Here is a 523,524-nt window from a genome sequence, read left to right as displayed (position 1 = left end):
AAAACTTGGTGCAGGACACCACTGGATCCTTTTGCCGTCTGAAATTAAGACATTTACAGAAGAACTAGAGATGATAATGGATGGAAGATCCTTCTCCTCATGCTGAACAATGATTTTAAACAAGTCCTCTAGTGCCTGAGATTAAAAAAAAGACTTATTTGGGGTATAATGGCCAGAGAATCTTTAACAGAGGTGGTTAAACTCAGGAGGGCCTAAGAGGAATAGAATATTTATTTTCTAAGGCACTAGTTAGCATCAAACAACCCATCAAAACCCTAATGCATTTGTGGAGTGACATCTTGGATGTTCCTGCAAGGCTATTTAGGAGGAGGGAGGATCATAATGAGGGTACATACTGTGACTCCAGGGTCAAGAGCTTCTTTCTGCAAGCTCGGTGTTTGCAACAATTAAACAGTGTATTATAATGAGTTTATCCATTGGTAAAGCAGACTGGGAAGGTTCAGTAAGACCCAAAAAGACAAAAGAAATGATAATGCTGAGAGTTCTTTGCTCAGCTAGAAGCACGTAACACTTCAGAACCAAAGAAGCAGGATCCAAATTCTCTGTTTTCACTCCAATCTGCTGAGGCACAATGCTCATGATTACTGTAATAAAGGAGGAGGACACGCTCACAAATGACAGCAAGTCTCACTTCTCACCACCTTTTGCATAGGTGAGTCCTGATTCTGTTCAGCAGCAGTTAAAGACTGAAAGCAGCAATAGAATTCTTGAAGATTACTAACAGCACTTAGCTGTTGCTACAAGATAATTGGGTATCAGGCAAGCAACTTGATCAGGTTGCTCAGAGAAACAGCTGTTCGATTGAATATTAAAAGGAACAAGTTGACTGCACTTCTGTTGAAGGAAACCACCAATCAAATCGAGTCCATTCTAAAGCCTCACCGATGATCTTTCATAATCTTTGCCCAATGTTGAGAGCATATCTTGCTTTCAAGTCATTATAAACAATATTTTGTTTTAGTGAAGATCAAAAATTCAAATCAGGTTGAAAAAGTTAAGAAGATTGAAAGACCTTGACAATAATCTCAAACTGATGCAGGGAGCCTAGTGATGGGAGATAAGGAAATAGCAGGAGAACTTAACAAGTACTTTGCGTCAGTTTTCACAGTGGAAGACAGGAGTAATATCCCAAAAATTAAAGGGTGTCACGGGGCTGAGTTGAGTATGGTTGCCATTACGAAAGAGATAGTGCTAGAAAAGTTAAAAAGTCTTAAAATTGATAAATCTCCTGGCCCCGATGGGATACACCCTAGAGTTCTGAGAGAGGTTGCTGAGGAAATAGCAGAGGCATTGGTTGAGATCTTTCAAGAGTCACTGGAGTCAGGAAAGCTCCCGGACGATTGGAAGATGGCTGTAGTAACCCCCTTGTTCAAGAAAGGATCAAGGCAAAAGATGGAAAATTATAGGTCAATCAGCTTAACCTCGGTTGTTGGTAAAATTCTAGAATCCATCATTAAGGATGAGGTTTCTAAATTCTTGGAAGAGCAGAGTCTGATTAGAACAAGTCAACATGGATTTAGTAAAGGGAGGTCATGCCTGACAAACCTGTTGGAATTTTTTGAAGAGGTAACAAGTAGGTTAGACCAGGGGAACCCAGTGGATGTGGTCTATCTGGACTTTCAAAAGGCCTTTGATAAGGTGCCACACGGGAGACTGCTGAGCAAGGTGAGGGCCCATGGTGTTCGAGGTGAGCTGCTGGGATGGATTGAGGATTGGCTATCTAACAGAAGGCAGAGAGTTGGGATAAAAGGTTCTTTTTCAGAATGGCAGCCGGTGACGAGCGGTGTCCCGCAGGGTTCGGTGCTGGGGCCACAGCTGTTCGCATTATATATTAATGATTTGGATGAGGGAACCGGGGGCATTCTAGCGAAGTTTGCCGATGATACAAAGTTAGGTAGACAGGCAGGTAGTACTGAGGAAGTGGGGAGACTACAGAAGGATCTAGACAGGTTGGGAGAGTGGTCCAGGAAATGGCTGATGGAATTTAACGTGAGCAAGTGCGAGGTCTTGCACTTTGGCAAAAAGAATATAGGAATGGACTACTTTCTAAATGGTGAGAAACTTAATAAAGCCAAAGCACAAAGGGATCTGGGAGTGCTAGTCGAGGATTCTCTAAAGGTAAACATGCAGGTTGAGTCTGTGATTAAGAAAGCGAATGCAATGTTGTCTCTTATCTCAAGAGGGTTGGAATATAAAAGCAGAGATGTACTACTAAGACTTTATAAAGCTCTGGTTAGGCCCCATTTGGAGTACTGTGTCCAGTTTTGGTCCCCACACCTCAGGAAGGACATACTGGCACTGGAACGTGTCCAGCGGAGATTCACACGGATGATCCCTGGAATGACAGGTCTAGCATATGAGGAACGGCTGAGGATACTGGGGTTGTATTCGTTGGAGTTTAGAAGATTAAGGGGAGATCTAATAGAGACGTACAAAATAATACATGGCTTTGAAAAGGTGGATGCTAGAAAATTGTTTCTGTTAGGCGAGGAGACTAGGACCCGTGGACACAGCCTTAGAATTAGAGGGGGTCATTTCAGAACGGAAATGCGGAGACATTTCTTCAGCCAGAGAGTGGTGGGCCTGTGGAATTCATTGCCACGGAGTGCAGTGGAAGCCGGGACGCTAAATGTCTTCAAGGCCGAGATTGATAGGTTCTTGTTGTCTAGAGGAATTAAGGGCTACGGGGAGAACGCTGGCAAGTGGAGCTGAAATGCGCATCCGCCATGATTGAATGGCGGAGTGGACTCGATGGGCCGAATGGCCTTACTTCCACTCCTATGTCTTATGGTCTTATGGTCTTAAATCCAATTTCTATCTGCAATGCCGCAGCTTGGTAAAGGACCACTTTGTTTTCCAAAACGTAAACACAAATTTTAAGTCTTACCAGAAATTCAGTTTTGAATGAGAACAAGAAACCAGAGAAAAATTAATAACTCAGCCTGCTAGATGACATTTTCATGCTGCATGCCAAGAAACTCGGCCTTCGGCAGAATGGGAACTGCGGTTTTTGTTTACGAATGCAACAATATTTGCAGCAACTTCTAAAGTTTAATTGGACCACAGAGAAACCAAGTGAAATGAACATTTTGCTGCTTTTTCTCCCACAAAAAGCAATACATATTTTATTGGCATTTCTAAATTTTGTTTGTAAATTTAGAGATACGACTGGGCATTAACAATATACATTTAACCAGAACTACAGTGAATTTTGTTTAAAATATATTAAAACAATACCACAAAAAAGAAAGTTTTGCAAAGTTTCACCAACCATCAGCTACAGACATCAAAATTTGGACTGCAGGCTATGCCTTTTGGAGATATGGCCTTGGCTAGTTAGAACACAGAATATTACAGCTCAATTCAGGCCTTTTGGCCCTCAATGTTATGCTGACCTGTGAAACCAATTCAAAGCCCATCTAACCCACATTATTGCATTTTTACCCATGTGTCTATCCAATAACCATTCAAATGCCCTTAAAGTTAAAGACAGTGAGTTCCACGCCCCACTACTCTGAGTAAAGAAATTACCACTGACATCTGTCCTAGATCTATCACCCCTCAATTTAAAGCTATGCCCCCTCATGCTAGCCATCACAATCCGAGGAAAAAGGCTCTCACTGTCCACCCTATCTAATCCTCTGATTATCTTATATGTCTCAATTAAGTCACCTCTCAACCTTCTTCTCTCTAACGAAAACAGCTTCAAATCCCTCAGCCTTTCCTCCTAAGACATTCCCTCCATAGTAAATCTCCTCTGAACCCTTTCCAAAGCTTCCAATCCTTCCAATAATACGGTGAACAGAACTGTATGCAATATGCCAAGTGCGACCACATCGGAGTTTTGTACAGCTGCAGCATGACCTCATTGTTCCCAAACTCAATCCCGCTGAAGATCTGAATCCCCGGGAGGTCAATAAGCACACATGTAAATGACTCTTTGTCAATCACAAAAGCAATCATTTATTCTTTGAGACGGACGGGTCAGTAGACTCTGATCAGCCCAGAAGCATGAGTACTCCGAGATCACCAAAAGAACCTAATGACTTTCAGAGCTTGCATAGGGTTTATATACATTGTTCATAGTCAGACATGGAGCATGATCGCATAGTAATAATCAATCAAATCGCGCGAGGTCCTCATGCACGTTTGCCTTAGCCTATCACGATTTCTTATAAGCAACCTGTTCTTAGTTATCGTTTTTGTCCTGCCTTGTGGTTAGGATTAAACTGATACTTCTGCAAATAATCGGATCTTCTATCAGTCTGCGGTTTCTTGTTTCTGTCTGGTTCAGTGCAATTTAACAATGCAGAAGTCTTTTCGTGCAACTCCTTCAGCCATTTTGTCCTACCTCCCAGATGCCTATATCCTCACCTCTACTAAGAAAAGCACCGTATGACTTCTTAACAACCCTAATAACCTGGGTGCAACTTTCAGAGATCTATTTACATGGGCAAAGAGATCTCTGCTCATTTACGCTACCAAGAATCTTACCATTAGCCTAGTACTCTGCATTCCTGTTACTCCTTCCAAAGTGAGTCACCTTACTTTTCCCAGGGTAAATGGGAAAAATTCTATTTGCAATCTCTCAACCCAGCTCTACAATTTATCTATGTCCTTCAGTAATCTACAGTATCCTTCCATACTGTCTGCAACTCCATTGTCCTGAGTGTCATCCGCAAATTTACTAACCCATCCTTCTATGCTCTCATCCAGGTCATTTATAAAAACTGCAGTGGACCATAAACAGATCATTGTGGTATACCTCTAGTAACTGAACTCCAGGATGAACATTTCCCATAAACCACTACTTTGTCTTCTTTCAGCTAGCCAATATCTGATCCAAAATGCTAACTCACCCTCAATCCTCTGTATTTTGTACATAGGGAATCTTATCAAACGCCTTACTGAAATCCATACACATCACATCAACTGTTTTACCCTCATCCACTTGTTTGGTCACCTTCTCAAAGAAGGGCTTATGCCCGAAACATCGGTTCTCCTGCTCCTTTGATGCTGCCTGGCCTGCTGCGCTTTTCCAGCAACACATTTTTAAGCTCTGATCTCCAGCATCTGCAGTCCTCACTTTCTCCCACCTTCTCAAAGAACTCAATAAAGGTTTCTGAGATATGACCTACCCTTCTCAAAACTGTGTTGACTATCCCTAATCAACTTCTTCCTTTCCAGATGATTATAAATCCTATCGCATATAACCTTTTCCAACACTTTACCCACAACTGAAGTAAGGCTCACTGGTCTATAATTACCAGGGCTGTCTCTACGCCCTTTCTTGAACAAGGGAACATTTGCTATCCTCCAGTCTTCTGGCACGATAGTTAACTGAGAAAAAGAAGAAGTGTTTGAGAGTTGGAAATGTGAATGTTGGTGTTAAATTGACTTGCGCTGCTGTTAGAAAATCATTAAACCATCAAATTGGAATGGAAAACATAACTAGATAGGAGTTGGTATATCAAGCATTCAAAAGGGAAAACAGGTGTGAAGTTTCAGTGGATAAATAAATTTTAATTTTCATAAAGATCAATGGAAAGAATTCCAGATGGTGTCATTGTATAAAAAAAAAACTTTCATAGAGTCAAAGAGATGTACAGCATGGAAACAGACCCTTCGGTCCAACCTGTCCATGCCTACCAGATATCTCAACCCAATATCCCAACCCAATCTAGTCCCACCTGCCAGCACCCAGCCCACATCCCTCCAAACCCTCCCTATTCATATACCTATCCAAATGCCTTTTAAATGTTGCAATTGTATTAGCCTCCATCACTTCCTCTGGCAGCTCATTCCATACATGTACCACACTTTGCATGAAAAAGTTGCCCCTTAGGTCCCTTTTATATCTTTCCCCTCTCACCTGAAACCTATGCCCTCTAGTTCTGGACTCCCCGCCCCAGGGAAAAGACTTTGTCTATTTATCCTATCCACGGGCCTCATAATTTTGTAAACCTCTATAAGGTCACCCCTCAGCTTCCGTTGCTCCAGGGAAAACAGCCCCAGCCTGTTCAGCCTCTCCCTATCGCTCAGATCCTCTAACCCTGGCAACATCCTTGTAAATCTTTTCAGAACCCTTTCAAGTTTCACAACATCTTTCCGATAGGAAGAAGACCAGAATTGCATGCAATATTCCAACAGTGGCCTAACCAATGTCCTGTACAGCAGCAACATGACCTCCCAACTCCTGTACTCAATACTCTGACCAATAAAAGAAAGCATACCAAATGCCTTCTTCACTATCCTAGCTATCTGAGACTCCACTTTCAAAGAGCTATGAATGTGCACTCCAAGGTCTCTTTGTTCAGCAACACTCTCTGGGACCTTACCATTAAGTGTATAAGTCCTGCTAAGATTTGCTTTCCCAAAATGCAGTACCTCGCATTTATCTAAATTAAACTCCATCTGCCACTTCTCATCCCATTGGCCCATCTGATCAAGATCCGGTTGTAATCTGAGGTAACCTTCTTCGTTGTCCACTAGACCTCCAATTTTAATTTTAGAATAACAAACTGAACCCTAGTAAAAACTGGTCAACCTAACTGGGGCAGCACAGTGACTCAGTGGTTAGCACTGCTGCCTCGATTCCTGCCTCGGGTGACTGTCTGTATGGAGTTTGCACATTCTCCCTGAGTCTGCCTGGGTTTCCTCCGGGTGCTCCGGTTTCCTCCCACAATCCAAAGATGTGCAGGTCATTGAATTGGCCATGCTAAATTGCCCATAGTGTTCAGGGTAAATGTAGGGGAATGGGTCTGGGTGGGTTAATCTTCGGAGGGCCGGTGTGGACTTGCTGGGCTGAACGGCCTGTTCCCATACTAAAGGTTAACTTATCTTCAGCCCAACAAGTCCACACCGGCCCACCAAAGCACAACCCACCCCCTTTCTACTAACACTACAGGCAATTTAGTATGGCCAATTCACCTAACCTGCACATTTTTGGACTGTGGGAGGAAACCCACAAAGACAAGGGGAGAATATGCAAACTCCACACAGTCAGTCGCCTGAGGCAGGAATTGAACCCAGGTCTCTGGCGTTGTGAGGCAGCAGTGCTAACCACTGTGCCACCATAACATCACACAGAACAACTCTCCACAGGTGATGTTAAATGTAACATATTAAGTGAAACAAAAGTATAGATGAGGCTAATTAATTGCTACCTTGCCCATGGAATAGTAGATTGGTTCCCATTTGTTCTCCTTGCCCCTGGACTTTCAGAAAATTGAATAGTCTAGCTACCACTCAAAACAGCAGAACCAAGCAGGATACATGATGATCTAGAAAAAAGTGATTCTAACCTCCACCTTTTCTGGTGTCTAATAAGATCACATTAGTCAAGAGTATGTGGTATGAAATGGGGATATTGGTGCAGAGACAACAGGATTGGAGAGATTTGTGTGTAAAGTAACTAACATGTGGGAGTGGTTGGAGAAGCTGCACTGGAGAATAAAAATATATCAACACCCACTTGACAACATGATGAATGAAGTAAGAAGAGAAAATAATATATTTGTAGCTGGATAATTTAAGATGTTTAAGTGAGAGAAAAAACTAAAGTGAGACAGTAACTGCCTATGCTGTTGAATTCACATATCGCTGGACATCGGAGTGCATCTGGGAAAATTAGCAAACAGTGACATTGACAACTGATCTTGGAGAAACCAGTTTGGGAGAGGTCACAGCACAGAAGCAGATTAGTGAATAGTTTTAAGTGTGGCCTTGATGAAAGTCTGCAGTAGTGAGTACAGTGTGTTCTTTCTTGATTATATGTTTTATTGAGATATGCCCTGACTAAATTTAAAAATATAAGCCATAAGTATTATGTTAGCCTGGAAGAGTGTTTTATAGAGGAATAAGACAGTGATATTTTGTGGGTGTGCAGATTGGAAGCAGCAAAAATGGCCCTTAGTAGAGTGACGAGCTCTTCTTGTTGGATGTGGGAATTCAGGGAGAGTTTACGCGTTACTGAGGATTATATCTGCAATAAATGCAGTTGGTTGCAAACCCTATCAAATCGAATGAATTCGTTGAAGCGACAGTTAGAGGCAATGAGGAATTTACAAGAGGAAGAGGTGTGATGGATGCCAGTTATAGGAAGGGAGAAAAGCTGCAGGTACAGTAACATAGATGGATTAACTCAAGGAAAGATTGGAGATTCAGGCAGGTAGTACAAGAGTATGTGGATATCCCCATTTCAGCAAGCATGCTGTTTTGGAAAATGTAGGGTGATGGATTCTCAGGGGAATGTAGCACAAACAGCCAGGTTTCTGGTATTGAGAGGTACGTTGGGTTCCAAGAAATCAACTGTATTAGAGGACTCTCTAGTCCGAGGCACAGACAGACATTTCTGTGGCAAGGAGTGAAAAATCAGAATGGCGTATTGCCTCCCCGGTGCCAGGATCAAGGATGTCTCAAAGAGGGTGCAGAATGTTCTCAAGGGGGAAGAGGGGCCAGTAGGGGGTCATTGTACATGTTGAAACCAATGACATAGGAAGGGAAAAGGATGAGATTCTGAAGGGAGAATATAGAGAGTTAGGCAGGAATTTAAAAAGGAGGTCCTCGAGAGTAGTAATATCTGGATTACTCTGGGTGCTACGAGCTAGTGAGGGTAGTAATAGGAGTATAGAGCAGATGACTGCATGGCTGAGGAGCTGGTGTATAGGAGACGGATTCACATTTTTGGATCACTGGAATCTTTTCAGGGATAGAAGTGACCTATACAAGTAGGACGGATTGCACCAGAATTGAAAGGGGACAAATATATACTGTCAGCAAGCTGTGCTGGAGCTGCTTGGGAGAATTTAAACTAGTAAGCTTGGTGGGGGGGGGGAATAGGGAGATAGTGAGGAAAGAGATCAATCTGAGACTGGTACAGGTGAGAAAAGAAGCGAGTCAAACAGTCAGGGTAGTTAGGGGACCAAGCAGAGAACAAGGTCGGATTGATCAATTAAACTGCATTTATTTCAATACAAGAGGGCAGAAGAACTCAGGGCATGGTTAGGAACATGGGACGGGGATAACATAGCAATTACAGAAACGTGGCTGAGGGATGGACAGGACTGGCAGCTTAATATTCCAGGATGCAAATGTCTCCCTTTTTGTCCTTCCTGTAGCAAGAGAGGAGGGGAGTGGCGTTTTTGATAAGGGATAGCATTACAGCTGTACTGAGGGCGGATATTCCCAGAAATACATCCAGAAAAGTTATTGAGTGGAACTGAGGAATAAGAAAGGGATGATCACCTTATTGGGATTGTATTACAGAAACAAATTTGTAAGGAGACCTCAGTTATCTGTAAGAATAATCGGATGGTTAAGGGAGGAGATTTTAACTTCCCAAAAACAAATTGGGACTACCATAATGTTAAGGGTTTAGATGAATTTGTTAAGTTTGTACATGAAAATTTTCTGATTCAGTACGTGGATGTGCAAAACTTGACCTACTCTTGGGAAATAAGGCAGGGCAGGTAACTGCGGTGTTAGTGGGGGAGCAATTTGGGCCAGTGACCATAATTCTATTCGTTTTAAAATAGTAATGGAAAAGGATAGACGAGATCTAAAAGTTGAATTCTAAATTGGAGGAAGGCTAATTTTGACAGTATCAGGCAAGAACTTTCAAAAGCTGATTGGAGGCAGATGTTTGCAGGCGAAAGGGACGGCTGGAAAATGGGAAGCCTTCAGAAACGAGATAACGAGAGTCCAGAGACAGTATTATTCCAGTGAGGGTGAAAGGAAAGGATGGGTAGTAGGGAATGCTAGTTGACTACAGAAATTGAGGGTTTGGTTAAGAAAAAGAAGGAGGCATATGTCAGGTATAGAGAGAATAGATTGATTGAATCCTTAGAAGAATATAAACGCAGTAAGGGTATACTTAAGAGGGAAATCAGCAGGGCAAAAAGGGGACATGAGATAGCTTTGGCAAACAGGGTTAAGGAGAATCCAAAAGGCTTTTTACAAATACATTAAAGGAAAAAAAAGGTAAATAGGGAGAGAATTGGGGCCCTTCGAAGATCAGCAAGGCGACCTTTGTGTGCAGCTGCAGGAGATGGGGGAGATACTAACCGAGTATTTTGCGTCGGTGTTTACTGTGGAAAAGGACATGGAAGATATAGAATGTACAGAAATAGATGGTGATGTCTTGAAAAACGTCCAAATTACAGAGTAGGAAGTGCATGTCTTGAAATGCATAAAAGTGGATAAATCCCCAGGACTTGATCAGGTGTACCCTAGAACTCTGTGGGAAGCTAGTGAAGTGATTGCTGGGCCTCTTGCTCATATATTTGTCTCATCAATAGTCACAGGTGAGGTGCTGGAAGACTGGAGGTTGGCTAAAGTAGTGCCACTATTTAAGAAAGTAGTAAGGACAAGCCAGGAAACTATTAACCTGAGGATCTAAAATCTGGATTTAGGCTGTTGTCAGGAGCAACCATTTCATACATGCCCTTACTAACAACAAAATGGCTTCTTAATGTAAGTAACATAAAGTAACACAACAAAATGCTTCTAGGCTGCAAATTGACAATTGTATTTAAAATAGTTTTTAATCCTGCTAAAAGCTGCATTCCTGAACTAACTGAACCAAAAATCAGCAGACAATGCTTCCTTCGCAGTATGGAATTAACTAACCATCCTAGGACATTACTAACCATCCTAGCTAACCTTGGAGATGCAGGTGCGAGAGATAAAATGTCCAAAACAAAGTTAGTTCCCAGGAAATACCATTGGCTTAACGTCTATAATGTAATTTTATTACATTTTATTGGATTTGCTCTGTACTATTCCTTAAGAACCATAGAAAAATTGTCTTTGCTTTAAACAATTTGCGCTGTTTCTCCATGGGGCACAGAAGCTTTTAACCTCTGTGTTGCTGAACAACCTGTGCCTGGCTGTGATAATAAATCTGTGATATCTTGCAGAACCAGACCGAACTCCTAGTGTTTATTTGCCTGATCGTGGAACCAAGCGAGTCCTCCTGTGGGTCGAGGTCTTCAGACCGGTGAGCCTAACATCGGTGGTGTGCAAATTGCTGGGGGTGTCCTGAGGGACAGGGTGTATATGTTTTTGGAAGGCAAGGACTGATTAGGGATATTCAACATGGCTTTGTGCATGGGAAATCATGTCTCACAAACTTGATTGAGCTTTTTGAAGCAGAAACAGAGGATTGATGAGGGCAGAGCAGACTACGTGATCTATATGGACTGTAGTCGTCTACCTTTGAGCTAGTCCTGTATCCAAATGGCTCGTTCTCCCTGTATTCCACGAGACCTGACCTTGCTAACCAGTCTCCCATGGGGAACCTTGGAAGGGTTTGTAGGGATACGAGCCAGGTGCTGGCAGTTAGCACTAGATTGGGGTGGGATATCTGGTCGGCATGAATGAGCTGGACTGAAGGGTCTGTTTCTGTGCTGTCCATCTCTATGACTCTATGGTGATAGGGAGCAAAAACTACAGTTAACTGCATGCTTGCTTGAAAAAAAAAGAGGGACGAAATAATCCGAGTTCAGGAAATATATGGATTCTATAGACTGTTCCATAGAACGTCTACAGTGTGGACCAGGCCAATCGACTCAACGAGTCCTCGCCAACCCTTTGAAGAGCATCCCACCCAGACTCAACCCCATATCCTATCCCAGTAACCTTGCATTCCCCATGCTAATGCATCTGACCCACACATCCTTGAACACAATTGGTAATTTAATATGGCCACTCTACCTAACCTGCACATCTTTGGTCTGTGGGACGAAACTGCAGCACCTGGTGAAAACCCACTCAGGGGAGAACGTGCAAATTCCACACAGACACCCAAGGGTGGAATCAAACTCAGGTCCTGGGCGCTGTGAGGTAGTAGCACTAACCACCATTTGGCCAATATGTCTAGTCTTTTGGAATTTAAACTATCCTTGAGCTGGGGGGGTAGGCAAAAAGTCAATAGTTATGCACATCAGTGAGCAGCATTCAATGTGTAACTGACAAGTAAACCACCAACCACAATTGTTGAACAGAGTACACCACCAAATGCTTAGAATCAGGGGGCACTTCTCATCAGATTGTTGTCTTCTTCAGGTGGAAGACAGACTAAAAGTGGAGAAAGGCGGCTCAGGAAAAGCTCCCAACTCTTCACTTAGATTTAGCTTTAAATGACACCAGTGAGATTGGATATGTCAGCAAGTGTACAACCTTGAGGTGTCCATGAACATCTCAACTGTGAGCAACTTGTCAGGTGCTTGAGGTAGCTACAAGAGAGTTGTAGTTATGCCAGTCTTCAGCCAATTGAGTATGATATGCACACAATATCAACAAACAGTTGGAGGCACTAGATACTGCAATTAAGCAACTAAGCTCTAGATTTTCAATTCATTTGTGGTGTGTGGGTGCCGCTGGATTGCCAGCATTTACTGCCCATATGCAATTGCCCTTGAGAAGATTTGGGACCACTGCTGTTTATCATTTTTATACATGACTTAGACACAGGCATAGGTGGATGGATTAGAAAATTTGCACATGACACTAGAGTCGGTGGAGTAGTGGACAGTTTGGAAGAGTGTTCCAGATGGCAGGGGGACTTAGATAAACAGCAGAATTCGGCTGAGAGGTGGCAAATGCAGCTAAATGTGAGGTGATTCACTTTGGCAAGAATAACAGGAAGGCAGAGTAACCGAATCAATGGAAAGATTCTTGGTAGTGTGGATGTGCAGAGAGATCTTGGAGTCCATACACACAGATCCCTGAAAGCTGCCACCCAGGTGGCTAGTGCTGTTAAGAAGGCATACGGTGTGTTAGGTTTCAATGGTAGAGGGATTGAGTTCCGGAGCCGCAATATTACGCTGCAACTGTACTAAATGCTAGTGCGGCCACACTTGGAATATGGTGTGCAGTTCTGGTCGTCATTTCTCAGGAAGGATGTGGAAGCATTGGAAAAAGTGCAGAGGAGATTTACCAGGATGTTGCCTGGTCTGGAGGGAAGGTCTTATGAGGAAAGACTGAGAGACTTGGCTCTGTTCTCATTGGAAAGAAGAAGGCTAAGAGGGGATTTGATAGAAACATACAAGACGATCAGAGGATTAGATAGGGTAGACAGTGAAAGTCTTTTTCCTAGGATGATGACGTCAGCTTGCACGAGGGGGCATAACTACAAATTGAGGATGATAGATTTAAGACAAATGTCAGAGGCAGGTTCTTTACTCAGAGTGGTAACTGCGTGCAATGCCCTACCTGCCAATGTAGTCAACTCAGCCATGTTAGGGAGATTTAAACAATCTTTGGATAAGCACATGGATGACGATGGGTTAATGTACAGGGATGAGCTAAGAATAGTTCACAGGTCGGCGCAACATCGAGGGCCAAAGGGCCTGTTCTGCACTGTATTGTTCTATGTTCTATGGAGAAGGTGGTGGCAAGCTGCTGCATTGAACTGCTGCATTCTGGATTAGTGGTGCTGGAAGAGCACAGCAGTTCAGGCAGCATCCAAGGAGCTTCGAAATCGACGTTTTGGGCAAAGGCCCTTCTTCAGGAATAAAGGCAGTGAGCCTGAAGCGTGGAGAGATAAGCTAGAGGAGGGTGGGGGTGGGGAGAAAGTAGCATAGAGTACAATGGGTGAGTGGGGGAGGGGATGAAGGTGATAGGTCAAGGAGGAGAGGGTGGAGTGGATAGGTGGAAAAGGAGATAGGCAAGTCCGGACAAGTCATGGGGACAGTTACTGAGCTGGAAGTTTAGAACTAGGGTGAGGTGGAGGAAGGGGAAATGAGGAAACTGTTGAAGTCCACATTGATGCCCTGGGGTTGAAGTGTTCCGCAGCAGAAGATGAGGCATCTTCCTCCAGGCGTCTGGTGGTGAGGGAGCGGCAGTGAAGGAGGCCCAGGACCTCCATGTCCTCGGCAGAGTGGGAGGGGGAGTTGAAATGTTGGGCCACGGGGCGGGGTGTGGTTGATTGGTGCGGGTGTCCCGGAGATGTTCCCTAAAGCGCTCTGCTAAGAGGCGCCCAGTCTCCCCAATGTAGAGGAGACCGCATCGGGAGCAACGGATACAATAAATTATATTAGTGGATGTGCAAGTAAAATTTTGATGGATGTGGAAGGCTCCTTTACGGCCTTGGATAGAGGTGAGGGAGGAGGTGTGGGCGCAGGTTTTACAGTTCCCGCGGTGGCAGGGGAAAGTGCCAGGATTGGAGGGTGGGTTGTTTGGGGGCGCGGACCTGACCAGGTAGTCGCGGAGGGAATGGTCTTTGCGGAAGGCGGAAAGGGGTGGAGAGGGAAATATATCCCTGGTAGTGTGGTCTGTTTGGAGGTGGCGGAAATGTCGACGGATGATTTGATTTATGCGAAGGTTGGTAGGGTGGAAGGTGAGCACCAGGGGCGTTCTGTCCTTGGTACGGTTGGAGGGGTGGGGTCTGAGGGCGGAGGTGCGGGATGTAGATGAGATGCGTTGGAGGGCATCTTTAACCACGTGGGAAGGGAAATTGCGGTCTCTAAAGAAGGAGGCCATCTGGTGTGTTCTGTGGTGGAACTGGTCCTCCTGGGAGCAGATCCGGTGGAGGCAGAGGAATTGGGAATATGGGATGGCATTTTTGCAAGAGGTAGGGTGGGAGTTGGTGGGTTTGTAAAAAATGTCAGTGTCAAGTCGGTCGTCATTAATGGAGATGGAGAGGTCCAGGAAGGGGAGGGAGGTGTCAGAGATGTTCCAGGTAAATTTAAGGTCAGGGTGGAATGTGTTGGTGAAATTGATGAATTGCTCAACCTCCTCGAGGGAGCACGAGGTGGCGCCAATGCAGTCATCAATGTAGCGGAGGAAGAGGTGGGGAGTGTTGCCGGTGTAATTATGGAAGATCAATTGCTCTACGTAGCCAACAAAGAGACAGGCATAGCTTGGGCCCATACGTGTGCCCATGGCTACCCCTTTGGTCTGGAGGAAATGGGAGGATTCGAAGGAGAAATTGTTAAGGGTGAAGACCAGTTCAGCCAAACGAATGAGAGTGTTGCTCAAGGGTACTGTTGGGGACGTCTGGAGAGGGAAAAACGGAGGGCTTGGAGGCCCTTATCATGGCGGATGGAGGTGTAGAGGGATTGGATATCCATGGTGAAGATGAGGTGTTGGGGGCAAGGGAAACGGAAGTCTTGGAGGAGGTGGAGGGCGTGGGTGGTGTCTCGAACGTATGTGGGGAGTTCCTGGACTAGGGGGGATAGCACAGTGTCGAGGTAGGTAGAGATGAGTTCAGTGGGGCAGGAGCATGCTGAGACAATGGGTCGGCCAGGGTGGTCAGGCTTGTGGATCTTGGGAAGGAGGTAGAACCGGGCAGTGCGGGGTTCCTGGACTATGAGGTTGGAAGCTGTGGATGGGAGATCTCCTGAGGTGATGAGGTTCTGTATGGTCTGGGAGATGATGGTTTGGTGATGGGGGGGTGGGGTCATGGTCGAGGGGGCAGTAGGAAGAGGTGTCCTCGAGTTGACGTTTGGCTTCAGCGGTGATGAGGTCAGTGCGCCAGACTACCACTGCGCCCCCTTTATCCGCTGGCTTGATGGTGAGGTTGGGATTGGAGCAGAGGGATTGGAGGACTGCGTGCTATGAGGGTGAGAGGTTGGAGTGGGGGAGGGAGGTAGACAGGTTGAGGCGTTTAATGTCCTGGCGGCAGTTGGAAATGAAGAAGTCGAGGGCAGGCAATAGGCCAGCGCGGGGTGTCCAGGTGGATGCAGTGTGTTGGGGTGGGCGAAGGGGTCCTCGGAAGGTGGGCGGGAGTCCTGATTGTGAAAGTAAGCTCGGAGGTGGAGGCGACGGAAGAATTGTTCGACATCACGGCGTGTATTAAATTCATTGATGCGTGGACGGAGGGGGATGAAGGTGAGTCCTTTGCTGAGGACTAATCGTTCGTCCTCAGTGAGGGGGAGGTCTGGAGGGATGGTGAAAACTCGGCAGGGCTGGGAGCTGGGATCTGGTGTGGGTGTAGAGCTGGGAGTGGGGGCGGAACCTGTAACTGGAGTGGGCGTGATGGGGGGGGGAATGGGGGTGGAGTCATGGGCAGGGGTAGTGATCTCCTTGGGGTTCTGGGGGGTAGGGATAGTGACAGTGGGGTCTGTGGGGGGCATGTCAGCAGAATGCAGGTGGGTGGCGCTGGTGGGGGCGGAAGTGGTGGTGACCACGGCAGTAGGGGTGACGGAAGTCACTGAGCATTTGGCATCAGCGATGATGTGAAGGGCAGAAGTGTTGTCAGGTGTGATGCATGAGGAATTGTGAGGGGTGGAAGTGGTTGTGGGAGCGGCCATGATGGGGGTGGAAGTGACATCATCAATCAGCAGGTGGCAGCTGCATCTCAATCAGCGTGGGGGTGGCAGCTGCATCTCAAGCAGTGTGGGGGTGGCAGCTGCATCTCAATCAGCTGCAGTCTACCTGCTGAGAGTTGACCCATAATTCCAGGATTTTGACACAGTGACAGTAAAAGGAATTCCAAGTCAGGTTTTTGTTTTTATTCATTTGAGATACCTGGGCATCGCTGGCTGGCCAGCATTGATAGCCCATCTCTATTTATTTTGACGTGGTGGTGGTGACCTGCCTTCTTGAATTGCTGCAGTCACTTGCTGTGGGTTGACCCCCAACACCGGTGGGGAGGGAATTCCATGATGTTGACCTAATGACTGTGAAGGAATGGCAGTATATCCTAGGCTGCTCCTGGGAGCGAGAAAGGAGGATGCTAAGCCGCTGGTGAGGATCTTTGCCTCCTCATGCTCCATAGGAGTCATACTGGAGGATCGGAAAGAGGCGAATGTTATTCCTCTTTTCAAGAAGGGTAATAGGGAAATCCCTGGCAATTACAGACCGGTCAGTCTTACGTTTGTGGTCAACAAAGTGTTGGAAAGAATTCTGAGGGATAGGATTTATGACTATTTGTCAACGCATAGTGTGATTAAAGGAAGTCAGCATGGCTTTGTGAGAGGCAGGTCATGCCTCACAAATCTTACTGAGTTCTTTGAGGACGTGACAAGACAGGTCGACGAAGGTCAAGCAGAGGATGTGGTGTATATGGACTTCAGCAAGGCATTTGATAAGGTTCCCCATGGTAGGCTCATTCATAAAGTCAGGATGTATGGGATACAGGGAGATTTGGCTAAATGGATTCAGAATTGGTTGGCTGACAGAAGGCAGAGAATGGTTGTAGATGGAAAGTATTCTACCTGGAAGTCAGTGTTGAGTGAGGTCCCGCAGGGCTCTGTTCTTGGGCCTGTGCTTTTTGTAGTGTTTATAAATGACTTGGATGAGGAGGTTGAGGGATGGGTTAGTAAATTTGCAGATGACACAAAGGTTGGAGGTGCCATCAATAGTATTCAGGGCTATTGCAGGCTGCAGCACGACATAGACAGGATGCAGAGCTGGGCTGAGAAATGGCAAATGGAGTTCAATCTGGATAAATACGAAGTGATGCACTTTGGAAGGTTAAACTCGAATGCTGAATATATGATTAAAGACAGGATTCTTGGCAGTGTGGAGGAACAGAGGGATCTGGGTGTGCAAGTACATAGATCCATCAAAGTTGCCACCCAAGTGGAGAGGGTTGTTAAGAAAGCATATGGTGTTTTGGATTTCATTAATAGGAGTATTGAGTTTAAGAGCCACGAGGTTTTGCTGCAGCTCTACAAATCCCTGGCGAGCCCACACTTGGAATATTGTGTTCAGTTTTGGTCGTCCTACTATAGGAAAGATACGCAGGACTGGAGAGGGTGGAAAGAAGGTTTACTAGGATGCTGCCTGGACTGGAGGGCTTGCCTTATGAAGAAAAATTGAAAAAACTCGGACTTTTCTCTCTGGAGAGAAGGAGGAAAAGAGGAGACCTGAGTGAGGTATACAAGATAATGAGAGGAACAGATAGGGTCAATAGCCAGAGATTTTTCCCCACGGCAGGACTGACAGGTATGAGGGGTCATAATTTTAAGATAGAGGAGAAAGGTATAGAGGAAACATCAGAGGAAGGTTCTTTACGCAGAGAGTTGTGAATGCATGGAATGCGTTGCCAGTGGAATGCAGAGTCATTCGGGACATTTAAGCGACTGCTGGACCTGCACATGGATAGCAGTGAGTTGAGGGGTGCGTAGGTTGTTATTATACTTTACATTAGGACTAAACATTGGCACAACATTGTGCGCCAAAAGGTCTGTTCTGTGCTGTACTTTTTTACGTCCTATGTTCTTTATTTCAAAGTCAGGACGGTGAGTGGCTTGGAGGGGAACTTGCAGATGGTGGCATTCCCAAGTACCTATTGCCCTTGTCCTTCCAGGTGGAAAGGTTTGGGGGTTTGAAAGTCTTTGGTGAATTTGTGCAGTGTATCCTGCAAATAGTGTACACTGCTGTGACTGAGCGCTGGTGGTGAAGGGATTGAATGTTTATAGATGTGGTTCCAATCAACCGGCTTGTGGATGGTGTCAAAAGCTTCTTGCGTGTTGGTGGAGCTGCACTCATTCAGGCAAGCGGGGAGTATTCCATGTCACTCCTGATTTGTGCCTTGTAGATGGTGGACACAGGGTGTCAGGAATTAATTTACTTGCTGCAGTATCCCTGGTCTCTGACCTGCTCTTATAGCCACTGTACTTATGTGGTGAGTCCAATTCAGTTTCTGGTCAATGGTAACTCCAGGATGTTGATCATTGGGGTTTTAGTGATGGTACTACCATTGAATAGCAAAGGGTTGTGGTTCGAGTGCATTTTATTGGTGATAGTCATTGTCTGGCATTTTGTGGCATGAATGTTAGGTATGTCATTTTTAGGTATGTCTGATGCTGATCATGGCATACCCTCTGCACTGTCCATTGAACCAGGATTGATCCCTTGGCTTGATGGTAATGGTTGAATGCGGAATTTGCCAGGCTGTAGATTGTGCTGGAGTACACTTCCATGACTGTTGATGACCCATAGAGCCTCATGGATGCCCAGCTGCTAGATCAGTTTGAAGTCTGTCCCATGCAGCACAGTGATAGCACCACACAACGATGGAGATTATTCTTAATATGAAGGCTGGACTCCGTCTCCACAAGTGCAGTGGTCACCTTTACCTATACTGTCATGGACAGATGGTTCTGCAGCCAGCAGATTAGTAAGGATGGAGGTCAAGTATGTTTTTCCTCTTAATGATTCCTTTACTACTTGCTGCAGTCCCAGTCTAGTAGTTACATCCTCTAGGACCTGACCAGCTCGATCAGTAATGCTGCTGCCAAGCCACTTAGTAGTAGACAGTGAAATCCCTCACCCAGAATACATTTTGCACCCTTGCCATCCTCAGTGCTTCCTCCAAGTGTTGCTCAACATGGAGGAGTACTGATTTATCAGCCGATGGAGGATGGTATGTGGTCACCAGTAAGAGGTTTCCTTGCCCATGTTTAACCTGAATCCATAAGACTTCACAGGGTCTGGAGTCAATGTCAAGGAGTCCCAGTGCAACTACCTCCCGACTGTATACCACTGTGCTGTCACCTCTACTGGGTCTGTCCTGACAGTGGGACAAGACATATCCAGGGATGGTAATGGTGGTATCTGGAGTGTTATTTGTAAAGTTCATGGTCGGTGGCTTGAAGGGGAACTTTAATGTGATGATGTTCCTACATATCTGCTGTGCTTGTCCTTCTAGATGGAGGTAATTACTGGTTTGGAATATGCTGCCTGAGAATCTTTGGTGAAGTTCTACAAAGCATCTTGTTGATAATACACACTCCTACCCCTGAGCCATCTGTGATAGCAGGAGTACCAATCAAGCGTCTGCTTTTTACTGGACTACTTTATCCACTTCTGTTGTCACGTACAGATAACTGTGGATCTGTACACCTCAATCCTTCTAATGCTAGTAAGGATTCTGCCATTTACTGAAAAATGTGTTGCTGGAAAAGCACAGGTCAGGCAGTATCCAAGGAGCAGGAGAAGCAACATTTTGGGCATAAGTCCTTCTTCAGGAATGAGGAAAATGTGCCAAGCAGGCTAAGATAAAAGATAAGGAGGAGGGACGTTGGGAATGCGATAGGTGGAAAGAGGTTAAGGTTAGGGTGATAGGCCGGAGAGGTCGGGAAGAAGATTGCAGGTCAAGAAGGCGATGCTGAGTCCGAGGGTTGGGACTGAGATAAGGTGGGGGGGAGGGGAACTGAGGAAGCTGGAGAAATCTGCATTCATCCCTTGTGGTTGGAGGGTTCCTAGGCGGAAGATGAGGCGCTCTTCCTCCAGGCGTCGTGTTGCTATGGTCTGGCGATGGAGGAGGTCAAGGACCTGCATGTCCTTGGCGGAGTGGGAGGGGGAGTTAAAGTGTTCAGCCACAGGGCTGTTGGGTTGGTTGGTGCAGGTGTCCAAGAGGTGTTCTCTGAAACGTTCCGCAAGTAGGCGGCCTGTCCCCCCAGTGTAGAGGAGGCCACATCGGGTGCAGCGGATGCAGTAAATGATGTGTGTGGAGGTGCAGGTGAATTTGTGACAGATATGGAAGGATCCCTCGGGGCCTTGGAGGGAAATGAGGGGCAAGGTGTGGGTGCAAGTTTTGCATTTCTTGCGGTTGCAGGGGAAGGTGCTGGGAGTGGAGGTTGGGTTGGTGGGGGTTGTGGACCTGAGTGGTCTTTCCGGAATGCTGATAGGGAGGGGTATGTATCTGGAGGTTGGTGGGGTGGTAGGTGAGGACCAGTGGGGTTCTGTCCTGGTGGCGATTGGAGGGGTGGGGTTTAAGGGCAGAGGAGCAGGAAGTGGAGTAGATGGAGTGGAGAGCATCGTCAACCACATCTGAGGGGAAATTGCGGTCTTTGAAGAAGAAGGCCATCTGGGTTGTTCATTTTTGGAATTGGTCCTCCTGGGAGCAGATGTGGCAGAAGCAAAAGAATTGGGAATATGGGATGGTGTTTTTACAGGGGGCAGGGTGGGAGGTGGTGTAATCTGGGTAGCTGTGGGAGTCGGTTGATTTATAATAAATGTCCGTGTTGAGTAGGTCGCCTGAGATAGAAATGGAGAGGTCTAGGAAGGGGAGGGAGGAGTCTGAGACGGTCTAGGTAAATTTGAGGTCGGGGTGGAAGGTGTTAGTAAAGTGGATGAACTGTTCAACCTCCTCGTGGGAGCACGAGGTAGTGCTGATACAGTCAGTCATTGATGTAGCGGAGGAAAAGGAGGGGGGGGGTGCCGGTGTAGCTGCGGAAGATGGACTGTTCTACATATCGGACGAAGAGGTAGGCATAGCTGGGACCCATGTGGGTGCCCATGGCTACTCCTTTGGTTTGGAGGAAATGGGAGGATTGGAAAGAGAAGTTGTTCAGAGTGAGGACCAGTTCAGTCAGTCGAAGGAGGGTGTCAGTGGAAGGGTACTGGTTGGTTCGGCGGGAAAGGAAGAAGCGGAGGGCTTTGAGGCCTTCGCGATGGGGGATGGAGGTGTATAGGGACTGGATGTCCATGGTGAAGATAAGGCATTGGGAGCCGGGGAAGCGAAAATCATGGAGGAGGTGGACGGCGTGGGTGGTGTCCCGAACATAAGTGGGGAGTTATTGGACTAAGGGGGACAGGACCGTGTCGAGGTATGCAGGAGATGAGTTCGGTGGGGCTGGAGCAGGCTGAGATAATGGCTTGACTGGGGCAGTTAGCCATTTACTGTCTACCTCCCTCCTACATTCCATCTGACAAAATTTGTGATCTTGCATTTGTTCGGAGAAAACTCCAGCTGCCATTTCTCCGCCTAGGTCTTTAGCCTATCTAGATCTTGCTGTATCCTCTGGCAACTGTAAGGAATAGTTGTAAATGCCATCTCGTATTCCCAATTCCTCCGCCTCTGCTGTATCTGCTCCAGGAGGACCAGTTCCATTACAGAAGACACCAGGTGGCCTCCTTCTTTAGACGCTGCAATTTCCCTTTCCACGTGGTTGAAGATGCCCTTCAATGCACCTCATCCACATACCGCACCTCCGCCCTCAAACCCCACCCCTCCAACCGTAACAAGGACAGAACACCCCCCCCCCCCCCCCCGTCCTCACTTTCCACCCTACAAACCTTCGCATTAACCACATCATCCGCCGACATTTCCACCACCTCCAAAACAGATCCCAACACCAGAGATATATTTCACTCCCCACCCCTTTATTCTTTACGCAAAGACCATTCCCTCAGTGACTACCTGGTCAGGTTCACGCCACCCAACAACCAACCCTCCTGTCCTGGCACCCTTCCCTGCCACCGCAGGAATTGCAAACCTATGCTCACTCCTCCTCCCTTACCTCCATCCAAGGCCTCAAAGGAGCCTTCCACATCCAAAGTTTCACCTGCACATCCACCAATGTTATTTATTTTATCTGTTACTCCCGATGCGATCTCCTCGACATTGGGGAGACTGGACGCCTTCTCTCACAGTGCTTCAGGGAACATCTCTGGAACACCCGCACTAATCAACCCCATGGCCCAACATTTCAACTCCCCCTCCCACTCTGCTGAGGACATGCAGGTCCTGGGCCTCCTCCACCATCGCTCCCTCACCACCCGACACCTGGAGGAAGAACGTCTCATCTTCCGCCTTGGAACACTTCAACCCCAGGGCAATGTGGACTTCACCAGTTTCCTAATTTCTCCTCCCCCCACCTTACCCCAGTTCCAACCTTCCAGCTCAGCACTGTTCTCCCTGCCAATCTCCCTTCCCTTACCCTCTGCTCCACCCTCCCCTCTGACCTACCACCTCCATCCACCTCTTATACTCTTTGCTACCTTCTCTCTCTCTCACCTTACCCATTTATCTCTCCACCCAGGAGGCTCCCTGCTTCTATTCCTGATGAAGGGCTTTTGCCCGAAACATCAATTTTCCTGCTCCTTAGATGCTGCCTGACCTGCTGTGCTTTTCCAGCACCACTCTGATCTAAACAATTGTAAGGAACCGCTTAGATTTGAACTTAAGGTCGCCTATGAACTAGGTGACTATCTTAACTCACTATCCCAAAATTCATCTCTCGGAGTCAGACAAACAATCTAACCACTGCTCCTTGACGTGCAATGGTGTTACCATCACTGAATCTCCTATTAACATCCTGGGCATTACTATTAACCCAGAAACTCAACAAGACTCAACAAAACAGCAACTACAGAGGTCAGAGGCTAAGAATACTGCAGCGAGCAATTCACATCGTGACCCCCAAAACCTGTCCATCATGGCACAAATCAGGTCTGCAAAGGAATACTCCCTACTTATCTGGATTGACGTAGCTCCCAGCAATACTCAAAAAGCTTGACACCATTCAGGATAAAACAGCCTGCTTGATTGGCACTAGATCCACAAGCCTCTACTCGCTCCACCATGGTCAGTAGCAGCAATATGTACTATCTACAAGATGCACCAACGGTCCTTAGACAGCACTTTCCAAGCTAGTGACCATTTCCATCCAGAATGATAAGGGCATCAGATCTATAGGAAAACCAAAATCTGAAAATTTCGCTTCAAACCACTCATCATCCTGACCTGGAAACATATTGCCATATGTTTCCAGGTCAGGATGATGAGTGGTTTGTGGATCTAGTGCCAATCAAGCAGGCTGATGGCAGGATTGGAAGCCCAGGCTGAAATCAAGGCACAAAACTTTCAAAAGTAGTGATGTGTACAATATTAATAATGACCTAAAGATGTACATTAGCTTTTTCTCTGCATCGCATCTTGCCACAAAATATTCCTTCCGTAATAACTGGAGCAAATATTTCTGCTCTACTCTTGACTTAGTTTTCTAATGTCTATTCCTGATGAAGGGCTTTTGCCTGAAACGTCGATTTTCCTGCTCCTCGGATGCTGCCTGATCTGCTAGCACCACTCTAATCTAGACTCTGGTTTCCAGTATCTGCAGTCCTTGTTTTTACCTTTTTTACTTCGTTTTCTAATGAACAATGATTATGTTTCTAGCCAATTAATTTCCTCATTTCACTAGTACTGTTAGGGATTGCTTTTGCTCTCAAATGCAGCATACGATCATTATTACCTGATTGCAAAGGGAAAACAATGCACTTACATGTTGCCTGCTGCCATTCTTCTGCTCTGGTATTTTCCTTCTGACTATTGAATTAGTCACTTTTGATGTACGTCACACAAACCTGATATAACCATAGAGTTGTGTCTGGTTTGTAAGCCCAGGAGATTTTACAAGTATTGTACATTGCTCTTCCTCCCTGCCTTCTTAGTCCAGGAACTGGAGCATTCTTGTGATTTTGTCTTGTTGAGGGGGAGATTCCAAATAATGTCAATGTCAAAGAGTGGAAGGGCTATAGTCACAGGGGATGCAATTGCCAGGGGAGTAAGATAGATGATTCTGTGATCAAAAACGAGACAGCCGAATAGTATGTCGCTTTCCAGGTGCATGGGTCAGGGATGTCTCAGATCGGCTGCAGAAAATTCTCAATGGGGGAAGGTAGACAGCCAATTGGCATGGCACATATGTTGAATATATGTGGCACATATTAACAATGACATAGGTAAACAAAAATGGGGTGAGGTCCTACAAGCAGAATTTAGGGAGTTAGGAAGCAAGTTAAAAAGTAGGACCTCACAGGTAGTAATCTCAGAATTGCTACCAGTGCCACATACTAGTCAGTCAGAGTAGAAATGAAAGAGGAGGACAGGTAAATGCGTGGCTTGAAAAATGGTGCAGGAGGGAGGGTATCCGATTTTTGAGACATTGGGACCAGTCTGGGGGAGGTAGGACAAATGGATGGTCTACACCTGGGCCAGACTGAAACCGATGTCCTTGGGAGGTGCTTTTGCTAATGCTGTTGGGGAGAGTTTAAACTAATAAGTGGTAGATGGGAACCAAATGAGGTGGTTAGTGGACAGTAAGGAGGTAGTCACGAAAGCCTGTAAAGGAACTAGATAATGAAGTCAGCGCGAGTAAGGGGAATAGTAGGCAGGGAGTGGTTGAGGAGCGCAAAAGGGATGGTTGGTCTAAGGTGCATTTGTTTTAATATCAAAAGTGCAGTAGGTAAGCCAGATGAACTTAGGGCTTGCATTAGTACCTGGGAATATGATGTTATTGCTATTATTGAGTTTTGGTTGAGGGAAGGGCATGACTGAAAACTGAATATTCCAGGATATCGATGCTCAGATGGGATAGACAGAAGGTAAAAGGGTTTGAGAAGTTGCATTACTGGTCAAAGAAGATATCACGCCTGTGCTGAAGGAGGGTATTATGGAAGACTGGAGCGGTGAGGCAGTATGAGTAGAGCTCAGAAATAGGAAGGGTGCGGTAATAATGTTGAGGCTGTACTACAGGCCTCCCAATGCGAGTGACAGATAGAGATACAAATGAGTGAGCAGGTTACGGAAAGATGTAAGAGCACAGGATGGTGGTTAAAGGAGATTTTAATTTTCCCAATATTGACTGGAATTCACTCAGCATCTAGATGGAGCAGATTTTGTAAGGAGAGTTTTCTGGAGCAGTATGTAAATAGTCCAACTCGGGGACAAGCCACACTGAACCTGGTGTTGGGAAATGAGCCTGGCCAGGTGGCTGAAGTTTCAGTAGCAGATTACTTTGGTAATAGGTGATCATAAGTCCATATGTTTTAGAATGCTCATCAACAAAAACAAGAGTGGTCCTAAAGAAAGAGTGCTAAATTGGGGGAAGGCCAACTATACCAAAATTCATTAGGAGTTGGGAATGTAGATTGGGAGCAGCTGTTTGAAGTGAAATCCACAATTGGTATGTGGAAGGTTTTTACACAGAGTTTGATTAGAGTGCAGGGCAGGCATGTTCCTCCGAAAATGAGGGATAGAAATGGCAAGATTAGGGAACCATGGATTAGGGAAAGTCCCGGATGATTGGAAGATCGCTGTTGTAACCCCCTTGTTCAAGAAAGGTTCAAGAAAGGATTAGCCTAACCTCGATTGTTGGTAAAATTCTAGAATCCATCGTTAAGGATGAGGTTTCTAAATTCTTGGAAGAGCAGGGTCGGATTAGAACAAGTCAACATGGATTTAGTAAGGGGAGGTCGTGCCTGACAAACCTGTTAGAATTCTTTGACGAGGTGACAAGTAGGTTAGACCAGGGAAACCCATTGGATGTGGTCTATCTAGACTTCCAAAAGACCTTTGATAAGGTGCCAAACGGGAGGCTGCTGAGTAAGGTGAGGGCCCATGGTGTTCAAGGTGAGCTACTGGCATGGATTGAGGATTGGCTGTCTGACAGAAGGCAGAGAGTTGGGATAAGAGGTTCTTTTTTGAATGGCAGCCGGTGACAAGCTGGGTCCCACAGGGTTCAGTGTTGGGGCCGCAGCTGTTCACGTTATATATTAATAATCTGGATGAAGGGACTGGGGGCATTCTAGCAAAGTTTGCCGATGATACGAAGTTAGGTGGACAGGCAGGTAGTACTGAGGAAGTGGGGAGGCTGCAGAAGGATCTAGACACTTTGGGAGAGTGGTCCAGGAAATGGCTGATGAAATTCAATGTGAGCAAATGTGAGGTCTTGCACTTTGGAAAAAATACAAGCATGGACTACTTTCTAAACGGTGAGAAAATTCATAAAGCCAAAGTACAAAGGGATCTGGGAGTGCTAGTCGAGGATTCTCTAAAGGTAAATATGCAGGTTGAATCCGTGATTAAGAAAACAAATGCAATGTTGTCATTTATCTCAAGAGGGTTGGAATATAAAAGCAGTGATGTGCTACTGAGCCTTTATAAAGCTCTGGTTAGGCCCCATTTGGAGTACTGTGTCCAGTTTTGGGCCCCACACCTCAGGAGGGACATACTGGCACTGGAGCGTGTCCAGCGGAGATTCACATGGATGATCCCTGGAATGGCAGGTCTAACATATGAGGAACGGCTGAGGATCCTGGGATTGCATTCATTGGAGTTTAGAAGGTTATGGGGAGATCTAATAGAAACTTACAAGATAATACATGGCTTGGAATGGGTGGATGCTAAGAAATTGTTTCCGTTAGGCAAGGAGACTAGGACCCGTGGGCACAGTCTTAGAATTAGGGGGGGTAAATTCAGAACAGAAATGAGGAGACATTTCTTCAGCCAGAGAGTGGTGGGCCTGTGGAATTCATTGCCACGGAGTGCAGTGGAGGCCGGGACACTAAATGCCTTCAAAGCCGAGATGGATAAGTTCTTGATGTCACAAGGAATTAAGGGCTATGGGGAGAATGCTGGTAAGTGGAGTTGGAATGCTCATCAGCCATGATTAAATGGCGGAGTGGACTCGATGGGCCGAATGGCCTTACTTCCCCTCCTATGTCTTATGGTCTTATGGATGACAGGTGAAATCGAGAGACTAGCCAAGAGGAAGGAAGAGTACGCAAGGTCTAGGTGACTGAAAACAGACAATGCTTTGGAAGAACATTGGGAAAGTAGGACCAATCTGAAATGAGTAATTAAGAGGGCTAAAAAGGAGTCATGAAATATCTTTGGCAAACAGGAATAAGGAAAGCCTTTTATCCATATAAAAGGAGCAAGAGGGTAACCAGAGAAAGGGCTGGCACATTCAAGGACAAAGGAGGAAAGTTATGCTTGGGGTCAGAAAAGATGGGTGAGATTCTTAATGAGTCCTTTGCATCGTTATTCACTGAGGAGAGGAACAAGATGGATATCAATCATTCTAAGTCAAGTCAGCATAAGGAGGGAAGAAGTGTTGAGTATTCTACAAAGTATTAAAAAGGTGGACAAGTCCCCAGGTCCATATGGTATTTGTCCCAGGTTACTGAGGGAAATGAGAAAAAAATAGCTGGGGCCTTAACAGATCTCTTTGCAGCTTCCTTGAATGTGAGTGAGGTCCAGAGGACTGGAAAGTTGCTAATATTATCCCCTTGGTTAAGCGTAGCAGGGATAGTCCAGACAATTATAGACCGGTGAGCCTGATGTCATTGGTAGGGAAGGTGCTGGAAAAGATACTGAGAGATAGGATATATTCCCATTTGGAAGAAAATAGGCTTATCAGTGACAGGCAACATGGTTTTGTGCAGGGAACGTCATATCTTACAAACCATATAGAATTCTTTGAGGAAGTGACAAAGTTGACTGACAAAGAAAGGGCTGTAGATGTCATATACATGGAGTTTCGTAAGGTATTTTGATAAGGTTTCCCATGGAGAAGGTGAAGTCACATGGGGTCCAGGGTATACCAGCTAGATGGATAGAGAACTGCATGGGCAACAGGAGACAAAGTAGTAGTGGAAGGGGATTTCTTAAAATGGAGACCAAGGATCCGTGCTGAGACCACTGTTGTTTGTGATAGACATAAGTGAATTGTTGGAAGGTACAGGTAGTCTGATTAGCAAGTTTGCAGATGACACTAAGATTGGTAGAGTAGCAGATAGTGAAGGGGACTGTAAGAGAATGCAGTAGATAGATTGGAGAGTTGCGCAGAGAAATAGCAGGTTGAGTTCAAGCCGGGTAAATGTGAGGTGATGCATTTTGGAAGATTCAATTCAAGAGTGAACTATACGATAAATAGAAATGTACTGGGAAAAATTGTATACAGAGAGATCTGGGTTTTCAGGTCCAATGTTCCCTGAAGGTGGCAACGCAGGTCAATAGAGTGTCAAGAAGGCATGTGGCATCCTTTTCTTCTCGGTCAGGGTATGGTGTACAAGATTTGGCAGATTGTGTTATAATTGTAGAAGACTTTGGTTCGGCCACATTTGGAGTACTGTGTACAGTTCTGGTTGCCACATTACCAAAAGGATATGTATGCTTTGGAGAGGGTGCAGAGGAGGTTCATCAGGATGTTGCCTGGTATAGCTATGAAGATAGGTTGAGTGGATGAGGATTATTTTCATTAGAAAGATGGAGGTTAAGGGAGGACTTGATTGAGGTCTACAAAATCAGAGGGTGGATAGCAAGAAGCCTTTTCCCCAAAATGGGGACTCAATTACAAGGGATCACAACTTCAAAGTGAGAAGGAAAAGTTTAGGGTAGATATGCATGGAAATTTCTTTATGCAGAGGGTGGTGGAACGCATTGCCAGCGGAGGTGGTAGGGGTCGGCACAGTAGCATCATTTATCTAGACAGATACATGAATGGACAGGGAGCAAAGGGATACATACCCTCAAAAAAAAAGACAACCGAATGAGGATCTGGATTGCTGCAGGCTTGGAGGGCTGAATGGTCTGTTCCTGTGCTGTAATTTTCTTTGTTTTGTCTTTCTTCTTTAACTCAGGGGAATACATCACTGACAGCCACAAGCCAAGACTGACTCTAATGTAATGAGGGGTACATCAGTGTTAGGGGCTCACCATTCAGATGCACAGACAGACAGAGGCAGGTGACAGTGAGACATCATAATGGCAAATTGCCTCCCTGGTGCCAGGATCAAGGACATCCTTCAAACTGGGTGCAAAATATTCTCAAAGAGGAAAGAAAGCAGTTTGTTGTATACATTGGAACTAATGGCATAGGAAGAGAAAAGGAGGAGATTCTCAGGAGAGACCGTAGGATGTTAGGCATGAATTTAAGAAAAAAAGTCCTGAAGAATACTTCCTCTGCCACGAGCCAGAGGGTAGAAATAGAAGGATAGAGCTGATGAATGCATAGCTGAGGATGTGGTACAGGGAGAAGGGTTCACAGTTTTGAATCAAATGGAATCTCTTCTGGGGGAGATGTGACCTGAATAAGATTAGATTACTTACAGTGTGGAAACAGGCCCTTCGGCCCAACAAGTCCACACTGCCCTGCCGAAGCTCAACCCACCCATACCCCTTATCTAACACTATGGGCAATTTAGCATGACCAATTCACCTGACCTGCACATCTTTGGACTGTGGGAGGAAACTGGAGCACCCAGAGGAAACACACACACACACGGGGAGAACATGCAAACTCCACACAGTCAGTCGCCTGTGGTGGGAATTGAACCCAGGTCTCTAGCACTGTGTGGCAGAAGTGCTAACCACTATGCCACCGTGCCGCCTATAAATAAGGACAGGTTTAATTGGAAGCACACTAGCTTTCGGAGCAATGCTCCTTCATCACTACCACCTGATGAAGGAGCGTCGTGCCGAAAGCTAGTGTGCTTCCAATTAAACCTGTTGGATTATAACCTGGTGTTGTGTGATTTTTAAGTGAATAAGGACAGATTGCACCTGAATTGGAAGGGGACTGTCGGGTAGTTTTGCTGGAGATGCTTGGGAAGATTTAAACTAGTGGGGGGCTGGGTTGTGGGATGCAGGATGACAATGAATAAAAAACATCAGTCTGAGACTGGCATGATTGGGAAACAAGAGCAAGTCAAACAGTCAAGGCAGCGAGGAACAAAGCAGAGAACGAGGTAGGACGAATAAATTAAACTGCATTTATCAGTCTGCATTTATCTGCATTAAACTAGACAATTACGTCAATGGGTAGGGTGCAGAGAGGTAAAGATCCTTAAAAAATTGGCTCTCTACCTAAATCTGTTGCCTAAATGCCTGTTCCTATGCTGTAAATTTTCTTTGTTAATTTCACATGCCTGAGGCTTTGCAATTGCTTCATAATTCAGTGCCTCAATCCGTAAATTTGTCGTTCCTCTATAACAAAATACAATCCAAAGTAGCAAGATCAAAATATTATCAAGCCGCCTTTTTAAACCTTTCATGGGCTGTGAGCATGACTGACTATTACCTATTCTTCAGGGAGTGATGGCGAGTCACTTTCTTGAACCACAGCAATCCACATATAGGTAGTACATCCATCGCACGTTTAGAAGAATTTCCAGTTCTTCGACCCAGTGATAGTAAGGTTGAGTTGCAAATGTATGGCTTGGTAGGAAATTGCAGATGGTGGCATTATGATCTGTCATCCTTTGTTCTTCTAGGGAGCAGATATGGGATTGAAAAGTGCTGTGCTGAAGATGACTTCAACTGTGCAGGATCTTGCCTAAATCCCATTCCTTCCGAGCTGCTTGCTTTCTGTTTTATTTTTTCTTTCTGCCCTTTTCTTTTATTTTCCTTTAGTTTTGGTCTTTCTTTCTTCTTCTCTGTGGCAGCGAGGACAGCCCACATGTGGAGTGATGGATGTGGCTTCCCCAGCAATTGATGGCAGTGATGACACTTTCTTGATGATCAGGGCCTGTGGCAGCAGCAAGAAGTGCATTTACTCAATGGTTGGGGCTGGTGGCAGCAGCAGTGGGGTCATTCTCCCAACATTGGGGCTGGTAGTAGCAACAGCAAGGTTGTTGGTCTGGTAGTCAGGGCCAGTGGCAATGGCAACAAAACTCCCCCAGCGATCAGGTACAGCAGCGTCAGAGGCAGACTTTCAAGTTGTGGCATGGGCAAGGCATGCCACCTGATTACCAGCAGAGCCAGAGGCCTTTGGTTGCAGGGTAAGTGTGGGCTCAGCAGCAGTGAAGTAGGACCAGCAGCGAAGAGATAGTAGCTAAAGTGGAGCGACTCCTATGTTGCTGGGTCCAATACAGGCGGTCATCTCCCTTGAAGCTAGGTGCCGGCATGAACAGGGTCAGTTTTTTTAAACTTTATTTTTCTTATTTATTCTTAACACCTGTAATGCTGGGTTATTTCTTTACATTTTTTGTTTCCTAAGAATTTGATCTTATGTATGTGTACCGAAGTAACTTTGTACCTAAGATGGTACTCTAATGCAGTGATTGTGAACTTTTCGCTGTACTGAGGAGTACATTTGACTACAAAGATAATTTAATTCAATTCAAGCCTTGTTTTTAAAAAAATGCATCTTCCACCTGTGATCAACTACTGGCACTATATGTTAGGAGCAAAGATGGATGGGGTGCCAATCAAGCAGCCTGCTTTGTCCTTGTCAAATTTCTTCAGTGTCACTGAAGCTGCACCCATTAATGGCAAGTAAAAAATGTGTGCAGTGTAATGGAACAAAGTTAAAAATCATAACACCAGCTTATAGTCCAACAGACTGCTCCTTCATTGGTAGCTGTGGACAAGTATGATAGAAAGGAGAGTTAAAAGATAGATTAGAGGAAGGAGTTGTAAATAGTCATTAGTTAATTATTCTCTGTTATATTTAAAGAAATAAAGTTGTTACTTTTACTTTAACTGGTTCTTGGCCTCTTGAATTTTCACGGATTACTGCACGGGATAAGTTAAACCAGCAACAGAAAAATTTAAACTGGAGGTTTACCCAGCGTCATAACAGGGAAAAAGTGAATGTGTACACGTACACCCGCAATACTCTCACCCACACACACACCCTCTCACAGGCTCATACTCCATCACAGTCAGACACTCACTTTATTAAGCATGCACACACGCAAACAGTCTCTCACATGCATGCGTACACACAAGTCTATGGGGTGAATGTGCGTTTGCAAAATTATGTTTGCAAATACATTCTGTTTTGCTCAAAGAGTGCACAATCTATTGGCAACCAATCCATGTAATTTTTTTTATAAATTCCATGTTGGAAATAGAACTAATCTGACTCACACCTTTAATGTATTATCTGTGCTGAGATTTCACTTTCTTTAAAATAAAACCTTAAGTTGTCTCGAGAATGTGACTTAAAAGTTCTGCAATTTACATACGAATGAACTAAAACCTGCAACCCATTCTATAAAATGAAAGACTTAACAGCAATCCAAGTTCGTCCAGTTGTACGACACTGTCATCTTTTGCTATAAATTCTGTGACTTATGGTCCTGCTTCCCAGCTACCTGATGAAGCAGCAGCGCTCAGCAAGATAGTGTTTCCAAGTAAACCTGTTGGACTATAACCTGGTGTTGTGTGATTATTAACTTTATCCACCCCAGTCCAAACACCAGTTCCTCCACAATATGTAATGGAATGTGTGCAGTGTACTGGTGGACAAGCTTTGGGAAGTATAGTTATTCACTGCAGAATTCCCAGCTACTGACCTTCTCTTGTAGCTGCAGTATTTAAAAGGCTGATCCAGTTCAGTTTCTGCTTTAGTGCCAATGATTTGGAGAAATCATTGCCTGACACTGCCATGGCACGAATGTTACTTGACACTTACTAAGCCAGAGGTTGTCCATAGAAAAACAGAATACATTAGTACCTACAAAACCAAAACTGAGTACTGAGTACTAATCAACAGCCTCCCTTGGTGATCCTACAAAAAGGTAGGAAAGGAAAGTTCATTGCACTTCAGTGTACCAGGACTTAGATATCTGACCTCCAATACCACATCCAATTCCAAAACACTAGATACAATGCAAACCAATGGTGAGTTTTCCTCACAGTTTCCACTAATTTTGATGCTACACTCCCTCAAACATTGCCTTGAAGTTAAGGACACCATCTCTCACTGCATCTTTGAGTTCAGTTCTTTTGTCCACCTTCGGACCAGTGCTTGTAATGAGATCAGGAGCTGAATGGTACTGGTAAAGCCCACACAGTGCCAATGAGCTCATTAAGTGCTGCTTGATAGCATGGTTTATTAACCCTATAATTTTGCTGATGATTGAGCAGTAGTTTGCTCGGGTGGATTTGTCCTGCCGTCTGTGGTTGGATTTACCTGGGCAATTTTCCACATTGCCAGAGCTCTAGCTCTACTTGAACAACTTAGCCTAGGGTGTAGCATGTTCTGGAGCATAACTGTGCAGTCAGATTGCTACAATGTTTGAGAGAATGTTTCTAAGAAAATTTTGCCAGAATGTTTCTTAAAAAAGCTCAGACTTTGCACTATTTAGTGCTTTCAGCTAATCCTTGCTCTCAATAGGAGCAAAACCATTTGTCTGAATAGAGGCATCTGTAACACTGGTGACTGCAAGAAGCAGACATGGATCATCTGGTCAGTACTTTGACTCAGTCATAGAACTCTACAGCACAGAAAACAGCCTTTGATCCAATCTGTGCCAGTCAAAAACAAAGCCTAATCCTCCTTTTCAACACTTGGTCCATAGTCTTGATTGTCCTGGCATCACAAGCACACCAAAAAAAATTACATAAAATAAAGGTTTCTGCCTCTACCACCCTTACAGACAAGTTCCAGATCCTACCACATTCTGGGTGAACAAAACAAATTCTTCATATCCCCTCTAAACCTCCTATCCATTACCTTAAATTATACCTGGTCAATAGTCCTGGCACTAAAGAGAAAAATTCTTTCCCATCTAACCTATTTTGGCGCCTCATTTTTACATATTTCAATCATGTCCCCTCTCAATCTCCTCTGCTCTAACAACCCTAATTTATTCAATCTCTTCATGACCAAAACTCTAATATAAACATCTTGCTAAATCTCTTCTGCACAATCTAATAAGATGGATTCCAAAACTGTACATAACATGACCTAACCAACATTTCACACAAATCCAGCATAACCTCCTTGGTTTTAATATTAGCCATTGCATAGAGTAAAGGCAAGTTTGCCACATCCTTAACCACTTTATCTACCGGTCATGCTACGCTAAAGGACCAGTCATCATGCACACTAAGAACCCTCGATGATTCTAGGATCCTATCAAGTACGAATTCCCTTATCTTGTTTTTTTTTCTGCCCAAGTGTATCATATCACCCTTGTCTGATTTAATTCCACCTGCCAGTGATCAGCTCATCTGACTCGTCCCTGTGTCTAAAGATGGCTGCAAATATTTCAACTTTGTTTTTACACTGATGTGCTGGATTCCCCCCTTGTTGAGAATAGAATTCTTACAGGTCAGAGAGGCTATTCAGGCCATTGAGTCTGCACTGACTATCCAAAGAGCATCCCACCAAAAGCCACCAACCTGCATTTCCCACAGCCAATCCACCTCACCTTTGGATGGCAGGAATAAACTGAAGCACCCAGTAGAAATGCACAAACACATGGAGAACATGCAAACTCCACACAGATAACTGCCCAAAGCTAGAATCCAATCCAGATCCCTGACCCTGAGACAGTAGTGCTAACCACTGCTGCCACCCTGGAGGATGACATTTGTGGAGCCTCTACATGTTTTTTCTTTACTGACATACCACCATTCACAACTGGACATGGCAGGGCTGCAGAGCTTAGACCTTATCTGTTGATTGTGGAATCACTTAGCATGTGATACACAGAGCTGCTTCCATTGTTTATACCAAAGTCATCCAATGTTGTAACTTCCTTAAGCTAACACTTCATTTTATATATTCCAGGTCCCACTCCTCAAGTCTCCCAGACATGTCATTGACCCAGGGATGATCCCCTTGAAGGCAATGGCAGAATGGGGGAATATATCAACCAGCTGCTGTTTATGTCCCAAAGACCTCATGTAAGTCCATGTTTTGATTTGCTGGACATGTTTGAAATTTATCCTATTTAGCATGATAGTGTCAGATAACATAACGCAGGGCACCTTCAAAGTGAAAGCCAAACTTAGTTTCTCCAAAGACTGGAGAATTGTAGCTACAAAGATCGATTGGAGTAGTTTCTCTTGGAAGAAAGAAATGAGGGATGATTGAAGTTTACAAACTTGTGAGGGGTAGAGGTAAGTAGACAGGAGGAATCGGTTTCCCCTCGGCAGATAGTTCCTGAAGAAGGGCTTATGCCCGAAACGTCGATTCTCCTGCTCCTTGCGTGCTGCCTGCCCTGCTGCGCTTTTCCAGCAACACATTTTTCAGCTCTGATTTCCAGCATCTGCAGTCCTCACTTTCTCCTAGATAGTTCAAAAATAGGGTTATAGATTCAAAGTAAGTGGCAGAAGAATTAGAGGGAATGTGAAGAAAAACAGGACAAAAACCTCAATTTCTTTTCAAAAAAAGAAAACCTGGATCTGCATCTTAAATGCCATAAGGTGAAGGGCTACAGGATGTGCACAGGAAGGTGGATTAGACTGGGCACCTGTGTATTTTTTGGTCTGCATGGACAAGATGGGCCAAATGGCAACCCCATCTGTACCACATTCTCTGGCTCTAGTTCTAACTAACACAGCTGGGTCAAATTGTTCCAGAATCAACAAGCTGCATTAAGATGTCAACAATTACAGCCACATTCTAAAAAAACTGCTCATCTGGACATCTCCAGTACAAGCAGTCTTTTTGGATTTGGGTTCTTTGGATATTGTGCAACCATACACTAAAGAGTTATAGGAAGCATTTCAGAGAGACGGATGGTATTTATTTTCATTTCAAAGTTCAGAGACAGGAACAAATGCAAATAACTGATGTGCACAGAATTCACAGCACAAACAGACTGATCAAACCAGTGTAGCTATGCCACTGCCTATTCATAACATAAACCTTCTACCTTGCATCAACACATCTTTGCATTTCTTTTTCACAGGGTTCTCCTAAACTTCCTATTAGCTGTATTGGTGATTATTTAATATTTATGTCACATGGGTACCTGAAAACACTTTTCTACATCTACAATAAAAACTGCAGATGCTGAAGATCTGAAACAAGAACAGTTCTGAAGAAGGGTCACTGGAGTCTGCCTTCTCTCCACAAATGATGTCAGAGTGTAGGGTTTTTTCAGCAAATTTTGTTTTTATTTCTTATATTTAGCTTGAGCTTCTTCATAATTCAAACAAGCCTTATAAGGTTGCCTCTGATTCATCTTTTCCTAGAAAATGCTCAACATTTCCTCGAGTGTCACTACACCTCTATTGTTTTTAGAACTGCTTTGTAATAATGAAACCAGAACTACAACGAGACATAATTTTTGTAAGTTGGACAACTAAAGTTGATTTTGGAAAGTAAACTATAAGAATCACCTCACGGATTCTCAAGCTGCACGCAAATTTCCAAATGATGCTACTCAAAGTTCCCTGAGTTTTCAAGTCATGGCCAACTTCCAAAAGCATATATCCACAAAGCAACAAGCCCAATAGGTTCTGAAACAGCCGTGTCCTGAAACATGAACTCTGTTGCTCTCTCCACATCTGCTGCCAGACCTACTCATCATAAATAGCATTTCCTACTTTTAGTTGTAATGCCATACTTGGGTGCACTAATCAAATTATTACACAATATCACCAACACACAAACTTCATACAGCAGAATTGGAGCTATTTCACAGACAACAAACAGTAGACACCTTATTTTAAATGTGGTGACCGTTATGTTCTTGCAGCAGGGTTCTGACAGACAGGAACAGAGACATTAACATGACCAGTACTCAAGTGCTCAGAGATTAGCAATTATTGTCTTGCAGCCATCCACATACTGACTGGTTAAGTGAAAAGAAATTGTTTGCACATTCATCTCCCAAAATATGGTGGCAACTCGCATGCATTATTTTAAGTTTTTAATGCAAAACTAAAGTGCATTTGGCCCAAACTGACCCTCTTATTCGATTGTAATCTCAAATCTACATTTCTACCTACCCGAATGACCTTTTACCCTTCAGTCATGAAGAACCTATAAACCTCTGGCTCAAAAATGTTTAAAGACTCCACTGCCTTTTCAAAGATACTGCCAAAGACTCTCAGCCCTCAGAAACAAAAAAAAGCCTTGTGTGTTTTGAATAGGCATCTCCTTATTTTTAAAAACAGTGACCCTTAGGTTTAGATTTTCTATGAAAGGAAACATTCTCTCCACATCTGCTGTCATGACTTTCAGAATCTTATGTTTTTATCCATTTAAATTCCTGCTGATACAACTTCAGCATATCAAACCTCATTATACAATCCACCCATTCCAGGTATTAGTATGGTAAATCTTGTCTTAACCTTTCAACACATCTACATCTTAAGATTACCCATACTGTACCCTGTATTTCAGGTGTAGCTTCACCAATGCACATTATCCTCCATACTTCTATAATCAATTCCCTTTGTAATAAACAATCTTTGTATTAACTTTTGTATCACCTGCTAAACCTGCGCAGCAACCTTTTGTACTTTATGGATAACGACAAACAAATTCCTCTGCTTCTCAGTTCACCAATCGTCATCACCACTTAGATAAAATGTTTCTTTCTTATTCTTTCCTGCTCAGTTTGCCAGATCTCAGCCAATTTAACCTTAATCTTTCTGAAGCCCTATTATGCACCGTCCCACAACTTACTTTCAATGCTATTATCTACACCATGAGTTTTTATTTTCTGCTTTGAGGTGGCACCTTAGCAAACTTTCTGGAAATCTGACAGCATGCAAACCCCAGTTCCCCAGAGTATGTTGCTTCCTCAAAATAAAAGCTCAAACAGATCGTTTAAACATTATTTCCTGTTCACAAAAAGTGTTAACTCTGCTTGATTACCATGAACTTATTTAAATGCCCTGCTACAAATGTATTTAGTAGTAACTCCTAACATCTTGCTTATGACAAACTTTACATTCACTGGTACCTCTAGGTTAGGAGATTAGGTTGCATCTCACCTGTCCTGGAGGTGCATCATGTTGATTAAAACAACTACATAATTTGCTCTGGTACCACCTCCACAAACAGGGATAGGAAAATGTCTGCACAGTTTCTTGTATTACCACTTTCACTATCCTTGAATTCATCTGAACTGAAAATGTTCAACCTTACATTATGTCACTTATCATCCAGTACTTTAAAAAGACAGACAATAACGGTTAAGAGAGTGTTCATGTTCTTTGTTAGAACAAAAGATTTTAGTATGCTGGAGGTTAACAAACCATTTTCATTCACAAATAAAATAATTTTGTTAAAAATATCCTGACTAGTCATTTCAAGTATCGACCACAGTCAGCGCCCACTCACATGGATAATAGATGTGCCAGGGTACAATTTTGAAAGAAAACGCGGGGGAACTGTCACATCATTAAAGTCTCAAACAACTAAAAAGCAATAATTGAGCTGTTAATCGTGTCATGGTTGTTTGTGGAACTTTACAATGCATGAACTGGCTACCTTAGGACTTTGACAAGTCCTGAAGGCATGTAAAGCTGCTACCTATGTGAAACTTGCTTCTGGTTGGAAAAAAAACATAATATCAGCAGTCAGTACAAACTGTGATTATCTCACTCTACCTTAGGTTTCAGAGATGTATAAAAAGTAGAGATATATAGAATTATACAGAAGAACCTATAACTTTTTGGTGGCACTATAGTTAAAGTATATTTTGAACTGTCCTTTAATTACTTGATTTTTGCTTTTAATTAGTTCCCTTTTTCATTCACTTTAAAATGGGCAACCTCCGGATTCTTTCTTGGAAATAGTAAGGACTGCAGATGCTCGAAGTCATCGTCAATAGAGGAGGTGCTGAGAAAGCACAGCAGGTCAGACAGCATCTGAAGAGCAGGAAAGTCAACATTTTGGGCCAAAACCTATCCTGATGAAGGGTTTCAGCCTGAAATGTTGACTTTCCTGCTCCTCTGATGCTGTCTGACCTGCTGTGCTTTTTTAGCTCCACACTTATGACAGATACTAAATTATTCAGGTTTGTTTTCTTCAGGTTTACTTATTGTTGTGATTTAACGCTATTGAAGGTGATACAACACATAACTATGAACCCTTAAAATATTTTGGTCCTATGATTAGTGTATTGCTCCAATTTCCTAAATGACAATTTTGTAATTGATAATAAACATTAAAAAAACCTTCAGGATATGCTGCATGAGTCTTTGTCTTATTCTTGTTTCTGAACCACATTTATTCTTTTTATCTAAATTTATGATTGGTGCTGATAGCTATCACCGCAAACATCAAAGAGTGCCAGGTTTGGTTAGGCTCTTTTTCTTAACATTCTTACAATGCAACTGCAATGCGCCAACTTCTGTGAACAGCCAAAATTTATTAACCAAGTAAAAGCTTTTGGAGGAACCCTTAATGCTTGTGAAACATGTCAAGCAAAGCTCTCCCTGAACAAGGGAACAGTCCTCACTTTACATCACTAAAATTAATGCCCACAAGACAATTCAAAGTCACATTCCACTCAACACACAATGCAGTGATTTGATTATTTCCAGAAACAATGCAATTAAGTCATTCCTTAATGGCAATATCTGGTGTAATTTTTTTGAACACTTCAGGGTGTGGTTGGATTCTTAACTGCAATGTTCTTATTCTTTCTGAATAGCAGGAGATGGCAATGTAATTTTTTTTTACATTCTACCTGCAAGACAGAAAAAAATACCACCCTATCCCCAGGACATCCAATTTCTTGAAGGTCAGCAGTGAAAATTAACCCCTTAACATCTTATTCAATTACCATAGGATTAAAACTTCAATGACACATTTCATGATTAGAGGAATGTTATATTTAAAGTATATCAGTAAGCTTTGCTCGATCAGGAACGAGAAATCATATCCAGAGTGAGACACAGCCCAGGTGAGGATACAGTTCGGGGAAATTGGAGGCAGCATGAAAATCTCACTTTTCTCTCAGGTTTAAAAATGTGAAATTCAGTGATGTCTGAAGATATGGTTAATAAGGTAATTGGCTGAGGGACAGGTAGCAGTCAAACACCTGAAGCCTCACTATGACTTTAGTAGGTGTTAATCACTATTGAAACTTCATGAGTGAGTATTATTGCAGCTCACCACTGCTCTATTAATGGTGAGCATGTTGAAAGTACAATATTTTACCCAGATCGGGTATTTCAAGAGGCAGTCACACCCCTTGAATTTACTCAGTGGTCAGGCACTGGAGGGTGCGACTATGAGCGAGGGTAGTACAGGAATCTAGGAGATAGTGCTGAAGGTGCCTCAGGCCTTGAGCTTGTCTAATAGCTTTAAGACTTTTGCTCCCTGTCTGGATGAGGGAAGAGGGTGAGCAAATTAGCACCATGGGACAGGAAGCCATTCACAGAAGGGGGAGAAATAGAGAAATGTAGTTTCCAAGAAACTTTCTGGGATAGACAGGGGAGCAGACGCTACTCCCTGTGGCCAGGATCGAGAGTGCTGAAGGCGGTGTTGCTTGCCTGGTTCAGGACATTTCACCTGGGTTGTAGAAGGACTTGGAGCAGGAGGGGAAGATCTAGTTGTCATGAACCATTAGGAAAGAGTCTCTGCTGAAGGAACATGAGCAGCCGGAGGTTAAACTGAAAAATAGAATAAAAAAAGTAATAATCCACAGAGAAAAACTGCAGAAAGCTGCAACACAAACAGATTGAAACCACACAGGTGTAGCAGGTCGTCAGGAAGGTAAGTGGAATGCTGGTCTTTACTTCAAGGGAATTGGAGTACAACTTGGTTGGGGGAAGGGCTATATCCCAGGATAATGATGCTTCGGGTGGGGGGGGGGTAATAAGGGGTGAAGGAGTTGTATTACTAGTCAGAGAGGATATCACAGCTATGCTGAAGGAGGGCACGATGGAGGACTCAAACAGTGAGGCAATATGTGCAGAGCTCAGAAATAGGAAAGGTGTGGTAATAATGTTGAGGCTGTGCTATAAGCCTCCCAACAGAGAGTGAGAGATGGAGGTACAAATACGTAAACAGATTATGGAAAGATGAAGGAGCAGCAGGGTAGTGGTGATCGGAAATTTTAATTTTCCCAACATTGACGCAGATTCACTCTGTTAGAGGTCTAGATGGAGCAGAATTTGTAATGAGCACGCAGGAAGGTTTTAAACAGCAGTATGGAAATACGCCAAACTGGAAAGGAGCCATAGTGGGCTTGGTGTTTGGGAATGAGCCCTACCAGGTGGTTAAGTTTCAGTACAGGATTACTTTGGGAATAGTGATCACAACTCCTTAAGCTTTAAAATACACATGGACAAAGATGAGAGTGGTCCTAAAGGAAAAGCGCTAAATTGGGGGAAGGCCAGCTATACAAAGATTCAGCAAGCGCTGGGGAATGTGGATTGGGAGCAGCTGTTTGAGGGTAGATCTACATTTGATATGTGGGTGGCTTTTAAACAGAAGTTGTTTAGAGTGCTGGGCAGACATGTTCCTGTGAAATGACAAGACCAGGGAACCATTGATGACAGATGAAATTGTGAGACAAGCTAAGAGGAAAAAGGAAGCATATATAAAAAAGGTCTAGATTAGAGTGGTGCTGGAAAAGCACAGCAGTTCAAGTAGCATCCGAGGAGCAGGAAAATCGACGTTTTGGGCAAAAGCCATTCATCAGGAATAGAGGCAGAGTGCCTTCTCCACCCTGCAGGCACTCTGCCTCTATTCCTGATGAAGGGCTTTTGCCCGAAGCGTTGATTTCCCTGCTCCTCGGATGCTACCTGAACTGCTGTGCTTTACCAGCACCACTCTAATCTAGAATCTTGTTTCCAGCATCTGCAGTCATTGTTTTTACCAATAAAAAGGTCTATGCAACTGAAGACAGCCAAAGCTTTGGTCCTACTTTCCTGATGTTCTTCCAATCTGAAATGAGGAATTAAGAGTGCTAAAAAAGGGGTCATGAAGTACCTTTAGCAAATAGGATTAAGGAAAAATCCAAAAGCATTTCATTCATATATAAGGTGCAAGAGGGGAACGAGAGAAAGGGTTGGACTGCTCAAGGACCAAGGAGAAAAATTATGCATGGAGTCAGAGAAAGTGGGTGATATTTTTAATAAGCACTTTGCATTGGTATTCACCAAGGACTGGGATGGATTTTGAGGTTAGGGATAGATGTTTGGCTGCTCCAGGAGAAAGTGAGGACTGCAGATGCTGAAGGTCAGTTGAGAGTGTGATGCTGGAAAAAGCACAGCCAGTTAGGTTGCATCCAAGGAGCAGGAAAATTGATGTTTTGAGCATAAGCTCTTCATCAGGAATGAGGCTTGTGGGCCAAGCGGGCTGAGTGGTGGGTGTGGGTGTGGGTGTGGGAGGGTGGGGGGAAAGAGGTAGGTGGGAATACGATAGGTTGATGAAGGTGGGGGTGAAGGGGTCAGGGAGGAGGATGGAGTGGATAGGTGGGAAGGGAGATGGACAGGTCAAGAGGGCAGTGCTGAATTGGAAGATTGGATCTGAGGTAAGGTGGGCAGAGGGGAAGTGAGGAAACTGGTGAAATCCACACTGATCCTATGTGTTGGAGGGCCCTAAGGTGGAAGAGGAGGTGTTCTTCCTCTAGGCATTGGGTAGTAAGAGTTTAGTGATGGAGGAGGCACAAGACCGGCATGTCCTTGGGGGAGTGGGAGGATGAGTAAAAAAAAAAAGTGTTCAGCCACAGGATGGTGTGATTGTTTTGTGCATGTCATGGAGATGTTCACTGAAGCATTCCCCAAGAAGGTGTCCTGTCTCTCCACTATATAGGAGATCACTTCGGGAGCATCGGATACAGTAAACGACCTGTCAGTTTTGGAAGGCTCCTTCAGGGCCTTGGGACAGAAGTAAGGTGGGGGGGAGTTGTAGGTGCAGATTCAGTAATTCTTGTGGTGGTAGGGGATGGTGCCGGGACGGGAGGGTAGGTTGGTGGTGATGGTTGGGGTGGGGAAGAGTGACCTGACAAACAGGCACGGAGGGAATGGTCTTTACAGAATGTGGATAGGGGTGTCAAGGGAAATATACCCCTGGTAGTGGGGTCTCTTTGTAGGTGGCAAAAATGGTAGCGTCAGAGAGATGTACAGCTCAGTAACAGACCCTTCGGTCCAACTCGTCCATGCCGACCAGCTATCCCAACCCAATCTAGTCCCACCTGCCAGCACCTGGCCAATATCCTTCAAAACCCTTCCTATTCATATACCCATCCAAATGCCACTTAATGATGCAATTGTACTAGCCTCCACCACTTCCTCTGGCAGCTCATTCCATACAAGCACCACCCTCTGCGTGAAAAAGTTGCCCCCTCACCCTGAACCCGTGCCCTCTAGCTCTGGACTATCCCACCCCAGGGAAAAGACTTTGTCTATTTATTCTATCCATGCCCCATGATTTTATAAACCTCTATAAGTTCACCCCTCAGCTTCCGACACTCCAGGGAAAACAGCCCCAGCCTATTCAACCTCTCTTTATAGCTCAAATCCTCCAACCCTGGAAACATCCTTTGAAATCTTTTCTGAACATCTTTCAGATAGGAAGGAGACCAGAATTGCATGCAATATTCCAAAATAGGCAGATGACACCAAAATTGAGGTATAGTGGACAGTGAAGAAGGTTACCTCAGATTACAACAGGATCTTGATCAGATGGGCCAATGGGCTAAGGAGTGGCAGATAGAGTTTAATTTAGGATGGTGCAATGTATCCAGAGGCTGGTGTGATTGAAAGTGAGGACAGGGGCGGGGGGGCTGTCCTTGTTGCTGGTGGAGTTAGAGGGTGGAGGTGCAGAAAGTGATTGCAATGCGCTGCAGGGCATCATCGACCACATGAGAGGGGAAATTGTGGTCTCTGGAAAAGAAGGCCATCTGGTATGTTCTGTGGTGAAACTAGTGCAGATACAGAGGAGGCAGAGGAATTGTGAACAGTCTAGATCAAGTTGGCATAAGGAGGAAGGAAATGTTGTGTATTCTAAAAGGCATTAAGGTGGGCAAGTTCCCCGGCCCGGTGGTTACTGAGGGAAGCAAAAGAGGAAATAGCTAGGGCCTTACCATAATGTTGCAGCATCCTTGAACACAGGTGAGGTCCTAGACGTCTGGGGAATTACTAATGCTGTCCCCGTATTTCAGAAGGGTAGCAATGATAATCCAGGTAATTATAGACTGATGAACCTGACGTCAGTGGTAGGGAAGCTGCTGAAAAAGATACTGAAGGATAGGATCTATTTACATTTGGAGGAAAATGGGCTTATCAGTAATAGGCAGCATGTACTTGTGCAGGGGAGGTCATATCTTACAAACCTAATACAATTGTTTGAGGAATTGACAAAGTTGATGGAGGGAAGAGCTATAGATGCCAAATATGTGGACTTTAGACAGGCATTTGATAAGGTTCCCCATCACAGGCTAATGGTGAAAGGGAAGAGAAGGGTTCAGGGTATACTAGCGAGATGGACAGAGAAGTGGCTGGGCAGGAGGAGAGGGAATTTCTCAAAATGGAGACTTGTGACCAGTGGTGTTCCACAGGAATCGTGCTGCAACCACTGTTTGCGATATACAGAAATTATTTGGAGGAAGGTATAGGTAGTCTGATTAGCAAGTTTGCAGAGGACATTAAAATTGGTGGAGTAGCAGATAGTGAAGAGTACTGTCAGAGAATACAGCAGAATATAGATAGATTGGAGAGTTGGACAGTGAAATGGCAGGCGGAGTTCAATCCAGGCAAATGCAAGGTGATGCATTTTGGAAGATCCAACTCTAGAGCGATCGATATTGTAAATGGAAAAGCACTGGGGAAAATTTATGTACTGGGGGATCTGGGTGTTCAGGTCCGTTGTACCCTGATGTGACAACGCAGGTCAACAGAGTGGTCAAAGTGGTATATGGCATGCTTTTCTTCATCAGATAGGGTATTGAGTACAAGAGTTAGCAGGTCATGTTGCAATTTGTATAAAGCTTTGGTTTGAGCATATTTGCATACAGTTCTTGTCGCCACATTACCAAAAGGATGTAGATGTTTTGGAGAGTTGCAGAAGAGGTTCACCAGGATGTTGCCTGGTATGGAAGGCAATAGCTATGAAGAGAGGTTGAGTAGGTTATGATTATTTTCATTAGAAAGACTGAGGTTGAGAGGGGACCTGATTAAGATCTACAAAATCATGAGAGGGTGGATCACAAGAAGTCCCCCCCTCCCCCTTCTTCCCCAAGTGGCAGACTCAATTACTCTGGGTCACAAGTTCAAGGTGAGAGGGAAAATGTTTTAAGTGAAATATGCATGGGAAGCTCTTTCCATTGAGGGTGGTGGGTGCCTGGAACATGTTGCCAGCAAAGATGCTAGAGGTGGGCATGTTAGCATCATTGAAGATTTATCTAGGCAGATACATAAATGTGTAGGGAGAAGGATAGAGATTTTTGGAAAATAGTTGTCAGGTTTAGATAGAGGACCTGGATCAGCACAGGCGAGGGCCAAAGGACCTGTGCTGTAATCTTCTTTGTACAAGATTAGAAATGTCTTCCTGCAACTACGCAAGGTGTTGGTAAAACCACATCAGGACGACTGTGAACAGTTTTGGTCCTCTTATTGATGGAGAAATAACATTTCATTGGTGTTCATTGGAGATGGTTCAGAGAAGATTCCCTCACATGATCCCCTGTATGGAAGGATTGTCTTATGAGCAAAGGCTAAAAAGGGTGCAATTCTACTCACTGTAATTAAGAATAAGAGTTGATCTTATTGAAACGTGTAGGGTTATGGGGATTTACAAAGTAATTGCTGAGAGGACATTTGCCCTCATGGGATGGTTGAGCACCAACAGGCATCGTCTCAGATTAAAGGGGCATTAATTGAAGACTGAAAGGAAAGGATATTTCTTCTTTAACCATTCAGAGCTGTGGAGACACAGTCCTTGTGTATATTTAAGGCCAAGAGCTGCTTGATCAGTGGGGAAATTGAGGGTTATGGGGAAAGGGCAGGAAAGTGGACACGAGGAAAATCAGATGAGCCATGATACTATTAAACAATAGGTGCAGGAGTAGGCCATTCTGCCCATCAAGCCTGCAACACCATTCAATATGATCATGGCTGATCATCCTTAATCAGTATCCTGTTCCTGCCTTATTTCGATAACCCTTGAGAGCTCTATCCAACTCTTTCTTAAAATGAATCCAGAGACTGGGCCTCTATGCCCTCTGGGGCAGAGCATTCCATATAGCCACTACTCTCTGGGTGAAGAAGTTTCTCCTCATTTCTGTCCTAAATGGTCTACCCTGTATTTTTAAGCTGTGTCCTCTGGTTCGGCACTCACCCATCAGCGGAAACATGTTTCCTGCCTCCAGAGTGTCCAATCCTTCAATAATCTTATATGTCTCAATCAGATCCCCTCTCAGTCTTCTAAACTCAAGGGTATACAAGCCCAGTCACTCCAGTCTTTCAGTGTAAGGTAGTCCCGCCTTTCTAGGAATTGACCTCGTGAACCTATGCTGCACTCCCTCAATAGCCAGAATGTCTTTCCTCAAATTTGGAAACCAGAACTGCACACAGTACTCCAGGTGAGGTCTCACCAGGGCCCTGTACAGCTGCAGAAGAACCTCTTTGCTTCTATACTCAATCCCTCTTGTTATGAAATCCAGCATGCTATTAGCCTTCTTCACTATCTGCATGCTTACCTTCATTGACTGGTGCACAAGAACACCCAGATCTCTTTGTACTGCCCCTTTACCTAAATTGATTCCATTTAGGTAGTAATCCGCCTTCCTGTTCTTGCCACCAAAGTGGATAACCGTACATTTATCCACATTAAACTGCATCGGCCATGCATCTGACCACTCACCTAACCTGTCTAGGTTACCCTGTAATCTAACATCCTCCTCACATTTCACCCTGCCACCCAGCTTAGTATCATCAGCAAATTTGCTAATGTTATTACTAATACCATCTTCTATATCATTAACATATATTGTAAAAAGCTGCAGTCCCAGCACTGATTCCTGCGGTACCCCACTGGTCATTCTGAAATGGAGCCGTTTATCACTACTCTTTGTTTCCTATCAGTCAACCAACTTCCAATCCAAGTTAGTACTTTGTCCCCAATACCATGCGCCCTAACTTTGCTCACTAAGCTCCTATGTGGGACTTTATCAAAAGCTTTCTGAAAGTCCAGGTACAGGTATTGAATGGGTTCAAAGGGTTGTACGGCCAATTCCTATTTGCATTTCTTGTGTAGTGAGTTATTTAAATTTCTGATCCCTTTACCTTAGAAGATGTAAATACATTAGCAGCTTAGAGTTTACTCAACTGATACTTGGGATAGAGGGCCAGTATCCATTAGAGTTTTGAAGAATGTGAGGAAATTTTATTGATGGATACAAGATTCATAGGGAGGAGGAGGCACGAGCAGGTTGGAATGGCAGCTACGGGTACTGCAGTGTATTCACAAGTCAGATTTGCAGATAGCATGTTTTAGGATGAGGTCACCTCTTAACTGAAGGAAATGCAGGCAAAGAATCTGAATCCTCTAACAACAGCCTATATACTCAAAGCACATGAGATAATTCAACATGAACTGAACCTCCAACTTGATGTGTTGCAGTAAAGAGATTGTAGAGAATCTAAATAAGGCCAAATTTTTTATTGCAGAAAATTTCTAAAATACTTTCCAAAAGCAATTAAAATTGAGTTTTTCTTATTGCTTCAGGTACTTATCAGTTACCTTTGATAAAAGCACAAGTCCATTTTATGAATGGACTAGTTAACCAGTGATCTTGGCCCACCATGCAGCAAAACACAAAATTAAATCCATGGAGTTTCAAAATCAAAAACGGTTTCTATGAATCATAGAACAATACAGCACAGAACAGGCGCTTCGGCCCACGATGTTGTGCCGAACATTTGTCCTAGCTTAAGCACCCATCCATGTACCTATCCAATTGCCGCTTAAAAGTCACCAATGATACTGACTCTGCCACTCCCACAGGCAACACATTCTATGCCCCCACCACTCTCTGGGCAAAGAAACTACCCCTGACATCCCCCCTATATCTTCCACTCTTCACCTTAAATGTATGTCCGCTTGTAACACTCTTGTTGTACCTGGGGAAAAAGTCTCTGACTGTCCACTCTATCTATTCCCCGATTATCTTATAAACCTCTAACCTCATCCTTCGCCGTTCCAATGAGAAAAGGCCTAACACTGTCAACCTAACTTCGGACGACCTATTCTCCATTCCAGGCAAATCATTTTCTAAAATTATATTCAAGGCATTTATTGCTGTCGCCTGTTTGATAGCACTGCCATCAGACTTCTGGTGGGCTCAACAATACCCATGGATGTTAGTTAACTGAATACTTTAAGTCATGCAGTCGTCAATGGTGTTGCCTGGCCACCTACGGTTTTATAGCATGACCGATTAAAAGGTGCGAATGAATACATTGCTTTTTCTAACTGGTTTCAATATGTCAAAATACATATGCTTCCTTCGGTAAACCGATCTTATTTTTAAGATTTAAATCTAATGGCTACCTGATCTGGCAAGGATGCGGCCTTTCCAGTTAGTGCCTCATCATAAGATTTCATTGCAAACCCACCAAGTATCAGCAATAATCGAGTGATGGAAGCGGGCTGTGCCCTCTTTACTCGACGTCAACATGAGCCTCCTGTCAGGTCGAGGCAGCGCGTGGGGCCCCAAGACCATGGAACGCTGCTGTTTCTGAGGTTCTTTTCCAGTTAAACGGTTTTGAGTTCGGTGGAACAGCGCGCGCCGGCGGGAACCGAGCCGACTCACTCGAGTTCGAGACAGGGCAACGGGTTTAAGCTTGCCTGCGCATACAGGACTCATCAATAACTGAATCTACTCTTCTCAGAGAGCCGAATTTACGGTCTTCATGCTTGGAATTTGGAGGGGGTAGGGGGTGGGAGGGGATGTGGCGTGGCACCTGTTGTCGATCCAAACTTGACGCCAGCTAGAAGCCACCGGTTTACTTTTCCGTTATGTCAACGTAATCGCGGTGGGGTGGGGGCACCAAAATCTGGAATTGGCGTTCCACAAGACATAAAAACACAACTAACGGAATTTATATACTGACAGTCGTGTAGAACGTGTTTTATCGATTAGTTCGAAATTTGATAAAAGAAACAAACCTAGCTAAACTTTAGATGCTGTTTCCAACGCCACGTTCTTATTCTTGCTCAACTTGAACTTCTTTACAGGACAGCTCTGAAAGTACCACCGACGTCCTCTTGCACCCCCGGGTGTTTCCCACAACAGCGCAAAAAAAACTGCTGGTGACGTCATCAACAACCTGTCCTTCCTCACACGAGGCAAAGGAGAAAGGGGGGCAATGGGAAATCTGACCAGAGTTACTTCAAGGTTGACAAGCTACTCAACCAATAATAACTGTATTTCGCAATTTCCAAGATAGCCAATCAAAGGTATGGACGGGCGGAACCACGCGGTGCACTGGGCAATTTTTGCGCTTTTGGGAAATCAAACACAGGGCGGCAAAGGGATAATTCCTTCATGGGATGTGGGCATTGGTGGCAAGGTAAGCATTTGTTGTTCATTGCCCTTGAACAGCCCAATAAAGAACGATACCAGCAGCTAAGGACAGAGTAAATTCGACCTGCACAGTTTGAATTTACAAGTTAACTGGTGTGAAGCAAAAACGATTATGCATCACATTTGCATCAAAATGGTTAGGAATCAAAATTCATCATACTTGATGGGCTGCTTTAGAGGCCAGAGCTGAAAATGCGTTGCTGGAAAAGCGCAGCAGGTCAGGCAGCATCCAAGGAGCAGGAGAATCGACGTTTCGAGCATGAGCCCTTTTCAGGATTTCACATTTTCAGCTCTGATCTCCAGCATCTGCAGTCCTCACTTTCTCTTGCTTTAGAGGCCAGTTAAAAATCATTAAACTGCTGTGAGCCTAGAGGCATATATAGGGATAGCTGAGATAAGGAACCCATTCCCAAAAGGATATTAGTGAGCCAGCTGGATTTTTAGGACACTGATGATAGGTTCATGGTCACCATTCTTGAGACTAACTTTCAATTTCTGAGTTAGTTAATTTAATTTAAGTTCCACCAGCTGATATGATGGGGTTTCAGTTTTTAATGTGTTAGTCTGGATGTAAGTCCAGTAACATTACCATGTCACCATCATCTCTTCACATAGAGATATAAATGATAAAGACAGGACACAGTAACAAGGGTTAAGGATTGTTATTGAACTGATTATGTGATGAAATTAGATTTGCAGCCATTTTGATACAAATCTGGTGCACAATTGTTTTTGCTGGGCACCGGTTAGCTTAAGATGTAAGTTTAAAATGTACAGGTAGAATTTGCATTGTCCTCAGCTACTGGATGATTGCATTATTCTTCACAGAGGCCTGGACCTTTTGTCATTATTCAGTTAGATCCTGACTGATCTACCTCTCAATTCTGAGACCTGGATGTTTGACCAAAAATTGTTTTTAGTAACTGTTGGTGCTTATTACTCCTGTACAACTGACAGCATTTCTGTAATTCAGTCATATGCAGTTACATACAGAAACTGCTATTAACTTAGGGGAAGCCCTTAATTTTATCTAGGTACTTCGACTGATCACATTCCTACTATGTTCTCCCCCATCCACATATTCCTGTTGAAGAGTTTATGCTCAGTATCAACTCTTCTGCTCCTTGGACGCTGTCTGACTGGCTGTGCTTTTCCACTGCTGTGCTTTTTGACTCTGATCTTCAGCATCTGCAGTCCTCACTTTTTTTTTCTCCTAGTCAAATTAAAATCTGTTTGAAAACTATTCTTTATTTTCACCCCCATTCACATAGACCCATTAAGTGGTAAAGGAAAAACCAAAACTGATCAGATTACATAAATGGCTTTCATGACACATTGTTTCACAGACATAGAAGCTTTTCTGGAAATGTTGATCAGGGTCCCCTTTCAGTTCATTCAGGTATAGGTAGTACTATTTCTAACACTCCTGCCTGCCCTCTGCTTCCAAAAGTTGGTTATGCTTTCAAAATTTGTGCAGTATCATCAGCCCAATTCTTCCTAGAAAATACTTTTTTTTTAAATGCTTCAACTATGATCCCACCCAGAGACTGTTTTCTTCCAAGACGTCAATTATTATTCAATATCTGTCATCTTTTTGATTCTTGCAGACTTGCAAGAACCCAGGTATTAATCTCATTCATAGCCACCGTCTATCTGTTTCAACAACAAGCTCTTCCAAGGGTTGCTGTGTCTGCAGAAATCCTTTTTTAATCAAGAATCAGTCTGCAATTAACTTCAAGGTCTGGACTTGCAAGTAAACAAGTTTACGTTTGCTTAGTCTGTTCTTTTCCTTTGACCACAGGCTATTTCTGCAATTCCACAAGTTGCCTTTAGCTCACAGTTCCCAGTTCACAATTCCGAATCAAAAAATTTAAAATCAAATGAGGATTTTAACAAGATACCTTATGATGTACTATTTTTAGTCTCCAACATTTCTTAAAGTTTTGATCTTCCAAGAAATACTTCTCCCTCTTTAAGTGACACAGTTCTGTTTTAATGAACGTACAACAATTGTCTTTTGTGAAAGCTCTATTTTCTGACAAAATCTGATTCTTCTCTATTAAATATCTTGGGCTGAATCTAACTAGAATCAGAAATATGGTTAAGTATCACTTTTTGGTGGTTATGTTGGAGGGCTTCAAACCAAGCAAATCTTCTCGTGCTCTGTTTCTGAACTTCCCTCATTCCCTGTTTAGCGTGCTGCTACAGCTTTCCAGTCACCACAGGTCATGCTGGTACTTTTTGAGAGATTTCTGGAGTCTTGAGTTTGTGTTTAGCAGCACAAATCTTTACTTAGCCCTTCATCAATGCGGGGTGGGAGAAGTCCTTGGAAACAGTTTCTACAAGATACTGTGTATCTTTCAGCCATGTATAGCAAATTTGTATTGGTGATTACATGTAGCATTGTCATTGTAAGCCACATTCGCCATTATGGTGTTGTACAGTAACAGACCCTTTGGTCCAACTTATGCACGCTAACCAGATACCCAAAATTAGTGAGTTTTGAGAAGATTTGCAGCTCGGGTTGAAGTTCTGGATGTAGGTTTGCTCGCTGAGCTGAAAGGTTCATTTTCAGACGTTTCGTCACCATACTAGGTTACATCTCCAGTGAGCCTCCAGACGAAGCATTGCTGATGATTCCTGCTTTCTAGTTATATGTTTGGGTTTCTTTGGGTTGGTGATGTAATTTCCTTTTTTTTTCTCAGGGAGTGGTAGATCGGGTTGATAAATTCTTGATGTCACAAGGAATTAAGGGCTACGGGGAAAATGCGGGTAAGTGGAGTTAAAATGCCCATCAGCCATGATTAAATGGCCTTACTTCCACTCCTATGTCTTATGGTCTTATGGTCCAAGTCAATGTGTTTGTTAATAGAGTTCTGGTTGGAATACCATGCTTCTAGGAATTCTTGTATGTGTCTCTGTTTGACTTGTCCAAGGATGGATGTGAGAAGGTCGTGTCATTTTTGTGACTAGTTGATGTTCATGTTGATGTTGATCAGAGAGTAATTTGCCTTTACTCAAGTTCTGTTCCCCATGTTGATGTTGAGACTAATTCCATGATTCTGCAATGTGCCATTTGCCTTACAGGTAAAAGTAAGGCAGAAGTCAGGAGCTGGAAAACAAAGATTGCAGAATGGGTAGTGCCAATCATACCAATTGTGAAGCCCGATTTGTTGGTTCACCTTTGTGGGGATTTAAATAAATGGTAAACTGTTTTTCACAACAGTCCCTCTCACAGAGGATTTATATACAAAGCTGTCATGGCAGGCACCCTTCACGAAGTTGAACATTAGCAACTTATACTTGCAATTGCGGTTAGATGAGGATACTCAGAAGTATGCTACAATTAATATCCATAAGGTTTTGTTCCAATGTACAAGACTAACGATCCCCCAAATGGAAATCTGTGCAATTTTTCAGCAGATGAAGATGACCGTTTTACAAGGTCTACCCCAGGTTGCCATTTATCTGGATGACTTGCGAATAAAAGACCAATAAGGAACATTTTGAAAAATTAGACTTAGTTTTTCGACGTTTCTCTGAGGTGGGCTAATGCATTAGAAGGGAAAAATGTGTGTTCTAGGCACACCAAGTGACCTACTTGGGCTACAGAGTTGAGAAGATCCGGTTACACTATTTAACGATAAAGTGAAGGCAATCAAAAGTGTCCTAGCTCCCACATCTGTACCAAGCTTAGGTATTTTCTTGGTTGGTGAATTATTACAAAACATTCACACATAATCTGGCATCTTTGTATCAGCCCCTAAAGGGTCAGCCTTAGAAATGGTCACATAGTCCAGCTATAACTTTCAGGGAAATGAAAAAACCGCTATCAACCTCTAAGGTGTTGGCATACTGTAATTCCAAGTGAGATCTGGTATTGTTATGCGATGCCTCCCTATATGGCATTGGGGTAGTATTAGCTCATAGATGGCCCCAATGGAGAGGAACACCCAATAGCGTATGCATACAGGACTTCGCCTAATGAACAGCATAAATACTCCCAGACAGAGAGCAAAACTTTGGTTGTCATATTTGGAATCAGGAACTTCCACCAATACCTTTATGGAGATAAATTTGGAAAATTAACACTACAAACCCCTAATGGGGCTACTAAAAGAGAACAAGGTGGGGATTCAAGATGGTGGTGACCCAGTATGTCAGAGTTTGCTGAGCTCTGCCCAAGACCCAGACAAAGTGGGGTACCCACCCTCCTCTCACGTTTTAAACCACTAAAAATAGTTTTTTTCCCAGTTCCTCCAGCCATTTTGTACCAAATTTTAGCAGTTTGGTACATTTCAAAATGACTAAAGGAAAATGATCACGGAGTTCGCAATAGGCAGGGATGACCCCCACCCCCAACAGCAACAGATGCATCCGTGGCCACCCCAGGGGACTTACCTGCAGAGGCGAGCCTGATCTTGGAGTTTGTCAAGCTCCAAGAGAAGATCGATGCTTCGATGGAGGAGACCCAGTGGGAGTCAATCTCAGTCATGCTGCAGAAGCATGACTGGGAGATCGAGAAACTCAGGCGGCGTGCTGGAGGGACGGAGCAACAGGCTGCAGCCTCCGAGACCACTGCTGAATCTTCTGTGGGTCAGGTCCGGGGTCTGGAACGCCGAGTCTGGGCCTTGGAAGAGCAGATTGACGACTTCGAAAATCAAGGTCATCGGAAAAATATTTGGTTGCTGGACCTTCCCTAACCGGAGGAAGAAGACCCGCTTGTGGATTTTTTTGGAGCAACGGCTTCCACAACTGCTGAAGCTGGAGTTGGGGCTGGGCCAGGTGCGGGTTGAGTGGGTCCACTGGGTTGCTGTTTGCAGGCCCGGGTCGGACCAGCACCCCCGCCCGGTCCTAGTGCAACTTCAGCACTACAGAGATAAGCAAATGGGGAAGGGTCCCCAAACTATGGTATACAAACCATCCAAAATAATGCTGTTCCAGGACTTCTCTCCAGTCGTGGTACGTAAGGAGAAGGCACTTGATGAGGTAAATAAGCCTCTGAAGGATTTAAATATTCAGTACTCCTCCAGATACCCGGCAATACTGCACTTCAGTCATGGAGGGTTTGTGTATCAGCTCAGTTCGCTAAAAAAAGCAAAAGAATTTTCGGATGCTCTTAAATAGGCTGAAGGACTTGAATTATATGGACAATTTTTTTTCTTTATTCCTTTTTTTCTCCTCCTTTCCCTTTTTCTTCTTAACTTTTCTGGGGTGGGGTTGTCTTTTAACTGTTATTTATAATTTGCCTGGTTTTTCTGGTTATTGGGGGGTGTTTTCAAGTTTTGTTTGAGTTTTCCTTTAATATTTTCTGGGTTTGTAATTTTATATATATTATGTCATGATGCTGCTTTGTTAAGAATGCTTAGGGTAATAATATGGAGGGGATGGGCTGGATGCCCACTTTTAATTTCCTTGTTATAAGACATTAGTATTCATTCATTTTATTTTGTGATGTCTGAGGTGAGGGCATAGCTCCAGCTGGAAGGAGTCATGGCGGGATTATTGGACAGTAGGAGTGCCCCCTGTAACTTTTTAGTTATTACTTTTTAGGAGTAATTTTTAGTAGTTTTGTAAAGGTTGCTTTTTTAAACTTACATGAATTGTTTACGGTTTTTACTCTGTTTGTTGTATGGAGTTCTTCCTCCTGGGGGGTCTCGGACTTTCTTGAGCGATCATGGCTAGCCATTCGTTTAAATGGTGTACCTGGAATTTTAAAGGGACCCACTCGCCAATAAAAAGGAAAAAGATATTATCAAGTCTTAAAAAAAGAGAGGGTTGATGTAGCCCTTTTACAGGAGACACACCTAACTGACAAGGAGCACTTGAAGCTGCAGCAGGGAGGATTTGGCCAGGTGTTCTTTTCATCCTTCAACTCGAAAAGTAGGGGAGTGGCCATTCTTATTCGGAAAAATCTTCCATTCCAAATGTTAAGCCAGATAAAGGATGAGTCTGGACGGTTTATAATACTTAAAGCTCTAATATATGGAAAGGAGTACGGGATTTTGAATGTATATTGCACCCCACCCCCCCTCCCTGTACATCCTTTTAAATTCATAACAGATGCATTCTCCACGCTGGTGGCCCTTGGGGTACGCCACATTATTATAGGGGAGATTTTAATTGTATTATTGATCCCGAGGTGGACAGGTAACTTAGGAGCTCCGCAGCATATCTCTGCGATCTAGGCAGTTGGTTGATCTGAATAGGGAGCTGGGATTGGTAGGCGCGTGGAGCTGTCTTCACCCTGAGGGGAGAGATTTCACTTCTTATTCTAACCCACACAAGTGCCATACCACAATTGATATGTTTCTTGTCCCCTCGATCTTTCTGAATTCGATAATGTTGTGTAAAATTGGGAATATAGCTATTTCTGACCACACAGCAGTCTATATAGAGGTCAAGATTAGTGGTGATAAAATAGACTCCCGACTTTGGTGTATGCACTCTTTCCTACTGAAGGATAGTAAGTTCATTGAATATTTACTACAGGACTTTAAATCTTTCTGGGAGATTAACTTAGGTACGGCCAACAACCCATCGGTGATGTGGGAGGCTGCTAAGGCAGAGGATCGGTGTGGACTTTTTGGGCCGAAGGGCCTGTTTCCACACTATAAGGAATCTAATCTAATCTAATGTATCCTGGTGGCCTGTTTGTCCAATGTAGTGTTCTTGCATGATATTTTGTAACTGTCACAGAGCGAACAGCCAATGAGGAACTTCAAATCAGCGTCTACTGGAAAACAACACACACTGACCAAATATTGAACTACAGAAGCAATCACCCCAACATCCACCTATGAAGCTGCATCAGAACATTATTCCAACAAGCCACCACACATTGCAGCACAGAGGAACTATGCAGAGCAGAGGAAAATCCCCAATACAGTGTATTCAAAAACAACGGGTACCCAATGAACACAGTCTGCAGATGTCTCAGCAACAAACCCAAACAAGCAGACAAAACACGTCCAGAAATCCTAGCCACTCTCTCCTACATCAGACATCTTTGAAATGATTGCCAGACTACTCAGACCCCTTGGCATCATGGTAGCCCATAAACCCACCAACATACTAAAACTGCAACTAATGAACTTGAAAGACCCTAAATAGACAACAATCAAAACTAATGTCATTTACAAAATACCGTGCAAGAACTGTTTTATAAAAAAAACACTACATTGACAAACAGGCAGAAAACTAGCCACCAGGATACACGAACATCAACTAGCCACAAAATGACATGACCCTCTCACTAGTATCCTTACATACAGATGAGGAAGGACACCACTTCGACTGTGACAACACATCCAGCCTAGGACAAGCCAAACAGAGACACACACACACGAGAATTCCTAAAAGCATGGTATTCCAACCAGAACTCTATCAACAAACACATTGACTTGGACCCAATTTATCACCCCCTGAGAAAAAGAACAGGAAATGACATCACCAACCCAAAGTAACCAAACATATAAATAGAAAGCAGGAATCATTAGCAATGCTTTGTCCGGAAGCTCATTGAAGATGTTACCTAGTATGGTGATAAAATGTCTGAAAATGAACCTTTCAGCTTAGTGAGCAAATCTAGATCCAGGTACCCTAAATTGATCTGGTCCCATGTGTCATGTCTCTCTAAACCCTGTCTGTTCATGTGCCCATCCAGATGCCTTTTTAAAATGTAATTTTACCCAGTACCACCACATCTGGCAACTAGTTCTGTCCTTACACCACTGAGAAGCTGTCCCTCGGGTCATTTTTTTTTCTTTTTTTTCCCCTTTCATCTTAAACCTATACTCTCCAGTTTTGGACCCCCCTATCCTGGAAAAAGACCTTGCCTATTCACCCTATGTCCCTCATGATTTTATACACCTTCTGAGGTCACACCTCAGCTGCCCACATTCTAGGGAAAAACCCAGGCTATTCAGCCTCTCCCTGTGGCTCAAGCTGTCCAATCTCACAACACCCTATTAAATCTCTTCTGAGCCCTTTAAACATTTTACCATCTTTCCTACAGCAAGAAGGCCAGAACTGAATGGTTTGACCACTTTGGGAATACTCTAATGTCCCATACAGCTGCAACATGACCTCCCAATTTCTAGGCTCAATGCACTGTCCAATGAAGGCAAGCATGACAAACTCCTCCTTCACCAGTCCATGTACCTGTGGCTCCACTTTCAAGGAATATTTATTAGCACCCGATGATCTTTAGCAACATTTCCCATGGGCCTACCACTAAGTGTATAGTCTTGCCCTGATTTGCCTGACCAAAATGCAACATCTCCCATTTAGTTAAATTAAACTCCATATGTCACTCCTTAGTCCTTTGCTCATCTGATCAGGCCCCATTGTAGTCTGAGGTAACCTTCTTCACTGTCCACTACATCATCATTTTTGGTGTCATCTGCAAACTTGCTAACTGTACCCCCATATTGATGTCAAAATCACTTGTATAAATGTAGAGCAGCGGACCCAATACCGATCCTTACAGCACACAGCTGGTCACAGGCCTCCAGTTTGAAAAACAACCCTCAACCACCACCCTATGTCTCCTACCTTCATGCTAATTTTGTATCTATTTGGCTAGCTCTCCCTGGATTCCACATAATCTAACCTTGCTAACCAGTCTGTGTACCTATTTTAGTGTCTTGTTGAAGTCTGTAGCGATAGTATCTGCTCTGCCTTCATCAATATTCCTTGTTACCTCTTCAAGGAAAAACTTAAGCTAGTGAGGCACTACTTTTCATGCACAAAGTCATGTTGACTATTCCTAATCAGTTCATGTGCCCTTCTGATTCCTGTCCTTCACCGTCCCCTCCAACAATTTATCTACCAATGACATCAAGTTCACCAGTCTACAGTTCTCTATCTTTTCCTTACCACATTTCTTAAACAGTGACACCACATTAGTCACCCTGCAGTCTTCTGGCACCTCATCTGTGGCTGTCAATATCTGTGAGGGGTCCGGCAATCTCTTCCCTCAAGTTCTGGGATATGCTAGATCAGATTCTGGGGATTATCTACTTTTTGTGGACTTCAGCACTTCTTCTGAAATATGGAAGCTTTTAAGAACAACCGTTTATTTCCCTAGCTTCTATTGTTCTCCACAGTAAATACAGTATTTCTTTTGTCGATCTCGCGCTCTCTCTCGCTCTCATCACCTGTGGTTCGACATACAGATTGTTCTTTAAGTGGCCCTGTTCTTTTCCCAGTTACACTTTTTTTTGACCTTCAAATGTATTTGTAGAATCATTTTTAAGATTCTCTTTTTATCCTATTTACCAAATCTATCTCGCATCCCTTTTGTGCCCTCCTAATTTCCTTCTTAAGTATACTCCTCCAACTGCCCTGGTACTCTTTTAGGGATTCAATCCCAGCTGTCAACATTTGACACATGCTTCCCTATTCTTAGTCAGAACCTCAATTTTTCTAACCATTCAGCATTCCTTATACCTACTAGCCTTGCTCTTCACACTAACAAGAACATACTGTCTCTGAACTCTCATTTCATTTTTGAAGGTCTCCCACTTTCAAACTGTGCCTTTAAAGATCTGTGACCCCTCAAGAGGGGCCTCTTGGTTTGAGATCGGTCAAAAGAATAGACAAATGCGGTCTGTTCGAAAGCAAGGGTCAGTAGTTTATTGAATTAAAGGTACCTTGACGCAATTCTAATCAGCAACAGAGGTTGGAGCTTCTGTGTTCTGTGGTGAAGTTGCGCAATTACATTTGAAAGTTACACATTTATGTTTTTTAAGAAATAGTACAGCCTTAATTACAAAGACCAATCACATAAGGTGACATGATTTACAGCAAGTTAATCCAATGATATTCCCTGGGAAAGGGTTCTTAATTACAAGAAAAGTCCAATCAACTGTAATATGGTGACATGATTGACAACAGACTAATCCAATGGTATTCTTTGGAAAGTATATTTTATTTACGTAAATTGTCATGCGATATATCAGTTCAACATTAGTTCAAATAGTCAATTAATGTGTCAGTATTCATTTTATGAAAACTCTATTGTCCTCTTATCGTTGAATTTCAGCTTAATTCTGCAAATCAGCAGTACAGGTTCACAGGCCATTTTATAGTATTCTTTTAAATTGAGAAATCATTTTATGGTAAATAAAAATCTACATGTTGTCTAAATTCAAATTTTAGATCCTCACCTTTACCTGTGAACAGCCCTTCCCAATCAACTTTTGAAAGTTCCTGCCTAATATTATTTTAATTGGCCTTCCTCCAATTTAAGCTTAACTTTTTTTTAATCCAGTCAATCCTTTTCCATAACTACTTTAAAACTAACAGAATAATGATCAATGACCCCCAAAAATACTTCCCCACTGACAGCATGGTCGTTTGTCCTGTTATTTCCAAAGAAAAAGTCAGGTGTTGCTCCTTCTCTAGTAGGTGCATCCACATACTCAATAAGAAAATACTCTTGATAAGTTCCACTCCAATTAAGCCCTTAACACTATGATAGACCCAGCGTGTATGAAAAGTTAAAATCCCCTCCCATTATGACCCTCTTACAGATAACTGTGATCTCCCTTACAAATTTGCTTCTCAATTTCCTGCTGACAAAGGAGGGGGGTGGGGGGAGCTGCTGGTGGAAGGGAGCATAGTACAATCCCAATAAGATGACTTAATGTCACTTACTTCTCAGTTTCACCCAAATAACTTCACTGGATGTATGCCCCAGAATAGCTTCCAGTACAACCAAAATGTTATCCTTAATCAAAAATGCCACTCACCCTCCTCTTTACACTTCATTTTTCTCCCTGTTATAGCATCAATATCCCAAAACATAAATCTGCCAGTCCTGCTTCCTCCTGAGCCACACTTCTGTAATAGCTATGGTATTCAGCCCACGTTCCCACACATGCCCTAAGTTCACCTGCATTACCTGTCAGGTGTCTTGCATTAAAATAAACGCAGTTGAATTTATCAGTCTTACTTTTGTTCTCTGCCATGCTCTTGTCTGCCTTTACCATTTAACTTGCTCCCCTTATCTACTATATTAGCCTCAGACTTTCATCTTTTCTCATTATCTCTTTGGGTCCCATACAGCCCAAAGTTTAAAGCCTCCCACATACCTTTGCGAATTAGGAGATTTATGAATGATAATTGGTCCCCTTCCAATTCAGGTGCAACCTGTCATTTCTACCCCAAAGATATCCCAATGGTCTAAAATCTGAATCCTTTTCCATTACCAGTTCCTTAGCTACATATTCTTCTGCTCTGTCCTCCTAATCCTACTTTCAGCATCACATGGCACCAGGAGGTTTTGCTAATCTCCTATATTGTTTGCAGAACCTCATCCCTTTTTTTGTTCTACCTAAGCAAATCTTAGCAGGACTTATACACTTAATGGTAAGGTCCTAGGAAGTGTTGCTGAACAAAGAGACCTTGGAGTGCAGGTTCATAGCTCCTTGAAAGTGGAGACACAGGTAGATAGGATAGTGAAGAAGGCATTTGGTATGCTTTCCTTTATTGATCAGAGTAGTGAGTACAGGAGTTGGGAGGTTATGTTGCAGCTGTACAGGACATTGGTTAGGCCACTGTTGGAATATTGCGTGCAATTCTGGTCTCCTTCCAATCGGAAAAGATGTTGTGAAACTTGAAAGAGTTCAGAAAAGATTTTACAAGGATGTTGCCAGGGTTGGAGGATTTGAGCTATAGGGAGAGGCTGAACAGGCTGGGGCAGTTTTCCCTGGAGCGCCGGACGCTGAGGGGTGACCTTAGAGAGGTTTACTATATTTGAGGGGCATGGATAGGATAAATAGGCAAAGTCTTTTCCCTGGGATTGGGGAGTCCAGAGCTAGAGGGCATAGGTTTAGGGTGAGAGGGGAAAGATATAAAAGAGACCCAAGGGGCAACTTTTTCATGTAGAGGGTGGTATGTGTATGGAATGAGCTGTCAGAGGATGTGGTGGAGGCTGGTACAACTGCAACATTGAAGAGGCATTTGGATGGGTATATGAATAGGAAGGGTTTGGAGGGATATGGGCCGGGTGCTGCCAGGTGGGACTAGATTGGGTCGGCATGGATGGGTTGGACCAAAGGGTCTGTTTCCATGCTGTACATCTCTATATACAACAACCTCTGCCAGTAAATCTCTACTTCCAGAATATTCTGCACCCTCCGGCATCCTTAACCCTGGCACTAGGGAGGCAACACACTTCCATCTCTAACTGCCACAAGCGTCTGTCTGTGCCCCTGACTAGTGTCCCCTATCAAAGTTGCTTGGAATTTGATATATTCCTCTTTGCAGCAGATCCAGTCAGAGTACCAGAAATCTGGCTGTCAGTGCTATGTTCCCCTGAGGCCTTCACTTCCTACAGTATCCAAATAGTGTACTTGTTTTAGATGGGATAGCCACAGGAGAATCCTGCACCACTTGTCTACATTCCTACCTTCATGGCAACCTGTCTACCTGGCAATATTTTTGGTGTTTTTAACCTTCCTGAAGCTACTATCCATCACATCCCCTGGCTCCTGTAAATTCCTTATTGCCTCTAACTGCCACTTCCTGCGATATGATTGGATTCGCATCCAAACACACTACTTGCAGACATATCTCCAGGAGCACTAAAATGCAACCTGATCTTCCACATCTGACCAGAAGAGCACAGACTCTACTAAAAGCCGTCTTTGCCCTGTAATCTACAGACTGAGAAAAGAACAAAGACAAATACCACAATTTTATTTTTTGTCACATAGCATTAGCACAATCTTTGTTTGAAACATTGTTCTGGAATAATTTAATACTTACTTTGATTTTAAAAGTTAATCAAGAGACAGATGTCAGTAAACCCCCCCACACCCCCACCTATCCTGAGACCCTTGCACTTTCACAGTCAATTAACTATGAAAGTGCACTGTTTGTTTCTTGATCACGAAAGCTGGGAGAGTTCTTTAGTCTCCAACCTTACCATGTGGCCACTCTCCCGAAACTTCATCTACTGCTCTTTCCTTCCAACTAATGTTTTTGTTTTTGGAACTTTAAAGAAGAAAATCAATGCAAAACACTGTTAAAAACAGTCATTACTAGCCCAGAGCAAGGACATCTGCTCCACCATTGGAAAAACCTCAAAGTAACAGCACCTACAACCACTATTTTCTCATGTCTTAGACAATATACAAGAAATATTTACATCGAAAGGTATAAATGTACAATCACTATTGGACAAACCCAATGGATAGCCCGACTCCCATGATCTCAATGTTTGCCAAATACTTTATCACCTATTCTTGATCTTACAAAGCACCTTAATCAATCTCATTCCAATTCTGATAATATGCTGTTTCTCAGACACTTGCCAGCTGCATCACATTAATTGCCAATAAATTGGATACTTCCTTACCACTAATGACACTTCCAAATTTTTTTGATTTATGGTCCTTAATCACCTTTTGAGATCCAAAAGGATACCAATTTTTACCAATTGTTAAAAAAATTTGTAATTCCAAAATATTTAATTATGTGAAGTTATAGTTACATCTAATGTTAATTCTTTGACAAAGCCGATAAATTGGAACAGCTTCTCTTTTTACTTAACCTTGGGCGATCAAATAAAGTCTGTCTTGTAGCTGCACTTACAATTTGTGTTTGCATGTTGCAAGTTAGAACAGAAGTTTTTGATTCTCTGGTGAATCTTAATGTCTCTATCGAAGTACATTTTTTATACTAGTTTTACTTATTGAAGACAGCATCTATTTGGATTTGATTTTGTGTGAAATTCAATCATGGCTTTACCAAGTCATTAAAAGAAACTCCCTTGCATTCTTAAGTTAAAACACGCCATGGCCTCATCCTTACTCAATCTTATTTGTCTCTGTCATCCTCCTCTGATCATTGAATATACTGATCAGCTCAGACTGTCTCCATCATTAACTAGGCTACTTGTTAGTCATAACAAATGTTTTATGATTGTCCTTTGTTCCCCCAACTGTACTATCCATCTGTCTTTCATGAGGTAATTTCCTTATACCATCTGCAGTTTCTGTCCTGGTTGACAGAAGTTGTTTTTCTTTGCTGCCAACTGGCACCTGCACATCAGACTTCCACAGCCAGACTTGTGGCTTTTGTGCAGAGTCACCAGATAAAATAATGATAGGTCCTGTGAGAATTATTGGGTCGTGATGAAAAAAGACAGGAGAATCTATACTTTGAGACAACCCTTGAAAAAGGAGACACAAATGCAAGTTTTTTGAAGCAAACTAATGTAAAAGTTACCATTTAATGTGTCGAGTAGAAGGGGAAACCTGGCCAACATCGTTAAAATACTTTGAGAGAGTTGTAAATTACAAGTATACACACATTTGTAGTCATACAATAATAGTGGTAGCTTTAGTATATTAGATCTCTAAACAGGCAGCTCTAAGCGTATAACTTTTTTTTAAAAAAAGCCCAGTCAGACAGAAGTTTTTTTTCTTTGCTTAAAGGAATTCTATTACATTTCTTCATGTTAGTTTGTTGCTTGCATTTCTAATTTACAATTACTGACTGTTTGTAGTACTGGGGGATCAGACTATTCCTTCCCCAGCGCTAAATAATGAACTTGGGACTGTAGTTTGTGCCCAGGTGTGTCTATCTAGGTTTGCACAGATGCGATGTTTAGGCGTACCTATGAATTCTTTTCATTCAGAATGGAGAATACCAATCAGGCAAATAGAGCTAAAGTCTTTAAAATATCGGGACAGCTTTAGGTATTTAACAGAATGTCAATGTGCAGCTTGAAGGTGACCACACAAGATAGTGAGTGTGTACATTCTAATTTGACTGTCACGATATTTATCTTAGAATCATAGAGATGTACAGCATGGAAACAGACCCTTCAACCCAGCATATCCCAGATATCCCAATCCAATCTAGTCCCACCCGTCAGCACCCAGCCCATATCCCTCCAAACCCTTCCTGTTCATATACAATTCCAAATGCCTCTTAAATGTTGCAATTGTACCTGCCTCCACCACATCCTCTGGCAGTTCATTCCATGCACGTACTACACTCTGCGTGAAAAAGTTGCCCCTTAGGTCTCTTTTACATCTTTCCCCTCTCACCTGAAACCTATGCCCTCTAGCTCTGGACTCCCTGACCCCAGGGAAAAGACTTTGTCTATTTATCCTATCCATGCCCCTCATAATTTTGTAAACCCCTATAAGGTCACCCCTTAGCCTCCGGCGCTCCAGGGAAAACAGCCCCAGCCTGTTCAGCCTCTCCCTATAACTCAGATCTTCCAACCCTGGCAACATCCTTGTAAATCTTTTCAGAACCCTTTCAAGTTTCACAACACCTTTCCGATAGGAAGGAGACCAGAATTGCACGCAATATTCCAACAGTGGCCTAACCAATGTCCTGTACAGCCGCAACATGACCTCCCAACTCCTGTACTCACTACTCTGATCAATAAAGGAAAGCATACCAAACGCCTTCTTCACTATCCTATCTACCTGTGTCTCCACTTTCAAGGAGCTATGAACCTGCACTCCAAGATCTCTTTGTTCAGCAACACTTCCTAGGACCTTACCATTAAGTGTATAAGTCCTGCTAAGATTTGCTTTCCCAAAATGCAGCATCTCGCATTTATCTGAATTAAACTCCACCTGCCACTTCTCAGCCCATTGGCCCATTTGGTCCAGATCCTGTTGTAATCTGAGGTAACCCTCTTCGCTATCTACTACACCTCCAATTTTGGTGTCACCTGCAAACTTACTAACTGTACCTCTTTTATGCTCGCATCCAAATCATTTATGTAAATGACAAAAAGTAGAAGGCCCAGCACTGATCCTTGTGGCAATCCACTGGTAACAGGCCTCCAGTCTGAAAAACAACCCTCCACCACCACCCTCTGTCTTCTACCTTCTTGGACACTTGTTGTCAGTGATATTCTGTGGACTGGAAACCCTGTTTTGGTGGGGAGAGAGTCATTTAGGATACTGTGCAGGTTGGCATTGCTGAAGGGCCCAAAGAGTACCAGGCTGTTATGATAAGAGGCCCATAACTAGCTACCCAATGCTACAATTTGAGCTCTGCGTGGCAGTCAATAGATATCTATTTTGCCAGTTTCCCATCTCTAAAGGGCTAGTAAAATTCAGCAGAAGTAAAAATGGTGCAAATAATTTGTTTGATCCATCTAGTTAGTTTCCATCTTTGTCAAGTCATCCAGTTGCTACTCCTATCCCTGTGGTCCTCTAACTATATTTCACTTAAGTGCCCATATTATTTCTATTTGAATATCTTTGTTTGTACTTACCTGCATCACCCTTTGACAGCAAATTCTAGTTGTCATAGCGAGAGGAAAGTTAGAATATTATAAATTGCTTAAACTACCCTTTCCTGTTTTTGTTTAAACATGGACACTAAAAGACTTTTAAAAAATGTACTATGAATCATGGGTTACAAGTTTCTAACCATAAAATAACAGAAGGAGAAAGCTACACAATCATTTTGGAGCAATTTTGCACCAATCACAATGTGGGCATGCTGCAAAACAGCGAGGCACAGAAAGCATAAACGTTCAGTGTCCAAACCTGCAGTGATAACGAGATAAATTGCAGAAGTGTTGAAAACCATCTGTCTCCAGACAGATATTCATTAAATTAATGATCCATCAATGGGCAACATCATTTTGAAATCCTTTTGAAGGGCTTATGCCCAAAGTGTTGACTGTCATGCTCCTCTGATGCTGTCTGATCTGTGCTTTTTCCAGCCACACTTTTTAGACTCTGCCAACTGTGCCTGTCTAAAAGATTAAGCCTTGTCAAAGCATCTTTCTGGAAGATGCATGTATTTGCCTGAAAACCAGACCAATTTCTGCCTACAAGCATCACCATCTAAAAATCTGAAACAATTGAACCATTTGACTTCTGGAGCTGCCTGAACTTTACTCCTTAGTGAAGGACTTGCGGCACTTGATATTCGCTTGAATTGACAAATATAAATTTTGGATTTAATGTAAAGTTTGTTTTTCTTTTGGATTGAATCTTACAGGCGCGTATGTCAACATGAAGCTTTCACTGAGTGGCATGGCCTGTTTTGTTTTACAGGTAGGGTGAATTGCTAATTTGTGGGATTATAGGTTAGGCACTTTGCTAACAGTAGAACTTGCCTGCATTAATTATTGAATGTCTTGGATCACAAATGTATCCAAGCAGTTCTTTTTTCAGATTCAGCTGAATAGCGTTGAAGACTCAACAATAGCTGTTTGCTTAAATATGAACATGTGTTAAGTAATAAAATACTGAAATATGACCATCTATGTAATAAATGAAGATAAAAGACAGCCATGAGCCTCACTCCCTCTTACATGTCAGGGGACCCTTTATCAACAACTGGTGTGGAGGCTTAGGTTTGTTCTTGCTACGGTTTGCGATCCAAGTCCAAGATGAAGTCCAAAAACTCTGAATGAAACTCTCTCTGTAACAGTGTAACAAACAGCCAGCACAGAAGCGGATACAGAAAACCAGCTGCTTGCAAGTACCAAAAACAAGTTTCGATTATGCTGTTTGCAGCATGCGCCGGAATATTCACAGAACTCTTGAACATCCAACAGATGTTGAATTGTAGTCCGTCAGCGCATTCTATACATTTTACTAACCTACTAAACACCAAACAAGACAGACATCGAGAAATCTCAACATGAAAGTCAGAGTAGCTACCTGGTGACTTTTTCTATCCTTTGAAAGTAGTGGTCAACTAATGTGGATGCTCAACAACTCTCCATGGACCTTGGCCACGTCTCTTTAATGCTGCTGCAAGGACATTGTATGTTCAGATACACCCAATTAGGCTGGATCAGGTTGCATCTCCAAGCTGTTCATTCGCTGCCATTGCATTCACTCGTTCTGGGCCTATCAGGATGCTCCCATGATTTGTTGCCTTGTGCACTTTGCCCTTCAACAGTCTTACCAAGCTTTATAGTTTTAGCAGAGACAAAGGCAAGAAGCTTGCCATGGTGGTTAGCAGGCATCAGTCAAATCAATTGCTTCAGGGGCTTAAGTCTATAGGCAACCTCCAAGATCGGTTGAAGGGCTCTGAAACGGTCAAACAGCTGTTCAGGTTAGTTGCATTCAGGGAGCCCATGACTTGTCTTGGCACTACCTTTTATCAGGATCTACTTTCCTGCTGGAATGTGAGCAAGGCGCTTCTCCTCCCTCTCCTGCCTCTGTCACCCCCCCCCCAACTTGTCATGTGGGGAGACCTGGATGCTGTTAGTGTCCTAGATGATCACGTGCAGGAAGGTGTATAAGCTGGAGCTCCATGTCTCTGAACTTGAGCAGCAGTTGGAGACACTGGTGCATCTTTGAAGCCAAGTTATGTGGATAGTACATTTAGAGAGGTGGTCACACTACAGCTCAATGGACTAGAGGAAAGAACAGAATAGTGACCAGTATAAAGGACATGCAGGTAGTGTAGGCGTCCCATTCACTAAACTGTATTCCATTTTGAAGCTGAGTGCTAATACCTCCTGAGGAATGCAATTGAAGCCAAGCTTCTGGTATTACAAGTGGTTGGATTGTACAGGGTGTGATGCAGAAAAGAGCAATTGGGAAAGAGGGAATTCTTTCTTCAGGAGAGCATACAGGCCAAAGAATTGATTCCAGGATGGTGTTACTTCCCTGGTTCCAGAATCAGATGTCATTATTGCATTGCAAGGCATCCTAAAAGGTGGGAGGTGGGGAGGGGGCGGGGGGGTGCTGGTGGTGGATTGGATGTTGTATGTGCATGTACCACAAATGTGGCAAAGTGAGAAATGAGGTTTTGCATTAAGAATTCAAAGCTAGGCAATAGGTTTAAAAAAGAACCTCAGTGGGTGTAACCAGAGATCATAACCAATGTCACATGCTAACGAGTTTAGGAATAGGACTGATTAGTGTCTCAATTTGGTGTAAGATGGTTTAGATTCCTGGATGACTGGGACTTTCTTTGTGTGGGGGCGGGAAGGTGGCATATGTACAGAAGGGACTGTCTGCATCTGAACCACCTTGGGATCAACATCTTTGCTAGGTCGGTTTGCTAGTGCTCTTGGGAATAGTTTAAGCCAGTCTGGTAGGGGAAGAGGACACAGAAGATCAATGAAGCGGAGATACATCTTACAACAAAGAAGGCAAGTCACATTAAGCTCAGCTATGTTAAGTATCCAGAGAGTAAAGTGAGGCTGGATAGTCTTTACTTTAGGGTGTAACAGTTAAGACTGAGTTAATGGTGTGGGTTGACAGCTGGAAGTATGATATTGTTGCCAGCACACCAATGGTTAAGGGAAGGGCTGGATATATTCCAGGATATATGATCCTCAGAGGGTGCTTTTCTTAAAAAGAATGGTGCTATTAGAGTCCATTACTGCAATAAGGAGAAATGATATTCTTGAAAGGTCTTTAAATGAGGCTTTGTGGCTGAACTTAGGAATGTTAAGGGTGCAGATACTTTACAGGGTGTGTATTATAGCTCCCAAAGAGTCAGTGGAAAATTAGAGGAGCAAATTCTGTAGACCGTTCACAGGTGTAAGAGTAATAATTGGGTAATTGTACTAGGGAGTTGAGAGTTTAAAGGGGTGCATTGCTTAAGGTATCCAGGGGAGTTTTTGATATCAATATGTAGAAAGCCCAACAAAGGCTGGTGCAGTGCTAGATCTAGTTCTGGCAAAAAAAAGACAGACAAGTGTTCAATACTGATGACAATATGTTAAAATTCCATCTGGACAAAGATGGTGTGCGAAAGATAGTTTTGGATTATGGGAAGGCAGATTTTTCTTAAGAATGGTATCTAGCCACTGCAGGCTAGGAACACCACCTTGCTGGCAAGGTTTTATATAGCAGAACAATGGGGGGCATTCAGAAAGGTGTTGGTTAAAGTACAGGGAACAACTTCCACTTCCCAGAACAACTCAGGACTGGAGGAAGAATAAGGCTTTTCGCAAGTCCAAAGGGAGTAAATCAGCTCTGGCCTTAGAGGGGACTTGAGCAAAAAAGGGGGCACGTGAAAGGACTTGTGAACAGGATCAGGGAGAATCCAATACTTTATATATTTTAAAGGGAAGAGTTTAACCAGGAAGAGTAGGGCCCATTAAGGACTTGTGTGTGAAGCTGCATGACACTGGGAGGGTGCTGAAGACCTCCTTTTGGTCTTCTGTGGAAAAAGAGAATATAGGTATGGAATTCAGGAAAAGGGGACTGTGAGGAACTTGCACAGCTTGACATGGGAAATGGGAGTTATTGTAGGCTCTGTCGGACTTAAAAGCAGGTGAATCATATTCCAAAGTGCTGGAGGAGGCAAGGCAAGTAATAGCAGGAGCTTGAACATTTTTTTTAAAAGTTCCTCTCTGGCCACAAGGAAAGTGCCAGAGGACTGGAGAATGGCTACTGTGGTTCCACCTGTTAAGAGCTATGATAGAGATGAACCAGGAAGTTACAAGCAGTAAAGTCTCACATCAGTAATAGAGAAGCTGTTGGAGAGAAGTCACTCCTTCAGAATTAATACCACTTGGAAATGCCTAGTTTAATTAGGGATAAAAAGCATGGCTTTGTGAGCGGGAGATCATAGATTTCTGCAGCTTAAAAACAGGCCCTTCAGTCCAACCAGTCCGTCCTGACTGTTCCCAAACTAAACAACCCCCATATCCCTCCAAACCTTTCTCACTCCTGAACTTATCCAAAAGTCTTTTAAATGATGTAATTGTACCTGCATCTACTTTCTCTGGCAGTTCATTCCACACACAAACCGCTTTTTTGAAAAAAAAAGTTGCCAGTCATGTCGTGCCTAGTGAATGTTTTGAAAATGTGATCATGTTTGGATGAAGGAAGTAAAGTTGATTGTAGTTTACTGCATTTTAGCAAAGTTTTTGACAAGATCCCATATGGGAGACTGAAGGTTAAAGCGCAGAATTGAAGGAAACTTGGTGAAATGGAGCAGAAACTGGCAAAGGATGGTGGTTGGAGGCTGGAGTTTAATGGTGCACCACAAGGATACATACTGGAACTCTTATTTTTTTTGTACATTGATGAAAATGTAGGGGGAATGTTCAGCAAATTTGCAGAACACCAAGATTGGTAGAGTGGTCAATAGCAAGAAAATGGTTGTAGGTTACAAGAAGGTACAGGCTGGTCAGATGGGCAGACCAGTGGCAGATGGCATTTAGTCCTGATAAGTGCAACACCTCATATTTGGAAGAAACAATGAAATGAATGATTGGACACTCTCTAGACTAGGATGATCTTGGGGTAATTATTCCCAAGTACAGGAAATTTGGATTACACTTTTTTTTATTGGTAGCTTTGGTGCAGACTCCAAGACACACAGCTTTTTCTGTACTCAGGAAGATGCATGTGGGTGACATGATTGTTGCTTTTGATGCAAGTGGGGTGGTTTCTCAAGTGAGTAAATAGTGTCAACAAATTGGGTTTGGAATTTGGAGAATGAGTGAACGATGATGTTGCAGGCAAGAGCATGAACAAGAGCAGTTTGGTAGCAGGGTTGGGGAGGGATGTGACTACTGTTTTAGGTTCAGTCTCCCAACAACTTGCTTGTGTAGTCACCTTTACAGGTGTTTTTACATTTTTTATTTTTTAAGATTTGTTTCTAACAGGCTGTTCAGGCGGGTTCGAGTGGCTGTCGGAGGGGAGAGCCGTGGCAGCGAGGGTGACCAGGGTCGGGGACGTGCTGGGTGCTGGGGGCCTGGGCTAGACACTGCCGCAGGACGTAGCGAGCAGGGCAGCGATAGACGTCCGGTACGTGGCCACCGCCATCCACCGCCTTAAAACGGCAGTGCTCGGACCCGACTTAGTGTACCAGTTGGAGGATGCTCAGGTGTGCGGTGGGATCCTGTCCGCGCTCACCCCAGCCCGGACGGAATTTCACATTGGCCCCAAGGTCCCGTACTTCCCGCGGGAGCCTGTGCCCCACAACCTGAGCCGCCTCCGGAATTTTAATTTTGTTCCTTTAAAGGATATAAAAAGGAGGGCCCTGTATAGATTGCTGCTGCACACCGTTTACCTCTTCTCCCTCATCCACCGTCCGGACACGCCTTGGCGTGCCCACTTGCCACCAGGCGGTGGGGATCCCCAGTGGAGGGCTCTCCACGTGGGAGTCCTCCCCCTTTCTCTAGGGGATCTGGGGTGGAGGGTGCTGCACGCAGCAGTCCCCTGCAACCGCAGATTGCGGTGGTTCACAGACTCCCAGCCCAACTGCTTGTTCTGTGGCGCTGTGGAGTCCGTGGACCATGTATATATTGGGTGTGGGTGTTTGCACTCCCTTTTTGATTTTCTGAAAAACCTCCTCCTCTGCTTTTGGTTGCACTTCAGTCCCATGCTCCTGATCTTCGGGCACCCGGTACGGAGGAGGGAGGGCAGGTCAGAAGACCTCCTCGTGGGTCTGCTCCTGGGCCTGGCCAAACTAGCCATCATCAGGTCCAGGCAGCGGGCCGTGCTGGGGGTCATTAGGGCCGACTGCCTGCCCCTCTTCCGCGGTTACGTTAGAGCCCGGGTGTCCTTGGAGAAGGAGCACGCGGTGTCCACCAACACCCTGGAGTTGTTCAGGGAGAGGTGGGCGCCGCAGGGAGTGGAGTGCATTATTTCCCCTTCCAACTCTATTTTGATTTAGTCCCGACCCTCCCCTTCACTGTTTGATCACACAGCATTGCCCTTTGATGTGAAGGGCAGTGCTTGTCACTGGCCACTCTGGTGTTTTCCTATCATCCTGGTGGTGGAAATTTGAATAAAGATTTGTGCACCTTGAGTCTTTCACTGTGTCTCACACCTGCACACACACATCATGGGTGCTGGGGAAAAAAAAGCACTAAAAGAAAACAGGCCCTTCAGCCCAAGAAGTCCACACTGACCCTCCGAAGAGTAACCCACCCAGTCCCATTTCCCTCTGACTAATGCATCTAACGCTATGGGCAATTTAGCATGGCCAATTCACCTGACCTGCACATCTTTGGACTGCGGAAGGAAACCCATGCAGACACTGGGAGAATGTACAAACTCCACACAGTCACCCAAGGCTAGAATTGAGCCTGGCACCCTGGTGCTGTGAGGCAGCAGTGCTAACCACTGAGCCACTGTGCCGCCCCATATCTCTTGTAAAGTTGATCGAACCACCATGTGGTTCCCCCGGGTAACGGATGACTGGTTTTAACTGTTTTATTGCTGTTTTTACCTTTCTTCGGATTTTGAGTTTGGATTTTAACTGGCATTGAGCGATTTTAATCTTAGTCAAGTCGTTGCTGGAGTACACTCATTCCAGGTCGGCTAATATGACCACAGAAGAAATACCAGATGGCTGGTGACCCTACGGTTCTTCTATCTTGTTATTGGTAGAATGGCTTTAGAGCTTAATTCTCCCTTTTTGCTGGTGGGTAGGTGGGTAACCAGGAAAACAACTGCCCTGTACATGTGCTTGTGCTGGCATCGGGTACAAAGTGTAATAGCCATAAAAAGATAGTCGTCCATCCAAACACAGACACAAGAGGCCCATGATATGTTCTCGATATATGTTTCCTCGAGCACGGGGAAAACGTTTTAAACATTGAGAATTGGAGTGGAGAAACAATTCAGTCAAAGGAGTCAGCCCCTTCTAGACTTGGTCTTTAACAACCAAGGCATTTTATAATTTTAAAGGGCTTTTTTAAACTTTAATCTGATTAGAGAGTTTGGAAGCGAGGAATTAAATATTCCAATTGAGCCAATGGTCATAAATCCAACTATATCTAACCAGGATAAATTTAGATTAAAATATCTAGTTGATAATTCTAAATGTGAATTCTGTCAAAACTCATAGAATACGACTGGACAATTCAGGAAACATAAAAATAGGTGTTAGGGTATAAAATCAGTATGGGTTAGATGTAACAAATATGACTGGGAAAGCAGCTACCATCGGTGGCTTGCCATATATTCTAAATGTAAAGAGGGAAAAGAAAATTAATGGATGAGATCTTCCAAATGTGAAAAGTGCCCCCTCAAATTTACTACTGCCATAGGATTAGGGCAACATGAAAGACACAAGCAAGCTGCTCTTGAGAATGCTAAAAGAACGCAAGTGTCAGTAAGACTAAAGACAGTCAAAATAAGAATAAAAGTAAACAGGGAGAATGGTCTAGTACCGAAGTAGCAATGCTGAAAGATCTGGAAAAATAATATTCCGGCAGTAGTTACATAAATTAAGTGATAGCAGAACAACTAAAAACTAAAACATAAACAAATTTTAGGTAAGAGAAGACTCTTAGTGAAGCAAAATAATAGTAATAGAGAAGATAAGGAAGAAGAGGCAGAAATTGAATTTGGGAAGGATAATAGTGACGAAACAGCGAGGGCAGAGAACATGGAAGAGGTACAAAATAAATAAGAAAAGCTAAATCTATCTTGTGAGAATAAAAATGAAGAAAGTGATAGAAGCGAAAAATCTATAAACAATTTAGATTTAATTGAAATTAATATAGTTTAAAAATAAATGTAATATAGCAAAAGAAAACAATAGAATAATGAATGAAACTACGAGATTATTAAAGAAAAAGAACGATGGAGAAAAGAAACTATAAGTAGGGAGAGAAGAAATCAAACCTGGAAAGGGGGTAGCTCTCAAATTAATAACAATAACAATTAATATCTCAATTAATAATAAGAGATATGCAAAAAAGAAAAGTAAATTTACGTACAAGCATTATTCAAATACCAAAGACAGAGTACTTAGCGAGGGAATTGATGGGAGCCCTTGTAAATAGCATGTGTCCATTTGAAGAAGGACGAACTCAGTTCTTCTGAAACAAATTATCGACACCTAACGATAAATCAAATATTAAAAATTCCACAAAATATAAAGGGGACACCCATTTAAATAACTCCTTAGTCCAGCCAGTGACAGTTGAGGAACTTGATCAGGCCCTTAGGGCGATAGACTCCAAAACTGCCGCTGGGCCGAATGGCATGGAGGTTAAGGACATAATAGCTATGTACAATATGGATTATAAAATATTTCCTAGAATATTTTCAATATTGCTGAAAACAGGCAATGTTCCCAATTTGAAGGAAAGTCACACAGTACTCATTCCTAAAACGAATGATAAAGACAAATTGATCATTGAAGGCCGATAGCAAAAGGGCCCATCCTACTCAGGATCTTTACCAAGATCGTGGCCAAAAGATTAAGTGAATCAATCGAAATAAAAAAATGGCAGAAAGGATTTCTTACAGGAGTCTCCAGTTGTGATCAGAATATAAAAATTTTAAGCAACAACATTAGTGATCGAAAAGGAGAAAACAAGAATTGGCAATTGCATTTATTGATTTTAGCCAAAGCCTTTGACTCGGTAGGACATAAACACATAATTAAAGCCCTTAATAGATTATCACTACCAGCAGAATTTGTGAAACTAATAACGTGTTTATATGTTGATAATAGCACTGTAGTAGAAGGTTTTAGATGTCAAACTAATAAAATTGATATTTTAAAAGGTGTAATGCAGGGAGATTTGTTGTCACCTATTCTTTTCAATATAGCGTTGGACCCACTTATTAGCAAGTTAGAGGGTAATAAAGGGATCTTTCTCGATCCCAGTGATAACTATAGTGTGTCATTGGCGTTTGCGGACAACATCGCATTTGTTCGACTCATTAACATAAAGAAGAAATTTTGCAAGAGTACAGTACTGAATGTAAATATTAAGAAAACTAAAATGTTTCATTTGATTTGCAAAAACAAAACATTTATTTGAAGGAATTGTACTCAATAATAATACAATACATAGAGCCTGGGAATATGGAAAAGTATCTTGGAGCAAACATAGATTCATGAGTTGGGAAGATTTACCAAAGATTTGGACATTAGAATTTAAAAAGAATTTAGACATTAAAACCAGCACAGAAAGTAGAGCTTTTTAAAACATTTTATCCCCAGATTATATTACCTGACGCTTTTAGAAGCTTCATAAAGTTATCTTAGCAGATTAATAAAACCCCTAATTATCATGTCAAAAGAGATTTTGTATCTGTCACAATCTATTACAGATGGTTCTTATTATGCTCATAATACAGATGGCTGACCTGGACTAAATAAATTAGCAATATTAATTCCAATTGCAGTAATGCAGAAATATGAGGTGTTTGGGAGATCCTCTGACAAGATTCTACAGGCCTCATTCCGATTTTAAAGAATCCGAAATGTTGGAAAGAGTAAAGGAACTGAGTAAGCTGAAGATTCTTAGTGACATCTGGAAATCTCTAATACTCAAGTCGGATGGATCCGGGATTACACAGAATATAGAAAATTCTGACAAGATAGAGGAGACTATTAGTAGTAATTATGACAAATGGAGGGAATTAGAGATACAGAAGTGCGTTACCTAGTCAAGGGGTCAGTGGCCATTACTTTAAAAATTATAGCCTATCTAAAGCCTATCTAACAATTGGACTAGAACATTATGTATGAAGCCATCAAAGGTCATTAATACAGTTTTACTATGAACCAATTTCTATCCTACAAGGTCAACTCTATCCTACAGAAGGCCATTAAGCAATAAGAATTGTAGGCGATGTAATGTAGCAATAGAAATGGTTTCTCATATTTCAGGATGGTGCCCCTCAATGAACAAAATGAGGATGAAGAGGCATAACAAAATTGCAGAAGTGTTAACTCAGTTTACTAAGAAAAACGGTTGGAAAATTTTTATTGGCCCCGTTTAAAAGATATTGAAGGGAAGCTATAGTTCCTGATTTAATCTTGTGCAAGGATGATCAAGCAGTATTAGTGGATGTCACTATATGGTTTGAAAATGAAAACAAAAGCATGGGAGGAGAAGACATAAAAGTATCAACTCTAAAAGAAGGAGATACTGGACCTAACTAAAGGTGCCATCATATCCTTTTATAGCCCTGTGATAGGAGCAAGGGACAAATGGTACGATAAGAATAATGAATTAATGAAGACATCAGAAATTAAAGACAACTAGTCTTGCAACTTCTCTAATGTTGGAATTACTTTGTATTTTTATGGACTCTTTTTGATAGAGATTAGGTTAGATTACATATAGCGTGGAAACAGGCCCTTCGGCCCAACAAGTCCACGCTGACCTGCCGAAGCGCAATCCACCCATACGCCTACACCTAACCCTACGGCCAATTCACCCGATCTGCACATCTTTGGATTATGGGAGGAAACCGGACCACCTGGAGGAAACCTGTACAGACACTGGGAGAACATGCAAACTCCACACAGACAGTCGCCCGAGGCTGGAATCGAATTTAGGACCCTAGTGCTGCAAGGCAGCAGTGCTAACCATTGAGCCACCGTGCCACCCAATATCTCTTGTAAAGTTGGTTGAACCTCCATGTGGTTCCCCCAGGTAACGACCTAGTGAGGAAACTCATTTTAACAGATGACTGGTTTTAACTGTTTTATTGCTGTTCCTGAGCTGTAAATTTTCTTTGTTCTTTGAGCACACCTCAATTTAGCCTGCAGAAGCCGTGTCAGTCTACCTAGGACCTATGGTCTCACCCTGCAAATTGAAGAGAGTCTTGCTTGTCTGTGAGGGACCACTATTGAGGATAATGATGCTGGTTTTGGAATTTGCTTGTGCACATGCAATTTGCTACCTTCCATACTGCCTACATTATTAAACTGCATAAATAATTGTTTAGTAAATTTCTTTGATATGTCAGAAGGTTGTATGGACTGCATAGCTATTTTATTTGACAAAATATTATGTTTCACAATAATAACTTACAATTATAGCATCATAGGATTTTACAACACAGAATCCATTGTGTCTGTACTGGCTCCCACTCCCCTGTCCTGTCTCAGTAGCCCTCTAACTTCACTTTCATTGGAAACCTATGGAATATGCTTGCAACAGGCAGTACATTCTAAATCCTAACAAGTGTATGAATAAAGAAGTTTCTCCTCAACTCATTTCTATACCTCACTCAACATCTCAATAAAATCACTGAATCATAAAATCCCTACAGTGTGGAAACAGGCCATTAGGCCCAACAAGACCACACAGACCCTGCAAAGAGTAACCCACTCAGACCCGTTTCCCTACCCTATTATTTACCCTGACTAATGCACCTAACCTACACATTCTTGAGCTCACCTCTTAATCTTCCTGGCTCCAAGGAGAACAAGCCCATTTTGTCAATCTTTCCTTGCCTCTAAACTTTTTCATTTCTGTTATAATTCTGATGAATTTCTTTTGAATTCTCTCCAAGGCTTTTAACATCCTTCCTTAAATAAGGTGCCCAGAACTGAACACATTACTCCAAATATGATCTGAGCAAAGATTTGTAGAGGTAGTATCATTTCCTTACTTTTATACTCTATATCTCTGTTTAAAAACCAAAAATAGGATCCTATAAGTCTTAATAACTATTTAAACTTGCCTTGACACATTCAGAGAATCAGGTAGGTGAACATCAAGGTCTGTTTGGTCCTACACTGCCCTCTGCCCTCATAGGTTTACCATTGAGCCTATATTGTCTCTGTTTCACCTCACAAAATGCATTACTTCACATTTCTCTGTATTGAATTTCATCTGCCAGATACCTGCCTATTTGGCTAAATTGTCAGTGTCCTTCTGAAGTTGCTCAGCATCATCCTTACAATTCACTATTCCCCCTAGCTTAATATCATCTGCAAATTTAGAGATTTAGCTCTCAACACCAATCTCCAAATCATTTAAAGAAATCGCCAACACCAGTCTGTGGGGAACACCACTTTCAACTTGTTTCTAATCTGAGAAATGCCTGTGTACCTATTCTGTTTCCTATCCTTTAGCTAATTACTAATTCATGCTGCCAAGGACCCATCATAGAATACTAGAGTCTCACAGCACGGAGCCAGTCCCTTTGGCACAAACTGGTCCACGCCGACCAAAATGTCTATCCACGATAACTCCACTTCCCTGCACTTGGCCCATATCCTTCTAAACCTTTTCTATTCATGTATTTTCCAAATGCCTTTTAAACGTTGCTAATGTACCCACATTAACTAACTCCTCTGGCAGGTCATTAAACATGTGCACCACTCTCTGTGTAAAGAAGATGCCCCTCAGGTTCCCTTTTATTCTTTCCCCTCTTAACTTTAAACTGATGTCCTCTAGTCCTCAATTCCCCAAACCTGGGAAAAAGACTGAGTGCATTCACCTTATCCACACCTCTTATGATCTTCCACACTTCTATAAGATCCCCCTCCATCTCCTATGCTCTAAAGAAAAAAAAATCCTAGCTTGTCCAAACTCTCCTATAACTCGGGCCATTGAATCCTGGCGACATTCTTGTGGATTTCCTCTGCATTCTTTCAGGTTTAATCATATCCTTCCTTTAGCAAAGTGACCAAAACTGAACACAAGTGCAGTCTCATCAATGTCTTGTACAACTGCAGCATAACTTCCCAACTTCTATACTCAGTGCCCTAAATGATGAAGAACCATCTACCAAAAGCCTTATATACTGCCCTGTCTACCTGTGACTCCACTTTCAGAAAACCATGCACCTGAACTTCCTCACACTTATCTATATTAAACTCATTTTGCCATTTCTCAGCTGACTTCCCCAGCTGATCAAGGTCCTGCTGCAATTTCTGATAACCTTCCTCACTGTTCATGATGCCACCTAATAACCCAACACTGAATCCTGAAGAACTCCACTAGTCATAGGCCTCCAGTCAAACAAACATGCTTCCATTATTATGCTCTGCTTCCGACCATCAAGCTAATTATGTATCCAATTTGCCAGCTCCTGCTGGATTCCATGTAGTTGAACCATCCAGAGCAGCCTACGAAGTGGAACCTTATCAAAGCGCTTACTGAAATCCATATAGAGTGTCTACCGCCCTGCCCTAGTCAACCTTTTAGTCACTTTATCAAAGAATTCTAACAATTTTGTGATTTCCCATGCACAAAGCCATGCTGACTACTCCTAATCAACCCCTATCTTTCCAAATTATGTATCTCTTATCTCTCAGAATCTTCTCAAGTAACTTTTATCTACCACAGATGTCAGGCTTGCTAGCCTATAGTTCCCCAGGTTTGTCTTTGCAGCACTCCTTGAATAAGGGCACAACATTCGCTACCTTCCAGTCATCTAGGACCTCACCCGTGACTAACGATGATGCAAAAATATCAGGCATGGCTTCCTGCAATTTTCTTGGATATATCTGGTAAGACATATCCACCTTCATACATTCTAATACATCCAACCTTCCTCTCCTGTGACATGGACTATCCCAAGATATCACCACTAACTTTCCAAGTCTTCATATCTTTCTCCACCGTAAACACAGAGGAGAAATACTGGATTAGATTAGATTCCCTACAGTTGGAAACAGGCCCTTCGGTCCAACAAGTCCACACTGACCTTCTGAAGAGCAATTCACCCAGACCCAGTCCCCTACTGTATATTAACCCCTGACTAATGCATCTGACACTATGGGCAATTTTAGATTAGATTAGATTACTTACAGTGTGGAAACAGGCCCTTCGGCCCAACAAGTCCACACCACCCCGCCGAAGCGCAACCCACCCCTACCCCTACATTTACCCCTTACCTAACACTACGGGCAATTTAGATTGGCCAATTCACCTGACCTGCACATCTTTGGACTGTGGGAGGAAACCAGAGCACCCGGAGAAAACCCACGCAGACACGGGGAGAACGTGCAAACTCCACACAGACAGTCGCCTGAGGTGGGAATTGAACTCAGGTCTCTGGCACTGTGAGGCAGCAGTGCTAACCACTGTGCCACCGTGCCACCCCAAACACAGAGGAGAAATACTGGATTAGATTAGATTCCCTACAGTTGGAAACAGGCCCTTCGGTCCAACAAGTCCACACTGACCTTCTGAAGAGCAATTCACCCAGACCCAGTCCCCTACTGTATATTAACCCCTGACTAATGCATCTGACACTATGGGCAATTTTAGATTAGATTAGATTACTTACAGTGTGGAAACAGGCCCTTCGGCCCAACAAGTCCACACCACCCCGCCGAAGCGCAACCCACCCCTACCCCTACATTTACCCCTTACCTAACACTACGGGCAATTTAACTTGGCCAATTCACCTGATCTGCACATCTGTGGATTGAGCACTATTCATTGAGCACCTCAACTGTCTCCTGCAGTTCTACACATTCATGCCCACTTTAGTCCTTGAGGGGTCTAATTCTCTCTCTCGTTTTTATTTTGCCTTTAGTATACTTAATATCCTCTTTGAATTCACTCTCATCTTCTAAGCCAAGACTATCGCGTGCCCCCTTTTTGTCCTCCTGATTTCCTTCAGTAAACTCCTGTACCCTTTACATACCTCCAGGAATTCCCTTGATCCTAACTGCCTGTAACTGAGCCATGCCTCCTTGTTTTTCTCTGGCCAAGCCCTCAATATCTCTTGTCATCCAGAGTTCCATATTCCTGCCAACCTTGCCCTTCATGGTCACAGGAACATATACACCTTGAACTCTAGCTATCTCACTTTTAAAGGCCTCCCACGTGCTGGATGTCATTTTTGCCTCGATGGCACGGTGGCACAGTGGTTAGCACTGCTGCTTCATAGTGCCAGAGACCTGGGTTCAAATCCCATCTCAGGCAACTGACTGGAGTTTGCACATTCTCCCCATATCTGCTTGGGTTTCTTCTTGGTGCTCTGGTTTCCTCCCACAGTCCAAAAATGTGGAGGTTAAGTGAATTGGCTATGCTAAGTTGCCCATAGTATTAGGTGAAGGGGTAAATGTAGAGGAATGGGTCTGGGTGGGTTGCTGTTCGGAGGGTCGGTATGGACATGTTGGGCCGAAGGGTCTGTTTCCACACTGTAAGTAATCTAATCTATTCTGATCGACCCCTGCAACTTTGCCTCTAAATCCATCAAAATTCGCTTTGCCCCAATTTAGAACTTAAACCTGTGGACCAATTTTGTCCCTCTCCATAACTATTTCAAAATTAATAAAACTATGGTCACTGGTTCCAAACTGCTCCCCCACTGTCGCTTCATTCACCTGTCCTGCCCTGTTTCCTCAACGTTTCTAATTTGCTAACCAACCTACTATGTAGCACCATATCAAATGCGTACTGAAAATCCACATATACAACATGCATCACAGTATCTTCATCTATGCTTGTCACCTAGTCAAATAACTTAATTAAATTTGTCAGACATAATTTGCCTTTGACAAAGCCATATTAGTCTGTCATTAACTGTTTAGTATTAATTTATTGTTTTCTAAATGATATTTATCCTGTATTATAGCCTACACAACTGAGAGGGGAAAAATATAAAAAGGACCTGAGGGGTAACTTTTCAAACAGGGTCTGGTATGTGTATAGAATAAGGTGCTCGAGGAAGTCGTGGAGGTGGGTATAATTGCAACATTTAAAAGGCGTCTGGATGGATATATGAATAGGAAGACTTTAGAAGGATATTGCCCAAATGCTAGCAAATGGGACCAGGTCAGGTTGGGATAACTGTTTGGCGCAGCTGAGTTGGACCGAAGGATCGGTTTCCATGTTGTATGACTCTTAAGATGTCAAGCTGACAGGTCTGTAGTTTTCTTGGTTATTCTTTGTCCCTTTCTTCAAATACTGTGTCACATTTACAATCTTCCAGTCCTGTGTTCAGAGAGGCCTGAAAAATTCCTGTCAATGGCTCCATGGTTTGTTCCTTTAACTCTCTCGGCAATTGAGGATGCAAATCTATCTGACCTGCTGACTTCTCATATCGTTGCTTCAGTGTGTAGCTTTCTGGGCCCCACTTTCCTTTTAGCTATTAACATATGTGAAGAACTTGTTGCTACTTGTTTTAGTTCAGTCTCATGATTCTTCTTAATCTCCCTGTATTTTAGCTTTAGCTTCTTTTTGCATTTGAGGTACTCTTCCTGATTTCTATTGCTGTTGTTGGTTCAGCATGTATCAAATGCCTCCCTTTTTTTTTCTTTATTTTCTCATCAATATCCTTAGTCATCCAGGGTACTCTAACTTTAGTTACTCATATTCATTTGTCAAGGATATGTACTTAGCTATAGCTATTCATCTCCCTTTTGAAATTCTCCCATTTTCAGCAACTATTTTATCGAACAAAATGTGCGTCCAATCAATGTGCTCCAGTTCAACTTTAGACCCCTAACATCTGCCCAGACTGGGATTTTAATCACTGACTGAGTTTTACATTTAAACAAACTTATTTTTTTTAACTTTATTATGTTGTGATTGATATTTGCCAAATGCTCCCCTCCTTCGCCTCATTTCCTGGGACCAGATCTTGAGCAAATGCCTCACTGGTAGGACTGGAAATGTACTGTTCTAGTAGTATTACAAGCAAATATGTACAGATATGTTTATTTATAGGAACTTTTGTTTTAAAGATACAGATTAAAATTTACTCTATTCATACAGTGAAAAAGTAAAATTTAAGATTTATTCGCCATGGATGTATAATGTTCATTTTCCAAATGGTATTGTTTTATTAGGGGGGCTCCACGGAGGTGATGGCTCACCATGTTGCAAAATTCTCCTGATTTTCCTTTGCTTCTTATCATGCCTTTGCTGCTTTTCCTTTTGTTCCTGTTTGCAATAAACAATGTCACATTGATAAATTAGTAATTGTTACACTGTATTAAGATAGCAAGTACATAAATTGTGTAATTGTGAACACATTCTACCTATGAATTGAAAATTAGTTGGATATGAAAGGTTAATATTTAAGGGGCTGACTCAGTTCTTCTTGCTGGTATAAATTTAATGCAAGGAGGTTTTGGTTACATGCAAATCTAAGCAGTTCAATGCCCATTTTAGAGCTTTATCAGTACGTACTTTAGGAATTTGGTGAGTGGGGGAAGAATTTGGCACAATAAGGCATGAGATGTTAAGTTCTTTTACCACACAAGGATCTCTCTGAGTGAGGCAGCAAGAGAAGCAACAATGTGTAAAGCTGAAGCCAGGAGCATTGTTTAAGTTGAAAGGTAGCAGATTACTTGGTGAGTTTTAAGAGTTTTCTTCTCTAAATCTGAGCAATCATTTTAATCATAACCAGGAATGTGTAAATGTAGGATTGATTAGTTAAAGCACGTTTTATAGATGCAAAGAAACATTGAAGACTTTAATTCATTAAATAAATAAAATAAGGTTAATCCAAGAAATAACAGAGCAGCGTATTTGAAATGCAGCATGTGGGAGTTTGCAGAGAGTGAGATTGTAAAGTGCCTTTCGGTGATGTCTCCATTTCAAATCACAAACTCAGATTAATTGAAGTTGAGCGTGACTTGGAAATACTCCAATACACAAGGGAATGGGAATGATTTCCAGCTTTATCCAAATAATAGTCAAACTTTAGGGGAAATCATAGATTAGGGAAAGGGAATTTATAATTGATTGAGAGCTGGCTGGTGGGTATTAAGGAGAGGTTGAGAAGGAAGTTTAGAAGACCCTGGTCCTGTTCAAAAGAAATGATTTACTTCTGATCTCCAGTGATAAAGAGTGAGACTGCAGTGAGGTCAGCTAAATTGCAGAACAAAGCACCAGGGCTCAGAAGACAGTTTAGGAGGGGAAAAACCTTATAAGAAATATAGTAGTTATGTGAGGTTCCTCAGCGAACATAGAACATAGAACATAGAAGAATACAGCGCAGTACAGGCCCTTCGGCCCTCGATGTTGCGCCGATCAAAGCCCACCTAACCTACACTAACCCACTATCCTCCATATACCTATCCAATGCCCGCTTAAATACCCATAAAGAGGGAGAGTCCACTACTGCTACTGGCAGGGCATTCCATGAACTTACGACTCGCTGAGTGAAGAACCTACCCCTAACATCAGTCCTATATCTACCCCCCCTTAATTTAAAGCTATGCCCCCTTGTAATAGCTGACTCCATACGTGGAAAAAGGTTCTCACTGTCAACCCTATCTAACCCCCTAATCATCTTGTACACCTCTATCAAATCACCCCTAAACCTTCTTTTCTCCAAAGAAAACAACCCCAAGTGCCTCAGCCTTTCCTCATAGGATCTTCCTACCATACCAGGCAACATCCTGGTAAACTTCCTCTGCACCCGTTCCAGTGCCTCCACATCCTTCCTATAGTATGGCGACCAAAACTGCACACAATATTCCAGATGCGGCCGCACCAGAGTCTTATACAACTGCAGCATGACCTCAGGACTCCGGAACTCAATTCCTCTACCAATAAAAGCCAGTACGCCATATGCCTTCTTCACTGCACTATTTACCTGGGTGGCAACTTTCAGAGATCTGTGTACATGGACACCAAGATCCCTCTGCTCTTCCACACTACCAAGTATCCGACCATTAGCCCAGTACCCCATCTTTTTGTTACTCTTACCAAAGTGAATCGCCTCACACTTAGCTACATTGAACTCCATTTGCCACCTTTCTGCCCAGCTCTGCAGCTTCTCTATATCCCGCTGTAACCTGCCATATCCTTCCTCACTGTCTACAACTCCTCCGACTTTCGTATCATCCGCAAACTTGCTCACCCAACCTTCTAACCCTTCCTCCAGGTCATTTATAAAAATGACAAACAGCAATGGTCCCAAAACAGATCCTTGCGGAACACCGCTAGTGACGGCACTCCAAGATGAACCTTTGCCATCAACTACTACCCTCTGTCTTCTTCCAGAGAGCCAATTCCTAATCCAAACCTCCAACTCACCCTCAATGCCATATCTCTGTATTTTCTGCAGTAGCCTACCATGGGGGACCTTATCAAACGCCTTACTAAAATCCATATATACCACATCTACCGCTTTCCCCTCATCTACCTCCTTCGTCACCTTCTCAAAGAATTCAATAAGGTTTGTGAGGCACGACCTGCCCTTCACAAAACCATGCTGACTATCCTTGATCACATCATTCTTATCCAGATGTGCATAAATCCTATCCCTTACAATTCTCTCTAAGACTTTGCCCACAACAGAAGTGAGACTCACTGGCCCATAGTTACTAGGATTATCCCTACTCCCCTTCTTGAACAAGGGAACCACGTTTGCTAGCCTCCAGTCCTCTGGCACTACTCCTGTCGACAAAGAGGACACAAAAATCAAGGCCAATGGCTCTGCAATCTCCTCCCTTGCTTCCCAGAGAATCCTAGGATAAATGCCATCAGGCCCAGGGGACTTATCTATTTTCACCCTTGCCAGAATTTCCAACACCTCTTCTCTACATATCTCAAAGCCATCCATTCTACTTATTCGTGCCTCAGTATTCATATCGACAACAATGTCCTGTTCCTGAGTGAATACTGACGAAAAGTATTCATTCAGCGCCTCCCCAATCTCTTCAGCCTCCACACGCAACTTCCCATTACTATCCTTGATTGGACCTATTCCTTCCCTAGTCATTCTTTTATTCCTAACATACCTATAGAAAGCCTTAGGGTTTTCCCTAATCCTACCAACTAAGGACCTTTCATGTCCCCTCCTTGCTGCTCTTAGCTCTCTCTTGAGGTCCTTCCGGGCTACCTTATAACTCTCAATCGCCCCTATTGAACCTTCACGCCTCATCTTTACAAAGGCCGCCCTCTTCCATTTAACAAGGGATTCCAACTCCTTATTAAACCACGGCTCCCTCACACGACCCTTTCCTCCCTGCCTGATAGGTACGTACTTATCAAGGACACTCAATAGTTGCTCCTTGAACAAGTTCCACATATCAATTACGCTCTTGCCTTGGAATCTACTTTTCCAATCCACACATCCTAAGTCATGCCTCAACGCATCATAATTTCCCTGCCCCTAGCTATAACTCTTGCCCTGTAGTACACACTTATCCCTCTCCATCACTAGAGTAAAAATCACCGAATTGTGGTCACTGTCACCAAAGTGCTCACCTACCTCTAGTTCTAATACCTGGCCTGGTTCGTTACCCAGAACCAAATCCAGTATGGCCTCACCTCTTGTTGGCTTATCTACATATTGTGTCAGGAAACTCTCCTGCACACATTGCACAAACACTGACCCATCTAACGAACTTGAGCTATAGCTTTCCCAATCAATATCAGGAAAGTTAAAGTCTCCCATAACAATCACCCTATTACTGTCACTCTTCTCCTGAATCATCTTCGCAATCCTTTCTTCAACGATTCTAGGACTATTAGGAGGCCTGTAAAAGACTCCTAACAGGGTGACCTCACCTCTCCTATTCCTAACCTCAACCCAAACTACCTCAGATGGCAAATCTTCGTCCATATTCCTTTCCACCGCTGTAATACTAACTCTCTACACTGAAGCCGGTTCAAAATCCTAGCACTCTTCTTAACAACATTGTATATGTTATCATATGGACCACAGCAGCTTAAGGTGGTGGCTAGCTGTCACCTTCTCATTGGCAATTAGGGATAGACAATAAGACTCACCAGTGATGCCCATATCTCAAGAAGATATAAACAAAAGCATCATAAAGTGAAAGCAGTTATCAACTCCAAAAGTTATGTAGTTAAAGTAACTGTAATCATTGTAATAGATGTCTCCATAATACTGGACAAAAAATAACATTTTAGGCTGATGAAAAGAACATTTCGAGAACTTTCCCCAATAGAGGGGAGAAAGACAAATAAAGAGCTTCCAATCACAAAAACGGAAGGAAGGAAAATTAAGCTATCAAAATATAAAAGGGTAAAAGTATGGGACTATAGAAGATTTCAGATATGAGACTATGACATAATTGTTGTGGTTCTGTTCGCCGAGCTGGAAATTTGTGTTGCAGACGTTTCGTCCCCTGTCTAGGTAACATCCTCAGTGCTTGGGAGCCTCATGTGAAGCGCTTCTGTGATGTTTCCTCCGGCATTTCTAGTGGTTTGAATCTGCCGCTTCCGGTTGTCAGTTCCAGCTGTCCGTTGCAGTGGTCGGTATAGTGGTTGGTACACACAAAAGAAGTTGCATCAAGACACTATTCAAAAGGGCCACAACACACTGCAGTACACCAGAACTGCAAAAAGAGGAAGAACACCTATACAATGTATTCACCAAAAACAGATACCCGCGCAATTTCATCAACAGATGCCTAAGGGAAAGACAATGGAACGAGGACATGCCGCAACTGAAAGGACTAGCCACACTACCATACATCAAGAGCATTTCCGAACTGACAGCCAGACTATTGCGACCACTAGGACTCATAACAGCACACAAAACAACAGCCACTCTCAGACAACAACTCACTAGAACGAAGGACCCGATACCCAGCATGAGCAAAACCACTGTAGTGTACAACATCCCATGCAAGGACTGCACAAAACACTACATAGGACAAACAGGAAGACAGCTAATGATCTGCATCCATGAACACCAACTAGCCACGAAACGACATGACCAGCTATCCTTAGTAGCCACACACGCAGATGACAAGCAATATGAGTTCGACTGGGACAACACTATTATTATGGGACAAGCCAAACAGAGAACAGCCAGAGAATTCCTAGAGGCATGGCATTCATCCACAGATTCAATCAATAAGCACATTGAGCTGGACCCAATATACCGACCACTGCAACAGACAGCTGGAACTGACAACCAGAAGCGGCACATTCAAACCACTACAAATGCCGGAGGAAACATCACGGAAGTGCTTCACATGAGGCTCCCAAGCACTGAGGATATCACCTAGACAAGGGAAAAAACATCTGCAACACAAATTCCCAAGTTGGTGAATAGAATCACAACAACGAGCACCCAAGCTACAAATCTTCTCACAAACTTTGAACTATGACATAATTCTGGAATAATTTGCAAAACTCTATGACAGGCTTATTTCTTGAAGCATTCTGAAGTCAGTATCCATAGCTAGCAAAAAGATAAGTTGAAACAGAGTGTGAACTTCATGGAACTATATAATCAAAAACATTCTAAGAATCATCACGATATTGAGCACAAAGCAAATTTAGGCCAGAGATATTGAAAGAATATTATGGGTTTATTGAATAAAAAGGTACAAAAAAATGCAAGGTCTGTGATAAGAACTTTAAGAAAGACAGCAACAGAACATTGAACTGCACAGCACAAGAACAGGCATTTCGGCCCACCTTGTCTGTGCCAACCACGATGTCATTCTAAACTAATCCCATTTGCCTGCACGTGGTCCATATCACTCAATTCTTCTCCATTGTGTCTTAAATGTTGCTATCGTTTCTGCTTCTACCACCTCTCTTACCAGTGTGTTCCAGGCACCTAACATTCTCAAGTCCAAAGAAGATGTATATGTATGCTTTATAGATTATACTGAGGCAGTTGACAGAGAGAGGCAGACAAGACATTGAAAATGTCATACAACATGAATAGATAGAAAATAAGAACCATTCCCATAAATTCAGTCAATAGAGTACTTAACTAGGGAACCAAGTTGATTGGATTTATTGTCCCGCTGTTCCTGAACGTGTCGGTGTGTTCAAGCTTCTGTGTCATTTGCCTAACAGAAGGTTTTGGAGTGCATTACCAGGGTGGGATGAGTCTTTAATGATGCTGACAGCCTTTTCACAGCAATGAGACGTGTAAATTGCCTCAATGGATGGAAGGTTACCTTCGGTGATGGTCTAGTTGGTGAGGGTCCTTATGGACAGACCAAATTTCCCAAGCCACCTGAGGAAGGAGTGTTGTTGTGCCGCCTTGACTGTCACATCTACGTGGGAGGCTCAACCTTTACAGATATACAATAGAAAGCATACTGTTGGTTGTTGGTTATAGTCACTCCTAGGGATCTAATGCTCTCAACCTTCGCTCCATTGATTTAGAGGGTGGCTTGTTCTCCTACTTTCTTTCTGAAGTCAATGATCCATTCTTAGTTTTGCCGACCTTAAGAGAGGGGTTGTTATCATTGTACCATGTCACCAAACCCTCTATCTCCTTTCTGTATTCTGACTTATCATTGTTTAATATCCATCCTACCACAGCAGTGTTGTCAGCAAACAAGTTAAAGGAATAAGGATGCAGACAAATTAGGAATTTGAGAATAAAACACAACAATAAACATAGAGTTTTTCACCTCCCCAGATATTAACTACTGATATAGGTAAAGGGGATATTGGAATGCAATTCTGATGATGTGCATGGATTTCCTTTCTCACTGAATATCGATAGTGAAGATTGTTTATTGGGCCTCATATTTAGGGAAAGACTCAGATCAGACAAGGAAAACTAGAGTTGGGGGAGAATGAAGCATCAGACCATCATATATGACAAAACATTGAACATTACATGATGTTGTGCCGAACTGCAGAAGCAATCTGAAACCCTTCTAACCTACACTATTCCACTGTCATCCATATATTTATCCAATGACCATTTAAATGTCCTTAAGGTTGGCTGGTCTACTACTGTTGCAGGCAGGGCATTCCATGCCCTTACTACTTTGAGTAAAGAAATTACCTCTGACATCTGTCCTATATCTATCACCCCTCAATTAAAGCTATGCCCCCTCATGCTAGCCATCATCATCCAATGAAAAAGACTCTCACTGTCCACTCTATCTAATCCTCTGATCATTTTGTATGTCTCCATTAAGTCACCTCTCAACCTTCTTCTCTCTAATGAAAACAGCCTGAAGTACCTCATAAAACCTTCCCTCTATACCAGGCAATATCCTAGTAAATTGCCTCTGAACTCTTTCCAAAGCCTCCACATCTTCCGGTAGCACAGCGACCAGAATTGTACACAATGCTCCAAGTGCAGCTGCACCAGAGTCTTGTACAGCTGCAGTATGACCTCATGGCTCTGAAACACATTCACTCTACCAATAACAGCTAGCACCCCATACGCCGCCTTAACAATCCTATCAATCTGGGTGGCAACTTTCAGGGACCTATGTACATGGACACTGCTCATCCACACTGCCAAGCATCTTACCATTAGCTCACTAATCCATATTCCTGTTACCCCATCCAAAGTGAATCACTTCACACTTTTCTACATTAAACTCCATTTGCCACTGCTCAGCCTAGCTCTGCAGCTTGTCTATGTCCCTCTATAACCTGCAATATCCTTTGGCACTATCCATAACTCCACTGACCTTAGTGTCATCCACAAATTTACTAGCCCATCCTTCTATGCCTTCATCCAGGACATTTAAAAAAATGACAAACAGCAGTGGGTCAAAACAGATCCTTGTGGTACACAGCTAGTAACTGAACTGTAGGATGATCATTTCTTATCAATCATGACCCTCTGATTTATTTTAACTAGTCAATTTCTGATCCAAACTCTGAAATCACCCTCCGTATTTTCTGCAATGGCCTACCATTGGGTACCTTATCAAACACCTTACTGAAATCCATATACACCACATCAACCACTTTACCCTCATTCATCTGTTTGGTCACCTTCTCAAAGAACTTAATAAGGTGTTGTGAGACACGACCTACCTTTCACAAAACTGTGTTGACTATCCCTAATCAACTTGTTCCTTTTCAGATGATTATAAATCCTATCTCTTATAATCCTTCCAACACTCGGCCCGCAACCGAAATAAGGCTCACTGGTGTATAATTACCAGGATTGTCCCTACTCCCCTTCTTGAACAAGGGGACAACATTTATTATCCTCCAGTCTTCTGGCACTATTCCTTTAGACAATGATGACATATAGATGAAAGCCAATGGTTCTGCAATCTCCTTCCTAGATTCCCAGAAAATCTTAAAATAAATCCCATTCGGCCGAGGGACTTGTATATTTTCACACTTTCCAGAATTGCTAACATCTCCTTATGAACCTCAATCCCATCTAGTCTAATAGCTTGTATCTCAATCTTCTCCTCAATAACTTTGTCATTTTCCAGTGTATATACCGACAAAAAAAATTTCATTTAGCGCCTCTCCTATCTGCTCAGACTCCACACACAACTTCCCATTACTGCCCTCAACTGTCCCTAATCTTCCTCTAATCATTCTTTTATTCCTGACATACCTATAGAAAGCATTAGAGTTTTCCTGGCTCTTACCTGCCAAAGACTTCTCATGTCCTCTCCTGCCTCTCCTTCGCCCTCTCTTTAGGTCCTTCCTGGCTAACTTGTAACTCTCAAGCGGCTGGACTGAGCGCTCATGTCTCATCTTTACATAAGCCCTCTTCTTCTACTTGACAAGAGATTCAACTTCTTTAGTAAATCACGGTTCGCTCGCTCGACCACTTCCTCCCTGCCTGACAGGTACATATTTATGAAGGACACGCAATAGCTGTTCCTTGAACAAGCTTCACATTTCAATTGTGCCCATCCCCTGCAGTTTCCTTCCCCAACCTATGCATCTTAAGTTTTGCCCGATCGCATCATAATTGCCTTTCCTCCAGCTATAACTCTTGCCCTGCAGTATATATCTATCCCTTTCCATCGCTAAACTAAACTGAATTGTGATCACTATCACCAAAGTGCTCACGTACCTCCAAATTAACACCTGGCCAGGTTCATTACCCAGTACTAAATCCATTGTGGCCTCGCCCCTTGTTGGTCTACCTACATGCTCTGTCAGGAAACCCTCCTGCACACATTGGACAAAAACTGACCTATCTAAAGTACTCGAACTATAGCATTTCTAGTCAATATTTAGAAAGTTAAAGTCCCCCCATAACAACTATCCTGTTACTTTCGCTCCTGTCCAGAATCATCCATGCAATCCTTTTCTCTACATCTCTGGAACTTTTTGGAGGTCTATAGAAAACTCCCAACAGGGTGACCTCCTTTCCTGTTTCTAACTTCAGCCCATACTACCTCAGTCCTGCAACATCCTTTTTGCAACCATAATACTATCCTTGACTAACAATGCCACACCTTCCCCCCCTCTTTTTTCATCTTCTGTTCTTACTGAAACATCTAAATCCTGGAAGCTGCAACAACCATTTCGGTCCCTGCTTGATTCATGTCTCCGAAATGGCCACAACATCGAAGTCCCAGGTACCAACCCTTGCTGCTAGTTCACCCACCTTATTCCGGATGTTCCTGGCATTGAAGTAGGCACACTTCAAACCAGTTTCCTGCCTGCTGGACCTTGAAACCTCATTTCTGACCTCACTGCTCTCAACCTCCTGTACACTGGGGCTACAATTCACGTTCCCATCCCCCTGCTGAATTAGTTTAAACCCTCCCGAACAGCATTAGCAAACCTTCTTTCCCCCTCCCCTGCCACCCGCCAAGATATTGGTACCCCTCTGGTTCAGGTGGAGACCATCCTGTTTGTAGAGGTCCCACCTACCCCAGAATGAGCCCCAATTATCCAGATATCCCAATTCCTCCCTCCTGCACCATCCCTCAAGCCACGTGTTTAACTCTTCTCTCTTCCTATTCCTTGCCTTGCTAGCACGTGGCATGGGTAACAAACCAGAGATAACAACTCTGTTTGTTCTAGCTCCAAGCTTTCATTCTAGCTCTCTGAATTTCTGTCTTAAATCCCCATCCTTTTTCCTACCTATGCCTTTGTGGACTATGACTTGGGCTGCTCCCCCTCCCCCTTCCCCCTTCAGGATCCTGAAAACATGATCCAAGTCATCACGCACCCTGACACCTGGGAGGCAACACACCACCGTGCGTCTCTCTCGTTCCCACAGGATCTCCTATCTGTCCCCTTAACTATGGAGTTCCCGATGACTTAATGCTCTGCTCCTCTTCTCCCTTCCCTTCTGAGCAACAGGGACAGACTATGTACTAGAGACCTGTACCTCATGGCTTACCCCTAGTAAGTCCCCCCTGCAACAGTATCCAAAACATATACTTGTTAATGAGGGGAACAGCCACCGGGGATCCCTGCATTGTCTGCCGGTTCCCTTTCCATCCCCTGACTGTAACCCTTTTTCCTGTACCGAAGGTGTGACTACCTCCATGTAAATCCTCTCAATTTAGTCCCTCAACCTGCTGAATGAAGTTCATCCAGCTCCAGTTGCATAACACAGTTCGTTGCACATCTGCAGCTGAAGTCAGCACATACACTAGTAGTGACCCTTAGGTCCCACATTCTATAGAAGGAGCATTCAACTGCCCTAACCTCCATTCCTACTGTTTTGAATTCCCAAAGAGACTATTGGAAAAAAAACTAGCAACTTTACCAATCCGGCACACAGAAACGTTTTTTTGGTTAGAGGAGGCGGACGGGAGTGGGACACTAACTAAGTAGCGTTTCAGGTAATGCAACCACTCAAATGTATGACTTCACTTACTCAGCAATCCCATGTCCACTCTTATTCAGCAGCGCCCTGCCTATTCACGAGGCAAGTTTTTAAAGTCTTCACTTACCTTCCCGGCAGTCCCCTGGTTGTCAATCCTGGTGTTCCTGCTGTTAAAAAAACAAATGATAGGAACATAGGAAATTGAAGATAAGGCTGAGGCATTCACAACAATGCTCAGCCAGAAGTCCAGAGTGACTGGTACAGGCCCAGATGGATCAAAGGCCTCAGCACCACTGATACCATTTTCAGCCCAGTCAATTCACTTCATGTGTTATCAAGAAATGGCTGCATATACTGAAACAGCAGTGGGGCCTTACAACATTTCACAAAAGAACTGAAGACGTACATTCCAGAACTTCTGACGAACCTGATGAACCTATCCCAATAGTCACTGCATCAGAGGTCGGATCAGTTTTCCTTCGTGTGAATCCAAAGATAGTGATGGGACCAGATGGAGTACCAGGCCATGCATTCGGAGCATGTGCAGATCAACTGGCAGAGGTCTTCTTGGACATCTTCAACCTCTCCCTGCAGCAGGCAACTGTCCCTGCCTGTTCAATAGGGCCATCATCCCTGTGCCTAAGAAGGCTCGTGCAGCATGTCTCAATGACTACCGCTCATTGGCCCTAACTTTGATAGTCATGAAGTGCTTTGAAAGGCTGGTCATGGCATTAATCAACTCCAGCCTCCTCATTACTCTTGACCCACTCCAATTTGCCTATCGGACCAACAGATCCACGTCAGATGCTATATCACAGACCCTTCGCTCCTCCCTAGAACATCTTGACACAAAAACAGCTATATAAGAATCCTACTCATTGACTACAGTTCAGCCTTCAACACTATTATCCCCTCGAGACTGATTACTTAACTTTGTGATCTTTGCAACTGGATCCTCAGTTTCCTGACCCACAGGCCACAATCAGAGAAGACTGGGGACAATATTTCATTGTCACACTCATCACTGGAGCCCCCACAGGGGTGTGTACTCAACCCCCTACTGTACTCACTCTATACCCATGACTGTGCCGCCAAATACCAGACTAATTCCATTTACAAGTTCACTGATGACACCACCATACTTGGTCGAATCTCAGATGGCGATGAAACAGACTACAGATGGGAGGCAGAAAGACCAGAAAAAATGGTGCACTGAGAACAACCTAGCTCTCAATGCCAAGGAACTCATTATTGACTTTCGGCAGGATATTACTCATGCCCCCCCCTATACATTAACAGCACAGAGGTGGAATGAATGGACAGTGTCAATCTCCTGGGAGTGGTTATCCACAACAAGCTTTCTTGGACTCTTCATGTGGATGCACTGGTTACAAAGGCCCAACAACATTTCTTCTTCCTCATGCAGCTGAGGAAATTTGGCATGATGGTGAATACCCTTGCCAATTTTTATAGGTGCGCCATCAAGAGCATCTTGACTGGATGTATCACTACCTGGTAGGGCAACTGTACCATTCAAGATCAGACAGTGGCTACAGGGAGTGGTGAACTTGGTCTGGACAATCACAAAGGCTAACCACCCATCTATAGAATCCATCTACGAGGCCCACTGTCAAGGAAAGACCACCAGCATTCTTAAAAATCCATCCCACCCTGGCAATGTTTTTCTACAACCTCTACCCTTGGGGAGGAGGTACAGAAGCCTGAACATATGCACCAGCCGGTTTTGTAACAGTTTCTATCTTACTGTTGTTGGAATACTGAATGGACTCACAAACTCTTAACATTCGCCTGTACCTGTGTTTTTGTTTTTGCAGCTGTTTACCTAGTATTTACTATCTATGCTACTTAACTATGTGATCTGTCTGTATTACTTGCAAGACAAAGCTTTCATTGTGCTTCCGTACATGTGACAATAAATTCAATTCAATTCAACTCCTCGCATCCCTAGCCAAGCTGTTCCAATATAGCTACTCAACAGGAACAGTGCTATCAAGCAGCATTTGTTTAGCTATAACCTGTCTAGTTATGGCCAGTTTGGGATCTACAAGGCCACTTAGCTCCTGACCTCATTACAACTTTCAGCTACTGAGTTGAATTTCAGGGTTGAGATGAGAATTTGTGGCATTGAGGAGCCATCGCAACACTAGATTCAATGGGAATGAGGGACGAAAGTTCTTCACTGTCTAGATGCATACTTTAGCACAAAGGAAGGTGGGAAGGTGGTTGTAGTTGATCTTTCCAGGCTATCTCTGCAGGTGTACTGCAGGGTCGTATCCTAGGCCCAATCATTTTCGGCTGGGTCATCAATAATATTCCTCTACCCTAAGGTCTGAAATTGGGATTCTTGCTGATTGTGCAACTATGTTCAACATTCATGATTTCACACATACAGAAACAGTCCATGTTCAAGTGCAGATAGACCTGGGCAAGTTCTATGCTTGGGTTGAAAATGTTAAGGAACATTCATGCCTATAAATGTCAGACAATGACCATTTTCAACAAGACAGAGTGTAACCATTATCCTTTGTTATAATGATTGTTAAATTCCCCACGATCAACATCATGAGGGTTATCATTGATCAGAAGCTGAACCGTACAAACCATATAAATACAGTGGCTCTAAGAGCAGGTCAGAGTTAAGAATCCTTCAGAACCCACCAAAGCCAATCCACCATCTACATGACACAAGGCAGGAATCTGACTGAATATCATCTCATACATTCCCCACAGCATGAGGAAACAGCCCATTGAGTCCACACCGACATTCCAAAGAACATCCCACATAGACCCACTCCCTTATTCCTGTCACCCTGCATTTCCCAAGGCTAATCAACCTGACCTCACAGGCCTGGACACTGGGCGATTTAGCATGGCTAATCCACTTAATTTACACATCTTTGAACTGTGGGAGGAAACCCATGCAGACAATGAGAGAATGTGCTAACTCCACACAGACAGTCACCTGAGGCTGGAATTGAACACTGCTGTGAGGCAGCAGTGCAAAACAGTGAGTCACCATGCCATCAATTCTTTAAAGAGAAGACCGTTTACATTCAGGTTCTGATAAGACTCAGAACTACCATCGCTTCATCAGAGACAACTAACATTGAAGTTGCCAATCCTCAGGCATCATCTTTTGCTGCTGGGCCATTGCACCTTCGCTATCGCCTGCACTGGGCACACCATCGGAGACTATCACCATGGTTGATGTTGCCACGGTGTCCTCCTGCCACTGTAAGCTTTGGACCAAGTCAATAATGAAGTAGCCAATCCTCAGGTGCCATCTTACGAGAAGGTGCCGAGACAGCAACGTAATGCCCTCCCCCATGGTTTCGGTGATGCTGTTGACCACAGGCACAGTAAAGGCCTCTCTAATTGTCCAAGAGCCTAAATGGATGTTATCCCTATTTGCCTGGATGAGTGTAATTCCAACATTAACAAAGAAGCTTGACACCATATCACATGAATAGCCACCATATGCACAAGCATCCATCCTCACAACCCAGTGTGAACCATCTACAAGATGCAATGTAGATGAAATTCAGCAAAACTCTTCAGACTGTACCTGACAAACTGATATCTACTTCCATCTACGGTAACATGTACACGGGAATGCCATCATTTGCAAATTCCAAAGCCATTCACCAATAATGGCTCACTATTGCCTCACTGCACCAGGGACCCACATTAGATTCCAGCCTCGGGTGACTGTCTGTGTGGAGTTTGTACATTCACTCCGTGTCTGTGTGGATTTCATTCAGGTACTCCAGTTTCCTCCCACAATCCAAAGATGTGCAGGTTTGGTGAATTGGCCATGTTAAATTGCCCATATTTTTCAGAGATGTGTAGGTTAGGTGCATTGGTCAGGGGCAAATGTAGAGTAATGTGGAATAGGTTTGGGTGGGTTACTCTTTGGAGGGTCAGTGTGGACTTATTGGGCCAAAGGGCCTGTTTCCACACTGAAGGGATTCTCAGATTCTAAATCATTCCTTCAGTATTGCTAAGTCAGAATTCTGGTACTCCCTCCCTATCAGCATTATGGGTTCACCCACTACAAATGAACTGCGGCAGTTTAAGAAGGCAGCTCATCACCACCTCCTCATAGCCAGATAAGGATAGGCAATAAATGCTGCATTAGCCAGCGTTGCTCACATTCCCATGAATAAATTTATAGATTGTGAAGTATTGGAGAAATTCAGCAGGTCTGGCAGCATATGTGGAAAAAGAAATATATCATAGAATCCCCTACAGTGTGGATACAGGCTATTTTGCCCATTGAGTTCACACTGACCCTACATAAAGCATCCCACCCAACCATGCATGGCAAATCCACCTAGCTTGCACCCTATGTGCAATTTAGCACAACCAATTTGCCTAACCTGCACGTATTTGGACTGTGGGAGGAAACCTACACAGGCATGGGGAGAATATGCTAACTTCACACAGTCATCCAAGGCTGAAGTTGAACCCAGGTCCCTGGTGCTGCAAGTCAAGATTAGAGTGGTGCTGAAAAGCACAGCAGGTCAGGCTGCATCTGAGGAGCAGGAAAATCGACATTTTGGGCAAAAGCCCTTCATCAGGAAAGGCCTGATGAAGGGCTTTTACCCAAAACGTTGATTTTCCTGCTCTTCGGATGCTGCCTGACCTGCTGTGCTTTTTCAGCATCACTCTAATCTTGATTCTAATCTGCAGTAACCACCTCCACCCTGGTGCTGTGAGGCAGCAGTGCTAACCACTGAGCCACTATGCCACCCCTGTTAGTTATAATAGTCAATGTCTCTAGTCCAATCTAACTCAGATTTGGAACTGAAAATGATGCTGTTGGCAGAGAGGGGGGTGGGACAAGTGGAACAGATTATGAGGGTGCCCATAACAAAAAACAAAAGGAGTGATAATGGTGACATAGGAGAGACCAAGATCTAAAATAAGCGTAACTGAACTTGTGAAAAGGATCTCTGCCTTTCTGAGAACAAACTCAACAAGTTACTATCAAAACATGGCCGGGGCATAACAGGAGTGGAGGACAGAGATCATAATCCTAGTTGTGGAACTCAATACTGAGTTCTAGAGGCTGTGGAAAATGACATATTGTTCTTAGACCTTGTATTGAGCAGCGAGAACATTGTAGCAGGCCCAGGGCACAAAAGAAAATTGCTTGTTCCCTCGTGGGCTCTGTAATATGTTGGTCCAAAAAAAACCAGCTCGTAGACATTCTATAAATTTGTTTCTGGGATTTGTTATCAACCTGATTTTCCCAGTCCACCTGCATATTGACATCCCCATAGTTATTACATGCCTTTTCTTTCTCCTGATTTATTTTCTGCTCCCGATGATGTTTAGAGGTCTGTGCATAACTCCCATCCTTTATTCCTTTACAGCTCCTCAAATCTACCCAGATTCTATGCCAGATGATGTCCAATTAATGTCTGACATCAGTTCAGTATAACTTCATTGCTCATGTTCTGGTGCCTGCATTAATAAAACATGGATTACTGTATACTATATCAACTGCTTGCTCTACCTGTCCTGCCACCTTTAGTGATTTACATTTCCATACACCAGTATGTCTATGGTTCTGCGCACACCTTTGGATAATTCTCTTTATTTTATACTCACTTAACCAATTTGTATGGCAGTCAATTTTGTATCCGTGTTGTTACTGCCCAGTATGTACACCACATCAACAGCATTACCCTCATCAATTATCATAGAATCTCTACAATATGTAAACAGGTCATTTGACCCAACAAGTCCTCACTGACATTCCAAAGAGTAAATCACTCAGAACCATTCCCCTACCCTATTACCTTACATTTACCCTGACAAACCTATATATCCCTGAACACTACGGGCAGTTTAGCATGGCCAATTCACCTGACCTGCACATCTTTGGATTGTGGGAGGAAACCCATGTAGATGTGGGGAGAATGTGTAAACTCCACATGGACAGTCGCCCAATGAGGGAATCAAACTCAGGTCCTTGGCACAGTGAGACAGCAGTGCTAACCACTGAGCCACCTTGCCACTCATTACCTCTGCAAAAAAAGTTATTTGAATACAATTTTCTCTTAACAAATCTAATCTGGACTTCTTAATTAACCCACATTTTTCTATATGTCTAATAATTCTACACTAATTTTTTAAAAAGAGTTTCCCTGCTATTGCAGCTAAACTGTAATTGTAAACTTTTTTCAACAATGGTGTTACATTTGCAATTTTCCAGTTTTCTGGGATTCTTAGGCCAAAGGAATGTGAAAGAGACTATTGATAGTGCATCTTCAATTTCCACTCCCTTTAACATCCTTGGATGCATCTCATCTGGTTCCAGTACTTCATCAAACTTAAAAGTCAGCAGGCTATAGTCCAACAGGTTTCAGAGCGCTGCTTCTTCATCAGCTAGTGCTTCCAATTAAACCTGTTGGACTATAGCCTAGTGTTGTGTGATTTTTAACTTTGTACAGCCTAGTCCAATACCGGCATCTCCAAATTAAAAGTCAGCAGTTGTCAAATAATCTTGCTTATCAATTTTAAACCTTTCTGTCTCTGTCACCATGGCCTGAGCAGCATCTCCTCTAATAAGAAAGACAGAAGTATTCCCTTTATGAGAACTAAATATTTTAAAGGAATATAAAGTAGGAAAATTCAAAGTTCAGATTCTACTATGTTGCAAAGAATTAATGAATTTTTTTTATAACTCAAAGGAGAAATGAAACCATTAGATGTTTAGTTATTGGTTACAGAAGGTCATTTAATTTTTGGAGAAGCTGGTATCTTTAGGGTAAGAAAAAGAATGCCTAGATCAGCTTTTATGGTTATCTTGCAGTTTGTAACAGAACTGAGAGAAGGATAACTGCACTCATGTTTACAAAAAACCTGCAAACCAAGTCAGGTTTTAATCTCTCTCTCTCTCTCTCTTTGTGAATGGAAAACAAACAACACTCAAGGAATCCTGAAAAGAATTCCTAACTAAAAGGAAAATGCTAGGTCCAACTCACTATTGAATTAAAACTTTCCCCAGTCAACAACATGATATCTTTGCCAAAACGCAAATGAATTGTGAAAAAGTCCTTAATGTTCAGACTCTTGAACTACAGAATTTATTCCCTTTTGCCTGTATTTCCTGGCCATGATCTTTCTGCAGAAGTGTTTATCTTGTCTGTCTTGCCCATCCTATTTGGGAATGCATGTGGTAAATGATGTGATTTATAAAAGATATAATTTAATTTTGTTTAACAGTGATTAATAATCTGTTTTGTCACATAATAAAGAATAAGTTTCTTGCTTATTTATAAAATCTGGTAAGAGTGCCTTTTATCTTTGACAGTGCTCAAAGTCAGGCAAACTAACCAGATAAATAGAGCTGAGAAGTGTTGACCCCTGCAGGGTCAAGTTAGGTGTGGTTGGAAGAAGTGGGGTTTGTGTTAGGTCCAGTACGGTGCCAATTCTACGTAAGTCAGGCATACAGGTGGGTAAATTGAGTCCATTAGCTGTATTAGGGGTAAATGTATACATGCGCGTGTATGTGGATGTGTATGCATGCACACTTGTGTATAGTATTCTAACATTAAGGGCACAAGTTGGATCTTCACTGCATAAACTTGTTTGTGGAAAACCACTTCCTATTGAAGATCACAATGTCTCAATTCACTTATGTGAAATATTTTCAGGCAATAAATCACCAAATACATTTAAAGAACAAAAGAAAACAAAGTGTTTAAACAAGCTAAAAGTATTTTTTCTCCTCAAACTTTAATAACCGGGGGACATCAATTAAAGGTAAAAGACAGAGGTCTACAGGGGTTTTAAGGATGAATTTTTCTTTCTTGTGAAGCTCACTTCCTGAAAGTATGGCAGAGGCAGGAACCTTGGAACATGGGATTAATGTAGGTAACTGCTTGATGAACAGGTGTGGCCACAATGGGCTGAAGGGTCTCTTAACAAGACAAACTCTAAGGCTGTAACCTATATAATTTTATTTTGCCATTGAACTATTTCCCTTACCACACACATCTCAAGAAACAATGTTTGCAACTTACCCAAACTGTCAACTATTTCAGATGAAACCTAAAAATGCTTATTTTATATTCTCTGGGTGGTACAGTGGTTAGCACTGCTGCCTCACAGTGCCAGAGACCCGACTTAAATTTCCGCCTCAGGCAACTGTCTGTGTGGAGTATGCGCATTCTCCCCGTGTCTGCGTGAGTTTCCTCTGGGTGCTCCGGTTTCCTCCCACAGTCCAAAAATGTGCAGCTTAGATGAATAGGCGATGCTAAATTGCCCGTAGTGTTAGGTGAAGGGGTAAATGTAGGGGAATGGGTCTGGGTGGGTTGCTCTTCAGTGGGTTGGTGTGGACTTGTTGGGCCGAAGGGCCTGTTTCCACACTGAGTAATCTAATCTAACCAATTGATTGGCAAATAGAAGCAAATGAACTAGGGCATATTTTAAATCTGCACTACACTTGACTGATATTGTATATTCAATGTTTTACTTTCAAAATTGACCGTTAGCCATTGACATAAAATTCCTGACACCCAACCAGCAACACTTGAAATGACTAATACAATAATTGATACAGGAAAAAAATATCCTAAAGTTTCATGATAGATCCATTTAAACTCAAGTACTGCAGAACCCAGGTGTATGCCAATCGGTGCATGGCACCGCCAGCAGCAACAGCCTGGCTGCTTCGACGGCTTCCATCGGAGAGAGGCAGGCCTCTGCCCAGACCCTCTTCTGGCCCCAGCTCCTTTTCAAGCCTTAAATCTACTCCTTGGAAATAATAGAATTGAAATTGTCAAAATGTTTGAGAGATATAATTGAGAGATGGATGGAGAACCCCTTTCCTCCAACCATAACGATTAAAAAATAAGCTTTTGGTCTCCAGCTTCCCTGGATTGTTACCCGTCTTGGGACCAATCACATATTGGCTCGCTCTGCCTTCTCCACCAGTCCTCACTTGCCTGCAAAGAGATTGACTGCTCCTTCCCAAGTATCTACTCCCCAAGTTCCTCATTTAAGTGTAACTCTTGCTCATTGGGCATAAGCTGCCTTCTGAGGCCCACCTGGATAGCGCTGTTAGAATATTACAGCTTTCTATTAGATCCTCCCTTTTTGTTCTGAACTCCAGCAAATAAAATTCTAATTCATTGAGCCTTTCCTCTTATGTCAGTCCTACCATCCAAGAATAAGTCTGGTAAACTTATGTTGCCCTCTCTCTGTAGCAAGAATACTGTTCTCACATAAGAAGACCAAAACTGCACACAGTATTCCAGGTGTGGTCTCAGCAAGGCACTGTATAAAGTGTAAAAAGACTTTATACTGCACTTTACTTGAATCCTCTTGCTATGAAGACCAACATGTCCAATTGCCTTCTTTAATACTTGCTGCATGTGCAAGCTTATTTTCAGCAACTGATGTATGAGGACATCCAGGTCTTTGTGTATATTTTTCTCCCTCAATTTATAGCCATTCACATAATAAGCTGCCTTTCTGTTTTTGTTACCAAAATGGATATCCTCCCATTTATCCACATTAATCTGCCATGCGTTTGCTCACTCACTCAGCTTGATCAAATCATACTGAAGCATTCGTGCACTCTCCTCACAGTTCACCCACCCACCCAACTTTGTATCATCTGCAAGTCTGGAGATATTATCTGAATCTGGAGTACAAAGTAAATGCCAAATACTTATAGGCCAGTTAGCTTCACTTCAATGATGGGCAAATTGGTAGATTCAATCCTGACAGATCACTTAGAAAGGCATGGACTAGTCAGGGATAGTCAGCATTATTTTCTTAGGGGAAGGTCATGTCTTACAAATTTGATTGAAATCTTTGAGGAAGTGATAAGGAGGATCGATGAGAGTAGTGTAACGGATGCTGACTACATGGATTTTAGTAAAGCATTTGACAAGATCCCACATGGCAGGCTGTCAAAAAAAGCAAAACTCAATGGGATACAGGGTAATATGTCAAATTTGATCCAAAATTGGCTTAGTAACAGGAAACAAAGGCGGCAGTTGATGGCTGTCCTTGCGATTGGAAAGCTGTTTCAAGTGAGGTTCTGCAGGGCTCAGTGTTTGTCTGTCTTTTATGTGAATGGGGCTGAAAATAAAGGTTATTGTGTTTAGCAGAGCAAAATTAAACAACAAAGTAATCTAATTAATGCCTGTGTTTAAGCAAGTTACTGCATTTAAGTTTTTTGTTTAAACTACAAAACCGTTGTTGAGAATTGATTATTCACTAAGACTGCAATTGGTTATTCAAAACAAAGTCTCATTTGGATCAATTTTGAGGGTTTTTGGGTTTACATTTACCCTGTTCTGAAGGCAGAGATAGGAAGGCTGATTTGGTTCGGCTCTGTGACTTTGTGTCACAAAATGGTGATAGTCTACCACTTTGTTTGTAGAGGGGATGACAGGAAAGTATACTTTGAGCACTGCAGACAGTTTTGGCACCTTATCTATGAACAGATATACTTGCACTGGACACATTTCAGGGAAGGTTCACTAAGTTGATTCCTGGAATGAATGGTCAAGAGTGTGGTGCTGGATAGGAGCACAGCAGGTCAGGCAGCATCCAAGGAGCAGGAGAATCGATGTTTCGGGCATAAGCCCTTCATCAGGAATGAGGCTTGTGGGTCGGGGCTGAGAGATAAATGGGAGGGGGGAGGGGGGAGGGGGGGGTGGGTTTGGAGAGAAGGTAGCTGAGAAAGTGATAGATGGATGAAGGTGAGGGAGAAGGTGATAGGTCAGACGGAGAAGTGATGGACAGGTCTGGAGGATGGTGCCGAGTTGTGATTGGGATAGTGTCGGGGGAGGGGAAATGAAGAAGCTGTTGAAATCCATATTTCTCCTGCGTGGTTGCAGGTTCCAAGGCAGAATATGAGGCATTCCTCCTTCAGGCATTGGGTGGTAACAGTTTGGCAGTGGAAGAGGCCCAGGACTTGCATGTCCTTGACGGAGTAGGAGGGGGAGTTGAGGTGTTCAGCCACAGGGCGGTGGGGTTGGTGGGGAAGTGGTGGAGAATGATGTGATGTATGCGGAGGTTGGTGGAGTGAAAGGTGAGGACCAAGGGGATTCTGTCCTTGTTGCGTTGGGAGGGAAAGGGTTCAAGGGCAGTGGCGTGTGAAGTGGAGGAGATGCGCTGGAGGGTATCTTCAACCATGTGGGAAGGGAAGTTGCGATCGTGGAAGAAGGATGCCATCTGGGACTTTCTGAGGTGGAATTGGTCATTGTGGGAACAGATGCAGCAGAGGCAGAGGAATTGGGAATAAGGGATGGTGTTCTTGCAGGGGGTAGGGTGGGAGGAGGTATAGTCTGGGTAGCTATGTGATTTGGTGGGCTTGTAATATTCCACCGACTCCCTCGTCAGGTCTACATCCCCTACCAACCCACACATCACTCCTGGCACCCTTCCCTGCCATCAGAGGAAGTGTAAAACCTGCACCCACACCACTCCACTCACTTCCATCCAAAGCCCCAAAGGATGCTTCCACATCTGTCAGAAATTTACCTGTACCTCTACCAATGTCATCTACTGTATTCGTTGCACCCAGTGGATGCCTCCTTGCAGAACTTTTCAGAGAATATCTGTGGGACACCCACACCCAGCAACCCCACTGCCCTGTGGCTGAAAACTTCAGCTCCCCCTCCCACTTCGTCAAGGACATCCAGGTCCACCGCCAAACCATTACGACCTGATGCCTGGAGGAAGAACACCTCATATTCCACCTTGGGACCCTGCAACCACACGGGATAAATGTGGATTTCAACAGCTTCATCATTTCCTCTCCCACCACATTATCCTAGTCCCAAGCCTCCAACTCAGCACCGCCCTCTGGACCTGTCCGTCACTCCCCCCTCTGACCTAACACCTTCTCCCTCACCTTCATCCACGTATTGCTTTCCCAGCTACCTCCTCCCAAACCCCACCCCCCTCCCATTTATCTCTCAGCCCCGACCCACAAGCCTCATTCCTGATGAAGAGAAAGTGAAGACTGCAGATGCTGGAGATCAGAGCTGAAAATTTGTTGCTGGAAAAGCACAGCAGGTCAGGCAGCATCCAAGGAACAGGAGAATCGACGTTTCGGGCATAAGCCCTTCTTCAAATCCTGAAGAAGGGCTTATGCCCGAAACGTCGATTCTCCTGTTCCTTGGATGCTGCCTGACCTGCTGCGCTTTTCCAGCAACACATTTTCAGCTCATTCCTGATGAAGGGCTTATGCCTGAAACATCGATTCTCCTGTTCCTCGGATGCTACCTGACCTGCTGCGCTTTTCCAGCAATGCACTCTTGACTCTGATCTCCAGCATCTGCAGTCCTCATTTTTTCCCTCCTAGAATAAATAGGTTATCTTATGAAGAAAAGTTGAGTAGATTGAACTTACACTCTTTAGATGATTGAGAAGTGATCTTATCAAAGTAAAGGATTTTGAGAGGGTTTGACGATGAAAGTGCTGAGAGGATTGTTAGGGAATCTATTACAGTGGCAGCTGGGTAATGCAATATATTTAAGGTTCAGTTAGACAGATCTATGGTTTACAAAGTATCAGGGAATATGTAGTTGGAATTAACGCTACCATAGGATTAGCCATTATTTTATTGAATGGTGAAACAGGCTTAAATATCCAAATGGCCTACTCCTGATTCTATTTTTTGTGTTATTGTTTGATATTTGTCATAGCTCTTCTTGTCAAAGAAGGTGAGTGGAAGCAGCACCCTATCAAAGTGTGTGGGACACAAAATGAGAATGTGTCCCATTTACTGATCTAATGCCGATAGTTGGAATGGCAGAAATTTCTGAAAGCTCTTATAATTTAGAACTGCGTAATTCAGTACTGTGAAATGATCCTGACTTGAAGGATCAAGATGTAGAATATGCTTGAGATAAGAAATAGTAAAAGTAAGCAGTAACTTGTGGGAATAGCTTCCAGGCTGCCCCCACCCCATTTCAATAGTTACAGTGTAGGAGGGAGCATACAGGAAGAAATAATGGGTAATATATGAATTAATCATGGGTGATTTTAATGTACATGTGGATTGGAGAATTAGATTGACCAGGGTAGCCTGGAAAATAAGTTTAGAGAATTTTTTGTTCATTTGAAAAGGAGAAGTATATTTTATAGTACTTATTTATAAATCTAAGAGAGGGTATGAAGTCACAGCTGGCTAAAGTGAACTTTGAAATGAGACGCAAAGATAGGTCAGTAGAGTTGCAGTGATAGACTTTTCAGGAATTATTTAAAAACTCAACATGTTGAAGGACTTCTACTGTCTTCTGTCTTGAAGAAACTAATTTTTGTGATGCTCTATTTCTGGAAATAAAATTAATTTACCAATAAAATAATAAAAAGGCAGAAATCAGACTAATAAGAAAAAGCTAGCTAGCAAATGTCAGCAAAGAGAAAATGTTTCTACATGTATTTGAATATATAAAATAGCCACTAAAGCGCTGATTCTCTGTAATTGAATCTTATGAATTTTCAGGGTACTTAGAAAACCATGGTGTTATCAGGTAGGGTTAACATGGTTTCATGAAAGGGAAACTGTGTCTCATATGTTCGTTTGCAAAACTGAAACTAGTCAAATGTTACAAAGATCAATCAGCACGTTGTCCTCAACTGTTTGCAACTCTGTTGCACGGTGGCACGCTGCCTCACAGCCTCACAGCGCCAGAGACCCGGGTTCAATTTCCGCCTCAGGCGATTCTCTATGTGGAGTTTGCACATTCTCCCCTTATCTGTGTGGGTTTCCTCCAGGTGCTCTGGTTTCCTCTCACAATCCAAAAATGTGCAGATTAGGTGAATTGGCCATGCTATATTGCCCGTAGTGTTAGGTGAAGGGGTAAATGTAGGGTAATGGGTCTGGGTGGGTTGCGCTTCAGCGGGTTGGTGTGGACTTGTTGGGCCAAAGGGCCGGTTCCCACACTATATAAGTAATCTAGTAACTATATCAATGATTTGGATGAGGGGATCGAATGTATGGTAGCTAACTTTACAGCTTTTGCCAAGCATGTTAAATTTTGTTGCTACTTATCTTTTGGAGTGGATAGGCAAATACACGAGTTATGAACTCACTGACATTGAGAACTTACTCTAGGTAGGAAAGTAAATCATTAAGAATAGGTAGAGGGATTGCAAAGATTTAGACAGGTTAGGTGAGTGAGCCAAAATTTCGCAGGTGGAGTAACTGAATAAATGTAAACTTGTCAATTTTAGCAGGAAGAGTAAGAAAAGCAGTAGATTATTTATTTGGAGACAGATGCAGAGAATCTGGTAGTACAGAAGGAGCTGAATGTTTAGTACATTAATCACTTAATGTTGAAATGCAATTACAGCAAATAATTAGGAAGAAAAATGGAAACGTGTTCATGATAAAAAGAGGAATGGAATATAAAGGTAGGTTTGTTTTACTGTTGCTGGCCAAGGTATTAGTGAGATCACATCTGAAGTATAGTTTTGGTTTGCATATTTGAAAAAAATTAGAAAATTGCTGTGTACGGAATTTGGAGGAGGGTCACGCAAACTATTCCTTGGGTGAAAAGCTTATGGAACAGGTTGGCTTACATCCATTGAAGTTTTGAAAAATGAGAGATGATCTTGTCCAAATATGAGATCTTGAGAGGACTAGTGCAGTAGATAGTTGAGGGGCAGCAGAAGCAGGCAGCTAAAGTTAGGAAGACATAGTTTAAGAATAAAATGTTTCCTTTTTAAGACAGAGATGAGTTCTTTTTTTACCTTTCAAAGAGTCATGAGAGAATGGAAGTCTTGCTGTTGAAGGTACTGATGGTTGGGTCTTTCATATTATTCAAAGCTGTGTTAGAGCTTTTATACACAATAGAATCAAAGGTGCAGACAGGAAACTTGAGCAGAGACCGCAACCAGACTTGAAGGCATACTATGCTCAGCAGTTATGTGAGATCTTTCTTGCATTCCCATTTAAGAATGGAAATGTGAATCTATATGAATCCTTCCAAGCATGCGACTGCAAGTCTTCCCAAGCCTGGTCTAACTTAATGTTAAAGGTAGCTAGATTCATGATTGTTGAATAAAGGAATGCTTTGTTTCACAATTGGGCAGAAAATAGATTTGAACAAATCTATAATTTTTATAATTTTTAACAGAGGATGGCCTGGCCAAATTGGCCATAAACAAGTCTAGGCACCGGGCCATGGAGAGGATCCTTATGGCTGATTGCCTGCCCTCTTCTTCGGTTATGTCCCAGACTGGGTGTCCCTGAAGGAGCATGCGGTGTCTACCAACCCCCTCGAGCTGTTCAGGTAGAAGTGGGCATTGCAGGGAGTGGAGTATTTTATTTCCCCCTCCAACTCTATTTTGATTTAATCCCTTCCTTCCCCTTCACATTTTTGATCACGCAGCATTGCCCTTTGGTGAGAAGGACACTGCTTGTCACTGGCTACGCGGGTATTTCCTTTCTTCCTGGTGGTGGAATACAAATAAAGATTTACACACTTGTTTTTCACTGTGTCCGACACCTGCACAAACACAACATGGTTGCTGGGAAAAATAGGCACGACTGCCGTTAGGTGGTAGTGCGGGGGTAAAGGAAAACTAGAAAAAAGGAAAACAAAGAAAAAAATATGACCAGGAAAATAAAATAAACAGAGAATTTAGAATTTCCTCAGTTCAGGAGACTGACTCTGAGCTGGCTGGTTGACAGCCAATGTACTATGCGCAAGTAAATAAACACAGAACATAGAAAGGTACAGCACAGAACAGGCCCTTTGGCCCACAAGGTTTAATCCTAATGTAAAATATACTAACTTAACCTATGCACCCCTCAACTCACTGCTAACCATGTGCATGTCTAGCAGTCGCTTAAATGTCCCCAATGACTCTGCTTCCACCACCACAGCTGGCAACGCATTCCATGCATTCACAACTCTCTGCGTAAAGAACCTACCTCTGACATCTGCTTTGTACCTTCCTCCTAATATCTTAAAACTATGACTTCTTGTACCAGTCAATCCTGCCCTGGGGAAAAGTCTCTGGCTATTGACTCTATCTATTCCTCTCATTATCTTGTATACCTCGATCAGGTCTTCTCTCTTCCTCCTCCTTTCCAGAGAGAAACGTCCAAGCTTATTCACCTTTCTTCATAAGGCAAGCCCTCCAGTCCAGGCAGCATCCTGGTATACCTTTTTTGCACCCTCTCCAAAGCCTCTGTATCTTTCCTATAGTAGGGTGACCAGAACTGGACACAATATTCCAAGTGTGGTCTCACCATGGACTTGTAGAGCTGTAGCAAAACCTTGAAGCTCTTAAACTCGATCCCCCTGTTAATGAATGCCAAAACACCATATGCTTTCTTAACAACCCTATCCACCTGGGTGGCAACTTTGATGGATCTATGTACTTGCACACCCAGATCCCTCTGTTCCTCTACACTGCCAAGAATCCTGTCTTTAATCCTATATTCAGCATTCGGTTCGACCTTCCAAAAGGCATCCAGGTTGAACTCCATCTGCCATTTCTCAGCCCAGCTCTGCATCCTGTCGATGTCGCAACCTGCAGTAGCCCTCTTTACCATCGGCGACACCTCTAACCTTTGTGTCATCTGCAAATTTACTAACCTACCCTTCAACCTCCTCATCCAAGTCATTTATAAAAACTACAAAGAGCAGAAGCCTAAGAATAGAGCCCTGCGGGACCCCACTCAACACTGACCTCCAGGCAGAATACTTTCTATCTACAATCATTCTCTGCCTTCTGTCAGTCAGCTAGCCAATTCCGAATCCAGATAGCCAAATCTCCCTGTATCCCATACTTCCTGACTTTCTGAATGAGCCTACCATGGGAACCTTATCACATGCCTTGCTGACGTCCATATACAGCACATCCACTGCTCGACCTTCGTCGACCTGTCTTGACATCTCAACTCAATAAGATTGTGAGGCATGACCTGCCCATCACAAAGCCATGCTGACTGCCTTGAATCTCACTGTGCTTTGCCAAATAGTCTTAAATCCTATCCCTCAGAATTCTTTCCAAACCTTGCTGACCACAGATGTAAGACTGGTGTATAATTGCCAGGGATTTCCCTATTCCCCTTCCTGAAAAGAGGAACAACATTCACCTCCTTCCAATTCTCTGGTACGAGTCCCGTGGAGAGATAGGAGGCAAATATCCTCGCCAGTGGCTTAACAACCTCCTTTCTCACTTCCCGGAGTAGCCTAGGATAAATGTGGTCTGGCCCTGGGGACTTATCAATCTTAATGTTTTCCAAATTTTCTTGCACATCAACCTCATCAATCTTGACCTGGTCAAGACTGTATCCCAGCTCCTCAAAGTTTTCATTCACAACAAGGTCCCTTTCCTTAGTGAAAACCGAAGCAAAAAAGCTCATTTACGGCTTCCACTATCTGCGCAGACTCCACGCACAAGTTCCCTCCGCTATCCCTGATCGGCCCTACCTTCTCCCTGATCATTCTCTTATTCCTCATGTATGAGTGAAAGGCCTTTGGGTTCTCCCTAATCCTTCTTGCCATGCCTTATTCATGTCCCCTCCTGGCTCTCCTCAGTCCATTTCTGAGCTCCTTTCTAGCAAGTCTGTATTCCTCTAAAGCTGTACTAGATCCTTGCTTCCTCCACCTTACGTAAGCAGCCTTCTTCCTTTTGACGAGAAGCTCCTCTGTTCTTGTCATCCAAGGTCCCTTAATCTTACTCTTTCTTACCTGTCTCAGAGGAACAAATTCATGCATCACTCGCAACAACTGCTCCTTAAATAGTCTCCACATGTCTGCTGTGCCCTTTCTGTGGAACAATTGCTCCCAGTCTGTACTTTCCGACTCCTGTCTGATAGCGTCATAGTTTCCTTTTCCCCAGTTAAATATCTTCCCTCAGTAACTGCTCCTTTCACTCTCCACGGCTATGCTAACTGTGAGGCAGTTGTGATCACTGTCACCACGAGATCTGACACCTGTCCTGGCTCGTTGCCGAGCACCACTTCAAATTGGCCTCTCCCCTCGTCGAGCTGTCTACATACTGAGTAAGGAAACCCTCCTGAACACACCTGACAAAATTGGCTTCATCCAAACCATCTGCACTTAGGAGGTGCCAGTCGATATTGGGAAAGTTTAAATCACCCATAACAACAACCCTGCTACTTCTGCATTTTTGCACAATCTGCCCACCTATGAGGTCTTCAATCTCTCTACTGCTATTAGGTGATCTGTAGAAAACCCCCAATGCAGTGGCTCTTCTCCTGCTGTTCCTAACTTCCACCCATACTGACTCAGTAGACAAACCTTCCTCAACAACCTTTGTTTCTGTAGCTGTGATGCACTCTCTGATTAGTAATGCTGCATCCCCTCCTCTTTTTCCACCCTCCCCGTTCTTTTGAAACGTTCTAAACCCTGGAACATCAAGCAAGCATTCCTGCCCCTGTGAAACCCACGTCTCCGTTATGGCCACAACATCGTAGCCCCAAGCACTGATCCATGCTCTAAGTTTGTCACTCTTATTTTGGATACTCCTTGCATTAAGGCAGACACACTTTAACCAATCCCTTTGTTTCATCGCATGAGAAACGTCCTGATAGATTCAGTACATCCTGTCACTGCCCCATCTGCAACTGTCCCTTTCTCAGACATGTCGCTCTGATTCCCACCCCCCTGCTAAACTAGTTTAAGCCCTCCCAAATCACACAAGCAAATCTCCCACTCAGGACATTTGTGCCCCTCCAGTTCAGGTGCAACCCATTCTTCAGGTGTACAGGTCCCACCTTCCCCAGAAGGTATCCCAGTGGTCTAGGTATCTGAAGCCCTTTCTCCTGCACCAGCCTTGCAGCCATGTGTTAAGCTGCATTCACTGACTGTTCCTCATCTCACTATCTCGTGTCACTGGTAGCAAACCTGAGATCACTCCTCTACTCATCCTGCTCTTCAGCTTCCAACCTAACTCTCTGTCGTCACTTTTCAGATCCTCAATTCCACTTAAAAACTTCCCAGAAGTCCTTTGCCCCTCCTTCGCACCTCTCGGCAAATGGAGGCCCCGACGCCTGAAGTAAGGGTTTTAAACGGTTAAACTCACGTTCCCAGAAGTCCTTTGTTCCTCCCTTGCACTTCTTGGCAAAAGGGTTACTTGGTGATGGGATACTGTAATTTCATACTCTCTAGTTTCACATTCAGTTTAAAAATTGCTAAACGTTTAGATTAGATTAGATTACTTACAATGTGGAAACAGGCCCTTCGGCCCAACAAGTTCACACTGACCCGTCGAAGCGCAACGCACCCAGACCCAATCCCCTACATTTACCCCTTCACCGAACACTACGGGCAATTTAGCATGACCAATTCACCTAACCTGCACATTTTTGGACTGTGGGAGGAAACCGGAGCACCTGGAGGAAACCCATTCAGACACGGGGAGAATGTGCAAACTCCACACAGAAACCTGGGTCTCTGGCCCTGTGAGGCAGCAGTGCTAACCACTGTGCCACCCACCAACCTTGCAGCCATGTGTTAAGTTGCATTCACTGACTGTTCCTCCTGAGAAAATAATCCCAGTTGATAAGAAATAAGTGAATATTTCTTGGAACTGGCTGAAAGCTGTTTACAGTGACTGGTAACTTAAGAACGCAAAACAAAATCTAAACTGTCAATGCAATATCCAAGGATTCTTTAAAGATTTGCAACTTGATAAAATAGTTATCAAACTGGCAAATTAAAAGTCTTGTTTTCTTTTCAATTTATTGTTTAACTGTATCTGTCAGTGTGAGAAGGAGTTATGATCAAAGAAATTGATTGTTCATTTTTGTTAAAGCTATACACTTGGTGTCTGATATCTGTTATATGTAAAGTTTGGTGAGCACCAGTTGGGCAATTTTGAGGGTTATTGAATATTTTAATTTCACTATATTATGAATCCAGTGAATCTAGTTTTAGCAAAACCTGACTATTTTTGTACTTAGAAGGATATGGGCCAAGTACTGGCAAACGGGACGAGATTTGGTTAAGATATCTGGTCGGTATGGCCGAGTTGGACCGAAGAGTCTGTTTCTGTGCTGCACATCTCTATGACTCTAGGCTATTCATCATACAATGTGAACGTCATGCACACTTGCATCATAACATATTCTTAGTGGGCAAACATTGAGAGGTTAAGGTACTTTAAGATACTTTACAATTAATTGAATTGCTCATGAATTCACATGCTTTTTGAGTGATTTTAAGCAACAAATTTGTTCTCAGTATTTAATTATTATTTAATGAAAACATCAATTATATTGGAGTTCTTTTACACGATGCCAAAATCTTTCTCACGTTTGCTTCAAATCTTACCAGCCATTTCTTATACATTACTGATGCCATCTCTTCTCTCTCATACTTCATATACTCTTCTTCAGTTTTCTTCTTCTGTTCTTCCTCAGCATTTTTCTTCATCTTTTGCTTCAATTCTACTTTTTTATTTGAATTCCTTATGTTGTCACAAAATACAGCAAAAAAATCAAATTAGTTGTAGTAAAGCTACATATAAAGAAGAAAGATAATATGAACAAGAAAATCAGCTTCAGCCAACTGAAGAAATACAGATCCCTATAGCAGCTTGCAGCAAATGGTTACGGACCATCTGAAGACCTATATAACTTGGCTATATTTAAAATGCTGAGAGAAAGCACCCAGCACTTTCCGTTTTGAAGCATAGTGTTGGGCATGTTAGGGATCATCACTTCAACCTGAGTTTTTCACACAACCCCTTTTCAGCACATTACACATGAATAGGAGTTGCTTTACGAGTTGAATGGTGAATCTTTTGGTGCAAAGGCCAGAAGGTTCTCACCTTGCTGGGATTTTTCGGGGTCAAAAATTCAAGTGCAATATTTAAAAAGCCATCCAGGCAGGCTTTAACTCACTGTGAACGTGTAGGATTGCTGGACTTATTTGTCTTATCCCATTGGGAGCTATCTCTGATTTAGCAGACACTGACAACAAGGTTCAGTTATATTTTGCGAAACCTACTGATCATCCACAAAAGAAGGGAGATCCTCTTACCCAGGGATAGTGGTAAGATGCTTTCCTATCCAACTCAGATGGCCTGGATTGAAAGCAGTGCCAGTAAGGAACAAAATCAGTGATCTCTTGCACTCAACAAGGGTTAAGTGATACCATCTACTTACTGCGAGGTCACACTCAGTCGAACTGTATAACTGTAAAGGCATGTCACGTTGCTTATGAACCTCAGGAACGCATGGATGATAAACTAAAGGGCTCACAATCACATCATCCTCTCAACATTCTAAAGCATTCCACTACATCTCTTGCTCACCCACTGTTAAGTAAGGTGAAAACAATGACTGCAGATGCTGGAAACCAGATTCTGGAGTAGAGTGGTGCTGGAAAAGCACAGCAGTTCAAGGCAGCATCCGATGTTTCGGGCAAAAGCCCTTCATCAGGAATACAGGCAGAGCGACTGAAGAGTGGAGAGATAAATGAGAGGAGGGTGGGGGTGGGGAGAAAGTAGCAGGCTGGGTTAGATCATCTGCCCTTTCCAGGGAGTGCTGTGGCCATTCTTGCTGTAATTGCAAGATAGGAATATTGCAAAAAATTAGTGACGAACATAGCAGTCTGCAGTTCTTAGTTGTACAGGCAGTATCATAAAATGTTTTCAAAGGGAGTGCATGACTTCATCAACTAAGTCTTCTTCTTCTACATCCAAAGGGGAATCACAGTTGTTATATCTTCAACCCAACTTACATCTGAGAAGAATGTATCCGATACCTCCATGGAGATTTTGACTACAACTTGAACCAACACAGAGACATTTGGGGTCCATTGTCTCGAGGTTTGGGGTCACAATTTGGTGAGCACATCAATGAAATTGGTCCACAGCTAGTGGAGGAAGATCAGAGACCTTAGATCCCTTACTGATGGACACCACGCAACTGTTCTACCCAAACCAGGTGGTATGCATCAATGTTGACCATAAGAGACACGGTGAACCTGCACAGACAAGCAGGAGAACATCAGGCAGCAATGCCACAGGCCCTCAATAGACTGGAGTGAAAGATGAAAAGGTCAATCCAAGTTCTGATTACATTGTTGCTCTGTAAAATAGTTTTGGGCTCTGTAGGATTTAGGAAGAAAAGGTATTTTCCTCAGCTGAGGTCTGCATAGCCAGGCCAACTTTCTCATGATATGAGGTAGGTTATGCCCAAATGAGATGTGAAGTAAAACCAGAAATTGCTGGAAAAACCCAGCAGGTCTGGCAGCATCTGTGGAGAGAAAACAGAGTTAATGCTTAATGAGGGCACGAAAAAGGCTTGGCAGGAAGGATTAGGGAGAATCCAAAGGCATTTTACATGTATGTGAGGAATAAGAGAATGATCAAAGAAAGAGTAGGGCCGATCAGGGATAGCATAGGGAACTTGTGTATAGAGTCTGAGGAGGTAGGGGAAGCCCTAAATGAGTTTTTTGCTTCTGTCTTTACTAAAGAAAAGGACCTTGTAGTGAATGAAACCATTGTGGAGCAGGTAAGCATGCTGGAACGGATAGAGATTGAGGAAGCTGATGTGCTGAAAATTTTGACAAACATTAAGATTGACAAGTCGCCAGGGCCAGACCAGATGTATCCTCGGCTGCTTTGGGAAGCGAGAAATGTGATTGCTTCGCCGCTTGCAAAGATCTTTGCATCCTCGCTCTCCACCGGAGTCGTACCTAAGGACTGGAGGGAGGCAAATGTAATTCCTCTCTTCAAGAAAGGAAATAGGGAAATCCCCAGCAATTACAGACCAGTCAGTCTCACGTCTGTCGTCTGCAAGGTGTTAAAGGGATTCTGAGGGATAGGATTTATGACCATCTGGAAGAGCATGGCTTGATTAAAGGCAGTCAGCATGGCTTTGTGAGGGGCAGATCATGCCTCACAAATCTTATTGAGTTCTTTGAGGATGTTACTAGACAAGTTGATGAGGGTCGAGTGGTGGATGTGGTGTATATGGACTTCAGTAAGGCATTTGAAAAGGTTCCCCATGGTAGGCTCATTCAGAAAGTCAGGGGGAATTGGATACAGAGAAAGTTAGCTGACTGGATACAGAATTAGCTGGTCAACAGAAGACAGCGAGTGGTAGTGGAAGGAAAGTATTCTGCCTGGAAGTCAGTGGTGAGTGGTGTTCCACACGGCTCTGTTCTTGGGCCTCTTTTCTTTGTAAATTTTTATTAATGACTTGGATGAGGAGATTGAAGGTTGGGTTAGCAGGTTTGCAGATGACACAAAGGTTGGAGGTGTCGTTGGCAGTATAGAGGGCTGTTGTAGGCTGCAGCATAACATTGACAGGATGCAGAGATGGGCTGAGAGGTGGCAGATGGAGTTCAACCTGGATAAATGCGAAGTGATGCATTTTGGAAGGTCGAACTTGAAAGTTGAGTACAGGATTCTTGGCAGTATGGAGGAACTGCGGGATCTTGGTGTGCATGTACATAGATCCCTTAAAATGGCCACCTAAGTGGACAGGGTTGTTAAGAAAGCATATGGTGTTTTGGCTTTCATTAACAGGGGGATTGAGTTTAAGAGTCGTGAGATCTTGTTGCAGCTCTATAAAACTTTGGTTAGACTGCACTTGGATACTATGTCTAGTTCTGGTCGCCCTATTATTGGAAAGATGTGGATGCTTTAGAGAGGGTTCAGAGGAGGTTTACCAGGTTGCTGCCTGGAATGGAGGGCTTATCTTATGAAGAGAGGTTGACCGAGCTCGGACCTTTTTCATTGGAAAAAAGAAGGAAGAGAGGGATCCTAATTGAGGTGTACAAGATAATGCGAGGCATAGATAGAGTTGATAGCCAGACTTTTTCCCAGGGCAGAAATTGTTAACACGAGGGTTCATAGTTTTAAGCTGTTTGCCGGAAAGTATAGAGGGGATGTCAGAGGCGGCTTCTTTACGCAGAGAATTGTGAGAGCATGGAATGCATTGCCAGCAGCAGTTGTGGAAGCAAGGTCATTGGGGACATTTAAGAGACTGCTGGACATGCTGGTCACAGAAATTTGAGGGTTCGTACATTAGTTTTACCTTACTTGAGGATCAATGGTCAGCACAACATCGTGGGCTGAAGGGCCTGTTCTGTGCTGTACTGTTCTATGTTCTGTGTTCGATGTTCCAGATCCAGTGACCTTTCTTCAGGATCCTTCTTCTTTCGATAAGAAGTACTTCATTCTTTTGAGGAGTGGAAGGGGATGTGTGTTTTGGACAGGCCAGATCCCCTCCAAGTATTTTAAGAAAGTAACTTAGACCCTAACCTTATCTTAATTTAAGAGGAGATATGTGTGGATGTTCTAGGTGTGATGCAGCTGGTCAAACACTCAGTTTTAAGCAAAACAGAGTCTATTTAAACATCACAGTTGAAACACGAACAAAAGAAAACAGAATTTAGAATACCTTACCTATTGGAAACTTATTTGACCTGACACAGCAACTTAACCAAGGATTCTGGAGTAGTGGTGCTGGAAGAGCACAGCAGTTCAGGCAGCATCCAAGTAGCTTCGAAATCGACGTTTTGGGCAAAAGCCCTTCATCAGGAATAAAGGCAGTGAGCCTGAAGCGTGGAGAGATAAGCTAGAGGAGGGTGGGGGTGGGGAGAAAGTAGCATAGAGTACAATGGGTGAGTGGGGAGGGGATGAAGGTGATAGGTCAAGGAGGAGAGGGTGGAGTGGATAGGTGGAAAAGAAGATAGGCAGGTAGGACAAGCCCGGACAAGTAATGGGGACAGTTACTGAGCTGGAAGTTTAGAACTAGGGTGAGGTGGGGGAAGGGGAAATGAGGAAACTGTTGAAGTCCACATTGATGCCCTGGGGTTGAAGTGTTCCAAGGTGGAAGATGAGGCGTTCTTCCTCCAGGCGTCTGGTAGTGAGGGAGCGGCGGTGAAGGAGGCCCAGGACCTCCATGTCCTCGGCAGAGTGGGAGGGGGAGCTGAAATGTTGGGCCACGGGGCGGTGTGGTTGATTGGTGTGGGTGTCCCGGAGACGTTCCCTAAAGCGCTCTGCTAGGAGGCGCCTAGTCTCCCCAATGTAGAGGAGACCGCATCGGGAGCAACGGATACAATAACTGATATTAGTGGATGTGCAAGTAAAACTTTGATGGATGTGGAAGGCTCCTTTAGGGCCTTGGATAGAGGTCCACCTCCTCCCTCACCTCTATCCAAGGCCCTAAAGGAGCCTTCCACATCCATCAAAGTTTTACTTGCACATCCACTAATATCATTTATTGTATCCGTTGCTCCCGATGCGGTCTCCTCTACATTGGGGAGACTGGGCGCCTCCTAGCAGAGCGCTTTAGGGAACGTCTCCGGGACACCAACACCAATCAAGCACACCGCCCCGTGGCCCAACATTTCAACTCCCCCTCCCACTCTGCCGAGGACATGGAGGTCCTGGGCCTCCTTCACTGCCGCTCCCTCACCACCAGACGCCTGGAGGAAGAACGCCTCATCTTCCGCCTCGGAACACTTCAACCCCAGGGCATCAATGTGGACTTCAACAGTTTCCTCATTTCCCCTTCCCCCACCTCACCCTAGTTCTAAACTTCCAGCTCAGTAACTGTTCCCATGACATGTCCGGACTTGTCCTACCTGCCTATCTTCTTTTCCACCTATCCACTCCACCCTCTCCTCCCTGACCTATCACCTTCATCCCCTCCCCCACTCACCCATTGTACTCTATGCTACTTTCTCCCCACCCCCACCCTCCTCTAGCTTATCTCTCCATGCTTCAGGCTCACTGCCTTTATTCCTGATGAAGGCTTTTGCCCGAAACGTCGATTTCGAAGCTACTTGGATGCTGCCTGAACTGCTGTGCTCTTCCAGCACCACTAATCCAGAATCTGGTTTCCAGCATCTGCAGTCATTGTTTTTCCCTCGTTGAACTTAACCGAGGAGCTGTTCCATTTCCTGTAATATCCCATAACATACCCCTTTGCCAAAAGGTAAATTCAAACACATGTTCTTGCAGGCAGGATAGATTTCTGAGAGAAAAGTCAGTCAATTATCAATGATGAAGCATGGAATCTCTTGTCACTGCACCAGCATCTGTTGTTACAGCTAAATCCAGCAGCTTCCCACTGTTCCAACTAAACCAAACTAGGAAAAACAAGAACTGGGAGAACTGGACACTTCCATGCCATTGTTAAAGTAGATCTTTCCAGACATTTTGGCATATCTACCTGTACAACCTTTCTTGAAAAACCCATGGACAAAATAATCTTGTTAAGTGGCATCATCGTTACATGTGGAATAGAAAGTTTTTGGATTTGTAAAATATACTGTGGGCATCACGTCCTCTCACAAGACATCTCCACTTTGTCAAGCAAATTTGGGGAAGGTGCAGCATACCACATTGATATAGAACACTCCAAAAGTGGGGAATCCTGCAGTGTGTTGTCTGACTGGTCCAGACATCTGAATTTCATTTTCAGGAAGTGTTTGGACTGTGCAATAATGGCTTTGGTGGAAACTTGTGTATTGCACCTCTCCTTGGTGTTAATCTGAGGATACATGACAGGTGTCGACAGCCTGGATTTAAGGGAGATAGTCATTGCCTCTCAGCAGCCAGCCTTGCATGTGAGGGCATAACAAGAAACAGTCACCTTTGAGTATTCCAGAATCTAGACATGACAGCTCCCTGGACATTAGAAATACCCTGCAGTATTTGGCTGGTCTAACTGAAAGGAGGGGAGTATACAGGAGATTTACCATGATGTTGCCGAGGCTGGACAGTTTTGATTATGAAGAGGGGTTAGTCCAGGGTTGTTTTCCTTGGAGCAGAGGAGACTGAGGGGAGAAACGCCTGAGATGTATAAATTCACGATGGGCAATAAACATTTCTCTTTGGTGGAGGGGTCGGTGACTGGGGCATAGATTTAAATTAAGGGGTAGGAGGTTTAGAGGGAATGAGAGGATTATTTTTTACACATAGTGGGTGGTGGGAATCTGGAACATACTGCCTGGTGGCGGCAGAAACCCTGATAGCATTTTAAAAATATTGTAGTGTTAAGGCTACAGGTTTAGGGTCAAGGATAAGAATGATTATGTAGTTGGTTTCGACCAGAGCAGACTTCATAGCCAAAGGGCTTTTTTTTGTGGTGTCGACTTCTGACTTTGTGTCATAGATGATCTGCACATTAAAGCAGCGCAAGCCTTTTTTCACAGACGCTGCTGGTTGGTCATAGGGCGTTTTGATAGCAATCTATGTCAATCAATTCCACTTTGCCTCTGTGTGATACTTACTATGGCAGCAAAACTAACTGGCCTGGTTGTCTGACTCCCTGCATCTATGGGGAAGCAAATACATTGGTGCACTTTAGTGAAGGGGGCGACATTCATTTCTTGGATGTTTGAGTAGATGCGTGTGAAATTCCACAGAGATCTCAATGGGTCAATAACCCACAAAATGATTTGGAGATGCCAGCGTTGGACTGGGGTGTACAATATAAAATGGTAAGTGAACAGTCAGCGTGAGGGAGACTTTGTTGGCTAGTAAGTTTACAAATGACCAAAATTGGAACTGTAGTGGACTGGAAAAACAGTTACCTCAGAATACAACAGGATCTTTATCGGATGGGCCATTGGGCTGAGGAGTGGCAGGTGGAGTTTAATTTAGAATAAATGTGACGGGCTGCATTTTGGAAAGGCAAATTAGGGCAGGACTTATATGCTCAATGGTAAGGTCCTGGGGAGTGTTGCTGAACAGAGACCTTGGAATGCAGGTTCAGAGTCCCTTGAAAATGGGCTCACAGGCAGATTTAAAAGGGACGCAAGAGACAACATTTTCATACAGAGGGCAGTGCTTGAATGGAATGAGCTACCAGAGGAAGTGGGGGGAAGCTGGAAAAAATATAATATTTAAAAGGCACTTGGATGGGTATATGAATAGAAAGGGTTGAAAGGGATGTGGACCAAATGCTGGCAAATGGGACTAGGTTAATTTAGGATATTGAATTGAATTTGCTTTATTGTTACATCTAAAATGGCTCAGGATCTCTCGTCAGCATGGACAAATCGGACCAAAGGGACTCTTTCCATGGTGTACATCTCTATGACTCTAAGCATTTTAGATTTACTGCAAACAAAGGTCTTCAGAGCATGAGAGGAAATGAAATATTGATCAAGAAGTCTTTGTATATTGAGATCAGTGCAGCATCATGAGTACAGGGAAAGCAGCTTATTGGTGAGTAGAAATGGTCAGTATTTGTAATCGTTAAATGAGATGAAATGATAATGTGGAGGGGATGATAAGTAAATTTGTGGATGACAATAAGATTGGCCAGATGGTTGACAGTGTTAGGTTTCAGGAAGTTTCAAATGGATTGGGCATATAAGTGGCAGATGGAATTTAACCCTGATAAATGTGAGCTGATGCACTTTGGAAAGAGAAAAGAGAATATTCAATAAATGGCAAAACAGTAGGAAATTCAAAGGAATAGAGGAAACTTGGAGGGCTTGTTCACAGATACCTGAAGGTGGTAAGACCCGTTAATATGATAGCTAATAAGACATATGGGAAACTTTCCTTTATCAGTCATGGCATAGATTATAAGAGTAGGGAGATCATGTTGGAGCTGTATAGAATCTTGGCTAGGCCATAGTTGAAACAACTTTTAAAAGATACCTTTGCTGTCTGGTCACTACACTACAGGAAGAATCTGGTTGCACTGGAGGAGGTGCAAAAGAGATCACCAAGATGTTGCCTGGGATGGTGCATTTCAACAATAAAAAGAGGTTGGATAAGCTTGGGTTGTTTCTTTGGAGCAATGGGGAACCTGGTAGAGGTGTATGATTATGACGGGCATGACAGGTTGATAAAAAGCAGGTGTTTCCCTTAGTCAAAGAATAAATAACAAGGGAACATAATTTTAAAATGAGAAGCCAGAGGTTTAGAGGGGATTTGAGGCAAAAACCTTTTCACCAAGAAGGGGATTTGGAATGTACCTACTGGGAGGATAATTGAGGCAAGAAACCTCACAACTTTTAAAAAGTACTTGGATGGAAATATGAAGTATTTTAGCCTTCAAAGCTATGGACTTAGTGGAGGAAAGTGGCACTGGTGTAGGTAGCAATGTATTTTTGTCAGTATAGACCCGATGGACTGAAGGGCTTCCTCTAAACATTATAATCCCATAATTCTCAAGTGAAAATTGGTTGTTTAGTTTGTGTAGGCATTTTACTCTCTTTTTCTGAAAAATGGTTTGTTAAGTTTTTGTAGTAAGCTCTTTCTTATTCCAAGTTTAACAAATAATTTTTAGAATTACAGGATGGGCCAAGAAGAGTGTATATCTTGCGGTATGGGTGAAGTCATGAACATATCAGTCTTGGAGCCAGTCAAACACAAATGCAGGATGTGTCAACCAGCTTCACAAGCTTGAACTCTCAGGTTTGGAGTAAGCAACAGCTGCAATCTCTGTTCTGCAGCTATGAAGCAAAGAACAATGAGGGGAGCATGTATGTGAAGGAGATCCTAAATTTCGAAGCAGAGGGAATGGGTGATGACCAGGCAGTCTAAGATAACCAGGCAGGTGCAGGAGTGCCCGATTGCATCTTTCTTGTTATTCAGTATTCCACTTTAAAAACGTGTGAAGGTATGGTCCTTCAAGGTACTGCAGCTGGAAATGTGTTCATGGTACCATGGACATCTCAGTAGTTACGATAGGAATATGAAGAATGGAAAGGCAATAGCGATTGAAAATTCCACAGTTAGCGGATTTGACAGATGTTTCTGCAGCATTAAACATGACTCCAAAGTGGTGTGTTGGCTCTCTGGTGTCAGGGTTAAGGATGTCACAGAGTAGCTGCAAGGTATTGTTCAAGGGAAGGGAGTCAGCCAGAAGTCATGGTTTACATTGGCAAGAGGGGTGAGGTCCAGAGAGCAGATTTCAGGGATTTGGGCAAGCAATTAGAAAGCATGATCGTAAGTGCAGTAATCTCAAGATTACTCTCAATGCCATGAGTCTGTTAATATTAGAACAGGATGATTGACCAATTGAAACTTGTCTAAGGAGGCACTGCCACCAGTTCTGGAGCCTGCATAAGCTGGACGGTTTAAATCTTAGCAGGACTGGAGACTGCTATCCTCACCAAGTTGTGTAAGTGCTGTTGGGCTTTGGTTGGTCAGGAACCTGAGGTGTAATCCAAATTGTAAGGAAATAAAGTTGATAACACAAAGTCAAGTAGCTGCTCGGGAAATTAGAAGATAGATCAAACAAAGTCAAGAATCGAGTATGCCACAAGTATGGAATGATGTTAAAAATACAAAGGGCATTCTATTCACAAAATAAATGATTGAAAGGCACAAACTGAGGTTTACAGTTATGATAAAATTGCCACTCTAAAAACATGGCTGCTAGGACTGGGGACTGAATATTCAAGGGTATTCAATGTTCAGGAAGAACAGACAAGAAGTCAAAGGAGGTAGAGTTGTAATAATATGAGATGTGGTCAATACATTAGTAAGGAAGGATCTCATATTTGAAGAGCAATGTGTGAAATTTGGTTTGGTGGATGTTAGAAACAGCAACACCAGCAGACATTGGTTGGGATATTTATAGGCCACCAAATAGTAGTGGTAACAGTGGGTAAGGTATTAAGAGGTAGATGAAAGAAACTTGTAGCCTGATTAATACAGTAAACATGATTGACTGAAGTCTGCACATAGAATGGGCATCCTAATAAACACTAAAACTCTAGAAGTTAAGTTTCTGGTGTGTCTTAAGGATGCTTTTCTAGAGCAGCATATGAATGAGCCAACTAGAGGACAGACTATTTTAAATATTGTTTAATCTAATGAAAAAAAAGCTAATTAATAATATTGTTGTAAAAGAACATTTCAAACCATAGAAGTAAGAGCAGAAGTACACCATTCAGTCCATCAAGTTTGAACCAATGATCAACTCCACTTTCCTGACTTTTCCCCATCACTCATGATTCCCTTGTTGATTAAAAATCTGTCTCATCCTTTAACACATTTAATTGCACAGTCTCAACAACAACTATGGTAAAGAATTCCAGAAATTCATAACATTCTGAGAGAAGAAATTCTGCCTTACCTCTGTCTTAAATGTGTGAACCTAATTCTGAGACTATGCCATCTAGTCTTTGACTCTCCCACAAGGAGAAACCACCTTTTCACATCTACCCTGTCAAGTCCATTAAGAAATTTATGTTTCAATAAAGACTTCTCTCATTCCAATGAGTACAAGCCCATTCTACTCAATCTCTCCTCAAAAGACAGTCTCTCATATCTGCTAACAGCCTTGTAAACCTTTTTTGGACCACCTCCAATTCAATCAATCAATCTACCCTAAGGGGCCTGAAACCATTCATAGTACTCCACCACACATCTGACTTGTGCCTTGTACAGGTTTAGCAAAACTTTCCTCCTTTTATATTCCATTCCATTCCATGTTATGAAGTTGAAGGTGTGTACTGTACCTTGAAGAGAGAGTGAATGCTGTTTTCCACTGAGAGCTTACAGGCACCTGACATATGACTAGCTAGCAATCTCAAAGTGTACTGGAAAATTGAAAATATGCAACATTTGGCTATGAAATAGATACCTGAGTTGGTTGCTGTTTTGACAACCTCGGACTAGGGATGGTGGCCTCCACTGTTGATAATGGAGGAAGTGATACCCACATTGGCACCAAGTTGTCCAGGAGGAATTCCAGGTCTCTGTCTGCAAAGCAGCGTATTTATTTTTCCAACTGTCATGCCTGGGGCAAATATCAGGAACAATGTAGGGCAGCTCCAGTCTAACTGTGCAAAATGGGACTTTAAAGATAGTGCAGGAGCAAGGGATGCCAGTCTTCTAGTGATTCCATGATTTTGCGATTCAATAGATATTCAGCAAGTTGTTCTGAAGATTTGGTGAGAAGGGGACAGAATCGGACATGAGGAACACCAAAGGGGGTGGGGCATGTAATTAATGAGGAGTCTGTGATAAAATTCAGCAAGAAATCCCTCAAAATGTTTGAAGCAAAACACCAAAAACACCAAAACAACCCTCTGTGGTTGTTTTCAGTGAGGAAGACACGAAGAGGAGCAATAATTGGGTAATTCTCACATCTGCAATCTATGAATAATGGGGTACCACACGGATTAGAACTTAAACCCAATCTTTCATGATACAAATCAGTGATTTGATATGTATTTGGAGACCAAATGTAACATTTCAAAATCTGCAGATAATTACAAAAGTAAGCAGCAATCTTTGGAAGATGTGAAGTGGTTTCAGGAGGATTTGGACAGATTTGGAATACAGAAAAGTACAGTTTAGGAACAGGCCCTTTGGCACATCATGTCTGGGCCAACCATGATGCCATTCTAAACTAATCCCATCTATCTGCACATGGTATTTCTGCCAGTTCATGCACCTGCGTAAATGCCTCTTAAATGTTAGCTTTGTATCTGCTTCTAGCATCTCCTCTGGGGGAGCATTCCAAGACACTTTCCATTGTCTGTGAAAAAATCTTGCCTTGTACATCTCCTTTAAACCATCCCTCCTCTCACATTAAATCTTTGCCGGCACGGTGGTAGAGTGGTTAGCACTGTTGCCTCACAGCGCCAGAGACCCGGATTCAATTCCCGCCTCAGACGACTGACTGTATGGAGTTTGCACATTCTCCCAGTGTCTGCGTCGGTTTCGTCCGGGTGCTCCGGTTTCCTCCCACAGTCCAAAAATGTGCAGGTTAGGTGAATTGGCCATGCTAAATTGCCCGTAGTGTTAGGTGAAAGGGTAAATGTAGGGGTATGGGTGGGTTACGCTTCGGCGGGTCGGTGTGGACTTGTTGGGCCGAAGTGCCTGTTTCCACACTGTAAATAATCTAAACTAGTGTGTGACATTTTCACCCTGGGAAAACAACTCCAACTATTCATGCCTCTCATAATTTTATATACCTCTGTCAAATTGCCCCTCAGGTTCTGAAACCCCAGCAATAACTATCCAGATTGTCCAAACTTTCCCCATAACTAGGACACTCCAATTTAAGAAACATTCACTTACTCTACCACTGATGGAAAGTTCACCAGTGTATAAGTTCCAGGATTATCCCAGTTGCCTTTCTTAAACAAAGGAACAACGTTGGCTATTCACCAGTCTTCTAGGACTTCATCTGTGGCTAAATAGGATACAAATCTCTGTCATGGCCCCCACTGTATCTCCCCCCCCGCCCCCACCTTGCCTCCCTCAGTATTGTGGAATAGATCACATCAGGCCCAGGAGAGTTATCCAGTTTTATTTTTCAAGACACCCACTATCTCCTTCTTAATATCAGCATACCTTAGAGTATCAACATACCCCCCGTAATCTAAACTTTTTGATTAATACTGATATGAAGTACTCATTAAGAACCTCATCCACTTTCTCAGGCTCCACACATAAATTCCCTCCTTTGTCCTTCTGTGGACCTATCCTTTTCGTAGCTACCCTCTTGCTCCTAAAATGCCTTAGCGTTCTCCTTAACCTTACTTGCTAAGGATATTTCATGGCCCTTTTTAGTCTTCCGAATTCCTTATTTAAGGTCTTTCCTGTTTCCTTTATATTCCTCAAGGACGTTGTCTGATTTCAGTCTTCTAACCCTTACATATGCTTCCTTTTTCTTTTTGACTCAACTTTCAATATCTTTTGTCATCCAGGGTTCCTGAATCTTGCCAAACTTATCTTTCATCCTCAAAGGGACATGCTGATCCTGAACTCGGATCAACTGGCCTTCAAAAGACTCCCACACTTTAGATGTGGATTTAAACTTAAACAGCTGCTCACTATTTAATTTCTCCTGTTCCTTTCTCGTACTATTGTACTAAGCCTTCCCCCAATTCTATAACTGTCTTAAACTTTATGGAATTACAAACATCGTTCCTAAAATGCTCCCCCACTGAAACTTTGATCATCTTGGCCAGGCTTATTCCCCAGTACAATGCCAATATGGTCCCTTCCCAAGTTAGACTATCTACATATTCTTTCAAGAAACACTTCTGGATGTACCTGCTCCATCAAAGACCCTGACACCAAGAGAGTCCCAGTCAATGTTGGGCAGGTTAAAATCAACTACTGCAACAATCCTGTTGTTTTTACATCTTTCCATGTTCTGCCTACATCTCTGTTCCTCCAGATCCCACTGGCTATTAGGAGGTCTATAGTATAATCCATCATTGTAAATTGATAAGAACATTGGAAATGAAATATAACGTGGAAAAATATGATGTTATCCACTTTGGTAAGAGGAACAGAATGCAGAACATTTCTCACTGGGGCTGTGATAACTCCGACTCTGAGTATAGCTAAAATAGGAATTGTTAGATTTCTGAATCCCAGTGGTGTAAAGACTTGTGGGAATCATGAGGGTAAAAGGTGTTGAAGTATTCATAAGTTATTATTGTATTAAGTGGTAAAGCAGGTGCGACAGGCTGATATGTTCCTCTTTTCCTTTCACATGAAATCATGAAACTGCAGCAAAGCCCATTGGACTCACTGATTGTATCTCTGGATCAATGTAAAATTTCAGAAAAATCAGGTCTTCTGAAGAGGATGCACTGGCTAGAACAATTCACAGAGGTTCCCAGTAAGACTTGGATGAAAGCACCAGCAAAGTAGTTTAGGCCTGCTACCAGCTTCGATACCACCAGCATGGGATTGCATCCTAATCCTTGCCAAAGGCAGCTTTCATTGAGTAGCTGGATCTGAGAATAATCACTTTCTGGAATATAGTGGAGTAGTAGTAGTAGAGTAGATTTTATTTGTCATTTCTACCATATACAACTGATACAGTAAAAAACGAGACAGCGTTCCTCCAGGACCATGGTGCTACATGGACAGCACAAACTACACCTTCATACACAGGGCTACATAAAGAGCATAAGAAGTGCAAAGCACACAAATTACAGTGCAATCAAATAGTGATAATTAATAGACATTGTTCTAGCAGTAATTTGAAGTCATGTAAAGAATTTCAGATGGGAAAGAGTCCGATCATACAGTGTTAACGAGCCTAACAGCTTGGGGGAAGTAACTGTTGCACAGTCTCGTCGTAAGAAACTGAATGCTCCAGTATCTTCTGCCAGATGGCAGGTGGGAGAAGAGTTTGAGTGAGGGGTGTGCGCGGTCTTCCACAATGCTCTTAGTCTTTCAGATGCGAGCCCTGGAACATTGAGTGGGCACTGAGCCCTGGAACAGCATGTGGGCTGCGGGCCCTGGAACAGCATGTGGGCTGCGGGCCCTGGAACAGCATGTGGGCTGCAGGCCCTGGAATGCTGAGTGGGCTGCGGGCCCTGGAACAGCATGTGGGCTGCGGGCCCTGGAACAGCATGTGGGCTGCGGGCCCTGGAACAGCATGTGGGCTGCGGGCCCTGGAACAGCATGTGGGCTGCGGGCCCTGGAACAGCATGTGGGCTGCGGGCCCTGGAACAGCATGTGGGCTGCAGGCCCTGGAATGCTGAGTGGGCTGCGAGCCCTGGAACAGCATGTGGGCTGCAGGCCCTGGAACAGCATGTGGGCTGCAGGCCCTGGAACAGCATGTGGGCTGCAGGCCCTGGAACAGCATGTGGGCTGCGGGCCCTGGAACAGCATGTGGGCTGCGGGCCCTGGAACAGCATGTGGGCTGCGGGCCCTGGAACAGCATGTGGGCTGCAGGCCCTGGAATGCTGAGTGGGCTGCGAGCCCTGGAACAGCATGTGGGCTGCAGGCCCTGGAACAGCATGTGGGCTGCAGGCCCTGGAATGCCGAGTGGGCTGCGAGCCCTGGAATAGTATGTGGACTCCAGACCCCGGAACGCTGAGTGGGCTGTGAGCCCTGGAATGCTGAGTTCCGGTTTCCTCCCACAGTCCAAAGATGTGCAGCTTAGATGAATTGGCCATGCTAAACTGTTCATACTGTACAGGGATGTGTAGGCTAGGTGCATTAGTCAAGGGTAAATGTAGAGTTAAAATGTAGGGGGATGGATCTTGGTGGGATACTCTTCGGAGATTTGGTGTGGACTTGTTGGGCCGAAGGACCTGTTTCCACACTGTAGGGAATCTATGATGCTTTGAGGTCAGGCAGCGAGCCATGGAACAGAGCATGGCCTGCAAATTCCAAAACAGCAGTTCGGCTGCGAGCCCTGAAACGTTGTGTGGGCTGCCTGTCCCAGACTGGCTCATGGACTGTGAGTGGGCGTGGGCTGCAAGCCCTGGAATAGTGTATGGGCTGCAAACCCTCAAATAGGGTTATAGGCCCAGAATGGCATGTGGGATGCCAGCCTCAGGGCTGTACATGGGCCCCGGAATGGCATGCAGCCTGCCAGCTCTGGAATGGTGCATGAGCAGTGAGCCCCTGCCTGGAACAGAGTGGGGGCTGCGAGTCCCAGAGCAGCATGTCAGCTGTGAGCTGTCGAACATCATGTGGGTTCCAAGCTCCTAGAGCACAGTGTGGGTAGTGAGCCCCAGAACGGTGCGAGTGCTGCAAGCCCCGGGAATGATGCGAGGAATGCGAGCCCCAGAATAGCGTGTGGGTTGCGAGCCCACAAATGGCGTATCAGCTTCAAGCCCAGGACTAGGAAATGGCTGCAAGCCCCCGAACAGAGCATGGAAAGTGAACCCCGGAATGGTGTATGGGCTGCGAGCCCCCAGTGCGGTGCATGGGCTGCAAGCCCCAGAAACATTGTACGGTCTGTGAGCCCCCAGTGCGAGGCATGGGCTGTGAGCCCTGGGAACATTGTATGGGCTGTGAGCCTCAGCAACATTGTGTGGGCTGTGAGCCCCCAGTGCGGGGCATGGGCTGTGAGCCCCCAGAAAATTGTATGGGCTGTGAGCCCCCAATATGGGCCCATGGGCTGCGAGCCCCAGAACTGGATAGGGCTGCAAGTCTCAGAGCAGCACACAGGCTGCGATTCCCGAGAACAGAGTGCAAGTAGTATTCATGTTGGAAAAAGACAACGTTGTCAAGGAGAATACTGAGATACAAGCTACTAGATTAGATGGGATTGAGATTCACAGGGACGAGGTCTTAGCAATTCTGGAAAATGTCAAAATAGATAAAGTCTCCTGAGCCGGATAGGATTTATCCTTTGATTCTCTGGGAAGCCAGGGAGGAGATTGCAGACCTTTGGCTGAGGTCCTTATATTGTCATTGTCTACAGTAATAGTGCAGAAAACTGGAGGATAGCACATGTTGTCCCTTTGTTCAAAAAGGGGAGTAGAGACAACCCTGGTAATTATAGACCAGTGAGCCTTACATTAGTTGTGGATAAACTGTTGGAAAAAATTATAAGAGATAGGATAGTCAGCACGGTTTTGTGAAGCATAGGTCGTGCTGCACAAACCGTATTGAATTCTTTGAGAAGGTGACCAAACAGGTGGATGAGGGTAAAGTGGCTGATGTGGTGTATATGGATTTCAGTAAGGCGCTTGATAAGGTACCCCACAGTAGGCGATTGCACAAAATGTGGAGGTATGGGATTGAGGGTGATTTAGCAGTTTGGATCAGAAATTGGCTAGCTGAAATAAATCAGAGGGTGGTGGTTGATTGGAAATGTTCATCCTAGAGTTCAGTTACTAGTGGTGTACCATGATGATCTGTTTTGGGGCCACTGCTGTTTGTCATTTTTATATATGACCTGGATGAGGGCACAAAAGGATGGGTTAGTAAATTTGCAGATGACACTAAGGTTGGTGGAGTTATGGACAGTGCTGAAGGATGTTGCAGGTTACAGAGGGACATAGAAAAGCTGCAGAGCCGGGCTGAGAGGTGGCAAATGGAGTTTAATGCAGAAAAGTTTGAGGTGATTCACTTTGGAAGGAGCAACAGGAATAAAGATACTGGGCTAATGCTAAGATTCTTGGTACTGTAGATGAGCAGAGAGATCTCGGTGTCCAGGTACACAAATCCCTGAAAGTTGTCACCAGGTTGGTAGGGTTGTTAAGAAGATAAATGGTGTGTTAGCATTTATTGGTAGATGGATTGAGTTTCGGAACCATAAGGCCATGCTGCAAGGGGTACAAAACTCTGGTATGGCCGCATTTGGAGTATTGCGTACAGTTCTGGTCTCTGCATTATAGGAAGGATGAGGAAACTTTGGAAAGGGTGCAGAGGAGATTTACTAGGACGTTGTCCCGTTTGGAGAGAAGAACTTATGAGGAACGGCTGAGGGACTTGAGACTGTTTTTGTTAGAGAGAAGAAGGTTGAGAGGTGACTTAATTGAGACATATAAGAGAATCACAGAGTTAGATAGCGTGGACAGTGAAAGCCTTCTTCCTCGGATGGTGATGGCTAGCACAAGGAGACACAGCTTTAAACTGAGGGGTGATAGATATCAGACAGATGTCAGAGGTAGGTTCTTTACTCAGTGAGTAGTAGAGGTGTGGAATGCCCTGCCTGCAATAGTAGTAGACTCGCCAACTTTATACGCATATAAATGGTCATTGGATAGACAGATGGATGAAAATAGAATAGTGTAGGTTAGATGGGCTTCAGGTTGGTTTCACAGGTCGGCGCAACATCCAGGGCCGAAGGGCCTGCACTGCACGGTAATGTTCTATGCTCAGTGAGCCCCAGAAAGGCGTGTAAGCTATGAATTTCGGAACAGAATGCAGGCAGCAAGTCCCAGAATGGTGTATCGGCTGACAGTCCTGGAGCAGTATGTGGGCAACAAGCTCTAGAACAGCGTGACAGGAGGCAGTCCCAGGCGGAGACTGTCCTGGAGGGAGGCTGTCCTGGAACATACCTTGGCACAGAGTGAATTGGAGGCTTGGAGCAGAGCAAAGATGGCTGTTGGACTGTGGTCTGGTGCAGGCGGTCAGACCACATGCGGAGGCATTCTGCTGAGCTGCTACAATGTAATGTTGAATTTTTTTACTTTACTGTAATGTCAATCCTTTAACAATGTCTTCTTTCAAACTTATTTTTTAAATTATTTTTTATTTCTCTGCTGCATCCAAGATTTGTACTTTGGTACTTGTACCTAAGGTGGCACAATAAAAGGCAGCATTTGTAAAAGCTTTTCACTGTACTTCTGCAATGTGACAATAAGGGATATTCTGTATTCTATTCACTAATTTCATTACTTTCATGTCAAAAAGGATAACAGGATTGTTCTGTGCCATCATTATATAGATCGGGGTGATCTGCAAACACATGGCAGTGATCCATCTAGTCAGCATTGTGCTTGACACTTCTCCTTTATTTCTGATCCTCTAAGCCTATGCTAATCTTTTACTTTCACATGTGTTACTCTGGGCTCTCCACTGTTCCTAAATATCTTTGCAAGCTGAATGCCTATTATACACAATTGTGTATCTGAGCTGGTATTTTCATGAGTATTCATGAAATCCAAGTACAAATGTAAAAAAGCTTCCTGATTCTAGCAATCAGGAAGTTTGACCTATCTCTAAAGTTTTCAGAATTGGATTGCTAAAGTCCATTCCACCAGTGAGATTCATAATTATGGCCTCCCTCAAATGCAGTTCATCTGCCTGGCTCTTGGAAGCAGCACAAGTTTTCATCCATTTCAGGCAAAGACCGTGAAAAGTTTTGATCAAAGAATGATTGGGTAAAGGATGAAAGGAAGAAGTATTTGAATGACAGAAATGTTAGTCTTAAAGGACTGAACTGACATGCAAAGGAACAAGGAAACAAAATATGTGCCAAGAGCAGTTGTGCTATTATTTTAAAGCATAAATAAGGAAGGAAAGAGAAATTTAGGTGTACAAAGAAAGAAATAAAAATGAGTTTACAGTCAAAATGTTGAGTCTGGAACACTCTAAGTGCCTAATCAAAAGATGAACTGCACTGAGTTTCGTTGGAGCATTGCTCTCAGCCAAGGATGTGACCATGAAAGCAAGACAGGGGTGAATTAATGTCACAGATCCCCAGACACTTCAAGTCATGCTTGTGAACTGGACTATGATCAGCACTACCTAATCAGCATTAGGTGTCCCCAATGCAGAGGAGTTCACCCTGTAAGTAGTGATTACAAAATACTAAAAGTAAACAAAAATCACAAATTGCTACTTCACTATGGAATGTTTGGGGCCTTGAACAGTGAGGAAATGAAAAGTAACATGTTACATCTCAGACATGAAAATGATAATTATTCATATCTTCACAAATTTTAAGTTCATTCTTTCATTTTGTATTGGAAAGATAATTATGTAGTTTCAAAACAAAATCTCATGGAAAATAAAAGCCACTGGAAGGAATCTTCCAGGCCCACATGAAGTTTTAGAAGGACAATCAGAGAACTTCACTGGGTGGGCAGCAAGTGTTCTGTTTCAAGATGTTTTAATATTATGTTCTTATATGGGTCAGTCTACTCATCTTGGAGAAAGTGAGGACTGCAGATGCTGGAGATCAGAGTCGAGAGTGTGGTGCTGGAGAAGCACAGCACATCAGGTAGCATCCGAGGAGCAGGGGAATTGACAGTTCGGGCATAAGCCCTTCATGGTCCTGATGAAGGGTCCTTGGATGCTGCCTGATCTGCTGTGCTTTTCCAGCACCACACTCTCGACAGCCTACCCATCTTGAAAATTCAGGAACCTCTGTGTCTTCATTATCATGCCATGGCTATCATCTATAATGTTTTACCTGCTGGAATTACATTTGTAGGAACAATATTGTTCGGCAAATATGGGTAACATATTCATAACCCAAAAATATCTATGGGGTGTGTACTTGGTGGAATACACTTCTTCCTCCAAAATCTGAGTAAAAGGTTCCTCAATAATTTGACTCCTTCATAACTAAGCTTTGCACAAGGGTTTATGAAATAAGGTGTGAAGCTTGACCAGGTCAACAAACTCACGAGAGGTGTCAGTAACATGCAGTCCTGCTTGTTCCTCGATACTTAGTGTTAAGGGATAAAGCCTCACCCAGGTCAACAATGGCCTAGTATTCAGACATCAGCAACATCCAGCAGAACTACTACAAACCAGGAGCAACTCATATAAACATTGTGAGTAGAGTGCCAAGTCATTTGACAATAACGAATCTGGGAGATGGAAGCACAAGATATTTCAGAGTCAGAATTCCCATTTTTGACTCAGCAGAGAAAAATGACACAAATGTTAAGTTCTTCATGTTTGTGCTCTGATGCAAAATCCAAACTCATGATGCAACTCATCAATTGCAGTAATCTTCACAGACAACAGCAAAGAAAATCTCTGTTCAGGGGTATTAATCGTATGGATATTAGGGATAATTAAGAGGCTTTGTAAATACTTAATCATGGGAAATATTCAATGTTCCAGTATAACTTGCAGATAATAGCATGAATTTAACAAGTGTAATCTGCATGCGCCTGAACGTACAGTTTTAGAACAATGCAAGGATGCAATTTGCCTACCATTTAATTAATGCTGCAATATTTTCTGTCTTCTTTTCAGTTACATGTTCCTTTTCTTTTCTCTTTTTCTCTTTCTCAATTTCTTTTTGTTTCTTAAGCTTTTCCATCTGATGCGTATCTTTCTCTTCTTTCCATTTTTCAAAAGCCTATCAGAAAAAGGACATTTAGTTGAATTGTTCGGTAATGTAACTACTAGATTAATACATCTCTGATTAGTCGAAAGTGATGGCTGCAGATGCTGGAGATCAGAGTCAAGATTAGAGTGGTGCTGGAAAAGCACAGCAGGTCAGGCAGCATCCAAGGAGCAGGGGGAATATCGATGTTTAAGGGCTTTTACCCGCTGTGCTTTTCCAGCACCACTCTAATCTTGACTTCTCTGATTAGTCCGCATTGCTAAAAATGGACAAAACAAAGCTTACCATGTTAGATATTTATGATTAGGAAAGTAAAAGTTGGGTTCTAAGGACTAAGAACAACTGTTTCTTATATTAAATACAAAATTTGAATCAGCAAGCAAAATTTTAATGGAACTGATATTTTTGCAGAGGAGGAGGACAAAATCCAGTCAGGAACCAGTTTGTTTATAGAGGAGGAGGGACTGTCATAGATGTTTAACTCAAACAAAACATAAGCATCCTACTCCGGGGTTCCTGACCTGTCATCGAATGCAGAAGTGATTATTATCCTCTCCATCAATGGAACGATCTCTAGATAAACAGACTATTGTAGGGGTCAGAATGGCTGAATTTGAAATTAATGTTATGGTCTTAAGTTTAAGCACAGGTAAATGAGCATTAATAGGTTGTACTAAACGCAACACAGGGCATGAGTGTGGATAAGAGAAAACTTAGCCAGACCAGTTCCATCTTTTTCTAATATCATCATTGCGACGGCTTCTTGCACAGATGCTCAATAGTGATTATTAAAGGTATAATTAATCCTTTACCCTATAAAGGAGTACAGTGAAGCGCTGTATCCCAGCATTGGGAGAAAGAGGGTCTCAAATCAAGCAAGTGTGGTGGAAGTGATCGAAGAATTGAGCAGCACAAATACGTCTTCTTCAAAGTGAATAAAGTGACCCAAGAGGTTCAATGATCTTCCATCTCACTTGGGTGTACACCTCACCACAGCAGTGAGAGGGGAAGCAGAAAGAGTATATTGAGGGCCAGGGGAAATGGAAGGACTGCAGATGTTGGGGATCAGAGTTGAGAAGTGTGGTGTTGGAAAAGCTCAGCAGGTCAGGCAGCATCTGCGGAGTAGGAGAGTTGACATTTCGGGCATAAGCACTTCATCAGGAGTGTCGGGAGGGAAGAGGGGGTTGGGAGGGGCTGAGAGAAAAATAACAGGGTGGGGTGGGCGAAGGTGGCTGAGAAGGCGATAGGTAGATCCAGGTGGGTGGTGATGGTGGTAGGACGGTGGAGAGGTTGAAGTGGAAAGGTGGGAAGGAAGATGGACAGATAGGACATTTCAAGAGGATGTAGAGTTGGATCTGGGATGAGGTGGGGTAAGGAGAGATTTGGAAACTAGTCATGTCGAGTTGATGCCATGTGTTTGGAGGGTCCCAACACGGATAATAAGGCATTCTTCCTCCAGTTGTCAGGTAGCTTTGATTTGGAGGTGGCGGAGGACCAAGACATGCATGCCCTTAGTGGAGTGGGAGGGGGAGTTGAAATGGTCGGCAACAGGGTGGTGGGGTTGTTCATGCGTGTGTGTCCCAGAGATGTTCCATAAAACCTTCTGCGAGTTGGTGTCCTGCCTACCTGATGTCAAGAAGACCACATCGAGAGCAGCAGACACAGTAGATGAGGTCATAGAGTCATAGAGATGTACAGCATGGAAACAGGCCCTTCGGTCCAACCCGCCCATGGTGTGAAAAGATCCTCTGCGGCTTTCCATGGAGGTGAGGAGGAAGATGTGGGTGCAAGTTTTACACCTGGGGAAGGAAGTATATCTGTGGTGGTAGGATCTGATTGTAGGTGATGGAAATAGTGGACGATAATGCGTGGTAATTGAAGATTGGTGGAGTGGAAGGGGAGGACCAGGACGATTCTATCCTTGTTGAGGTTGGAGGAGTGGGATTCAATTGCGGAGGCGTAGGTTATGGAGGAGATGCATTGGAGGGCATTTTTGATCATGTGGGAGGGGAAATTGTGGTCCTTGAAATAGGAGGCCATCTAGGAAGTCCTGGAGTAGAATTGCTCCTTCTGGGTGCAGCTATGGCAAAGGCAGAGGAATTAGGAGTAAGGTACAGTGTTTTTATAGGAGGCAGTGGGGGAAGAGGTAGCTGTGGGAGTCGGTGGGATTTAAAGTAGATTTCCATGTGTTTTCGGTCACCAGAGATGGAGAGATCCATGAAGGGGAGGGAGGTGTCAAAGATGGTCCAAGTGAACTTAAGGTCAGGGTGGAAGGTGTTAGTGAAGTGATGAACTGTACAACTTCCTTGTGGGAGCACGAGGGGACGCCGATAGAGTCATCAATGTAGCGGTGGAAAAGGTGGTGCCAGTGTAACTGCGGAAGACAGAATGTTCCACGTATCCTACGAAGAGGCAGGTTTGTGGGGACCCAGGCAGGTGCCCATGGCTACCCGTTTGATCTGAAGGAAGTGGGAGGATTCAAAGGAGAAGTTGTTGAAGGCGAGGACCAGTTCCACCAAACGAATGAGTGTGTTGGTGGAAAGGGACTGGTTGGGTCGGCAGGAAAGCAGGATACAGAGGGCTTAGAGCCCTTTGTCATGACGATTGAACATGTACAGGGACTGGATGTCATGGTGAAGGTAAGGCATTGGGGGCTGGAGAAACAAATGTCATACAGGAGGTGAAGGGCATTGGTAGTGTCCTGAATGTATGTAGGGGAACTCCTGGACCAAGCCCGAATGAATGTGGGGAGTTCTTGAACCAAGCCCACTTAAAAATGGACTTACCTCGAGAGTCAGGCCTCCATTTTGAACAGAGCAGCGAGGAGAGAGGGTGGAGAGAAACGAGGGATCCCAGGAAATTTTTAAGTGGGTGAGATCTAAACCTGAGACCCTACACCGTAGGGCTTCCCTTCCACCCACCTCCTCTAACCTTACTAAGAGTCTGTAAACTCGCTAAGTTTTCAGGTTATCCCTTTTTTTTTCTTTTCTTCTTTTTCTTGTCTACTCCTCTGTGGGCTTTCAGATTGGTGGGGTATGGCTGATAGGGCAGTTGCATGTTCCTTCTGCAAAATGTGGCAGGTGAGAGACACTTCACATATCTCTGCTGACTACATCTGCGGGAAGTGCACTCAAGTCCAGCTCCTCGAAAACCGAGTTAGGGAACTGCAGCTGGATGAATTATGAATCATCCGGGAGGCTGAGGGAGAAATTGAGAGAATGTACAGGGAGATGGTCACTCCTCAGACACAGGATAAGGACAGCTGGATTACATAGAACATAGAAAAATACAGCATAGAGCAAGCCCTTTGACCCACGATGTTGTGCTGAGGATTAATCCTAATGTAAAATAAATATCTTAAAACTATGACCCCTCGTGCCAGTCAATCCTGCCCTGGTGACTTAACCATGCATCTTATTAGTTGTACACCTCAATCAAATCACCTCTCTTCCTCCTTCTCTCCAGAGTGAAACGTCCAAGCTTAGTCAACCTCTCTTCCTAAGACAAGCCCTCCAGTCCAGGCAGCATCCTGGTAAACCTTCTTTGTACCCTCTCCAAAGCCTCTGTATCTTTCCTATAATAGGGTGACCAGAACAGGACACAATATTCCAAGTTTGGTCTCATCAGGGTCCTGTAGAGCTGCAGCAAAATCTCACAGCTCTTAAACTTGATCTTCCTTGTAATGAAAGCCAAAACACCATATGTTTTCTTAACGCAACGCCAAGTTAAGGACCAAAGGGCCTGTTCCTCTGCTGTGCTGTTCTATGTTCTATGTGGCGATCCAGCCATTGAAGCAATCCACATATGATTTGCCTCATTGATAAAATGGTCATAACTGGAGATTTGGCACACATGCATTTAGTGAAAGTAAAATTTAAAATCATCACTATCGCACAAAGCAAATGATTGTTCTCTCATTAGAGAGATTGACTGGTGGAGGTATGCTCCTGACAGTGAAGGGCAAGATTAAAAAGTTGGGGCCTTCATGGTCACCTCAGCCAGTCAATCATCTGTTAAGTACAGTTCTGGGAAACTGTTTATGAAATCCTGCAGATATGAATAAACAGGAGCATGGAAGATATCTGTTAAGATTTACATCGAGACATACAGAGAAAATATTGCTATCGTTCGAGGTTAGTCAGCTCAGTTCCAGGACAACTTAGTAGGAGTTTCTCAGGATTATGTCTTAGACTCATCCACCTTCTGCTGTTCATCAATGACATTCCCTCCATTATAAATTCGGAAATGGAGATGAGCTTTGACAATCCTTCATGTTCAGCATCATTTGCGACTCCTCTGATACTGAAGCAGTTCATACCCAAAACCTGATTTGGAAATATATTCCTTCAGTGTCACTGGGTTAAATTCCTGGAACTCTCTCCCTCATGGCCCTATGGGTCTATCTACAACACATGGACTGCTGCGGTTCAGGAAAATAACTTCTCAAAGGCAGCTCAGGATGTGTAATAAATGCTGGCCTACCTAGTGACACCCACATCCGTGAATGAATAATAAAAAAGAGAAATTTAGAATCATGATGCTTTTAATGGCCACTTGCAATGTATATCCACCTTAGAGTTGTATATCATGGAAACAGACCCTTTGGTCCAATTCATCCATGCCAACCAGATACCTTAAATTAAACACATTTGCCAGCATTTGGCCCGTGTCTCTATAATCTTATTCAGATACCTAATCAAATGCCTTTTAAATGTTGTAATTGAACCAGCCTCCACTACTTTCTCTGGCAGCTCATTCCATGCACGCACCACTCTCTACGTGAAAACGCTCCTTTCAATCTCTGGCCTTAAGCCTATGCTTTCTTGTATTGAACTCCACCATCCTGGGAAAAAGACCTTGGCTATTCACCTTATCTATGCCCCTAATGATCTTGCCACTGGAAAGAATGTATTCCAGGATAGGTTCATATATTAGCAATCATGCTTTGAAAGCCTGAGCTTCCTCAGACCCTGCTGTTCTATTACGCCAAGGAAAAATGTCTAGATACCCTGTGCTGTGGCTATCACCTTCATCAAGCTTTAGTTCTGTCTCCATGAATTCGGTATTTTAGAGTGCTATTTTGCAGTGGTTGCTGCTGCTGGTGCTGTTGCTGTTCCCGAGTCTCAGCAGAGGTCTCTGATATTGCTGCATAAACCATATTATTATATGGGAACAAGCCTTTCACCAAGGCAGCAGCTATGCAGTTTCACTTTCAAAATGCATTCTAGCCTAGTGGTTTAATTGATAAATGACTCCTTTGTTATAGTTAACATATTATTAATAGTTAATGAATATTATTAATATTTTGCAAATATCGAAGCTCCAAATACTCCATCATCTTATCAGTTAAAATTCCACATAATAATAGATCAGAATAAATATTTCTCACTGCCTTCTTTGCTACTTCCTTCCGCTGTTCATTCTCTACTTCTGCTTGTTGCTTTTTCTTTTCTTCCTCTTTCTTTTTGCTGGAGGATTCTTTAAGCACACTTTTTTTCTTTGCCTTCCAGGCCTCAAATGAAACCTTTGCTTCCTTTTTGCTTTCAAGCTTCTCCTTTAGAAGAAACAACAGTTAAATCTTAGAATCATCTTCAAAAATGTAAAAAAAATTAAAATGCAAATTACCCAAGCAGGATTTCCCAACCAACATTCCTTTTTGTACCATGCTCTCATTTTTGGATCATTGGAATCTCTTCTGGAGTGGAGTGACCTGTATAAGAAGGGCAGGTTGCACTGATTTGGAAGGGGACTAATATACTGGTGGGGAGATTTGCTAGAGCTACTTGGGATGATTTAAACCAGTTAGGGGAGGCCCCAGACAGATCGTGAGAGAAGAGATCGGCTAAGGCTGGTGCAGTTGAGCAAAGGAGCAAATCGAACAGTCATGGCAGGCAAGATCATGGCAGAGGATGACGTAAGACTGATAAACCAAATATACTTCAATGCAAGAGACCTGATAAGTAAGGTAGGTGAACTCAGGTATGGTTGGAAACATTGGACTGCAGAAACGTGGCTATGGGATGGATAGGCCTGGCAGCTTAATATTCCAGGATATAGATTCTATAGGAGAGATAGAAAGGGGGAAAGGGAGTGGGGAAATGTCATTTTTGGTTAGGGATAACATTATAGCTATATAATGTGGAGTTGCCAGTGTTGAGCAGGGTGGACAAAGTTAAAAATAAGGTGGCACAGTGGCCTAGGGCCACTGCCTGTATGGAGTTTGCACGTTCTCCCCGTGTCTGCGTGTGTTTCCTCCAGGTGCTCCAGTTTCCTCTCACAATCCAAAGACGTGCAGATCAGGCAAATTGGCCGTGCTAAATTGCCCATAGTGTTAAGTGCATTAGTCAGGGGTAAATATAGTGGAATGGGTCTGGGTGGATTACTATTAGGAGGGTCGGTGTGGACTTGTTGGGCTAAATGGCCTGTTTCCACACTGGAGGGTATCTAAATTACCTGACGAAAGAAACAGCGTTCCGAATCTTGTTCTGACTAATAAACCTGTTGGACTATAACCTGGTGTTGTGTGATTATGGCTGTATTTAGGGAGGATATTCAGTGGAGTTACTTGGGTGAAATTGAGAAATAAGAAAGGGATGATCACCTTATTGGGATTGTACTTTTGACCCTACCCCCCCATTGGTCAGCAGGTCATTGAGAAGCAAATTTCTAAGGTAATCTCAGGGTTATCTGTAAGGAGAATATGATTGTAATGGTAGGGGATTTTAACTTTCAAAACATTGACTGGGACTGCCATAGTGTTAAGGGCGTGGATGAACTGGAATTTGTTAAGTGTGTATAAGAAAATGTTCTTATTCAGTATGTGGTGTACCTACCAGAGAATGAGCAAAGGTTGACCTTCTCTTGGGAATAAGGCAGGGCAAGTGACTGAGGTGTCAGTGGGGGAACACTTTGTGGCCAGTATCATAATTCCATCAGTTTTGTAATAGTTACAGAAAAGGATAGACCTGTTCTAAAAATTAAAGTTCTAAATTGGAGGAAGGCCAATTTTAATGGTATTAGGCAGGAACTTTCAAAAGTTATGTGGTGGCAGATATTCACAGGTAAAAGGATGGCTGGAAAGTGAGAGGCCTTCAAAAATGAGATAACAACAGTGTGTTCCTGTTAGTGGGAGGGACAAAGCTAGTAGGTGTAGGAAATGCAGGATGACTAGAGAAATTGATGTTTTGGCCAAGGAAAAGGAGGAAGCATACTTCAGGTGTAGACAGCAGGATCTATTGAATCCCTAGAAGAGTGTAAGGGCAGTAGGACTATTCTCAAGAGGGAAATCAGGAGGGCAAAAAGGCGACATAAGTTAGCTTTACCAGATAGGGCTAAGGAGAATCCAAAGGGATTCCACAAATACATTATGGACAAAAGAAGGACTATGGACAGAATAGGACCCCGTAAAGATCAGCAGAACAATAGTGTGTCCAACTGCCAAACTGGAAAGAAGAAAGACTCCTACTGGAGTTGGGGGAGGGGAGAGAGGACATAGTGATAGAGAATGTAACAAGCAAAGCTAAAAAAAAGGAAGGGATGGGTTCATAATTTGAAGTGCTTGAACTCAATATCAAGCCCAGAAGGTTGTAAAGTGATGATGACATTCTGTTTCCTTTTCTGAATATGAATTATATATGCAAGCGATATACGGGTTGGAGTTGTATTGATGCAGGATGATGATGATGGAATTGAACAGCTAATTGGCTACTTTTCAAAGTAACGCAATATACAGTGGAAGATACTTCACCATAGAAAAAGAGTTATTGAGTTTGGTACTAGCCTGACAGCATTTTCATACTTATGTGACAAACAATATTTCAGAGACGGTTGTGTATGTGGACCACAAACCTCTCATGTTTTTGTAAGATTTTAAGAAAGAAGTATGAGACTATTTCATTGGAGTCTTATGTTACAGACATTTAATTTAGAAAATGTACATGTTGCAGGTTGTAAAAATGTGATTGCTGATACCTTTTTAAAATCTGCGATAATGTATGGATAAAATTGAACCGTATCGATCCAATGTTAAATATGGGTGCATAATTAACATGAGAGGTATAACTCAGATTGATGACATATGTATTTCATAGTATTGGTATTAAGAATTAGAGAAAAAAAAGCCATTTTTTTCATTATGATGGTTCATTCTTTTTCTAAAGCGGGGAGGTATTACCAAGTCAAAAAAGTGTATGTTCACTTTAAGATACAAAGTATTTTCGAAATTTTAAAATAAATTTAAAATACAGCTGGCTGGAGGAACATGGAATTGCTAACAGATGGGCTTTTCCAAAATAGATACATTTAATAATTAGTTGTTAAATGGATACCTATGTTTAGGTTGCTGTTTTGACAACAATTCAAATTTAACCAATTAATTTAAATTATGCCCAGGGATACTCAAACCCAATTGTGTTTGAGTTTATTGTATTGACAACATCGGACCAATGAGCAGGAAGTATGCTGGGGGAATTTAAAAAAGTGGGCATTTTGAAAATTGGTCAGACAAATTGCCATAGAGCCAGAGAGCTAATGCCTGTCTAATGTCTTGCTCTAAAAGATACTTCAGAAGGCACTATCTATCAAATGTACCTTTCCCTGTAAAAGCAGTAAAAAGGAAGATGACCCAGGGAGGAGAATTGGAAAGGAAAGGAAGGAAGCCTGAACGGAGAGAAGACCATCTGTATTGACGTTGAAAAATTAAGTTAATGTAATATTTAATAATTGTGTTAGTGGAGCAGCATTTTACAGAGTCAGGGTCAGATAGCAATTAGTTAAGAAAAAAAGGGATCTGGATTTGTTAATAGTTTTGTTTAGTGTTCACTATTAGAGTTAGGAAAATAAATAGTGGAAATTACGATTACTCTTTTCACTCACTTTTAACAGATTATGAGTCGCAGCGAGCTTTTCTAGGTGTTTGGTTTTAATTAGGAGAGGGATTCGGTCTCCGCATTTTAGCATGAGGCAGTAGTGCTAACCCACTGAGCCACCATGCCACCCAAGCCTGGATATTGCCCAGATGTTGTTGCAATTGAATGTGGACTATTTCAGTAGGAGATGTCTTGAATAGTGCTGAACGTTGTGCAATCATCACTGAACATTCCCACTTTGATCTTGTGTTGGAGAGTAGGCCATTGATAAAGCAGCTGAAAATGTTGGGCCTCGGACATTACCCTCAAGAACTCCTGCAGAGATGACTCCTCTCCAGCAATCACAACCATCTTTCTATGTATCAGGTGGGACTCCAAACAGCTGAGAGTTTGCCCTCTGATAGCCATTCATTCCAGTTTTGCTTAGTCTCCTTGAAGGACTATCACTCTCACCTCACCTCTGGAATTCTGCTGTTTTGCCCATATTTGAACCAAGGCTGATTTGGAAAAGGAGGTGATGTGTGTTTTAAAGTAGAGGGAGGTGAAGGAGGAATTTTCTACAGCCTTGTACAGTGGTGATCTATGGTGAGCTGGTAAGATGAAATACTGGTTTGGTTATAGAAGTCAGACAGTAGCATTGCTAGGGTGTTTGTCAAATTGTCAAACCAGTAGTGATCCACAGAGACCAGTGCTGAGATTCCTTTGATTGTAATATATCCAATGATTGAAAAGATTGTTGGTGGTCTGACGAGCATGTTTGCAGATGACAAAGATTGGAGGAGCTGCAGATGATGATGAGGATTGCCAGAATATACAGCTGGATATAGATATGCTAGAAACTTGGACAGAGAAATAACAGATGGAATTAAATCTGATAAATATGAGGTGATGCATTTTGGAAGGTCTAATGCAGGACGAGAGTATACAGTAAATGGCAGAACTCTTCAAAGCATTGACATACCGAGGGATTGAGGCAAAGAGGTCCACAGTTCTCTGAAAGTGGCAACGCGAGTAAATAAGATGGTCAAAATGGTATGCTTGCTTTCATCAGTCAGGGCAGAATATAAAAATTGGGAAGTCACATTGCAGCTGTATCAAAATTTAGTGCTAATGCCAATGCGTATGAACTGGAACCCAGTTCTCTTTACCAGGCTTTGTGCCACATATTCATTTCTCTGATCTTATTCACCTTATCTGAGCTGAAAATGTGTTGCTGGAAAAGCGCAGCAGGTCAGGCAGCATCCAAGGAACAGGAGAATCGATAAGCCAGTCCTCCCTTATTCACCTTATGTCAATTTGCATATGGCTCTGGTCATAATCCAGAAATAACTCCACTTAAGATTCTGCTTCTGAATGTGGGGCCTAGTTCTTCAATAGTGACTATACAGAAGCTCTTTTCTTATCCTGCTTTGTTGTTGGTAGCTACATGGATCTTAATGATTGTGTGTTCCCACTTCCATTGTAGATTCTTCATTATACCTGATCAGATGTCCCGATGCCTGGCAGTGGGCAAGCAACACAGCCTTCTTGCTCTTGCTCTTGCTGTGGTGATCCATTAATTGCTGGTGCACTCACCCTTACTACCACTACATACCTTTGTGCTCCTTAGACTTGAATCATATATTTTTCTCTTCACTGCCCAGTGACAGTAACGTAAGTTATCTTTCTGTAGCAAAGTGATTGAAACTTGACTTTTCTTATTCTTTTATAGAATGTGAGCATCATTGCATTCACTAGCACTTTTGCTCCTTCAGAAAGTATCTGGGTACTACTTTCCATGAGGTGAATACGTTGTTCTGACAGTGATGTTATGTTGAAAAGTTTCAAGATTTTGACCCAGCAACAATAAAAGCATGACAATACATTTCCAATCCATAGAGATGTGCTAGTTGGAGGGGAAGACAGAGATGGTGCCATTCCGATCTGCCTGCTACTCTTTACTTTCTCGGCTGGTAGGATTTGCCAGATGCTTTGAAAGGCATCTTAATGAGATGATACACAGACCGCTGAATGAGGAGATGTAAAGAAAGTATATGGGATGCTTGCCTTCAGTAACCAGGGCATAGAATATAGGAGCAAGAAAGTCTTGTTACAATTCAGAAAACATTGGTTAGACCATATAGATGGAATACTGTGCACAGTTCTGGTCGCCACACTATCAGAAAGACGCGATTGCACTGGAGAGGGTGCAGAGAAGATTAACCAGAATGGAAAGTCTCAGTTATGAGGTGAGACTGGATAGGCTGGATTTATTTTCCCTGGAAAAGCGTAGGCTGGGAGGGAATTTGTTTGGGGTATACAGAATTATAAGAGGTAAATCATACAAATTGAGTTATCTATTATCATATGTACGGAAGTACAGTGAAAAGCTCTCATTACGAGCAGTACAGGCAGATCATTGTAAGCAAGGATGTATAAATCAGAAAAGCTTAGACAGAGGTGCACAGGTTACATTGCACATGGCGTGCACTAGGCAAGAGCAACATTAGCAAGGTTGGCATTATTGGAGACTAGAGAGTCCATTCATCAGTCTTTGAGGTGATCGTTGTCCCATGTCTTAAGACCAGAAAACATTAGTTTAAGATGATGAACATGTGGTTAGAGAAGATCTAAGGAAGAATTTTTTTCATCCAGAGGGCGGTTGAAATATGGAATGTATTGGTGATGGAGGCAGCTAATCTCACGGCATTTACAAACAAACAACTTAAGATGCTCGGCCATAGTCAACTACAAAATAAGTGCCAGGTAAACAGAATTAGTGTAGTTTGACATTTCTTGGTTGAAATGATAGGCTTAATAGCCTGTTTCTACGCTACGTAAGTCTATGCATTCCTGAAGCTTCTCCCCTGTTTTTAATGCTCTTTATATGCTTCCTTTTCTTAACCAAATTCTCAATAATCCTTGACATCCAAAGTTCCCTGGATTTGCTGCTCTTGCCCTTCACTCTTACAACCTGAATTCTCACTATACCACTACACACAACAGTATAGCCCTTCAGCCCACCATATGAGTCGTATGGAATGCCATTCTAAACTAATCACACCTGCCTGCACATGGTTCATATTCCTCTACTCCCTGCCTCTACATGTTTCTGTCCAAGTGCTATCGATTCTGCTTCCACCATATCCGCTAGCAGCATGTTCCAGTTATCGACCACCCCCTGTGTAAAAAACTTTACTCGCAATTCTTCCTTAAACCTTTCCCCTCTCACTAGTATTTGACATTTCTACTCTGGGAAAAAGAATCTGACTATACACTCTATGCATGCCTCTCAAAAAAGTATATCCTTCTATCTCATCACCCGTTAGCCTCCAAAACTCTAGCGATAACACTATCAGTTTGTCTAACCTCTCCTCATAGATAATACACTCCAATTCAGGCAACATCCTGGTAAGACACTTTTGCACTCTCTCCAAAGTCTCCAAATCCTTCTTGTAGTGTGGTGACCAGAATTGCACACAATAATCCAAATTAGCGTAACTAACATTTTATCAGCTGCAACATGACTTTGTCAACTTTCACACTCAATGCCCTGATCGATGAAGGCAAGAATGTTGTATGCATCTTTACCACCTTATCCACGTATTGCCAATCTCAGGGAGCTTTGTACTTGCACCCCCAAGATCCCTCTGTATAGCAATGCTCCTAAGGGTCCTGCCACTTGCTGTATAGTTTCCTCTTGCATTTGATCTCCCAAAATGCATCATTGCATCACTTTGTTTGGATTATACTCAATCTGCCATTTCCCTGCATAACTTTCCAACTGGTCCTTTGATTACTTCCCTCAAGAACCACAACTCCGCTGATTTTTGCATTGTCTGCAAATTAATCATACTACCTACATTTTAATCCAAATCATTTATATATATTAGAAATGGTATAACGGCTGCAGATAGGAAGTTTGAGGGGGATCTGCCTCTGGAGGTAGTATGGGCTAAAGTCAGAAATAGGAAAGGTGCAGTCACCTTGTTGGGTGTTTATTATAGGCCCCCCAATAGCAGCAGAGATGTGGAGAAACAGATTGGGAAACAGATTTTGGAAAGGTGCAGAAGCCACAGGGTCGTAGTCATGGGCGACTTCAACTTCCCAAATATTGATTGGAAGCTCTTTAGATCAAGTAGATTGGATGGGGCGGTGTTTGTGCAGTGTGTCCAGGAAGCTTTTCTAACGCAGTATGTAGAGTGTCCAACCAGAGGGGAGGCCATATTGGATTTGGTACTCGGTAATGAACCGGGACAAGTGGTGGGCTTGTTAGTGGGTGAACATTTTGGTGATGGTGACCACAATTCTGTGACTTTCACCTTGGTTATGGAGAGAGATAGGTGCGCACAACAAGGAAGATTTTACAATTGGGGGAAGGGAAATTACGATGCTGTAAGACAGGATTTGAGGAGCATACATTGGGAGCATAGGCTGTCAGGGAAGGATGTGGTGGAAATGTGGAACTTTTTCAAGGAGCAAATACGACGTGTCCTTGATATGTATGTACCGATCAGGCAGGAAAGAAATGGTCGTGTGAGGGAGCCTTGGTTGACGAGGGAGGTTGAATGTCTAGTAAAGAGGAAGAAGGAGGCTTACATAAGGTTGAGGAAACAGGGTTCAGACAGAGCAGTGGAGGGATACAGGATAGCCAGAAGGGACCTGAAGAAAGGGATTAGGAGAGCTAAGAGAGGGCATGAAAAATCCTTGGCGGATAGGATCAAGGATAACCCCAAGGCATTTTATGCGTATGTGAGAAACCTGAGAATGACGAGAACGAGGGTAGGTCCGATCAAGGACAGTAGTGGGAGACTGTGTATTGAGTCGGAAGAGATAGGAGAGGTCTTGAACAAGTACTTCTCTTCAGTATTTACGAACGAGAGGGACCGTATTGTTGAAGAGGAGAGTGTGAAACGGACTGATAAGCTAGAAGAGATACCTGTTAGGAAGGAAGATGTGTTGGACATTTTGAACAACTTGAGGATAGACAAGTCCCCCGGGCCTGACGGGATATATCCTAGGATTATGTGGGAAGCAAGAGAGGAAATTGCAGTACCGTTGGCAATGATCTTCTCGTCTTCACTGGCAACGGGGGTGGTACCAGGGGACTGGAGAGTAGCGAATGTTATGCCCCTGTTCAAAAAAGGGAATAGGGATAACCCCGGGAATTACAGGCCAGTTAGTCTTACTTCTGTGGTAGGCAAAGTAATGGAAAGGGTACTGAGGGATAGGATTTACGAGTATCTGGAAAGACACTGCTTGATTAGGGACAGCCAGCACGGATTTGTGAAGGGTAGGTCTTGCCTTACAAGTCTTATTGAATTCTTCGAGGAGGTGACCAAGCATGTGGATGAGGGTAGAGCAGTGGATGTAGTGTACATGGATTTTAGTAAGGCATTTGATAAGGTTCCCCATGGTAGGCTTATGCAGAAAGTCAGGAGGCATGGGATAGAGGGAAATTTGGCCAATTGGATAGAAAACTGGCTAACCGGTCGAAGGCAGAGAGTGGTGGTAGATGGTAAATATTCAGCCTGGAGCCCAGTTACAAGTGGAGTTCCGCAGGGATCAGTTCTGGGTCCTCTGCTGTTTGTAATTTTTATTAATGACTTGGATGAGGGAGTCGAAGGGTGGGTCAGTAAATTTGCAGATGATACGAAGATAGGTGGAGTTGTGGACAGTGAGGAGGGCTGTTGTCGGCTGCAGAGGGACTTAGATATGATGCAGAGCTGGGCTGAGGACTGGCAGATGGAGTTCAACCCTGCCAAGTGTGAGGTTGTCCATTTTGGAAGAACAAATAAGAATGCGGAATACAGGGTTAATGGTAGGGTTCTTAGTCAGGTGGAGGAACAGAGGGATCTTGGGGTCTATGTACATAGATCTTTGAAGGTTGCCACTCAGGTGGATAGAGTTTGTAAGAAGGCCTATGGAGTATTATCGTTAATTAGCAGAGGGATTGAATTCAAGAGTCGTGAAGTGATGTTGCAGCTGTACAGGACTTTGGTTAGGCCACAGTTGGAGTACTGTGTGCAGTTCTGGTCGCCTCACTTTAGGAAAGATGTGGAAGCTTTGGAGAGGGTGCAGAGAAGATTTACCAGGATGTTGCCTGGAATGGAGAGTAGGTCGTACGAGGATAGGTTGAGAGTTCTCGGCCTTTTCTCGTTGGAACGGCGAAGGATGAGGGGTGACTTGATAGAGGTTTATAAGATGATCAGAGGAATAGATAGAGTAGACAGTCAGAAACTTTTTCCCCGGGTACAACAGAGTGTTACAAGGGGACATAAATTTAAGGTGAAGGGTGGAAGGTATAGGGGAGATGTCAGGGGTGGGTTCTTTACCCAGAGAGTGGTGGGGGCATGGAATGCGCTGCCCGTGGGAGTGGTAGAGTCAGAATCATTGGCGACCTTTAAGCGGCATTTGGATAGGTACATGGATGGGTGCTTAATCTAGGTTAGAAGTTCGGCACAACATCGTGGGCCGAAGGGCCTGTTCTGTGCTGTACTGTTCTATGTTCTATGTTCTATGTTCTAAACCACAGTGGTCCCAGCACTGATCTTTCATGGCACAGCACTGGATGCAGCACAAGCAGGATGATCCTTTAACCTGCCCAACCCAGACCATCGTGATATCTTGGGACTCCAAAAAGATTGTGGAGTCCCAAGAAACTTCTAAAAATTAACTTACCTCTATTTCCAGCTGTCCAGGGATGCCTAAAAAGGGAGGAGGGGCATCCAAGGCCAGGTCTGCAATTCAGCCTGCAGCAGCCTCGGAGCCGATCATTCTCCAGACCCTGGTGAACCAGCTCTCGAAATCTTGTGAGATGCTGGGAAAACAGACTGAAGAGAAGCTGGCTCCAGTCTCTCTCATGCTGCAGACGCATGAGCAGCAGCTGGGAAACCTGGAGAAGAGGACGGATGAGGTGGAGCACAGAGTCACAGTGGTGGAAGCTGATGCCAGTTCATCCTGGGTGGGATCCAAGCCCTGGAGACACAGGTCCGTAATGTGCGTGACCAAGTGGATGATCTTGAGAACAGGGGCAGGAGAAAAAAACACTCGGATCATCGGTCTGCCTGAGGGGAAGGAAAGTGAGCGGCCTGCAGAATTTGTTGAAGATTGGCTTCCGAAATTCCTTGACTTGGAGGCTGGCATGAGAGTATTGAAGATAGAGAGGGCTCACCGGGTCGCAGGGCGGAGATCGGCTCTGGGTCAATGTCCTCGTCCTCTTCTGGTGCGGTTCCATCATAACCGGTATAAGGAGAGAGTCATGGAGGCTTCCAAAGTCCAGGGGAAGGATCCAAAGGCCCCGATTTACGAGGGCTCTAAGATCGTGTTTTTTCAGGATTTCTCAGCGGCAGTGATTAGAAACTAAAATCTTACGATGGTGTCAAGAGAAGACTGAGGGAGCTTGGGATTCAGTACTCTGTGAGGTATCCAGCGGTGCTTCGGTTTAACCTTAGATGGATCCATGCATCTCTTTGCCATGCCAGAGAAGACAAGAGATTTTGTGGACAAACTATCCTAATTTGAACAATTGTAGTATGTACCATTAGTGTTGTTTGGGTATGTGTTTATCATTTTGTAAAAGAAACAGAGGAAATCCGATTGGAGTTTTTTCTTTCTTTTTTTTCCTCTATTGATAATAATTTGGTTTAAACTATGTATGGCAGTGGTTGAGATGAACATTTTCAATTTCTAAGTTAGGATATGCCAAAATATTAAAATTGCTTGATTGTACCCCGTTGGTACACTGTAGGGAATCTTTACTCATCTAATGAAGACTTCACCCAAACCAGCTCTAGAGTATAGAAGAGGTACGGCCACTCAACTCGGTCAAATGCTTTCTCTGCATCTAGAGAAATCACCAATCCCTGACTGCTGTTGGCCTGCTTGAATTACATGAAGCAGCCTCCTAACATTATTGGAGGATTTTCGACCCTTTATGAAGCCCGTCTGATCCTCTTTAGTAATAGAACATAACACAGTCTCCAGCCTTAACACGAGAGTCTTAGAGAGGATTTTAAAATCCACATTTAAGAGGGAGATGGGCCTGTACAAAGCACAGTCTTCCAGGTCCTTCCCTTTTTCGAGGATAAGTGAAATATTGGCCTCTCTCAGAGATAGTGGGAGACAATCATGAGTGTATGAATCATTAAACATATTGAGCAGCGGGCCTGACAGTATACTTATAAATTCCTTATAGAATTCATTGGGAAGTCCATCAGGACCGGGCGCATTTCCTTTCTGAAGTTGCTCACAGCTTCCTGCACTTCTTGCTCTGATAATGCAGCATTGAGAAAGGACTGTTGTTCAGGAGTCACATCTGAGAGCTTCAGATCTCTAAAATAGGATTCCATTTGGCCTGCCCCTCCTCACAATCCTCAGATTGGTATAATTTAGAATAAAATCTCTGGAACGCCACATTAATCTTCTTAGAATCACATATTAGGTTCCCAGATCCCTCCCTAATCGCTGTAATGGTTTGTGGGGCACTCCTCTTTCTGGCAAGGTATGCTAAGTATTTGCCTGGTTTGTCACCATGCTCGTATAACCTTTGCTTTGCAAAAGTCAGCTCCTTCTCTGCCGTCTGCATGAGCACAGAATTTAGTGCAGACCGCAGTGTCGTAATCCTCTGTAGTTTGACCAACGAGGGTCTGTCAAAGTAGGCCTTCTGGGCTGGCTTCAACCGTGCTTCAAGGACATGTTGCTGCTCACCCTTCTGCCGCTTCCTACTGGTGGAATATGAAATAACTAACCCCCTGGCATTGGCTTTGGCAGTTTCCCAGAGAACAGATGAGCTATCAACCGAGTCTATGTCGATGTCTCAGAATGCCCGAAATTCCCTCGAGAAATACTGCACAAACTTATTATCCTTGAGGATAAAGGTATCCATTTGCCAGTACTTTGAACCCATTGTAAGGTCCTTAATCCTAACTGTAAGGTACACTGGAGCATGATCAGAGATGGTAATATTACCAATCGCACAAGATGCCACCAGATCCAGAGTTACTGCAAGGGTCAGAAAAAGTCAATCCTCATATGACATCTATGCAGATTGGAGAAAAATGTAAAAATCCTACCTGTAGGATGGAGATGTCTCCAGATGTCCACCAACCCTAATTCCCCACACAGACCCACTAACTGTTTATACAGAGGGTATCAAGGGACCTTTGGGCAACCTGTCTACTGTGGGATCCATGTCACAGTTAAAATCTCCCACTATAATGATGTGCCAGGACTTGAGACTTATCAGTTTAGAAAAAGCATCTACCAAAAGTTTAAGATGATGAGCTGGGGGGGCAATAAACATTTAAAATGCTATATTCTTCCCCATTTATCAAGGCCTTAAGAATTACAAGAATTGAAGTATTTCTTTAACACACTCCAACAACTTAAATGGGAGATTTTTCCTAATCAATATAACCACTCCCTTACTTCAGGTATTAAATGATGAAAAATAAACTTGGTCAAAGCCATTCTGCTATAATTTCAGATGCTCCTTGTCATCCAAATGTGTCTCCTGTAACAAAGCAATATCGACCTTCTCCTTTCTAAGACTCAAGATACCTTTTTCCCCTTAATTGGTGAGTGACTTCCCTTGGTATTCCAGGTACACCATTTAATCAAATCATTAGCCATAATCTTCTGCAATAACATTTAAAATCCAGAGAGGAGGAACCTGAACCACAAATTGCTGAGCCTTAGTGTCACATGATTCACCAAATTTAAAAACTACATAAACTAAAACATTACGTTTAACAAACCTACAAAACTATTGAGAATAAAAAACAACAAAAACCAAAAAAAACAAACCAACTTATGAAGTGCCAACAGCACTGAGTAGGGGAACTCACCCCATGCCCAGAGGGGGCAACGACCCATCTCAAACTACCCTTAAGTAGGCATCTAACCATCCCAGCCACCTTCACTTCTCCCAGCTAGAGCCACTGCGCAAACACAAGCAGAAAAGAATAAACACCCCACAGAATGCCAATATGAATAAAACAAAAACGTTGGTGATTGAACCATTGGCAGAGGCCATTCATGAGCATCCCAATATATCAGCTCCAGAAGTGGGTTCAAAATTACATAAGAACTCGTTGTATACAGATGATGTCCTAATTCTTTTGACAAATCCAGCAGTTTCAGTACTTCACCTGATCAAATGCGTGAATGCATTGTGCACTTTTTCAGGGTATAAGATTAATTTTGTGAAATCAGAGGCTATGCCCATGGGTGGTCTTACGAAGGAGCTGGCTCTTGAGGGTGACTGTAGATTCCCATTTAGATGGTCACAGGGGTTTTTTGTGTATTTGGGCATATTCATTACTCCAGTTCTGGATTGACTGTTCATTGTCAATTTTATTCAATTATTTGGAAAATTAAACAAGATCTTCAAAGATGGGAGGCACTCCCAGTCTCGTAGTTGGGTCGGATAGCGCTTATTAAGATGAATATTCTCCCCCGTTTGCTGTACCCTATGTAGATGCTCTCCCTGATTTTCAACAAGCAAACACTCAGGAGACTGAACGGCTGGTTCAGCTCCTTTATTTGGCTTCGTAAGCAGCCCCTCATTAAATTAGCCAAACTGTAGTTGCCTCACAGATTGGGGCGGAGTGGACCTTCCAGACATTAAAAATGACCAGTTTTAGTTTTTGTACCTATCTGCCATGTGGGACTTCAGCAAGTTCCATGTAAACAACATCCACAACCCTTCCCTCATCAATTATCTTTGTCAGCTCTTCAAAAAATGCAATCAGTTTGGTGAGACATGGCTTTCCCAATACAAAAACCATGATATTGGTCACATTTTCTTCCAAATGTGAATATATCTTGTCCCTCAGTATCTTCTCCAAGAGCTTCCCCACCACAGATGTCTGGCTCATCAGCCTATACTTTCCTGGATGATCCTTGCTTCCCTTCTGAAACAGGAGAAAGTGAGGACTGCAGATGCTGGAGATCAGAGCTGAAAATGTGTTGCTGGAAAAGCGCAGCAGGTCAGGCAGCATCCAAGGAACAGGAGAATCGACGTTCGGGCATAAGCCCTTCTTTAGCATCGGCTAATCTCCTCTCCTCTGGAACCTTGCCTGTGGTCAAAGAGGATGTGAAGAAATGTACTAATGCCCCAGCTATTTCTTCTGCCTCTCACAGGTACCTGTGATAGATCTCATCTGGCCCTCTAACTTGTCTACCTTAGGATACCCAAAACTTTCTCCTTCAAAATATTGACAAAATCACACACTCAATCCCTGCTCTCAAAATCAGTCATGTCCTTCTCCTCGGTAAATACTAATACAAAGTACTCACTAAGATCTTTCCTACTTCCCTTCTTTGTCCTTGAGTGAACCTACTCTTTCCCTTGCCACCACTTCCTTCAAAGGGATTCTCCTTGACCTTGTTTGCTAAAGACATTTCATGGCCCCTTTTAGCCTTCCTAATTCTGCATTTAAGTTCCTTCCTAATATCTCTATACTCCTCACAGGCTTTTTCAGTTTGTAATGGCCTCACCTATCATATGCTTCCTTCTTACTTTTGACTAAACTTACAATTTCCCTGGTCCCTGAATCCTGCCATTCCTATCCTTTAGTTTTGCAGGTGAGTCTCATTGACAGTGAAATCCTTGATTGGGGTTGTTAACCAGGGCAAATTAGGGAGCCCTGGCTGTCAGGAGATTCAGAAAGGTCTCCTCAGTCCTACTGACTTGCTTTCAGCTGGCTATTCAGAGCCCAGTTACTGTGCATGTGTAAATAAAGGATGACTTGGGAGTTATTTCAATGGTGATGAGAAAAAAAAAGTCCAGTTTTGAAGAAAATTCACTTGCAACAGGTCGTGTTTTGAGTTGGGGCAAGCATTTCTGATGTCATGCCTTTATTAAGGATGCCTGACTCATTCAATTCTGCCATCGAAGTCTGGGCCCAATATCTGGAAAGAATGTGCTATTTTTTCCAGGCAACTGACATTGGTACAGATGAAAAGCTACTGCCTGCAACTGGCCACATTTTTGGTAATTACGGGGCCTAATATTCCCTGAGGCATCAGATAATAAAACATTTCAAGAATTGACTGATTTATCAAAGGAATGTTACAACCCCAAGCCTCCTGTAATTCTGAGAAGCTGTCAGTTTTTTCCAGCAGTTCAAGAACCAAGGGAATCCGTATTGGGATTTTTGATGAGGTTAAAATGACTGGCAGAGCAATGTGATTTTTGGTTAACCCTGAATGGGATGCTGAGAGACTGTTTGGTATGTGAGATTAATGATATAACCATGCAAAACGGTGTACTAGCTGAAGCCCAACCGGACTTCAAACAAGCACTACAACTGCCTTTGTCATTAGAAAATGTGGCAAGTAGACCCATGTGAGCTACAGGGCAGCCCAATGGAAATGGACACCCTCACCTGTCTGACTGAGCTTGTGGAACATCACTTGAATGTAGACAATTGTGGAGCCTCATGCAGGGCACATCCTGGGGAAAGGGTCCCTGGGTCAGCCCATAGCAAACCCCCAAAACAAAGCTGAGCCTTGGCCAAATGGCTAAAGTAATCTGGGCCAGCAAGCCAATGTAGTTGCTGCTTGTATGCAGACTTGAGACAGTAAAGGAGGCCTTTGAGACCTGACCTGAGTAAGACAACTCATGGGCCAGTAACCAGAAAAGTACACGCACTGGAAAGTCGATCAACGTGTGGTTTGGAAGTTAAATTGCTAAGCACATCATTACCTGAACCAATCAAAATAAATGTCTGGCTAAACGGTTACCTGGTTGTCAGAGGTCGGTACCAGTGCAGCTGTATCAAGACTCACTCTAGAATCCAACCCTGAAGTTTGTGCAAGACCTCAAGCAGACTGAGAACCTGTACCAGGGAACCCTTACAGATCAAGGGTATGACCTTGGTTCAGGTCTCTAATGGGAAACAGATGGTGCAGTTAGTCTCAATATTTTTCAATTAGAAAATGGCTGCCTGAGTGAAGTCCTAATTAAATACCTGGAAGGTTTTTTCAGGAAGGTCTAGGAACTATCAAAGGAACCAAGGCCACCTCCGATATTGACCAGGAAGCAAAGATCCTACAAGGTGCTCCCAGTGCCATTTGCTTCACGGGCAAAAGGTAGAAATCACAAGGTGGAAAAGTTAAATGAATCATCAAAACAATGCAGTTTACAGAATGGGCAGTGCCTATTGTACCAACTGTGAAGCCTGATGACTCAGTTTGCCTTTGTGGGAATTTTAAGCAAACAGCAAACTGTTTCTTGCAGCTGGATAAATACCAAATCCTTCACATAGAGAACGTGTATGTAAAACTGGAGGGGGAGGCTATCCTTCAAGAAGCTGGACATGAGCCATGCATACGTTTAATTGCAACTAGATGAGGGGACCCAGATGTATGCCACAATGCATACTCATAAGGGTCTACCAATATACAAGACTGCTTTTTGGGGTACCATCAGCCTGCACCCCTTTCCAGTGGACGATGGAGAAAATTCTGTACTTCAGGTTGCTATTTATGATTAGATTAGATTCCCTACAGTGTTTAAACAGGCCCTTCAGCCCAACCAGTCCACACTGACTCTCTGAAGAGTAACCCACCCAGACCCATTTCCCTCAGACTAATGCTCCTAACACTATGGACAATTTAGCATGGCCAATTCACCTAACCTGCACATCTTTGGACTGTGGGAGGAAACCGGAACACCCGGAGGAAACCCACACACACACAGGGAGAATGTGCAAACACCACACAGTCGCCCAAGGCTGTAATCGAACTTGGTGCTGTGAGGCAGCAGTGCTAACCACTGAGCCAACTTAGTGATGTGCTAATAAACAAGAAGACACCTATGAGCACTTGGAGAACTTGGACATGGTGCTTAAATGTTTGTCCCAGGCAAACGTATGCTTTAGATGGGAAAAATGGATGTTTCAGGCATCCCAAGTGACCTACTTGGGCTACTGAGCTGTCAAGACCAGGTTACAGTCGTTTGAAGAATAAGTGAGGGCAATCAAAGGTGCTCCTCCTCCCATGGCAGTACCAGAGCTTAGGTCTATCCTTGTTTTGGTGAACTATGACAGAATCACAGAATTGCTTTCTGCTTTTGGCCTCCATCTTGGCATCCTCACACCTGCTATTAAAAAAGGGTCAGTCTTTCAAATTGTCATGAGGCCAAGAAGTAGCCTTTCAGGAAGTGAAAAAGCAGCTACCGTCATCTAAGATGCTGGACCAATGTGAACCCAAGTGAGCAGTGGTGCTACAAACGATGACTCCCCATATGGCGATTTAGCTCACTGGTGTCCTAATGGAGAGGAAAGCCTGATAGCTTATGCTTCCTGGACTTTGAAAGAGAGATTTGGCAGTCATCTTTGGTATGAGAAAGTTCCACCAATACCTTTATGGATGTAAAAATGTCATCGTAATGGACCACAAGCCCCTGCAATGGCTATCGGTGTGCCACCCATAGCTTGTTTTCGAATTCAGCAAAGGGCCCTTATTCTCAGTGTGTACAATTACATGTCAGCACACCGTCTAGGAGGCAAAGTGGCAAATGTGGTTGCCTTGAGCAGGCTCCAACTGACGATACACCACCAGTGGTGCCCCTGCTGGAGGAATCTGTTCTGGTTTTAAATTTTGCGGACACCTTTCCAGTTCCCACTGACAATATCTGACTGTGGACACAAGAAGTTAAGACTACAAGATCATAAGATCCCGTCTTGGCAAAATTAAAACAGCTAGTACTGTTGGGGGAAACAAAATGGACCATCACAACCAGAATTGAAACCTCTCCAGATTCGATGAGGCTAGATCACGGTAGGGGATGACATGTTATGATGGGAACCAAGAATGATTGTCCTGAGGAAAGGTCACTGCCAGATACTGGCTGAACTCCACCAGGGTCATCTAGGGCTAGGGTTAAAGATGGGTTGAAGATGTTGACAAGAAGCTATGTCTGGTAGCCAGGATTCAATTTTGACATAGGTACGTTGGTGGGCCAGTGGCCAGAGTACCAAAAAGGGCAAAAATAACTTCCACCAGCAACCCCATATTAATGGAATGGCCAGGTAAACCCTAGACTCAATTACATGATAACTATGCTGGTCATTTTCATGGTCTCAATGGCTATTGTGGATTCCTATTCAAAGTGGTTGGATGTGCATCGAGCTCATTCGGCAACCTCAGGGATGATGATCTAAAAGCTGCAAATATCATTCCAAAAAAAAGGGACTCCCAGAAACATTGGTCATGGAAATCATATACCAGCAGGGAATTTGAGTATTTCTTGAAATTAAATAACAATTGGCACGTTCAGACAGCTCCAGACCAATCATTCTCCAATGGTCGAGGAGAAGCAACAGTCTAAACATTGATTCAGGCTTAAAGACACAGCCTACAGCTTCATTTGAAACCACACTGTTTTGGTTCCTGGTTGATTATATGATGACCCCTCATGCATTTGATTGCTCCAGCAGAGATGCTGCTGGGAAGACTACTCCACACCAGATTAAACTCTATTTTTCCGGACTGGGGGGTGGGGGGTGACACCGCAACAGGAATGCCAATGCCAACCACATGACTCCTCTAAGTGAGAGAGCCAGTTTACTTCAGGAGACAAAGTTTGGTGTTGAAACCACGGAAGTGGCCTTGCATGAGAATGAGGTGGGGTCGACACAAGGACAGGTCTCGTAACATACAAATTTCAGGTAGATGAGGCGGCCCTGAACAAACATGTGGATCTATTGAAAGCTACTACCTCATAAACAGGACCGGAGCAAAACATACTGGGCCCCTGAGAAAGGCTGTCAGAAGCCATGAATTCTCCCTCTCCATCTAGATTTGAAGAAACAAATCTGTGTACAAAATGGATGCAGCCTCAATACCATTACCGCCTGAAGGAAAGGAGGTAACTCTCTCAAAAGAGGTGGTCTGGAAGACGTCCCAGAAGAAGCTACAGATAAAAGAACAGGCCTCCATCCCTAGACTGGAGGGATGTTGGTCGGAGGGGGGTGAGGGATTATGGTTGGATATAATGATTGGAACCAGGGCTAAATACATCTTATTGACAATGAGATCCTTGATTGGGGTTGTTAACCTGGGCCAATCAGAAAGGCCTGGTAACAAATATAATCAGGTGATTTTGGAAGGTCTCCTCATTCTATGGACTGGCTTTTTACTGAGAGGGAAAAAAACCAGGAGATTCAGAGAATCTCTTCATTCTAGGGACTGGCTGTGAGCTAGCTGGTCAGAGCAGATGTACTGTGCACATGTAACTGAAGGGTGACTTGTTGATGGGATGTCTGCCTCATTGGAGTTATTTCACATGGCCTTCATAGATAGACAACAGAAACAAAGAAGACAAGACCTTAAATATTGAAGCTTGAAGCTTGTGTAGAATTAACAAAACACCCGAAATACTTGAGAAAGAAACAAAAGATGTCCAAAATATGCCAGCTGGGCCAGTTTTAGTGGCCCCTGAATCAAACTGAGTAATTAAAAGAGAAATTCTTTGGACAGTAGATATTTATCACAGCTGAGAGGTAAACGTCCTCATTATGACTATGTGCAACATCTGCTGGTGCTGGGAAGTGAAAACTAGTTTTACATCCAGTTTATATATCTCACTCTCACTATGAGCAAAGCAGAAAGTTCAAAACCAAAATTGAAAGAAAGCAATAAAGTGTTCAGAAGCTGTCGAGTGAGTGAGAGACAGAGAGAGAGAGAGAGAGACAGACCAGCTTTTTGTGCCTTGGTCCCTGAAGAGAATGTCAACTCTTTGTGGCCTGGTTTGTGTACATTTTCATTCATTAATTGTTAAGTGTTGTCTTGTGTAATTTGTATTTTTGTTCCCTGGAACTCGAGCGCTGGGTATACTTTTGAGTTAAATTTTTTTTTGGGAATGTATGACAATGTGAAAGTGTGGTGTGTGAATTTTCATCAGTTTGGAATATGTATGGTTCCTTTCAGGAACTGTCAGTGGTCGTGTGGAAGAAATGCCTGCCTTAAAATGTTGATTTAGAATTAGTTTCTCAAAAGCTTGAACGGAAACAAACTTTTGGAATTGTTTGAATAAAGCCAATTGAAGGAAACATCAAGTCAAATACAGAACTTAATTCCTGTTTCCTTAAAACATTGTACTATCCAAGTTATGTTTAATTGAGGAAAAAGACCTCAATAATAATGTTTAGTTTCAAAATTTTTATGACTGAATTATCTATTTGGAATTTCATTCCATGGCCAGAACTTCCAAATATTATTTTGGCTTTGAATAAATCTTTAATTCCAGAGAATAAGATTTGCTCATCTTAAAAGTTAATTCGTGTGAATCAGGCTCTAAAAACAGGAAAAATTGGAATTTTGGAAAAGTAATCCACTTTGAACAAAATTATCTGACACTATGTTGTAAACTCTGAGAAAACAGATATCAAGGAATTGAAAGAAGTAAAATCTGAGAGAGGAGGTACGCTTTCCTTTGTTCATGAAAGAGCTATGGAACATATGGCTCTTGTTTCTGGACAGGAGGAAATGCGACAGTTGATATAATTACGTTCAAGACTTTTAGCCCCACCGCTTTAGATCAGCCACAAATGATCTGCACAGCTAGAAGAATTTATGTATTCAATTTACTCACTTTACACATTAATGATCTGAATAAAGGAACTGAGGGCACCTGGTTAAATTTGCAGATGATACAAGGATAGGTGGAGGGGCAGGTAGTATTGAGAAGGCAGGGAGGCTGCAGAAAAATTTAGACAGGTTGGGAGGGTGGGGAAAGACGTGGCAGATGGAATACAAAATGGGAAAGTGTGAGGTCATGCACTTGGGTAGGAAGAAGACGCATGGACTATTTCCTAAATGGGGAGAAAATTCAGAATTCTGAAGTTGATATGGACTAAGCCAGACCACTCAAAACATTCTTAAGCAGGCAGCTCTGGCACTTTGTACTTTGTTTCGGTAACTGTACAGTGAAAATTACCCGGATTAAGTTAGTTAGGTTGACCACTAGATTTTAAAACACAAAAATGTATTCACAAAATTACACAATGAAACATAAAGTACAGAATAAAGAAGCCCTATAAAACTCAGCCTTTCCAACTAGACTTAATGATGCAATTCCAAATATACACACCAGTCCCAATAAGCAAACTCCTTTTAAAACCCAGAATAAATGGTACAGGTTGAGGTAGAAGGGCAGAAAGAGAGTGAGAATTTCCACACAGCTCCCTGTTGAATATTCAACTAGTACAAGATTGAATTAAAACTGCTCAGTTCAGCAAGAGAGCTGACCACTCCCTTTTCATTCTACAGGTCACTTCTAAAACATGACCACTTTGGCCTGACGTTTCATCTGTTTACATATAAACAAAAGACCTCTCAAAATCCTTTTCATCTCTGTACCAAACCAGACTGATCAGAGCCTGGCCTGGTTTATTACCCCTCTGAAAAAAATCAAAGACAAGAGTCTCCTTGAGCCAAGCAACAGCTTTTAGAAAAGAAAAAGGACTAGTTTTGTGACAAAGTGCAAAGGAATTTGGGAGGCCTAGTCTCGGTTTCTCTTCAGGTAAATTAGACTCCCTACTGTATGGAAACAGGCCCTTCGGCGCAACAAGTCCACACCAACCGTCCGAACAGTAACCCATCCAGATCCATTCCCCTCCGTAGAATTACACCTGACTAATGCACCTAACACAGTTCACCTGACCAGCACATCTTTGGGTTGTGGGAGGAAACTGGAACACCACAGGAAAGCCATGCAGACACGGGGAGAATGTGCAAACTCCACAGAGACAGTCGCCCAAGGCAGGAATCGAACCTAGGTCCCTGGTGCTATGAGGCAGCAGTGCTAACCACTGCCGCCCCTTGCAGGTTGAGTTGGTTGTTATGAAGGCAAATACAATATTGTCAGTCATCTTGAGAGGACTGGAATATAAAAGCATGCATGTACTTCTGAAACTCTATAAAGCTCTGGTCGGACCACATATCCAGTATTGTGAGCAATTTTGGACCCCATACCTCAGGAGGTACTGGCCCTGGCATGGGTTTAGAGGAGGTTCACGATAATGATCCTAGAAATGAAAAGCTTAATGTATGAGGAATGTTTGAGGACTCTGGGACTATATTCAATGGAGTTTAGAATAATGAGGGGGGATCCAATTGAAACTTACACAATTCTGGACAGAGTCGTTGTTGGGAAGATGTTTCCTTTGGCAGGAGAGACCAGAACGGAGGGCACTGTAGAGTAAAGGAAAGGCCATTTAGAATGGAGACAAGGAGAAATTTCTTCAAGGAGAAATTTCTTCAAGGACAAGGAGAAATCTGTGGAATTCATTGCCACAGAAGGTTGAGAAGGACAGGTCATCGAGTATATTTAAAAGAGAGATAGATAAGTTTTCAATTGTCAAGGGGATTAAAGGTAACGGGAAGAACATGGGAGGATGAAGTTGAAAAGCTTATCAGCTATGATTAAATGGTGGAGCAGACATGTCTGGCCGAATGGCCTAATTTCTGCTCCTATGTCTTAAGGCCTCATATATTATTTTTATTGAAATAAATGCTTGGACTAATTAACCCATTCTGCTCAAAGTGTGGTAGATGGATACTGTTCTGTTTTTCAGGTAATAGCAGATAGAATGTATTTCCAACAACTTTGGAATTCTGACTTTGGCTGCAGACTTACAATGTCACAAAATAGTGATGGACAAGTCATCCTCAACTTATCATCCACTTATTAACAACGCACCTCAGCATCAGAGAACTGTTATGAAAACATTAAACATATTGAGTATTGGGCATTTTTAAACCATTAAGTCAAGTACGTTTAAGCATATCAAGAAATTATAGTGATATAACCTGGCATCCTAAAACAGTCAAAGGCATTAATATTAAATGCATGCACTCTGTCCAAGTGATTTTAATGTGTGGAAAGAAAATTGTTCGTGTCTTTGAAGGAGTAAAATATTAAATTTTAGACAACTTTACAGCTAGATATATCAAAGGTCAAGTAACATTTTTAAAAGTCCATATAAACTACATCAACATCCATTCACTCATCAATTATCTTTGCCACCTTTTCAAAATATTCAGTGAGGTTGGTGAGACATGACCTTCCCAAAACAAAACCATGCTGCCTGTCACTAACAAGACCATTTTCTTCCAAATGTGCAATAATGTTGTCCCTCAGTCTCCAAGAGGTTACCCACAATTGACATCAGGTTCGCCAGTCAAGAATTTCCTGGATTATCTCTGCTTCATTTCTTAAATGAGGAAACAATATTGGCTAATATCCAGTCCTCCAGAACCTTGCCTATGGTCAAAAAGGATGTGAAGATATCTGCTAATGGTGGTGATGGGAGATTTTAATTTTCCCAACATTGACTGGGATACACTTACTGTCAGAGGTCTGGCTGGGGCAGAATTTGTAAGGAGCATCCAAGAAAGGTTTCTAGAGCAGTATGTCAATAGGCCAACAAGGTAAGGGGCCATATTGGACCTGGTGTTGGGGAATGGGCCAGGCCAGGTGATAGAAGTTGCAGTGGGGAATTTCTTTGGGAATAGTGACCACAGTTCTGTAAGTTTTAGAATACTCATCGACAAAGATGAGAGTGGTCCTAAGGGACAAGTACTAAACTGGGCCAAGGCCAATTATATCAAAATTAGGCAGGAGCTGGGAAATGTGGATTGGGGGCAGCTAGTTGAAGGAAAGTTCACATTTGATATGTGGGAGGCTTTCAAAGATAGGTTGAAGGTAGTGCAGGATAGGCATGTCCCTTTGAAAACAAGGGATAGGAAAGGCTAGATTCTGTGAACTGTGGATGACAGGAGAAATCATGCGACTAAGGGAAGAGGTGTTGGAAATTAGGGAAGAGGTGTTGGAAATTCTGGAAAGGGTGAAAATAGATAAGTCCCCTGGGCCTGATGGCATTTATCCTAGGATTCTCTGGGAAGCAAGGGAGGAGACTGCAGAGCCATTGGCCTTGATTTTTATGTCCTCGTTGTCTACAGGAATAGTGCCAGAAGACTGGAATACAGCAAATGTGGTTCCCTTGTTCAAGAAGGGGAGTAGGGATAACCCTAGTAACTATAGGCCGGTGAGTCTCACTTCTGTTGTGGGCAAAGTCTTAGAGAGAATTGTAAGGGATAGGATTTATGAACATCTGGATAGGAATAATGTGATCAAGGATAGTCAGCATGGTTTTGTGAAGGGCAGGTCGTGCCTCACAAACCTTATTGAATTCTTTGAGAAGGTGACTAAGGAGGTGGACGAGGGTAAAGCGGTAGATGTGGTGGTTATGGATTTTAGTAAGGCGTTTGATAAGGTTCCCCATGGTAGGCTACTGCAAAAAATACGGAGGTATGGCATTGAGGGTGAGTTGGAGGTTTGGATTAGGAATTGGCTGGCTTGAAGAAGACAGAGGATAGTAGTTGATGGTAAAGGTTCATCTTGGAGTGCAGTTACTAGCGGTGTTCCGCAAGGATCTGTTTTGGGACCATTGCTGTTTGTCATTTTTATAAATGACCTGGAGGAGGGGCTAGAAGGTTGGGTGAGCAAGTTTGCAGATGATACGAAAGTCGGTGGAGTTGTTGACAGTGAGGAAGGATGTGTCAGGTTACAGCGGGATATAGATAAGCTGCAGAGCTGGGCAGAAAGGTGGCAAATGGAGTTTAATGTGGGTAAGTATGAGGTGGTTCACTTTGGTATGAGTAACAAAAAGATGGGGTACTGGGCTAATGGTCGGATACTTGGTAGTGTGGATGAGCAGAGGGATCTTGGTGTCCATGTACACAGATCTCTGAAGTTGCCACCCAGGTAAATAGTGCTGTGAAGAAGGCATATGGTGTACTGGCTTTTATTGGTAGAGGAACTGAGTTCCGGAGTCCTGAGGTCATGTTGAAGTTGTATAAGACTCTGGTGCGGCCGCAGTTTTGTGCGCAGTTTTGGTCGCCATACTATAGGAAGGCTGTGGAGGCACTGGAACGGGTGCAGAGGAGGTTTACCAGGATGTTGCCTGGTATGGTAGGAAGATCGTAAGAGGAAAGGCTGAGGCACTTGGGGCTGTTTTCATTGGAGAAAAGAAGGTTTAGGGGTGACTTGATAGAGGTGTACAAGATGATTAGGGGTTTAGATAGGGTTGACCATGAGAACCTTTTTCCACGTATGGAGTCAGCTATTACGTGGGGGCATAGCTTTAAATTAAAGGGGGGGTAGGTATAGGACTGATGTTAGGGGTAGGTTCTTCACTCAGCGAGTCGTAAGTTCATGGAATGCCCTGCCAGTATTAGTGGTGGACTCTCCCTCTTTATGGGCATTTAAACGGGCATTGGATAGGCATAGGGAGGATAGTGGGCTAGTGTAGGTTAGGTGGGCTTGGATTGGCACAACATCAAGGGCCAAAGGGCCTCTACTACAATGTATTGTTCTATGTAGCCAAGCGGAAAAGGGGAGCATACATTTGGTCCAGGCAGCTAAAAACAGTACGGGCGTTGGAGGAATATAGGGAGAGTAGGACCAATCTTAAATGAGGAATCAAATGGGCTAAAAGGAGTCATGAAATAAATTTAGTGAGCAGAATTAAGGAGAATCCCAAGGCCTTTTATTCTTATATAAGAAGCAAGAAGATAACCAGAGAAAGGATTGGTCCACTAAAGGATAAGGAAGGAAGGTTGTGTGTTGAACCTGAGAGAATGGATGAGATTCTGAATGATTACTTTGCATCAGTGTTCATTGATGAATGTTGAGATTAGAGATAGAAGTTTTTTTTTACTCTGGATCACATTGACATAAGGAGGGAAGATGTGTTGGGTAGGCTAAAGGATATTAAAATGGACAAGTCCCCAGGACCAGATGGGATCTATCCCAGGTTGCTGAGGGAGGCGAGAGAGGAAATAGCTGGGGCCCTGACATATATCTTTGCAGCATCCTTAAATACAGGTGAGGTGCCGGAGGACTGGAGGATTGCTCATGTTGTCCCTCTGTACAGAAAGGTAGTAGGGATATTCCAGGTAACTACAGACCAGTGAGCCTGATGTCTGTGGTGGGAAAGTTGCTGGAGAAGGTACTGAGGGATAAAATCTATATATTTGGAAAAGAATGGGCTTATCAGTGATAGGCAACGTGGTTTTGTGCAGGATAGATCATACCTTACCAACTTAATAGAGTTCTTTGAGGAAGTGACCAATTTGAGAGATGAAGGAAGGCCTGTAGATGTCATATACATGGACCTTACTAAGGCATTTGGTAAGGTTCCCCATTGTAGACTAATGGAGAAAGTGAATTCACATGGTGTGCAGGGTGTTCCAGCTAGGTGGATAAAGAACTGGTTGAGCAACAGGAGACAGAGTAGAATGTTGAAGGGAGTTTCTCAAAATGGAGAAAGGTGACCAGTGGTGTTCCACGGGGGTCAGTGCTAGGACCACTGTTGTTTGTAATATACATAAATGATCTGGAGGAGGGGATTGTTGGTCTAATCAGCAAGTTTGCAGATGACACGAAGATTGGTAGAGTAGCAGAAAGCATAGGGGACAGTCAAAGAATACAGGAGAATATAGATAGACTGGAGAGTTGGGTGGAGAAGTGGCAAATGGACTTCCATCTAGGCAAATGTGAGGTGATGCATTTTGGGAAGTCTAATTCGAGAGCAAACTATACTGTAAACGGAAGAGCCTTGGGAAACATTGATGAGCAGAGAGATCTGGGAGTTCAGGTCCATTGTACCCTCAAGGTGACTGCATAGGTGGATAGAGTGGTCAAGAAAGCATACAGTATGCTTGCCTTCATCAGATGGGGTTTTGAGTATAAGAGCTGGCAGGGCATGCTAAGCACAGAACAGGCCCTTCGGCCATCAATGTTGCGCTGACTTGTGATGTATTCTAAGTTCATCCCCCTACACTATCCCATCATCATCCATGTGCTTATCCAAGGATTGTTTAAATCTCCCTACATTTGCAGGTAGGGTATTCCACGCCCTTACCACTCTCTGAGTTAAAAACCTGCCTCTGACATTTGCCTTGAATCTATCACCCCTCAATTTGTAGTTATGCCCCCTTGCACAAGCTGACATCATCATCCTAGGAAAAAGACTTTCACTGTCTACCCTACCTAATCCTCTGATCATCTTGTATGTCTCTATCAAATTCCCCTCTTAGCCTTCTTCTTTCCAATGAAACTCAATGAGGTTTGTGAGACACGAACTGCCCTTAACAAGTCTCTCAGCCTTTCCTCATAAGACCTTCCCTCCAGACCAGGCAACATCCTGGTAAATTTCCTCTGCACCTTTTCCAATGCTTCCATATCCTTGCCGAAATATGGCGACTAGGACCGTACACAATATTCCAAGTGCGGCCGCACTAGCATTTTGTATAATTGTAGCATGATATTGCGGCTCCAGAACTCAATCCCTCTACCAATGAAACCTAACACACCATATGCTTTCTTAACAGCACTATCAACCTGGGTGGCAACTTTCAGGGATCGATGCATATGGACTCCAAGATCCTTCTGCACATCCACAATACCAAGAATCTTTCCATTGACCCAGTACTCTGCCTTCCTGTTATTCTTGCCAAAGTGCATTACCTCACATTTAGCTGCATTGAACTCCATTTGCCAACTCTCAGCCCAATTCTGCAGTTTATCCAAGTCCCCCTGCAACCTGTAACATTCTTCCAAACTATCCACTACTCCACCGACTTTAGTGTCGTCTGCAAATTTACTAATCCATCCACCTATGCCTGCATCTAAGTCATTTATAAAAATAACAAACAGCAGTGGTCCCAAAACAGATCCTTGTGTCACACCACGAGTAACCAGACTCCAGGCTGAATATTTTTGGTCAACCACCACTCGCTGCCTTCTTTCAGAAAGCCAGTTTCTAATCCAAACTGCTAAATCTCCCTCAATCCCATGCCTCTGCATTTTCTCCATCAGCCTACCATTTGGAACCTTATCAAAGGCTTTACTGAAGTCCATGTACACCACGTCAACTGCCCTACCCTCATCTACATGCTTGATCACCTTCTCAATAAACTCAATGAGGTTTGTGAGACACGACCTGTCCTTGACAAAACCATGTTGACTCTCTGAAATCAAATTGTTGCTTGCTAGATGATTATAAATCCTATCTCTTATAATCCTTTCCAAAACCTTTCCTACAACAGAAGTAAGGCTCACTGGTCTATAATTCCCTGGGTCTTCTCTACTGCCCTTCTTGAACAAGGGCACACCATTTGCAATCCTCCAGTCCTTTGGTACTAAACCTGTAGACAATGACGACTCAAATATCAAAGCCAAAGGCTCTGCTATCTTCTCCCTCGCTTCCCAGAGAATCCTTGGATAAATCCCATCCGGCCCAGGGGACTTGTCTACTTTCACTCCTTCTAGAATTGATAACACCTGTGCATAACTAACCTCGATCCTTTCTAGTCTAATATCTCGTATCTCATTCTTCTCCTCTAAAATACTCTCCTTTTCCTGAGTGAAAACCAATAAGAAATGTTCATTTAGCACCTCTCTGCTCTCCACAGTGTCCACACTCAACTTCCCACTTGTCTTTGACTGGCCCTATTCCTACCCTAGTCTTCCTTTTATTTCTCACATAACTATAGAAAGCTTTCGGGTTCTCCTTTATTCTATTTGCTAAAGACTGCTTGTGTCCTCTCTTTGCTCTTCTTAACTCTCTCTTTAAATTCTTCCTAGCTAATCTGTAACTCTCCATCGCCTCATCTGAACCATCTTGCCACGTCAACACATACGCCTCCTTCTTCTGCTTAAAAAGAGATGCAATTTCTGGAGTGAACCACGGTTCCCTTACCTTATCACTTCCTCCCTGCCTGACAGGGACATATCTATCAAGGGCAAGGAGAAGGAAATGGCTGATGCTGATGTCAGTGATGATTGTATGAATAGACAATGTTAATATATTGAAGGAAGAGGTTTTGGGTATCCTAAATGCATAAAAAAACAAAGAAAATTTACAGCCCAGGAACACGCCCTCCAAGCCTGAGCTGATCCAAATCCACTGTCTAAACCTATCACCAATTTCTAAGCATCACTCTGCTCCCCACCTCCTCATGCAACTGTCCAGACACACGTTAAATGAATCTACCATGCCTGCCTCTACTACCTTTGCTGGCAGGAGGAACATTGCTCTCCCTGGACTGCCATCCCTGAGAGTCCACTTATCACAAAGTAAAAAAGAAGAGACACTTACCTGATGTGTCCCTGGTTTTTAAGGTTAGAGGAGGTGGTTGTCTGGGAGGCCCTACAAAGGTAGGGTCTCAGGTTTATTGGGCCTCCCACCCATTCACATCCTCTAACCTTTAAGGGGGATATATGCAGCAAGTACTTTACAAAGAGGGTGGTACGTGCCCAGAACGCGTTGCCAGCAAAGGTAGTAGAGGCAGGCATGGTAGATTCATTTAAGGTGTGTCTGGACAGTTGCATGAGGAGGTGGGGAGCAGAGTGATGCTTAGAAATTGGTGATAGGTTTAGACAGTGGATTTGGATCAGCTCAGGCTTGGAGGGCGTGTTCCTGGGCTGTAAATTTTCTTTGTTTTTTTTATGCATTTAGGATACCCAAAACCTCCTCCTTCAATATATTAACATTGTCTATTCATACAATCATCACTGACCTCAGCATCAGCCATTTCCTTCTCCTTGGTGAATACCGATACAAAGTACTCATTAAGGATCTCTCCCACATCCTGTGGCTCCTGTGTTCCCTCCTTTATCTTTGAGTGGGCCTACTCTTTCCTTGCTACCCTCTTTCTTCTAATATATGTATAAATTACAGATCCCTGTAATGTACTCAGCTTAGGTAGCTAAATTAAAAGCCCTGATGGAAGCACTCAAATTAGCCGGGGTGAGAAAGTATAGCTTACCCTGTGCTAAGCCAGGGTATATCATCTTGTCTGGGGGCCAATACAACATGAAGAGCTGGCTAAATATTTAATCAAAGCAGCAAAATTGCCTAAGGTGCAGCAATTCAAATTCAGGCCCATAGAAAAACTCAAAGCAATGATTATGCAAATAAGGCAGCCAAGCCCTTACAGAGGAACAGATTATGATTGACGAAGTGCCTGTAGCAGCAATGGATGAAGTTAAGAAGGACATCACCTTAAGCAAGATGGTGTACCCCCAAAGGAAAGTAAATAAGTGGGAAAAAGGAACGGCAATAAAGGGGCAAGATGAAATATGGAAAATGCATTACAGGATAGTAACCACACATTGCATAAGGCAGACATTGGGACTTATCAAGGTTTAGCACACATCGGGAGACACAAAGTGCAATATTAAATGATCTTGTGCTGGTGATGCCCAGGAAGATGGACGGATATTGTGCCAAGATTTAAGGTATGTACACAACGTAAAAATGATTACCAGCAGGAAAGCACTGTATCCATTATCAGGAAAAGCCTGCAAGTAGATCCAATATTGCAACTAGAAAAATTGGTAATTGATGCTCTTAAAAATCACACAACACCAGGTTCTAATCCAACAGGTTTATTTGGAACCGCTAGCTTTTGGAGTGCTGCTCCTTCATCAGGTAGTTAATGAAACACCTGATGAAGGAGCAGTGCTCTGAAAGCTAGTGCTTCCAAATAAACCTGTTGGACTATAACCTGGTGTTGTGCGATTTTTAACTTTGATCACCCCAGTCCAACACTGGCATCTCAAAATTGTAATTGATATCGACACTGAACCTTTGCTCTGGTTTAGAAAAGAAATAAATTATGCCTGACAGAAACCTGTGAACAGATATAAACAGGGATGGTTATCTTGCAAGACCTTGATAAGAGTTTTTATCAGCATTTCAGCACTACAAAGAGGAAACAGAGGCTGTTTCCTCTTTGTAGTGAGACAAACCTGGTGTGTAATGTCACCTATGAGCCAGAGGAGTGGGCAAAGGAATCAGACACTTAAGCACAGTTAGAGAAGAGATCATCCCTTTCCCCAGTGAAATTCAAGACGCAGTCTGTGAAAATTGGATTGTAGTCTCAGAGAGTTACAATGACCAGTATTAAAAAAAGATGTGGTCTGAAAGCATCACACATTCAAGACTTTCAAATCTTACTTCATTGAAAAGTAAGAGTTGAGTTTTTAAAGCTGCTGTAGAAAAGATGTTGTGGAAAAATGGTTTAGTTTCTTCTCAAAACATAGATAAAGCTTTTTGGAAGACATTCAATTTGAATGCTCAATTTAGAAAAAGAAATGCTTGTCTATATATCTTCTTAGAAAATGTTTTATTTTGGACAATAAACATTTAAAATGCCACTTTGAGATTATAAAAGTTTTTCTGACAGTCATTTTTAAACTGAATATGTAGAAATAGGACATTATGTCACCTGGTGACTTTGGCTCTGCTCCTTCTGAGGCTAGCAGAGTTAATTTTCTGTTGGCAGCTTTGAATTTTGTCACACATCTTTGTGTGGTGAGATGTGTCTGTGGATATTATTAACTCACTGGGCTTCTTCCAGTGCCAGAGAATTTTGTTTTTGAATGGGTTTCAAGAACAGAGCAGGGAGCTGCAAGTCACACAAGAACAAAGTCTTTGCTGAAATTAGGATTGATAAAATTACTTAATTAGCTAGTTCAAATATGCAATGAGAAATTCAACTGACTGTTAAAGGTTGAATAAATTTAAATTTTTAAAGAAGGCAAGTATAATCTTGCGAGTTACATTTGAGAAAATTGTATGTACCTTTTGTAAGAAAGACCAAATCAGCGAAATTTGGTAATGTATGAAACTAAGCAGTAATAATGTTTGTTTGTCTCTTTTAAAACTATTGCAGAAACAGGTTTTTTGCATAATACTCTGGGCAGTAAAGTTTTGTTTCAGACTTCGGGACAGGCAGCAGAGAAAGGTGGCCGAGCAGAGGCTGATAGCTAAGTTCGGTACCATTAGGGAGGGCCTCAACCGGGATCTTGGGTTCATGTCACATTACAGGTGACCACCATTGCACTGTACATACACAGACACTCCTACACAAACACACAGGCACTCCTATACACACAGACACACATATACACAGATGTGCACACAGACACCCATGCACACCCTTACAGGCACACATACTCCCACACTCACACATGCATCCCCTCACAGACTTAAGACACTCTGCACTCACTACACACACACACATATACTTTCTCACACTCACAACCCCCAACCCAAGCAGACAAACACACAGAGACAGACAAAGACCCACATGCACACATATTTTGTGGGGTGAATTTGTACTTGCAGGGTTACATCGTACTTTGCTCAAAAACTGTATGAATTCATGTAGAACTCCGTTATCTCACTTTTTAGATTAGAATCAATATCAACATCATGGCATAGACAGAGAATACAGGGGGCCAACACTTCAACATATTGTCTAGCTATCACCGTTGTTAACAGCTAACCCGAGAATGCAACTTTTTAAAAAAAAAAGGTTTTGTGATTTACACATGAAAGAAGTGAAACTATCATGGTATTCTAACGGATGAAAGGCTTAACAGACAATCGATTTTTCAATATATAATTTCCAGTTACATCACACTGTAAATTGTTGCTATAAATTCTGTGTTAGGATTGAGCCCTCCACTACCACCTGATGAAGGAGCGACACTCCAAAAGCAAGTGTGCTTCTGATTAAACTTGTTGGACTATAACCTGGTGTTGTGTGATTTTTAACTTTGTACACCCCAGTCCAACACTGGCACCTCCGAATCGTCACCAGGATGTTGCCTGGGATGGAGAAATTGAGCGTTAAGGAGAGACTAGATAGGCTTAGATTGCTTTTTTTAGAGCAGAGAAGACTGAGGTGCATAAGATGATGAGGGGGATGGACAGAGTGAACAGAGAGCAGCTGTTCCCTTTGATTGTGGGGTGAATCATGAGAGGACATACTTTTACGGTAAGAGATAGAGATTCAGAGGGAATTTGGAGAAAAATGTTTTCCATCAGTGGGTGGTAGGAATCTGGAATGTACTGTCTGGAAAGATAGTGGAAGCCGGAAACCTTAATATTTGAAACATACATGAATGAGCACTTGAAATATCATAATATTCGAGGAAATGTGACAAGTGCAGGAAATTAACGCATTTTTGGTGGTAGTTATGTCGGTGAAGCCTTGATGGGCTTAAGAGCCTTTTCTGCACCGTATCAATTTATGAATCTATATGCGAGCCCACTTGTGAAATCTTTTCAAGGGAGCTGATTTGGCCACTTACATGAATGTTTGGACCAGGTGACGAAGATACACAGGCACCCTTCAAAAAGATCACCAGAAAGTCAAGAGTGTGTGGCATGAACTTGGGAAACTGATGTGTAAGTGCAGTGGTAGTTTGTTACATCTTAAGTAACTAACAAGCAGGAATGTATGCGAAAATGCACTCAAGAACTGGCCTCACACACGTATACCTATGTGACAAAATGATTAATGTGGCCTGGAAGAGCCCAAAAATATTGTTTAACAGATAAGGAATTGACAAATAATAAATAGAGAAACTGACTTTTGGTTTTGGTGAGAAGGAGGTTAAACTTGCACTTCGAGACATAGAGGGAAAAATACAGAAGAAATATCAACAAGGTGGATAAAATTGAAGGAAGAGGTGGAGAATATTTTAGGTCCATGCATAACAGCCTGAGCTAATGTATAATGGGGACAAAGAAATATGTATAATAGGGCTGGGCAACTGAATACATACTTCAGTTCTGTCCTCAAAGAAGAGGAAACAAATCAGATTCTAGAAATATTGAAGAATGCAAGATTTTGCGTCAGGGAAGAACTAAGGGAGATCAATATTAGTCGAGGAATGGTGCTGGGAAAATTGAAGGCAGATAATTTTCCATGGCTTGATAATCTACAGCACAGAGCACTTAAGGAAGTGATTCCAGAAATAATGGATGCCTTGGTAGTCATGTTCCGGGAGTCTATAGACACTGGTACAGTCACTGACACTAATTATTGAGACGAGTTACAGGGAGGTAGATACTCCACAGCCATGTGAAGAAGTAGGTGGGTTACCGTTAGGGGTAGGAAATGGAATGAGCAGGCACTGCAGGGATCTCCTGTGGTGGTTCCCCTCTACAATAAGTATACCGTTTTGGATACTGTAGGGGGGACAGTTTACCAGGGGTAAGCAATGGGGCAGAGTCTGTCTCTGTTGCTCAGAGAGGAAGAGGGAAGAGGAGTAGAGCTTTAGTCACTGGGGCTCCATAGTTAGGGAGACAGATAATGCTGCACAGGGATGGGAACCTGAATTGTAGTTCCAGTGTACAGGAGGTTGAGGGTAGTGAGGTCAGGGATGGGTTTACAAGGTCTCGAGAGGTCACCAGCAATCAGGATGTTGGTTTGCAATGTGTGTACTTCACTGCCAGGAACATCCGGATTAAGGTGGGTGAACTTGCAGCATGGGTTGGTACCTGGGATTTCGATGTTGTGGCCATTTCAGAGACATGGCTGGAGGAGGAACAGGAATGGTTGTTGCAGATTCTGGGATTTAACCATTTCAGTAAGAACAGAGAAAATGGTAAAAGAGTGGTGGAGGGGAGTGCTATTGCTAATCAAGGGTAGTATTGCAGCAGCTGAGATAACAGTTGAGGACTCAGCCACTGAGGTAGTTTGGGCTAAGGTTAGAAACAGGAAAGGGGAGATCATCCTGTGGAGAGTTTTCTATTGGCCCCTGAATTGTTCCAGGGATGTAGAGGAAAGGATTGCAAAGATGATTCTTGGTTGGAGTGAGAGTAACAGGGCAGTTGTTCCGGGGGACTTTAACTTCCCCAATATTAACTAGGAATACTATAATTCAAGTCATTTAAATGGGTCAGTTTTTGTTCATTGTGCAGGAGGATTTTCTGACACAGTATGTAAACAGACCAACAAGGGGCGATACCATATTGTATTTGGTACTGGGGAATGAATCTGGCCAAATGTTAGATTTGGAGGTAGGTGAACACTTTGGTGATAGTGACCATAATTTGGTTATGTTTACAATAGCAATGGGCAGGGATAGGTATATACCACAGGGAAGGGGGTATAACTTGGGAAAGGCAATTATGATGCGATTAGGCAAGATTTAGGATGCATAGGATGGGGAAGGAAACTGCAGGGGATGGACACACTTGAAATGTGGAGCTTATTCAAGGAACAGCTACTGTGGGTCCTTGATAAGTATATACCTATCAGGCAGGGAGGTAGTTGTCAAGAGAGGGAGCCGTAGTTGACTAAAGAAGTCGAAGCTCTTATCAAGAGGTAGAAGAAGGCTTATGTGAGGATGAGGCTCAGTTAGAGGTATTGAGAGTTATAACTTAGCCAGAAAAGATCTAAAGAGAGGGCTAAGAAGAGCCAGGAGAGGATATGAGAAATTGTTGGTAGATAGGAGCAAGGAAAACCCTAAGGCCTTCTACAGGTATATCAGGAATAAAAGAATGACCAAAGTAAGATTAGGGCCAATCAAGGATAGTAGTGGGAAGTTGTGTGTAGAATCTAAGGACATTGGGGAAGTGCTTAATGAATCCTTTTCGTCAGTATTCACATTGGAAAAGGGCAATGTTAGTGAGAATACGGAGATACAGGCTACTCGATTAGATGGGATTGAGATTGAAGAAGAGGAGGTTTTAGCAATTTTGGAAGATAAGCAAATAGATAAGACCCTTGGGCCGAATGAAACTTATCCTCAGATTCTCTGAGAAGCCAGGGAGGAGACTGCAGAGGCTTTGGCTTCGATCTTTACGTCATCACTGTCAACAGGAATAGTGCCAGAAGACTGGCGGATAGCAAAAGGGGAGTCAGGACAACCCTGGTAAATATAGACCAGTGAGCCTTACTTCGGTTGTGGGTAGGATGTTGGAAAAGGTTGTAAGAGATAGGATTGATAATCATCTGGAAAGAATAATTTGATTAGGGATAGTCAACGCGGTTTTGTGAAGGGTAGGTTGTGCCTCACTAACCATATTGAGTTCTTCGAGCAGGTGACAAAACAGGTGGTTGAAGGTAAAGCGGTTGATGTGGTGTATACGGACTTCAGTAAGGCACTCGGTAAGGTTCCCCACGGTAGGGTACTGCATAAAATACGGCCTTTCGGGATTGAAGATGATTTAGTGGTTTGGATCAGAAATTGACTAGCTGGAAATAGATAGAGGGTGGTCGTTGATGGAAAATGTTCATCCTGGAGTTCAGTTACCAGCCACTGCAGTTTGTCATTTTTATAAATGATCTGGAGGTGGGCGTAGAAGGATGGGCTAATAAATTTGCAGATGACACTAAGGCAGAGTTGTGGATAGTGCCGAAGGATGTTGTAGGTTACAGAGGGACATAGATAAGATGCAGAGCTGGGCTAAGAAGTGACAAATGGAGTTTAATGCGAAAAAGTGTGAGGTAGTTCACTTCAGAAGATATAACAGGAATGCAGAGTACTGGGCTAATGGTAAAATTTTTGGAAGTGTAGATGAACAGAAAGATCACAGTGTCCAGGTGCATAAATCCCTGAAACCTGTTACCTAGGTTGACTGGGTTGTTAAGAAGACATATGGTATGTTGGGGTTTATTGGTAGGGGGATTGGGTTTCGGAGCCACAAGGTCATGCTTAAGCTGTACAAGGCACTGGTCAGGCCACACCTGGAGTATTGCGTTCAGTTCTGGTCACTGCATTGTCGGAAGGATGTGGAAGCTTTGGAAAGGGTTCAGAGGAGATTTACTAGGGTGTTGCATGGTAAGGAAGGGAGGTCTTACAAGGAAAGGCTGAGGGAACTGAGGCTGTTTTCGTTGAAGAGAAGAAGGTTGAGAGGTGGCTTAATCGAGACGTATATGATAATCAGAGCGTTAGATAGGGTGGACAGTGAGAGCCTTATTCCTCAGATGGTGAAGGCTAATTGAGGGGAGATAGTTTTAACTTAAAAAGGTGATATAGATTTAGGGCAGATATTAGGGGTAGTTTCTTTACTCAGAGTAGGATGGGTGTGGAATGGCCTGTCTGCAACAGTAGTAGACTTCCCATTGTTAAGGCCATTTAAATGGGCTTTGGACATACATATGGATAATAATGGAACGGTGGAGGTTAGATGGGCATCAGATCAATTTCACAGGTCGGCGCAACATTGAGGGCTGAAGGGCCTGTATTGCATTGTAACATTCTATGTTCTATCAAAAAGCGAGGTCGAGCGAAACCAGGGAATTACAGACCAGTAAGCCTGACAGTCATGGGGAGAGTTCTCAAATCCATTGTCAAGAACTTTCTCACGGAGCATTTAGAGATCAGTGGCAGGATCAGACAGAGGCAGCATGGATTTATGAAGGAGAAATCATGCTTGACGAACTTGTTGGAATATTATGAAGATGTAACTAGTAGAATAGACAAGGGCGAGTCAGTTGATGTGGTAAATTTGGACTTTCAGAAAATGTTTAAAAAGGTCCTGCATAAAAAATTGTGTAAGATTAAAGAGTGTGGGATTGGGGTAAGTGTACTGATATGGACACACTGGTTGGCAGAGAGGAAACTAAGAGTCGAAATTCATGGGTCCTTTTCAAATTGGCAGGCAATAACTCGTGGGGTGCCACAGGGAACAGTGCTGGAAACCCAGTTATTCATGATATGTATTAACGATTTGGATAAATATAATATCTCAAAGTTTGCCGATGATAATAAGTTGGATGGGTGGGTGAATTGTGATGAGGATGCAGAGATCCTTCAGCATGATCAGGACAGGTTGCGTGAGTGGGCAAACCAATGGAAGGTGCAGTATGATATCAATAAATGTGAGGTTATTCACTTTGGAAGCAAAAATAAGGCGGCAGGTTACTACCTGAATGGCTGTGAACTGTGAGAGGGGAGTGTGCAGTGGGAGCTGGGTGTTCTTGTGCACCAGTCGCATGCAAATGCAGCAGGCAGTAAAGATCAAAGAAAATTATGGCACAGGCCTTCATTGTGTTGGCCTTCATTGCGAGAGGTTTCGTGTACAGGAGCAGGAATATGTTATTGCAGTTATACAGGGCCCTGGTAAGGCCACAACAAGAATACTGCATGCAGTTTTGGTCTCTTTTTCTGAGGAAGGACTTGAGGGAGTGCAGTAAAGGTTTACCAGGCTGATTCCAGGGATGGCAGGACTGACTAACAGGAGCAATGGCAAAAATGTTCAATTCCTTTTTGGTCACAGGACAGTGTCAGAGGATTGGAGGACAGCCAATGAGTTGCTGTTATTCCAGAAGATAGCAAAGGACAAACCAGGAAACTACAGGTCATGTGTCTAACATCAGTGATGGGGAAACTATTGGAAGCAATTATGAGGGACAGAATTCTTCTGAAGAGTCAGAGATTAATCAAGAACAACCAGCATGGTTCTGATAATAAGGAGGTCATTTCTCACCAACTTGATTGAAGTTTTCAAAGAGGTAACAGGTGTGTATTTGAGGACAATGCAGTCGATGTGATCTACTTGGACTTAAGATGTTAAATATTAGTCTCTCGCATTGATAGCAAAGTTAATAGCCCATGTGATCCAAGGAAATTTGGCTAATTCCATTCAGAAGCGGTTGAGTGCCAGAAAGCGGAGGGTGATGGTCATTAGGTGGTTTTTGTAACTGTAAGCCTGTGGATTTCCATAGGATTGTTGCCTTTGTTTTTTGGAGTACATGTAATTTTTTTCCACTTTAGTTTAGGAGGGTTGATCAATAAGTTTGCAGATGATCAAAAAATCAGTGGTTAGTAAATAGTGAGGAGGATAAAGATGGACTGGACAAATAGGCTGACCAGTAGCAAAAGGAATTCAATCTGGATAAGGTGAGCAGGACAAACAAAGCAAGGGAATACATGATCAATAGTAAGACCCTGGGAAGCATCGAGGATCAGAGGGACTTTAATGTGCATGTCCACTGGTTCCTTAGGATAGACTGACAGTTAATAAGGTAGTTAAGAAGCATATGGAATACTTCCTTTTATTAGCCACGGCAACAAATACAAAAATGAGAATAGAGCTGTCTAAGACACTTGGCCACAGCGAGAGACCTTTCTGCAGTTCTGGTTGCCACAGTGCAGGAAAAATGTGATTGCACTAAAGTGGGTGTCGATAAAGAGTCAGAACTCAAAACTTTAACTATGTTTTATCTTCAAAGACACTGTCAGACCTGCTATGTTTCTCCAGCACATTTTGTTTTTCTTTCAGATTTCCTGCGTCCACAATTCTTTGTGGTTGTTATACTTGATTCATTAGAATGTTGCCTGGTTTGGAGCATTTTGGTTATCAAGAAGATTAGATCAACTAGAGTTGTTTTGCTCAGAGCATAGAAGGCTGAGGGGAGACCTGACTGGAGTGTACAAAGTTATAAGCAGCATAGGTAGACAGAAAGAAATCTTTACTTTTAGTAGAAAAGTTAATAATCAGGAATAATTGATTTAAAATCAAGTACATGCAGCATGGAAACAGATCAGGTTTCCTAAACTGAATGAGTTTCATTTTGTCTGTATTTGGCCCATATCCCTCTAAACCTTTCCTATCCATATACCTGTAAAGAGCAGGAGGTTTAGAAAGGATTTAAAGAATATTCTATTCGCCCAGAGGGAGGGGTATCTGAATCTCACTGCTTGAAAGGGTGATAGAGGGAGAAACCATCACAACATTTATGAAGTATGTAAATTATTTGTAGTGCCAAAGCATAAAAGGCTACAGGTCACATGCTGGAACTGGGACTCAAGTGGGTAGATTCTTAATGACACAATGCACCAAAAGGGCTCTTTCCATGCGGTAAAATTCTATGAATCTATTTGAGAATTTTTGCAGATATGATAACATATACTTGTAACATTGTAGTAAACTATTTTTAAGATTCTCAAAAATTAACAATTAAAAGTTATGAAAATAACATATTTGAGATTAGAAGATTAAAGACAAATAAGATAACCTGCTCTCTCCTCTCAGTTTCCTGCTGTTCTTTCAGCTTTTGTTTTTTCTGCTGTTCATGAACAACTTGTTTTTTCTTTTCTAGCCATACCTACAAAACATGAATAGACACACATTATTGTTGGTAAGTAGTCACTTGTTCAACTTTCCTATGAATTCATGCTTCCTATGTAAAGATCCCGTCTTTATGTATTTCTTATTCCTAATAAAGGAATACTAAGAAGAATGAAAGGATGAATAAGAAAGAGGACTTTTCATTAAAGGCATCTCATTTGCTTAGTCATAGTGATTGAACAGAAAGCTAATTTGGGGAATAAATGAGACAATGACAGAGAGGCCACTCTGGTTAATTATAAACATGCATAGAGTCATAGAGATGTACAGCATGGAAACAGATCCTTCGGTCCAACCTGTCCATGCCGACCAGATATCCCAACCCAAACTAGTCCGACCTGCCAGCACCCGGCCTATATCCCTCCAAACCCTTCCTATTCATATACCCATCCAAATGCCTCTTAAATGTTGCAATTGTACCAGCTTCCACCACTTCCTCTGACAGCTCATTCAATACACGTACCACCCTCTGTGTGAAAACATTGCCCGTTACGTCTCTTTGATATCTTTCCCCTCTCACCCTAAACCTATGCCCTCTAGTTCTGGACTCCCCCACCCCAGGGAAAAGACTTTGTTCATTTACCCTATCCATGCCCCTCATAATTTTGTAAACCTCTATAAGATCACCCCTCCAGGGAAAACAGCCCCAGCCTGTTCAGCCTCTCCCTGTCGCTCAGATCCTCCAACCCTGGCAACATCCTTGTAAATCTTTTCTGAACCCTTTCAAGTTTCACAACATCTTTCTGATAGGAAGGAGACCAGAATTGCACGCAATATTCCAACAGTGGCCTAACCAACATCCTGTACAGCCGCAACATGACCTCCCAGCTCCTGTACTCAATACTCTGACCAATAAAGGAAAGCATACCAAACGCCTTCTTCACTAACCTATCTACCTGCGACTCCACTTTGAAGGAGCTATGAACCTGCACTCCAAGGTCTCTTTGTTCAGCAACACTCCCTAGGACCTTACCATTAAGTGTATAAGTCCTGCTAAGATTTGCTTTCCCAAAATGCAGTACCTCGCATTTATCTGAATTAAACTCCATTTGCCACTTCTTAGCCCATTGGCCCATCTGGTCCAGATCCTGCTGTCCACTACACCTCCAATTTTGGGGTCATCTGGAAACTTACTAACTGTACCTATTTTATGCTCGCATCCAAATCATTTATGTAAATGACAAAAAGTAGAGGGCCCAGCACCGATCCTTGTGGCACTCCACTGGTCACAGGCCTCCAGTCTGAAAAACAACCTTCCACCACCATCCTCTGTCTTCTACCTTTGAGCCAGTTCTGTATTCAAATGGCTAATTCTCCCTGTATTCCGTGAGATCTAACCTTGCTAATCAGTCTCCCATGGGGAACCTTGTCGAACGCCTTACTGAAGTCCATATAGATCACATCTACTGCTCTGCTCTCTTCAATCTTCTTTGTTACTTCTTCAAAAAACTTAATCAAGTTTGTGAGACATGACTTCCCACACACAAAGCCATGTTGACTATCCTGAATCAGGGAGAGTGTGTTTGCGGAAAGGGGTGGGGAGGGAAATATATCCTTGGTAGTGGGGTCTGTTTGGAGGTGGCGGAAATGTCGGCGGATGATTTGGTTTATGCGAAGGTTGGTAGGGTGGAAGGTTTTTGCGGAAAGGGGTGGGGAGGGAAATATTTTGCGGAAAGGGCCTTTCCAAATACATGTACATCCTGTCCCTCAGGATTCCCTCCAACAACCTTCCCACCACCGAGGTCAGGCTCACCGGTCTATAGTTCCCTGGCTTGTCTTTACCGCCCTTCTTAAACAGTGGCACCATGTTTGCCAACTTCTAGTCTTCCGGCACCTCACTTGTGACTATCGATGATACAAATATCTCAGCAATCACTTCTCTAGCTTCCCACAAAGTTCTCGGGTACACCTGATCAGGTCCTGGGGATTTATCCATTTTTAACCGTTTCAAGACATCCAGCACTTCCTCCTCTGTAATCTGGACATGTTGCAAGATGTCACCATCTATTTCCCTACAATCTATATCTTCCATATCCTTTACCACAGTAAATACTGATGCAAAATATTCATTTAGTATCTCCCCCATTTTCTGTGGCTCCACAGAAAGGCCATCTTGCTGATCTTTGAAGGGCCCTATTCTCTCACGAGTTACCCTTTTGTCCTTAATATATTTGTAAAAACGCTTTGGATTCTCCTTAATTCTGTTTGCCAAAGCTATCTCATCTCCCCGTTTTACCCTCCTGATTTCCCTCTTAAGTATACTCCTACTTTTTTTATACTCTAAGGATTCACTCGATCTAACCTGTCTATACCTGACATATGCTTCCTTCTTTTTCTTAATGAAACCCTCAATTTCTTTAGTCGTCCAGCATTCCCTATACCTACCAGCTTTCCCTTTCACCCTGACAGGAATATACTTTCTCTGGATTCTTATTATCTCATTTCTGAAGGCTTCCCATTTTCCAGCCGTCCCTTTACCTGCGAACATCTGCCTCCAATCAGCTTTTGAAAGTTCTTGCTGAATACTGTCAAAATTGGCCTTTCTCCAGTTTAGAACTTCACCTTTTAGATCTGGTCTATCTTTTTCCATCACTATTTTAAAATGAATAGAATTATGGTCACTGGCCATAAGTGCTCCCCCACTGATGCCTCAGTCACCTGCCCTACCTTATTTCCCAAGAGTAGGTCAAGTTTTGCACCCTCTCTAGTAGGTACATCCACATACTGAATCAGAAAATTGTCTTGTACACACTTAACAAATTCCTCTCCATCTAAACCTTCAACACAATGGCAGTCCCAGTCGATGTTTGGAAAATTAAAATCCCCTACCATAACTACCCTATTATTCTTGCAGAGAGCTGAGATCTCCTTACAAGTTTGTTTCTCAATTTTCCTCTGACTATTGGGGGGTCTATAATACAATCCCAATAAGGTGATCGTTCCTTTCTTATTTCTCAGTTCCACCCAAATAACTTCCCTGGATGTATTTCCAGGAATATCCTCCCTCAGCACAGCTGTAATGCTATATCCCTTATCAAAAATGCCACTCCCCGTCCTCTCTTGCCTCCCTTTCTATCCTTCCTGTAGCATTTGTATCCTGGAACAAATCCTGCCCATCCTGCCCATCCTGCCCAATCCTGCCCATCCCTGAGCCATGTACCTGTAATTGCTATGATATCCCAGTCCCATGTTCCTACCCATGCCCTGAGTTCATCTGCCTTACCTGCTAAGCCCCTTGCATTGAAATAAATACATTTTAATTTATTAGTCCTACCTTGTCCCTGCCTGCCCTGACTGTTTGACTCACTTCTGTTCTCAGCTGTACCTATCTCAGATCGATCTCTTTCCTCACTATCTCCCCCCCCCCCCCACCTTACTAGTTGAAATCCTCCCAAGTAGTTCTAGCAAATTTCCCTGCCAGTATATTAGTCCCCTTCCAATTTAGGTGCAATCCGTCCTTCTTGTACAGGTCACTTCTACCCCAAAAGAGATTCCAATGATCCAAAAATGTGAATCCTTCTCCCATACACCAGCTCCTCAGCTATGCATTCATCTGCTCTATCCTCCTATTCCTGCCCTCACTAGCTCGTAGCACTGGGAGTAATCCAGATATTACTACTCTTGAGGACCTCTTTTAAATTTCTGCCTAACTCTCTGTAATCTCCCCTCCAATGTCGTTGGTTCCAATGTGAACAATGACCTCCTGCTGGACCCTCTTCCCTGTGAGAACATTCTGCACCCTCTTTGAGACATCCTTGATCCTGGCACCAGGGAAACAACACACCATTCTGCTTTTTCTCTGCTGGCCACAGAAATGTCTGTCTGTACCTCTGACTACAGAATCCCCTAACACAATTGATCTCTTGAAAGCCTACATACCCCGCGTTGCATTAGAGCCTGTCTCAATACCACAAACTTGGCTGTTCATGCTATGTTCCCCTGTGAATCCATCACCCCCTACATTTTCCAAAACAGCGTACCTGTTTGAAATGGGTATATCCACAAAGACTCCTGCACTAGCTGCCTACCTCTCTTATCTTTTCCTGGAGTTAACCCATCTATGTGACTGTATCTGAGACTTTACCCCCTTCCTATAACTGCCATCCATCACATACTGTTGCTGTTGCAAATTCCTCATCGCTTCTGTCTCTCCAACCGATCCACTCGATCTGATAAGATTTGCATCCGACAGCATTTATGGCAGATATAATCCGCCATAACCCTTAAACTCTGGTTAGCACTGCTGCCTCGCAGCGCCGGAGACCCGGGTTCAATTCCCGCCTCAGGCGACTGACTGTGTGGAGTTTGTACGTTCTCCCCGTGTCTGCGTGGGTTTCCTCCGGGTGCTCCGGTTTTCTCCCACAGTCCAAAGATGTGCAGGTCAGGTGAATTGGCCTGGCTAAATTGCCCGTAGTGTTAGGTAAGGGGTAGATGTAGGGGTATGGGTGGGTTACGCTTCGGCGGGGCGGTGTGGACTTGTTAGGCCGAAGGGCCTGTTTCCACACTGTAAGTAATCTAATCTAATCTAATCTCTCTTTAAACACCCACATCTGACAAGAAATACATATCACTGCAAAGGCCATTTTTGCTCCTTCACAATCTACAGACCCAGAAAACAACACCGTCTTATTCCTCTACAAACACTGCCCCAGGTTAAATTAATAGCTATGGCTTATATTTTAAGTTTAATCAAAAGACTTATCTCCAAAAACATATAATCAAGAAAGAATCCACCATACTCACTACTGCAGCCTTTCTCTTGGACAGACTTAAAACAACAATTAACTTATCTGATTCTGTGCTGTGAACTTCGCCCAACAGTTCCTCCAGAATTAGTTGTGAATTTCACTGTTCGTTAATTTTCCCAGATGCACTCCGATGTCCAGTTTTTTAAACAGCAAAGGCAGTAACTATGCAGGTTCTCTCTCTCTCTCTCTCTCCCCTGCACTGTCCTCACCATGTGCTTCGTTTGTCTGCTCTTCTCCCTTTTAAAACTGCTGTTGTTTTGACTTTTTTTTTCCAAAGTTCCAAAACAATGCAACAGCATATAAAACAGTAATCGCTGCTCCTGGAATTCGAGGAAATCACCTCCAACACCTAAAATACCTCAAAAAAAGGAGCAGCCCGTACAGCCAGAAATTTTTCCAGTCCTCCTTCTTGGATTACCCAGAATGCATCGTTGCAAGCACATAGATGTCAAACTATAATTTTAATACTCCTTTAAAACAGCTTTGTCATCACATCTAACAGATGCCTTGGAACAACTTCACTGTGATAGCAACAGAAAGAAGCAAAAGCACAGTCGTAATGAAGCAATGCAGACACATGAGAATTTAGTGCAAGAGCAACAGAGAGTGAGAACACAGAAGGGCTTCAAGTAGTGCAGGAACTTGAGACTTTACTGCAAGACTAGCAGGCAAGAGTGAGAACAGTGATGCATCAAGCAATACAAGAAACACGGGTGGTTCAAAATGACAGCGACAGTGGCAGGGATGAGTAAAAGGTGGGCATGAAGCAGCACAACAGAAAGCGAGAGTTCACTATGAAAACAGTAGGTAGGAATGAGAACACAGTGGAGAATTTAAAAAATGTCCACAAAGCAGATATTAAAGTAGATCAGAAAGCAGCACGATTGACATAAATAGTTCACTGTAAGTGGCGGCAGGAAGTATCTACTTGCATTTGGAAAGGCAAAGATAGATTAGGGATAGTCAACATTGCTTTGTGTGTGGAAATCAAAGAAGAACAAAGAACAAAGTAAGTTTACTGCCCAGGAACAGGCCCTTTGGCCCTTCAAGCCTGAGCCGATCTAAATGTACTGTCGCCTGTCGCCCAATTCCTTAGCATCTGTATCCCTCTGCTCCCCAGCTACTCATGCATCTGTCCAGATGCATCTTAAATGAATCGATCATGCCTGCCTCTACCACCTCTGCTAGCAATGCATTCCAGATGCCCACCACCCTATTTGTGAAGTACTTGCCACGTGTATCCTCCTTAAACCTTTCACCTCCCACCTTGAAAGCGTGACCTCTCGTTATTGAATCCTTCACCCTGGGAAAAAGCTTGTCTCTATCCACCCTGTCTATACCCTTTATGATTTTGTAAACCTCAATCAGGTCCCCCCTCAATCTCCTTTTTACTAATGAAAACAAATCTAACCTACTCAACCTCTCTTCATAGCTAGTACCTTTCATACCAGGCAACATCCTCATAAACCTTCTCTGCACCCTCTCCATTTTGATAATGTAGCGCCCAGAACTGTACACAGTATTCTAAATGCAGCTGAACCAATGTCTTGTACAATTTTAACAAAGCATGTTTCACAAACTGATTGAGGTTTTTGAAGAAGTGATGAAGAAAATAGATAAAGGAAGAGCAGTAGATGTTGTTTAGAGCAAGACTTTTGACATGGTTTTGCACAGTAGACTGGTTACTAAGGTTAGATCTCTTGAGATCCAGGAAGAGCTGTCGACTGGATATAAAATTGACTTGATGATAGGAGACAAATTGTGATGGTAGAGGGTTGTTATTTAGACTAGATACCGGTGACCAGCGTGTGCCACAAGGATCACTGCTGTGTCATTGTTGTTTGTCAATAATCTAAACAATTTGGTTGAAAATATCACTTTAATCAAATCTGCTTGCCTCAATGCAAAACCTTTTTTTTAAATACAGGTAATCTTCTTCAGTTTCTACAACAACTTAAATTTTTTTTGTGTTGTGATCACTATCACTAAAATGTTGTCCCACTGTCATCTCCAATATCTATCCGACAGAATTAGTTTCAGCATTGCACCATCCCTCATCAGATTACCGACATAAAAGCTCTGAGTACATTTTTAAAAAATCAGTCCTCTCTGAACTCTTTATGCTATGCTTATTCTAATTAATGTTGGGGAAATTGAAATCCCTGAAATATAATTTCCCATTTTTGTTTTTACACACCTCAGTGAATTGTCTACATATCTACTTTTCAAATACCCACTAAATGTTCAGGCAATAATACAATCCTATCACTGAGACTGTCCACTTTTTATTCTTAAACTCTACCACAAAGCATCATTTGACATCCTTTCCAAAATATTGAACCTCCTTACTGCAGCAATTGATTCTTAACACAATGGCAACTGAAACAGAATCACTGGAAAAACGCGGCATCAGGCAGCATCTATGAAGAGAAAGCAGAGTTAACATTACAGATTCAGTAACTCTTTGAACTGAAGAAAGGTCACTAGGTCTGAAATGTTAATTCTGCTTTCTCTTCACAAGCGCTGAATTTTCCCAGCAATTTCTGTTTTTGTTTCTGATTTTCAACATCTGCAGTTCTTTGGGTTTCTTTCTGTTTAGTCCTTAACATGGCAGGACTGGCTGTCTGAAGTGTATTTATTTTAATGGGCAGTATAACAAGTATGGCAGATGAGCCTGGATTAGTTCAAAGAACTATGAAGTTGTAGCTATTACAAAATTGCTTCAGAAAAAGGCAAGACTGACAGCTTAACATTCCAGGTTTTAGATGTTTCAGGCATGATAGAGAGGATTGTAAAAAGGGTGGGGGAGTTGTGTTACTGATTAAAGAGATTTTCATAGTTTCCCTAGCACATCTTGGAGGGCTCATCCAGCAAGGTCAGATGGGTAAAACTCAGATACAGGGGTCATAATTTAAGGTTAAGGGGCAAACCTTTTTGGACTGAGATGATGGTACATTTTTTCATCCAGAGAGTGGTGAGAATGTGGAATTTACTTCACAGAAAGTGATTGAACTCAAAACATTTTGTGTTCTCAAGGTGGTAGATACACTTTTTGTAGTTAAAGGGATCAAGGGATATGGAGCAAGGGTGGGATTAGGACATTGAGTTTAATGTTCGTATTGAATGATGGAACAGGCCTGAGGGGTCAAATGGCCTACTCCTAGAAAAATAGACAGATAGTACAGGAGTCCCCCTGGTATCCTACTCAAAACTCAGTTTTCCATTTTAGAAACTGATGAGGGCACTGGTTCTTTCATCGCGTGAAGCCAAAGCCATGCTTGTGGTGCCGCAAGTGGCTCAGTTTGGGCAGAGTTCAATGCAAACAAGCATGAGATAATCTGTTTTGGAACGAGAAAGAAGAAATCAGGGACCTTTCGAGGTGGCATGATGTTAAATGCAGCGAATATCCAAAGAGACATGGGGGTTCACGTGCACAGATGTTTAAAATGTCATAAGCAGGTGCAGAAAATAATCACGAAAGCTAATGGAATATCTCGAGGCCTTTATATCTAGAGGACTGAAGTACAAGGGTTAGATCCCACTTGAAGTACTATGAGTACTGTTTGTAATTTTTATTAATGACTTAGAGGAGGGAGTCGAAGGGTGGGTCAGTAAATTTGCAGATGATACAAAGATAGGTGGAGTTGTGGACAGCGAGGAGGGCTGTTGTCGGCTGCAGAGGGACTTAGATATGATGCAGAGCTGGGCTGAGGAGTGGCAGATGGAGTTCAACCCTGCCAAGTGTGAGGTTGTCCATTTTGGAAGAACAAATAAGAATGCGGAATACAGGGTTAATGGTAGGGTTCTTGGTCAGGTGGAGGAACAGAGGGATCTTGGGGTCTATGTACATAGATCTTTGAAGGTTGCCACTCAGGTGGATAGAGTTTGTAAGAAGGCCTATGGAGTATTATCGTTCATTAGCAGAGGGATTGAATTCAAGAGTCGTGAGGTGATGTTGCAGCTGTACAGGACTTTGGTTAGGCCATAGTTGGAGTACTGTGTGCAGTTCTGGTCGCCTCACTTTAGGAAAGATGTGGAAGCTTTGGAGAGGGTGCAGAGAAGATTTACCAGGATGTTGCCTGGAATGGAGAGTAGGTCGTACGAGGATAGGTTGAGAGTTCTCGGCCTTTTCTCGTTGGAACGGCGAAGGATGAGGGGTGACTTGATAGAGGTTTATAAGATGATCAGAGGAATAGATAGAGTAGACAGTCAGAAACCTTTTCCCCGGGTACAACAGAGTGTTACAAGGGGACATAAATTTAAGGTGAAGGGTGGAAGGTATAGGGGAGATGTCAGGGGTGGGTTCTTTACCCAGAGAGTGGTGGGGGCATGGAATGCGCTGCCCGAGGGAGTGGTAGAGTCAGATTCATTGGCGACCTTTAAGTGGCATTTGGATAGGTACATGGATGGGTGCTTAATCTAGGATAGAAGTTCGGCACAACATCGTGGGCCGAAGGGCCTGTTCTGTGCTGTATTGTTCTATGTTCTATGAGTAGATCTGAGCACCATGCCTTAAGAAGGACATATTGCTATAAGAATGGTAAGTTTTAGGATACATTTTAGCTTGCTTGAATCTGATATAACTGATATGTTAAACAAAATGGTGTTGGGGCGGGGTATGGTTAGCTTGGAGATGGCCAAGCATAAACAAAGAAAATAAAGAACCAAAGAACAGCAAGATAACGAGTGCATGTGACCAAAGGCTTGTCTCAACATGACCCAGCAGTAACTGAAGGGGGCAATTACACACAAAACTGCAGAAAATGCCTCTTTTTTAAGAAAAGGTATAAAAAGCCTTGATTTGTCTAAACACACAGGAGAGCACTTGCAGCACTGCCTAGCGTGTAAGCACACGCTCAGGATTGCTGGGCTCTCCCGCCACATGGTGAGAAGCAATCAATAAAGGATCTTTAATACTTTAATTTTGTCTTGTGCTCTCGTTTTTAGTAGAAAAACCAAGCAAGCTTTAACATTACCCTTGGAAGGCATATGATATAGATTTACAATAGCTGAACTTCAGGGATTAAGTTATAAAAACAGATTATATAAATTAAGGCAGGTTTCTTTAGAACTTAAGGGTGATCTGATCAGACCCTTCAAGTTATTAATGAAAAAAGACAGGGAGATATAGATAAACTGTGGGGGGCTCTGTGGTTAGCACTGCTGCCTCACAGAGCTAGGGACCCGGGTTCGATTCCTGCCTTGGGCGATGTCTCCGTGGAGTTTGCACATTCTCCTGTGTCTGTGTGGGTTTCCTCCGGGTGCTCTGTTTTACTCCCAATCCAAAGATGTGCAGGTCAGGTGAATTAGCCATGGTAATTTGCCTGTAGTGTTAGGTGCATTAGTCAGGGGCAAGTAAAGGGCACGGGAATGGGTCTGGGTAGGTCATTCTTCGGATGGTTGGAGTGGATTTGTCAGGCCGAAGGGCCTGTTTCCACACTGTACGGAATCTAATTTAAAAAATAAATATTTCCATTATTGGAGTTTCTAGAACTAGTGCGCATAACTTAAATATTAGGTCCAGACAGTGCAGGAGAGACATTAGGAAAGCCTTCCACAGAGAAAGGATGAAAGATGTTTGAAACTGTCTTCCAGTGGATGGCAGTGGGTACAGGGTCAGTGGTTAATCAGTTTTACATCTGAGATAGGTAACTATTTTGTTAATCAAAGATATTCAGAGATATAGGCTAACGGCAGATAGGACCACAGATCAGCTGTGATCTCACTGAATGATGAAACACGCGTGAGGGGCTGAATGGTCTACTCCTGTTCCTATATTTCAATGATATCCAGGGATCCATGATTTGTTAGTCCCGTCCTTTGTCTTTATTGGAATATTTTGACCCTGTGCTCTCCCAATTCTTTCTTGAATGTGCCCCACTGTGCTGAAACAGATTTACTTAAAAGCATCTAGCCAAATGCCTCACTCCAGCCTAGAACTTTGATTTTAGGGCCATCCTTGTTGCTGTCTGCAAACTATTCCCTCACTGGTGGTTCAGCTACTGACTCGGCTTCGTTATTTACAATTAAGTCCAGGACCATCCTCTTTCTACAAATTGGCTTAAAAAGCTCTCCCATGTGAACGTTAAGAATTCTGCTGCCTGTAAACATTTGCACTATACTTGAGTTTGAGAACAGGGAAGTTTGCACTATACTTGAGTTTGAGAACAGTTGGAACTGCTGGTTATGTCACAACTACAGTATTGTGTTCAGTTCTGTAATCCATATTATAGGAGGAATAAGATATAGCTGAACAAGTGCACTGGCGATTTATCAGGATGTTGTCTCGACTGGAGAGTTGGTTATGAAGAGAAATTGGACAGCCTGAGCTTGTTTTCTTAAGAACAGAGGACTCTGAAGGGGGCCATGATTGAGATGTTTAATATTATGAAGATCCTTGATAAGAAAGGCAGGAAGAAACCTTTCCCCTTCATGGACGAATCAATGCCCAGTGGGTATAGGTTTAAGGTATGGGGCAGAAGGTCTTATAGAGGATGTGAAATTTAAAAAAAACTCACTGAGACTGTGATGGCAATTGCCATGGCAGCAGAGGCAGAAAGTTTCATAACAGTTCAGGAGTATTTAGATATATGCTTGCGATGCCAAGGCATGCAAGGCTACGAACCAAGTGCTGCAAAATAGGATTAGGATAGATAGGCGATTGTTTTTGACTCGTGCAGATTCAGTGGGTCAAAGGGCATTTTTCTGAGCTGTACACCTCTATGACCCTATGGTAAAAACAATGACTGCAGATGCTGGAAGCCAAAGTCTAGATTAGAGTGGTGCTCGAAAAGCACAGCAGTTCAGGCAGCATCCGAGGAGCAGGAAAATCGACGTTTCGGGCAAAAGCCCTTCATCAGGAATACAGGCAGAGAGCCTGAAGGGTGGAGAGATAAGTGAAAGGAGGGTGGGGGTGGGGAGAAAGTAGCATAGAGTACAAGAGGTGAGTGGGGGAGGGGATGAAGGTGATAGGTCAGGGGGGAGGGTGGAGTGGATAGGTGGAAAAGAAGATAGGCAGGTAGGACAAGTCATGGGGACAGTGCTGAGCTGGAAGTTTGGAACTGGGGTGAGGCGGAGGAAGGGGAAATGAGGAAACTGTTGAAGTCCACATTGATGCCCTGGGGTTGAAGTGTTCCGAGGCAGAAGATGAGGCGTTCTTCCTGCAGGCGTCTGGTGGTGAGGGAGCGGCGGTGAAGGAGGCCCAGGACCTCCATGTCCTCGGCAGAGTGGGAGGGGGAGTTGAAATGTTGGGCCACAGGGCGGTGTGGTTGACTGGTGCGGGTGTCCCGGAGATGTTCCCTAAAGCGCTCTGCTAGGAGGCGCCCAGTCTCCCCAATGTAGAGGAGACCGCCTCGGGAGCAACGGATACAATAAACGATACTGGTGGATGTGCAGGTAAAACTTTGATGGACATGGAAGACTCCTTTAGGGCCTTGGAGGTGAGGGAGGAGGTGTGGGTACAGGTTTTGCAATTCCTGCGGTGGCAGGGGAAGGTGCCAGGATGGGAGGGTGGGTTTTGGGGGGGCGTGGACCTGACCAGGTAGTCACGGAGGGAACGGTCTTTGCGGCCACCCCTTTCCACCAAGATCCCACTATCATAAGTCACAGCATGAAGCAAAAACTGAAGAGAAAGACGAAGGAGTTCAGTTAGCAGACACCCTGTTTGATGTAATGGTGCAGGAAAAAGCTGAACAGGCAGAGGGTCAGGCAGAAGTGTTTAGTCCTGAAAGGTGAAGGGAATTTGCAACAGAAAGACAAGATAATAAAAGATCTATATGTTGATGCATACTCAGAAAAGGAGGCAGAGGATATTCCTGAGGGTTTTTATCTCAAAGATATTATCTAGAGTCATTTGGTTGTGACAACAGCTTTCTCCATTTTTAAGTTAATTTACATGATGGTGGTTATCCTGTGTCATTGTTATGATGTCCTAAATTCCAGTCCTTAATTATATCAGCCCTGTTGTACTCTGCACTGTATTTGCAACACAATTTGAATCGTATATAAAATACTTTAAATTTAGTATTGTTGGAAAGTCTTCTAGTTTACTAGTAAAGACTGTCTTCCCACTAATGTAAAATATTTGATGTCAGAACGAGAGTCCTTATGTTTAAGTGTTGGCTTAAAATACTTTACAACAGCACTATCTACAAGATGCATTCCAGAAATTCACCAAGGGTTCTTAGACAGTAACTTCCAAACATACAAACATTTCTACCTAGAAGGACAATAGTGGCAAAAACACCACCTGGAAGCCACTCAGACAATCCCTACTTGGAATCACTGTTTCTTCAGTATCTCTGGTCGAAACTCTTGGAAGACCTTCCCAAATGATATTGTGGGTCTACCTACAGTAAATGGTCTCCAGCAGTTCAAGACGGCACCACACCAGCATCTTCTCAAAAGTAATAGGCAATAAATGCTGGCCCAGCCAGCAACAACGACATTCCAGTAAAGAATTTAAAAATCCCAAACAAAATTGCATAAACAAATGTTTATGCAATTATCCAAAACAGTATCACTGTGTGAGAAACCTGCTCTGCTCATGAGTGGCAGTGAGAGTCACATGCAAGCCCGCACATAGAATTAGATTCCAAGATAAGAGATTTTGCATATTAACATATTTGGAATGATATATTTTACCCAATGTTTAAGCTACCTTCACCACCATTAGTGGATTTGTCCTTTCCCACAGGCAGACTTGGTGCTTCAGTGATATATGGTTGAGGGGGAGTGTTCAACTTTGACTCCAGGATCTATGAGGTCTCAAGCAAAATGTGCTATTGACCAATGATGATTATCCCTCGACAATGAATCTGTGTGTCTCCTTTTTAACCACTGACCGGAAGAAACATTTGGCACAGAATTCATTCTAGGTACAGAACATCAATGTCCATCACCACGAGTGGTTCTTTAAATAAGTTACCTGAGTTGCCAAGATGCTTGTAGTAAGTGTGGTGCTAGAAAAGCACAGTCAAACAGCATCCAAGTTGCAAGTTTCAAGTGAAAGCCTTTTATCAGGAATGAGCTGGTTCAATGAGGACTGTAATATGTTGGGAGTAGTGTAAAGTATACTGAAAAATGTGGTGAAAGCTACAACACAGGAATAAACAGAAACAATATCCTGTACACCGTCAATTCTGTGGGAAGCTAGGGAAGTGACTGCTGGGCCTCTTGCTGAGATATTTGTATCATCAATAGTTACAGGTGAGGTGGCAGAAGTCAGGAGGTTGGCTAATGTGGTGCCCCTGTTTAAGAAAGGTGCTAAGGACAAGCCAGGAAACTATAGATCAGTGAGCTTGACATCAGAGGTGGGCAAGTTGTTGGAGGGAATCCTGAGGATGTACATGTATTTGGAAAGGCAAGGACTGATTAGGGATAGTAAACACGGCTTTGTGTGTGTGAAGTCATGTCTCACAAACTTGATGAGGGTAGAGCGATAGACATGATCTAAATGGACTTCATTAAGGCGTTCGTCAAGGTTCCCCATAGGAGACTGGTTTGCAAGGTTAGATCTCATGGAATACCGGGAGAACTAGCCATTTGAATACAGAACTGGCTCAAAGGTAGAAGACAGAGGGTGGTGGTGGAGGGTTTTTTTTCCAGATTGGAGGCCTGTGACCAGTGGTGTGCCACAAGGATCGGTGCTGGGTCTACTACTTTTCATCATTTATATAAATGATTTGGATGCGAGCTTAAGAGGTACAATTAGTAAGATGCAAATGACACCAAAATTGGAGGCGTAGTGGACAGCGAAGAAGGTTACCTCTGATTACAACAGGATCTTGATCAGATGAGCCAATGGGCTGAGAAGTGGCAGATGGAATTTAATTCAGATAAATGCGAGGTGCTGCATTTTGGGAAAGTAAATCTTAGCAGGACTTCTACACTTAATGTTAAGGTCCTAGGGAGTGTTGCTGAACAAAGAGACCTTGGAGTGCAGGTTCATAGCTCCTTGAAAGTAGAGTCTTAGGTAGATAGCATAGTGAAGGAGGAGTTTGGTATGCTTTCGTTTATAGGTCAGAGTATTGAGTACAGGAGTTGGGAGGTCATGTTGCGGGACATTGGTTAGGCCACTTTTGGAATATTGCGTGCAATTCTGGCCTCCTTCCTATCGGAAGGATGTTGTGAAACTTGAAAGGATTCAGAAAAGATTTACAAGGATGTTGGCAAGTTTGGAGGATTTGAGCTATAGGAGAAGGTTGAATAGGCTAGGGCTGTTTTATCTGGAGCGTCGGAGACTGGGAGCAACCTTATAGAGATTTATAAAATCATGAGGCGCATGGATAGGGTAAATAGACAAGGTCTTTTCCCTGGGAAAAGACAGTCTACTCACCTTCTTTGAGAATTTGACACATTTTGGCATTACCATTACTGAAATCCCACCCCTAATTATCCCACGTTATTCTTGAGATTAGCAATGAACTGAAATTTATTTGAACCAGCATTGTGTGGCAACAAAAGCAGGTGATCGGTATTCTGCGCTGGGTAACTTAATTTCTGACCCCACAAAGCCTCTCTATCATCGACAAGTGAGAAATTTGACCAATAGCATCTTTCAAACCCGTGATCTCGATCATCAAGAAGAATGAGGATAGCACACACATATTTACTCAACCACAAGAGTATTCCCTTGCAGGTCACATATCATTCTGACTGAGAAATACATTGCCATTTTTTCATCGTCACTGGGTAAAATGCCAAAACGCCCCATTGAACTACACCGAGAGTTTACCACACAACAGCAGAGATCAAGATGATGGCAACTAAAAATGGACAATAAATGCTAGTCTTGAGAACAATGCCATGGATAGATTCAAAACCAATATCACCCTTTACAAATCACTAGGCTTCTTTGTTTCTTCATGTTGTTTTAGAATAAAATTATTTATTCACTATTCTTCCTTTATTCATTATCCTTTGATCTTATAATGTGCAATCTGGTGGCTCATCACTTGGTCTGACCACCGAACGAAGAAAAAAAAATAAAAAGAAGAGTCTTACAGAAGACAGCAAAGACAAATAATCAGGAGGTCAGAAAGGATTCTGAAATTATAAAAGGTTTTGATTAAGAGGAGACAAATATGATGGCCCAGTCATATTATCATTGGACCATTAATCCAGAAACTCAGCTAATGTTCTGCGGACCAGGGTTCGAATTCCACCATACCAGATGATGGAATTTGAATTCAATTTTAAAAAATCAGGAATTAAGAAACTAATGAAACCATGAAACCACTGTCAATTGTTGGAAAAACTGATTCATTAATGCCCTTCAGGGAAGGTAAGCTGCTATTCTCACCTGGTTTGTGACTCCAGACCCATGGCGGTCAACTCTTAAGTGCCCTCTGAAATGGTCTTTCAAATCACTCAGTCACTTCTATCAATAGCGACAAAGTCTCAAAGATATGAAACCAGACGGATCACCTGGAATTGACCTAGGCACTGGAAAAGCCAACAGCAGAAACAGCCCTTCGAGCCTGCAATGTTCTCCTTCCCAACATCAGGGGGCTCGTGCCAAAATTGAGAAAGTTGTTTCGTAGACTAGTCAAACAACAGACTGAAATAGTCATATCATGGAATCACACCTTCCAGACAATATCCCAGACACTACCCATCATCCCTGCATATGTTCTGTCTCACTTGCAGGACAAACCTAGCAGAGGTGGCAGCACAGTAGTATACAATCTGGAAGGAGTTAACCTGGGAGTCCTCCACATTTGACTCTGAAACCATGGAGTCTTGTTAGTTTCAGGTTAAATACGAGCAAAGAAACTTCCTGCTGATTATCATGTACCATCTTCTCTCAGCTGATGAATCAGTACTCCATGATGAACAACACTTAGAGGAAGCACAGAGGGTGGCAAGGGCATAAAAAGTACTCTGAATTGGGGATTTCAACGTCCATCACCAAGAGTAGCCCAGCAGCAGTACTACTGATTGTCCTTTAGGACGCGACCAAATCATTGTTGCTAAACTGGGTCTGCAGTTGGTGGTAAGGGAACCAACAAGTGGGAAAAACATACCTGACCTCATCCTTACCAATCTGTCCAAGTCAGTATCAGTAAGAGTGACCACCACACAGTCTTTGTGGAGGTGAAATCTCCCCTTCACATTGAGAATATCCTCCATCATGTTGTGTGGCACTATCATTGCGCTAAATAAGCAGATCTGGCAACTCAAGGCTGGGTTGAGGCACTGTAGGCCATCAACAGTAGCAGAATTGTACTTCAGCATAATCTGTAACCTCATGGCTCAACATATCCTCCACTCAAGCATTACCATCAAGCCAGGGAATTAATCCTGTTTCCACCAAGAGTGAAGGACATCACTCCAGGATGTCCATATGTGAAGAAGAGGTTTCAACTTGAAGCAAGCAAACAGTATAAGCAGCAAGTGATAGGCAAAGCTAAGCAATCCTACAAGCAACGGATCAGATATAAACTCTGTAGTCCTGCCTAATCCAGTCATGAATGATGGTGGATAATTAAACAACTCATTGGAGAAGGCTCCACAAATATCCTCATCCTCAATGATGGACGAGTCCAGCAAACCAGTGCAAAAGTTAAGACTGAACCTTTTGCAACAATCTTCATCCAAAAGTGCTAAGTGGATGATACATCCCTCCCTCCTCCCGTGGACCCCAGCATTGCAGGTACCAGTCTTCAGCCAATTCAATTTTCTCCAAATGATATCACAAAACAAGTTGGAGTTTCTGGACCATTTGGGCCCTGACAACAGAATAGAATATCCCTTATTATCACGTGTATTCAATATAAAATACAATGAAAGTGTCTACCATTGCCAGACGTAAGTGGCATTCACATTAACTTAGAATAGAATTTTAAAAAAAGATAAATTAGAGAGAGTCCAACTTTCTTCCTCCACTGCTACAGCATGCTGCTCCTGGAATGACATGCTCCAGGCTTCCCAGCCCACACCACGCCATCAAGAGTCTCCCACTCTGGGCTTCCCAGCCCACACCAAACCATCAAGAGTCTCCCACTCCGGGCTTCCCAGCCTACATCAAAAAGTGTGGTGCTATAAAAGCACAGCAGGTTAGACAACATCCGAGAAACAGAAGAATTGGCATTTTAGGCATAAGCCCTTCATCTGAATGTCCCAGTCCATACCGTGGAGCTGAGTGTGTCCTGCTGCAGGCTTTCCAGCCCATGCCATGCCTCTGCCAGGGGACACTCCACGTGGAAGCTCCAGGCTTCCCAGGTCAGCTGGCTGACTCTGTAGTCACGCTGTCTCTGAAAACACTGCCACCATTCGTAGATTTACTAGGATGGTGCCTGGTATGGAGAAAAATTCTTATGAGGAAAGGCTGAGGGACTTGAGCACTGTTTTTGTTAGAGAGAAGGTTGAGAGGTAACTAATTTGAGACATATAAGACAATCAGAGAATTGGATAGGGTAGATAGTTAGAGCCTTTTTCCTTGGATAATGATGGCCAGCACGAGGGGGCATAGCTTTAAATTGAGGAGTAATTGACATCGGACAGACATCAAAGGTAGATTCTTTACTTAGAGAGTAGTAGGGGACGTGGAATGCCCTGTCTGCAACAGTAGTAGACTCGCCAACCTTACGGGCCTTTAAATGGTCATTGGATAAACATTTAGATGAAATTAGAATAGTGCAGGTTAGAAGACAACTACCGTCAACTCTTTCTATACTTCTCAATATTTTATAAAATTCTATCAGATCCTGTACAAAAATACAGGACAAATCCAACCCAGCCAATTATTGTCCTATCAGTCTACTCTCGATCATCAGTAAAGTGATGGAATGTATCAAGTGCTATCAAGCAGTACCTGTTCAACAATAGTCAACACAGTGAAGCCCTGTTTGGGCTCTTTTATGGTCACTCTGCTCCTGCTCTCATCACAGCCTTGGTTGAAACATGGACAAAAGAGCTGAATTCCAGAGGTGAGATGAGATTGACAGCCCTTAACATTAAGGCTGCATTCGACCAAGTGTGGCATCAAGGAGCCTGAGCAAAACCGGAATCAATGGGTATCAGGAGCAAATTCTCAGGTGGCTGACCCATGGAAAAACGGTCGTGATTGTTTGAGGTCAGTCATCTCAGCTCCAGGGCATCTCTACACTAGTTCCTCAGCATAGTGTCTTAGGCCCAATCACCATCAGTTGCTTCACCAAAGATTTTCCGTCCATCAAAAGGTCAGAAGTGGAGATGTTTGTCAATGACCGCACAATGTTCAGCACAACTCATGACTCCTCAGACACTGAAGCAATCCATGTCCAAATACAACAAGCTCTGGACAATATCCAGGCTTGGGCTGACAAGTCATGAGTAAAGTTTGCACTGCACAAATGTCAGGCTATGAGCATCACCAACATGAGACAATCTAACCACTGCCCCCTTGACATTCAATGGTGCTGCCATCACTGAATTCCCCACCATCAACATCTTAGGTGTTATCATTGATCAGGAACACAACTGGACTCACCACATAAACACAAGAGCAGGTCGGAGCCTAAGAATACTGTGATGAGTAACTCACCTCCTGACTCCCCAAAGCCCAACCACCATCTACAAGGTACAAGTCAGAAGTGTGATGGAATACCTCTATATGTCTGAATTTATGCAGCTCCAACAACACTGAAGAAACTTGACACATTCCAGAACAAAGCAACCCAGTTGATTGGTATTCCATCTAAAATCCTGCACTCCCTCCAATACTGACAAGATGCAATGTAGAAATTCACAAAAGATCCTAAGACAACACGTTCCAAATACAAAACATTGTCTGTCAAGAAGGGCAAGGGCAACTGATAGTTGGCAACATCACCACCTTCAACTTACCCAAGAAGCCAGTCACCAACCTATCTTGCAAATACATCGCAGTTTCCTCACTGTTACTGGGTCAAAATACTGGAATTCCTACCTGAATAGCATTGTGAATAACAACGCTCTCCATAATTCCCAATTCCTCCGCCTCCACCGCGTCTGTTCCCAGGGGGACCAGTTCCACCACAGAACACAGAAGATAGCCTCCTTCTTTATAGACTGCAATTTCCCTCCCACGTGGTTGACGATGCCCTCCAGCGCATCTCATCCACATCCCACACGTCTGCCCTCAAACCCAACCCCTCCAAACGCAACAAGGATAGAACCCCCTGGTCCTCACCTTCCAACTCACCAACCTCTGTATACATCGCAGCATCCTCCACCATTTCCGCCACCTACAAACAGACACCACCACCAGAGATATATTTCCCTCCCCACTCTATCTGCTTTGTGGAAAGACCATTCCCTCTGCAACTACCTCGTCAGGTCCACACCCCCAACAATCCACCTCCCCGACACCTTCCCCTGCCATCACAGGAATTGCAATACCTGTGCCCACTACTCCGTTTAAATCCCCAAAGGAGCCTTCCACATCCATCAAACCTTCATTTACTGTATCAATTACTCCCAAAGCAGTCTCTTGTATATTGGGGAGACAGGGTGCCTACTCGCAGAGCGCTTCAGAGAACATCTCCAGGACACCCGCAACAATCAACCTCACCGCCCTGTGGTCACACACTAACTCTCCCTCCCATTCTGCCGAGGACATGCAGGTGCTGGGCCTCTTCCAATGCCACTACCTTACCACCCGACGCCTGGAGGAAGAAAGCCTCATTTCCGCCTCAGAACCTTCTAACCCGGTGGCATCAATGTAGATTTCACCTCGCCCCACCTTATCCCAGTTCCAACGTTCCAGCTCAGCACTGCTCTCATGACCTGTCCATCTTCCTTCCCATCTACCCACTCCACCCTCCCATCCGACCTATCACCATTAATCCCATCTCCATCCGCCTATGGCACCCTCAACTACCTTCATCCCAGCCCCACCCTTCCCATTTATCTCTCCACTCCCGAGGCTCTCAGACTCATTTCGGATGAAGGGCTTTTGCCCGAAACATCAGTTTTCCTGCTCCTCGGAATCTGCCTGTCCTGCTGTGCTCTAACCTCCAGCATCTGCAGTCCTCACTTTCACCTAACAGCACTGTGAGTCAGCCCACAGCAGGTGGGCTTCAGTGGCTCAAGAAGGCAGCTCACCACCACCACCACCTTCTCCATGACACTTAGGGGCAGGTAATAAATGCTGGCCAGCCAGCGACACCAACATCCCACAGATGAATTTTTAAAAAATCTTGCTGGAACTGCATATTTGGGAGCTAATGTAATATAGTCACCAAGAAATCCAACAGGAATTCAGACAAAATGTCTTACCCATAACTGAGAATATGGAACTCAATACCACAAGGCATAGTTGAAGCAAACATTATAGAAGTATTTAAGGAAAGGCTAGGCAACTAAAGAGATCAAATGGGTAATTTTTGTTCTTTTAGTTCAATGTGATGTCTGACATTTTTACTAAGTTTAGAGGCAGACTCTCTCTCCATCTGATACTATGAAACATATGGTGATGCTGCTCCTTAAAGAAGGTTATGTTGTCCTTGGCTTTTTCTCAAGATGTCATAAAAGACACAGACTCGGAAAAGTCTAAGTTTGAAGGGTTTTAGGGCCAGTTTGATTATGGTTTTTAGGAATTGCCTCAGGCAAACGGCTTTTAAGTTTTAAAAAAACACTTCTCCCAGCTCAGCTTTTCTTTGGTTGGGTCTGACTATTCACTGAAAGCAGTCTGGCAGTTTTGAGGCTGCTGGTCCAAGAAACAGCTACATGAAAGAAGCAAGACCATTCTGATCCTCTCTGTGTGACACCTCTCTCCTGTAAGACCCTGTTTTTGATTTTAACTGTTTTGCCAAGTGCTGTTTAAGGGCGGCATGGTAGCACAGTGGTTAGCACTGCTGCCTCACAGCGCCAGAGACCTGGGTTCAATTCCCGACACAGGCGACTGACTGTGTGGAGTTTGCACATTCTCCCCGTGTCTGCGTGGGTTTCCTCCGGGTGCTCCGGTTTCCTCCCACAGTCCAAAGATGTGCAGGTCAGGTGAATTGGCCATGCTAAATTGCCCGTAGTGTTAGGTAAGGGGTAGATGCAGGGGTATGGATGGGTTGCGGGTCGATGTGGACTTGTTGGGCCGAAGGGCCTGTTTCCACACTGTAATCCAATCTAATCTAAGTGGTGCTTATGGGTATTGTTGCAAGTATTGGAACAACATCATTGAATTGTGATTATCTTTTGGGTTTCCAAATAGGTTAACTTATTCGGGTATTCTGTTGTCTTTTGTTTGTGTTTCATTTGGTAATCTTGTAAATAAATTCTGTTTTGTTTAAAACTAAATGGTTTGATCAGCTGCATCTCTCCTGCAATATCTGTGTTATACCTGCTTAAACCATCGAGCAAAGTTACGGTCTGGGCTGCTTTCTTGAAATGTTTTGAGGGTGTCTGGCCTGGTCCATTACAGACTGGGGACTTGTTCTATAGTCCTGATTTGGGATTAGGGTTGTTGGGCTTGAAGGCAGTGAGTGATTGGTGTTTGTGTCTTATCTTCCGGATGTTAAATAGCTGTTTCAGTCACCAAGAGTTTTCTGGGGATTTGCAAAAACTCTAAGGAGATTAAGGCGAAGCTGCTGGAATTAGCAGACAAGCTGGAGTTGGAGCTGCCTCATTCCATAAGGAAAAGACATATAATTAAAGCAATATCCCAGCATTTACATTTGCTGGAAACACCATCAGAATCTTTAGAAATGGCTAAAATTCAATTGAAAATGAAGGAGCCCTTCGAGTTAGAGACAAGAGAAAAGGAAAGGGCAACAGAAATGAAACAGTTTGAATTATGCTTAAAAGCAGATGGAAGAGAAAAAGAATAAATCACCAGCAGAACAAAAAGAGAAAGAGAGAGAAGAGAGAAAAGGAGGGAGAGGAAAGAAGAGAGAGGGATTTTGAACTTTAGTGATTGGCACTTAGTCAGGAAAGTCAGCTTAAAAGGATGGAGATGAAGGCTGAAGGTAAGCTTAGTGAGGGCGAGCAAACCAATGGGAGCCAAAGACCTGGTGAGGATCTGTTTAAATATAGAACATAGAACAGTACAGCACAGAACAGGCCCTTCAGCCCACGATGTTGTCCCGACCATTGATCCTCATGTATGTACCCTCAAATTTCTGTGACCATATGCATGTCCAGCAGTCTCTTAAATGTCCCCAATGACCTTGGTTCCACAACTGCTGCTGGCAATGCATTCCATGCTCTCACAACTCTCTGTGTAAAGAACCTGCCTCTGACATCCTCTCTATACTTTCGTCCAATCAGCTTAAAACTATGACCCCTGGTGTTAGCCATTTCTGCCCTGGGAAATAGTCTCTGGCTATCTATGCCTCTCATTATCTTGTATACCTCAATTAGGTCCCCTCTCCTCCTCCTTTTCTGCAATGAAAAAAGTCCGAGCTCAGTCAACCTCTCTTCATAAGATAAGCCCTCCAGTCCAGGCAGCATCCTGGTAAACCTCCTCTGAACCCTCTCCAAAGCATCCACATCTTTCCTATAATAGGGCAACCAGAACTGGACGCAGTATTCCAAGTGTGGTTTTATAGAGCTGCAACAAGATCTCACGACTCTTAAACTCAATCCCCCTGTTAATGAAAGCCATATACTTTCTTAACAACCCTGTCCACTTGGGTGGCCATTTTAAGGGATCTATGTACCTGCACACCAAGATCCCTCTGTTCCTCCACACTGCCAAGAATCCTATCTTTAATCCTGTACTCAGCTTTCAAATTCGACCTTCCAAAATGCACCTCGCATTTATCCAAGTTGACCTCCATCTGCCACCTCTCAGCCCATCTCTGCATCCTGTCAATGTCCCGCTGCAGCCTACAACAGCCCTCTATACTGTCAACGACACCTCCAACCTTTGTGTCGTCTGCAAACTTGCTGACCCATCCTTCAATCCCATCATCCAAGTCATTAATAAAAATTACAAATAGTAGAGGCTCAAGGACAGAGCCCTGTGGAACACCACTCACCACAGACCTCCAGGCAGAATATTTTCCTTCTACTACCACTCGCTGTCTTCTATTGGCCAGTCAATTCTGTATCCAGACAGCTAAGTTCCCCTGTATCCCATTCCTCCTGACCTTCTGAATGAGCCTACCATGAGGAACTTTATCAAATGCCTTGCCGAAGTCCATATACACCACATCCACAGCTTGACCCTCATCAACTTTTCTAGTCACATCCTCAAAGAACTCTATAAGGTTTGTGAGGCATAACCTGCCCCTCACAAAGCCGTGTTGACTGCATTTAATCAAGCCATGCTCTTCCAGATGGTCATAAATCCTATCCCTCAGAATCCTTTCGAACACCTTGCAGTCGACAGACGTAAGACTTACTGGTCTGTAATTGTCACGGATTTCCCTATTTCCTTTCTTGAAGAGAGGAATTACATTTGCCTCTCTCCAGTCCTCAGGTACGACTCCAGTGGAGAGCGAGGATGCAAAGATCTTCGCAAGTGTTGAAGCAATTGCATTTCTCATTTCCCAAAGCAGCCGAGGACAAATCTGGTCCGGGTTTGGCGACTTGTCAATCTTAATGTTTGACAAAATTTTCAGCACATCAGCTTCCTCTATCTCTATCCATTCCAGCATGCACACCTGCTCTTCAAAGGTTTCATTCACTATAAAGTTTGTTTGTTTCTTAAAGACAGAAGCAAAAAACTCATTTTGGGCTTCCCCTACCTCCTCAGACTCCACTCACAAGTTCCCTATGCTATCCCTGATCAGCCCTACTCTTTCTTTGACCATTCTCTTATTCCTCACATAAATGTGTAAAATGCCTTTGTGTTCTCCCTAATCCGTTCTGCCAAGCCTTTCTCGTGCCCCCTCCTGGCTCTCCTCAGACCATTTTTGAGCTCCTTCCTCGCCTGCCTGTAATCCTCTAGAGCTGAGCTTGACCTTAAGCTTCCTCCACCTTATGTAAGCTACCTTCTTCCTTTTGACGAGATGCTCCACCACTCTTGTCATCTAAGATTCCTTTATCTTACCCCTTCTTGCCTGTCTCAGAGGGACATATTTATTCATCACTCACAACAACTGTTCCTTAAACAGTCTCCACATGTCTACAGTGCCTTTACAATGGAACAATTGCTCCCAGTCCATGCTTCCTAACTCATGTCTTATCGCATCATAGTTTCCTCTTCCCCAATTAAATATCCTCCCATTTTGCCTAATCCTCTCCTTCTCCATAGCTATGTAGAATGTGAGGCAGTTGTGGTCCAAGAAACAGCTACATGAAAGAAGCAGAACCATTCTGATCCTCTCTGTCTGCCATCCCCAGTGTTTGATTTTACCTTTTTTTGCCAAGGTCTATGGGGATTGTTGCAAGTATTTGAAATGCTCTCTCACCACAATGCTCTCTCACCACAAGATCTGATACCTGCCCCGGCTCGTTTCCAAGCACCAAGTCTAGAATGGCCTCTCCCCTCGTCGGCCTGTCAACGTACTGAGTTAGGAAACCCTCCTGAACACACCTTACAAAAACAGCTCTATTCAAATCTTCTGCTTGAAGGAGGTTCCAATCAATACTGGGAAAGTTAAAGTCACCCATTACAACAACCCCACTATGTCCACACTTTTCCAAAATCTGCTGACCTATGCTTTCTTCCATCTCCCTGCTGCTATTGGGGGGCCTGTAGTAAACCCCTAACGAGGTGACTGTTCCCTTGCTGTTCCTAATTTCCAATCATACTGACTCGGTAGGCAGATCTTCCTTGACAATAGTAACTTCTGTAGCTGTGATACCCTCTCTGATTAGTAGTGCTGCACCCCCTCCCTATTCTTTTTAAATGCTCTAAACCCTGGAATATCCAGCAACCATTCCTGCCCCTGAGAAACCCATGTCTCAAGATGTCATAAAAGACACAGACTCGGAAAAGTCTAAGTTTGAAGGGTTTTAGGGCCAGTTTGATTATGGTTTTTAGGAATTGCCTCAGGCAAACGGCTTTTAAGTTTTAAAAAAAACACTTCTCCCAGCTCAGCTTTTCTTTGGTTGGGTCTGGCTATTCACTGAAAGCAGTCAGGCAGTTTTGAGGCTGCTGGTCCAAGAAACAGCTACATGAAAGAAGCAGAACCATTCTGATCCTCTCTGTCTGCCATCCCCAGTGTTTGATTTTACCTTTTTTTGCCAAGGTCTATGGGGATTGTTGCAAGTATTTGAAACAGCATCATTAAATTGGGATAATCTGCTGGGGTTTTCGGATAGGTTAAGTTATTAGGTATTCTGTTCTCTTTTGTTTGTGTTTTATCTGGTAACCTCGTATATAAATTCTGTTTGGTTAAAACTAAGTGGTTTGATCAGCTGCATCTCTCCTGGAATATCTGTGTTTCACCTACTTAAAACGACTAGCATAGTTACGGTCTGAGCTACTTCCTTGAAATGTTTTGAGGGGGTCTGACTTAGTCTGTAACAAACAGTTCAAAGGAATACCCCCTATAACTGAGCAATAACACAGAATATTCACTGGTATATTACTGATCACCTGATATATGGATGCTCTGATTGTGTCTGCAGTTTCACATTTAAACGTTGCATTTCCTGAAGACTTTGTGTCCAAGATTTCTAATGTTCCCAAGTATCGAGATTCTGTTGTTCTGGATCTTGGACTTTTTCCAACAAAAGAACGATCAAAGGTCTGTTTTAGAGAACTCCCAAGCCTGTGGAAAAAGCAAATATTAACTTACTGAGATATGAAATTATATATCACATAGATCACGTCAAAATTTAATTAAGATATACAACTCAAGATGTGAAGAAACAACCCAGGATAAATGCATTTAAATATTACTTGTTGAATCTAGATTGGATACTTCATGGTTTTTTTCTGGCTGTTTTGATAGGTGGCTAAAGTACTAACAACAGGAAGTCTCACCCACTAGGCATGCATGTCAGAGATTCAACCCCACACTACAGGATTTCCAAGTAAGGTATGGAAAATCATGTGCAGAACCACTGAATTTCTGTTTTTCCATTGACATTGTAAAGTTACTTAAGATGTTTCCCTCTGACTTTCTTTTGGTTACAATGATGCTGTTTAATCCCATAAGTGGTCTGAGTATCTTGTGATTTAGTATGCTGGTATCACCTATTGTGTCAGTATATGATAGTGCAATCAAGAGATCCAGCAATTGTATTTCCTTGTGGTTGGAACTAAATATTCATATTCTCACATATTTGAAGATGGACTGATGAAGCACATGTAAGATTACAATGATTAGGCTGCTTTAATTCACAGAAAGGAACATTCAGAGCGATAGTTTACTACCAGGCTCAGGACTGAGATTCAACCTCCACCTGAAATGCAAATAAAGCATCACTCAATGCCATTCTTATGAGGCCTTGAACTATTTTCAGTTGAGTGTCATTTTACAAGGTGCTCAGTTTTAACAAGCTTTATTTTGAACAGCCCAATCACAGTTGAAGGGAAGATGATGAGCTTGCGGTACTATTGCTCGACTATTAATCTAGAAATCCGGATTTGAATCCCACCATTTGCATTCAGTAAAAATCTGGGACTAAGAGTCTAATGATGATTGTGAGACTAATGTCAATTATTGGGGAAAATCTATCTGGTCCACTTACCATATATACTTATGTATAGGTCAAGTTTTGACGACTTTTTAAAACTGAAACTAAAGGTTCGACTTATACACGAGGAATAGTTTTCAAGGGGATGAAATTCATGCTTGGCATGAGTCAAAAAATGGACAAACAAAAGCCAGATATCTACATAAAATAGTAAACGACAAAAGGAAAAAGAATATTGGCCATTATTGAATATTTATCTACAAAATACGGGCAGCATGGGGGCTCAGCGGTTAGCACTATTGCCTCACATCGCCCAGGACTTGGTTCGATTCCAGCCTTAGTCTGTGTGGAGTTTGCACATTCTCCCAGTGTCTGCGTGGGTTCCTCCCACAATCCAAAAATGTGCAGGTCAGGTGAATTGGCCACGCTAAATTGTCCATAGTGTTAGGTGCATTAGTCAGCGGGAAATGGGTCTGGGTAGGTTACTCTACGGCAGAATGATACAGTCACCAGTATCGTAAAGTGCATGTAGGTCTACACATATGTACTAAAGCTAATAGGCATAGCAGCAGGTGGTCAGGCCATCTATTGAGGATATTTGTACAACACACATGCATGTTGCCACCCTTTGTGAAGCTTTTTCTCCTTCTTGCATCCAAGTGTCCCATTTCTTCCGTATTAAGTAGTTAAGTGGTGTATTAGCGCTAACATCCAGTGGCTACACCATGCTCATAAGGCCTCCAGTAGTCATTGCAATTTCAGTATTGTTAGCTTAAAGTTCAGCTGTAACACTTACACTCTGCATCATCTGAACAAATCCCAAACCAGCAAGCTTTTTCCTTTCTAAGTCCACCTGGTTGCATATTCCAGACCTTCCTAATCCAAGTCTTGCAGCTACCTTCATCCGTTCACCCTTTTTCATGGATGAGGACAACAATGCCTTTCAGAAATTTGTTTGGGCAGGGTATTCCATTTAAAAATCACCATCGACTTTAACTTTGTTCCATCTGCCATACAACCAAGTACCACAGTGAATAAAATCTTTTCATGGTCAGTAGTCTTAACCAAAACTGTTTTTGCTCCAATTTTGTTCACAGTTCTGTTCCCTGTCATATCAAAGTCCATTGAAGTTGTATTCATGTTGTCAAAGCATGAGAACCTGAACCTGTTTTTCTTCCAACTTCCAATCGCAAAGTGATGGAACCCAATTAACTTGTCAGTAAGTTCTACTGGTAACCTACACACTGCTGAACACTATCGGTGATTTAGCATGGCCAATTCACCTAACCTGCACACCTTTGGATTGTGGCAGGAACCCAGAATACCTGGAGGAAATCCCCGCAGACACAGGGAGAATGTGCAAACTCCACACAGTCACCCGACAGTGGAATCGAACCTGGGTTCCTCGCGCTGTGAGGCAGCAGTGCTAACCACTGAGCCACTGTGCTGCCCCAAAATGACTGCAAGTCAACTACAAAATGATTTAACGTCAAGGGAAAATAAAAGGCACATGACAATAATATTCAGATGCAGAAGACAACAAGGCCAATGAGACAAATGACCAATAATGCACATGCCTGAGGTTGCTAGCAGTCAAATGTTAATGTTGCAAAGCTGACCAGACAGAAATTGAAATAAGATCACAAATCATTGAGAGTATCACCATCGCCAACTATCTCAGAAAGCACGGAGAAAGATAGAGCACTATCAGAGTTGCTGAAGCTTGCAAACTCATTTTAATGTTCAAATCCAGGTCCATTAACATTGAGACTACCAAGAGCTACACTCCTAGATCTAACTCTTGTAAATATCATTCATACCAGAAAACCAAAGGAATAACAGTTGACAAACAATGTCATCATGTGTCCAAAGAATTTCTACGCCATGGAGTGCTCACCCAGACCGGCCTGACTGTCCTTGTATGGATAAGCAGTTTAAATATGTAATGTTTGTAACAAAGTCAAAGTCAGTCAAGTAGACATCACAGAATAGGAGGCTGTTAATCTTGCCCAATCAGGGAGCCCTGGCTGACAGATAAGAACAGAATTGTTTGCATCATTTCTCCCTCCAACTCTATTTTGATTTAGTCCCTACCCTCCCCTTCACTGTTTTGATCACACAGCATTGCCCTGTGGTTTGAAGGGCAGTGCTTGTCACTGGCCACTTGGGTGTTTTTCCTATCTTCCTGGTGGTGGAAATTGAATAAAGATTTGTGCACTTTGTGTCTTTCACTGTGTCTCACATCTACACACACACACACACCATGGGTGCTGGGGAAAAAAATAAGCACTACCGCACTTAGGCGGTAGTGTGGGGGTTAAATATTAAAAAAAATTAACAGGGGATTTGCGGTAGTGTCAGGGTAAAAAAAAAAGGAAAAAAAAGAAAAAAAAAGAACAGAATTGTTGTGGGAAAAAAAAACAGGATTGACAACCTGCTCACTCTCAAAGCTGGCTCTGAGGGAGTTGGTTCAGTATCAAGGACTCTCCACATGGACATGATGGAATACCAGCCCCTGGGGAGTTATTTCAATGGCAATGAGAGAAAAGCACACCTGAAAAAGTTCGCTCACAACAGTTGGGGTAAGTATTTCTACCATCATGCTGTTATTTGGGACGCTTGACTCATTTGATCAGATCATTGAAGACTAGGCCCAGTATAGGAAAAGAATGTGTGACTTTTCTCTGGGCAAATGACATTGGAGAAGATGCAAATTGTCCCTACAACTTTGCGGTTATTAGAGCCTAACTTTCCCTGAGACATCAGATACTAAAGCTTTTGAAGAGTTGACAGTTTTAGTTAAAGAATATTACCAAGCCTCCTCTTATTCCAAGATGCTATCAGTTTTACTACACAATTCAAGAACCAAGGGAATTTGTGTTAGGATTTTTGACAAGGTTTAGATGACTGGCAGAGGCATGTGACTTTGATTTACTCCTTAATGAGATACTGAGAGACGGTTTTGGAATGTGGGATCAATGATGTGACCATGAAAAAGTGCCTACCAGCTAAAGCCCAACTTGACTTCAAATAGGCACTGAACTTGATTGAGCTTGTGAAACATGGGTTGAGGCAATTGCAATATCTTACTCAGGACATATCCTGAAAACAGTGACTCTGGGTCAGCCACAGCAAGATCCCAAAAACACAAGCAAGTCTCGGCCAAATGGTTACAATTATTTCAGAGTTCTGGCCAGCAAGCCAATGTAGTTGCTGTCGGTACGTGGACTTGAGACAGTAGACGAGTCCCACTCAATTTAAATTGAGTAAGAGAACACATTGGCTGCTATCCGGGAGAGTACACACCTTGGAAAGTCCACCTGAATCTGGTTTAGAACAATTAAATTGCTTATCAGCATCCAAATCAGAACCAATCAAAATAAATATTTGGTGAACTGGTCACCTGGTTCAAATGGATGTGGATACCAACACAAACTGTTTCAGTGATGGCAGACCATCACTTTCAATAAAATCACTTTGAACCCCAACTCTTCAGTTTGGGCAAGACTTTGGCTAGATGGTGAACATATGCCAGGGATCCTTTACAGATTGAAGATACAACTTCGGCTCCAGACTTTTATGAGAAGCAACTGGTTCAGTTACCAGTAATTGTAGTAAAAGGCTCGGGTCCAAATTTGATGTGGAAAAACTGCTCGAGAAAGATTCACCTAAATTGGCTCAATATTATTCTATTAGAAAATGGCTGCCTGAGGAAGAATCACGGGACCCAAAATGTAAATTCTGATTTCTCTCCACAGCTGCTGCCAGACCTGCTGAGCTTTTCCAGCAATTTCTATTTTGGTTTCTATCATCCTGTAAGGTGTTGGCACACTATGATCCCAAGCAAGATCTGTCATTGACATGTGATGCCTCCTCATATGGCATCGAAGTAATATCCGCTCATAGATGGCCCGATGGAGAGGAACGCCCAATAGCATAAGCATACAGTGTTGTCCTGCCTCCCCCCGCCCCAGTCAAAGCAAAATGCTCAGAGAGACAGTATAGTTTTAGATCTTTAGATTCCCTACAGTGTAGAAACAGGCTCTTCGGCCCAACAAGTTCACACCGACCCTCCAAAGAGTAACCCACCCAGACCCATTTCCCTCTAACTAATGCACCGAACACTATGGGCAACTTAGCATGACCAATTCACCTGACCTGCACATCTTTGGACTGTAGGAGGAAACCAGAGCACCCGGAGGAAACCCACGCAGACACAGGGAGAATATGCAAACTCCACAGATAGTCGCCCAAGGCTGGAATCAAACCTGGAACCCTGGTGCTGTGAGACAGCAGTGCTAACCACTGAGCCACCATGCCACCCCAACATCTACCTCCTTCATCTGTATTTTGGGCCCTGGAGGGAGAAAAGATGATTGCCCATGTCAAAGAACAAAGAAAATTTACAACTAAGGAACAGGCCTTTTGGCCCTCCAAGCCTGAGCCGATCCAAATATACTGTCTAAACTTGTTGGTCAATTCCTAAGCACCTGTATCCCTTTGCTCCCCACCTACTCCTGCATCTGTCCAGATGCATCTTAAATGGATCTACCGTGCCAGGCTCTACCACCTCTGCTGGCAATGCATTCCAAATGCCCACCACGCTCTGTGTGAAGTACTTTCTGGGTAAATCCCCCTTAAACTTTCCACCTCTCACCTTGAAAGTGTGACCTCTTGTTATTGAATCCTTCACCCTGGGAAAAAGCTTGTCTCTACCCACCCTGTCTAATCCCTTCATGATCTTGTAAACCTCAATCAGGCCCCCCCTCAATCTCCTTTTTACTAATGAAAATAAACTTAACCTACTCAACCTCTCTTCATAACCAGGCAACATCCATGTCATGACTTCACGGTCTTCTTTGGAACAGCAGCTTCTCAATGAACCACATGGTCATTTTACAGGGAGGAGCATCCAGATAACGCAACATACATATTGATTGGGTGACCATTACAATGAGCAAGTGTCAATAGTAAAGATTAAGCCATCTGCTGTTATTCACTGAATAACTGGCTTCACATAATGAATACTTTTCATCTTGTTAACTGACGTTACATACTGAATGCTACCTTGTCTTGTTAAATGGCTCAACATATTGAATGCTTTTCCACCTTGTCTCCAGCATCCCATTGTTAATTGTAAGTTCTTATCTGATCTGAATCATGTTCAGCTGGACCTCTTGTTTCACAAAACTCAGAACTTAACTCTTTCCCTGCCTGCTTACACCCTATACACATTCTTATTCTCTCCTTTTATCATTTCATGATAACCACCGGGATGGCACAAGTAACTTTCATCAGACTCTGACAGCCAGTATTTAGGCAGGTTATTGACACACAGCATACAATGATTATAACAACAAAAATTACTAGTCTGTTACAGTAATTAGAGTGTGAGGAACCCTCCCGTGTGGAAAAAAAATTAACCAGTAAAGTTCTTAAATCCACAGGCCTTTATAACCAATTCATTCTCTCCAATGTCAAGTGGGAATCAGCCAGTTCTCGAAAAATCTCCTTTAGTAAAGTTCAACCAGAAAACAAAATTCAATCTGCCCTTGCATCACTCCTTGGAGAAATCTAATTTCTTGGATAAGGTAGTTAAATGCTTCACAAAACTGACAAGACTTCCATCCTTGCAGAGATATTTCAGATGGAGGATACCATGGAGCAGTGCAGCAGCTGGAGCTGCAGGCCAGGCAAAGGCAGCATTCTTTGCTGTCTCTGCTCCCGCTCTGCTATTAAATGTAACAAAGCCAACTGGCTATGGTGATGTTAGCTCGATCAGCGAACCTACATATCCCTTAAATAATGGAAAGGTGAGATAAAGCTCACGTGGTGTAATGTGCATAGGAAGGCTACTGACAACAATGTGTATCGACCTCCTCTTCACCATTGTTAGCTTCTTCACTTTTCTTGCTCATGACTGGGGAACTGATTGAATACGTTGGATCAGTTTGGAGGGGTGGGCGGTGGTCCGAAGGTGTGCTTTACCTGTGAATGGAGAAACTCTAGAGATGATGTTAGCTACTGAATGTATCTTTGAATTTCTCCTCTCATTTCTTCCTTGCCAAGGAATTACTGGGTATCAGTATGAAGACACACATTTAACTACACTAATTGGTGTCTGCCTATTTCAGTATTCTTTGAATTCTTGAAGTCTATTACTCTGTTCACTATTGTTTTATCAAGTTTTATACAATCCGTAAACTTCTAAATTGTACTGCCTAAACAATTCAGTCAATTATAAACAACAATCAGTGATCCTAAAATCAAACCCTCGGGACAGCCCTTTCAGGTTATTCAAAAATTATTAACTTTTAACAAATTGGCTCATGTGAAAGCTGTCAGGAAAAGTATTTCAAAAGTCTGCAACAGCAAGAAAACAACAATATTCCCTGTGCTTTAGCAACTGAAGAGGCAGTTTCAGTTCAGATTTAAATCTCAAGTATTCATGGGAAACAAATGCATATTTGTTTGAACATATTTTAAAACATGTTCTCCAAATGAAACTTGCCAAATAAAACAATTGGAATTACAGTGGCAACTTTGGAAGAGATCAACATTCTTTGAATTTGCAATATGAAGAAGGCCAATGAAGAATTTAAGCAGCTGATATTCAAGTTCTGATATTTTCTAGAAAATCTTAACAAAACATCAAATTAAAAATGCACTCTTTTTGTGAACACTCTGCATTAAAAACACAGCAGCAAAGATATTTTAACACAATATTCTAATCTGGTTAAAACATGATCACTGACCTAACTGTTCCTTTTTAAACAGGTATTGTGGAATTTCAAACAAATCAGGAGCTCAAGGCACCCAATTCGTTTTCAGGTTACAAATTTGATAATTTTAAAAATGGACATAATGTTGTACAGTTTCAATGTAACAACAAAATCTGTCCCATTATATAGCCACAAAACAAACTGAATGGAGATCCTGATTCAAACAAGGCAGAACAATTACTTGAAAGGATTTTCTGAACCAGTATTTTAACAAATCAAAATTTTTAAAACATTAAACACTCTCAGCATGCACAATTTACATTGAAACTTTCCCCTTTCAATCCAAGTGTTAGTACAGCCTTAATTTCAGTGTTTCTTGTTTAGTTTTTTGCATCCTCTCACTGAAATTACATTTATAAAAAGAAAGCCCTCGCAGCGGACCACATGGCGCCACAGTCCAAGCCAATCTCTTTCCCCCAGAACAAAGACTCACAGAGCCTCAAAGTTCCCCACTAGGGGACTTTAATCCGTTTCTCACTTTATTCCTCACGTGGGCTTGGATCAACACCTAAATACAGAGAACCTGAATTTCACTTAAACACAGAGACCTTGAAACCCACATAATACAGAAAGCTCGAACCACAATTAAACACAAAGAGCTCAAATCTCACTTAAACACAGAGTTCAAACCTCAGCACAGTGCGGAGGACTTGAATCTCAATCACAACCCCTCCTCCCAATGCAGCAGAGGACTTGAATCTTTGCCTGTCAGCATGAAACTGTGTCTCTCAACTGAACTAATTACCGTTCAAGGAATCCATAGATTAGACAGTGATTGAACAAGGGGACCACCTCCAGTACACAGGAATAGCGAGAGGAACCAAGGTTTAAAATCTTACCTTGTCGGCCCATCCATCTCGAGACAGCGATGTTCTGGGTGGCTGCTGACACCGTCCAATAGTAACTATCTGTTTGGATCCTGCTGAATACGCCAATGTTGTTGTCCCATTCCCCCCGCCCCCGCCCCCACTTAGTCAAAGCAAATGCTCAGAGACACAGTATAGTTTTACCTCCTTCATCTTTATTCCAGGTCCTGGAGGGAGAGGGAATGATTTTTTTTTTTTTTTATTTCAAAAATATACTTTATTCATAAATGATTTGATGGTCTGTACATTGGATCATGCCATACATATGTCCATATTTACAAACACAGATTCGACTTTATTCTTGTCCTTTACAATCCTGTGCATTTTTTCAATCTTGTATATATACATATATTTGGCTGAGGCATCAGCAGAGCCCAAAAAAACGTCTGTATGGGCCCCCTGTTCTTCTTTCGGCAGGCCGATCTTACACAGTGGTCTTTCCCCACCGCGCCTTGGCGGCAGCTGCCCCAAGCTTCAGCGCGTCCCTCAACACGTAGTCTTGGACCTTGGAATGTGCCAGTCTGCAACACTCGGTCGGGGTCAACTCCTTCAGCTGGAAGATCAACAGGTTTCGGACCGCCCAGAGAGCGTCCTTCACCGAGTTGATGATCCTCCAGGCGCAGTTAATGTTCGTCTCGGTGTGAGTCCCGGGGAACAGGCCGTAGAGCACGGAGTCCCGCGTCACGGCGCTGCTCGGGACGAACCTCGACAAGCACCACTGCATTCCTCTCCAGACTTCCTCTGCATAGGCACATTCCAGAAGGAGGTGTGTGACAGTCTCGTCCCCCCCGCAGCCACTTCGAGGGCAGCGTGCGGTGCGGCAGAGAGTCCGGGCGTGCATAAAGGATCTCACAGGCAGAGCCCTTCTCACCACCAGCCAAGCCACGTCTTGGTGCTTGTTGGAAAGTTCTGGCGATGAGGCATTCTGCCAAATGGCTTTGACAGTCTGCTCAGGGAACCGCTCGACAGGATCCGCCCTCTCCTTTTCCCGAAGGGTCTCAAGGACGCTACGTGCTGACCACTTCCTGATGGACTTGTGGTCAAAGGTGTTTTTCCTCATAAATTTCTCCACGAAGGACAGGTGATACGGAACGGTCCAACTACTCGGAGCGTTCCGCGGCAGCGAGGCCAGGCCCATCCTTCGCAACACCGGGGACAGGTAGAACCTCAGTACGTAGTGACACTTGGTGTTTGCGTACCGGGGATCCACGCACAGCTTGATGCAGCAACACACAAAGGTGGCCATCAGGGTGAGGGTGGCATTGGGCGTGTTTTTTCCCCCATTGCACCGGTCTTTGTACATAGAGTCTCTTCGGACCCGGTCCATCTTTGATCTCCAAATGAATTGGAAGATGGCCCGGGTGACTGCGGCGGCACAGGTCCTGGGGATAGGCCAGACCTGTGCCACATATAGCAATACTGAGAGTACCTCACACCTGATGACCAGGTTTTTTCCCGCGATGGAGAGCGACCGTTGCCCCCATCTGCCTAGTTTCTGTCTCATCTTCCTGAGGGAGAGGGAATGATCGCCAGTGTGCACAGAGACATGAGTTCATGGTCTTCTTTGGAACATGAGTTTCTCAATGAACTATATAGTCATTTTACAGGGAGGAGCATCCAGACACAACATACATATTGATTGGGTGAGTATGATAGTCAGCAATTGTCAATAGTAAAGATTAAGCCATCTGCTGCTTACACATGAATAACAGGCTTCACATAATGAATACTTTTCATCTTGTTAACTGACGTTACATACTGAATGTTATCTCATCTTGTTAAATGGCTGTACATAATTACTGCTTTTCCACCTTGTTAACCCTTGCCTCCAGTATCCCATTGTTAACTGTAAGTTATCTGATTTGAATCATGCTCAGTTGAACCTCTTGTTTCACATAACTCAGAACTTAACTCTTTCCCTACCTGCGTTTACCCTGTACACATTCTCACCAGGACTTTGGCTAATGCAGAGCACAAACATGCAAGGATAGAAAAGGAAGTTTTAGCACTCATATTTGGTGTCAGAATGATGAAAAGTATCTTTACAGTACCTTTGCAGATGTAAATTAGGAATAATAATGGACCACAAGCCCCTGCTGGGTCTATTTAAAGAGGAAGAAGCAGTGCCACCCATAACTTCAGGCCAAACACAGCAGTGAGCTCTAGTTCAAAATGTGCATTCTAAGCTGGAACACCATCCAGGAGGCCAGTAGCAAATGTCGATGCATTGTGCCATATCCCACTGGTGGTACTGCATTAGAACAATCTGGACTTATTTCAAATTTTCTGGACACACTTTTCATCTGACAATAACTCAACTAAAGAGACAGCTAAGAAGAGCCAGGAGGGGACACATGAAAAGTATTGGCAAGGAAAGCCCCAAAAACTTGTAAATAGCATTAGTCTGATATTTGGATATGCAGTCGTGGGTATACAGTGAGTACAGTAGGGGACTTAGTATGCACCCCTGGGGGGGCTCCAGTGTTGAGTGTTAGTGAGGATGAAATATTGTCCCCAGTCTTCATTGATTGTGGCCTGTGGGTCAGGAAACTGAGGATCCAGTTGCAGAGAGTGGGGCTTAGTCTAAGATCACTAAGTTTAGTAATGAGTCTCGAGGGGATAATAGTGTTGAAGGCTGAACTGTAGTCAATGAGTAGGATTCTTATGTAGCTGTTCTTGATTAGATTAGATTAGAATAAGTTAGTTACAGTGTGGAAACAGGCCCTTCGGCCAACAAGTCCACACCGACCCGCCGAAGCGCAACCCACCCATTACCCTACATTTACCCCTTTACCTAACACTACGGGCAATTTAGCATGGCCAATTCACCTGACCCGCACATCTTTGGAGTGTGGGAGGAAACCGGAGCACCCGGAGGAAACCCACGCAGACACGGGGGAGAATGTGCAAACTCCACACAGTCAGTCGCCTGAGTCGGGAATTGAACCCGGGTCTCTGGCGCTGTGAGGCCACCGTGCCGCCCATTGGTGTCAAGATGTTCTAGGGAGGAGTGAAGGGCAAGCGATATGGCATCTGATGTGGATCTGTTGGTCCGATAGGCAAATTGGAGTGGGTCAAGAGTTGATTAATGCCACGACCAGTCTTTCAAAGTACTTCATGGCTACCGGTAATCTTTGAGACATGCTGCATGAGCCTTCTTAGGCACAAGGATGATGTTAGCCCTCTGGAAACAGGCAGGGACAGTGGCCTGCTGAAAGGAGAGGTTGAAGATATCCAAGAAGAACATTGCCAGTTTATCTGTGCATGCTCTGAGTGCACAGCCTGGTACTCTGTCTGGTCCCAATGCTTTCCTTGGATTTACATGAAGCAAAACTGATTTGACCTCTGATGCAGTGACTGTTGGGATAGGTTCATCAGGACTTGTCGGAATAGGTGTTACCTCGCCACCGAAATTCTGCTCAAAGGGAGCATAGAAGGCATTGAGACCATCTGGAAGGGATATGTCATCGTCTGCTATCTTGCACTGTCTCTTTTTAGAACCCGCGATGTCATTCAGTCCTTGTCATAGTTGCCGGGTATCTCTCTGGGTTTCTAGTTTGGATTGGTATTGGTCCTTGGCTGTCTTAATAGCTCTGCAAAGGTCATACTTGGATTCCTTATATTTGTTTGGGTCTCCTGATCTGAAGGCCTCATGCCTGGTTTTTAGCGGTTTCTGTCGTTCCTGATTCATCCAGGGTTTCCTGTTGGGGAACACCTGGATTGACTTCCTCGGTTTGCAGTCCTCCATACACTTGCTGATAAAGTCTGTGACAGTGGTGGTGTACCCGCCAAGGTACCTGCAGACTGTTTGAACATGGCCAGTCAGCCAATTCTAGACAGCACTGGAGTTGATCCTCTGCCTCCTCCGACCAGCACTGGACTTGAATCCGCAAGGGGGTCTCCTGCTTGAGCTTTTGCCCATAAGCCGGGAGAAGAAACATGGCATTGTGGTCAGAGTTCCTTGAAATGAGGGCGGGGGATGGAGCGGTAAGCATCCTTCACAGTGGTGTAGCAGTGGTCTAAAATTTTCGGGCCCCTAGTGGGGCAGGTGCTGTTCTGGTGGTAGTTGGGCAACACCTTCCTTAGATTGGTTTGATTGAAGTTGCCAGTTACAATAAACAGGGCCTTGGGGTGTTCCATCTCCAGGGTGTTAGTGATGGAGTACAGCACATCCAGAGTTTCCTCAACCTTTGCTTGTGGTGGTATGTATGCAGCAGTTAGTACAGCAGTAGTAAATTCCTGTGTTTGATATAAGGGACAGCATTTGATGGTGAAGGAGGGTGATGATGAGAAGGGTGGATAGGGGAACTTAACTGGGTGGAACAAAATGTCAGTTTCCCAGGAGCCTTGCTGCAAAAGAAATCACTCTACACTCCATCCATATACAATTCTATATGCCTACTCTGGTAGCTTAGTTGCATGGATGATGGGTTTCTTAAGTACATATCCAACATGTATGAGTTCAATACCCATTATCAGGTCACTGTGAAGGCCCTATCTTCTCAAAATTCACTTCTTTCCTGAGTTGGTGACTCTCAAGTTAAATGCACCACCGGCTGAGTCTCTCTCTGTCTCTGTACTTCTCTCTCTCTCTAATGCAAGAGCACTTTATGACCCTCTGGAACTATGGCAACTTTGACTTGGCTAAATACTGTGCTGTCACTGTTGAATATGGGAGTGGCTTAAGCCCAGAATGCAGTATAGTGTTGGAAAATCTGCTGAAAAAAAAATTGATGACCAGTGTAGGCACATTGGGCTGAAGGGCCATTTTCTGTGCTCTAAAACCTTTCTGACTCAATCCAGTGTGTTATAACAATCACATATTCACGGGTAGCGTGCTACCACTATTCTAAAAATTAATTCTACTATTTTAATTAAGTGAATTAAGATAAATTAGATTTGACAGCATACTGTGATCAGGTGGCAATATTTTAAAATTTGGACAATGGGTTGAAATTTTGCTGTTAAGTTTGCAAAATCTTTTTAGGAGGATCAGTTGTCTGTTTTGCATTAATGTACATGTCATGAATATTCATTTCCTCTTGAGCTTACTAGAATTATATTCAAGGGTGCAATCTTTATAATTAAAAATGGAAAAGGCATGTGTTTATAAGTCCGATTTTTATGTGATATGTACTGGTGGTGTTGACATTTTCCTTCAGTCTCAGGTGAGTACAAACTTCTTCAGTTATTTGGCTATTTCATAGTCTCTGCTCCCAGGCTTGTTACTGTTAGATGCTTAGAGTTCAAGGTGAAGCCTGACAGGGTCAATAAGACTGCCGAAGCAAGCTGGTTGACTCCAGCAAATCTGGCTGAGGAAGGCATGGGGGCTAACCTCAAAGCTGTCTCAATAAATAAGGCCATCTTTTGTGGTTGTGTCCTTGTTCAGTGCAAGCTCTTGATGAAAAGCTATCAGATGTGCAACATACTCCATTCTGATGGTATGTGAGCTGCTGTGTGTTATATCTCCTTTTTTGTTTAAGTATGAACCATGGCAGAGGGGGAGGACTGTAGATGCTGGAGATCGGAGTCAGGAAGTGTGCTGCTGGAGGGGCATGGCCGGTCGGGCGGCATCCGGGGAGCGGGAGGGTCAACGTTTTGAGCATAAGCCCTTCAACGTGATTTAGAATAGCTTGTTCTATTGGCCTCTTCTGTGTAAGGTCAATTGAGCTCTCAAAGCAACAAAATTTTGAAAATACATTACTGTTCTGCTTATACTAAAATCAACAGCACTGATTTCTAGTCTTAGAAGAGATCTTTCACCAGAGCTGGAGACTACTATTAGGTCTTTTAGCTTTGAAATATCAATATTTTCTAATGTAGAAACATTATAGATCTGTAATTTTCCTTTGCATGCATTTCAATTTAATTGTGATTTTAAAAAATAAAGAACAAATACTAAGGTGAATAGCTTATATTTAAATACGTCATATTAAACATGAATGTTTCATGTTTAGGTTTCTAAATTCTTAGAAGAGCAGGGTCGGATTAGAACAAGTCAACATGGATTTAGTAAGGGGAGGTCGTGCCTGACAAACCTGTTGGAATTCTTTGAAGAGGTGACAAGTAGGTTAGACCAGGGAAACCCAGTGGATGTTATCTACCTAGACTTCCAAAAGGCCTTTGATAAGGTGCCACACGGGAGGCTGCTGAGCAAGGTGAGGGCCCATGGTGTTCGAGGTGAGCTACTGGGATGGATTGAGGATTGGCTGTCTAACAGAAGGCAGAGAGTTGGGATAAAAGGTTCTTTTTCGGAATGGCAGCCGATGACAAGCGGTGTCCCGCACGGTTCAGTGTTGGGGCCGCAACTGTTCACATTATATATTAATGATCTGGATGAAGGGACTGGGGCATTGTAGCGAAGTTTGCCGATGATACAAAGTTAGGTGGACAGGCAGGTAGTACTGAGGAGGTGGGGAGGCTGCAGAAGGATCAGAAAGTTTGGAAGAGTGGTCCAGGAAATGGCTGATGGAATTCAATGTGAGCAAATGCGAGGTCTTGCACTTTGGAAAAAAGAATACAAGCATGGACTACTTTCTACACGGTGAGAAAGTTCGTAAAGCCAAAATACAGAGGGAACTGGGAGTGCTAGTTGAGGATTCTCTAAAGGTAAGCATGCAGGTTGAGTCCGTGATTAAGAAAGCGAATGCAATGTTGTCACTTATCTCAAGAGGGTTGGAATGTAAAAGCACTGTTGTGCTCCTGAGACTTTATAAAGCTCTGGTTAGGCCCCATTTGGAGTACTGTGTCCTGTTTTGGTCCCCACACCTCAGGAAGGACATACTGGCACTGGAGCGTGTCCAGCGGAGATTCACACAGATGATCCCTGGAATGGTAGGTCTAACATATGAGGAACGGCTGAGGATCCTGGGATTGTATTCATTGGAGTTTAGAAGATTAAGGGGAGATCTAATAGAAACTTACAAAATAATACATGGCTTGGAGAGGGTGGACGTTAGGAAATTGTTTCCGTTAGGCGAGGAGACCAGGACCCATGGACACAGCCTTAGAATTAGAGGGGGTAAATTCAGAATAGAAATGCGGAGACATTTCTTCAGCCAGAGAGTGGTGGGCCTGTGGAATTCATTGCCACAGAGTGCAGTGGAGGCTGGGACGCTAAATGTCTTCAAGGCAGAAATTGATAAATTCTTGATGTCACAAGGAATTAAGGGCTATGGGGAGAATGCGGGTAAGTGGAGTTGAAATGCCCGTCAGCCATGATTGAATGGCGGAGTGGACTTGATGGGCTGAATGGCCTTACTTCCGCTCCTATGTCTTATGATCTTTAGTCGTGAGTTCATGGAATGCCCTGCCAGTAGCAGTGGTGGACTCTCCCTCTTTATGGGCATTTAAACGGGCATTGGATAGGCATGTGGAGGATATTGGGCTAGTGTAGGTTAGGTGGGCTTGGATCGGCGCAACATCGAGGGCCAAAGGGCCTGTACTGCGCTGTATTGGTCTATGTTCTAAGGCTTTCTATAGGTATATCAGGAATAAAAGAATGACAAAAGTAAGGTGAGGGCCAATCAGGATAGTGGTGGGAAGTTGTGTGTGGAAACACAGGAGATGGCGAAATGCTAAATTAATACTTTTCATCAGTATTCACATTGGAAAAAGATAATGTTGTTGAGGAGAATACTAAAATATAGGTTACTAGACTAGATGGGATTAAGGTTCACAAGGAAGGAGGTGTTAGCAATTTTGGAAGTGTGAAAATAGGTACGTCCCCTGGGCGAGATGGGATTTATCCGAGGATTCTCTGGGAAGCCAACGAGGAGATTGTAGAGCCTTTGCTTTTGATCATGGTCATAACAGAAGACTGGAGGATAGCAAATATTGTTCCCCTGTTCAAGAAGGGGAGTAGAGACAACCTCGGTAATTATAGAGCAGTGAGCCTTACTTCAGTTGTGGGTAAAGTGTTGGGAAATGTTATAAGAGACAGCATTTATAATCATCTAGAAAGGAATAAATTGATTAGGGATAATCAACATGGTTTTGTGAAGGGTGGGTTGTGCCTCACAAACCTTAATGAGTTCTTTGAGAAGGTGATCAAACAGGTGGATGCGGGTAATTGAATTGAACTGAACTGAACTGAATTTAATTGAATTGAATTTATTGTCACATGTACCGAGGCACAGCGAAAAGCTTTGTCTTGCATGCAATACAGGCAGATCACAGAGTTAAGTGGCATAGATAAGTAAATAATAGGTAAACAGCGGCAAAAACAGAAACAGGCGAATGTTAAGAGTCTGTGAGTCCATTCAGTATTCTAACAACAGTAGGGTAGAACCTGTTTCGAAACCGGCTGGTGCATGTTTTCAGGCTTCTGTACCTTCTCCCCAAGGGTAGAGGTTTTAGAAAAACATTGTCAGGGTGGGATGGATCTTTGAGAATGTTGGTGGCCTTCCCTTGACAGCAGATGGATTCCATAGATGGGAGATTGGCCTTGTGATTGTCCAGGCCGAGTTCATCACCCTCTGTAACCATCTCCGATCTTGAATGGTACAGTTGCCATACCAGTTAGTGATACATTTAGGCAGAATACTCTCGATGGCGCACCTATAAAGTTGGCAAGGGTATTCACCATCATGCCAAATTTCCTCAGCTGCCTGATGGAGAAGAGAAGTTGTTGGGCCTTTGTAACCAGTGTGTCCACATGAAGAGTCCAAGAAAGCTTGTTGTGGATGACCATTCCCAGGAGCTTGACACTTGTTCCACCTCTGTGCTGTTAATGTGTAGAGGGGCATGAGTAACATCCCACCGAAACTCAAAAATGAGTTTCTTGATCTTGCTGGCATTGAGAACTAGGTGTTCTCAGAGCACCATTTTTCCAGGTTTTCCACCTTCTGTCTGTGGTCTGTTTTGTCGCCATCTGAAATTCAACCGACTATGGTGGTGTCATCAGCGAACTTGTAAATGGCATTAGTCTGGTATTTGGCAATGCAGTCATGGGTATACAGTGAGTACAGTAGGGGGCTGAGTACGCACCCTGGGAGGGGCTCGAATGTTGAGTGTTAGTGATAATGAAATATTGTCCCTAATCTTCACTGATTGTGGCCTCTGGGTCAGGAAACTGAGGATCCAGTTGCAGAGAGCAGGGATAATAGTGTTGAAGGCTGAACTGTAGTTAATGAGTAGCTGTTCTTGGTGTCAAGATGTTCGAGGGAGGAGTGAAGGGCATGTGATATGGTATCTGATGTGGATCTGTTAGTCCGATAGGCAAATTGGCGTGGGTCAAGAGTAGTGGGGAGGCTGGAGTTGTTTAATGCCATGACCAGCCTTTCAAAGCACTTCATGACCACTGACGTTAGGGCCAGTGGGCGGTCGTCATTGAGACATGCTGCACGAGCCTTCTTAGGCACAGGGATGATGTTGGACCTCTTGAAACAGGCAGGGACAGTGGCCTGGTGCAGGGAGAGGTTGAGGATGACTGAGAAGACCTCTGCCAGTTTATCTGCACATTCACAGCCTGGTACTCTGTCTGCTCCCATTGTTTTCCTTGGATTTACGTGAAGGAAAATTGAATTGACCTCTGATGCAGTGACTGTTGGGATAGGTTCATCAGGACTTGTCAGAATAGGTGTTACCTCTCCGCCGAAATTCTGCTCTAAGCGAGCATGGAAGGCACTGAGACGATCTAGGAGGGATATGTCATCATCTGGTATCTTGCATTGTCTCTTTTTAGAACTGGTGATGTCATTCAGTCCTTGCCATAGTCATCGGGTGTCTGTCTGGGTCTCTAGCTTGGATTGGTATTGGTCCTTGGCTGTCTTAATGGCTCTGCGAGCGACATACATGGATTCCTTATATTTGAGTGGGTCTCCTGATCTGAAGGCCTCATGTCTGGGTAAAGCAGTTAATGTAGTGTATCTGGATCTTATTAAGGTGTTTGATAAGGGTCCCCACAGTAGTCTATTGCAGAAAATACAGGGACATGGGATTGAGGGTGACTTAGCAGTTTGGATCATAAATTGGCTAGTTGAAAGAAGATGGAGGGTGGTGTTGACGAGAACTGTTCATCCTGGAGTTCAGTTACTAGTGGTGTACCCCAAGGATATGTTTTGGGGCCACTGCTGCAGCAGATATAGTCTACATGGATTTTAGTAAGGCATGTGGCAGACTGGTCAACAAATTAAAAGCCGATGGGATATAGGGTAATGTGTCAAGCTGAATATAAATTTAGCTTAGTAACAAGAAATGTGGAGTAATGGTTGATGAGTGCCCTTGCGACTGGAATTCTATTTGAAGCAGTGTTCCAAAGGGCTCATTGTTGTGACTCTTGCTGATTGCTTTGTACATTAATGATTTGAACTTGAACATACGGGACATAATTGGAAAATTTGTAGACAACACAAAAATTGGTCCTGCAGTGGATAATGCAGAGGACAACCTTAAACTCCAAAATCATATAGATGGGTTGGTGGAACGGACAGCAAAGTGGACGATAGAATTGAACTCTGACATGTGAGATAACACATTTAGGAAGGACAAACAATAAAAGGCGCTATAAAGCAAAGTATGAATCCTTCCCCCCTTTCCAGCACTTCTAGTGGTTAAATAAATCCCTGACACTCACTTTAAAATTAATAAGTAACAACTTATTTATCTAACTCCAGCTGTGAACAAATTAATAAAACTATTGACAAACAGAATAAATCCCCTTCTGACTACTGACTATTCCTAAATAAAGCAAGATTCTAATCATATGCTGTTTTAATAAATACAATTCCCAATTACATAAAGAAAAATAGAATTTAAGATCTCGAAATTATAGCCAGATTATGTGTCTCCAGAATGTTCTGTGCTTTTTCCATCAATTCTTCAGTTAGGAATGCCTTCCCCATCAATTCTTCGGTCAGGAATACCTTCTCCGTCATTTCTTCTGTTGGGAATATTATTTAAATTTACTGTTTTTATTTAGACATTGCTTTCTCTGAGACAACGGAAGTTGTGAGAGTCAACGATTCTATCTTGAGAGCTAAGGCCATCAGTTCTGGTGAATGGCAGCTAGCTCTGGGGCCTTTGTCCAACTGCCCCCTTCTTTTATACCATTGATGACATATCAATATTTCTATTAAATGATTAGATTTAAATTTAATAGGCTTTTGGTATCCAGGTACCTGGATCAAATTGATTGGCTTAATTCAAAAGAATGTTGTTTGGCTAAAAACTGCTGCTTGGCCAAATAAGCGTCCAGCCTTTTGATACAAATGTTTCAACTCTGGTGCTCTCTGTGTACTTGCAAACTTTCAAGCTGCTGCTCACAGACATCCATTTTAAATTTCTAAGCAAAGAAAAAGCACATGATTTTTTAAAAGGGACCACACAATGCTTTCACCCTTTGCATTTTACAAACACCAAATTCTAACTTACTGCCTCCCAATCTACAAGTACGTTACCCAACTTCACAACAAAGAGAATGCACAACAAATTGAAATAAACTAAGAGGAGTAGACGAAGTGAGAGATTTTGATATGCTACCGCACAGGTCCCAAATGGTAGTAGTACAGGTTGTAAAGGCCTTATGGAATGCTCGCCTTAGAACATTAAACTGTACTGCACAGGAATGGGCCCTCCGGCCCATGATGTTGTGCCAAGCATGATGCCAAATTAAACTAAAACCCTCTGCCTACCTTTGGTACATTACCCACCATTCCTTGCATATTCATCCACTTATTCTAAACCTCTCTTAAATGTCCCTATTGTATCTGCCTTCACAACCATCCTTGGGAGCACGTTCCAGATTCTTACCGTTCTGTTTAAAAAAGACTTGCCCCTCACATCTCCTTTGAACTTGCCCCTCTCACGTTAAATGCATGGCCTCCAGTATTAGACATTTTAACTCTTGGAAAAAGATTCTGTCAACCCTATCTCTGCATCTCATAAATTTATAGACTTCTATCAAGTCTCCCCTCAGCCTCTGCCACTCCAGAGAAAACAACCGGAGTTTTTCTAGCCTCTCCTTATAGGTCACATCCTCTAATCCAGGCAGCATCATGGCAACCCTATTTGCACCCTCTCCAAAGCTTTCACATCCTTCCTGTAATGTGGCAACCAAAACAACTCTCAGTATGCCAAACAAAAGTTTTACACATGGCATTACTCACCTCCCTATCAATAACCGCAAGCATGCCATTAGCCTTCTTTACAGTCTTATCTACTTGCACGGCCACTTTAAGAGAGCTACGGACTCAAATCCAAAGTTCTCTCTGTACATCACTGCAGTTCAGCATCCTTGGCATTAACTGTATATTTTTCCTTAACCTTTGATCTCCAAAAATGCAGCACTTCTCACTAACCCGGATTAACCTCCATCTTCCATTTCTCGGCCTTTATCTGCAACTGATCTATATCCTGCTGTATCCTTTGACAAACTTCTACACTATCCACAACCTCACCAATCTTTGTATTGTCTGCAAACTTAATAACCCACCCATCTACATTTTCATTCAAGTAATTAATACATCGCACAAACAGCAGATCCCTGCTGGGCACCACTAGTCACAGACCTCCAGCGTGAAAAATGCCCTTCCACAACTACAATTTACTTTCTATGGGCAAGCCAATTCTGAATCCATGTGGCCAAGTCCACGCATCTTAATCTTCTGGATGAGCCTACCATAACGAACCTTTTTGAAAGCCTTACTAAAATCCATGCAGTCAGCATCCACTGCTCTACCATACTCTCATCAATCACCTTTGTCACCTCCTCACAAAATTCAGTCAAGTTACTAAGACAATGACTTGCCTGCACAAACCCTTGCTGACTGTCTCTAGTTAGTGTGCTTTTCCAAATGCACATAAGGTGAATCACTAAGAATTCTCTCCAATAGCTTCCCAACCATCAATGTCAAACTCACTGTTCTATAGTTTCACGGATTATTCCTATTTCCCTTCTTGAACAGAAGAATAACCTTAGATATTCGCTAGTCCTTCAGGACCACTCCAGTGGCTAATGTGGATACAAAGATCTTGGTCAAGATCCCAATAATCTCTCTTCTCGCCTCTCACAATAAACAGGGTAGTTACCATCGGGCCCTGTGAACTAACACACCTTAATACTTTTCAAGAGATCCAAGAGACCTTTCTTGATCTCAAATTGCCCAAGCATATTAGCATGCCCCACACAAATCTTACTATCCTCCATATGCTTCTCCTGGATAAATACTAGTTTCGGATCTCACTGACATCCTCTGCTTCCAAGTGAATGTTCCCTCCTTTATCCTTGCACGGTCCTACCTTCTCCCTAGTTAGTTATCCTCTTGTTTTTAAATGTATGCATAGAATGCCTTTGGGATTCTCTTTAACTCAAACTTGCCAAGGTCATTTCATGAACTCTTCTTGCTCTCCTAATTCCTTGCTTGAGTTCTTTCCTACTTTCTTTGTATTCCTCACAGGCCCTGTCCAATTTTATTTTCCTATGCTTCTTTTCCCCTTTTGACTAAATTCACAACCTAGACGAAAGTGAGGATTGCAGATGCTGGAGATTAGAATTGAGACTGTGGTGCTGGAAAAGCACAGCAAGTCAGGCAGCATCCGAGGAGTAGGAGAATTTATGTTTCAGACAAAAGCCATTTATCAGGAAATGTTGACTCTCCTGCGCCTCAGATGCTGCCTAACCTGCAGTGCTTTTCCAGCACCACACTCTGGGTAAAAATTCACAACCTCCCTCAATATCTAAGCAGTCCTTCACCTTGCCATCCTTATCCTTCCTCCTTACTGGTTCATAATGGTCCTGAACTCTCATCAACAGGTCATTAAACATTGCCACATATCAAATGAGGACTTGCCTGATAACAGCTCCTCCCAATTAACACTCCCAAGATCCTGTGTAATTCTGATGTAATTTGCCTTCCCATAATTTAGTACTTTGCCACAAATTCCGGACTTATCCTTGCTTGTAATTATCTTAAAGTTTAAGCAGTTGCAAATACACTCCCATTGAAAAGTCAGTCACCTGGTCAGGGTCAGTAGTCAGCACAAGGTCCAATCTGGCCCCTCCTCTAGTTGAGCTATCCACATACTTATTCCAGAAACTTTCTTGGATGCACCTTGTCTAAATTCTGCCTTGTCTAATCCTCCTGATCTCAGGAAGTCCCAGTCCATATCAGGGAAGTTAAAGTCCTTCACTGGCAGAGTCATAGATTACAAAAGGTAGGGATATCATATATAAAACACTGGTGAGGCCACAACTGGTCACCACCTTATAGGAAAGGTTTTTTTTAGATTAGATTAGATTCCCTACAGTGTGGAAACAGGCCCTTCGGCCCAACCAGTCCACACCGCCCCTCCGAAGAGTAACCCACCCAGACCCACTTTCCTCTGACTGATGCACCTAACACTACGGGCAATTTAGCATGGCCAATTCACCTGACCTTCACATCTTTGGTCTGTGGGAGGAAACCGGAGCACCCGGAGGAAACCCACGCAGACACGGGGAGAATGTGCAAACTCTACACAGACAGTTGCCCAGGGCTGAAATCAAACCTAGGACCCTGGTGCTGTGATGCAGCAGTGCTAACCACTGAGCCACTGTGCTGCCCCAATTGTTCTGGAGAGATTGCAGAGACAATTTTCTAGAATGTTGCCAGATTTGCAGAATTGTAGATATGAGGAAAGGTTTCAGAGGTTTAGTTTGTTTTCTCTCTATGATTGAGGTATACAAATTGTGAAGGATAGAGATTGGGTAGATAGGAGGAACCTATTGCCCTTGGCAGAGAGTTCAAAAACCAGGAGTCACAGATTCAAGCTTTCAGAAGGATCAGAAGGCACACAAGGAAAGCCTTATTTACATAGAGGGCAGTGTGCATCTGGAATTCACTGCCTGAGTTGGTGATGGAGGCAGAAACCCAAAACACTTCTAAAAGTACCTAAATTTACCTTAAGTGCTGTAAACTGTAGGGCTTTGACTGTGTAAAGAAAGGTGAGATTGGAAAGATCGCTAGCTCATCATGGACAAGATGGGTCACTTCTGTGCTGTCTTATTTCTATGGTTCTGAAGTTACAGGTCACAGCTCCCTCCAACATTTTCCTTCTGCTATTCCAATTTGGTACTCCCATTGTGGTTTCAACAGAATTTAAATCAAGCTACATGTATCTCTATTCTAACTGCTCAGATGCCTTCGCTGAGATTCCTTAGATTTGGGAAGCTAGGAAGATACTGCTAAAAACTTTCTCACTCGTTCCTGTGCAAAACTCACACAGCTATCAGGACAGGAAGTAGCATTTAGGAGTCTGAACATGAGGGGAGGCAAGGGTCAGATGTGGAAATGATATGAGCAAAATTCCCACGTCCATTTCACCTTTCTTCACTTTTCTTCTCATGGTTGGCCCCACCCTGTGCTAGCTAAGACCTGGAGAGCAACTCACTTCACTTGAGTGAAGCACAAATGGTATTCATGTTAACTAGTCTACCATGTGGAGCCTTGTTGAATACCTTGCTGAAGTCCACATAGACAAAGTTCATCGCTCTGCGTTCATCAATCATCTTCGTTATGTCTTCAAAAAGCTTGAGTTAAAAATCACACAACACCAGATTATATTCCAACAGGTTTATTTGGGAGTACAAGCTTTCAGAGCGCTAATCCTTTACAAGCTCCGAAAGCTTGTACTTCCAAATAAACCTGATATTGTGTGATTTTTAAACTTTGTCCACCCCAGTTCAACAGGGGAACTTAGCACAAACAGCCAAGTTTCTGGTGTTGAGGCTGACTCTAATGCAACAAGGGGTACGTCGGCTTCCAAGAGATCAATTGTGTTAGGGGATTCTTTAGTCCGAGGCACAGGTTCTGTGGCCAGCAGAGAAAAAGCAAAATGGTGTGTTGTTTCCCTGGTGCCAGGATCAAGACAGGGTGCAGAATGTCCTCACGGGGTAGAGGGGCCAGCAAGAGGTCATTGTCCACATTGGAACCAATGATATAGGAAGGGAAAAGGTTGAGATTCTGAAGGGAGATTACAGAGAGTTAGGCAGAAATTTAAAAGGGAGGTCCTCAAGGATAGTAATATCTGGATTACTCCCAGTGCTACGGGCTAGTGAGGGCAGGAATAGGAGGATAGAGCAGATGAATGCATGGCAGAGGAACTGGTGTATTGGAGAAGGATTCACATTTTTGGAGCTTTGGAATCTCTTTTGGGGTAGAAGTGACCTGTACAAGAAGGACGGATTGCACCTAAATTGGAAGGGGACTAATATATTGGCAGGGAAATTTGCTAGAGCTGCTCGGGAGGATTTAAACTAGTAAGGTGGGGAGGTGTGGGACCCAGGGAGATAGTGAGGAAAGAGATCAATCTGAGACTGGTACAGTTGAGAACAGAAGCGAGTCAAACAGTCAGGGCAGGCAGGGACAAGGTAGGACTAATAAATTAACTGCATTTATTTCAATGCAAGTGGCCTAACAGGGAAGGCAGATGAACTCAGGGCATGGTTAGGAACATGGGATTGGGATATCATAGCAATTACAGAAACATGGCTCAGGGAAGGGCAGGACTGGCAGCTTATTGTTCCAGGATACAAATGCTACAGGGAGGATAGAAAGGGAGGCAAGAGAGGAGGGGGAGTGGTGTTTTTGATAAGGAATAGCATTACAGCTGTGCTGAGGGAGGATTTTCCCGGAAATACATCCAGGGAAGTTATTTGGGTGGAACTGAGAAATAAGATTACTTACAGTGTGGAAACAGGCCCTTCGGCCCAACAAGTCCACACCACCCCACCGAAGCGCAACCCACCCATACCCCTACATCTACCCCTTACCGAACACTACAGGCAATTTAGTATGGCCGATTCACCTGACCTGCACATCTTTGGACTGTGGGAGGAAACCGGAGCACCCGGAGGAAACCCACGCAGACACGAAGAGAACGTGCAAACTCCACACAGTCAGTCGCCTGAGGCGGGAATTGAACCCAGGTCTCTGGCGCTGTGAGAGTGCTAACCACTGTGCCACCGTGCCACCTTATTGGGATTGTATTATAGACCCTTCAATAGTCAGAGGGAAATTGAGAAACAAATTTGTGAAGAGATCTCAGCTATCTATAAGAAAAATAGGGTGGTTATGGTAGGGGATTTTAACTTTCCAAACATCGACTGGGACTGCCATAATGTTAAAAGTTTGGATGGAGAGGAATTTGTTAAGTGCGTACAAGACAACTTTCTGATTCAATATGTGGATGTACCTACTAGAGAAGGTGCAAAACCTGACCTACTCTTGGGAAATAAGGCAGGGCAGGTGACTGAGGTGTCAGTGGGGGAGCATTTTGGGGGCAGTGACTATAATTCTATTGCTTTTAAAACAGTGATGGAAAAGCATAGACCAAATCTAAAAGTTCAAGGTCGAAATTGGAGAAAGGCCAATTTTGACGGTATTAGGCAAGTATTAGGCTGATTGGAGGCAGATGTTCGCAGGTAAAGGGATAGCTGGAAAATGGGATAACGAGAATCCAGAAAAAGTGATACTCCTGTCAGGGTGAAAGGGATGGCTGGTAGGTATAGTGAATGCTGGATGACTAAAGAAATTGAGGGTTTTGTTAAGAAGGATAGATCGAGTGAATCCTTAGAAATGAATAAAGGAAGTAGGAATATACTTAAGAGGGAAATCAGGAGGGTAAAAAGAGAACATGACATAGCTTTGGCAAATAGAACTAAGGAGAATCCAAAGGGTTTTTACAAATACGTTAAAGGTCAAAAGGGTAACTAGGGAGAGAATAGGGCCCCTCAAAGATCAGCAAAGCAGCCTTTGTGTGGAGCCACAGAAAATGGGGGAGATACTAAATGAGTATTGTGCATCAGTATTTACTGTGGAAAAGGATATGGAAGATATAGACTGTAGGGGAATAGATGGTGACATCTGGAAAAATGTCAAGATTACACAGGAGGCAGTGCTAGATGTCTTGAAACGGGTAAAGGTGGATAAAACCCCAGGACCTGATCAGGTGTACCCGAGAACTCTGTGGGAAGCTGGAGAAGTGATTGCTGGGCCTCTTGCTGAGATATTTGTATCATTGATAGTCACAGGTGAGCTGCTGGAAGACTGGAGGTTGGCAAACGTGGTGCCACTGTTTAAGAAGGGTGGTAAGGACAAGCCAGGGAACTATAGACCGGGTGAGCCTGACCTCGGTGGTGGGTAAGTTATTGGAGGGAATCCTGAAGGACAGGATGTACATGTATTTGGAAAGGCAAGGACTGACAAGGGATAGTCAATATGGCTTTGTGCGTGGGAAATCATGTCTCATAAACTTGACTGAGCTTTTTCAAGAAGTAACAAAGAAGAGTGAGGAGGGCAGAGCAGTAGATGCAATTTATATGGACTTCAGTAAGGCATTTGACAAGGTTCCCCATGGGAGACTGATTCACAAGGTTAGATCGCATGGAATTAAGGGAGAACTAGCCATTTGGATACAGAACTGGCTCAAAGGTAGAAGACAGAGGATGGTGGTGGAGGGTTGTTTTTCAGACTGGAGGCCTATGACCAGTGGAGTGCCACAAGGATCGGTGCTGGGTGCACTGCTTTTTGTCATTTGTGATCTGGATGTGAGTATCGGAGGTATCATTGGTAAGTTTGCAGATGACACCAAAACTGAGGTGTAGTGGACAGCGAAGAAGGTTACCTCAGAGTACAACAGGATCTTGATCAGATGGGCCAATGGGCTGAGAAGTGGCAGATAAATGCGAGGTGCTGCATTTTGGGAAAGCAAATCTTAGCAGGACATATACACTTAATGGTAAGGTCCGAGGGAGTGTTGCTGAACAAAGAGACCTTGGAGTGCAGATTCATAGCTTCTTGAAAGTGAAGTCGCAGATAGATAGGATAGAGAAGACGGCGTTTGGTATGCTTTCCTTTATTGGTCAGAGTATTGAGTACACGAGTTGGGAGGTCATGTTGCAGCTGTACAGGACATTGGTAAGGCCACTGTTGGAACATTGTGTGCAATTCTGGTCTCCTTCCTCTCGGAAAGATGTTGTGAACCTTGAAAGGGTTCAGAAAAGATTTACAAGGATGTTGCCAGGGATGGAGGATCTGAGCTACAGGGGGAGGCTGAACAGGCTGGGGCTGTTTTCCCTGGAGTGTCGGAGGTTGAGGGATGACCTTATAGAGGTTTACAAAATTATGAGGGGCATGGATAGGGTAAATAGGCAAAGTCTTTTCGCTGGGGTCAGGAAGTCCAGAACTGTGCCACAGTGTGGGCGGCACGGTGGCACAGTGGTTAGCACTGCTGCCTCACAGCGCCAGAGACCCGGGTTCAATTCCTGCCTCAGGCGACTGACTGTGTGGAGTTTGCACATTCTCCCCGTGTCTGCGTGGGTTTCCTCCGGGTGCTCCGGTTTCCTCCCACAGTCCAAAGATGTGCAGGTCAGGTGAATTGGCCATGCTAAATTGCCTGTAGTGTTAGGTAAGGGGTAGATGTAGGGGTATGGGTGGGTTGCACTTCGGCGGGGCGGTGTGGACTTGTTGGGCTGAAGGGCCTGTTTCCACACTGTAAGTAATCTAATCTAATCTAATCTGATCTAAACTAGAGAGCATAGGTTTAGCGTGAGAGGGGAAAGATATAAAAGAGACCTGAGGGGCAATGTTTTCACGCAGAGGGTGGTACGTGTATGGAATGAGTTGCCAAAGGCTGTACAATTACAATATTTAAGAGGCATTTGGATGGGTATATGAATAGGAAAGATTTGGAGGGATATGGGCCGGGTGCTGGCAGGTGGGACTAGATTGGGTTGGGATATCTGGTCAGCATGGACGGGTTGGACCGAAGGGTCTGTTTCCATGCTGTACATCGCTATGTCTCTATGACTGGCACCTCCACATCACATCAATCAAGTTAGTGCACAAAGCCATGTTGCTTCATGGTCCAAAATGCTTGTTCGATATCTCACCCATCCCCCGCGGCCTTGCTGATCTTTAAGAGGCCCCATTATCTCCTTCATTATTCTTTTGTCCTTCGTGAATCTGTGGAAACCCTCAGCTGAACATAGGTGCTGTGTCTTGAAGAGTATTGATGAAGAGGAAATTCAGCAGGAGCAGAAAACATTTAAGATTTTGCTGCTCTATGACTGGAGACAAATGAGAGGTATTTATCTCTATTGTGACTGCCAGTGCTTTGTTTGGCCTTCGTGCTAATGTTCATGGGAGAAAAATTAGTCTTTTATATGAAACATTGAATATGTAATTGAGCCAGCTGCATGCTACTCTTGCTAACAGGTTAGATTAGATGGAAAAAAGCAGAATTAACCATTTGAATAGAAAATTGGCAAGTGGGTAGGAGTCAGAGGGTTTTGGTGGAAAGATGTTTTTCACACTGGAGCCTATGACCAGCAGTGTGCCACAGGGATCAGTGTTTGCTCCACTGCTTTCTGTCATTTATATAAATGATTTGGATATGAATATGAGGTATTGTTAGTGATTTTGCTGATGACACAAAAATTGGTGATGTTGTTCACAGCAAAGAAGATTACCTCAGAGTACAACAGGACCTTGATCAGATGGACCAATGGGCCGAGGAGTGGCAAATGGAGTTGAGTATAGATAAATGTCAAGTGCTGCATTTTGGTAGGGCAAATCAGGGCAGGGCATATACATTTAATGGTAAGGTCCTGGGGAATTTTGCTGAATAGAGGAATCTTGGAGTGCACGTTCATCGTTCCTTGAAAACGGAGTCACAGGTAGACAGGGTAATGAATAAGATATTTGGCATGCTTGCCTTTACTGGTGAGTGCATTGACTGTAGAATTGGGAGGTCATGTTGTGGCTGCACAGGACATTAGTATACTGCATTCAGTCCTGGTATCCTTGCTATAGGAAAGATGTTGTGGAACTTGAAAGGTTTCAGAAAACATTTACAAGGATGTTAACAGGGTTGCAGGGTTGGAATAATAGGGAGATGTTAAATAAGGTTGGTTATTATCTCTGGAGCATCGCAGTCTGCAGGGTAACCTTATAGAGGTTTATAAAATCATGAGGAGAGTGAATATTCAAGGTTTTTCTCTCAAGGCTAGGGATCTAATGTGAGATGAGAAAGATTTGAAAATTTTTGAAAAGCATCTGGATGGGTACATGAATAGAACAGGTTTGCAGGCATATGGCCAAATGCTGCAAATGGTCATAGATTACTTTAGGATATCTGGTCGGCGTGGACAAGTTGGACCAAAAGATCTGTTTCCATGCTGTACATCTCTATGAGCAGATTGGAGACCATCTGTCTGTTGCTGTAACGATTACTTATGATTGCAAAACACCATCTAACATCTATCAATTACCAATCTTGGCAGTTCCATTAGAGTGCCTTAACAAAGGAGAAGTGCTCTCTTTTGAGAAGTTGTATCCTGTTGCCAAAGTCCATGAAGGACCTGAGAGAGATGACCAGCTGGGAAACTGAATCTTGGGCTCTCAGCAATTAAATTTCCTGAGTTGCCTTGCTTCCCACACCCAGGAGTGGGATAAAATTCCACACAAGACTCAAGCTGTAATTCAGCTTAACTGTTAGAATGTGACTTTGAACTTCATAACTGCAAAAGAAGCTACGGGCTATTTAAGTATTGACAATGGCAGTGAACTGTCAATCAAACCAAAATAGATACATTATTAAGTGTTAATAGTGTAGCAAGTCACTGAATTTTCAGTCATGACATGGATATGAGATAGGAGATACCTATAAAAGTCACCAATGTTTGTTATCACACACAATACTTCATGGACTAAATTGAAAACGTGGTGGAAATAGAAATTCAGACTAGAAGGAAACGAAGAACTCTTTTATACTATATTTCGAGTAGCTGGTGAGTGTTCTTTCTTGCCACCATTTTGAGGAGGTCAAGAGATAGTGTGTTGCGATTAGAACAAGGGCAGCCAGGTAGACAGTGTAGAATATAAGATCCCTGATGACTGGGGCTGTTAACCTGGTCCAATCATCTGACAGATATAAACATGAATCTCAGGGGTTCTGTTCACATTGGGTTCTGGCTCTGGATCATAGAATCCCTACAGTGTGAAAGCAGGCCCTTCAGCTCAACACGTTCTCACCGACCCGCCAAAGAGTAACCCACCCAGAACCATTGCTTACTCTATACTTACCCCTGACTAATGCACCTAACATGCACATCCGTGAACACTATGGGGCAATTTAGTATGGCCAACTCACTTAATCTGCATTTCTTTGGACTATGAGAGGAAACCGAAGCACCTGAGGAAACTCACGCCAACACGGGGAGAATGCACAAACTCCATACAGTCGCCCATAGCTGGAATCAAATCCGGGTCCTTGGCTCTGTGAGGCAGCAGTGCTAACCTTTGAGCCACAACATCACAAACTATGTATGTGGAAATAACAGGTGATTAGGTGATGGGATACCAGTCTTCATGATTATTTCAGAGTGGACATGTAAACACTGACATTATATTTTTGACTAAAATCATCATGGAAACTCTGTAAATAAGCAGTGGAATGGGACAAGAACCAATCATCTGTGGGTGCCGGATGTCATTGTGAGTGAATTGGAAAAGAAGCCAATGATGAATAATTTCTGGCTAAAATTAAACAGCCAAAAATGAAAGAAGGCAACCATAGTCCCACCCTTCTGAATGATGGTATAGAGATGCTAGAGAAGGATTGCATGATTCCCAAAGTCAAAACATGGAAATAATTTTTATTTTGTTCATTACCTTCTATTCGTTGATTTTTCAGATGATTCTGTTTTTTGAATCTTGACTTCATTCCATTGTACCTTGGATTGGTCTTTTGCCTGTCACATGAAATAGTGAACAATGTAATTCTTATCAGTTTTATTTATGTACCAAAAAATGAAGATAAATGTATGAGTCTTTTGGTATATCATAAAATGGACATCAAACGAGTCAAGTTTTTGAATTCTCTCTTTAGTAAAATAATTAATTTTTTTTAAAAAGGGGTGTTTTTTATAATTCGAAACATTTGGATCAGAACTTTCCTTCCTAGGATGGGAAACAAATTTGAAGTGTTTCTGGGTGAGCAATAATCATCCTGATTTTCATGGAGAAAGACCACTGATTGGTTTCAGCTTGGGTTTTCACCTCAATGAGCTGCCACAGGGACAGGAAGGGCTGTGTCAAGCATACTCAGACCTGTCAATGTGTTTCTCTTCCCCTGCAAACTTTTGCCATTTTATTGCTGCTATATCTGATTAAAGTCATGTGGCGATTTTGTAATTTTACTACCAAATTCTGTATAAAGACAGCTTGTTTGTCGCAATAAGGAGAGTAGATTAGAGTGGTGCTGGAAAAGCACAGCAGTTCAGGCAGCATCCGAGGAGCAGGAAAATTGATGTTTTGGGCAAAAGCCCTTCATCAGGAATACAGGCAGAGAGCCTGAAGGGTGGAGAGATAAGTGGAGAGGAGGAAAACTTCTTCAAGGCAGACATCCTTGCAAGAGGATTCACATTAAGGTTAAAATCAACAACGTAAAAACAATGACTGCAGATGCTGGACTGCTGTGCTTTTCCAGCACCACTCTAATCTAGACTCTGGTTTCCAGCATCTGCAGTCATTGTTTTTTTACCTAATAAGGAGAGTAGCCTGAGAGAACTCTTAGGGGTAACAGCTGGTGCCGTGACTCTGCTAATGGTTTTAGAGCCTTAGTCTCAAGCCTGGCTTGTAGCTATCTATGCTATAGTGTAACATTGATGCCATTGATAAATAAAGGTAATAATTTAAATTAAACTGTCTGTAAGAGTTTTACATCCCAGACTACGATCTTCAGGACGAACCATGACAGACTTACGGGTTGAGTCCAGGCATTCCCTAAGACGTCTCGAATAGGTACTTTCACAGTTTGGCGCTGCGAGCAGGGATCCAACAAGTGATACATGTGAGTGAAACTGGAAAAGTGGAGATTCATCTAAAGATCAGACATGAGACCAATGGGCCCACACAAGATAAGATTATAACTTGGTTGTTCTCTGTCTGCATTTTTGCGTGTGGCTTCCTCCATTTCACACTCACACACCCTGACAGAACCTAAAATAAGATCATTTAAATAAGCAGTGAAAATAGAGACCTTGTGAAGGTAAGAGACAATGCTAAGAATTTTGTGAAGGTATACAATAAATAAAATAAATATGGGTGTGACCCCCGAGAAGATAGAAGGCAAATGTCACTTAACAGAGATACTGAGTATGGATCCTAATTATGAGAAATAATTAAAGTGCAGCTGCCTACCAGAATAAGGACTGGCCTCTGGGAGGCACACATGATCTAAATCTACTTATGAAAGTTGAACAAGAGATATGGAAACAAGGTTGGGGGAGTAAAAAGAAAGAAGCCAACTCAGTGTGGAAAAATGTAACCAAAGAAAAATGGTAAAAATCCATGCAATCATCATGGAGACAAAACTGTATTAAAAAGGCATCAGTACATTAACTGAGGAAGGATTTAAATTAGATTGGACAGAACTAAAATGCAAATGTGAAGCACATGATTTAGAAACAGAATTGGAGTTGGCTAGAGAAAAAAATACCAAACATCAAAGGCAGAGAACCACAACTTAGTCTGAAATACATCCCGAAATGTTTCCTGTTCTCCATCTTGGACTACCCTAAATGTTCAGTAAAAGAATAAGGAAGAAATATGTAAAAAACAATGGGAATTCAGTAAAGATCAGAATAATCTTAGGAGATTTCAATTATCATGAGACTAATTGGATAGATAAGGCAGGTAAAGTGAATAAAAGAGTAGAGGTACTACCACTTACATAGGACTCCTTTTAACCTCAACAAGCTATATTTTATCTTCCAAACCCCACAGGCAGATTGTCAGGTTAATGTGTCCTTAAAATTCAATGTGGTGCCATGGATGCATGCCCAGTGGCTATCTGTCTGACCTCACACCATTTTACCAGCAGCAGAAGGGGTAGTGGTAGACCCAAATGTCTGTTAATCAATTCATGTGGGAGATTTATGCCAACTGTTCTGCCAACATTTCACTTGACAGTCATGTGGTCTGTCATTGGTGGGGAGTAAGGGGCTTGGTGGTGGGAAGGGACAGGGGAGTAGAGTTGTAAAAGTCCCAGCAGTCCAGGCAAGGAATTGTAGCAAAAAAGGTGACCACAGCATAATATGCCTCAAGATAATGAGTTCAGAATAAAACTTCAGAAAATAAAACTAACATAAATGCCACCCAGGTAAATAGTGTGGTGAAGAAGGCATATGGTGTACTGGCTTTTATTGGTAGAGGAATTGAGTTCTGGAGTCCTGAGGTCATGTATAAGACTCTGGTGCGGCCGCATCTAGAGTATTGTGTGCAGTTTTGGTCGCCATACTATAGGAAGGATGTGGAGGCACTGGAACGGGTGCAGAGGAGGTTACCAGGATCTTGCCTGGTATGGTAGGAAGATCGTATGAGGAAAGGCTGAAGCACTTGGGGCTGTTTTCATTGGAGAAAAGAAGGTTTAGGGGTGACTTGATAGAGATGTACAAGATGATTAGGGGTTTAGATAGGGTTGACCATGAGAACCTTTTTCCACGTATGGAGTCAGCTATTACGAGGGGGCATAGCTTTAAATTAAGGGGTGGTAGGTATAGGACAGATGTTAGGGGTAGATTCTTTACTCAGCGAGTCGTGAGTTCATGGAATGCCCTGCCAGTAGCAGTGGTGGACTCTCCCTCTTTATGGGCATTTAAACGGGCATTGGATAGGCATATGGAGGATAGTGGGCTAATGTAGGTTAGGTGGGCTTGGATCGGCGCAACATCGAGGGCCAAAGGGCTGTATTTTTTTTTCTATGTTCCAAATTGCCAACCAACAATATAGAACAGCAATGGGAAATATATAAACAATGTTCAAAGAAAACAAGAAATACATGTCATGAAAAGGAAAGAAACAAAAACAAAATCTCTGAGATTCCATGAATAAATATACTGATATAAAAGGGAACAATTCAGAATCTATGAATGGCAGAGCATCTGGAAACTCAGATGAACAGAGGAATCTTGATGTGTTTTTTCATAGATCCCTAAAATTAGCACAACCTGGTAATTGGGTAGATATGGAGGCATATTGGGCACTTAACTTATTAGTTGTGGCAATGATTATCAGAGGCAGGAAGCCCTGTTCAAGCTGAACAGAACTTTGGTTAGGTCATAGCCAGAGTACTATTTGCAGTTTTGGTCACCACAAATTAGGAGTGATGTGATTGCACTGGAGGGGTTGCAGAGTATATTCCCATAATGTTGCCTGGAATGCAGTATTTCCAATATAAAGACAGAGACATAGAGATCTACAGCATAGAAACAGATCTTTCGGTTCAGGTCGTCCATGCCAACCACACATGTATATTCATCTGGTCTCATTTGCCAGCACTTGTTCATATCCCTCTAAAGCCTTTTTATACATGTAGGCATCTAGATATCTTTTAAATGTTGTAATTGGACCAGCCTCGACAAGTTCCTTTGGGAGCTCATTTCATACATGCGCTACCCTCTGTGTGAGAAAGTTGTCCTTTAGGTCCTTTTCAAATCTTTTCCCTCTCACCCTAAATCTATGCCCTCTAGTTCTGGATATCCCCACCCCAGGGAAAAGACCTAGTCTATTAACCCTATCCATGTGTTACGACACGGCGGTGATCCCTTCTACTAATTAAACCAAACACGCAGAAAAGCCCACTTTGCCCGGTAATCTGTTAAAATATGAGTGACAGAGAACTCCCAAACTCCAACATTTAAAGAAAATAAATAAATGTATTCCTTAACTCAAAAAATGAACATTCAACAATGGTTATTCACAACTCTAAACACCTCCTTCTCTTAACTGCTTGTTATCTGCCTCCAACCCCTTAACAAAATGCAGTTCCAATAATAGCCCTATTAAAATTGCATCAATTTAATTTTAAAATCACACAGCAGCTGTCATAGCTGGTGTCCTCCTCCTGTCAGCTGAAGATCTCCCTGGGTCGTCCTCTGTCTTTTACTGCAAAGATGTTTAATGTAAAAAAGATACTTTTGATCAAATGTTTTTGAATGGCAGTCTTTCTGAATGGCAGTTACTCTCTCTGACATTCAAAATGTCTGCTTCTTTATACCTCAAACATCAGATCATCGAATTGGTTCAAGGTTAGCAAAAACAATAAATTCAAACTCTATTGGGTTTTAGTATCCTCAGGCATAACTTAAACTGATTGATTGAATTCATGGTGTTATCAAACAGCAACAGACTCAGGTAACTATTTCACAACCAAATGTTACATATGTTCAATTATCCAGTACACGAAGACTGCTAGCTAGTCATATGACAGGTACATGTAGGGTCTCAGTGAAAAGCAGCATTCACTTTCTCTTAAAGGTGTAGGACATATTTTCAACTTTCTAACACCTACCCCCTTAAGAAAAAAAAATGAACTATCATAATGAAAAGATGGTTTCACTTTTTTCCCTAATTCTTAATCCCATTATAGGACAATAATCTAAGCTCATATTACTTTATGTACACATTGATATAACACTGATTTTGGTTCAATATTATCGATAATTTATCCTCTAAATACATGGTAATGCATCTGCTATCACATTTCTGTGACCTGCAACACACACAGTTTGTAAATTAAATGTCTGTAACGTAAAACTCCAATAAAATAGTCTCATATTCTTTAAAGTGTTCCAAGAATCTAAGATTGTTATCCATGTATGCAACAGTCTCTGACATATTGTTCATCATATAAACATTAAGATGTTGTAAGGCCAGTACCAAACTCAATAATTCCTTTTCGATGGTAGAGTATTTTCTCTGGTAGGTGCTGAGTTTCTTTGAAAAGTAACCAATTGACCATTCAATTCCATCATCATCTTCCTGTAGCAGTACAGCTCCAACTCTTATATCACTAGCATCAATTGCATCTTTGAAGGTTTTCAAAACATTTGTGTAGCTGAAACTAGGGCAGTAGTTAGTATTGCTTTTACATTCTTAAATGCCTCCTGGCATGGTTCTGCCCAACAAAATTTTGTGTTCTTCTTCAATAAATCTGTTAGCGGTGCCACTATGCTGTTGAAGATTAGAACAAACTTCCAGTAGAATCTGCTTTGTATCAAAAATTGAAGCACTTCTTTCTTCGAGGTTGGTCGTAGAAATTCCTCCCTATGGGTATCAAACTTAGCTATCAGCCTCTGCTCAGCCACTTTTTGCTGCTGCCTGTCCCGAAGTCCGCCTTGGAGGATGGTCACCCGAAGGTCCAAGGTCGAATGTCCTGAACCACTGCCTCGTGCTCCCACGAGGAGATTGAACAGTCCACTTTACACCTTCCACCCCGACCTCAAATTCACCTGGACCGTCTCAGACTCCTCCCTCCCCTTCCTAGACCTTTCCAGTTCTATCTCGGGCGACCGAATTAACACGGACATTTACTATAAACCGACCGACTCCCACAGCTACCTAGACTACACCTCCTCCCACCCTGCCCCCTGTAAAAACGCCATCCCATATTCCCAATTCCTTTGTCTCTGTCGCATCTGCTCCCAGGAGGACCAGTTCCAAAAATGTTCAACCCAGATGGCCTCCTTCTTCAAGGACCGCAATTTCCCCCCAGATGTGGTCAATGATGCCCTCCACCGCATCTCTTCCACTTCCCGCTCCTCCACCCTTGAGCCCCGCCCCTCCAATCACCACCAGGACAGAACTCCACTGGTCCTCACCTACCACCCCACCAACCTCCATGTACAGCGTATCATTTCTGCCATCTCGAAACGGACCCCACCACCAGGGATATATTTCCCTCCCCTCCCCTATCAGCATTCCGAAAAGACCTCTCCCTCCTTGACTCCCTCGTCAGGTCCACACCCCCCACCAACCCAACCTCCACTCCCGGAACCTTCCCCTGCAACCGCAAGAAATGCAAAACTTGCGCCCACACCTCCCCCCTTACCTCCCTCCAAGGCCCCAAGGGACACTTCCATATCCGCCACAAATTCACCTGCACCTCCACACACATCATCTATTGCATCTGCAGCACCCGATGTGGCCTCCTCTATATTGGGGAGACAGGCCGCCTACTTGCGGAACGTTTCAGAGAACACCTCTGGGACACCCAGACCAACCAACCCAACCACCCCATAGCCCAACACTTCAACTCCCCCTCCCACTCCACCAAGGACATGCAGGTCCTTGGACTCCTCCATCGCCAGACCATAGCAACACGACGGTTGGAGGAAGAGCGCCTCATCTTCCACCTAGGAACCCTTCAACCCACTCAGATTTCTCCAGTTTCCTCATTTCCTCTCCCCCCACCTTGTCTCAGTCAAATCCCTCGAACTCAGCACCGCCTTCCTAACCTGCAATCTTCTTCCTGACCTCTCCGCCCCCACCCAATCCGGCCGATCATCCTCACCTTGACCTCCTTCCACCTAACGCATTCCCAACCCCCTACCCCCAAGTCCCTCCTCCCTACCTTTTATCTGAGCCTGCTGGACACACTTTCCTCATTCCTGAAGAAGGGCTTATGCCCGAAACGTCGATTCTCCTGTTCCTTGGATGCTGTGCTGAGCCTTTCCAGCAACACATTTTCAGCTCTGATCTCCAGCATCGGCAGTCCTCACTTTCTCCCCAGTGAAGTGTTCCCCAACTGGGAGGGAACCCTCCTTCTTTTGATTGTTGTGCGGTGCTCATTCATCTGTTGTCGTAGCCTCTGCTCAGTTTCACCAATGTACCATGCCTCAGGGCATACTTACCTGCAGTGTGTGAGATTGACAACGTTGGCCAAGTTGCATGAGTACCTGCCACGTATATGGTGGGTGACCTCACACATAATGGTGGTATCCATGTCAACACTCTGACACATCTTGCAGTGTTTTATGGAGTTGTCCTGAAAGTTGGGCAGTTTGCTCCGAACAATGATCTGTTTGAGGTTTGGTGGTTGTTTAAAAGGCGAGAGTGGAGGTGTGGGGAAGGTCTTGGCGAAGTGTTCATCCTCATTGATAACGTGTTGCAGGCTGCAAAGCCCATTGTGTAGTTTTTCAGCTCCTGGGAAGTACTGGACAACGAAGGGTACCCTGTTGGTTGCAGCCTGTGTCTGTCTTCGGGGGTTATTACGGTTCCTTGCTGTGGCAAGTCGGAACAGGCAGTCGATGTGTTGAGTGTCGTACCCCGTTCTTATATGAGGACATCCCTGAGTATTTCCAGGTGTCCACCACATTCCTCCTCAACTGAAAATTTCAGGTGTATGTGTAGGGCTTGTCCATTGGGGATGGCTGTTTTAATATGTTTTGGGTGGAAGCTGGAGAAGTGTAGCATTGTGAGGTTGTCTGTGGGTTTGCGGTAGAGTGTGGTGCTGAGGTGTCCATCCTTGATGGAGATGCTTGTGTCCAAGAATAAGACAGATAGTCGAGAGTAGTCCATGGTGAGTTTGATGGTGGGATGAAACTTGTCGATGTCACTGTGTAGTTTTATCAGTGACTCCTCGCCATGGGTCCAGAGGAAGAAAATGTCGTCAATGTACCTGGTGTACAATGTTGGTTGGAGGTCCTGCACAGAGAAGAAGTCTTGTTCGAACCTGTGCATGAAAACGTTGGCATATTGGGGTGCAAATCTGGTCCCCATGGCTGTTTCATGTGTCTCGATGAAGAACTGGTTGTCAAAGGTGAAGACGTTGTGATCGAGGATAAAGCAGATGAGTTGTAGGACAGTGTTTGAAGATTGGCAGTTATTGGTGTTGAGTACTGAGGCTGTTGTCGCAATGCCGTGGGGGGTGCTCGTGCAGAGTGCTGAAATGTCCATTATGACGAGGAATGTTCCCGGTATGATTGATCTGTGGGTGCTGAATCTGTAAGAAATCCATAATGTTGCATCAGAAGCTGGGGATCAATGGGTTTAAAGATGTCTTTGACATAGCCAGAGAGGACCTCACACAGGGTCCCATTGCCTTATATGATGGGACATCCTGGTGTGTTGGCTTTGTGTACCTTTGGGAGGCACTAGAAGTCGCCTACACGAGAAGTATGTGGGATGAGGGCATGTGGGGAAGTCTTTGGATTAGGATCCAAAGTCCTGATGTGTTTAGCTCACGGGTGTGTTTTTTGGTCGGATCAGCTGGTAGTTGCCTGTAGTGTTCCTGGTTGTTCAGTTGTCGGTACACTTCCTTGCAGTAATCTGTTCTATTCTGAATGACAATGGCTCCTCCTTTATCTGCTGGTTTGATGACAATGTTGTGATTGGATTTGAGAGCATGGATAGCGTTGCGTTTGTGAACAGGTAATGTTTTGCTCTACCTTGTAGGTACAGTTGATGAAACTGGCATTTATATATTTCCTGACGGTTTGAGCATACATGTCAAGCCCAGGGCAGCGGCCCTCTGGTGGGGTCCAAGTGACTCCTTCTTTGGTTGCTTCTCTACGGATCCCTGTGATGACTGTTCCGGTTCATCGGCAGGCTCATTGGGATCAATGCCGGCACCTTGAAAGAATTCCCGAAGTCTCATTTGTCTGATAAATTCCTCCTGTGTCTGTTGTAAGAACCATGGGGTCCATTTTGGTGGTGGGGCAGAAACTGAGACCTCTGCTCAGGACTTCAATATCTTCAGGTCGAAGGGTGTGGTCCGATAAGTTGACAAACGACTTCCCCGGAGTGATAATGTCATCCATTTTGGTGCCAGTGTGGACTTCGCTACTACTGGTGAAAATGCCAAGTTTCTCCAGTTTTTAACCTCCTATCATGTATTGGCAAGTACTCATGCGATTCAGCCAACGTTGTCTATCTCATATGCTGCAGGCAAGGATGCACTAGGCATGGTGCATTGGTGAAACCGAGCAGACGCTATGGCAATGCATGAATGGGCACCACACAATAATCAACAGACAGGAGTGTTCCCTCCCAATTGGGGAACACTTCAGCGGTTCGGGACATTTGATCTCGGACCTTGAGTCTGTGAATTATACAGGTTTAAATAGGTCCAGTCTGAGATTTGGACAGATTTAGCTTCCAGCAAGAATTTTATCTTGTGAGGGATAGAAATTGGGAGAAGGGGAGATCCTACACCACACAAAAAAAAGAGAGACAGGCAGCACGGTGGCACAGTGGTTAGCACTGCTGCCTCACAGCACCAGACACCAAGGTTCAATTCCCGTCTCAAGCAGCTGACTGTGTGGAGTTTGCACATTCTCCCCCTGTCTGCATGGGTTTCCTCCGGGTGACCATCCTCTAAGGCGGACTTTTGGACAGGCAGTAGCGAAAAGTGGCCAAGCAGAGGCTAAGTTCGGTACCCACAGGGAGGGCCTTAACCAGGATCTTGGGTTCATGTTGCACTACAGGTGACCACAATTGCACTATACACACACACACACACACACACAAAGACCCCATTACACTCTCACTCACACACATACAGTCTCTCTCACAGACACTCACAACCCCCCACCCCCTCCACACACACACACACACACACGTTTGTGGGGTGAATTTGTATTTGCAGAGTTACATTGTACTTTGCTCAAAAACTGCATGAATTCATGTCAGATTCTGTTAATTAATTTTTTTAGATTACAATCAATCTAAACATTATGGCACAGACAACAGCATGCAGGATGCTAACACCTTCAATACATTAACTAAGCTGACAACAATTGTTAAAGTTCACCAGCGAATGTAACTTCTAAAAAAGAGTTTACAATTTACATATGAAAGAAGTGAAACTAACATGGTCATTCTAACAGATGAGAGACTAAATGAACAAATAAGGTATTTTTCAATGTATAATTTCAGTTACCCTAGAACTCTGTGGGAAGCTAGAGAAGTGATTGCTGGGCCTCTTGCTGAGATATTTGTATCAATGATAGTCACAGGTGAGGTGCCAGAAGAACTGGAGATTGGCTAACGTGGTGCCACTGTTTAAGAAAGGTGGTAAGGACAAGCCAGTGAACTATAGCCTGACCTCGGTGGTGGGCAAGTTGTTGAAGGCAATCCTGAGGGACAGGATGTATATGTATTTGGAAAGGCAAGCACTGATTAAGGATAGTCAACATGGCTTTGTGCGTGGGAAGTCAAGTCTCACAAACCTGATTGAGTTTTTTGAAGAAGTAACAAAGAAGATTGATGAGGGCAGAGCAGTAGATGTGATCTATATGAACTTCAGTAAAGCATTTGACAAGATTCACCTAACACCACACTAGCATGGCCAATTCACCTAATCTGCACATTTTTGGACAGTGGGAGCACCCGGAGGAAACCCATGCAGACAGGGGGAGAATGTGCAAACTCCACACAGTCAGCTGCTTGAGACGGGAATTGAACCTTGGTGTCTGGTGCTGTGAGGCAGCAGTGCTAACCACTGTGCCACCGTGCTGCCTGTCTCTCTTTTTTTTGTGTGGTGTAGGATCTCCCCTTCTCCCAATTTCTATCCCTCACAAGATAAAATTCTTGCTGGAAGCTAATTTTGTCTTATGCACTAATGTATATTCATCTGCCATCTCTGCCACTTCTTGAAATTTCTGTTCATCCATATGAATTCTTATCATCTTTGGAAGTGAGTTTTTAAACTCCTCCAGCAGAACAACCTCTCTTCGAGCCTCATATATCTTATCTATTTTTAAGGCCTACACCCATCTATCAAAGTGACTATGTTTAATTCTTTCAAACTCAACATAAGTCTGACCTGGTTCCTTCTCTATGTTTCTGAACTGCTGTCCATATGCTTCTGGTACCAATTCACAAGCACTCAAAATAGCTTCTTTTACATCTGCATAATCCTTTGACCCCTCATCTGATGGTGCTGCAAATACCTTACGAGCTCTGTCGACCAGATTAGTCTGAACTAGCATTGCCCACAATTCCTCAGACCACTCCTTCTGCCTAGCCAATTTTTCAAATTAAAAAAAGGGCTTTGACATCTTTCTCATCAAAATGTGGCAGTGTTTTAACATACATGTAGTGTATATATCACTACATTCACCTCTTCACCTCCATCCTGTTAACTTGATTTCCTAATGAATTCACAACTTCTGAAGTTCAAATTCTCTCACCTTTCTATCTCTCCCTTTGCTCAGCTAAGAACCTTCTTTCTCTTTTCCTCTTTCTCTCTCTCTCCTCTCATGGTCATAGAGATGTACAGCATGGAAACAGACCCTTCGGTCCAACCCGTCCATGCCAACCAGATATCCCAACCCCTCTAGTCCCACCTGCCAGCACCCGGCCCATATCCCTCCAAACCCTTCCTATTCATATACCCATCCAAATGCCTCTTCAATGTTGCAATTGTATCAGCCTCCACCACTTCCTCTGGCAGCTCATTCCATACACGTACCACCCTCTGCGTGAAAAAGTTGCAGACCTTGGGTCTCTTTTATATCTTTCCCCTCTCACCCTAAACCTATGCCCTCTAGTTCTGGATTCCCCGACCCCAGGGAAAAGACTTTGCCTATTTACCCTATCCATGCCCCTCATAATTTTGTAAACTTCTTTCCCTTTATCTTGTAACTCTATTTTCCTCAATTGTAATTCAAGTTTTTCTCACTCTACTGCACCTGTCTGTTTCTCTGACACAACTAAGTGCTTGACTAACTCCCTTACAGCTTTGGTTTCCTTATGTCCCTGCTTAGACCCAATTCTAACTTATTTGCTAATTCTAAAAGTCTGGCCTTCCTCTGCCTTTCTAAACTTTCTTGGCAAATTTGGGAATCATCTTCAAACCCCAAAATCTCTTTAGCAATTTTAAGAGCCAATTCTCTCACTTGTTATTTAACCAAACACATGTAACCAAAATTAAACAAATTGTCTCATCTACATTTTATTTCAAGATCTGGAACACTAATCAGCAAGTGTTTAAATCTGCTTTCATACCCAAATTTATTCAAATCTGTCCAAATCTCAGACTGGACCTATTTAAACCTGTATAATTCACGGACTCAAGCTCCCAAACTGTTACGGCATGGTGGTGAACCCTTCTGCTAATTAAACCAAATACCCAGAAAAGCTCACCTCGCCTCATAATCTATTAAAATATGTGTGACAGAGAACACCCAATTTCCACTATTTAAAAAAAATATATCAATGTAATAAAAGTGGGCATTAAACAACTATTCACAATTCTAAATCACCCTTTCTAAAAACCGCTTGTTATTTGCCTCCAATTCTATAACAATATACTGTTCCAATAAAAACCTGTGTTAAAATTACAACTTAATTTCAACACCGCACAGTGGCTGTCATCTCTAGTGTTCTCCTTTATTCGGGTGAAGATCTCCGTGGGTTGTCTTAAGTCTTTTACTGCAAAGATGTTGTATATGAAAAAGGTACCTTTGATAGAGAGTGTTTTTGAATGGTAGTCTTTCTGAATGGCAGTTAATCTCTCGATGACAGTTACTCTGCCTGACTTTCAAAATGCTAGCTTCTTTTTTACATCCCAAACATCATATCATCTCATTGATTCGATGTTGGCAAAACAATAAATTCAAAATCAATTGGATTTTTGGTATCCTGGTTCATAATTTAAACTGATTGGTTAAATTTGAATTGTTGTCAAATTGCAACCAATTCAGCGATCTGTTTCACAGCCAAATGTTACATAGAGTCTACTGGAAAATTGAAACTGAGACTGCTAGTTAGTCATATTGCAAGTACTTGTCAGCTCTCAGTGCAAAACAGCATTCACTCTCTCTTCAAGGTGCGGTACACGTCTTCAACTTCATAATACATGCTACTCATGATTTTATAAACCATTACAAAGTCACCCCATAGCCTGTGACACTGCAGGAAAAACAGCTCCATTCTATTCAGACTCTCCCTGTAGCTCAAACCCTCCAACCCTGGCAACATCCTTGTAAATCTCTTCCAAACTCTTTCAGATTTCACAATATCCTTCCAATAGGAGCAAGACTAGAACTGAATACAATATTCCAAACGTAGCCTAACCAATGTCCTCTTCAGCTGCAACGTGGCCTCCCAACTCATATTTTTAATGCTCTGACCAATAAAGGAAAGCATACGAAATGCCTTCTTCACTATTCTATCTACCTGCCACTCCACTTTCAAGGAACTATGAACCTGCACTCCAAGGTCACTTTGTTCAGCAACACTGTCTCGGACCTTACCATTAAGTGTATAAGTCGTGCTCTGATTTACCTTTCCCAAATGCAGCACCTCATATTTATCTAAATTGAATTCCATGTGCTAATCCTCAGCCCATTGGCCTAACTGATCAAGATCTCACTGTACTCTGATGTAACCTTCATTGTCCACTACACCTCCAATTTTGGTGTCATCTGAAAACTTACTAACTATACCTCCTATGTTCAAATCTAGATCAGTTAAATAAAGCAATGGAATCAACACGAATGTTGTGGCACACCATTGGTCACTGGCCTCCACCTCCACCCTCTGTCTTCTCCTTCTGTATTCAAAATCCTAGGTCTCCTTGTATTCTACATGACCTAACCTGTTCACCATGAAGCACCTTATTGAACACCTTAGTGAAGTCCATATAGATCACGTCCCTCTCTCTGCCCTCATCAATCCTCTTCATTATTTCTTCAAAACACTCAATCAAATTAGTGAAATATGATTTCACACACACAAAACCATGTTGACTATCTTTAAATCAGTCCTTGCTTTTCCAACAACATGGAAATCCTGTCTCTCAGGATTCCCTCCAACAACTTGCCCACCACTGATGTCAGTCTGACCGGCCTTCCCTGGCTTTTCCTTACCACCTTTCTCAAATAGTGGCACCATGTTAGACAACCTCGAGTCTTCTGGCACCTCATCTGTGACTATTGATGATACAAATATCTCAGAGAGGGGCCCAGTAATCACTTCCCTAGCTTCCCACAGAGTTGGAGACTACACCTGATCAAAAATCATGGATTTATCTATCTTTATGTGTCTTAAGACAGCGAGTATCCCGTCCTCTGTAATATGAACAATTTTCAAGATGTCACCATCTGTGTCTCCATATTTTATATCTTCCACATCCTTCAAACACTGATGCACAATACTCATTTAGTTTCTCCTCCATTTCCTACAGTTCCACATATAGGCTGCCTTGCTAATCTTTGAGGGCTCCTATTCTCTCCCGAATTACCCTGTTGTGCTTCACAAATTTATAAAATCTCTTTGTATTTTCCTTAACTCTATTTGCCAAAGCTATCTCATGTCCCCTTTTTGCCTTCCTGTTTCCCTCTAAAGTATATTCCTACTGCCTTTATATTCTTCTAAGGATTCACTCGCTCCCTGCTGTCTATAACTGACATATACTTCCTTCTTTTTCTTAACCAAAACCTCATTTTCTCGAGTCATCCAGCATTCCCTATGTCTACCAGCCTTGCCTTTCGCACTAACAGAAATATTCTGTCTCTGGACTCTTGTTATCTCATTTTTCAGCCATTCCTTTACCTGCGAATATCTGCCCCCAATCAACTTTTGAAAGTTTTGACTTAATACCGTCAAAATTGGCCTTCCTCTGATTTAGAATTTCAATTCTAGATACTGTCTATCCTTTCCCATCACTATTTTAAAACTAATAGAATTATGGTCACTTGCCCCAAAGCCCTCCCCAACTGACACCTCAATCAGCTGCCCTGCATTATTTCCCAAGAGTAGGTCAGGTTTTGCATCTCCTCTCGTAGGTACTGTTTTTCTTGTGTCGCCATAGTCTTGGCGCACAATACGGGCTACTCTCTCATTGAAGAGAATCATAGAATGCCTTTAGCATGGAAACAGGCCCTTCGGCCCAACAAGTCCAAACCGACCCTCCAAAGAGTATCCCACCCAAACCCATTCCCCTACCCTGTTACTCTACTTTTACCCCTGACTAATGTACCTATACATCCCTGAACACTATGGGTAATTAGTATGGCAAATTCACCTAAGCTGCATATCTTTGGATTGTACGAGGAAACCTGAGCACCTGGAGGAAACGCATACAAACACAGGGAAAATGTGCAAACCTCACAGAAGTGACTGATGGTGATTTAACCTGAGGGCCACCAGTCCTCAGGAGTCTTTTATGGTAACGTCAACCTGGTGATGGGAATTGAACCCATGCTGTTAGCATCACAATGCTCTGCAAACCAACAATCCAGCCAACTGAGCTAAATTGATTCCTTCTAGTAGGTACAGCCACATACTGAATCAGAAAATTGTCTTGTGCACACTTAACAAATTTCTCTCCATCTAAATCCTTACCATTATAGCAGTCTCAGTCCATGTTTGGAAAGTTAAAATCCCCTACCATAACCACCCTATTATTGCTACAAATTTGTTTCTTAATTTCCCGCTGACTGTTGATGGAGTCTACAGTACAATGCTAAATAAAGTGATCATCCCTTTCTTATTTCTCAGTTCCACTTAAATAACTTCTGGTCGTAATGCCAGAAATATCTTTCCCAAGGATATTTGTGGTATTATCTCTTACCAAAAACGCCACTCCTTCTCCTCTCTTGCCTCCCTCCTTTCTATCCTTCCTATACCATTTATATCCTGGAACATAAAGTTGCCAATCCTGTCCATCTCTGAGCTCATTTATTTGCTCCATCCTACTACTCCTATTCTCACTAGCTCGTAGCACAGGGAGTATTCCAGATATTATTAACCTTAAGGACCTCCATTTTGAATTCCTGCCTAACTTCCTATATTCTGCCGTCAAAATCTCACCCTTTTCTCTTCCTAGGTCATTAGTCTCTATAATAGCTATGCCGGTGCAGTCCAATGTTCTTAACCATGGCATGAGTTAATCTTGCTTTGAAATAAATGCAGCTTAATTTAATCAGTCGTACTCATTCGCTGCCTTGTCCCTGACTGTTTGATTTGCACTCTTGCCCATCTGTACCTGTCTCAGACTGATCTCTATCTTCCTGGGGCCCACACACCATTCTCCCAACACTCCCACCCCCTACCCCCAACCCCCAACCCCCCCCCACCTTACTAGCTTAAATCCTCCTGAGCAGCACTAGCAAATCTCCCTGCCAGTATATTTGTCCTCTTCCAATTCAGGTGCAATCTGTTCTTCCTATACAGGTCACTTCTACTCCAGAAGTGATTCCAATGATCCAAAAATGTTCAATCTTCTCCCCTGCACCAGCTCCTCAGCCATGCATTCATTTGCTCCATCCTCCTATTCCTATTCTCACTAGCTCGTAGCATGGGGAGTATTCCAGATATTATTACCCTCAAGGATCTCCATTTTGAATTCCTGCCTAATTTCCTATGTTCTGCCGTCAAAATCTCACCCTTTTCCCTTCCTATGTTATTAGTTCCAATATGTACAATGATCTCCTGCTGAACCCACTCCCTTTTGAGAATATTCTGTTGCACTGTCTCCGGGATATCCTGCACTAGGGCTGTTCTATACTAATGCGCCCGATTATTAAAATGAGAGTTATGGGAACTATTTTAGCTTATTTAAATATTTGGCTGTTTTATTCTTTAGATGCACATGGTGATATGTTGCTCAAGAATATTTCATGCAAGTGAATTAAGACTTTATGATCTTCAGTAGCAAGTGGTTTCCCACAAACAATTTTAAGCACTTGCTAAAGTGTGTCAGTAATGTTAGAATATTACTGCCGCCCACACATTTTCTACTGGCAATCACAGTAGCATTTTGCTTTGAACTTCTATTACACAATTATGGTTTGCTGCATACTTCCTACCACCCCGCTCCCTAACCAAGTCAAACAAAGCAAATTATGTCCGTAGAACATGTTCTATGGAGATAATTTGTTTTGTTTGACTTGGTTAGGGAGAGGGGTGGTAGAATGTTCTTTCTAGCCATTGCAAGAACTGGTCACCATTGAGTAAAAATAAGAATATCACACCAGTAGCCAATACTGGACTAATTAGATGAGAAAAAATTAAAAAGCTATTTGAGACTTTTGTTTTTAGATTCCACTAATCTTCATGTTTATTTTACATAAATGTTTCATATTTGTTTGGTTGGTAATATGCTTTACGTTCCTGAAAGAGGATCAGCAAGGTTTATTATTTAGGTTAATATATTAAAGGAATATTGACAAGTCCCAATACCCATACAATCAAAGAAATATCTTACTTCATAACTTAGGATGGATTTTATCAATGTAAAATCATGCCGTTCAGAATGAAAATGATCCAGCAACTTTCTAAAGATTAATCAACAATGCCATTGAAGAATTATACAACTGTATTGTCTGTATGTATGTATGAATTTTTTGCGTTCAGCCAAACTGGGTAGAAACACTTTCAACACTTGAATGCCTGTTTGATGCAAAACATGGAGCCAATTTGGTTAAAAACTTGGCAATAAGTGAACGTGCAAACCAAAAATAACTGGTATGGGTAATACTATCTGATAAAGCCTAGTGATAGCTTGAGAAGCAAAAATAAGGGCATCTTGGATTTTGCAATGCGAGACAAAAAATTGATGTCAGTTTGATTTCGAGTAAATAGGGATGAGTGAATTCTGTTGAAAGTTTATTCAGAATTTCAGCATTTATAGACACACACAATAGAGAAGAGGCCTTTCAGCCCATTGAGTCTGTATTTCCAAAGTAACACTATACTCGTCCCACTTTTCCAGCACCAGGCCGAGAACCTTGAATGTTATAACATTTTAAATATACATCCAAGTACTTTAAAGGATGCAAAGTTACCTGCCTCAACTACACTCCAAGGCAGTGCATTACAGACCCCTAACATATACTAGGTGAAAACATTTTTCCTCAGATACCCTCTAAATCTCCTGCCTTAAAAATGTGCCCTTTATTACTGACCCTTTAATTAAGGGGATCAGCTGCTTTCTATCCACTCTGTCCTCAATCTTGTACTTCTTCATCAAGTCAGCCCACCCCACAACTTTTTCTATCCAAAGAAAACAACCCAAGCTTATCCAACCTTTCTTCATAGGAGGAATGCTTCACCCCAGGCAACATCTGGTGAATCTCCTTTGCACCCTCTCCAGTGTAATCACATCCTGTCTATAATGTGGTGACCAGAACTGCACACAGTCCTTCAGCTGTGGCCTAACCAAAGTTGTGTATAGCACTAACATAATTTCCCACTGATTACACTGCATGCAATATGCCTTCTGAACTAACCTAGAAACCTGTCCTGCCACCTTCAGGGATTTGTGGACAAGTTCTTCTTAACTTCCTACTGTCTTGCCATTCATTGAGTAATCTTTTATGTTGTTCCTTTTTCCAAAGTGCATCACCTCAAATTTATCAGGACTACATTCCATCTGCCACTCATCTTTCCATCTGCCATCTGTTTATATCTTTCTATAACCTAACACCTTCCTCCTCATTGTCAATCACCCAGTCAATCCTGTGTCACTTGCAAGCTGATTTAACATTATTCACACTCTTTCATCCACATCACTTATTAATATCACAAACAATAACAGAATTGGCAATGGTCACTGAGGTTCGCCACTGCACACCAGGATCCAGTTATGCAGGTCCAGTCCTGATGAATGTTTCAGGTTGGAACCTTCGACTGCCCTTCTCCACTGACACTACTTGACGTGCTGTATTCCATCTGCATCATTCGCCTGTCATTTCCGCCATACATCGCATCATCCTCCACCATTCCTGCAGCTGCAAACGGACTCCACCATCGGAGATATATTTCCCTCCCCACCCCTATCTGCTTTCCGTAAAGACCATTCCATCCACAACTCTCTTGTCAGGTCCACATCCCTCCCGGCACCTTCCCCTGCCATCACAGGAATTGCCAAACCTGCACCCATGCCTCCCCCCTCACCTCCGATCAAGGCCCCAAAAGCAGCCTTCCAAATTCATCAGAGTTTTACCTGAACTTCCAAACATGTCATTTACTGTATCTGTTGCTCCTGATGCAGTCACCTCTACATTTCGGAGATGCCTACTCACACAGCAGATCAGAGAACATCTCCTGGACATCCACACCAACTAACCACAAAGCCTTGTGGCCGAACCCTTCAACTCCCCTCCCACTCTGCTATGGTCATGCAGGTCCTGGGCCTCCTCCATCGCCACACCCTTATCAACCAATGCCTGGAGGAAGAACGCTTCATCTTCTGCCTTGGAACTCTCCAACCACATGGGACTAATGTGAACTTCACCAGTTTTATTTCCCATCCCCCCCTTATCCCAGTTCCAACCTTCCAACTCGGCACCATCCTCATGACCTGTCCTACCTGTCCATCTTCATTCCTACTTATCTGCCCCACCCTCTTCTCTGACCTATCACCATTACCCCCACCTCCATCTACCTATCACACTCTGAGCTACCTTCCCCTCGTCCTACACCCCCTCATTTATCTGTCCACCCCCTCGGCTCACAAGCCTTATCCCTGATGAAGGACTCTTTCCCAAAACATCAATTTTTCTGCTCCTCGGATGTTGCGTGACCTGCTGTGCTTTTCTAGCACCCTACTCTCAACTATTGTGTGTTTGCCAGCCCAACTCTTTTTCTAGTGTGACTTTCCAACGTCTGCATTTCTCATTGTCTTCAGTCATGCGAACAGCCTCCTACCACTGCTTTCTGTCTCCAGTTTCACTAAGACAATTTTAGATCCAATCTGCTAAGTTACCGTGGATCCTGTGAGCTTTTACCTCCTCTATCCATATAAACTATATCAACTGCCCTATCCTCAGGGAAACACTTGGTCATCATACCAAAACATTTCACCAGATTTGTTAAAAATGACCTCCCTCTGTCAAAGCTGTCCTCCTGTCCTCTGGCAACTCCCCTCTGACCAGAAACATTGAAAAATTGATAAAGTAAAAGATTAAAAGCCATTCAATCTTTTATGAATAATGAATATAGGGGTGAGCTCATAGAGGTTTATAAAATCATGAGGAATACAGATGGGATAAATAGACAAGGTCTTATGCCTGGGGTGGTACAGTCCAGTACTAAATGGCATAGGTTTAGGGTGAGGAAAATTTTAAAAGGGACCCATGGGGAACTTTTTCCAGCAGTGGATGGTGTGTGTATTGAATGGGCTGCCACAGGAAGTGGTGGAGGCTCCTACAATTACAACAATTAAAAGGCATCTGGATGGATGTATGAATAGGAAGGGTTTAGAGGGATATGGGTCAGATGCTGGCAAATGGGACTAGATTGGTTTGGGATATCTGATCGTCATAGACGAGTTGGACCAAAGGATCTGTTTCCGTGTTGTACGTCTCTATAACTCCAATCTGTGCACGTGAGACACTTTCTTTCAGGATTTCCAGTGGATAAATGTCGAAGTAAATTTACGTTGTTTTTTAAATACAAACCCAAGAGCAAAGCTGTTATTTAGAACAGGTTCTTTAAATTCAAGGGCACGTCATGCATTCCTAACGGGCAACTCTTGAGAAAATATCTTAAAGCTATCCATGGCAACACTTTAAAACCTATTATTTCTCACGAAGTCCCTAAAGTAGAACTTTAACTGAGTGCTATTTTCTGAATTCAGTCGCATTTGCTTCTTAACTATTGGTTTCGAGACCTGCGTCCAAGGTCAGTCTTGGGCTCGGAAGAATAACAAGTTGATTTAAGGTCTGTGTTATATTTCGCTTGACTATATTCCAACGCCATTTTGGGGCCGAGCGTTTCTGTCTGGCTTGATCACAGTGACAGCGTGAATCCCTCAAACGAAATCATAACTAGCGGGTGGGTGATATTTACCATATCACGATGCACAACGTGTATCAGTTGTCTAAAGCTCAGTTGTACCTTCCAATTCTGCTGTAATTCACTGGTTTCATGCACCGATGGTCTCACACCACTTCAACGATTCTCCCTGTAACCAGGAAACTACAAACAATTGACACACTCCGCCAATCACGGCGCTGGGCGTAAGGCAGCATAGAGTGCTACATCCAATCTGCGCCACTTCCCACTGTTTGCCGGTGCTGTCACTTTCCGCTCATCGCTGACACGTCCTGCTCTCTATATCGTACCTGATATTCAGTTAGACTCTAACATTACTCCAAAATGCGTGAAAAGGCATCCAGATGTCTGAAAACATTTTGCAACTATTCAACTGTTAGTGCAATCCAATTAGTAGTTCCCAGTGCAAGCTTTTTGGCTTTTTTTCTCATTTCAGAAGAGGAGATTTTATTAACAGGGAATTAAAGTTTTCCTGACTTGTTTTCTTGCGATGAACATCATTCTACACAGTCTCTAACAGGGCGAGCAGCGTCTGTGGAGACTGAAACGAGTCAAGATTAGAATGGTGCTGGAAAAGCATAGCAGGTTTGGGGCAAAAACCCTTCATCAGGAAATGACTATTTTCCTGCTCCTCGGATGCTGCTTTTCCAGCACCACTCCAATATTGATTCTGATCTCCAGCATCTGCAGTACCCACTTTCGCCGAGACTGAAACAAGAGTTAAGTTTCAAGCCCGATGTGACTTTTTCAGATAGATAGATAGTTCCCCCGAACTGCACAGCCGCTCACACTCCAACCATGAGGCTGGAAGGTTCCAGCATCTGCAGTTTTGTTTGGCCACATTCCAAGCCCAGCATGGACCCTCGAGGTCCAAACACACGAAAAACAGTTCGAGGCAATGCTGTTTCGGAAGCGGTGGATTTTATGCCATTGACCTCGAGTTTGGAGGAGCAAGTGGAACAGATTGTTAGGGTGCCCTGAACAAAAAAAGACAGATAGGATTGCTGATGCTGGCGAAGGAGGGACATAGACACAAAATAGGTGTACAGTGGGCGTGAAAAAACGGAAAATGGGTCTGCTCTACAGACAGCAAAGTCAACAAGGTACAAATGCGATGCAGTCATGGTGGGGGGCAAGGGACAGGGCAGTAAGAAAAAGGCAACTGGGAAATTCAATGTTGAGTCCGAAAGGCATAAGCGGAAAATAACATTGTTCCTCCAGCTTGCAAGTCCCAGGATGTCCCATGGGAACGAGGGGGTTTGTTGAAATGGCAAGCAACTGGAAGGTCAAGGTCATTGTTGTGGACAGAGCAGAAGTGTTCTCCAGAGCTCAATCTATGTTTTATCTTGCCAATGCAAAGGAGACCTGCGTAGCAAATACAATCAACTAGATTTTAAAAAGTATAATTGATTAATTGTCACATGTGCCGAAATACATCGAAAAGTTTACTTTAGGAGCAATGCAGGCAGGTCTTGGGAAGAAAGGATGTACAGATCCGAAAGAGTTTGACAGAGCCATACAGCTTACAGTGCACGCGGCATGCACTCGGTGAGAGCAACGTTAGCAAGATCAGTATTATTTGGGTCCAGAAAATCCATTCATCAGTCTAATAACAGACAGTGAGAAGTTGTTCCTGAACCTGCTGGTGTGTGAGCTTAGGCTTCTATATCCTCTAACTGATGGAAGAGATAATTACCAGGGTGCAATGGTTCCTTGATGATGTTGGCAGCCTTTCTGGAGCAGCAGGCCATGTAAATGGAGTTCCTGGATGGAAGATTGGCTTCCAAGATGGTCTGGACTGTGATTAAGTTAGATTAGTTTCCCTACAGTGTGGAAACAAGCCATTTGGACCAACAAGTCCACACCAAACCTCCAGAGAGTAACCCGCCCTGACCCATTACCCTCTGACTAATGCACCTAACACTATGAGCAATTTAGCATGGCCAATTCACCTGACCTGCACATCTTTGGATAGTGGGAGGAAACTCACGCAGACATGGGGAGAATGTGCAAACTCCATACAGACAGGCACCCAAGAGTGGAATCAACCCAGGGCCCTGGCACTGTGAGGCAACAGTGCTAACCACTGTGCTTACTACCTTCTGTAGTTTCTTACAATTCTGGACAGAGCAATTGCCATACCAGGCCATTAAGCATTTGGACAGTATGCAGAGATTGATATAGAGGAAAGTGAGCACAAAGGGTGTTCTGAGGGTGTGGAGAAGGGGTGAACATGTGAGATGGGTGAGACATATTTTAGGGTCTGTCAACCATTGTGAGGTGTGGAGAGAGGGGCAAATTTCAGCAGTCTCCTTTTTTATATATTGATGCATTATAGCCATTTTCCAATGGAAGAAGCAGTGAGCCTTCAGACTATCATAATCAGGATCGATATGAAGCATAGATGGATATGGTGTATCCATGGTGATGAAGAGGCAGCTAGGGCCATAAAATTCAAAACTGTGAAACCAAAGTAAAGGGTCAGAAAAACCATGAATAGAATGTGAAGAATCTGGGCTAGGGTGGAGAAATAGAGGAGGAAGAAATAAATTTAAACTAGCTGAAAGACAGTATACCTAGTCATAGAGTAAGAGAGATGCATGGAAACAGACTCTTCGATCCAACTTGTCCATGCCGACCAGATATCCTAAATCAATATAGTCCCATTTGCCAGCACTTGGCCCATAACCCTCTAAACCCTTTCTATTCATATACCAATCCATATGCCTTTTAAATATTGTAATTGTACCAGCCTCCACTATTTCCTCTGGCAGCTCATTCCATACACACAACACTCTCTGGGTAAAAAGGTTGCCCCTTAGGTCCCTTTTATATCTTTCCCCTCTCACCCTAAACCTATACCCTCTAGTTCTGGACTCCCCTATAACAGGGAAAAGAGCTTGTCTATTTAATCTATCTCTGCCCTTCATGATTTTATAAACCTCTATAACGTCACCCCTCTGCCTCAGATTCTCCAAGGAAAACATCCCCAGCCTATTCAGCCTGTTCCTATAGCTCAAATGCTCCGAACCTGACAACATCCTTATAAATCTTCTGTGAACACTTTCAAGTTTCACAACATCCTTCCAATAGGAGGGAGACCAGAGTTGCACACAATATTCCAAAAATGTCTGAACCAAAGTCCTGTTCAGCCGCAACATGAATTCCCAATACTTATTTCAGTGCTCTGATCAATAAAGGAAAGCATATCAAACATCTCCTTCACCATCCTGTCTACCTGCAATTCCACTTTCAAGGAACTATGAACCTGCACTCCAAGGTCCCTTTGTTCAGCAACACTCCCTCGGACCTTACCATTAAGTGGATAAATCCTGATTTGATTTGCTTTTCCAAAATGCAACACTTCACAGTTATCTAAATTAAACTCCATCTGCCATTCCTCAGCCACTGATCAAGATTCCATTAACCTTCTTTGTTGTCCACTACACCTCCAATTTTGGGTGTCATCTGCAAACTTACTAACTATACCTCCTATGTTCACATCTAAATCATTTATATAAATTATGAAAAGCAGTGGACCGTGATCTTTGTGGCACACCACTGGTCACGGATGTCTAGTCTGAAAAGCAACCTTTATAAATACCATCTTTAAAAGGCTGGTGTGCACCTGGATGAACACTGGCATTCCAAAACTGTTTTACTTGGTCATGATTGTTTCCAGAAGATGTCTACAATGGGAAAGGTGGCATCATGATTCATAGAATCATAGAATCTCTACGGTGTGGAAACAGGCCCTTCAGCCCAATCAGTCCACACCAACCCTCTGAAGAGTATCCCACCCAAACCCATTCCCCTACAATATTAATCTACATTTACCACTGACTAATGCACCTAACCTACACATCCTGGAACACTATGGGCAATTTAGCATGGCCAATTCACCCATCTTTGCAATATAGGAGGAAACTGCAGCACCTGGAGGAAACTCACCCAGACAGATATCTGGAGGTCCTGGTTCAGGAGTGGTACAAAGGTGAAAAGTCCTCTTTCTGGAGGACTGGCAGAGGAGGTCAGACCACCAGACCCTGGCAGTCTGATTGGAGATTAGCAATCAGTTAATGCTATCTCTACAATCTGGAGAATTGGCCAGTTGTGCCAGGGTAAATTCCACAGTCTTCTCTCATTCTAACATTTTCATATAGCAGGTGGTGCTTATGTGAAACAAGCTGCTCAAGGAAGTGGTAGAGACTGGTAAAATTACAACATTTAAAAAGGCAGATACATGGATAGGAAAGGTTTAGAGGACTATAAGCCACATTCAGGCAAATGGGGACTAGTAGGAAACCTAGTAGGCATGGGCGAGTTGGACTAAAGGGCCTGTTTCCATTCTGTATGATTCTACAACTCTAAGTTTAGAGTTTTAGGAACAGGCTGAAATAATGGGTTAATCAGGCAACTCTGTTTGTGGATTTTGGAAGGAAGGTCAAAGTGGGTTGTGCGTAGGTGAGAGTACAAAGAGATCTGGGTGTTCTTGTACACCAGTCAATGAAGGTAAGCATGCAGGTACAGCAGGTAGTGAAGAAGGCTAATAGCATGCTGGCCTTCATAACAAGAGGGATTGAGTATAGAAGCAAAGACGTTCTTCTGCAGCTGTACAGGGCCCTGGTGAGACCACACCTGGAGTACTGTGTGCAGTTCTGGTTTCCAAATTTGAGGAAAGACATTCTGGCTATTGAGGGAGTGCAGCGTAGGTTCACGAGGTCAATTCCTGGAATGGCGGGACTACCTTACGCTGAAAGACTGGAGCGACTGGGCTTGTATACCCTTGAGTTTAGAAGACTGAGAGGGGATCTGATTAAGACGTAAGCTTATTAAAGGATTGGACACTCTGGAGGCAGGAGACATGTTTCTGCTGATGGGTGAGTGCCGAACCAGAGGACACCGCTTAAAAATACGGGGTAGACCATTTAGGACAGAGATGAGGAGATAAGGACACCCCTCAGCCTCCAATGCTCCAGAGAAAACAGCCCCATACTATTCAGCCTCAAAGGGCGACACGGTGGTTCAGTGGTTAGCACAGTTGCCTCAGAGTGCCAGGGTCCACGTTTGATTCCAGCCTTGGGCGACTGTCTGTGTGGAGTTTGCACATTCTCCTCGTATTTGCGTGGGTTTCCTCCAGGTGTTCTGGTTTCCTCCCACAGTCCAAAGATGTGCAGATTAGGTGAATTGGCTATGTTAAATTGCCCATAGTGTTAGATGCATTTAGTCAGTGGGAAATGGGTCTGGGTGGATTACTCTTCGGAGGGTCGGTATGAACTGGTTGGGCCGAAGGGCCTGTTCCACACTGTTGGAAATGTAAAAAAAAACCTCCAACCCTGACAACATCCTTGTCAATCTTTTCTGAACCCTTTCAAGTTTCACAACATCCTTCTGATAGGAAGGAGACCAGGAATGCACGCAATATTCTAAAAGTGGTTTAACCAATGCTCAGTACAGACACAACATGACCTCCCAACTCCTATACTCAATACTCTGACCAATAATGGAAAGTATACCAAATGCCCTCTTCACTATTCTATCTGCGAATCTACTTACAAGGAACTATGAACCTATGTCTCTTTGCTCAGCAACACTCCCTAGGACCTTACCATTAAGTGTATAAGTCCTGATAAGATTTGCTTTTTCAAAATGCAGCACCTCACATTTATCTAAATTAAACACCATCTGCCACTCCTCAGCCCATTGACCCATCTGGTCAAGGTCCCATTGTACTCTGAGATAACCTTCATCACTGTCCACTACACCTCCAATTTTGGTGTCATCTGCGAACTTATTAACTATACCTTCTATATTCAAACCCAAATCATTTATATAAATGAGGAAAAGTAGAGGACCCAGCACCGATCCTTGTGGCACTCCACTGGTCACAATTTTCCAATCTGAAAAATAACCTTCCACCACCACCCTCTGTCTTCTACCTTTGAGCCAGTTCTGTATCCAACTGGCTAGTTCTCCCGATATTCCATGAGATCTAACCTTGGTAACCACTCTCCCATGGGGGGTGTAGGACCATTCGGCGCAGCCACTTTGGGGTGAGCGATTCGGCGTGGCCGGTTTGGCGCAGTCTGTTTTGGTGCAGACCCATTTAGGTGTGGAACTGTTTCAGCGCAGCTCATATGTATTCCTTTTCAGGCTTAGTTACAAGCATTAATGAAAGCAATAAAAAGAAAAATAATGTTTATCCTCTTCAGTAAAAATGCTAAAAATAAAATAAAAATGAAAGAAATAAGGTAAATACGAAAAATCTGAAATATGACATTTATTCAAAATTATGGGAAATCCCTTGTAAATACTCACTTTTCCTTTCCACGTTTTGGCAACAAAATTGTTGATGGCATTTTAATGGGTTATATTTTATTTTAATAATAACTACAATGTACTGAATAACTACAAACTACTGAATAACTACAAAACATTACTGCGCCAAATGGGTCTGCGCCGAAACAGTTCTGCGCTTAAATGGGTCGCGCCAAATTGGCCACGCCAAATCGCTTGCACCAAAGCGGCTGCACCAAATGGTCCCACTCCGTCCCATGGGGAACCTTGTCGAATGCCTTATTAAAGTCCATATAGATCATATCCACTGCTCTGCTCTCGTCAATCCTCTTGATCAAAAGGTGTAATAAACTTTGTCAACAGTCTTGACTGTTGGTTGAGGGTATTGGCCAAAACCATGATGATGAAGCTGTTATGGATAAGTTTTGCCTAGTTGTCATCCACAATGGACAAAGATACAATTTCTCCCTGGATTGATTTATTTAAATGTGGCAGGTCTACATGGATTCGAGGTGATCCTTTACACATAATAAGCCCTGAACACTTGTTAGCTGACTTGTGATTAATGATATAATACCCTTGATATAATATATCATTGTCTTGAGCTTTTTTGACCTTCTTCAGCAATGAGTGTTGTGTTCTTTTGAGAGTGTATAGACATATATCAAGTTGAAGCAACACAATGTGATATTTATGTTTGACCCTACCATGATTCTGAAAAATCTGTGGGAATTCTTAATGGAATATCGTCCTGTTATCCTGCTGCAATATTTTGTCTACTTTCTTCAGAGTACCTTTTGCAATGCAGTGGGCAAGGTCCTACCTCTTGGACCAGGATGCTTGGATTCAAATCCTACCAGCTCCAGAGATGTATAACTCCACTTCTCAACAGGTTGATTAGAAAATAACTGTGCAGTTCTGCTCAGTAACAATGTTCTTTGGTTTTGTAAACTATAGAGTCTTACTAATCTCTTGCCCCAGGTAGAAGTAATCTGAATTTTTATTTGAGGATCTGTGCCACTTGGACTTTGCAATTTAATTATTTTTGACTGGTTATTTATTGCTTTGAGCTATTCCAGTATAATCAACTTAGTCATTACTGTAACACCTGCGCCAGTGTCTAGTTTGAACAATATTTTGAATTCTTTAACTTCGAAAGACAAAGAATCACTTTTATTATCACATGTACTCCAATGCAGAACTACAGGAGTACAGTGAAACATTTTTACAATGTCTGCCAACTACCTCAACACAAATCTTTCAGAGTAAAAAAAAAGTTGTTACAGAATAACACAAGAATATAGTTGAATATAGATTAGCAAATAAGAGTGAAAACCTTGAGAATGACCATAAATACTTAAGTCTGGATTAGTGGTGCTGGAAGAGCACAGCAGTTCAGGCAGCATCCAAGTAGCTTCGAAATTGACGTTTCGGGCAAAAGCCCTTCATCAGGAATAAATACCTAAGTTCTAGTCCATGCCTGCGGGCGCCAGAGCATGAGGCCATGCTGTCTCTTCATGTTGGCCTCCATCTACCGTTCTTCTGTTGCTCCAGGAATCACTCGATCGCTCCACTGCCACCACAGGACTGACTAAAATTTTTGCTTGTGATCCTTTACTCCACCAAGGAAACCTATATTTTTATCTTTGCCTGCACTTCCAAGTTGCTGAATTTTCTGCTTTTCAAAGACCTTTCCTCACTTTAGATGAACAAAACTGCTTGAATTACCATTTCAGGCTCTATTGAAACACTTTGTGCCTTGACTTGTTTCTGTTGTTTTGTGGCTCCACAACCACAACACTTTGAAATGGATATCCTGCAATTTTTCCTCTTTTGGTTGGTTTTGAATGTGCATGGCTGCCACGTCGGTCCTACTCAACTAATGGATTCATCTGAAGCCTTGGGATTACCACAAATTATTGCCCAATTTTGTGCCATCGATGTCGTTTGTCTGGATCACCCGTTCACATGTTTCAAGAAAAAAAACTGACAGTTTTTTTTTATCACACTCTCTGACCATGATACAGCTGTGAATGAGTGTATTTTTCAATACCCACAACAACTAACTAGCCAATAGAGATCATAGAATCATAGAGTCGCAGAGATGTATAGCTGGGAAACAGACCCTTTGGTCCAATTCATCCATGCCTACCAGATATCCCAACCTAATCTAGTCCCATTTGCCAGCACTTGGCCCATATTCCTATAAATACTTGTTATTCATATACTTTTAAATGTTGTAATTGTACCAGCCTGCACCATTTCCTTTGGCAGCTTATTCCAACATGCTCCACCCTCTGCGTGAAAATGTTGCCCCTCAGGTCCCTTTTCAATCTTTCCCCTCTCACCTTAAACTTATGCCCTCTTTGTTCAGACACCACTACCCTGAGGACAAGACCTTGGCTATTCACTCTGTCTATGCCCCTCGTGATTTTATAAACCTCTATACGGTCACCCCTTAGCCTCTGACACTCCAAGGAAAATAGCCTCAGCCCCTCCCTAAAGATCAAACCCTCCAAACCTGGAAATATCCTTGTAAATCTTTTCTAAACTCTTTCAAGTTTCACAACATCCTTCCTATATCAGCGAGACCAGAATTACAGTATTCCAATCGTGGCTGAACCAATGTACTGTACAGTTGCAACATGACTTCCCAACTCATACACTCAATGCATTGACCCCTAAAGGAAAGCATACCAAACTCCTTCTTCACTATCCTTTCTGCCTGTGACTCCTCTTTCAAGGTACTATGAACCTGCACTCCAAGGTCTCATTGTTAAGCAACACACACCAGGACCTTACTATTAGGCGTATATGCCCTGGCCGGATTTGTCTTTCCAGAACATCTCACATTTATCAAAATTAAACTCCATCTGCCACTCCTCAGCTCATTAACCCAGCTGAACAAGATCCAGTTGTACTCAGAAGTAACCTTCTTCGCGGTCCACTACATCTCCAATTTTTTTTGGCGTCATCTGCAAACTTACTAACCATGCCTCTGATGTTCACATTAAATCATTTGTATAAATGACAAAAAGGAATGGACCCAGCACCGATCCTTGTGACACTCCACTGATCACTGGCTTCCTGTCTGAAAAGCAACCCTCCATCACCACCCTCTGTTTTCTACCTTCAAGCTAGTTCTGTATCCAAACAGCTAGTTCTCCCTGCATTCCATGTGATCTAACCTTGCGAACCAGTCTATTATGAGGAACTTCATCAAATACCTTAGTGAAGTCCATATAGATCACATCCACTGCTCTGCCCTCATCAATCCACTTCATTATTTCTTCAAAATATTCAATCAAGACAGTGAGCCATGATTTTCCATGCACAAAGCAATGTTGATTGTTGCTAGTCAATGAATGTAAATCCTATGCCTCAGGATCACCTCTGACAACTTGCCCACCACTGATATCTGGCTCACTGGTCTATAGTTCTCTGGTTTTCCCTTACCACCATTCTTAACTAGTGGCACAACATTAGCCAATCTCCAGTCTTCTGGCACCTCACCTGTGGCTATCGATTATATGAATATCTCAGCAAGGGTCTGTAAAGAATGCTTCAACGTATTCCATAGGTTATTCATAAATTGAGTATTATAACTTAAGTATTGATTATGCAATTAACTTACTCAAAGAACCTCAATGAAATCAAATAAATGTTCAGTTTGTTCAAGATAGCCAAAGATAGACCCATCCTCCAAACAGGGGAAACATCCTTCCTGCATTTACCCTGTTGATCCTAGTAATGATTCTACATGTTTGAATGAGATCACATTTCATTCTTCGGAACTGCAGCAAAGAAAGCCCTGACATGTTTAATCTTTAAGGGAAGTGGTGGAAATGACAGACAACATTCAATAGAATATGGAGTCTGATGGGATGGAAGGTGAGGGCAAGGAGAGCTCAATAATGTTTCTGGGATGGAGGAAAAGGAATGAAAACTAAATCATATCAAATGGGACTGACGTGGTCTTCTATTTTCCTTTCTAATAGCTGCAATAATATTTATTGATTATGTTTGGAATTAACTCAGTCTTGGAACAATCTGACCTTGACTCAATTACCCATTTGGATTTTTTATAGATCTTTCTTTTTTCTATTGAATTTTATTTCTGGACTTTAAGGATACTATACAGTGAAACAACTATTTTTCCAAAGCTCATGTAGCCTTCTATGGTAAACGATCATAAACTATGGTGCATTTTCATTTTACATGATGTCATTGTTGAAGTTAAGATACAAAAAAATTCCTTGTAAAAGTTGAGCTGTAAATTCAGAAGTTTAAATATTTCCATTTGCTTTTAAAGCACATTTAACTGCCAATTGAAATGACACATCTTTTTATCAGTAGGGCTTTTATGTGTTTTGTTCTTTCACTGTGAAATTCAAGAAAATTATAGCAGTTTCTCAGGTTACTTGGCCGTAAAGATTATTGGAAAAGGAAAAGATAAACAAGGCTTCTTTGTTCTAATTGAATGCTGCATGATTATATAACTTCAAAGATACTTGCATTGAACTCTGCTTTTAAAAGATTGCTCTTATTTAAAGAAACCATATCATCAGAGCTGAATGTTACATATCATATCCAGGAACTACAGTCCATTAGCTACTGTAATTGGAATGTTTGAAACTGGCAATCTTGTTGCTGTGTTTCAAAAATTGTAGACACTTTCTAATCAACCTGTTGACAGATATTAATCCACACTTCTGGAGCAAGTGGGTCTTGAACTTGGGCTACCTGGCTCAGAGGTTAAAAATGGTATTCTTTTAATCAATGTTGCAGTCTATGCCAGTCAGTACTGAGTTAGAAGATTATGGGCAGAGGTTTCCTAGTGTCTGAACAATATGGGAAATAGTGAAAAATAAATGAGGGAATAGAGATGGCAAGAATGAAAAGATAAGCTGCTCAACATAGACCAAAAATAACTTATTTTTCCCTTAAAGTTTCAAGTTAGATGGAAATCTTGCCAGTAAGATGACTGGCCTGCAGCAAAGATCCTATTTGCATATATTACCATGATCTTACCTCATCTATATGTTGTTTTACTGGTGAGAAATTAAATGGTGGAAATTCCTGACTTAGAAGTTTGAGAGCGGGAGTTTGCCAGCTGCAGCTGGATAGCACCTTTTTCCTTCTCCACATTAGTCATAATTCAGAGCAGGCTCCAATGGCAGTGACCACCTGCATCCTCTTTCTGCAGAAGCTGGCATTGCCAAAGCGACAGACTCACCATTTTATATTGGCGCATCTCAGATAAACTTTATAATTCGCTACTGAAAACAACAAATGCTAGAGTTAACAGCAGGTCAGACAGCATCCATGGAGAGAGAGCAAGCTAACGTTTCAAGTCTAGATGACTTTTCATCTTATAATGTTATAATTTGCTACTTCAGTGTTGCACTTTGGAGCTCACTGGAAATTTTCTGTCTGATGTACAAAAATTTCACCCTATAAGTCTGTCGCTGATATATTTTTGAAACCTCTTTAAAGAATCAGATGGCGTAGAAAGAAAACTGGAGTATTTATCATATTATCTTTTTAGTCAGTACAACTACTCCTGACATAAACATGAAGCAAATGGTAAATGTAGCTGTCCTTGATATCAAGACAGGGCTTAACTGAAAATGACTCTTTGCAAAACTGAGGACATTTAGCATAAAAAAAAACTTTCCATTCCAGTATGACTCAAACTACAACCAATACAAAACAAAATGTCTGTGTTTGTTGCAGGCATACTAGGTGCCTTTTACATATCATTGTCATAGAGGTGTACAGCATGGAAACAGACCCATCGATCCAACCAGTCCATGCTGACCAGATATCCCAACCCAATCTACTCCCACCTGCCAGCACCTGGCCCGTATCCCTCCAAACCCTTCCTATTCATATACCCATCCAAATGCCTCTTAAATGTTGCAATTGTACCACCCTCCACCACTACCTCTGGCAGCTCATTCCATACACATACCACCCTCTGCGTGAGAATGTTGCCCCTTTTATATCTTTCCCCTCTCACCCTGAACCTATGCTCTCCAGTTCTGGACTCCCCCAACCCAGGGAAAAGACTTTGTCTACAGGCTATCCTGTACATGCCCTACATGATTTTGTAAACCTCTATAAGGTCACTCATCAACCGCTAACGCTCTAGGGAAAACAGCCCCAGCCTGTTCAGCCTCTCCCCATAGCTCAAATTCTCCAACCCAGGCAACATCCTTGTAAATCTTTTCTGAACCCTTTCAAGTTTCACAACATCGTTCCGATAGGAAGGAAACCAGAATTGCACACAATATTATAACAGTGGTCTAAATAATGTCCTGTACAGCCGCAACATGACCTCCCAACTCCTGTACTCAATATTCTGACCAATAAAAGAAAGCATACCAAATGCTTTCTTTACTATCCTATCTACCCGGGACTCCACTTTCAAGGAGCTATGAACCTGCACTCCAAGGTCTCTTTGTTTAGCAACAACCTCTAGGACCTTACCATTAAGTCTATAAGTTCTGCTAAGATTTGCTTTCCCAAAATGCAGCACCATGCATTTATGTAAGTTAAACTCCATCTGCCACTTCTCAGCCCATTGGCCCATCTGGTCCAGATCCTGTTGTAATCTGAGGTAACTCTCTTCGCTGTCCACTACACCTCCAATTTTGGTGTCATCTGCAAACTTACTAACTGTACCTCTTACGCTTACATCCAAATCATTAATGTAAATGACAAAAAGTAGAGGGCCCAACGCCGATGCTTGTGGCACTCCACTGGTCACAGGCCTCCAGTCTGAAAAACAACCCTCCACCACCACCCTCTGTCTTCTACCTTTGAGCCAGTTCTGTATCCAAATGGCTAGTTCTCCCTGTATTCCATGAGATCTAACCTTGCTAATCAGTCTCCCATGAGGAACCTTGTCAAACGCCTTACTGAAGTCCAAATAGATCACATCTATCGCTTTGCCCTCATCAATCCTCTTTGTTACTTCTTCAAAAAACTCAATCAAGTTTGTGAGACATGACTTCCCATGCACAAAGCCATTTTGACTATCCTTAATTAGTTCTTGCCTTTCCAAATACATGTACATCCTGTCCCTCAGGATTCCCTCCAACAACTTGCCCACCACCGAGGTCAGGCTCACCAGTCTATAGTTCCCTGTCTTGTCCTTACCACCCTTCTTAAACAGTGGCACCACTTTAGCCAACCTGCAATCTTCCAGCACCTCACCTGTGACTATCGATGATACAAATATCTCAGCAAGAGGCCCAGCAATCACTTCTCTAGCTTCCCACAGAGTTCTAGGGTACACCTGATCAGGTCCTGGGGATTTATCCACCTTTAACTGTTTCAAGACATCCATCACTTCCTCCTGTGTAATATGGATATTTTGCAAGGTGTCAACGGCTATTTCGCTACTTTCTATATCTTGCATATCCTTTTCCACAGTAAATACTGATGCAAAATACTCATTTAGTATCTCCCCCAATTTCTGCAGCTCCACACAAAGGCTGCCTTGCTGATCTTTGAGGGGCCCTATTCTCTCCCTAGTTATCCTTTTGTCCTTAATATATTTGTAAAAACCCTTTGGATTCTCCTTTAACTCTATTTGCCAAAGCTCTTTCATGTCCCCTTTTTGCCCTCCTGATTTCCTTCTTCAGTATACTCCTACTGCCTTTATACCCTTCTAAGGATTCGCTCGATCTATCTACCTTACATATGCTTCTTTCTTTTTCTTAACCAGACCCTGAATTTCTTTAGTCATCCAGCATTCCCTATACCTACCAGCCCTTCCTTTCACCCTAACGAGAATATACTTTCTCTGGATTCTCGTTATCTTGTTTCTGAAGGCTTCCCGTTTTCCAGCCGTCCCTTTACCTGCGAACATCAGCTTTTGAAAGCTTTTGCCTAATACCATCAAATTGGACATTCTCCAATTTTGAACTTCAACTTTTAGATCTGCTCTATCTTTTTCCATAACTATTTTAAATCTAATAGAATTATGATTAATGGCCCCCACTGACACCTCAGTCACCTGCCCTGCCTTATTTCCCTTGAGTAGGTCCCCTTATTTCCCTTGAGTCAAGTTTTGCATCTTCTCTAGTAGGTACATCCATATACTGAATCAGAAAATTTTCTTGTACACACTTCACAAATTCCTCTCCATCTAAACCCTTAATTCTATGTTCAGAAAGTTAAAATCCCCTACAATAGCCACCCTATTATTCTTACAGATAGCTGAGATCTCCTTACAAGTTTGTTTCTCAATTTCCCTCTGACTATTGGGGGGTCTATAATACAATCCCAATATAGTAATCATCCCTTTCCTATTTCTCAGTTCCACCCAAATAACTTCCCTGGATGTATTTCCAGGAATATCTTCCCTCAGCACAGCTGTAATGCTGTTTCTTATCAAAAATGCCACTCCCCTTCCTCTCTTGCCTCCCTTTCTGTCCTTCCTATAGCATTTGTATCCTGGAACAATAAGCTGCCAGTCCTGCCCATCCCTGAGCCATATTTCCGTAATGCTATGATATCCCAGTCCCATATTCTTAACCATGCCCTGAGTTCACCTGCCTTCCCTGTTAGGCCCCTTGCATTGAAATAAATGCAGTTCAATTTATTAGTCCTACTTTGTCCCTGCCTGCCCTGACTGTTTGACTCACTTCTGTTCTCAACTGCTGCAGTGTAAGATTGATCTCTTTCCTCACTACCTCCCTGCTCCCCCCCCCCCCCCCCCCCCCCCCCCCCGCCATCTTGCTAGTTTCAATCCTCCCGAGCAGCTCTCACAAATCTGCCTGCCAGTACATTAGTCCCCTTCCAATTTAGGTGCAAACCGTCCTTCTTGTACAGTTCAGTTCTACCCCAAACTGGTCCAAAAATGTGAATCCTTCTCCCATACACCAGTTCCTCAGCCATGCATTAATCTGTTTTCTCCTTGTATTCCTGCCCTCACTAGCTCGTAGCACCGGGAGTAAACCAGATATTACTACTCTCGAGGACCTCCTTTTTAAATTCCTGCCTAACTCTCTGTAATCTCCCTTCAGACTCTCAGCCTTTTCACTTCCAACGTTGTTGGTTCCGATGTGGACAATGACCTTTTGCTGGCTCCTCTACCCCTTGAGAACATTATGCACACTCTGACCCAACTAATTTAAAAGTGCATGTCTTAGTTTCAGAAAAACAAATTAGATGATAAATTAGTCTCACGTTTGAACCAGAGATGGATAGTTGGAAAGAATTTGGTGAGTTCTCTGATAAAAGCAGCTGGCTTATTCAAGCAAGTGGATATGTTTGTAAAATGTGCTTCTTGATGGGAAGAATAACATTAAAGCAAAATTAGTTGATTTCAAAGAGAGATTCGTGATTAAATGTTAGAGTCGATTTCCCAATATCAGAAAAAAATGATCTTAAACGTTTTCAGGTCTTTAGGTGGCATTTTCTTGGAATGTAGGTCAACCCATAGATTTACAAGGTGAAAACTTTGAAATAAACATGTGTTTGAAACCACTTAAAGAGTCAGGGGATATACAAAGGAAGCTACGGAGATTTAAGGATACTTCTCAGTTTAGTCTATCTTATCCAGCGGAAAGGAAATCCTGCAATATTTGACTGGCATTACAAAGTAAGAGTGCATGAGCATTTTTATGACACATTTTGATGATTTTCTAAGATAAGGATCTTTGGAATTACAGCAATTTGTTTTTGGTAAAATAAAAAGGGAATTTATGAATGTAAGTGAAGCTTTGAGAGTCTTATTTATAAGATAGACATTCATTAGGCAAGGTTGGGCTAACTTTTAATCAATAAGCACATAAAAAGTATTAATTGTATCCCAGTAGATTGGGCCAGGTCTTCACAGAAAGAAGATCTTACATCTAAGAATGAAACAATTAATTCAGATGTTTGATCAGACAGTTGAATTAGTTGTGCACATGTACCAGATCCAATGCCAATTATGACATATTAGAACCGAATAGTATCCTGAAACATGTTATAGCTGAGGGGAAATGTAACCTTAAATTAAATTTAGAGAAATATGCATTCAAACCTTTGGTGACCCCAAAAAATATGAAGTGAGTTATTTTTAATGACACTTCTGATACCAATCTTCCAGATGGATAATTAAGAATGTCAAGGTTTATCATATTCCCTTCTAGATGCTTAAATTAAACTTGCCTTTGCCACACGCTCTGGCAGTGAATTTCAGGCCTTTACCACTTGTTTATTTCCCATGTTTCCTTTGTTTCTTTTACCAATTACTTACAATCTGTGTCCTCTCATTCTCATTCTTTGCTCTAGTGGGAAAGTCTACTCTGTCCAGATGATTTTTAATACTGCGACCAAATTTCCTCTCAGCCTTCTTTTCTCCAAAGAAAACAATGTGAGCTTTTCAATTTATCTTGGCAACTGAATTTCCTCATCTCTGGAACTATTCTTGTGAATGTTTACAGCACTCTCTCCAGCAGTCCTGTGTAACTGCAGATTCACAGGGTCCCAGCCCTATTCTTTATTTTACAGTGCTGTGGAGTCTGTAGATCACACATATATTGCTGGATGGTGATTGTACCCCCTTTTAGTTATTTAAACACTCTTTGCTGTGCTTTTGTTTGCACTGCAGCCCCATGTTCCTGAGCTTTGGGCATTCAGTAAGGAGGAGTGTAGGTCTGATCCTGGGCCTGGCCATATTGGCCATTGACAAGTCCAGGCGGCAGGCAGTGGAGGAGGTCATTGCTGCCAACTGTCTGTGTCTCTTCTGTGGCTATATTCATTCCTGAATGTTCTTGGAACAGATGCACACAATGTCCACCAAGAGTCTTGAAGCATTCAGAGATAGGTGAGCACTGCAGAGGGTAGGGTGCTTTATCTCCCCTTCCACCTCTATTTTGATTTAGCTCCCTTTCTCTTTCCCTACTTCTCCCTCAGCTTTGATGGTCTGCTTGCCCTTAACGGGCTTTGCATTACATTGGAAGATACAGGAGATTGACTGGTGGTGGTTCAGATATGAAACAATACCTTGTGTGATTTGTTGATGGTAAAAAAATTACATTTATTTGTGTGTATCAGCACTTCTGGATATAAAAATAAATAAACAAAGAGTGTTCTTTTTGGACCATATGAAGTTTGGAAATTATGGGCATGTCTTATCAACAATTGGCTAGTTAATTGGCTAGAGAACATTGTTCTGCCTCTGAATCTGCAATCTGCCCTTGGCTCAGCATCATTTAACAGAGAAAAGCAAAATGGTGCACTGCAGTGCATACAGTATCAAATGCAGAGGAAGAAAATATAAAATAGTTCCTTGATAGAAGATGAAAGTGTACAATTTCAAAACATGACTACATAGTATGGGTAGAGGTCAGGAAAGGAAGGGTGGGACTTTGATGGATTGTAGTACAATAGTCAGTGGGTAACAGAGGAACAGATACATGGACAGATTATGGAAAAAATGTGAAAACAACAGGGTTGTTGTTGAAGGTGATTTCAACTCTTCCTTTATTGACCAGGACTCACTTAGTGCCAGCGGGCTGGACGGGGAAGAATTTGTTAAGTATGTCCAGAACAGTTTTTTGAAACAATATGTTAATAGTCTAACAAGGGAAGTGGCCATGCTGTATCCAGTTTTGGGAAATGGGCCTGGCCAAGTGATCGAAGTATCAGCGAGAGACCATTTCAGAAATGGTGACCATAATTCTGTCAGTTTAAGTTATTTAAGGATAAGCGTAGTCCACAGGTGAAAGTACTTAACTAGTGGAAGGCTGACAACCACAACATGAAGCAAGAATGGAGAACTGTAATTGGGGGAAGCTGTTTCAGGGTAAATCCACATCTGGCTTGAGGGAATCTTTCAAAGACCAGTGATTGGGTCTTTGAAATCCAGCATGTTCCTGTGAAAATGAAGGATAATGATGGCAAGATTTGGGAACTTTTGATGACATGAGAAATTGAGAGTTTAGCCAAAAAGAAAAAGGAGGCACAAAAAAGGTTTAGCAAGTGAAGACAGACCTCAAACAATACAAATGTAGTAGGAAAGAACTCAAACAAGGAATTAAGAGGGCTAAAAAGGTCTTTGACAAACAGTATTAAGGAAAATCCCAAAGTATGTATAACAAGCAAGAGGATAGCTAGGAAAATGATAGGTCCACTCAAGGATAAAGGAGGGGATTTATACCTGGAGTGAGGAGGGAAATGCGTGAGGCCCTTAATGAATATTTTGCATCGCTATTCACAAAAGAGAAGGACATGGTGGATGATGAGTCTTGGAAGTGGCGTGCTATTATAAAAAAGGAGGTGGGTAGGTGTTTTGAAAAGCATTAAAGTAGACAATTCTTAGTGACAGGCAGAATAGTTTTGTGTGTGGAATGTTGTATCTCCCAAACCTAGAGTCATAGAGATGTACAGCATGGAAACAGGCCCTTCGGTCCAAACCTTCCATGCCGACCAGATATCCCAACCCAATCTAGTCCCACCTACCAGCACCCAGCCCATATCCCTCCAAACCCTTCCTATTCATATACCATCCAAATGCCTCTTAAATGTTGTAATTGTACCAGCCTCGACCACATCCTCTGGTAGCTCATTCCATACATGTACCACCCTCTGCGTGAAAAAGTTGCCCCTTAGGTCTCTTTTATATCTTTCCCCTCTCACCCTAAACCTATGCCCTCGAGTTCTGGACTCCCCGACCCCAGGGGAAAGACTTTGTTCATTTATCCTATCAATGCCCCTCATAATTTTATAAACCTCAGCCTCCGACGTCCCAGGGAAAACACCCCAGCCTGTTCAGCCTCTCCCTGTAACTCAGATCCTCCAACCCTGGCAACATCCTTGTAAATCCTTTCTGAACCCTTTCAAGTTTCACAACATCTTTCCGATAGGAAGGAGACCAGATTTGCATGCAATATTCCAACAGTGGCCTAACCAATGTCCTGTAAAGCCACAACATGACCTCCCAACTCCTGTACTCAATACTCTGATCAATAAAGGAAAGCATACCAAACGCCTTCTTCACTATCCTATCTACCTGCGACTCCACTTTCAAGGAGTTATGAACGTGCACTCTTTGTTCAGCAACACTCCCTAGGACCTTACCATTAAGTGTATAAGTCCTGCTAAGATTTGCTTTCCCAAAATGCAGCACCTCGCATTTATCTAAATTAAACTCCATCTGCCACTTCTCAGCCCATTGGCCCATCGGGTCCAGATCCTGTTGTAATCTGAGGTAACTCTCTTCGCTGTCCACTACACCTCCAATTTTGGTGTCATCTGCAAACTTACTAACTGTACCTCTTATGCTCGCATCCAAATCATTTATGTAAATGACAATAAGTAGAGGGCCCAGCACCGATCCTTGTGGTACTCCACTGGTCACAGGCCTCCAGTCTGAAAAACAACCCTCCACCACCTCCCTCTGTCTTCTACGTTTGAGCCAGTTCTGTATCCAAATGACTAATTCTCCCTGTATTCCATGAGATCTAACCTTGCTAATCAGTCTCCCATGGGGAACCTTGTCGAATGCCTTCCTGAAGTCCATATAGATCACATCTACCGCTCTTCCCTCATCAATCTTCTTTCTTACTTCTTCAAAAAACTCAATCAAGTTTGTGAGACATGATTTTCTCACGCACAAAGCCATGTTGACTATCCTTGCCTTTCCAAATACATGTACATCCTGTCCCTCAGGATTCCCTCCAACAACTTGCCCACCACCGAGGTCAGGCTCACCGGTCTATAGTTCCCTGGCTTGTCTTTACCACCCTTCGTAAACAGTGGCACCACGTTTGCCAACCTCCAGTCTTCCAGCACCTCACCTGTGACTATCGATGATACAAATATCTCAGCAAGAGGCTCAGCTCTAGCTTCCCACAGAGTTCTCGGGTACACCTGATCAGGTCCTGGGGATCTATCCACCTTTAACCGTTTCAAGATATCTGTAATCTGGATATTTTGCAAGATGTCACCATCTATTTCCTTACAGACTATGTCTTCCATATCCTTTTCCACAGTAAATACTGATGCAAAATATTCATTTAGTATCTCCCCCATTTTCTGCAGCTCCACACAAAGGCCGCTTTGCTGATCTTTCCCTAGGGGCCCTATTCTCTCCCTAGTAACCCTTTTGTCCTAAATATATTTGTAAAAACCCTTTGGATTCTCCTTAATTTTACTTGCCAAAGCTATCTCATGTCTCCATTTTGCCTTCCTGATTTCCCTCTTAAGTATACTCCTACTTTCTTTATACTCTTCCAAGGATTCACTCGATCTATCCTGTCTATACCTGACATATGCTTCCTTCTTTTTCTTAACCAAACCCTGAATTTCTTTTAGTCATCCAGCATTCCCTATACCTACCAGCCTTCCCTTTCACCCTGACAGGAATATACTTTCTCTGGATTCTTGTTATCCCATTTCTGAAGGCTTCCCATTTTCCAGCCGTCCCTTTACCTGCAAACATCTGCCTCCAATCAGCTTTCAAAAGTTCTTGCCTAATACTGTCAAAATTGGCCTTTCTCCAATTTAGAACTTCAACTTTTAGATCTGATCTATCCTTTTCCATCACAATTTCAAAACATATAGACTTATGGTTGCTGGCCCCAAAGTGTTCCCCCACCGACACCTCAGTCACCTGCCCTGCCTTATTTCCCAAGAGTAGGTCATGTTTTGCACCTTCTTGAGTAGGTACATCCACATACTGAATCAGAAAATTGTCTTGTACACACTTAAGAAATTCCTCTCCATCTAAACCTTTAACACTATGGCAGTCCCAGTCGATGTTTGGAAAGTTAAAATCCCCTACCATAACTACCTATTATTCTTACAGATAGCTGAGATCTCCTTACAAGTTTGTTTCTCAATTTCCCTCTGACTATTGGGGGGTCTATAATACCCCTTTCTTATGTGAATAATGTGATCATCCCTTTCTTATTTCTCGGTTTCACCCAAATAACTTCCCTGGATGTATTTCCAGGAATATCCTCCCTCAGCACAGCTGTAATGCTATCCCTTATCAAAAATGCCACTCCCCCTCCTCTCTTGCCTCCCTTTCTATCCTTCCTGTAGCATTTGTATCCTGGAACGTTAAGCTGCCAGTCCTGCCCATCCCTGAGGCATGTTTCCGTAATGTTATGATATCCCAGTCCCATGTTCCTAACCATGCCCTGAGTTCATCTGCCTTCCCTGTTAGGCCCCTTGTATTGAAATAAATGCAGTTTAATTTATTAGTCATACCTTGTCCCTGCCTGCCCTGCCCGTTCAACTCACTTCTGTTCTCAGCTTTACCCATCTCAGACTGATCTCTTTCCTCACTATCTCCCTGGGTTCCCCCCCACCACCACCACCTTACTAGTGTAAATCCTCCCAAGTAGTTCCAGCAAAATCCCCTACCAGTATATTAGTCCCCTTCCAATTTAGGTGCAATCTGTCCTTCTTGTACAGGTCACTTCTACCCCAAAAGAGATTCCAATGATCCAAAAATGTGAATCCTTCTCCCATACACCAGTTCCTCAGCCATGCATTTATCTGCTCTATCCTCCTATTCCTGCCCTCACTAGCCCGTAGCACTGGGAGTAATCCAGATATTACTACCCTTGAGGACCTCCTTTTTAAATTTCTGCCTAACTCTCTGTAAACTCCCTTCATAATCTCAACCTTTTCCCTTCCAATGTCATTGGTTCCAATGTGGACAATGACCTCCTGCTGGCCCCTCTCCCCCTTGAGAACATTCTGCACCCTCTCTGAGACATCCTTGATCCTGGCACCAGGGAAACAACACACCATTCTGCTTTTTCTCTGCTGGCCACAGAAACGTCTGTCTGTACCTCTGACTACAGAATCCCCTAACACAATTGATCTCTTGGAAGCCGACGTACTCCTCGTTGCATTAGAGCCAGTCTCAATACCAGAAACTTGGCTGTTGGTGCTACATTTCCCTGAGAATCCATCACCCCCTACATTTTCCAAAATGGCATACCTGTTTGAAATGGGTATATCCACAAAAGACTCCTGCACTAGCTGCCTACCTCTCTTACCCTTCCTGGAGTTAACCCATCTATGTGACTGTACCTGAGACTTTCCCCCTTCCAATAACTGCCATCCATCACATACTGTTGCTGTTGCAAATTCCTCATCGCTTCTATCTGTCTCTCCAACCGATCCACTTGATCTGATAAGATTCGCTTCCAACAGCATTTATGGCAGATATAATCCACAGTAACCCTTAAACTCTCTTTAAACTCCCACATCTGACAAGAAATACATATCACTGCAAAGGCCATTTTTGCTCCTTCACAATCCACAGACCCAGAAAATAACACCGTCTTATTCCTCTACAAACACTGCTCCAGGTTAAATTAATAGCTATGGCTTATATTTTAAGTTTAGTCAAGAGACCTATCTCTAAAAACATATAATCAAGAAAGAATCCACTATACTCACTACTGCAGCCTTTCTCTTGGACAGACTTAAAACAACAATTAACTTATCTGATTCTGTGCTGTGAACTTCACCCAACAGTTCCTCTAAGATTCGTTGTAAATTTCACTGTTTGTTAATTTTCCCAGATGCCCTCTGATGTCCAGCGATACACGAATTCAAACAGCAAAGGCGGTGACTGTGCAGGTTCTCTCTCTCTCTCTCTCTCTCTCTCTCTCTCCTGCACTGTCCTCACCATGTGCTTCCGTTGTCTGCTCTTTTCCCTTTTAAACTGCTGTTGTTTTGACTTTTTTTTTCCAAAGTTCCAAAACAATGCAACAGCATATAAAACAGTAATTGCTGCTCCTGGAATTCGAGGAAATCACCTCCAGCGCCTAAAATACCTCAAAAAAAGGAACAGCTTTTGCAGCCAGAAATTTTTCCCGTCCTCCATCTTAATCCTTTCGGATTTATGTACCCATCCAGATGTCTTTTAAATGTTGTAATGTACCAGCCTCCACCACTTGCTCAGGCAGCTTATTCAACACACACACTACCCTCTGTGTGAAAAAGTCGCTCCTTAGATCCCTTTTGTATCTTCCCCCCCCCCCCCTCTAGTTCTGGACTACTCCACCCCAGGGAAAAGACCTTCTTTATTTATCCTTTCCATGCCTCTCATGATTTTATAAACAATTATAAGGTCACCCCTCAGCCTTTGATGCTCCAGGTAAAACAGCCCCAGCCTGTTCAGCTTTTCCCTATAACTTAAATCTTCCAACCCTAGCAACATCATTGTTTTCTGAATCCTTTCAAGTTTCACAACATCTTTCCAATAGTAAGGAGACCAGAATTGCATGCAATATTCCAAAAGTGGCCTAACCAATGTCTTGTACAGCCGTAACATGACCTCCTAACTCATATAATGAGTACTCTGACCAATAAAGGAAAGCACAACAAACGCCTTCTTCAGTATCCTATCTACCTGTGATTCTACTTTCAAGGAACTATGAACCTGCACTCCAAGGTCTCTTTTTTCAGCAACACTCCCCAGGACCTTACCATTAAATGTATAAGACTTCTTTTTGGAGCACCTCACATTTATCCAAATTAAACTCCATCTGTCACTCCTCAGCCCATTGGCCCATCTGATCAAGATCCTGTTGTAATCTGAGGTAACCTTCTTCGCTGTCCACTACACCTCAGTTTTGGTGTCATCTGCAAACTTACCAATGATACCTCCTATGCTCACATCCAAATCATTTACATAAATGACAAAAAGCAGTGCACCCAGCACCGATCCTTGTGGCAGTCCACTGGTCACAGGCCTCCAGTCTGAAAAACAACCCTCCACCACCACCCTCTGTCTTGACTGAGATTTTTATGAATAAGTGACTGAGATGATTAATTAGGTTAAGATGGAAGATCTTGTCTATATGGACGTCAGCAAAGGTTTTGACAAGGTCCTTCAAGACAAGCTGATACAAAAGGTGAAGTCACATGGTTAGCTGATAAGATGGATACGTAGTCATAGCTGACAGAGAGTAGTATTGGTAAGGTGTTTGTCTGACTGGAGATTTGTGACCAGTGGTACTTATCAGGTCAGTGTTGGGATCCCTGTTATTTGTAATATATATATAAGTGGTTTGGAGGAAAATCTAGATGTCCTGAATAATATGTTTGTGGATGTCACAATGATTGAGGGAGTTGTGGATAGTGAGCTGGATTGCCAGAAGATACAGCCGGATCTAGATAGGCTGGAGAAAAATGGCAGATGGAATTTAGTCTGGACAAATACAAGGTGATGCATTTTGGAAGATCTAATGCAGGAGGGGAGTTTAAAGTAAATGCCAAAATCTTTAGTAGTGTGGGATTGTGTTCAAATAACAACCGAAATTGGTGAGTGTCAAAAATAGTCTCTTTATTTGGGGTGGCATGGTGGCTCAGTAGTTAGCACTGCTACCTCATAGCTCCAAGGTTCAATTCCAGCCTTGGGCGACTGTCTGTGTGGATTTTGCACATTCTCCCCGTGTCTGCGTGGGTTCCATCCCACAGTCCAAAAAGATGTACAGGTCAGGTGGATTGGCCATGCTAAATTGCCCATAGTGTTAGGTGCATTAGTTAGAGGGAAATGGGTCTGGGTGGGTTACTCTTCGGAGGGCCGGTGTGGACTGGTTGGGCCGAAGGGCCTGTTTCCACACTGTAGGGAATTTAATCTAATTCAGTAGTCACAGCACAATTTTGAGTGACCAATAGATTCCTGAAATACAGTTCCTGCATATATTAAAATCTCATTACTATGGTGTTACATTTTTTATCTATAGTACACAAAGTTTTGAGGGGTTCTGACCTGGGAGATGGGAGATGGGTTTAAAGGTGTTAACTGCTAGGTGTTACTTCTGATGAGATGTCTGTCTGGTCTGCCTGCATAATTACATGTTAGCCCTTTTGTCTTTAAATTTGTAAATGTTAGTAAAAGTACTAGGTATACATGCTCTAAGTAAGTTAAAAATGTAATAAAAGAATAAAGGATATTAAACTGATTACTGCAGTGGATTGTGAGATTTATTTACTATTTGTCAGTTTCATTCATTCATGCAATTTCATTAAGCGCTGTTTTGTCAATTAGTTTCTTCAAGGGATAATAGCCCATTTAAAAGGTATTTAACAGGTACTTAATGTATTCTGGTCCACGAGATGGTTGCTAAGGGCTGATTAATATTATAATGTTTCGGTGAGACTTGATGGGACTGGTATTGTTCTATATGCAGATACGTTGTGGAAATGCAGTAATGGGTAATGCAATAAGGAACTGAAAAACACAATGGTGGACTATTACTGCAGATATCCAGATAATGTTCTGTGTACTGTACTTGGTTTCAAATCCTGCCAGGGCAGAGAGTGGAATTTGAATTTAATAAAAATACTGGAATTAAGAGTCTAATTATGACCATTATTGATTGCTGGAAAAATTCAGTTGTTTCACTAATGTCCTTTTGGGAAGGAAACTGTCATCCTTACTTTATCTAGCCTACATCTCACTCCAGCATTACAGCAATGTGGTTGATGTTAAAATGTCCTCTGGTCAATTAGGAAAGGGAAATAAATGCTGATCTGTGACATGTCTATAAATGTTTTAAAACATATAAGGGATGGAATACACAGCAGTGACACTTTAAGCAACTGATAGATAGTGATGTCAGTATAAAGAACCACAATACGCAGCGGTGATGGTACAAGGAACTGGTATACACAGCAATGATAACATAAGGAACTGGGACACATAGCGGTGACAGTACAAAGGGTGGGAATAGAGAAGCGAAAGAATAAAGAACAGAATGACAGAATCGTGACAGTGCAAAGGGCAAAAATGCAGTGCAGCGATAGTGCAGAGTGGGAACGCAGTGTGGAAAAAGTATAAAGGGTAGGAACCCAGATTGTTTAGGGTTTCTCATTGGGAACTTATTGGTGGCTTTCATGTTTCTTGTTACTTAATCCAAAGGATTATTTCTTAAATATACACAGTGGCCTAACCCCCACAAACTTCTGTTGAAAAGAATTCTACAGATTCACCACCTTCTGGGAAAACAAGTGTCCATTATGTAAACTTAGACTGTGACCCCTTCTTTGTTCTGGATCCCTTGGTCAAGGGAAACATTATTCTGCAGAATTTTTGCCCAGCTCTGTCAGAATTTGAATGAATTTCATACTGAGTTTTAAAGGTCTCAGCATAAAGTTAAGGAGATTTTTAATTAATATTTACTAAAGTTAGTAATGAGAATGGTAATGATTACAGATGTATTTGTAATTTAGCCTCCAGGGCTTGCACATATTTTGAGACTGTTTGAAGTCAATGTGATCAAGTAGAATCATACCATTTCAAGAGATTCAGTAAAACAATTGAAATGATGTGAGCAGGGTGGGGGTGGTTCAGTATACAAAATACAAACCCTTAAATCCTTATAAGAGACATTCACATATAAGTTACTATGTTGTCAAATTATTAGATATAGACAAGATAGGTAGAGAGATAAATAGAAAGAATATACTAAATGTATAATGGGTAAGTGTTCCCTACCTCTAGGCCAGAAGTCCTACTTGCCTTGAAGGTGTGTCTTAACATGACTGAACAGGTTGAATAAAATAAACTATATTTGCCTTACAACTTTGCACAAATGTTTGTTTGTCTTATCAGCAGAATGCATCACTCTTTCACTAATCTTGGCAGAATACAACAATATCCACTATCTGGTCACTCTAAAGTCTGAACACTTCTCATCCAAGATGGCAGTTGAATAGGATGCTTCTTCTGGAGCTCGTCCACTCCATCGGTTTGTATTCTTTTCTTCTTTTCTTCTTTTCCTCCTCTTCTCACCCATCGGAACTCCCAACCTTGGATCTCCAGCTTCGACCTCATGGCCTCCAAACTCCCGGTCTTTGACCTCCCGCCTCAGAACTCTTGGCCTCAGCACAGACTCGATGATGTGGTCACTTGGCCCAGCATGGTGGTCTTGTGGCCAGGCATGGCAACCTGCCGGCTCAGCATGGTGTCCTCTTGGCCTGGCATGGTGATCTTCTAGGAGAAAGTGAGGACTGCAGATGCTGGAGATCAGAGCTGAAAATGTGTTGCTGGAAAAGCGCATCAGGTCAGGCAGCATCCAAGGAGCAGGAGAAATAGTGATCTCCCAGTGACCCAGCGTGGTAGTCTTTGGGCAGTATGTGGTGTCCTCTTGGTCTGGTGTGGTGTCCTCTTAGCCCGGCGATGTCCCAGTGGCCAAGTGTGGTACGTGACATCTTCAGGTGGTATGTGGGTGGTCTCAGGGAGGCTAGATGTCACCATGAACTGGATCAGAAGGCCCAGTTTCTTTATACTTTTAAACATTCATTTTATAATTGATTCCTAAATCTATACCACTTGGCACTTTTTTACTTCTCTATTTGACTATGAACTGTAACTGAAAAAGCTGTATCTAAGGTCTTTTGTACCCAAGATGGCGCCAAAAGCAGCGACTTGCACACTCACTTGAGTACGGTACATGACAATGAAGTTAATTCCTATTCCTCTGGTTTTGTTTCATTTATGTACCTCTCCAGGGAGCTGTTAGCAGTTTCTTTGCAATTCTTCCGCATAATTTGCATTTGCAAATGACAACTCAATTGCACTTCTTTGTGATAACTCATTTGGGGTAAGAATATGCCTTATTTGTTTGTATTTGATACATATAATGAAGTAATATAATTGAAAAGTTATCAAGCATCATACATAAACCATATGGCATAGTTGTCGTGTATTGGTCTTTGTTAGAAAATTAGTAAATTGCTTTAGAACTTGTGAAGTTAACATTTATAATCTATTTCCACTTTAAATCTAGGAAACACAGGCGCGCTGAGAGTATCATGCATTAGAAAGTGTGCCAGTGTTTTACTTGTTTAATTGAAACTAACTGGCTCATTGGTAAATCTGGAATTATTACTCCAGAAACTTTTATGTACACAATATTTGTATAATACAATGCAGACAAATTAAATGCTAATTTTATTAATTGATTAATTACAATAATATAAATAACAGCATCTCTGTTCATCCTCTGTATTTTCATATTTACTGTGTACTATATGTACCATTCCTAACACTTCGATCACTATAAACATAACGGTGAGAGCGCAGTACAGTTCTATATTTAATCCTAAATGTCTTCATGTATTCTTCATAGTGTATCAAATATATTGTGCATTTCGTTCATTGAATTTAAATATAAATGTATTTCTTTAACTGTTGATCAGGGTTGCTTCCTCAGCTGGACATGTTCTTTAACGCCATTAATTGCGGTTGTTTGTTTTACTGCACTTCCTCCGTCATAGCTATAATTTGTGATGTGTGATCACTGTCCCCATCCCTGTGCCCTCCACTAAGCCGTTAAGGTCGGTGGAACTGATTGGTCTGATTGGCTCCTTGTGATTACCGTTCTGCCAGTGAAGAACCATCCCTCCTGCTGATTAACGGAGCTGTCTGTCAATCCGAACCGGTCCAGGGGTCCTTTCAGTCGCTGTTTTGTCTGTTCTGTGAGGATATACAGTACGCTGAGGGAAAGGAGTGCTTACTAACGTTAGTATGGTAAGTGAATGTACGCTCGTTAATAGTAAAAATATACATCTGCGTGTTTTTTTTTCAAATAGATTTTCTATTGATTTTTGTTATATATTACAACAGACGGGAAAAATAGAGGAAGTATTCGAATATCTTGTTTAGAAGGCTTTTTGTTTTGTCTTTAGAATTTATTTCCTTCGAATAAAATTCACTTATTTTATTCTTACCTGCCCCCGTGTATCTCATAGTGATAGTATCTGTGTATGAAGGACCAGAGGAATGTTGTAATGTCGAATTCATAAAATTGCCCGGTGACGCCACTGCAAAAAAAAAACTGCAACTCGTAATAAACGCAAGGCAGTTTGGATCTGTGGTTTTAGCATGTCATTTTTGATCTGCTTTTTTTTATCAGATCCTGGATGGAAGGCTTTTGTGCTTTGTTTCCCCAGTAACACATACAGCGCCTCTGCTGTACAAATGTCTTTGGATTTCTCAACTGTAATTGCCTCTAAAATACATATCTTTTACTTTAACAGTATGGTTTCGTAAATCACGCCTTGGAATTATTAATCCAACGGAATTATGGACCTTTGGTGTGGGAAGATATCAAGTAAGTTATAACAAAATTAAAAAACGAATTAACTGGACCCTGAGTTCCCATTTTTTTTGCTCTAAGTATACACATTGTACCACATTCAGGGATGTGTAGGTTAGGGGCACTACTCAGGAGAAAGTTAAAAATCACACAATTGTCTTACACTTGTATACTCCACAACCACCTGATGACGGAGCAGCGCTCTGAAAGCTAATGCTTCCAATTAAACCTGTTGGATTACAACCTGGTGTTGTGAGACTTTTAACTTTGTACACCCCAGTGTTTAACTTTGTACACTGGCATCTCCAAATCAGGACTCAGGAGAAATGTAGCGTAAAATGGTAGGTCTGGGTGGGATACCCTTTGCAGGGTCGGTGTGGATTTGTAGGGGCAAATGGCAGGTAGTACACTGTAGGGGTTCTGTGATCTTGTGTGAATACCATTGATGCAGTTCAGGAATGTTTGGTTTCAGGCAGTTTAGTTATTGTTTATTCATCATGAATGCTAATTAATGTTTGGTGTTTGTGAGATTGCAGTCTCAAGGTGTTTTATATCTAGCAAAATAAATTCTACACTGGGAAACACTGGTTTCAAAGGTATATTTTAAGTGTGTTCACAAAGGAGAAAGATACGGTGGATAGTGAGATTAGTGTGGGGCATGCTAGAGTATTTTGAGGTCAAGAAAAGTGGTGTTAGTCTGTCGAAGAGCATTCGGGTGGATAAACATTGGCCCTCAGGCCTGATGGTATCTACCTCAGGTTGTTGAGAGAGGCAAGAGAGGAGATTCGCTAGCAAGCATACAAGACCCCAGCAATGGAGAGGTCCTGGAGGACTGGTGCATAGCTAATGTTGTTCCTCTCCTCAAGAAAGGGGCAGCAGGATAATCCAGCATGTTATGGACTGCATTGCACATCGGCGGTTGGTAAACTATTGGACAGGGTCATTAGGAATATGATTTGCATGTGTTTGGAAATGCATGACTTAATTAGAGACAGTCAGCATGGCTTTGTGTGGGGTAGGTCATATTTTACTGACTTGATTTCATTTTGAGGGAAGTGACAAGGGTGATTGATGTTGGGTAGAGCAGTGATTGTTTATATGGATTTTAATAGACTTTTGAAAAGTCCTTTCACGATAGGCTCATCCAGAAGATTAAGATTCTTGGGATTCACAGTGACTTGGCCATGTAGATTCAGAGGAGAAAGTGACGACTGCAGATGCTGGAGATCAGAGCTGAAATAGTGTTGCTGGAAAAGCGCAGCAGGTCAAGCAGCATCCAAGGAACAGGAGAATCGACATTTTGGGCTTAAGCTTATGAAGAAGGGCTTATGCCCGAAACATCGATTCTCCTGTTCCTTGGATGCTGTCTGACCTGTGCTTTTCCAGCAACACATTTTCAGCATGTAGATTCAGATTTGGCTTGCCCATAGACAGAGGGAAGCGGTGGAAAAGTGTGTTTTCAGGCTGGAGATCCATGAATAGTGGTGTTCCAGTTACAGATATGGTTGGAGAAATGGCACATGAAGTTTAATCTGTGTAAGGTGCTGTACTTTGGGAGATCAAATGTTAAGAAAAAAGTATACAGTTATTGGCAGGACTCTGAACAGCATTGATGTACAGACAGATGGATCTTGGGGTCCTGGTCCATAATTCCCTGAAAGTGGCATCGCAAGTAAACAGGGTGGTAAAGCTGGCCTTTCTTATTTGGGGAGTTGGTTAGAAGAGTCAGGATGCTATGTTGCAGCTTTGTAAGACTTAGGTTAGGCGACGCTTACTATATTGTGTCCACAATTCCACCCCAAACTCTGGATCAGATACATAGACAACACTTAACCTAACATTTAAGAGAACTGAAATCAAGAACATCCACCAGATTATCAACACCATACTCACTGGGATCATACTTACGAAAGAGGAGGAAACCAACAATCAACTTCCATTCCTGGATGTGATGGTACAAAGAACACAGAACTGTGAATGCACCACAAAAATGTACAGGAAAGCCACACACTCTGACCACGTCTGGCATTACAACAGTAACCAACCAAACACACGAGAAGCTGTATTAGCACCCCTGTTCAAAAGGGCGACAATATGTTGCAGCACTCCTGACCTAATGAACAGAAGAAGATCTCTACAGAGTATATTTGCCAAGAACTGATCTCCCTACAACTTTATCTGCAGGTACCTAACAGACAAAGTGTAATGAGGACATGCCATGACCGAAAAGTCTCGGAACTGACAGCCAGACTTCACTGACCACTGGGATTCATGACCGCCCATAACCTGACAGCCACACTCAAGACAACAACTCACCACGACAAAAGACCCATGTGCAAGACTAAAGTAATTTTCAGGATAACCATGCAAAGACTGCACCAAACACAACATCTTGCAAACAGCAAGACAACTACCAACTGACAAATTTGAGGTGACTCAAACAGTGGATGAGGGTACTGTTGTGAATATTGTATATTTGGACTTTCATAAATGTTTGATTCTAGTACCTGGTTAGTAGCAAATTAGCAGTTTTTGAGATTGATGGGTACTTTTAGTAGCATGAATTACAAGTTGGCTAAAAGGTAGAAATGGAGACAGTTTGAAAGTGGAGTTCCTTGGGGATCAGTGTCAGGACCCTTATTGTGATTTCCATGAACCATTTACAGCAGGTGTTGCAGGCAAAATATCAATTTAAAGATGTTTACTAAGCTAGGGAGAATGGTGAGGCTGATGCTGAACACTTCTGGAGGGACATGGACAAATTGGCTAAAAGGCAGGCACCTGGCAGACAGATTTTTACGTAACAGACAATTGCACAACTTTTTTGAGGAGAGTGTAGAAGCCGGGGGATCGCTGGCTCTTGTGCATGATTCTCTGAAGGTGGCCAGGCAAGTTGAAACAGTTGTTAAGAATCCTATAAGCATTCTTAGGTTTATAAAATAATCACAAAATATACAAGCAAGGAAGCGATGTCCAACCTCTACAAATCATTGCTCAGACCACATTTGGAGTTTTTGTTCTGTTTTGGGCACTTCTTTTATTTAAGGAAGTATATTTAGTGTTCAAAGAAGATTTATGAGCATGATGCCAGGAGGGAAGGATTTTAGTTACAAGGAAAAGTTTGAGAGATTTGTCTGCTTCTCCTTAGCAGCAAAGATTAACTTATTGAGGTGTTTGAAATTGAATTTGTTTTGACAGGATAAAGAAAGATATTCTGTTTCCACAAATTGGTATGTCAATAACTAGGGGCCACAATTTCAAGATTGACAGCAAGAGACCAAGGAGTGAGCTGAGTAACTTTTGTGCTCGGTTCTTAGGATTTGGACTACACTGCCGGGGAGGTGGATTTTATACAAAGTTTCAAGACAGCTGGATACTTTACTGAAAAGTGGTAAATTTTTAGAGGGACCCAGATGGGGCTGAAGAAGGAAATGGTACAGACATGAATGGGTTAAATGACTTCTTTTACTGTAAAATTCTAAGATGTGTTGGAGAGAGCCTGTCTGATTTATGAAATTGAGTGTTTTTTGCAAAGGTGACTGAATATTGAAGCCAGTCCAGTTAATATGGTTTACATGGACTTCAATAAGGCCTTTGACAAGGCACCATATGGAAGACTGGTGCAAAAGGTAAGAGCCTATGGGAGCCAAGGCAAGATGGTAAACAGGATCCAAAATTGCATATAGGTGACAGAAGGTGATTGGTGTAGGGTTGTTTTTGTGAGCAGAAGTCTGATCAGTGGTGTACCACAGAGATTGGTGGTTGATGCCTTTTTTCAGTCTGGCAACCACTAGCTGCTGTTTGGATCTGGCAATTGCTCCTGATATCTGCAGAGGAGAATGGTCAGTTCTTATAATTTCACAAAATACTTTTATTACCTCTTGCAAACTAGAGCTTCTATATTTTCCCACAAACTGAATTAAAAACCTATTGAATACACCCACTCGAGTCTCCTGGCATTCCCTAAGCAATCATGGAACACAAAAGATAAGATAATACCCGACCTGGATAACTGTTGCTGCTGAGGAGGGCTGGTGTTGGCTTCACGCTGCTCTTGCTCTCCATCCTTAATGTAGGGTCTGATTTGCAATGGTGGGTTTGCAGAATTGCTGCTGCCTGTGTGCCTTGAGGGTTGTCTTTTATCCTCTTTCTCTACCTTTCTCGAGTGGTGGAGTCTTTTTTTTCCCCATTGGCTCAGGCTCATTCACTTTTTGCATGTCTAAACCTTTATTAGCTCCAGACCAAGGAGCTAAGTAGCATTACCTCATTGCCCATTGTCCAAATAAGGCTTTTGCATTACCTCATCTATCTTATTTTTTTTTTCTGAAGAATATGGTTGGTACCAAGCAGTACCTGGACTCATCCATTCTCTGTTCATGAGCTGTTTTTCCCCTTGCGTGTCAGCAGTTTGTTTTATATAGTGACCATTCCTGGCCCCTGTCAGCAACTGGTACCTCCGGTGTCTCTGCAGCCTCCTGGCTAACACCTCACTTTCAGGGCTCTGTCTCTGTGTCCAGCAGCCTGCCTAACATTTAGTGCAGGGGCCTTTTTTTTTAAATATGTTCAGGATGTGACTGTAATTATGGACAAGACCAACCCCCCTCCAAAACACATTAGGAGGGTGTCTAGACCCAACTTTTTTTTTTCTTATTATTTTAAATGTAAGTGTAAGGTGTTGAGTTCCAGATGCAATTAATTTAGTCAAATTACCTGGTTTGAAACAAAACACACTTCAATCATAACCTATAATTATAATTAAAATACAAACAAAATAAAAGTCTTCACTTACTGTAAAGAAATGCTTGACAAAATATAAATAAACTGCTACTCATTAACTGTTTCAATGTAGTAACATCCTTAGCAAAGGTAAATTTTTATGTAAAATTTTATTTTACATGTAATTCTGACAGTAGGAAGAGACCTCACCCCCACCCCCTGGGGGCTTTCATTTGTAACTGAGGAATGAGTTTCTCCATCCAGCTTAAAGATCCTAGAGACTCCAGAAATCTAAAACTGAAAATCCTGCTACTGTGGGAGCTTGGCCCCACCTGTTCAGGTGCTTCTATTGGTCCAACTGTTTATTTGGGGGGGGGTGGGGGAGTGCAGTCTCCAAGGCGCCTCAAGCCATTTATTGGCTTTGAGAAGACCTTTTTATCTCCACCTTCTTGTATTTTGTCATTTTTAAAGAAGATAAAATGCACCTCTTAAAGTCATAATGTCATGACAAAGATATAATTAGCAAGTTTACAGATGATGCTAAAAGTTTGTTTTGACAGCAAGGAGTTTAGTCAAATTGCCCAATGTCAGGTGATATAGTTTAGGAGATGCTGTTCCATTTACTGTCGTTGGTAAAAATGTTGCAATGTCATCCCAAACAACACTGTATCTACACTGCATAGATTGTTCTTGATTAATTAGTGATTTTACATCAAAATTGGTTGCTTTCTTTTTCCTCCTAGATTACCCTCTGATCTTAAACAGAACTACACCACTACACCAGAATACTGGAAACCATTACTGTGTTTCCAGTACTGTCTTTGTTTCTAATATTTTAAATCAGATGACAGTTCACAAATTTTGTTCTTGCAAACCTTTCATCATACCTGTACAAAAGTCATGGAATATTTGTCTTCAATTTTTATGGAACTTCTCTGCTGGAAGATTGATGGAAGCCTTGGTGAAATGATGTAAATGACTATTTGTAATAGTTTACAATGCATCTGTAAGGGTAACGCTAATCATGGTTTTGCAGGAAACAGGTGGTACCCCTTCAGAATTGCCACGTGTAGTGTCTCATTTTTGTCAATTTTTTTTGTAGAAAAGAAGCACAGTTGGATGTGGAAGGGCAGTTTCTGGTACGGATTATATATGACGATTCTAAAACATATGATTTGATCAGTGCAGCCAGCAAAGTGCTCAGTGAGTAGATTCTTCACATTCATTTCAATATATATATTGCACTAAAAATGGATATTTTAAAGTAAACATCCTTGTTGTGAAGTCCATGACCTTTTTTTAATTTTTTTTTATATATAACTGCTTGAGCCAAAAGAAGGCTGAAAGCAGTGGTGGGGTCATACACTCCATGCTGACCAAATTTCCCAAACTGAACTGGTCCCATTTACCTGCTTTTTGGTGATATCCTTCTAAATCATTCCTATCCATGTACCTGTCTGAATATCTTTGTATTGTGACTGTCCCTGTATTTACCACTTCTGGTAGTTCATTCCATGTGTGCACCACCCTCTGGGGCAAAATGTTGCTCATCAGGCTCCTTTTTTTAAATATTACCCCATCAACTTAGCTCTTTAAAGCTTCAAGCAAGGCACTAATCTGTTCCTTAACTGAGCTATAGTAAACAGTAATTCCTTCTGTTTGTACTTGACTGCTTATCTGAGGATGGAAGGGATTAAACTTCCTACTTTAAACAGACTGTAATGTTGCATCTTTGTTTGCCACATTTAATTACAAATAAAAAAACAAATATTGCTCATGTTTTGGAAGTTCAGTGTGGGATTTTTGTTTTCATTATGGTATCAAATTACTATTTCCTCTCTCCAATACTGTATCTGAGGCTGACTCGCGGTCACATCTGTAGGAAGTGTCTTTGGTTTGAGATGCTCAGAGAATTTAAATTGGAACTTGAAACATTAAACTCCAGGGAAAGCAAAGGAGAATTTCTTTTTCTTTCAGAATATTGTCATATCTTGACAGATGTTATGAAATTGAAGGTGTGTACTGTACCTTTGGGAGAGTGAGTGCTGTTTTACACGGAGAGCTTACAAGCACCTGCTATATGACTAGCAGTTTCAGAGTCTACTGGAAAATTGAAAATATGTAACATTTTGGCTGTGATTGCTGAGTTGGTTAGTTAAATTTGAATTGTTGTCAAAATAGCAATCCGTTTCAGTTATGACCCAGCTACTAAACCCAAGTGATTTCTAATTTATTGTTTTGCCAACATTGAACCAGTGAGATTGTTGGGAGCATAAAAGAGGCAGGCATTTTGAAAGTTAGAGTAAACTGCTATCAAGAGAGGCTTTCTGTTTCAGGGGTACCTTTTTTCATCTGAATCCTCTTCACAGTAAAAACACAGATGATCCCAGGAGATTTTCAACTGGGAAAAGACAGTCACTGGAGACGACAGCCACTGTGTGGTCTTGAAATTAAGTTGATGTAATTTTAATAACTTTTTTTTATTGGAACAGTATGTTACAGGGTTGGATGCAGATAATAAACAGTTAAGAGAAAGGGGGGCTTAGAGTTGTGAATAATTGTTTTAATGTTCACTTTTAAGGAATAAATTGATATTTTCAGTGGAATTTGGGAGTTCTGTAATTCATTTAAGATTTGAGGTGAGGTGAGCTTTTCTGGGTGTTTGGTTTTAACTTTTTTTAAAAAAAGGGGTTCAGCACCGAGTTGTAACAGAAGACTACAAATTTATGAAAGACAATCATGTTGCGCTATCAGTTCCCCCAACATTGCTGAGTGGCAATCAAAAGACTTCAAAGATTAGCCACAGTATTGAAGAACATTGAATTTAGAGCCAAGTCAGAGGCTTGTAGTTATAGGAGGTCCCATAATTAATGGCGATAAATCTGCAGTCACCATCCAGAGTCCTGAAATGTTTGCTACCTGATATTGGGTGAAGGAATATCTCCAATGAGATCGAAAGAAGTTTTAGAATTACATAGAAGATCCAGTTGTCATACCTCACATTGGATCCAATGATAGAGCGATACTTGGAGGTTGTGCTGAAAGAGTCAAAAGTTAGCTCGCTGTCTTGTGTTTCTGTTCCGCCCCCACTTCTCCCAAATATGTATTGTCTTTTGCCCTCCAGATGATATTCGAGAACAGAACATCTTTGGAAGCAAATGAAAATTGTTGTCAATATCCTGTTCTTTTTCCTCAGAAATAATCTTTTTTTTTTCTTTTGTCCCTTTTTTTTTCTAAATGTATTTGTGGGGATTTAAAGTGATTGGCTGAAAATCATAGTTGTAGTTTTTGTTCAGTTTTTAAAGTTTTGATTTTGTTTTAGTTTATGTTTGTAATGAACATTAATTCTATAGCACAAGAATCCTGTCGTAATATTCTTTTATCCTCATTCCATCTAGCAGGTAAAATTGTGATTTGTGTGTGATTGTGATTTAACGTGTTTCCCTCAGTAGAGATCACTGGCATAGATCTATTTTTCACAGACTGAGGTGAGAGCCTCGAGGTTTCATCTCAAGGTGAAACCAGGTGCAGGCTAGAGGTTAGGTGCTGGCGTGGACTGGTTTAGAAGAACTGTTGTTCTGAATTTTTGTATTTTCCTTATTTGTTTTCCTAAGAATTTGTACTTAAGAATCCAAATCTCTGTACCTAAGAGAGCTCTGTAAGTGGAAACTTTTCACTTACTCACTTGAGTACATGTGGCAATAAGGTGAATTATAATTATAATTCTAATACTGTACAACTTGCTCTTTTTTAGTTCTTGGCACATGATCAATACATGATGGAGTTGTTTATTTAACTAAAGTCTAGATACTATCCATGTGTGGTGAAATTATCAGGTTCACTCCAAGTCTATCTTTTTTGGAGTTCTGAGATCAGGGTTTCCTCTGCACGATTGTTGATTTTTGGGTTTTTGCTTTTTTTTTCCTGTTTTCTCCCTGTCTTACAGACTTTTGTACTGTCTCTTGCAGTGGCAGGGGAAGTTGCTGTGAGTGGTGATGTGGGGTGTGTGGATCTGATGATGGAATGGCCTTTCTGGAATGCTGATAGGGGTGGGGAAGGAAATATATCTCTGGTCAGATCTGTTTGTAAGTGGCGGAGAATGATGCGATATATACGGAGGTTGGTGGGTGGAAGGTGAGGACCAAGAGGGTTCAGTCCTTGTTGCATTGGGAGATGCGGGAAGTGGAGGGGATGTGCTGGAGGTCATCATAGACCACATAAGAGGGGAAATTGCGATCTTTGAAGAAGGTGGCCATCTGGGACGTTCTATCATGGAATTGCACTTCTTGGGAGCAGATGAGATGGAGGAATTAGGTATAAGGATAGTGTTTTTGCAGGAGGCAGGACAGGGAGAGGTACAGTCCAAATAGTTGTGGGAGTTGGTGGTTTTGTAGTAGACATCAGTGAGTCAATCGCCAGAGATGGTGAGGTCCAAGGAGGAAGGGGTTTGCGATTGTCGAGGTGAACTTGAGGTTGGTGTTGAAAGTGTTTGTGAAGTTGAACTGTTCAACCTCTTTGTGGGAGCATGGAGTGGCGCCTGTACAGTCATTGATGTAGTGGAGGAAGAAGTGGGGAATGTTACCGGTGTAGCTGCCGAAGATGGACTGTTCCATGTACCCGACAGTAGCAAAGCATTTCTGGGGCCCATGCTGATGTTGCAGCGCATTTCCCCTTTGGTCTGGACGAAGTGGGAGGATTCAAAAGGAAAATTGGCTGAACTGGTCCCTACCCTCAACAATCAAATGAGTGTCAGTGGAAGGGTACTGTTTGGGTTGGAGGTGGGAGGAAGAAACGGAGGGCTTGGAAGCCTTTGTCATGGCAGATGGATTAGATGTCCCTGCTGAAGATGTGGGCATTGAGGGCTGGGGATACAAAAGTCATGGAGGTGGAGAGCATAGGTAGTGTCCCGCATGTAGGTGGGGAGTTGCTGGACCAAAGGAGACAGGGTGGTGTCAGGGTATGCAGAGAAGTTTGGTGGGGCAGGAGCAGGCCAATCAAGTTTGTGAATTTTGGATAGGAGGTAGAACCAGGCGGTGTGGGGTTCTTGGACTACTAAGTTGGAGGCTGTGGGTGGGAGATTCCCTGAGGTGGTGTACAGTCTGAGCGATGATGGTTTGGTGATAGGTGAAGTCATGGTCGAGGGGGCAGTACGAAGAGAGATCTGAGAGTTAGCACCTGGCTTTAGCAGTGTAGAAGTCGGAGTGCCAAACTACCCCAGCTACCACACACCCCACACTCCCGTCTGCAGACTTGATGGTGAGGTTGGGGTTGAAGTGTTGGAAATAGAGGGTTGTGCATCACGATGCAAGGCTGGTGTGGGTGAGAGGGTGGACAGATTGAAACAGACAGACAGTGTCACGGCGGCAGTTGGAGATTAAATTCCCCACCGTATGGAAACAGGCTTTTCGGCCCAACCTATCCTCCAAAAATTAACCCACCCAGCCTCATTCCCCTACATTTGTCTAACTACACTTGACTAATGCACCTAACACTATGGGCAATTTAGCATGGCTAATTCACCTGACCTGCACATATTTTGGGATTGTGGGAGGAAACCAGAGCACCTGGAGGAAATCCATGCAGACACAGGGAGAATATGCAAACTCCACACAAACAGTCACCCAAGGTGAGACTTAAATGCAGGTCCCTGGTGCTGTGAGGCAACAGTACTAACCACTGAACCACCGTGCTGCCCCAAAGATGAGGAGATCAAGGGCAGATAACAGGCCAACACTGGGTATCCAGGTGGATGGGGTGTGTTGGAGGTGGGGGTAGAGGTCCTCAGAGGGTTGGCATGAGTCCTGACAGAAAAAGTAAACCTGGAGGCGGCGCAAGAAAAGTTTGTCGCAGCACATGTCGAATTCATTGATCTGGGAGCATAGGGGGATGAAGGTGAGGCCTTTACTGAGGACTGATTATTCATCTTGGGGGGTGGGGTGGAAATGGTAAAAACATGGCGGCTAGGACCTGGTGTGGGGCTGGAATTGGGAATGGGAGCAGAGACTGTCATTGGAGTGAGTATGGTTGTGATTGTGGCTGAAGTCACCAAAGGAAATGGTGCTCACCCTGGGGGTCAGGAAGTGACACAACACGTGATGTAGGCGATGTTGGTGGTGTTCCAGTAAGTAACATCAGTGGGGACAGAAGTGGCTGCGGCAGTGGCATCCATGTGCCAGGTAGGCTTCGTTGGTCCCGTTGGCGGTGGATCTTGTTTCAGTTGCCGAGCCGGTTGTCTTGGTGGAACCCATGGAGACAACATAGTCAGCAGTGGCTGCAGTCTGTAGGGTGGTTGGGGTGGTAGTGATGTCATAATTTGTGGTGGTGGCTGGAGTGGCTGCGTGGCTAATGGCGTCCCAGCCATTCCAGAGGCCGGAAGATTCTTCTGGGATAGAACATAGAAAAATACAGCGCAGTACAGGCCCTTTGGCCCTCGATGTTGCGTCAATCCAAGCCCACCTAACCTACACTAGCCCACTATCCTCCCATATGCCTATCCAATGCCTGTTTAAATGCCCATAAAGAGGGAGAGTCCACCACTTCTACTGGCAGGGTATTCCATGAACTTGCGACTCGCTGAATAAAGGATCTACCCCTAACATCTGTCCTATACCTACCACCCCTTAATTTAAAGCTATGCCCCCTCGTAATAGCTGACTCCATACATGGAAAAAGGTTCTCATGGTCAACCCTATCTAAACCCCTAATCATCTTGTACACCTCTGTCAAGTCACCCCTAAACCACCTTTTCTCCAATGAAAACAGCCCCAAGTGCCTCAGCCTTTCCTCAACGTTCTTCCTACCATACCAGGCAACATCCTGGTAAACCTCCTCTGCACCCGTTCCAGTGCCTCCACAGCCTTCCTATAGTATGGCGACCAAAACTGCACACAATACTCCAGATGCGGCCGCACCAGAGTCTTATACAACTGCAACATGACCTCAGGACTCCGGAACTCAATTCCTCTACCAATAAAAGCCAGTACGCCATATGCCTTCTTCACCGCACTATTTACCTGGGTGGCAACTTTCAGAAATGATTAAGCAATCCTGAGTTTGGAGGTAAGTACATGACAGTTTGTTGTACTTGCATTCCTTGATGTCAGATGTGGTAGAGAAAGTGTTTTGAGTGAATGAACTCTTCTAAGGATGAAGAACAGCAGGTTGGGGAGAGTGTGGCCCTGAGCTGGGGCAAGGCTGACTGTAGGGAGAGTAGGAGGTGGCGCATGGCTGTGAGCTTGGAGTGGAGAATCCAGAGGAGAACTGTTTCTGGAGGCTTTGGATTTGTTTTAGGTACTGGTTGTCCTGTCCAGTCCAAATTATGATAGTTTGAATGTAGTCTGGAGGCCCTGCGGGATCAGCCAGTTCTGTTGGCAGGTGCTGAGGAAGGATATATGACTGTGGTCTGCTTCAGAACGTGGCTGAAGAGTTTCAGTGCAGAGGAGACTATCTGGTGAGGACCGGGTGCAGTGAGAGAGAGAGAGAGAGACTCTCTAATCCTTGTAAAGGGAGGAGGAGAACATTTTCAAGGTATGCATCCTTGAAAGATGCTTCGCAGTAAGGTTACAATCAACTAAGAGAAAGTGAGGACTGCAGCTGCTAGAGATCAGAGTCTGAGTTTTGGTGCTGGAAAAACACAGCCAGTCAGGCACCATCTGAGGACCAGGAGAATTGACATTTCCAACATAAGCTCTTCATCAGGCATAACGGATGGCTCAAGGGGGCTGAGATAAATGGGAGGGGAGTAGGGCTGTGGGGAAGGTGATAGGTCACAGAGGAGGGTGGGGCAGGAAGATGCACACGTAGGACAGTTCAAGAGGGTGATGCTGAGTTGGAAGGTTGGATCCTAGATGAGGTGGGGGGGGGTGCGCGGAAAAGAGGGCAAATGAGGAAGCTGGTGAAAACCACATTGATCTTGTGTGGTTGGAGGCTTCCAAGGTGAAAGATGAGGCATTCTTCCTCCAGGTGTTGGGTGGTTAGAGTTTGGTTGTGGAGGAGGCCCAGGACTTGCAAGTTCTGGAGTGCAAGTCTTCAGTTTTATTGCCCAAGTGGTGTAGAGCCCATAGCGCTTGAAGCATCCAGAGCCTCCAATTGTTTCTTGACATCACATGGAGTGAATCAAACTGGCTGAATTAATTGGCATGGGGACCACTGGAAACTGAGATGGATAATGTATTTGGCACAGCAGACTGAAGACTGCAGAAGGTAATGCTAAAGATTACATTACAGTGTGGAAACAGGCCCTTCGGCCCAACAAGTCCACACCGACCCGCTGAAGCGCAACCCACCCATACCCCTACATTTACCTCTCACTACGGGCAATTTAGCATGGCCAGTTCACCTTACCTGCGCATCTTTGGACTGTGGGAGGAAACCAGGTCTCTGGCGCTTTGAGGCAACAGTGCTAACCACTGTGCCACCGTGCCGCCCACAAAGATTCGCTATACTGTTCTGCAGGACTGTTCCTCTCACTAATGAGGGGGATATTTGTGGAACTTCCTCCTCCTGTGAGTTAATTAATTTTCCACCACCATTCATGACTATAGTGGCAGGACCGACCATGAGACCATAATAGGAAAATGTGTTGGCCATCCAGCTCCTCGAGTTTGCTCTGACTTTGATAGGATCATGGCTGAACCTACTTTCCTCATGTCCACTTTCCCATTTTACCTCAAACTCTTTAATTTCCCCAGCAGAGTTCAGATATGTTGGTTGTGAAATTGCTTGGCTTTGTCCATCACTTGCTGCTTATACTCTTTTTGGTATATAAGTAATCCTGTGTGGTCATTCCCCAAGTTGACATCCCACCTTTTAGGTATGCTTGGTGCTGCTGCTGGTATGGCTGCCTGGATTCTCCATTGACCCAAAGTTGGTCCCTTGGCTTGATGGTAATAAGAGAATGTGGGGTGATGTCAGGCCATGAGGCTGCATATTGTTTTTAAGAGTACGATTTTGTTGCTGTTAATGGCCCACAGTGCGTTATCGATATCCACTCGAGTTGCTAGATCTGTTCGAAATCTGTCCAATTCAGTAACCACAGTAACCATGACACTCCACATAATGGAGGGTATTCTCAATGAGAAGGTATAACTTTATCTCCATGTGGACTGTGACTAATACTATCATGGACAGATGCTTCTGCAACCTGCAGATTGGTAAGGATGAGGTCAAATGTTTCTCTCTCGGTTTTTTTTAGATTAGATTAGATTGCTTTTAGATTAGATTAGATTGCTTACAGTGTGGAAACAGGCCCTTCGGCCCAACAAGTCCACACCGCCCCGCCAAAGCGCAACCCACCCATACCGCTACATTTACCCCTTACCTAACACTACAGGCAATTTAGTATGACCAATTCACCTGACCTGCACATCTTTGGACTGTGGGAGGAAACCAGAGCACCCAGAGGAAACCCACGCAGACACGGGGAGAATGTGCAAACTCCACACAGACAGGGTCGCCTGAGGCGGGAATTGAACCCAGGTCTCTGGCGCTGTGAGGCAGCAGTGCTAACCACTGTGCCACGTCCCATGGATCCAGTCTAGCAGCTTCTTCCTTTAAGGAGCTAATCCCCTTCCAGTAGTTCTGCAGTCACTCTTGGTGCCTGAAAAGTCCCCCACCTCAATAGTTCCTCCAAGTGGAATACTAATTTCTCAGCTGCAGGAGGGCAATATGTAATAGTCCTTATCCAATGTTTCACCTGGTACGATGAGATCATTGTTGGCTCCGGAGTCAATTTTGAGGAATGGCTGGGGAACTTCCCTCCTGATTGAATACCACTGTGCTATCATCTCTGGTTCAGTTGTGTTGTGGGACAACACTCCTCCAAAGTAATGGCAGTGTCAGGGATCTTTTGTCTCAAGGTATGGTTCCATGCATTGCTTGACTCATCTTTTGAGACTACTCTCCCAATTTTGGCACTCCCATGGCCTGGTGTGTCTCATGAGAGAGCAATAGGTAAGGCATGTTGCGCCCTGTATTTGAGAACTGCATTTGTGGCTCAGTTATAGAACACTCTCATTACCTTTTTATGGAAACCATAGCCAATGTGTAGCAATCTTATGGTACAGTAATATCATCTCTGTCAGAGCCAGAAAGCTAAAGTTCAAGTTCAGAAATGTCATTAATATCTAAACAGGCTTATTTTTTAGTATATGTATGTTGAATATAAATGCAGTAGTGGGCCATTTCAGCCCTTCGAGCCTGCACGACCATTTTAATATGATACTGAAATTGCATCACCAGTCATTATCCCACTCCTACTTTCTTTTCAAACCCCTTGAGCCCTGTAGAAGTGAATTCCACTGTGCCCCCCCCCCCCAATTAGGGACAAAATCTCAGGATGAAGGCAGGATTAATTCTGCTTCAAGCAATCACTGGTTCATGCATGGAATGGGCCAAAAATTGCTCCTGAATCTGGCCTCGACATGAGGATAGTGGCTTAGTGGTTAGCACTGCTGCCTTAGTGCCAAGGACATGGCTGTCTGTGTGGAGATTCCTGTGTCTGCGTGGGTTTCCTCACACAATCCAAAGATATAAAGTTTGAGTGAATTGGCCATGCTAAATTGCCCATAGTGTTCAAAGATATAAAGGTTAGGAGCATTAGGCAGGGGAAATGGAAGAGTACCGGGCAGGGGAATAGGACTTGGTGGGATACCCCTTTTGTGGTCTTGTTGGGCCAAATGGCCTGTTTCCACACTGTAGGGAATCTGAGCTAACCCGCTTGTTCCCTTTAATCTTTCTCTGATTGGAAGAGACATCAATGATGCTGTGGTATTTACAGTGAAATACAGTAGTTTTTATGATCACATAATGTAGTTACTGTGCCCTTCCCCTTATTCTCTACATTCAATCCTTTGAAATACCTAATCAATGATTGGACATTCCTGTGGACAGCCCTAGATTCCCATGATTTCATGACAATGTAATCTGGAAGCCTTGGAATCTTTCTATGCATCCTATTAACTTTTATTCCAAAGATACTCTCTGTACTACTTTGGACTTGCTTATCTTGAAGGATTGCTTGAATTCTGTTCCCCTTGTATTCCTTTGCGCTCTTTATCAAATTCTGTTACTCCTCTATATACTTTCCCACTATCCTAATTATTTATATTTATTTATATATGTGGAAAATAAAAAGGCAGCTAGTTGTAACTAACTGCCACAAGATTTGTAATATTAATTTTCATTATAAAGTTTATGCAAGTTTTATAATTACCCATACTGTTAGGACTCTTAGCTAATGAGTTGCAAGCCATTTGTTTCTCATAGGATGTGCCAGGTAAGACTAATTAACTTTTGCATCTGTGTTTGAATCTTCTCACCAGTGCTTTTTAATCATCAGTGTATCTTGTTGTATACTTTTATCAATAATTAATGTTGGAATCTGTGATTTTTATCTGAAGAATCTTTAAATAGAACCTATTTCTTCATGTTGTGAATAATTTAAGAAAAAACTAATTACTGTTGTTTTCACAGCTGCATGGTGAGTTAGGCTATTTGTTTTTATGGACTGATTTATACCCCTTGTCCTAACCAACAATCCCTTTTTAGCTGTAAGGGCCACCTCCAGCTCCCTCTTGAATACACTGGCCACAGTAGCTTTCTGTGGGAGATAATTCAAAGGTTCTTCCTCATATCTCTGTCTCGAATGACTTACCCCTTATGACTATGATCCCTCGTTCCAGACTTGTCCAATGTCAGAAGCATTCTTCTCCTATCTAGCCTGACCAGTCTCATCAGGGCTAATGTTTTTGAGATCTCCCTCTTTCTATCTCCATCACACACCCCACACCAATTTTCTAAACTCCAGTGAGTACAAACCCAGCCTGTCTTTATACGTCGGTCCTGCTATCCTGGGAATTAGAGTCCAGTAAAGGTTCACCAGACTATCAGTAGCAAGAGAGCTCTTCCTCAGACATGGAAACCAAAACTGTACACAATACTCAAGGTGTGGCCTCACTCATAAGGCCCTGAACAACTGCAGCAAGACATCCCCACTTCTATGTAATCCTCTCGCTGTAAAGACAAGCATGCTATGGCTTTCCTGACCTCCTGCTGCACTTGTATTCCAACATTCAGTGACTGTTCCACTGTGATAAATAGGTCTCATTGCACCTCACCTTTTTCCTAAACCAGTCTGATAATCTGCTTTTGCCAGTAAAGTGCACATTTATCCACATTATTTCTCCAGGTATTTGCCCATTTAGCCAGCCCTGTCCAAATCACCATGCAGCCTCTTAGCATCCTCCTCTCAACACACACTGCTACCCAGCTTACTGTCATCTGCAAATTTTGGAGATATGGCATTCAGTTCTTTTAATACAAATTGTTAAAGTATATTGTGAACCCGCTGGGGTCTCAACAGTGAACTCTGCGGCACACCACTCGTCACTATCTGTCACTCTGAAAAGGATCAGTTTATTCCAACTCTGCTTCCTGTTTGTCAACCAGTTCTCTATTCACTTCAATACATTTCCTGTGACAACATGAACTTTAATTTTTGTTACTAGTCTCTTGTGTGCAATCATGTCAAAAGTTTTTTGAAAATACAGATACACAACATTTACTGATTCACCCTTATCTATTCTACTGGTCACATTCTCGGAACATTCCAGAAGGTTATCAAGTGTGATTTCCCTTTAGTGAATCCATGCTGACTTGGACCAATACTGTCATTGCTTTCCAAATGCTCAGTTACTACATCCTTTAATTATTAACTCCAACTTTGTCATGCAGAGGGTGGTCTGTGTATGGAATGAGTTGCTAGAGAAACTGGTGGCGGCTAGTACAACTACAACATTTTAAAGGGCATCTGGATTATGATTAAGGAAGGGTATAGAAAGATATGGGACAAAACTGGTAAGTGGACTAGATTAGTTTGATATCTGGTCAGCATGGATGAGTTACACCAAAGGGATATACAGCATGGAAACAGACCCTATGAGTCTGACACTAACATCTCAGGATGGAGAAAGATCCACAGGCCCTGACTTATCTGGGAACTAAAACCAATGTTTTTCTGGTGATTAGTGAAAAGGAGATTTAGAATGTCTTTTCTCCTCTGGCCAAATTTTTGACTGATGCACTATCTAAGCTAATGGTCTTTGCATCATATCATATTATAGAGAGGAACTATAATTGCCTTCTGGATCCTGTGCTGGATAGAATGACCAAAGGGCCCCCAAAGCTTTCTCCACAACCTAAACAATTGGGTGATCTATGTGTGGAGCTGGGGTTGGTCAACAGTTGGAGACGTCTCCACCCTATGGCCTGGGACTTTATATTCTTTTCCAATCCCAATCAGTGCCATACAAGGATGGATTTTATTATTTTTTTGCCTAATTCCCACGGGACTTCTAGATTTGGTGTTATCTTGTTCAATTGGGAATATTGCCATCTCTGATATATTTAGGGTCAAGATTAGGGATAATGCAATGAACTCTTAGTATGGGTGAATGGATCCCTTCATCCTCCAGAACAACAAGTTTGTTGAGTATTTTTTGGCAACCAATCTGGGTATAGCTAATAACCTTCGTGGAGAAAGTGAGGACTTCAGATGCTGGAGATCAGAGCTGAAAATGTGTTGCTGGAAAAGCGCAGCAGGTTGGGCAGCATCGCACCTGACCTGCTGTGCTTTTCCAGCATAGCTAATAACCTGTCCATTCTTTGGGAGATGCTAAGACCTATAGTAGAGGGATAATTATCTCGTAGTCAGAAGCAATGGAAGGGAGAGCAGCAGCATCTGCTCGAGGCACGGTTGAAGGCAGCTGAGACGGCTTATTACAGTAGACTGTCAGTGACTAAGTTACAGCAGATCACTGCCCTTTGATCAGCCTTAAACTCCATGCTTACACATGTAGCCAGGGAGGAGCTTTCTTTTGGTGAGGCAAAAGTTGTTTGAGCATGCTGATTGGCCAGATAATTATTTGGCATGTCTGGTTAGGAAGAAGAGCCCCTTCCCAATCCATTGCTTCTATTAGGGAAGGGACCAGGACTGTTTCTTGTAATGTTAAAAAGGTCAATGCAGCATTTCAGGTATATTAGTCTGAATGTTGAGGATAGACTAGATAACTGGATTTTTTTTTTGGAGGAAGTTGGATATTCCTGGGGAGTGTGCTGAGCAGCATCTTTCCTTAGTGCTCCATTAACAGCGCAAGAGGTAGAGGAGGCAGTGAGGCAACTTCAGAGTGGAAAGGCGCCTGGCCCTGATGGTCTTCCCAGTGAGTTTTATATAGATGTTGTAAACATACTGTCAGGGCCGATGCTGGACATATATAACTATTCAGATAGTTGTGATTGCCTCCCGCCGTCCTTGAAAGAGGCTAATATCTCTCCTTCCCTCAAGAAAGAGAAGGCCCTGGAGGACTCTGATTTTTATAGACCTATCTCGTTCTTAGACAAAATTTTAAAATCAGAATCTAAGACTTTGGCATTGAGGTTGGAAGGGGTGTTGCCCTCCCTTGTTAAAGAAGATCAGATGGGCTTTATAAAGAGTCACAGATCCTCTAATAATGTTTGGCATTTGCTTAACATGATTCAAGTGTGCCAGCAGCGAACCCTTCAAGGGTTGGTGGTCTCTTTGGATGTGGAGAAGGCACTAGTTTGAGTGGAATGGCCATATCTTTTTTATACCATGGAGCAGTTTGGCCTGGGTGAAGTGTTTACTCGATGGGTAAGGGTCTTTTACAGTGATCCTCTGGTGGCAATTCTCACTAAATATTATAAGGTCTGACAATTTTAACATTGGTAGGGGCAGTTGGCAAGGCTGTCCCCTTTCAGCTTTGCTTTTCACATTGCTGATTGAGCTGTTGGCGGAGGACTTTCGTGGTGGCCCTAATATAGCTGTCCCAAAGGTGGAGGTTGAAGATGCGTGAGATTACACTATATGTGGATGATGTTCTTATTTTATCTCTCGAACCCGGGGCAGGCTCAGTGCCCTGTTTGATATAGTGTATTAATTCATTTTGTTCTTTCTCCAGTTACAAGATCAATTTTTCAAAGTTGAGGGCTATGCCTATGCACGTCTTAGGGGAATACCTGGCGTGGAAGTTGGGTTCCCCTTTAAGTGGGCACAGGGAGGTTTTCTTTACTTGGGCCTCTCTGTTACCCTTATCTTTGATCAGTTATTCAAGGCTAATTTTGTTCATTTGTTTGATAAGATTAAACAAGACCTTCAAAGATTAGGGGGTCCTTCCAATATCATGGATGGGTTGAGTCACTCCTGTCAAAATGAAAGTTCTTCCTTGCCCTTTGCTCTTTCCTAGGCAAACATTTTGGAAATTGCATGACTGGTTTAGTTCTTCTATTTGGCAGTATAAGCCGCCCCTTATTAAGCTTCCAAAATTGTAATTGCTCTAGGAATTGCGAGGAGTGGACCTCCCGGATGTTAGATATCAACTGAGTTCCCTCTCTCAGAAATGTGGGAGGACGTTTGTGAGAATGCGAGGAAGATTTTGATATGTAATGAGATCCATGCTATGCAGGTAAAGATTCTTCAGAGGACTCATCTGGTCTGAGAGAGTCTTGAGAAATTTAAGCAGGGGTGACTTCAATGTGTCCCAAAAATAAAACTGGTACCCTCACTTATTGTTTGTGGCCCTGCCACAGGCTCTGTGCGTATTGGAGTGCTGTGGCTGGAGTCATAGAGAAGGTCTTGGGGATCGAAGTCCAGGTGGGACCCAGTCTCTGTGCTCTTGGCTTTGTCTAATTTACCCCATTCAAATGTCCATGGGAAAGAGTTTTTTTAACATTGTCACCTTTCTGTGTGAGGAAGAACATTCTCTGACATGCTAGGTGTCTGTGAAACCTCAGGTCAGTCAGGGTGGCATAAGTTAATTATGGAACACATTCCTTTAGACTTACAAATGTAGTGCACCAGAAAACTGACAGCTTTTACAAGACTTGGCCGCCCTTTTTGAATTACTTAGAAGCAAATCTGTCCACTGTTTTGATTATGGGTTTTGTCTAGCCATGATGATTTGGTTTGATAAACCTAATGTCATGAGGAGAATTTTGAACAGATGTGGGTTTAATAAATGATGCTGTTGAAGGTTGAGAGCTATGGTCTTATAGTGTTGAGTGGCATTACTTAATACAAATCAATAAATAAAAACGTGTAGCTTTGACTTCTGTTGTAGAACAGTATAGTAGTTGGTTTTTTTTTTGATGTTATGATGCTACATTTTTGTAACTTTCTAATTTTGTAAAGGAATTTTTCAATAAAAAATTTTAATAGGATTAGCTTTTTTAAGACTAAAGTTCACACTGTAGTTTAGCAAATGTGTTTTCATTATTGCTGTGAAAAATTATGGCTAACCATCATCATTAAGGCTTTCAAGAGTTTTTTTTGAAATAGAAATGGATAGGGTGTTGAACACACTCCATGAGGGAAGAACATGCAAGCCCATTTCAATGTCCAACATAATATGCTATGGCTGGATAGGACGAGGTAGTAGGGAGTAAGGAAAAGAAAAATCTCAGTGGAGAGAATGGGATAATAACACCAATAAATCATGATTTGCAAAAAGTCCAGATTTAGAAAAGGTGCATTTCACTTTCTAAAACTGGACCGTTCCAGTTAAAGCTAACCCAAGCATACTATTTAAAGATTTTGTGGAGCAAGCTGAAACAAAATAGGTGTTGACTGTTTTAGTCCTTGCAATGCCTGCTTTTAAATCACGACAGAAACTTATAGACAAGTGGATTTGTTGTTTATTTGTGGACATTTCTGATGACTGACCCATAAGGGTATGGGGGAAAACCTATTCAAGAATTCCATGAATATCTTTAATTCTGAAGAAAATACCCTCTGCTACAAATGCACGCCAGATAAAATGTATCTTGCCAAAGGCCAAACTACAGTTGGTATGTAACCAAAAAATCAGGCTTTTCTGTCTGGAACACAAAATTGTGGCTTGTTACTTGTTGGAAGGTTTATGCACCAGCCAGCTACAAGCAAACCAAAACGCTTAGATGAAATCACAATTTTTGTTTAGTGGACTCAAACTCGGTTACTGGATATAATTCCTGAAATGCAGTATTCTAGTAATCAGCCAATCCTAATGTCAAAGAACTAAAAGCATTACTTTTTAAAAAATCTCACCCACCAAATTCAACTTCAATTATGCAGCAATTCGACTTAAGATGTTTTTGCCATTCGGTACTTGTCATTCAAATTGTTTGTCTGAAATCTGCTGCAGTCTTCAGTGCAGATTTGTTTTGATTGGTGAATGGCCTGAAGGAAGTCTGGGAGAAGTATAATAAAGCAGGAAACAATTTGGAATAGCTTCATTTGTACAGTTTAGTTTGCTAATCATAATTAATGATACCATTTATTATCACTCAGCATGCAGTATAGATTAAATATAATTCTACCAGGTAGTCCAGCACCATGGATGGGTATTATTGACAACCTGTTATTTTGTCAAAGTTTATGTAGACTCAGTGTCACACAAATTGATAAGCTACACACACACAATTGTGTAGGTACAGCAGATGCTTGGGAGGGCAATGGAATATCATTGTTCATTGCAAGGGAATGGAATATATTAAGTAGAACTGTTTTCTTACAGTTGTATACAGTGTTGAAGCCATGTTGGGTGTACTGTGCGCAATTCAGTTCTCCTCATTTAAGGAAGAACATAATTACTTTGGCTGTATTTTAAGAGACGGTTTCCTTTAACTGGTTCCTGACTAGATGAGGGTTATTTTAGGAACAATAGTTACAGTCTGGACTTGTGTCCAGTGGAATTTAGAGTGAGATGACTTTATTGAACCTTACAAGATCCTGAGGGAGCTTGAAAAAGTGGATGCTAAAAAGATATTTCCCTTTATTGGAGAGACTAAACCAGGGTGCCCAAAAGGGTTTTCCCATTTGAGATAAACAATATTTTTGTTTTCTCTCACTTAATTGTGAGTCCTTTTGAACTTGTTTGTTCCACTGCCCTTCCTCGAAGGCAGGATTGTTGAGTATTTTTTTAAGGTGCAGTTCGAATCTTTGCAAACAGAGAAGTCCAAGCATGTTGGGGCTAGGGAGGGAAGTGGTATTGAGACAGTCAGATCAGTTATGATCTTACCAAATGGCAGATTAGGCTTGAGTAAATCTATTCTTGTTCCGAGTTCATGTACTCAATGTTTGAACAGGGAAAGCAATATACTCCTTGATGAAATTTAAGGACTAGGAATGAACAGAAAGGCTGAGGGTCAAACTCTGAATAGATGATGGTAGGATGGCTAATTCACCCTCCAAACCAGCCGTTTATCCCCTTCTCCACTCTCCGGCTAATCCTCTCCAACTCTGTGTGTGCTTTCACTAGCATGGCTGTGTGAAGACCAAACCAGCAAGCTAAAAGGAAGACTATTAAATAGGAGGTTGGGGTGGAGGTGTAAGAGTGGAGAATGGTTTTAAACTTCAAAGAAATAATGCATTTATATGAATGTTATTAATCAGCACTCAGTTGGAGTATGTAATGCTGAACAGTTTTACTTCAAAAAGATTTATATTTGTGTGTAATTTACATCTCCAAGCATTTCATATACTGTACATAACTCAAAGTGAAGTGTCTGTGTTAAAGACAAACATGCAGTTGTTCCAAGACAGGGTTAGCAAGCTAGGCCAAATAAGATTTGTTAACATTGGATTCAGAACTCGGTGACGTTAAACATTCCATGACACTAGAAATTGCTCAACTGTTCCTAACTGGACTTTACAAATAACAGACCTTGGACACCAATTTATAAATTCAACAAAAGGTTGTTGTGGTTCTGTTCGCTGAGCTCAATTTGTGTTGCAGACGTTTCGTCCCCTGTCTAGGTGACATCCTCAGTGCTTGGGAGCCTCCTGTGAAGCGCTTCTGTGATCTTTCCTCCGGCATTTGTAGTGGTTTGAATCTGCTGCTTCCGGTTGTCAGTTCCAGCTGTCCGTTGCAGTGGCCGGTATATTGGGTCCAGGTCGATGTGCTTATTGATTGAATCTGTGGATGAGTGCCATGCCCTCCTAGGAATTCCCTGGCTGTTCTCTGTTCAGCTTGTCCTATAATAGTAGTGTTGTCCCAGTCGAATTCATGTTGCTTGTCGTCTGTGTGTGTGGTTACTAAGGATAGCTGGTCGTGTCGTTTTGTGGCTAGTCGGTGTTCGTGTATACGGATCGTTAGCTGTCTTCCTGTTTGTCCGATGTAGTGTTTTGTGCAGTCCTTGCATGGGATTTTGTACACTACATTGGTTTTGCTCATGCTGGGTATCAGGTCCTTCGTTCGTTCTAGTGAATTGTTGTCTGAGCGTGGCTGTTGGTTTGTGTGCTGTTCTGAGTCCTAGTGGTAGCAGTAGTCTGCTGTCAGTTTGGAAATGCTCCTGATGTATGGTAGTGTGGCTAGTCCTTTGGGTTGCGGCGTGTCCTCGTTCCGTTGTCTTTCCCTTAGGCATCTGTTGATGAAATTGCGAGGGTATCCGTTTTTGGCAAATAGAGGTGTTCTTCTTCCTCTTTTTGCAGTTCTGGTGTGCTGCAGTGTGTTGTGGCCCTTTTTTGAATAGTGTCTCGATGCACCTTCTTCTTTTGTGTGTGTTGGGGTGGTTGCTTTCGTGTGTGTGCGTGCGTGTGCGTGCGTGTGTGTGTGTGCGTGTGTCTTTCCTGTAAACCTTTGTGGTGAATTCTCTGTTCGGTGTTCTCTGTACCATCACATCTAAGAATGGGAGTTGGTTGTCCTTTTCTTCCCCTCTAGTGAATCGGATTCCTCTGAGTGTGGTGTTGATGATCCAGTGTGTGTTCTCCTATTTGTGTTTTTAATGATTACAACAAGTTTTATATTAATTGATTATGTAAGTTTCTTTTTCTTTTTAGTAGAACACAAATGAAATCTAAAGCAATCTAATTAATTATCTAAGCCCAATCTTCTCTGAATATAAACCTTCACTCCTACATCACCAAACGAAGGCAGATACAATTGAAGGATTAATCCTAAAAAAAATCATAAGTTGCCGATTTGGATAACTGTCAAGATTCGAGTGGTGCTGGAAAACAACAGCAGGTCACGCAGCATTCGAGAAGCAGAAAAATCGACGTTTCGGTCAAAAGCCCTTCATCAGGAATGATGGAAGGCTTTTGCCCAAAATGTTGAATTTTCTGCTCCTTAGATACTGCCTGACCCACTGTGGTTTTCCAGCACCATTCTAATCTTGACTATAATCTCCAGCATCTGTAGTACCCACTTTGGCCCTATTTGAATAACCGTTCCAACCATTATTGCCAGGCTTGTCTGACTTTGACTTTGCATTATGATTGATGGCTTTCGAATTCAAGACAAACAGCTTCTGCAGACCTCCAGCGACTTTGCCTTTTTACTTACAGACTGGGGTTCTCTTCTTCTAGCCTTGCAACCAGTCAACTGGAGAATACCTAGAGAGAGCAAAACCCAACAACCCAGTCCTGCAGCTTCCAAAGCAGCACTCTGCCTCCTGTCCAAGAATCTAGTTAAAGCCAGTTTACTGTCTTTTGTCAATGGTGTTCGTAGCACCTGCATTATCCTTCCAGAACCGTTCTCAATAACAAAAATCCCTCAATAACAAAGAGCCCTTTTGTTCTCTCCTTTTTTAAAAACACCCTGCTGTTAGAAGTTCAACTCTCAGCTGCAATTTGCAGTTCCAAACTAAAACTTAAATAAAAATGAAGGCTCCGTGCAGTGGTTTAGCTGTGACCTCATCAGTCTGCAGAAAGCATGGTTATAATCATGGCTTTTTATATGGGTTCATTTTCAAAAAACGTTTGTTATTTTATGTTAATTTGAATGCTATGGTATTTGAAATTGCTGTCTTTTGTATGTTGTGTTTGTACGTTTAATGCGCAGTGATAATTATTGGTCATTTTCAGTTATGTTTGAATTCTTAAAATTCTGTTCTCCTTGATCCCAAAGAATTTACTCAAACCATACAGTGGAATTGCTACCATTTTGAGTTGAAGGGTGTGGATGTTGAAAGTAATGGATGGGGTGACAATCAAATAAGCTAGTTTGTCCTGGAGCAGGTCGGGCTTAACTGAATGTTAGACAAGCAGGAAGCTGGAAGAACACAGCAACCAGCCTCCTGCTTGTCTACTTTGGATTTCAGCTCTGCAGTTTGTCTCCAAATGAATGTTAGAGCTGCAGTCATTCAGGCCAGTTGAATATTCCATCACACTCCTCACATGAGTCTTTTATAGATGGTGAGCAGCTACTATGGAGATGGGAGGTGGGTTACTGACCACAGAATTCCCAGTCCCTAACTTGTGAGCACTGGTGTTCTGCAAGAATCATCATGCTGTTTGTAATCTATATAAATAATTTTGAAAATTGTGTGGCCTGATTTAAATTTGCAGATGACAAAGAAATTAGTGAAGTTGTGGACTGAGGAAGTTTGTCAAAGATTATATCAGGATATAGATGAGTTGGAAAATCGAGCAGAGAAATTGCAGATGTAGTTTAATCTGGCCAAGTGTGAGGTGATGTATTTTGCGAGGTCAAAAACAAGAGGAAAGTATACAGTAAACGGTAAGACCTTTCAGGAGCATTGATATCCAGAGGGATCTTTTAAGTGCAAGCCCGTAGCTTTCTGAAGGTGGAACATGGGGTGATCGGGTGAGGTGGTAAACAATGCTTGCCTTCTTTGATCGAGACATTGAGTATAAGAAACATAAGAAGTAGGAGCAAGAGTCGGCCATCTGGCCCCTTAAGCCAGCTTTACCTTTACAGTAAGATCATGGCTGATCTTTTTGTGGACTCAGCTGCACTCCTCCAACCACTCACCATAACCCTTAATTCCTTTACTGCCTCTGCCTTAAAAACATCCAACGAAATGGCCTCGCCTGCTTTATTGGGGAGGGAATTCCATAGATTTACAACCGTTTTGAGGAAAGTGGTTCCATAGAATAGAATCGCTACTATGTGGAAGCAAGCCATTTGACACATCGAGTCTACACTGACCCTCCGATTGGGTAACCCAGCCAGTTCCACCCTACCCCTGTAACCCTGCATTTCCTAAGGCTAATCCAGCTCGCCTGCATATACATGGGCATTATGGGCAATTCACCTCACCCGCACATCTTTTGGACTGCGGGAGGAAACCCACACAGACACAGGGAGAAAGTACCCTGAGGGTGGAATTGAACCTGGGTCTCTGGTGCTGCGAGGCAGCAGTGCTAACCACTGAATTGCTGTGCAGCCCTAAAACCCAGTGGAATCTGCTCTCCCTTAATTTTGAGGCTATGCCCCCTAGTTCTAGTTTCACCCACTAGTGGAAACTCTTCCTGATTTTGGAATTGACAAAATACATTCATATTTTTATGTTTCTATAAGAGTCAAACCCCCTCCCCACCCCACCGCATTCTTCTAAATTCCAGTGAGTATAGTGTCAGTCTGCTCAATCTCCTCTCCTAAACCAACCCTATTGTTGCGCCTGCCAAACAGTTTGTTTTAACACTCATATATCTAGCAAACAAATTGCGAGTCAACTCTTAATAGTAATAAACTGTTTATTATAATATTAATTGTGTTATATAACAAGATACACTATAAACTAACAATTTGCACTATAAATCTAATCCACAATCTTGTACTGTAACTTAACTCTGGATGATCATATACCACCACACTAGTCTTGACCTTGATCCATGTGGCAATAATAGTCTGGTCGTCTTCTCCCTGTGGTCCCAGGAGTGTCTTCACTTCAGTGGTTGGTTTCAACTCGCTGCTCTTGATGATGTTATGGTGATTCTTATACTTGGAAGTCTTTGTGTCCTTTTGGCAGGGTCTTTGATGTCTACCAACAAATTAATCAGGGCTCGATCATCTTGATTGATCGGAACCAATCAGGTATTTACATGCTGATGACAGGGTGGGTCCTTGGTCATACATTCCTAGAGGTGTTGGGGCACATTAGTTAGGGAGACCTTTCCAAATAACGGTGTGAGGCATCCCTTCATCTGGTAAACAACCCAATGTTTCCAATTGACCTGGGGATGGTGTTCAGGTCAATTTTCATTCAATTCATATTCAAGTGTATATTGTATTGTCTGCAGCTGCTGAGTCAATTGTATGCTGTCTGTAGCTGTAGCCTGTCTGGATTCTGCCGCTTGTTTATTTTAGTGTCCTTTGAGCATAACCAAGGCTTGCCTCAATTTTACAGCATGTCTCATTTATTGTCCCTTTTTTCATAAGTCCATCATTTTGAGCAGCCCATCCAGCTGCACTGTCAACTCCAGATTCAACGGAGTGAATCTTCTCTACACCCCTCCCAGTGCCAATACATCTCTTCTCAAACAAGATCAAAACTATTTACTGCACTCCAGGTGTGGCCTCACCAGCACCCTGTACAGCCACAGCATAACCTCGTTTTTCAACTCCATCCCTTTAACATTGAAAGACAATATTCCATTTGCTAATTACCTTCCACACCGGTAAACCAACTTTTTGTGATTCATGCACAAGGACACCCAGGCCTCTCTATACAGTGGTATGTTGCAATTTTTCACCATTTAAATGAAATAGTCCATTTTCCTGTTATTCCTACCAAAAGGGATGACCTCACATTTACCAACATTTGTACCCCATCTGCTTGACCCTTGCCCACTCACTCAACCGATCTCTATCTTTCTGCAGACTTTGTCCTCTGCATGCATTGCACAATCATCTTATTCAACTGCAAACTCTGACACACTACTACTTGGTCTCCAACTCCAAATCATCATTGTAAACCATTGCGGTCCCAACATTAGCTTATCAAATACCTTCTTGAACTCTAAATACACTGTATCCACCGGTTCCCTGTTGTCCACTGTACTCATAAGGTCTTCAAAGAATTCCAATCAATTAGATAAATGTGACCTGCCTTTCATTAACCACGCTGCATCTGTCAGATGGTACAGTTGTCTATCCAGATATCTCACTATTTCCTCCTTGATAGAGTCAATGGAGTTCAACCTGGATAAACATAAAGTGATGCATTTTCGAAGGTCGAACTTGAATGCTGAATATAGGATTAAAGACAGGATTCTTGGCAGTGTGAAGGAACCGAGGGATCTTGGTGCTCATGTACATAGACCCCTCAAAGTTGCCACCCAAGTGGATGGGGTTGTTAAGAAAGCATATGGTGTTTTGGCTTTCATTTAACCAGGGGGGTCGAGTTTAAGAGCTGCGAGGTTTTGCTGCAGCTCTACAAGTCCCTGGTGAGACTACACTTGGAATATTGTGTCCAGTTCTGGTCGCCCTCTTATAAGAAAGATTCAGAGGCTTTGGAGAGGGTGCAAAGAAGGTTTACCAGGATGCTGCCTGGACCGGAGGGCTTGCTTTACAAAGAGAAGGTGACCAAGCTCTGATATTTCTTTCTGGAGAGGAGGAGGAATAAAGGAGACCTGATTGACATATACAAGATAATGAGAGGAACAGGTAGAGTCAATAGTCAGAGACTCTTCCCCAGGGCAGGATTGACTGGTATGAGGAGTCATAGTTTGAAGATATTAGGAGGAAGGTATAAAGGAGACATCAGAGGTAGGTTCTTTACGCAGAGAGTTGTGAATGCATGGAATGCGTTGCCAGCTGTGGTGGTGGAAGCAGAGTCATTGGGGACATTTAAGCGACTGCTGGACATGCACACGGATAGCAGTGAGTTGAGGGGTGGGTAGGTTAAGTTACTATATTTTATATTAGGATTAAACCTCGGCACAACATTATGGGCCAAAGGGCCTGTTCTATGTTCTAAAGTCAAGCATTTTCCCCACTACATTAGTTAAGCTAATGGGCTCATAATTACTCATGTTTTGTTTACCTCCTTTGGAAGACATCAAATGTGACACCACTGTTTTCAAATCTGCCAGAACTGCCCCAGAGTCCAGTGAGTTTTTGTAAGTTATCACTAACATATTTGTTATTCCACCAGCCGTCTCTTTCAGTAATCTGATGTGCATTCCAAAAGAGCCAGGAGACTTTGTTTACCTGTAACCCCAATGGCTTGCTCAATACTACCTCTTCCGTGGCAATTGTTTCTAGGTCCTCACCTGTTGGAGTCTCCTTGTCATCAATTACTGGCATGTTATTTGTGATCTTATACATTGAAGACAATGTATAATTCCTGTTCAATGGCTCAGCCATTTTCTCACTTCCCATTATTAAAGCCTCTAAAGGGCCAAAGATTGCCTTAGCCACAATTCTTATATATTTATAGAAACTTTTGTTAATTGTTTTTATATTCTGAGCCAGTTTAATTTCTTCATCTGTTTTGCATTTCTTTATAGCTTTATTTGTGACTTTTTGTTGACATTTAAAGATTTCTCAACTTTGTAGTTTCCCACTAATCTTTGCCTCTTTTGTATGCACTAGCTTTCGGTTTTAAAATTGTTTATTTCCCTAATTATCGATGGCTGGTTATCCCTTTCCTACAGTCCTTCCTTTTCACTGGTATATACATTTACTGAGCACTGAAAATACTTCCCATGTTCCTCAATTGTCCCACCACTATAGTCTTTGCTCCCAGCGTACTTGAGCCAACTCTTCTCTCATTCTGTTGTGGTGTCCTTTTGTTTGAGCACAAGATAGTTGTATTTTATCTCCTCACCCTCCTTCTGTATTTTACATTTGACATTCTCTGATCATTCCTTCTGAGAGGATCCCTGAGATCATCAATTATGCCTGTCTCATTACACAGGCCCAGATCTAGATTTAGCTTGCTCCCTTATAGTTTCTATTCCTCCTCAAGGCTGCTTTGACTGAATTAGGTTGACCAATCAATATGTAGATTAAAATCCCCCTGATAATTGCTGTACCATTTTTACATGCACTAATTATTTCTTTTCCTTGTTGCCCACCCCATTATGATATTATTTGGTAGCCTATAGACTACACCTAGTGTCTTTCCCCCTTTTTTTTATTGTTTCTAATTTCCACCCATATTGATTAAAACCTTTTCTCCATAGAACCACCCCTGATGTCATCCTTCAATATCAGAGCTACACCCCTTCCCTTTACTTTCTTGTCTGCTCTTCCAAGTAATCTGATTATTTAATTCCCAGTCATGACCACTGTGCACCTTGTCTCAGTGCTGGCTACTAAATGACTTGTGCCATTTACTCATTTATCTTGTGATGAATGCTATGAGCATTCAAGTAAAATGTCCTTATGCTAGTTTTTTTTACATCCCCTCCTGTTTGAATCTTAACACTTTCACCACATCAATCTTTATTTGAACATTGTTTTTCTGTCAGTACCTGATTTCTATTCACCTCAGTGCTATGCTGTTCAGTTGCTTCTTGTTTTTTATTTTGTTTGATTTCTCTTCTCTTTTTTTTTCCTTAAGCTCTCACCCACTCTAGCTAACTTAGAGCCTCCCTTTAGGTTTTCCTCTCCCTGCCAAACTAGTTTAAAGTCCACCTAACAGTACTACCAAAACCACATTGGTCCCGTCACTGTTTGGGTGAAGCCGCCCCTCTTGAACAGATCCTGCCTTCCTGCCTTCCCCAGAAGTGATCCCAATTATTTATAAATCTAAAGTCCCCCTTCCTACACCACTCCCTCTGTATGTATTAAACTGCCTAATCTGCCAATTCCTCTCCTCACTTCCTTGGTGTTGGTAGTAATCTAGAGATCTTCAGATTTGTACTTTTTTTTTGAGGTCCTGGCTTTCAATTGGTCTGCTAATTCCCAAAATTCAGCCATGAGGACCTGTTGGTACCACATTTCTATGTTGGTACCACAAACACTGGTTAGTCGCCACCCCCCGACCCCACCAAAACACCCTGCAGGTGCTTAGTAATAGGAGGGAGCACACCATCCTAATGTCACGAAGGGGCCACAAAAGCACCTCTCTGTTCCTGTAATGATTGAGTCTACTGCGGAGCTGTAGGTTTACTTTGGCTGCAATTCCCTGAGGCTTTATTACTGTTGCCAGAACTTAGCACAGATGGTTTTCAGGAATTTCTGCAATACCTGCCTTATCCAATGCTTGTGTGTAACAGTCACCCATTCCATACCCTCCTGCATTGTCAGACACCCAACAGTGTAAACCTTCTTCAAAATGCTATCTGTATAACTTGCCTTCTCTCATGTTCCTCAGTGCCTCCAGACCTCACTCAAGCTCCATAACCTGATGCTTGAGTTGGAAGTACTGACAGCTACTGTTGCTCATGAATGCAATCAACATGCAAGAACACATTTCAGGTGGAACATACCACCTGATGGAGCTGAATTGCCATCCTTTTTTAAATAACCCAAAAATTGCCCTACTAAATCTAATTCTCACTAACACATTAGCAGTTAACCAGCAATTTCACCAGGTTATTGGATTAATTTAAGAAAATGTAAAGAGTTCTACTCACCCGTCAAACAACCAATCACTTACTGACTTGGCTATGACATGACCCTGGGACCTTGCACTCCCTCTCACCAAAAGCTGTTGCTTTTGCTTCCCGGTTGGTCCTGCTCGCATTCCATTACCCGTTTGAACTCTTGCCACTGACCTCCCTCTAGTGATGTTCTGGCTCTTCTCCGTCTCGCTCAGTATAAAGCAGGCAAGTCAGGTTGCAGATTTTATTGTCCACATTTTAGTGTTGCGTGTAGTCCTGGTTGTTAAACTATAGGAAGGATGGTGGAGCCTTAGGAGAGGGTATGGAACTGGCTTACCAGAAAGTTGTCTAGTTTAAAAGATGTTAGATGTAAGAAGAATCTGGGTAAAGTTGGATTATTCTCAGTCTAGTGTCAGAGGCTGAGGGGTGACCTGATAGAAGTACATAAAATAAGGACAGGCATGGATAAGTTGAATAGTTGGACTCCCTTTTCCTGCAGGGGAATGTCAAATGCTCGGGGGCATAGGTCTAAGGTTGGCAGGGGAAGAAGGTTGAGGAAAGTTTTTTTTTAACCAGAGTGTAATAGGTGTCTGGTATGTATTGCCAGGAGACATGTAGAAGCAGATATAATAACAAAGTTTGAGGCATTTAGACAGATGCAGGAATAGGGATATCTACCAAGCAGATTGGATTACCTTGGTATGATACCAACTGTGATGACAATGTGGTGGGCCAAAGGGCCTGTTCCTGTGCTGTACTGTTCTGAAACCTTTGTCCTATAAGAGCAGGGTTAGGTCATTCTGCCATTCATTTATCAACCCCATTCTCCTGCCTTCTCCCCATAGTCCTTGACCCCTTTTACTACTTTGCACCTATAAAGGAATAACCAGCTCACTGACACTCAGTTTGAATTTCACTTGAATGCTTGTCTGTAATACCATGATTACGTGCGTATTACTGCCAGGTTTTTGCATCAGTAGTCAGGACATCTCAGGGTTTGTTTGAAAATTTAGAAGAGAAGGTGGTAAGTATCATACAGGTTCTGCAGGACTGGGTTTGCTGTTATTGTGCGGTTGCTTAGATCAATGCCTGATGGTCTATCTCTTGCATTCCTTTGCCTAGACTTATTAGTTTGTTTTATTTCAGAGACCCAGCTAAGAGTGAACCACATTATTGTCGATCTTGAGTCACATGTAGAACAGATGAGGTGAGGGTGGGGGAATTCCTTCTTGAAAGGGCATCATGAACCAGATGGTTCATTCTTGTTTCCATTAGACAAAATTTTAATTCCAAATATTATTCAATTCAAATATTACCATCTACCTTGTTCCAGCACATTAGCTTCGGGTTCTGAGTTATGATTTTAGCTCAGTCACATTCCCACTATACCACCACTACTTTGCACCTATAAAGGAATAACCTGCTCACTGACACTGTGTAAATAAAAAAAAAGTCACGATAACCAGGTAGAAAACCAGTTTAAGTAAAATGGAAACAGATGCATTGTGAAAGTGACATTTCTTTACAGTAGACTGATCAAACAAAATCCAGAAAGAATCAATGGCTGTCTGCGGTAGGATGGCGCACCTGTAGGAACTGATAAAAGATGCCGTGGATTGTCAGTGGTCAGTCACCTGCTAGGTGTTTCAACAAACTCAAAACTGAGGAGGCAGATCTGTCATACTGCAACAGATACAAGCCTATCCCTCTAAGTAAGTGATTTTACAAAAAGCCTGACCAGCCCTGGTACCAGAGGAGAGAAAACCTTGGATGCATTCACAGCCAAGGCTTTGAACTCACCTGAGACCAGATATGCTAACAGAGTTTTTGCCAGCTGCATGTGGATGCGAGAAGCTCGATACGAACCGGGGAATAACTTCATAGTAGAGAGAGAGCTTCATGCACTGGAAAAGATCTGAGAAGAATATATGTAAAGCATCAACAAGACAACAGAGGTTAAACCCCACTTTTCAGAATTAAGTTTTTAAAAAAAGTAAACATTATGGAATGAATTAGTTTCCATAGTTACTGTTGAGAAGGTGGCGATGAATTCCTTTTTGAACCACAGCAGTCTATATGGAGTAGGTAATTTTCAAAGCTGTTACAAACCAAGTTGAAGCATTTTGATACAATGTATTTCCAATTTGGAAAGTGTGTGGCTTGGAGGCATGTTAAATTATTTGAGACGGTTTAGGGAATCCCTCATGGACTCTGTCTGTAAGCCTGTCTTGGTTCATCCCAGAGATCGCACTCTGTGGCAGTCTGGAATATAAAACTGAGAAACGAAGCTCACTCACTTCGATAATTTCAGTCCAAGACAAGATCTGAAGCAGTAGTATCGTTTATTACGCTCTTGCAAAAGAGGTGTGGTGTCTATTGACAAAATAGTCTCACACACCATGTTTAATGAGTACACAATATTTATGTAATTCGTTCCTCTTCCCTCCTCCCATTGCTCCTCCCCTGTTTACATCTCCCACTTCTCTAAGACCGGTGCCCATTACTCTTGTTTATCTCTTGCCTTATCCAGCCTTGTCTGTGACAGAATGCTTATTTCTGGTCTCACAAGGCCGTTTGACCATACCCTGCTGTGGTCCATTGTTAGGTATATCCTCCTTTTACTGCCATCTGCTTCCTTGCTTGCTTTGACCTTATGACCTCTTGATTGTGGTTTGTTCTTGTTTTTGCGGAAGTGGGAAACAGATGCTTATAACTACTGTTTGTACAGGCATATCTAGCTTAACCCCCTCCCCTCACAGCACCTTATCTATTTTTCTGTAACATCTACTATTGTTTGCAGGCACATTTTAGCTAATACAAAAGCAATTATATATTTCCTTCACATAGTTTTCATTCTTGTTAACTCAGCTCTTGGCTGAAACAATTATACCTATATCCCACGAAACTCTTACAGTTTAGTTTAAATGTATTGCCTTTGTTCCCCAATAGCATCAATGTTACACTATAACATAGCTCCAACTTGGCTTGTAGGTATCTAAGGTTCTAACACCATTAGCAGAACAGCACCCCCAAAAGCGCTCAGGCTACTCTCCTCATTGCTGCAAACAAGCTGTCTTATGCGGAAATTGGTATTAAAATTACGAAAACACCACGTCATTTAATTGCTGATTATCTGACTTAAGGACAAAAGTTTGCAGCGGAAGAGAAAATCATTGACCAGTCTGAGTATGTTGGATTAATTAAGCTACATGCACATCAAAGTGGGAAACCTTGATCCAGCCAGGCCAGATGCCTTTAGCTAAATAAGCTTCCCTTTTAACAGAACATCAGGGGCAGCATGGTGGCTCAGTGGTTAGCACTGCTGCCTCACAGCACTAGGGACCCAGGTTTGATTCCAGCCTCTGGCGACTGACTGTGTGGAGTTTGAACAAGGTAAAAACAATAACTGCAGATGCTGGAAACCAAATACTGGATTAGTGGTGTTGGAAGAGCACAGCAGTTCAGGCAGCATCCAACGAGCAGCAAAATCGACGTTTCGGGCAAAAGCCCTTCATCAGGAATAAAGGCACTGAGCCTGACAGCTCAGCACTGTCTCCTTGACTTGTCCGACCTGCCTATCTTCTTTTCCACCTATCCACTCCACCCTCTCCTCCTTGACCTATCACCTTCATCTCCTCCCCCACTCACCCATATGCTACTTTCTCCCCACCCCCACCCTCCTCTAGCTTATCTCTCCACGCTTCAGGCTCACTGCCTTTATTCCTGATGAAGGGCTTTTGCCCGAAACGTCGATTTCGCTGCTCATTGGATGCTGCCTGAACTGCTGTGCTCTTCCAGCACCACTAATCCAGTGTGTGGAGTTTGCACATTCTCCCCGTGTCTGCGTGGTCATACTAAATTGCCCGTAGTGTTAGGTGCATTAGTCAGGGCAAATGTAGGGGGTGGGTTACTCTTCAGAGGGTTGGTGTGGAGTAGTTGTGCCGTAGGGCCTGTTTCCACAATGTAGGGAATCCTAATCTAATCCAATCCTAATGAGAGACTAGTCTAAATTATATGGAAAAAGTTGAGGTAATCTTACTCAACTAAACATGCCCAGTATTATTGTCCTACAAAGTAGCTTTTTAAAAAAAATTCATCTTAGTTTCCCAAAATGCAAATTTAAATTCATAACATTCCAGGGAACAACACCCAAACAGTCAATCCGTGATAAGCAAGTGTACACTCAAATCAGACCACAAAGAGTTAACCTTTCCACCAGCTTCTGTCCTGTCTCCCTTGAACCCTTAAGTCAGTGAATGTAATTTTATAAAGAATGTGTTTTTTTTATTTCTCTTTCTCTCTGTCTTTCTTTCTCTCACACTCACACTCACACTCACACTCACACTCACACTCACACTCACACTCACACACACGATTCAACTTGAGCAAATGTGAGGTCTTGCACTTTGGGGGGGAAAAAAGAATACAGGCATGGACTATTTTCTAAATGGTGAGAAAGTTCACAAAGCCAAAGTACAAAAGGATCTGGGAGTGCTTGTGCAGGATTCTCTAAAGTTGACTTGTAGATTGAGTCAGTGGTTAAGAAAGCAAATGTAATGTTATTTATCTCAAGAGAGTTGGAATACAAAAGTAGTGATGTGCTATTGAGACTTTATAAAGCTGTAGCTGGCCCCATTTAGAATACTGTGATCAATTTTGGGCCTACACCAGAAGGACATACTGGCACTGGAGCGTGACCAGCAGAGATTCACACGGATGATTTCTGGAATGGCAGGCCTAACGTAGGATGAACGGCTGAGAATCCTAGGATTGTATTCATTAGAGCTTAGAAGGTTGAGGGGAGATCTAATAGATAATGCATGGCTTAGAAAGGGTGAACACTGGGAATTTGTTTCTGTTAGGTGGGGAGACTCCGACCTGTAGACACAGCCTTCGAATTAGAGGGAGTCAGTTTAGAATGGAAATGAGGAGATATTTCTTCAGCCAGAGTGTGGTGGGTCTGTGGAATTCATTGCCATGAGGCACAATGGAGGCCAGGATGTTAACTGTCTTCAAAGCAGAGATTGATAATTTCTTGCAAGATCAAGAACTTAAGGGCTACAGGGAGTACCTCAGCCATGATTGAATGGCAGAGTGGACTCGATGGGCCGAATGGCCTGCCTTCCACTCCTATGTCTTTTATAAACATTTTCCAACTTTCTGACTCTGTCAGTTTCAGCCTTAGTGTTTTTTCTAGTCTGTAAGGGTAATCAGGCATTCATATTCCAGAACAGTCAAAATTAGGGAGCTGAGCTTCATGAAAAAATGTATCTGGATTGTTTTATTGCATGCATATTCTACTCAGTTTATTAAATTACAAGTTCTTTTCCTATTGAGTATAAGTTTTGTTAAGAGTCTTCAAGATAAAACAGAAACTCCGTTATCCAACTGTAAAATATGTGCAGCTTCCAGCTCTTGGGGTCAAAGGGTAAGAAAGCTGTGCGGTTGCCAGAGTTGACCAAAATCATGGGCACATCCAAAGGTGTAGCAGGAGTTAGTGTAGATATTAGGGGTGCTGGAAGAGCACAGCAGTTCAGGCAGCAGCAAAATCGACGTTTTGGGCAAAAGCCCTTCAGGAATAACGGCAGTGAGCCTGGAGCATGGAGATAAGCTAGAGGAGGGTGGGGGTGGGGAGAAAGTAGCATAGCGTACAATGGGTGAGTCGGGGAGGGGATGAAGGTGATAGGTCAGCGAGGAGAGGGTGGAGTGGATAGGTGGAAAAGAAGATAGGCAGGTAGGACAAGTCCGGACAAGTCATGGGGACAGTGCTGAGCTGGAAGTTTGGAACTAGGGTGAGGTGGGGGAAGGGGAAATGAGGAAGCTGTTGAAGTCCACATTGATGCCCTGGGGTTGAAGTGTTCCGAGGCGGAAGATGAGGCGTTCTTCCTCCAGGCGTCTGGTGGTGAGGGAGCGGCGGTGAAGGAGGCCCAGGACCTCCATGTCCTTGGCAGAGTGGGAGGGGAAGTTGAAATGTTGGGCCACGGGGCGGTGTGGTTGATTGGTGCGGGTGTCCCGGAGGTGTTCCCTAAAGCGCTCTGCTAGGAGGCGCCCAGTCTCCCCAATGTAGAGGAGACCGCATCGGGAGCAACGGATACAATAAATGATATTAGTGGATGTGCAAGCAGAACTTTGGATGTGGAAGGCTCCATTAGGGCCTTGGATAGAGGTGAGGGAGGAGGTGGGGGGCGCAGGTTTTACAATTCCTGCAGTGGTAGGGGAAAGTGCCAGGATGGGAGGGTGGGTTGTCGGGGGGGTGTGGACCTGACTAGGTAGTCACGGATGGAACGGTCTTTGTGGAAGGCGGAAAGGGGTGGGGAGGGGGTGGGGTCTTTTTGGAGGTGGCGGAAATGTCGGCGGATGATTTGGTTTATGCAAAGGGTGGAAGGTGAGCACCAGGGGCGTTCTGTCCTTGTTACGGTTGGAGGGGTGGGGTCTGAGGGTGGAGGTGCGAGATGTGGACGAGATGCGTTGGAGGGCATCTTTAACCACGTGGTAAGGGAAATTGCAGTCTCTAAAGAAGGAAGCCATCTGGTGTGTTCTGTGGTGGTCCTCCTGGGAGCAGATACGACAGAGGTGGAGGAATTGGGAATATCCAAAGTTCTGCTTGCACATCCATTGTTGGGGACGTCGGGAGAGGAAAAAACGGAGGGCTTGGAGTCCCTGGTCGTGGCGGATGGAGGTGTAGAGGGATTGGATATCCATGGTGAAGATGAGGCGCTGGGGGCCGGGGAAACGGAAGTCTTGGAGGAGGTGGAGGGCGTGGGTGGTGTCTCGAACGTATGTGGGGAGTTCCTGGACTAGGGGGGATAGGACGGTGTCGAGGTAGGTAGAGATGAGTTCAGTGGGGCAGGAGCATGCTGAGACAATGGGTCGGCCAGGGTGGTCAGGCTTGTGGATCTTTTTTCCTCTCCAGACGTCCCCAACAGTACCCTTCCACCGACCCACTCATTCGTTTGGCTGAACTGGTCCTCACCCTTAACAATTTCTCCTTTGAATCCTCCCACTCCTTTCAGACCAAAGGGGTAGCCATAGGCACACGTATGGGCCCCAGCTAAGCCTGTCTCTTTGTTGGCTACATAGAGCAGTTGATCTTCCGTAATTACACCGGCACCACTCCCCACCTCTTCCTCCGCTAAATTGATGACTGCATTGGCACCACCTCGTGCTCCCGCGAGGAGGTTGAGCAATTCATCAACTTCACCAACACGTTCCACCCTGACCTAGACCATCTCTGACACCTCCCTCCCCTTCCTGGACCTCTCCATCTCCATTTAATGACGACCGACTTGATACTGACATTTTTTAACAAACCCACCGACTCCCACTGCTACCTGGATTACACCTCTTCCCACCCTACATCTTGCAAAAATGCTATCCCATATTCCCAATTCCTCTGCCTCCGCCGTATCTGCTCCCAGGAGGACCAGTTCCACCACAGAACATCCCAGACGGCCTCCTTTTAGAGACCGCAATTTCCCTTACCACGTGGTTAAAGATGCACTCCAACGCATCTCGTCCACATCCCGCACCTCCACCCTCAGACCCCACCCCTCCAACCGTAACAAGGACAGAACTCCCCTGGTGCTCACCTCCCACCCTACCAACCTTCGCATAAACCAAATCATCCGCCGACATTTCCACCACCTCCAAACAGACCCCACCACCAGGGATATATTTCCCTCCCCACCCCTTTCTGCCTTCCACAAAGACCGTTCCCTTCGTGACTACCTGGTCAGGTCCACGCCCCCCTACAACCCACCCTCCCATCATGGCACCTTCCCCTGCCATCGCAGGAACTGTAAAACCTGCGCCCACACCTCCTCCCTCACCTCTATCCAAGGCCCTAAAGGAGCCTTCCACATCCATCAAAGTTTTACTTGCACATCCACTAATGTCATTTATTGTATCCGTTGCTCCCGATGCGGTCTCCTCTACATTGGGGAGACTGGGCGCCTTCTAGCAGAGCACTTTAAGGAACATCTCTGGGACACCCGCACCAATCAACCACACCGCCCCATGGCCCAACATTTTAACTCCCCCTCCTACTCTGCCGAGGACATGGAGGTCCTGGGCCTCCTTCATCGCTGCTCCCTCACCATCAGATGCCTGGAGGAAGAACACCTCATCTTCTGCCTCGGAACACTTCAACCCCAGGGCATCAATGTGGACTTCAACAGTTTCCTCACTTCCCCTTCCCCCACCTTACCCTAGTTCCAAACTTCCAGCTCAGCACTGTCCCCATGACTTGTCCGGACTTGTCCTACCTGCCTATCTCCTTTTTCCACCTATCCACTTCACCCTCTCCTCCCTGACCTATCACCTTCATCCCCTCTTCCACTCACCTATTGTATTCTATGCTACTTTCTCCCCACCCCCACCCTCCTCTAGCTTATCTCTCCACGCTTCAGGCTCACTGCCTTTATTCCTGATGAAGGGATTTTGCCTGAAATGTCGATTCTTTTTTTTTTCGCTGCTCCTTGGATGCTGCCTGAACTGCTGTGCTCTTCCAGCACCACTGATCCAGAATTAGTGGGCAGCACGGTGGCACAGTGGTTAGCACTGCTGCCGCACAGCGCCAGAGACCCGGGTTCAATTCCCGCCTCAGGCGACTGACTGTGTGGAGTTTGCATATTCTCCCCGTGTCTGTGTGGGTTTCCTCCGGGTGCTCCGGTTTCCTCCCACAGTCCAAAGATGTGCAGGTCAGGTGAATTGGCCATGCTAAATTGCCCGTAGTGTTAGGTAAGGGGTAGATGTAGGGGTATGGGTGGGTTGCGCTTCGGCGGGGCAGTGTGGACTTCGGCAATGGGCCGAAGGGCCTGTTTCCACACTAAGTAATCTAATCTAATCTGGTTTCCAGCATCTGCAGTCATTGTTTTTACCTAATGTAGACATTAGCTGACTTCCCTTCAGCAGGTATGCAGGCATGGGTAAGAACAAAGAGCTCAACTTGCTCCCTGATCATACAGGGTGGATTGATGGTATAAGCTTCTATTGTCTGAGACAGTGATAATCGCATATCCTGACATGTTTGTCTTCTGGAAAGAGAAGAGCAGCCATCAACAAAAAGTGTGAAATCTGGGTTAACAACAGTCTGATCTATAAGATCAGGACGTGGCCTAGTGACAAGGTCATTTATAATGACAGTGACTAAGGTGGCCCGCAGTGAGGTGTCGAGTACGTTTAGAGGTAAGCAAAGATACTGCAGAATGGGAAGTAGACTTCCACGGTTTGGTGTTAAGTTATACTAGAGGCAGCCAATACCATAGTATGGATGGCTGGGAGAATCTGGGTACATAAAGGCATACCTTGAGCAATAGGGTCAAGTTTAGTGGAATAGTGGGCAACAGGGAGTCATGATGAACCATGTTGGGTGAAAACAACTATAGCCCAGTTTTCAAGGATGGCAACATAGAGGTGGAAGTGGTGGTCATATAAAAGTTGGCCTAATGCAGGAGCTGAAGAGAGGATAGTTTTTTAAGCTCCATAAAGGCTTGTAGTTGTTCAGGGGTGTGCTCATACTGTTGAGGGGCATTAGATGAGGACAAGGAAGATAATTTGAGTTAGAGCACAATTGGGAATCATTGTCAGCAATAATTGACAAGATCTAGAAACGACCTCATCTGTTTGGGAGTGGTTGGAGGAGCAATACAAAGAATAGGAGCAATATGTTCATGTATCAAGTGTCGATTAGATTCAGAGGTGAGAGTACCTAGGAACTTCTTTCTGATTTGCCTTAACCTCACTGGGGGGTACAAAGCCTCATTGATGGAGATGGTTCACTAAGGTAGTGAAGTCCGTGTGATTGGAAGATTCATCAGGGCTAGTGAGAAGGAGGTCATCGACATATTGAACTAGGGTACAGCCTCTAGGCAATTCAAGTGATTCAAGTTGGGTGTGAAAGGTCTCTGAAAAAGGGTGGGTGAGCGAACAAACCTTTGAGGATGGTGGGTCCACATATATTAATAGCCCTGAAAAGTGAAGGCAAAAAGATACTGGCTATCTAGATGCAAAAAATGCATGTTGGAGATCATCAGTAAAAAGCTTGGCATTAGCTGGGACTTGGCTGAGAATAGTAGCCGGATTGGCAACAAGAGGGTGAAGGGGCTTAACGATTTTATTCATTTCTCTAAGATCTTGAACAAGTCGCCATTCAGGACATCTAAGTTTTTAGGAATGGGAAAAGTGGGTATATTGACAGGAGAATGGCTTGGGACTAAGATGCCTTGCTATAAGAAAGCATCAATAACAGTTGAACACCAGCTTCAGGTTCTGGCTTCAGGGGGTATTGGGGTATAGAGGGGAGAGTAGAATTAGGTTTCACAGGAAACCTAGGTAGATGTGATTCTAGCAACCTAGCAACTCTGTTACCTTCCACCCCTGAAACTCGCAGCCTCATTCCTGATGAAGGGCTTTTGCCCTAAACATCGATTCTCCTGCTCCTTGGATGCTGCCTGAGGTGTTGTGCTTTTTCCAGCACCACCCTCTCTCTTCTAATCTGCAGTCCTCACTTTCGCCCAAAGTTCTAGCAAGGCCCACTTCTGTTTTAGAGGCTGCCCAGACTTCTGGGTATACTACGTCCCGCAGGCAGCGGTGGGCGTGATGATTGAGGATGCTGTGAATTGAATAAGGCTGACCGTAAAGTAAGATCGAACCTTGAGCAAGCATCTGAATATTATGGGAGGTTTGATCAGCTTGTTGAAAAGAATCTTAGCGACAAAGCCCAGTTCTTTGGCTTGGTGTTCTGGATTCATGAGTGGTGACATGAGGGAAAATAAGAAGGCCAGCTTTCCAAATATGAGGAACTGACACTAGGAGGGCACTGCTAGCAGGTGAAGTGATCTCACCAGTCACCCAAACATGTTTAGTAGTGCCCAGCAAGGGATCAAAGTTTTGTTCAAGGCTGTGATCCGTCCTGGAGGAGTCATAAACTAAAGTAACTTGGCAGAGGGTGAGGGACATTATGTAAAGTCAGATTAAAAGAGTGAGGATCCAAATCAAGAGACCACCATTGATGTGGCTTTGTATTTGTGTTGACGAGTTGAACAAAATGGATCCTGAATTAGGATACCTTCATCGTGACATTCAATAGTAATACGTAGAGAACAGAGGAGATCTCTGGCGAATAGGGGGATATCTAACCTATCAGTAACAACAAAGCGAAAAGCAAGCGAGATACAATTTTTCCACACCACTGGAGGGACAGTGTATGCATAACAACTAGAGCAACCACCAAAACCTTGTAGGGCTTCAACATCGTCTGAGATTTGAAAGTCAAAGGTGCTTAGATTAATTACCAGGATGTTGCCTGGTCTGCAGGGAAGGTCTTATGAGGAAAGGCTGAGAGACTTGGGTCTGTTCTCATTGGAAAGAAGGTGGCTAAGGGGGGATTTGATAGAGACATACAAGATGAACAGAGGATTCAATAGGGTAGACAGAGAGAGACTTTTTCTGAGGATGATGACGTCAGCTTATACGAGAGGGCATATCTACAGATTGAGGGGTGATAGATTTAAGACAGATGTCAGAGGCAGGTTCTTAGTGGTAAGGGCATGGAAGCACAACACCTGCCAATGTATTCAACTCAGCCACCTTAGGGAGATTTAAACAATCCTTAGATAAGCACATGGATGATTTTCGGATAGTGTAGGGGGACGAGCTGAGAATAGTTCGCAGGTCGGCGCAACATCGATGGCCGAAGGGTCTGTTCTGTGCTGTATTGTTCTCTGTTCTATGTTTTATTAGCGGGAAACGATGAAACGGTGGCTCCCGTGTTGACCATGAATTTAATATCCTGACCATTAACGTTGAGAGTTAGCTTAGGTTCATCCACTGGTCTAGTGGTAATCACGGGAAGATTCAAGGGAGGATGATGACCTAAGTCAGGGAGTCAGGTTTGGAACTGTTTCTGTGTAGTAAAAGGGGCAACCTGCTGGGGTCCCTGGGAAGGGAGATCAGAACGTAGCTGGTTTCTTGAATTCTGGTGATCATCAGGGGCTGCCTTGGGAAAGGGCAGTTCTTGGACCAGTGTTCTAGTTGATTATAGTTGAAGCAAATGTCTGGTTGTTTGGGGGCTTTAGGGGGTGGGAGAGGTGGAGAGAAATAGTAAGGGGCATCATAGATTGTTAGGTAGGGTGGTACATAGGAGGATGCCAAGGTCTATAGGGATGTTGTTGATGTGGTACCAATCCTATTGTCTTGCCACACTGGACGACAGTATGAGGGGTCCATTTGATAGCCTAGCTGGCCTTATGTAGGGAAAGGTCTATTTGGAGTTGCAGTTTTAGGTCTAGCCCCTGCAGTTTGGGCAAATTCGATCTTGGCCTTAACCATTGAGGCCTTACTGTCTGGGATCCTTTAGTTCCTAGAAGTAACATACTACTTTAATTGGCATCTTGCCAGTGCATATCATGGGCTTTAATAGCTTTCTGTACCTGATCAGGTAGGACTGTCATACATAAGGCATTAAATTGGGATGATTGTTCTTGTGAGTACGGAGCATCACCAGAGTAAGCACCAGTCCTTAAAGCAGACAAGGGAATCCTCTGCTCCTTCGCCTGAGTGAGGTTTACATGTGAGGACCTTACGTTGATCACACAGCACACTGCTTGACAGAGGCAGGTAATAAGACGAAAGTGAGGACTGCAATTGCTAGAGATTACAGTCAAGTGTGCAGCTGGAAAAACACCGCAGGTCAGGCAGCATCCGAGGAGCAGGATAATTGATGCTTTGGGCTAAAGTGCTTCATCAGGAATGAGGCTGGGAGCCTTGGGGGTGGAGAGATGCCCTGAGGCTCCCAGCCTCATTCGTGATGAAGGACGTTTACCCAAAACGTCAATTTTCCTGCTCCTTGGATGCTGCCTGACCTGTGTTTTTCCAGCAGTACACTCTTGACCAGATGTTCACCTGGATGCATAGGCGCGAGTTGGGTGTGATTTATTACATTCTAAAATGTCTAAGAACTCAGTCCATTTTTTAGGTGAAAGTGCGCATGCGGTGAGGTTAAGTAAGTCTTGAGAGGCCGCATTGTAAATGGTCCTAGTCCTATTTAATATAATTATCGAATCCTTTGGGATTCTTTCCATAGTCTAGAGTCTTGATGACACTAAAGTGTTCATGACGCTTCCAGGGTTGATAAAGGTTAAGAAATGCATTTTGTTCCTGATTCTGGGCAAGTGGGTTAAGGACTTTTCTCGTCTGGAAATTTCCCCTTAGCCATTTCATGTCAGGGTGAGTGCAAGGACGAACATTAAGGTCCCTAAACTTTGACTGTAATTTATCAATGTCTTCAGGACTCGTTTGTGGTTGCGCTGTGGCACTCAAAGGTGCCTTCTCGGGGTTCCCTTCGTGTCTTAACCTGAGTTGATCCCAAGTGTGGGTGGCAATGGGATTTTGGTAACCTTGATCATCCAAATTTTTATTATGCTGGATGGGAGAGGCAAATGAGGAAAAAAGGGTATGGACCTTGGCACGTTCGTCCTCAGAATAGGAAGGGGGGGTGTTCAGGTGATTTTGTTTCATAGCACTTGCTTTGATCGTATTACGGGTAGATTTCGAGGAAGTCCCTGTTGGGGAACAAGAAGGACATAATAAAAATCTCCTCCTCCTCCAAATCCAATTCAAATTCCTCGCTTACAGGAGAATCATTGTCCTCTAATAATGGGTCTTTGGGATAGGTGGGGATGAAGGAGTTATCCTTGTTGTCTGCCTGGCCCTGTGTGGCTGCAGTCTGATTTTTATTTACTGATTTCCCTTTTCTTTGAGGCCCCTGAAATTTCAGATTAGGTTGTGGTTCTCTGCCTTCTTTTTGTTTTTTTTTTCTCTAGCCAATCCCAATTCTGTTTCTAAATCACGCGTGTCACATTTGCGTTTTAGTTCTGTCTGATCTAATTCAAATCCTTCCTCAGTTAATGGACTGATTTCCCCCCCCCCCCCTTTTAATACAGTTTTGTCTCCATGATTGCATGGATTTTTCCCATTTTTCTTGAACTACATTTTTCCACACTGAGATGGCTTCTTGCTTTTTACTCCCCCCAACCTTGTTTCCATATCTTGTTCAACTTTCATATCTAGATTTAGATCACATGTGCCTCCCTTTATTCTGTTTGGGAGCTGCACCTGATATTCCCCTTAATTGTTTCTCATAATTAGGATACATACTCACTTAGTGACATTTGCCTTCTGCCTTCTCTAGGGTCGCACCAATATTTATTGTATACCTTCATAAAACTTTGTAAAACCATTGTCTCTTACCTTCGCAAAAGTCTCTATTTTCAGTGCCTATTTAAATGATCTCATTCGGGGTTCTGTCAGGGTGTGTGAGAGTGAAATGGGGGAAGTGACAGACGAGTCCGACTTAAGAGGAAGCTCCTCTTTTTTTTTCCCTAGTTTCACTCCTACATATCGCTTGTTGGAATCCTGTTTGCAGCGCCAAGTTGTTAATGTACCTATTTGAGACAGCTCAGGGAATCCCTGGACACAACCTGTAAGTCCTGGAGATTGTACTTTGTCATCTAGAATATAAAACAGTTTAGTTTAAAGTAATACCTTTTTTATTTAATCATGTAACCAATGTTATGCTATAACATAGCTCATGCCTGGCTTGTAGGTACCTAAGGTTCTAAAACCTTTCACAGAACAGCAGCTCCAGCTGTTATCCCTAAGAGCTCTCTCGGGCTTCTCCCCTTATTGTAGCAAACATGCAAACAGAATTTGGTATTAAAATTACAAAAATGCCTCCTGTCTTTAATCAGATAAGCAGCAATTAAATGGCAAAAGCTTGCAGGGGAAGAGCAACTCATTAAAAGATCTGTGTATGCCTGATTAATTAAGCAATGTGCACATCAAAGTGGTAAGCCCTGATTAAGCCAGGCCAAATGGCCAAATGCCTTTAGCTAGATAAGCTTCCCTTTTAGCAGAACATCATAACGAGAGACTGGTTGAAACTGTGCGGAAAGAGGTAACCTCACTAAGCTTACATCACTGTCCTAATAAAAATGGCTTTTTATTAAAATCATCTTAGATTCCCAAAATGCTCAGTAAATTCATAACAGTTTATTAAATTACAAGTTCTTTTCCTATTGAGTATGAGTTTTGTTAAGAGTCTTCAATACAAAATAGAAATTCAGTCATCCAAGTGTGAAATATGTGCAGCTTTCAGCTCTCGAGGTCAAAAGGAAATAGCTCCACCCATTCCACAAGTGAGCAAATGTTATCACCTTTATTTATATCAATCCATTGACACTAAGAACAGATGTCTTTTAATTCTTTTGAACAATGTTCCCCTGCATATTATGTAGCATTTGTGTAAGGCTTTCTCAGGCAGCTTGCAGATGGTGCTGTTTCCATGCACCTGTTGCCCTTGTGGTAGAGATTGCAAGTTTGGAGGATGCTGTCTAAGGAGCCTTGGTGAATGGTTTCAGGTTTATCTTTTTAGTTGGTACACACTGCTGCCACTGTGCAATGGATTGATTGGATGTTGAGGGTGTTCGATTGGGTGCTAGCTGAGCACTGTTTTATCCTGGAAGCTTCTTGAAGATTGTTGGAGCTGCACCATCGAGGCAAATGCAAAATATACCATCGCATTGACTTAACATTTCAACATTGAATTCCTTGAAAAGTTAACTCTGTTTCTCTCTCCAAACCTGCCAGACCTATTGAGTTCCTCCAGCACTCTTTCAGCATTCCTATTTGAGCTGCTGGCCTATTTCACTTTCTGACAACTTTAATCTTCGAGACAAATTCTAATTACTTGGTGTGAGAGGTAATTTCGGTTTAAACTTTAAGATGTGCCTGGACCACAGACTGATCCATAATAAAAGACAAAACTTTTGTTTCTTTTCTAAAACATTTTGTATACTCAAAAGTAGAATAGCTTAAATTGTGCAGAATGCTGACAATTTGTGAGCAGAGTAAAAACAAACAGGCCCTTGATTGATGAAACCATTAACACAGGCAGGGAAGAATGAGGCCTTGACTGATAATACTGCAGGGTGAGAGAAACAACTTTGGAGACTCTGAAGACTTTGTGATAAGGGTGCAAATCAAAGAATAATGATGTTTTTAAGAATGTGAACCTCATGGCTCGTTAGAGCCAGGGAGGGGAGGGTCTGGAGGCATTTGTTGCAGACTTTGTGATAAGGGTGTAAATCGAAGAATAATGATGTTTTTAAGAATGTGAACCTCATGGCTTGTTAGAGCCAAGGAGGGGAGGGATTTGTACTGTATATAATGAGAAACTTTGTAAGCCTCAGCGCGCCTTTTACTCAGAAGGCTGCCCGACTCTGCAGACTTGCTAATAAAACTTTGTTTTCCTGAATTTGTCTAGAGCGATTATTAAGAAGCGATTTTCGTTTCTAACAACTTGGGGGCTCGTCGTCCGGGATCAACACTCCGGCCGCGGGGGGAGCTGAGGAAGGACATCGGAGAAGGTGCACCCTGCTGATTTCAGCAGTCCCTGATTCCTTGCTTGTCGCCCCGCGCGGCTTGAGCGAGTGATATCCGGGAGGCTCAGGAAAACAAAGGAGGGGTGTGGCCGAGGCAGTGGGGACGGTTAACGATCGAGTAATTTCGGTGCACCGAACCCAGGTAAGAAAAACTTGCGGGGACCGTGTTTCCGGACGCCTGGGGACCTACGGGGTGCCTGTGGATTTTTCTACAGAGACGTAGGACTCAGGTATCTAGAGACCGGGGCTGGCCTGTGAGGGATTTTGCAGAGACCGTGTTTGCGGAGGAACGTGTACCTACGGGGTGCCTGTGATCTGTTTCACAGAGACGTAGGACACAGGAATCCAAAGACCGGGGGTGCCTGCAAAGGAACCTGGGCGATCACGGGACTGAAGGTCCGGGAATTGGCTACATTGTGATAGATTATCACGGGAGAAATACGAAGTCCTCGGAAATGGGAAATAAGGGATCTAAGGCGATTAAGGGATGGGCTGGGGTATGTTTTGTTATTTGTAGATAGAATAAGTATAAGTAGCAGGAAATGATCTTGGAAACATATGTTATAAAATCCATATAAGTGGGAGCTTATAAAAAATAATGGGTAAAGATGCTGCTGGGAGTTGTCCACAGACCCATCAACAATAGCTTTCTTTGGGACAGAATAGTTCAGGGAGAAAATAAGGTGTGTAAAAAACAGGCAGTATATTTATCACTGGTGATTTTAATTTTCATGTAGATTGGGAAAATCAAGTTGCCTAAGGAAGTCAGAAGGACACTTTTCTAGAATCATATGTTCTACATCCAAATGGGAATCAAGCTATTTTGCGTCTGATAATATATACTGAGGAAGGTTTAATACATGATCACAAAGTAAAAATAAACTCTAAAGGTTACAGTGACCATAATATGATAGAAGTTAGCATTCATGTTAAGAGTAAGAAACTTGGGTTGAAAACAACTGTGCTATAAACTCGAAGAAGGTAGGCATTGTGCAGAGTTAACTGGAGTGGACTCAGAAAGAAGTTTAATAGAAAAGACAACTAATGAACAACTGCACACTTTTATGAAAATAGTTCATGACTCCCAGTTTCCTCAGTGAGGAAAAATGATTCCAGGAAGGGAATATCAAAGAATGATTAACCAAGGGAAAAAAAAACAGACAGAGTTGAAAGAAAAGTCATAAAAATGGAAAAGATTGTGAGAGAATCAATGTCTGGAAGGTATCAAAAAAAAAACTTAAATTTTGCTGCAAACAAAAAAACATTTATGACAGCAACAGACACACAATGCATGAAAATTGGTCCTATCCACTTAATGATTCAAATGGTTAAACAAGCTTTTGGAGAACACAAAGGACATCATCTGAAAATTGGTTGTGCACGGAGAGAAATTGTATTATTGATAGTCACTGCTCGGATGTTATGCATTTTCCACCAAAGATATTTAATTGTGATTACTTTCCCCAATAATTGCATACAAATTAAGTCTGCAAAGGCTGCCAATTGTTATAACACCACCTTCTTGTGGTCTGTATGAAAATAGAATCTCTGTTGTATACTATTTATTATAAGGGAACACTGTTCCAACTACATGACAGAAAGAATAGCTGGCTTGCTTAACTGTAAGTATAACCTGTCTAAACAATAACTTCTCAGGATTAGTGACAACTGACTGAATTTCTGAATCATACGGTGCATTCTTGTAGTGTGCAGAAAACTGAGAAAGAACTCCATTAGCAGCTAAAAGGGTGTAAACTACTCAATGTATAAAACATACAGGAAACAGTTTGCAGAAAAATTCACCATTGACACGTTTAATTGCTACCATTCAAACACCCAAACTTCAGAAATGTAGGCCATCATTTACCTAACTGTGCAAATGTCCAAATCAACTGGGTTTACAGAAGCCCCGAGAAATTCTAAAGGACTGTTGCAATTTCAGGGAGGTGGGGGGATGGAATGGTGGAGAAGAGAGACCAACTGAAAATGATATTACTTTGAAGAGAGTTAAAGTTTCAATCAACCTCTTCAATTGTTGGTCCACCAGAAGGGTCCTTTCTGACTTGTTCTGAGAATGGCCCTTCGGGCATACCTCCCTGGTAAAGTTTGGCAATGATGGGCTTGCATATTTTTTTTTCAAATCTTTCAACTGCTGCTCAAAGTCCTCCTTCTCTGCTGTTTGGTTTGCCTCCAGCCAGGAGATGGCCTGGTTACACTTTTCGATGACTTTGTTCTTATCTTCCTCACTGATCTTGCCTTTCGTTTTCTCTTCCTCCACTGAACTCTTCATGTTAAATGCGTACGACTCCAGGGAATTCTTGGCTGTAATTTTCTCACGCTGCATATCATCCTGACCTTTGTACCTCTCCGCTTCCTGCACTATCCTCTCGATCTCCTCCTTACTCAACCTGCCCTTGTTATTGGTGATGGTGATTTTGCTCTCTTTGCCAGTGCTCTTGTCCACAGCAGAGACATTCAAGATGCCATTTGCGTCAATATCAAAGGTGACCTCAATCTGTGGTACACCACGTGGCGCAGGAGGGATCCCACTGAGGTCAAATTTGCCCAAGAGAACTCCGGAGGAAAGGTCTCCTGGCTCACACTCCGCCGCTCGACTTCCTCTTGCATAAGGTGGAGCCCGGAGACTGGGTACTTGTTAAGACCTGGAAGGCCGAAAAGCTCCAGCCGCGGTGGGAAGGACAGTTCCTGGTTCTGTTAACAACTGAAGCAGCTGTTCGGACGAAAGAGAAAGGGTGGGTCCACGCATCGAGGATAAAGGGGCCTGTTCCATCTGAAGAAGAAAGCACTTGGACATGCGAGCAAGGGGACAAGCCGTTGGTGGTAAAACTGAAAAGACAGCAATAATGAACTCTACTTGGACTGTATTGGTGGGGATATTGATCAATTTACTCCTGTATGTGGGGGAGGGTGAGGGGAGATGTGACAAATGTCGAACTATAGTAAGACTTGGGATTTGAATCTACTCGGGAACATTGTGTCCCATTCCTATGTGGACGATTGGTGTTACGATGTGAGTGCACGCCATGAATGTTGGGAGGGTGGAAGACCCTATTATCAGGTATATAATAAAGGATACGGTGGCAAAATCCGTGGATGCCCTATAAATGACCGCTGGGTGCGTATTAGCAAAACTGGGAGGTGGGACCTATCCTCCGTGTTGCGCAGGGAACAGGTTGACAGAGTCAAGGAGACCAAGATACAGATCACTGATCGGGGGTTGGGGAAAGAGCAAGACCGTCAGGGAACGGTCGTGCTCTCTAAAGTGCCATCGGTATACGAAGAGGTAGAAGGAAAGATTGAACTCCCTGATGTTACACAAAACCTGTTTATTGATCTCACCTCTAGAATAGCCACTGTTTTAAATGTTAGCAATTGCTGGGTTTGTGGGGGGCCGCATATGTCGGAACAATGGCCGTGGACTGGTCAAAGCTTAGACATAGGGGAATTGCAGCAAACCACTTGGACTCATGTCAACGACAGAAAAAGCCAGGGGTGGAGACTGACAAACAGCCCTGAGGGCCAGTTCTGTATTGAAGGCAAGGGGACCGTGGAGGTAGGGATTAGTCCCTGTCAGAATGTATTGGATGCAACCACGCGAGTATGGTGGCCTGAGGATATTACTTGGTACATTGCAAACCGGGATCATGGAAATTGCGTTCCATTACGTACTGATTCCTCCTCTGACGAGCTGGGGACTGATTACTGGAATTGCAGTGGTCCTAGTCCTTATGAGGGTGTCCCTGGGGTAAAGGAACTGTGGGATGATGTTGTGAGGCAGGGAGGGCCTGCTCCAGATGGCCTATTTTGGATATGCGGTAATCAGGCATACTCCAAACTACCCATGGGATGGGCTGGGGTATGCTTCCTGGGTCTAATACGACCTGCGTTCTTCCTATTACCCCGGAAGGAAGGCAACGATTTGGGAATTAAACTATTTGACTCTCTCCGTAGGTCACCAAGGGATATCCAAGTCAGTGATTGGGGGAATGAGTGGCCACCGGCCCGGATTATTGAATACTACGGGCCAGCTACATGGGCACAGGACGGATCATGGGGATATCGTACTCCTATCTATATGTTAAATCGAATTATCAGGCTCCAAGCAGTCGTAGAGGTTATTACTAACCGGACTGCCCTGGCCCTGGAGCTGCTGGCTAAGCAGCAGGATCAGATGAGGGTTGCTATATATCAAAACCGACTTGCCTTGGATTATCTGTTGGCCTCGGAGGGGGGGTGTGTACGGGAAGTTTAACCTGACTAACTGCTGTCTAGAAATTGACGATAATGGTAAAGCGGTTTTGGAAATTTCCGATGAAATTCGGAAATTGGCCCATGTGCCAGTACAATCTTGGCGTCCTCTTAGTGGCATCGGATGGTGGGATGGTCTCCTAGGTGGTAGCTGGTGGCGCACAGCGTTGCTGATGGTTGGGGGGGGCATGATTCTTCTTCTCGTATTACCCTGCCTAACTCCCTGTATTCAGTTTTTAATTCAGAAAAATATTTCCCGACTCCAGGCAGTGGTGGTTCCACAACATGGGACGCGTGAACTTAAAGTGATGTTGCTGCGAAAGACCAAGGATTTCCCGGGCCCTTGAGGAGGGGGGGCTATCTTGGTCAGGCACATCTTAAAGAAAGAAAAGGGTGGAATTGTGAGAGGTAATTTCGGTTTAAACTTTAAGATGTGCCTGGACCACAGACTGATCCATAATAAAAGACAAAACTTTTGTTTCTTTTCTAAAACATTTTGTATACTCAAAAGTAGAATAGCTTAAATTGTGCAGAATGCTGACAATTTGTGAGCAGAGTAAAAACAAACAGGCCCTTGATTGATGAAACCATTAACACAGGCAGGGAAGAATGAGGCCTTGACTGATAATACTGCAGGGTGAGAGAAACAACTTTGGAGACTCTGAAGACTTTGTGATAAGGGTGCAAATCAAAGAATAATGATGTTTTTAAGAATGTGAACCTCATGGCTCGTTAGAGCCAGGGAGGGGAGGGTCTGGAGGCATTTGTTGCAGACTTTGTGATAAGGGTGTAAATCGAAGAATAATGATGTTTTTAAGAATGTGAACCTCATGGCTTGTTAGAGCCAAGGAGGGGAGGGATTTGTACTGTATATAATGAGAAACTTTGTAAGCCTCAGCGCGCCTTTTACTCAGAAGGCTGCCCGACTCTGCAGACTTGCTAATAAAACTTTGTTTTCCTGAATTTGTCTAGAGCGATTATTAAGAAGCGATTTTCGTTTCTAACACTTGGAGAAGTAATAAATCTAAACCTTTTTTTGATCTAGGATAAATTTTCTGTTTTGGGCTTAAAAACTAGATTCTCCTGTTGGGAGTAAACTTTTCTCTCCACTGAATCCTTGATTCTTCTGAACTGAAGTTAACAACTAAACTAATGGCCTTGGTCTGTGTTTTCTGTTTTAAAAACTCAATGGCGTAAGCATTCCATCTATTAAGATCGCAGATGTCCACTTAAAGACTTTTACTGGATTGCATGCATTTTTGAAAACTTATGGCCACTGTTCTAAATTATGTTCTAAACCTTTTTTAAATAGAAGTTTCCCAGAACTAACCAAAATACATTTATCTCTATATTTTTGAAAACTAATTCTAAAACTTTAACACATTTTATTATAAACATGTGACTTCAAAATTGAAATAAATTTGTAAGGAAGAAGCATTTATTGAGATTTGAAATGGTCATTACAAGTATCTTATAGACACCTTGAAGCTTTTACATTACAATCTGCCTCTTAAACTTTTTAAAGTTTTGATATAACTCCAAATATTTACTGTTGACTTGAAGTTTTGGCTTTATTTCCATAAGGTACATTTTTGATTTGTGAATAAACTGGTGTAGAACCACCTTTTGAGCATGTTCAACTTTGTGCATTGTTAAATTGAGATATCTGAAATAAGGTCTGATGAAAATGTTTTCTGTTTTGTGATCAATTCTTCACAGAAATCAATGCTGGAGAAATTCTGCAGATGTTTGGAAAGATGTTTTTTGAATTCTGCCAAGAATCTGGCTATGATACAATCCTACGTGTTTTGGGTTCCAATGTTAGAGAGTTTCTGCAGGTAATTGTTATTTTGATGGTAAATAGAACATAATTCAATTTACACCAATGAATATAAATGATTAAAAATCTACATTGGGCAAGTGTTTGATAGTTCAGTTTATGCATAGAATTTAAAGATAAATTCACCTAAATTGAAAAAGTGAAGATTTATTGGAGAGTAATTTGAGAAAATATTGAATTTACTTCATTTCCCCCAAGCTGAGTTGTGAAAAGGCTACACAATTAGCTGCATTAAGTGCAAATGCAGTAAGCAAAATTGTCTGAATGTACAATCCTACTACGAATTTGCTTTAGATTTGCAAATATACATTCAATTATTTTACTTCTCAAGGTGTCATTGATTTAGGTTTAAGACAATATGTAAGAATGGTGAAAGGCTTTATTAATCAAGGAAAGCTAGATATCAAATCAGCTTGTTTGGACATGTTTTATCACAACAGTGTTGATGGAGTTTCAGTTTGTATTGGATACTGACCTAACGTCAAATATTGAGTCAATCTCTTTGAATACGTTATCTAATGTTACAAAGGGATCTTGGTCAATGGGCTGAGGAGTGGCAGATGGAATGGATAAATGTGATGTATTGCATTTTGGTAAAACAAACAAGGGCTGGATTTATAATTAATGGTAGGATCCTGGATGTTGGAGAACAAACGCACCTATGTGTTCAGGTACATAATTCTTTGAAATTTGTGTCACAGGTAGACAAGATGGTGAATAAGGTGTTTTGCATGCTTGCACTCATTGCTCAGAACTTTGAATATAAGAGCTGGGATATCATGTTGGGGTTGTACATGACTTTGAAGCCTTTTTGGTAGTACGGAATGCAGTTCTGGTTCTGTTCTAAGAATGTTATTACTAAACTGGAAAGGGTTCAGAAAAAAAATTGCCAGGATGTTGCTGGGATGGTTGGTTTGTGTTAAAATAGGTTGGGGAGGCTGGTAGGAGATTGAGGGGTGACATAGAACAATATAGCACAGTACAGGCCCTTCAGCCCACAATGTGGTCCCGAGCATTTATTTTAATCTAAGATCAACTGAACCAACACCCCCCCTCAATTACTGCCGTCCATGTGCTTGTTCAGCGTCACTTAAATGTCTCTAATGTCTCTAACTCTACTGCCACTGCTGGCAGTGCATTCCATGCAGCCACCACTTTCTGTGTAAAGAACCTACCTCTGACATCTCCCCTATACCTTCCTTCAATCACCTTTTTAAAACTGTGAACTCTTATGACAGCCATTTCTACCCTGGGGATAAGTCTCTGGCTATCTACTCTATCTATGCCTCTCATTACCTTGTGCACCTCTATCAGTTCGTTCGTTCGTTCGTTCGTACCTTCTTTCGTTCGTTCCTTTGTTTGTTCCTTCCTCCTTTCTTTTGTTCCTTCCTTCCCCCGAGCTCATTCAATCTCTCTTCATAAGAGAAGCCCAGCAGTAAGTCTCCTCTGCACCCTCCCTAAAACATCTACATCCTTCCTATGATGAGGCAACCAGAACTGGGCACAATATTCCAATTGTGGTCTAACCAGGGTTTTATAGAGCTGCAGCAAAACCTTGCAGCTCTTAAACTCAATTCCCCTGTTAATGAAAACCAAAACACCATAATGCTTCTTAACAACCCTATCATCATGGGTTCCTGAAGAAGGGCTGATGCCTGAAACTTCGATTCTCCTGTTCCTTGGATGCTGCCTGACCTGCTGCGCTTTTCCAGCAACACATTTTCAGCTATCAACATGGATGGCAACTTTGAGAGATCTATGTATGTTGACCCCAAGATCCCACTGTTCCTCAACACTGCCAAGAATCCTGTCTTTAAGCCTGTATTCAGAAATCAAATTCCACCTTCCAAAATAATCACTGCATTTATCCAGGTTGAACCCGATCTACCACTTCTCAGCCCAGCTCTGCACTCTGTCAATGTCTTATTGTGACCTGCAGCAGACCTCAACACTATCTACTTCACCACTGACCTTTGTCATTGGCAAATGTACTAACCCATCATCACTTGCTCATCCAACTCACTTATAAAAACTACAAAGAGCCGATGATCAAGAACAGATCCCTGTGAGACACCACTGGTCACCGACCTCCCAGGTGGAGTACGTTCCATTCACTACCTCTCACTGTTGTCTTTTGGCCAGCCAATTCTGTATGCAGACAGCCACATTTCCCTGTATCCCATACAGACTAATTTTGCGAATGAGCCTACCATGGGAACCTTATCAAATGCCTTACTGAAATCCAGATACACCACATCCATTGCTTGACTTTGGTCAACTTGTCTCGTCACATCCTCAAAGAACTCAATTAGGCTTCAGGCATGACCTGCCTCTTTCAAAGCCATGCTGACCATCTTTAATCAAACTCTGTTTTTCCAAATAGTCATAAATCCTATCTCTCAGAATCCTTTTCCAGTACTTTGCTTACCATAGATGTATGACTGACTGGTCTGTTATTTCCAGGAATTTCCCTATTCCCTTTTTTTTGAACAGAGGAACAACATTGGCCTCCCTGCGATCATCCGGTACTACTCCCATGGAGAGTGAGGATGCAAAGATCATCACGAGAGGTGCAGCAATCTCTTTCCTCACTGCCCATAGTAACCTTGGATATATCTGGTCTGGGCCTGGGGACTTACCTATCTTGATGCTTCCCAGGATTTCCAGCACGTCCACTTTCTTAATGCCGATCTGTTCAAGTCTATTAACCAGATCCACAGTATTCTCACTATCAACAAAGTCCCTTGCGTTAGTGAATACTGAAGCAAAAAACTAATTTAGAGCCTCCCCAGCGTCTTCATACTCCAGGCACAAGTTTCCTCCACTATCTGTGATTGGCTCCACCCTCTCTCTAATCATTCCCTTTATTCCTCACGTAAGTGTAGAACACCTTTTGGCCTTTCCCTAACTCTTCCCGGCAAGGCTTTGTGTCTCCTGCTAGCTCTCCTCAGTCTACTTTTGAGTTCTTTCCTAGTTACCCTGTAATCCTGTAAAGCTGTGCCAGATCCTTGCCTTCTCAATCTTAAGAAAGCTTCCTTCTTCCTCTTGATGAGAAGCTCCTCTTGTCATCCAGAGCTCCTTCACCTTGCCTGTCTCAGTGGAACAAAGTTATCTAACATTTGCAACAAGTGCTCCTTAAACAGCCTCCACATTTCTATTGCACATTTCCCACAGAAGAGCTCCACAGCTCCTGTCTAAAAGCAGTGTACTTTCCCCTCCCCCAGTTAAATATCTTCCTATACTGTCTGTTCCTGTCCCTCTCTATGGCTATAGTAAAGGTAAGGCAGTTATGATCACTCTCACTGAAATACTGTCCCACCGAGAGATCTGACCTGTGGCCTGGTTTGTTGCCTAGCACCAAATTCAATATGGCATCACCCCAGTCGACCTATTGAGTCAGGAATCCTTCCTGGCCACACCTGATAAAATCAGCTCCATCCAGACCATCTGCAGGAAGGTTCCAATCAATATTGGGGAAGTTGAAGTCACCCATAACAACAGCTCTGTTACATCTGTACCTTTCCAAGATCTGCTGTTCAACCTGTTCTTCCATCTCTCTGCTGCTATTGGGGGTGGGGGGAGGGGGGGGGGTGGTCTATAGAAAACACCAATAAAATGATTGCTCCTTTCCTGTTACTGAATTTCACCTATGAACATAGAACATGACAACACAGTATGGGCCCTTCGGCCCTCAATAGTTCCACTGGTCAATGAAACAATCTGAAGCCCATCTATCCTACACTATTCCATTATCATCCATATGTTTATCCAAAGACCATTTAAGTTCCCTTAGTGAGCCTACTATTGTTGCAGGCAGTGCGGTCCATGCCCCTACTGCTTTGAGTAAAGAAACTACCTGTGACATCTGTCCTGTATCTGTCACTCCTCAATGTAAAGCCATGTCTCCTGGTGCTATCCATCACCTTCCGAGGAAAAAGGCTCTCACTGTCCACCCTATCTAATCCTCTGATTTATCTTATGTCTCAAATAAATCACCTCTCAACCTCCTCCTCTCTATTGAAAACTGCCTCAGTTCCCTCAGCCTTTCCTTTATAAGATCTTCCCTCCATACCAGGCAACATCCTAGTAAATCTTCTTTTGAAGCCTTTCCAAAGCTTCTACATCCTTCCTATAATGCAGTGACCAGAACTATATGCATCAAGTGCGGCTGCACCAGAGTTTTTTGTCCAGCTGCAGCATTACCTTGTGGCTCCAAAACTCAGTCCCTCTACCAATAAAAGCTAACACATTGTATGACTTCGTCACAACCCGCTCAACCTGGGTGGCAACTTTCAGGGATCTATGTACCTGGACATCCAGATCTCTCTGCTTGTCCACACAACCAAGAATCTTATTAGCCCAGTACTCTTTATTCCTGTTGCTCCTTCCAAAGTGAATCACCTCACACTTTTCCACATTAAACTCCATTTGCCACCTCTCAGCCTAGCTCTGCAGCTTATCTATGTCCCTCTGTAACCTGCAACATCCTTTGGCACTATTCACAGCTCCACTGACCTTTAGTGTCATCTGCAAATTTGCTAGCCTATCCTTCAATGACCTCATCCAGGTCGTTTACAAAACTGACAAACAGCAGTGGCACCAAAACAGATTCTTGCAGTACATGACTAGTAACTGAACTCCAGAATGAACGTTTCCCATCAACCACTGCCCTCTGACTTATTTCAGCTTGCCAACATCTAACCCAAACTGTTAAATTACCATCAGTCTCATGCCTCCATATTTTCTGCAGTAGTCTACTGTGGGGGAACCTTATCAACGCCTTACTGAAATCCAAAGATACCAGTATGCTGACTCAGTCAATAACCCTCCTCAACAACTCCTTTTCTGCAGCTGTGATGCACGGTCTATTTAACAGTGCCACTCCCCCTTCTCTTTTACCCCTCCTCCTTGTTCTTTTTAAAAGATCTAAACCCTGGAACATCCAGCAACCATTCCTGCCTCGTGAAATCGATGTCTCCGTTATGCCCACAACATCATAGTTATGAGTACTGATCTATGCTGTAAGTTCATCATTCTTATTCCTGACACTCCTTGCATTGGAACAGGCAAACTTTAACCCATCCCTTTGCCCTATCAACTGTGTATCCTTTCTGACAGACTCTGCCTTCCAATTCTGCCTATTGAACAACTACCCTCTCCTCTGATCTGTAAGTCTGGTTCCCAACCCCCTTGAAAGTTTTATAAAATCATGAGAGACATGGATAAAATGAATAGAAAGGTCTTGTCCCTCAGTTTAGCGACTTCAAAACTAGGGGAAATATTGTTTTAAGGAGAAAGCTTTAAAGATGTGAGGCTCAATTTGTTTTTTTTTTTACAGAGTAGTTAACTGCCATAGGAAATGATGGACGCAGGTACAGTTAAAACATTTAAAAGATATCTGGATGAATAAGTGAATGGGAAAGAATTGGAGGAGTACGGGCCAAAGGCAGGCAGGTGGGACTAACTTAGTTTAGGAACATGGTCAGCATAGACTAATATGACCAAAGGATTTGTTTCCATTCCGTGTGAGTGTGAGTCTGGTTCGTCCATCATTTATTGCCAAGAGGGTGATGAAGAGTCAACCACACTGCTGTGGATCTAGAGTCACATGTCGGCCAGACCACATAAGGAGACAGGTTTGCTTCTCTAAATGACAGGTGGGTTTTTAAATGTGGTTTCTCTTCCCTTTTATTTAAGAAAGACATATCATTGAATTCAGACTACTTCTTCTTTCATGGTGACATTGAAACCCTTGTCTGCAGAGCATTAACCTTGAGATCTGGATTATTTGCCCTGTCATTCCCACATCACCACCTCCCCTTTTGTGCAGGTGGAACATGAATCTTTTGGTCAGAGGTAATGCCACTACACTCCTTGACATTCAATGGGATTACTATCTGTGAAATATATTTATTATCCAGAAGTTAAACTAGACAGCTATGTAAACAATGTAGACTGCAAAAGCATATAGGAGAAACTAGGATTTCTGCTTCCTAAAGCCTATCTGCTAAGGCACAAGTTAGGAGTATGATGCAGTACTCTCAATTTGCTTGGATGAGTGCAGTTCCAAACATACTTGAGCTTGGCACTGTCTGTGATAAATCAGAACTTCTGTTTGATACCCCATTTATTAGCTTCAACATTCTCATCCTCACTATCACTGTGTAACTGCAGCAATGTGTATCAACATTGCAGTAACTCATCAAAGCACTTTTGGATCTTCCAAATTCTCCACCTTTTCGGATGTCAAATGTAACTCTTACGTGAAGGCACCACTATCTCTCAGTTGCTCATCTTCCTAATTTAGCCATACCTGGGTGAAAGTCTTGCAGCTCTCTACCTAATGGCATTTCACATGTACCTGTACCCCATAGATTCAGATTGAGAAGATGACTGCCTTCTCCAGGGCAATGCTCATGTGCAATGAATGAATAAAGATGTTGGTTGCAACAGCTGAAGCTTTCGGTTTTGGAACTTGAGCAGCAGTTGGCATTTCAGTGCATCATTTGAGTTTGGGAACTTTCTTGATAGCATTTTAATAATGGTGGTGGTGTTCCAATGTTTATGCTATTCTTGGCCTTTTAGGTGATAGAAGTAAAGGCAACAAGTGCATGGTTACACTCCCACCTGCTTCCTGACAGCATTGTCTTCACACTTCAAGGACAATAGCTGTTTAAGAAGTTGGGTTACCGCCACCACCTCCAGGGAAGATTGGGATGGGCAATAATGCTGACTTAATTAGTAATGTTCACTTCACGTGAACAAAAAAAAAATGTGGTCACCCCATAGCTTAAGAGTCAGGAGGGAGAGAGGGACTAGGTGTTCTCCAGATAGCTAAATAAAAACAGCCTATTAGTGGATAGAGGAGTAATGGATAAAACAGTAAACTACAGGCCAGTCAGTCTAACCTCTGTGGTGGGGAAGCTATTGGAAAAAAATTCAGAGTTAAACTGCATTCAAAGAGGCAGGTTTTAGTCAAACAGTCAGCATGTCTTTGTTAAGAAGTGATCATGGAGAAAGTGAGGATTGCAGATCAGTCGAGAGTGTGGTGCTGGAAAAGCACAGCATGGCAGGCAGCATCTGAGGAACAGGGAGTCGACATTTCAAGCATAGGCCCTTCAACAGGAATGTGGGAAGGCAGGAAGGGGGCTGAGTGATGAAAGAAGTGTGGGAGGTAGCTGGAAAGCTCCTTGGATGCTGCCTGACCTGCTGTGCTTTTCCAGCACCGCTCTAATCTAAACTCTGGAAAGGCGATAGGTGGATGCAGATAGGGGTGATTGTGATATGTCAGAGAGGAGAGTGGAGCAGATGGGTAGGAAGGAAGATGGACAGGTGGGACAGTTCAAGAGGGTGGTGCTGAGTTGGAGGGTTCGGTCTAGAATGAGGTGGGTGGAGGGGAGATGAGGAAATTGGTGAAATCGAGATTGATGCTATGTGGATTAAGTGATCATGACTGACTGACTTGAATGTTTTTGAAGAGGTGACTAGGTGTGTAGATAAGGACAGCACTTGTGACACAATCTACTTGGATTTCAACAAGGTCATGCATGTGAGACTGACAGCAAAGGTACAAGCCCATGATATCTAAACAAATTTGGCAAATTGGATTCACAGTTGGCTGAATGACAGGAAGCAGAGGATGATAGTTGAAGGGTGTTTTTCCAACTAGATGTCTGGGTTAGGTGGGCCCACAGGTGTCCCTTTTGAGGCCCTTTCTGCTTGTGGTTTACATGGGTGATTTAGACTGGAATGTAAGAGGGTTGATCAATAAGTTCGCAGAAGTTACAAAAATTGGTGGGGTGGTAAAAAGTGAGGAGGGTAGCCTTGGACAGGCTGAACAGTTGGGCTGATCAGTAGCAAGTATAACTTAATCTGGATAAATATAAATGATATACTTGCGCAGGACAGGTAAAGCAAGGGAACATAGTAATGGGAAGCACCCAATATCAGAAGGACCTTTTGTGAGAATGTACACCAGTTGCCTCCTTTATCAGGGCAGGTGGATAATGTAGTTAAGAAATGAAATGGTATACTTCCCCTTATTATCCAAAGCATAGAGTTCAAGAACCGGGATATTATGATCGAACTGGTAGACAGGAAATAATGTTTCCCCTTGTTGGAGGGATCAATGATTAGGGATTGTAGGTTTAAAGTAAGGGGCAGAAGGTTTAGAGGAGATGGTGGTACAGATATACAGTGCACAAAACAGATCTTTCGGTCCAACTCATCCGTGCCAACCTGATATTCAAAGATCGGTCCCATTTGCCAGCACTTGGCCCATATCTCTCTCCAACCCTTGTTCACATATCCATCCAGATGCCTTTTAAAAGTTGTAATTGTACAAACCTCCACCACTTCCTCTGGCAGCTCATTCATACAGACATTGTTCTCTGCATGAAAAGAATTATCCCTGAGGTCCCTTTCTAAATCTTTCCCTTCTCCCCTAAACCTGTGCCCTCTAATTCTGGACTTCCCCAGTCCGGGGAAAAGACTTTGTCCATTCACCTGATCCGTACACCTCATGATTTTATAAACCTCTATAATGTCATCCCTCAGCCTCCAGCTTATTCAGCCTCTCCCTATTGCTCAAATCCTTCAAACCTGGCAACATCCTCGTAAATCTTTTTGAACCCTTTCAATTTTAACAACATTATTCCTTTGGCAGGCAGACAAGTATTGAATGCAGGATTTCAAAATGGCCTAACCAGTCGCCTGTACATCAGCAACATGAAATTCCAACTCCTACACTCAAAGCACTGACCGATAAAGGAAAGCATACCACATGCTTTCTTCACGACCTTGTCTATCTGCGACTCCACTTTCAAGGAACTGTGAATTTGCAGTCTAAGTTCCCTTTGTTCCACAAGACTGCCCAGGATATTACCATTACATGCATAAGTCCTACGCTAATTTGATTAATAAAATTAGGGTGATGGGAATCTGGCTCTCACTGCCAGTATGATGGTAAAGCCAAAATAATCTCTCAACATCTCAACTATTTAGATGTGTACTTGTGATTCCAAGTCTATGGGTTAAGTGTTTTCAGATTGGAGTATAATAGCTAGATGTTTGTTTCTGACTTTGTTTGTTAGTGATATGATGGGCTGATGTACCTTTTTCTGTGCTTTAGGTCTCATCATGATTGAGGAGTCCCTTGAGTGTGGCCCACCAACAACCAGTATTTACGTACTGCATACTGATGACAGTGATGGTGCATTTAGGGAGTTCTGTCAAAGCTGATCTTGTGGCATCCAGGTGGTTCAACTTTACAGGGGAAACAAAAAAAGAATTTGGAAGAGAAATAATAGAAGAATAGTCAGGATGTTTGTGTGGCTGCAGGCATAAGTCTATGATTATGTGTCCTCCACTGATGCCAGGATCAATGTTCCAGTGATTGGCTGCAGCACACTCTGCAGTGAGAGTGATCAGCCAACTGTCATTATTCAGGTTGGTCAAAAGGCGTGGGTAGAAAGAGGGATGTGTGGCTTTCTTGTCAAGATTAGGGAGCTAAGTAGAAAATTAGTAAGCAGGGCCTCAAATGTTACTCCCAGCGCTTCCTGTGGAGTACACGTCCCTTCAAATTGCTCCCTGTGCCAGGTGCAGACTAATAGGGAAAAGTGGAGAAATATATGATTGGAAATGTGATGCAAGAGGGATGTGTGTAGATTTTTTTGGTTTGCTTTTGGGCTTTGGGACCATCTCTGGAGGAAATGGAATCTACACAAGCTAAATGGATTGTACCTAAACAGGATAGATGGATTCTACACAAGGTGATTTGGTGGTGCTTTGGATCAAGTTTAAACTAACTTCAGAGGTCTAGAAACTAGGACATAATCTTAGAAAGGAATGCCATGGCACACAGGCGATTAGGTGAGATAGGTAGCACCTAAGTAAGATTAAAACCTGAACCCTGAACCCAGTCTAGGGTTATAGGGATGTGGGATGCTCATTGGAGGTCAGTGCAGACTGGATGGGCCAAATAGCCTCTTTCTGCACTGAAGAGATTCTGTGACTATATTTTCACTTTCTAGATGTCTTAAGAACATGGTATGGTGACTCTGTCATTAGCATGCTGCCTCAGTGCCAGGAACCTGGATACGATTCTAGCCTTGAGCGTCTGTCTAGAGTTTGCATATTCTTCCTATGCCTGTAGGTTTTCAGAGTGCTCCACTTTCCTCCCAAAGTCTAAAGATGTGCAGGTGAAGTGAATTGGCTATGCTAAATTACCCCATAGGGCCCAGGGATAAGCAGGCTAGGTGGATTAGCCAAGGTAAATACATGGTTGCAGCGATAAAATGTGGATCTGGGTGGGATGCTCTTTGGAGGGTCAATGCAGACTCTGGCTGAATGGCACTGTAGGGATTCTTTGATTTTAAATCTGAAATGGTTAGTTATGAAGAACGTTCAGAGTAAGGGAGAAAGAAATAAATTCTACATCAGTATTACAGCATACATAAGTGAATGCACTGACTGCAGTCACTAAGTCTGGGTTATATATGAGAACGTGATATTATGGATCAAAAAAAGCATGAACTAGGGATTCCATATTTCTAGATATGAAAAGAAGAAAGAGGGAGTAGTCATGATTAAGGAGCACCTTGCAGTGCTGAAGAGTGAGGGTGCCCTTTGAGGGGGTCAAGGCCCAACATCGATTAGGCTACAGCTAAGAAACAAAAGTGCGATTACATTTTTCAATGTTGTCTATAGACCAGCAACTAATGCCAAAGATGTAAATGTAAGGAAATTATGGACAGGTGTACAAACTTTGGACAGTAGGTGATTGATGATGTGATCAAGAAGATAGATGAGGGCAGAGTCGTAGACCCTGTCTACACTGACTTTAGCAAGCCCTTTTACAAAGTTCCATATGTTAGACTGATTTAGTAGAGTTGGATCACATGAGTTCTAGCGAGAACTAGTGAATTGGATACAAAATTCTCATGACTGTATGAGACAGAGGTTGGTAGAGTGTCGTTTTTCAAACTGGGAGTCTTGTGACCATCGTTGTTCCACAGGGATCGGTGCTGTGTCCACTGTTTGTCATTTAGATAAAATGATTTGGATGAAAATATAGGAAGAATGGTCAGTAAGTTTGCAGATGGTGCAAAAACTGGTAATATAGTGGACAAGGGTCATAGGTTTGTTTGCTGAGCTGGTGTGGTTTTCTGCAGACAATTTGTCATCTTGCTAGGCGATGTTGTCAGTGGGTCTTTAATATCCGTTTTGGTGGTCTGTCTTGCCTGGTTGCCTCAAACTACAACGGAATCTTGATTAGCTGGGTCAGTGAGCTGAGGTGTAGCAGAGAGTTTAATTTAGATAAATGAGAGGTGTTGCATTTTGGTAAGCCAAACCAGGGCAGGACTTATACAGTTGATGGTGGGACCCTGGGGAGTGTTGTCGAACGGAGAGATCGAAGGGTACAGGATGCATATTTCCTTGAAAGTGTTGTCACAGGTAGACAGGATGTTGAAGAAGGTGTTTGTCATGCTTGCCTTCATTGGTCAGAGCATTTAGTATACCAGTTGGGATGTCATGTTGCGGGTATAAGGCTATCAGTGAGGCTACTTTTGAAGTATTGTGTATGGTTTTGGTCACCCTGCTATTGGAAAGGGTGCATAGATTCTGAGTCATGGAGATGTACAGCATGGAAACAGACCGTTCAGTCCAACTTGTCCATGCTGACCAGTTATCCTAAATTAATCTAGTTCCCATTTGCCAGCATTTGACCCATATGCTTCTAAATCCATCCTATTCGTGTACACATCCAGATGTCTTTAGTGTTGCAATTGTACATGTCGCCTCCACTTCCTCTGGCAGCTCATTCCATGCACACACCATCCTCTGCGTGGAAAAAGTTGTCCTTTAGATCCCTTTTTTTTAAAATCTTTCCTCTCTCAACCTCAACCTATGTCTTCCAGTTTTGGACTCCCCTCACCCCAGGGGAGAAATAAACCTTGTCTATTTACCCTATCCATGCCCCTCATGACCTTGTAAATCTCTATAAGGTCACCCTTTAGCATCTGACACTCCAGGGAAACCAGTCCCAGCCTACTCCACCTCTTCTGATAGCTCAAATTCTCCAAGCCTGGCAATATCTTTTGTAGATCTCTTCTGAACCGTTTCACAACATCCTTCCTATAGCAGGGAGACCAGAACTGAGCACCATATTCTAAAAGTGGCCAAACCAAAATCCTGCACAGCTGCAGTGTGACCTCCAACTCCGTGCATTGACCAAGAAAGGCAATTGTGCCAAAAGCTGCCTTCGCTAATCTGTCTACCTATGTCTCCACTTTCAAAGAACTATGAACCTGTACTCCAAGGTCACTTTGCATTTTATATCTCTTTGTCACATGTATTTATGAAAATTCAGTGAGATACATAGAAGTCATCAGTTTGGTGCCATCTTAAACACAAATTAGAAAAATAAATAATTTGAGATAAAGTAAGGGCAAAGTTCATCTTTTGTTTCCTGCATAACTCCTGGGTTTCTGGAGTGGCTATTAGCCACTGCTACTGGGGCTGCCCCCTGAGGCTGCCAAAGCAAGGATTTCCTGACTGGACACACCACATTACCACACTGAAGTTAACACTGAAACCACTGCACTGCCATAATAGCAAAGAGGGACAGATCTCACCCACCACTTACTGAAGCTGCAGCCATTGCCATTTCAGTCTCTACCTGAAGCTGCTACATTATCCCTGTGGCTCCAGTGGTATAGTTAGGTTATGGGACTAACTGAATTCCATTTTTGTTTTGAGAGAAAATTGGCATGGAACTGATGGGTCTGATAGCTGCCTTCAATGTCAGAATGACAGTCACTTTGACTGTATGAGTCAATACGAGGTCTGTAGAGAGTGGAAAGTATTGTGGATGTCAGATTCTTGTGTTTAACTTTTTAAAAAGGTTATGTTTGTTTATTTTTCAACTTAATGTTTTCAACTTTTAAAGGTCAATCAAACATTTTATTTGATTATTATTAAGCATATTATTTAATGCTTTTGATAAATGTTCAGGACACAAACTGTTAACTTTGTTTCCCTAGAATCTAGATGCTTTACATGACCACCTGGCTACCATCTACCCAGGGATGCGTGCACCGTCATTTCGATGCACAGATGCAGATAAAGGGAAAGCTCTTCTTTTACATTATTATTCAGAAAGGGAAGGTTTACAGGATATAGTGATTGGAATCATTAAGACAGTTTCACAGCAGCTTCATGGCACTGAAATAAACATGAAGGTAAGATATAGAGCTTTAATAAGCATACGATCAATTGTTTCAATTCATGTTTCCCCCATCAGTATGATTAAATAAATTATCACTTCGTTATAGCATGTTAATTAATTACTAAATAAATTTGATTGTAGCTAGCATTGCAATGCATGCTCTTGATGTTTTGATTGTAAGAGGGAAAGCCTTTTATACAGAATGCCAAATCATACAAGAAGTCTGGAGAGGCCTACCCCAGTGTCAGGAGCAACTCACTGCATCTTTGATGCATCAACTGAGCAGCATGGTCTGTTTCTCACCATTATGATCTAAAGAGGGGATTATAGCTTGTTTAACAGCTTATTACTATTATAAGTCCCCTCAATGATACTGAGCATCCAAAATTATCAAAAACATCAAGCAAGTCAGATGTCAAAAATCGTTGAAGTCAGAACAAGCACCTCATGACTTAAACTTGCTACTTTCTTTGAATAGGCTCCGTGTTGGATAATGGACATTGGCACATTCCATAGGCATTGACTTCAGACACCTAAATTTTCGCATCCAGCGCATGTCGACTTCTAAGAACCTTTTACGGCATATTTCAAATCCACTTACTGATGTATTTAAAGGCTGCACCGACAATTAGAACATAGAACATAGAACATAGAACATAGAACATTACAGCGCAGTACAGGCCCTTCGGCCCTCGATGTTGTGCCGATCAAAGCACCCCTAACCTACACTAAGCCACTATCCTGCATATACCTATCCAATGCCCGCTTAAATACCCATAAAGAGGGAGAGTCCACTACTGCTACTGGCAGGGCATTCCATGAACTTACGACTCGCTGAGTGAAGAACCTACCCCTAACATCAGTCCTATATCTACCCCCCCTTAATTTAAAGCTATGCCCCCTTGTGATAGCTGACTCCATACGTGGAAAAAGGTTCTCACTGTCAACCCGATCTAACCCCCTAATCATCTTGTACACCTCTATCAAATCACCCCTAAACCTTCTTTTCTCCAATGAAAACAACCCCAAGTGCCTCAGCCTTTCCTCATAGGATTTTCCTACCATACCAGGCAACATCCTGGTAAACTTCCTCTGCACCCGTTCCAGTGCCTCCACATCCTTCCTATAGTATGGCGACCAAAACTGCACACAATATTCCAGATGTGGCCGCACCAGAGTCTTATACAACTGCAGCATGACCTCAGGACTCCGGAACTCAATTCCTCTACCAATAAAAGCCAGTACGCCATATGCCTTCTTCACTGCACTATTTACCTGGGTGGCAACTTTCAGAGATCTGTGTACATGGACACCAAGATCCCTCTGCTCTTCCACACTACCAAGTAGTCTACCATTAGCCCAGTAATCCATCTTTTTATTACTCTTACCAAAGTGAATCACTTCACACTTAGCTACATTGAACTCCATTTGCCACCTTTCTGCCCAGCTCTGCAGCTTCTCTATATCCCGCTGTAACCTGCCATATCCTTCCTCACTGTCTACAACTCCTCCGACTTTCGTATCATCCGCAAACTTGCTCACCCAACCTTCTAACCCTTCCTCCAGGTCATTTATAAAAATGACAAACAGCAATGGTCCCAAAACAGATCCTTGCGGAACACCGCTAGTGACGGCACTCCAAGATGAACCTTTGCCATCAACTACTACCCTCTGTCTTCTTCCAGAGAGCCAATTCCTAATCCAAACCTCCAACTCACCTTCAATGCCATATCTCTGTATTTTCTGCAGTAGCCTACCATGGGGGACCTTATCAAACGCCTTACTAAAATCCATATATACCACATCTACTGCTTTCCCCTCATCTACCTCCTTAGTCACCTTCTCAAAGAATTCAATAAGGTTTGTGAGGCACGACCTGCCCTTCACAAAACCATGCTGACTATCCTTGATCACATCACTCTTATCCAGATGTGCATAAATCCTATCCCTTACAATTCTCTCTAAGACTTTGCCCACAACAGAAGTGAGACTCACTGGCCTATAGTTACTAGGATTATCCCTACTCCCCTTCTTGAACAAGGGAACCACGTTTGCTAGCCTCTTTGCAATACCATTATAAGAAAACTGTGCAGTCAGGAACATGCACCAAGCTCTTGGATCAAGCTGTATCTCCAGGCTCCTTACTTGATGTCATTGGGCATGCTTGTTCTGAGTCCACCTGGACACTCCCATGCCTGCTTTGCCCTGCCTTGCCTTTATGCACTTTGGTTTGTCAGGAGAATGCAGTGAGAAGCAAATCTATGGTACTAAGTGGCTCAGCTGCAGAGGGAGAGAAAAAATAGTAGAACAATAGCTACAGGGATTCTACTTTAATGGAACAGAGTCCATTCTTCAACTGTACTCAACACTAGGATGGAATATTGTCTTCCCGGTGCTCGGGTCAAGGATGTCATGAAGCAGGATAGTCTAAACGGTGGGGGAAAACAGCAAGAGGTTGTGATCTAAGTTAGTGTCAACAAGTAAAAAGAGGGATTAAGTTCTGCAAATAGATAATGGGGAGTGAGGAAATATGTTTTTATTAAGCAGGGCCTCAAATGGTAGAACTCTTAGGATTATTGTCATTGCTAAGTATTAGTCAGATGAGGAATCAAAGAACAGACTGTTTAAATACAAACTGGAGGAATAGTTCAGGAGGATTGGTACCGATTTTGGGGAAGGTATTGATTTGTGTAAAAACTGGGTGGATTACAGACCAGCAGGGCCAATATCTTTGTTAGGATGTTTGTTAGTGCTGTGAGGGATGGTTTAAGCTTGGCAGATGGTCATGAACCTGGTTGGAAAATGAGAAGTGAGACAAACAAAGGTGAACTTGAAAGAAAAGTAGAAAACAAAAGTGAATGCACAGGAGTAATTAGCGCCATAGCCCAAAAAAGGTAAAAATAGCAAAAAGCAAAACAGTCAAAGAGTCCTACAGCATGGAGACAGATGCTTTGGCTCAAATTGGTCCATGCCGACCTGTTTCCCTGCACTTGGCCCATCTTGCTTCTAAACCTTTTCTATGCATGTATTTGTCCAAATACTGTTTAAGTCATGTAAATGTACCTGTCTCAGCCACTTTTGCTGGCAGCTTATTCCATCTGCATATCACCCGATCTGTAAAATAAAATGTTGCCCTCAGGTTCCCTTTTATTCTTTTCCCTCCAACCTTAAACTGATGCCCTCTAGTCCTCGATTCCCTAACCCTGGGAAAAAGACCGCATTTACTCTATCCACGCCTCTCATGATCTTGTACACTTCTATAAAACTCCCCCTCCTTAGTCTCCTATGCTGTAAAGAAAAAAATTCATAATTTGTCCAACCTCCCCCTATAATTCAGACCATTGAGTCCTGGCAACATTCTTGTAAATTTCCTCTGCACTCTTCCCAGTTTAGTAACCTCCTTTCTATAGCAAGATGACCAAAACTGAACACAATACTCCAAGTGCACTCTCACCATTGTCCTGTATAACTGCAATGAAAGTTCCCAACTTCTATACTTTGTGTCCTGACTGATGAATGCCAGTGTGCCAAAAGCTGCCTTCACTGCCCTGTCTACTTGTGACTCCACTTTCAGAGAATCATGCACCTGATCTCCAAAGTTCCACTACACTCCTTTTTAAGGCCCTACCATTCACTATGAAGCTCCTACTTTGATTTGACTTTCCAAAATGCAAGACCTCACACTTAATCTATATTAAATTCCATTTGATATTTCTCAGTCTACTTCCCCAGCTGATCAAGGTCCTGCTGTAATTTCTGATAACCACCTTCACTGTTCATCGTAATACCTATTTTAGTATCATCTGCAAATTTGCTAATCTTGCCTTGTGCATTTTCGTCCAAATCATTGTAAATAATTAACAGTAAAGAGCCCAGCACAGACTCCTGAGGCACATTACTAGTCATAGACATCCAGTCCGACAAGCGTCTTTCTACTATTACCCTCTTCTTTCTACCTTCAAACCAACTGTGTATCCAATTTATCAGCTCCCAGTGGATTCCATGCTTCCAGAGCAGCCTGCCATGTGGAACCTTAGCAAAAACCCTTACAGATTATGTTGACCGCCTTGCCCTTGTTAACCTTCTTGCTTACTTCATCAAAGCACTCTAACAAATTTGTGAGACATGATCTCCATACACAAAACCATGCTGACTACTCCTAATCTTGTGAGAGGTCCTTGAGGAAAAAGTGATAGAATTCTTCATTATATTAAAGATGTGTTTTGTAATTTTGACTATGACTGAAAAAGAACTGCTGAATAATTACTGCATGTTTTTGAAAGCAAGCAACCTGACAATATGACTTCGTGCAAGGCAGGTTGAATTTTTTTGAGGAGGTGACAAAGTTGATCAGTGGAGCAATAGATGTTGTCTACGTGGATTAGTAAGGCTTTTGACAAGGTGCCTCAGGTTCATCCGGAAGATTAAGGTGCTTGGAACTTGGTTGTGTGGATTCAGAATTGGCTTGCTCACAGAAGACAAAGTAGTGGTGGAAGGATATTTTTAGACTGGAGGCCCGTGACTAGCAGCGTCCTGCAGGGATCTGTACTGGGACCTCTGCTGTTTGTGATATATGTAAATGACTTGGATGAAAATATGGATGGGTACGTTAGTAAGTTTGTAAATGATACAAAGATCTGTGAAGTTGTGGATAGTGTAGAAGGTCGTCAAAGGATACGGTAGGCTATAGATCAGTTGCAGGTATGGGCAGAGAAATGTGTACTGCTGCACTTTTGATCTCCCTAATTTAAGGAAAAGTGTACAGTTAATGGCAGGAACTTGAACAACATTGGTATGCACCAGGATCTTGGTTTTCAAATCCACTCAGGTAGATAGAGTAGTAAAGGTGGTGATGGCACATTTGCCTTTATTCTCAGGGAATTGAGTACAAGAGTCAGAATATAGTGTTGCAGTTTTAAAAGTCTTTGGTTAGGTCACACTTAGAGTATTGTGTTCGATTGTAATCACTACATTACAGGAAGGATGTGGAAGCTTTGGAGTGTGTGCAGAAGAGGTTTACTAGGATGTTGCCTGGATTAAAGGGAATGAGCTATAAGGAGAGGCCAGAAAAACTTGGGTTGTTTTTTCCTGGAACGGTGGAGGCTGAGGGGAGTTTTGCTGGAAGCCTATAAAATTTAGATGCATAGACAGGATTGATGGTCTGAATCTTTTTTCCCCAAAGATGAAATGTTTAATACTAAGGAGCATGCATTTAGGTTGAGAGGGGAAAGTTCAAAGGAGATGTGAGGGGCGACAGTTTATTGAAGTGGTGGTGTCTGAAACGCACTGCCAAGAGACAGGTGTGATAGAGGCGTTTCAGGGGCTTTTTAGATAAGCACATGAACATAAGAATGGAAGGATATCGACCAAAAGCAGACAGAAGGAATTAATTAAACTTGGCATCATGTTTGGTGTAATATCATGGGTCAGAGGGTCTGTTCCTATGCTGTACTGTTCTATGTTCTAGGCTCTATTCAGGCTGAACCGACAGAACTGATAAAGGAGAATGAGGGGATGGCAGAGGAAGCAAGCAGCTACTTTAGCTCTGTGTTCACAGGAGAAGACATAAATTACTCACCAGAAATGCTAGAGTCATAGCAGTATACAGCATGGAAACAGATACTTCAGTCCAACTGGTCTGTGCTGACCATGTTCTCAAACTAATCAAGTCCCACCTATCATCTGTGTTTGGTCCATATCCTCAACATCTTTCCTATTCATATACTTATCCAAATATCTTTAAACATTGTAATCGTACCTGCATTCAGCACTTCCTCTGACAGTTTATTCCACACACTAATCAGTGTTTTTATAAAAAAAATTACCCCACATGTCCTTTTTAAATCTTGCTCATCTTGACTTAAAATTATGCCACATAGTTTTGAAACCTTCAAGAAAAGACTTTTTTTGTTATGAGCCTTATCTATGCCCCTCTTGATCTTCCAAACTTTTAGAAGATCACCTCTCAACTGCCAAGTATTGTGAAGGAGGAATTGAAAGAGATTAGTATTAGTTTTTTTAAAGAAAAGTTAAGAAATTAATTCTCTAGATTCTGGAATAATCCTGGCAAATTGGAGAGCGGTAGATGTAATCCCACTTCAAGAAAAGAAGTTTGGAGAAAAACTGGAAATACAGACTATGTAGCCTAGCAATAGTCAAAGGGATAATGCTGGAGCCTCTTTTAAATGGTGTAATGAGAGGACATTTAAAAAATACAAGTTAGGTTTTCACAAATTCAATAAAACCAAGGTGTGAATGCTGAAAATCTGAAATGAAAATAGAAATTGTTGGAGAAAGTCTGGCAGCATCGGTGACTAGAAAACAGAGTCAGCGTTTTGAGACAGTTCCAAGGAAGGTCGCTGGATTTGAAACATTGACTCTACTTTCTCTCCACAAATGTTGCCAGACCGAGTTGGTGCAAGAGGCTTTCTCCAGGAATATCTTTTTGTTGCACAAATTCAACAGGATTTATGATAGGGGCATTGTGTTTGATAAGCTTAAAAATGTGTTGCTGGAAAAGCGCAGCAGGTCAGGCAGCATCGAAGGAGAATCAACGTTTCGGGCATAAGCCCTTCTTCAGGAATTGTCTGTCAGTGTGTTGTCCTGAGCTGGGGTAGGACTGACTGCAGGGAATGTGGGTAGCGGCGCATGGCTGCAAGCGTGGAGCGGAGGATCCGGAGGGAGGTCTGTTGCGGGAGGCTTCAGATTTGTTGTAGGTACTAGTTGTCCTGGTTGGGTCCAAATTTTGTTGGTCGGAACGTAGTCCGGAGTCCGTGTGGGATCAGTCGGTTCCGTAGACAGGTGCTGAGGAAGGAGATGTGGCTGTGGTAGCGAGTCTGTTTTGAGGATGAGGCCGAAGAGCTTCAGGGCAGATGAGATGACCTGGGGGGTGCAGTGAGAGAGGGACTCTGAGTTCCTTGTAGAGGGAGGAGGAGAGCTTCAAGGAAGGCATCCTTGCAAGAGAATTTGCAGTAGGTTAAAATCAACTAGGAGAAAGTGAGGACTGCAGATGCTGGAGATCTCCAGCATTGTTTGATAAACCTGTTCAACTATTTTGAGAATATAACTGATGGAATATTTGAGGGTAACCAATGGATGTTGTACACTTAGATCGTTGGAAAGCTTTATATGAAGTCCTGCATAAGAAGTTATTGTGCAGCATCACAGTACATGGGACTGGTGGTATGACAGTGGCATGGATTCAGATTGTTAGCAGATAGAAAATAGAAGAAAATATAGGTCCTTTTTGGAGTGGATGGCAATGACAAATGAGATCCTACAGGGCTTGGCTGTTGGGCATTCACAATAAATGTAAACACTAATTGAGGACAACTTCAGTTATGAAAAGAGATTGAAGAAGTTGGGACTGTCTCCCTTGGAGAGAAGGTTGTGGAGATTTGATGGAAGTTTTCAAAATCCTGAGTAGGGCTGGATAGATAGGAAAAAGCTGTTCCCATTCCTAAAAGGAACAAGAATAAGAGGGCATACATTTAAAGTGATGTATAAAAGAACAAGGGTAATGGAAGGAAGACTTTCCCATTCATTGAATAGTTAGGGTATGGAATGCACTGCCTGCAGGTGTGTGGAGACAGGTTCAATTGAGTCATTCAAGAGGGCATTTGATGATGATTGTGCAAGAGCATGGGGGAGGGGAAGAGGCAATTGGCACTTAAAAAGAGTGGTCATTTGTGCAACTGGTGCTGATGGAATGTGCTGAATGGCCTCCTTCTTCTGCACTATAACAAGTCTGATTTTATAAATAAAATGCAATATTTCAAAGTTTGCTGCTAATGCAAAACTAAATGTAATTGAGTCATGATGGGTTGTAAAAAAAAAACTTCAAGACCATTTAGACAATTTAAGTGAGCAAGTAAACACATGGCAGATGTAACTTAGGAGAAAGTGAGGACTTCAGATGCTGGAGATCAGTGTCAAGAGTGTAGTGCTGGAAAAGCACAATGGGTCAGGCAGCATCTGAGAAGCGTGAAAATCGCTTATGCCCAAAACGTCGATTTTTCTCCTGCTTCTCGGATGCTGCCTGACCTGTTGTGCTTTTCCAGCACCACCGCCTCAGCAGTGTAACATAGATAAATGTTTGCGTTGTCCAAAAACATGATGGAAAAACCTGTGATGGAAACTGTGGAGAAAGATCAGTTTGAGTCCAATGTCCCTTCAGACCGTCTGCAGTTCTGAAGAAACATAGGAGCAACAGAAGGCCATTTGATCTCTTGGACATGCTTCACCATTCATCATTGTCATGGCTTATCAAACACAATACTGCAATCCCACCCTTCCCCTCCCCTGTCCATATCCTTTGAAGCCCTTTGTGAAAACTGCTACATATTTGAAAACACCATGTTTTGACCTCAACAACTTTGTGGTAATGAAATCTACAGGTTCATCACTGTGTCCGGGGAGAAAAAGTTCTCTTCATCTCTGATCCTTATCCTTAAACGGTGACCCCTAGTCCAGGTCTCCCTCACTATCAGGAACATTGTTTCTGCATCTAACAGGGCTAAGCAAATTTAGAATTTTATAGGTTTTTGAGATTTCACCCCTCTCACCTCAATCTTCTAAACTTCAGTGAAAACAATCCTAATTGAATCAATCCCTCTTCATACTTCAGCCTTGCTAACCCTGGAATTAAACTGGTTAATCTCTACTGCAATCCCTCGAGAGCAGGAACATCCTTGCTCAGATAAGGAAACCAAAACTATACAATATTCCATGTGTGACCTCTCCAATGCCCTGTATAATTGCAGCAAGACATCTTTTATTCCTGTACTCAAATCCCCTTACTCTGAAAGCCAGCCTGCAGTTTGCTGCCTTTACTGCTTGCTGCACTTACACCCTCACTTTCCACAACTGGTGTCCAAGGATATCCAGATTGCATTGAACTTTCCTCACACTCAATTTATAGCCATTCAAATGTATTTGGACTTCCTATTTTTTTTCTCACATTCATTCACATTTCCAATATCCACCATGCAACCTATCCAAATCACACACTGCAACATCTCCGCATCCTCCGTGCTCCCTTCTATCGAGCTTTGTGTGGTTTGCAAATTTTGAGATACTACTTTTATTTCCCTCACCTGTATCATGAATATATACTGTGAATAGCTGGAGTTCTTGTCCCATCCTTATTACCACCCTTTCTGCATGTGTGGCCACTTTGAGGGAGCTATGGGACCCTGAGATCCCTCTTCATCAATGTTGTTCAGAGTCCTGCCATTAGCATTTCAAATTCATTATTTGTGGTCTCTTTTGTGAAGACAGAAACAAGTATGACTTTAGTTTGTTGCCCATTTCTTTGTTCCCATTATAAATTTGTCCATTTCTGACAATAAGGCACCTATGTTCACTAATTTTTTTCACTTACATATAGAAACTTTTACAGTCAGATCTTACACTCGTAATCTATTTTCCCTTTCTTAGGAAATCCCTTTATCCTCCTTTGCTGACTGTAAACTATACCAAATCCTCAGCTTTACTGTTTTTGTTCTTGCCAGTTTGTCTGCTTCTTTCTTGCACCTAATACTATCTCTAACTTCCCTTGTAAGCCATGGCTTGGCCACTGTTCTCTTTGCATTCTTGTGCCAGACAGAAGAGTCGTAGAGTAATATGGCACTTCTCCAGCAATTCCTGTGTTTTAGAATTCCAGCATCCACCGTTCTTAGTTGCCCACTTCGTTGGCAAAACATAATTAAAACAAAGTGGTAGACTATTATTCATATTGGGTTGAATCTTGCATATTTTTGGCTAAGTGTCAGTTTTGTTAAGTTTCACACGGGGATTCTCTCCATGAGGCCTAGCAGAATCTCACTCTACATCTTACTCAGCAACCTCATTAACTACCTAACTGTTTTTCAAGTCAGTCATCTAGCAGGGAAACAGACTCCTTGGTCCAACCAGTCCATGTTGAACATAACCTGCAACTAAACTAGTCCCACCTGCCTGCTCCTGGCCAATATCCCTTCAAACCGTTCCTATTCATATACCTATATTATACCTTGCACATGTCTTTCAAACATTTGTAATTGTATGTACGTCCACCACTTCCTCAGGAGGTTCATTCTGCACACGAATCACCCTCTGTTTCTAAAAAAAAATTGCCCCTCATGTCTTTTTAAAATCTCTCTCCTTGCACATTAAAAATGTGCCCCTTTGTTTTGAAATTTCCCATCCTAGGGAAATGACACCTACCATTTAACCCTATCTGTACTTCTCCATAATTTTATCAACTTCGAGAAGGCCACTTCTCAACCTCCAATGCTCCAGTGAAAAAAGTCCCAGCCTTTCTTTACAACACTAACATTCCATACCTGGCAACGTCCTGATAAATCTCTTGTGAATCCTCTCCAGCTTAATATCCTATAAGTGGGCAACTGGATCTGGACACAGTATTCCAGAAGAGGTCTCACCAATGTTCTGTACAACCTCAACATGACTTCCCAACTCCTATACTCAAAGGACTGAGCAATGAAGGCAAGTGTGCTAAAATGCCTTTTTTAACCATCCTGTTGATATGTGACACAAACTTCAAAGAGCAATGTCTCTGAACCCTGAGGTAGAGGGGTCTATTTACCATATCCATGCCCCTCATGATTTTATAAACTTCTATAAGGTCACCCCTACTCTCTTTGTTCTGTTATACTATAGCATTCTAGCCTTGCTGTTTATATTCTCATCCAAATCATTCATAAAACCATAAAACATAGGAGTGGAAGTAAGGCCATTCGGCCCATCGAGTCCACTCCGCCATTCAATCATGGCTGATGCGCATTTCAGCTCCACTTACCAGCGTTCTCCCCGTAGCCCTTAATTCCTCTAGACAACAAGAATCTATCAATCTCGGCCTTGAAGACATTTAGCGTCCCGGCTTCATATAGATGACCAAGACAAAAGAGGACCCAGAACTGACCCCTGTGAAACATCGCTAGTGACAGGCCTCCAGACCAATAAACAACCCTCCCTGCACTCTGTCTACTGCCGTTAAGCCTATTATGTATCCAGTTGGCAAACTCCTGCTGAATCCCATGTGACCTAAATTTATTTGATTAGTCTACCGTGTGGAACCTTGTTGAAGGCTTTACTGAAATCCAAATAAACAATGTCTAATGATCTGCCCTCGTCAATCTTTCTGATAACTTCCTCAAAATAAAACTGTATCAAGTTTGTGAGATGCTATTTTCCTCCCACAAAACAATGTTGACTATTCCTGATCAATTTCTTGCCTTTCTAAATGTCCATAGATCCTATCTTTTAAAATTGACTTTAACAATTTATCCACAACCAAAGGCAAATTCCCAGCTCGATAGTTCCCCTGTTCCTCCTTACAATCTTTCTTAAAGAAAGATACAGCATTAGCCACCTCCCCTCCCTATAGATGGTGTAAATATTTCTGCAAGGGGTCTGGCAATTTCCTCCCTTACTTACGTTAGATCAGGTTCTGGAGATTTATCTACCTTCATATTCTCTAAAACCTCAGAGCTTCCTCTTCAGTAATGTGAAATATTTTCAAAACATCAAAATTTATCTCCCTGCATTCTCTAGCCTCCAGTTCTTTCTGCACAGTAAAAACTGATGCAAAATATCTCTCCCATTCCCTGGGGTCCAATGGAAAGATAACGAACTTGATGGTTAAGAGGCCCTACCATGTCTCTCGTTACCCTCTTGCTCTTAATGTACAGTCTTTCTTGGATCATTCTTTACCTTATCTGCCAAGGCGATCTCATATCCCATCTTTGCTTTCCTGATTTCATTCTTATGAATGTCCCTACATACTTTTATATAAATTTAAGAGATTCAATTGAACCAAATTGACTATATCTAAAATAAGATTCTCTTTTTTTTTAATTCTTGATGAGAACCTCAATATCTTTATTTGTCCATTATTCCTTAATCTTACCCACCTTAGGTGAAAGTGAGGATTGCAAATGCTGGAGATGAATTGAAAGCACAGGCGGTCAGGCAGCATCTGAGGTGCAGGAGCGTTGACAGTTCGAGCATAAGCTTTTCATCATGAATGCCTTATCCTTGAGGAACAGGAACATAATGTCTCTGCACACTATTGAAAGCCTCTCACTTGTCAGATTCCTTTTACCTGCAAACAGTCTACTCCAGTCAATTTTTGAAAGTTCTTATCTCATACCTGGAATATTGAGCTGTCGATCTCTCAGCCAGGTGTCTGCAAAAGCTGTGACCTTCCAATCCCATGTTTGAGTTTATCAGCCTTAACTGTAAGACCTTTTACATTGAAATAAAAGCTGTTTAATTTTTCGGAGTTACTTTGTAATCTGACTCCTCTCTTGTCTTTCTTTTCTAATCGACTTGTTTTCTTCACATTCAGAACCTTACTCCTCAATCTTTCTATTTACACTACTACCATCACTTCCTCACCTAACACCCTTCCTGGTAGTATAACGTCTTCCTTAGTTGAATTAGCAAATATCCTTACTAAGGTATTGGTCCCTTTCCAGTTCAGATTAAACCTGTCCTTTTTGAACAGGTGTTTTCTATCTGAAGGGCCTGAATCCCCGAGCAATACCCCACCCCTTCAGCCATTGATTTATCACCTTTTATCCTTTTGCTCCTTCCTTCATTTGATTTTGGCATTAGGAGTGAACCAGAGATTACTACTTTTAAGGTTTTATTTTTTAATCTTCTATGTAATCTCTTACAAACTGAATTTAAGGCTTTAATCTGTACTTGAAATGCTTCGAGACATCCTTTAATCCTAGCACCAGGAAAGCAACATACTGTCCTAAATTGATGTGCCTCTGCCAGGACAGTCCCCTGTAACAACTACTCAATTTTTTCAACTACTGCCTAATGTAAGAATCCTTTTGAGAGTCCAATAGCTGACTGCCCCTTTTTTGTTTTCCTGTGAAAGACTATCCCTTTCAACAGTGCAAAAAACTGAATATCTATTTGATGGAGGACTACCTACCAGGAATTCTTACCTGATTCTAGTGCCATTTTACCACATGTTCACACAACACCTCACCAATCAGCTATTTGCTGAAACACCAGCATCCCAAGTAATTTCACCATCTTTAAAAGGTCACTGTGCAGCCAGATGAGTGGCAGTTTAGTATTGTTCCCAGCAATATAACAGCACAGCAACTACAATCCCATGCTGCCTGTGACATAGCATGCTCGGATGATGGAGCAATCCGTTTTGTATATACTGGATATCCCCCTCACTAGATTAGGAAAGCAGCGGAACCTCGTCTTCAAAACATGGGCTCTGCATCTGACAGGGGTTGTGCAATGGTGTCATGAGCTGGTTGTAGTGGATAGCCCTTATGTCTATAAAGGCACCTGGACTCTCAAACATAGCAGATATAGGAAGCTGCTGCAGGATGTAGGAATCATGGTAGCTTCCAGGGTAATGGTCACACATGTCCAGAAAGTGGTGGTTGAACATGAATGGAATGGAAGCCCTTCCTATTAATGAATCCTGCAATGTTTTGATGCAGCCATGTCCGTGCAGTCTGCAACACCTTGCACCTGTTCGAAGTTCACAATATTTTGAAATGAAATGAACGAGTGTGATCTTTCATAGGTATCAGACTGAAGTTTGATACGAGTCACCAGTCGTGCTCAGGAAGGAGCCAGTCACGTAGAAATAAATCAGTTGGAGGCAGAGGCAGAAAAATGGTAGCTGGAGATTAATCTGGAGAAATATGCGATGATATATTTTGGAAGGTGCATTGGAAATTATATAGTGATGGTAGAACCCCTAGGAGTATTGAAATGCAAAGGGATCTGGGTGTGCAGGCCCACAGATCACTGAAGGTAGCAGTGCAGGTAGATAAAATGCAATCCAAAGATGTGCAGGTTAGGTGAATTGGCCATGCTAAATTGCCCATTGTATTCATTGATGGGTAAGTTAGATGCATTAGTCAGGGGAAATGTAGCATAATAGGGAAATGGGTCCGGGTGGGATACCTTTTGGTGTGGGCTTGTAGGATTGAAAGGCCTGTTTCCACCCTGTAGGTATTCTAAGGTGGTTTAGAAAAAAGGCCGAGGGCATTCTTGCCTACATTGGAAGGGGCATTGAGAATAAGGACAGTCAAATTGTGTTGCAGCTTTATAGACCTTTAGTTTGGCCACACTTGAAATATTGTGTAAAGTTCTGGTCATCACACTACCAGAAGGATGTGTATGCTTTGAAGAGGGTATAGAAAAGGTTTACCAGGATGTTGCCTGGCATGGGGGATTTTAGCGATGAGGAAAGATTGAATAGACTGGGTTTGTTTTCACTGGAATGCAGGAGTGTGTGGAGCAACCTGATAAAAGTTTATAATAGAGGGAATGGCATGGAAAGAGTGGAAAATATGAGGCTTTTTCTCAGGAGGGGTCAATTACTAGGGATCACAGGTTCAAGTTGCACAGGAGGATGTTTGAAAGCGTTTTGTGAGGCATGTTTTTCACACACAGGCTGGTAAGTGCCTGGAATGCACTACCAAAGGAAGTGGTGGAAGCAGACACTATAGCATTATTCAAGAAACACCTGGACAAATATATGAACAGGAAGGGAATAGAGGGATGCAGATCTTGTAAGCGAAGACAGTTTTAGTGTGGAAGGGCAAAATGTGTCAGCACAGACTTGGAGGGGCGAAAGGTCAGTTCCTGTGCTGTATTGTTCTTTATTCTCTCCATGTAGTCAACATCCACTGCTCTACCCTTGTCAATCACCTTTGCCACCTCCTCAAAATTCATTCAAGTTAGTAAGATGTGATCTGCCTGTATAAGGCAATGCTGACTGTCCCTAATTAGGCCAGCTCCTGCCTTGATAATGAGTGTCGCATCTCCACCATGGAATCCTGTACTTTTGAAGTGTGATGGAAGCATGTTCATTTGAGGCATTTAAGAGGCTTTGGATGATTATTTGGATCGAAGTATTGTAAAAGGATATCATGAGGAAGCATGACGTCAGTGCAAACACAATGGCCCAAATGCCATCCTTCTGCACCAAAACATCTGTAATTTGGTCAAGTTTAGCCTTGGCATATTTTGTCCAGGCCTATATCAACTAAGCATTCAGTAGAGTTTAGTGTAATGTTTACAAGATATTTGAAGCAATGATTTCCACCTGTCACAGCACCCTTGACAGTGTTACATGTTCTGGCTCGCCTTTGGCCAGTATTCATCTCTTGCTAAGCCATTGCCACTAAGCTCTGCAGGATTGAAATGTCACTGTTCAATTTCTAGGTGCAGATTGCCTCTGACCATCACTAAGCGTGTTTGCTCTGCATGCACTACAAATGGATGCTGAAATTATTACACACTAAACGTAGCTGTAGGCTGGAAGCACATGCTTCATATATTTGCTCTTCAGTGTCATAATGTCTAGCAGATGTGGATCCCATGCTTTGTTCATCAAACTGCCATTGGCTCCACCCACTTTGGTCATTGTCCCAGCTGATTTCCACCTGCATTTTGCATTGAGGCAAAGGAAAATGATGGCAGGCAATGCATCTCAAGGACACTGCATACTGGAAAACGCCTGCTGGTTAGCTACTTTCCCAGAGCCTCCATGTCTGTATTACCTGCACAAGACAGACAGCCGATTTCACTGATTTTCCCCTGAGGTCATGTTGCGGCTGTACAGGACATTGGTTAGGCCACTGTTGGAATATTGTGTGCAGTTCTGGTCTCCTTCCTGTCGGAAAGATGTTATGAAACTTGAAAGGGTTCAGAAAAGATTTACAAGGATGTTGCCAGGGATGGAGGATCTGAGCTACAGGGAGAGGCTGAACAGGCTGGGGCTGTTTTCACTGGAGCATCGGAGGCTGAGGGGTGACCTTCTAGAGGTTTACAAAATTGAGGGGCATGGATAGGATAAATAGACAAAGTCCTTTCCCTGGGGTCGAGGAGTCCAGAACTAGGGGGCATAGGTTTAGGGTGAGAGGGGAAAATTATAAAAGAGGCATAAGGGCAACTTTTTCACACAGAGGGTAGTACGTGTATGGAATGAGCTGCCAGAGGATGTGGTGGAGGCTGGTACAATTGCAACATTTAAGAGGCAATTGGATGGGTATATGAATAGGAAGGATTTGGAGGGATATGGCCGGGTGCTGGCAGGTGGGACGAAATTGGGTTGGGCTATCTGGTCGGCATGGACAGGTTGGACTGAAGGATCTGTTTCCAGACTGTATATCTCTATGACTCTATGTGGAGGCCCTCCAGTTTGAGCTTAACTTTCTCTACCTGAACTTCCCTCAACAATCAATGCACAGGGACCCCTAGGATTGATCATTACCTTTGAACTCTCCAACTGCTTGTGATGGCCCTACAGAACTGACTGTTAGTCACACCGAAGAGTGTAGGCAAACCTATCCCTTAGCTGTAACTGCCCCGAGCAGACGATTGAAGCTCAGCTCCTAGACTGTTTGTACTATATCTGTGACTGATGATCCTGGGGCGTCCTGACTGTGGATTTCCCCCCTCCTCGATTGGCTGAGGACAAGTTAGCAACCACTTTCGAACTTTGCCTTTTGATTTCATGAACGTGCAGCTTGTTTTGCTGTGTAGGCAGCTGGCACAAGGCTGGATTGATTTTTTAATTTCGTGCTATTCAGTAAGATGTGGCCCTCCTGAACCGATCCAAACAGAGAAGCACAATAAGCAGCATGTTGGTGTCTGGGCAAAAAAAAATTAATATGGCAGTACTAATAGCCTTTTGGTTCTGGCTGTAGTGCTTTCAGGCAGACACTGCAAGGCAAGTCGTCAGGTGCCCCCTCTAATTTCTATGTTGAGAATTCTCAGCATTTAGATTACTCCTGGTGGAAGGTAACACAGGAAGCTGCGTGTTAATGAGTTGAGAGGCATAGTTAAGGTAATTAAACAAGCAATAATACCCTCTTAAGAGACAACTTGGGGCATCCCAGTGAGAATATCATCTTGACGCATGGAGCTCTGTTAGAAGATGCTGCATGTAGTTCCTGACCTCACTGTCATATTTTTTGCAATAGCTAATGTAATCCAAGGCCTTAAGATTCTGCAAAATGTGATAGATTAAGAAATGCTCACATATAAAGGTGACCTTGTACACTAATTGGTGAAAACAAGCATGCCGCTGCGGTTCGGCAAATAATATGTGGTTTTTACTGCACTGAGTGCAAGAGCAAGGAAGTTTCGCTGCAGATGTATACAGCCTGGGTGAGACAACACCTGATGTATTGCTTGCAGTTTTGGGACACTCCATGGAAGGACTGCAGTGAAGGTTCATTAGACCGATGCTGGAGATCACAAGTTTGTTGTATGAGAAGAGATGATGTCTTCTGGGCTTTTATTCATGAGTTTAGAAGAATGAAAGCAGATCTGGTACATAATTCTGAAGGAGATAGGCTGACTGGATGTGCAAACTGGACGTTTCTCCTGGCTTAGGGTTTCGAGACAAAGGGGTGAGCGTCTCAGTATGTGCAAGAAGTTGGCTAATGTATCAAAAAAAAGGAAAAAAAGGAGGAATCGTAATGTTTATTGAACACTTTTGGTGTTAGTTGGGTAGGCTGGGTGATTGGTTTAGGATGCTGACAGCATGGTTTCAATTCCCACACCAGTTGAGGTCATCACGAAGGTCCTGCCTTTAGCTGAGGCATGGCAACACTCTCAGTTTAATGTCACCATCAGGCATGTCACTTGAACAAGAGAGTAACCATCTGGTCCTCTGGGATTATGAAGACTTTACCTGAAATTGAATGATCGATGTTCCAATATTCCAATTTATGCACTAAGTCTATCTTGTTTAGAGTAGTGACTATCATAGTTTTTGGTGGATTATTTGTTTAAAAAAAAATTAATACCCATGTTCTGTCATGCATTCTTTTCTTATGTGTATACTATATAAAACATCACAATCATTGTGTACACTATGCAATGAGACTTCATTCTTCCATATAATTTGGGCATCCTGAGTAGGGCCATTTGTTCCAATCCCTCATAGTCCTTGAATTGAGTAGATAGGCCATTTCTGAGAACATTCAAGAATTAACCACATTTGCTGTGGCTCTGGAATCAGATATAGGCTAGACCACTTCAGAATGCCAGATTTCCTTCCCTAAACATCATTTGTGGTCCGGATGAACTTTTACAGCAATCAGCGATAACTTAGTAATAATTACTAAGACTAGCGTTAAAACCAAGGCTTGGAGAGGTACACTGTTTTCTTTTCCACTTCTCCACTGATCACAACAAATATTTAATATAACTAGTTGGTGATATGGCCAACCATATCGAAAAAACAAAAGGAACTATAAAGTGTTAACATTATGTTGTGCATGGGTTTTTTCAAGAGGTGTCATAAATGCAGAGTTTCTGATATATCTGGTAATGTCTTCTTGAAAGCAATGGCAGGGGAGTGGCCCGCTCTTCCAGTTCAGGTTTTTTGTTCTAGTTTTTTTTTGTTTTAGCAAGCAGTCAAAAAACTGCTGGAGACTGAGAGAAGCAGTGACAATGTGACTTCTTTGGGCATTATGCTTCACTCGTAAGTATGAGATAACCAGCTTCAGTTCAGAATTGCAAATTGGTTTTGTAAAAATTGATTTTCGGTTCATTAAATTCAAAGTCCAAATGTAGGCCACTGTCATGTTGACCAGTGACATCAGAGGTTTTACTAAAATTTGTTCTCTGAATAAGCAGGATTTTTTTTTATTTATGAAAAGATAGATTTCTGTACTGATAAAATTATACAGCATGGAAACCTGTCCAACTCATCCATGCTGACCTGATATCCTAAATAAATCTAGTCCCATTTGCCCCCTTCTCCATCTAAACTCTTTCTATTCACATAGCCATTCAGATGTCTTTTTAAATGCTGTAATTGTACCAACCTCCACCACTTTCTCTGGACGGTCATTCTATACACTCACCACCTTCTGCGTGAAAACACTGCCCCTTTTAAAGCTTTCTCCTGTCACATTAAGCTTATGCCCTCTAGTTTTGCTTCCTCATTAACTGTATCAGTCCTGTCCTGATTTGCCTTTCCAAAATGCAGCACCTCACATTTATCTAAATGAAACTTCCTCTGCCCATTAGCTGATATGGTTAAGGTCTCACAGTATTCTGAAGGAACCTCTTTCGCTGTCCACTACACCTCCAATTTTGGAGTCATCTATAATCGTACTAACCATACCTCCCATGTTCACATCCAAATCCTTAATATCAGTGATGAAAAGGAGTGGACACAGCACCAATCCTTTTGGCACACCATTGGTTACAGGTCTCCAGTCTGAAAAGCAACTCTGCACCACCACCCTCTGTCTTCTACTTTTGAGTCAATTCTATATCTAAATGGCTAGTTCTCCCTGTGTTCCATGTGATCTAACCTTGCTAATCAGTCTACCATGAGGAACCTTGTGGAACACCTTACTGAAGGCCACTGCTCTGCTCTCATCAGTCCTCTTCACTACTTCAAAAACTCAGTCAAGTTAATGAAACATGATTTCCCACACAAAAAAACCATGTTGACTATGATTAATTAGTCCATGCCTTTCCAAATACATGTAAATCCTGTCCTACAGGATTCCTTCCAACAACTTGCCCATCACAAATGTCAGGCTCACCAGTTCATAGTTCCTTGGCTTTTCCCAGGAGAAAGTGAGGACTGCAGATGCTGGAGATCAGAGCTGAAAATGTGTTGCTGGAAAAACGCAGCAGGTCAGGCAGCATCCAAGGAGCAGGAGAATCCTGAAGAAGGGCTTATGCCCGAAACGTCGATTCTCCTGCTCCTTCGATGCTGCCTGACCTGCTGCGCTTTTCCAGCAACACATTTTTCAGCTTGTCTTTTCCTTACCACTTTTCCTAAAGATTGGCATCATATTAGCTAACCTCAAGTTTTCTGGCACCTGACCTGTGGCTATTGATGATAGAAATATTTCAGCAAGGGAGGCAGCAATCGCTTCCCACCGAGCTATACCTGATCAGGTCCTGGAGATTTATCCAACTTGATGCATTTTAAGATGTTCTGCACCTCCTCCTGTGACATATGAATATTTTTCCAAGACGTCGCTATTTATTTCCCTACATTCTTTGTCTTTTATATCTTTCTACTCAGTAAACAGTGATGTAAAATACTCGTATCGTGTCTTTCCCATCTCCTGCTGATCTTTAATGACTAACTTTTGTTTTTAGGCAGTGAAATTTATTTGCAGTTTGAGTATCTTGTCTAGGGGTGGCATGGTGGCTCAGTGGTTAGAACTGGGGTCTCATGATGCCAGGGACCCAGGTTCAATTCTAGCCTTGGGCAACTGTGATTCATAACTGTATGTTCAATGGTTTATGGTTAACGATTTAGTACAGATAATTCTCATTTGATGGAGAAAAATGTGGCGCTGGAAAAGCACAGCAGGTCAGGCAGCATAAGAGGAGCAGGAGAATCCATGTTTCGGGCATAAGTATTTTGTCAGGAAGGGGCTGAGAGATAAATAGGAGGGTGGGGTAGGGCTGGGGGAGAAGGTAGCTGGGAAGGCGTTAGGTGGATGCAGGTGGGGAGTAATTGTGATAGTTGGAGTGGATAGGTGGGAAGGAAGATAGACAGGTCAAGAGAGCAATGCCGAGTTGGAAGGTTGAATCTGGGATAAGGTTGGGGGAAGGGAGATTTGGAAACTAGTGAAGTTGATGTTGATGAGTCCCCAAGGCGGAAGGTGAGGTGATCTTCCTCCAGTTGGCGGGTAGCTATGATTTGACGGTGGAGGCAGCCCAGGACTTGGTGGAGGGGGAGGGGGAGTTGAAGTGGTCAACTAGAGGATGATGGGGTTATTTGAATTCAATTCAATTCAGTTTAATGTCACGTGTACGAGGCATAGTGAAAAGCTTTGTCTTGAGTAATACAGGCAGATTAGAGTTAATTAGCATAGATGAGTGAATAATAGGTAAACAGCGACAAAAATAAAAACACAGGTACAGGTATACTAATAACAGTGGAGTGGAAATCTTTTCGAAAACAGCTGGTGTGTGTGTTCAGGCTTCTGTACCTTCTCCTCAATGGTAGGCGTTGTAGAAAAACATTGGGATGGATGTTTGAGAATGCTGGTGGCCTTTCCTTGACAGCGGGCCTGGTAGATGAATTCTATAGATGGGAGTTTGGCCTTTGTGATTGTCCAGGCCGAGTTCACCACTCTCTGTAACCGTCTCCGACCTTGAATGGTACAGTTTCCATACCAGGTAGTGATACATCCAGACAGAATGCTCTCGATGGCGCACCTATAAAAATTGGCAAGGGTATTCACCATCATGCCAAATTTCCTCAGCTGCCTGAGGAAGAAGAGATGTTGGGCCTTTGTAACCACTGAGTCCACATGGAGTCCAAGAAAGCTTGTTGTGGATGACCACATCCAGGAGCTTGACACTCTCCACTCATTCCACCTCTGTGCTGTTAATGTGTAGGGGGGCATGAGTAACATCCTCCTGAAAGTCCGTAATGAGTTCCATTGGTTTTGCTGGCATTAAGGACTCAGTGCACCATTTGTCAGGTCTTCCACCTCCCATCTGTAGTCTGTTTCTTCGCCATCTGAGATTCAACCGACGATGATGGTGTCATCAGCGAACTTGTAAATGGTATTTGGCAACACAGTCATGGGTATAAAGTGAGTACAGTAGGGTGCTGAGTATGCACCCTGGGAGGGGCTCGAATGTTGAGTGTTAGTGATAACGAAATATTGTCCTTAATCTTCACTGATTGTGACCTGTGGGTCCGGACACTGAGGATCCAGTTGCAGAGAGTGAGGCTTCGTTGGAGATCACGAAGTTTAATAATGAGGCTCGAGGGGATGTTGATTACAGTTCATCCTTCAATGAGTAGGATTCTTTCTTGGTGTCAAGATGTTATAAGGAGAATTGAAGGGCAAGTGATATGGCAACTGACGTGGATCTGTTCATCCAATAGGCAAATTGGAGTGGGTCAAGAGTAGTGGGGAGGCTGGAGTTGATTAATGCCATGACCAGACTTTCAAAGCACTTGATGACCACCAAAGTTTGGTGCTTGTATCCCGAAGATGTTCTGGTACAATGCAAGTTTCGGCAGCACGACTTGGCTATAATGTCACTGAAGTATTAGGGAATGGTATTTTGGAGAACACTTACCTCTGTTGGCAATAGTGTGATTCCAGCAAGGATCAGTTCACCCACTTCGTTCTATGCATGTGCCAATGTGTGCGCTGAAACCTCTGTGCCATTCTGTGCAGGCACTAATTCAGCTGCCAACAGAGCAGCTTTCTGTGAGGGATACTGTCGAGAACAACTTCCTTACCTTTTTTTAAGTGTTCTGTGTTAAATTTACTTTTGTTTCATTAATAAATATAATTTCAACCTTCATTCAGGCTGTGCTGTACTTTTAGTTTTATGGGTGATTTTTGAGAAATCACAGGTGATATTTCTGCTGGTCTGCCCCTAACCCTACTTTTTCCATAGGTCCCATTATTTCTATTAAGTGATTTTCTACTACATGAGATTTTGCTGCAACACAACTACACCATTATAGGAGAAGTATCTGTATGTGATTTACAAGAAGTATAAATTCCTTATTGGCCCACAGTGATCTAATACAACATATTAATAATTGTGTTTAATCAGCTCGAGAAGCATATGAAGTTGTCAAAGAAGGAGCAACCATGAGTATTGGCTTTCTTTTATAATTCAGTAAAAGAGAGTGAGAAACTGACATCATAAAATTGTAGAAGCTTACAGCACAGAAGAGACCCTTTGACACGTTGAGTCTGTGCCATCAAAACTATACTACTACCTACACTAATCCCGCATTCCTTCACCAGAGCATTCAATGTGATAATACTTCAAGTGCTCATCTAAGTATTTTTTTTAAAGCTTATGAGGTTTCCCACCTCAACTACACCGTTATGGACCAGATCAGACCCCCTCAAAATACATTTAAGAAGATAGCTTAGACGCTAATGTTTTTCTTCTTTTAAAAGCAAATGCCTGACCAATTGTTTCAGATACAACATGATTGGTCAGACTACTGGATTTAAAGCAAAGCTGCAGTTAAAATACAACAAAAGAAAGAATACATTGAAGATTTCCAATCTCTCAGAAAACAGAACAGAATAATAGATTAATAACTACTATTAGTTAACTGTTCCAACACAATAAGACCCCATAAACCCATCTTTTGACAAAGGCAAATTCAGAAAAACAAATTGTCTCAAATGCAACTCCAGTAGCAAGAAGAGAATCCCCAGCTTTCAGCTGTAATTGAGAAAGGAAAAAAATGGCTTCCACCTCTTCAAGACCTGAGCAGCAACTGTGGAAAGCCAAAACTAAAAATCCTGGTTCTAAGGCAGCTTCACTGCATCCACTCAGATGGCTTCTGTTGTTCCAACTTTTTAAAAAAATCTCTCAAGGCCTCAGGCTGTTTATTTTTAGTTTCTGATCAATAGCCTTTCATTTCTATTTTAAAACCACTCTTCAAAAACAAACAGGATAAAATACACCTCTTAAAGCCAGAGTATCGTCACGACACTCTACATCCATCAATCAGTCACAGCACCATAGATGGCACAATGTGTCTGTGGTTAGCACTGCTGTCCCAGTGCCAGGGACCTGGCTCAAGTCCAGTCCTGGGTGACTGTGTGGTGTTTACATGTTCTCTCCCTGTCTGTGTGGGTTTCCTCACACAGTCAAAGATGTGCAGGTTAGGTGGATTAGCCATGCTAAATTACCCATAGTGTCCAGGGATGTGCCAGCTAGCTGGATTAGCCATGGGGAATGAAGGGTTATAGGGATGGGGTAGGAGGGTGGAGTGGACTAGATGTCCCAAATGGCTTGCTTCCACACAGTAGGGATTCTATGATTCCCAGTTTATTGTCATGTAGATAATAATCTTTTATTTTTAAGACTAAAGTGCTAGGCAAGTGATAACCTCTTATTTATCCACATTATAATTTGCATGCATTTGCCCACTCATTTAACTTGTGCAAAACATACCGAAGCATCTCTGTATCCTCCTTTATAGCTTAACTTCCCACCCAAGTTTGTGTTGACTGCAAGCTTGTAGGTATTACATTTAATTATGTCGTACAAATTACTAATATATAATCTGAATAGCTGAGATCCAAGTAATGATCTCTGTGGTACCCCATTAGTCACTGGCTACCACTTGGAGGGGGGGGGGGGGGCGGGGGAGGACAACATTTAGTCCTGCTATTTGTTTCCTGTCAGCTAGTTCCCTATCTGTGTCAGTACACTAGTCCAATCCCATGCACTTTAATTTTGCAGACGAATTTCACTAGACCCTGTGTTCTCTAACATGTTTGAGACATAATGTGTTTTCCTTTGTGAAGACACAGCCAAAGTATGTACTTAATTGGTTTACCATCACTTTGTTCACTCTATTCCCCCACAACCTTCCACACCGCCGCGCACCCCCCCCCTCCCCATCCTTTTGGCTACTTATTTATCACAGGCAGCTATGCCTTTTACTATTTCAATGTTCTCTATTTAGGTTCAGATTATTGTCTCAGAATCAACTACATCACTCTCTATCTTAACAGACTAGAATGTCCTTTATTATTATGTGTGCTCAAGTACAGGAGTACAATGAAATATTTAGTGTCTCCTCTAATGGTGCCATTTTATGTCCAAAGTATGTAGGTACAAATCTTGGATACAAAAGGAGAAATAAAAAAGAAAATAAATTGCATTATCTTAAATGATTAATGGTAAAAGATAGAAATCAGGAAGGGTTAAAAGAATAAACATTATGATAAATATAAATGATTTTGAAGTAAGCATATGGTTAATGAGTTTGCAGATGAAGCCAACATTGGAGATGTATTGGACAATGAAGACTTTTTTTTTAGGTTACATTCCCTACAATTGCCCAAGGCAAGGATGGAACCTGGGTGCCTGGCGCTGTGAGGTAGCAGTGTGAACCACTGAGACACCATGCCACCCCAAAGTTACCTCCGAGTACAATGAGATCTTAATCAGGCCAGTGGGCTGAGGAGTAGCAGATGGAGATTAGATTAGATTCCCTACAGTATGGAAACAGGTCCTTTGGCCCAACAAGTCCACACCGACCCTCCAAAGAGTAGCCCACCCAGACCCATTCCCCTACCCTATATTTACCCATGACTAATGTATCTAACACTACGGGCAATTTAGCATGGCCAATTCACCTAACCTGCACATCTTTGGATTGTGGGAGGAAACCAGAGTACCTGGAGAAAACCCATGCAGATACAAGAAGAATGTGCAAACTCCACACAGACAGTTGCATGAGGTGGGAATCGAACCTGGGTCCCTGGCACTGTGAGGCAGCAGTACTAACCACTGAGCCACCATGCCACCCTACATTAATCTAGATAAATGTGAGGTGCTGCATTTTGGAAAAGCAAATGAGAGCATGTCTTGAACACTGAATGATAAGGTACTGGGGAGCGTTGCTGAGTAAAGAGACCTTGGAGTGCAGGTTTATAGTTCCTTGAAAGTGAGTCGCAGCTAGATAGGATGGTGAAGAAAGTGTTTGGTATGTTTTCCTTTATTGGTCAGAGTATTGAGTACAGGGTTGAGAGGTCGTGTTATGGCTGTACAGGACATTGGTTCAGCTACTTTTGGAATATTGCATGCATTTCTGGTCTCCCTGCTATAAGAAGGATGTTGGAAAACTTGAAAGGGTTCAGAAAAGATTTACAAGGATATTGCCAGGCTTTGAGGGTATGAGCTATTAGGAGAGGCTGAATAGGCTGGGGCTGTTTTCCCTGGAGCATCGGAGGCTGAGGGGTGACTTTAGAGGTTTATAAAATCTTGAGGGGCATGGACGGGGCAAATAGACAAGGTCTTTTCCCTGGGGTGGGGGAGTGTGGAACTAGAGCGAATAGGTTTAGGGTGGGAGGAAAAAATTTTTAAAGGGACCTAAGGGGCAACGTTTTCAAGCAAAGGGTGGTGTATGTGTGGAATGAGCTGCCAGAGGAAGTGGTGGACAGTGGTATAATTACAACGTTTGGGAGAAGACTTGTAGCTCGGGTGCTCATTGTTGTGCTTCTGTTCGCCGAGCTGGGAATTTGTCTTGCAAACGTTTCGTCCCCTGTCTAGGTGACATCCTCAGTGCTTGGGAGCCTCCTGTGAAGCGCTTCTGTGCTGTTTCCTCCGGCATTTATAGTGGCCTGTCTCTGCCGCTTCCGGTTGTCAGTTCGAGCTGTCCGCTGTAGTGGCCGGTATATTGGGTCCAGGTCGATGTGTTTGTTGATAGAGTCTGTGGATGAGTGCCATGCCTCTAGGAATTCCCTGGCTGTTCTCTGTTTGGCTTGCCCTATAATGGTAGTGTTGTCCCAGTCGAACTCATGTTGCTTGTCGTCTGTGTGTGTGGCTACTAAGGATAACAGGTCGTGTCGTTTCATGGCTAGTTGGTGTTCATGTATACGGATCGTTAACTGTCTTCCTGTTTGTCCGATGTAGTGTTTTGTGCAGTCCTTGCAGGGGATTTTGTACACTACATTGGTTTTGCTCATGCTGGGTATTGGGTCCTTCGTTCTGGTGAGTTGTTGTCTGAGCGTGGCTGTTGGTTTTGAGCTGTTATGAGTCCTAGTGGTCGCAGTAGTCTGGCTGTCAGTTCAGAAATGCTCCTGATGTATTGTAGTGTGGCTAGTCCTTTGGGTTGCGGCATGTCCTCGTTCCGTTGTCTCTCCCTTAGGCATCTGTTGATGAAATTGCGAGGGTATCCGTTTTTGGCGAATACCTTGTATAGGTGTTCCTCTTCCTCTTTTTGTAGTTCTGGTGTGCTGCAGTGTGTTGTGGCCCTTTTGAATAGTGTCCTGATGCAACTTCGTTTGTGTGTGTTGGGGTGGTTGCTTTCATAGTTTAGGACTTGGTCTGTGTGTGTGGCCAGTTTGTGTGATGGTGTCCCTGGTAGTGATACTATGGGTCTGAGTGGGATGTCTGGTTTGTGCACTTTGGGTAGTCCAAAGTAGATACAGACCACAGTCAACAATCAACAAGCCAGGGACACAGCCAGACAGAACGGATTCAGGATGATCCAGGTGATGGTTACAGACCCTCACAACAGAGTACACAAATACAGACAAGAAATTGTGCGCCTAAAATCGTTAATTTCAAAAACCATCAATCAGGAATGGACCTGGACCATAGAACAGGCCGACACCATAGGACAGAACAGGACCACACACCGCAAAAAAACGGCACTAAAAGAAAAAATGGCCAATCTAACACACAAAGAAGAGGACACCACAACACATACCTGGGTTAAAAACCTCTCCCACAGACAGCTCACAGACACGGAAAGAACAATACTGGCCAAGGGACTCAACTACAACCACAGGGACGCCAAGACAGCAGACTTCCTAACAGCACTAGAATGCACACTCAGGAACAATGGATTTACAGAAGAGACACAACAAACTGTGAGACAAAGTATCGTACCGCTGATAACAAGAAAAAGACAAACACATAACCTCAACACCAAGGAGAGGGAAGCACTAAAATCACTAAGAAACGATAAGAACATAATCATACTACCAGCAGACAAAGGCAAAATGACGGTCATCCTGGACAAAGCAGAGTACATGCAAAAAGCACAACAACTACTTGCAGATACCAACACCTACTAAAAGAGGGCGTTTGACCCCACCCCACAGCTCACCAATAGGATAAACAACACACTGAAGAATCTACAAAAAAGCGGACAGATAACCAGGTCTGACCTACAAAGAATGAAACCTGAAAGCAACAACGCCCCCAGATTCTATGGACTACCCAAAGCGCACAAACCAGACATCCCACTCAGACCCATAGTATCACTACCAGGGACACCATCACACAAACTGGCCAAAGAACTACAGCAGAAACTGAAACACCTAATCAGCGGATCCAGACAATCTATACAATCGACACAGGAATTCTTGGACATCATCTGAAATATACACCTAGACAAGGAAGAAACTATGGTCTCATTCGATGTAATGGCACTGTTCACCTCCATCGACAAAACCCTAGCCAAAGAAACAATAGCCAACCTGCTGGACAGACATAACAGACAACAGCACGTTGAACCTATCAACAAAGACGGCATACTTAAACTACTGGACTTGTGCCTCACAACACACTTCACACTCAACAACCAAATATACAAACAAACCAACGGAACACCCATGGGCTCACCGATCTCTGGACTCATAGCAGAAGCAGTAACGCAAAGGTTAGAACAAACAGTCTTACCACAAATTCAACCCAAACTCTGGGTCAGATATGTGGATGACACCTTTGTAATAATTAAAAACACAGAAATAGAGAACACATACCAGATCATCAACGCCACACTCACAGGAATCCGATTCACTAGAGAGGAAGAAAAGGACAACCAGCTCCCATTCCTAGATGTGATGGTACAGAGAACACCGAACGGAGAATTCACCACAAAGGTTTACAGGAAAGCCACACACACAGACCAAGTCCTAAACTATGAAAGCAACCACCCCAACACACACAAACGAAGTTGCATCAGGACACTATTCAAAAGGGCCACAACACACTGCAGCACACCAGAACTACAAAAAGAGGAAGAGGAACACCTATACAAGGTATTCGCCAAAAACGGATACCCTCGCAATTTCATCAACAGATGCCCAAGGGAGAGACAACGGAACGAGGACATGCCGCAACCCAAAGGACTAGCCACACTACCATACATCAGGAGCATTTATGAACTGACAGCCAGACTACTGCGACCACTAGGACTCATAACAGCACACAAACTAACAGCCACGCTCAGACAACTCACCAGAACGAAGGACCCAATACCCAGCATGAGCAAAACCAATGTAGTGTACAAAATCCCATGCAAGGACTGCACAAAACACTACATCGGACAAACAGGAAGACAGTTAACGATCCGTATACACGAACACCAACTAGCCACGAAACGACCCGACCAGCTATCCTTAGTAGCCACACACACAGACGACAAGCAACATGAATTCGACTGGGACAACACTACTATTATAGGGCAAGCCAAACAGAGAACAGCCAGGGAATTCCTAGAGGCATGGCACTCATCCACAAACTCTATCAACAAACACATCGATCTGGACCCAATATACCAGCCACTACAGCGGACAGCTCGAACTGACAACCGGAAGTGGCAGAGACAGGCCACTACAAATGCCGGAGGAAACAGCACAGAAGCGCTTCACAGGAGGCTCCCAAGCACTGAGGATGTCACCTAGACAGGGGACGAAACGTTTGCAAGACAAATTCCCAGCTCGGTGAACAGAAGCACAACATAATTACAACATTAAAAAAGGCATCTAGATGGATCTATGAACAGAAAGGGTTTGGAGAGATATAGGCCAAATGCTGGCAAATGGGACTAGACCTAATTAGCATATCTGGTTGGCATGGACGAGTTGGACCGAAGGTATGTTTCCATGCTGTACATTTCTATGACTTTATCTATGACTCCATTACAGTGAGTTCAACAAATTACTGATAAGCATTACATTTCAGTAGCTCAGCGCAGAGGCTTCTACACATGGTCTGACCAGCCCTGCAACCTGCTGACTGCCTCTGTCAGACCCCAGTTCAATAACCATCCCTGCTACATTCAGGTGTTTGCCTGCTTTGCTCCAGTTCTCAGAATTCGACAATATTATTGTCACTCTTGTACAGGCCTCATACTCCTCGATTGCCAACTAATCTTTTCTTATCGCACAATTTATAATTGAAGATGGTCTGTTCTTGAGTTGATTCCTCCTCATGTTGATGTGGAGAACATTCTGTAAGCAGTCCAGGAATTTCTTCTATATGTAATTGTTACTGATTTTATTATCAAAGATATATGTAGATTGAAGTTGTTTATAATTACGCATAACCTTTATTGCTTGCAACTCTAATTTCCAATTTAATTTCCCAACATTGAAACTAAAGTTTGGAGGCCTATACATAAATCCCACTATAATTTTCTACCCTTCATGTTTTTGAGCTTTACCCAGCTTTCAAAGTGTTTTTTTTTCCTTCCATGTGCATCTCCAAGACTTATGCAGTAAATTGGAAGTCAAGGCTGCAATCTGCATCAGCACACTGATAGGTACTTATTTTGGCTAAATGTTCTTTACTATAAGTTGAAGGGTCACTTTATGCGGTTACGTTATTGTTTCTAGAAAGCAAAAACGAATGTTAGTGTAGATGCTAAGTGTCAGATTTTAAAATGAACAGTAATAGTGATAGCTTTCTCAGACTGAAGGTTCTCAAATATAGTGGTTGGAAGTGAACAACGTTAAAACTAATTTTGTTTTTCCCACTTGTTGAACTTCTAGGTGGTCCAGGAGAAGAATGAAGAGTGTGATCATATTCAGTTCTTGATTGAGCAGAAAAACTCAGAAGAAGAGGCTTTCTCTGAAGATCTGGATAGGTTTGAAGAGAATTGTATCCAAGAATCCAGAATTAGCCCATATACATTTTGCAAGGCATTTCCTTTCCACATCATGTTTGATAGAGAATTTATGATAACACAGTGTGGGAATGCTGTATATCGGGTGCTGCCACAGGTATGTATTTTGTAAGAACTGTCAGCAAATTCACAGACTAAAACTTGTCAAAAAGTCTTATGGGTGGGTTTTATGAGGATACCAATCCTAGAACAGATTATCGCTCTATCTTTGTTGGAATGCAGATGAGAGGCTCATACACAGTTCCCATTTCAACAGGGTTGTAATGTTAACCTTCTGTTCACCAAATTTATTGAGGATCAGGAAGATGCACAAACCTCACTAGCCAATTTTGTTAAGTTGTGCTGCTATCATGACAAAGTTACTGTGCTTCATCTATTAATTGTGACACTTTATTTTACAATACAAATGTGATCTATGCAGCTATAATGCAAATAAAATAATATCTATGGGAAATGTTTTTAGAATATCTCACTGTAAATATTATAAAAGATGCATCGCAATCCTGCCAATGAATTATGACAAACCCTAAAGCTCTTAATTCTGTGAGATCTTGAAGGATTTCAAGGGAGACTGATATCCCAATGGAGTATCTCTTGAAACAATTTGCTTTTTAGGAAATTAATAGTCATTTTTCTTTCCTATTGACATTGTTGATGGATTGAAAGTGTGTTAGGTTTTTCAGTTTTTGAATATCCAGTTTGTTTGAGGACACTGCCTACATGTTCTCCAGGTGTCTGGGAGCATCTCGAGGCATGCAGAAGTGCTATGACTGTTTGTTTCTCCTACTCAACATTATAGTAGGTTAATGGGAGACACAGTCAAAAAGTGTGGTTCTGGAAAACCACAGCTGGTCAGGCAGCATCCGAGGAACAGGAGAGTCAGCATTTCGAACATAAGCCCTTCATCAGGAACATTCCTGATGAAGAGCTTATGCTCAAAACGTTGACTCTCCTGCTCCTCGGATGCTGCCTAACCTACTGTGCTTTTCCATCACCTCACTTTTCGACTTTGATCTCCAGCATTTGCAGTCCTCACTCTCACCTAATGAGAGACACAGGCTACCTGCTAAAGAGCCCATGAAGTATCCACACTGTGAGGGTAGAGGGAATAAGCAAATCATGCCTTCAACAGTTCAACAGTAAAGAGAATCATAGTTCACATGGGATTCAGGGTAGGCTGGCTGGATGGATACAAAACTGGCTTGCTCATAGAAGACAGAGAATAGTGGTGAAAGGGTGTTTTTCAGAGTGAAGACAGGTGTTCTACAGAGATCATTCTTAAGTGTTCTGTTGTTTCTAGTGTATATAAATGATCTGGAGGAAAATCTGGGTGGTCTGATTAGTAAGTTTGCAGATGAGACAAGATTGGTGGAGTTGCTGAAAGTGCTGATGATTGTGAAAGGATACAACAGGTTACAGATAGATTGCCAACTTGGGCACAGAAATGGCAGGTGGAGTTTAATCAAGACAAATGTGAGGTGATACGTTTTGAAGGATGAAAATTAGGTGTGAATTATACTGTAAATAGCGGAACCCTTAGAAAGTGGCAGCAACACAGTGGCCAAGGTGATTAAGAAGGCAGATGGCATGCTCGCCTTCACCGGCTTGGGCATGGAGTACAAGAATTGGTAAACCGTGTCGCAGCTATATAAAACTGCATTTGGAGTATAGTGCGTAGTTTTTGGCGCTACACTACTAGAAAGACATAGACGCTTTGGAGAGAATGCAGAGAAGGTTCACCAGGATGTTACCTGGTCTTGAGGGTATTGGCTATGAGGAAAGATTTTTAAAAAAACTAGGATTTCTTTTACTGGATAGACAGCGACTGAGAGGAAACCTAATATGGGTCTACAAATTGAGAATAGATAGAGTAGATAGTCGGACTTTTTCCCAGGATTGAAGTTTCAGTTACAAGGGGGCACAGGTTCAAGGTGAGAGGGAGGAAAGTTTAAGGAAGATGTACGAGGGACTGTTTTCACAGTGTGGTAGGAGTCTGGAACGCACTGCCAGAAGTGATGGTGGAAGCAGGTACGATGGTGACATTAAAGAGGCATCTGGATGGTTACATGAATAGGGTGGAAATAGAGGGATATGGATCGAATAAAGGTAGAATTTTGTTTTTAGTTTAATTAAGGCACCGTGATCAGCATGGATTTGGAAGGTGGAAGTGTGTGCTCCTGTGCTGTACTTTGTTCTCTTTTGTTCTTTGGTTTGTTCAAAATTAATTTTGCCATTACTGCTCAGCTGGCATCTTGCAGTAAGCACCAGGTTGTGTATTCTTGATCATTGACATTTAGTATGTACCAAACCAAATTTGGCAATATAGAGGGGCGAAGTTTCAGATGAGGGAATGGAAAGTTACCAGACATTCTCAGACGATGAGTCTAATAATGACTCTGATGAGGAATATGAGAGTGCACGTGACATTGGTTGGGCCACAGCTGGTGTACTATGTGCAGTTCTGATCTCTACACTATAGGAAGGATATATTGCACTGGAGGAGATTTACCAAGATGTTGCCTGGGATGGAACACTTTAGCTATGAAAAGTGGCTGGAAAAGCTCAAGTTGTTTTGTTTGGAGCAGAGAAGGTTGAAGGGGGATAAATAGAGATATTTTATAATTGAGGAGCCAGGACAAGATGAATAGAAATAGGATGAATTAATCAGGCCACATAATTTTAAGGTGAAAAGCAGGAGGTTTAGAGGGGATTTGAGGCTTTTGTTTCTCCACAGTATGGTGGGGGTCTGGATGCACTGCCTGGGTGGGTAGTTGAAGCGGGTAACCTCATAGCTTTCAAAGTTACTTGGTTGAGAACTTGAAGTATCATAACATTCAAGGCCATGAGCCTAGTGTTGGATGGCAGGGCTAGTGAGGACTTAGTGCAGCTTTTCCAATACAGACTTGATAGGCTAAATGACCTCCTGTTTTCTGGATGATTCTATGACCACCATGATGAAATGTGATTCAATGTAAATCTGACATGAAAAGCAACTAATAACAACTCTGTAACAACTGTTGATTGTTGTAAAAACTCATCTGTTGTAAAAACTTCACTACTGTTCTTTCGGGTATGAAGTCTGCTATCCTTACCTGGTCTGACCCACACGTGACTCTGTAGTGTGCTTAGCTCTTAACTGCCCTCTGAAATGATCTCAGCAATCCAGTCAGTTTAAGCAGCCATTAGGGATGGGCAGTAAGTATCGGATCAGCGAGTGATGCGTGCATCCAGTGAACAAATTTTTAAAAAGCGATGAGCCAAACAGTGGTCAGCAGAGAGTGGGTGTATGTAGACATGGAGGTTCTTATCATTGGGCATTTCCGCTAAGGATGTACAGCTTCTCTCAGCCAAAGGATGAATATGCCATCTGCTATCTTTCCATGCCGACAAAGCAATTAATTAATATATCCAAATGTTTCATATCTATAAACCTGTATTTGGACTTTTGATTTTCATTTTAGACCTGTCATGGAATTGTAGCCATTATGTGATGATGCTGCTCCTTTAACAAGGTTATGCTGTCTTTGGCTTTTCTTCAGAGAGGTCATAAAAGTTGCGATCCTGAAACGTCTAAGTTTGAAGGGTTTTAGGCCCAGTTTGAATATAACCAACAGATACTGTCTCAGACAAAAGGCTTTAACTTTAAAAAAAACTTGTACAATGATAGGGGAGTGGCCAGTTCTTCCAGCTCAGCTTTTCTTTGGTTTTAGATTAGATTCCCTACAGTGTGGAAACAGGCCCTTCAGCCCAACAAGTCCATACCGACCCTCTGAAGAGTAACCCACCCAGACCCAGTCCCGTCCTGACTAATGCACCTAACACTATGGGCAATTTAACACGGCCAATTCACCTGACCTGAACATCTTTGGCCTGTAGGAGGAAACCGGGACACCCGGAGGAAACCCACGCAGACACGGGGACCATGTGCAAACACCACAGAGACAGCCGTCAGAGGCAGGAATCGAACCTGGGTCCCTGGTGCTGTGAGGTAGCAGTGCTAACCACTGAGCCACTGTGCCGGTTTGGTTTGATTTTACTCTGGCTGTTCAATGTAAACAGTCAATCAGTGTGAGGCTACTGGTCCAAGAAATAGCTACATGGAAAAAGGTGTTCCATGCTGAATCCCTCTGCCATCTCTCTCTCTCTCTCTGTGAGACCCTGTGCTTGATTTTCCCTTTTTGCGCAAAAGGTGTTCATGGGGATTGTTGCAGGAATTTGGAACTGCATCATTAAGTTGGCGTAACCTGTTGGCTTGTCAGATAGGTTGTTATTCTATATTCTTTTCTCTTATGTTTGTGTTTCATTTGGTAATATTGCAAACAAATTTTGGTTTGTTTAAAACTAAGTGGTTGGGCCAGCTGCGTCACTCCTGGAATGTCCACTTACACCCACTTAAAACAACTAGCAAAGATAGCATCCCGGGGTGGGGGTTGGGTCCGGGCCAGGGTGGGTGGGGGAGGGGGTGGGAGAGGTGTGGTGGTCCGGCACTGGCCTGGTCCATAACAAGTCTTGATGTCAAATCATCTCCTGTCCATGCATTTCATTTTTATTTGTTTCTGGGACATATTTGTCACTGACCATGCAATTTTTATCATTATCCTGTCCCTAATTCCTCTGGAAGATGTGGTTGTAGACTGTTATCTTGCAGTCCTTGGGGTGTAAGGACATCCAGTGCAGATGGCAATGGTTGCTGCAGAAATGTGTGACAATCATAAAACGTATGGTAGCATGGTAGATAAATGAGACATCATGCTGGCAATTTACATTGAGGAGTATGTCTCCGGACTCCCATTGTTGATGGCATCTCCTGCACCCGTTTGCCATTGATATCTGAGCCTCGGGAGATGTGCTGAAGTCACTCAATGCTTGGCCCTCTTGACTTCAAGCAACCAGAGAATGATGACTAAGATCTTCCCAGTCAACAGTCTGTGGAGAGGCACAGCACCTATACAGAAATAAATGAATGCCTTTCACAGAAAAGGAGTATTGCAACACAAAGACAGTTGGAGGGGCAGATAGTGTTGAGGAGGCAGAAAAATTTCAAAAGGACATGGACAGGCTGGGAGAATGGGCAAAAGAGTGACAGGTGGAATATATTTTGAGAAAGTGTCAGGTAAAATGAAAGTGTCATTCATTTTACTGGAATGAATAAAGGCATAGACTACTTTCTAAATGGGAAAAGGCTTTGACAATCTGAAGTACAAAGAGACTGAGGAATCCTAGTTCAGATTTTCATCGAGTTAATGTGCAGTTTCAGTTGGCAGTTAGGAAGACAATACGATGTTCATGTTAATTTCAAGAGAGCTTGAATATAAGAGCAGAGGTATACTGCTGAGGATGTATATGGTTTTGGTTAAACCATATTTGGAATACTATAAGCATTTTTGGGCTACATATCTAAAGAAGGATATGTTGGGCTTTGAGGGGGTCTATAGAAGATTTAAAAGAATATGCCCTTCGTTGAGGATTCTGGCTCTATAGTTTAGAAGGATGAGGAGAGATCTCATTGAATTTAAAGAATACAGAGAGGCCTGGATAAAGCGGACACTGAGAAGATATTCCTACAAGTAGGAGATACTTGGATCCGAGGGCACGGCCTCAGAGTGAAGGGACAATCCTAAGAACCGAGATAAGTAGGAATTTATTCAGTCAGAGGGTAGTGAATCTGTGGAACTTGCTATCAAAGAAAGTTATGGAGGCCAAATCATTGAGTGTATTTAAGGCTGAGATTGATGGATTCTTGATCAAAGGAGATCAAAGTTTTATGGGGATAAAGCAGGAGAATGGGGTTGAAAAACATATCAGGAGGAGAAAGTGAAGACTGCAGGTGCTGGAGGTCAGAGTCAAGAGTGTGGTGCTGGCAAAGCGCAGCAGGTCAGTCAGCATCAGGAATTCTTGATGAAGGGCTTATGTCCAAAACGTCAGTTCTCCTGCTCCTCGAGTGCTGTCTGACCTGCTGTCTCGATACTGAAAAACCTATCAGCCTGTATATATCAGGATTGAATGGTGGAGTAGATTCTGTGAGCTCAATAGCCTAATTCTGCACTCATATTGTACGATTGTATGACTGAACATGGGATATATATTAACAAGAGAGCATCCTTCGGTTGTTTGAAGTTAAGAGTTTGTCTTGCTGTTAATGAGATGTGCCAGTCTCTTGATGGAGGAAGTGACAACTTCAGAAGAGAGGACGATATTAGTGTTTGTTGCCTGTTTGGACTCTCCACACTCCTGGTTTTTGTGGAATTTCTGTAGATCTCCTGGCACCTCCCATTTGACATCCAGCATGTACCCCAGAGGTTTTTCATCTGGCTCATTTCTGTTGGGGCTCAACATAATTGATTCCCAAACTTCTCCAAGTGTCAGAGCAGCAGACTGTCGCCACAGCTAACATCTAGCCTAGTGAGTATCCAGCACTGAAAACCAGTAGGTACAATCACTCAGCTGATGCATGCATTCCCATCAAGGTGGCAGAATTTACGTTAATGCTGAATGTAGAACAAGGGTGGGATTATGCATCTTCTAAAGTCTACTCATCTGCTGATGTTAGTGGCAAATCTTTAGGGTTAATTGTTTCTGGGCCACTGAATGATTTATTGAAAGAAGAATACAGGTAAGTGCAACTCAGCAATAAGTCAGAACCCAGAGTAAAAGTAGATATACCTTGAAAAGAAACGTACAACATATCCATGCAGCAGATGTGATGAACACTATTTATTGTGCTGCCATTGCTGTCCTGGTCAGAGTTCATTATTGCAAGAGGATCCATATGAAACTTACCATCCAGTAGCAACAATGGCCTTTCCTCTGCCAACCAATTTCATCTCCTATTGGTTTGTCACATCCCCAATATCTTCCACCACTTCTGAGAAGCTCATGTTATGGACCATACCAGACCCCCTCAAAACATTTCAAGAAAGTAGCCCAGACCCTAACTTTGCTCGTTGTTTTAAGCAGGTGAAACACAGATATTCCAGGAGGAATGCAGCTGGTAAAACCACTTAGTTTTAAACAAAATAGAATTTATTTACAAGATTACCGGAGGAAACACATACAGAAGAAAGCAGAATACAGAATAATGTAACCTACCTGCAAACCCAACAAATAAGACCAACTTAGTGATGATGTTCCAAATATTTACAACAATCCCCATCAACACCCCTTGGCACAAAAGGTAAAATCAAACACAGGGTCTTACAGGAGAGATGTCAGAGAGAGGGGGATCAGCATGGAGCTGCTTCTTTGGATCCAGCAGCTTCACAACTGACTACCTGCTTTCAGTGAATAGCCAGGCTGCCGAAAACTAAATCAAACCCAAAACCAAAGAAAAGCTGAACTGAGAGCGCTCTTTCATCATACAAGTGTTTTTTTAAACTTGAAAACTTTTACCTGAGGCAGTATCTGTTAGCTATAATTAATTTGGCCCTCAAACCCATTCAAGTCCAGACTTTAGGGAATCTGTGTTTTTATGACTTCCTGAAAAAGAAAATAAGGACAGCACGACCTTGTTAAAAGAGCAGTATGGCTCCCCCCCCCCAAAAACACATCAATATCCAAGACAGCTTCACTTTAAAATCCCCTAATCTTAAACTGTTAGTACTCTACAACACCTGTATACACTACATTGACATTAATCATGCAAACATGCACTGCTAATTTTGTTTCAGTCTATCTTACTCCTGCCACTGAATGTCTCCATTTCTCATTCAAGTGGGTATTGGGCATACATCGGGATAATAATGGAATGGTGTAGATTAGATAGGCTTCAGATCAATTTCACAGGTTGGTGCAACATTAAGGGTCGAAGGACCTGTACTGTGCTGTAACATTCCATAATCTATGTTCTAAGTCTCAACAATGTATCAGCAATCATGTTTTCTCATCCTGCCACATGCACAACTTTCAAATTGAATGGCTGTAGCAATAAGCTCCATCTAAACAGTCTGGCACTTTTGACCATAAATTTTTCTACAAACTTCAATGGGTTATAGTCAGTGTATACGATTGTCTCAGATATGTTACTGGTAACATTAACATTGAAATGTTGTAATGCCAACACTAAACTCAGAGTTCCTTCTGAACTTTCAAATATTTCTGCTGGTGAATGTTTAGTTTCCTGGAGAAATACACAATAAATCTTTCTATCTTGTCATCTTCCTTCAGGAGCACAGCACTGACACCCACATCACTTGTATCGATAGCCACTTTAAATGGCTTTGCATAATTAGGTGTGGCTAACACTGGGGCAGTTGTTAACACAGCTTTCACTGTCAAATGTCTTCTGACCATCTGCTGTCCACTGAAACTCTTTGCCTTTCATTAGCAATTCAGTAATTAGAGAAGCCACCTGCTAAACTTTGGTATGAAGTTTTGATAAAATCCCGACTCCATCCGAGGAGCAGTGCTCTTTTTGTAGATGGTAAAGGACATTCCCCAATTACCTTTGTTTTTGCATTCCATTGGGGCCATTTATCCATGTCCAAAAACATTGCCCAGGAAGATGATTTTGGCTTTGGCAGATTCACTTCTAGCCAAGTTTATCACCAAGCCTTGTCAATCGAACAGGTCAGATAAATGTTGCAAACGTTCCTTCCACATGTGATTAAAAATCAGCAGGTCATCTACATTTGTGACACAATGGTTAGTCCCTGAAATGTGGCTGGCTCATTTTTCATACCAAACGGCATGACTTTAAACTGATATCGTCCATTTGGTGTTACGAAAGCTAAAATTGTCTTTGCACCTTTGGACAAAGGTATCCTCTGAGGAAGAGCTGAAAATGTGTTGCTGGAAAAGCGCAGCAGGTCAGGCAGTATCCAAGGAACAGGAGAATCGATGTTCCTTCCTGAAGAAGGGCTTATACCCGAAACGTCGATTCTCCTGTTCCTTGGATGCTGCCTGACCTGCTGCGCTTTTCCAGCAACACATTTTCAGCTCTGATCTCCAGCACCTGCAGTCCTCACTTTCTCCTATCCTCTGAGGAAGTCCAACTTAGAAATATAAGTTGCTTGTCCCACATTTTCAACGCAGTCTTCTGAACACTGATTTAGATATGTATCAGTTTTTGCAACTGCATTGACTTTGTGCTAGTCCACACACAACTGTTGGGTACCATCTGTTTTTGGCACCGTTACTATGGGTGAGCTCCGGTCACTGTAACTCACTTCGATTATGTCATCTTGAACCATGTGTTTGATCTCCTTTTGAACCTGGGCCAACTTTAGAGGGTTATGCCTCTAAGGATGTTGCTTAATCAGAACAGCATCTCCTAAAGCTACATCGTGCATAATTAGGTTAGTACTTCCCCGTCTATTTCCATGTATCTCCCCATATTGTAGTAATAACTCTTTCAGATCATTTCGAGTTTCCTCTGGAAGATTTGTTCCTCATTCCTACTTTATTTGATAACTTCCTCATTATCCAATTTAATTTGAGGCAAGTCCAATTCAGAATCCTCTGAACTTGATTCTTCCATCTTTGTTGTAACCAAAAACACAATCTCCTTTGGTTTTCCTTCCCTGTCAGAATACGTTTTGAGCATATTCACGTGACACAAGCTGTGAATTTTCTATCTGTCTGGAGTCCTTATCAAGTAGTTCACTTCACTTAATTTCCTTTCACTTTGATAAGGTCCATTAAACCTTGCTTTTAAACGTTAATTTAAACCTTTAAGTAACGTTAATATTTTATCCCCGATAGCAAAATTGTGAGATTTTGATTTCTTGTCTGCTTCCTGTTTCATTGTTTGCTGTGATACTTTTAAATGCTGTCTAGCCAACTTCCCAGCTCTATTTAATAATTCCCGAAAATTTGACAGACAATCCTCATATGTAGTCTCTGAGTTCTGATTTACCAATTTCTCCTTCATCAATTTTAGCAGTCCTCTTACCTCAAACCCAAAAACTAAATCAAACGGACTGAATTTGGTCAATTGATTTGGTGCATCTCTGATCGCAAAATGTACAAATGGAATTCCTTTATCCCAATCATCTGGATAGTCTTGACAATATGACCTCAACGTGGTTTTTAATGTCTGGTACCACCTTTCCAGTGTTCCTTGCGAGTCTGGATGGTCGGCAGTAGATTTGAGTTGTTTTATTCTTACTTTGTCCATAACGTCCTTGAATAATTTTGATATGAAGTTTGGCCCTTTATCTGATTGTATATTTGTGGGTAGTCCATATGTCATGAAAAATTTATTAACTCCTCTACAATCCTTTTAGCTGCGGTATTGTGTAATGGAACAGCATCTAGAAATCTTGTGGACCCATCCATTGTTGTTAACAAATACTGATTCCCACTTTTTGTTTGTGGTAATGGTCCTATTGGCGGCTCAGTGGCTAGCACTGCTGCCTCACAGCACCAGGGTCCCAGGTTCAATTCCAACCTCGGGCGACTGTCTGTATGGAGTTTGCACATTCTCACTCTGTCTGCGTGGGTTTGCTCCAGCTTCCTCCCACATTCCAAAGATGTGCAGGCCAGTTGAATTGGACATGCTAAATTGCCCATAGTGTTAGGTACATTTGTCAGAGAGAAATAGGTCTGGGCAGGTTATTCTTCAGAGGTTCGGTGTGGACTTGTTGGGCCGAAGGGCCTGTTTCCACACTGTCAGGAATCTAATCTAATCTATGCAATCAATTAAAACTCTTGTAAAAGGTTCCTAAATGCAGGAATAGGTATTAAAGGTCTTTAAAGTTTGGGAGAAGATTTGTAGCTCGGGTGCTCGTTTTTGTGGTTCTGTTCGCCGAGCTGGGAATTTGTCTTGCAAACGTTTCGTCCCCTGTCCAGGTGACATCCTCAGTGCTTGGGAGCCTCCTGTGAAGCGCTTCTGTGCTGTTTCCTCCAGCATTTATACTGGCCTGTCTCTGCCGCTTCCGGTTGTCAGTTCGAGCTGTCCGCTGTAGTGGCCGGTATATTGGGTCCAGGTCGATGTGTTTGTTGATAGAGTCTGTGGATGAGTGCCATGAGCAAAACTAATGTAGTGTACAAAATCCCATGCAAGGACTGCACAAAGCACTACATCGGACAAACAGGAAGACAGTTAACGATCCGTATACACGAACACCAACTAGCCACGAAACGACACGACCAGCTATCCTTAGCCACACACACAGACGACAAGCAACATGAATTTGACTGGGACAACACTACCATTATAGGGCAAGCCAAACAGAGAACAGCCAGGAAATTCCTAGAGGCATGGCACTCATCCACAGACTCTATCAACAAACACATCGACCTGAACCCAATATACCAGCCACTACAGCGGACAGCTCGAACTGACAACCGGAAGCGGCAGAGACAGGCCTCTATAAATGCCGGAGGAAACAGCACAGAAGCGCTTCACAGGAGGCTCCCAAGCACTGAGGATGTCACCTGGACAGGGAACAAAACGTTTGCAAGACAAATTCCCAGCTCGGCGAACAGAACCGTATTAAAGGTCTGGTTTTATTTATGCCTGTGGTTATCCAATTACCTGAAATGTATGATGTGTCTGGCAGAATTCAACTACATCCTTGTGCAGTCCAGACCAGTGAAAATGTTTCTGTATTTTAGCTTGAGTTTTTCTCAACCTAAATGACCCCCTACTGGTACTTCACGTGCCACTCGCAATACCTCTGTCCCAGAACCCACTGGCAAAACGACTTTGTGAACTTCTGCCCATTTCTCATCTCCCTGAATATGATAGTCTCCATTTCCTCATTAAGGCGTCATTTAAGATAATTACATTCAGGGATGCATGCAGATTTTTTTTCTATGCATGGCTTTTGATATAATTGCTTTAAATTTTCATCTTTTTGCTGTAAGTCAGTTATCTGAGTTAAAAATATCTACTTTGTCATCTGTCTGCTCCTGGTTTGTGTCAACAATTTGATCCAACAGCATCTCTGCTAATTCCAATTCAACGTTCTTATTTGTACAATTTGATCTCTCCTGTTTTAACTGCTGACTTTGTGACCTCATTGCTACATAGTTGGGAAAAAAATCCCAGGATATTTGTCCTGCAATAGTTCAATTGCCTGAGCTTCCACTGGCTTTTGAGCAACAGTAGGCAGCATTCCTACCAGTGAACCAGCTATATTATGAGCAAGGACAAATTGTATTCCTGGAGCTGAGAGTTTGTCCAGTACTTGTACTATGAATTCTCCACTCTTCACTGGACGCTGTAACCTTACTTTACATAATTGAGTGCTTCTTGTCTCACTGAGTTCCACTTACTAGCACTTTTTCTGACAATAGTCCTTCAGAGGTACACATCTCATCTTTCAACATCACAGATTCAGAGGATCCTGTATTACTCAATATTGTAACCTTTTACCTGCACGGGTAAACTTTACCTTCGCAGGTTTCTGATTTAAGAAGATCTGGCACTTCCTCCTTAACCAACCTCCGACCAGGTTCTATATTCTGTTGTAGATTTCTTGCCTCCACGCTGCTTTCAGTTACCACTCCAACAACATTCACTGGCTTAACCTGTTTTCCTACATCTATCTTCCCAGTGCTTTTCCTGACCCACCAAAACTGAGGTTTCATTGTGGCCTCCTTTATTGTAGTGAAAACAATGGAGCTTTTTCACTTCTCTTTCCCCTTCAAGGTTTCCTTTTTACCCCGTGGTAAGTTATCCTTATGGTCTTCACCTTTCCATGTGAGGATTTCTCTTTTCCCCAATTTCTATCCCTCATGGATTGAAATTGATTTTGGAAGCCAAACTTTCATTTATGGGCCAACTGATAATCATTAGCGATTTCAGCTTCTAATCTTGCCATTTTAATTCTCTGCTCTTTCACATGAGTTCTCACTACTTCAAAAAGTGATTTTTTTGAACTCCTGTCCAAGTGCCAATTTCTGAAGTTCAAATGCTCTCTCTTTCTGCTTTTCTCTCTCTTCTGCTTTTAATCGTAATTCAAACTGTTTCATTTTTGTTGATGTTTCCCTGTCTTTTGCCTCAAGCTGCTTCATTTCCAATTAAATTTTAGCCATCTCAACAGATTCTGATGGTGTTTTCTGCCAATTTTAATACTGAGCTATTGCTGTAATTATTTCTCTTTTCCTCATGGAAGGAGGCAGCTCCACCTCCAGCTTGTCTGCTAATTCCAGCTTCACCTTAATCACCTTTTGTAAAACCTCCAAGGTCACTTCTTCCATCCCCAGAAAACTCCTAGTGACTGAAAGAGCCATTGCTATCTCAAGCATTGTAAAAACCAACTGAATCAATACCCAGAACAAAAGATACTAAAGCCTCCCACTCACTTTTTTGGAGTCCAACAACCTTACTGCCAGTTTGGAACTATGGAACAAATCCCGCAAAGAGTTCCAATCTGTTATGACCAGGCCAGAACTCCTCAAAACATTTCAAGAAAGTAGCCTAGACCCAAACTTTGCTCATTTATCTAAGCAGGTATAGTATGGATTATCCAGGGGAGATGCAGCTGGTCAAACCACTTAGTTTTAAGCAAAGCAACTTATTTTTAAGATTACCGAATGAAACACAAACAGAAGAGAACAGAGTACAGAATTAGTTAACCTATCCAAAAACTCAAAAGATTATGCCAACTTAATGATGCTGTTCCAAATACTTACAACAATCCCCATAAACATCCCTTATCACAAAAGGTAAAATCACAAACAGGATCTTCCAGGAGAGAAGTCAGAGAGAGGAAGGATCAGCATGGAGCTGCTGCTTTGGGTCCAGCAGTTTCACAACTGACTGTCTGCTTTCAGTGAATAGGAAGACCAAACCAGAGAAAAGCTGAGCTGGGAGAACTGGCCACTCCCCTTTCACTGTGCAACTTGAAAGCCTTTTGTCTGAGGTATATCTGTTAGCTATAATCAAATTAGCCCTAAAATGTAACTGAGCTCAGACTTTTCAGAACCTATGTTTTTTCGACCTCCTGAAAAAAAACAAGGACAATGGCTTCAGTCCAGCCCAGGATACATTGTCCTTGGGGGTGTATTTGCTAATGCTGTTGGGGAAGGGTTAGACTAATGTACCGGGGAATGGAAACCAAACAAGGAGGTTAGTGGACAGTTAGGAGGTAGTAACTAAGGCCGGTAAGGACCGAGATAATGAAGTCACCGTGACTAAGGAGAAGAGTAGGCAGGGAACAGATGATGAACGCAAAGGGACAGGTGGTCTGAGGTGCATTTGTTTTAATGCGAGAAATGTAGCAGGTAAGGCAGATGAACTTGAAGCTTGCATTATTACTTGGGAGTATGCTGTTATTGATATTACTGAGACTTGATTGAGGGAAGGGTATGCTTGGCAACTAAATATCCCAGGATATCGATGTTTCATGTGGGACAGAGAGGGAGATAAAAAGGGGTGGAGGAGTTGCATTACTGGTCAAAGTGGATATCACAGCTGTGCTGAAGGAGGGCACAATGGAGGACTCCTCAGTGAGGCAATATGGGCAGAGTTCAGAAATAGGAAGGGTGCGGTAATAATGTTGGGGCAGTACTACAGGCCTCCCAACAGCAAGCATGAGATAGAGGTATAAATATGTAAACAGATTATGGAAAAATGTAGGAGTAACAGGATGGTGGTGATAGGAGATTTTAATTTTCCCAGCATTGACTGGGATTCACTTACTGTTAGAGGTCGAGATGGTATAGAATTTGTAAGGAGCATCCAGGAGGGTTTTCCGAGAGCAGTAGTAAATAGTCCAACTTGGGAAGGGGCCATACTGGATGTGGTATTGCGAAATGAGCCCGGCCAGGTGGTTGATGTTTCAGTAGCAGATTACTTTGGGAATAGTGATCACAACTCCGTAAGTTTTGGAATACTCATACACAAGAGTGGGCCTAAAGGAAGAGTGTTAAATTGGGGGAAGGCCAAGTATAGCAAAATTCAGCAGGAGCTAGAGCATATAGATTGGGAGCAGTTGTTTGAAGGTAACTTCACATTTAATATGTGTGAGGCTTTTATAGAACATATAGAACATTACAATGCAGTACAGGCCCTTCGGCCCTTGATGTTGCGCCGATTGGTGCTGTCATACCAATCTGAAGCCCATCTAACCTACACTATTTCATGTACGTCTATATGCTTGTCCAATGATGACTTAAATGTACTTAAAGTTGGCGAATCTACTACCGTTGCAGGCAAAGCATTCCATACCCTTACTACTCTCTGAGTAAAGAAACTACCTCTGACATCTGTCCTACATCTATCATCCCGCAATTTAAAGCTATGCCCCCTCGTGCTCGCCGTCACCATACTTGGAAAAAAGGTTCTCCCTGTCCACCCTATCTAATCCTCTGAAAGAGAGGTTGATTAGAGTTCAGGAGGGATATGTTCCTGTGAAAATGAGGGATAGAAATGACAAGATTAGTGAACCATGGATTTCAGGTGAAATTGTGAGACTAGCTAATAAGAAAAAGGAAGCATAAGGTCTAAGCGACTGAAAACAGACAGAGTTTTGGATGAATATCAGGAAAGTAGCACCAATCTGAAATGAGGAATTAAGAGGGCGAAAAGGGGTCATGAGATACCTTTAGCAAATAGGATTAAGAAAAATCCCAAAACCTTTTATTCATATATAAGGAGCAAGAGGATAACAAGAGAAAGGGTTGGCCCATGCAAAGGAGGAAATTTATGCGTGGAGACAGAGAAAATGGGTGAGATTCTTAATGAGTACTTTGCTTCACAGAGCAGATGGACATGATGGATGTTGTGATTAGGGATGTTTGATTACTGTTGTTAAAGTTGGCAGAAGGAGGGAGGGAGTGTTGGGTATTCTAAAAGGCATTAAGGGAGCAAGCCCCTAAGTCCAGTGGGCGGCACGGTGGCACAGTGGTTAGCACTGTTGCCTCGCAGCGCCAGAGACCCGGGTTCAATTCCCGCCTCAGGCAACTGACTGTGTGGAGTTTGCACGTTCTCCCAGTGTCTGCGTGGGCTTCCTCCGGGGTGCTCCGGTTTCATCCAAAAATGTGCAGGTTAGGTGAATTGGCCACGCTAAATTACCCGTAGTGTCAGGTGAAGGGGAATGGGTCTGGGTGGGTTGCGCTTCGGTGGGTCGGTGTGGACTTGTTCGGCTGAAGGGCCTGTTTCCACACTAAGTAATCTAATCTAATCTATCTCAGGTTATTGGGGGAAGTGAGAGAGGGAGTAGTTGGGGCCTTAGTAAATATCTTTGCAGCATCCTTGAACACAAGTGGAGTCCCAGAGGACTGGAGAATTGCTAATGCTGTGCCCTTGTTTAAGAAGGGTAGCAGGGATACTCCAGGTAATTACAGACCTGTGAGTCTGATGTCAGTGGTAGGGAAGCTGCTGGAGAAGATACTGAGGGATAGGATCTATTCCCATTTGGAGGAAAATGGGCTTTCAGTGATAGGCAGCATCGTTTTCTGCCGGGAAGGCCATGTCTTTCCAACGTAATAGAATTCTTTGAGGAAGTGCAAAGTTGATCAGTGAGAGAAGGTTTGTAGATGTTATATACATGGGCTTTAGTAAGGTATTTGATAAGGTTCCACATGGTAAGCTGATGGAGAAAGTGAAATTGCATGAGGTCCAGGGTGTACAAGCTAGATGGATAAGGAACTGGCTGGGCAGGCGCAGATAGAGAGAAGTTGAAGAAGGGAGTTTCTTAAAATGGAGAAGTGCGACCAGTGATGTTCCACAGAAGTCTGTGCTGGGACCACTGTTGTTTGTGATATGCATAAATGATTTGGAGGAAGGTATAGGTGGTATGAATAGCAAGTTTGCAGATGACACATAAGGTTGGGGGAGTCGCAGATAGTGAAGAGAATGGACCAGAATGTAGATAGATTAGAGAGATGAGTGGAGAAATGGCAGATGGAGTTCAATCCGAGCAAATGCGATGTGATGCATTCTGGAAGATCCAATTCAAGAGCAAACTATACAGTAAATGGAAAAGCTCTGGGGAAAATTGAAATACAGAGAGATCTGGGTGTTCAGGTCCATTGTTCTCTGAAGGTGGCAATGCAGGTCAATAGAGTGGTCAAGAAGGCAGAGGGCATAGAATCATTGAGATGGACAGCACAGAAGAGACCCTTCGGTCCAACTCGTCCATGCCGACCAGATATCCCAATCCAATCTAGTCCCACCTGCCAGCACCCGAACCATATCCCTCCAAACCATTCCTATTCATATACCCATACAGATGCCTTTTAAATGTTGCAATTTACCAGCCTCCACACTTCCTCTGGCAGCTCATTCCATACATGTACCACCCTCTGAGTGAAAATTTGCCTCTTAGATCTCTTTCCCCCTCACCCTAAACCTATGCCCCCTAGTGCTGGACTCCCCCGGGAAAAGACTTTGTCTATTTATCCTATCCATCCCCTCAACTTTGTAAACCTCTATAAGGTCACTCCCCAGCCTGCGACACTCCAGGGAAAACAGCCCTAGCCTATTCAACCTTTCTCTATAGCTCAAATCCTCCAACCCTGTCAACATCCTTGTAAATATTTTCTGAACCCTTTCAAGTTTCACAACATCTTTCTGATAGGACGAAGACCAGAACTACATGTAATTTTCCAACAGTGGCCTTACCAATGTCCTGTACAGCTGTAACATGACCTCCCAACACGTGTACTCGATACTCTGACCAATAAAGGAAAGCATACTAAATGCCTTCTTCACTATCTTATCTACCTGCAACTCCACTTTCAAGGAGCTATGAATCTGTACTCCAAGGTCTCTTTGTTCAGCAACACTCCCCAGGATCTTAGGATGGAGTATTGAGTACAAGAGTTGGCACGTCATGCTACAGCTGTATTAGACTTTGGTTCTGCCACATTTGGAATACTGCATAACAGTTCTGGTCACCATGTTACCAGATGGGTATGGATGCTTTGGAGAGAGTGCAGAGGAGATTCACCAGGATGTTGCCTGGTATGGAGGACGCTAGCTATGAAGAGAGGTTCAGTAGATTAGGATTATTTTCATTAGAAAGACGGAAGTTGAGGGGGAACCTGATTAAGGTCTGCAAAATCATGAGGGGTATAGACAGGGTGGGTAGTAAGAAGCTTTTTCCCAGAGTGTGGCATCAATTACTCATGGTCACGAGTTCAAGGTGAGAGGGGAAAAGTTTAAGGAAGTATGCATAGAAAGATCTTTACGCAGACGATGGTGGGTACCGGAAACATGTTGCCAGTGGAGGTGGTAGAGGCGGGCACGGTAGCATCATCATTTAAGATGTATCTGGACAGATATATGAATGGGCAGGAAGCAGAGGGATAGATAGCTTTAGAAAACAGGCAACAGACTTTGTTAGTGAATCTTGATCGGTGCAGACTTGGAGGGCCAAAGGACCTGTTCCTGTGCTGTAATTTTCTTTGTTCTTTGTCACATTCAGTACTCCAGAACTGACTACTGATGTTTTTCTGAAGTTATGTGCCCTCTTCTCCCACAAGTAAAATTGAAGGCTTCTTATTTCCATATCTGGATTGATCACCCCTCAGATCCATTATCTCTGCTCCTTTCATACTGTCTATCGATGCACGTCTTCCCTTGGAAATAACCTTTTTCTGCTGTTATGCCCCAATCCTGAAAGCCCAAGAGGGCATCAGAGATTCTTCAGTTGCCAGCTGGACATTTGGGAACATACAACCTCATTCCTGGCCAAAATCTCCCACGTATGTACGATATCATAGTTGTGTGGAAATGTTAATGATTAATTTCCTAACTCCTAATTTCCAGGAAGAATAATGTTGAAAAAAGAAATGGAAAGGGAGAAGGACATTTAATTTACAGCCCGAGTAAGGGAAGATTTTGTCCTGGAAATGAAGGATGTCATGAGAGAAAATGGTAGAAGCCACTTGGTAGAGTTGAGCATCAAAAGTGTGTAATCACACTTCTTAGAATATTCTGTAGGCTTCTACATTTTGAGAGGTTGAGGAGCAAACAAACAGGGGAATCAATGATGTCTGAAGACGGGCAGCATGATAGCACAAGTGATGACATTGTGGCTAGCACTGCTGCCTTACAGCACCAGGGACCTGGGTGACTGTGTAGAGTTTGCAAGTTCTCCCTATATCTGCATGGGTCCTGCTGGGTGCTTTGGTTTCCTCCCATAGTTCAAAGACGTGTAGGTTAGATTTGATTAGATTTCCTATAGTATGGAAATAGGGCCCTTTGGCCCAACAAGTCCACACCGATCCTCTGAAGAGTAACCCACCCAAACCCATTCTGTTACCGTCTATTTACCCCTGACTAATGCACCTAACACTGGGCAATTTAGTATGGCCAATTCACCCAACCTGCACACCTTTGGACTGTGGGAGGAAACTAGAGCGCCCGGAGGAAACCCACACAGACATGGGGAGGATGTGCAAACTCCACACAGACAGTTACCTGAGGCTAGAATCGAACCCAGGTTCCTGGCGCTGTGGGGCAGCAGCGCTAACCACTGAGCCACCATGCTGCACTGTCGGGATAGATTGGCCGTGTTAAATTGCCCTGTGGTGTCCAAGGACGTGCCAACTAAGTGAATTAGCTATGGTTGATGCAGGAATGGGGTTGGGGTGGGTCTGGGTGAGATGATTTTTGGGGTTTGTGTAGACTTGATGGTCCGAATGGCCTCTTTCTGTTTTGTAGGGATTCTACGATTCGAATAACTATCGAGTGAATATTTTTAAAGCATTTAGTTATCCAGATGTCTTTGAGATACTGTTTGTGTAAAGTGTAAGGAGAAAATTCTGAACTATATTCAAGAGATTTGCGTGATTTGGACTTCTCAATCCATTTAGGATTAAAGACTTTTCTGGATCTGATGCTGGGGAAGGCCCAAATGTCCATTACAGATTTCCATTATATGGGTCCTGCAATGTGTGGGAGGCCCGGAGCTCTCTAGTGAAGTGCTGTCTTGCTGGTAAATACTTTGGGCCTCCCAGAGAAAAGTTATTGGGGTCTCCCACCAGTTTAACCCCTGATCCTGCCCCATGTGGACCCTCTCTCGAGCCCACTATCAAGTAATGATAAATGATAGTATTCTCAGGCATTACTGCCTTCTATAACCAATACCAGCTGTTTCCCATTCATTAGAAGCTGTATGTTTCAATGTGAACAGGTCTGCAGCCATTCTGAGGGCCCAGAAGTGCCCTGGACATACTCCAAGCCTGGTTCAGGAGTAGCATGTACTCTGCAGCTCCTCAGCTGGTGTGTCTGTTGTTTAGGAAATTCCAAAGTTCTGCTCTGAGGTTTTGGCATTCCATTCACTTTGCTGGAATTTTTCCTGCAGTGGATCCATTTCTGCACATTAATGCTCCTCTCCTGACTGCGTAAGCTATCTCTGCCTCGGCTTAATCTGGGAGGGGGCATCATTTTGTCTCTCTCCTTTCAACTCCATATTTTTATATGGGGTTCCAGGCCACTGCCTCTGCTAAGCTACCTTCCAAATTTAAGATAATGTCATGATACATGTGCTTAAATTATATCCACATTTGCATGTTTCAACTGGATTTTCACTCCTGCGATTCCAAATCTCTGTCCAAGCCAATTAAAGGGACAATCCAAGGACTGCCAACAGTTTCGCCCATGGATAGGTTTGAGACTCTAACAGTTCCAACTTCTTCTTCTCAACCTTAGATTTTGTTCCATGATTTCCATGTATTCATTCCTGGTGAGTGAACCTCTCCACTGGATAATACATTCTCATAAAGTCTGCCTTACAAGGTCATCTTTATCAGCAGAATTTTCTGATCCTTTTCCCTAAGTAGGGTGGTGACCACCCAAAAGCATCAGATATATTGTGGATGGCAAAGCCCACTGTTCTTATGCTAAGTTATCACCTGTTGGGCTTTGTCGTGAACCATTTCTTCTAACAGTGGTGCCCTGCCCCCCACTTGAAGCCTGCTACCAAACAGTGGTTGGCGACTACTGTGAACAGCAATGCTGCCTCACATGCCAAGCTTGCTGGCTGTACAGTCAGGCCAAAGTTCAGAAGCAGCTGGAGGGGTAGGTTTTACAGATGGGGTTCTCTGTGAAAGGGACTGCTTTGCTGTGATCCAGTCAGTCCTCTTGATTATTCCCAGATTGGCTCAGAATGAGGCCTGCACCATATACCCAAAGAATTTCGCAGTCAGGCCACTCCCTTCATTTTTCCAGAATATCACTACCATTTTCACCTGCCAGGAACAGCCAATCACTACATTGGTATGAAAAAGTCTTTAACTGGCCATTGGTTGATGATATAACAGCCTCACCTGGCAGCAGTGTGGGAAAGTGAAGCTTTGGCTTTCTCAAGTAGAGCTTAATTCCTGGTTGTGGGAAGTCAGCGGGTGTCAGCCTGCCTGATTTATTTTCCTTGCTATCACCTTCCTCACTGCTTCTCTGGAGGGTCTGATTTTGCTCAATGCCTTGAAAAGAATTAAATTTGTTTTGCCTCTTGACATTGTTCCTACATAATAGAACTATTTAATTTGTGATTTTGATTCATGGAAACATTAATAGGTTATCATTTTTTAATTGATCATTTTTCTTCCTTCAGCTTCAGCCTGGAAGTTGTAATCTTCGGTCAGTTTTTTGTTTGGTCCGCCCACATATTGACTTTACGTTTCATGGAATCCTCTCACACATTAATACAGTTTTTGTTTTAAGAAGCAAGGTAAACTTTAACTCTGTACAGCACAATAAATTCCTGTAAAGTTTACTTCATGACGCTTTTCCTCGAGTTTATTGAAAATAAGTGTTTGTGTATCCACTGTAGGAAGGCTTGCTGAATGGTGTAAAGACAGAATCTGATGATGACCTGACTGGTGCTGAAATCAGCTGTTTACGTGTGAAAGGACAGATGATCCATTTACCTGAAGCAGATAATATGCTTTTCTTGTGTTCTCCCAGGTATATTTTTTATTTTTCACAAAATAGCTGCAAAATACCATTTATCAACATGATATTTGAATGAATTTTAGTGTTTTTTGTTGATGATAATAGAATATCCTTTATTGTCATGTATACTCTAGTACAGAAGTACTGTGAAAAGGTTTTACAATAGCTGCCCTCTAATGGTGCCGTCTTAGGTACAAGTACCTTGATACAAATCTTGGATGCAAAAGTGGAATAAAAGGCAAAGTAGTACCGTCACTTACAGTACCTAAAAAAAAGTTGGAAATGAGATAGCTATAGCATAGTTAAAGGATTGATATTACAATCCAGTAAAGAGTATCAAATACACATTAGATTGCAGCAGCTCAGTGAGTCTGTGAGTTGACTGTCCGCGCCAGGTCCCAGTCCAACATCCCCCAGTCTGCTCCGCATCGGCACTCAGCTGCACCACTGTAAGTTGTGCTGCTCCAGGACTTGGGTTTCTCCATATGCTGCAAGAACATAAGAAATAAGAGCTGGAGTAGATCCTTCAGTCTCTCAATCCTGCTGTGTCATATTAACATGGCTGAAGTTCTACACCACTTTCCCATCCTATTTTCATATTCCATGGTACCCAAAAAATCTTTGATCTCAGTCCCAAGTATACCACATTAACTTAGTATTCACAGCCCACTTGTGTAGAGAATTGCTGTCATTCCCACCCCTCTGAGTGATGAGTTCTACTTTTTTACTGTTTCTGCCAAATGCATAATTTCAAATATGTCTACATTATGCTCCATCTGCAACCTCTTGGCCAATCACTTGACCAGCCTACATCTCTTTCCAGCCCATCTGTTGTTCTGTCATAGTTTATTTTTCTGTTTAGCTTTGTGGTTATCAGCAAAGCTGGATATGTTCCACTCGGTTTACCTATTTAATTTATTGATTAGTGATTAGCTGAAGCTGAAGCACTGACATCTGGGATGCTCCACTCATGGGTTTCAGTTCATAGAGCAATAGGGTGGAAGAGAGATGTACAGCTGAGACAGGTGTCATTGAACCATGCTGCGACCAGTGTCCTGGCAAATTGAATGACTAGGGCTATAGGACTTTCGAAACTAAGTAGAGGTCAAAAGTGTTTAAGAGGGAGGAACATTGGCTTGCAAAGCAAAAAATATGGTGGCATTGCAAGGCAACTCCTTTTGACAATGATACCCAGCATAGCATAGGTTGTGTTCAGCCCAAATGCAGCTGAACTAAAATTTTATACAACAGCAATGTGACTTGCCAACTTTTATATTCAGTGCACTGAATATAAAAGTTGTAGGATGTAGGCAAGTTTGCCATATGCAGCTTTTACCTTCTTTACTTGTGTTGCCATTTTCAGGGAGTTATGAATTTGCACCACAAGATCCCTCTGTATGTCAATGCTTCTAAAATTCCTGCCATTTACTGTATACTTTTCTCTTGGATTTGACCTAACATGCATCACCTCATTCTTGTCCAGATTAAACTTGATCTGCCAGTTCTCTATCTAACTTTTCAATTGGTCAAATAGCCTGCTGTATCCTTTGACAACCTTCCCCACTATCGGTAACTCTACTAATTTTTATGTCGTCTGCAAACTTACTAATCAGACCATCATCGTTTTCATCCAAATCATTTGTATATATTACAAACAACAGAGGTACCAGTACTGATCCTTGTGGAAGATCACTGGTTACAGACCTCCAGTCAGAAAAACATCCCTCCACTGCCTCCCTCTGTCTTCTGTGACCAAACCAATTTTTTATCCAACTTGCCTACTCGTGTGCAACTTAATCTTCTGGACCAATCTACCGTGGGGGACTTATCAAATGCCTCATGAAAGTGAGCGTAGACAGTATCTACTGCCCTACCATTATCAGTCACCTTTGTCACTTCATCAAAAGACTTAATTAAGTTTGTGAGATGAGAAAACACTATATGTCATAAGTCCATTCTTCTTTTCCTGGTCCTAAGAATCTTCTTCAATAATTTCCCTACCAGTGAAGGCTCACTCAAAGGCTCACCAGCCTAAAATTTCCTGGATTATCTCTGTTGTTCCTCTTAAACAAAGGAACAGCATTCTCCATTTTTAAGACCTTGCCTTGGCTGTGGAGGACACAAAAATCTCTGTCAAGGGCCCAGCAATCTCTCTTGCCTTGTTCAGTATTTTGGGATAGGAGAATTATCCATCAACACTTGAAAGGTTTTAGAATTTGGTGCCTCAGGATTGGGTTAGATTCCCAATAACCAAAGAAGCTGTGGGTCCAGAAGCCTGAATCATTCTACTATCTCCTTTGATATTGACAACACATGCAACACCACCACCTTAATATCAGCATGCCCTAGAATGTAAACATACCCTCCTTAATCTTACCATTGCCATGTCTCCATGTCCTTCTCAGTTAAAACCAATGCAAAGTACTCATTTAGGACCTCACCCACTTCCTCTGACATAAATTCCCTTCTTTGTCCTTAAGTGGACCTATCCTTTGCCTAGCTACGCTCTTATTCCTAATACACATTCAAATGCTTTGGGATTCTGCTTAATCTGACTTGCCAAGGACACTTGATAGCCCTTTTAGCCCTTCTAATTTCTTGTCAAAGTTCTATTCCCCTCAAGGGCCTTACTTGATTTTGGTTTTCTAAGCCTTTTATGTATACTTCCTTTTAGTTTTTGACTAACCTTTTCATCTCTCTTATTATCCAACATTAGGGAAATTAAAGTCACCTACTACAACAACCCTGTTGTCTTTGCATATTTTCGTGATCTGTTTCCATATCTGTTCCACCGGCTGGTTATTGGGAAGACGTTTTAGACAACAGCAATGTGACTTGCCAACTTTTATATTCAGTGCACTGACTGATGAAGGCAAGTTTGCCATATGCAGCTTCATGAGGGGCAAATTCTTTACAGAGAGGGAGGTTTGTGTGTATAATTTACTGCCTGAGAAAGTGGTGGATGTGGATACAATTGCAACATTTAAAAGACATTTGGATAAATATATGAATAGAAAAGATTTGGAGGGATATGGGCAAAAGGCAGGCAAGTGGGCCTAGTTTAGTTTGAGATTATATTTGGCATGAACTGGTTGGAGTGAAGGGTTTGTTTCTGTGCTGTGTGACTGACTTGATGACAAGGTTGGGAGGGTGACTTTATTAGGATCAGATAGAATGTGTATACATGTGCATCCTACTGGACTATTACGTCTTTACATTTACATCAGTATTAACAAGTTATTCACAATGCTTTTGCAGCTTCAGACATTTTACACCACATTTTACACCTCAAGATTGTTATCTGATAGGGAAGCAGCTCTTTTCTTGTAAACAGTTTGATCCCACCCAAACCTGGCAGGAAATGACCTTGGATTGGCTGGTGTAGAATCCATGTTGGTCAGTGTAAGAAACAAAAAGGGAAAGAAGACAATTTATGGGAGTAGCCTGTGGGCCCTTGTAGACTCTCTGCAGGACAGAGAATAAGTCATAGTGGGTCAAGTTTCCAAAAAAAAAGTATGTAATTTATGGTCACTAATCTCCTTGTAAGCCAAGAAAACCAAATTGTCAGTGAGAGAGATGAGAAGAATTCATGGAGTTTATTTCCAAAACTTTCCCAGAAAAATATGTTGTGAATCCAATGAGTGATTATCCTATTTCTTTCCCTCTCTCTCACATGCTCACATTCACTCGTGGTCTGCACCTTGCACTCTGCGTCTCATCCTCGCACTCGCTCTTGTGCTCTTTCCCCGCTCTCGCTTGCACCCTCTCTCTCGCTCTCCCTCTCTGTTGTGCTTCTCCCTCTCTGACACACACGCCCTCTCTCTTGCACTCACTCTGGCTCTCTCGCCCTCCCGCTCCCTTTTCTCGTGCTCTCCCTCCCTCATGCTCTCCCTCCCTTACGTTTTCCCTCCCTCGTCCTCTCCCTCCCCTGTGCTCTCCCTCGCTGTTGCGCTGTCCCACTCTCCCGCTCTCTCGTACTCCCCTCTCTCACTCTCTAACTCTCTCTCGCGCTCTCCCTCTCGGATGTGCTCTCCCTCTCTGTCACGCTGTCCCTCTTCCTTGCTGTTCCTCGCCCTTGCTGTCCCTCACCCTCGCTGACCTTCGCGGTCTCCCTCTCTCGCGATCTCCCGTTCTCCCCCCTCTCTCTCGTGAGCTCCCTCTGTAACGCGCTCCCTCTCTGTCATGTGCTCCCTCTCTGTCACACCCTCCCACTCTCCCACTCTCTGTCGCACTCTCACCTGCTTTCCCACACTCTCTCTCTCTCATGCTCGCTCCTACCCCTCCCTCTCTCACACATGCTCCCCTCCCCCCCCACCGCATGCATTCGCACCCCTATCTCGCACGTGTGTGCTTGCTCGCTCTCACTCTTCTCAATTTTCCAATGACTACTAGGGGGTCTACAATACCATCCAAGTCAGATGATTATCCCTTCCCTATTTCTCAGTTCCACCCAAATAACTTCCCTGGATGTATTCCCAGGAATATCCTCTCTAGTTGCAGCTGTAATGCTATCCCTTATCAAAACCACCACTCCCCCTCATTTCTTATCTCCCTTTCCATTCCTCCTATAACATTTATATCCCGGAATATTAAGCTGCCAGTCCTGTCCATCCTGAGCCATATTTCTGTAATTGCTATCATATCCCAGTCCCATGTTCCTCACCATGCCCTGAGTTCATCTGCCTTCCCTGTTAGGCCTCTAGCTTGGAAGATCAGATTGGATCGCAGATCTTGGAAAGGTGGACATGTAGGAGAGTTGTTGTTATGGGTGACTTCAACTTCCCCAATATTAGTGCAGATGGTCTGAATGGAGCCGTTTTTGTCAGCTGTATCCAGGAAGGCGTCCTGACTCAATATGTCAATAGGCTGACAAGGAGGAGGCCATATTGGATTTGGTGCTAGGCAACGAGCCAGGCCAGGTTCAGATTTCTCGGTGGGAGGGCATTTTGGTGACATTGACTATAACTGCCTTGCCTTTACCATAGCCATGAAGAGTGATCGGAACAGATTGCAAAGGAATTGAAGAAGGGGATAGTATATTGCTATGGGATAGGAGCTATGGAGTTTAAATTGGGAACAATTTTTCTAAGGGAAACATGCAGTAGAAATGTGGAGGCTGTTTAAGGAGCTCTTGTTGCGAGTGTTGGATAGCTTTGTTGAACTGAGGCAGGCAAGGAATGGTTAGGTGAAGGAGCTTTGTAAGACAGGAGAGGAGGAGCTTCTTATCAAGAGAAAGAAGGAAGTTTATTTAAGGTTGAGGAGGCAAGGATCTGGCACAGCTTTAGAGGATTACAGGGTAGCCAGGAAATGGACTGAGGAGAGCTAGGAGGGAGCATAAAAATGCCTTGCGTTAGTATTCACTAGAGAGAGGGACCTTGTTGACAGTGAGAACACCATGGACCAGGCTTATAGGCTTGAACAGATTGATATTAAGAAAGTGGATGTGCTGGAAACTCTGGAAAGCATCAAGATAGATTAAGTCCCCAGGGATAGACCAGACACATCCAAGGTTACCAGAGGAAGCAAGGAATGAGATTGCTGCACCTCTGGCGATGATCTTTGCATCCTTACTCTCCACGGGAATAGTACCGGATGTTTGGAGGGAGGCGAATGTTGTTCAAGAAAGGGAAATCCTTGGGAATTACAGATCAGTCAGTTCTACATGTATGGTAAGCAAGGTACTGGAAAGGATTCTGAGAGATAAGATTTATGACTATTTGGAAAAACATAGTTTGATAGTCAGCATGTCTTTGTGAGGGGCAGATCATGCCTCACAATTCTTACAGAGTTCTTGTCTCGTCACATCCTCAAAGATAACAAAGGTCAAGCAGTGGATGTGGTGAATATGGATTTCAGTAAAGCATTTGATAAGGTTCCCCATGGTAGGCTCATTCAGAAAGTGAGGAGGTATGGGATACAGGGAAATCTGGCTGTCTGAATATAGAATTGGCTGGCCGAAAGAAGATAGCCAGAGGTAGTGGATGGAAAGTATTCTGCTTGGAGTCAGTGACCAGTGGTGTCCCACAGGGATCTGTTCTTGGGCTTTGTCTCTTTGTAGTTTTTATAAATGACTTAGATGAAGAAGTGAAAGGGTGGGTTAGTAAGATTGCCAATGACATAATGATCAGCGGTGTAGTAGATAGTGTGGAGGGCTGTTGCAGGCTACAACAAGACATTGACAGGATGCAGAGCTGAGCTGAGAAGTGATAGATGGAGTTCAATCTGCATAAATGCGAAGTGATTCATTTTGGAAGGTCAAATTTGAATGCTTAGATGCAGGCTTAAAGACAGGATTCTAGGTACTGTAGCGGAAGAGCAAGATAGTACATAGATCCCTCAAAGTTGCCTCCCAAGTTGATAGAGTTGTTAAGAAGACGTATGATATTTTGGCTTTCATTAACAAGGGGATTGAGTTTAAGAGCCATGAGGTTTTGCTGCAGCTCTATAAAAGGAGAAAGTGAGGACTGTAGGTGCTGCAGATCAGAGTTGAGAGTGTGGTGTTGGAAAAACACAGCAGGTCAGTCAGCATCCAAGGAGCAGGAGAAATGACGTCTTGGGCATAAGCCCTTCATTAGGAATTCGATTGAAGGGTTTATGCCCGAAATGTTGATTTTCCTGCTCCCCTGTTGCTGCCTGACCTGCTGTGTTTTTCCAACACCACACTTTCATTCTGCAGCTCTATAAAACTGTGGTTAGACCACACTTGGAATATTGTGTCCAGTTCTAGTCACCTCATTATAGGAAGAATGTAGATGCTTTAGAGAGGATGCAGAGGAGATTTACCAGGGTGCTGCCTGGATTAGAGTGCTTGCCTTACGAAAAGAGGTTGAGTGAGCTAGGGCTTTTTACACTGGAGTGAAGAAGGACAAGAGGTGACTTGATAGAGTTGTACACAGTAATAAGAGGCAAAGATAGAGTAAATAGCCAGAGACTTTTCCCCAGGGTAGAAATGGTTGTTGTGAGGGGTCATAATTTTGTGGTGATAGAAAGAGCGTGTGGGAGAGCTGTCAGGGGTATGTACTTTATGCAGAGAGTGGTGGGTGTGTGTAATGCATTGGCGGCGGTGGTAGTAGAGTCAGAGATATTAGGACATTTAAGCGACTGCTGGACAAGCATGTGGATGGCAGTAAATTGAGGGGTGTGTAGGTTTGGATGATCTTAGATTCAAATAAATGGTCGGCATAGCATCGTGGGCTGAAGGGCTGTGCTGTACTCTTCTATGTTCTAAACTTTGTTGTCAGTCCCTTAATTTCTTAACTTGCAAATTCAGCAAACAAAGTAAGGCAAATACAAATAAGTTGAACAAATTGCAGTACAAATATCACAAAAATCATGTGAGACACAAATGGAACTGAGTGTTCTGTCCGCAGTTCCAAGTTTTACTGCAAAAACTTGGAACCTGCAAGTCCTTATTTGCCTCTTCTGTATGAGTATTAATCTCCTTCTCATGTATAGCCCATTTTCTTTGCCTTGAAAAAGATCTTCTCCCAGCCTGCAGAGAAGTATGTGGAATTGGTGGAAGTTCTTTAGCCTCTGAACTGCTGTAAATCTTTGTATCATTTTGGGTGGAAGGATAGAGTTATGTGCACTTTCTCGTCAGGTTCTGGCTTAGACCAAATTTGGTGACTAATGGTTAAGTCAGAAGAGATTTTGCTGATATTCGTGTTCTGTCCATCTGAGGTGCACCATACCCTTCCCTTTTGGTATCCTGAGGCTGCCGTGGCGACATCATTGGTGTTTCCTCCTAAGGCATACTCGGGAAGAGTTTGGTTTTTCCCTGGCAGGATAGACAATGAGCCGTTCTAGGAAGAGGCAAATCCACGCTGAGTTACCCCTAAGTTACTTTGATCATTTCTTCTGCATATGCCCAGTGGTTTATTCCTTGATGTCATTGGGACAAATCCATCCCCTCTTTTTGGACTCCTCTAGAACTTTGGCATGGGTTGGTGGGATACTATCGTATCCAAGTTCCTTATTGTATTCCCCCACATTATGAACTTGCAATATGAGGTGTGTCAGATTGTCCCCATGTTTGTGAAACACTGCATCAGTGTAAAGCTGGCCTCTAGTATCATCAAGTGCTCAAGACCTGGTTGGTGAGAGTGGGGCTTCTGAGGTGACATTGGGGCATCTTCTCCCTCACCCATGTCCTCAATTGCTCATCCATCACCCAGTCCGGTACTCAGAGTATTTACTTGCAACATATTTGGGCTAACCATTGACAGAAGCCAGCTAGTAGGCATTGAACAAAATGTTGCTTTATTACTATGGATTGCCTCATGAGCCATACTGTCTATAATCTTGTTAATAACACCTGAAGGAGTCTCAACATTTTGATGGTGCTTAGGGTTACCTGTGTTGCTTGCCGTCCTATCCTACTTGTCTCTTCTTGATCCAGGTATTCCTGACCTCCTATTATCCTCCTCGTTTCCTGAGGAAACTTAATTGAGCCTCTAATTCTGCTGTGTCGAGGGTCTTAATGCCACCCTGACGCATAGGCTGCTCCTGCTAGGTCTCAATCCTTTCTCCTTTTTCTTTCTAATGTAAATTCACTACAACTGAGTTGTTTCTGCAATAGGTGGTCAAAGAGCTGCTGGGTTCTTCTATAGCACCAGGATGGCACCTGCATACCCATCAGGTTAAAAACTACCTGTGTGTGTCTATATCTTGGTATTAGAGTAACTATCTCTTCTGTTTCTTCTAGAAATATCCCCACTCCCTCTGTTTCTCTAAGATTTGCTACACTTTGGCTCTGAGGTATTTCCAGGGGTTGTGATGGTGGTAATTGGATGGCCTATCTATACAGTAAAAAAGGTCCCAGCCCACAGTACCTGTCCAAATTATTCCCATCCTTCTCAGATACATTTGACTTTGTGGTATGTTTGGGCTTACACCCTAATCCACTCGAATGAGCTGTCAAATCCCACAGGTTTCTAATCCTTCATGCTTACACTTTTCTCAGACTATGTAAAAGTTATCACTGCCTTTTCCCCTGGCAAGGCTGTTATCTGGAGGAAATGATGGGTCCCAAAACCTGATAAACCCACGTCTCATTCCAGCACGTGATTGTTACTGTGACATTTATTCAAATATTTAAAGTCTTACATTTGTAGTCGATCGCCACCGTCCCTACCCAGTTTCACTAATTGCAATCCCAAGGACGATGACAATGACCGTCAATTGTCCCATATTTGTTGCTTTTCTTATCACATTGTCAACCATAGTTCCTGCTCTTATTTACAGCTACTTCTATATCTTTTATTGTATTTACAGTGCTAATCTCCTTACCTCATCTAATTCATGTACATCAAGGTGTGGTCCCAGTCTTTCATTCATTTTGGTTGGAGGGTGGAGATTTCATTAATTATGTTCCCCTTATTTCTTTTTCCTTTGCTTTTATTTCCATTGGTGAGCCGGAGGGGTCAGGAGATAATGGTGCACTGGTCTGATTTGCATTTTCGTCAGGTTGCTCTGGTCCCATGATTCCCTGGTCTGATTCCAAAACCAGTTCTTCCCTAAGTTTCTTAACTCTGGGACATGGCATTCTTCAAACATTATGTGTGAGTGGTGATAATTATCCTGTGTCCTTGCCCCCCTCCACATTGTTTTCACTGGTTAACATGATACCACCCACTCTTGTTGGGGGCTGTTATTACCTTGCAGACTGATGGACTTGCTTTTTGTTTGTCTCCTCATGGTTCTGCAAATCTAGGGCCCAGGAAGGATATTGTTTGATATACAGCATCATTAGTTGTTGTCCCACCTGTAGCTCCATTGGCTTTGTCTTGGAGTCAAAGTGGGTCTTGCTCCACTGTTTTTTCCTTCCCGTATTATTTACAGCCATATAATTTGCTTATTTTACACTCTCAGTCAGCTGTTGTATCCGCTTACCTTTCATTACTTCTGGCTCAGATAGGTCTAATTCTAGCAGTGGCTTCAGACCATGCATCTCTTGACCTGTTGTCAACCTGTAATGGGTAAATCCTGTGGAGGCTGCTTATCATCAACAACAATAAGGAAGCATCGTCAGTCAAGCGGTCTGGTGCTGCTGCACCATTTTGGCCAGCTTATTTTCAAAGTTTAATTCGTCCTTTCAACTTCTCACTGGATTGGAGTGTATAGGATATATGAAACCTGTATTTTATCCCTAGCAATGTCATGACATTCTGCATCTTTTAGGCTGTAAAATGCATCCTTGAGCTGATTCAATACTCCTTGGTAAACCCCAGTGATAAAAATCTTTCCTAACAGGAAACTTTGAGATATATTTTTTATCCCCTCATCCAAATCATTTATATAGTATATATATAATGAATAACTGGGGTCCCAGAACCAATCCCTGTGGCATCCCGCTAGTTACTGCCTGCCAATTGGAAAAGGACCCATTAATTTCAACTCATTGTTTCCTCCCTGCCAATCAGCTTTCTATCCATCTCAATGGACTTCCCCCAATCCATGCTCTTTAATCTAGCAGTCTGGCTGTTCACTGAAAGCAGGTAGTCAGTTGTGAAGCTGCTGGATCCAAAGAAGCAGCTCCATGTTGATCCCCCTCTCTCTGACATCTCTCCTGTAAGACCCTGTGTTTGATTTTACCTTTTGTGTCAAGGGGTGTTTATGAAGATTGTTGTAAGTATTTGGAACAGCATCATTAAATTGGGTTTTCAGATAGGTTAAGTTATTCTATATTCTATTCTCTTCAGTTTGTGTTTCATTCAGTAATCTTGTAAATAAATTCTGTTTTGTTTAAAACAACTAAGTGGTTTGGCCAGCTGCAACCCTCGTGGAATATTCACTTACGCCTGCTTAAAACAACGAGCAAAGTTAGGGTCCGGGCTCCTTTCTTGAGAGGGTCTGGTCCAGTCCATAACAAGCAAAATATGTAATCAGCTGCTCAACTATTTCTTTGTCTTCTAATATATGTTTGCCCCGTTCCTGTCTGTAGGGGACCTACATTTGTTTTCACCAATCTCCTTCTCTTCACATACCTATAGAAATGCTCTGTGCAAGTTTATTTTCATATAGGATTTTTCCCTATTAATCAATCCCTCGGTCGGTCTTTGCTGAATTCTAAACTGCTCCTAAATAACTCCCCAGACTTATTATTTTTCTTGACCAATGTATACAGCTTCCTTAGATTGGATACTATCTTGAGTTTTCTTTGTGAGCCATGGAGTGGCTCTCTTACTCATTTTGCTTTTGTGCCAGACAGGAAAAAAATAGTTGTTGCAGTTCCCCACGCCTTCCCTGAATGTTTGACATTGCCTATCCACTGTCATCCCCTTAAGTAACTCTCGCCGATCTTTCAAGGCCAATTCGCGCCTCATATCTTTATAGTTTCCTTGATTAAGATTCAGAACCCTAGTCTCTGAATCAACAATTATCTCCGTCTTGATAAAAAGCATTCTATTATGTTATGGTCACTCAACCCTAAGGGGTCTCGCAAAGCTAGATTGGCAATGATTGCCTTCTTATTACAAATTACCCAGTCTAAGATAACTTGCTCTCTGGTTGGTTCCTCCACATAGTGGTCAAGAAAACCATCCTGTATACACTCCAGGATCTTCTACAGCATTGTGGCTAATTTGATTTGCCCAATCTATGTACAGATTAAAATCACCCATGATCACCGATATTCCCTCATCACATGCATCTCTCATTTCCTGTTCAATGCCATTCCCAACATCACCACTGCAATTTGGGTCTCTGCCTCTGACACCCAGTAATGGTTTTTGCCTCTTGATAATTCTCAAATCTATTCATAGAGACTTTACATTGTCAGAGTGAATATCCTTTCTCACTATTGTGATAACTTCCTCTTTAACCAGCAATGATACTCGACCACCTTTTTCCTTTTTGCCTGTTCTTCCTAAATACTGAATACCCTGGGACATGCAGTTCCCGGCCCTGGTCACCTTATAGCCATGTCTCCGTAATTCCAGTTATATCGAGCTTGTTTACATCTATCTACGCGATTAGTTCACCCACTTTATTGCAAATACTATGTGCATTATACCACAAAAGCCTGTAAGCATGTCTTTTCAACACTGTTAGTCTCCTTCCCAGTGTTTTTCTCAATAGACCTGTTTCAGTTATGTCCTTGGTTTCTCTGCCTATCACATTTTTGATTCCCTTTTCTACCTTTTGCTTTTGTCCTTGCTCCCTCCTTCTCTGACTCCTGACTCTTAAATTTATAAATAGAAAGCAGGAATTTTCAGTATTGCTTCGCATGGGCCCACTGAACATGTTACCTAGTAAGGTAACAAAACGTCTGGAAATGAACCTTGCAGCTCAGCGAGCAAACCTACATCCAAAACCTCAATGTGTGCTACAAATCTTCTCAAAACTCATTTGGAGAAACCCTCTGGAGCCAGAGGCCCCTGGACCCAGTGTCTTCTTGGTGTTACCTTGTTTCACGTGTCTGCTGTTATGTTGTGTGTCTTTCTCACTACCAAAGGTCCCCCTCCTCATTTACTCCAGCAATCAAACATTACTCACTCCACTGTTGGAGTAACTTAACACTACTTCTTACTAATGATATGCCAGGTATGCAAAATTTGGTTGCCTGTCTCTGAAAGACAACAGAATATACATAGACAAAGATAGAGTGAAAACTCTTGGAGAGCTATAAAACTTGATTAATAATTGATTCATTGAAAAATGAATGAATACCCTTTATTGCCACATGCATTCAATATAAAAGAAGTGGAAGGTGTGTACTGTCACTCGTGCATAAGTGCCATTCAAAGAATAAACTTTTTTTAAACGTTAAAGTTCAATTTTTCCTTCTCTGCTGCTAGAGCATACATCAGAGTGTCCCACTCCCAGCTTCCCGGCCCACACCATGCTGCTGCCAGTGTCCCTCTCCCGGCCCACACCGTGCTGCTGTCAGTGTCCCTCTCCCGGCCCACACCGTGCTGTTGCCAGTGTCCCTCTCCCGGCCCACACCGTGCTGCTGCCAGTGTCCCTCTCCCGGCCCACACCGTGCTGCTGTCAGTGTCCTTCTCCTGGCCCACACCATGCTGCTGTCAGTGTCCCACTGCCAGCCCACACCATGCTACTGTCAGTATCCCACTCCCGGCCCATACCATACTGCTGTCAGTGTCCCTCTCCCAGCTTCCCGGCCCAAACCATGCTGTTGTCAGTGTCCCACTCCCAGCTTCCCGCCCCACACCATGCTGCTGTCAGTATCCTATTCCCAGCTTCCGCGGCTCACACCATCTGCTGTCAGTGTCCCTCTTCCGGCCCACACCATCTGCTGTCAGTGTCTCTCTTCCGGCCCACACCATCTGCTGTCAGTGTCCCTCTTCCGGCCCACACCATCTGCTGTCAGTGTCCCTCTTCCGGCCCACACCAACTGCTGTCAGTGTCCCTCTCCCGGCCCTCACCACGCTGCTGTCAGTGTCCCTCTCCCAGCTTCCCGGCCCACACCATGCTGCTGTCAGTGTCCCACTCCCGGCCCACACCATGCTGCTGTCAGTGTCCCACTCCCGGCCCACACCATGCTGTTGTCAGTGTCCCACTTCCAGCTTCACGCCCCACACCATGCTGCTGTCAGTGTCCCACTCCCAGCTTCCCGGCCCACACCATTCTGCTGTCAGTGTCCCTCTCACAGCCTACGCCACGCTGCTGTCAGTGTCCCTCTAGCGGCCCACACCATTCTGCTGTCAGTGTCCCTCTAGCGGCCCACTCCATGCTGCTGCCAGTGTCCCACTCCCGGCCCACTCCATGCTGCTGCCAGTGTCCCACTCCCGGCCCACACCATGCTGCTGTCAGTGCCCCCCTCCTGGCCCACACCATGCTGCTGTCAGTGTCCCTCCCCCAGCCCACATTATGCTACTGTCAGTATCCCACTCCCGACCCACACCATGCTGCTGTCAGTGTCCCACGCCTGGCCCACACCGTGCTGCTGTCAGTGTCCTTCTCCCGGCCCACACCGTGCTGCTGTCAGTGTCCCTCTCCCGGCCCACACCGTGCTGCTGTCAGTGTCCTTCTCCCGGCCCACACCGTGCTGCTGTCAGTGTCCTTCTCCCGGCCCACACCGTGCTGCTGTCAGTGTCCTTCTCCCGGCCCACACCGTGCTGCTGTCAGTGTCCTTCTCCCGGCCCACACCGTGCTGCTGTCAGTGTCCCTCTCCCGGCCAACACCATGCTGCTGTCAGTGTCCCTCTCCCGGCCAACACCATGCTGCTGTCAGTGTCCTATTCCTAGCTTCCCAGCCCACATCATGCTGCTGTCAGTGTCCCTCTCCCGGCCAACACCATGCTGCTGTCAGTGTCCCTCTCCCGGCCAACACCATGCTGCTGTCAGTGTCCCTCTTCCGGCCCACACCATCTGCTGTCAGTGTCCCTCTCCCGGCCCTCACCACGCTGCTGTCAGTGTCCCACTCCCAGCTTCCTGGCCCACACCATGCTGCTGTCAGGCCCCACTCCCAGCTTGCCGGCCCACACCATGCTGCTGTCAGTATCCCACTCCCGGCCCATACCATGCTGCTGTCAGTGTCCCTCTCCCAGCTTCCCGGCCCAAACCATGCTGTTGTCAGTGTCCCACTCCCAGTTTCCCGCCCCACACCATGCTGCTGTCAGTGTCCTATTCCCAGCTTCCGTGGCTCACACCATCTGCTGTCAGTGTCCCTCTTCCGGCCCACACCATCTGCTGTCAGTGTCTCTCTTCCGGCCCACACCATCTGCTGTCAGTGTCCCTCTTCCGGCCCACACCATCTGCTGTCAGTGTCCCTCTCCCGGCCCTCACCACGCTGCTGTCAGTGTCCCTCTCCCAGCTTCCCGGCCCACACCATGCTGCTGTCAGTGTCCCACTCCCGGCCCACACCATGCTGTTGTCAGTGTCCCACTCCCAGCCCACACCATGCTGTTGTCAGTGTCCCACTTCCAGCTTCACGCCCCACACCATGCTGCTGTCAGTGTCCCACTCCCGGCCCACACCATGCTGTTGTCAGTGTCCCACTTCCAGCTTCACGCCCCACACCATGCTGCTGTCAGTGTCCCACTCCCAGCTTCCCGGCCCACACCATTCTGCTGTCAGTGTCCCTCTCACGGCCTACGCCACGCTGCTGTCAGTGTCCCTCTAGCGGCCCACACTATGCTGCTGTCAGTGTCCCACTCCCGGCCCACTCCATGCTGCTGCCAATGTCCCACTCCTGGCCCACACCATGCTGCTGTCAGTGCCCCTCTCCCGGCCCACACCATGCTACTGTCAGTGTCCCTCTCCCAGCCCACACCATGCTGCTGTCAGTATCACACTCCCGACCCACACCATGCTGCTGTCAGTGTCCCACGCCTGGCCCACACCATGCTACTGTCAGTGTCCCTCTCCCAGCCCACACCATGCTGCTGTCAGTATCACACTCCCAACCCACACCATGCTGCTGTCAGTGTCCCACTCCCGACCCACACCACGCTGCTGTCAGTGTCCCACACCTGGCCCACACCATGCTACTGTCAGTATCACACTCCCGGCCCACACCATGCTGCTGTCAGTGTCCCTCTCCCAGCCCACACCGTGTTGCTGTCAGTATCACACTCCCGGCCCACACCACGCTGCTGTCAGTGTCCCACTCCCGGCCCACTCCATGCTGCTGTCAGTATCCCACTCCCGACCCACACCACGCTGCTGTCAGTGTCCCACGCCTGGCCCACACCATGCTGCTGTCAGTGTCCCTCGCCCAGCCCACACCATGCTGCTGTCAGTATCACACTCCTGGCCCACACCATGCTGGTGTCAGTGTCCCTCTCCCGGCCCACACCATGCTGCTGTCAGTATCACACTCCTGGCCCACACCATGCTGGTGTCAGTGTCCCTCTCCCGGCCCACACCATGCTGCTGTCAGTATCACACTCCCGGCCCACACCATGCAGCTGTCAGTGTCCCTCTCCCGGCCCACACCATGCTGCTGTCAGTATCACACTCCCGGCCCACACCATGGTGCTGTCAGTGTCCCTCTCCCGGCCCACACAATACTACTGTCAATGTCACATTCCCGGCCCACACCATGCTGCAGTCAGTGTCCCACTCCCGGCCCACACCATGCTGCTGTCAGTGTCCACTCCCAGCCCAAGCCATGCTGCAGTCAGTATCCCACTCCCGGTCCACACCATACTGCTGTCGATGTCCCACTCCCAGCTTCCCGGCCCACACTATGCTGCTCTCAGTGTCCCATTCCCAGCTTCCCGGTCCACACTATGCTACTGTCAGTGTCCCACTCCCGGCCCACTCCATGCTGCTGTCAGTGTCCCTCTCATGGCCCACACCATGCTGCTGTCAGTGTCCCTCCCCCACCCCACACCATGCTGCTGTCAGAGTCCCACTCCAGGCCCACACCATGCTGCTGTCAATGTTCCACTCCCAGCTTCCAGGCCCACCCTATGCTGCTGTCTGTGGCCCTCTCCTGGCCCACACCGTGCTGCTGTCAGTGTCCCATTCCCAGCTTCCAGGCCCACACCATGCTGCTGTCAGTGGCCCTCTCCCGGCCCACACCATGCTGCTGTCAGTGGCCCTCTCCCGGCCCACACCATGCTGCTGTCAGTGGCCCTCTCCCGTCCCACGCCATGCTGCTGTCAGTGGCCCTCTCCCGTCCCACGCCATGCTGCTGCCAGTGTCCCTCTCCCGGCCCACACCGTGCTGCTGCCAGTGTCCCTCTCCCGGCCCACACCGTGCTGCTGTCAGTGTCCCTCTCCCGGCCCACACCGTGCTGCTGTCAGTGTCCCTCGCCCGGCCCACACCGTGCTGCTGTCAGTGTCCCTCTCCCGGCCAACACCATGCTGCTGTCAGTGTCCTATTCCTAGCTTCCCAGCCCACATCATGCTGCTGTCAGTGTCCCACTCCCAGCTTCCAGGCCCACACCATGCTGCTGTCAGTGTCCCTCGCCCGGCCCACACCGTGCTGCTGTCAGTGTCCTATTCCTAGCTTCCCAGCCCACATCATGCTGCTGTCAGTGTCCCACTCCCAGCTTGCCAGCCCACACCATGCTACTGTCAGTATCCCACTCCCGGCCCATACCATGCTGCTGTCAGTGTCCCTCTCCCAGCTTCCCGGCCCAAACCATGCTGTTGTCAGTGTCCCACTCCCAGTTTCCCGCCCCACACCATGCTGCTGTCAGTGTCCTATTCCCAGCTTCCGTGGCTCACACCATCTGCTGTCAGTGTCCCTCTTCCGGCCCACACCATGCTACTGTCAGTGTCCCTCTCCCAGCCCACACCATGCTGCTGTCAGTATCACACTCCCGACCCACACCATGCTGCTGTCAGTGTCCCACGCCTGGCCCACACCATGCTACTGTCAGTGTCCCTCTCCCAGCCCACACCATGCTGCTGTCAGTATCACACTCCCAACCCACACCATGCTGCTGTCAGTGTCCCACTCCCGACCCACACCACGCTGCTGTCAGTGTCCCACACCTGGCCCACACCATGCTACTGTCAGTATCACACTCCCGGCCCACACCATGCTGCTGTCAGTGTCCCTCTCCCAGCCCACACCGTGTTGCTGTCAGTATCACACTCCCGGCCCACACCACGCTGCTGTCAGTGTCCCACTCCCGGCCCACTCCATGCTGCTGTCAGTATCCCACTCCCGACCCACACCACGCTGCTGTCAGTGTCCCACGCCTGGCCCACACCATGCTGCTGTCAGTGTCCCTCGCCCAGCCCACACCATGCTGCTGTCAGTATCACACTCCTGGCCCACACCATGCTGGTGTCAGTGTCCCTCTCCCGGCCCACACCATGCTGCTGTCAGTATCACACTCCTGGCCCACACCATGCTGGTGTCAGTGTCCCTCTCCCGGCCCACACCATGCTGCTGTCAGTATCACACTCCCGGCCCACACCATGCAGCTGTCAGTGTCCCTCTCCCGGCCCACACCATGCTGCTGTCAGTATCACACTCCCGGCCCACACCATGGTGCTGTCAGTGTCCCTCTCCCGGCCCACACAATACTACTGTCAATGTCACATTCCCGGCCCACACCATGCTGCAGTCAGTGTCCCACTCCCGGCCCACACCATGCTGCTGTCAGTGTCCACTCCCAGCCCAAGCCATGCTGCAGTCAGTATCCCACTCCCGGTCCACACCATACTGCTGTCGATGTCCCACTCCCAGCTTCCCGGCCCACACTATGCTGCTCTCAGTGTCCCATTCCCAGCTTCCCGGTCCACACTATGCTACTGTCAGTGTCCCACTCCCGGCCCACTCCATGCTGCTGTCAGTGTCCCTCTCATGGCCCACACCATGCTGCTGTCAGTGTCCCTCCCCCACCCCACACCATGCTGCTGTCAGAGTCCCACTCCAGGCCCACACCATGCTGCTGTCAATGTTCCACTCCCAGCTTCCAGGCCCACCCTATGCTGCTGTCTGTGGCCCTCTCCTGGCCCACACCGTGCTGCTGTCAGTGTCCCATTCCCAGCTTCCAGGCCCACACCATGCTGCTGTCAGTGGCCCTCTCCCGGCCCACACCATGCTGCTGTCAGTGGCCCTCTCCCGGCCCACACCATGCTGCTGTCAGTGGCCCTCTCCCGTCCCACGCCATGCTGCTGTCAGTGGCCCTCTCCCGTCCCACGCCATGCTGCTGCCAGTGTCCCTCTCCCGGCCCACACCGTGCTGCTGCCAGTGTCCCTCTCCCGGCCCACACCGTGCTGCTGTCAGTGTCCCTCTCCCGGCCCACACCGTGCTGCTGTCAGTGTCCCTCGCCCGGCCCACACCGTGCTGCTGTCAGTGTCCCTCTCCCGGCCAACACCATGCTGCTGTCAGTGTCCTATTCCTAGCTTCCCAGCCCACATCATGCTGCTGTCAGTGTCCCACTCCCAGCTTCCAGGCCCACACCATGCTGCTGTCAGTGTCCCTCGCCCGGCCCACACCGTGCTGCTGTCAGTGTCCTATTCCTAGCTTCCCAGCCCACATCATGCTGCTGTCAGTGTCCCACTCCCAGCTTGCCAGCCCACACCATGCTACTGTCAGTATCCCACTCCCGGCCCATACCATGCTGCTGTCAGTGTCCCTCTCCCAGCTTCCCGGCCCAAACCATGCTGTTGTCAGTGTCCCACTCCCAGTTTCCCGCCCCACACCATGCTGCTGTCAGTGTCCTATTCCCAGCTTCCGTGGCTCACACCATCTGCTGTCAGTGTCCCTCTTCCGGCCCACACCATCTGCTGTCAGTGTCCCTCTTCCGGCCCACACCATCTGCTGTCAGTGTCCCTCTTCCGGCCCACACCATCTGCTGTCAGTGTCCCTCTCCCGGCCCTCACCACGCTGCTGTCAGTGTCCCTCTCCCAGCTTCCCGGCCCACACCATGCTGCTGTCAGTGTCCCACTCCCGGCCCACACCATGCTGTTGTCAGTGTCCCACTCCCAGCCCACACCATGCTGTTGTCAGTGTCCCACTTCCAGCTTCACGCCCCACACCATGCTGCTGTCAGTGTCCCACTCCCGGCCCACACCATGCTGTTGTCAGTGTCCCACTTCCAGCTTCACGCCCCACACCATGCTGCTGTCAGTGTCCCACTCCCAGCTTCCTGGCCCACACCATTCTGCTGTCAGTGTCCCTCTCACGGCCTACGCCACGCTGCTGTCAGTGTCCCTCTAGCGGCCCACACCATTCTGCTGTCAGTGTCCCTCTAGCGGCCCACACTATGCTGCTGTCAGTGTCCCACTCCCGGCCCACTCCATGCTGCTGCCAATGTCCCACTCCCGGCCCACACCATGCTGCTGTCAGTGCCCCTCTCCTGGCCCACACCACGCTGCTGTCAGTGTCCCTCTAGCGGCCCACACCATTCTGCTGTCAGTGTCCCACGCCTGGCCCACACCATGCTGCTGTCAGTGTCCCACGCCTGGCCCACACCATGCTACTGTCAGTGTCCCTCTCCCAGCCCACACCATGCTGCTGTCAGTATCACACTCCCGACCCACACCACGCTGCTGTCAGTGTCCCACGCCTGGCCCACACCATGCTGCTGTCAGTGTCCCTCTCCCAGCCCACACCATGCTGCTGTCAGTATCACACTCCCGGCCCACACCATGCTGCTGTCAGTGTCCCTCTCCCAGCCCACACCGTGCTGCTGTCAGTATCACACTCCCGGCCCACACCACGCTGCTGTCAGTGTCCCTCTCCCAGCCCACACCATGCTACTGTCAGTATCACACTCCCGGCCCACACCACGCTGCTGTCAGTGTCCCACTCCCGGCCCACTCCATGCTGCTGTCAGTGTCCCACTCCCGGCCCACTCCATGCTGCTGTCAGTATCCCACTCCCGGCCCACTCCATGCTACTGTCAGTATCACACTCCCGACCCACACCATGCTGCTGTCAGTGTCCCACGCCTGGCCCACACCGTGCTGCTGTCAGTGTCCCTCTCCCAGCCCACACCATGCTGCTGTCAGTATCACACTCCCGGCCCACACCATGCTGCTGTCTGTGTCCCTCTCCCGGCCCACACCGTGCTGCTGTCAGTATCACACTCCCGGCCCACACCACACTGCTGTCAGTGTCCCACTCCCGGCCCACTCCATGCTGCTGTCAGTGTCCCACTCCCGGCCCACTCCATGCTGCTGTCAGTATCCCACTCCCGACCCACACCATGCTGCTGTCAGTGTCCCATGCCTGGCCCACACCATGCTACTGTCAGTGTCCCACTCCCGGCCCACTCCATGCTGCTGTCAGTATCCCACTCCCGACCCACACCATGCTGCTGTCAGTGTCCCATGCCTGGCCCACACCATGCTGCTGTCAGTATCACACGCCTGGCCCACACCATGCTACTGTCAGTGTCCCTCTCCCAGCCCACACCATGCTGCTGTCAGTATCACACTCCCGGCCCACACCATGCTGCTGTCTGTGTCCCTCTCCCGGCCCACACCGTGCTGCTGTCAGTATCACACTCCCGGCCCATCCATGCTGCTGTCAGTGTCCCTCTCCCGGCCCACACCATGCTGCTGTCAGTATCACACTCCCGGCCCACACCATGCTGCTGTCAGTGTCCCTCTCCCAGCCCACACCATGCTGCTGTCAGTATCACACTCCCGGCCCACACCATGCTGCTGTCAGTGTCCCTCTCCTGGCCCACACCATGCTGCTGTCAGTATCACACTCCCGGCCCACACCATGCTGCTGTCAGTGTCCCTCTCCTGGCCCACACAATACTACTGTCAATGTCACATTCCCGGCCCACACCATGCTGCAGTCAGTGTCCCACTCCAGGCCCACACCATGCTGCTGTCAATGTTCCACTCTCAGCTTCCAGGCCCACCCTATGCTGCTGTCAGTATCCCACTCCCGGCCCACACCGTGCTGCTGTCAGTGTCCCACTCCCAGCTTCCAGGCCCACACCATGCTGCTGTCAGTGGCCCTCTCCCGTCCCACGCCATGTTGCTGTCAGTGGCCCTCTCCCGTCCCACGCCATGCTGCTGTCAGTGGCCCTCTCCCGTCCCACGCCATGTTGCTGTCAGTGGCCCTCTCCCGTCCCACGCCATGCTGCTGTCAGTGGCCCTCTCCCGTCCCACGCCATGCTGCTGTCAGTGGCCCTCTCCCGTCCCACGCCATGCTGCTGTCAGTGGCCCTCTCCCGTCCCACACCATGCTGCTGTCAGTTTCCCATACCCAGCTTGCCGGGCCACACCATGCTTTTGTATGCGTCCCTCTCCCAGCCCACTCCATGCTGCTGTCAGTTATCCACACCATGCTGCAGTCACTGGCCCTCACTCGGCCCACACCACGCTGCTGTCAGTGTCCCACTCCCAGCTTTCCCATCTATTCCTTACTGCATAGAGCGTTCTGCTCAAGGCTTTCCAAGCTCACCAACCCTTTCTGTAGCCATGCTACCTCTGAAAGTTCTGCCACCTTTGCGAAATCTCTCAAAGTTGGCTCCTGCCTTATTGTCTTTATCAGGTAAGTTTGAGCGAAAAGATAAGGTTGAGAAGGTAAGAGGAAGAAAAAAGTTGCAAATGAGTCTGACAAGCCCAGGCACAGAAGCCTGTACGCTGTCCAGTCTACTGCTGCTACCTTGGAAGATGTCGAATAATTCGCAGTTTTCAACTGCTCGAGATATCTCAATCACTTTCTTTTTCAACTGTGTTTTCTGTCATTAACTCCAAATGTTATGGCTCGGGGAAGTTGGCAGCTGGCTACACTGAAACTCTTTTCGACCCACTTCACTATGTTTCCTGCAGTGTTAGTCTTCAAGGTTCTGCTAAAAAACACATTCTCGGGATCTTAATACACAGGTCTCAGTGCCAAGTGTATTTTGTAATTATCCGTGCAGGTTACTGATCCTGGATGTTTTGTCCAAATGCATGCCTTAATTGGGAAGAGTCAGCCGTTAGTAAATTCCTGCAACTTTACCTCTTAGCAAACCTGAGTGAGTCAGCGTAATTCTACTCACATAACAGCCCATCATTAAACCTCTCATCAGTTCCTGTTAACTTCATCCCTATCCAATGATTGACATATTTCTAATCATTAAAGGAATCTTGGTTTCTGGGGGTAAGGCAGGAACGCAGAGTTCAGGATTATCACATCAGCCATGTTTTCATTGAATGGTGGAACAAATCCGATGGGCTGATTGGCCTCCCTCTGCTCCTATCTGTTATGGTCTTATAGTTGCACTCCTTATTGAAGTTTATTGCTACTGTGTTTTCTGTTCTTAAATCAATAATCAATCCAGTCACACAAACCTGAATCCTGCGATACAGAGGCATTATGCAAAGGACAAATTTTGAGTTGTATTCCTTGCTCTCTTTGCTGAGTACACAGCAATAGATAATCTGTTCCAACAGTGTTAACTGCTTTGAGATGGCTAATGTACTGTGATAAAATGTTGGCAGAAAGTGAACTTCTAAATATTTTGCATTGCCTTTCCAAAGTATTGTAGTACTGGTTTGGAAATTTCAGTACGAGTGACATTTTTCACTTTACCAAATTCTTCAATAATTAAAACATCATCTCAAATTCAATTCAGTGTGATGAACCTGGATGATCTAACCAGGAGAGGCCTTTATCTCAGTGACATCCCACTACATGATGCAACACGAGATCTTGTTTTGCTCGGTGAGCAATTCAGAGAAGAGTACAAACTCACACAGGAACTAGAAATTTTGACTGATCGGCTACAACATACACTTCGAGAATTAGAAGATGAAAAGAAAAAGACAGACAGGTAAGCTACCATCAGGAAGAGAGTTCGTATGCGTCTTGTCACATCTTGTCATTAATTTCACAACTTTTCAAGCTAACAGCTGAGAGTACATTGAATAAGGGAACTGTGTTATCTGGACAGCTGAGAGAGACTCAGACTTTTCTCTTTAGCAGATCATATCCTGGGAGAATGTTGAGATTTGATTTAATAGAGATGCTAAAAATTGAGGGATTTTGATTATAGCAAGGAGAAAGAATTTTTTTTTCCACGAGCAAGAGCTCTTAGATTTAGAATAATTTTCAAAAAAGCCAACATGAACTTGAGAAATGTTTGATTCAGCAAGCTATTTGGAATGCATAATCTAAAGGTGAGGTGGAAGCAAATTCAATGGTAACCTTCAAAAGGGCATTTGATATACATTTGATGAAGAAAATTTTTAGGGCCAAGAGTAGATGACCGGGACTAATTGGTAACTCATGCACTGAGCTGCTACAGTCATGATAGATTAAAAAGTCCTTTCCCACTGAATGCCATAACTCATTGTATGAGTTATTCCTGAGTTTGATTTGATTTCCATTCCTATTTGATGTAAAACAGCAAAGGTGGCTCAACCTTGGCTAACAAGTGAAACCCAAAGAGGAGATGTAGAAATTAGCCAGAAAAAGTAGCAGACCTGAGGATTGGGAGCAATTTAAAATTCAGCAGAGGAGAACAACAGGTTTAATTCGAAAGAGAAAAACTGACTGCAAAAAAAGATTGGTGAAGACAAATGTAGATCCCTTGAAGTTAAAATCAGGTGAATTTGTAATGGACAACAGAGATGGCAGACCCAGCTGATCAAATACTTTGGATGTGTCTTCACAAAAAATCTTCAGGAAATGCTCGGGGTCAGAATGTCAAGCACAGAAGAGTAACTGAAGGAAATCCTTACTAGTCAGGAAATAGTATTAGAGAAATTGATGGGATTAATACCTGATAAGTCTTCAGGGCCTGGTACATAAGGAAATGGCCTTAGAAATAGTGAAGGCATTGGTGGTCATTTTCCAGCATTCTGTAGACTCTGGAAGAGTTCCACTGGACTATTCCACTGTTTATAAAAGGAAGGAGAGAGAAAATTGACAATTATGTTCACCTGCTATTGGTTGTGGGAGTCAATTATTATAACTGAACATTTGGCGAGGAATGAGAATTGGTCCTAGTCAGCATGGATTCATGAAAGAGAAATCATGCTTGACATTCTGGTGTATTTTGTGGATGTGACTAAATGAGTGGACAAGAAAGGATCAGTTCACGTTGTGTATCTTAACTTTCAAAAGACTTCTGCCACAGTTGCATGCAAGAGATTAGGAAAGAAAATGAAAGCTGATGATATCAGAGGTGATATATTGACAGGGATAGAGAAATGGTCAGCAGAGAGGAAGCTAAGAATTGGAATAAACTGATGCTTTTTAGAGTGCCAGGCCATGACAAGTGTACCACAGAGTTCAGTGCTGGGAATCTAGCTGTTCACCATATACATTAGTAATTTGTACAAAGGAATTGAATGCCACATCTCCAAATTTACAGATGACACTAAGCTGGATGGCAGTGTGTGCTCTGAGGAGGATACTAAGAGGCTGCAGGGTGACTTGGTCAGGCTGACAGAGTGGAAAAATACTTGATAAGTGCAAAATAATATTGATAAATGTGCGGTTATCCACTTTGGTGACAAAAGCAGGAAGGCAGATTATTATCTGAATGGTGGTAGTTAGGAAAAAGGTGAAGTCCAGTGCGACCTGGTATCATGGTAGAATAGTTACTGAAGGTTATAATGCAAGTGCAGCAGGCAGTGAGGAAGCTATGTTGGCCTTCATAGCGAGAGGATTTGAGTATAGGAGTAGGGATGTCTTGCTGCAGTTATACGGGCCTTATGGGTGAGGCCACACCTTGAGTAATGTGTGCAGTTTTGGTCCAACAAACGTTCACCAGACTGATTCCCAGGACAGCAGGGCTGACATATGAAGAAATACTGGCTTGTACTCACTAAAATTTAGAAAAATAACGGGAATCTCAGAGGAACATATACAATCCTGATGGGACTGGACAAGCGAGATGTGGGAAGAATGTTCTCTGTGTTAGGGAAGTCCAGAAGTAGGGGTCACAGTCTAAGAATAAAGGGCAAGCCATTTAGGACTGAGATGAAAGATTTGTCGACAGAGTTCTGAACCTGTAGAATTCTCTCCCACAGGACAGGGAAAAAGGCTTTTGGCACAACGGCCTTTAGCAATCAGAGCACTGAGTCTAGTCGTTGGAAGTTATGTTGCAGTTGTCTCAGACGTTAGTGAGACCCCACTTGGAGTATTGTGTTGAGTTTTAATCACCTTTTTATACGAGGAATGTTATTCAAAAGATGGCAGAAGAAATTTACAAGGATGTTGCCAGGAGTCAAGGGAATGAGTCATAGGGAGAGGTTAGACCAGCTCGGACTTTTCTCTTTAAAGCATAGGAGATTGAAAGTGGGATCTTATCGAAGTGTATAAGACCATGAGAGGCATGGAGAGGGTGGGGAATCGAGGACTAGAGGGCATTAGTTTAAGATAAGAGAGAAAAGAATAAAAGGGAAACTGAAGGGCAACTTTTTTTGGTACACATGTGGAATGAGCTGTGGAAGTGGTGGAGGCAGTTACATGGACAAGATTTAAAAGGCATTTGTACATATAGTTGGACAGGAAAGGTTTAAAAGGATATAGGTCAAGTGCAGAGAAATGGGGTTAGCATGGATAGACATTTTAATCAGCATGGACCAGTTTGGGCAATGGGCCTGTTTCCATGCTGTATGTCTCTCTTTTGGTACCAGCTCACTTGATATGTTCAAGAGGCAGCTGGATGTGGCCCTAGCGGCTAAAGGGATCAGGGGTATGGAGAGAAAACGGGAATGGGATACTGAATTTGTGTGATCAGTCATGATCATTTGAATAGTGGTGCAGGCTCAGTGGGCCGAACGGCCTACTCCTGCACCTATTTTCTATTTTTCTACTGCAGTCACATGTACGTAAGTACAGTGAAAAGCTCAGTTTTGCAAGCAATACAGCCAGATCATAGCAAGCAAGGACATAAAGATCAAAGGACACTTAGAGAGAGGCATTCAAATTACACTGGACAGGAGCTGTGCAAAGCAAGATCAACATTAGCAAGATCAGCATTATTTGAATTTAAGAGAGTCATCAACCTAATAATGAACGTGTGTGTGTTTGTGTGTGTGTGTGTGTGTGTGTGTGTGTTTTCAAGCTTCTGTATCTTCTGCCTGATGGGAGTGATTGGAGGACACTTTTACTGGGGTGGGAGAAGTCTTTGATGATGTCGGAATACTTTCTGTGGCAACAACAATTGTAAATGGATGGGAGGTTGGCTTCTGTGATGGTCTGGGCTGTACACACAATCTTCTGTAGTTTATAATGGTCCTGGCCAGAGTAGCTGCTGTACAAGACCATTGTGCACCAGGATAGTATGCTTTCTATGACGTATCTCTCAAAGTTGTTGAGTGTCCTTCTGGATATTCCAAATTTCTGAATCCATCTGTGGAAGCTGAGGTGTTGCTGTGCTTGCTTGACTGTTAGCTCTATACGAGAGGTCTAGGGCAGGTTGTCGGTTTTTGTCACTCCTATGAACTTGATGCTCTTGATCCTCCCCACCTCAGGGCCGTTGATGTAGATGGGAGCGTGCTCTCCTCCATTCTTTCTGAAGTTAATTATCTATTTTGTAGTTTTGCTGACATTGAGAGAGAGGTTGTTATCATTGCACCATGTTACCAAGCCCTCTATCTCTTTTCTATATTCTGACTCATCATTGTTTGATATCCAGAGTCAAAAAGTGTGACACTGGAAAATCAAAGCAGGTCAGGCAGCATCCGAAGAGCAGGAGAGTCGATGTTTCTAGCATAAGCTCTTCATTAGGAATGAGGGGGTGTCGAAGGGGCTGACAGATAAATGGGACAGGGCTTAGCTGCGGGAGGTAGCTGGGAATGTGATAGGTAGATGAAGGTGGGGAGAGAAAGTGATAGGTCAGAATGGAGGATAGAGTGGATAGATGGGAAGGAAGATGGACAGATACGACGGTTTAAGAGGGTGGTGCCAAGTTGGTGGGTTGGATCTGGGATAAGGTGGGAGGAGGGGGAATGAGGAAACTGGTGAAATTCACATCCCATTTGGTTGGATCCATTCTAAGGTGGAAGATGATGCATTCTTCCTCCAGGTGCTGGGTGGTTAGGATTTGGCGGTGGAGGAGGCCCAAGACTTGCATGTTGTTGGTGTGAGAGGGGGAATTAAAGTGTTCAGCCACAGGATGCTAGGCTTGATTGGCCCATGTGACCTGGAAGTCCTCTGAAATGTTCTTCAATTTGGTGTCTTGTCTCCCCAATGTAGAGGAGACCATATTGAGAGCAACAGATATAGTAGATGAGGCATTTGGATGTGCAAGAAAACCTCTGCTCTCTGTGGAAGGATCCTTTGGGACCTTGGATGGATGTGAGGGGGTTGTGTGGGTGCAGGTTTTACATCCCTTGCGGTAGCAAGGGAAAGTGCTGTGAGCAGAGCGTGGGCTGGTGGAGGGGCATGGACCTAATGAGGGATTTGCGGAGGGAATGGTCTTTGCAGGATACTGAAAGGGTTGGGGAGGGAAATATATCTCCAGTGGCGGGGTCTGATTGTAGGTGGCAGAAATGGTGAAAGATGATGCATTGTATCCAGAGGGTGGTGGTGGAAGGTGGGGACTGGGCAGTTCTGTCCTTGTTGCGATTAGAGGGGTGGGGTTCAAAGGCAGAGGAGCTGGAAGTGGAGGAGATGCTGTGGAGGGCATCGTTGACTGCGTGGGAAGGGAAGTCGTCCTTGAAGTAGGAGGTTGTTCTGGAGTGGAATTGCTCTTCCTGGGAGCAGTTATGATGGAGGCAAAGGAATTAGGAGGAAGGGATGGTGTTTTTAAAGGAGAGGGGTTGGGAGGAGGTGTACCCCAGGAGCTGTAGGAGTTGTTGGGTTTGTTGAGTCGTTTGCCAGAGAAGGAGCTGTCCAGGAAGGGGAGGGACATGTCCGAGATGGGTGAGGTGAATGTGAGGTCAGGGTAGAAGGTATTCATGAAGGTGATGAATTGTTCAATCTCCTCATGGGAGCATGAGGTGGCGCTGATACAGCCATCGATGTAGTGGAGAAAGAGGTGGGAAATGGTGCCAGTGTAGCTGCGGAAGATGGATGGTTCCATATACCCGTCAAAGAGGCAGGCATATCCCATGGCTACCTCTTTAGTTTGAAGGAAGTGGGAGGATTGAACCAGTTCAGCCAATTGAATGAGTGTGTTGTTGGAAGGGTACTGGTTACATTGGCAGGAAAGGAAGAAACGGAAGGCTGACATGCTAATGAAATGTGTGACAGCTGGGGCATTCTTGTCTAAGAGACATGTTGGTGGTATTTTGGCAGTGCACACTTGAGAATGGCCTGAACGTATGCTCAAAGACAATATAATAGAAGTGAGTTGCAATGAAAGGAGTTGTAATGGTGTCAAAAGCAGATGGTACCACCCAACTATGATTGGACGATTGCAATGTCAATGCAATTACAACATCTGATTTGTAACCCATTCCATGTTTGGAATATGTGCTGAGAATGTGGGACAAGCCATTTGTAATTACAAATTGGATTTACACAGACGATACTGGCAGGTACTTTTATCTGAAGGTGAAGGAAATGTTGGCTTTCGTGACACCGAATGAACTGTACTAATTTAAAGTTGTGCTATTTGATATGAAGAATACGCCAGCCCCATTTCAAAGACTGACCAAAAAGGTCATTTCGGGCTAATCAAATTGTGTGGCGTCCATAGACGATCTGGTGGTTTTTGGTCACACATGGAAGGAACATTTGGACCATGTTTTGGAAGAGTGTCAGAAGACATTTGACACCTGAAAGCTGTGTTAACAACTACCCCTGTGTTAGCCACACCTAATTATGCAAAGCCATTCAAAGTGGTTATCAGTGTAAGTGACAAAGGTGTTGGTTCTCTACTGTTGCAAGATGACAACGAGAAGACAGAAAGACCTTTTGGGTATTTTTCATCAACAGTAGTATTCCACATTTGAGAAAGCGACCTTGAGTTGATGTTGTGTCTGAGACAGTTGGATAAATAATCCAGACTATATGGCAGTCAGTCAATCTTAATACTATATACTTGGCAGGGTGAGCAAATGTAATTGGCAATATGTTGTCATGACTGTGATGAAGGAAGTCAGAGGTGTTCGGTGGTGGAAGAAATGAAGTGAATTAGACTGTAGTATCAAATGGTTGCATGCTTAGAGTCAATTTAATGTGCATCCTAATAACTTGAGATTAGAGATTTTGAAAATGAAGGCATCTTTGTATATCAACAGTTTATTTTTCTTTAAAGGGTGAGGTTTTATGAGATGGGGGCCTTTAAGAAGGATTTATACTGTCATGTTTCTTTTGAAAGTAGGTGTTGTAAAGTTGGAGATGAGCTGTCTGTTCTGAGTCTAGCTAGCTTTGTCTTTTCTCAAAAGGGTTGGAACAATAGAAGCAGGTCACCCAAAACCAGGATTTCAGTTTAACTTCCAGTAGCTGTAGGAGTTTGGAAGGTGCTGAAAAATGTATTGCTGGAAAAGCACAGCAGGTCAGGTAGCATCCAAGGAGCAGGAGAATCGACGTTTCAGGCCTGAAGAAGGGCTTATGCCTGAAACGTCGATTCTCCTGCTCCTTGGATGCTGCCTGACCTGCTGCGCTTTTCCAACAACACATTTTTCAGCTCTGATCGCCAGCATCTGCAGTCCTCACTTTCTCCTAGGAGTTTGGAAGATGCCATACAGCAAAGCACTCTCTGCTACAACAAAGCACTTGCGTTCTCTCCTGCTTGCGCTCTTGCTGTTGCTCGTGCTCTGCGTCTGAGTTTTCTCTTGATGTTCTTTCCCCCAGGATGAGAGAAATGTTGAATTTAAGACAATGTGTTTTTCTGAATTGGCCTCTGCCACGGGTATGTTTTTGGAATGTTGCTATCTTGAAACAAAAAGGTGTGTTTTGTTTGAAGCCTGCTAGTTTGACCAATCAAATTAGATCCAAGACACAACGCCTTACACTTGCCTTCTAAAATAAGAAAAAAACGTTGGGGTCAGGCTATCCTCTTAATATATTTTGAGGGGTTTGATCTGCTCCATAACAAGATGATGTGCCCACGACCTCTGACCTGGCATAGGATGGGCATACCTCTCAGCCATGTCTTAAACCAAATTCCAGACTATTTACTTCAAACTGGACATAATAAAACAGAAAGCAGGATTTTCTTCTCATCTGCTTCTCTAGGTGCAGCTGACTGCTAGTCTCAGGATCCTTCTTTTAGCAGTTCCTCTAGGTACTGTTGACTACCCATGTTGAGGTCCTTCTCAGTTTCTCACTCCAACAGGTACTGCTGTCTACCTTAGGTGACTCCTGTAGGGGCTGATGATTGAAGAGATAATAGTCATAGTCATGAGAGTTTGGACATAGCGGATGAGGAACAGCTCGCATTGGTGGAGGTACAATAACCTGACGGCACAGATTTAAGGTGGTTGACAAAAACAGCAACAGCAAACTGAAGAATCTTTTGAACAGTTAGGATTGGAAGCGTAATCCTGTCATGAAAGCAAATACAATTGTGGCTTTCATAAGAGAATTTGCAGAGCTGCAGAAACAAGACGGGTGCAACTTGTAAACTTACTTCTTGTAGAGAGTCAGCAGATGAAAAAAATGGGCCGAATGGTTACAGAATGGATGGAGACCAATCCAAAGGCAAAATTTTCTCATTCCCCACAATTATGTTTGTAGGTGAGGGAGGGCCAGGAAGATCCTGGATGACGTTCTTCTACTTGCCTAGATCTCTTCACCATTTTATGATGGGTTGGCCAAGGTCTGAGATAACCAAACTGCCTCACCCCAGTTGAGACTCTTAAGTGGACAAACAATGATCAGAATTGGGACCCTGTTGTTTGCAATGTATGTATTGATTAGGAGGAGAATGCAGGTGGCCTGATGAGTAAGTTTGCTGGCACCACAAAGATTGGGGGAGCTGTGGATAATGAGGAAGATTGCCAGATGATGTAGCAGAATATTGGTAAGCAAGAGATTGGATGGAGAAATGGCAGATAGAATTTAATGTGGACAAATGTAAGGTGATGCATTTTAGAAGATCTAACACAGAAGCATGTTTACAGTAAATGGCAGAACCCTGAGAAGCTTTAATATCACAAAGGGATCTGGCATACAGGTCCAGAGATCCCTGAAAACAGGAAATCAGTCCGAGCAGCGAGAGCTATCGCAATAGAGAGAAGGACAGTGAATCTCGGGCTGAACAGCAGCAGCAGGATAAATACCTGAAGAGTGGGACCTGAGCCAATGTTACTCCAAGCAGCAACAGAACAAAGGAGAACAAACCCGACAGTAGACATCAGTCATGCAGAGCTGAATTTAAGAGCAAACCTAAGCTCCAAAGGTAATGTCTCGACGCAAAAGATGACATAGGTTTGGTTTTTCAGGAACAGATTTGCAGACTGAGTGAGTTATGTTTGAAAAAAGATAGAAGTACCTACTTTTTATAGTTGTAATCTGCCAGGAATAGAGTGGGAATGAGACACTTGAGTTTGGTGATGAATGGGTAAGGTTGTGTCATCGTTTCCTTAGCTATTGTCTGTAGTTGATAAGGTTGATTTATTTGATTGGGTTCAAAGTAGCAAGAAGCGTCGTTCAGCTAGAGCTCCTGATTTGCTTCATGGAGCTCCTGGAGTTGCAGCTGGACTCAGTATGGAGCATCCAGAAGGGTCAGAATGTCACTGATGGCAAGCTGGCTGTCACACCAGTAAGGGCTACACAAAGTTTGGGGGTGTAGGGAGGGAGCAACAGCTGCAGCCAGATCAGAAGCAACATGACTGGCATTGTTGTACACCTGGAGGATCAAAGTATAGGTGATCAGTCATGATAGGGGACTCCATAGACAGAGACAAAAAATAGGCGTTTCTGTGGCTACAGGTGAGACTCTGTGATGGTATGTTGCCTCTCAGTGGGCCAAGAATGTTCTGAAGGGAAAGGATGAGAAGCCAGATGTTGTGGTACATATTGATAGTAATGACATTGGCAGAAAGATAAGGCCCTGCAAAAGGAGTTTACAGAGTTAGGTAGCAAGTTGAAAAGCAGGATCTCTAGTGCTGTAATCATAGGATTACTCCCTGTGCCATGTGCTAGTGAAGCTAAGAATAGGAAGATAATAAAGTTAAAAAGAGTTGGTGTAGGATGAAGGGTTTCAGATATGTGGACCATTGGAAGATCTTCCACGGCAGGTGGAATTTGCATCTAAACACTGAAATCCTGGCTGGAAGTTTTGCTATTGTCATTTAGGATGTCTTAAACTAGTGGGTGAGGTTATGATGGTGGTGGTAGGGAAGCTAGAGCTACCAGAGCAATAGATCAGCAAGTGACATCATCAAGGAGGAATCAGAAACTCAGGCCACTAAGACTAAGAGGAAGATCTGACAGGGAGAGGTTACGGAAAACAGCAGGAGTGGTAGTGTGACATGTAGTTTTCTAAATGTGAGGAGCATGACAGACAATCCAGATGAATTTAGAGCATGATTTCCTAGATTATAACTATGATGTTGTAGCTTTTGCTGAGTCTTGGCTGAGAGTGGGAAAAGACTGGCAGCTTAACATTCGGGCATTTAGATATTTCAGTCAAGATAGAGAGGTTTGTAAGAGATGGGAGAGTAGTGTAGCTGATAGGGGAGAACATTACAGCCTTATGAGAGAGAATAAGGTAGAGGCCTGAATAGAGTTCAGGAATAGATTAGATTACTTAGTGTGGAAACAGGCCCTTCGGCCCAACAAGTCCACACTGACCCTCCGAAGAGTAACCCACCTAGTCCCATTTCCCTCTGACTAATGCAGTTCACCTGACCTGTACATCTTTGGACTATGGGAGGAAACCCACGCAGACACTGGGAGAATGTGCAAACTCCACACAGACAGTCGCCTGAGGCTGGAATCGAACCTGGGACCCTGGTACTGTGAGGCAGTTTTTTTGCTCTTTTCCTGTATTATATCAATTTTTGAAGCTGCCAGGATTTCATGAGCAAGAATGAAGCCAAGCAAATTATCCTGTTTCCAGATGAGAAGGGACAAGTGATACCTTCTTCAAGGACTTCTACTCCACATTCGAGAGCCTGTCCACGAGGTTTGCCCTGCCCTCCCATAGGTGCTGCTTGACCTCCATCTCCTGCAGGTGCATCAACAACTCAACCTCCTTCCTTATTAGATGACCTGTGCTTACCAGGTCAGGAACTCTGGGTCTTTGAATCTGGGGACTCCTGGTACTCCCATTTTGGCTATGCTGTTTCTGTGACTACAGAGTCGCTGGCCAATCCTATTGACCATAAACACCCTGAGGCAGGATTTCCTCCCACTTAAAGGGCTGAAGTTCCAACTCCAAACATTTAATGCTTCTTCCAGCATTAATTGGCTCTGAGGTAGCAGTAGGAATGCATTCCCCTTATCAACTGGAGGAACAGGAAACTTTGACATTTGAAAAATCCTGTTCCATGCTTCAATTCTATATTAATTGAACAGTAAACAAAGTAGCTTGAACCTGCATATGCAATATTTTTGTTTGAACTTTTCAACTTACTCAAGCTCTCTTCCACCACATCAAAATGAGCTGTCCAATGGAATATTGATAACAGTTTATATTTTGAATGTAATTCTGAACAGGACTGATTTTTAATTACATTGACTGCTAAAGAAGTCAGTATTGAGGTAAAAGTAGAGAAAAATGATTTGTTACTATTTTTAAAGTATGGCTTAAAGTTAATTATGAAATTTTGATTTTTAATGATAATTGAAAACATTCCATTCATCTGAATGTCGATTTATTTTTTCCAGGTTGCTGTACTCTGTTCTTCCCCATTCTGTTGCCAATGAGTTGAGACATAAACGCCCGATTCCTGCTAAACGATATGATAATGTAACTATCCTTTTCAGTGGAATTGTTGGATTCAACACATTCTGTAGTAAACATGCCTCAGCTGAGGGAGCTATGAAAATTGTTAACCTCCTCAATGATCTTTATACAAAGTTTGACATCCTCACAGATTCACGCAAGAACCCTTATGTATATAAGGTAGGTTGCACTGTTTTTTATTTAACTCAATTTTGAATTATAGTTTAGTTTCCTGCATATTGTTGGCTATTTCAAAACTCTGCTTCTGACTTGGAGAACCAGATTTTCTGTTGCTTGTAGAAATGGATGTGAGAATGATTTGAAAATTGGCTGCCTGGAGGATTGGCTGCCGACTGCCTACAGAACACAGTGCAATCTTCATTGGGTTGTGGGCTGTAGTTAGTTTTGGGAGGGCGGGTTGTCTGTGGAACACATTATGTCATCAAATAAGTGAAACTAATGAAAAGGCTTCACTGCACCAGTTTGGGCTTTCCATAGAGCAAATGCAGGGATTTGGAATGTCTGGAATGTTTTGTGTCTTCAGAGCTAGTGGAGTCACTGCCACTTCCATCTGAAAGCAGGCAAACACAAGGCATCAGCCAGGTTCTTGCACTTGTTTGAAAATTCAGCCTGGAATGTCAGTCAGTGGGAATGATAATTGTAAAATCAACAGCAAAATTATCATGGCTTTTTTTGCTGTGCCTCAGTCTTAAATGGTAGAATTACACAGCATAGATGGAATTAAACATGTCACTAAGCATGTCTGCCTGGACCAGCTCTTTGAAAGATCTGTCCAATTTATTCTCTCTATGACAACAGATTTTTTTTGACGTTTTTTATTCAAATCCATTTTGAAACTTAGTCATGAAATTGTTGGCATCCATTTCTGGTAGTTAATTCCAAATCTTAACGTTAAAATTTGTACCTGCAGGATTACATTTTATTTTGCTCAAAAACTGCATGAATCCATGTAAGGTTCTGTAAATCCCTTTTTTAGATCAGAATCAGTCTCGTACCGAGCACCTCACACCTTCAATGCATTATTTGGGCCAATATGGCACCTATTGTTAACGTTCGCTTGAGAATGTAACTTTAATAAAGTTCTGGGATTTACATCTGAAAGAACTGAAACCAACGTGTCCATTCTAAAAGGTGAGAGAGCAACCCAGGTCTTTTTCAATATATAATTTCAGTTACATCACACTGTAAACTATTGCTATAAATTCTGGTGTCCTACAACCTTATACTCCACAACCACTTGATGAAGGAGCAGCACTCTGAAAGCTAGTGCTTCCAAAGAAGTCTGCTGGACTATAACCTGGTCCAACTTTGTCCACCCCAGTCCAACACTGGTACCTCCAAACCAAATCTTAACAGTACTCTGCTTAACAATATTGTTTTCATTATTCCTTTTTTTTGTCATCAGTTTATCTTCAATTTTCTTGCCTGTACCTTCTGATTCATTGAATCACAAGATTGTTACAGGATAAGAAGAAAGTCCTTCAGCCTGTTACATTTTCATTGTCTCTCTGAATGAGCATTCACTTGATGCTATACCTTTTACCTTCCCCAATAGAGTAGTACAGTGGCTGAGTGGTTAGCACTGCTGCCTCACAGTGTGTGGGACCCGAGTTCAATTCCAGCCTCAGGTGACTTGCTAATTGGAGTTTGCACATTCTTCCTGAGTCTGCATGGATTTCCCCTGGGTGCTTGGATTCCCTCCAAAGATATGCAGTTGAGGTGGATTGGCCATGATGAATTGTCCATAGTGTTCAGGAATGCGCAGGGTAGGTGGATTAGCCATGGGAAATGTAGGGGTAGGGTTGGGGGGAAAGGGCGGGTCTGGTTTGGATGCTCCTCTGAGTGTCAGTGCGGACTTAATAGACTAAACAGCCTGCTTTCACACTTTAGAGATTCTATGATTTTTTTTAAAAAAGGTTCCCTCTAATCTCGCACATTCTCCTTTTCTGGTTAATATGCCTCAATTCTCAATTCTCTGCACTACAGTGCTTTTTAGATCCGGACCATATGGTGCATGTAAAAGGTTTTGCTTGTGTGTCAGTTGCCTTAAATTTGTACCAACCTTTGTTCTCTGTCTTACTGTCAATTGGAACAATTCTTTTCCATGTCGAGACCCTACATGGTTCAATTGCCTTTATAAAATCTGTCAGCCTTCTCCAAGAAAAACAGTCCCAACTTTTTTAAACTATTAATGTAGCTCAAGTTCCTCCTATCTGGAGCTATTCTCATTAATCTTTGCAAACATTTTTGCCTGTGAAAATAGTTCCATTCCCTATTTATTCCTTCACGAACACTCAGCATTTCTCCTGTTTAACCATTTCTGCACTTTTTCCAATTTCATCAGATTTATGTTCCTGATTGGGTGAAGGGTAAGGTAGTAGATGTATGGAATGCTGGATGGCTAGCGAAATTGAGGTTCTGGTCAAGGAAAACAAAGTATATGTCAGGTATCGACAGTAGGGATCGAGCGTATCCTTAGAATGTAAAGGTAGTAGAAATATCCTTAAAGGAATCTGGAGGGCAAAGAGGGGAGATGAGATGGCTTTGGCAAATAGGGTTAAGGAGAACCCAAAGGGATTCTATAAATACATTTAAGAACCAAAGGATAAGTAAGGAGAGAATAGTGTCTCTGAAAGATCAGCAAGGCCACTGTTGTGTGGAACCACAGGAGATGGGGAGATGTTAAATGAGTATTTAGCATCAGTGTTTACTATGGAGAAGCATATGGAATTTACAGAACTTGTGGAAATAAACAGCGATAACTTGAAAAATATCGGTATTACAGAGGCGAAAGTGCTTGAAATGCATAAAGGTGGATAAATCCCTGGTACCTGATCAAGACTACCCTAGAACTTTGTAGGAAGCAAGGCAAGTAATTGCTGGGCCCTTTGTTGTAATATTTGTATAATTCATAGTCAGAGGTGAGGTGTTGTAAGACTGGAGGTTGGCTAACATGGTGACACTATTTAAAAACAGTAATAAGGAAAAACCAGGGAACAATAGAGCGTTGAGCTTGATATCAGTGGCTGGCAAGTTGTTGGAGGGAATCCTGAGGGACAGAATTTACATGTATTCGGAAAGGCAAGGACTGATTAGGGATAGTCAGCCTGGCTTTGTGCATGGGAAATCATGTTCACAAACTTGATTGATTATTTTGAAGAAGTAACGAAGAGGATTGATGAAAGCAGAACAGTGGATGTAATCTATATGAACTTCAATACGGCGTTCAACAAAGTTCCGCATGGTAGACTAGTTAGCAAGATTAGACCATGTGGGTTGCAGGGAGAACTAACTATTTAGATACAGAACTGGCTTGCAAGTTGAAGACAGACAGCGAGTGATGATTTTCAGACTGGAAGCCTGTGACCAGGGTTGTGCAACAAGGATTGATATCCAAGGTTGCCTGGCATGGTAGGAAGATCGTATGAGGAAAGGTTGAGGCACTTGGGACTTTTCTCATTGGAGAAAAGAAGGTTTAGGGGAGATTTGATAGAGGTGTACAAGATGATTAGGGGTTTAGATAGGATTGAGTGAGAACCTTTTTCCGCTAATGAAGTCAGCTGTTACTAGGGGACACAGCTTTAAATTAAGGGGTGGTAGGTATAGGACAGATGTTAGGGGTAGATTTTTTACTCAGCGGGTTGTGAGTTCATGGAATGCCCTGCCAGTAGCAGTGGTGGACTCTCCCTCTTTATGGTCATTGAAGCGGGCATTGGACAAGCATATGGAGGCTATTGGGCTAGTGTAGGTTAGGTAGGCTTCAGTCGGCGTAACATCGAGGGCCAAAGGGCCTGTACTGCGCTGTATTTTTCTATGTTCTATGTTCTATATTGTGTCCAGTGCTTTTCATCATTTATATAAATGATTTGAATCTGAACAAAGGAGGTACGATTAGTAAGTTTGCAGATGGCACCAAAATTGGAGGTGTAGTGGAGAGTGAAGAAGGTTACCTCAGACTACAACAGGATCTTGATCACATGGGCCAATGGGCTGAAGAGTGGCAGATGGAGTTTAATTTAGACAAATGTGAGGTGCTGCATTTTGGAAAGGCAAATCAGGGCAGGACTTACACACTTACTAGTGAGGTCCTGGGGAATTCTGCTGAACAATGATACCTTGTAGTGCAGGCTCATAGTTCCTTGTAATAGAGTTGCAGGTAGACAGGACTATGAAGAAAGATGTTTGGTATGCTTTCCTTTATTGGTCAGAGCATTGAGTTTAGGAATTGGGAGGTCATATTGAGGTTGTACAGGACGTTGGTTAGGCCACTTTGGGAATACTGCATTCAATTCTGGACTCCTTCCTATTAGAAGGATGTTGTGAAATTTAAAGGGTTCAGAAAGGATTTATAAGGATGTTGCCAGGATTGGAGGGTTTGAGTTACAGGGAGAGGCTGAATAGGTTGAAGCTGTTTTTCCTCGATTGTCAGAGGCTGAGGGATGACCTGAAAGAGGTTCATAAAATCATGAGGGGCATGGTTAGGATGCATAGACTAGGTATTTTCCCCCAAAGTGGTGGAGTCCAAAACTAGAGGTTTAAGGTGAGAAGGGAAAGATTTAAAATGGATCTGCGAAGTAATTTTTTTCATGCAGAGGGAGGTACATGTATGGAATGATCTGCCAGAGGAAGTGGTGGAGGCTGGTACAACATTTGCAACATTTAAAAGGCATCTGGATATATATACAAATAGTAAGGGTTTAGAGAGATATGGGCCAAATGCAGGCAGATGGGACTAGATTAATCTAGGATATCTGGTGAGCATGAACAAATTGGACTGAAAGACTGCTTTCCATGGTGTACAGCTCTATATCTCTATGGCTGTACTGAGAACCTCCATCTTATCTGTCCTTGTAATAAATCTTCTTTGACATGCAGACTTGCTTCAGTATACCAATTTAAACCAAACCATTGCATTATAATGTTTAACATAACTTGATTTTTTAATGCTTTATTCCTCTGTTCATGAAGCTTTGATCCTGCGTGCTTGTTAACGGAAGGAGAGGTGAGATGGCAGTAAGCAGAACAGTTCAGGCCACAATGAGATCATATTTAATGGCTGGACAGACTCAATGGGAGGAATGGCCTGTTCCTACTACTCCTTATGATATTGTGATAGAAGATCATTGATTTCCAGACATCAAACAGCGCATAGATGTTTTGATGTTGTCTGGCAACTCGGACCCTAGAAGAGCCAACCTTGACATAGGCAATGAAGTGAGCTGGCTGACTTACAGACAGTAGCAAGGGCGCTGACAGTGACAATCGTTAGAAGATGAATGATGCCATCCTGAGAATGATTGATTTGTAGTTTTGTGTTTGCAGTGCCAACCCCAGCACAAAGTGAAACCTCATCAAGCTCATACATGAGTCAAACTCATTTTACTCATACATGAGGAATAAGAGAATGGTCAGTGATAGCAGAGGGAACTTGTGCGTGGAGTCTGAGCAGATAGGGGAAGCCCTAAAGGAGTTTTTTGGTTCGATTTTCACTAAGGAAAGAGACCTTGTTGTGAATGAGAACTTCGAGGACCTGGGAAACAGGCTTGAACAGATCAAGGTTGATATACTGGAAATTTTGGCCAACATTACGATTAATAAGTCCCCAGGGCCAGACCAGATTTTTCCTAGGCTGCTCTGGGAAGCGAGAAAGGAGGTTGCTAAATCGCTGGCAAGGATATTTGCCTCCTCACTCTCCACGGGAGGAAGGAGGCGAATGTTGTTCCACTTTTCAAGAAGGGTAATAAGGAAATCCCTGGCAATTACAGACCAGTCAGTCTTATGTCTGTGTTCAGCAAAGTTTTGGAAATTATATATGACTATTTGGCAAAGCATAGTATAATTAAAGGCAGTCTGCATGGCTTTGTGAGGGGCAGGTCCTGCCTCACAAATCTTATTGAGTTCTTTGAGGAGGTGTCAAAACAGGTCGACAACGGTCGAGCAGTGGATGTGGTGTATTTGGACTTCAGCAAGGTATTTGATAGGGTTGCCCACGGTAGCCCCATTCATAAAGTCAGAAAGTATGGGATACAGGGAGATTTGGCTATCTGGATTTGGAATTGGCTGGCTGGCTGCCAGAAGGCAGAGAGTGATTGTAGATGGAAAGTATTCTGCCTGGAGGACAGTGTTGAGCGGGTCCCTCAGGACTCTGTTCTTGGGCCTCTGCTCTTTGTAGATTTTATTATTGACTTGGATGAGGAGGTTGAGGGATGGGTTAGTAAATTTGCAGATGCCACAAAGGTTGGAGGTGTCGTCGATAGTATCGAGAGCTACTGCAGGCTACAGTGCGACATACAGGTTGCAGAGCTGGGCAGAGAAATGGCAGATGGAGTTCAACCTGGATAAATACGAAGTAATGCATTTTGGAAGGTTGAACTCGAATGCTGAATATATGATTAAAGACAGGATTCTTGGCAGTGTGGAGGAACAGAGGGATCTGGGTGTGCAAGTACATAGATCCATCAAAGTTGCCACCCAAGTGGATAGGGTTGTTAAGAAAGCATATGGTGTTTTGGTTTTCATTAACAGGGGGATTGAGTTTTAGAGCCGCGAGGTTTTTCTGCAGCTTTACAATTCCCTGGTGAGACCACACTTGGAATATTGTGTCCAGTTCTGGTCGTCCTACTATAGGAAAGGGTGAGGGTTTGCCAGAATGCTGCCTGAACTGGAGGGCTTGCCTTGTGAAGGAAGGTTTATTAAGCTTGGACTTTTCTCTCTGGAGAGTAGGAGGAAGAGAGGAGACCTGATTGAGGTGTACAAAATAATGAGAGGAATAGATAGAGTCAATAGTCAGAGACTTTTCCCCAGGACAGGATTGACTGGTATGAGGAGTCATAGTTTGAAGATATTAGGAGGAAGGTACAAAGCAGACGTCAGAGGTAGGTTCTTTACACAGAGAGTTGTGAATGCATGGAATGCATTGCCAGTTGTGCTGATGGAAGCAGAGTCATTGGGGACATTTAGGTGACTGCTGGACATGCACATGGAGAGCAGTGAGTTTGAGGGGTGTGTAGGTTGAGTTACTATATTTTACATTAGGATTAAACCTCGGCACAATATCATGGGCCAAAGGGCCTGTTCTGTGCTGTACGTTTCTATGTTCTATGTTTTAATAAAGGCAAGTATCTCATGTTCTTCTAATATTTCTTCTTATATTTACCTGTTATAGAGTCATAGAGATATACAGCATGGAAACAGAACCTCCGCCCAACCCGTCCATGCTGACCAGATATCCCAACCCAATTTCATCCCATCTGCCAGCACCCAGACCATATCCCTCCAAACCCTTCCTATTCATAAACCCGTCCAAATACCTTTTAAATGTTGCACAGGACTGATGGACATGTGCAACATGTTCTCTCTGATTATGGATGCTTTCCCGGGTCCTACCATAGAAGGTTAATCATAAAATGTGGAGTAGGAACAGGCCCTTTGACCCATCATTTTTGTGTTGGTCATGATGCTGTTCTAACCTAATTCCATCTGCCTGCACATGATAGGTGTCCCTCTATTTTCCCTGCATGTTCATGTGTCTATCTAAATGCCTCATAAAAGTTGCTATTGTGCCTGCTTTTACCATTCTTTCTGGCAGTACATTCTAGGCAGCTACCACCTTTTATGCAAAAAGACCTTTTCTCATTGTAAACTTTCCCCCCCATACTCCCTGGTATTTAATATTCCCACCCTGGGAAAGAGATTCTGACTGTCCACCCTACCCATGCCTCTCATAGTGTATACATTTCTGTCAGGTCACCCTGAGTCTATTAAATTGTGTTGAAAAATCTCCAACTTTTCCTTAAAAGGTAATACACTCCAATCCCGACAACATCCTGGTAAACCTCTTTTGTGGCTCTCAAAAGCTTTTACATTCCTCCTCTCGTGTGGTAACCAGGACTGCATCTAATGCTCCAAATGTGGCTGAATTAAAGTCTTGTATAGCTGCAACATAACTTGCCAATTTTTATACTCGGTGCTCCGCTCGATCAAGGCAAGCATGCTTTCTTTACTACCTTAATCACTTGTCTTGCCACTTGAAGGTTTTCAGCGAGCCTCATCGTTCTTCTAAACCCTAGGGAATACAATCCTTACCAATTCAATCTCTCCTCCTACATCAGTCCCAGGAATTAATTTGGTAAACCTTTGTTGTACTCACTTGATAGCAAGAACATGGTTCCTCAGATGAGTTGGCCAGAAATGCACATGATATTCTAGGTGCAGCCACACCAACTACATTTTGGGTCCTGTTTTTTAATCTGCTTCCTAGCTCTCTAAATTCTGCTTGCAGGATTTCATCCCTGTTTTACATTACATCATTGGTACTGGTATGTAAGAGCTGTCTGTCTGCTCTTCACCTTCAGAATGTCCTCCGTTCATGCATTGGTACCCTGATCCTGGCACAAGGAAGACATCATAATCTGGAATCTCTTTTCTGGTTGCAGAAACTTCTGTCCGTTCACCTTACATTTGAAACCACAACTGCTGTAGCTCTACCATTTCTCTTACTTCTCTTTGCACAGTCATCTACCCCAACAGTATATCAGAAAAAAAAGGATTGGTGGAGTTGTGGCTAGTGTAGAATGTTGTCAAAGGATACAATGGGATATAGATCAGATGCAGATGTGGCCAGAGAAATGAATTGAATTTAATCCATGTAAGTGTGAGGTATGAGGGAGCTCAAATGTTAAGAAAAAGTATACAGTCAATGGTAGGACCCTGAACAGCATTGATGTACAGAGGGATCTTGGTGTTCAAGTCCGTAGCTCCCTGAAAATGGCCATGCAAGTAGATAGGATGGTGAAGAAGGCATATAGCATGCTGGCCTCTATTGGTCAGGGAATGGAGTGCAAGAGTCAGGGTGTCATGTTGCAGATTTATAGTACCTTGGTTAGGCTTCACAAAGTATTCTGTTCAATTCTGACCGCCACATTCCAGGAAGGATGTGGAGGCTTTGGAGAGAGTGCAGAAGAGGTTTACCAGGATGCTGCCTGGATTAGAGGGTATGAGCTATCAGGAGAGGCTACAAAAACTCTGGTTGTTTTCTCTTAAGCAAAGTAGGCTGCAGGGAGGTTTGATGGAAGTTTGTAAAATTATGAGATGCGCACAGATAGGGTTGACAGTTAGAATCATCTTCCCAGAATTGAAATGTCTGATACAAGGCAGCATGCATTTAAGGTTAGAGGGGTAAAGTTCGAAGGAGACTTAGTGTAGCAGAGTGGCCCCGCGGCAACGTGCTGGCCCCATAACCCAAAGGGATGGATCAAAGCCTTTCTTTGCTATCTTCTCAATGTCACCTTAAATGGACAGCACGGTGGCTCAGTGTTGAGCACTGCTGCCTCACAGCGCTTGGGACCCAGGTTCAATTCCAGTCTCAGGTGACTGTGCAAACTCCACACAGACATTCTCCCTGTGTCTGTGTGGGTTTCCTCCCAGGTGCTCCGGTTTCTTCCCACAGTCCAAAGATGTGCAGGTCAGGTGAATTGGCCATGCTAAATTGCCCGTAGTGTTCAGGGATGTGTAGCTTAGGTGCATTAGTCAGGGGAAATGTAGAGGAATGGGAATGGGTGGGATACTCTTCAGAGGGTTGGTATGGACTTGTTGGGCCAAATGGCTTGTTTCTACACTGTTGGGACTCTGTGATCTGTGAGATGTGAGGTGCAAGTGTTTTACAGAGAGAGTGATAGAAGTCTGGAACACACTACTGAGGTGGTGTTGGAGGCAGATGCAATAAGGCCTTTAAGGAAGTTTTAGATAAGCACATGAATCTGCAAGGAATGGCAGGCTATGGACCAAGGGTAGACAGAAAGGATTAATTTAATTTGATGTCATGTTTAAAATAGCATTGTGGGCTGAAGGGCCTGTTCCTGTGCTTTACAAATCAATGTTCTATGTTCTAGTATATCTGTTAGAAAGGTAATGGCAGCAGTGAATGCTGCACAACTTTCCTTTCTCTGTCCCACCTGGTGGTCAACCATGCCCTTTTTGCCTGTTCAGTCTTCAGATGTGATGTGACCACAACATGCTGACTATTTTCTGCTCACATGGTCACCAGGGACAATTGAAGCTTCCACAATTTGCAACATAGCACAGGAGAAATGTATCACGGATGGAAACTCTGCTGCTATGACTTGCCTTACACCCCTTAGCATACTTATTTTTTCTTAAAAAATGAAGTAACTATGTAAAACTATAAATTTACTTGCCTAACCCCATTTCTATAGAATCCTTACAGTGTAGAAAGAGGCTCTTCAGCCCAATGGGTCTGTCCTGGTCCTCCAAAGAACATCACACTATGAATGAACTTTCTGAGAAGGCAAGGTCACTTTTTTAATGTGGGCGGTTCGGTGGTTAGCACTGCTGCCTCACAGTGCCAGAGATCCGGGTTCAATTCCCACCTCAGGCACAACTGTGTGGAGTTTGCACATTCTCCCCGTGTCTGTGTGGGTTTCCTCCAGGTGCTCCGGTTTCCTCCCACAGTCTAAAAATGTGCAGGTCAGGTGAATTGGCCATGCTAAATTGCCCGTAGTGTTAGGTGAAGGGGTAAAGGTAGGGGAATGGGTCTGGGTGGGTTGTGCTTCGGCGGGTCGGTGTGGACTTGTTGGGCCGAAGGGCCTGTTTCCACACTCAGTAATCTATTCTAATCTAATGAAATGATTTGAGCATCCTCTGTGGCTCTTGAACACTGCACTGAATCAGAAACTATGATTCCAGCCAACAGACCAAGCACAAAAGTTGGTGAAACTAATGGTGATAGGCACCTCTTCAACACTGGAGGGAATGGGGCCTTAGGCTGTTTGGAAAGTTGTGAATAATATTGGCATTGGTTTTCCCCCATGACCCTTGGCAATCACAGTCAGCCTGTCAATGCACTGCCCATACCCATCAAATTTTATTGTAGACTGCATTAACAAAATATTCATCTGAATGTTAATTCCTTGGTGAAGTGCGAAATAAGGTGCCAAACCTTTACTCAGTACTGTATTTATTTATAGAATGGAGCCCACTACAGATATCTGATTCCTCCCTAGCCCAGTGTTCCAGCAGTCTAAAGTTTTTCCTACACCTTTGTAAGTAGGTATTCAAAGTATTTAATCAAGCAGTTCACTTCACGATATGAATCATGCAATTAATATACTGGATCCAAATGCGTAGTTCTTTGAACATGGAGTTGCAGGTAAGCAGAGTGGTGAAGAAGGCATTCATCGGTCAGAATATTGAGTATAGGTGTTAGGATGGCTGCACAGGACATTGGTGAGGTCACTTGCAGAATACTGTGTACAATTTTGGTTACCCTTCTAAAGGAACTGTGTTGCTAAACGTGAAGGTGCAGAGAAGATTTACAAAGAGGTTCCCAGGACTAGAGGGTGTGAGTTTTAGGGAGAGACTGAATAGAACATACAACAGTACAGCACAGTACAGGCCCTTCAGCCCTCAATGTTGTGCCGGCCTTTTATCCTACTCTAAGATCCAACTAACCTACATACCTTTCATTGTACTAACTTCCATGTGCTTTTCCAAGAGTCCCTTAAATGCCCCTAATGTCTCTGATTCTACTACCACCACTGGCACTGCATTCCATGCACCCACCACCCTGTGTAAAGAACCTACCTCCGACATCTCCCCTCAACCTTCCTCCCAGTTACCTTAAAATTATGGCCCCTCATGATAGATATTTCTGCCTTGGGAAAGAGTCTCTGGCTATCCACTCTATCTGTGCATCTCAACATCTTGTACAACTCTATCGAGTGACCTCTCACCCTTCTTCACTCCAGTGAGAAAAACCCCAGCTCCCTCAATGTTTCTTCATAAGACATGCCCTCCAGTCCAGGCAGCATCCTGGTAAATCTCCTCTGCATTGTCTCTAAAGTTTCCACATCTTTCCTATAAGGAGGTGACCAGAACTGAACACGATATTCCAAGGGTGGTCTAAACTGAACTCTATAGAGCTGCAGCATAACCTCGCAGCTTTGAAACTCAATCCCTTGGCTAATGAAAGCCAATGCACCATATGCTTTCTTAACAACCCTATCAACTTGGGTGGCAACTTTGAGGGAGGGATCTATGGACGTGGACCTCATGATCCCTCTGTTCTGCCACACTGCCAAGAATCCTGCCTTTAATCCTATATTCTACAATCAAATTCGACCTTCCAAAGTGAATGAACTTTTGAACTCCATCTGGTTGAACTCCATCTGCCACTTCTCAGCCCAGCTCTGCATCCTGTCAGTAAATAGGTGGAGCGTTTTTCTCTGGAGCATCAGAGGCTGAGAGGTTTATAAAATCACAAGGGTCATGGAAAGGGTGAATAACAGCCAGAAGGTGAAGAATCTAAGTGTGAAAGATCGTTATAGTTGATGCTTGAGGTTATATTGTGGTGGGGACGAACAGTAGCCAGAAATGCAATAAGCTATGATTCCATCAGTGATTAATAGTGCTTAAGATCTCACTTATTATATACTAACAATTACTGGGAATGCCTGAAATCAGAGATGACACTTCAAACTGCATTGAGAAAAGGTGGTTATTAATGTGATGCAATTTAAGAAATTAGCCAGGACAGAAAGGAGGTTCTGAGTGACCTAGCAAGCTTAAAGTAAATATATCTCAGGGCCAGATACAATATATCCAAAGTTGAGTGAGGCAAGGCAGGAAATAGGGATGTTTGAAAAAAAATTAAGTTTCTCTCTGGCCACAGGAGAGATGCCAGATGACTGGAGGATATCCAATGTGGTACCATTATTCCAGAAGGGAACAGGGGATGTACTGGGAAACTGAAGGTGGTGGGTAACTTATTGGAAATGATTATCAGGGAAAGACTTAATCTGCATTTGGAGAGGTAAGGAACAGTCAGCATGGCTGTGTGAAGGGTAGATCTCATTTGACCGACTTGCTTGAATTTTTTTTTGGTAGAGGTTTCGTGGTGTGTAGATGAGGGCAATGCTTTTAGAGTCATAGCGATTTGCAGCACGGAAATAGATATCCTAAACTAATCTATTCCCATTTGCCAGCACTTGGGCCATATCCCTCTCAACTATTTGTGGGCGGCACGGTGGCACAGTGGTTAGCACTGCTGCCTCACAGCGCCAGAGACCCGGGTTCAATTCCCGCCTCAGGCGACTGACTGTGTGGAGTTTGCACATTCTCCCCGTGTCTGCGTGGGTTTCCCCCGGGTGCTCCGGTTTCCTCCCACAGTCCAAAGATGTGCAGGTCAGGTGAATTGGCCATGCTAAATTGCCCGTAGTGTTAGGTTAGGGGTATGGGTGGGTTGCGCTTCGGCGGGGCGGTGTGGACTTGTTGGGCCGAAGGGCCTGTTTCCACACTGTAAGTAATCTAATCTAATCTATTCCTAGCCATATATCCATCTAGATGCCTTTTACATGTTGTAATTGTACCAGCCTCCACCACTTACTTTGGCAGCTCGTTCCTTACACGCAACACCCTCTGTGCAAATGTTGCTCCTTAGGTTCCTTTTAAATTGTTCCCTCTCACCCTAAACCTATGCCCTCTAGTTCTGGACTTCCCCACCCCAGGGAAAAAAACATTGTCTATTTACCCTATCCATTACCCTCATGATTTTATAAACCCCCTCAGCATCTGACACTCCAGGGAAAACAGCTCCGGCCTATTCAGCCTCTCCCTATAGCTCAAACCCTCCAACCCTGGCAACATCCTTGTAAATCTTTTGCTAACCCTTTCAAGTTTCACAACATCCTTCCTATAGGATGGAGACCAGAATTGCACACAATATTCCAAAGTTGGCCTTACCAATGTCCTGTACAGCTTCAATATGACCTCCCAACTCCAATGCCTACTTGGACTTCAAAGAACATAGAGTATAGAAAAATTACAGCGCAGTACAGGCCCTTTGGCCCTTGATGTTGCGCTGACCTGTGAAACCAACACTAACCTATACTATTCCATTACAATCCATTTATGACCATTTAAATTCCCTTAAAGTTGGCGAGTCTACTATTGTTGCAGGCAGGGTGTTCCATGCCCATACTACTCTCTGAGTAAAGACACTACCTCTGACAACTGTCCTATACCTATCACCCCTCAATTTAACGCTATGTCCCCTCATGCTAGCCATCACCATCCAAGTAAAAAGACTCTCACTGTCCAACCTACCTAATCCTCTGACATTCTTGTATGTCTCTTTTAAGTCGCACTTCTGCAGCTTATATATGTCCCTCTGTAACCCACAACATCCTTTGTCACTATCCACAACTCCATCGACCTTAGTGTCATTTGCAAAATTACTAACCCATCCTTCTACGCCCTCATCCAGGTCATGTATAGAAATGACAAACAGCAGTGGACCCAAAACAGATCCTTGTGGTACACCACTCATAACTGAACTCCAGGATGAACATTTCCCATCTACCACCACCCTCTGTCGTCTTTAAGCTAGCCAATTTCTGATCCAAACAGCTGAATCACCCTCAATCCCATGCCTCCATATTTTCTGCAATAGCCTTCCTTGGGGAACTTTACCAAAGCTTTCCTGAAATCCATATACACCATATTAACCACTTTACCTTCATCCACCTGTTTGGTCACCTTCCTAAAGAACTCAGTAAGGTTTGTGAGGCATGACCTACTCTTTACAAAACAGCGTTCCCTTATCAACTTATTCCTTTCTAGATTATTATAAATCCAATCTCTTGTAATCCTTTCCAACACCTTACCCACAACTGAAGTAAGGCTCACTGGTCTATACTTACCAGGGTTGTCCCTGCTCCCCTTCTTGAACAAGGGGACAATATTTGCTCTCCTTTAATCTTCTGGCACTATTCATGTAGCCAATCGCATAAAGATCCAAGCCAAACATTCTGCAATCTCCTCCTTAGCTTCCCAGAGAATCCCATCCGATCAGGGGACTTACCTATTTTCACACTTTCCAGAATTGCTTACATCTTCTCCTTATGAACCCAAGTCCTATTTAGTCCAATAGCTTGTATGTTAGTATTCTCTTCAATAATATTATGAATACTGATGAAAAATATTCATTTAGTGCTTCTCCTATCTCCTCAGACTCCACGCATAACTTCCAACTACTGTCCTTGACCGGCCCTCATCTTACCCTCATCATTCTTTTATTCCTAATATACCTATAGAAAGCCTTAGGGTTTTCCTTAATCCTACCTGCCAATGTCGTCTCCTGGCTCCTCTTAGCTCTCTCGTTTGGTCTTTCCTGGCTAAATTGTAACTCTGAAGCCCCCTAACTGAGCTTTCATGTCTCATCTTTACATGAGCCTCCTTCTTCCTCTTGACAAGAGATTCAACTTCTTTAGTAAACCATGGCTCCCTTGCTCAACCACTTCCTGTCTGACAGGTTCATAGTTATCTAGGACATGCAGTAGCTGTCCTTGAATAAGCTCCACATTTCAATTGTGCCCATCTCCTACAGTTTCCTTCTCCATCCTACACATGCCTGTATCGCTAAAGTGAATGTAACCGTATTGTGATCACTTTCAGCAAAGTGCTGACCTACCTCCAAATCTAACACCTGGCTAGGTTCTTTACCCAGTATCAAATCTAATGTGGCCTTGCATCTTGTTGGTCTATCTACATATTATGTCAGGAAACTCTCCTGCACACATTGGACAAAAACTGACCCATCTGTTAGTACTTGAATGACAGTGTTTCCAGCCAATATTTGGAAAGTTAAAGTCTCCCATAACAACTACCCTGTTATTTTCGCTTCTATCCAGAATCATCCTTGTAATCCTTTCCTCTACACTTTTGGAACTTTTCAGAGGCCTATAGAAAGCTCCCAACAGAGTTACTTGTCCTTTCCTGTTTCTAACCTCTGCCCATACTACCTCAGTAGACGAGTCCTCCAACATCCTTTTTGCCACCGTAATACTATCCTTCACTAACAATGCCACATCTTCCACCTTTACCATCTTTTTTCTTACTGAAACATCTAAATCCCGGAACATGCAACAACCATTCCTGTCCCTGCTCTATCCATGTCTCTGAAATGGCCACAACATCGAAGTCCCACGTACCAACCCATGCTGCAAGTTCACCCACCTTTATTCTGGATGCTCCTGGCACTGAAGTTCAAACCAACGTCTTGATTGCCGGTACACTCTTGAAACCTTATTTATGATCTCACTATTCTCAACCTCCTGTACACATGAGCTACAATTCAGGTTCCTGTTCCCCCTGCTGAACTAGTTTAAAACCTCCTGAAGAGCATCAGCAAATTCCCCCCCTGCCCCCAGGATATTGGTGCCCCTGTGGTTCAAGTGTAAACCATCCTGTTTTATGAGGGCACGTAGATTTCAGGTAAGGGGCAGAAGATTTAAAGAAAATGTGAAGAAAATCTTTTTTGCCCAGAGTATGGTGGGAATCTGGAATGCATTGCCTGTAAGGATGATAAAGGCTTCATGTTTTAAAACGTATTTAAATGTGCACTTGCAGTGTCAAAGCATACAAGGCTATGGCCAAGTGCTGGAAAGTGAGATTAGAATAGTTCAGTGAATTTCTTTCGACTGACTGAACATGATGGGTTGAAGGCGGTTTTTTTGCATGGTAGATTTCTATGAGCCCTGTTTCCTTCATAACCAACAATGTAAATACTCACTGAACTGTACCTGGCAGTAAGAGGTGGAAGAACATGATATCGTACTTGTAACTGGGAGTAAACCTGAAATCTGCTGTTTAATAGGGCAGTTAAAACTCAAACACATTGACGTTTGGAGTCACTTGTGGATCAGACCAGGAAAGGATGTCAATTTTTCTCTCTTTAATCATATTACCAGACAAGATAAGGTTTTGCAACAATCAACAGCGCTCACCTGGCTACCATTTGACTACGTTTTTAATTCATTACATTTTCCAGCTGCCATGGTGAGATTCAAGCCCATGACCTCAGAACGTGTTGATGTAGAGGTCCCGGTGTTGGACTGGGGTAGACCAGGCCAGATTTTCCTGCTCCTCACGTGCTGCCTGACCTGCTGTGCTTTTCCAGCACCACTCTAATCAGGACCTGGTCAGAAGTCATACGAGTCAAATAGTTTCTTTGAAATTACAGGCTTTCGGAGCGCTGATGAAGGAGTAATGCTTCAAAAGCTTGTGCTTTCAAATAAGCCTGTTCGACTATAACCTGGAGTTCTGTGACTTCTGATCTCAGAATATTAGACTGCAATTCTGAATTACAAGTCCAGTAAGATAACTTGCCACCACCTCCCATTATAATGCAGTGTCTACGGGTTCAAGAATTTACATTTATTTGTTTGGTTCTACCAAGGAGAACCCATGAGGGTAGAATCTTCTGGAGATACTGGCAGTTTGGTGTGCCAGTGGAGAGCTCCCACAACCCGTGCATTGTGTTTTATCAGGAAGGCCTTACTCAAGCGTGTGATGGGCCAGTGCTGGTCTTTCCCCAGGGGCATGGACTCCAATGGGATGTTGGGTCTCCCGGCTCTTTCATACTCACCAGTGGTTCCTGTTGATATGAGGCATCAGATTGAAGAGAAACCAAAGCGTAAGTAAGTGATGTTGGGAGGAACATCATAGGAAAAAGTGGAAGAAATTTTGGAAACCAGTGTAGATCTATCTCTTAATATCAATCAATCCTAAACCCCTGATTCACCATGGCCAGCTTCCCCTTTACGATTCGCTCTCAATTCACTGTAGCACCAGGGAGTTACATTCCAGACCCACAATAGGAAAGGGGGTTCTGAAATGGAGAAATCAACTGCAAAGATTTCCTGACGGAAGTCATGTCCCATTCTTTTGGGCAATCTGGTAGTGATAGGAGAAAGTGAGTACTGCAGATGCTGGAGATCAGAGTCGAAGAGTGTGGTGCTGGAAAAGATGCTTCATCAGGAAGGGCTTATGCTGAGCACATCAATTCTCCTGCTGTTCGGATGCTGCCTGAATGACTGTGCTTTGCATCACCACACTGTTCAGATCTGGTAGTGGTGGCAACCAACTCAATGAGTGAAATTTTAATCCCTACCTCTAGCAGCAGGCTGGAAGTGGGGGACATTAAATTAGTGGAAGGGAAAGGGATGCCATGTCCATCACTTTCCCACCTCTTCCATGTATTCTACCAGTAGTAGAGTAGTTGGTTGATACTGGTTTAGATACTTAGAATTTGTCCCTACAGTTTAGAAATTTAAAGCACCTTGCTGTATAGATACAGACAGCTGAACCAGGAAATATAGACAAACAGGGCTTTAAACTACTGTTACAGTTAATTCATAAGATCATAAGTTTCAGTTGGCAGAATATCTGGAGCTCAACAAAGGTGAAAAGGGAATTTGGGTTAGCCCCAAAGGAACTGGCTTTAAGCAGTGAGTCAATTTCAGTTGGACATTTTGGAGGTCATGGAATTTAGTCCTGGAAGGAAAGGCTGGCAAAAGCATGGTTAAAGAAGAGTTTAGTGTGATTTCCAACTGGCCTCCATGTTCCCAGTGTGAGAAGGGGACAGATAAACTGGTGGCAAACGCCCACTGGAAGGTTAATGCAAGCAACTGCCCCTGTTACCTGCCTAGCTGGGATTGCAGCCTAATATTATCTTGTAGAGGGTCTCATTCCCAGCGTACCCTCCTGATTCATGTCATGGTTAGATTAGATTCCCTACAGTATGGAAACAGACCCTTCAGCCCACCAAGTCCACACCGACCCTCCGAAGAGTAACGCACCCAGACCCATTCCCCTACTCTATATTTACCGCTGACTAATGCAATTTAGCATATCCAATTTGTCTGACCTGCACATCCTTTGGATTGTAGGAGGGAACTGGAGCATCCGAAGGAAACCTGCGCGCAGACGCAGGGAGAATGTGCAAACTGCACAAAGACAGTTTTGTGTTTTTTAATGCTTCTTAATTGGACTTTTATTAAAATTTGGCTCAGAGTGCACTGATTGAGGTGCTCTCTCCGTTACTTATTTCGTACTGTAGCTGGAAAACCTCTGATCAGCCCTCCAGCTTCCATCAAACTGGCTTTAATTCAACTGAATACCCATCTCCATGTAAAGGAAGAACTTACTAACTTGAAAATCAATTTTTAAATAGTTTCTCTTGGTGGTAGAATTCCTTTATATATACAAAGCCTCTGTGGCAAAATTGAATATCAATATCATTCCTAGTTTTTGTTCTTTGATGATTTGATTAATAAATCTTTAAGGAGGCTGTTTATTTCTCTTATGCATTCAGGTGGAGACAGTTGGGGATAAGTACATGACCGTGAGTGGTCTGCCAGAGCCATGTATCCATCATGCTCGTTCCATATGCCATCTTGCTTTGGACATGATGGAGATTGCAGAGCAGGTGAAGGTTGATGGAGAGCCTATACAGGTTAGTTATGCAAAATTCTGAACTTACAAAAAATTGGTATCTCATCTTTTCAGTTATACATTTAATATTTTCATTGACTTTCAAAAGTGTTAATCATGGATTTTAAAAAAATCTTGAAACTGCTTATCCTTCTATAATTCTTGCAGACTCACTGTCTTTTGTCTTCCGTGCTTTCAGGTTCACTTGTGCTTTCTACATGAGCCACAAATATAATATCCCAGTATTTTTCTAACTTTGATTTTATTGTTGGTGATATCAACCTGATGTGTTTATACATGTTATTTGTTTTTGATTTTAATCAAGGCCTTTTAAATTTTTAAAATGCAAACATTTTCTCAAAACAATTACTATGGACAGAAACTTACCAAGCTCTGAGTAATATAGACTATTGTAAGATGAACTGGTAGTTTCAAACCAGATGCTCATTGAGATCATCTCATCAATTTTTTTTTGCATTTTGCAAGTGGTATAGCAGGATTCTTGTCAGGTAGCAGTGAGTTTCCAATTGATGCTGCTCCTTGCATGTTAAGCACCTTATTAACAAGCCAACTCGCCACTGTTAGACTTTTACCAAACTCCTTATTGGGAAAGCTCAACATGAAAACCAGAGCGGATCTTGGTAGTTCATCTTGCTTTAACTGCTTCTTGCCCACAGACAAACTGCAGATTCTTGTGTGATCCCCCAGCATACCTACCTGCCAACCACAGACATTGAGGGTCCACTTTCATGTAGCCATTGCCACCATCAAGCATACCTCAATGCCCTGGCACTGAGCCCTTTATGAGCAGTCTACCCAGCAGGGCAGGATCTCAACCAGCAGTATACAGCTGTATCAAGTGTAGGTACTGAACAGGGTCAGGAACCCGTTAAAGAGCATGTGCCAGACTGACCACCAATGCTGTCTCAGCATAACTTCACCTGATGCCTGCTGGCATACCTGCTACTTGCATTGGCAATTGTGCAGTTGCAGAACCAGGCAAGTCACTGTAGTATGCAGCAGTCCACAGTTACGTGCACATGCATCTTGCCAGATGTCGATGTTCCATGTCAGTCTAGCACCTGTATCATGTAGCCTCAGTGTTTGTGTCAAACAAAGCATCTGCAGCAAGCATGCAACGTCTGAAAGTCTGAAGAAAGTAGTCAGCAATTAAGTCTATGGAGGAGCTGTCATTCAGGGAGCCCAGATAGTTACTCAGGGTGCTGTTGCACAGTGTGATCGTGCTGTAGGGACCTGGATCATGGATAGTTCTTTGGCTTCATTGAGGCCAATACAGCAGGGTTTGGGGGAGCTGTCGTAGCTGGACATGAGTTCACAAGCTAGGGATCTAGGCAGATGAGGGCTAGCACTGACTGGTCAGGCTGCCTGAAGGTTGGCCACTGTCATTTTGTTGCCTTTGTTCACACAAATGAAGGATGGTGAGGAAGGGGGATGAAGGGAAGGAGGGGTGACAGGTAAGTAGATGTAAAGCTACTCTGAGAGGGCCATTTGCTGTTATTGCAGCATTGAAGCACATAGATAGAGTGTGGCATTGAGGAGAATGACTACAACAGGACTTGTCATGCATAAGTTGTAAGGGAGGGTGTTGCGTCTGCAACCAGTCATTGAGATTTCACATAGTAATAGCATCATTCTCCAATATGCTGAATACTCGGGCATCTAGGGTCCTAATCCCTGTCTACCTGACAGCACTATTCATCTCTATAGGTTAAACCTTTATGTCAATGTCACTACTAGGGAATATCCACACGTAAAGTCAATCAAGCAGACAATGATGAAGAGGGGTTGTTCTAACGTATTGGGGTTAGCCATTGCCATGAACATGCACTGCTACCTCTGCCTCAAGATAATATGTTTGTCCCACATCATACAGTCCCAACCATGGCTCCTGATGAATTGGCCAAAGCTCTGATGCATCAGGGGCCAGTGAATTGTCTAAACCCTGAACAGAGAAGGGACGATGATATATATGTAGTGAACTGAAAGAATTTATGAAATGAAAAAACTTTACAAAATACTGAGTGCAAAACGAAAATCATGATATTTTGAGCCATCATACCCCTCTTCCATCTGCTGCACTGGGATGGAGGGAGCCTGCTGATTGTAGAGAATTTGTCAGGCCACCTTAGGCATTTAGATCTGGATGGGCCAGATATGCTGGGCGTCTTCTTGTCAGAGGCAAGTTGACCCTCCTCAGCTGGAACTTCCGATGCTCAGAAGGGGCATCCTGAATGGAGACTTTTGAGAGGCCCCGTGTCTGATTACTCCTCAGACTGGATGCCTCCTGGTACCACACTGTCTCCTTGTGAGGAGGGGCCATCTTGATTAGTGTCAAGTCTCCCTCTTCTACATTCACCCTGTCTTCAGTATTGAGGACCAGTGTATGGGGTGATAGTGTGTGGGTGTTGGCACCTGTCTAGCGGCCCATGAGGGTGCGTGGCCTGTTTCACCTCAGCAGTTGCCAACTTGTCCCTGGAGGTAGACTTACAGTCACAGGGCTAGCCACACTTTTGCAGAATCTGAGCGATAATAGTGCATCAAATGGACTACCTGCATTACTGCGACATCTGACTGATGATGGTCAGTGTGTCATTTACTCGCCGTAACTAGCTTCTCTGTAATGAGGGCCAATGCCTTTTGTGTTCTTGCCTGTCATAGCTGCTCCTCCCTGTGCATCTGGATGATGTTTCTCACTGCTGAGACCACAGGGTTCTGTCTTGCTGTGGGGGCAGCAGGTGCCCAATCTCCAGCAACCCCATAGCTGACAGTGTGCTTGGACACATTTCTGCCTCACCCACATGTGAACCTGTGTGAAATTCACTGTGCACACTTATGATGCCTGTCAAGATGCCATTATATATGCTGCTCAGAAAGGGGGGGTCCATGGTCCCTCCAATTCTTCCTCAATCTCTACTGAAAGTAAGGTTCCTTTGACATCATCCCCATTAAACACTCCTGAGACAGGGATAACACAGGATGAATACGGAGGGAGGACTTCCCCTACTTGTTAAACTCGAAGTTCCTTCAAGGCCGTCCCCTTCAAACTTCCCCAGGGCAGGGACGCCAACATATTAAAATATGGAGTAAGCAAATCCACTAGAAGGCTTATTGGCTGTGTCCCCCTCCCCATATCAGGTGCTTGTAGATCAGGAAGGTGGGATTGAAGTGGAATTAAAACTTAAGGAGCAACCCATTCAAAAAAACTAAGGATGGGCTATAAATGGGAACCCTTGATGTAAATGTGATACACAGTCCCTTCTAAGCCACGAAAACAGCACATAGTGTGGTATTCAGTGAAGTGACTCAAACTATGATTACATTGAACTGCTGCGTGCAGCACTCTCCACCCTATCTCCCCAATAGAAGAGAGAGGATCTGCTGGAGATCTTGCCAGCAGAGGGCCAAATGGTATACAACGGAAGAAAGTGAGAAAGTAGAGGGTATGCAGCAGCAGTCCATACAGGAGACACCATCACACGATCCAAAAGGGCATGGGGAAAGCTCCCCTAGGTGGACCTCAATCTTCTTACCTAGGCATGCTGAGGAGGTTTCGTCTGGAGAAGATAGGCTGAACCTTGGGAGGATTGGTGCACCTGAAGGCACATGAGACAAAAGGCATTGAGGTCACTGTTTGGGAATGATGCATGGTTAATGTGAGTGTTGCAGTGGAACACCAAGTATTACTTATGGGTGTCAGGGCTTAGATGTCTCTGCATTCCCTCCAGTGACTGCAAGTATCCTTTCCTCAGAGGGGCTAAGGACATAACGTTTGGCACCCTGTCACTTGTGTACTGTAGCTATGACTTGTTATAAATGTCTTGACTCGTAATGACATAAAGGGAAATCATACGTAAGACACAAGTAGGTGGCACTGCTGTTTTATTCCTGATGAAGGGCTTTTGCCCGAAACGTCAATCTCGCTGCTCCTTGGATGCTGCCTGAACTGCTGTGCTCTTCCAGCACCACTAATCCAGGCACTGCTGTTAGGGCTGATGCAAGTGGTGGAAAGGTGCAGAAGTGTTCTGAGGGAGTGAGGAGGCACTACTGAGGGTAGACAGTGCTTATGGTGTGGAAAAACCAGGCGATTGAATGAAAGAAGGTGTTTCATGCAACAGAGGGGTATTGGACTACAAGCAGTGGTGGGAAGTAGATGCACTGTCATGGATGAGTATAAGGCCTCAGAAAGCAGACTATTGCACTTACTGTGGTAGAGCAAAGAAAATATTTGACTAAAGGCTGAAAGACTAATTAATTTGGCGAGTTTGAAAAGATACAACGAGAAAATGTATTTGATCTCATTGGAAGAATCAAACCACAATATTCAACATGACTCATACTTGGCCAAAAGGACCTTGATCGTAGAGGTTGATGACTGAGGAGTGATAGATGGAGTTTAATCTAGATAAATGTAAGGTGCTGAAAATGTGTTGCTGGAAAAGCGCAGCAGGTCAGGCAGCATCCAAGGAACAGGAGAATCGACGTTTCGGGCATAAGCCCTTCTTCAGGAATGAGGAAAGTGTGTCCAGCAGGCTAAGGTAAAAAGTAGGGAGGAGGGACTTGGGGGAGGGGTGTTGGAAATGCGATAGGTGGAAGGAGGTCAAGGTGAGGGTGATAGGCCGGAGTGGGGTGGGGGCGGAGAGGTCAGGAAGAAGATTGCAGGTTAGGAAGGCGGTGCTGAGTTCGAGGGATTTGACTTGAGACAAGGTGGGGGGAGGGGAAATGAGGAAACTGGAGAAATCTGAGTTCATCACAAGGGATGAGTCCCTGACGAGGGAGTCATGGAGGGAGTGATCTTTTCGGAATGCTGATAAGGGAGGGAAGGGAAATATATCCCTGGTGGTGGGGTCCGTTCGGAGGTGGCGGAAATGACGGTGGATGATACGCTGTACATGGAGGTTGGTGGGGTGGTAGGTGAGGACCAGTGGGGTTCTGTCCTGGTGGCGGTTGGAGGGGCGGGGCTCAAGGGCGGAGGAGCAGGAAGTGGAAGAGATGTGGTGGAGAGCATCGTCGACCATGTCTGGGGGGAAATTGCGGTCCTTGAAGAAGGAGGCCATCTGGGTTGTACGGTTTTGGAACTGGTCCTCCTGGGAGCAGATGCGGCGGAGACGAAGGAATTGGGAATATGGAATGGCATTTTTACAGGGGGCAGGGTTGGAGGAGGTGTAGTCTAGGTAGCTGTGGGAGTCGGTCGGTTTATAGTAAATGTCCGTGTTGATTCGGTCGCCAGAGATAGAAATGGAAAGGTCTTGGAAGGGGAGGGAGGAGTCTGAGACAGTCCAGGTGAATTTGAGGTCGGGGTGGAAGGTGTTGGTAAAGTGGATGAACTGTTCAACCTCCTCGTGGGAGCATGAGGCAGCGCTGATACAGTCATCGATGTAGCAGAGGAAAAGGTGGGGGTTGGTGCCAGTGTAGCTGCGGACGATGGACTGCTCCACATATCCTATGAAGAGGCAGGCATAGCTGGGGCCCATGTGGGTGCCCATGGCTACTCCTTTGGTTTAGAGGAAGTGGGAGGATTGGAAAGAGAAGTTGTTCAGAGTGAGGACCAGTTCAGTCAGTCGAAGGAGGGTGTCAGTGGAAGGATACTGGTTGGTACGGCGGGAAAGGAAGAAGCGGAGGACTTTGAGTCCTTCGTGATGGGGGATGGAGGTGTATAGGGACTGGATGCCCATGGTGAAGATAAGGCGTTGGGGACCAGGGACACGAAAATCATGGAGGAGGTGGACGGCGTGGGTGGTGTCCCGAACGTAGGGGGGGAGTTCTTGGACTAAGGGGGACAGGACCGTGTCGAGGTATGCAGAGATGAGTTCGGTGAGGCAGGAGAAGGCTGAGACAATGAGTCGGCCGGGGCAGTCAGGTTTGTGGATTTTGGGCAGGAGGTAGAAACGGGCGGTGTGGGGTTGTGGGACTGAGGTTGGAGGCGGTGGATGGGAGATCCCCTGAGGTGATGAGGTTATGGATGGTCTGGGAGATGATGGTTTGGTGGTGGGAGGTGGGGTCATGGTCAAGGGGGCAGTAGGAGGAGGTGTCCACGAGCTGGCGTTTAGCCTCAGCGGTGTAACGGTCCATAAGAACCTTTTGAAGGTCTGTGAGAGTGTTGTCCTGAGCTGGGGTAGGGCTGACTGCAGGGCATGTAGGTAGCGGTGCAGGGCTGCAAGTGTGGAGTGGAGGATCCGGAGGGAGGTCTGTTGCTGGAGGCTTCGGATTTGTTGTAGGTACCGGTTGTCTTGGTTGGGTCCAAATTTTGTTGGTCGGAACGTAGTCCGGAGTCCGGAGTCGGTTCCGTAGGTAGGTGCTGAGGAAGGAGATGTGGCTGTGGTAGCGAGTCTGTTTGAGAACGTGGCTGTAAGGTGCTCCATTTTGGTACGGAGTGTTACCAAAAAAAAGGGTAGGCACAGTAATGAAGAAAGTGTTTGGTACACTTGCCTTTATTGGTCAGTGCATTGAGTCCAGGAGTTGGGAGATAACGTTGCAGCAGTACAGGACATTGATCAGGCCACTTCTTAGGAATACTGGGTGCAATTCTGGTCTCCTTGTGATAGGAAGGATGTTGTGAAAGGTTTCAGAAAAGGTTTGCAGGATGCTGCCAGGGTTGGAGTGTTTGAGCTATAGGGAGAGGCTGAAAAGGCTGGGGCCATTTTCTGTGAAGTGTCAGAGGCTGGAGGGTGACCTTATAGTGGTTCATAAAATCATATGGGGCATAGATAGGATGAATAGTCAAGGTCTTTCCCTCAGGGGATGCAAGTCTAAAACTAGATAGGTTTGCATAGGTTTAAGCTGAGACTGGAAAGATTTAAACTGGAGATAAGGGGCAAATTTTTCATGCAAAGGGTGGTGTGTGTATGGAATGAGCTGCCAGAGGAAGTGATGGAGACTAGTACAGTAACAACATTTAAAAGGCATCTGGATGGGTGTATGAATAGAAAGAATTTGGAGGAATATGGACCAAATGCACCCAAATGGGCAGCACAGTGGCACAGTGGTTAGTACTGCTGCCTCACAGTGCCAGAGACCTGGGTTCAATTCCCGCCTCAGGCAACTGACTGTGTGGAGTTTGCACATTCTCCCCATGTCTGCGTGGGTTTCCTCCGGGTGCTCCGGTTTCCTCCCACAGTCCAAACATGTGCAGGTTAGGTGAATTGGCCACGCCAAATTGCCCGTAGTGTTAGGTGAAGGGGAGTGGGTCTGGGTGAGTTGCTCTTCGGCAGGTCAGTGTGGAGTTGTTGGGCCAAAGGGCCTGTTTCCACACTGTAAGTAATCTAATCTAATCTAATTTCTTGACAATATCTGGTGGGTATGGATAGGTTGGACCAAAGGCTCTATTTCTGTGCTGTGCATGTGACTATGACTCTTGAGATTCACCCTTGCTATTTTGTAACTTTATTTTTGTGATTTATTTTCACGTTCTTCTTTCTTCCTCTCCAAGATATTTCTTCTCCTGTTGTCTTTTTATATTTTGTAAGGACTGAGACTCAAGTACCTTCCACTTATTCTCACTTTATCATTTCTGTTTCTGTTTGCCTCCTAAATGCTATGCTTATGATATATTCTCTCATTCTTCCTCTATATCTCTTTTTGTCTGTTTTTTCCATAGATTTCAGACTAGTTGCAACTGTACTGGAACTGCTTAGCTAAGGAGCGGCAAGTTCTGGGACACAAAGTGAATTGGTGTTGAGTGGGGATTTGGGAAGGAGGTGGTTTTGCTTTCCAAGCGGCTAGACTGGGAAGTTATTTCTTAGTTTTGCTGTTTATATTTCTCCAGTTATCAACTTCTTAGAGGTTCTGAGAAAAGATCTCATTCTGTAAGAAATTTTTGTTTTAAAAGTGGGTTTACATTGACCGGTGACTTTGGAATTCAATATATAAGTTCTATATGGTTATAATACAACCTATTGTCGAAATATTTCATTAAGACCTAGTACTCATCGTTTTTGAACTGGCAAAAGACAATGTGTTTTCTTCCTTAACTATTGATGTGAATGGGCATTAATGTTTCAAGAGGATTGGGCTAGATTGTGGATATTAATTTTGTCTTATAGATTAACAATTTATTAACTTTAGCAGAACATAGATAATTTTTGTTCATTTGACATTATAAGTTGGGTATCTAAGATCTGTTATTTTTAAAATCTAATTAGAAAGAATTGAGCAATTCTGAGGGATATTGAATTAAAACATATGTTTTAGTTCCACTGTTATGAATCCAACAATAGGGAGGCTAATTTGGTTTAGCTTCCAATGTCATAAGGTAATTGGTGCTCATTCAGGATCAGTGTTAGAAGTTTCCTTAGTACTGTTGCAGCTCATAACTACAGCTAAATTAGCAGAGTTAGTCAGCTGACTGATGATAAACTTACAAGAGTAAACTAAGATGGCAGGCATTATATTAAAGCAGTTGGGCTTAATTGAAATACCAGAGAGGCCAAATGAACCAGGCAGTACAGGCATGAATCAGTGAACCTTCTGTTGCAGTTAAGGCACTTGGAAATGAGAGAATTGGAGATGAAATTCCTAAAGATTTAAACTTGAATTCCAAAATGTGTTGAAAAACTGGAAATAGAGGTGAGAAGAGATGCTGCTTAAGCAAACGAAACTAAAAGTTTGGGAGAACTTGGTTAAGGAAAGGCCGAGACAACATATGCACTTTACTTTGAGGTAGATACTCTACTTTGAGGTAGATACAGTTTTCAACTAGTTTTAACTGATTCCTCCTGAAATTTTCCACATGTGAAGATCCCTAAGTGGTTGTTATAGGGGGGACACTGTGGCAGGTTCACAAATGTACTTTTAACCAGGGATTGTTTGGGACTGTGGTTTTTTAATTTAATCAATGAACTCAACTTGAGGAAATGGAAGTCATGCATAGTCACTAACACTTAAGTTTACACTGCTAACCTTCGTCCAGCTAGATTGTTCATCAATGATTCTTTGCTAAGTGAGAAATTTTGAATTCTGTATTCCATCTTAATGCTGTGTTCTGCTGAACATGGACCCAAGAATATTGGGGCAGCATGGTTGTTTAGTGGTTAGCAGTGCTGCCTCGCAGTGCCAGGGACCTGGGTTTGATTTTACTCTTTGGTGACTGCAAATTCTACAGGGACATTCTCCCCTTGTCTGCATAGGTTTACTCTGGTGCTCCAGTTTCCTCCCAGCCGAAAGATGTGCAGGTTAGGTGGATTGGTCAGGGGAAATGCAGGTTTACAGGGACTAAGTGGGATGCTCTTCAGAGTGTTTATGTGGACCCAATGGGCCAAATTAATTGCTTCCACACTGTAGGTTTCCATGAATATGTTGTATCTGCAAAATGTTTGCCATCTGGTACCAATAATGAATTTTTGCTGTGTTGAGGACTCTAAATTCATCCAGGATAGCTTTCTAAGCCAGTATTCATACAAGACTGTACAAGAGACCTAGGTTAATTTTAGAGCTGAAAGTGTGTTGCTGAAAATGGAAATGCCTGCCTCTTCGTAGGATATGTGGAACAGTCCATCTTCCGCAGCTACACTGGCACCTTTTCCTCCGCTACATCGATGACTGTATCGGCGCTGCCTCGTGCTCCCACGAGGAGGTTGAACAGTTCATCCACTTTTCCAACACCTTCCACCCCGACCTCAAATTTACCTGGACTGTCTCAGACTCCTCCCTCCCCTTCCTAGACCTTTCCATTTCCATCTCGGGTGACCGAATCAACACGGACATTTACTATAAACCGACTGACTCCCACAGCTACCTAGACTACAGCTCCGCCCACCCTGCCCCCTGTAAAAACACCATCCCATATTCCCAATTCCTTCGTTCCCACCGCATTATGCTCCCAGGAGGACCAGTTCCAAAACCGTACCACCCAGATGGCCTCCTTCTTCAAAGACCGCAATTTCCCCCCAGACGTAGTTGACGATGCCCTCCACCGCATCTCTCCCACTTCCCGCTCCTCCGCCCTTGAGCCCCGCCCCTCCAATCACCACCCGGGGCAGAACCCCACTGGTCCTCACCTACCACCCCACCAACCTCCATATACATCGTATCATCCGCCGTCATTTCCGCCACCTCCAAACGGACCCCACCACCAGGGATATATTTCCCTCCCCTCCCCTATCAGCGTTCCAAAAAGACCACTCCCTCCATGACTCCCTCGTCAGGTGTACGCCCCCCACCAACCCAACCTCCACTCCTGGCACCTTCCCCTGCAACCGCAAGAAATGCAAAACCTGCGCCCACACCTCCCCCTTTACTTCCCTCCAAGGCCCCAAGGGATCCTTCCATATCCACCACAAATTCACCTGCACCTCCACACACATCATTTACTGCATCCGCTGCACCCGATGTGGCCTCCTCTATATTAGGGAGACAGGCCGCCTACTTGTGGAACGTTTCAGAGAACACCTCTGGGACACCCGGACCAACCAACCCAACCACCCCGTAGTTCAACACTTCAACTCCCCCTCCCACTCCACCAAGGACATGCAGGTCCTTGGACTCCTCCATTGCCAGACCATAGCAACACGACGGTTGGAGGAAGAGCGCCTCATCTTCCGCCTAGGAACCCTCCAAACACAAGGGATAAACTCAGATTTCTCCAGTTTCCTCATTTCCCCTCCCTCCACCTTGTCTCAGTCCAATCCCTCGAACTCAGCACCGCCTTCCTAACCTGCAATCTTCTTCCAGACCTCTCCGCCCCCACCCCCACTCCAGCCTATCACCCTCACCTTGATCTCCCTCCACCTATCGCATTCCTAACGCCTCTCCCCCAAGTCCCTCCTCCCTACCTTTTATCTTAGCCTGCTGGACACACTTTTCTCATTCCTGAAGAAGGGCTCATGCCCAAAACGTCGATTCTCCTGTTCCTTGGATGCTGCCTGACCTGCTGCGCTTTTCCAGCAACACACTTTCAGCTCTGATCTCCAGCATCTGCAGTCCTCACTTTCTCCTCTAGGTTAATTTTAGGTCATGAAGATGAGGAAATATCAGTGGGGGGGTGTTTTGTACACAGTGACCATAACTCCATTAGATCCAAGATTGCAATGGAAATGACAAGATCAAATTCTCAACTGAGTGACAGCTGTAATTTTTTAAGTAATATCTGATATGATTTGGCCAAAATAGGCTGGGAGCAGATACTTTGAGGTAGATTTGTCTCAGAACAGTGGTAACGTTCAATAAGGAAATGAGTAGTACAGAACCAACGTAGTCTAAGAAAGAAAACGTATGAGACCACCAAATTCTGTAAACCTTGGATGTCAAGTGACATACAGCATTGGATTAAGAACGGTGGATCACAGCAATTACCAAGGCTCAAAACTGCAGCAGAAGTCGATGTAAGGTAAGGGCATACGTTTTCAAGAAGATGAGGTAAAACATTTTCACACACAGGATATTGGGAATTGGGATCTTACTTTCTGTAAATGGCCAAGGCAGAAATGCTCATAACAACATATAAGAAATATTTAGATGTGCATTTGCAGTGCCAAGACAGACAAAGTTATCGACCAAGTGCTGGAAAATGAGGTGAGAATGGACAGTTGGCTGTTTTTGTACTGTTGCTATTACAATGAACTGAAGGACATTTATTTTACACTCTGTGACGATGACGCCAAGCAATGTAAAAACAATCTTTCTCGGAAGGAATTGATTGGTGTATCAAAATGTTTCTTGGTTTCTACTGTTAAATGTTGCTAACCAAATTAGAAGTAATTTGAATAATTGTATGTGCGCAAATCTCTGCTGCCAATGTTACATGAGTTTAAGTGGCTACGTGGCCACAATTGTCAATTTTTTGGTGAGCAAGAATCCCATAGGATATTTTAATCAACCTGTTCAGACACGTTATCAGGAGAGCTGGGACTTGAACCTTCTGGCCCAGAAGTAGGAACATTACCACTGCACTATAAATCCCCACAGCTAATATAAATTACCCCCAGTTTGCCTAATTTTTCAAATTCCTGTTGATCTGGCTCATTTTAATTGAACATGAATGGCAAAATCATTGTTAATGTGTTAAAATTCACTGAATCACATGCTTTCAGTTGTGCGCTGAAGTATTTTGACGTCAGAATGTCCGATGTTTCCACTCCATGTGTAAGAAACAGCTGCTTGTTGTTCTATCTCCTGAGTTCACTATTAGTTTGGAATATTTTGATTGTTTATAAATTCTATCACTTCAGACCACTATAGGTATTCACACTGGGGAAGTGGTCACAGGTGTAATAGGCCAGAGGATGCCTCGCTACTGTTTGTTTGGAAATACCGTTAACCTAACAAGCAGGACAGAAACCACAGGAGAAAAAGGGAGAATCAACATTTCAGAATATACATATAGGTGAGCAGCCGTTCAATCTGTAATAATTAAATTATTGTCTGTTTGCATTTTCTGATTATGATATTTTATTTGGTCTGCAGAGCCTGTCCCATTCTTCCCCAGCCTCCTACTGGGCCTCAGGCCTGTATCCCCAAGCCTTACTTCAGCCTCATTTACTGGACTGCTAGCCCATTGCTTTCTCAATTCATTGGCCTACTTCTGGACTTCTGATAACGTTGAGGGGAAGAAGAAACGGGAACAGCATCAAAGGGGTCACAATGATGGGGGATCTCCTCTGCTCTAAAAGAAACCAACCCCAATCTGTCCAATCTCTCTTCATAACTGAAATCTTCTAGCTCAAGTAATATTCTGGTAAATGTCTGTACCTCCTTGTGTGGATTCCAGAACTGCACACAATACTCCAACCGCCACCCTCACCAACACTTTGTTCAGTTCCAGCAAATTTGCCCTACTCTTAAACCAATGAAGGAATCATACCATATGCTGCCTTAGCTATTTTATCTACCTGTCCTGATACCTCATGGGCTTAGTGTACATGCAAACCAAGGTCTCTTTGATCCTCTGAACTATAACTTATCATGTATTCCCTTGTCTTCGTTGGCTCTGCCATGTATCCAGTTTGAATTCCATTTGTCACAGATCAGCCCATTTGACTAGCTCATCTATCTTGTCTTGTCGGCTAAGACTATCTTCAGAACATCCCAGATAGCCTCCTATTTCAAGGAGTGCCATTTCCCCTCCTATGTGATCAACAATGTCCCTCCAGCACACCATCTCCACTTCTTGCACTTTCATCCTTGAACCCTACCCCTCCAACTTCAACAAGGATGGAATTCCCCTGGTCCTCACCTTCCACCCTAACAATCTCCGGATACAGCACATTATCCACTGTCATTTCTGCCACCTACAATCAGACCCCACCACCAGAGATCTATTTCCCTCACCAACCCTCTCAGCATTCCCAGAGACCATTCCATGTGCAACACCCACCAACCCACCCCTCACTCCTGGTACCTTCCCTTGCCACCACAAGAGGTGTAAAACCTGCACCCACACCTCACCCCTCACTCCCATCCAAGAGGATCCTACCATATCCGGCAGAGATTTTCCTGCACAACCAAACAGTGTCCATTCTTCTCGATGTTGTCGCTTCTGCATTGGGGAGACAGACGCCAGCTCATGGAACGTTTCAGGGAACATCTCTAGGACACGCACCAAACAACCCCACCACCCTGTGACTGATCACTAAAACTCCTCCTCCCACTCTGCCAAGGACATGCAGGTCCTGGGCCACCACCTCCACCAAATCCTAACCACCCAAGGAATGCAGGAAGAATGCCTCATTTTCTGTGTTGGGACTCTCCAACCACACAGCATCAACGTCGACTTCACGAGTTTCCTTATCTCCTCTCCCCAACTCATCCCCAATCCAATCCTCCAACTCGGCATCACCCTCTTGATCTGTTCTACCTGTCCATCTTCCTTCCCACCGATATACTCCACCCTCCCCTTTGACCGACCTATCACCATCACCCCTCATCTGCATCTACCTATCACCTTCCCAGCTACCTCACCCCCACCCTCCTGTTTATCTTTTAGCCATCCCTCCCCGCACCCCCCACAACATCCCTGACGAAGGGCTTATGCCTGAATGTCAACTCCTCTGCTTCTCCTTGCCTGATCTGCTTCGCTTTTCCAGCAACACGCCTTTTGACTTTGATCTCTAGCATCTGCAGTCCTCACTGGCTCCTAAGATTATGTTCTTGACTATTTAACACTCCACCAATTTTTGTATCATCTGCAAACTTACTGATCTTATGTTCAAGTCTAAATCATTGAACCCTGTGGGACTCCACTGGATACAGACATCTCCTTGGAAAAATGCCTCTCAACCTGAATTTTCTGTTGCCTGCTCAGCCAATTGTAGATCTAATTTACCAAATTTCCTGGGATCCCTTTGGCTTTTACCTATGCTATCAAACTCCCATGCAGAAACTTACCATAAGTCTTGCTGAAGTCAAAGTAGACAGCAACAAAAGCATGGCCCTCATCTGCACACCTGGTCACCTCTTTGAAAAATTCAGTCATGTAGATCAGATGTGACCTTCCCTTAACTAAACCATGCTGATTATTCTTGGTTCATCCCTTCCTCTCCAAATGGAGACTGATTCTGCCCCTTAGAATTGCTTCCCTGCCATTAGAGTTAGACTGACTGGCCTATAGTTTCCTAGTTTGTCTCTTGCTCCCTTCTTGATATCAGAAATGGTACCACATTGGCTGCATCTCTCCTATGGCCAGAGAAGAATTGGAAATTTTTGCAAGTAACTTTTGCTATTTCCTCCCTTACCTCACTGAACACCTTGGGACACAGAATCATCCTCATATCCTTCACATTTTCTGTTCTTTCTGGTTTAGCTTTGTTCCAGGTTGCGCTGAAAATGAGTTAAATGATCCTAATCATCAACCTGTTTCATAATTAGGTGCCTAATGAGTCCGGAGAACTCAGATGAACAGTTTCAACTCGAGTACAGAAATCTGATTAACATGAAGGGTAAGAAAGAGCCCATGAAGGTTTGGTTCCTGTCCAGAAAATACAAAGGCTAAAGTGTGATTCATCAAGGAATAATTTACCATTTGGACCTTTTTCAACAGTGGAAGAAAGAATTTAATAAATGAAGAATTAACATTCGCAATTGAAATATAATCATTTTATATACATTGTGACAAGTACAAAGTTGTTCAGTCTTAAGGTTGCAAATATTTTTTTCTCATTATTCTTCAGTAAATGTCATGTAAATCAGTTAACACCAAGTAGGATTTAGCTGCTTTTCTAAACAAGGACTTGCTGATCTGTCAAGTTTGGCTATGACATGCTAAGTAATTAAGGATATTTATGTTCTGCAGAGTCAGCTACAAAGTACCATTTTGCATGAGACCGGTAAAAATAGACACTGCTGTCAGTATGTTGCCAACACCCATGTACTTCGTCAATCTAGAAAATTCATTACCTAACCAATATTGAATGGGAGGAGATATTGAGGAGCGAGTGTAAATGGGAGGGGATATTGGGGAGGGAGGTAAAAATTGATGAAAGCTTCTGCTGTCCTGATGTAAGATGATGAATCAGGACTAAATTTTGTAGTAAAAATTAGCCACACTTTAGGATTTAGGTTGCATAAAACTCAGATTATACGAGAGAAGCAAGGTTGCTCTTGTTATTTGTCTGACAAGGATCAAGCAAAGATTTTACTCTGGGTGGCTGGCAATTTCTAGAAATAGCAGCGATCCATTATAAATATGTCTTCGTTTTCCAGTGGGTTTCTCGCAAACAGCAGCATATAATTGGTGAAACCGCAAGAATTTCCAAATCTTAGAAACCTGTCTGTAGTTACTTTTTGTAAGTATGTTACAGTAATGTTTTGTAGTAACTGATATCGCACGTTGATTTGAGAATCTTCAGAGCGGCATCTCACATGACACTTTTCACCCAAAGCCACAAAGATGGTTCAGCACATATAGACAATGCTGAAATATTCCACTGGAGCACAGCTGCTGAAAAGTTTCACTGCAACATGTACTACAATGTTTTAGAGTAGCGTGGAGTACCTTTATTTGTCATTTCTACCATATACAACAGATACAGTAAAAATGAGACAACGTTCCCCCTGGACCGAAGGTGCTACATGGACAGCACAAACTGCACAATCCTACATGGTATTAAGTTCAAAACGTGTGAGTTACAGAGTAATAAAAGAATGATAAAAGACATTTTTCAAGCAACAATTCAAGGTTGTGCAAAGAATTTCAGTTGGGAAAGAGTCCGACCATACGGTGTTAAGACGAAACTGTTGCACAGTCTGGTCATGAGAGACTGAATGCTCCGGTATCTTCTGCCAGATGGCAGGAGGGAGAAGAGTTTGAGTGAGAGGTGTGTGGGATCTTCCACAATGCTCTTAGCCTTTTGAATGCAGCGTGTGGTTAAATGTCTGTAATGGAGGGAGGGAGACCCCGATGATCCTCTCAGCTCTCCTCTGTTGTTATAGGGTCTTATGCTCAGAGACAATACAATTCCTGAACCAGGCAGTAATGCAGCAGCTCAGGGTACTCTCAATGAACCCTCTGTAAAATGTGGTGAGGATGGGGGGGGGGGCAGAGGGGAGGTGGAAGGTGGGCTTTCCTCAGCCCGGCGCAGAAGGTTTCGTGAGTTGTCTGTGATCTGTTTTAAAATCAAGTGTAAGGTATCCATTTTGGGTCCATTAAAAGATAGATCAGGATACTTTCTGGATGGTATGAAGTTAAATACAGTGGATATCCAAAGAGACTTGGTTCAGATGCATAGGTATTTTAAATTTCACAACCAGGTGCAGAAAATAATCCAGGAAGCTAGTGTAATGCTGGCTTTTATATCTAGAGGACAGGAGTGCAATGAAGCAGAAGTTATGCTGCAGTATTTTAGAATCCTGGTTAGGTCCCACTTACAGTACTGTGAACAGATCTGGGCATCACACCCAAAGAAAGATATATTGGCCTTGGAAGGAATACAGTGTATGTTTTCAAGAATGATACTTTCAGCTGTGAAGTCCAGGTATGAGAAGAAGTTATACAAATTGGGCCTGTTTTCTCTGGAACTTAGAAGGTTAGGAGGTGATCTGATTATAGACTTCAAGACATTAGCAGGAAAAGACCAGGTAGATAATGAAACTATTTCCACTGTTTGGAGGTTCGAGAATTAGGGTGCATTGTCTGAGAATTAGGGCTGGACTGTTCAGGAGAGAAGTTAAGAAACACTTTTACACACAAAGACTGGTAGAGGTTTGATATTCTCTTTCACAAATGACCATTGATGCCAGATACTAATTTTAAATCTGAGAGACATTTTTGTTTAGCAGAGGTACATGAATTTAGACTACACAGCAGTCATTCATTAATTGAATCGTGGAACAGGCTTAACTGGCTGAATGACCTACTTTTGTTTCTATGAAACATCACAATTGGCCTAGTAGTCATTGTTAAGTGAGGACCCTGCTGAAAGTTGTGATTAACTGTGGTTGAAATAGCTTGAGGTGAAACATGACTTTGTGCTTGTGAAATCATGTCTCACAAACTTGATTGAGTTTTTTGAAGAAGTAACAAAGAGGATTGATGAGGGCAGAGCGGTAGATGTGATCTATATGGACTTCCATAAGGCATTCAACAAGGTTCCCCATGGGAGACTGGTGAGCAAGGTTGGATTTCATGGAATACAGGGAGAACTAGCCATTTGGATACAGAACTGGCTCAAAGGTAGAAGACAGAGGATGGTGGTGGAGGGTTGTTTTTCAGACTGGAGGCCTGTGACCAGTGGAGTGCCACAAGGATCGGTGCTGGTCCACTACTTTTTATCATTTATATAAATGATTTGGATGTGAGCATAAGAGTATAGTTAGTAAGTTTGCTAATGACACAAAAATTGGAGGTGTAATGGACAGCGAAGAAGGTTACCTCCGATTACAATGGGATCTTGATCAGATGGGCCAATGGGCTGAGAAGTGGCAGATGGAGTTTAATTTAGATAAATGTGAGGTGCTGCATTTTGGGAAAGCAAATCTTAGCAGGACTTATACACTTAATGGGTAAGGTCCCAGGGAGTGTTGCTGAACAAAGAGACCTTGGAGTGCAGGTTTATAGCACCTTGAATGTAGAGTCGCAGGTAGATAGGATAGTGAAGAAGGCGTTTGGTATGCTTTCCTTTATTGGTCAGAGTATTGAGTACAGGAGTTGGGAGGTCATGTTGCGGCTGTACAGAACATTGGTTCGACCACTGTTGGAATATTGCGTGCAATTCTGGTCTCCTTCCTATTGGAAAAATGTTGTGAAACTTGAAAGAGTTCAGAAAAGATTGACAAGGATGTTGCCAGGATTGGAGGATCTGAGCTATAGGGAGAGGCTAAACAGGCTGGGCTGTTTTCCCTGGAACGTCAGAGGCTGAGGGGTGACCTTATAGAGGTTTACAAAATTATGAGGGGCATGGATATGATAAATAGACAAAGTCTTTGCCCTGGGTTGGGGGAATCCAGAATTAGAGGGCATAGGTTTAGGGTGAGAGGGGAAAGATATAAAAGAGACCTACGGGGCAACCTTTTCACGCAGAGGGTGGTACGTGTATGGAATGAGCTGCCAGAGGATGTGGTGGAGGCTGGTACAATTGCAACATTTAAGAGGCATTTGGATGGGTATATGAATAGGAAGGGTTTGGAGGGATATGGGCTGGGTGCTGGCAAGTGGGACTAGATTGGGTTGGGATATTGGTCAGCATGGATGGGTTGGACTGAAGAGTCTGTTTCCATGCTGTACATCTCTATGACTCTGTGACTCTATGATGAGATTGTTGGCATGCCCTTGGGCTGGGAGTTGAGGGAATTGAATTGAATTTATTGTCACCTGTGCCGAGGCACAGTGAAAAGCTTTGCCTTGCGAGCAAAAGAGGCAGATCACAGAGTGAAATAGCATAGATAAGTAAATAGTAGCTGAACAGTGACAAAAACAAAAAAAACACACAGGTACAGGCGAATGCTAAGAGCTTGAGAATTCATTCAGTCGCCTAGGAACTGTTATGAAACTAGCTGGTGAGTGTGTTCAGGATTCTGTACCTTCTCCCGATGGTAGAGTTTGTAGAAAAACATTGCCAGGGTGGGATGGATCTTTGAGAATGCTGGCGGCCTTTCCTTGACACTAGGCCTGGTAGATGGATTCTGTAGATTGGAGGTTGGTTGAACATTGTCATAAAGTCACAGAAGTATACAGCACGGCAAACGGGCCTTTTGGACCAACTTGTCCATGAAAACCAGGTTTTCCTTTGATCAATCCTATTTGTCCGTGCACCTGTCCAAATGTCTTTTAAACATTGCTGTAACTGTACCTGCATCTACCACTTCCTCTGGCAGCTTGTTCTATACACTCCACCCTCTGTGGAAAACGTTAGCCCCCTGGATCCCTTTTTAAATCTTTCTCCTGTCACCTGAAGCCTATGCCTTCTAGTTTTGCACTCCACTACCGTGGGGGAAAAGACCTTGGCTATTCATCTTATCTATGCTGTTCATGATTTTATAAACTTGAGGCCACCCCTCTGCATCGAATGCTCCAGGAGAAAATCTCCCAGCCTGTCTAGCCTCACCTTAACTGAAACTTTCCAGTCTCAGTAACATCCTTGTGAAACTTTTTCCTGCACCCTTTCCAGTTAGTAACATCCTGCCTGTAGCAAAGTGACCAGAATTGCACACAATACTCCTTGTGTGGATTCACCAATGTCTTGCACAATTATAACGTGACATCCCAACTCCTGCATTGAATGCTCTGACCAATGAAGACAAATGTGCCTACCTGTGACACCACTATCAAGGCACATTGTATGCCTCGGCCTCTTTGTTCAGCAACATCCCCCCCCCCCCCTCCCCCCTCCAGGGCCCAACAATAAGCTGTGCAAGTCCTCCCCAGTTTGCATTACCAGAATGGAACACCTTATTTGTCTGAATTAAATTCCATCTGATGTTCTTTGGCCCATTGGCCTGGTTGATCAGTATTCCTTTGTACACTTAGATTAGATTAGATTCAATTAGATTCCCTATGAATTCAACCTTATTGAATTCTTTGAGAAGGTGACTAAGGAGGTAGATTAGATTAGATTAGATTACTTACAGTGTGGAAACAGGCCCTTCGGCCCAACAAGTCCACACCGCCCCGCCGAAGCGCAACCCACCCATATCCCTACATTTACCCCTTACCTAACACTAGGGGCAATTTAGCATGGCCAATTCACCTAACCTGCACATCTTTAGACTGTGGGAGGAAACCGGAGCACCCGGAGGAAACCCACGCAGACACGGGGAGAACGTGCAAACTCCACACAGTTAGTCACCTGAGGCGGGAATTGAACCCGGATCTCAGGCGCTGTGAGGCAACAGTGCTAACCACTGTGCCACCGTGCCGCCCACAGATGAGGGGAAAGCGGTAGATGTGGTATATATGGATTTTAGTAAGGCGTTTGATAAGGTCCCCCATGGTAGGCTACTGCAGAAAATACAGAGATATGGCATTGAGGGTGAGTTGGAGGTTTGGATTAGGAATTGGCTGGCTGGAAGAAGACCGAGGGTAGTAGTTGATGGCAAAGGTTCACCTTGGAGTGCCGTCACTAGCGGTGTTCCGCAAGGATCTGTTTTGGGACCATTGCTGTTTGTCATTTTTATAAATGACCTGGAGGATGGGTTAGAAGGTTGGGTGAGCAAGTTTGCGGATGATACGAAAGTCGGAGGAGTTGTAGACAGTGAGGAAGGATGTGGCAGGTTACAGCGGGATATAGAGAAGCTGCAGAGCTGGGCAGAAAGGTGGCAAATGGAGTTCAATGTAGCTAAGTGTGAGGTGATTCACTTTGGTAAGAGTAATAAAAAGATGGGGTACTGGGCTAATGGTCAGATACTTGGTAGTGTGGAAGAGCAGAGGGATCTTGGTGTCCATGTACACAGATCTCTGAAAGTTGCCACCCAGGTAAATAGTGCAGTGAAGAAGGCATATGGCGTACTGGCTTTTATTGGTAGAGGAATTGAGTTCCGGAGTCCTGAGGTCATGCTGCAGTTGTATAAGACTCTGGTGCGGCCGCATCTGGAATATTGTGTGCAGTTTTGGTCGCCATACTATAGGAAGGATGTGGAGGCACTGGAACGGGTGCAGAGGAAGTTTACCAGGATGTTGCCTGGTATGGTAGGAAGATCCTATGAGGAAAGGCTGAGGCACTTGGGGTTGTTTTCATTGGAGAAAAGAAGGTTTAGGGGTGACTTGATAGAGGTGTACAAGATGATTAGGGGGTTAGATACGGTTGACAGTGAGAACCTTTTCCCACGTATGGAGTCAGCTATTACAAGGGGGCATAGCTTTAAATTAAGGGGGGGTAGATATAGGACTGATGTTAGGGGTAGGTTCTTCACTCAGCGAGTCGTAAGTTCATGGAATGCCCTGCCAGTAGCAGTAGTGGACTCTCCCTCTTTATGGGTATTTAAGCGGGCATTGGATAGGTATATGGAGGATAGTGGGTTAGTGTAGGTTAGGTGGGCTTTGATCGGCGCAACATCGAGGGCCGAAGGGCCTGTACTGCGCTGTAATGTTCTATGTTCTATGTTCTATGGAATCAGGCTCTTCAGGCCAAGTCCACACCGACTTGATAACTTTGTTCATGGTCTGTTTTACCAACAATTTTGATGTCAGTTGCAAACTCATAACTATGCCTGTTATATTCTCATCGACATCTGTTTTATACAAATGACAACCAACAGTGGACCCAGCACTGATCCTAGTGTGTGTGTTGCTAGCTAGCCTTCCAGTCTGAGTATGGATCATGGAACAGTGTTCTATGAAGTTGGAGTTCTGGTGTTTTTAAAATGTGTTCATGAGACTTGAGCATTGCTGGCTTAGCCAGCATTTATTGTCCATTCTTAATTACCCTTGAAAGTGGTGATGAGCTGCCGCCTTGAACTGCTGCGTTCCTTGATGTTTGTAACAAAGGGAGATCAAGCTTTTGACTCAGCTACAATTGTATCGCTGAGTTACCTTTAATTCGACTACTTATTAAGAAATCTCAAACAATCCAGTACTCAAACAATGGTTAAACTTTATTGTATGTAACAACCAAAATATAACCCCTCAAGTTAAGTCTCACAACCCAACTAGGTTATGACCCAATTAATGGTGGAACTTGGCCACGATCCTACCAACAGTACTATATCACTGGAAGTGTCCAGGGTTTGATCCCTGTGCAAAGTTGTTCTCCGGTGTTCTATGAAGTTGGAGTTCTGGTGTTTGATTCTTATACTAAATTTTGTCTTTCAGATTTGTGTGATGTTATTGGGTTTTTTAGAGTCCTTTCATCCAAGTTACTGAAGACTGTAGCTTGCATGATCAGAAGCAGCTTCTTTGTTCCTTATTCCACTTGGTCTTGACTATCTGTTTGAAGACAGCTTTTGTGTGATGAATTTTTAAATTCCTGTGCAGGAACAGGCCTTGTCCTTGCTCAGCAATAAAGCATTAATTTATCAAGCATCTGTCAAAGCCTTTTTGTCCCCTGGCCTCCATTCCTCCCCATTTTTGCCACATTTGTTTAATTGCTGTAAACTCCTGTATAAGTTTGAACTTGTCCTTTAAATATTTTATTCCAGGCAAAGTTATTTCTGCTTCTATGGGATATGCTAGTTTATCTTTGGTTAATTCCTTCAATCTGTGAACCTTTATTAAAGTTCTGAAGTCTATACTATCCCAATAATATATTTCCAATAATATATGTGGCTTAAAATGGAGGGCTTGCTGATGGTTTTCCATTTGCTGACCTCACCTTTGGTAGATGTCATGAGTTTGAAAGGAGCCATGGTAAGTTGCTACTGTGCATCTTGTACACAGTACATGCTGCTGCCACTGTGCATCATGGATAAAGGGAATGAGATGCTAACCTAGCAGGCTGTTTTATCCTGGTAGGTGACAGGCTTCTTGAGTGTTGGAGCTGTATCCATCAGGAGTATATCTTCGCACTCTTGACTTGTGCATTGTAGATGGTGGACAGGCTTTGAAAATTCTTAGGTGACTTACTGAGAACTGAAATCCTTGGCTTTGACCAGCATTTGGAGCCACAGTATTTGGTGGAAGGCAAAATTACTGTAGATGTTAGAAATATGGAACAAAATGCTAGTCTGCCAATATCTATGGAGAGAGAAAGTTAACATTTCAAGTCTGGTGTGGCTCTTCAGTTTCCGATTAATAGTATGTTAATGGATGTTAATCGCAGAAATGGAGATGGTAATGATTGAATGTCAAGGGTGCTAGTCATCTCATGAGACTGAGAGAAAAGAGCTCTTGGCGCAGGATAACCACACAGGCTTCCATGATTATGTTCATACATCCCCCAGACACTTGAGGCCATCCCTTTATATAAACCATGCTTAATGCATGCACAGAAAATGGCCCAAACAAAACTGAGGAAACCCAGGACCAAATGTGTCCCAGGAGGGTTTGTTTAGAGACAATGGGTCACATTACAGTCGGTCTGAAAATTCATGGCATTTGTCACCATGTTGAAAGGTCTCACTGAGGTCTATGACCTTTGAGGGTTCTGGTGTTCGGAAAAATGCAATTCTAGCCTTACCATCCGGTTTGGCTTGCCATAATCATGTGACTTCTGCCTCTTGTATGTGTGAACCCTTCGAGAAATTGAACTCCCATCACTTCTAACAGTGTGTTAGAATGGTGCGACTGAAGAGGTATTGATTTTCAAAACTGGAAGAGAGCAATCGATTTCGGTTGGTGGGGGGAGGGGAAGCAAACAACAAAAGGAGAAAGTATGAAGCAAAACAAATAGTAATATTGGGGAAACTCTCAGGTCTGGCAGCATCAGTCAAGAGAAACTGGTTGTTTTTTTTTGAATCCCATATGACAGGCGACTGACTGTGTGGAGTTTGCACGTTCTCCCCGTGTCTGCGTGGGTTTCCTCCAGGTGCTCCGGTTTCCTCCCACAGTCCAAAAATGTGCAGGTCAGGTGAATTGGCCATGCTAAATTGCCCGTAGTGTTAGGTAAGGAGTAGATGTAGATGTAGGGGTATGGGTGGGTTACGCTTCGGCGGGGCGGTGTGGACTTGTTGGGCCGAAGGGCCTGTTTCCACACTGTAAGTAATCTAAGTAATCTAAGTAATGACACTTCTTCAGAAGTAGAAAGTAAGTCTGCAACTTTGAAATACTGGGTAAGTCAGTATGGTTTTACATTTTGTACACACCACTATAAAAATGAAAGGAAATATAAGACAAAAGATTGGATTTTTTCTACCTTCAGTTGTAGAAAACTATGAATTAATTAGAGTTAATTAGCTATTAATTAATTAACTATGAATTAATTAGCAGAATTAATTAGAAACCAAGCATTATAAGATTGGGCTTGTTAGTGGGTGAACATTTTGGTGATGGCGACCACAATTCTGTGACTTTCACCTTGGTTATGGAGAGAGATAGGTGCGCACAACAAGGAAGTTTCTACAATTGGGGGAAGGGAAATTACGATGCTGTAAGACAGGATTTGAGGAGCATACGTTGGGAGCATAGGCTGTCAGGGAACGATGTGGTGGAAATGTGGGACTTTTTCAAGGAGCAGATACGACGTGTCCTTGATATGTATGTACCGATCAGGCAGGAAAGAAATGGTCGTGTGAGGGAGCCTTGGTTGACGAGGGAGGTTGAATGTCTAGTAAAGAGGAAGAAGGAGGCTTACATAAGGTTGAGGAAACAAGGTTCAGACAGAGCAGTGGAGGGATACAGGATAGCCAGAAGGGACCTGAAGAAAGGGATTAGGAGAGCTAAGAGAGGGCATGAAAAATCCCTGGCGGATAGGATCAAGGATAACCCCAAGGCATTCTATGCGTATGTGAGAAACCTGAGAATGACGAGAACGAGGGTAGGTCCGATCAAGGACAGTGGTGGGAGACTGTGTATTGAGTCGGAAGAGATAGGAGAGGTCTTGAACAAGTACTTCTCTTCAGTATTTACGAACGAGAGGGACTGTATTGTTGAAGAGGAGAGTGTGAAACGGACTGATCAGCTAGAAGAGATATCTGTTAGGAAGGAAGATGTGTTGGACATTTTGAACAACTTGAGGATAGACAAGTCCCCCGGGCCTGACGGGATATATCCTAGGATTATGTGGGAAGCAAGAGAGGAAATTGCAGTACCGTTGGCAATGATCTTCTCGTCTTCACTGGCAACGGGGGTGGTACCAGGGGACTGGAGAGTAGCGAATGTTGTGCCCCTGTTCAAAAAAGGGAATAGGGATAACCCCGGGAATTACAGGCCAGTTAGTCTTACTTCTGTGGTAGGCAAAGTAATGGAAAGGGTACTGAGGGATAGGATTTACGAGTATCTGGAACGGCACTGCTTGATTAGGGACAGCCAGCACGGATTTGTGAAGGGTAGGTCTTGCCTTACAAGTCTTATTGAATTCTTCGAGGAGGTGACCAAGCATGTGGATGAGGGTAGAGCAGTGGATGTAGTGTACATGGATTTTAGTAAGGCATTTGATAAGGTTCCCCATGGTAGGCTTATGCGGAAAGTCAGGAGGCATGGGATAGAGGGAAATTTGGCCAATTGGATAGAAAACTGGCTAACCGGTCGAAGTCAGAGAGTGGTAGTAGATGGTAAATATTCAGCATGGAGTCCAGTTACAAGTGGAGTTCCGCAGGGATCAGTTCTGGGTCCTCTGCTGTTTGTAATTTTTATTAATGACTTAGATGAGGGAGTCGAAGGGTGGGTCAGTAAATTTGCAGATGATACAAAGATAGGTGGAGTTGTGGACAGTGAGGAGGGCTGTTGTCGGCTGCAGAGGGACTTAGATATGATGCAGAGCTGGGCTGAGGAGTGGCAGATGGAGTTCAACCCTGCCAAGTGTGAAGTTGTCCATTTTGGAAGAACAAATAAGAATGCGGAATACAGGGTTAATGGTAGGGTTCTTGGTCAGGTGGAGGAACAGAGGGATCTTGGGGTCTATATACATAGATCTTTGAAGGTTGCCACTCAGGTGGATAGAGTTTGTAAGAAGGCCTATGGAGTATTATCGTTCATTAGCAGAGGGATTGAATTCAAGAGTCGTGAGGTGATGTTGCAGCTGTACAGGACTTTGGTTAGGCCACATTTGGAGTACTGTGTGCAGTTCTGGTCGCCTCACTTTAGGAAAGATGTGGAAGCTTTGGAGAGGGTGCAGAGAAGATTTACCAGGATGTTGCCTGGAATGGAGAGTAGGTCGTACGAGGATAGGTTGAGAGTTCTCGGCCTTTTCTCGTTGGAACGGCGAAGGATGAGGGGTGACTTGATAGAGGTTTATAAGATGATCAGAGGAATAGATAGAGTAGACAGTCAGAAACTTTTTCCCCGGGTACAACAGAGTGTTACAAGGGGACATAAATTTAAGGTGAAGGGTGGAAGGTAAAGGGGAGATGTCAGGGGTGGGTTCTTCACCCAGAGAGTGGTGGGGGCATGGAATGCGCTGCCCGTGGGAGTGGTAGAGTCAGATTCATTGGCGACCTTTAAGCGGCATTTGGATAGGTACATGGATGGGTGCTTAATCTAGGATAGAAGTTCGGCACAACATCGTGGGCCGAAGGGCCTGTTCTGTGCTGTATTGTTCTATGTTCTATGTTCTATCAGTGGGAAAGGAATGCCACAAACTGTAAAGCAGCCTAGATATCACTGAGGAGCAAGAAGTGTCAAGATTTTGAAGGCTTGTAAAATGCACTTTCAATCCCATATTTGATGTTACTTATGATTGATATGTGTTCAACATTAGAGTTTGGGGAGAGGGGGGACTGCTGGTCCATTCGTGACCAAACATGCATCAAGCTGAATCTTGAGTTTAGACAACAAAGGTGATCACATTAAATTATCTTATTAATGCTCCACTCATGGAATGCATGTCTGATAGAAGAGAAACGTATTCACAAGAAAGCAATCAATATTTGCAGAAGGTCTGAGTTAGTTGATTATCACCTGGAACATATGAATGGAAGAAGTTATGAGGCTATTGTGTAGTATGATATTCAAGGCCAAATGAGAACAGGTTGGTAAATGGCTGACTAAGTAAATACATTGGTTAAAAGCAAATTACTGTAGATGCTGGACAGAGTTTTGACAAAGGGTCAGTTAGACTCGAAACGTCAGCTCTTTTCTCTCCTTACAGATGCTGCCAGACCTGCTGAGATTTTCCAGCATTTTCTCTTTTGGTTTTAAATACATTGGTGTTGTGTTCTCAAGGAGGGTTTAAGTAATGAGAACACCAGAAATAGAACATAGAACAGTACAGCTCAGAACAAGCCCTTCAGCCCACGATGTTGTGCTGACCACTGATCCTCATGTATGCACCCTCAAATTTCTGTGACCATATGCATGTTCAGGAGTCTCTTAAACGTCCCCAGTGATCTTGCTTCCACAACTGCTGCTGGCAACGCATTCCATGCTCTCACAACTCTGTGTAAAGAACCTGCCTCTGACATCCCCTCTATACTTTCTTCCAACCAGCTTAAAACTATGACCCCTCGTATTAGTCATTTCTGCTCTGGGAAATAATCTCTGGCTATCGACTCTATCTATGCCTCTCATTATCTTGTATACCTCAATTAGGTCCCCTCTCCTCCTTCTTTTCTGCAATGATAAAAGTCCGAGCTCAGTCAACCTCTCTTCATAAGATAAGCCCTCCAGTCCAGGCAGCATCCTGGTAAACCTCCTCTGAACCCTCTCCAACGCATCCACATCTTTCCTATAATAGGGCGACCAGAACTGGATGCAGTATTCCAAGTGCGGTCTAACCAAAGTTTTATAGAGCTGCAACAAGATCTCACAACTCTTAAACTCAACCCCCCTGTTAATGAAAGCCAAAACACCATATGCTTTCTTAACAACCCTGTCCACCTGGGTGGCAATTTTAAGGGATCTATGTACCTGCACCCCAAGATTCCTCTGCTCCTCCACACTGCCAAGAATCTTATCCTTAATCCTGTACTCAGCTTTCAAATTCAACCTTCCAAAATGCATCACCTCGCATTTATCCAGATTGAACTCCATCTGCCACCTCTCAGCCCATTTCTGCATCCTGTCAATGTTCAGCTGCAGCCTACAACGGCCCTCTATACTGTCAACGACACTTCCAACCTTTGTGTCATCTGCAAAGTTGCTGACTCATCTTTCAATCCCCTCATCCAAGTCATTAATAAAAATTACAAACAGTCGAGGCCCAAGGACAGAGCCCTATGGAGCACCACTTACCACTGACTTCCAGGCAGAATATTTTCCTTCTACTACTACTTCTGTTGGCCAGCCAATTCTGTATCCAGACAGCTAAGTTCCCCTGTATCCCATTCCTCCTGACCTTCTGAATGAGCCTATCATGGGGAACCTTATCAAATGCCTTGCTGAAGTCCATATACACCACATCCACTGCTTGACCCTCATCAACCTTTCTAGTCACATCCTCAAAGAACTCGATAAGGTTTGTGAGGCATGACCTGCCCCTCACAAAGCCGTGTTGACGGCATTTAATCAAGCCATGCTCTTCCAGATGGTCATAAATCCTATCCCTCAGAATCCTTTCTAACACCTTGCAGACAATAGACGTGAGACTTACTGGTCTGTAATTGTCACAGATTTCCCTGTTTCCTTTCTTGAAGAGAGGAATTACATTTGCCTCTCTCCAGTCCTCAGGTACGACTCCAGTGGAGAGCGAGGATGCAAAGATCTTCGCAAGTGGCGAAGCAGTTGCATTTCTCATTTCCCAAAGCAGCCGAGGACAAATCTGGTCCGGGTTTGGCGACTTGTCAATCTTAATGTCTGACAAAATTTTCAGCACATCAGCTTCCTCTATCTCTATCCATTTCAGCATGCACACCTGCTCTTCAAAGGTTTCATTCACTACAAAGTTCGTTTCTTTCATAAAGACAGAAGCAACAAACTCATTTAGGGCTTCCCCTACCTCCTCAGACTCCACACACAAATTCCCTATGCTATCCCTGATCGGCCCTACTCTTTCTTTGACCATTCTCTTATTCCTCACATAAATGTAAAATGCCTTTGTGTTCTCCCTAATACGTTCTGCCAAGCCTAATGTTGGGGCATACAGTTTAGTGAGTGAAACGAACTGAAACAAATCAGTATTAGTAGGGAAATGGTATAAGGGCAACTGAAGAAAGATTTTAAACCTCATTCCAGAGTACTCAAGGAAGTGGACCTAGAAATAATGGATGAATATGTAATCTTGCAAGATACTATAGACTGTGGACCAGTGCCCACATATTGGATAGTAGCTAACATAACTCCTCTATTTTAAAGTGGGAGGCAGAGAGAAAGCTAAGAATTATAGACCAGTCAGCCTGAGACTGGTAGTAGAGTCAGTTAAGATTTGAAGCTGAGCACTTGGAAAGCAGTGGCAGGATCATACAGAACCTGTGCAAAGTTTGGGAGAAGATTTGTAGCTCGGGTGCTCGTTGTTGTGGTTGTGTTCGCTGAGCTGGGAATTTGTGTTACAGACGTTTCGTCCCCTGTCTAGGTGACATCCTCAGTGCTTGGGAACCTCCTGTGAAGCGCTTCTGTGATCTTTCCTCCGGCATTTGTAGTGGTTTGAATCTGCTGCTTCCGGTTGTCAGTTCCAGCTGACACTACAAACCACTGTCAAACCACTACAAATGCCAGAGGAAAGATCACAGAAGCGCTTCACAGGAGGCTCCCAAGCACTGAGGATGTCACCTAGACAGGGGACGAAACGTCTGTAACACAAATTCCCAGCTCGGCGAACAGAACCACAACAAAGAGCCTGTGCAAATTTATGAAGGAAAAATCATGTCAAATAATTTTGAGAGATTGGTATGTGCAATGAGATCTGGATGTTCTTGTGCGCCAGTTACCAAAGGTAAGCCTGCAGGTAACTATAGACAGTCAAGAAGGCAAATAGGATGTTGATCTTTTGTAGTGAGAGGGTTTCAGTACAGGAGTGGAATGCCACCTTGCAATTATATAAGACCTCATTGAGACCACATCTCGGGTACTGTTTGTCACTTTAATTTCTTACTGAGGAATGATGCTCTTACTATAGGGAGTGCAGCAAAGATTTATCAGATTGATTCTGTCCAACTGATGAGACGCTGTATCTGTTAAGGTTATATTCACTGGAGTTTAGAAAAATGAGGAGATCTCATAGAAACTTATGAAATTCTAACAGGTCTAGGCAAGGTGGATGCAGGCAGGATGTTCATGATAGGTGAGTCCAGTCCAGTTAGCTAAGGTTATGGGGTAAACTGAGACGAAAAGAAATTTCTTCACCCCAGAGAGTTGTGAGCCTGTGGAACTCACTTCCACAGAGGGCATCCAAAAGCTTGTATGATTTCAAGAAGGTGTTGGATATAGCACTTGAGGCTAAAGGGTATGAGGCAGGGGGAGGGAACTGGCTATTGAGTTGGATGATGAACTATGATCATAATAAATGGCACAGAGGCTTAAAGGGCCTACCACTGGTCTTATTTTTCTATGCGAGTAACCCTGAAGCGTCAGCCATTGCTTCATGCAACATCATGAGTTTTACACATACATGAGTGGCTTGAGGTAGTCATAAAATATCAAAGCCTTTGAAAGTGAAGTGAAGCTATATGATGGAACAAAATTCTCCAAGGACAAGTTAAGCTGAGAACCCCAATGCAAATGAAAGAGTGAACATCAGGAGTTCCAGCTTGTAGGTATTAAGCAGCATCAACTCATCCGAGGAAGGGTCACCAGACCTGAAATGTTAACTTTGTTTTATCTTCACAAATGCTGCCAGACTGCTAAGCTTTTCTAGCAACTTCTGTTTTTGATTCTGATTTACAGCATCCACATTTTCTTTTTGTTCTGTTTTATCAACCCATCTCAGCTGAAGCGGGTCCAAAGCTTGGACTAGTAATTTTAAACTTGAGAGAAGAGATTTACACCATTTTACAGAATACTAAGCCATTAACTGGCAAACAGCTCCTAACAAATTACAGAGATGTCTTTATGAATCTTGGATGTCTTCCCTATATCTTCTCCAGTGGATACGAATGTGAAACCAGAGGACAGTTCCAGCTGTGCTGAAGTCTTGTCTGAAAGACAAGTTGGAAGAGTTGGAGGAAAAAGCAGAAAACCAGAATTTCTACAAAATTGTATTAGCGGCATTGTAGCAATGGGGGGTGGTAGGGAAGGGCACCTGAAAACAATATGCATAGATCCGAAGAACCTTATAGAGCCAAACATTGAAGAAATATTGCCACAATTTGCCAAGGTACCCTCAATATCCATGGTGGTTGCTTGGAAAGTGAACCTCCATGAAAGTAGTTTTTAAACCACATTCTGAATGTCATTCAGGAGGTTCAGGTGTTTGTAAACATTTGTAAATCTCTGCTCTGGAAGAGTATCAGTTCACTCAGCACAGGTCAGTTGTTGATCTTTCCAGTGTGGAAACTGTTGTGGGTGATGTGGTAGTCTATGGGTGTGAAAACGCAATGAATGAAGCTATGTTTCTGGCCACAATCTGAAAAGCTCCCCAAATGAACATGAAGTTGACCAGGTAAAAAATGATAACTACTTTTAAGTACATGGGTTGCATGCTGATTGTGAAAAGAACTTCACTGGATCTTGACAAAACAAGCAGTAGCAGAGATTCAACGACCATTTCAATGTGGAAGCATTGAAATAATTCATTGAAAATTTAGTTACATTTTTGTCTAATTTGAGTGTAACTCTCAAAGCATGTTCATTGTTAAGGATGTGTAGTAGTAGGAGTTGAGAGAGATAGTAAAGTTTCCATGTAAACCATCAAAGAATTGAGTCCATTCCAAGGATTGTAAAAGAAGTGTTCTACTGCTCAAATGTGAGAATTGATTTAAATATCACATCAGATATCATTTGTTGTGTATACCAAGCTAAAAATCTGCTTACCATACCACGAAATCCCAAATGAACCATGGATGAAGTTTGGAATGGATTCCTCAGTCTTGTAAGAATACCATTTCCACTGCTTTTACTTCTCAGTGTAATATAATTGTCCTACTTCAAACACGTTCAATTCTGCCTAATTCTCCTTTTGATTCTGAAGTATAAGAGTATTGCGTCTCTGTTCTGAAACATTGAGGATTTTCCCATGCTTTCGCAGTAAAATGGAGGATTCCCACTTTCTGTAAGTTAGACAATTTCTGCATTCTGGGGTCTGAAATTTACTTCTGCCTAGCTGCCTTCATTTTAAAGCTGAATCCCATTTTTTTAAACAAATTCTCACTGACAGAATTATGCTGCTAACAATCCTGGGCGCTTTGAATTTTATAAAAGATTCTTGTACTCTTTATTGGCTTCCTTGAATAAATTCCACTGTTAATAAATTCTGCTGCTTTGCCAGTTTCAGTGAAAGTTTCCACCGTTTTCATGGTTTCAATTACGCATCTTCTGCTTTTACTGTGACGTCAATTGTTGACTTGTTTTATCTTGCTTTTATCTTCCCTGCTTGTTTAAGCTTCTAAATTGCTTCTTTATCTCTTTAATTCTGGCTTTGTGATGTTTCTGCTGGTGCGAACATCTTTCAACAGATTACTCTGTGGTCTGTGATTTATCTTGCCGTCACTGTGTCTTGTGGACCCTGGTTGCTGTGGCGACAATATTAGATTTAAATACTTTACTTACTTCTAGCTTTGTAGTCAGAAAATGTGCAGTTTTGTTTTCAAGTAACTGCCAAGTGATTTGTGTTCCATCTCCAGGAAATTGTGAAATTGTTTGTCTTACATTTTCTCCTTTTGAGATGGTATACCTTGACCCTATGTTCAAACCATCTCTTTAAAGGTAACCCATTATTCAAATACAGCTTTACACCAGCCTTTGGCTTTATTCTGTGGCTCAGCTCATAGCGTCAAACAGCTTGCAAACAGACCTTTCGAGCTGACCATCCATGCCAAACATAATCCCAAATTAAATTTTTCCCACCTGCCTTCTCCTGGCCCATATCCCTCCAAACCTTTCCTATTTTTGTACTTCTCCAAATGTCTTTTAAATGTTGTAATTGTTACTATATCCACCACTTCCTCTGGAAGTTCATTTCACATGCAAATTACCCTCTGCAAAACAAATTGCCCCAATGTCTCTTATAATCTCTGTTCTCTCTCCTTAAAAATGTGCCCCCTAGTTTTGAAATCCTCTATCCAGGGAAAGGGCACCTTCCATTAACTCTATCTATACCTCTTATTATTTTATGAACTTCCTTAAGGGTACCTCTCAATCCCTGCGCTCCAGTGAAAGAAGCCCCAGCCTATCCAGTCTTTCTTTACAACTCAAACTTTCCAGACCAAGCAACATCCTGGTAAACTCTCCTGAACTCTCTCCAGCTTAATAACATCCTTCCTCCAACTGGGCGACCAGAACTGGACACTATTCCAGAAGAGGCCTCATGAATGTCCTGTACAATCTCAACATGACTTCCCAACTTCTATACACAAAGGACTGAGCAATGAAGGCAAACATGCCAAACGTCTTTTTAAGCAACCTGTCTATATGTGATGCAAACTTTTAAAAATTATGTACCTGCAGCCCTAGGCTCCTCTTCTCTACAACACTGCCGAGGCCCAACCATTAATTGTATAAACACTACCCTTGTTGTACCAAAATGTAACATCCAGAGTGAATTCCATCTGCCATTTTTCAGCCCATTGACCCATTTGATCAAGATCCTTCTTGAATCTTAGAAAACCTTCACTTCTACTATACAAACTTGCATTCTATATCCTCATCCAAGTCATTTATATAAACGGTGATGGACAAAAGAGGACCCAGAACCGATCCCTGGGGAGCACTGGTGACAGGCCTCCTGTCTGAAAAATAACTCCACCACTGCCCTCTGCTCTGACTCCTACCATTAAGCCAATTGTGCATCCAATTGGCAAGCTCACCCTGAATCCCAAGTGACCTAACTTGACTGCTTAGTCTACCATGCGGAATCTGGTTGAAGGCTTTACTAAAATCCAAGTAAACAGCATCTTCTGCTCTCCTATAATCAGTCTTTTTGATAACTTGCTCAAAAACTCAAACAAGTTTGTGAGACATGATTTTCCTCATACAAAACCATGCTGACTATTCCTAATCTATTTTTGCCTCCCTAAATGGCTGTAAATGCCATCTTTTATAATCGCCTCCAACAATTTACTGGCAACTGATGTCAGACTCACATGCCTGTAGTTCTCTGGTTTCTCCTTCGAACCTTTCTTCAACATTAGCCACCCTCCAGTCATCAGGCACCTCAACCATAGTTAAAGGTGATGTAAATATTTTTGTAAGGGGTCTCACAATTTCCTCCCTTAATTCTCACAACATTCTGGGATATATTAAATGAGGTCCTGGAGATTTATTCACCTTTACATCCTCCAAGACCTCTTGAACTTCCTCTTCTGTAAAGTGAACTGTTTTTAAAATATCAAAAATATTCCTCTGCATTCTCGAGACAACATTTCTTTTTCCTAAATAAAAACTGATGCAAAATATTCATTTAGTATGTCTCCTGGGGTTCAACACAAAGGTGATCTCCTTGGATGTTTAAGGAGCTCTACCCTCTCTCTACTTGTTCTTAATGTATTTCCTACTCCATTTGAAGCTCTCTCCATAAATTGATTATTCTTTTCTGTATTCTCCATTGACCTTTATCACCTTATCCTAAACTGCACGACACACTGATTTACTGTCCCCACTCACCTTTAATCTACATGCCCACCTTATTCCTTAGAACCAGGTCTAACAGTGTATTTTTTTTTTGTTGGACTGGACACAGCGGTCTTAATACTTAGAATTACAGAGTTATTCAGTACATAAGAGACCCTTTGCCCTTTAAATCTGTACTGCCAAAAATATGCTATTACCTAAAATGCACTCCCAAGCAGTGCGTCCCAGATCTCTCAGAAATACTTTGCTCAAAACCTCATGCCTTTCACTTTTAAAGTGAAAAAAGTAAACCCCTCTTTTATCTCAACCTTTTGACTGACAGGAATATGTGCTTTCTATTTGCTTTGTCCACGCACCTCAAATCTTTTACATTTCTGTTGTAGTTCTGTTCACCGAGCTGGGAATTTGTTTTGCAGACGTTTCGTGTCTTGCCTAGGTGACATCCTCAGTGCTTGGGAGCCTCCTGTGAAGCACTTCTGTGATCATGAACACCAACTAGCCACGAAACGACATGACCAGCTATCCTTAGTAGCCACACACGCAGATGACAAGCAACATGAATTCGACTGGGACAACACTACTATTATAGGACAAGCCAAACAGAGAACAGCCATGGCACTAGAGGCATGGCACTCATCCACAGACTCTATCAACAAACACATCGACCTGGACCCAATATACCGACCACTGCAACGGACAGCTGGAACTGACAACAGGAAGTGGCAGATACAAATCACTATAAATGCTGGAGGAAACATCACAGAAGCGCTTCACAGGAGGCTCCTAAGCACTGAGGATGTCACCTAGACAGGGGACAAAACGTCTGCAACACAAATTCCCAGCTCGGCGAACAGAATCATAACGAGCACCCGAGCTACAAATCTTCTCACAAACTTTGAACTTTTACATTTCCATCTGGACCCACCCTCCCTCACTCTTGCCACCACCTTCTCTACTCCAAAGAAAACAACCCAAGCTTGCACCCTTTCCTGTGTAATCATGTCCTTCCAATAGTGTGGCGACCAGAACTGCACCTGCTGTTCCATCCGTGGCCTAACCAATGCTTTACAAAGTTGCAACAAGACTTCCTTGCTCTTGTTTTCAGTTTAGCGAGGACATAGAATGTAAGCATCTTTGTATGCAGCCTTCATCACCCTATCTACTTGTGCTGACACCTTCAAGGATCTAGAGACTTGTACACAAAGGTCCCTTTGTTTTTCAAAACTCCTTATAGACCCACCATTCACTCTGTATATCCTTATTAAACCTCCCAAAATGTGTCAACTCTCACTTAGCAGGATTAAATTCTATCTGCCATTGCTCTGCCTAATTTAGCCTGAGACCATCTGCCTCACTATGAACAACACCATTAATTTCTGTCATCTGCAAACTTCCTAGTTAAACCTTCAGCATTCACATCCAATTCATTAATATCTGTAACACCAGGAAGGGGCCCAGTACCAATTCCTGTGGTACACTGCTGGTCACAGTCTTCCAATCAAAGAAACAACCTGCTGCCAACACCCTTTGTAACCCATTTGCAAGCCAATTTTGGATGCAGTTTTCCAGTTTAACTTGGATCGCATAGGTCTTTACCTTTTTGGACCAGTCTTCCATGTGGGACCTTGTCGAGACCCTTTCTGAAGTCACAGAAACTACATCAACTGCACTACTCTCCTCCATATATTCAGTCACCTTTCAAAGAAGTTCAATTACATTAGTCAGACAGCTCTCCCTCTAACAAATTTGTGTTGGCTATTACTGATCAATCACTGGCTTGTCAAGTATGGTTTAATCTTATCCCTCAGAATTTTTTCTGATACTTTCCCTGCCACTGATGCCCAACGAGCTGGTCTGTGAGTACCGGGCCTATTGTTGCTGTTATAGAGTCATAGCAATGTACAGCATGGAAGCAGACTCTTCGGTCCAACCCGTCCATGCTGACCATATATCCCAACCCAATCTAGTCCCACCTGCCAGCACCCAGCCCATAATCTCTCCAAACCCTTCCTATTCATATACCCATTCAGTTTCCTTTTAAAAGTTGCAATTGTACTAGCCTCTACCAGTTCCTCCGGCAGCTCATTCCATCCACGTACCACGGTCTGCGTGAAAAAGTTGCCCCTTGGATCTCTTATATATCCTTCCCCTTCCACCCTAAACCTATGCCCTCTAATTCTGGAGTCCCCCACCGCAGGAAAAAAACCTTGTCAGTTTACCCTATCCATGCCCCTCATGATTGTATGAACCTCTGAGGTCACCCCACAGCCTCTGACACTCCAGGGAAAACAGCCCCAGCCTATTCAGCCTCACCCTCTAGCTCAAATCCTCCAACTCTGGCAACATCCTTGTAAATCTTTTCTGAACCCTTTCAAGTTTTACAACATCCTTCTGATAGGAAGGAGACCAGAATTGCACGCAGTATTCCAACAGTGGCCTAACCAATGTCCTGTACAGCTGCAACATTACCTTCCAACTCATGTACTCAATACTCTGATCAATAAAGGAAAGCGTATCAAAATGCCTTCTTCACTATCCTATCTACCTGCAACTCCACTTTCAAGGAGCTATGAACTTCAAGATCTTTTTGTTCAGCAACAGTCCCTGGGATCTTGCCATTAAGTGCATCAAATCCTGCTAAGATTTGCTTTCCAAAAATGCAGCACCTTGCTTTTATCTAAATTATACTTCATCAGCCCATTGGCCCATCTCATCAAGATCCCGTTGAAGTCTGAGGTAACCTTCTGGAGCCACATCAGCTTCCTTCCAGTGTTCTGGAATTTCATCTGCAGCCAGTGAAGTATTAAATATTTTTGCCATGGCCCTTTCGATTTCTTCTGTTACTCCCAGAGCAGCTTGGAATACATCCCATCAGGCCCTGGGGATTTAATGCACCCTTAGACCTGTTAAAACATTTAATATCACCTTTATTAGTCTTAACATGTTCCAGAACCTCACCATCACAACTGAAATCCCTGGCTACAATGTTTCTACTTAGAAAATATATGAAAAATATGATTTAAGATCTCACCGATTTCCTATAGTTCCATGCACAGATTGCTCCTTTGGTCTGTAATAGGTCTCACTATTTCCTTGATGATCTTCTTACTTTTAATATAATTAGAAAATGTCTTGGGTTTCCTTACTGCTGGATTTTTTTTAAAAGCAGCCTTCTACACAGTCTATATTATTGAGCCTTGCCCTATCACCAGCCTCTCCCTATTTTGAATGTGCTATACCTGACAGAAGTTTGATAAAGAAAAAAGGAGGAAACATATCAAAAACTCAAACGTATCTTGACATCCAGGGTTCCCTGGTGTTGCTGCCCTTGCCCTTCACTTTTAGAGGAACATGTTGACCCTGAACTCTCACTATACTGCTTGTAAAAGATTCCCACTTTTGAAATATAGAATTGCCTGCAAACAGCTGTTGCCAGTTTGTTTGCCAGGTCTTGCTAGTGATATTGAAATTGGACTTCCCCCATTTTGGACACTTCTGCGTGATCTTTATCTCTTGATATAAAGACTTAGATTTATAGTCACTATCCCAAAATGCTTCAACCACTTGATCATCTTCATTCCCTCGGGTTAGGTCTAACCCTAGAGATAAAAATAAAAATTGCTGGAAAAGCTCAGCAGGTCTGGCAGCATTTGTAGAAAGAAATCAGAATTAATGTTTTGTTTCGAGTGACCCCCTTTGGGTCTAGCACTGCCCATCTGTAGTCAAACTATCTGTGTATTGGCATAAAAAGTTCTCCTGGATGTGCTTAAAAGATTTCAACCTATTTAACCTTTTCACACTGAGGTGATTCCAGTTGATCTTACCAAAGTTGAAATCCCTTTATCATACCTGTCTGTGATTTGTCTATATCTGGAAAAAGAGGGAAGGTATAAACATAAATTTTTTCAGAAGGGACAATTTGAGCGTGTTGTTCCCCAGGGATTAGCATTGGGACTTTTGCTTTTTCTGATTTATGTAAATGATTTGGAGATGGGTGTTGAGGGTCAAATCTCTACATTTGCAGATAATACTAAACTGAGGAGAGAAGTGAACTGAGTGACTGCAGACAGACATTGACAAGTTAGCAAAACACGCAGGTACGGTGGCACAGTGGTTAGCACTGCTGCCTCACAGCGCCAGAGACCCGGGTTCAATTCCCGCCTCAGGCAACTGTCTGTGTGGAGTTTGCACATTCTCCCGTGTCTGCGTGGGTTTCTTCCGGGTGCTCTGGTTTCCTCCCACAGTCCAAATATGTGCAGGTTAGGTGAATTGGCCATGCTAAATTGCCTGTAGTGTTAGGTGAAGAGGTAACTGTAGGGGAATGGGCCTGGTTGGGTTGCTGTTCAGAGGGTCGGTGTGGACTTTTTGGGCTGAAGGGCCTGTTTCCACACTGTAAGTAATCTAAAAAAAGATACCTATCAGATGAATTTCAATGCAGAGGATTGGGAGGTAATGCAGCTTGCTAGAAGAAGCATGGAGGCTCAATGCTATAACGTTGAGTGGAGTACAGGACCAGAGGAGCTTCAGTGTCCAAGTTTATAATTCTCTGAAGGTGGCTAGACAAGTTGATACAGTCGTTAAAATAGCTTATAGAATCCTTATAGAGACATTGAGTATAAAAGCAAGGAAGTGATGCTACACCTGTACAAATCATTAATCAAACCACATTTGTAGTATTGTTCCAGGCATCTAATTTAAGGAAGGACATGAGAGTGCTGGAGAGTTCAAAGGAGATTTACTAGAATGATGCAGGAGTAAGAGATTTTACATACAAGGAAAGATTAGAGAAATTAGGCTTATTCTTTGTAAAGGAGAGAAATTTATGAGGTGATTTTACTGAAGTGATCAAATTGTGAGCGACTTTGACAGAGTAAAGGAGATTCTGTTTAACACTTGTTGGTATGTCAGTATCTAGGGAATCATAAATGCAAGATTCAAGCTAGGATTGAGATGAGAAACTTGTTTTATTCTGAACTATTAGGATTTGAAATGCGCTGCCGGGAGAGTAGTGGATGCAGATTCCATCTGAGATTTCAAAAGAGGGCTGGAAAATGAACTTAGAAAACTATTTTGATGAGGGCTAGAGAATGGAGCCAGCTGGATAGCTCTTTTGGAAGCCAGTACAGATACGATGGACTGAATGGCTTCCTCTGTACTGTAAAGTTCTGTATAATCTGCTCCTCTATCTCCTGTGACTGTTGCGAGCCCTGTAGTATAATCCCAATCAAACACCAACATAGGCAAAGGAACTGACTTCCATCAGTACTTTTATATAGCCCCCTTCATGTCCTGTAAGGATTCCATCCTATTCTTCCAGTTTGTTTGCCGATGTAGTTTCTGTTTGGATGATGCCATGTTCCAAAACAATATTTATTATGAATCCCTATGGCGTGGAAATAGACCCTTTGGCCCAACAAGGCCACACTGACCCTCTGAAGAGAAGCCCACCCAGACCCATTCCCCTGCCCTATTATCATCCCTGAACAATGCACCTAACCTACACATCCCTGAACACGGGCAATATAGCATGACCAGTCCGCTTATTCTGCACATCTTTGGACTGTGGGAGGAAACTGGAGCACCCAGAGGAAACTCACGCATCCATGGGGAGAATGTATAAACTCCATATAGACAGCCACCTGAGGCTGGAATTGAACTTGGGTCCCTGTTGCTGTGAGGCAACAGTGCTAACCACTGAGCTACCATGCCACCCAAACTGGTTCCTTCTTCCATAATCGTGGTTTCCTGCCCATTGGGTTCACAAGACCATCAACTGCATGGGACCTATCACCCATGCTTCTGCCCTTGCCACTTCCCATTACATAACTAGGTGATCAAGTATCCCTTGTCCTCACTTTTTATCCCACTAGCCTCCCCATTCAAACAACTCTAGCAGAATGGCACCACACATTTTGATCTCACTGCCCTGTCTGCATTTTGCAGGAACTGTCGTGTGGGACACCCTCGTCCATTCCTTGATTGTCACCAACATTCTCCCCCCTTCCCACAACACCTTCCCATGTAACTGCAGAAGGTGCAACACCTGCCCCTTCACCTCCTCCCTACTCACCATCCAAGGGCCTAAACAATATTTCCAGGTGAAGTAGCATTTCACCTATACCACCTCCAATGTGGCCAACTCTACATTGGAGAAGCCAAACGCAGGTTGGGTGGCAGCTTTACAGAACACCTCTGATCTGTGCACAAGCATGCCCCTGACCTTCCCGTAGCCAGTCATTTTAATAGTGTCCTACTCACATGCCCATTTGTCTGTCCTCTGCATGCTGCAATGCTTCAGCGAATCCCAGTGCAAAATGGAGGAGCAACATCTCGAGACTAGGCACTTTACAGAATTCTGGACGTAATATTAAGGTGTTTGACTCAGTTTTGTGAACTCACTCCCATTTCTTTCCTGTCTTTTAGCTTTACTTGTTGCATTCTCTTTCCTGATGAAGGGCTTTTGCCCGAAACGTCGATTTTGAAGCTCCTTGGATGTTGCCTGAACTGCTGTGCTCTTCCATCACCACTAATCCAGAATTGTTGCATTCTCTGGTGTCTCTCGCGTTCCCCCTCCCTCCGGTGGGACCACCTGTTCTTTCCAGTTTAAACACACCATTGTTCTGCCATTCTCACATTCTGATCATTAATCTGCACTACCAGCACATGTTCTCCCTCAGCCATCCACTCCCACGCTATTGCAAAAATGTTGCTGCCTTCCTACTTTACAACAGCTGTGATGAAGACTCATCTAGGCTCGAAACGTGAGCTTGCATTTGTCAATTGATGCTGCCTGACCTACTAATGTCGATATGAATACTGCGGCACGAATAAGTAGAATGGATGGCTTTGAGATATGTAGAGATGAGGTGTTGGAAATTCTGGCAAGGGTGAAAATAGATAAGTCCCCTGGGCCTGATTGCATTTATCCTAGGATTCTCTGGGAAGCAAGGGAGGAGATTGCAGAGCCATTGGCCTTGATTTTTGTGTCCTCTTTGTCTACAGGAGTAGTGCCAGAGGACTGGAGGCTAGCAAACGTGGTTCCCTTGTTCAAGAAGGGGAGTAGGGATAATCCTAGTAACTATAGGCCAGTGAGTCTCACTTCTGTTGTGGGCAAAGTCTTAGAGAGAATTGTAAGGGATAGGATTTATGCACATCTGGATAAGAATGATGTGATCAAGGATAGTCAGCATGGTTTTGTGAAGGGCAGGTCGTGCCTCACAAACCTTATTGAATTCTTTGAGAAGGTGACGAAGGAGGTAGATGAGGGGAAAGCGGTAGATGTGGTATATATGGATTTTAGTAAGGCGTTTGATAAGGTCCCCCATGGTAGGCTACTGCAGAAAATACAGAGATATGGCATTGAGGGTGAGTTGGAGGTTTGGATTAGGAATTGGCTCTCTGGAAGAAGACAGAGGGTAGTAGTTGATGGCAAAGGTTCATCTTGGAGTGCCGTCACTAGTGGTGTTCCGCAAGGATCTGTTTTGGGACCATTGCTGTTTGTCATTTTTATAAATGACCTGGAGGAAGGGTTAGAAGGTTGGGTGAGCAAGTTTGCGGATGATACGAAAGTTGGAGGAGTTGTAGACAGTGAGGAAGGATATGGCAGGTTACAGCGGGATATAGAGAAGCTGCAGAGCTGGGCAGAAAGGTGGCAAATGGAGTTCAATGTAGCTAAGTGTGAAGTGATTCACTTTGGTAAGAGTAATAAAAAGATGGATTACTGGGCTAATGGTAGACTGCTTGGTAGTGTGGAAGAGCAGAGGGATCTTGGTGTCCATGTACACAGATCTCTGAAAGTTGCCACCCAGGTAAATAGTGCAGTGAAGAAGGCATATGGCGTACTGGCTTTTATTGGTAGAGGAATTGAGTTCCGGAGTCCTGAGGTCATGCTGCAGTTGTATAAGACTCTGGTGCGGCCGCATCTGGAATATTGTGTGCAGTTTTGGTCGCCATACTATCGGAAGGATGTGGAGGCACTGGAACGGGTGCAGAGGAAGTTTACCAGGATGTTGCCTGGTATGGTAGGAAGATCCTATGAGGAAAGGCTGAGGCACTTGGGGCTGTTTTCATTGGAGAAAAGAAGGTTTAGGGGTGATTTGATAGAGGTGTACAAGATGATTAGGGGGTTAGATAGGGTTGACAGTGAGAACCTTTTTCCACGTATGGAGTCAGCTATTACAAGGGGGCATAGCTTTAAATTGAGGGGGGGTAGATATAGGACTGATGTTAGGGGTAGGTTCTTCACTCAGCGAGTCGTAAGATCATGGAATGCCCTGCCAGTAGCAGTAGTGGACTCTCCCTCTTTATGGGTATTTAAGCGGGCATTGGATAGGTATATGGAGGATAGTGGGTTAGTGTAGGTTAGGTGGGCTTTGATCGGCGCAACATCGAGGGCCGAGGGGCCTGTACTGCGCTGTATTGTTCTATGTTCTATGTTCTATGTTCTATGTCCAGCATTTATTTTTGTTTTTGGTGCAGATTCCAGCATCTGCAATAATTCGCTCCTACTGAGGATATTGGACTGATTCCAATTCAGGTGCAATTGTTCAGCTTGAACAGGTCCTACCTACACCAGATGCTGCCCCATTGATCCAAACATCTAAAGCTTCCTGTGGCACTGGAAGTAATCTGAAGATTACAACCTTCATAATCTTCCTCTTTAAGATACTGTCTAACGCTTTAAATTCCTTTTGCAGAACCTCCATTCTGTTTTACCCATGTTGCTGGCATATTTTCTACATTATTTATGAGCATCACAAATAATAAGGGACCCAGCATGATCCCTTTGGAATGTCACTTGAGAGCAGTCTACTGTCAAACAGCACCTACCTCATCTCTTTTTAACTATGCCAATTTTGGAACCAACTTGTTAAGTTAGCCTGGATCTCATGAACCCTTTTATCAGTTTCCTGTACATGACTTTGTGAAAGGCCTGTCTGAAAATCAAGTAACGACATCAATTGCTATACTCTCAAGTACACATTTGACCATCTTGAAAATTTGAATCAAATTTGTTAGGCAAGTCTTTCCTCTGAGAAAACTATGCTGGCTTTCCTCAATCAAACCTTGCCTCTTTAAATGGTTGTCGATGAGTGGATGTCAGGACATTCAGTTCTGGTCTCCCTACTGTAGGAAAGATGTTGTGAAAGTTGAAAGAGCTCAGAAAAGATTTACAAGGATGCTGCAAGGGTTGGAGGGTTTGCACTATAATGAGAGGCTGAATAGACTGGGACTATTTTCCCTTGAGCATTGGAGGATGAGGGGTAACCTTGTAGAGGTTTGTTAAATCATGAAGGGCTTGCATTGGTTGAGTAGCCCAGGGTAGCAGAGTCCAAAACTAGAGGCCAGAGGTTTAACCTGAGCGGGGATAGATTTCAAAGGGAGCTGAGGGGCAAAGTTCTCACACACAGGGTGGTGTGCGTATGGAATGCACTGCCAGATGAAGTGGTGGAGGTGGGTACAAGTACAATTCAAAGGCATTCTGGATGGGTATATGAGTAGGAAGGGTTGAGAGGGATATGGACCAAATGCTGCCAAATGAGGACTAGATTAATTTAGGGTATTTTGCTGGTATGGGCGTGTTGGACTGAAAGCTCTGTTTCGACACTGTACAGCTCAATGACTCTATGAGCCAGACTCTTCAGTCTGGGATTTTTGGATGGGGAGGGACCAGGTATCTCAGAGAAGGGATACAAGTGGGTGGAATTTGGAGGGGAGGCGGGGAGCCTCAAAGGAGGGATACCATCTCGAGTAGGTAATCTCAGAGCATCGCCTAAAGAATATATTCCTCTTCCCACATTCTCAAAACCAAGATGGTGAGAAAGTAGACCTCCATGTCTTGCTTGCATACTCTCACCAACTACACTTCTGCTATAGGCAGTGTAATATTCAAGTAAATTAGTTTGGAAAGCAGCTCTGTTGCTCACTAATTATTTTTGCAAATGCAAAAGGGCTGCCAAATTTGGCACCGACAGGCCTACTACCTTATGGGAAAGCAACAATCTGTGACTTAAGGCACCTCATTGAATTTACCTCAAATAACTCGATTGGTAGAGCATCAGTTTTTGTGGTGGCACAGTGATTAGCTTTGTTGCCTCACAATGCCAGGGACCTGGGTTCAATTCTAGACTTGGGCAACCGTCTGTCTGTGTGGATTTTGCATGTTCTCCCGTGTCTGTGTGGGTTTCTGCCGGGTGCTCTGGTTTCCTCCTGTAGCCCAAAGATGTGCAGATTATGTGGATTGGCCATGCTAAATTGTCCATAGTGTCCAGGGCTATGCAGATTAGGTTGAGTAGCTATGGTAAATGCGGGGTGCAGGGAGAGGGTGGGTCTTGGTGATATGTTGTTTCAAGGTTTGGTGCAGACTCAATGGGCTGAATGGTCTGTATCTGCACTGTGGGGGTTCTGTCAATATAATTTCTATGACATTGTGGTGCCTGATTTACGCATGCAGGAGAGCTGCGCTTCTAGTCTGCGAACAGAAAATCCTTGCTCAAATTATAACAGTCTGAGATTCATGTATTGTAAAAAAAAAAGTTTAAAATTTTAGGCTGATCATTAATATTCAAAATTGGTTGTACCATAAATCCACAACTGTAATATTGCAGTCTCGTTTGTATTGCAATATCTGACTGAATGTAAAATCTATCTGTCAGACTATTATGTGTAACATATATAGACATTATTTAAATGCATTTTACTGAAATAACAAATACAATGTGTGGATATCTTCTGCACTGTTGAAATGTACATATAAAAGCAATATTAATTAAATTAGTGAAATATTAATTAAATATTTCCCTTTCTAAATAATGATCAACTTAATGGTACTTTCTTATTTATGCAAACTGGTGCAGCAACCTCATGGTGGAAGCTAATGACAGATAAACACAGATATCCAAACGTTGCTGGTACTCTCCACTGTTAGCCTCAGTAAAGTTACTTATTGTTTTCTGGCTCATAATTGAAATGTGTTGATTTATGATGTTGCTATATTTTTACAGTACACGTGATCAAATCTGGCCACAAAGTTCAAGTTTATTCATTCTAAACTAAGTATGGCTCTTAATAATGTGAACCAATAACGTCTTTGACACTGACAATAACCACAACGAGCATGGAATCTTATTTCTTCTGGTTGTTGGAGATTGGAAAAATGTCAATTTATTTTCTGTTTACTGCTTTGCTTTAGTCTTCTGACTTTCTTAAGTTGATCTATCTCTCCACTTTTATGTCTTTTGACCCTTTGATTTAGAATTCACCCTCTCAATTTCCAGTTTCTTCTCGGTCCTTTGAGTTACAATGAAGTTCTTCAGTCTGTATGTTTAAGGATCTGTTGACTTGTTTAATTAACATTTCCTGTGTTTTAATTCCCGGTCAGCACTTCCTATATTTCTCCTAACTTCACCACTTGTTCTCTGGTCAAAATGCAATGTATGCAGACATGTATTAACATTTTAAACTACTTTAAATGATTCTAACATTCTTGCTGCAATGTCATTGCTGCACACTTTCAAAAGTTTGTAATGTAAAAATATTTTTGAAATAAACATGGCAGAATAAGTCTAACCAACAAAGAAAGACTATTAAATGCCCTGATATTATAAAATATGGACATGTAAAACTCAGTTGAGCTTCACTGATTGTGACAATAATAGTTAAAAAGAGTTCAACTTTGATAGAATCACTACATTGTGTTGCCAATGTTCAACTTCACTATGTAAAGAATGACAATATATTAATATGAAGTATGCTATGTATTTGTTCTATGACATCTGTCTTTTCAGGACTCCACTTGCTTTTTTTTATGGCACTACTTGATTAAGCCACTTTATTTGAAATGTTTTGTTAACTTACAAAGCCTTCAGCTTTTGCCGGATAATATTCATAAATTAAACTCTCAGATTATTTCGCAAGTGTTATTAATAACATTTTAGTACCCTCATGGGCTGGTTGTATTCAGTACAACATACTAGTCAGCTAATTTGTTTTTCGATATGTGATATTGTTGATTGCCATTTTCGAATAAAATAGTTCTGAGTAAGAGAGTCATTTTTCCTTTTTTAGTATTATTATTTACTAACCAGTGTGTACATTGCTCTACTTTTTCAGAAGTTTTTTTCTCAATAAAAGTGTCTAGAATTAGAATTCCACATCGAGTTGTTGATGCAGTTGAGATACTAAGAAGTATAAAACTAAGAATACAAGGGGTCTTTAAAATTAACAGAAACAGTATTGAATGTATTGAGGACAAACTATCAGAAGCTTATATTAAAGACATTTATAGCAGGGTACTTAGATAAATTCAAGCTAATTAGGCAGAGCCAACTTTGTTTTGTGAAAGGGAAATCATGTTTGATAAACTTGAAAGAGTTCAGAAAAGATTTACAATGATGTTGCCAGTGTTGGCAGGTTTGAGTAATAGGGAGAGGCTGAATAGGCTGAGGCTGTTTTCCTTGGAGTGTCAAATGCTGAGGGGTGAACATAAAACATAGAACATTAAGCGAAGTACAGGCCCTTCGGCCCTTGATGTTGCGCCAACCTGTCATACTAATCTGAAGCCCATCCTACCTACACTATTCCATGTACGTCCATATGCCTGTCCAATGACGACTTAAATGTACTTAAAGTTGGCGAATCTACAACCATTGCAGGCAAAGCATTCCATACCCTTACTGCTCTCTGTGTAAAGAAACTACCTCTGACATCTGTCCTACATCTATCACCCCTCAATTTAAAGCTATTCCCCCTTGTGCTCGCCGTCACCATTCTTGGAAAAAGGCTCTCCCTTGTCCACCCTATCTAACCCTCTGATTATCTTATATGTCTCTATTAAGTCACCTCTCAACCTTCTTCTCTCTAACGAGAACAGCCTCAAGGCCCTCAGCCTTTCCTCGTAAGACATTCCTTCCATACCAGGCAACATCCTAGTAAATCTCCTCTGCGCCCTTTCCAAAGCTTCCACATCCTTCTTATAATGTGGTGACCAGAACTGTACATAGTACTCTAAGTGCGGCCGCACTAGAGTTTTGTACAGCTGTAGCATAACCTCATGGTTCCGGAACTCGATCCCTCTATTAATAAAAGGCACTGTGTGCCTTCTTAACAACCCTGTCAATCTGGGTGGCAACTTTCAAGGATCTGTGTACCTGGACACCGAGATCTCTCTGCTCATCTACACTACCAAGAATCTTATCATTAGCCCAGTACAGTAGCGCCTCGACATACGAACGACCCCGTTCACGTACAAATCGGTTTACGAACAGGATTGTACGTAAAATTTTGCTTCAATGTACGTACGAAATTCAAGGTACGAGTGCAAAAAGCCCATGTGCGACCACGTGGTTTCATTGTTCTGCTTTGCTACGTGCTTGTTGAATGCAAAAGCTCTTGGGCCCCACGTGATCTCATTCAGTTCGTCTTTGGTGCGTGCACTGTGAACAGCCGTCCAAGCATTCTTGCGGTATCCGAATAATGGGAAAAATTGATTCAGTTCGCGAACCGGGTCCCGAACGGATTAAGTTCGTAAGTCGAGGCCCTACTGTACTTTGCATTCCGGTTACTCCAACCAAAGTGAATCACCTCACACTTGTCCGCATTAAACTCCATTTGCCATCTCCCAGCCCAGCTCTGCAGCTTATCTATGTCTCTCTGTAACCTACTACATCCTTCATCACTATCCACAACTCCACCAACCTTAGTGTTGTCTGCAAATTTACTAACCCACTCTTCTACACCCTCATCCAGGTCGTTTATAAAAATGATGAACAGCAGTGGACCCAACACCGATCCTTACGGTACAACACTGGTAACTGGACTCCAGGATGAGCATTTCCCATCAACCACCACCCTCTGTCTTCTTTCAGCAAGCCAATTACTGATCCAAACTGCTATATCTTCCACAATCCCATTCCTTCGCATTTTATACAATAGCCTACTGTGCCGAACCTTATTGAACGCCTTATACACCACATCTACCTGTTTGGTCACCTTCTCAAAGAACTCAATAAGGTTTGTGAGGCACGACCTACCCTTCACAAAACCGAGCTGACTATCCTTAATCAAATTATTCTTTTCTAGATGATTATAAATCCTATCTCTTATAATCTTGCCCAACACTTTACCAACAATTTGAAGTAAGGCTCACTGGTCTATAATTACCAGGATTGTCTCTACTCCCCTTCTTGAACAGGGGAACCACATTTGCTATCCTTCAGTCCTCTGGCACTATTCCTGTAGACAATGACGATTTAAAGATCAATGCCAAAGGCTCAGTAATCTGTTCCCTGGCTTCCCAGAGGGTTCTAGGATAAATCCCATCCGGCCCAGGGGACCTATCTATTTTCACACTCTGCAGGATTTCTAATACCTCTTCCTTGTGAACCTCAATCCCACCTAGTCTAGTAGCCTGTATCTCAGTATTCTCCTCGACAACATTGTCGTTTTCTAGAGTGCATACTGTTGAAAAATGTTCATTCAGTGCTTCCCCTACCTCCTCTGACTCCACACACAACTTCCTACTACTACTCTTGATTGGCCCTAATCTTACTCTCGTCATTCTTTTATTCCTTAAATACCTATAGAAAGCCTTGGGGTTTACCCTGATCCTATCCGTCAACAACTTCTCATGTTTCCTCCTGGCTCTTCTGAGCTCTCTCTTTAGGTCTTTCCTGGCTACCTTGTAACCCTCAAGCACCCTAATTGAGCCTTCACATCTCCTCCTAACATAAGCCTTCTTCTTCCTCTTGACAGAGATTCTACTTCCTTCGTAAACCACAGCTCCCGCGCTGTACAACTTCCTCCCTGCCTGACAGTTACATACTTATCTAGGATATACAGTAGCTTTTCCTTGAATAAGCTTCACATTTCTAATGTGCCTATCCCCTGCAGTTTCCTTCTCCATCCTATGCTTCCTAAATCTTGCCTAATCGCATCATAATTGCCTTTCCCCCAGCTGTAACTCTTGCCCAGTGGTATACACCTATCCCTTTCTATCACTAAGGTAAACATAACAGAATTGTGATCGCTATCACCAAAGTGCGCACCTACTTCCAAGTCTAACACCTGGCCGGGCTCATTACTCAGTACCAAATCTAATGTGGCCTCGCCCCTTGTTGGCCTGTCTAATACTGTGTCAGGAAGCCCTCCTGCACACACTGGACAAAAACTGACCCATCTATAGTACTCGTACTATAGTGTTCCCAGTCAATATTTGAAAAGTGGAAGTCCCCCATGAAAACTGCCCTGTCTCTCTTACTCCTATCGAGAATCATCTTTGCTATCCTTTCCTCTACATCTCTGGAACTATTTGGAGGCCTATAGAAAACTCCCCACAGGGTGACCTCTCCTTTCCTGTTTCTAACTTCAGCCCATGCTACCTCAGTTGACAAATCCCCAAACATCCTTTCTGCAACTGTAATACTGTCCTTGACCAACCTTGTCACACCTCCCCCTCTTTTACCATCTTCTCTGTTCTTACTGAAATATCTAATCCTGGAACCTGCAACAACCATTCCTGTCCCTGCTCTAACCATGTCTCTGAAATGGTCACAACGTCGAAGTCCCAGGTATCAACCCATGCTGCAAGTTCACCCACCCTATTCTGGATGCTCCTGGCGTTGAAATAGACACACTTCAAACCAACTTCTTGCTTGCCGGTGCCATCTTGCGTCCCTGAAACTTGATTTTGGACCTCCCTACTCTCAACCTTTTCTATACTTGAACTACAATTTTGGTTCCCGTCCCCCTGTTGGATTAGTTTAAACCCACCCCAATAGCCTTAGCAAATTCCCCCCCAGGGTATTGGTACCCCTCTGGTTCAGATGAAGACAATCCTGGTTCAGATGAAGACCATAAGGGTGACCTTATAGAAGTTTATAAAATCATAAGGGGCATGGATAGGGGAAGTAGACAAAGTTCTTTTCCCTGGCGTGGCTGAGTCCAGAACTAGAGGGCACAGGTTTAGGGTGAGAGGGCAAGGATTTACAAAGGACCTAAGGAGTGACATTTTCACACAGAGGATGGTGCCTGTACGGAATGAGCTGCCAGGGGAAGTGGTGGAGACTGGCACAATTACAACACTTAAAGGCCTCTGGATTGATATATGAATCGGAAGGGTTTGGAGGGATATGAGTCACATGCTGGCAAATGGGACTAGATGAGAATATCATGGAGGAGTTGGACTAAAGGCTCTGTTTCTGTGCTGCACATCTCTATGATTCTATGACTCAATCAGAGTTCTTTTGAGGAGGGAGCATTTGCTGTTAACAAAGGGGAGCCAGTGCTATACTTCATTTGACACCGTGCCACATCACAAAATTATTGAGGAAAATAGAAGATCATGATGTGGGTAATAGTATGTTAATATAGATTGAAGATTGGCTGGCTAACAGGAAGTAAAGAATAGGTACAAATGGATCTTTTGCAGATTGGCAAGATGTAACAAGTGATGTGCCACAGGAATTAGTGCTGGGGCCTCAAATGTTTACAATTTATATGGAAGATTAAAGGACTACAAGGTAGTTGTCAAATTTGTGGGAGACACAAAGTTAGGAAACTAAATTGTGAAGAAGAAAAAAAGGACATTGAAAATGGCAATATATAAGAGAATGAGCAAAGTTAGAAATCACACAACACCAGGTTATAGTCCAACAGATTTGTTTGGAGGTATTAGTTTTCGAAGCACTGCTCCCTCATCAGGTGATTGTGGAGTTATAAATGTTATAAATGGAATAAAATGTAGTAAGTATGATATAGTCCATTTTGGCAGGAATTATATTCTTTTTAATTCCATCTCAATGGTGAGAGGTTGTAGAGCTTTAAAATAGAGGAATCTGACTCCTGATACATGAATCACAAAAAAGATGCAGGTACAGAAGTAATTATGAAAATGGTTTCATATCACAGGAATTGAATGCAAAAATATGCTTCAGTTACAGAAGGGAGTGGTGAGACAGCACTTACACAGTATTGGTTACCTTATATAAGGAGAGATTTACATTGGCAACAGTTCAGTCTAAGTTTACTAGATTAATACCGAGATTGAATGGGTTGTTTCATGGGGAAGATTGACAGGGTAAATTTGCATCTGCTCAGTAAAGCAGAAGTGACTCGATTAAAATATATAAAATCCTGAGGAGTCTTGACTTTTGATGTGGAGAAGATTTATACCTCTTATAGGTGAATCCAGAACTAGGGGTCACTGTTTTATAATCAGGAGTTACCCATTTAAAACAGGTGAGGGGAATTTATATATCTAAAGGTCATGAGTCTTTGGATATCTGCTGTTGTTACCTTTTTTAGGAAGCGAGTCCTTGAATATTTTCAGAAATGCATTGAAAGATTATCAAAGGTAAGCAGGATTGGGATTTGAGGTTACAGTCTAATCAGCTATCATCTATTTGATAGCAGAGCAGGCTTGTGGCAATGAATGACCTGTTCCAGATTCTTGCGCTATATGCTCACGTAAGCAGGCCTCAAAATAAGAAGGATGGACTTCCGAGCTCAATGTAATCTTTTAAAGTTCTATCAATTTTATGATGGACAATAAACATCAGCATTACCCATGTCCTGAGAATGAATGAAGAAAATAAAATGTCGCTCCACTATTTAAAATATGAGCAAAGGGAAACCAGATGATTATAAACAAGCCAGCTAATAATCCTTTTCAGGAACTAAATAGGATAAGAGTAGGATAAGGATAAGAGTAATTGAAAATATTCAGCTGATCAGAATCCATTGTTCAATTAGCAGCATTGTTCAATCAAAATCAGACATTTGTGGTTTAAATTCCAGTCCTGGTCTTGAGAAAAAGCTTATGGTTGACATTCCAGTATAGTACTAATGTTGACTAAGGCCCTGTCTGTGTTCAGTTTTATGTGAGACATGACATTGCCTCAAAGACCAATGGGGAGTTCTGTCACAAACCATGCTTATCCCTTGATCAAAATCAAAGAAACAAATTATGTGATAATTTTACTGTTGGTAAGAGCTGTGAATAAATTACATCCTGTGTTTTCTACAGTAACTGCAGACAGTGTTTAATGGAGGAGGTAGGGGTCTCTCCTTGAAAGCTGGTGAGGGTCTTGTCACACATCCTTTTGGAGATGGTCTCCCAATATCAATTGCCAGTCATGCATGTAAGTTGTCACCTGTGGGTCTGTCTTGGATCAAGGACCACACAAACAAATTTCTGCCCTAAAACCTAAGGGCTGTGAGCCAGCAAGAGAACAACTGTCCATTACAGGTAATGCTAGCTGTAGCTGTGGCATTTGCAGGCAGTGCATCCAGTAGAGGCCCAGGATCTGCAAAAGTTGACAGTAGAGCAAAGGTTAAATAGGATATTGCATGCATAGCCTACCTTGAAGAGAGTTTACCTTTAAAGATTTCATGTGCTGTGTTTGTATAATGTAGTGATTCTGCCTGCCAGTTAGTCTGCTGTCAGTTTGAGAACTGCGCACGGTTGCTTTTCTGTAATGTTTACTTCATAGCGTAGGTGGTTGCTATTCTAAATAAATTAACATACAATTAATCAATCAAGCAATTACTAGTTAATCTACGGGTGAATCACTTGGGCCTTGATATTCTAACAGCCAGAATTCCCACGTATGTCAATGATAATTGTTAAAACTGTGCATCTACTTCTTGTGGGTATTTCAAGGCAAATTCCTCAGTCCCAACTGACCCAAGTGCATCCATCAGAGATAACCCAGCAGAAATCCTCTCAGTGCAATAGTGTTAAAGGTCTCTTTTTCACAACATTTGCTGTTGTATTTCAGGAGTTCACAGTTTCAAAGGCACTTTGACAGCAATTGAGGAAAACTAAATGCAGAAGTTAGGTAATGAACTTGTGTGCTAGATGCATAAGTATGGGACAATAGTGTGTGAGGTGGGCAAGGATGGGGTTGGTAGCATGTAGATAGGATGCCAAGGAATAAGGTGCAGGATAAGTGATAGTGTCCATCCAGGGGGCCACCGTATGGAGAAAGTGGGTGGGTCTGGATCGGTGGTGTCAGGACCAGGAGGGGTCAGGTTTGCAGCATCAGGGTGTTGGCTCTAGGGTCAGTTCAAGATGGTAGCTGATGGCACAGGGATCAGGATGGTGATTGGAGGTGTCATGCCTGGGAGGCTTAGCTTGAGGGCATCAGGGGCAGTGGTGCCAGCAATATAAGGAGGTGGGGATCAGACTGGCTAGGGGTGTCATGGCAGGACAGGGAGAGGTCATTGATGTTAGGTCTGGGTTAGGTCATTGATGATAAGGTTGACAGAGGAAGGTGTTGCTTCTGGTTGAGGCCAGGTTAGGTTTGATAGTTGTAGCTCGGATGCTAGTGGTGAGTGAAGGGTTCAGCTTTACCTTGAAGTTCAGGTTTTAATCCTCAGGTTGCTAGTTACCAAGAAATGTTAAAGTCAGTCAGAACCTTCTAAAGATTTCAACGTTGACAGACTCTTTTGAAGGGTTCTAGATGCCAAAGAATTGTCCATAAGACAGTTTTATTTTGTTAGCAGTTCTTTGAGACGAGACTACAGTGGGAATTACACATTGTCCCAACATTCAGGTACAAGCTTGGGAAAGTTTCGAGGCTTATGGGCCAAATGCAGGCAGGTGGGACTTAGTTTAGTTTGGAAAACTTGGTCAACATGAATGAGTTAAACATAGAACAGTACGGCACAGGAACAGGCCCTTTAGCCCATGATGTTATGCCAAACATGACATCAAATTAAACATCCTTTTGTCTGTCCACAGTCTATATCTTATTTATGTATTTGACTAAAAGCACCTTAAACGTCCCATAGTATCTGCCTCCACCTTTACCCCAGCTGCTCATTTCGGGCACTACCACTCTCTCTCTATAAAAAAACTCATCCCTCTCATCTCCTTTTGAAGTTTCCCCCCTTACCTTAAATGCATACTCTCCAGTATTAGGTGTTTCAAGACTAGGGGGAAAAGATTCTGGCTGTCAACCCTGTCTAAGCATCTCATAATTTTACTGACTTCTTTCAAGTCTCCCCTCAGTCTCTGCCACTCCAGACAAAATAACCCTAATTGTCTAGCCTCTCCTTGTAGCTCATTCTCTCTAATCCAGGCAGCATCCTGTTAAACCTCTTTTGCACCCTATCCAAAGCCACTTCTGATGATGTTGTGACCAGAATTGCCATATACAGTACTGCCTTTACTACTCTATGTACTTGGCCACTTTCAGGGAGCTATGAACTAGGACCCCAAGATCCTTCAGTACATCAACGATGTTAAGGTTCCTGCTATTAACTGTATACTTTCCCTTAACATTTGATCTCCCAAAGCACAATAACCACAATTTGGTCAGATTAAATGTCATCTGCCATTTCTCCATCCATACCTGCAACTGATCTATATTCCATTGTGCTTTCTATCTTCTCTGGGCAAGCCAATTCTGAACCTGTGTGGCCAAATCACAATGGATCCCGTGCACCTTCATTTTCTGGATGAGCCTACCGTGAGAGACCTTGCCGAAACCTTACTAAAATCAATGTAGCCAACATCTACTGCTCTACCCTCATCGATCACTTTCATCACCACCTTGAAAAATTCAATCAAGTTAGTAAGAAATGGCCTGCCCTGCACAAGGCCATGCTGACTGCCCCTAATTAGTCATGCTTTTCAAAATAAGCGTAGCTACTATCCCTAAGTAATAGCTTCCCAACTACCAGTGTGAGACTTGCTGGTCAATTAATTTCCTATTTCCTCTCTTGAACAAAGGAACAACATCAGCTACTCGCCCCAGTGGGATCAAAGATCTGTTTCTGTGCTGTGTGACCCAGACTTTGTAATCCCAGTACAATCTGCTTCAATAACCTTTTAGCCATAGTCAACTGACAATTCTCAATGTCTTTGTTAAATTGGAGTATTAAAAAGCTGTGATCCTATGCAGACAAGTAAGCCATTAAAATTTGTTTAGCAATTAGGAGCAAGTACTACACAGACATCACCCATTGGGAGGAAAGAGCTCAAAGATTCACGAAAGGTATGGAGACCAGATTAAAAGATCGATTCAGGCTGAAGTATAAAGGTCCATTTTCATTGAGTAGAATTCATATCATTTAGATAGACTCTGCACAATCCATAGACCACTACATGCAAGGAAAAGGTTTATTGAGCCATTTCTTTTAGTTGGTGTGCTAGCAAATACTGCAGATGCTGGAAATCATAATCAAAACAAATTACTGGATAAACACAGCGGGTCTGACAACATCTGTGGACAGAAAACAGAGTTGAATATTTTGGGTGCAGTGATCTTACTTCAGAAGAGCAAGTACAACTGTGGGAAATTGCATTAACCTACCCATACACTCTGTGGAAGTTCTCTTGAAAGGTTTGAAAGCCATTGAAGGATGGACGTAAGTACAAGTAATCCTCACTTGCCTACAAAGCTTATAGGCCTTAAGTATAAATTTAATGGATGATCCAGTCGCTGGAATGCCAACACGTGGAATATGTGGCCCTCTGTAAGACACCAAGGCAAAGCCCAGCCTTTCTGTCAGTTTTGCAAGGCAGATGGCAGAAAAGGCCATTGGCAAAGGCAAAGCACTAGAGAAAAGGCTGATGCAGCTATAATGAGTTGTGCATTGGCGAAAACAGACCATTCACCAGGAGTAACGTTCAAATCATCTGATATTCCGTCAAAGCTGTCTCCGTAATGTAATCAACTAATCAGAGTCAGATGATTCTAAGCAACTAGACAAAAAGTGTTTCACACTGTCAATCTTGTCGAAAATATTAGTCTGCCAGCAGAGGTGGTAGAGGCAGACACGGTAGATTCATTTAAGATTCATCTGGACAGATGCTTGAGTAGGTGGGGAGCAGAGGATACAAATGCTTAGAAATTGACTGACAGGTTTAAACAGTACATTTGGATCAGCTCAGGCTTGGAGGGCCAAAGGGCCTGTACCTGGGCTGTAAATTTTCTTTGTTCTATTAGCAAAATTCAAGTACTGGTGGTAATTTGTTATTGGTTTATGACTGACAGATAGGAAAGTGCAAATGAACTATGAATTCCAAAAACAAAAGAGCCCACAGATGTGGAATGCCATGTTGAAACCAACATTTGTAAAACTTTCAGCAATCAACAATTTGCTAATTTCATGCGTAGAAACAATAGGACTGGAGTGCAAGTACAGTCAATCCTGAATATCAATTATTATGGAGCAAAGGAGGTGTTTTGACCTATTGTGCCTACACCTGCTCTGTTTTCTAATGCCAGTCTTCTGCCTTTTTCCCCATAAGCTACATCTTCGGCACTGCTGGAATAGCAATTGTCAGCATAGTGACTTCAATCTAGTCACAATCTGTGGAATCAGTCAGTCATCAGAGACGCACAGAAACTGCAAAAAAATTAAGTCAAAATGGCAGAGGCAGAGATGAAAGGTAGGAGTAGTGATGAGGAAAGTAATGGAGGGCAATCCCATGGTAGCCAAAGGCCTGGTGGGGATCTGTTTAAATATACCCAAGCATTGCCGAGGTATGACAAAAAGGACATAGAAGCTTTTCTCATTTCATTTAAGGAAGTGGCTAAAGAAATGAAATAGCTGGTGATCGTGTGGATATTGCTAATCCATCAAAGTAGAGCTAGTAAATTATTCCTATCCCTATCAACGGAGGTATCTGGGGAGCAAGATGAGGTAAAAAAGGTTACCTTAAGTGGATAAAAGCTAGTGCCAGAAGCCTGCCGACAAGGTTTTAGGAATCTAAGGAGGGAACCTTGTCAAACGTACGTAATTTGATCCTCGCAAATTCAAAGTAGTTTTGACAGGTAGATAGGGCATTGAAAATAGAAAGATATATGACACTTTCAGAGAGATTTTGGAAGAATTCAAACATTCACTTTCTGAGGTAGTGAGGACTCATGCAAGAGTGGATTAAGGAGAATGCAAAGGGTTTTTATAAATACATTTAGGACAAAAGGGTAACTAGGGAGAGAATAGGGCCCCTCAAACATCAGCAAGGCAACCTATGTGTGGAGCTGTGAGCAGTGGAGTGCCACAAAGATGGGAATTGGGTCCACTACTTTTCGTCATTTATATAAATGATTTGGATGTGAACCTAGGAGGTACAGTTAGTAAGATACAGGTGACACCAAAATTGTAGGTGTACTGGACAGTGTAGAAGTTTACCTCAGATTACAACAGGATCTTGATCAGATAGGCCAATGGGCTGTGGAGTGGCAGATGGAGTTTAATTTAGATAAATGCAAGGTACTGCATTTTGGAAAAGTAAATCAGAGCAGAACTTGTACACTTAATGATAAAGCCCAAGGGAGTGTTGTTGAACAAAGAGAGCTTGGAGTGCAGGTTCATAGTTCTTTAAAAGTGGAGTCTCAGGTAAATAAGATGGTGAAGAAGGTGTTTGGTATGCTTTCTTTTATTGGTCAGCGTATTGAGTATAGGAGTTGAGAGATCATGTTGCAGCTGTACAGGACATTAGTTAGGCTGCGTGTGGAATATTGTGTGCAATCAGAAAGATGTTGTGAAATTCGAAAGGATGTTGTCAGGGTTGGAGGATTTGAGCTGCAGGGAGAGGATGAGAGGTGACCTTATTGAGATTTATAAAATCATGAGGGGCATGGATAGGATAAATAGACAAAGTCTTTTCCCTGGGGTGGGGGAGTTCAGAACTAGAGGGCATAGGTTTAGGGTGAGAGGGGATAGATATAAAAGGGACCTAAGGGGCAACTTTTTCATGCAAAGGGTGGTGCGTGTATGGAATGAGCTGCCAGATGAAAGTGGTGGAGGCTGGTACAATTACAGCATTTAAAAGGCATCCAGATGATATGGGCCAAGTGCTGGAAAATGGGACTAGATTAGGTTGGGTTATCTGGTTGGCATGGATGAGTTGGACCGAAGAGTCTGTTTCTATACATCTCTGTGACTAATTAAGGCTGCAGGATTGGCAGCAGAAATGACAAATGTTTGAGTTGGTTCATAAATCAAAGTTTGACTTCTGACATGAATTTCAATCTGTGAATGTTAGAAATCGAGGGACAAAGAGCATCAGGTGGTCAGGGAAATGGAGATAATCATTGATCGTTTGCCACAGAGTGAGAAAAGAAACCCATGAAAGAGAAAGAGAAAGAGAAGTAGAGAAGGTCAAGTGTTTTCACGGTAATAAAGTAGTCTACACAAAGCCACAGTGTTGGTTGTTTAGATGAATCATGAGGAAGGCATATGGTATGGTTACTTTTCTAAGATGGGCACATGGCATGCTTGTCTTTATTGGTCAGGGCATTAAGTACAGGAGTCAGGATATCCTGTTGCAGCTTTTTAAGATTTAGGTTAGGCCATGCTTACAGTATTGCATTCATTTCTGGTTGCCACATTACAAGAAGGATGTAGAGATTTGGAGAGGGCATAGAAGAATTTTATGAGGATTAGAGGCTATGAGTTATAAGAAGAGGTGAGAAAAACTTGGGTTGTTCTCTCTGGAGCAGAAGATGCTGAGAGGAGACTTGATAGAAGTCTCTAAGCTTGTGATGTGTAGATTGGGAAAATGATTCTGACTGTCAACCCTGAGGTGAAATGTCTAATATCAGGGAATATGCATTTAAGGTGAGAGGGAGAAAGTTCAAAGGAGATGTAAGGGGCCATTGTTTTGACACAATGTGGTAGGACTCTGTAATGTACTGTTGGGATGGTGATGTAGGCAGAAATGATCCAGACTTTTAGATAAACACTTGAATATTCAATGAATGGAGCAAGGGCAGTCAGAAGGGAATGGTTTCATTTGGCATCACATTTGGCACAGCAATGTGAGCTGAAGTGCCCATTCCTGTGCTATACAGCTGTATCTTCTAAGATGGTTTAGGAAATCAAGATAAGTCAGTGAGTGTTGTTGAAGCGGTAAAGGAAAGCACAGTGAAAGCTAAACTGCTGCACCAGACTGTACAACCTGAACAGGGTTGGTTGAGAAGGAAGAGCCAATTCTTATTAAGGCATGGGTATGGTTTACTTACATATGCCTGGAGGAGCAGGTAAAGAAATTAAGATTTTAAGAGATATGGGAGTAGGTCAATCTTTGGTGAGGGATAAGGAGATATGTAATTTAAGAGGAGTATTGCCAGAAACTGTGATAATATGTGGAATTCATGGTGAGAAGAGCAGTATTCCAGTCTATAAACTGAGGTTAGAGTCCAGAGATAATTGGTGAAGTAGTGATAGGACTAATAGAGCATTCTCGATTCCAGAAATACAGTTAATCTATGATAATGATATAACTGGATCACAGGTGGGAGCGATGCCTATTGTGTTTGAAAAGCAGTGGGAAATCAGGCAACTGAGGTAGTACAGGAAGTATATCCTGGGATCTTTTCCTCACTCTATGGTAACAAGGTCACAAAGTTACAGGCAGAACAGGAGGGGAAATCAAAGAATAAAGACAAGGAAGTTGAACTTCAATTATCAGAGGAGAAAGTGAGGACTGCAGATGCTGGAGACCAGAGTTGAAAAATCTGGTGCTAGAAAAACAAGGCAGGCCAGGCAGCATCCGAGGAGCAGGAGAATCGACGTTTCGGGCATAAGCCCTTCTTCAGGAATTCACCAATTATCCGCTTGGCACACCAGCCTCATTCCTGAAGAAGGGCTTATCCCGAAACGTCGATTCTCCTGCTCCTCGGATGCTGCCTGGCCTGCTGTGTTTTTCCAGCACCACATTTTTCAACTTCAATTATCAGAGGCTATATTTGATCAAATGGTTGGGAGAAAAACAAGAATGGGTGGAGGACAAAATGAATATTTTTTGTTCAGAGAAATTAGCCGAATTATAACAGAAAGATGAAAAACTAAAGCCATTGTATCAAAAAGCTTACACAGAAGAAAAATCTAAGAGTATCCCAGAATGTTGCTGTCTTATAAGCAAAGTCTTGATGAGGAAATTGAGACTATCACATATTGAGGTGGATGAGAAATGGGTAGAAGTTCATCAAGTTGTATGACTGGTTGAGGGCGCATAGTCAAGACTATCCTGAGGATTGGAATAAAAGAATTACATTTATACTTTTTGCAATTAGGAATGCACCAATTGAAGCTACCAAAAGCAGTCCATTTGAATTAGTTTTTGGGCATGAGGTGAGACAACCATTGACTTACCAATTTCTTCTTAATTAGTTTCAGAGTTCAGAGACCACATATTTGGACTCTCAAATTTTAGGCTAAGAATTAAGTAGAGCAGGTGAGTATGCTGGACAGCATTTAAAAGTAGCAATGCAAGTGATGACACAGGAAACCAACAAGAAACCCAAAATCCACAATTTTGCTCGTGGAGATAGTGTTACTTCTAGTGGTAGGTGAACCTCTGTAAAGCAAAGTGGAGTGGGCCTGATCAAATCAAAAGGAAATTGAGTGAAGTGAATTACTTGATGACATCAGTTGGAAGTAAATCTCATAATGTGTCATGTGAGAATGCTCAAAAGGTATTTAGTTAGGGAACGAAAACACTGTGGATTCAACACAGTGAAGAACCAAGTTCAAATGATTCTGAATGAAACATTGTTCAATTTAATTTCAGGAATAAGAAAATTCTTAAAATTTGAGATAATTTATTTAATTATTTTCCAGCGTAAAATTGAAATGACCTGAAAACATTATCACAATCATATT

General features: G+C 43.3%; 2 protein-coding genes across 12 annotated transcripts; one reads left to right on the top strand and one right to left on the bottom strand.

Annotated features, from left to right (window-relative positions):
- Positions 1 to 80,433: 80,433 nt before the first annotated feature.
- LOC140485769 (uncharacterized) lies at positions 80,434 to 259,672 on the bottom strand. Of its 6 annotated transcripts, XR_011962430.1 has the most exons (10): positions 259,528 to 259,671; positions 238,615 to 238,694; positions 207,269 to 207,443; positions 180,960 to 181,049; positions 140,651 to 140,815; positions 135,128 to 135,273; positions 114,125 to 114,260; positions 93,931 to 93,970; positions 89,242 to 89,358; positions 83,161 to 83,275 (listed from the first exon to the last, which is right to left on the bottom strand). XR_011962430.1 is itself a non-coding variant. In XM_072584291.1 (9 exons), exons 1-8 carry the CDS (start codon positions 259,528 to 259,530, stop codon positions 93,953 to 93,955), a joined length of 813 nt encoding a protein of 270 aa, XP_072440392.1. In that variant the 5' UTR covers positions 259,531 to 259,671; the 3' UTR covers positions 83,154 to 83,275; positions 93,931 to 93,952. The 6 variants fall into 6 exon arrangements, 4 of the variants coding, with proteins under 4 accessions (XP_072440388.1, XP_072440390.1, XP_072440391.1 ...); XM_072584291.1 differs by lacking the exon at positions 89,242 to 89,358 and having other exon boundaries at positions 83,154 to 83,275; XR_011962431.1 differs by lacking the exon at positions 93,931 to 93,970.
- Positions 217,495 to 482,526, top strand: gucy1b1 (guanylate cyclase 1 soluble subunit beta 1). Of its 6 annotated transcripts, none has more exons than XM_072584282.1 (14): positions 217,495 to 217,605; positions 288,182 to 288,322; positions 288,832 to 288,905; positions 294,709 to 294,809; positions 343,329 to 343,447; positions 356,493 to 356,690; positions 386,971 to 387,201; positions 408,557 to 408,673; positions 408,776 to 408,909; positions 431,856 to 432,053; positions 442,964 to 443,201; positions 462,214 to 462,354; positions 474,515 to 474,669; positions 477,150 to 482,526. In XM_072584282.1, exons 2-14 carry the CDS (start codon positions 288,320 to 288,322, stop codon positions 477,271 to 477,273), a joined length of 1,833 nt encoding a protein of 610 aa, XP_072440383.1. In that variant the 5' UTR covers positions 217,495 to 217,605; positions 288,182 to 288,319; the 3' UTR covers positions 477,274 to 482,526. The 6 variants fall into 6 exon arrangements, with proteins under 6 accessions (XP_072440383.1, XP_072440384.1, XP_072440382.1 ...); XM_072584283.1 differs by lacking the exon at positions 217,495 to 217,605 and adding an exon at positions 287,344 to 287,393; XM_072584281.1 differs by lacking the exon at positions 217,495 to 217,605 and having other exon boundaries at positions 288,104 to 288,322.
- Positions 482,527 to 523,524: the final 40,998 nt, after the last annotated feature.

The sequence above is a fragment of the Chiloscyllium punctatum genome, chromosome 14 (genome assembly GCF_047496795.1).
Source record: "Chiloscyllium punctatum isolate Juve2018m chromosome 14, sChiPun1.3, whole genome shotgun sequence".
NCBI lineage: Eukaryota > Metazoa > Chordata > Chondrichthyes > Orectolobiformes > Hemiscylliidae > Chiloscyllium > Chiloscyllium punctatum.
This window is presented reverse-complemented; position numbering and strand designations above follow the sequence as displayed.

Excerpts from the sequence above, each read along its gene's own strand:
- LOC140485769 (XM_072584287.1), bottom strand. Across the intron at positions 207,444-238,614 it reads GAAAAATCAACGAATAGAAG|GCTTGGGAGTTCTCTAAAAC; the intron begins GTAATGAACAAA and ends CTTTTTCCACAG. Across the intron at positions 140,816-180,959 it reads AAACTGAGAGGAGAGAGCAG|GAGAAGCTTGAAAGCAAAAA; the intron begins GTTATCTTATTT and ends TTTCTTCTAAAG.
- gucy1b1 (XM_072584282.1), top strand. Across the intron at positions 294,810-343,328 it reads TGCAGCCAGCAAAGTGCTCA|AAATCAATGCTGGAGAAATT; the intron begins GTGAGTAGATTC and ends AATTCTTCACAG. Across the intron at positions 408,674-408,775 it reads TTTTTGTTTTAAGAAGCAAG|GAAGGCTTGCTGAATGGTGT; the intron begins GTAAACTTTAAC and ends TATCCACTGTAG.